Here is a 565,762-nt window from a genome sequence, read left to right as displayed (position 1 = left end):
TGTGATACGTGTTTTTTCTGGGAAGGTACCGGCACTCACTCACTTTGATGTCGAGATTAAGACGCACACAAGAGTGCTTTTATGGCTCATATTAAGCCTACACAGTAATTACATTCTCACACAAATGTTGAGGTTTTAGGCCCAGCTGGGGGTTAAAATAAAAACCGGCTTAATTATTGAAGCAAGAAACAGATTATTTTGCGAAACAAATGCTTTGTTTTTATTTTAAGGTCCTAGTACGATGCACGCAGACTGATTTGATTTGGGAAATAGTTGTTTAACTTCAACATCTAGTTTAATGCAGATGTTTAAAATATGGATTGATTTGCTTTTCCTTAAATCATTGTTTATCCTTAGTCTTTATTTAACTCTTTAATCCAATGCCTTTCTGCCTTGTCCTTAGTTGTTTTTGTTGTATTTCATAATATATGGGTCACTTGCTAAGTTTGCATCACTAGAAAATTTGTAATGCAGATTCCAGATAGTTTGTTTAAACTCTCCATTTTTAGCAGACTCCATTAAGTTCATGGGCTTGTACTACCGTCAGTATGGAAATGCTTAGGTGAACAGGGTTGTTTAGAGATCATTCAGGTCATAATTGTCTCTAATGGGATTGTAAGAGGGGTGGATCCAAGCTGAGCACCGGCTGATTTCATATCATAAATAATGTTATTCTACATTTAAAGTCTTTGGTTAAACATCATACCATGTTGATGTTTTTATAGAGTTTGAAAGATCATGGTGGCAGTACTAACCATTCGGATTTAACATGCAAATATTTGCCGACCATTCTCTGTACATCTTTTACATGAATGCAAATATTTCATTTTGTAAAAGATATACAGGGTATGTTTTTGGACTTCCTCTGAACATTTGTTACATGTCAAGGTCTGGTCATTTTTTTTATATATATATATATGGAAATGTATGAATTATGAGGTTCAAGGGCAGAGTTATGCAAATGTGCAGTTGCAAAACAGCCTGATTTGCCTCCTGTGTTGGGTAAATAGACCATCCAGACACAAAATGCACACTGAAGGTCATATGCACTCAGTCAGTATGTACTTTTAGGTAAGAAAAATGTGTGCTTGGAGACAAAGGGTTTGTATATCTTTTGTTTTGCAGTTTGCTTAACAAACAGCCAACCCATTTTTTATGTTTGTACACCTAAGACAACATATTTGCACTCATTTAGAGTTGATAAAAACTAGGAAAACATGACCTGGAGCATTAGCGCATTATTCACTTGGCTATGCTTAGGCGTTTATATTATTGTTTTATAGTTGCTTTGTATTAGCCATGAAGTCAGATTTATTTAGCAGATGTTTTCATCCAGTGCGAGTTACAAATAAGGAAAATCGCAAGCAATTTATGTTAAAAGTCTTTAAGAGGGACTGAAGTTTAATTCGGAAGAGGTTGTGTTGTATGCAACATTGTAATGGCAACATTTCTTTGCTAATGGTAACCGTGTCCTAAGGCTGTTTCCCAGTAACTAATCCATTATTCCTCTAATTGAGTCTTAGGTATTCCTTCTCAGTTAAACTGCGGTGTCAACACCTTAATACACCTGCTTGTTCTGTGTCCTCCAGCCAGAAATACAATTATAGCCCCAAGTAATGGACGTGCACCCTTTTTGCTTACAGGTCAGTAAAATGACTGATATATCTTGCAAGCACAGATTTAAGTTGGTGTAGGTGATTTATGACTATGCCCCTCGCCTTTGGCCCAATTTCATGATTCGTGGTTTAATGGATGATTAAACGCTTAAAACGCCCTGTACAGACAATTGCATTTGTAGGCTGGTGGTTCTTCTAATTTTGTCTCATCCCCATCAACCGTGATGAAACTCCTAATTGGCTTAGACACAGATTTAAGGGTTTGTACTAGTACATGCTTTAATACTTTGTCTCGTACAAGCCCACTAATACTATTAAAACAATGAGGGCACTGAGTGGAATTGATGTGCTGTAATATATGTACTGTTTAGTATTGGATACAGCAACTTACTGAATGCGTTATAGTGTCGTCTCCGTTTGCTCTAGATAAAATAAAACGGGCATTTATTTAATGGAGACTAATGTTCTCATTCTCAAATGAGCTAAGTGGGAATATTACAGGTTCATTTAGCTGGCAAGGCCAACAGATATTGATATTTTATAGCCACTATGAGGAAAAATGAAATATAGTTGAGCCTAATACAGTAGTGATGGTACTGCATAACTAGTGGAGGTTTTAAAAAGAAATCAATATTATTATTTGCTAGTGATAGTACTTCTTTAAAGTGGATTTCTTGTGTTATGAGAATCTGTCAAGGCTATGCCTCTTATGCTAGTCGCTCATTGACACATTGTTTAACAGGACAATACCAAGTTGTTATTAAAGGATTTATCAATTTTCTTAAAAAAAAATCCAGATAATTTACTCACCACCATGTCATCCAAAATGTTGATGTCTTTCTTTGTTCAGTCGAGAAGAAATTATATTTTTTGAGGAAAACATTGCAGGATTTTTTTAATTTTTAATGGACTTTAATAGAGCCCAACACTTAATACTTAACTCGACACTTAACTCTTTCACCGCCAGCGTTTTTTAAAAAAGTTGCCAGCCAGCGCCAGCGTTTTTCATGATTTTCACCAAAGTTTAATGCCTTCCAGAAAATGTTGTTCTTTAAATATATATACATACAATATACCAAATGAAAGAACAGACCCTCTGCTTTCAAACAAAAAAAACTTTCATCCTACCTTTAGTGGTTCTTTTGCAATCAGCTTTTGAATATGGGTAGGTTTTTGCAAAAACGCCACATTTTGAGCAAAAAGCAGAGATAATTCCATTTTTGTGACGGACTTTTCATAGAGATCCCATTCAGAGCGATCTTTAAAACAGACACGGACATGCAGCAGCTTGCCATAGGGCAATACTTCCGGGTTTAAAAAGTTGCGGAAGGGCGCCACCTGGTGGATAATAGCGGTATTGCGGAAAGACCGAAAATCTCGTCATTGGCGGGGAAGCGTTTTCTCTTAATTGAGATATCTCGTCAATGGCAGGGAAAGAGTTAACAGTTTTTTTTCAACGGAGTTTCAAAGGACTATAAATGATCCCAAACAAGGCATAAGGGTCTTATCTAGCTAAACGATTGTCATTTTTGACAATAAAAATAAAAATATGCACTTTTAAACCTCAACTTCTCGTCTAGGTCCGGTCCTGTGATGCTCCAGCGTGACCTCACGCAATACGTCAAGAGGTCACAGAGGACGAACGCGAAACTACGCCCCAGTGTTTAAAAGTGTGGATAAAGAGGACGGTTCCGACATTGTTGTATGTGGAATGATACTAATTAATGTCCTTGTGTCAGTTTATTGTTTAAAATGGTCCGCCAATGTGCGTTTCATATATGTAACACGTGACCTCACTACTCATTTACGTGAGGTCGCGCTGGTGCATCACAGGACCGGACCTAGGCTGTTTCTCAATGTCAAGGATACTTCCTTGGCAGGACTAGTGCTTATAAGGCCCTTCCTTCAGAGTCTAGGAGAGGCTCCTCTTAAGCATGCGGAGAAGACGTTAAATGGAACAGGCTAGCAAGTGCACGTCATTGCGTCAATGAATGGTGTGCTTTCGGTGCTGAGCGCATAGGATTGTGCGTGATTCAGCGCGCGAAGGATACACGCATGCATCCTTTCCTGTATATGGGATATTTCTCGAACAAAGGACTCAGTCCTTGGATGAAATTCCGAGGACCCTCGACATTGGAACAGTCCTTCGACGGACGTCGATGACGTAGCATCCTCGAAATTCTGGCTTCCGAGGATCCTTCCTTGACATTGAGAAACGGCCATAGACGAGAAGTTGTGGTTTAAAAGTGCATATTTTTTATTTTTCTTGTCAAAAATGACAATCGTTTCGCTAGATAAGACCCTTATGCCACGTTTGGGATCGTTTAGAGTCCTTTGAAACTCTGTTGAAAAAAACTGTTAAGTGTTGCGTTAAGTATTAAGTGTCGGGCTCTATTAAAGTCCATTTAAAATGAGAAAAATCCTGCAATGTTTTCCTCAAAAAACATAATTTCTTCTCGACTGAACAAAGAAAGACATCAACATTTTGGATGACATGGTGGTGAGTAAATTATCTGGATTTTTTTGTAAGAAAATTGACTAATCCTTTAAATTGAAGGGAGGTTACCACACCAAATCGTATTTTACAACTATAGGGGTCAAATTTAGCATGACCTTGTTAGCCCCTTGTTATTAGATGCCTTAACCACACCATGCATCTTTTACCATTAAAGGTCCTGCGTCAGATGATGCAATGCTATTGAGATGAATCGTACAGCTTTTATAGATGACTTTGGTGCCACCGGTGCGTTATTTCAATTGCAATGCCACCTATTTAGCTAAAGAAATCATTTCTCACAAGTGACCGATTTTAACCGCTTTCTCGTTTTTGATTTCCCTCCGGACTTATGTAAGACTATTTTAGGGTCACTTTAACCGACCTCCGTGGGACTGCAGTTAATGCCGTGTGGAAAATGCATCCACCGCCGCAGTGATGTATTTGTGGCTGTGGTAAAACCTCTCCAGGTGCCCTGTCTGATTCATTGGCGTATCTGTCATCCCCTGCCTCTCCTGCTGAAGCGGACAAAAGCAGAGCCACGCAAGATTGAAAAGGCAGAGGAGCAATCTTTTAAATGGATCTCTTTTCGAAAATATATTATGACATAATCATGTTTTCTTCTCAAAGCCCGAGGGAAGGCTGTCTGTCAGACTCTGGCCTTCTCTTCACTCGCCTTCCCCTGAACAAAAAGGCAGAAAAAAGAGAGAAAGCGAGAGAGGTAGGAAAAAACGTGCTTGTGTGCTAATAGAACCCAGAGGCACTCTGAAACCTTAGACATTCTGCTTTTCGGCTCTCAGTCGGGAGATTAAAGCCGGGGAAACGTTACAGGAGGCTGGATAATTGCCCCTGTGTCTCCAGCAGACAAAAGCCAACGCTTCGACAATTCCCCGCGGTAAGTCGTCAAGAGAGGCTCAAGGATCCTTCAAGGCTGCAGCAAATTGTATAGTCCTGTCTAACAAACTACCAATCTCTGGATATTATGAGGCACCCATACAATCCCGGCTGTAATGACAGCTTGCACTGCCATAATGGAGTGGAGGAACAAAATGTTTTTCCCTTTTCCTTTTTTCGTGAGCACACTTCACTTCGAAAAAATGGCTTTGCTACTGTTTTTTCCCCCTTCTTGTTATTCCCATTTGTACTTTGATTTTGTCTTTCATTCTTTTTTTAAATATTCATTATCACTGTAGATGACTTAGCCAACAGGTGATTGCAACCTTTTCCCCACCGGACCACTTGATCCGCTGCCTGAGAAAAAATCTGAAAGCAGCTAATGAGTTGCCATCTCTACCTAGCATTGAAGGTGTCTACAAATTAACAAGGGTTTTTGGTGTGATTTTTCTCCTTGCACATTTCCCTGTCATCATATCTCTCTCTATTTTTTCCCCTCCATTTCCCCTCTCCTCTCACATTTTTCGATTGCTCTCTCTCTACCTGCTTCACGCCTCATTGCGAGCAGCAGGAGTGTTGTCTGGCTGCGAGCAGCCTTTTTTGCCATCTTGGTTCATGTTTAGAATTAGCCATTTGTCAAGAACAAAAGAAATTAATTGGCGGTTTAAGCCCTAATGAGACTGCTTTGAAATTAACAGGGCTCATCAATGGAAACAAACAAAATCCTTCAGGGCCGTTGTTGCGGGGAGCGTTACTCTGACAGAGCTTTTGACACAATGATGAATAGCAGGTCAGAAGAGACCATCTGTGCTTATTTAAACCCTTGCAGGAGAGGCGAGGGCTGTGGCCCGGCTGCAAAAGATGATGATAAAGAGAGAGAGAGAGCGAGAGAGGGAGCACGAGGAGCGGGGGCCAAAAATAAGCAGAGAAAAGCCTCAAATTCACCAGCTTTATTCATCGCCCTTCAGCATGACACCACTGCCCAACTAGGGCTACAAAGGAAATAAAAAGCACTCACATTTGCATGTGAAAGGTTCAGGGACTCTGGCTATGCATCCAGAAAACCAAAGAGCTCTGATTTCAAGGGATATTTAACCTCCATTCAGACTGCAACAAAGGCTTGGCTGTCGGTCTGAGAGCCCCGGTTCAGGCTGATTGGGGATGGGGAGGAGGGAGAGAGGGGAGGGTGTTAGGGATCACAGACCTCATTTGTTCACCCTCTTTACTCTGCCCCATCTCTGGCTCTATTTCCTAACGGCCTCCCTCGCCGTTTGTCTCCCCTTCATTGGCACTGGCTTTGTAAGGCTTAGACGACATAATTTTGAGATGTAAATGCACAATTAACATATTAACAGTTCTTCATCCACACGTGGTATTATTCTAACATAAGTGAATATTTTGCTGCGTTATTTATTGTGGATGTACATCCAGGCACATTTCAAACTCGATGGCCCAACCCCTCATCCCTAAACCTGTCCTCCCAGCTTGCCTCAGCTCCCCCTGCCATCTTGTTTGTGGATCACAGGGGACTGATGATAAATAAACAGCCTGTGCTGTGGGGCTGGAGGAGGAGGGGGGCTGTGTGATGTTTAGCTCTTCCTCTGTTAGATAAGGAAATGTTTGATGAGGTAAGGAGGAACGGGAGCGATTTAGGTCATCTAATCTGATTCTCAGAGAATCGGTTGAGCCTCAGTGGGGAGCAGTAATTACATAGTAGGATTAGTGAGTCCGCCCCCCAATCCGACCCCTCCTGTCCTAAAACCCCTCACGCCCTGTAGGGGTGGCTGTTAAGAGGGGAGATCACTTGAGGGGAAGTTCAGTGTATCGTATGATGCCGTCTCGCTCACTGAATGCAGGCTGTGTCTAATAATAAAACTAGGTAAATCCTTTGCCCTTGTTATAGCCGGGATTTCTCTCTAGCCTAACAAGGATTAACCCGAAATACAACATCTGATGCTTTTTTTGGTTGATCAGATAGTAGGCATTAATCAAGTGCAAACTGATAGCTGCTTAGTCTCCCTTTTATCTTATTAGGAGGAATTAACTAATGAAGTGGCTGAGGGTTGACATTTTTAGCTGCTTGTAGATTTTCAGGGATTCCCAGCTGCATTAATCTGTTTGTTAACACTGTTTTAAATGTTAAATATTTAATATTCATTTCAATCTCATATTTCAATTGGTTTAAAATTATTAAAGGGACATTCCACTCTTTTTGAAAATATGAACACTTTCCAGCTCCCCTAGAGTTAAACATTTGATTCTTACAGTTATGGAATCCATTCAGCTGATCTCCGGGTCTGGCGCTACCACTTTTAGCATAGCTTAGCACAATCCATTGAATCTGATTAGACCATTAGCATTGCGCTAAAAATAAGCAAAGAGTTTCGATATTTTTCCTATTTAAAACTTGACTCTTCTATATTTACATTGTGTACTAAGACCTACAGAAAATTAAAAGCTGTGATTTTTCTATGCAGAAATGGCTAGGAACTATACTTTCAAACTGACGTAAAAATCAGTTACTTTTCTGATGTAACATGGCTGCAGCAGGCGTAGTGATATTACGCACTGCCCGAAAATAGTCCCCTTGGTTACTTTCAATAGCAGGTGACTATTTTCGGGCAATGCGTAATATCACTACGCCTGCTGCAGCCATGTTTCAGCAGCAAAGTCCTTGATTATTACGCCAGAATGAGAGTATAGTTCCTAGCCATTTCAGCCTAGAAAATCGCAACTTTTCATTTTCCGTCGGTCTTAGTACACGATGTAACTACAAAAGACTTGAGTTTTAAATAGGAAAAATATCGAAACTCTGGTTATTTCTTTTTGCTAATGGTCTAATCAGATTCAATGAATTATGCTAAGCTTTGCTAAAAGTGTTAGCGCCAGACCCGAGATCGTCTGAATGGATTCCAAAACGGTAAGAATCAAATGTTTAACTCTAGGGGAGCTGGAAAATGAGCATATTTTCAAATGTACCTTTAAATGCTTTTATTAGGAACATTATTAAAGTAATTGCATCTAAATAACAATATGGAAGTAAATGTGGTTGTACAGTTTGTGGCTTGTTGGGGATTAAATAGATGGCTAGTGTAAGTCTATATATGCATAATGTATATGCATATACATATATTACATTATGAAGCCAACCATCACCATTGGTATCCACATGGGACCATTTGCCAGAGTGCTTTAGCATACAGAGATATGCACAGACCCTGTCCTTCTGCTTGTTTTTTGTCTGCGCCTATAACGTAGTTATCAAAGTGTCTCTTGCATAACTCCCAACTGTCTGTCTATTACAACAAGGGTCAACCAGGAGGTAACTTCCCCCTAGGAACGTTATTTGCTGACAGATGCATACAATGCATATTGAAAATTTCCCTCTGTCCCACCCTCCTCTGTTCTGCACGAGTGCGTGTGTGCCTTTCGTGCACCTACTTTAAATCATGCGGAGAATGTGAATGTGCGTGTGACATGACTGTGTTTTTAAATTGCGCACATAAATGAGAGAACAGCGGCCTCGATTGCAGAAATGCCTGCCACGCATGGCTGCCGCTTGGAAAGGGTAATCCACTCGTCGCAGTTTGCATTCAGTGCTGTGAACCGTGGGGTGCCCGCCCGGATGCCCGTGCATAAATTACTGCCACGGAACATAAAGTGCTAGGAGGATTTTCCTTAACGATCGCCCCGGACCGCTTTAAACGCTTCTGCTTGAGCAGTCGATACTGCGCGGCCCATTCAATTATGCAGACGGCAGTCTCTCATTAACAGAATCCCGACCTTGACATGCCTGCCCTATTTCTCTACAGCCCCCACCCACCCCAATTCACGCACATGCACGTCCAGCCACTCTGTTTGCCTCTCCGCTGACCTGGAAATCCATGAATATCGATTAGTTGTTTGCAGTGTAATTGAAAATGTCAGTTATGAGGCCTGCACAGATAAAGATCAACAGCAGGCGGTGGGGGCTTGACTACTACTACCTGCTGCTGGTGTATACGGGCATGCCGGTGCATTAATGCTGGAGTGCCCTAAATAATGTATTTGATTGACTTGGTATAAGTACATGAACGGAAATGTAGGCCATTAGTTTGTTTTATTTCTAATTTATATTAGCATTATAACCTTTTTAGCATGTCGTAACCTTTCTCTTTTGCTGCTGGCGGGTTTGAAGAGTTGACAGCACGTCACTTGATTAGAATTCGAAATCGGTTTCCAAAAAGGTCAAAGGTTATTTAGCATTCAGTTCACAGAGGGCCGGCCTAAGATATGAAACTCGTGGGATTTTAAGATTATGTTGAGCATACAGATGTTCAGGCCACCCAAGAGGAGACTTGATGAAATCTAAATAAGACTTATTGTGCTTTTATTTCATATTTCAAAAATTTGGATGCCGTATATTTACATTTATGCAAATATACTTTGGACTTGAGTTTGTGAGAATGTTTTTTGTTCCCCTAATGTTTTTTCTCCTACTCAAACATCTTAGGGCGTTTCTCCTTACCTCTGTTGTCTTTGGCTTGATCGCTGGGAGATTTGTAAGGCACTTTTTTGTAATGCACAAGCTGCTTTGGAACAATATCAATATGTATTTTGAAAGGCCCTAAACTAATAATAAATAGTATAGTATAGTATATTAAAAATATTGATGCCTTATTTCGAGAATGTCCCCTCTCCCTGATACCAACCCACTTTAACTTAAACCAAAGCCTACTTCCTAAAATACACTTAAAGGACAAGTTCGGTATTTTAGACTTAAAGCCCTGTTTTCAGATTGTTTATGGTGAAATAGAATGGTTTTGACTGAAATTTCGACATATGCGGCTGCCCTGAGAATTTTCGGGTGTTTGTGTTTCACATCCCACCTCTACAATGGGTTTATAGGTGCACTGGAACAATCCTTCCTAAAATGCATTAAACTTTCGTTTTCAAAGACTTGAAACTCACCGAGTGGTCAGGGGTGTTCACTGATATGCTCAAACAAAAATCGCTGCAAAAGATGCTTTCCAACAGCTGTTTTAGCATTCGTTGTTAACTTTTGGACCTATTTTTCCTAACGCCTCACACCCGTACATTCTTCCGCTTAGAGCTTGAATAATAAACACTCCAGCCCAGGTGGTGGCGCTAATCCGCCATTGCCAATTGCAAGAATAGAAACAAAGTTCCCGGCGCGGAGTAATACCGTACCTCACAGCACAACTAATACAAGTCAATGGAGTTGGCAAAAACTACGATAAAACCTGTTGGAATGCGTATTTTGCAGCGATTTTTGTGTGAGCATATCAGTGAACACCCCTGACCACTCGGTGAGTTTCACGTCTTTGTAAACGAAAGTTTAATGCATTTTAGGAAGGATTGTTCCAGTGCACCATTAAACCCATTGTAAAGGTGGGAGGTGAAACACAAACCCCCCAAAATTCTCAGGGCATTCGACTGAATATGTCGAAATTTCAGTCAAAACCGTTCTATTTCATCATAAACCATCTGAAAACAGGGCTTTAAGTGTAAAATACCGAACTTGTCCTTTAAGCCATTTATTGTGACCATGGACCACGAAACCAGTCATGAGGGTAATTATTTTTAAATTAAGACGCTTCATCTGACAGCTGAATAAATAATAATAATATGTCCAATAATGTAAGGTTTGTTAGGATTGGACAATATTTGGCAGAGATACAACTATTTAAAAATCTGGAATCTGAGGCTGCAAAAATAAAAATATTGAGAAAATCGCCTTTAAAGGAAAACATCACAGTTTTTTTTTATATTTTACGATGTTCTTACCTCAACCTAGAGGAATGAATACATACCTATCGTTTTTCAATGCGTACACTTAAACTTTGTACAGTGCGTAGTGAATGTGTTAGCATTTGGCCTAGTCCCATTCATTCCTTAGGATCCAAACGGGGATAAATTTAGAAGCCACCAAACCCTACCATGTTTTTCCTATTTAAAGACTGTTACGAGTAGTTACACAAGTATGGGTGCAAAAAAATTGCATGTGGAATTTTTTTAAGCAGATAAAAAAGAGGAATATATGGTGGAAGAGCACTTAAGTTTGCAGCACTTCGACCTTGGCGCCCAGTAATATTGAAGTAAGTTTAGGCGAGTGGGGGAGTAGTCAGGAGTGAGGTTACTGCGTGTCAAAGTGCTACAAACTAAGTGCTTTTCCACCATACAATATAGTTCTCAATTTTTATACTCTTAAAAAATCGCCACGTTTTATTTTGTGCCACCATACTTCCTCGTGTAACTACTCATGTAACAGTCTTTAAATAGGGAAACATGGAAGTGTTTAGTGGCTTCGAAATTCATCCCTGTTTGGATCCTAAGAAATGAATGGGGCTAGGCTAAATGCTAACACATTCACGACGTGCTATACAAAGATTAAGTGCACACATTGAAAAAAGATCGGTATGTATTAATTTGTCCAAGTTGAGGTAAGAACATGGTAAAACGTTGAAAAACTGTGGTGTTTTCCTTTAAATTTGTACACAAATAAAGTCTGTACCAACACATGACTAATGAAAAATAAATGAAATGTATCTTTACTTACTATCCTAATGATTTTTGAAAAATTAAAAAAATTTAAATATTATTTTGACCTTTCTCATAGACACAATTAGGGTAAGGTGCCTTGCTCAAGGGTACCACAACCCAACAAAGCTGTGCATGATTAGTTGTTATTCTCCAATCTTCAATCATGCAGGTTAGTTGTTGTTTGAAATCTTGTTCCTCTTTCCCACCAGCTAACTCCATTTCATAGTCTGTTCCACAGTGAGGCAAGTCTTGGGCTCAGCATTATTTTTACATACTTTAACTTCAGTCCCACCCTCCCAATGCTTCCTTTTCATAGACACGCCCAAGTTTCTCAGGATGCCGCTGCCTGCTGCTTCTCTAATCGATTGCTAATGGCTTCAGTTCCATCACTGCGGAGCAGCTTGGAATCTGGCCCTGGGACTGAATGGAGCGGAAACCCCATTTTCAGCTCTATGAGCCGTTATACTGCATGAGGAGCCCATTCTGCATGCTCCATAGCCCTGCTGACGACGAGTGCATGGCTGCTAGATGGCTTTGGACTCTGACTCTCTCTCTCTCTCACTAATGTTCGCTTTTTCATTCTGTCGATTTTTTTACAAGTCGTAAAGCTGAGGGCATAGAACAGTCCAACATATGGTTGATATCGGTCCAGTTTATATTGTTAACATAAAGTATTATTTTACTAATTAATTAATTAATAATAAAAATATAAAATAGGTTTTAATATAATTGTAGGTTCATAGTTTTGCACTCTAGAAAATGCTGGGCTACTTTCAGCCCAGCTTTGGGCCAAAAAGGGATGATCCAAAACCGCTGGGTTGTTTTAACCCATTGTTGGGTCATCTATAAACATTTTCTGTGTTACTTTAACCTAACAGTTGATTTGTTCGTCTTTGATACAATGCTTGGTTGAAAATAACTGTGTGTGAGCTTCAGTGTTTACACCGATGTCAGTTGGCTCAGTATAAGGTCACGCTGGCATTAGATCTGCAGGCTCTATAGGTTGTTATTCAACAGTGTATCAGTAACCCAGGCTGTGTTAATCTGGGATTTATGCAGTCTGGACTCACTTTTAATGAGCACCCATGGATTATGGCTGCAGGCGTCCCTGTGAACCATCAACAAAGAAGTACATGTTTGTGATCTTTTCTGGCTTGTATTTATTTTAAGGTACTTTTGTGGGTTGGCACAGCTTTTATTGGCATTCATTAATTTATATATGATGTTGAGGATTGTCCAGTTGGAAAAAAATCTGGATTATGCAAGTGCATGGACAGAGCGTTTATTAGTTATCTTTTAAAAAATTGTATCATTGCAATAATGTTTAAAATTAGTTTCTTTACTTATTTAAAGGGGCCATTGCATGAAAATGTTAGCATTGCCACTTTGTAGGTGTGAGCAAAAATAGGTCATTAAAATTTGGCTTTCATTATGATGTCATAAGGATATCTTATTAGAATAATACCGCCCCCTTAATCTGCACTATCCAACCACTGCACTGCCATTTAGTGCAGAGAGAAAGAGAGAGAAAAGAAGGACTTGACAGCACAATTGAGTTTGAATTACAACAAACCACCATCATTGTGATCAGTGTTTGCACTTCATCCGCTCATTTGCATTTTAAAAAACACACCCAAAACGACACATTTTTGCTCAAACCTACAAAGTGGCAATGCTAACATTTTCATGATATGACCCCTTTAAAATCAGAATTGGCACGGTTTTCCTAATAATTCATTAGTACATTTTTAACTTGACAAAGTCAAACTATATTTTACTTTTTAATTTTTGAAACAACTTTTTCTACTGAGATCCAATGCGTCATCCAACATGATCCAATATCCAAAGACATACTTATTTGATCCAATCAGTTTCAGATAGATAAAATCCCTGTCCCGCAATTTTTCATCATTATCCTGTTTGACTCAAAAATGCATCTCATTACAGAAATGAAACGTAAACAGCAGTTATCATTGATTTAATTCAGTATGTATTTAAAGAAACTTGTGTGTGTGAATTTTTGCCATATTCATGCATAAACAAGCTCATGTAAAATAATGATAAACAGCTAATCCAGTTATCCATTCATCGACAAGCGACTCTAATAGCACCTGCTTTCATGCCCGCCTGTCTGCTATTAAACCATGTGCAGCGTTTCCTGATCATGTTAAGCGCGCCTTTAGATTTTCCCTCCGAGCCGCAGGGTGGCCGCAGGCTTGCCTTTCCCTCTTAAAACACCCGTTTGTACTTACAGAATGCCTTGTGGGTGAAAACACATTAACATCTCAGACTTCCACTTGGGAAGCTGCCAGGGGCTGCTGAGCGTTCAGACAGGAAGAGACAGTCACGCTGGGAGGGAGAGCAGCATGTGAGGTACCGTGACGTTTCGGAAGACTTCCATACGCGATGGGCTATGAAGAAATAGCTGTTTACACTCGCTCATCCAAAGAGCATCTGATTGAAGGGTTTCTCCTTATGAATGTCTGATATCAGGCCTGAGAGTGGAGATTGTATTTAATTGTATGTTTGTCAAGCTTATAGTTGGAATATTGCATATGTCTGCTGCTTTCATGTGGCTCTGGTATCGTTGTGATCCCATAATGTGCATTTAATTTAAAGCCTTCTTTTTTTGATGCTTAAAGGTGCAAAATAATGCATTGCTAACATGTTACATTGTTCTCTAATACCTTCATAGAAGTTATGTAACTTCATTAAGTGCAAAAATTATCGAGATATGGTTTTACATGTCCATTTACAACCCTAGGATTTGTCCCCAGAATGAAATGGTCTATTGTTACCTAATTTGAAAGGGTCATGAATAATAATATTGAGCTCTGCTCTGACTGGTGGTTTCTCAGAGCGGCTCAGTTCAGTAGCTCTGTTAAAACAGCCCGTATGTTTGGGCCTGTATCAGATGAAAATACAGATTTAGAGGAAGTTTCTTGAGGAGCATTAAGTTTTTTTTCAGTATGGACCTGCAAAACGTAACCATACTGTCAATAGTAGAACTTCAGCCTTAACGTGAGCATATAGCATTAATTAGCATGTAGCACTAACTCAGCAGTCACAACTTTGTTTTTAGCATTGTAAAAACATAATTAGTTAACACCCAAACATGTAATTAATTTAATGTTGGTGTGTACATCATGACTGTAACGTCACAGTTGGTGTTATGTTGAGATCGGCCTGTTTTCCAGCTGTCTTTTGCATGCACGAGGTTTACATAAGGAAGAAACAATTGTGTTTGAGGCTCATAATGTCATTACAATGTACAGAACTCTTATAATTCATCTATGCCTAGAAAAATGCCTTCAAATAGTGTAGAACAGTGGTCTCCAACATGGTGCCCGTGCCCATGAGGTTGCCCCAACATAGTCTGCGATTTGCCTGCCAAATATATAATCTCAATTTTAATATTTTTTAGTGCTGGGCAAAGATTAATCGCGTGATGATTTTTGCATAATGTGTGTGTACTGTGTGTAATTATGTATATTTAACACACACATACATATACTCATTTCAGAAATAGTTTATTTATATATAATTTTTTTATTTTATATCAGATAGTAAAATATAAATAAATATATATACATGAATGTGTGTGTATTTATATACAGTATACATAATAATTACACACGGCACACACTCTTATTTTATGCAAAAACTTTTATTTTGTATGTGATTAATCGTGATTAATCTTTGCCCAGCACTGATATTTTTATATGGCTTCTTTCATGCCTGTTACCATTTTTAACAATGATAAAACATATCAAAAAGTAAAATTAAATTTAATTAACAAGTAGTTAGAAGGTTTTCAAAGTTTTAAGTAGACTAAATCAAAAATATATTATTATATATTTTATATATATTATTTTTTTGTTCATAACTGCTGAAATTAGGTGTCACGCACCTGTTTTTTTTTTTAAGATTGTGGAAGGCAGCTAAAAATAAGCCAAAATTTCTTACTATGCTTATTAAGAAGTAATTCATAGTCTAATTGTGTAGTTTTTGTTTGGTTTGCAAATAAACCCTAGTTGGGAAAATTATGGACAAACGCAGCCATTGTTAAAATGGTTTAAATTAACCTTTTAAATTAACCTTAAAATTAAATTAACCTTTGCTTGGTTGTTTCAAACCAAAATGCTGGGTTGATTTAACCTATATATGGTTGAGTCAAATATGGACACTTTCTACACCGTAAAAAAAATCATATCAATTTTGTTTTTTTTAATTAACAAATAAAGTTTAATAATTTCAACTTGCTTTAGTTATGTCAACTAAAAACTTAAAATTGTAGGTTTAATTGACAGTTTGATTAAACCTGCATGCAGCACTGCGGCATTTATTTTTACATTTTACAATGTAAAATACTTTTTTAAGATGTAAAATAAATCTTTGGTGTCCCCAAAGTACATATGTGAAGTTTTAGCTCAAAATACTATATAGATAATTTATTATAACATGTTAAAATGCTGTATTGGGTGTGTCCTTTAAAATGCAAATGAGCGGATGAAATGCAACACTGATCACAATGATGGTGTTTTGTTGAAATTGAAACTCATTTGTGCTGTCAATTATTTTTTTCTCTCTGCACTAAATGGCAGTGCCGTGGTTGGATAGTGCAGATTCAGGGGTGGTATTATTATAATATGAATTTCATAATTTTTTTCCAAAACTAAGTTACTGTTTTTTTTACATTTTCTAGGTTGATAGAAGCACTTGGGACCCAATTATAGCACTTAAAGGCGGGGTGCGTGATTTTTGAAAAAGCACCTTGGAAAGAAAGTCCGGCCAACAATAAAAACACACTTGTAGCCAATCAGCAGTAAGGGGCATGTGTACTAACCGACATCGTTGCCTGGGTTGCGTATGTAAGGGCGGGTCTATCAAAAGGAGGTCCAGATTCTATTGGGGTAGGGGCGTGTTCGTTTAGGTGTTTCAATCTCAACATTGGCTTTCAGAGATCATGCACCCTGCCTTTAAACATGGAAAAGTATGATTTTCATGGTATGTCCCATTTAAACCAAATTTCAGGTTTTGTTCATGTCTTATGGGTTTCAATATTGAAAACAATCAAGCCTTTTTAGAGTGCATGTGTATACACCGGATTACCTGTGAAGTTGAAAGCATACAAAAGATTATTACATGTTATAGATACATAGGAAAGCATACAATACTGTATTGTATGTTTTAGGTAGGTGTGTGTGAGAGACAATAGGAGGCTCATCCTCTTACAGCACTAGTTACATAGGCCTGTATGTACAACGAGAGATCTGCATGGGGCTCAGAGCCGGGAGCTTTGTTGAAATGCAAAGCTAAGCAGTCAACACTGCTCTACATTTCTGAGGCATTCCCAACAGACTTTGCACTCTTTGAAGCATTTCTGGGCCAGGGATACAGCAATGTTTTTTTTTTCAGTGCATCTGGAAAAAAAGGAAAACAGAGAAGCAGGGAAGAAAAAGGCAGGCTATTTTTTGTTCCCTCGATACAGTGAAGTGTAACTCTCTTTGACGTCTGAACAGAAGGCCTTGTACTACAGCACTTACTGCCAGATGCCTTGATAGAAACACCCTTGTCAAACAGGAAGAGAAATAAATGCTTCATTGAACTAAAGCTTAGTTGGAGGGGGTGGCTCTGTGTGTCAGTTCCCACCTTGTGTGTTTTCTCTGCACCCCGCCACGGTATGTGTGTGTGTGTGTGTGTTTGTGAGGTGCTTCAAACAGGAGAAGGATAATTAGGCAGTCTCGCTAAATATTTCATTAGTTAGCTCTCACACTCGGTTAAATTGATAACAGACATGCAGTGCAGATCGGCCCTCTTTACTCTTCTTCCTGATGCTATTTGCAAAGCAGATGTTTGTGTTTGTGCTTTCAGGCACATCTTCTGCAGCGCCAAGTAGAGTATGAGAGGATTTACATTTGGGCTTCTTAATCTGTGTAAGAGAACCTGTTTCAGGATGTAATTCACATGGTATGTCTTTTGATTCGGATTAGTTTGGGCAATCCTCTTACCCACTGGCTCAGTATAACTTATCACTGACAGGACCGTCTCGTGGAACACGGCAAATCCGCATATCCATCCCGCCCAGACTTCCAAACTCTAATTCTAATCTGTCTAAATCTGATCGGAGACTTTAACTTCCAAATACCTCTTGAAAGCCACAGCTCGCTGCGTAGTTCATGTGAGGGCTTCATTTGGATGTGAAATAATGGCAGAGATTGCCAAACACATTATTTGTCTGAGAGCTGGTTTAAGTTCGAAACAATGCACAAGGGACTTTTGTCATTTGTTGGGATTAACTGGAAATTTCAAATAACCTTCAAATAAGATATTTATGTATTCGTGTTACGTATATGTTTTGATGAATTCCTTTCTGTTAAAGGAAATGTGGATGAATACAAGAATTAGTTTCTGAGATTGACATGCATGCTAATGCCAAACACTAAATCACAGTGTTAAGATCAGCGGCTCGCTTATATCCACGTTACTTTTGCCATTATTCCATATGTTTCCTTCAGCTTTCTTGCTAATACATCTTGTTGGAGATTTAGAATCAGGGCACGGCTTAAAAAACTAAGCTCTTAGCGAACGTTCTGTCACCGGCTATTTCTTTCTCCCTCCGTGCTTTGACTTCGAAATACCATGAAATATTTAAATCTTTGAGTCATATTCTTTATCCTTTAAGGTTCTTTATAATTCAATAAACAGGATTAAAGGCATGCTCCACTTTTCTGTGTCAGCCAGCAGGCCACAAACAGGCTCTTATTAAACGTTGTAAGATTACGCCTTAATCTCACAGAACACATGTTGGGAGGAATAAAACCAATTTTATTTCAAAAACGGTAGGCTGCGGTTCTCGCCGTAATCTCATCGTAGCCCTGTCACGAGCAAAATACGCCGTTATGTGTGAAACGCAATGTGAGGGTGTTGAAGGAAGGGAGGTATACAAAAGATGTGACATGCGGGGTGATGTTTCTTCCTCTCTTACCTCCTCCGCCCTCTTCGACTCCCCCACACACCTGTTTTTCCGTCGCGCCTCCTCCCATCCCATGGCATGAACCTGCTTACTTTAATTTGCTTCCCAATCATGCAGGATTTGGCGCTGTGGTCCCCGCGCCCAGTGCGAGGCTGGTGTGAAGATGACGATAAGCTAAAGCCGTAAATCCGTGCCTCAGCTGTCTTATCAGGAGCTGCTGGGGCGAGTGGCATGCTTTAATGGAGGCAGCTCTGTGTCTGGGGTTTAACTCCAATCGCATTAAGGCTCGCCTTCAACACTGCGCCTGATTTCTTTTTCTCTCCACCTTCTTGTTTTTTCCCCATTTTCTTTTTTCGGGTTGGAGTGCATCGGGAATTAAACTTGTGGCGTGGATGTAAAGAAATTCAACTCATAAGCTCCCACAGTTAATTCTCCACACAGTCGTTTGTCTTTCTGACGTTTCTCTGGCTGCACTTCGGCAATGATCGTGAAGAGGCGATTTAATAGCAAATTACTTTGCTTGCTTTTGTGCTGATATTGTTCCTTAATGGACTGAGAGGGAATTTGGAACACCCATTACAAGAAGATTGTTAAAACTGACACTATAAAAGATATTGGACTTGTCATAGTGCTTTTAAGACATTGTTAAAAATGCATTTCGTTTAATGTCTAAACTCCCGGTCTGCCTCATCTACGGATTAATATCCCTTTGCTTTGCATGCTTTTATTGCCTCGTTCACTTTAATCTGGATCTCAGACATATGTTCTGCGATTTTTTTTTATTTTTTTATTAGTGGTTCTTTGCTACTGAAGCATCTAGTGCCTAGCTGTATTCCAATTTTGAGACGCTAGTCGGAGCCATGTCTCATCAGGTAATTAGATTGTAGGCCAAGCTTATTGCTACCCTTGACCTGACATAGAGGGCTTACCGAGTGCTGAAGGCTTAGCACAGCTCTCGCATCCTTGGCCTGACACTAATAAGGTCCCGTAGCTCAGTCACACAACAACAACCTGACCCGTGCGGCGCTCCGATGCCCGAGGTGCCCGTGTCCAGCGGAGGTCTGGCCAAAATGACAGCGAGGGCTCCAGGGAGCCTTAACCTGCTTTTGCTCTTATCTCCTGTCACAGACACACTGCGGCTGCCCCCGTGTTGATTCAGGTGCACTTCACTGCGCTGCTCGGCTCTAAACTCCTGGGCTAACTCGAACTCCGCTGCCTCTCAGGCAAATGCCAAAACAAATCTTATCATAATTAGCAGTAATCCAGCTCATTACCGTCTGCCTAATTATCCTATTAATAGCACTTCCTGGGAGAGCTTGTTTGCCACGCAGGCAAATGTTTGTTCCCAAATTAGCAGACAAGGAGACAGCTCCATTGTTCAAACACAGAGCTTTGACAATGCAGAGCAGGCTAGATTAGTGACACTGAAGAGGAAGAGTTATCCGTATCAGTCTCTCTGGCTCAGAGGTACAGAAACTCCATCACGTTCAAAGCCAGATGTAGGACTATATTTCTGAATTCCTGCCACAACAAATATCATCTATAATGAGATTTACAGTCAACGCGCCATCAAAATATGGACCCTGTTTATGCACACCTGTGTGTTTACTGCAGTGTCTTACGGTACAATGTGAAAATGCTAGGTTATTTTAAACCCAAAAAGATGAGCCCAGTCGTAGGGTTAAATTAATCCAGAATTTTTTTATTTTTGACCCAACAATGGGTTTAAACAACACAGGATAGGTTAAATTACAACCCATCTGGCTGGGTTCATCCCTTTTTGACCCAACGCTGGGTTGAAAATAACCCAGCATTTTATTGAGTGTACACTTCACAGCACTCTGGAATGCTTGATTCTGATTGGTCAGGAGCGACATTGCAAGGTTTTAGTTAGAATCACCTTTTACCTGATAACACAGTCATTTGGATACTGCAAGTCATCTTGATGGGTGCAATGTCAAATAACTTTAAAGTGGACCTATTTCATTTCTAACGCCGGATTTCCACCGACTGCGGAGTGGCTGCAGATCTGCTCCGCTGCGTTACGGCTCCGCACTCGGCCGTCCGTCAATACCCACCAGTTCCGTATTGGTTGCAGAGCGGCTGCATGCTGAAGTGACGAGGACCCATGAGGTCTCGCAAATTCACGTGATGATCGCGCGATACCTAGTTCTGTCTCCGCCAATTATGACTTGAATTATGACGTTTTAACAAACCAGCCCAGATCACAACACGAGATCTCGCGTAGACAGAGCAGTACATCAAATCCATCCAAAATTCAAAAATTAAGAAAGCTGCTAAAACCATTTATTTATGCTCTGTCTTTAATGTATTTATTATACCATATACTTTATCATTTAACTACCCCTAGCTCTGTTCTTGTCTATTATTTGTTTTTTCTATATTAATGACTTTGTAATGTTTGTATTGCAAAGATTTAACAAAGGAAAAAAACACGAGATCTCGCGAATTCAGGTATGATCACGCAATAAAGTCATGGCTCCGCCCTGCGGAGCTGTCCGGCATCCGTTAAAAATAGAAGCTCTGCGTATTTGTGCCGGAGGGCTGCGGATGGCCGGAGCTGTGACGGATTCGGAGCGCAATCAGTGGAAATACACACATTGACTTGAATGGAAACCGATTGACTCCGCCGCCGTTCCGCAACGGATCCGCAGCCGTTCCGCAGTTGGTGGAAATCCGGGGTAAAAACAACGTTATTTTGTGTATTTGGTCCAATACAATGTGTTCGCGTGGTAATGTTCCAAAAACACATTATTTTTCACATATCGTACATTTACATGTAGCTTCAGAGTTTGTATTACGCTCTGATTTTGTACAAGGCTGATTGGCCAGCTAATTCGTACCTTGTGATTGGCCTGAATACATCTGACGTCAACCGGAAATGTGACGCTCCTTACCATGTTTGAAAGATTCGCTCACAATGCAATGTTAATTTACAGGCTAAGAGTCAAAGAAAGTCCAAGACAAGAGATTTACGTTGGAGATGATAACTCGCGTCTTTTGGATAGTGTTAACATGTACACACTTACACACCACAGAAAATGTCAAATCGTGAATCAGAGGATAGTTGCATAATTCATAATAAATGAGATTTTATAAATGATTAAACCAAATACATGTTTGTGTTGTTTGAACTTTTGTGTACGTGTCTTGGCGTAGCCGCTAGGAGATGTTTTTTCCTTGCCAAAGGTTCACATTTCTTACTAATAAGCTAATTACATAAATCAAATCAATATTTCATGTAAATATATTTACTCGTGTGTCAAGTTGCCGTATGATATGTAGGATCCGCTTCGTTTTTGGAGTCCCGGTTTTATTTGGGTTCCCTCCCGTAGTCCAAAAACATGCAGGTTAGATAAACTGGAAAGGCCAATTTGTCCTTCCACCAACTTGTGCGTAGATCAACTTGTGCTGGAACATTAAACCCCTATTTATTGTTATGCATTATCAATGTGCTAAACAGTATGTGTTTCATGCACAAGATGGTATCACTCAAATGTTCACAAATTATGAGTTTTCCTGATACATAAGATCAAGTTACCTGCATTATAAACATCTTGACATGTTAAATATCATGATCCACTTAGTTTAATGGCAGTAAAATGGCTTGTGAATGATTGTTTATTTATTGCACTTTATAGCTACCTGCAATGAGGCAGTATCTGATGATTAGTAAATATATAAAAGGAAATGTATCCTCCGAAGTCATTATACAGGTAAGGTTGGCATGCTGAAATGTCTGTACACTAAATTACCGCTCCTTTAATAAAAATAGTTAAGATTCTCTAAAAAGAGAAATACTACCTACAATTAGTGTGTTCCCCGAAATAAATAGTATGGGAACTCAAAAGGCTTAAAAGCAATTACCTGACCACTTCTTTCCCCTCTCCAAACCTTCCTGAAGTCAAGAGAGGTTTTTTTACGTGTTTACTGAAAACCTCTCTTTGTAAACTAACACGCACATTGCAGACCACGAACACGCTCCACCAGCCCTATATATAATAAATGGCTCTCTTACCTCACACACCCGCCCAACACACACACACTCGAACCCTGTCACGGTATGAATAAGTAGTTCTTGGCTTGTGGAGCCCGCAGTGCTGTCAACCCATTGATGTACAACACTCTGGCCTTTGTTCCCCTGTACACAAACACGGTTGCCACATTAATATTTCACAGGAAATGTACTCGGTGCGCCTGATTTAAAGCCCTTTCTTGTTAACAGTGCTGTTTGCCTCATTCGGCAGCTCTGACGTACGTGCCTTACAAGCTCATATTTGTCTCAGACTTAGACCATCGTTTAGAATCGCAGCGTGTTTATTTTTTATACCGTACTGTTTTGGTTAAGAAATAGAAAATGGTCTCTTTGTGGTTATGTTCTGTAAGTACCCTAATTTGATATCAAGCTAAAAATCATATTCACTTGTGGTTCGGTTCGGATTTATTTAATACTTTGTTTAACATGTGTGACTCACTTGTTTGTAAGTGGTCCTTTTGCCTGTCGGCCATGTGTCTCTGTTTGTACTGCAATAAAAGTGAACCCAGAGCGGTGTGATCATTTGTTATAAAGGGAAATGATGCACCGTAGAGCCCAATAAAAGTGCAGGGGATCAATAGATTCTCCCCGCAAGAATGAAACATAACAGAAGCAACTAAAGCCTTTTATGAGAGAAACGATACATTATTCATGACAAACTCTCTTTTGTTCTGCTTTGTTGTGTCTTATACAGATGGGATTACAGAAGGCTAGATCTTGGAAACATATGAAAGATTAATACGTGAACGGGGACACGGTTTGCTTACGAAAGGACTAAATAATTATTCTTTCGCAGCGAGTGGTGGAGAAGCTCCAGAGATGGAGAACTGGGAGCAGAGTTTGACTGCAGAATGAGATTGTTAAGTCAGAACCAGCCCCAACCGAGAATGACCTTGATCTCGCAGACACTACTGAGTCTATTTCCAAGACTTTTTTTTGGATCCATAGACGTGAAGCTTAATCCCAGGGTGGTGGTTTTTTTAAAGACTGCAAGTTAAGTGAATTTCTATTGGCTCTATCAGTTATACAACGCTAGGCCTGACGTTTGTCGGCCCTGGGCTTTAAGGGGAGCATACTGTAATGTAAGGTGGTCACACGAGAACTGTTATCTATGGGTCAAGCGTTTCCACCCGGTCATGGGAAACTCATTCAAGGCTTTTATCTCAAACCAAACAATCAAACTGGCTTACACACCGATTTTCTATGAACCGTCGGCCCGCTCTATGAATAAATAACGTGCATGTTTTAAAAGCACATTGTGGTTCGCTCTCATCGTTCGGCCACCAGTTGTTTGTGTAAACAGATTGATATCCCATCGACTTTATTAAGTAGCTCTGCTCGAGTGTAATTGGCGTGTCCCGAAGAGCAGGGTTAACAAATCCTTGCGCCGCCCTTGTCCATCATCGCATCGCCGCATTTTAATTGATATGAATGCGCAGGCACATCCCGTTCTCCGCTGATGAGCCGTCGGGCGAACAGAAAGACGCCGGTGATCTGGGATAAACACGGTCGTTAAGGAATCGCGGCACAAATGAAAATGAATTGATTTATTTTAATTGATTGAATAAAACACAACACGTCCGTAATCTTTGCCGAGACGTTCAGAGGAGGACTAAACATTTGTCAGTCTTTATCTATTTTCAATTAGCCGGCTATAATGATTAATGGAGTGCTCAGAGTTATGGATGAGTTAATTAGTGCAGAGAGCTCATCTCATTAGAGCACAGTGGCATATTCACCACATGCTGCAGATGCCGCTCAGGGTGGCACCGCTCTTTGTATCTGCACGTGTCCACACGCTTGACATGCTGCTGCTCATCTTCATCATCACCATCATCTTCTCCCACAACGGCAAGGTCACTGAGTATCAGTGCTTTACTACCTGCATTATTGGGGAGACGTTGACGATGATGTCCTCGGTTGTATGTCTCATAACATCTCAAAACAGCCTTGGTGAGGTCGTGAAGATGGCACTTCAAGTGTTTGTCTCCTTAGTCCTTTCATCTGTGAATATCACTGGGGGGTCTGGATGGACACTGGATGCATTTGCCCTTTACTGCTATTCGCTTTTGCAATTTTCTTTAAATTTAATCATTTTAAGAAAACTCGCACTGTGCTCTGAGCTGCCCTAAAACACAAATAGCAGCACCTATGCGCCCGTGAGGGTCCCTTGTCTCTCAAGACAGAAGCTGGCATTTAGCACGCGTCTTTATTAACACCTGGCAGCCTGCCATTAGCTTTTTACGGTTTTGTACATCTCCTTGTTCCTTTTCTAGTGATTAGATATTGGTAAGCAAGCACATAGTTTTAATCAACCGTAATTAAGCTTTGACGAGAACAATCCAACAGCATTAAAAGTCGGCGTGTCTTTTTTTCGAACGCCCGCCTGTCTCTGCTCACCTTTTGCGTAATTACCTCGAACCTCACCGGGTGCACCGACCACTTCTTAACTCTTTGCTAAGTGTTAATTAAGCACACAAGAGCTCGATAATTAAGATAACATGGCAATTGGATGATGGAGTCCTTTTTATTTTTTTTAATTATCAAACCCTCCGGGTGTTACTCCGTCGTAATGAAATATGGTCAATTTGACAAATCAGTCCCTCCTAACACCGTTAATGCCTGCTGCATATTCATGGCTTTCTAGAAGTCTAATCAAAGTCGTCGTCTGGCCTCCCGCGTGAGCACGGGATGTGTGTGTGAGCAAGTGTGTGTGTGTGTGTTTATGTCTCTCGCCTATGAATGATTCATGCTGTTTAGCTCACAGTTGCTTGGTTGCATCTGGCTCGGGGAGGTGTGAGTTTGGCCAAATGGAGGGGCCACATGGCAGCTCCAGATGTTCGGCTTTTGTATATGCACAGCTCATCAAAAACAACAACCCGTGCCACCCCTGGGTCTCTGCCATCTGGGGGAGAACCTAACTACAGCTTCCTGCCAGCCTGCCTATTGCATTGTGTGGGAAATTTGCCGCAGGACGCGGTTGAGGAAAAGCGATAGCGCTGTCAGATAGATCTCCAAACTCTACTTTCTCATCTTCTCAAAATCGCGGGTCACGGTGCACAACTGATTGGTATCCATAGATACGCATATCCATGTAAAATCCCAGAGCACTCAGGGAGGATATTTCATGGCCTGCCTCTCTTATCTTCCCTTTGATACATTTTTTATCCACCTCGATTGAAGATTCAGCTCTTTCATTTCCTGTGATATGTGTCCTGGCTTTTTCCTCTCAGCAGTGGGGAACAGATAAAGCCCCCAATAACCAATTCAAAACTACAGAGCACCTCAGCTGCCCTTCTTCGTGCCTTTACCCAGATAATGAATTCATTAGACATTACAATAGCATCTGCTTGGGGAGCAATGGAGCAACCTCTAATAAATGCTTTATGGATTGATCTGGCTTTCTTTGGCAAGTTGTGGTAATGCGAAGGGCTGGCAATAATGTGTGTGCTAGGTGATCCACTGAATGCATTATGATACAAAAGGATAGGTGACATGGATGATACAGTACAGGGTTATATTATTGTATCTCTTATTATTCTAATTTAGTTGAATCTAATTTTCAATTCACTGGCTTTGCAGCTTGGGAAATACTTATATCTTCATATAAAGTCAATCTTTCTGCACTTCACTGTCATCTTTAGTCTTTCTGTATGTAATATATTCAACTTTAGCTTTAGATGTTTTGCATCCGAGTCAGCCAACACAGAAAGGATTACATGCACAATCTTTGAGTGAGTCATCACTTTAAACTGAAGAAGGAATTTACAGTTCAAAAGAGATTATGAATATTAAAGAGCGGTTTTTAATGATTAGGTTTTGTTCTAGCAGGCCGCGCAGCAAAAGAGCACACACAAACTCAAAGGATTAGATAAATGCAAAGCTTCAAGGTCTTTGCCTGGGAGATAACTGTATTTATTAAATCACCTCTTTGTAATTTCCTTTAAATAATGTATTATTGCTGAGACCATAAGAGCTCAATGCTGAAACATGGTAAGTTAGCCTGGAGCGATGTGCTAAGGGTTTTGATTGGCGTGGAGCAGCAAAACCTTTGCGAATATGTGTTTACATTATCCAAATGCTTTTGATGACAATCTCATACTTGCTTTGTGAATAATTCACTTTATATTAAATAGAAAGACTTTGAAATTCAAACACACTTCGACAAAGCTTCCCGTGGTTAAATAAAACGATTTAACTGTAACGTTGAAACGGTGGCAGACTTTATAAAATAGTCAAGAATCAAGAGATCTCCATTCAGATCAGGTCACAGACACCAATAGAAATATAAAGTGCAATACTTAAAACACCTTTTATTTATTGTCTTTGCTGCCAAACTGTCACACAGGAGAATCAGATGATCTTGTAGCCCATTGCATTGATGAGAGAATTGCTCTGAGCTCATATATCGTCTGTGCTGTAATCTTGTTTCTCAGTAAAGCCTCGCTTGGTGGTAATTAATGTGCATTGCCTGCTGAGTAAGACAGTAATAATAGTGGAGAGCCATTATTGTAGCACACCCCCATACTTCACATATGTTTGGAAGCAAATTACTGACCCGGTCGATACCCAGTGGGCATAGACGTGGATCAATACCTGCTCTCCCAGGGAACAATCTTCAGCTTTAATGACAATACATTGATTTTTAAATAACTGCTCATGTTTCAGAAACGCTAATCAGTCCACTTTCTCAGGGGACTGAAGATCTTTCTCTTTTTTGTCATTTTTCTTCTCCCCCTGACTCTCTCTCTCTCTCTTTACTTCTGTGTCACATGTCATCAATTCTAGTTTTTTGGATGGTACCCTAGTTAGGTTGGCCTATAAAATGGTTGGGCGGTCTGAACTGGTTTAAACTTACCAACTATTGGAACTATTGGAATCAGTCTGGAAGACCGACTTAAAGGTATAGTTCACACATTATTTTCTCATCCTCATGTTGGTCTAAATCTGTATGAATTTCTTTTTTCTGATGAACACAAAAGATATTTTGATAAATGATGGTAAGCACACAGCTGATTGTAACCATTGACTTCCATGGTAGGAAAAAATATTTTGGAAGTATTGTGATAAATGATGAAGATATTTTGATAAATGATGGAAATCACACAGTTGACGGTACCCATTGAATTCCAATGTATTTGTTATTCCTACTATGGAAGTCAATGGTCAGAACAGCTGTGTGCTTACCATCATTTATCAAAATATCTTCTTTTGTGTTCATCAGAAGAAAATACATTTATACAGATTTAGAACAACATGAGAATCAGAAAAAGATTTTTCATGAATTTTAAATTTGGGTGACCTATCCCTTTAAATAACCTTAGAACGTTTTTCTGATCTTAGCTGACTTAAAGGAAATTACCACTGTTTTTCAATATTTTACTATGTTCTTACCTCAACTTGGATGAATTAATACATAGTTACCTTTTTTCAATGAGTGTACTTAATCTTTGTACAGCGTGTTGTGAATGTGTTAGTATTTAGCCTAACCCCATTCATTCCTTAGGATCCAAACAGGGATGAATTTAGAAGCCACCAAACACTTCCATGTTTTCCCATTTAAAAACTGTTACTGCGCAAGAGGTTGAAGTGCTGCAAACTAAGTGCTCTTCCGTCATACAATTTAGTTTTAATTTTTAATCTGCTTAAAAATCGCCACGTTTTATTTTGTGCCACCATACTTACTCATGTTAATTCTCATGTAACTTTAAATATAAAACATGGAAGTGTTTGGTAGCTTCTAAATTCATCCCTGTTTGGATCCTAAAGAATGAATGGGGCTAGGCTAAATGCTAACACATTTACAACGCGCTGTACAAAGATTAAGTGCATGCATTGAATAAATAAAGGTATGTATTAATTTGTCTAAGCTGAGGTAGGAACAAAGTAAAATATTGAAAAACGGTGGTGTTTTCCTTTAAATGTTATTTTCACCATTTGTGTACCATTTCCCAAACTATACATCTAAACACACTTGCATTTATTTTCTTTAGAGGCCAGCCCGCATAACTTTGCAGGTAAAGATGTCCTGTTGCCGTCTTGGCTAAACCGAGTGACTGCACAACATGAATAAATGATTAGTAGACGTGAGGCGGTGACAGCAGACTGGCGAGGCCGTGCTAGACAGGATGGGGTATGACAGACACAATCTCACGTCTTTATTTTTTTCCTCTGAGGAGCAACCACTGACTGACTCACCAGCAAACAAGCCTCGCTGTCGGAAAATTCTAGACAGCAGTGTTAATTAGAGGAGCGGGAAGATAGACGCGGCAGGTACAAAAGACACACACACACTTCACACGGATAAGGTGTCTTTGAGGAATGTGATAGGCAGTTAATCAAAGCATTTTGTCAGTCAGGGATAAATTATTCTGATTCTTTCTATAAGTAAAATGCATCTTTGTTTGGTTGTGTTTGATTGACTTGTTTTTATTTTTGCAGCATTTTGCATCGAGTTGCATTTTATGCTACTGTAAATGAACAGGCTATGCAAAGCATTTTAAAATAGCAGAGAGGCATTTAGAGGCATGTGTCTGGGCTGCAGACAAACAAAACTTTCTGTGACAGGTATCACAATGCAGCCAAACACTGATGTGGGCAGACGGCGCCAAAGCCTCTGCTATTTCTGATGCCATGGATTCACTGACAAATGCACCCACAGACTGACTAACAAATCCCTTCTTATAGCCTGGCCTACCAAGAGAGAGAGAGAGAGAGAGAGAGAGAGTGGTTGTGGTGTGGTGTTAAGTGTCTTATTAAAGGAGGATGATTGCAGTTGTGGCTATATGAGCTAAAGCTGGCACATGGCAGTCATCATTAGAATGGTCACAAGAACCTCTTGTAGTGAATGCAATCGCATTTTAATCTACAACATATTATTACCACAGCGGAGGGCAGGTCAGCTCTCAGACACATTTAAGTGGAGACTAAACTCTCCAGAGAGCTAATAACATCCCCCATCCCACCCCAAACCAACCTCCACTGTGAAAAATTGGTGCTTTTTTGCAGGGTTTTTTTTTACACAGGCAAAGTAATGAAGAACCTAATGTAATGCAGCTGCCGAACCCTCCGTGGGGAGCATGAATAATGCAAAGCTTCTTGTTCTTTGGGTTCGGCTGATCTCTGAACGTTTTCCCTCCTCTGTATTGTCCATTATGACAGCCTATTATTTGGCCTTCAGACTGCTATCTCTCAGACGTTGTGCCTGGTCCATTTGTTACCCCTCCTGCACCTCTGTAACCTTCAACCAACTGAGGAGAATGATTGAGACAGTATTGTTATATAAACATAAGAGCCACAGGCGAAGAGAAAAGTAAAGGGGTCACACATAAACCTTTCATGCCACAATCCCACAATGTATAGCTGCTGAGTACACTGCTCTCCTGTATTCCTATTTAGGTTTTACCGTCTGCATTGTCATGCTAAGGCCAACCATTAGCTATAACGTTTAGTGCTGATTAAGGATCATTAGGAGATCAGTTGAAAAAAAATTGCTTTGCATCAGTAGATAAATTAATTACTTTTAAATAATGTAAAGAGTTGGGGGTAACGCATTACATAATAATATTACTTTTCTAGTAACGAGTAAACGCATTACTTTATAAATGTACACATTATTATTTGAGTTACTTTTTTTAAAAAGTAATGCGAGCTACTTTTCAGTTTAATTAATTCAGTTTAAAAATAAAATAATGTACTGAATTAAACTGAACATATTAACGTAGAATTACGCACTCTCAGTCGGAAACGGAGATGGCAGGCCAGAGCTTGTCTTTTTTGCGATCATAAAACGCCTGCAACGCCTGAAAGAGATCAAGCCAAGTAAGAATGCAAAAGTAATTTAAAGGTAATGTAAGCATTACTTTCCATGAAAAGTAACTAAGTAATGCAATAAGTTACTTTTTGGGGAGTAACTTAATATTGTAATATTGTGAAAATATAACTTTAATATTGACTGAGTAAGGTCATGCCAAAGAAATTAAAATGAAATCATTAAGTAAATTTAAACCGTGAACTGTATGTTACCTGACCCAGAAAGATCAATGCCAAAAATTTTTTCAAAATATCATGTACATAATTGTTTAGATAAAGGTGTGTTCTGATAAAAGTAGGGCTGTCAAAAGATTAATCGCCATTAATCACATACAAAATAAAAGTTTGTGTTTGCATAATATATGTGTGTGTGTGCTGTGTTTATATATTATGTATATATAAATACACACATACATGTATGAATTTACGATTTTTTTTTATTTATGGATACTTTTTATTTATATTTAGAATATAAAATATATAGAAATATTCATGTAAATGTTTCTTAAATACAAACTTTAATGTGTGTGTGTATTTATAAATATAAAATAATTACACACAGTGCACACACATAAATTATGCAAAAAACGTTTATTTTGTATGCAATTAATCTTTTGACAGCCCTAGATAAAAGCGCTTACACTAGTACTTGTGCATCAAAAGCTTTGTTATTTTTATGATGTCCTGATTGTGTCCTTTTTAATTATTTGCCAAAGAGGTATAACAAAAATATAAGCCCAGTGAAAATTTTGTACAGAGGGATTGAATCACGTAAAATGATTCTTTGTTTATCTATATAATGGCTGCCATAGAGTATTTATACATCTGGATGTTTGATCCACAATCTGATATTTACTAACATACTGTATAGCCCTTGTGATAACTCTCCTGTCTGACAAATGCCTCCATCTCCCCTATATGTGATATATAGAAAGACTAGTTACTGCTTTGATCAGTCATTGGCTTTATAGTATTGGATCCAAGTGTGTGTGTGTGCGCGCGCGCACGCGTGCATCGTGTTGCTCTTGATTGTGTCATTATGTGAGCAGAACGGTTCTCCCTTGGCGTGATACCTCAGCCATCTCGGATCAATGCCTGTGGCGGTTCTTAAATCAATGTAGCTTTAGCATTTCAGGGATTTATCTATAGACTCACCCTGAGACCAGAGAGAGAGCAAGCGAGCGAGCATCTTATCTACTGACCTCAGTAATTACCCTGTCCTGCAGCTCTAATTCAAATGTGTTCTGACTGAGATAATTGCCTATTGGAAAGCCCAGTTGAATCTCACAATAATCACCAACAAACCCCGCAGCCCTGTCTGTGTGTGAGGGTGTGTACATGTGTGCCACCAGGGAGTACATTTTTGTACTTGTGTGTATGCGGCGATGCTGACACCACGACAACTGTGGTACCCGAGTCTTTCTCGTCTGGTTAGCGTCCCACTGTTCTACGTGACGAGAGAATCCGAAGCGATGTTTGTTGTGTGTGCCGCCCGGCTGGTAACCCTGCCACAGTCCCGCAGGGCCGAGACCGGCTAATCAGTGTGCTGATAATATCAGGGCAGAAACGGAGAAAGGAGGAAGCAAAAGGGATGGTTATATTTATCTAGTTAATGAGAGGCCAAACATGGCCACGCTCCGTGGGGAGAGGGTAGGGCTGTGGAGTCTAGAGGACGGTGAATGTGCCGGACAGAGCCGGTTGTGCGGCCACACCGTCCCTGTGCCGCTCATTATACCGGCATCATCCCGGCCACTCGGTACTCATCCAGCACACACATACACATCCGCTGATTAATTCATGAGATCAGGGAAACGGCGTGTCTGCCGAGACCAGAGGCAGCAGGGCACACACACAAACACTCCCGTTTCCCTGGCTTCAAAACAGATGCAGAACTCCCCCTTCATCTGTTTGGCAATGAGACGGGGCGAAAAATATCAGTGATACAGATGTGTTGTGAAACATTAATGGCCACTGCGGCATTTCCCCTGAAGTACTGAAGAAGCTCAGCCAAATCTGCGCGCCTGTGTGTTTGTGTGCATCAGCACGAGCGCGTGTCTTCACTTTTATTTTAATGTGGCAGTTTTCATTGTTGTGCAGATGAGGCGGCGTAAACGCGCCAGGCGGTCTTGTGTGTTGCCCACGCGCGTGTGCCTTTATCGAGACTGCACAGACGCGCTCTCTAAAGCCGCCCAAGGGAGGGGCTCGCTGGCATAGCCAGGCAGGAAATGGGCCTGGATATGGATTGCTCCAATTGAATTAAAAACATTAGCTCTAGAACGATGGGGGTTCCTCGAGAAAATGTGGGGAATTAATTTGATTGCAGGAGCATGGAGAACTGGGTCTAATGGAGCGTCGGGAGGGGAAGAGACAGGAAGCGGGGAAGGAGACAAAAGAGATTCAGCGAGCGAGTGATACAGACAGACAGACTGGGGAGAAGGGGGCAGTGCGGAGTAGCCGGATAGTTTCAAATTAACTGTCATCATGGGCAGCTCCATAAATGATTACCCACGAGAGTTTGGAGTGCAGAGCTCATTTCCAGAGAGAGAGGTCAGATGTGTGTGTGTGTGTGTGTTTGTGTGTCGGGCATACTCGGTTTATCCCATGCCCCATCATGCACTTCATTTCCCAGCCTGAGCTGAGTCTCATTATCCCAATCCCAGGGTGCAGGGTCAGGCTCACATTTATATCCCGGCAGCTCCTAATGATCACGCGCAACCAATGATTTTTTAATTGGACAAATCGTTTAATTGAAAACAATTAATCTATTAATTTAGTTTAATTTCTCTCTGGCATACACCCACCCGTCCTCTCTCTCCTCTCCATCTCATCTCCTGCCTGGTTTGTTTACACTGGCAGCGCACCTCCTCCCTCAGACACGTGTGTGCGTGTTGTAGCTTAACAGGATGCAGAGGAGGTCAAGGAGCGACGTCCCATCTCTGGTTTCACCTCCACATGTTAGTTCTGTTGTCAGCGCAGAGAGGGGGTGTGAAACAGACCCCAAAGCCGGTGAAAATAGATCAAGCCCAAACCTCCTCCCCCGCTTCTCTATTCATCTGCGTGTGTGCGCGCGCACACCCGGGGTCATCAGAGCCACATGGTTTCAGTCCACCAGGCATGATCAGCCATGCGGAGAGAGGAGAAACTGACAGCTTGCAACAAAAGCATCCTGACAACTGAATGCTATGTTTGCCAGTGATTGTAATGGCTTATTATAATTGGTCTGCTTATGTTATATAATACACGATTGTGCACGGTTGGATTGGTTCCAGGCTTTTTTCACCACATTCCGACCCTCTCCCTCTTTCTTGTGGCGTGATTTAGGATGGAAGCGTGTAATTGATGTGACAAGCCAGAAACCGTTTTGCCATCCTGTTTTTTGCAGGCATTTGGTTGGATGCATTTCCTCTCATTATCACCGGGGTGGAAGATGTAAATATAAATGAATCATTAAATTATGTGTCTGACACAAAACTGGTACCTCTAATTGGCTCGGCTTTAAATGTTGTATCGGGTCGTTCCCCTAGAGCTGATGAACCCGTGGTCGGTTTGACTTTGGTGTGGAGTATTGCAAGCTTGGCTGTTAAACGAGGCTAAATGGATGACAAGCGATTGGTTGTGCGGTAAGCCTGCATTATGATGCTCAGGCATGAATGAGGATGTGAAGCTACATCAAATCGACTGACTGCACAGGCACCATGCGGTGATAAGATGCCAGGGTTTGCTTTCACTGCTGTCTGTGATACAGAGGGGCTTTAACTGACTGGGGACACGAAGGACGTAACACCAAACGTTCAACACTTGCTATGCTTCCATTTTTTGTAGAACATTGTGACAAAATCTTAGTATCACACACAGAAACACCTATATGTTAAAGGAACAGTTCACCCCAAAATAAAAATACTTTTATAGTTTATTCACTCAATAATAAACTCTACATTTTAATAAAAAATGCTGGGTTGTTTAACCCATGTTTGGGTCAAATATAAAATTTAAAAAATACCAACATACTTATATTATATACTGTTCATATAGCCTACTTTTAGAAAAAAGATACAAAAGTTGTCACTGGGAAGGGTACCTTTTTTAAAGGTCCTACTCTGGACCATTTCGGTACATACAGTATATGTACTATTGGAGGTACCAATATGTACCTTTAAAGGGACTGTAAGTAGGATTTTAAGTCTTTTATTAAATTAAAATCAATGTCTTTATTCATACATATGTCCTTGTTGGTGTCAAATGACCTCTGCCTGTGATCTTACTTTTCTTTGTAAGCTTAGAATTTCTTCCCTTTACTTACATTGAACGGGACAATCCAAGGACGCTTCCATGTCGTTCCCCCATATTGATAAACTATAATAGCAGAGAGGGACAAAAAGCACTAACCTACCAACGCGTTTTCATTTAGAACACGTGAACCAGCTGAAACGGACAACACGCATTTGGAAAAGCGAGGCGCTAGAGAGCACTATTCATTTAAATGCAAAATACAATTTCACCACTAGATGGGGGTAAATCCTACTTACTCATTGTCCCCCCTCCCTACTCCCCCAGAAACATGCACACACACTGTACTTTGAAGCTTTCGCCATTAGGATGAGATTGTTTTGAAGAAAATATGAAGTAAAGCGCTTTCTTAACACTGAAGCCCATTGTAATGTTAAGTCTGTGTTTTTTGTTTCTAGTCTTTGGGACACTTTGGGACCTCCCACGTGCCATCATATTGCTTAGTCGATTAGACATTCACATAAACATGCTGTGCGCATATAAGGTTTTTACGAAGGTAGATAAAGGTGTGCGGTCGTGCAATTGACGTCTCTTCTTTCGTACCGTGCTCTGGCACGATTTGCGATCACACTTGCGAGTTTCCGCGCCTGGGCCCACCTTTGCAAGTCAGCCAGGGCGCAGTTAACCAAATTGGGCACGGTACAGAGCAATCAGAATAGTCAAACAAACCAGGCTTTGGGGTCAGACACGCTGTTCGGTTGGGATAATGTGGGATAATAAAAATTTACCATGCGCATAATGCAGTTTTCGTAATCAGAGGAGTTCACGTGTACTTTACGCGCACCGCTGGATTTTTGAAATCCTGTGTATATTGTATGTGTAGGTCGTAGAGTTGAGGTACTCAAACTTGGACTCGGACTCGAGTCCAATTTTGAATGAACTCGGACTTGTCACGCACTCGGGTGAATTTGTACTCGGACTTGACACGGACTTGGACATTTTGGACTCGGAAAATATCCCGAGTACAGTCGAGTCCACGTCATGTGCAACATTAAAAACAGCATGAACTTGAGATGAGAAATTAATTAATGTCTCGTCTCGTACACACTGCAAACTTTCGAGAGTGACATCCCCATTTAAATGCGGGAGTGAATCCCCTAAATGTTCGTTTCATGTCTGTACGGAACAAGACTCACTCCCGAAAATGTGATGATTGACACAGAAATAACCATAGCAAAGTTCTGCCGTCTCGCGTGCTTATCAATTACAGCTTTGACCAAAATAATCTAACAGCATTGTGTTTTGCAATGAACCTCCATCCAGGCGTTGTGTATACTGAAGTGTGTGTGAACAGAACAGGATTAAGCATTAAAAGGTGAAGTGACAACCCAATTTATATGCAGTTTGTACGGGACCGTCTCCCCTCCTGTTATTTTACTGCAACACACTGGCAGGCAGCAGCCAGTCGCATCATACTTGCAGACAAACACATCACACACATCAATGCATGGCTAGCACGATGTCCTCAAAGTCAGCAAAATTTGCTTACGAAAATCATAGAGAATTTATTTGCATGACATCTGGTAAAAAGAAGATACCTCTATATCCCTTTCTTTTCTTTGAAATCAGTTTTGATAGGAAACTAGTTGACATAGAATAAAAATGTTTAATGGCAATGACATGATGCAAAAGAGGTATTTTTATTACATTTTTATATTGCCATTGGTTAAATGGGTTGAAAGGTTAAAGTATTATTAGAAAGTAACCATTTACAATAAAATTTTGTATCTTTTTTCAATTTAATTACTTTATGGACTCGGGCGGACTCGACTTGGACTCGGCCTTTAAGAACTCGGACTTGAGTCCAACTTGGACCCTTTTGGACTCGGACTTGGACTCGGACTTGATGTTTAAGGACTTGGTCTTGACTCGTACTCGACAAAGGTGGACTCGGACCCAACTCTAGTAGGTCGCGCGTACGGGGGAATGTAGTATGTAGCCCAGGAGGTGCATTGCATTTTGTCACAATGTGCATGCGTCAAACGTTTGTGTACATGTACGAGTAAAAAAAACTATAGTTTGCAATGCTGTGCGTTCGACGGTGTGCATAAATTCACATACATGTAAAAAACTGAATATACTCAATGTACCAATGTGTACCTATGAGGTACCTGTAAAAAGTGTACATTTTGAAAAGGTACTGCCCCAGTGACAACTTTTGTACCTCTTTCTGAGAGTGTATTTTACCCAAATTTTTAACTCATGGTTGGGTAAAATATGGACAAACCCAACCACTGGGTTTAAATTAACCTATGCTGTGTTGTTTCAGATCATGTCTGGGTCAATCATGGTCTTTTTCTAGAGCAAATAACAAAAAAGTGTTGTGGTCACTGGTTTATCTTTAAAAAAGATCTACTGTGTGTGTGATCATTTTCTTTTTTTCCTTTTATGTGGTCTTGGGGAAACAAGCACACAGGTTGACAATTAAAGTAAATAATGTCTGAAGGACTATTCTTTTCATTTGAAATACTTTTAAGGTGCATCTGAAGTTGAAATACATTTTCTTTCTAAAAGCATATTAGCACTATACAGTGCATACAAGGATTCATCTTAATTTAAAATCTGTGATTTTGTGCATCATAAGGCATGTCACAGCAAAATCCATCTTAATACAAAACCACACAATGTAGTAGCCTACAAAGGCTCTGTAATCAGCCGCTATTATCCAACATCAATGCACCGTAATGACTCCCAGACAATAGATAGAAACAGTTAGGGGTTCATTTCAAGTGTACACACACTCGCATACACAAGCACTCTCTAATGGATGCCAATTGCACAAGATCTGCTCTACTCAGGTTATATGCTGGATATGTGCTTTAAAACATATATGGCACAAACAAAAAATCCTGCACGGTATATGACCAACAACAGATCCTTTCAAAATGAGACATAAGGGTCTCTGCCACCAAGATGAATTGCGGTTGTAAGGTGTCCTCGGCTGTATTGCACTCTTCAGAGTTCGTTACCTGTATTTACAGGTTATGTGCGGTGCTTTGTCAGCGGTAGTTTTGGGATTTGGTGTAAGGTGGCTCTCTCTGTCATTTGAGTGAGCTGCTGTGAGATTTGTAGCGATAGCTATCTGATCGGTTCAGCCATCCCCTGCAGATTATGGGCCACTATAACTGACGATTATGATGGCAGGTTGCTGTTGGGGAGAGATAAGAGACTACACATGAGGCACAAAGATTTCGTGGGGTGTATGAGTGAGTGAACCATTGAATTGTAGTGACGTTTTATTGGAAGCTGTCTGAGATCTTACTCTCCAGCAGATAGGCCTGACTAATGACCAGCTACAGTATATACAGTAATCAGTCACAGAACAACCAGGTTTATATGCATGGTTTGCCTATTACACAATATCTTAGATGTTATCTATAGGCACTGAATCAACAAAGATGTGGACTTGAGACTACTGACCCTCTATCTTGAGTCAAATTCGAGTCACACATTTAAGGACTTCACTTGGCAAATATTTGAATACTTGAAAATCGATTTAGGCTTTATTGCTGCTACTTTAAACTCTACTTATAAAATATTGGGTTGTTAACCCATAGTTGGGTCAAATGTGAACAAGCCCAACTGGGTTGTTTTTATGCAAATGCTTGATTGTCTTAACCCATAGTTGTGTTTTTCCATATTTGTCCATATATCATAGTTTGTTTGGCATGTTAGTGAGAGGTCAAGATTTTTCCAGATAATAATTTTTTTGTCAGATTTTTCATGTTGGCATAAACTTTTCCTCTTCTTAAAGGAATAGTCCACTTTCTTAAAAGAAAAATACAGATAATTTACTCACCACCATGTCATCCAAAATGTTAATGTCTTTCTTTGTTCAGTCGAGAAGAAATTGTTTTTTTTGAGGAAAACATTGCAGGATTTTTCTCATTTTAATGGACTTTTATAGACACCAACAATTAACACTTAACTCAACACTTAACAGTTTTTTTCAACGGAGTTTCAAAGGACTCTAAACGATCCCAAACGAGGCATAAGGGTCTTATCTAGCGAAACGATTGTCATTTTTGACAAGAAAAATAAAAAATATGCACTTTCAAACCACAACTTCTCGTCTAGGTCCGGTCGTGATGGGACAGCGTGACCACACGCAATACGTCAAGAGGTCACAGAGGACGAACGCGAAACTACGCCCCAGTGTTTACAAGTGTTGAAAAAGAGGACCGTTCCAACGTTGTTGTATGTGGAATGATACTAATTAATGTCTTTGTGTCAGTTTATTGTTTACAATGGTCCGCAAATGTGCGTTTCATATATGTAACACCCCTCCCTACGTCACTACGCATTTACGTTGGGTCATGCAGGACCGGACCTAGACTAGAAGTTGTGGTTTAAAAGTGCATATTTTTTATTTTTCTTGTCAAAAATGACAATTGTTTCACTAGATAAAACCCTTATGCCTCGTTTGGGATCGTTTAGAGTCCTTTGAAACTCTGTTGAAAAAAACTGTTAAGTGTTGAGTTAAGTATTAAGTGTTGGCTCTATTAAAGTCCATTAAAATGAGAAAAATCCTGCAATGTTTTCCTCAAAAAACATAATTTCTTCTTGACTGAACAAAGAAAGACATCAAAATTTTGGATGACATGGTGGTGAGTAAATTATCTGGAATTTTTTTTAAGAAAATGGACTATTCCTTTAAAGGAAAACACCACCGTTTTTCAATATTTGACTATGTTCTTACCTCAACTTGGATGAATTAATACATACCTATCTTTTTTTCAGTGCGTGCACTTTTAATCTTTGTACAGCACTTCGTGAATGTGTTAGCATTTAGCCTAGCCCCATTCATTCCTTAGGATCCAAACAAAAGTTTTATTTCGTGCCACCATACTTACTCGTGTAACAACTCATGTAACAATCTTTAAATAGGGAAAACATGGAAGTGCTTGGTGGCTTCAAAATTTATCCCTGTTTGAAACCATAGAAATGAATGGGGCTAGGCTAAATGCTAACACATTTACGAGGCGCTGTACAAAGATTAAAATTAAAAGTGTTTTTCCTACTATGGAAGTCATGGTTGCTACTGTTTTCTGCTTCATTACAAATATCTTCCTTTGTGTTCATCAGAACAAAGAAATTAATACAGGTTTGTAGCAACATGAGGGTGATGACTTAATTATTCCTTTTTTTATTATTCCTAGTTTTATTATTTATTGTTAATAGTGCCTTCAGAATAGAATAAAAGGTTAAAAGGACAGTGTCACCTTTACAACCATATTATTTTACCCCAGGTGGAAACCTGCCCAACAGACAGACTGCCAGGCCCTGGGGAGCCTACTTTCTCTGTGTTCACTGTCTCTTCTTTCTTGAATCATCCCATGTCCCCTGAGAGCGCTTTCTCGCCTAACATCCTGAGTGAATCTCACATTAGCTGACATTTCCAGAAGCTCTAAGCTTAGGGTGCTCTCTGCCACGGAGCAGCAGATTTATCACACCCAAATGTGCGCCACCTGTCCGCCTCCCCCTCCCTGTGCCAACTCGCCGCGGCTACCAGTCATCATTACAGCCCGATGCTCGGTGGGTAGCAGTAATTCTCTCTCTCCGTATCTCTTATCGTAAACAGCCCATGTGTAATTTTTATTAAGGCCGAGACTTCTAGATCATACCGCCATGGCGCATTTCATGCTTGACGTATGCACATATGCTGCGAAATGAAACCTACACATCAGAGCGTATCATTTTAAATCTATTACGCGAACGGATTCAGATAAAGAGCTTTGCTGTGTGTGACTTTGTGTCAGGAAGGTGCCCATACATGTAATAAAAAGCAGAGTGCAATATTAAACATCCATGCCTGCCTTGCATTAATAAAAGCGGGTTAGAATAAGTAATTGAATTTGCTCTGACGTCCCGGGCTCCTCGACAGCAAATCCCTGTGGTGTGAAAACATGTTTTTATTGCACCTTCATAAACCCAGACTAGACGCTGAAATGTTTGAGTTATAAGAAATGGCGACGCCGCACAACAATGTCCAGTTGAGCGCTGGTGGCAGGTTAGGAGCATGCGAGCGTGTGCAAAGTCACACTGGGAGACAGATGGCCTGGCACTCAAACAGAAAGGTCATGAAGGCAACAGTGTCCATGCTGGCTGTGCACATTCATTAGGAGGGCAAAAGAGCTGCGGGAACCTCTAGTGCACAAATTAATCAGCTCTGCATGGGATATATGGGGCCTTTAATCCATCACACTCTGCATTCCACTGATATATTAAGGTTATTAATAAAGACAAATTTGGATTGCGTTTCAAGTCGTGATATATGTACCCGAGAGTAATGTGCCACAATGGGAGCTATTTATAAATGAATGAAAACTGTACGGAGATAGGTGTAATATTAAAATGGCTACATGTTAACACATTCTGAAACGATTGTATAGAGTAGTCACACATTACGCAACATTGTTGTTGGAAAAGCTAGCAAATTTTTAAAGTCAAAATACTACCTACTTGCCTCAAAAAAAGTCAGCTAATATATTGTAATGCTGTTTGGCATTGTGTTAGCAACGCAAAGGTTAAGGGTTTGATCTGGGGAAACACGCATACTGATCAAATACCTTTTCATAAACGGCAAGTCTCTTTGGATAAATGCATCTGCCAAATGCAAACAACACAGTTGTAGAGCATACGCCTTATTCAGCCTGCCGCCATGTTTATTTCAATCCGAGGCTGTGAGGGATGGACGTCCAGAGCGTGCGCTTAAAACCTATTGTTTTGTACAGAGATGCTGATTAGTTAGCCATCAAAACACAGAAAATACATAATTTAACAAATTGACACAGGATAGAAAATGTCAGAAATCATGGATTGTTCAAATTAGAATTGATATATGTCCTAATTTTGAGATAAGAACAGCGCAATGTGTACATAAAATCTGTTTTGTTGTTATGTTGGCTAATCACACATTTCTAATGATGTAAGCATGCTTACTTTCTTTTAAAACACTAATATAGTCCTATAACTAAGTACATCTTTCTAATTCTTACAGATTACAAAAAACGCAAGGCATGAATACATTAAAAACTTTTCTTCGTTACATTTTTAAAGCACATTGACCAGAATCAACAAAGCAGGATTAATTTTGAATTAAACAACATTTCTAAACAACTTTGGGGGTTCATATGGTGTTTTACTTCTGTTTGCACAACGAACTATCACGTAAATAGCTTGTTATCAGGTCAATCATGCATAAGTCAATGTTCGTGTTGTGAAAAAACATAACGGAGAAAATATGTTTGGGACGTCCTCTTATGTTCTATGTGAACTGGAGATGTATACTTTTTTATACTACTATACTATGTATACTATTGTAGCACTATATTGGTGTTTTAAAGAGCACCTGTTACACTGCTTAAAACATTATTTTGTGTATTTGTTGTAATACATTGTGTTTGCATGGTTTGTGGTTAAGAAACACATTATTTTCCACACACCATACTCTCCTCTATGCCCTTCCTCCCTAAAACGTACAAAGCTCATCATTCTGAAAAGCGCAGTGTTTTCGGATTGGCCAGTTAATAAGTTGTGATTGGCTGACTACCTCTATCATCAGCCGGAAATGTGATGCTCCTAACCGTATTTGGAATAATAGCTCCCAATGCAATACTGACAAGAGTTAATATCGTCTTTACTACCTTATCAATACGAGCCCAATCTGATCCAGACAACTTTTGTGTTTTTCATCATCGTTTTGCGCATGTAAGTCTAGAAAGCTGTTTTAACTAAAGCGGCAATTTTTTCTTATAACGCGTTGTGTTTCTCGTTTCATGTGTTACAGTATCAATCTACAGATTAGTGCTGTAACACATCCTGAAGTTTGCCTTCTCTGAGTTTTCAAAATAAAAGTAAATCTGGTTTAAATGTCTCGAGTTCATGTCGGGACAAAGGACACTTCTTTCTTTTGTCCCCCTGCTAATGCTGTTGCATTATGTTGAACGTTTATATTATTCTAAATTGATTTAATTTAATTTTCATAGTTATCATACTGTTGATCAAAATGTTTTATTCTCAACAATTTAAGATTGTACTGTCGTGTTGCTTTTATAACATTTAATGAAACTGAAATTTAAAATGAAATGTGATTTATTTATTTATTTGTTTGTTTTTGAAAAGATAAACTACAAAATGGGGTTGCAGTTACATATTAACAAGGTCATAGGTCACAAAACAAGTGTAAAACAAAAATCGCTCTTACTTTTGACCCACATGTGTGTTACTTGTCCCAAAGTAACAATGCACTACTCACCGGTATGTTTAAAGTGAAATTATACTAAAGTCATTTTACATTTGTTCAAAATTCCACCTGATATGGATAGACCACACTTGTGAGTTATTGACCAAAGCAAAAATATATCTCTGTCTAAAACATTATCTTTTAAAAGTTTTCTGAAAAGTTGTACTTTCGCCCCTTCTTTCACCTACTTGCACTTACACATCAAATTATGTGTAAAATCGTGAATCGGAAAATATACAAGAGGCTTATATCCAAAACAGATATTATGTACACAATGCACTATTCTTATCTCAAATTAGGTCATTTGTCCCTTGTAATTTTAACAATCCATGTTTCTGCAGTTGCTTTTCCTGTGAAAATTTGTAAAATGATTTATTTTCTGTGTTTTGATAGCTGAATGACCAGCATCCTATATTAAAAAATAGGTTTAAAGTGCACACCCTGGACATCCATCCCTCACAGTTTCCATTTGAGGGAATTGACATGGCGGCAGGCTAAATAAAATCTACTGTGGTAGCAGCGCAAAAGCACATGGGTTTGAACCCCCGAAAACACACATACTGATTAAAATGTATACTTTGAAATGCACTGAAAGTCGATTTGGATAAAAGTGTCTGAAAAACGTAAATGTAAAGCAAAATCTGTTTTATCTATGCAGTTGTGTAATTAATCATTTAAACAGTTTTAAATAATAAAACACTCATTAAAGCAACACTATGTAGTTTCCATGTAAAAATGACTTACAGCCCCACCATGTGGTTGAAAAGCGCAACAGTGCCTGGTATCAGACACTCTTTTGCAGGCAGGGGAGGGGCGGGGCTTTGTTTCCTACCCTCCACCGCCACTTTCAGAGTGTGCTTGTAGCAGCTAGGAGGCTGCTCGGGTTGCAGCAACAGTAAAATTTGTCAAGTTAAAAGTTGTTCTATCACTGAAATAATTTTAAAGACATTAATTAAAGGTAAAAAAACTACATAGTGTTGCTTTAAATCATACATCTTTATTTCATCAGAGACACAGAACATTAAACATGAACAAATAGATTTCCAACTTGGAAACATTCAAAGCTTTTGTTGTATCATGAATAAGTCACGGCTGTAGCTTATTCCACGATACAGCAGTCTGTCATACATTATTGCTTACATAATATTTATACTGTATAATAAATATAACTATACAGCTATAGTAAAGACCAAAATGCTGTGCAGGGACTGTCACAATTATTTTACACAACAATAAATCACACTTTCCCATGCTACATACTGTATGAGAGAGAGCACAGTTTACTACAAAGCAATTTAAGGTAGGTTGAATGTGCAATATGCCATTTTATCACTGTTCGCAGACTCACGACTTTTAATTGGTTAGCATTGCGTGATTGTATACTGTATGATGCCACACGTCTTTCCAATATCAATATAAAATATCACTAAAAAGACAATATGAAACCTAGGCTGTAATCCTGGCAGAGCGAAGGGAAAAGATGTATCAAAAATTCATATTAAAAATATGAGGCAGGGTAATATCAGAGCTTATTCTCACTTTTTCCTCATTTCTTTCGATATCCTTTGTGAGCATGTCTGCCTGCTGAGGCAGGTGAGAATTGTGGGTGAAGGTTCTAAGAATTCATTATAGACAAATGATTACAAATCTCTCTCCAATGAGCTTTTTTAATCAGAGGTGGCAGTGGAGGGTGTTAATTCATTCTGTGGGAGGGAAGGCTGTGGAAGAAGTGGAAAAGAGATTGGAGGGGAAGTCTCTGCTCTCATGGGCTCCTCGCCTGTAATATAACCACAGTGTGTGTGTGGGGAGAGAGCGCTCTGTCTATTCTGTGGCTCACTGCACTCAAGTCCGCCGCACAGAGGAGAGCATTTAAAGGCTGATTATGTTTTTGGATCGGAGGGAGAAACTAATTAGATTTACTGTAGACTTCTCGAGTCCTGATCGGATCTCGCGTTGGAAAATCACTAGAGAATTTAGTAGGATTTTGTTGAATTGAACTCCATCTCTGTTGTGAAACCCTTACCTTAAGTCCACAGTTCATATTCATTGTTGCATATTAAAATGTAAGAAGGCTCAATCAAACCCCTTCCCTTTATTCCCCTGCTTTAGAGCTCGGTCCTGGAATGAGCTGCTTCCAGAAGTGCCAAATAATGTCTCTCCGCTCCCCTCGCCAGTCGCCACCCAGGTTGGCACCCACTACAAAGAGTGAGGTTGGCAGTAGCTTTGAGAGACTGGAGGAGATTACCACACATGCTGCTTAGAATCCATATAGTGCATTCATTGAGGATTAAACCTCATCACAAACTACAGCCCTGGTTCACAGCCCGCAGCAGTGCGCTGTGAATGCCCGCTGCTTACCTAGAGCCGTCCGTCTGCCTGCTCCACTTATCTGGCTTTATCTGATATGGACAGTCCAGTATTGTAGCCCCGGGTGTGGAAGACACATTAGCAGATGAAAGAGGAAGAGTATTACTTTTCATTTATACCACGGGCCTGTTTAAGGCTTTATTCTGGTTGAGAAATGTTCCTTGGGTATGCATTATTTTTTGATAAACTCACACCTGACATGTCAAATTTCTTAATGTGTTAACCAGGGTATGAGTGGAATAATTGACTCCATTCCTTTGAATTATTTCAGAATAATGCACACTCACAATGTAACGGCACTCCGATTTGCATCATGCTGTATTACCACCTTGGGTGTGCATTATTTTCAAATAATTCAACGTCCCGTCGTCAATTATTCCTTATGTATGACTGCATAAAGATGCAGGAGGAGCTGTCATGGATGGTGAAAATGAAATCCGATTTGCCGTCTTTTATTCAATCTCATTACCATGTAGCTGCATGGGCGCACAGCATGGCTAGGGGATAAAACGAGAGGGACTTTATAATCAATCTTTTGCAATAAGTTGTTAAAACATTTCCATCTGCAGCGAGCAGGTCACATTGTCATTTTGATCCCATGCTATTACCCACCGGCAATTCCACGTAAAGCCTTTCGCCTATTTTGTTAATGCCGAAGAAATACAGAGTGTGAGATGAATCACTTTGGCTTACGTGTATCTTTCAAAAGTCTGCTCCAGAACAAAATGCACTCGAGCAAAACTTTCCAGTACCTCCCTGCAACTCAGCCCTCCACTGTAAATATCTCACATTAGACGGATTATTACAAGTGTTTAATGCCACGTAAACGATGTGTTTAAAATCTGAGCCGGATGAAATGATCCAGCGCGTGAACTGGCAGCCGTCCATGCCGTAAGTGTAAATATAAACAGCATTAAACTGGGGTTGCAAATATTGAATCCCTTGATACTAATGAGAGTGCCTCACTGCGAAAGGGCCAAGCTCGCTAAATGGCACATTATAACAGGAATCTTGTTTTTGTACTGGATGCTTCCACCACCCCTGCCACCTCTTCAGCTGCCTCTGGTTCTGACAGATGCAAGCAGATTTCTGTTGAAACTGGATCGTGGCTCGGGAGCATCCAGGCGCGTCATTTTCCTGTCGTTTAGGAGCAAGGCCAACCTCTGCGCGGAGGGCTCCTGGATTCACACGCATTTAGGCCTGTTATTTCAGTCTGCTGTAATGACCCCGCCCACCCTATCCCGTGCTCAGGAGGGCAGCAAGACCGTAAATGTGTTGATGTGAAATCATCATAGCGTGTCAGCATGTGGGCTGCGGGGCTGCCAGAGCTCAGGACTTTTGAAAGAGCCAGAGTTCACTTCACCCTAATTAATGGGCTGAACTTTCCAATGAGATTGCGCAACTTTTTCCCGGCAATGGCTATATTTGTGTCTGCCGTGTGGGTTGGGTATGGGTAAAAATATTAACCGGGGTGTCGCACAACTGATCCTAATATCCAGTTACATCAGTGTTAGAGGAAGGTCAGGAAACGATGAGCTCCATTAACATCAATGCAGAGCATGTTTTTTTTTTTTAAAGGTAACAGGGCAAATGCATGTGGTAGCTTTAAATGGACAGTCCACTTTTTAAAAAAAAGCAAATTTTCCAGCTCCCCTAGAGTTAAACATTTGTTTTTTACCCTTTTGTAATCCATTCAGCTGATCTCCGGGTCTGGTGGTACCACTTTTAGCTTAGCTTAGCATAATCCATTGAATCTGATTAGACCATTAGCATCGTGCTAAAAATGACCAAAGAGTTTCAATATTATTCCTATTTAAAACTTGAACTAGGAACTATACTCTCATTCTGGAGTAATAATCAAGGACTTTGCTGCCGTAACATGGCTCCAGAGAAGACGCAATGATATTACGCAGTGCCTGAAATATAGTCCCATTCGTAACTTACAATAGCAGGGGACTATTTTCAGGTGCTGCGTTATATCATTGCGCCTCCTGCAACCATGTAACGGCAGCAAAGTCCTTGATTATTACGCCAGAATGAGAGTATCGTTCCTAACCATATCTGCCTAGAAAATCACAACTTTTAATTTTCAGTCTGTCTTAGTACACAATGTAACTACAGAAGAGTCAAGTTTTAAATAGGAAAAATCAAAACTCTGGTTATTTTTGAGTGTGATGCTAATGGTCTAATCAGATTCAATGGATAATGCTAAGCTATGCTAAAAGTGGTAGCGGCAGACTCGGAGATCAGCTGAATGGATAACAAAACTGTAAAAATCAAGGGCCCTATTTCAACGATCTGAAACGCAAGTGCCAAGTGAGTTTGTGGGCGGATCTTGGGCGCTGTTGCTATTTTCTCGGCGTGAGAAATAACTCTTGCGCCGCGCACAAATCAATAAGGGGTTGGTCTGAAGTAGGTTCATTATTCATAGGTGTGGTTTGGGCATAACGTCAAATAAACCAATCAGAACGCTATCCAACATTCCCTTTAAACGCAAGGGCGCAAGTTCCATGGCGGGTTGCTATTATTATGACGGATTTACCAGGCGTACGCCAGGAGCGGTTCACAGCCGAGGAGACCGACGTTCTTGTAAGAGCAGTCAAAGACAGAGAAGTTGTTTTGTATGGGGATAGGAGAAACCCGCCCAAATCAGCGTAGGTTAAACAGGCATGAGAGGAAATAGCCACAGTCTCATCAGCTGGCATCCCCACTGACAACTGACAAAGTCAATTGCGCTGGGTGCAAGATAGGGCCCCAAATGTTTAACTCTAGGGGAGCTGGCAAACTTTCTAAAAAAGTGGACTGTCCCTTTAAGCATTGGTCTTTGTATCAATTGATTCGTCTTTTGTATTTTTTATGTTTAGGCTTCAGTCCTGTAATTATTTGGGATAGGCTACTTAAACCAACAGAGCAATGTTCAAAAGCACCTTTGCTTCTTTTTTGTCTTTTCTCACATGGCTTGCTTGCTTACTATTTCAGTCATTTTGCAATATTTGCGATATTTTGATCATTACAATTAAACAGATCTTGCCCAACTCCACAGTTTATTTTGCATCATCGCAAGGTTTACATTTTTAACTTTCCGAAGCAAACAGAATGGCACCTCATATTTGGCCTATCTTGAGTTGACTATGGCACTCAGACAACCCTAAAGTCCATCTGCCAACCCCTGTCATTCACTATATGAGTGATCAACATCCTGCTGAGCTGCAGAAGGTGGAATGAGGATGAGTTAGGGCTCAAGGGTGCTGAAAACCAAACTCTCGTGGTACATGGAAAGTCCTTCTTTTTCACAGCAGGGTACTGTTGTCAACTTTTCTTCTCTTTCATCTCTTTCTTTCCTTTCCCCTTTTCGGTATGTGATAGCGGAGGTCTCAGAGCAGCTGAGGTCAGCGCTGGTTGTCAGCGGAGGGATTGTGTGTCTGCTCTGACGGACTGTGTCACGCCTGCTCCTGACAGCCTGCATCAGCTGATTATTAGTAGGCCGTAAAAGAATCCCGCATTGGCAGGAACCGCTTAAAGCCTTTATATGTACACACATTGAGGCAGAGCAACTTGAGCTCTTACAGGCATCCATCCATTATCTATCAAATTATTATTATTGGGTAATAATGAAGCTGTGGTGTTAAGACATGCAGTCGATTTAAAAGATTTAACTGTTGTATACTTTTTGTATCAATCACTAAAGTGTGACAGTAAGAATAAAAAGTCTTACTGACAATATTCCAGTGGACCAAAAATGAACACGCTTTGTGCAGTTTTGACGTAGCCAGGGGGATCAGTAAATCTTTCACGGTCTTGCTTTCATTACACATGGCTTAAATTTAAAATAAGCAACAACAAATACTCTCTATGCTATTTCTAATACTCAGCTCTATGATGTCAGCTTTGGTGAACATCTGACATGTGAATATGTGAGTGCTCTCTCTCCCCTGTGGTCCTGTGTTTGTGTATTTTAAGTGCCTCTGAGAGTATAAAACAGTAGCAGGCCGGGCAGACTGCGGGTGTCTGGTATCATGTTGAATTAAAGCACTGTCAACACATTGAGAATGGCAGGGTCACATTTCATCTCATGTGGGCAGATGAACATAGCAGCCCTATGCACATTAGGCACACACGATTACAACCCTGCGATCTCCAATGAGATTACGGGAAGTTTTTCCAGTCACTTCTGTATGGTTCGGTTCAATAAGTGCTGACAGTGGATGTCATGTAAATGATTTTCGATCTGAAATCTTCTTGTCACAGACTGTCAAGCATTTTTTACGGAAGTGGGATAGAACGGCATTTCTTATTGTTGATATCAAACAAAAATGCATAACATTATTCGTCCCGTTCCATTACCATCGCTATTAATCATTGAGGATCTGGGAGGTAGTCTGGGGCTGGTTAACCGCGGTGTTACTATCTAGTATTGATGTGTTACAACTGTTTATATAGCAGTGTTACGGCAACGAGGGTGAAAAGCAGACCCCTCCCATTTTTTTGTCTTAATTTCATTCCCATGCACTTTCCATCTCTCTCTCGCTCGCTTTTTTCTTCCTCTTTATCACTTTACTGCAGGGCTGTGCTTAGTGGATGGTTATTCGAAATCACTTCTGAGTCCCCGCCCTCCTCCTGGGCTATGTGTGTCTGCAGCTCAGCCTTCATATTATTAGGCCTGACAGCTCTACCGTTGTCCTCGGTCACTCATACATTATAAACCGAAATCTCTCTCCTGAGAGTACCATTGGCTTTAAAGCATCCACACATGTTTATTGGGGGCCTTACGGGCACAATCAAGCTAAATTATTTGCGAGTCAAATTATTTCTCACATTCTGATTTGTTTGGCACCTACGCAAACTGTAGCTGTGTGCGTGTGTGCGTGCACATGTTTTCCCCTGGAGATCACTGCCTCAAGGTGACATCTGTCTGCATCTCAGTCAATGCACTATAAATACGACTGGGCGGTGTGTGTGAATGTGCATGCATTTGTTTTTGTTTGTGAATTTGTGTGGCAGAAAGCACAGTTGATCAGACGATTTGGATTCTGTTCAACTGCATACCTGCTACCCATTCTGTCACCTCCATAGAGCTCTTAATTATTCCACTGTGGCAGCTCTCTCCTGTAACAGGTCTGGACATGGCCATGTCACAGACAGTCTGCAAATAAACACGGAAACACACAAGGGAATAAACAAAATATTGTTGTCAAGTCAGTTTCTGGGTTGGCAAAACTGTATTTGGAAAAAATAAGAAAAAAATAGTTAAATTCAAGTGCAGTAAAAATTAAAGTGTAATATGCAGTAATCTTAATCTAACCACGCCACTGCCATTTAGTGCAGAGATCAGCTCATTTGCATTTTAAAGGACACACCCTAAACGGCACATTTTTGCTCACACCTACAAAGTTTATAAATATTTTTTTTAAATATTTTTCTGCCTTTTGGAAACCTAAACATTTATTTTTTTTTAATAAAAAGTTATTTGTTTCAGAGGTGCCCTCACAGTATCCCAACCGAAGCACGTTTGACCCCCGAAGCCGGTTTCGTTTGACTATTTTGTGAATGCTATGTACGGTACCTGGGTGCAGTTTGGTTAATCACGCCCTGGCTGGCTTGCAGAGGTGGGCTCGGGTGCCGTTCACTTGAGTTCAGGGGCGGAGCGCACAGTGTGAACGCAAAAAGCGTGCCAGAGTGCGTTTAAAAGGAGAGACGTAAATTGCGCTACCACTCACCTGCATCTGCCTTCATAAAACCCTTCTGATGCACGCAGCAGTGTTATGTGAATGTCTTAGCTGCACCATCTATTCATGAATATCAGCTGAAATTCTTGTCTTCCACCATTTTGAGGTGGTTGCAAAAGAACTAGAAGCTATGCCCTCAATATGTTGTGAGCATCAAAATTGCTATCTTTACAACACTAAGAAGGCTTGACACAACATGATACTTTGCTCGAAGTATCACCTGGATCTCTACACATGAACTCGACCATTGAGAACATTGTGTACACAGAGTTTACTAAAAAGAAGGTTTTGAACAACTGACCTTGGTTGTTTTGGCGTCTGCTCGCCGCCGTCTTGCCAGTCAAGTTGTATCGATCTGGATGATGGAGTTGGATAGCTCCTAAAGCATAGTTCCATTAAAATGCACGGATAATTCGTTGTTTTGTTGCAAGTGAAAAACAATATTGACCTTCTAGTTGAAAAAGGAGCCTCATATGAGATTCATTCATTCGCATTCGGAGATCGATTCTTTATGTCTGGCAAAGATGGCAAGCGGACACCAAAACAGCCAAAGTCAGTTGTACAAAACTTTCTTTTTAGTAAACTTTCTGTACACAAACAATGTTCTCAATGTTCGCGTTCATGTGTAGAGATCCAGGTGCTACTTCGAGCAAAGTTTCATGTTGTGTCGTGCTGCCTGTGTGTTGTAAAAATAGTGGTAGTTCGGTAGCAGCGGACAGCGGCTGGAAGAACGCTTCAGGGATCGAGTAGGCATTACACCCTAACAAAGACATTTTTTTAAAAAGTAGCGTTTCTTTTCATGACAGTCGAGGTGCGAAATGTTATCTTTCGTAGCCATTTCCTGTATCCATAAGAATCATAGACAGTAAAAGAAATCCGTAAATCGTAGCAAGCTAGCCAATGCTTGTCAGTAGCCTATTGGTACTCGTAGGTACTCAAAATGGCAGCAGGCAACTGGAATGATGTAAAAAGGTCACGTGACTAATATTCATGAATAGACAGACCAAATAAAGGGCATGTGGTGGGGGGGGGCTGTGTGTCATCATCGTGCACCAAATGACTCAGAATTAAAAACACAGACTTAACATTACGATGGGCTGGGGTAGAAATCAGAAATCTAGGGTTTTCAAATAAAAGTGGTTAAAAACAACTTAATACAGTACTTTCTTTTATGCCATATCTTTAGTGTATTATAAATCTCCTAATCGCAGCGAATTTATCATGAATCCATTCCTCTTACTGCATTAGTTGGCTTCCCTGTCCAGGCCTTAATCCAAGACGTCTTTACTAGGCCTTTAGGAATGTGAACAAAACCACAATGGCTGTTTTGTCTGTCAGAAAGCACTGTTTGGCGTTAAGATGTGGTCTGTTAGGTCTTGTTGACTGGGTAATGTTTGTATTATCTGAAGATGATGAAACAAGGCTCTTTCAGTGAGTGTGTGTGGCTAGTGGCGAAAGACAGAGAAAAATTGTGTGTTTCCATGAAGTTAGTCATAAGGCCCTTAACAGAGGCCTTGTGAAGAGTATGAGTGAAATGAAGTGAGGTTCTTTACTAAAGAGGGCCGCACTTTTAGACTACGACAAATTTGTCAGCAGTCGAGACGGAGCAGGTTGCTATACTTATGACCCTCATAATGTGTGGCTTTTACCCCAGCTTGCTTTATAAGGAAGAAAAAAAGCGCTTTCTTCATGTAAACATTTTCATTGGAAAGATCTCTCTAACCACCTTAGGCCTGCTGTGGTTTTTGGCATAAGAGATGGGCTCTTGGCATTTTTAGGATATGAGAGGTTTGTTTTGGCTAACTCCACTGGCCTTATGTCTACAAATGTTCTCTGTGTCTCATTGAACGAAAGATTAATGTTGATGTTTCAGTCCAGCGTCGAGGGGAAAAGGCAAATTTACCATACATCTCCGGGGAGGACGCATGTTTATACTTCCATCTCAACATAAACAAAAGAGGCATATGCGTCAAAGGTGTCAAATACTTACGGTGATCAGAGCGCACCCGATTCTGTCAGTACTCTGTAATTTCCATGCAGATTTTCTTTTATTTACACTTCAACTGATTTTCACGTAACGCTTATGATGGGGTTTTTTAACACGTAATAGCTGTAATTCAGGGGACCAGTGCAAAAACGCTTTGAGTGTTTACAGTTTAAGTGTTTGCCAGTCGTTTATGAATAACTGTTTATAGTGTCTACTTACCTCTTGGTCAGCCTTCTGAAAATTTTGTAGCGAACATGAAAACATAGTTTAGTCCGACTACGGCTCTTAAAGAGACTGCGCAAAAAGCATGATTTAATGGATTAATATCTCTTTGGGTTGTCTGCCTTTTATTAAATTACTTTCTTTTTATTAAAAGCATTCGGCCACGCTGATGACTCTTTTGTGACGAGGCATGCTTTCTTCCTGGTGTCACTCTAAAAAAATGAAAACAATCCCATAGTCACTGGTTAAAACCTTCTAGATTTAAACATCAGGAGTTTCTTACGGCCCTCCTAAGAAGAATAAATGTCCTTACCCCAGATTCCACACGTTAGTCATTGAAGGGAGAGCATGAGGTAATTTGAGGGCAGGCGCTGGATTCTGCACCCGCAGTCAAATAAAAATCTGAAATTGTGTGGGCCCATCAAAGGCCCTTCCACCTTTCCTATTCCCCGGCTGCTATGAGGATATGGGCATGACATTTATGACCACCATCAAAAGCAGAGTGGCGGAATAACAGTCGGTAAAAATAAAGAAACATTTTCCCATCTAATTCCCGTCTTCATATTCTTCATCATTTTCAACCTTGACATGCTCGCCGAGAACTGTTGAGCAGTCAGATGTGTTTTTTCCCCACATTCCCCCTTTCTCTGAGACCTTTGATATATCTGTGGCTGTGCAATATCTTTTATGTTTGTAAATTAGATTCAGAAGGTCACCGCGCCTCATGTCTCTGTCAGCGATGCTGTGAGGGAAACGGCAAACGTTTTTTTAATCTCCTTTATCTGAAATCATTTTACGTCGTATCTTGGCTTCTCTAAACTGATGCTTGGATATGGATGAAGGCCTTTGGCACTTTGCCACACAAAAACGTTTCTAATGGCTCTCACTACACGGTGAAAAAGAACTGCTGTCACACAATTTCTATGCAATTCTTTGTTTCCATAGATGCAGATAAAACCAGCAAAATCACACAGTTTAATTGAATTACAGTTATAATTTATTTGAATTGTGCGTCATGCTCATTAAATTGCCTATTAAAAAATTGTCAAAAACAGTGGCGGCCGATGACTTATTTTTTCGAGGGCGCTCGATGCAAAGTTCGTCACAACATGTATGCAGCCCGTCATGTGTGTGGTTCGTAATTTTAAAATATGTTTTCTGCATGTTGAGTGAACTTATGTGCATTACGTGTCTTGTCAAAACAAGTGCCTGCTGCAGACGCGTCTAAAGGGTTTATGATAAATGAGACACTCGTGTTTGCCAGATACTCGCATAATCTCATGCGTAGTCAAAGTTTACTGTTAAGGGAGTGTCTTGCGTGTATTTTGTGACCGTGAGCGTCTCTTTTATCATAAACGGTTTTGACGCGTGCAGCAGGCACTTATTTTGACAAAACATCTGATGCACATGGTTCACATGACGCAACAAACACATATTTTGAAAACGCAAGCAGCACACATGACACTCTGAACACATATTTTGAATTTGCGCCCGTCGAAAGAGCACTGGTCAAAAATGGTCTATAGCTGTCACTGGGGCAGGATACTTTCAAAATGTACCTCAGAGGTACATATTAGTACCAAAGAGTCCATATTTGTACCTTAAAGGTACATATTGGTACCAAATGTATACATATCTGTACCTTAATGGTACATTAGAACATTTTTACCCCATTGACAGCTTGGGACCATTTTTTCCAGCCTGATTTCACAATTTCTGTGGTTTAGTCATAGAATATTTTGCTCATTTATTTGTGTCATTGTCACAGATATCCGCATTTTTCCGTGTCCGTACCACAGACTTTCTTTTCCGTGTCAGTTTCACGTATTGGTTACTCGATTGTTATTCCTATTTTCTTACCATTGTCGCTTGGGTTTGGGGTTACAACGACTTTGTTACATAAAATGACATCCTTACCCAACTCTAACCCTAACACCAGGCGGCAATGGTTTAAAAATCAGAAAAAAATTGTATAAACCAATAGTTAAAGTGACATCCTAACCCAAACTCCAAATCTGACCCCAAACCCAAGCGACAATTGTTTAAAATTAGGAAAAACAGTCGAGTAACCAATATGTGAAACTGACACGGAAAAGAAAGTCTGTGGTACGGACACTGAAAAATGCGGAGATCCATGACAATGACATGGATAAATGAGCAAAATATTCTGTGACTATATCACGGAAATTTGTGAGATTAGGTTGATTTTTTCTGACCGTGCAACTATTTGAAACCTGCTTTGAAAATACCTACAGAAAACAAACATTTGCACAATTTTGAAAGGAAAAAGTGAAAACTAAAATTTGGATTAATTTAAAAAATGTTTTCAATTGCCTTTTTCTTCAACATAAATTCACTCATTTAAAGTGAAAATTTTAAATTGAAGAAAGTTTTTAAGTACATAACTTTCACTTTTTAAAATGTAGTTACTAAGTTTCAGTCCATATGGCAACAATTCCCAGTCTCCTCAATACTTAAAACACTTTAAATCCACTTTCAGTTAAGTTTTAGGCCCAGTAAAATCCACATCCAGTTCAATGATTTATCAATACAGTGTTTTAGTGCTTGTATGCACGAAATGCAGCCCCAGCTCTCGACTCTGATTAGCTGCTGCGCTCCAGACAGTTGGAGGATCTATTTTGTTTACATGCGAAGATTTTATTTACTTTAGTACAGCCAATTTGCTGGTAAAAGCCAGTTTTATTCGCTCGTTGTCTGTGTTTGACTGAGCAGTCTGACTAAAATATTGTACAGGGATAAAAGTAAACAAAGAAAGGATGGAATGTTGAATTTTAATTTGCATGCCATAATAGAACGTAAATGAAAATATCACCCATAATTCTGTATGTCAAAATAATCTTCAGTAAATAAGTGCAAACTATCTTAAAGTGTTAATGTGTGACAGCTTTTTCTAGCAGCTATCAAAAGCAAAGACACATTTTTACAGTTTCTAAGGGCAGATTGTTTTCACTAACAGTTGCCAGCAGTTATCTGATTATATGAGCCTGAGCCCAAAGAGAAAAACATGACCATCATGTTCTCTGTCAGCACTGGCAACTGACCAGCAAACCTTAGCAGTGTGTATGTGTTAGAGAATGCTACACAGTAATAAAGGGTGGGTATGAGGAATATAGAGTGATTTTGACTGGATAAGGCTTGACCATGTGATCAAGACCCCCAGGATTGCTGGCTAAGTGACTTTAAGTTCTGCGTCTGGCCTTTTAATTATTCATCAAGGAATTGCTTGGGATGTAACCTCATTTAGAGCGGGCTCAAGGGCCAGGCCATGTGTTGTTAACACTGTGCTGTGATCAGATTAACCACAGAGATGACTGCCAAGGGGGCGCAATGCCGCGAGAGGCCTGGCTCAGGTCTGGAGACTTCAATTGGCTCACATTTAGCAGAGCTTTGGGTGTGCTTTGGATGTAAGGGGCGCTGCAGTTAAGGTTGCAGGATTTTAAGAGCCTTTAAATGTTCACATCCCTCCTGTCATCTGATCCATTATAACAGGTGAGCTGTCGGTTCAGACAGTTCAATAATCCCCTCATCAACCAAGTTAAAAAAAATAACAACAGCAGCTATCTCTAAACGGCACCGGGGGGCATGAAACGGCACCCAGATACATGCTAATTTGCGACAAGCGATTTTACGGCAGAAGGGGGAATGGGAGATAAAAGCAGATAATTCTCACAAGGTTATTATGCTTCTCTGCCTCGGTGCCAAAGTCACCTGCTGGGGGTATGCTCACATGTACCCAGACTAATTAAAGCTGAGTGACACTAACGTGGCACCACCAGAAGGCGGTCTGGCGAAAAGCATCGCCTCCCCGCTAGTATTTGTCCAACACGTAGAGCCGCTGCCCCCGCAGGTGAACTACCACTGTGAGGTGGTAGATGTTGTCGTTTTATGTTAATCTGGCATTGCTTTCTTTTGTCCCATCTGCCACTTTAATCATTAAAACTGACAACAGATAAGACTGGCATCACAGGGTGGCATGGTTAAACTGTGGGAAGATTTAGAGGACAATTTTATTGCTTAGAGGTTACTTAATTGTATTGCCAAATTAAGACACAGGTAAGATTATTACTGTCTATCTGGGAAGCAGTAGACTCTCAGCCAAGTCATAATTTGGTCTTTATCCTGTTTTATGAAGGGGAAAAAATTATAATTAAAAGTCGCATTTGGGATTTTGTTCTATGGGAGTGATTCTGTTTTGGGACACCGTGACCTATGACTAGACCAGTGTGCGAAGAAAACATCCTAAAGCACGCGGACAGGATGTTTACCTTTTACCTGTTTGTCCAGCTTATCTTACCACTTTGTATTCCTTATCCTTTATTTAGTGTTCCTGCAGCTCGGCTGGTAAAGCACTGTGTTAGGAGCGCAAAAGGTCACAGGTTTGATTCCCAGGGAACACACGTACTGATAAAAGACGCTTTTGATAAAAACGACTCCTAAATGTGTAAATATAAATATAAAAACATAAATCTGTCCTAATTTTAGTGTTTGTGTGATTGTGCCTTTGTTTATCCAATTTCTTTTCAAATACTTCCAATGGATTAACATCCATTTCTTCCTCGTTAATATAAATTGATGTCATTTATATTGCAATGCTGACACAACGCCCTCCCTTCTGTACCTCACTTGGTATGCGCCAATGACGCATGGACGTCCCATGTTCCCTGTTCACCCATCAACCGCTATCATGCATATCCAGGTAATGCTAATGAGCGCCGCTGCCATGGAAATGTGTGACGAATGGCGCTTTCACGCCGCCTTAGATCTAGCCCTTGGCCGTGCCATTTCCTGTTTCCCGAGCCGCTCGCCACTCAAAGCCTGACACTGATATCCACCATCTGCTCCGCAACGACAGGACAAATCGCACACAGAGCCCTTCAATTTCCCCCTGCTGCCATTAAAGACAACTGATTCAATAGAGAGCGGGAATGCAGGCATGTGGGACTAATCTGTAAGGCAGGGCAGGAAAAACAACTCTTGCCCTGTAATTGACAAATGTCAGCTCCCAGCACTCTTGCGCATTCATTAAAGAGAGTAAATGATCCAGATTTCCTCGTGTCCATTTGGAACTAAAGGGAAATTCACTTAGAATGAATTGTGCCCACTGATAGCGATATTTATTTATTTGCGTGTGCTGTCTGCTTTGTTTTAGCACCCGATTCACTAAAGGAATTATGTAAATCAGATAATGGCACAAACAGAACCAAAACGTAGCACTGGAAGCATTTTGAGTGATGCAATTCTCCATTTTGCAGGCCGATTGTGAGTGCTCGCTTGTGTACAGATTATCATGATCCACTACTGCAATCCAGACACCTGAATTGTCTCTTTATAATGGAGAAAGTGCACTAGACTATGCCAAGAATCTGGATGTATGCCCAGTTATAATGCATTTATACATCATTTGGTCATCATTTAATGAACTACTGCTGCCATAATCAATAAAGATGTATACAAACATCCTTTCCTAATAAAATTACACTTACCACCTAGTTTCGTGGGCTTTAATGGCACATTAATTGTGGCAGGCAAATTAAGTAAACCTAGCTAAAGTCGATTTTGTTAATTTAATTTCTACATAAATTTATCCAACACAATGTAAAAAAGATTTTGTGAAAATATAACTTTAATATTTACTGGGTAAGGTCATATCAAAGATTGAAATAAAACTGAAGTCAATGACTGAAATCAGATTGGCTTATGAGACTTCGGGCTGTATTTCACAGAAGAAGGACAAATACTAAAGTATTGGCTAATGTTGTTTCAGTGCACTTAGCACCTGGTTTTAAATAACAAAACACAACAACATCATTTCGGCATTTAAAATACACAACTCACCAAAAAGACAATAGTGAGAGTGTTCACCTCTCGTCTCAGTGTTAACCAAAACACACAGACAATTACCAGCACCATGTTGTTGAAAGCTTTCATATGGTGGGGGGTGAAATTACTGTCAACAAACTCACATGAACACATATAATGGGAAAAGCAGAAAGTCTTTTGAGCTTAGGGAGAGGTTGCGCATTACACCCAGAAGTCCCCTGCAGATGTCCCAAAGAAGTGTAAGCAGATCCAGGCAGCACATCCTGAAAAAGCCCTTAGACAGGAAACACGGCCAGATGGAGCTTCCTGTGTCATAAATAGTGAGTGAACTGTGCGCACAATAAACCTGCTCATAAACCACATCAGATGATTTACAAACAACAAGGTCTGCCTTTTTTCTGATCCATGAAAACAATGATTAGGGTGTGAGCTGAAAATAGCTGCATCCTTTAATGACTATGTTTTGAAATGGGCTATATGGACTGAAATGCCTTTCTGAGAAACACAAAGGAATATTACTGATATTAGACAAAATATTTACTGATCACGCAAGTATCAATAATATTTAAATACCATGTACATATTTTGCTACAGAACAAATTTCACAGCCTGATAATATCCATGCACTTTTAGAAAAAAAGGTACAAAAGTTGTCACCGGGGTGCTAGCTTTAAAAAAAGTACAATTTACCTTAAAGATAAATATTGGTACCAGTGGAGGCCGGTGAAGACTTTTTCGAGGGCGCACGTGCCGAAGCTCGTCAAAACATGCATTTAGCTCGTCGAGTGTGGCTCTTCATGTCAAAATACATGCCTGCTGCAGACACTTCAAAGGGGTTTATGATAAAGGAGATGCTAGCGCATAAACCCTTTTGACGCATGTGCAGCCCCTTATGAAAATTAACCATGGATTTACTACAGTTAAAAAAAAACATGGTTACTGTAGTATGATAACCACAAAATAACCATGGTTTTGACAACCATGATTTTCAAAAACCATAGTTAAACCATGGTTAGTGTAGTAAAACTATGGTTTTGCTGAGAGTAATTAATGCACCAAAAAAACATGGTTACTACACTTTTACCACATTAAAACCATGGTAAATTTTCGTAAGGGGCAGGCACATAGGTTCACATGATGCACCAAACACACATTTTAACATGACGAGCCACACGCATGACAGTCGGAACGTGACGTGACACACGGCGCGATACTCCGAACATGCGTTTTAATCTGATGCGGCACGTGCGTGACACTCCGAATGCATGTTTTCACGTGTTAAGGCACACGCCTGACAGTCGGAACGCACATATTGACATGAACAGCCACATGCATGACAGTTGGAACGCACGTTTTGACACGCCGAGCCGTGTGCACGACACTCTGAATGCAAGTTTTGATACGCCGAGCCATGTGCGCAACACTACCAAACACACATTTTGACGTGACATGATGAGGCACGCGGCATGATACTCCAAACACACGTTTTGACGTGACGAGGCATGTGCACGACACTCCGAATGCACGTTTTCACGTGACGAGTCACACGCATGACACGTCAAGCCATGCGCGTGACACTTGGAATGCACATTTTGACGTTACGTGACGAGGCACGCAGCGTGATATTCCGAACGCACGTTTTGACGTGACAAGGCACACGCATGACAGTCCGAATGCACATTTTGACACGCCGAGCAACACGCAACACTTTGAACACACGTTTTGAAATGCCGAGCAACGCGCCTGACACTCCGAATGCACGTTTTGACATGCTGAGCCACGCTGAACGCACATTTTGACACGGCGAGGCACGCGCGCGCAACACTCCAAACGCACCTTTTGATACGCCGAGGCGCGACACCCTGAACGCACATTTTGACACGGCGAGCCATGCGCGCGACACTCCGAACGCACGTTTTAACACACAGAGCCATGCGCGCAACACTCCGAAAGCACGGTTTAAAGCTCACGTAACACATGCTGTTTCTGCATTTCTGATGTTAATCTGGAGTAACTATAGAGTAGTATGACATCCTTTATATCGCCGAAGAGTCTTTTTAGTTTAATCAGATTTATAAAAGAAAGATTAGCTTTACCGAATCTTTCCGATAACGTACGAAAAAATTAAGAAGGAGGAGTTATACTGCGGGAGGAGCGAGTACGAGTCATGCAACACTATACAACACTGTTTAACTTATGATTCACTACATGTTCGTGTCATTTATATAATATGCACGCGACTATTTCCAACATAAGACAGAAGTCTTACTTACCGCGTGCAACTCGTCATGACCCGGTTCAGAAAATCCACCGCATCAAACAAACGCAAAACTCCGCTGCTACCCCGGATAATAAACTATATCCATTGTTTTAATAAGGCTGGATTTCATCCAAAAACACACTTCATCTTTCGTGCCATTGTTGAGTTTTGAAATTAGACAAAGCTGAGTGACGTGATAAGATGTTTGCAAGTTCTAGCGTCTCCCGCTGATTGACGGGTGGCCGGGCTTTTCCGGGGTGCCCATATAAAGAAGTGATACGTATAGAAAACCCCTGAAACGTCAGTTGGACCTGTAATTGAAAAAAACTTTCCGAAACTTGTACGAACCCTGGCGAAGTGCATTCGGCACAGAAATACTGTGTAACATGCCCAACTGCTTTTTTGACACTTTGCCTACGTTTAGCATGAGGAAACAACTCTATAACTGTGTTACTAAGTCAGAATGCTTGAAATACCATTGAAACCCCCCCTTTAACACACAGAGCCACACTTAGACACTCCGAACACACATTTTGACGTGACAAGCCACACGAGACTCCGAACACACATTTTAAATTTGCAAGTCTCAGAAGAGAGAAATCACCAGCCGCCACTAATTGGTACCTTAAAGGATAGCTGTACCTAAACTTTTTAAAAGGTACCATCCCAGTGACAACTCTTTTTCTGAGAGTGTGGTAATAACGCAACAATAACTTTGTAAGGAAAGGAAGACAATGATACAAACATATAATAATATTACAAAATGTTTAAAGTTAGATAGATCAGAAATACACTGTACAGTTAACACAGAAAACTCAGAAAAAAATATTTTAAAATGGTCCCTAGCTCTCACTGTGGAAGTACCCTTTAAAAAGGTACTAAATTAAGTCCCATTTAGGTACTGATATGTTTACATTTGGTACGAATATGTACCTATGAGGTACTTATATTCACCCTTTATGCGCAAATGTGTACTTTTTAAAAGGGTACTGCCCAAGTGTCAGCAAGGGACTGTTTTTGGTGAATGTGCATTTAAAGGTTCATTATGGCATTAATAAGTCATTTACCAGAAGTCAAATGTTTATGATGTTCTCTTGTTTTCTATCATTTACCACCGAGGTAAATGATAAAGACTGTCCCAACTACAGAAGTGTTTATGTACATTTCAAATGGTTGGAGACGAATGGTTTTGAGCCAACGGAAACAAATTGTGCCTCTCTAGTTTGTATTGTGATTTAAATGTGAGAGTGGATATCCGAATGTGCTTACGTGGTGTGTGTTTAATTGCTGCTTACAGAGAGCATTTGGTGTTCTGCAGTAGTGGAGTTTGGCAAAGCTGTGCAGAGCTCAGTGGTTGGTTCAAACATTGGCCTCTTTTCCAAAGGAGAACTAATTTAGTGCAGACAGACTTCACAGCCAGCAGTGCCTCACTTCTAACAAGAGCAAGGTGCCTGCAGTGCTCAGATACAAACATGTGCTCTGCTAAAACAGAAATGGAGGTCTTTTAAAACTGCAATAAACGGTAAGGGGTGCATTACAAATACACATAAGTGAGGTCATTGTTACACCCGATTAATCTTTGCATGCATTGCTCATCTTCGCGTGTTTGCGAGATGCACACATAAAGAACATAAAAGTGCACTGTGTGATATAACAACAACAACAAATATGGGTTATTTTTGAGTATAGTCAAAACAGGATCAAGCTGACACATTGCATTGTTGGGTGAAATATAAAATTGTTTGGTTTAATTTAACACAGCTGCTGGGTTTCTCCCTGCTGGGTTGAAAATAACCCAGTGTATATGGCCTAGTGGTAGACACATGGGCTTATCATGCATGCACGAGATGTGGGTTTGCATCCAGTCTGTGCCACATTTCCATGATTTTTAATCTGGTGATGTCGATAATTAAGCACTCATAATCTACAATCTATCCACATCCCAGCACAGTGTCTACTTGTCTTTGTATAAGCCTATTTTATCTCCTCCCCTGGAAATGCTTTTTAGGCAGACTGTAATATTCCCTTTATTGAGTGCGCATCGCCTTTGTTCAGAAATATGAAGGTAAGTCGTGCCTTTGTCTGAGAGAGGCTATGATGAATAACTCCCAGGGCCCGTTTGGGACCCGGCTTACGTGTTAACGCGTGTACGGCTAGACTTTCAGGGGGGCCGCTGCTCTTTTCAATTGATGCTCGCAGCAATAAAGGAGCGAACATTATAATAACCCGGCTGAAAGAGACGTCGGGTTAGCGGCACGACATCACCGCTAGCTACGCGCAGGCAGAGCGCCGTGATCCGGCAGGATTATATGTGGCGTTGGTGTGGCAGGCGCTAAGGGAGAGGGGCTTTTATTATGGAGTGTTTTATTGCTGACGGGGGTAAGACTGGCAGGGGAGGAGATGCAATAAAAGGAAGCTGTAAAATATTGCACCCTGAGCTTCCAGTTGTCCTGTTGCTTGGTGGAAAAATTACAGCACGGTTGTGGGCGAGATAGAGGGAGGGGCGCTTGTGTATCTTGACTATGAGTTTTAATGTGCATATACAAACAAGCGAGGCTATCCGTGCGTGTGTACGCTAGGTGCCTGACAGAAAGGTAGTAGGTGTTAATATTGCAGTTAGGCCTCTGGAATAAAATAACAATCCTGAAATATCTTTACCCGTGGCGTTATGAGATATGTCGCGCCGGCCTGAATCTAATTTCAGTTTCACCTTAGACAGACACACACACATTATGCCCTACTACGTATATGTGTGGATGAGACTGCAGCTGGCATTTTAACACACTGTCACCTCTGTTTTAGGACTTGCCTATAGTTAAGTGACCCAAATATCTTGCATCAATCTGCAGTGTTGGGATGCAAGTGGATCAACCGTGACAAATTAATCAGTCTTACGCTTATGCAGAGTTCATCACAATAATGACTAATTTGCTTGGTGGTTAGTTTAAGGTTCATCATTGGCAGTCATGGCCCTGTCGCACATGCCACCCTAATCCCTTGTGGTGTTTTGGGTGTTATTCTATATAGACTGCTTGGTAGTAATCCACCTAAACCCTACAGTCTCCTTGAATTCATGGACACATGCATGCAATCTATCCATAACCTGATAGTGTGATAATATCTGTGGATCCATGTAAAAGTGTACAGGGTGACCCTCAGACATTTCAGCAGTGTCAATACACCAAACCAAGGCCAAATACCTCCTCAGCTTGTTTCTGAATAACACCACACTAACCCTTATCAACTACTGTATATTCTAACTTTTAGTGACGAGGGCATATAAATGAATAGGTTGAAGTCAGTATATGTTTGGACATGGTGTGTGATAGAGAGCGGCAAACACAGCCTCTCTCCCTGCATCTCTTATTACTGCTGTTTTGGCAGCTGACTGTGGGTAATGGACGCCGAGCTGTCAGGGAAATTTGTAGCTGTCTGCTTTACAGGGGCTCTCCATTCCAATCAGCAGCTGTCAGCCTGGGCCCGGGTGGATATTAATGACGGCCACTAACTGCCTCGCAAATTCTCCACACTATTTGGGAGCTGGCATGAAATAGGGTTGTGCTTTCTCAGTGCGCTGCGGTAGACTAATGGAAAGAGCTCGGATATCTCACTGCACCAGAGACGCAAGCTCCGAATACACCAGCCAACCACGGCCTCTTTCTGAAGGATTAGCAGGCTGAGGTCTCTCTTTAGTGGGTATTTACAGGTGAGTCTTGTTGCCCTCATAATTCTCCCCTTATTAATTGTCATGTACGACACGGTATGTAATGGCTATAATTGGGCGATGATCGTAAATAAAGCTCGGCTGGCTGGGACGTAGGAGGTTGAACTAAAAGAAACGTTCAGGCGGGGCAATAAACGCCAGGCTGACAGAGCAAGCGTGTGTGGGCTGACTAAAGAACATGGAGGACGTTTGGTTTAAAGGGACTTTTGGGAGCAGCTCACCAATAAATCCTTCAGGCCAGAAGGGCAAGGGTGGGCAGAGATAGCAGCTTTCATGGCAGTGTGGGGGAGATTGTGGCTAGGATGGATCAAGTGTTCGATCGTTTATTTCTATTAGACTAAAATATAAACTTGGAAATTAATATGTAACCCTGCTGTGAAATATTAAAAATGAATATTAAAGATAATGAATATGAATATGAATATGAAAAAAATATGAAAATGAATATTAAAGATATAAAGGTTATATTTTCACACAATGTAGGATGATTTTTTAAAGGTCCCGTTCTTTCTGTGTTTTTGAAGCTTTGATTGTGCGCAATATAACATGTGTTCATGTTTCACGTGTAAAAAAAAGAGTTTTTTTTAGACAATTTAATTATCTGTAAAGTGCTGTTTTCACTGTCCTCAAAACGGGCTGATGTCTTCCTTATTCTATGAAGTCCCTCCTTCGGAAATACGTATCGAGTTCTGATTGTGTAGTTTGTTTAGTGTGTTGTGATTCGATAGCAGCTTAGCTTGCCGTTAGCTTAGCTGGCGACTGACGTATTTCTGTGGGCGGAGCTTAGTCAAAAAACTGTTCTAGTGACGTCATTAAAGCAGGAAGTAGAGGGCTGTAGTCCCAACCAGCCGTTCCCCGTAGCCTTTGAAAGGTGAATTCTGTAAAGAAAATATATCGCCTGGCAGTGAACTTTGAGCTTTATCATTTTATAGCAACATTGCACATTAACTAAGGTTTAGAAAATGGGATCAGAAAGAACGTGACCTTTAAAGGGATAGTTCGGCCAAAAATGATATTAAACCCATGATTTACTCACCCCCAAGCTGTCCGAGTTGCATATGTCCATTGTTTTTCAGACAAACACATTTTCGGATATTTAGAAAATGTTTTAGATCTTTCAGTTGATTAAATGTAATGTTACGGGGTCCGCGACCTTCAAGTCCAAAAAAAGTGCGTCCATCCTTCACAAATTAAATCCAAATGGCTCCAGGATGATAAACAAAGGTCTTCTGAGGGTAATCCACGCGGTGTTGTTGTAGAAATATCCATATTTAAAACTTTATTAACGAAAATAAATCCGCCGCCATCTTAGTTGCGTCCGCATTCAGGATGAGAGCTTACGCAGCCTATGGAGGCTACTCTGCTGCTGCTCTGTACCCCCGCCCTCCAAATTTGTCACGTCACTAAGAAAAGTGCGTACACTACGCTAATACTCTCTCCTGAATACAGAGGAGTCTAAGATGGCAGCGCTACCGGAAGGTATTTATTTTCGTTAATAAAGTTTTAAATATGGATATTTCTACAACTATCCCTTTAATAGAAAACATTAAATCCCAAAAATAACTTATTACCAGTGTTTCACATATAACTGCGCAAAGAATCAAACTCCAATGCAGATGAAAGAAAAACAAGATCACAATTAATGATAGTTTTGAATAACTATACATAACAAACCATGTTGCCAGGTGCCAGACTCTTAACCATAGGCACCTGCAGATATCCCCTGTCTGATCTGGTTACTTCCCGGTCATAACACAATTACAAGGGCCTATTGTGTTAGGCTTTGTCTTTTCAGTCATCAGTAATGTCAAGGTGAAAACCTTTATTATCTCTCTGGACCACAAAGGAAAATTACACATCACATCAAAACGCTAACCTGTTTTATCACGCCAAAGCATCTGTTTTGATTGCTTATAGTCTCTCTTAACTGTGTTTTCATAAGGGATTTCTGTTTTCTCTTGATTGACGCTTGTGTTAAGTTCGGTTTTGCTTCATCTTTCATCTCCAGTCTATCAGTCGTCACTCATCTGAGACCTTACGGTGCAATTAAAACTAATGCCAGTGGCGATTACACATTCCTGACCTGTGACAGCCGCTTATTATACACTTACGATGTGTAACAAACCGTTGTCTTAAGATTTATTTTCCAGTCACAGCCAACAGAGATGTGTCTTTCACTTTTCTTATGGTGAACGTAATCCAAATTCATAAAAATATGAAAGGAAATAGAAGTCAGTATTTACTTTCCAGACATCTTTGTGTCACTCCAAAAGTATGCTTGTTATTATGGTGGGTTTTTTGGTACACTTTCAGATAGGGTGACCATTCGTGCCATTTTCCCCAGACCAGGATTTCGGGGTGTCCTCCGGAAGTCGCATTTGTCGACCGCATACGTCATCAAGGTAATTACATTTCAGTTAAAAACATTATAAAATTCAGATTTATTTCTCATACAATCATTGTTGTTTTATTCTTACTTTAAAAATTAGCGGATGCTTTTCTGAAATACAATCTGAAATATTAAAGGTATGGTTTCACATTTTGAAAAATGCTAACGGTAGCCGCCTAGCAATGAAATCACGATCCCACCCTCAAGTCAAATCGCCATCCAAAGTCACGCCTCTTTCAAAACACATGAACACGCACAAATCAGACGTCCACATCTCATGTCTCATTCACCAGTGAGAAAACTTTGCAGTACAAATTGAATAACATTTCCAAAATAACCAATATAAACAATTGGTTTACATCAGAATTAGTTAAAGCACACTTTTGGTTGTGTAGACGTAGTAACTATATCGTTACGCTTATCCGTAAACGAACACAAATTTCATAAGCAACACAACGTTTCATCAAAGTAGAATATCTGAATCCATCTCAGTACAAACATATCGCGTACCTACCTTACCAAAATAAACAGTGCAATGACCCTTTCAGACCCTTTGCCTCCTGCAGCTGTTTTCATCTTGTAGTAAAGCAGTAAAGTTGCAGATGTTAATTTGGGTTTTTGCTCTTTGCTGATCCAGGCAGTTTTTGCTGTTGTTGTTATAAAAGATGTCTTTCGTTTTGTGGCTCCTGTGTAGGTTGTCAATTCAGCAGAAAAGTTTGCCATTCTCGCTGTTTACAGACAGGAGGTGAGTGCACGTGAACGCACCGATGACGTATGGTGTCTGCGTGGACTCGCTGTGCGGTGTGCATTGAAATTACGCTTACGTATGAGGGACAAAAAAGGAAACGTCCGTTCGGACCGAAATCTATGATTGGTTGAAAATTTTTTGGTCCTACGCCTTTCACAGATGACATACATTTCTACAAATACATTTAAACAACTTAACACAGTGATTGCTATCAGAATGTGAGGAGATTTTTAACCAGCATAACTAAAAATGTTTCAGGATCAAATCTCTTTCCCTACCTTTAAACCTCAATGACGTATGCGGTCGACCAATGTGACCTTCAGAGGACACATCGGAAATCTTGGAAAGGACATGTCCAGAGAAAATGGCACGTATGGTCACCCTACTCTCAGAAAAAAAAGGTACAAACAGTGGCGGCCGGTGACTTCTTTTTTCGAGGGCGCACGATGCGAAGTTGGTCACAACATGTATGTAGCCCGTCATGTGTGTCGTTCGTAATTTCAAAATATGTGTTTGGCGCATCGAGTGAACTTGTGTGCATCACATGTCTTGTCAAATTAGTGTTTGCTGCAGACACGTCTAAAGGGTTTAGAATAAAAGAGACGCTCGGTTTGTCAGATACTCGCATGATCTCATGCGTAATCAGAGTTTACTGTTAAGATAGTGTCTTGTGTGTATTTTGTGAATATGAGCGTCTCTTATCATAAACGGTTTTAATGCGTGTGCAGCAGGAACATATTTTGACAAAACACGTGATGCTCATGGTTCACATGACACTCTGAACACATATTTTGAATTTGCGCCCCTCAGATAAGCAGTCACGAGCCGCCACTGGGTATAAAAGTTGTCACTGGGATGGTACCTTTTAAAAAGGTCCTAATATGTGCTGTTTTGTACCAATGTATACCTTTGAGGTACCAATATGCACCTTTAGGTACAAAAGTGTACTTTTTGAAAAAGTACCGCCCCAGTAAGAACTGTTGTACCCTTTTCTGAGAGTCTTTAATACATGCATGTGTAAGTTATTTATATATAGATCATTATTATACACAGTACACACACTTATGAAGTAAAAAAAAAACTTTGATTCAACAAACGATTATTTGCGGTTAGTTGTTGTGCAGCCCTAAAAAAAGTTACAGTATAAAACAAAAGTTAAGTAAATCGTAAGTTAAGTATATTTTTGTAGCTCCAGATTTCACTCATTTCCTGAAATGCACTGATTTTGTACAAAACTCATTGATTTGAAAAGCGTTGTGTCCTTGATTGGCCAGCTAATCTGTACGTTGTGATTGGCCTGAATACTTCTGACGTCAGCCAGAAATGTGACGCTCCTTACCATGTTTGAAAGATTCGGTCACAATGCAATGCTAACAAGAGTTAACTTAAGTCCGAAGTGGGGGAATTATGATAATGTCGGTCTTGTCTACATCACCAATCCCAGGAAGTTAACTATTGCCTACAATCCGTGTGTAGTCCAAGAAAAGAGATTTACGTTGGAAACGATAACTCGCGTCATCGTTTACTTTGAGGTTTGAATCTTTTGCATATCGTTAACATGTACTAATACACACTTACACACCAAAGGAAATGTAAAAACGTGAAACCGACAATAGGTACTCTTTGAAACTTATTTGCAGGTAAGAATGACTGTCAGTTTACTATTAGCAAAAATGAACCCCAGCTGTTACTGGGATGGTACCCTTTTAAAAAGTACATCTTTGTAACTAAAGAGATCATATTAGTACCTCAAAACTACATATTGGTAGCCAATGTATACATATCTGTACCTCAATGGTACATGGCCGGACTTACCATTGGGCTTGAGTGGGCTTGAGCCCAGGGGCCTCGGCCAATAGGGGCCTCCGTGCTTGCTTGCGTTCGTTTGATTTGTTCAGTCGTTTTCATTTTTTTTACAGCCTATTGGTTGGTGCAGAATTGTTTGGTGCTGCATTTAATTCGTTAATATATATATATGTCAGTCATCTTGGTGCTGAATATGACGCGCTGAGTTTACTGCTTTTGAAACCCATAGATGCTAGTACAATAGCGAATACGCGAAATGCGAGTCATGAATGAGCTTTACAGATAATGAGAAAGAGCAACGCGAAAATGAAGCGCTCAGTATGAAAAAGATTACTAGAGTAGGCTATGGTCTTGTAACTCAGTTTTTTTCTTGTTTGTTTGTAATCTTACGTGATACGCCGGTATACGCAGTATATCCACTAGTAATGGTCAAGGATTTCCGTATCCCCATTTAAAAAAGCGTGAGGATACTTAACAGTGTGTGACAAACCTTTGACACTTTCATTCATAAATTGACATCTGAATCACTCACCATTCGCATGCTGCACTTGCTACTTTGGCGGGTTTAACCTCATATACAGTCGGCTATTTGGTGCATTTGACTTCATGCGGCACTGCGCGATCCGATCATCATATGAAATCAAATTATCACGGCGCAAAAGTGATTGTAAAGCAGACGGGTGTTTTCTAGTGGTTCAACAACAGCAAAAAGAATTACATCATAGTACCGCAAGAGCGATTCGAGAAATCACACAGAGAAGTCTGCTTTCTAATCGCTCTCGCGGTACTTTGACATCACCAAGCGGTGTTCGCAGTCTGCAGTTCACGCGACAAACAGTTTCTGTGGAGAAATAAACGAGTGAAGCAGAGCTACGAAACATAACAAAATCCGGAGAGTTAACAACGCACATATGACTATGTCAACATTTAAATCATCAGTCCAGTTTATTACTTCATCTGGAGGTGAGGATTCACTAAATTATGGCCATGTTGTTGTCCTGATGGTTTTTGATATAATCCACTAGCTAGCCTAACTTTCCTGTAGTTTCTCTTTCAGCATGTTTGCTAACAGAATCACAGTTTAAACTTCTGAAAAGTGTTCATTTTTATATCTACGTTCAAGGTTTTAATGTATTACGTTCATATCAGACGCAAAAATTAATTAATGATCATCTTCTCTACTTTGGTTTTTGGTGTCTAATATTACATGATGGTCTTGTCATAATTATTAAATAACATCCTAAAATCTTTACTTTTTCATTCTTAAACACTGCACCCCTTGTACGCTATTTGCAAAAAAATACACTTGTTGATTATGTTTATAACATTATATGGTGTGTAATAAGGTGAATGTTTATCAAGACTATTATTATTTTCTTAAGCTAAGTATTACACAATGATTTTAAATGTTGTTATGGGGTATTTTTTAATGTGCATGATTAATTTGAATGTGTGACAGCCCTAAAAATACATGATTTAATTTTAGACTGGGCTTATGTTCTGCTTTAGAGATATAGGGGCAGTTTCCTAGTAAGGTCTTATCCTAGTCCCAGACTAAAATGCATGTTTGATCTGTCTTAATTTAAACACATCTTGCACTGATATATCTTAACATTGTCTCAAGACGCACACCAGTAATGTTTTTTGTAAGGTTTGTTTGTAAAAACTACTTGAATGCCCTAATAATAACCTATAGCAATAGGCCTAGTGCTGGATTAATCTAAACCCTGTGGGGAAACTTCCCTAAAATATAGTTCTATGATATATTTTTTATTTTAGGTTGTTTACTGTATGTGTGCACTCTCAGAAGATAACTTACACTCTTCAAATAGTACACCTTTGTACCTAAAGAGTGCATGTAATGGGAACAAATGTATATATTTGTACCTAAAGAGTAAATATTAGGACCCATTTAAAGGGTACCATCCTAGTGACAGCTTTTGTACCTTTTGTTCTGAGAGTGTAGGGCCCAAAATTTATTCAAGCCCAGGGGCCTCCACCCTGGTAAGTCCTGCCCTGGGTACATACCTTTTTAAGGGTTACTACTCCAATGACAGCTAGGCACCATTTTTAACCAGTTTTCTGACAGTGTATTTATAGTTTACCAAAGCAGATGGCTGGGTTATTCTCACATATAGTTACAACTCAGTCAGGACCTTAAACAGTAAAGAAATAAGGTAAATAAGGCCACTAATATAAAAAATACAAAAAATAAAGTCTCTAGGCAAATTAGTGGTATCTCTCGATCTACTTCCCCATATATCTAACCAATGTATGGGAAGGTAAACACGCATGAACGCATGTCAGTATTTGCATGCTCTGTTAATAGTAGATGAAACTTTTTTCTGGCACGGGCATAGAGATGAGGGGCGAGATATAAACAAGTGTTTATGAGAGCTACTGAAATGTGGTAAAGCAGGTGAGATGAATTACTTGTGTTTTCACACCAGGCTTATTCGAAGCATAGAGAGGTGAAGCCAGTGAGTCTGGAGGCTCATACGCCCTCTCCATAATGCTACACACACCCAACCCTGTCAAACAAGCACAACATGTAACTGCAGATTCGCACGCACACACACGCACAAAGATACACCGAATGTGGGACTGGACTGATCTCTCAACACAGACTTGCTTGTTGTTTTGGCAACAGATAAGAAAGCAAAGAGAATACACTTGATAACAGACAACGGCTCACAAAGAGAGGTGTCATCATGATGAATTTTAGCATAGTGATTTGGCCTCGACTTCCGACAGCCTCTACTGTTTGTGTGTATACCTGCCTGTCTCTCCGAAACGGCTCATTAAGATCTAACCCACATATGAGACGCATTCCATCACACCTGAAGATGGGCAGCGATGACTTATGAGTTTGTCTGAGTCTTCGGACGGTGGCAAACAGAGGACTAACCGCCCTGGCCCTCAAGCGTGCAGTCGAGCATGACTATATTTAGCAGACATTATTTATTACGGAGCATGCATTCATTTAAAAAAAAAACTTTATAGCCGCACAGATTGTGCAACTTGAGTTAGGAGCCAAAGGGTTGTTAGAAAAGTATTTATTGCTCACCTGAGGCATCAGGTGTGTGAGCGCTTGAAGCCTGCGGTTGAGTTAGAGATCGGCAGAGCCAAGAAAACAAAAAGGAATCATGTGCAGAATGTTGAATCGCTTTGTTATGTGAATAGTTTGGCCTTTTTCCAAGGATGTTTAATCAAGAGGCTAGTTTAAACATAATATCTTGGGAAATAATGAATGAACTGAAAACAGTGGTTGGAATATTTGAGTCAGAGGTCTGTGGGCGTACAACCAGCCTGTAATATAGAGAAGTGGCTATCTGTACATAAAAGGACCAGAGGGAACGAAGGACAGAGCCAATGGGCGTGCGTTGATCTTTTGGCCCTAAGAAACCAGCACTTAGTGACATGAAAAGTACGTGACTGAACAGAACACAGCAACCCAGCTGTGTCACCGCATCATTAGTGAGGTATGTAATCTTAGATCACATCGCCTATCTCTCCAATATGGTCACACCTGTTACCTAGTAAACATAGATACAAAGAGAGTAAAGGAGAAGACACGGAAATCACTTTTTAAGGCTTTATTTGTTCTGAGAGTTTTCTTGCTTATAATGAAGACGCTATACGTGACCTTTAGCGATTTTAACTTGATGGTTATGAAGGAGCAATATGGTTGAATGTTGGGTGCAAATGCAACCGTGATTGTCAGGTGAAAGGCCACAATGTTTTCACAAAGCTGACTGATTTCTCATGCATGACTAAAAAAACACTGATTTAATCTGATCCTCATTCCAGGACGCAATTGTTTTATTGTTTGGAAGCTATGCAGAACCAACCTGACTTCCTGTTAGTTCAGTGCTTTGTGTCATCTTTTCAGTTTATACTTTACGACCGTGGTGTTTTGGTTTGTTTCTACACCACAAGTATTATAATTTTCCTCTCAAAAAAAATGAACGTGTCACCTCAGTTGTTTTATAGCCATTTATCATCCATCTGTGGTGAGGATGATGATGCACGCATACACAAATCCACGCAGCATGCCATTACTTCACACGCATACTTCACACAAAATCCTATTTTATTGGAAGTGAAATTTTTCGCACTTGTATTTAGCCGGTGGATTTTATTTTCCCAACATTTTTGCCAAATCGTGTATCACTTTACACAGGTGAAGTGTGAAAAAGAAAACCCAAAATGCCTCTTTATTGCATGGTGCTTTTTTAATAAATATTAAATCTACACTACCACAATAGCAAGATACTGTTTTTTCACCAGAACAAGATTAAATAGCATAAATATGGAAGAACACTAATGGAAAAATCATTAGGACTCAACAAAAAATATGTTAAGAGATATGCAGTTCTTCACTTTTAACTAAATTTATAGACCGATACTTTAAATTCCCTGTAAAGTCAGATATTAAATGTGTTTTGAGTTTGATACACCACATAAAAATGTGTTATTAACCACCCAACCAAATTTAAATGATGGAAAAATGCCGTATAAATAAAATAAGTTAGAAAAATAGGCAGGATTCTCTGCTCTCAAACGTTGGGGGTGTGTCCCTTTGTCAGTGCTGAAACCACGCCCATTTGTGGGAAAGCTATCTTTCTCAACTTTCAAATACCGCTACAACCTGAATAAATGCTCGTAATTGTGTTAGGGCCAGTGCCATGCGTGGTGGCTTAAGTGTGTCAACGAGCCACCATTTTAGGCCCGCCTACAAAATCCTGAACACGGAAAAGGTAAAAAACTATTTATTGATCTTACTTTGCAATTCAGTACTACATAGTTCACAGTCTTTGTGGCATGTTTCAGCAATACATTTGTAACATTTGTAATGTGTTTAGAAACAATTTTCATCGTTGACTTTACAGGGACTTCAAGAATTTTTCCAGGTTAAAAGTTACAAATTAAAGGGACAATATGCTAATTTTTCAGCTCCCCTAGAGTAAACGTTTGATTTTTACAGTTTTGGAATCCATTCAGCTGATCTCCAGGTCTGGCGGTACCACTTTTAGCATAAGTTAGGTACATCGTGTACTAAGACCAACAGAAAATTAAAAGTTGCAAAAAAAATTTAAGCCGATATGGCTAGGAACTATACTCTTATTCTGGTGTAATAATAATCAAGGACTTTGCTGCCTTAGTTGCAATAACATTAAGCAGTGCCAGAAAATAATCCCCTGCTATTGAAAGTTACCAAGGGGAATATTTTCAGGCGCTGCGTAATATCATTGCGCCTCCTGCAGCCATGTTACGGCAGCAAAGTCCTTGATTATTACGCCAGAATGAGAGTAGGCTATAGTTCCTAGCCATATTGGCCTAGAAAATCCCTATTTTTAATTACACAATTCTTAGTACACATTGTAACTACAAAAGAGTCAAGTTTTAAATTGAACAAATATTGAAACTCTTTGGTTATTTTTTAGCGTGATGCTAATGGTCCAATCTGATTCAATGGATTATGCTAAGCTATGCTAAAAGTGGTACCGCCAGACACGGATATCAGCTGAATGGATTCCAAAACGGTAAAAATCAAATGTTTAACTCTAGGGGAGCTAATTAGCATATTTTCAAAAAAATATGTTTCCCTTTAAGCTCTAGAAGTTAACTTTAAAAATAACCAGTCAAAAACAATGGTCAAAAAAATGAGGAGCTCAGATGCAAAAGCTGTTAAACACCACCTCCCTCAAAAATGAGATAATGTTATTAACCAAATGCTCTTGGCACAAATGCGTTCATCAAATATTTTTGCATCAAATGTGCTTAATCTCAGTCTCCTATATCTCCACAAACAATCAATAATATCAACAGAGGCATTCATAAAATGATGTCAACTCAAAAAATGTTGGGTCTCTTGTTTCTCAAACAACGACACTTCAAACACCTCAAATAGCACTATAATTATTGTATCTTCATGAGAGGAATTTCTGATTTAACAATTGAACTTTAAAAGCAGCAGGCATGAAAAGACAGGGCAGCGAGTGTCGAAGAATGTGCTGAAGATCAGATTAAACAAATTATTTCAGATAGACTGACAGAGAGGAAGTCGGCGAAGTGTAAATCTAAACTCGTTTTTAGTAAAGTTCCATTGCTTTGAAGATTGAGAGAAGCAAATAATTCATAGGTTTGTCCAACCACACCATCTGTTAGCCCACATTCTGTATAGTATACCCTCTCTAAACTGCAAATCAGTTTGCTTACACCACTACTGTCTCCTCACACTTAAATTAGTCCTTTGGATGTTATTGTGCTGTCATAATTCATTGTAATAATTTGTTGAGTTGGCTCGTGTGAGAGCATAGCTTAATTTGTTATTCAGATGCTTTACCACCTGTTTGCAGGCCTGTGATTTTTGGTGGGCTGCCATGCAAGAAAGGCATTTTCGAACACAAAGGGACCTTTCGTCTGCCACAGAGAGCTAGTTATTACCGTCTCAGGATGGGGACCGTTTGAGAGGGATCTGAGAAGTGGCCAAAGCTAACCAGTTAACCAGGATGGAAAGTACTGTAAACATCAGAGACTCACAGCCAAAGCCAGGATGGCTATTAGTGTATGTGGGTAAATTAGAGATCTAAAATAGCACCCATACACAGACCAAACAAGGGAAAGTATGATACAAATGAGCCTTTTTATCATATTTAAAAGAGCCAAGAGCTTTTCATTAAACAGATTGCACATTTGTGCCCATTGTTCCATGTATTGCCATGTATTATGACCAAAAATGGTGTCTATAAATCAGCAAAATATGAGCTGTATGGTACAAAATGCACTATACATTATACTTTTTACACCACGGGCCTGTTAAAAAACTTTATTCTGATTGGTTGAGAGATTTTCCACGGGTGTTGATTTTTTTTGTAAAACGCATACCTAACCTGTCAAATGTCAATGTCTTTGGTAACCGTGTTATAACGGTCCTTTGAATTAATGGAGTGCACACGCGCAGTGTAATGGCATGACGCAAAGTCACCTTGGGTGCACATTATTTTTGAATAATTAAATGGCCCGTCGTCAATTATTCCTTAAAGGGAAGAGTTTGGTTACCAAACGTTTTTTTTTATCTAGTTTTTTGATTGTGCATCCCAATTAATATCAATCAAACTGCGGTGTTGTTTATATTTAAAAAAATGTTTTGACAAATGTTAAAAACGCAGCATGTAAGGAAAGCTGGATTTATTTGAATATACAAAAAAAAAATTAAAGGGGACAGAAATAATAAAAGCTGACAGGTAATAAGACATACATATAAATATATATTACCCAAGGTGGTAATGCGGCACGACGCAAAGCGAAAATTATTTTCGAAAAATGCAATGGCCCGTCGTCAATTATTCCGGTTTGATGGTTATTTTAAGACATTTGTGCGTTAAGTCAGGTGTGCGTTTATTAAAAAATAATGCATACCTGTGGAACATTTCTCAACCAATCAGAATAAAGCATTCAACAGCCCCATGGTATATGTATTTACCACGGGTCTGTTGAATGCTGTATTCTGATTGGCTGAGAAATGTTCCATGGGTATGCAATAATTTCTGATAACCGCACATCTAACTTCAAATGTTTTAAAAATAGGCCCAAGAGCAATGTTTGTGGTAACCGTGGTATAAGAGGAATAATTGACTCCGGTCCTTTAAATTATTTGAAAATAATGCACACCCATGGTGTAACGGCACTCCGCTTCGTTGCATCTTGGGTGTGCATTAATTTCTTAGAATTCAATGGCCCGTCGTCAATTATTATATATATATATATATATATATATATATATATATATATATATATATATATATATATATATTTCCTTTATATATAATTTTGCATGCTGAAGTCATTCTGTTGTGATTTACATATCTGCATAACGTAAAGAACATTTTGTGAAAATATAATGTTAATATCTTTAATATTGACTGAGTAAAAGAAACGTTGATGTCATAATTAGATTATGCGATTTTATCCTGGATTTCACAGACAGAGTCACAATTGGTCTAATTTCTCAGCACAAGAAACCAGTCTGCATGCACAAGCCCTTTGAAAGTTTCAAAGATGTAAGTAATCATACATTTGGTCCCAGTTTGATACATTTGGTCCCTCTGTATCTGAGAAAGCACATCTGATCTATCAGTCCCATCAAAACAAAACACTTAAGCAAAAAGCCCTTAAGCAGCAGAACCAGGTACCTACTGAATGGAATTCAAGTTCAACCACAATACCACCCACCAGCGCGGAGCCTACGGATCAAATAAATTCGGAAATGCACAGTTTTGCGGCTGAGCTATTAGTGGCTTTCGGAGCTGGCAGTTGTGGAGATAGATGGATTAGCTGACTTTAATAGCTGGCACAGCAGCATTAGAGCTGAGCCGAAGCGGTAGACGAGGAACAATACGGCACATTAGAGAGGCAGCCAGCAAACACGAAGCGGGAAAAAAGCTACTTCTAATTAGCATTCATTAACTGTAGAGGAAAGAGCGATTATGGTCTTTAAGAAGTGCATCAGCTAATGTTACTTTTTCACATGTCAGCACATTTGAATTGAAAGGTATTTGTGCCTATAAGGTTGTCCTGGGGGGGGGGGGTGTTTGCATGGTGATCTCAAACAATGCTTAGTCTTTGTCTTCTGTTTGTTTTTTAAGCTATGTGTGTACTGTAACTCGAGCATCACTTTTGGGTTAGGCCCGATGCTCAAATGATATGCCTGCTTATCCATATCAAATAAGCTAAACCAAACACAGCAAGCATGCAGGAAAAACGCAAGCCAGAACGTTTAGTTGCGCTCCCTTATTTGCAGAACCTCCTCGGAAATTCAACAATATTCCCTGTATTGTAGACTTGAACAGCCTGACCAATTATTTGCTTAAATTAGCCTTTTCTGACTCTAGCATATCAGCCCAAATTGTTCACAGTTTGCCCGCGGCTAGAAAAAATATTTTCTTTTTTCATGTTGACAGTCTCCCAGCTCCTTGAGGAAATTGCTTCGGGTTTATGTATTGCTGTGTGAGGCCTATTCCCAGACGGTCAATATTTGTCTGTTTGTTTGCCAGTGAGGCCCATAGATTAAACGGGACAGGTTAGCAAGCCTCATCTAAACAGTGAGACACTGTCATTTGAGAAGTTAATCTTTTCCCCTTATTCGCATTCTCTAATGAGACGCTAGTCAAACATTACTCGGCCTCTTGTTGTTATTAGCGCATTCACCTGAACAATCACTTCTGTGTTATATCATGATTCATGCCGAAAGCTTGAAAATGAAGGGGTCACGTGACATCCACTGTTGATTCTACCAAACCGACTGTTTGCACAACTCTCAGGGCATAAAAGTGTCTGTGATTACCGAGTGGATGTGTTGATACGGCCTTAGGTGGGGTGGGCGTGGAGCTGATGATTCAGTTACCTTTGTAAAGGCACACAAAGGGCTGACCTTGGGTCTGTTGTATGTGTCCTTTGACAAATTGACCTTCCCCTACATCCCTGAGAAGATACGGCCCTCATTAGTCCCACAGCCTGCCAATAATAGGCTGTAAATATGCGAGACGAAGGAGAACGACAGGAATCTTTTTGAGCGATTTTGTTGGATCACCAGCTCCTTCGGCAAGAGCCAAGACGGGGGAAAAGAAGGATGCTTTGCTAAATTCCTGTCATCTCCTGATCCCGTGCATTGTTGCCTCCGTTGGGAATGGTCAAGGTTCACCAAGAGCGCACACTACACACACACACACATATACACACACCCTCCCCACCTTCCTCCTGTCCTGTGTGCTCAGCTAATATTGACTCTCCTGGCTAACACTGCCTCTATTGAGCTGAGCCATTCACAATAATGTTTGACCAGCATTAGAACATCATTGAGATAACAGAAGAGGCGAGGACTGGGCCTTTGCTAAGGTTACACGACTAATGAAAAGCAGAAGGGAAGTAAATGGCAGACGACCTGAGAACAGTCTATGTATAAATGTCTCTTGCCGTATTTGCGAATGAACACTTGTGAGGACAGGTGAAGAATGCAACAGTGTATCCCTTAATTTATATTTTGGCTTCATTCAATCTTTCTCAGTTAGCTTTCATTGTTCATCTCTTAAACATAATTAATCTTGGATTATCATGATAAGAAAAGAATGAGATGAGGCCTCATAGCTCATTGCCCTGCTGGGCTCAACCTAGCAAGATTAAGATAGACAGGACGACCTGGAGGACAGTGCTGCCATCTAATGGACGTATGTGGTGTTGTTTCTTACCGCTGCTGGCCCCTTGTTCACGCTTTGTTTGAATGGCTTCAGGTTATGTTTCCACTCAGCCATGTAAGCTAAATGAAGCATATATAATGCAGATGAGAGACTGAATGTGGGAGGAGGACTGAGAGGAATAGCAGTGCAGACATCTTTGCTATTGCTGAGGGGGCAGCGGCCGTTTAACACGAGATATTACTAAACTATTGAAATGGATGGTTAATTCATCATTCATTTTCTAATCATTAGGTCATCTTTTAATAGGGCCATAGAGAGCTGCAAAGCTGAGGTGTGACATTTTTATGTTAAAACATTTTCTCAAAGCCAAAGGCAAGTATAAGTAAGAGGCTGTTTACACTTGGCATTAACATGCGTTTTCGTCGATCGGATCACAAGTGGACGACGTTAATGCCAGGTGTAAACGGTGTTCAAAACGTTTTGAACGCGTCCACTTTCGACCACTTTCAACCACATTCAGAGGTAGTCGAAACCACTTTCGATCGGATCGCTTTGGAGTTGCGGAACGCAATGTGGTTGAATGCGTTCGAACAGGCACATGCGACCGCCTTCTCTCCGCCCATTTATCTAATCTGAGGTATTAAACACTAATTTTACGTCTTTTTTGACTTCTGCCGTGAACATACGGTGAACAGCGCTATTTTTAGCCTTTCATTGATAAAACTACTGCGGGGTGTTCTCCGTAGTTTCGTTTTGAAAGCGTGAAAGTTGCGCGATCCTATTTGATCAATTGCGCTGAAAATTCAGAGAAAGCTCCAACAAATAAACGTACAAAACACTGTGCAGCATGTTTACTTGCTAAACAAGCAGCTGGCCCTGACATAATATAAGATTGCGTCCATATAAACTCATAATTACTCCCGCTCGCGTTTGAATGACAGCAGAGAGACTCGCCCACCGTCTCACAGACCACCCCCTCACAGTATTCAGGACAGATGCGGTCGAAAGTGGACAAAAGAGACGGATTTAAATACCAGGTGTAAACGCAATGTGTCTCTCTCGTCCACTTGTGATCCGATCGATGAAAACACATCTTAATACCAAGTGTAAACAGCCCCTAAGCCACTTACAGGTGTAAACACTGTCTTTGTGATGCTATAAAAAGAGTGCTCTGACAACAACATGGGCTCAGTCGATCAATGGTATGAATTTAGGATTGTTAGAAGAAAAGATTTTTCTGTTTGAAAGTAATCATCACTTTTTGTATTTTGTTTGGTGGCGCTTATAGAAATGACACACTTTTAAAGGGGACATTTGACAAGGCTTTTTTAAGATTTTAAGAAATCTTTGGTGTCCCGAGAGGACATGTTAAGTTTTAGCTCAAAAATTCCATATAGATAATTTTTGGGTGCGTCGTTTTAAATGAAAATGAGCTGATCTCTGCACTAAATGGCAGTGCTGTGGTTGGATAGTGCAGATTAAGGGGTGATATTATCCCCTTCTGACATCACAAGGGGAACCAAATTTCAGTGACCTATTTTTTCACGTGCTTGCAGAAAATGGTTTACCAAAACTTAGTTCCTGGGTTGATCTTTTTCACATTTTGTAGGTTGATTGAGGCACTGGGGACCCAATAATTGCACTTAAAGGCGCTCTAAGCGAATTGAAGCGTTTTAGACCATAAAACATTTTTTGTTACATACCGGAAACATCTCCTCATTATCTGCTTGCTGCCTGTCCGCTGATCAAACTGTAAAAAAAACGCGATCTCTATAGACAGCCCAGGCTTCACAAACGGCAATATCAACAAGTGGCCAAACCTAGCATCACAAAACAAAACAAAGTATTCCAGCCAATAAACGACAAAAAGGATTTGGGTGTGGGGGTTGGGCGCGTTCATGAAAGCACGGAAGGGAGGGGGAGGAGTTAGCTACGCTCCGTCTGTTTGAAAACAGTTTCAAACGTCAACAATAACTAACGTCTCGCAGATTCGCTTAGAGAGCCTTTAAACATGGAAAAAGTCAGATTTTCATGCTATGCCCCCTTTAAACATTACACAAGTTTGACATGTCTCGTGGAGAGTTATCTTTTCAATCACCAGTATTTAAAGGGATGGTTCACCCAAAAATGAAAATTCTGTCATCATTTACTCACCCTCAAGTTTTACAAACCTGTATAAATTTCTGCTGATATTTTGTGTAATGTTTGTAACCAACCAACTTTTTGTTTCTGAGCACCATTGACTTCCATAGTATTTGTTTTTGCTACAATGAAAGTCAGTGGGGCTCCCCTTTACGGAAAGAAAATATATTTTATTATATATTAAGGATCAATGAGGAATTTTCTGTATATTGGTAATTATATAGAATAATACATTGTGATAATATTTTACAATATACTAAATATGATACAAGGATTTGCTGCTTTCCATATAGTGAGGAATATATGTTAAAGGAAAACACCACCATTTTTCAATATTTTACTATGTTCTTACTTCAGCTTAGACAAATTAATACATACCTATCTTTTTTCAATGCGTGCACTTAATCTTTGTACAGTGTGTCGTAAATGTGTTAGCATTTAGCCTAGCCCCATTCATTCCTTAGGATCCAAACAGGGATAAATTTAGAAGCCACCAAACACTTCCATGTTTTCCCTATTTAAAGACTGTTACATGAGTAGTTACAAGAGTAAGTATGGTGGCACAAAATAAAATGTGACGATTTTTTAAGCGAATAAAAAATGAGAACTATATTGTATGGCGGGAGAGCACTTAGTTTCTACCTCGGCGCGCAGTAACATCATCACTATTGACTACTCCCCCTCTCGCTCAAACTTCCGTCAATATTACTGCGCCCGAGGTCGCTTAAAAAAATGCCATGTTTTATTTCGTGCCACCATACTTACTCATGTAACTACTCATGTAACAGTCTTTGGAAGTGTTTGTTGGCTTCTAAATTCATCCCTGTTTGGATCCTAAGGAATGAATGGACTAGGCTAAATGCTAACACATTCACGACGTGCTGTACAAAGATTAAGTGCACGCATTGAAAAAGTAAGGTATGCATTAATTCATTTAAGTTGAGGTAAGAACATAGTAAAATATTAAAAAACTGTGGTGTTTTCCTTTAACATATATGGTGCACATATAGTCACATTTATATGTGAATATTTTTTAGCAATATAAGAACACAATTCAAGGAAAATATATATTTTAATATACTAGTCAACATTTGTAGTGAGTCAAAACATTTCATAAAAGTTTATAAAAGTATATATTTTTAACTGTGTGCGTGCGTGCGTGCATGTATATCACTTCTAGTAGTTTTTGCATTGAAATGTACATAAACTTATTTTACGATAAATATACCATCATGCTCAAGTAAAAGATTTTACACCTATGCTGAAATATGAAATGTCTACAGGGCAAAAGTGTGTAGCAGTGGCCCTGCATTGCCTTTGACAGAGAGGAGAGATAACAGAGAGACACTGGCTGTTCTTCATTAGATTCTCCTCTGCCCCTTAGCAAACAGAAGTAGCTCCGGCCAAACAAGCTCAATCAAAAGGTGGCTGCTCTGGACGATGTTAGCTCAGCAAATCCAGCTCTACACACACGGCTTCAAAGAATAGGGCCACCTCAGCCTAACCTTTGATGTATTGTGTATTGATCATGTGGAGAGCCGAGTAAGAGTGATACGATGGATGCCCTAAGAGGGATTAGTGAGGACCAGACCAGGCTCTAATACAAATGCTCCTAAACAGCAGTTTGGTCTCTGGGGCTTGGCCAGCTACCTTGCTTGAAGTGGCGAAGTGGACGGTGTAAAATGCTGGATTTGCAAGTCAATAGCTCCAAAGCATCTTTGAGGTGAATGCATTAGTTCTTATATCACAAGATTTTGATGATGGCACTAACATAACCCTATCATGGAAAGAAGGATCTCTTAAAAATGTAATGTATAGTGATGGCACACATCTCTTCAAGACTATCCTCAGCATGATGATGTCATGCTTGGACAGTGATGATCTCATCTTCACCACAGATGTCTTTCATGCCTTGTTTCGTAACATACATCAACTAAGCCAAGCTGGAATAAGGCTGTGATTTTTGTTTCTTTTGTATTCTTGCCTCCACAGAAAATTGGGATGACCCATCTTGGAACAGTGTGCACGCACCTGGAGCTCGACACCCAGTCTGATGGGTCTCCTCCAAGTCTGTGTTTACAGAACGGCTCTTCGTGAATATAAATGGAGCAATGGAAGTGACAAAAATGCCCTTAAAAAACTAAAGCTGGGGTGTATCTTACAACCATTCAAAGATATAATACAACCTCACCAGATGGTGCATGCCACAACAGGCAACTCAAGTTGGCCTTTGTCACAGATTTATGTTACAATTTAGACAGCCAGTAAATGCAAGGTATATGAAGGTATTTTCAAAAACCCCAAAGCTCAAAATGTATCACATGACTAGACAGTGCAGACATTCCCATTTACAAAGATACCTGGATTGTAAAAATCTGTTGAGGATAGAGAAAGTTATGATATTTTTAATATTAGAAAAGTTTTATATGGATGTCAATGGAAGGTGTGTCACCAAAAAGTGGCTTATTCACATGTTTTTGCTTGTAACTTTCTCATTTCATCAGATATTTGCATGAAATTTTACCAGAAGGTAGATTTTTGTTAGTTCATGAACATTTACTGTTTTAGTTAGAATAGGCCATTTAGATTAGTTTGTCATATTCAGACTAGGGGTGGGCCGATACGATATTCAGTATTAGTCTGACATTGGCGAAAATGGCCGGATCAAATATTGTAGATGTCAGGGAGCACAATCAGATCCAATACCAACACAGACCTTGTCTTGGCAAATTGGGGGTAAAGTGCGACTTGCTAAGCAACATGAATTTGGACAAAGTTGCACTTTAAATTGTCCAAAATTACACCTTAAATTTCATTTAGAATTTTTGTGCTGACTAACTAAAAATGTTACTACTAGTTTGTTTGAAACATTTAAATAAAAATGTAGCAGCAGTATTGTACAATGTTTTATTGAGCCTTGAATTTACACAGTCATTTGTTGCACAGTTAAATGTTTGAGTTTTGTAGCTCTGTTTAAGCTTTTTGTACGCCTAACAAATGTGTTATTTGCAGCTTAATTGATTAAAAGGGCAATAGAGATGGTATTGGATCGGTATTGATATCAGACATGAAAATGTGGTATCGGCCCAGCCCTTGGAACCCATGGTTTTTATACGATGCCTACAGTTATGATGTTCTGACAGGATGCTAATCTACCACCACAAACGTGACTACAAAATTTCCGCAATGTTTTTAAATACCTTCTCCTTCCTAGGTTTCGATGAAATTTCATCAGTACCAAGATAAAAGATATATATTTTATCTATCTCGAGTCTAGCGGGAGCACACCGACTGGTTGAAAGTGACAAAAAATTTCAAACAGCTGCTGTAAAAAAACACATCACGACTGAAGCTCAAAATATCAAACGCTGCATCCCAAACCGCATACTTCCATACTATATAGTAGGCAAAGAGTAAGAGAAGTAGTGCTTACCTACTATATAGTATGGAAGTATGCGGTTTGAGACGCAGGGATCCACTTTCAGTGGTTCTTCTTAACGTATTTATTGTAGTATTTAGTAAAAAAAATAGTACAACCATGCGGCGAGAAGTGGATATTGCATGACAGCATCTTAAAGTAACACGCCAGATGAAACAATGGCTGCATCCGAAAACTCAAGGCTTGTTGCCTCGCTGCCTCATGACTTTCGGACACACTTCAAAGGCAGCGTGTTTGACATATAAACAGAGAGCGCCTTTGTGATAACATATCACATATTTGAAAACTACAATACTAATTTCTCGCTACAAATGCAATTAAAAGGTGTAAAAAGTGAACATACCTTTATTTACACTAAATTTGTGCTCCAGTCGCTTCCTTGGCCGCCATTTTATTTTTCCGAACTCGACAGGCTCGACCAATCACCTTCTTATTGTACGCCCATGCATAGGTATCTCAGGAGACAGGAAGTAAACCTAACATTGAATTCGGACATGCCTTCCTGCCTTGGAAAGCTGCCTCAGGAGGCAGCAATTTAGAGTTTTCGGACGCAGCTAATGTTTCGCCCCAGAAATGTGACGCTCATGCCCGCAATGTCAGCATTGCTAGTATATGAGAGAGATAGATGGATGGATGGATGGATCATAATACATATTCTGTATTATCATGAAAATACCTGAAAAGGTTTGAAGAACAGCAATATAAATATATCCTTAAGCCATTTCCTGGAGCTGGTTGTCATAGCTGTGTGTGTATGGTTCTTCGTCTGCAGCGCATATTGAGTTTCTGCACAAGAGCGCCCTCTGGCTTTTGGATGTAGCAGAATTTCACCGTAATTCATTGAGAAGCAAAGCAAGCATCATCGGCCAATATATCGGTGTACCCCTATTCTCAAAAGCTATCTGTATTGGCATCAGACATAAAAAAACATATTGGTCGACCACTACTTTAGCATCAATGAGCTGAGAAAATAAATAATAATTTGAATCATCAATCAGAAATATTTGGGAATAATTTGTTGTTCCCTTTAATTCAAAATAAATGTTCAATTACATGTTTTTTTAGTTGTTGTAGTTATGAAACAACATAAAATGACATCTCTAAGTAGCCTTAGCCCTATTTTTCCTTCGTCTACTAAACTACTTCATCAAAAAGGCTGCGATGCAGTTTTTAATGTGGCTTCCCAACACAGCGCAACCATGCAACTGAACAAAGCCAACAACAACCCCATGTAACCATACAGCTCTGTGAAGGACTCACAGTGGTCACAGCAAAGCGAGTCAACGGAAATCAGTTCTGGCAGACTGTCACCGCTGCGAGGTCACAGCCTGTTAAGAGTGTAAGAGCATGAGCAGGAGGATTCAAGGAAGAAAACAACAGACAGCTGCAGTTAGTTAAAACGCTGTCAGATACAAAGACCCTGAAGGGAAAATAATGAACAGCTCATTCATCCTTGAATAGTGATACACAAAGAATATTTATTTTGTGGGAACCACTTATTTCGTATGTTGCTTTTTCTGGAAGATTACCGTGATCAAGTTTTTTGGCACACAGGCTGAAATTCCCATGTTTGATAAGAATAACATTGTCTAATTTCAGAAAGATAATTATATTTTCATGAAATAAAATGTTCCAATCAGAGAAAAGATGAACTGCCAACCAGATAAAAGTGTTACATAGACACCTTACATGATAACATGCAGCAGCGCCTTTGCTTGACAACTATAAAGCACCCGTTTTCAATCCACATTTTAAACACGCCTCAGGACCCGACAAATTCAACTGACCCAGTGCATTAAAATGCAACTCATATCTCAATTTACCCCGCATATTGGTATGCATAAAGATGAGCAGGAGCCAAAGAGGAGTGAAGCACCACAGTAAAGCGAGATGGGACCCCGGGGACAACACAAAACGCACTGAATGACAATTGCACCCGACTGTCAACACTCATCTGCATTTTAACCTCCCTTCGGACTGACATGCCGCCTCGCAGGCAGCCACGGTCCTGACATATCGAGATGTAGAGCGGGAACCCTGCTCTCGGCCTTCATTAGCAAAGCACTGGGCTCATGCAGTATTTACACAGTCGTCCACTAATTGAGTTTTAATGTCAGTGACTGTTCCCCAGGACACAGCTAGATAGGTATATGGGCCTTTAAAGGGCAGCCTCATCTGTGGTTCAGCCGCTGCGAACCACAACACGTCCTTCTAAACCTCATTGCCCCTGGGGGGATGTTGGCATTGTGATGCGAGTGAAGTAGGAAATACAGGTCCCTCCCTGCCACATCCCTCAAACTAATTCTGCTAAACGGCCTCAGCCGACCACCATAACCAGACAGTTTCCCGGTAGTTAAATAATTAATTGAGGCGGCAAGCTAGCCCTGTTTACAGCATCTGAAGGAAGCAAAGCCTAACATAAGAGTTGACGGTTCATTTCCTAAGCGCGTACATTATACATAGCATCACCCAAACATGGCAATACTGGCAAAACAGCCTGTATACTGAAGACTCCTACACTGACGTGACCCGACAGGCTGTGAAGCTCAAGGACACCTGGTTTACACATCATATATAACATAGATCAAAAGGCAGCTGGCAATAAACAGATGAAGTTTTTTTTCTGGGGTGTCAGTTGAAATGGAAGAGGTATAATTAATGCTACGTTGAATATTTAATTCAAATGAATAAATGAAATAAAAACAGAGTATGCATACTGATTACATATATGCATGAAATAAACATGGAGAAATTTGCATCTGTAATGGTTAAGCTTGTTGAGGAAATATTTGAGAAGCTCATTAGAAGGCTGCCGTACTCCAAATTATTTTGCGAGTCCACTTCTCCTGTGCCAAGCAACTCACTGAGGACAAAAAAAGACCCTGCAGAAATTAATCATCCAAATAGCAGATAAATCATGCAATCATTTACTTCGAAAAGCCACGCTGACTAATTAACAGTGTGAATTCAAGCAGGAAGTTCTCTAGCATTCTCTCAGCACACTTAAATTCTTTTTTGTGTATTTTTTTGCTTAAATAGATAATTACTTTCACTTTGTTAAAATAAATAATCTAGAAATGAGTCAAATGACGGCTGTTGCATTTAGCTAAGCAGTCCTTGTCTGACTTGATCCAAGTTGTTTCTTTACAGAATATTTAATATCACTAATAGATTTAAAATACTTTATTCATTTCATTGGAATTTAACAAATTTCACTGCAAAAACCTCTAAGTGAATGCAAGTGTTTTTGCCACTTCTAAAAACAAAAATCCACTTTTTTGGACAAGACATAGTAAACAGTTGCAAATGATGAAAGTCAAAATGTAAAAATGAAGAAAGTGCACCACACACTAGAGGGGAGCTGTGATCCATGTGTCTGCCACATTCGGGTTGTATTCAGGTTCAAGTACTCACAGGGGCTGCGGCCTTCCAAGGCCGTATTTGAAGGCCAATGACATCACCAGGGCCGCAACGAAGGCTGTCGCAATTCAAAGGTTTCTCGCCTGCAGCCTCCAAATGTGGCCTTTCTTTCCCCTGAAACCCAGGATCCATAGATGGATCCTTCACAGCCTTGGCTATCCTGAGATTCAATGCGCACTGTGACGTCTGGGTATTTTGAAATAAACATTCAGAACTGTAGCTAAATAAAAATTTATGTTTTGCCAATTAAAGGGGACATTTCACAAGTCTTTTTGAAGATGAAAAATAAATCTTTGGTGTCCCCAGAGTACATATGTGAAATTCTAGTTCAAAATACCATATAGATAATTTATTATAGCATGTTAAAATGTCCACTTTGTAGTTGTGAGCAAAAGTGTGCCGTTTTGGGTGTGTCCTTTAAAATGCAAATAAACTGATCTCTGCACTACATGGCAGTGCCATGGTTGGATAGTGCAGATTAAGGGGCGGTATTATCCCCTTCTGACATCACAAGGAGAGCCAAATTTCAATTACCTATTTTTTACATGCTTGCAGAGAATGGTTTATCAAACCTAAGTTACTAGGTTGATCTTTATCACATTTTCTAGGTTGATAGAAGCAATGGGGACCCAATTACAGCACATGGAAAAGTGAGATTTTCATGACATGTCCCCTTTAAAGGTCTTTGTCACTGTTTTACTAGTATACATAATGTTTTAGTGATGTGAATTAATATTATTGATGCAAAATTGTGCATGTTGCATTTTACTTTTGTATATTTCTAAGGTTGGTAAATTTTATATACTGTTGGGTAGTTTAATATGTCATCAGTGTGTTATATTTTTTCTAAAATAAAGTAAAAAATATCTGCCTCCATATTTATTTTTAATAATGTGTCCTGCTGACAAGCGTAGTTCGCAGGAACAGCAAGTGATGCAACTCCCCCAGTAGGCTAGACCGTCTCATTTCAAGATGCCTTGTGGACTTTAGGGGCTGCAGCCTTTAAATACAGAATCTTGCCTTCAAAGTCCGCGGCCTTAGAAGGATCCAGACCCTGAATTGGGATGCACCAAGGGACCCAAGTTTCAAAGGGTGCATTCAAAATGGGATATTTCCCCCTCTAAAGGGAACTTCGGGAAGGGGTCGCTCCAGATAAAGAGAATATGTTTTTCATTGTTCTGTATTTTAATTGGCCACAGTATGAGATACAGTTGCACAAATCCCTCTGGAGTTTATCAACAGTTTTTATCTTCGAAGGGAATTTGCATAGGGATGATCATGTCTTATTGGAATTCGACAAATGTGATCCACAGTTGTTTTGCGCAAAGCTCTTTCAACGACTCTGGTTTCGCTAAATATTAGTTAAAAAAACGTGCCGTTTTTTGGATTCTCCCAACAAACCGGTATTTCTGAATCAATTTATTAGGTTACCTGTATAGCTCAATGATAGAGTATTGTGTTTGCAGCGCAAAAGGTCATAGGTTTGATTATAACAAAATACAAATTGGCCTTAAAAATGCAAAAATATTTTTTCCTCGAAGCACTGTTAATTTTACACATGTACCCATTAAAGGAACACTCCACTTTTTTGGAAAATAGGCAAATTTCCAACTCCCCTAGAGTTAAACATTTGACTTTTACCATTGTGGAATCCATTCAGCTGATCTCCGGGTCTGGCGGTACCACTTTTAGCATAACTTGGCATAATTCATTGAATCTGGTTAGACCATTAGCATCGCGCTATTTAAACCTTACATCGGGTCCTAAGACTGACGGAAAATTAAAAGTTGTGATTTTCTAGGCAGATATGGCGAGGAACTATACTCTCATTCTGGCGTAATAATCAAGAAACTTTGCTGTCATGGGTGCAGCAGGCGCAATGATATTACTCAAAAATAGTCCCCAGCTAGGTAACTTTCAATGTGACCGGCACTAAGTTTGTGTAGTTGCAGATCTGGGGACTATTTTCGGGCGCTGCGTAATATCATATAGCCTATTTTCAAAAAAAGGTGTTCCTTTAAGCGTTAAGTAATGGATACTGTACAACCATCCTGATTGCCATTGCAAAATAAATCCAAATGTAAACTTTCCATGAGGAAAAACTGTTTAAGTGGCTTTAAGACATTTAACACATTCAAACACAGGGACGTGCACAGGGGGGTTGCTCAGGTTGCCCGGGCAACTGCCCATATGCCCTTCTCGACTCAAGTTGCCCTTCCGAGGTGGAACTTTTTTTTTTTACTTTTACTTCGTTTACACTATGCAGCGTTCCTTCGTTACTGTATTTTAATTAATTACGAAATTTGTATTTTATTTTTAAATTGCTATCTTGTGTTTCTGGCGCATTCGCGAATTAATGACTCGTTTGAGTCGATTCCTTACAAAGTTTTGCAAATAAACGAGTCTTTTGAATCGATTCTTTACAAAGCGAATGGGCCAAACGTTTAAATTGGTTCGCGAATCAGTTTGAATGAATTGTTCAGATCGCTTCAAAAACGGAATCGTCCGAAGCTGTTTTACTCGTAACCTATGTAGAAACACGCAGAATATAACCATTTTTGGGTGACGTGGAAATGAATTTACCAATCTTTTAACTAAAAGCAAAACTTCACACATGTACCCACGCGACCTGTTCGTCGTCAGACACAGTTAAACGCGTGCAACCTCCAGAAGCATTGTAGCACAGATTGAAGAAAATCCATCGATGATTGACATCTGATTCGCTGTATACTGTACTGTATGATGTAAGTGATTCTCACAAAACACACGTGACATGACAACGTAAGAAAACATGAGTTTTGTCTAAAATCAGTTTTATGTAAGTGTAAACTGTCAATGTCCTCAGACCATCTTAGGAGATTTCTAACTTTATACATATGCAAAACTGTTGTCAGTTTACTTGTCTGATATTTCAGCTATAAGCTACATCATCATTGAGACTAGAGTTAATTTGATAATTTGAAATGCTTGTCTATTCTGTGTTTGTATTCTTTTTTCTGTACTGTTTGTGTATGTTGCAGTTTTACACATACTGTGTAAAATCTGCCCTTCATAAGTATTCTTCTGTTTGTTGTGGAGTCAAGAAATGTCTAAACATTAAAAGATGAACATGAGACAAAAGTACAGAATCTGTCACATCATTATTTTTTATAATGGTAACTGAGCTGTGTCCTGATTGTTTACACATGAAAAGCATAAAATGTGTAGGATCAGTTTGATTCACGTACAGTATGTGCATTTGTGTACAACATACATAAGTCAGCATTTAATGCTGTTGTTCTTTGTTGTTAAAGCATGTATGTGTTGAAACATAAACAAAGGTTAATAAAATGTGACATTCTAAACTTCTGACATACTGATACTTATCTTACCAATGTCTGGTCTCCACAGCAAACAGAAAAATCTTGTCTTTACAGTTCTGATACTTATGGAGGGCACTGTATTGTGTGTGTGTGTCTTGTCTTTACAGTTCTGATACTTATGGAGGGCACTGTATTGTGTGTGTGTGTGTGTGTGTGTGTGTGTGCGTGCGTGCGTGCGTGCGTGCGTGCGTGCGTGCGTGCGTGTGTGTGTGTGTTTGCGCGTGTATATCTAGATTTATTTTTTCATGAGTAACTAGTAACTCGCTACTTGAGTATTATTTTCATTGCATACTTTTTACTTCTACTTGAGTAATTATTTATTTAGTTACTTGTACTTTTACTTGAGTAAAGTTTTTGGCTACTCTTTCCACCTCTGTTAAAATCTTCATGAATCTAGGCTGAGTTTGCCACGTTTAAGCCTAAATAATCAGACAGATAGCAGCTAGCTACAGCTTGCAGACAAGCAGCCTAGGCTACAATTTTTTTGGTAGGCATTAGGCAAACATGTTTGCTGATTTTAATAAAGACCCTGTTATTCCCAATCCTTCATATAGGCCGTGTTTAAAAAAATATTTAGGGGGGGGGGGTGCCCTTTATTTAGGTCAGAGCAACTGCCCCTAAAAATTCCTGTGCACGTCCCTGTTCAAACAAGTTTAAAGTTTAAACAAGTCAAACATGCATTTGTTTTAATCATTTGGAAAAAATATATATATACATGACTCAAGTACCCAGATGAGACTGGATTATCAGTTTCAGGTGAATGTTATGTGGGAATAACGAACATTGGAATGTTGCCACCGGCCAATCGGACTCAAGCATTCCAGTGCAACACATTAAAGCTCTTAAAGAAATAAAACAACATTTATATGTAGAAGTAAATTACCTTTATACCTGATTACCTTTACAGTAAATAAAGATGCATTAAAATTGCTTTTAAATCTACACCGGGCATAAATCAATAACCTCACCATAACGTTCTATTGAGTGCTGTAGTGTTTTTCACTCCAACCAGGCTAGCGTAAGTGATTGATCTGTGCTTTTTTGTTTGAAGATGGCTATATTTCTAATGATGAACTCCTTTCAAACCTGGTCATGTCTCTCACTCTTTCTATTGGATCATAAACCTGATGCATTATCTAAAGTTCCATCACAACAAAACATTCTTGATGGTTGAGCCATGGCTTGGCAAGCCAAATGATTATATTGTAGCGTGGCTCATCAAACAGTGTATGGTCAAAAAGCAGAGCACTTGATGGGTTACACAAGTGAGTTTAATGTCTGCTCACCGCTTGGAGCCCTTGACCCTCTCTTGGAGGCGCTCCATTTTAGTCACTCTCTAGTGCTTTTAAATTGCAATTGAGTCAGAGGAGCAGATGAGTTATTCAGACATCAGCCTTTAGCTGTGTGGTTGATATATAATGTATACATAAAGAGAGAGAGAGAGAGAGAGAGAGAGAGAGAGAGAGACCATGTACTGTTCTCTTTACAACTAAAACTGATATATTTCCTTTCTGTCAAAGAAGTATTGTACAATAATGGGTAAATGGTTTTAATGGTTATTTATTTTATTAGATAAGATTCAGTCATGTTTTATTCTCAGCTGATATATTATAAACACAGCAGAAGGACATAGGGGCTGATTCAGTTATGAAAACATACCCAGAATTCTTTCTCTGAGCAAATAAAACCTTTGCATACTGACCCCCAAGCCTCATGTAAGCTTGTAAAAAATATTGGGGCAATTTTACATTCTTTCTAAATTAAATTTGCAGTTTGGACCTCGTAAGCAATATTTTAATCAAAAGGTAAGTCCAGGAGGAAAGTTGAAATATTTGGAAAATACTTTGGAATGTCTCATTCTCATTTGAAGAGGAATGTCTGGGCTTTAAACTCCGCAGACATGGTCCACATATAGGGTACTGCATCAGAATTGCTACCGCTTCGCTCTACTTTGACACACACAGATGCAACTTTTCAATACAAAATTGCTCCCATTCAAAGCAGCAAACAATCACTTTCTAAAATATTTATCCTAACCAACCAATCCAAACCATAACCCACCATAAAACAAGGCCCGAATTCACAGACAAGGCTTAAATTAAGACTGGATTAGGCCTTAGTTAAATTAGGACATTTAAATATTTTTTTAGAAATGGGACTGACACCAAAAAAGAAGAAAATGTGAAAAAGTATTCCCATCACTTCATCAAATGAAGACTATGGACTATTTTAAAGATGTTTATTGCCTTTCTGGTCCTTAAACGTGGTAATTGCATTGATGTCATTCAGGGGTCAGAAAACGCGGTTTTCATTAAAAATATCTTAATTTTTTGTGTTTCAAAGATGAAGAAGGTCTCACAGTGGTGGAACGACATGAGGGTACGTAATTAAAGGGATAATTCTAAAAATGAAAATAAAACATTTCTTTGTTCTGATGAACATGAATAAAGATATTTTGAAGAATGTTTGTAATTAAACTCTGTAAGCCCCATTCATTTCTGTAGTATTCTTTTTTCCTACTATGTTAGTGAATCGGGCTCACAAACGGTTTGGTTACAAACATTACTCAAAATATGAAAATATAGTTTGGTTTCAAAACGCGATAAATGCCATTAAAAAAAATGAGTTACCGCCAAAATCAGTATTGTATCAGGTCAGTATTAAAAGTAAATTCTTAATTTTGGAAAAAATCCAATGTCTGCCGTATTCTGTCATCTTTTCTCCTTTTTTTCCAAAATGCGATAAGTCCTCCTTCTCTGCAGAATGCAATAAATCCGCTCAACAAATCACAGCACACCATTCCACGCATTGTAAACAACAATGGCAGCATTGCAAACACACGGAATTCTAGTTTTCCTCATCTACTTTGTACTTTGTGATCAAAAAACAAATAATAATTTTGATGGCGTTGAAAAACCCGTGGTGGTTTTGTGTGACGAGCAAGAAACGTAAGCCATCAAAATCGAATAATTTATTAACACATTAAACCCTAGGGGATCTTATGAAAAACTTTCCATTATTTTACTCGAAGTCAACAAAAATCGAGCAGGACGCTGTTTAAAAAAGTTCATTGATGACGTCCCAAGGATGACAGCAGCAATTACAGCGTTCTTAAAGGGTAACTAAACCCCTGGTCAGAGCGTGACTCCACCCACTGGCAATATTTGAAAAATGCAAGAAAAGTGGGCAGATCCCAACGGAGATAGAAGGGACGAACTAAAGCTGGTACCAAGTGTGTGGTGAAATCGTAACAAGGGTGTGGTGAGCTTGAATCTGCTTACGTCACGAGTAATTTTTTGGACCCAACATCCAATAGGAAAATTCAACTGCAGTAGCCACTGTTCAACCTGAAGAGGGCAGCACTCAGACGTTTTTACACCATATATTGTAGTATTGAAACACTTTATACCCAAGTGTCAAAAAACTTACTAAAATCAATGAACAGTAATAAAGCATAATTCTTACAGATCATTAACTAAAAAAAGTTGGTTTAGGGTTTAGTTACGCTTTAAAATGACAAAGTAAGTGTTTTGATTAATGCCATTTATGTTTTTTTTTTAATCAGTGTATACCTAAATGAATATAACATGACAAAGATGAATGCACATATTAATTCAATAGATTTATAGCATTTTGAAAAAAACTTGTCATGCAACCTCACATTTTGTGGAAAAAATAATCAGTTTTTATAATAAATCGTTGAAAATCAGATTTGAATTTTTCATGTTTTATAACCTAAAGATGCTATGTGAACGTTTGTAACAGAAAATAGTGGTTTTATCTGGTCACTTTTTTACCGAAATTAGTCAAAATGAATTTAAGTTTTTGGATCCAGACTCTTCATATCTACATTCGTGAACATCGGAACAACAAATACAGGTTTGTAACAACATGAGAGTAAGTAAATGATGACAGAATTTTAATTTTTGGGTAAACTATCCCTTTAATGACATTTTTTTCATTCTGTGGTGAACTATCCCTTTAACAAGTGTGCCGACGTATGGCGCGTTCACGTCAGCTGACGCTGTAAATCGTATTACATAACGCTAGCCGTAGAAATGTGTAACTGATATTTTTATACATTTTAAAATACTAAAGCAAAGAGTACATTTGGTGCACTTTAAATTACGTAAAGTTTGATCAGGAGTCAAGTCAAGAGAAACAGCAATTCTTCCAAGAAAAAGTATTTTGTATCAGTTTAATATGGACGAGTTTTTATGCTTGCAGAACACTATAAAATCCGTGCTCAAGTACTTAAACGTGAATTTACATTTATGCATTTGGAAACAAAAATATGGCTCCTGGGTTTATAAAAACTGCTGTACCGATATACAAAAAGTAAAAACATATGGAAGTCGTCACATTGAGGACTTAAGTTTGAAAGCCTTGAAATGTAATTTGATAATATTTGCCTTACAAGCAAATATAGCCCCAAAACAAGCACAAACAGGGCCAAGCAGGTGCATGGGAGACCTTCCTATGAATAACACCGATATATAGCTGAACTGGATCCAAAAGGTTATACACTGCTGCCATCTACTGCTTTCTTTTAAAACATCAAAAGCTCCATACTACCCTAGCTATACACGTCACCAGCTTAGATAATGTGCATTAGAGAAAAAAATAACAATAACACAAGTTGGACACATTCAGCATCAAATGCTGTTTATTAACAGTTTTTGTCTGCAGCAATATAATACAAGTGAGAAATACATAGATTGATTCTCCAAGGTGCTGCCTACTTGTACTGGAAGTCATAAAAATGACTACATGAAAAGAATTTAAGAAAAACACCAGCAAACGTTTTGATCGTCCTAACTGCCCAAATACAAAAAGAGTACATACAAAAAAGATCAAGCAAGTAGTTGTGTTCAAGTGACAGCTAGAAAAAGAAACATTTGCAAAACATTTTGTATTTAAACCCATCCAAAGACCTTCATTGTACACATGAACAGCAAGACAAAAACAGCTTTGGTGAACTTGTCTAAACTATAAAAAGACTTTTATACATATAAAAGCATCTTAAAAAGTTAAATATTATAAAGTGAATTTGCTATTGCACACAGCGATGAGAGGCTTTAACAGAAAAGGACTCGTCTGTGATGGCAATGCGAGAGCGATCTTAAGGCTTTCTGCGTCTGTAAAACAAATTTTATAATCATTAAAATTCTTTACTTTTTTTGGTCACTGGTGTGACCAAGGTTAAGTTAAAAATAAGTAAACAGAGCTTACTTTTGATATCCATGGTGTTGGTATCCAGGTCCCAGATTTGAGCCAGCTCTCATCTCAACAGCCACCGAGCACTAGAGAACACAAATAAAGACATGGTCAGGAAATAAAATCTGCATCACAACACCTCCAGTAATATAGATTGTTAATATGTTTACCAAACATTTTTTCACCAATGTTTTTTACAATGTGCAAACTTTTTCAACCCCCCTGAGGTCCACTTATTTATATTTTAAAGGGATAGTTCACAAAAAAAAAAATTGTGTCATCATTTACTCATCTTCAAGTTGATTCCAACCTGTATAAATTTTGTTGTACTGCTAAACACAAGTTGAGATATTTAGAAAAATGTTAACCAAACAGATCAGGGGCACCATTCACTTCCATAGTATTATTTTCTTTCCACTATAAAAGTCAATCTGCTTGGATGCAAACATTCTTAAAGGATTAGTCCATAATTTACTCACTACCTTTTCATCCAAAATGTTGATTTCTTTCTTTGTTCAGTCGAGAAGAAATTATGTTTTTTGGAGGAAAACATTCCAGGATTTTTCTCATTTTAATGGACTTTAATGGCCCCAAAACTTAACAGTTTTAATGCATTTTAAAATTGCAGTTTCAAAGGACTCTAAACGATCCCAAACGAGGCATAAGGGTCTTAGCGAAACGATTGTCATTTTTGGCAAGAAAAATAAAAAATGCACTTTTAAACCACAACTTCTCGTCTTCCTCCGGCTGTGTGGCGAGCCAGCGCGACCTCGCGTAATACGTCATCACGTCAAGAGGTCACGGATGACTGTATCGAATCTACGCCCCAGTGTTTACAAGTGTGGAGAAAGAGGACCGTTCCGAAGTTGTTGTACGTGGATTAATACTAATGTCTTTCTGTCAGTTTATTGTTTAAAATGGTCTGCAAATGTGCGTTTCATATATGTAACACGTGACCTTTCCACGTCATTTCCCACATACGTGAGGTCGCCCTGGCTCATCACACAGCTAGAGGAAGAAGTTGTGGTTTAAATGTGCATATTTGTTATTTTTCTTGCAAAAAAATAACAATAGTTTCACTAGATCAGACCCTTATGCCTCAAATGTGATCGTTTAGAGTCCTTTAAAGCGGCGTTGAAACTGCAATTTTAAAATGCATTAAAAGTTTTGGGGTCCATTAAAATGAGAAATATCCTGAAATTTTTTCCTCAAAAAACTATTTCTTTTCGACTGAACAAAGAAAGACACCAACATTTTGGATGACATGGTGGGGAGAAAATTTTCTGGATTAAAAAAAAAATTGGACAATGAAATTTACACAAGGTTGGATCAACTCAAAGGAATAGTTCAAGCAAACATTCTGTCATTTGCTCACCTTTGAGTAAATTGAGCTTTAAAATAAATTCCGACTAAGGCTGGGCAATAAAAAAAAAAATGATTTTTTGATTAATCTGGTTCTCAAAGGCCACAAATTTTTTTTCATATTTCCACAAACATTAAACGTAAGATTAACGTTAATCTAAAAACTAATCTTCTCCACTAGATGTCACCCTCTTTTTTTGCATTGCACGATGTTACCAAGGAGCGAGAGGCGAGCCTGTCATTCATTCATTCAGTACTTAAAATTCGCTAACAAGACGACGACAGTTTTGTGCCTCTTAATTTCTTTTTATTAATTACCCACTTGTAAACTTCTGTTCACTGTTTTTTATAAATATAGTGTTTGTATTAAATCTATATTCAAAAATTTGAATCAAGAATCGAGTTGAATCAAGTATAAAAATCGACCTGAGAATCGGAAACGAAAATCGTATCGATCCGATCTGGAACATCTGAATCGATACCCAGCCCTAATCCTGACCCTACTAAATATGCAATTTGTGTGTTTGTTACACATTATCTGTAAAAAGGCAAACAGTGGGCAAAAACTTACCCTTGTCTCCACATCAGTCCAGTTCCCATCCATAGGCTCACCGTCAGGGGTGGCACCAGACCCTGATGATCGCCTCTTACGGCTAAAAATCAAACAGATAGCAGTTCATTTGACAATTCAAACAGCCACCACTAAAAAAAACAACTGCTTAGCAAAAACAAATCACCTGGTGGGAACGGGGATTTCTTGCTTGAGCGTTTCAATATCTGTAAACTGAACTGCCTGTCCTCCACCTCTCGTTTTAAACACTTCACCCTAATACAAAGCAAAAAAATACATTTACAAATTTATAATTTTAAATATTTAATATAGGTTGCTTTATATAGGAAAGCAAGAGGAACTTACCTTGATTAGCTTGGTCTGAATTTCCCCATCTGATGCCACCTCCTGGTGAGTCAAAACGTATTTGTCACACTTGGACAGAGCCTTTTCAGTAGGAGCCGACACTTTGATGGCATTGGGGAGGTTTGGCTGCATGACTGTATCCAGTTCCACATTAGTGGTGGGTTTGTGATCGACCCACCTCTCTCCACCTGCGGAGTGCGAGCGTCTGTGTAGAGGCCGAACAGGCGGCACAGTCTATTCAATTAAAACACAAGCACAGTCAGACAAACAGGACATGGGGCTCAAGCCTGCTGTAGCGTATGTGTTAGTGCTAAAACTAAACAGAAGCTGTTAGAACATAAAACATGCCCAGCAAAGCAATCTTTGAAGAATAAATTTGTTCAGTCACCTGGTTTTAAACTTTTGCTCAACTTGTTACATGGTTTAAGTCATTTAAGTCTCTGGTGTTATGCTCAGGAGTAACAGATAACAAATAAGATTTAAACAATTTATTTGTCTAAAAGTGCAAAACAGCAATCACACATGATTACAAGATAATGGTGGAATAAGCAACACATCCAGCAGTTATTTTACACACAGATCATCAACAGTGCGACTGAAACTGATCAGAGACCTGTAATAGACATTAGCTATTTTAAATGTCCCATTGCGACTCTACCTACAACTACAGCAAGATACTCCACTGACCATGTGATCAGCTTCCTCTAGGTCTACATCTGCTGGCTGGGCAGGCACTTCATATTCTTTGGACCAGCACCTGCCTCTCCTTCTTCCAAGACTGTTGGGAAGGCCCTGAACTCTCTTCCTACTGTCTGGAGGTGACTGGCTACCCTGCCTGGGACACTGTGGGACTCCCTGCTCCCACTCAGAGATGCAGGAGGCCACAGAAACTCTGCCTTGTCTGGGGGAGGAAGGATCTGGCCTGACCATCTGAGTGTAGTTATATATGGGCTCCTGGGATGACTGGGAGCTTTCGTAGGAAGACTGCAAACATTGGATTAGTACACAAGGTTTGCATGCAACATACACACACCAGTACAATAAAAACAGCATTTACAACATTAAAAACATGCACAAAAAGTAAAGTGCGCCAAGTATGTACACACACATGCGCTGCACAGCGGAGCATGCAAAAACAGAGGCTTGTTTAGTAGGTTAGACATGAAATCAAAGGTTCAAGCAGTCTAGAAGCGCAATTCTGTTAAACGTACGGGACCCAGCGATGGTGAGACGGATCTCTTGGGGGGAACTTTGTCCTTTTCTCTAGAGGGCCGCTGTGGCTGCCGGTTTTCTGATTTCCCCTCGGTCACGATAGCTTTGAGCTGCTTCAGTTTCTCGTCCTTTACCCAGAGCTTGTTCTGCATCTCTAGCTGCTTGGCATTTACCCGCCTCTCCTGCACAAACAAACACACAGGCTCTATGAACATGGGTAAAACAAAATTGCACACATAACATAATCCAAAAATATAATATTTAGCAGGCAGTATCAAACATGTGGTCTGAAATAAAGGCGTATTAATACTCACACACTCCTTCTCCCACTTAAGCTTGGTATCACTGACCATGCCCTGCATGCGTGTTTCCATGCGTCTCTTATCAGACAATTCTCTCTGAAGCCTATGTTCCCTGCTTTCCAATTCCTGCTGTAGAGATCGCTTGTCCTCTTCATAGATGTTGGTGGTTTTCTGCAAAATGTCAATCTGCACGAAGAAGAACCCATTTAAGAAGCCTTTCAGTACATCATCCCTGTAATGGGGCTAGGCTAAATGCTAACATTCACAAATGCTGTACAAAGATTAAAAGTGCACGCATTGAAAAAAGATAGATATGTATTAATTCGTCTAAGTTGAGGTAAGAACATAGTAAAATATTGAAAAACGGTGGCATTTTCCTTTAAAGTGACCCATGTTATGAAATGCTTTCGCTGCCAATTTCATGCCACAAGTGCCTTCATCCACCAAGTTTTTGACATTGATTGAGTACCTTGTACTCCAGCATCTTGGACTTCTTTTCCAGACGATCGATCTCGTTCTTCTGGTTCTGGATCATTTTGTCCTTCTCGCCAAGCTTGCCACGCTGCTCGCTGATAAAGTTTTCTTTGGAAAGGATATTTCCATCCTGCTCTTGAAGCACGGATTTCAGCATGTTGGCTGAAACATAAAAGTTAAGAGTATGAATATTTATTTTTTGAAGTCAACTTTGTGGCATCGAAAACGTCAACTTTTCAATCAAGCTGATGATTTTACCAGTTTTATTGTATTCCTCAACCATCATCTGGCGAATCTTATGCCTCTTCTCAAGTGCTTCTATGAGTCTGGGTAGAGTTACATCATCATTAGGACCAGAGATCTCACAGGGAGGCAGTGCGGGAAAGGATAGCAGCAGTTGGCTAAATACTGATGGAGACTCTGCAAAGCACATAGTCAGAAGTCAGACATAACACATACATCATATAAAGGCACGAAATGGCTTGGTTCACAGTACCTCCATCTACAGGACCTCCTCGTTCATCTAGCCTGCGGGTCAGTTCCTCTTTAAAGGCCTGATTCCTCTGTCGGCGGCCAGCAGCAAAGCCACAAATGGGTCTGTCAACAGGGCGGGCCACTTCGACCTCCTGAGTCATCTCAGCGAAACGCATCACAAGCTACATGCAAGAAATGCAAGATCAACCCAGTGGCCCACCAACAAACACATAAACAGGATATTTTACAAAAACTTTGATCACCATCTGACATGGCTTACCAGGGTCTCCTCATAATCATCAGCTTTCGGATTGACACAAACTACCATTCGTACTTTGCCTTCCCCATCAAAGTAGTTTTTGAATAGATGGGTTACTTTTGAATCTCTGTATGGGACCATCTGTGAAGAGAAAGGACAGTGTTTTAATGGTGAATTAGTAAAATACATTTTTTGACAGTCATGTGGTGCACACAAACCTTGTTCGTGCCACACATCTGGTTTTCTCTCAGAACCTCGATACATGTGCGGAGAGTCATTAAAGACTGATTGATGTTGCCTGTGTAAAGAAACATATTGTCTTTAAATAAAACATCTGCCAAAAAGGTTTAGGTATTCATTCTCAGGTCCTTGTCTCAATGTCTGACCTGCTTCACGAAGACGGTTTCCCTCTGCCCGGGTTCTGCTAGTGCGTTCACTACCAGCCAGATCCACAAGACACAGCTGGCTTACGTTCACTTGATTCTTATCCTGGAAACAGGTAACACACAGTTAAATAACAGAGATACATCTGCAGTGATAAAGCCTTAACCCCATTGTGCCTCCACACTTAAAGCTTCACTAAAGCATTCACGGGTTATTGATAGAAATGCATGTCATATAACATCAAAGAGTTAAAACAGTTGAACCAGTTTTTTCATCTAAGGGTGCAAAAGTCCCTAAAATTTCACATTCAAACAGGATTCATTTCAGATTGACAAAATAATTTCCCTTTAAGACTATTTGGAATTAAGGAAGATTTTTTTTATTTTGGTGTAGAAATTTAACTAATTTAAGGCAAAACTTGACTTAAGAACCATTTTATAGATAAAAAAATTTCTTTAGCCATTTTTGTTAACCCAGACTCAACAGAAAAGTTTTTGGGCATTATTGGTACTGACCTGAAGCACATTGTCCCCATCTGCATCCAGAGGTGCTTGTGCCAACTTTATAATGAACACACTATGAGAGCGACTGGACTCACGGTTCAACTGTGTGTTAGCGATCCTCCGTTTCTTCTGACCTGTGTCCAGAACGCAAAGATGTCATACAACAACACTCCATGTTAACCAAAAAACTAGGTTAACAAGAAAACATGACCAGACAGGCACATTAGCTCACCTCTCCAAAAGACTTCAAAAGCTTCCTCAGTTGACTTGACCTCCACCTCAGTGCACCCAGCCACATACATGTTGTGATTTTGATCTTCACGCAATAATTTGGATTGTGGCGGTCTGAAATGTGAAATTTAGGATGATAAAATGTCTGTAACTACACAGGGAAGGAAAACTAAGTCAACTGGCAACTAAAACAAAAGCACAAGACACAGCCAAGACAAAGCGGACACATTCACTAGAAGCACTTAAAAGCGGTAAGGCAGGATGCGCACAAGAGCTACACAACCAAAAGCCAAAAAAATGACAAGAGGCAGAAAGTCTGTCTCTGGCCACGTACATGAACTCAGTGTTGCTTCGCAGAGGTGTGCCTGCACCATTCCACCTAATGAAGAAACAAAATAAATGCATCTATAAACTAAACTCAAACATTTCTAAGGGAGCGTGTACAGCAAAGCATTTAAACGTGGCTGAAAATGCCAGGTGAACGCTAAATGTGGGTGCTTGTCAGCGCTTTGGTGCATAAGATTCTTCGTTTTTATTTATCAGTCATTAAACAATGCACCAGTTGGTTGTTGTGATTTGTCCAGCCCCTCCTCCACTGTGATCGGATGGCCAAGTGAAATTGATGAGCTGAGCGTTCACAAAGCAGAAAACAAAACGTGGAAGGCCGGCGCGCAGCACGGAAAAAAGCCAGATGCTGCAGTTTTTGAAATGCACAGTGCTTCCATTGGAAAAAACTGAAAAGATGTCAGATGCAGGTGTGAACGCCTTGGTGTGCACACCCCCTTAAAGTTAAATAACTGAAAATAGGGCTCTAGACTAATATATTGGCCAGGCAAATTATGTGTTTATCTATTGATAATATCAAAATGATTAAATATCGACCACGACTGCTTAACCGAATAAAGTGTTACCTTACCCCTCAAATCAGGTTGAATATCCACTCCCAGACAGCGTTGTCAATGGATAACTGGTCTTAAATTAATTTAGTTAAAAGAATAACTAGTATAAAATGGACTTCATAACAGTGTACATCTCATGTGCCACTATTATACTGACCCTACCCATCTAGGAATTGTAAAAACCCATCTTAGTCAAAACTTCTGATCATACAAAATACATCAAATAAAAAGAAAACGTACGACTCCACTTTTTATTGAAAGGTGGATGTCAATAAAACATATATACAGTAAAAACAAAGTCGAATTAATTAGTCAACACTAAACATCACAAGCAAACTTACTTGGGCTTTATTGGGTCAAAGGGAGTCTCTTCCAGGAGATCATAGATGTAGTTGTTGTAAATCTCAATGTAAGAGACAAAAACACTGTAGCTACTATCCTCATCCACTCCATCAGCCTTACAAGCCTCTTCTGGACTGATCATGTCAGCAAACTCTGGGTCTATTCGCCTACACAAGAACAATCAGCCAAAGCAAATATTCAGAATCTGATTAAAAAAAAAATACTAAGATCAGACAGCTTAACAAAACTCAGATTCCAATGGAAATAACCTTGTTGTAGGGGTTTTCGGTACAGTTGTCTGACTGTCCCGCTTCTGTCGGTCCAGGAGTGCGTCTACCTGATTTTGGACCTCCATGCCATTTTTATCATCAGGCTTGAAAACCTAATAAGGGAAAGATTAAAATACTTCAACAGGGTTGGATGACTTTTTCTCAAAAATAAAAATTATTTACAAATGTGCTCACATATCTCTTGGCCTGGTAGGGACCGATGCTGTTGAATATCATGTCGAGTGAACGCGGAAGCAATCCACCCTGACCCGGATAACCAGTCATTGTAAACGTTTTGCCACTGCCAGTAACACCATAGGTGAACAACAGACCTTAATCAGGGGGGAAAAAGGCTTTCAGTCAGTCAACTATCATTATATTAATTCCAACAATAGCCTCTTTCACACAGTAATACTGGTAAATTACCATGAATTTACCAGAATGAATTTACCAGTAAATACAAAAATGTGCTGTTCACACACGCAGTGACATTCCATCTTTTTACCAGTAAGACATCATTCACACATCAGTATCAAATTACCGGTAAATTCGTTGAGAAAGCGGAAGTACCTGTGGCGCGCGGCGAGCTCAGTGTTGTATTTGTAAACAATCCACGTCGTTCATATCCACGGTCCGTATTTTGTTGTTATCACGTCTGTGGTAAACTCTGACAGTCGCGAAGTTGCTCATGACCAAACAACATTGCATGAGGCGACGTCAAACCGATGGCGTTTTAAACAACAGTACTTTTTGCACATTAGGCTTCACATAGGGCGTGCTAAGGACGTTCGCAATTCGGCAAGTAGGTGGTAAGATGTTTTAAACAACTTTGGTGAAGAAATGTGGACGTAAACTTCAGGTGTGCTCGACTTTCAAGCACCGCATGTGTGGAAACGTCCGTAAACAGTCTGGGCGTAAACGCGTCATCTGTTTTGAAACATTATGATTGGCCCGAAGCTGTCAGCGCGGTCTGACGTCGTCCGTTCTAAATGCCGGTAATCCTATATTTTTCGTTCACACATAGCGCTTACCGGTAAATTACTGGTAATCTTACAACCTGTCTTACTGGTAAATTGGGAGCACTGATTTATCGGAAAGGTTCTGTTCACACATGATCTGTTAACTGCAATTTACCAGTAAATTACCAGTAAAGACTGTATGTGTGAAAGGGACTAATATGAAGGACTATATTTCCTTTACCATTTTTACAGTGAATGAGGTCTTCCACTAGAGGCTTTGCGACATCTTCAAACAACTCCATCTGTGTTGTCTTGATGCCAAACACTTTCTTGAAGGAGTATTGTGTCTGAAATGGGAATTATAAATTATTTAAGCACGTCCACAAACCCTGACCTACACACACATATATTTGACTGTTGTAGCATGCTATACAGGACTAAAAAGGCAGTCATATACATTTGGGACAGCATGAATGTCAGTAAATTAGAGAATTTCATTTTTAGTAGACCAATTCATTTATTAATATGCAAGCGCACTACAAATTGTTTTCCCAAACTGTCAGAGCAGGCACTTACCTCTTTGTATTCTCCATTCCTGTTGGCTTTGAGCCCATCAGGGGCATGCAACTGAATTGTGGTGTTGCTGATAACCTCAATACAGCATTCCTCATCTTCTGCACCAAGTGGTCGCACACGACAATACACCTGCAAAACACACAGTCGACTTAAACATTAAAAGTTGAATGCACTACGTTTGATCAGTATATTCCAAATTAATGTATTTTTTATCATAATGTGTGACCAACAAACGACATACTCCAACAGGGTCCTTCTGGTTGTTAGAATTCTTTTTCGGGGGAGGGCGCCTGGGCGTCTTGCCCTTCCTATTGTAAAAATAAACAAATTAACATTCACAAAGTAAATGCGTTTTATTAAACTGGTACACTCAGTTACCAGCTCCTACATTTTACATAATCCAGTCAGAAAACGATAGGCAATTAAGATAAGCAGGTGTTTTACTAGACACTGTAAGGTTAAAGCAGAATCGTTAAAAAGAAAAACATGTAAATATCTAAAATCGTCATACATTAACGTTACATAAACGGGCAACGATATCGTTTTGTATTGCGCTTGGTCCCTCGAAACAACATTATGGTGAAAGACAGCAGTGTTTTCAACGAACTACTCAAATAGACGGTGCTTGGTCGGCAGTTTATTGCAACTGTTAAGCAGACTTAACCATACGCTCGTTATTATATTTGGGTTAACGTAAAACCAAAACATAGTAAGAAAATAAACCACCTACTAAGACATAATAAGAAACATGAGATATATAAATGGATAATTAACCGAGTGTCGTTACGTTAGTTAGCATTGTCTGCTACAAAACATTCAACGTCTTTCGAAACAAACAAACCCCGTTTTTACAATAAGCAGACTCTTAGCAATTTATCGTCAGTGTAAACAATGTCTAGTTAAAATATGATGAAAGATACATACATTTGCCTGATCATGCTGAGATGTTTTAATTTAACTTGGCGACGCCGTTGCCTTCTTGTCCATGCATAAAATCCGCAATTCAAACGTTCCCTCTAATTCGTCAGAAACAGATTTTTCAAATGTGGCCAATCAGCGAGCTGAACCACAACTCAAACAAACGGAAGTCCCGCCCTTATCCCCGCCTGATATGTAACTGACAATTTCCGGTCTCCAAAATTCCAGCGCGAGCGCTCCATGAAAATATATAAAAATATATAAAGTAAATACATTGTTTTTCGCCTTTCTTTACAGACAAACTGTATATGTTTATTTAACCAATACATATTTTATACTTAGTGTTTTAAAGGCACTCATATAAAAATAAAATCTTAATTTAAATTAATCGGAAACATGAATGCAAAGGAATACCAATGTATACAATCAAATTATATATTTATTATTTAACATATTTATAAAACCAACAATCTTTTATTTATTTACAAGCAGTAATCGTACATAAACAGTGTTCAAAAAGGTTGATTATAAAATAGGTCTAAAAAATGTAATTATTGATTTGTGGAAATGTGATTTGAAATTGTGCAAATGTTAAAGTAGAACATTAGACAAACAAAATAATCGAAAACACATAAATTATACAATCTTGTGGCCTCTTTCTTCTTGTTTGTGACTTTGTGTTTTCATTGGCCACATTATACACATAAGAACTCATGTCACTTCTTTCTTTCGTTCCTTCATCCTTCTGTTGGAGAATAGTGCCATGCTGAAGAAATAAATAATACAAAGACTGCTGGCCACACAAAGGAATGCTGCTCCTGCAGTGTTTAAAAAGGTGATTGGTGGCAAATGAGCATGAAGCCACTGCCTCCGTGCAGCCATGTCCAGTTCAATGGCAGTCATCTGGAAATATGTGGCAATAATAGCAAATACATGGAAGAGTTGATGACTGTGACCTGTGAATGATACATAAAAAGAGCATAGTTTAAAATGACAGCCACTGGTGCGTTTTCTGACTTTATGATGTTTAGCTTAAGCAAGTAACCTATGTAGTCAAAACTGCCGGGAGCCAAGCGTTCAGGCAGATGTGTGGCAAAAAGAAAGCCAGTGAGAAGAGTCAGCGTTGTGTGCTGGTAATGAACCGCACTGGCCTCATTTACTGTGCAACCCTCACCAACGCACACAAAAATCTATTAAAAAAAAGTATTAAAAATAAGTCTATACAATAACAATCAAATCAGAATTTTAACATTTAAAGAGCTTTACAAAATTGACCAAAGCACTTACTCTATAAAATAGAGGAATATTGTCAAAGAGATATGGATAGACAAAGGCCATTACCCGCAGACATTTGCATATTCTCTTTTCTAATTTCTCAGAAAACCTGAAAAGCATTGTTGTATCATTAGATAATTATTTATATATCCCAGAAATAACAAAAAAAAAACTTTTAATAAGATAATTGTTCTGAAAAAGACAAACCAGGTCAAATAAAGAAGTGGTTAGTTGGACATTTGTTCAAAAGGGTTCCCTTTGAAAAGAAGCTCTCGAACTATGAAGGGCTCAGATGCAAAAACCACTAAATGCCACCTCCATCAAAAATAAGATAATCATATTGAATGAATGCTCTTGGCACATATTATATGTTTATCAAATATCTTCACATCTGCTTAACAAATTGGCAGAATTTGTGAAACGCCACATCGCTTTTTCACCAAAGAGTTTTTTACCAGGTTAAAGGAGGTTTACTAAATATATATATATATATATGAGGATATTTTTGAGCCTTTACCATTATTCAGAAAGGACAGTGAAGCGTGACTGGAGAGAGATAGGTTTGGACTGGGAAACAAAGTTTTTGCCAAAAAAGCTTGCATGGAGAGCTTTTTGCAACGAAAAACAGTCAAATAAAATGACTAGTGACATTTGTAACAATAAGGCATTTCAAATACTAACTAATATTTAATGGCCATTAGAGTAATACTGCATTTTAACTTATATTGTTCAAGTTAACCAGGATACCTTGAATAGCAGGCCATTGTCGTGGAGATAGTGGAGTTGACAACAGCTATAGGAACATAGTACTTGTGGAAGGTGCTGTTAACCCATTTATCCGGAAATGTGTAAAATGAGTAAGTAATGGCAGAACCTGTTGATAAGCAAACACATAAAAAACAGACAAGAAAAACTGCCATGTGAAAAAAGGTACTGATTGTGTTTTTATCTAGATTATGTAGGCATTAATTGCATGCTATATAATTCTAGTGGAAACAAGGGGACTATTAAGGATAGGTTATGTGTGCATATCTTAATACTCTTACCAAGGCTGTAAAAGCTGAGTGCTCCATAATCAAAGAAGAAGCAGATGTGTCTGGCCTGTTCTGACATGATGCTAAAGGTGTGAGCACAGCTGGAAGCGAGTGGGTACACACAACATGACACTAGGAACACCAGCAGGGGCCAGGTGAAAGGATCTTGCCAATCACCCTGAATCAACACCACTGTCAGCAGTTTCCATAAGAAAAACCTTGCAAAAAAACAGCCCATCAATAAGTTAACAACATACAGTAAAAGTTAGATGTGTCAAAGCCATATCACAACTGTAGTGTCAAGTTAAAATTGGTGAGGTTTAAACCTGAACCATGACATGCCCTCTGTCCAAGGCACTATCCCATAAAGAGGCAAAGCCCCCATAATATGAAGTTAAATGTATAATTAACTGATAAAACAAAAGGAATATAAAAGTTCTACTTAAAAAATATACAGTAAATAACATATTTTTTAACTTTAGTAAATTTTCAGTAACCTTTCTTTACAGTACACAGAGTAATGTTGACTTATGTCTAATATTAAGTTATCAAATGATAAATTAATGCACAAAGATAAAACATCATCCAAAAACACGAATTCAGATGACATATCTAGAAAAGTATTAAAAATATAAAAAAAGTTTCCCATGAATGCTGAAAATATAATTACCACGTAGGCAGAAAATGAGTCCAAATATTAAGGGTTTCATTTGTTAGCTGGAAAAGACTAAGTACACAGTCTTTGGCGGAGCTGCATGGGTGGCGATAACCTGACATGATGCCATCTTCATGAAAGACCTACAATGAGACAAAAGGTAAATGTATCTGCTTTACTTTACTAGGGTCACCATATCTTCAGGTACACTTTCCATGTGTAAAGCACAAGTGCATGCAACATACGCAGAAGTGCAGTATAATGACATTTCTTGCAAATGGGCATGAGCATTGAAAACCTTTCTTACCTTAGGAACTTGGTTAATGGTGAACACTTGAGGTAGCTTGATGAGGTTGAGCATAGTAAAGGAAAGCTCCACTAGTTAGAAGGTGGAGAGACGAACTGCCATCTACAGAGATTATTGATGTCTTTCGATTAGTTTAGAAGTCTTCTTCAGTTTGAGTCTGTGAAGTCCAGTCACAAACTCTTCTCCAAGGGTGGGTTAAATGTCTCTAAAGATCTGTTACAAAACTTTTATGAACAGAAGTTCAACAAATAGAATTGCAAAACCCAAGTCATAAACTAGCATACTGAAGGGGAGCTGAGGACAAAGAAAAACCTTCCGTCTGTGCTTTTTAAATATAACTTAGAATATATTATAATATAACATATTGTTATTGTACAAATAAAAAGGCATTTAACATTTTTGTCAATTTAGCATGCTTACACATTTTTTAGACAGTTAGAGATCTTAGATATTTATTGTTTGAAAGGCAAATTCATCTGGAAAAATAAGAAGTGAATGTAACTCATCACATCCCAGATAGCATGCACTACCGGGCCTCATCTGGGCCAACTATGTCACATATGGCTCAGTTCCGGTGGCGTCAAAGGCCATATGGGCCATATCTGGCCCACACACATCAAGCCGTTTTTAGTGTGAGTTGTGGCTTGTTGTGTGTGGGCCAGATACGGCCCATGTGCGACAAGCCGGTTTTAATTTGAGTTGCGGCTTGTTATGTCTGGGCCAGCTACGTCCCGTGTGCAACAAGCCGAGTTTTAATTTGAGTTGCGGCTTGTTATGTGTGGGCCAGATACGGCCCGTGTGCGACAAGCCAATTGTAGTTTGAGTTGTGGATTGTTGTGTGTGGGCCAGATACGGCTGAGTGCGACAACCCGGTTTTAGCGTGAGTTGTGGCTTGTTGTGTTTGGGCCAGTCCTGGCCCTTGTGTGACAAATCGGTTTAGGATGAGTGATGGCTTTTTGTTGTGTGTGGGCCAGATATTACTGGTTTATGGTTATGTTGACATCAGACTGTTTTTATGTGTGTTTCGGCTTATTTATGGGCCAGATATGTAATATGCTGCATGGTTAGCTTATTGGTTTTAAAATGTAAAGGAAGGCAGCTGAATTTTTTCCATTGTAATTTTTCTTCTAGATCTGACAGGGCTAGGCTTCTTCATATTCGGCTCAAATAATTCAACCATATTTATCATAATCAGACAGCTTTGTCTATCAGATCTTCTTGGACTCTGGCACAGAACTCAAAGAATTCTAGGCGACAATTTTTTGATAATCCATTAAGAACAGCTTGTTTTAGTCAGCTAAAAATTTTACATTTATGTGCAACATCTGGTGAAAATTTAATGTCAATAATAGGGCTGGGCAAAAAAATCGATTTTCGTATTAATCGTTTTTTTTAACATGGTCGATTCAGAATCGATTCTCAAAGAGCAGAATCGATTTTTTTTTCAGATTTTTTCCTGCAAACATTGAACTTAAGATTAACATTAATCAAATTACTAGTATTCTTCACTAGATGTCACCCTCTTCTTTGCCTTGCGCGATGTTACCAAGGAGCGTGTCATTCTTTCATTCAGTGTTTAAAATTGTGGTTTTAGGTGCTTCATTGACATTGATGCCACCTTCACATAAAAAGTAAGAGGTTTGGAAGCATTTTAGATTTCGCAAGCAAGACGACAACGACAGTGTTGTGCTTTTAATTTCTTTTTATTAATTACCCACTTGAATCGAAAATTGAATCGAGAATCGAAATCGAATCGATTTGATACCTTGTGAATCGAAATTGAATCGATCTGGAACATCTGAATCGATACCCAGCCCTAGTCAATAACACCTTTAGAAATATATGGTAACTGAGGAAAAATGGTGACGAGTTAAATTTTACCCGCTGCATATTTAATGTAAACTGCTTGCCCTGCATTAAAGACTTGTAAATGCACAACGCTGAGGCAAAGAACCCCAAACCCCATTTAAAATCCTTTAATGCACAGCAAGTCATTGATTATCCCACTTATTCCATGGTCATTTGCCAAGTTATGGACAAGTTAAAACTAGTTTTGCTCTTTGTAGCTTAAAATTTGATAGAATGGGTAAAAATAACAGTTATTTCCAGGAGCTCCTGTTTTTTGAAAACAACTGATCTGTCTTTTATAAATCTGATATAAAAGACTCTTCTGAGATTTGAAGGATGCACACTACTATTCGATAGGTAGGCTACTTAAGTTTAACCAAACTGTTCGTGGACCCCGTTTACTTCCATAGTATTACTTTTCCAATTCCTGCTATAGAAGTGAATGGGATCCAAAGACATTTATGCAGGTTTGTAACAACATGAGGGTGAGTAAATGATGACAGAGTTTTCATTTTTGGGTGAACTATTTAACCTTTTACAGCTTAGCAGAAAAATGTTATGTGACCTTTAAGAATAGGATAAAGTACATCTTTAACAAAAGCAAAGATTAAAAAACAAATTGTAGAATAAATAGAAAGTGCTACACAAGTGTAAAACAATACAAAATCGTCCCACTATCACATGCAGATGTGTCACTTTGCAATGGGGCAATGATGAATAGTACACAGAACAACCAAATAAGTTTTTACGATTTATAAACAATTTAAAGATATTTTAAAGTGTTATGTACTGTTCTAATTCCAGAGATGTTTATTTATGTAAATGGTGTGAGGCTTTACCATGTATATAATAGGCCAATGGCTATGCTGTGCACGCGAAACATGTCCTGCCCCTTTAAATCACGAAGGGAGTTACCATGGAAACTGAAGGAGCACGAGGACAGCTAGCTCCGTCTCCCGCGGTTTCTTCGCTGTTTTCAAGTAAGTTTAGTCCATCAAATCACACAAATAATACTAAAACCTGTTGTTGACACGGTTTTGTTATATATTTACCTCATATAAATGGCTTGTGTCTTTGAGAAAAGTTCGTTACCATCCCAACATGTTTCCGCACATGCGGTCGGAACTGTGCTTCCGGTTTCTGTTGGTTTACTTGCTAAACTGATCTCTTGAAAAAATAACTCGTCGAAAATATTTTTTTTGTTTCCAATGTAATATACGTGTTGTTAATTTGCTTGTTATAAGCTAGGACTTTGTTGTTATTTTTGCTTAGCAGAGTTTAACGGAAGTTACGTGTTTTCCACAAAAGCCTCTTTACTGTATGTATGTTACTGCTGAAACCGTCTATAAGCGTTAGCTTTTGCTCTTGTTTATGAACGTTTGGGCTTTTGAAAACATAGATGAGAGGTTTCAAAGTCTTTGTTAACGTTGTCAGTGCATGACTGGAAGTAGGCAAATTTATTTAGTCTAAATATGCGATGTACTGTAACGTCTAAACCTTGTTAAATTGCACGGAGTGCTGAAGCTATAACGTTAGTACGTATGTTTTATCGTATACAAATACAGACATGTTGTTCTCTGATTTCAGGAGTGACAAAAACCCTCTATAATAGAAGAGAAGCTCAAGATTTCAACATTTTCTGAAGGGAGTTGCAGACAGGTGTAGAAAACTGCTTTTCAAATTTTCCACATTTATCACAGTTATTTTAAGATGTTGACATCTAAACGTGAGTAGCATTGTGTGAGCAATATTAAATAAGTAAATCTTACACTGCATATTTTATATATTGTTTTCTCTGTGACAGATTGAATGTTATGTTTGTAGATTTGTCCATGCTAATGGCCAAGCAGTAGGGTTGGAACAGACCTGTCAGAAAACATCTCTGAACCATATGACTAGTAAGTAAAACCTCAAACTTATACACTGCTATTCAAAAGTTTAAGCTTGTGATTATTTATTTGACCAAAAATACAGTAAAAACAGAAATGTTGTGAAACATTATCACAAAGTAAATAAGCTGTTTATAATGTGAATATATTGTAAACTGTAATTTATTCTTGTGATTAATGTTGAAATTTTAGCATCATTACTCCAGTCTTCAGTGTCACAATATTCTTCAGAGATCATTCTAATACGCTGATTTGCTGCTCAATTAACATTTCTGATTATCAACAGTTGTGTTGCTTCATGTTTTAGTGTTTTTCAGGATTTTTGGATGAATAGAAAATTAACCCTGGAGAACCCAAGAACCCTTCTCTTAACATTGATTAACATTGGCCAAATTTGACCCGTGGATTCTCCAGGGTTAAAATAATAGTCTATTATAATAGAATAATAGTTCACAGAATAATGAAAATTTCTGCATGATTTAATCCATGTTAATACATATGATCATCTTCTTTCAGACGAGCACAAAGTTATATTAGGGTGCACTTACTTATCATACTTAAACAGACCGAACCGTACCAGAGTGATCTCACGAATTTCCGTGGCATAGTCACGGAATTTTTTGCTCATTTTTCCGTGGCATTCTCACGGATCTCCTCATATTTCCGTGGCCCTGCCACGGACTTTCTTTTCCGTGGCATTCTCACGGATTGGTTACTCAACTGTTTTGTCCTATTTTCTTACCATTGTCGCTTCGGTTTAGGGTTAGATTTACATAAAATGACATCCCTACCCAAACCCAACTCTAACCCCAACGCCAGGCGACAATTGATTAAAGTTTAGAAAATATAAAAGAATACATAAAAAAAATAGTATAAACCAATACTTAAAGTGAAATAATAACGCAAACACCAAATCTAACCCTAAACCGAAGCGACAATGGTTTGAAAATAGGAAAAAACAGTTGAGTAACCAATCCGTGAGAATGCCACGGAAAAGAAAGTCCGTGTCAGGGCCACGGAAATATGAGGAGATCCGTGAGAATGCCACGGAAAAATTAGCAAAAAATTCCGTGACTATCCCACGGAACTTCGTGAGATCATGTTGATTGTCCCCACTCCCCCACTCATCTGCACATATCAGAGTGTTTTACAGTGACAGCTAAAGTTTTACATTTCATACAGGGTTCATATAATGTAGGTACACCCTTAGAAAATGTGTAAAAAAATCTATGCTATTTATATATCATTAAATAATATAGTGAATGTGTGGAAAGCCCTGAGCACGCAAAAGTGAAACTGAGATTACAGAATTAGCGCTGTCTGCCTCTAAATGCAGTTACTTTACTTTCCCACTCTGAAAGTGAAGTATACCTAAACTTTGAGAGCAAATGACTAGTATGACGGGCCGGTAACTTTAGTAATTTTACATTAATTTAGCTAGTTAGCTATTATTATAATCACAAATACTTTTATAATATATTATTGAATTAAGCCAGTTACACTTAACTATCATTATATGAGTATGAAATTCCTCATCATTACTAAATAAATCTTGGAAGTAAACCATCAAATTTGCTGAAAAAAGTATACATTTCTGAATACACAATACATGTCACATTTGAAACAATCAACTTTACTTATAAAACATCTTACATTTTGAGATTTAAAACAACTGTGAGGTTATCTTACCTTTAAGATGTAATTAATATATAGGATATATGTATGTTTTGAATTATTGAGAAAAACAAAAAGCATTAGGCTTTGCCCTGCGCTCCCCTTTAATTTTAAAACAGAACTGTGTCACAAAAGCTCTGTGCAAGTAGTCCAAGTATTTCAAAGGAACTCTATCAGTTTTACCCCCACAGTTTGTCTATATTCCTCTCAAAAATGAGATTTGACTCGTTTCTTCATTTTTCATTAAATTTTACAGATTTCAAAACAATTTATTCTTGAGAGGAGGCACCACAGTTAAAGACAGTGTTTTGAAGAATTTTGAACTTCCTGCTCACAAACTACATACTTCTCCAGTTAGTCTGACAGGCTATCAATGAGAAGGCGGCATTACAGGACACCACTGAAAACTATACCACTAAAAACTGATTATTGGTAAGTCTTTTTGACAATAACTAATGTTATTTATTCATGTTTGGTGTCAGCTAATATGTGTATACCCTATAAATGTTAGATTTTTTTATACTTATTCTCTACCTCACTGTTTACATTTGTCATCGTAGCTGCAGTCAGAAGAAACAGATTAACAGCAACTATCTGCTTGAGACAAAGAGATTGAGCACTGGGTTAAGACATGGTTGCAGCTTGCCACAGACAGAGATGAAGGTCGTTGGGCAAAAGAGAAGATTTAAAGGCATGGCTCACCCAAAAATGGAAACTCATTTACTTACCATCAAGATGTTTCAAACTCTATCAAATGTATTTGTTCAGTTACTGACTGTTATAAATTATACAGGTTTGGAACAACCTTTGGGTGAGCAAAATTACAGTTTTAATTTTAATCAGTGAACTATCCCTATTGTGAGTTTTATAAGTTTATTAAGAAATGTTGAGTATTATATCAGAGTTTTGTATGTAAGGAGATGGTAGTTGTACGTTTGTGTGTTAATATAGATGGTTTCAGTGGCAACAACATAAATCACTTTCATGGCCCAAACTTAACTTCGGGTAGACCTCCACATAGATTCAATAACAACCGAGTATCTCTGGAGCAGTTTTTTTTCTGATAACAAACAAAATAAATAACCAGTAAATAGCCTTAGATCAAATCATAGCTAAAGCATTTCAACCATTACATTGATCTAATGTTACTGGGTAAAATTAAGCTTTACAATTTTAGCTACAGATCTTTGAAAATGTTTGTACGGTATACTGTCCATTTCCAGAAAGGTAATAAAAACAGCGTGCACAGTGACGCTGCTGACGTGTTATCCTCAGACATGTTTGTGAAGATTGTTTTGTTTATAGCGTGCGTCTCCCTCAGACTGTAAAAAAAGCTTGGGAACAAGAAAAAGCTTGGGCAAACAAGATAACATGTCAGCAGCGTCACTCCAGTGTTGTGCACGAGGTTCACAACAGACCTGGAAGAGAAGACGATGCTGAATAAAGTCATAATTTCTGTTATTTTTGGACCAAAATTTATTTTCGATGCTTCAACACATTCTAACTGACCCACTGATATCACATGGACTACTTTGATGATGTTTTTATTACCATTCTGGACATGTACAGTATATATTTGATCGTGTATACACATATCTAAAACATCTTAAACTGTTTCCGAAGATGAACGGAGGTGTTACGGGTTTGGAATGACATGAGGGTCATTAATTACATAATTTTCATTTTGGATGAAATAACCCTTTAAGTTTGGCCAGGTGTGTAACTGTGGCAACGCACATGCATCTATGGGTTCCAGTATATCTTACTATATAACATATTAATTTAACTAACATGTTTGACAAATATAATTATGTTTATTTATAAATTATTATCTGTATTGGATTTTTTAAATGTTTAATAAAGAAATTTTGACTATATGAGTTTTAGTTTTTTCTTAACTATAGGCTAATTAGCATATAGTAAGAGTAGATGTGTGCCACAGCTTAGAAGACGCTACTGCATGGAATGACAGCAATGACTCAACCTGAGTGCGGTTGCCAGAAGTCAGCCATAACTGGGACGGATATGGGCCACATTTCAGAAATGGCATGGGTCACATCTGGCCCAGATGGCAGTGGAGTGACTGACATCTGGGCCTGATGTGGCCCATGCCATTTCTGAAATGTGGCCCATATCTGGCACGGTTATGGCTGACTTCTGGCAGCGCACTCAGGTTGAGTCATCGCCGTCATTCCACGCGGTATGTGAGCCAGATGAATGTGGGAGATGTGGGCCACATCTGGGCCAGATGTCAATTGCTATCTGGGATGTATTGTGCAATAATGAATTTGTAAACAATGAACTCAGAAGTACAATTAACTCCACAGTGCGCGCACACAAGCATATGTATATGTGTGGCAGGCAATGTTTAACTAGTTAAACCAGCTAAATTTAACACAAATATTTTAGTCTGTGCACACACAACCGTGCAAGTTCCTTCATTAAGTATAACCAAAAACACGTGGCATGAGTTCAAACTGAGAAAGTGACAATATTAAAACCTGAACTAATGTTACATATTTTAATGTTGCAATGTTAATTGCGTTCACATCAGTCGATATGTAACTGATAAAGGCTGTAAACAAAGCTATTGACATCCGTTATTACTAAAGTTTACTTGATACAAAAACAGAAGTTCATTATTAAACCGCGTTTAAATTCCATCCCTGTGCACACTTACCGTCCAGTGAAGTTTAGCTTTTGGCGTTCAGTGTGTGAACTGAATAAACATACAGTCAATGTTTCATTTTCGGTCATGACAATGAGTGGCAAGTGAGAGAGAACATGCATTTCTTTGTTTTCGTTGTCAGCTGTAGCTCCTTGAGCGTCTGTGATTGGTCAACGCACGCAACTTCCAAGACGCTAGGTGATGTCATACGCCGATCGGTCTGTGCAGCGCAGAGATCCGTAAAGTCGAAAACATTTTTCATTATTCAATCAGCCGCATTTTATTGCAAATGCATTCGAGCTCCCACTATATTCCGTTATAGACTGAATTTGTTGAGCTGAAACTAATTAAACTGAGATCAGTATCAGTCAAACATTTCTAAAACAGTGAAGATTCTTGGGGGCTCCCCCGTCAAGCTTGGTACCCTACTAAAAGGGATAGTTCAACCCAGAATTAAAATTTTAATATTAATTACTCACTCTCATATCATTCCACACCCATGTGACATTTGTTCATCTTTGGAACACAAATAAAGATATTTGTTATGCAATCAGGAAACTTTCTGCCCCCTGACTTACAACAATGCAACTACCATGTTCAAGAAAGTATATGCTACCAACATACCAACAACGCCTGTTTGGTTTGGTGTCAACTCGAAACTAATCCTGTAACCCCGAATTTGTTTAACCATCTTCATGGTCCAGGCCCCAGGTCTGAAATAATATCACAAAAAAGCAATACGCAGGTATTTAAAATTGAGAAATTTAAAAAAATATACATTTGCATTACAGGATGCTATCAGTTGTATACTAAAGAGGGAGTGGGGAACAGTGGAAGGAGAGTTGGAACCTCCATATTCCCCTAAAATACCCTTAGTTTAGTTCAGTTCTCGGTTGGTAATTGATTGCATGTAGACATGTTTCTGTAGTTTATCTCCTTCATTTCTCCTAAAGAGTCTTGGGTTGCTTTCCACAGTGACGTAATATACACATACATGTATAAAGAAGGCCACTTAAATAACTGGTATCTTTATTGTCAACTTCTGGTTATAGACTTGGTAGGCAGGATGTAGCTCTTAAAACCTCAAACCCTGTCTTGCTCCTTCAGCATAATAAGTAACTTCTCCATTACAGACACAGTTTTGAGGAAGTTGTCATTTATAAGAGTTAAAAAGAATTCTTGATCCTGCATGATGTCATTTTTGTCTGCATCTCCAGACAATTCTATAAATGTTAGATTTTATTTTTTATTTTTTAGAAAAATTCAGTCAATGATATAACTTATACGTACATAACATCTAAAGTATCCGAAATATGTGAGTAAAAGGCTCTTGCTTAACTTATATAGAGAAGGGGTTTTAACATTAAGTGGCATGGCATCTTACGCACAGAAGCCAGTGGCACGTGCCACTACGTTTTGTGGCACTTCCGGTTTCAATTGGCTCGTACCAGTGGCTCGTCGAGTGGCACTTCCGGTGTCCAGTGGCTCATGTCACTGTTTAGTGGTGGCTCGTCGAGTGGCACTTCCGATGTCCAGTGGCTCATACCATTCCGTTTGTGGGTTGTCTACTGACACATGTCAGTAAAACTAAGGTCTGTTAGATTGAGGCATGTGGCACTGATATTCACCGATCGATCATTACAGATCCGAGAGTAACTTACGCGTGCTGCTGCTATGTTCATTTAATTGTGACACAATGATTTTGTGTGTCCTTTTTGACTGTCTGGTGTTTCAGGTAACCGAATGCGTGAAATGCATCGAGAGCTAAATAGTACATCTTGATGATCGTTCAACAATTGTATGATCATAATTCACAATTTAAGTATTAAAAATGTAAATATTTAAAATGGGAAGGCAAATATTTTATATATTTAATAAAGCACAACATGCCTGAGCTATATTGCATAATACTGTTAGTTTTTAATATAAATTTTCTAATTGTATTATTTGTGAAAATGTAGTCTGTGAGTGGCATGTTTTTATTTGTAACCAGTGCCAATGTGTTGTATTTAATAAAAAGTGTCATTTATAAGAATCTCGCAGAATATTATAATATTTTTTTCTGCAAGTACCGCATTTACACACATGCACGCCAAAACAGTAGGTGTCAGTCTAACCATGTTTATGTTTAAAAACAATGTCCTATTACATATTTTACAACTTGATATTTATTTTATTTTTTTACAACTTGATATTTACACGGTGTTGACAGTGCAGATACGTCACGTGCCCTTCAAAATTACATTTTATATAGTCTATATAGATTGTTGTCTATAAGAAATAAGGGTTTGAACAAATTAGTAATTATAGTAGGGGAGTAATTATTTTAAATAATTTGTTGGATTATTTCAAAGCAAAACAGATTTACAAAACACTTAGCAAAACACTTTACAAATGATTAAATCAAACACAGTTTTTCCTTTATTTTATGCATTTCAATGGATCTAAATCTTGCCTACAGTATGCTTTAAGACGGGGTCAGTTTTTTCTTCGATCTCGTCTTTCATTTTAAGGGTATCTAGTAGACTCACCTAAATTAGGCATACTACTTAAAAAAACAAGATTTACTAAAACTGATTAAATATTAAGAAAAGACACAATGTTCACACGACCATGGCTCAGACAAATACGGTGCTTTATTAAATGAAAACACTCAAAATATTATGCATTTCCATTTTAAATATTGTGATCATACAATTCCTTTATGAACGAGCGTCAAGATGATATATTTAGCTCTCGACTCAATTTACGCATTCGGTTACCTGAAACATCAGAGTCAAAAAGGACACACAAAATCATTGTCACAATTAAATGAACATATCAGCAGCACGCGTAAGTTACGCTCGAATCTGTAATGATCGATCAGTGAATATCAGTGCCACATGCCTCAATCAAACAGACCTAAGTTTTACTGACATGTGTCAGTGTACGAGCAACCAAAGGGAGTGGTATGAGCCACTGGACATCGGAAGTGCCACTCGACGAGCCACTAAAAAGTGGCATGAGCCACTGGACACCGGAAGTGCCACTCGACAAGCCACTGGTACGAGCCAATGGAACCCGGAAGTGCCACTAAACATAGTGGCACGTGCCAGTGGCTTCTGTGCGTAAGATGCCATCCCAGCAAACAAAAAAAGGTCCCCAGGACGTCCCCTAAATGGCATCTGCGAACGTCCCCCGGACGTTATCGTGTAGAGTTCTTTTGACGTCCTGCGAACGTCCGCAAAAACGTCTTCCGGACGTTCAAAATGACGCTTTGGGGACTTTATTGACTTTTAGGGGACGTCATGGGGACCTTTTTTGTAAGCTAAATAACATGCTAAGCACTTTAGGCGAACGTCCCCCGAACGTCATCGTGTATGGTTCCCGTTACGTCGAGCGGACTTCCGCGAGGACGTCCTCCGGACTTTTGCGAGGACGTTCGCGGGACGGTCAGCGGACTTTCGGGACTTTTAGGGGACGTTCGCCTAAAGTCCTCAGCACGTCGTTTTATTTCCTTGCTAACCAATGAAATCAGACACGCTAAACATTGTATACCACAAAGTTCTTTTATTTTAATTAAACAGTTGTAATTATCCTGTGCTCCGTGTTTGTGTGAGCGTGCGCGAGCTCCCGTGCGCGTGCCGGATCTCCCGTACGCGTCAGTCAAACGCGCTTCAGCTGCGTGTGTGTGCGTGTCTCTGGCTGTCTGCTGGACTCCGATGTCAAATATTTCCGTGGTCTTCTAACCTAAAACAACGAAACGAACACATTCAAAAGTTAAGTATTTATTGGGGTGGTTTCCCAGACAAGGAGCTTAAACCAGGACTATGCCTCAGTTTAATTATGAAATATAACCAGTTTTAACAAACATGCCTTACTAAAACATTACTTGTGTGCAATCTGATGTAAAAAAAAAAACAAAGGGCACTGATGTATTTTAATATATGTCAGTACAAGTTGTTTTTAGGTTGGACAAAAATGTCTTGCAAAAAATCTGTAGCAAACATTTAAAAGGGAGACAGAATTCTGTGCTAAAACTAGAAAGCATGCACAACTCTCTTTTACCTTAGTATTGAATGTTTATGGCATTATAGTTGCTGTTACAGTTCACTCAAAGTAAAGGTGGCAAAATGTGGACATACAGTTCTGTGCAAAAGTCTGCATGCTACCATTAGATTTGTTGTTTTTGCAATTGTGTAGTGATCATATGTTTATTTCTCAGTCTCTTTATTAGAATACAACCAGAAAATACAGGAAATGTGTATGTAGTATTAAAAAACAGTATAAAAGTTTAAGCTGAAGTTTAAAGTATTTAGGGTAAACTCACCTTCAACTTGAGCAATAGCAGGCAACTGCAGGATCTCTTACACATAAATAAAATTTTATCCTTTCTAATTCTAATCGAATGACTTCAGTCTCCTCAAAAAAGCTCAAGATGTGTTTCGTGCCAAGAGAAGTCACACTAAATACTGACTGATGTTTTTAATTTTGTGTACATATTTCCTGTATTTTCTGTTTGTATCTTAATAAAAAGAGTAAAAAATAAATATGGATGGACATTTAAATTTAGCTAAAACAACAAAGCTGGTGATGGTGGCCTAGACTTTGCACAGTACTGTATGTTACCTATTTTATGTGTAAATGCAAATCGATATGAATATGAATACTCAGTATGGTTTCAGCTGGTCAGGCTGGTGTAGCAGGATTGTTTTACAGAGGTTTTGGACACTTTGTAGCTGGTCAGGCGGGAAGACCAGCTGACCCACCAGCATATACCACCTTGGCTAAGTTGGTTGGCTGTCTTAGCTGGTTTAAGCTGGTCCTTTAACCTGGCAAAACTGGTACGTCAGCTGGTCTTCCACCCTGACCAGCTACAAAGTGAACATACACATCTCAGAGAGAGCATAGGTCACACACACACACACACAATATTTTACTATGACATAAAATAATATAAGTTGTCTTATTATATTGATCTTTGATATTATTGTAGTTTTTTGTGTTAAAGGCATATTGAAGTATAATATGTAGAGTATATTCACACAGACTCACTTTAACTCAATGTTAGTTGCAAGTTTGAAACTGAGCTGCTGAAATTTGCCCTGTGTAACTGTAGCATCCTCCTAATTCCCATCTCCCAAACTGCCTCCCCTCTGAAGAAACAGATAACGAATCTACAAACAAAAACAATCCATAGTAAACATGGGTAAAAAGTCAGCAGTGACTAGTAATGTTGCGTGTGTTATGGCACATACCATTTTTTGAAAGTCAGCTTGGCTTGCTGCATTTTTCCGACCACTGTTGTGATGTTGTCCTGGATTTGGTCTACTTTCAAAATGATTCTCCACTCCAAGATTTCTTTCAAGAAGGTGTTTTGAAACATTAATAACATTACTAACTATACCAGTAAAATAAATGAACAACAAGTCTGTCTGGAAGAAAACCAATGTCAATAATTTAAGATAAAAAAATAACAAAATAGTGTACCTTGATTCGCTGGTTGGAAGAAATTGATTGATGTGCTGCATTTGTGATTGTGCATGAAATGGAACTGTAAACAATAAAAACAATCATTTGTAAGTCACTCAAGGCATATAACAATTAATAAATTTAAATCAAGTAATCATCATTATACTACAAATACTGTAGACTGAGATTAAATATATTGTTTCTTAATTCCACAGAAGTATAACAATTTAAATGACTAATAACATATACTACTCACAATAAGGTGCCTCAGGCAACATCAAAACATCTTTTTGCTTTTTCTTACTGGTTGCTCCTCATCTAACAAAAAAAACACAGGGAAAAAAATCTGAAAAGAATGATAATATGAAAGTGAATCATAGTGACCTTATAGTTTCACCTGGCTTTTCAGCTGAGAAATACTCCTATTTGCTGTTAATAATGATTCATTTTCTTCACTTTCAAACTGGAAATCTTATCCTCAGGTCTAGAAACAACAAGAAAAAAAAAGAATTATTTGATATTATTAAGAAACTTACACAATGGTTCCCACTGTTTTAAATCATGTAACAATGAATGCAGTGACAATTAAATCACCTTCAATAATGATTTTACCCTTAGATAATTTACTGTCCTACTGAACTGTGAATAAATGTGCATTTAAAGAAAATATGGATAGACAACATGTATTTTTCTTGATCATTCCAACTCTTGGTCAATATACATTACTGTACAAGTGTCTTAGGCCACCATCACCAGCTTTGTTGTTTTAGCAAAGTTTTAATGTCCATCCATATTTATTTTTCACTTTTTTATTAAGATACAAACAGAAAATACAGGAAATATGTACTCAAAATTAAAAATACATTTTTTTTTAGAACTAAATGTCTTCTTCAGACATCAGTCATATTTAATGTGACTTCTCTTGGCACAAAACACATCTTGAACTTTTTTGAGGAGACTGAAGTCATTGATTAGAATTAGGATTTGATTTTATTTAGGTTTAAGAGATCCTGCAGTTGCCTGCTATTGCTCAAGTGAAAGGGGAGTTTACCCTAAAAACTTGACACTTCAGCTTAAACTTTTATACTGTTTTTAATACTACATACACATTTCCTGTTTTTTCTGGTTGTATCCTAATAAAGAAACTGAGATATAATGATATATGATCACTACACAATTGCAAAAACCACAAATTTAATGGTAGCATGCTGGCCTAAGACTTTTGCACAGTACCTCATACAAACATTGTATATTTGGCTTGACAGTATTTGTTGAGGTTAAAAAGAAGTTTGGTATTACTTTGCATACTTTACCTGTGTGAGAAAATGGGCTACTCTGACTGCATATTGTCGTCAGCTGTTTGTCCAGAATGGCACATTGTTTATTTTGGTCTCAATACCCTTCAGATAAAAACAAGCATGTTTGATTATTTTTATTTTTTATATGTAGCTGACCATGTTGTTCATGTTTATTTGTATTTTATAAAACATGGATAAAATCTTACCACATTCTTTCACTCTAACCACAAGGATGGTGCTACCTCAGCCTTATTTTGTTCAGTAAAATGGAGCAAAACAGCACAGGAAACCTGTAAGTAAAGTCCATATAAATCTGTAAGTTCAGCTTGCAGTCCTCAAAGGCAATATACACAGTTAGCCTTAATAGAGAACCATTGGCTTTATTCTCAAACCTTAGGCTAAAATTGTTTTCCAATGTTTTTTCCTTTTTCCTGGAAACATGTAGGATGTTTAATCTTAGTTTTTCTCAAACCAGTATCAATATTACAGTATAAGATAAGCTGATCTGGTGCTGAACTTACCTTTTTGGAGGACATGTTTAGATGTTTAAAAGCTGAGAAAACAAAATAAAGAAAGTAAATATATATATATACACATCAAAATATATAAAAGAATTAAAAAAATTAAGCTGCTTAAATGTTACCCTGATGTACCCCCAACCGTCCCAGAGATTTTATGTATTATTATAAGAGATTTGATTCAGTTTAAGATTTGTATTCAATTGCTACCATCATAAGGTTTAACCATACACCAGATAAAGGTTTAAAAATAAAGTCTAAACAATATGTTCACAGGCTACATGCATTCAGGCTGATTCATTATGCTGCACATTAAAAATAATTGAACCACATCTACAAACTTATTTTGGTGATTTAGCCCACAAGTTACTTGAACTGGCATGTCCATTGTTTTTACAATGAATTAAATGGCTTTTTTTTTTTTACTGCGTTTGGCACAGTATTCAATCCTACACGTTATTGTACTACAGTACAGTAGGTGGCGGTATACTGTAGTATGCTGTTCATGTCCGCATCGTCATACGCGCCAGCACCCCTGAAAGACTGCAGGAACAGAAACCCCTGGAAAGGTAAGTTAGGCGTTTTAATTTAAACTTTAAAATGCGTTTAATCACCACGACAGTAAATTTTTGCTTTGCCATTACTAAAGAATCAATTCAGACAGAATCTCGCGCACGCTCACACTTGTAGGCCGTTTCTGAAACGGAAGGCTGCATCCTGCGGAGGTCGCATATGCAGGCTGCATACGTCATCAAGCCTGGTTTATTTAAGTTAAATGAGCATTACATTCGCAAGTCATACGCATATTACAACAATTTACGATTAACTAAGAATAATAGTCAACTTTATAATTGGTAATATTCTTAAATCTGACAGTCTTGATGACGTATACAGCCTACATATGCCACCTCCAGTAGCCTTCGGATTGAGAAACGGCCGTAATGAGCTCGCGCAGTAATTTATATTAATTATTACTTAATAACATTATACATTTACTCAAACACTGAAACAAAGTAAGCGAGTTACTTAAATATGGCTACAAACCTCGAATAAGTTATTTACCATTTACAAACCTCGACTGAGTTATCAAACTGCCCTCTTGAACCAATATTTACTGTATATGGTAACGAAATCTTACCCTGTAACGAAAAATTTACGAAATTACTAACTTATCTAATAATTAACTACAAAATAAACGGGATGTGTATAAAAAAATGACGAAATTTAAAGGAGCTTTTGCTTATTCCTACCATCGAGACCGTTGTGTCAGTTGAAGTATGACGTGTGAGGCCTAGTGCCAGATAATTCAAATGTTCTCACGTGCAGTCAGGGCCTATACTGGCACGTGATAAAGAGATATGCTGTCATCCTTTCTTTTACAACACAAGTTGTTTCTATATATATTAGACACAACAATAAAATTAATAAAATCTGTGATTGTTTGTCTAAATCCTTATTGCTGTGTGTTGTACAACTTGATAATTCATAAAAGTATAACAAGTGTTTGTTTTTATAGATGAGTTCCCTATTAAAGAGAGGCTTGATGCTGTTTACTCCACACTCTTAGGCTGATTTTGGATTATTTGTCTGTGAAGACACAGTAGTTCAGTTTCTGAATCCCATCAAGAATGAAGACCTGCAGGCCACCATATTGAGATGTGAGTCAAAATATATACTTTTATAACCATATATGACATTTCAATGTAGTGACATTTAAGTTTCCCTGGCTAAAATAGTTTAATTTGGTAATATTTGTTAATAAGATTATTAATAAGTTATATTTGTATATTTGACTTGTATAGCAGGTTATATAGTTATATTTGTTTGAACAAATAAGTATATTGTTAATAACAAGCTGAGATGGTGGGTTTTCTGGCTATGGTTTTACAGGATGTATAAGAAGGGGAAAGCCAGAATAGGTAGCTTGGTTAATTTCGTTTACATGCATAGTTCATGGGGAATTTGTTCAGAGAAAGCATTCAAACACAACCAAACATCTTTACTGTCTCATGCTTTTCTGTGTTCCAGGCAGGGTCTGATGTCATAATATGGCGCTTTTCCAATGTAGGGTACAACTTGGCTCGGCACAATGCAGCTCATACCGCTTTCATTGCTTTTCCAGTACAGTTTAGTATCGCTTCAGAGTGGGTGAGATTATAGGCAGGGGTGCACATAAGGGTGTGTATGCGCGATTAGAAACAATTCCAGCGTACCAACGTTGCTGAAATTTTGTTACATAGTTAGCTAATTTACTGCAACATAAGGGATTTCATAACATCTCGATCACTCCCCAGTGACTGGTCCCAGTATAGGTCATAAACCCCGCCTCCCCCATGTTATTTAATGGGACTTGAGACCAAGCTGTTTTTTGTCATTTACTGTAGGTTTTATCATGCTGATGTAAATTCAAGTGTTTGTTTTTAAAATAAGTTTGTTTTTAGTTAGTTAGTTAATGCTATAAAACGGTGTTGTCACGTCATGATTGACAGCTGTGTATGCACATTCTGGGAGAGTGAGGGCGGGGCCTTGATTTCGCGGCTTTACATCCTGCTCACTACTGTGCAGGACTGGTCCCGAAATTGCTACTGCGCAGACTCAAGACCCAAGATGTCAGCGGCGATTTTAGGCTTATTGTTACAGTTGCGTCCCCTCTACTGCCGTAACATCATCGTAAATGTGATACAAACACACACACAACATGGAGCAACATAGCATATTAATGGAATGTAGCCACAAAATCAAAATTGACAGCCACAACTACATTTTCCACTACCTCTCTCACATGACAGGTTCTGTACAAACACCCGTGTCATCAGTATCAGCTCTCCGCGGACAGAACATTTAAGCCATGACGCCTATATTTTTGGTGCGTTTTGGATGCGGAGCCATGCGCAAAGTTACAAAAATGCCATGCAGACATAGGCATGGTGGTGTGCTCTGCATTTTTGTAACTTTGCACATGACTTCACATCCGAAACCCCATCCCATTACTCCTCCCCCAAAAGTGAGCTGTGCTGAACTGGGTTATACTATGCAGTGGAAAAGCGCCAAAAGTGTCCTACTTCGTGGCTTGAAGGATTTAGGTAAGCAAATTTATCTGACACATCACAACCTAAAACCTTATAAAAAAGTTAAAAAAAATTCTTGATCTTAACATTTATTCACATTTAATGAGATATGGAGATTTTTATCTTTCACAGATGAATACATTTGAGTAAGCTGTTTTTATGTCTAAACACCGCGGTCCACCATACATGAAAGTCATCATGTTTCTACAGTAGCCCAAAACGGACAAACTGTTCTACAGAGCGTGTTTCGTCCATACGTTGTCTCAAGGGCTCATTATAGCATGCAGACCGCTGGTAGGCAGTTTCCACGCGTGTAACCACAGAAGCAGCTTGGCCAGTTTAACTCACAAATGAAGAAACAGCAGATTGTTGTGTATGTTTTGAGAAGACCAACAGCAGTGGCGGCCGGTGACTTCTTTTTTTGAGGGCACTCGATTCGAAGTTCGTCACAACATGTATGTAGCCCGTCATGTGTGTGGTTTCTTTTTTCAAAATATGTGTTCTGCGCTTTGAGAGATCCTATGTGCATCACGTGTCATGTCAAAATAAGTGCCTGCTGCAGATGCATCTAAAGGGTTTATGATAAAAGAGACACTCACGATTGCCAGATACTCACATACTCTCATGTGTAATCAGAGTTTACTGTTTTGGGAGTGTCTTGCATGTATTTTGTGAACGTGAGCGTCTCTTTTTTATCATAAACGGTTTTGACGCGTGTGCAGCAGGCACTTATTATGACAAAACATGTGATGCACACAGGATCTCTCAACACGCAGGACACATATTTTGAAAAAGGCACATGATACTCTGTACACTTATTTTGAATTAGCGGCCCTCGGATGAGGAGTAACGAACGCCACTGATGGAAGTAAATAAACAGCGAATCGTTGCAGTTTGAGTAAAATCACTCCTCAACTTTGCCTATCTTTGTTCTCACCGTCGCAATTGGAAATGGCTATGATGCAGTTTTTTACCTGATGAGAGGGGTTCTAATGGACCAGTAACAGCGCTTGAAGTCCGCGTAGAACTGAAGCGCTGTTAAAAATCAGGCTACGCAGAGCTACGCTCAGGCTAGGGATAACCTACAGTGTAGACCTTACGCACGCACTATAACATGGGCTTCAGACGATGACATTTTTGTCCTGTGGCAGCTACCATAGAATCTCATTGCGTTTCGAAATTGAGGTTGATTGCAATTTCACCGCTAGATGCCACAACAAAATATAATACACATTTAACATATATAACTTTTCATTTTAAATATGGATTAGCAAATGCTGAAATTAACATGAACTAAGATTAATAAATATTGTATAAGTATTGTTTATTGTTAGTTCATGGTAGCAAATGCTAACAAATACAAGCTTATTGTAAAGTGTTACCATTGCAATTTGATACTAAACCTAAAAATGTGTAAATGTCTTACCTGTATCTTTTTCACTGTTCTTTTCCAGCCTTTTCAGCGTTGGACTTGTAATTCTGCGTGTTTGGCTTCTTTAGCACTTGCTGTTTGAAAGTCATTGCTTGCAACAGATTGAGCGACTGTCATTCTACATTTCTGTTTGCATTGCTTTGCTTGCATTTTGAATCCTTCGCAATAATAACTATGCAAAAAGTTTTACATTTGAATTGTAGTTGTAGATTTAAATTAGTTTTTCCTTGATATAATGTATGTATATAGATTTTTACAATTATTTATCATGCAGTGCTTCATATATGAGAAAGACAACGCTTGAAGAACCACACAACACTCATATTAATGTATGTGTCATATTAATAAAAATAAACAAGTCTTTGCACTTCATTTATATTTAATTGAGTGATATGTAACTTCACAATGGTGGATTCTTTAACTATTACATGAATATGTGCATTGTGATTTCGATTTATTGACCATAGTTATGTGTTAGGAATAGTGGAGAAAATCATTTACTAAAAAAGACAAAGGTGCCAGATCTTTCATTTACTTTAAATGCAATAAAATTATAGAACAATTGTAAGCAGCTTTAATGGAATCTATGTAATATAGTCAGTAAAGCATACTAAGTAGTTTATAAATTAAGAAATTCTTAATATTAGATACTATAAATTACGATTTTCATTAGTAAAGCCATAGCAAAAACAGCATTTTTACTTTGATGTTGCATAAAAGGGTAACTCTTATGGTTAAATGTGTATGGGTTTATATTAAAGCTTCGAGTGGTTTCACGTCCCCGGAAGGTCCGCCAGCGAACGTTGTCTAGCGGACCATATGCGGACGTCACCAGAAGGTCCGCCAGAAAACGGTTTTTAGCGGACTTTGTGCGGACGTCCCCGGAATGTCCGCCAGCGAACGTTATTTAGCGGACCATATGCGGACGTTCCCGGAAGGTCCGCCAGCGAACGTTATTTAGCGGACCATATGCGGACGTCCCCGGAAGGTCCGCAAGCGAACGTTATTTAGCGGACCATATGCGGACGTCCCCGGAAGGTCCGCCAGCGAACGTTACAATGCGGACCAATTGAGGACCTTATGCGGACCTAAGAGGACGTTCGCGACGTCCGGGGGACGTCCCCTGTTTGCTGGGATGCCACTTTATGTTAAAACTGCTACTGGTTATATATCAATAACTTGATGCAAAAAACAATTTACTGTATTGCGTCAACAACAGATTATTTTACCTGTTGTGTTTATAAGGTACTTAAGGTAAAAAGAAAAAAAACCTCTGGTGGGAAAACCTAAAACTGCCTGATTCAAATCTGATCTGAGAAATAACATAAATTGGACACACCATACTATTCCATTCACAATTCCATATTATAATTTCAAAAGCCCAACATAGTGTTTAAACATGGAAATAAACTATACATTACTTAACTTTTTTTGTACTGGTACTTCAAACTTACATCAGTGACATATCTGAACAATTTCCTGAAGATTGTTTTTTATATGGAAGAACCATCTTTTCCAAGTCAGAGCACTGAAGTCTTGAAGCGCAAAAAAATCAATCCTAATATTTAGTGCCATCTATTGGTTAAAGCGTGTATCGACCTCAAAAGTTACAAAACAATCGTTTCCTACGTCACTGCACCGCATGTGTAGAGGTGCTAAACTGCAAACATCTGCAAATAAACAGGGTTGAAAGGTGGGTGTAGTGTAATAAATGTAATACAAATATTTGCAAGTAAGAAACAAACTAAATTGATCTATTCGATCGTATAGTTAGAAACAGTTTTACAGTTTATCAAAGATGTCGGTTAGCAGCTAATGTTAATGTGAACAGTTATGCAAAATTTGACATGCAATGTTTTTTAAACCAAAACTTAAGGTGAAATGGCGAGAAGAAAAGCTGAAACGGAATCGGACCCTGCGAAACAGACGAAGAATGTGAAAACCAAAAATAGAATCAATGAAGAATCATCTGAAACGCTCTCCAAGAAACTGAAAGCCGACGACAAGACGACACCCACAACGGGTTTGCAAAGCTAAATTACAATATTTAAACATGACAACGAGTACTCACTTAGCCCAGTGTGATGTAATTTGAGGACATGAAGCTAATCAGTAACAAGTCAGTAATCAAAAGTTAAACTCTTTTTTTTATGTGACGTAACAGAAACCTACATAAAGGCAAGTGTGGGATGGATTGGAGGTCAAAAGAAATTGGGAAAAACTAGTATACTTCACTACATATACCAAAGCTCCCTCGGACAGAGCATCCATGCACAACTTCGACAGGTACTGATAAAAATATAGTATAGCTGATTGATTCATATAACTATGTCTTGCACAGGTATAGTCCATAATGCTAGTCATATTCTTCCCAACACTGTATGTTAACTGTAGACATACAGCAAACAAGCATAATTTCAGTCTGGTTACTCTCTATCCTGTATTATAGTGTCTGCAAGAGCCTTTTATCCGCTCTCTTAGAGACTACAGACTGCATCGCACAGCCAGCCCATTTGACCGAAGAGTAACTTATCTGGATTGGCACCCTACCCATCCCACTACTGTTGCTGTGGGATCCAAGGGTGGAGATATCATCCTGTGGGATTATGATGCACAAAATAAGAGAACCTTCATACAGGGGGTAAGTAGGGAAAGCAGAATTAGGATGAGGATGTAGGAGTTTAATTTGCAATGGCTGACATTGCAAAAGTGTCTGAAACCTTTTGTGGCATCACAGTATTGTGAAGTTTCTAATCAGCAGTTTTTAATTTAATATAAATTTGATTTAAACGTCACTGTCCAAATTAACAGTAATTTGAAGTAAACTAAAGAATGCAGTTTTGGTTACTGCTCAGATTGTCCCTTTGTTTTTTATCTAGATGGGTGCTGGAGATGCAATAACAGGCATGAAGTTTAACCAGTTGAATACAAATCAACTGTTCACCTCATCTATTTGGGGTGCCACCACCCTGCGGGATTTCAATGGATCAGTTATACAAGTTTTTGCGGAAACAAATTCATGGGAGTAAGCAAGATGCCTTATTTTAGTAGCAACCCTGAAATAAATAATGAGTTAGTTTACTTCATACGCATTGTTTATAGCCACATTTATTCTAGGGTACTCCTAAACGTAAAAAAATAAAGTTCATATTTGGTTATTTGTGTACCTGTTACACTGGTACCTTTGAGTCTTGGCATAGTTTTCAGATCTTTAATAGTGACTAAAAAGAGAGCGAAGAAAGAGAGAAATTTCACAATTTCATTGATGGAGTGGACACTGAATGTGTTAATTTTGTGAACTTAAAAGCTTTCAGCTAAAAGGATGAGGTTTAAAGCTGGTTAGGATTGATGTTTTTATTATGTTGGTTTAGTTGCTGTATAAATTTAGGCTCCGGTTATCTTTCAATAGCCTGTCCATTGACTCCTGCGGGGTGCTGTCTTATTCGCTACTGTCCAATTGGCCGCTGTCTCTTGATTCCTATCATGGAAGTACTTGTTGTAGCTGCTAGCTGCTGTAAAGTCATCTAACAAGCGTATGTTGTCTGTTTGTGTGCATGCAGAAGGGCGCTGGTGACTTTATTGGGGAGATGAAGTTTTGTCCCACAGATGTGTCCAAGGTCTATGTCGCTTCTGGTGATGGTACTATCTCAGTGCAAAGTTTTGAGGGCCTCCCAAGTCAGATACTGTCACGAACCCCAGACTGTGGCCATGATCACCATGATCTTTGGTGAGGACGCTGCTTGTGTGCTCAATAAAGTTATAAATGGGACTTTTTATGCAGATGTGAGTGTCATGGCGTATATTGCGGTTATATTGATTGTTGATTTGATTGCTTTCTACACTTTTTTTTTCAACAAATGCGGTAATTTACATGAGTCATTAGTGTTTATTTACCTTTGTGAATAGCAGTATACAGGGCTGTTGCTAAATTTCACGGGACAACGTTTTTGGGTAATGGGTCCAATGGGCAGGCTATACTGTAAAGAACATTTTTAGGCGTTTATAAATTATCTATCATTTTTTTATTTAAAATAAATTATAAAGGCTTTGTGTATACACACAAAATATGCATAATTTGAGTTCCTGAAATGTCACTCACCTCTTGTAGTTACTGGTACTGCTGTGTGGATGTGTCTGTAAGCCGTCAGATGCTTGTGACTGGGGATAATGCTGGAAGACTTCTTCTGCTAGGCCTGGATGGACATACTGTAAGGTCAATTTCTAAAATTAACTAAAAAATGCAGATCTGCCACAATACAAAATATTTTTTGTCCATCTACTATATTTAGATTTTGAATGAGAAACTGCACACAGGCAAAGTCACACATGCAGAATTCAGCCCTCGATGTGATTGGTTGTTGGCAACATCCTCTGTTGATGCTACAGTCAAGCTGTGGGACCTTAGGAACATCAAAGACAAAAACAGTTATTTGACTAAGATGCCTCACGAAAAACCAGTCAATTCTGGTAAGAGACAATATTTAATAATTGAAATATATAAATGTGAGAAAGAAGTAAACAAAATGTATAAGGCTTTGTTTTTAGGAAGTACATCACAACCATCAACTATGATTTAATATCTCTCTCTCTCTCCAGCATAATTTAATATCTCTCTCTCTCTCCAGCATATTTTAACCCCACTGATAGCACCAAGCTTTTAACTACGGACCAGATGAATCAGATCAGGATTTACTGTTCATATGACTGGTCCAAACCGGTTCAAATTATTACTCACCCTCATCGACAGTTCCAGCACTTAACGTCTATCAAGGTCAGTGTTCTTAAACTGCAGATTTTATAGTAAATTTGTATAGACATCACAGAGTTCATGTATATTTATTCTACATTTTAGGCAACCTGGCATCCCATATATGACCTTGTCGTGGCCGGCCGCTATCCAGACGATCGTGTCCTTGTCAATGACAAGCGAACTATTGATTTTTATGATGCAAACAGTGGTAGGCTTGTGCATCAGCTCAGAGACGCAAATACCCACGGTATTATATCTGTAAGAACCCTTTTTATTAAATCAAAAATAATTTATGGACCAATGTAAATACTTTTTACTGTACTATTATAATGCATGCACCACACTTTTCCTGAAAATGTGACATATTGTTGATAAACTTTTTTTCAGCTCAACAAATTTAGTCCAACAGGGGATGTACTGGCATCAGGCATGGGTAAATGCTATTGATTGAATAATATAATGCATACAAAGCTAAATGAATGGATTCCTTTGTAAAATTTTAAAACTGTATACTTTCATTACAGGGTTAAATATTTTGATCTGGAAGCGAGAGGACACGCTGCTGAACAGTGTTCATGAAAAACAGGGATTTGCAGAGGAGACAGCGGGGAACAGTGGAGGCAGAGCTGGAACCTCCAGATCCCAACCTAGTGCTCGACAGCAATCACAAAGAAGCAAAAGAGCAACTGAAGAAAAAGCCAAGCTGAAGAAAAAGCTGTCATCACTGTCAACAACAGAGACCAAGGCCAAGAGCCGAACAGAGAGTAAGACTACAAAGTCAAAGAGAAAGTGAGAGACAAAGGACACTGGATTTCAAAATAGTTTTATTAGTATATTTGCAATATTTCAATTTATAAAGTTCTTGTTTGATACGTTTCTATGGGACCTAAAATACATTTTATACAAAATCTGGTTATACAATAAAATATTTCTTTAAAAGCTTGTCTCTTGAGTTGAAAGTTATTATTGGAGTTAAAAAAGCTTGATGTAATTTCTTGATCATGTGTGATGATGTAACTCTGAATTAATCTCCAGGCTTCCCCACAAGTACCCCCCCAAAAAACATGATCATCATCATTTGTGTGAGTCTGTGTTTCTTCTCAGCCCTGTGTTAGCATTAACCTGAAAGTAATAGCAACTTTTTGAGTACTTCAAGATTATAGGTTCTATCAAAAGTTATAATCAATGTAACAATATTACATTTTACTTGTATTTTAATATCTTTAACAAATGGAAATTAATTAGAAGCAACATTTCAGATATTTTTATGAAGTAAAAACATATTTTTCAGAGAAAGCACTGCCTGCGTGAACATAATTTTAAAATATTTATGCCTTTGTTGTAACAATGAATAACTGGTATTTGTAATGGGAACCATCAGAATTGGCTTTTTCCAGAGCGAAATATGAGTGTAAGTGAAGATGGTTGACATGTATTTTATATCTAAATGCCAAATACAAAACATTACATAATCTTATTACAAATAGCTTTATACAATATTTTGATTTGATGCAATAACAGGCCTCCAACACACGGGGGCAGCGGAGGGTCACATAAACACACAGTGACGTCAGTATGAAGAAGAGGTGCTGTTTATTTCCTGGGGCTCAGTTTTTACAAGCATTCTTGCTGGCATGGTATGGCAAGGGTTTATCTACGTTCATAGAGAATACTGTTTGAGAACTCTTGTGCTGTTTACAGTTTAACACCCGATAGCATTTTAAACGCATTGTGCCGCGTTTATTATAGATTCTAAAGGGTTAAGTTAACTAGACTATTCTTAACCAGAATGTTTGTCTTAGCGTTAGCCACATTTCTGACCAAGCACATTGCTAGTATTTAACGTTGCGGATTTGTACATCTTGCAGATCGGACGTTAGTATTGTACCATTGGATTTATGGATTAGTATACATGCACGAGCACTTAATAGCTTGAAATTCTATATACAGAAATGTATTAAGATCAATCTCTGTAGAGACCACTGAGTGTTACATCCCATATCACATCTATGTCTATTTTGATTGCCTTTGCCACCTATTAAAATGCACATACAGTATACCCATCAAGTCATCTAGTATTTTAGCGAAGCTCCTTCAGATTAGCTGAGTGTATGCTATGGAGTCTGGTGAGGACTCCAGTGGAGTGCCATCAGGGGACGAGAACTACTTTCAGGGCTACACCTTCACCGATCGCTCCCATTCCAGTCGTGTCGTAAAAAGCATCATGGACTTGTGTCTGGAGGATGGTCTGTTTGCAGATGTCATCGTCACCGTGGACAGCAAGGAGTTCCAGCTTCATCGTCTGGTGCTCTCGGCACAGAGCAGCTTTTTCAGATCCATGTTCACTTCTAATCTTAAAGAAGCTTTTGATCGCAAGATCGAGCTGAAGGATGTCAGCGCCCCTGTCTTCCAGTCACTGGTGGACTACATCTATCATGGAACAATCAAACTACGGGTTGAAGATCTGCAGGACACCTATGAGATGGCTGATATGTATCAGCTCACTGCCTTGTTTGAGGAGTGCTCTCGTTTCCTATCAAGAACTGTGGATATCAAGAACTGCCTGCAGGTGAAACCTATAATTTCAAACATTGTTTTGTAACATACACGTAACTTTTCTTGGTAAATAAGTAACTGCGCTTAATTGCAGGTGATGTGGTTGGCGGACAGACACAGTGACCAGGAGTTGTATACGGCAGCCAAGCACTGTGCAAAGATTCACCTTGTTCAGCTGCACCAGACAGATGAGTTCTTAAACATGCCATTGTGTCTCCTCATAGATATCATTAAAGGTGAATGAAAAGCGTTAACAGCAAATGGCTAATAAAATATGGAAATTTTAAGTATAAACAGATTTTATGTTAGACAAAGTATATGAACGTATTGGAAAAAGTGTGGGCAGTCGGAACCTTTTTAAAACGCACTTATATGTACCATTAAGGTACCTTTGTGGTACTCATATGCACTCTTTAGATACAAAGTTGTAGGGGTGAGCGAGGCACAAACTAACATAGGGGTTAATTGTAACACGGCTACTCTACATATTTATACACGAATGAGCAATCTGTGCTTTTGGTCTTTTTCTCTTACTGTCAGAAGATGATCTTCTGTGAATTTGTGAAAAGTTTTTATGTGTTATCATTAAGATATTGAAGATTGTTTCGAGGCATGGAAGTACATATCTTCATCTTATGTTTTTATGAAAATCCAACATTATATTATTTTAATCAGTCTTGTTACCTAAAACATAACATATCAGCAACTCCTAGTAACCGGTGGCTGGAATTGAAATCATGTTTACACAGCATGGTTAGTTGTCAAATAGTGTTAGTGTTACAATTAAGCCTCAGGTATACAATGATAATGAAATGAAAACAATGTAAATACTATTCATCAAAATTATATCTGTTAATACAATATCAGAGGAAATAACTGAAAACAATGTTTTTTTTGTGCAGCCCTTTCAAAAAAAAAAATTATATGCATTGATGCATAATACAAGGATGGTTAGGTAAAGAATTATGGATGGTGAATGTGTGGATATCTATCTTTAATAAGCAGATATATAAATAATATCTACCTTTAATATATATATATATATATATATATATATATATATATATATATATATATATATATATATATATATATATATATATATTGAATTATTTGTGTTTAAACAAAACAAAACTACCCAAATTTGTTTTTAGATTATTTGTGATCCTGGACCACAAATAAGTGCCAACTTTTGGAAATGGAGATGTAAACATAATCTGTTTATAAACTTTCCATTGATATATATGGTTTCTTAGGATAGGACAATATTTGGCCGAGATAAAACTATTTGAAAATTTTGAAAAAATGAAAATATTGAGAAAATTACTTTTAAAGGTATCCAGTTAAAGTCCTTAGCAACACATATTACTAATGATAAATAAAGCTTTGTTTTGATATATTTACGGCAGGAAATTCCCAAAATATTTCCATGGAATATGTTATTTAATTGATATCCTAATGATTTTTGGCATAAAAAATCGATAATTTTCACTCATACAATGTATTGTGGGCTATTGATATAATTATACCTGTGCTACCTATGACTGGTTTTGTGGTCCAGGGTCACATTTATGAGATAATGAATTGAAAGTTTTAAAGAGAACTTCTTTTAACTTGTCTGTTTTTGCATCTCCTTGATCAGATGGTGTTCCAAGCTCGCAAAATCCAACCGCAGCAATCGAATCTTGGATCAATCACAACAAAGTTGAGCGAGAAGAGTATTCTAATATGCTTTCAGACAGCCTAAAGGTGAGTGAAGATATATAAATGTATATATTATATATCTAATATGTGAATAGGACTATTAAAGGTAAAGCGAAAGATTTTCTTTTTCTGGGTGGATCATCAAGACTATTGGTCATCCCAGTTGTCAATCAATGATATGTTGACGTAAGCCCGTCGTACGTGCTCGTCCCTAGGTTCGCTTTCTGCACATGCGCACTTTCAGGTGTATAGGTGTGGTGGGCTACGACTTCAGCCATTCATTGAAGCTCGCGTTCTCACCGTGTTTTTCAAAATGTTCAAATGCACATGTTTAATAGGTGTTCGCTCTCTGGAGCAGGTAGTGTTGCGCATGTGCTTTTTTTAAAAAAAACTGGAGGGGCGGTTCTTTTCAAAAATTCGGTAAAATCTTCCGCTATACCTTTAACATGCTTGTTGTTTCACTTTTTCCCAGGAGATTGGTGAAAAAGTGCACATATACCTTATTGGGAAGGAAGACACACGCACGCACTCATTGGCAGTGTCTCTTCATTGTGATGAGGACGATGCCATCAGTGTAAGTGGTCAGAACAGCCTGTGTCACCAGATCACAGCTGCCTGCAAACACGGCGGTGACCTGTATGTCGTAGGGGGCTCCATACCCCGTCGCATGTGGAAATGCAACATGCACACCATGGACTGGGAGCGCTGTGCCCCACTTCCGCGCGACCGTCTCCATCACACGCTAGTGTCCGTGTCCTCGGAAGACGCCATTTACTCTTTGGGAGGCAAAACCCTTCAGGACACTCTTTCAAATGCTGTCATCTGTTACACAGTGCAGGACAACATATGGAAAGAGACCACTCAGCTAGACACGGCTGTGTCCGGCGCAGCGGGAGTCAATTTGGGAGGCACGATTTACCTTTTGGGTGGGGAGGAAAACGATATGGACTTTTTCACCAAACCATCCCGCCTTATCCAATGTTTTGACACAGCTACTCAAAGGTGCCAAACCAAGCCCTACATGTTGCCTTTGGCAGGATGCATGCACGCCACCGCCCATAAAGACCTCATCTTTGTGGTGGCGGAGGGCGACTCTCTGGTATGTTATAACCCACTGCTGGACAGCTTTACCCGGCTACGCTTCCCTGATGTTTGGAGCTGTGTGCCGTCTCTGTGGAAAGTGGCCAGCTGCAACGGCTGCATTTACGTTTTTAGAGACAAATGCAAAAAAGGAGACGCAAACACACTGAAGTTAAACCCTGCCACATCAGTGGTCTCGGTGATCAAGGGAATCAAAATACTTCTCACAAACTGGCAGTTTGTTTTGGCATGATTTCTTAATGTACTCATCAGATGTTCTGTGTAAATAATGGGTCCATGGCAAATTTATTTTTTGGTAATTCTGTTAATAATCGTAATGTGTTGTGTGGTATACATGAAACCAGGCTTGTAATTATCTCTTGTGATACACAGTATGATGTTAATGAAGGACAAATGTGATTTATAGATCCTGTGATGTTTGACAGTACCAATCTTATATTGACCACTGTATTATTATCAATCTTTAGTAAACCTTCAAAAGTTAGTTTAGTTCATTTTATTCAAATTACAGTGTGAATTTCTAATAGAAATGATATCTGTTAACAAGGTATAACAAATACATTTCTGGAATTTACAACCTCAATAGCTCATTTGTGCACAAGTAACAACATTTATTAAATGTGTTTGTGTACAGCTATAAGTTGGGCAGAGTAACTACACTGTTAACAGTGATTGGTTTACATATGCTGGATATTTGGTGTCCATCAAATGTCTGCCAAGGTACGCACAAATTAAGGAAAAGTTTTCAAAGTATCAAAATGCAAACATCTTATCTAAGCAAAGAAAATTCACAAAATTAACTTTGCTAATGTTGTCAAGAACCCTATAAATAAAGTTCATAATGAAAGTAATAAGGTAAACCATGTTAAGTGGTGCCAGTTGTCAGTTACATCATTCCTAATAGCACTTCTTCCACCCTCCCCTCTCATCTCTGGCTTATGTCTGGACATGAAAGCATTTGAATTGGGTTGGTTCCACTTAGAACTGACTGACAGATGGCAAGAACTGTTTACTGTTCATTAAGCTCATGTATTATGTGAACGTGCCATTTTGTGTGAGTCAGACATATGATCTATATTAATAGTGATTTGAATGTTGATCTTGGGATATTCGGTGCAAAATGTGACCGAAAAAGATTCGATGTAAAGGCTTTTGAAGTTACAGACTTTATCATAAATGTATGTTTTGTTCTGTACTGTTTTGTATTAAAACCTCAGTTTACATCAACATGTTTCCTCTCATTGCCTAACCTTCCAAGGACATAGAGCTCAGATGCAAAACCCAAAAATGTGCATCTGACATCTGATTTGAGCTTTGTGACATGGTGCATTATCCTGCTGGAAGTAGCCATCAAAGGATGGGTACATGGTGGTCATAAAGGGATGGACATGGTCAGAAACAATGCTCAGGTAGGCTGTGGCATTTAAACATCCCCCACACCATTACACCACCACCAGCAGCCTGCCCAGTGGTAACAAGGCATGTTGGATCCATGTTCTCATTCTGTTTGCGCTAAATTCTGACTCTACCATCTGAATGTCTCAACAGAAATCGAGACTCATCAGACCAGGCAAATTTTTCCAGTCTTTAACTGTCCAATTTTGGTGAGCTTGTGCAAATTGTAGCCTCTTTTTCCTATTTGTAGTGGAGATGAGTGGTACCCAGTGGGGTCTTCTGCTGTTGTAGCCCATCCGCCTCAAGGTTGTGCGTGTTGTGGCTTCACAAATGCTTTGCTGCATACCTAGGTTGTAATGAGTGGTTATTTCAGTCAAAGTTGCTCTTCTATCAGCTTGAATCAGTTGGTCCATTCTCCTCTGACCTCTAGCATCAACAAGGCATGCATTTTAGTCTAGAATAAGCCCTGTCCAGGAAACTGCCCCTAAATCCCATAGACTTTTGGATTAGCACAAAAAATAAGATGTGTTTAACAAGACTTGTTGGACAAAAAGCTATAAACTTTTGTTAAACACAAAGCTTATTTTTTGTCTATGGGAAAAATTAATGGGCTTTTTTACGAGAACTTATGAGTTAGCCTTCAAAAGTACGTCATCCCTGCAACTCTCTCTATTGTAGTCTTGCATGTTTTTCTTGTAATGTCCCAAAAACTTAAGTGTAAATTATTTGTATGCATATTTTTGTTCTATACATGTATGCATTGAGAGAAAAAATAGGCTACCATATACACATTACAGACCCCAAAATGTGATCAAGCATTGTGTTAGCATTTCAGCAATTGCGTTAAAGCAAAGACTTGACTTACAACCTCAGATGTTTATTTTTGGAAGGATGAACTTGTGAATGGCAAGGTGGTAAATATGTAATAATGGTATTTGTATCCATGAAGCTGGTCATAAACAAGTTAGGAAAAGAGTAGAAAGCCACGGTTCAGTTGAGAACCCGACGATTTGATCCCATTGATGTGTTTCAAGAAGCAGCGGTACTGTAACTCAAGACAAATACCATGTCCGACTTTGTGAACTATTCTAAGCATCAGTTGCTGACACCAAGGCTGGGGGCTGGGAGATGGCACACCAAGGGGCTTAACAAGGCCCACCCACAGGAACTGCCAGCCACTTTGAGGACCGCGCTTGACTCTGCTTCACCGTTGTGAAATATCGGTCTGTTTTTAGACTCGCTCACACTGTGTCCAGACCTCTGCAGTAGCTTAAATAGAATATTTACTGATATAATTTCTCCTAAAGGGTTTTTGGTAGCCTTCAGGATTTCGTGGGTGAGTGGATGCGGAGGTGAATAGCAGCACTCTTGGTATGAAGATTGTCGGATAAGCGTCTTTTGTGACCTTGGATCTTTCAGAGGCTGAAGTTGGATTCCAGCATGGACACATGGTCCAGAGTGACAAGACCATCTGCTGAAGCGCCAGCACCGCAGTGGGAGGGAGGACAGAGATGAAGGGGTGGTTTGCGGGGGGTAAGGGTACAGAAAATTCCTCCTGTTCAAGCGTGGAGGGAGCAGATATTCTGGGAGATCATTGCCAGCACCTTGGATTAAGACTTATTTCTTTAGTGCTACATTGGAACGTTCTTGATCGGCTTTGATCAGTGGATTTATAAGTTGTGTTTTTAACTTTGTAATCCGTAGGATTCTTTTAACTTCTCTCGATGTGAAAATCAATGGGAATCTTGATTTTGAAGACCTCTGGATACAGTTTATTTGCACCCAAAAGTTGTGAAGTAGAGCAAACATTGGGTGCCAATCTCTCAAAAACACGCGTTTTGTGGTGCAGTAACTGTGAAAGACAAGAAATTGTTCAATTGCACTTTCTCAGAGGGCTGTAGAGCCAAACGAATGACTATTTTTATGAGGGACTTTGTAGCAGAAATGGGTCAGGACCAAACCAAACAGCAGATTGAGAAAGGATTGAAGCTCTATCAGTCTAATGATACAGAAAAGGCTTTATATGTCTGGTTGAAGGTGTTGAGGAAGACAACCGATCCTGGGGGGAAGTTTCGAGTTTTAGGGTGTCTGATCACAGCTCATTCCGAAATGGGGAAATACAAAGAGATGCTACAGGTAAGAGCCACTTTTAGCTATACTTAACATGCTGTTTTATCTGGATAAGATATAGTCTTTTACTTTTTGCAAAATAGTGTGATGCAAAGTCTGCGAAATAAACATTATTTGATTATTAAGTTTGATATTTGCTTAAAGAGAGGTATGCACAGCGAGGCGTAAGATTCTTGATGAATAATTACCCCTGCAGTTTACATGACATGTCAGTAACAAAGATTTCCGAGGGATTGAAATACATACGGACGCGAGTAATGTGAAACATGGTTATTATATGTAAGATCCATAGTTAAGGGGAGTAAGGAGAGCCACATGCAATATGATCCTCAGCAGAGAGCATCTTGTTGACATAAACCTCCTTGCACAGGGACCTGCTTGCATAAAGTTCAGCAAAGACTTGCACAATGTTATGTTTTAACAACTGCAGGTGTCAAAGAGTAATAATAAAGTATGCTCACCTCATCTTGATATCTGTTGTGGTTTGAAGACCATTTATACAAACTCATGGCAGGGTTTGAAATGAAAATCAAAACAAACAGCATTTGAAATTTATCATCATAAAATGATATGCTACTCTATCATTTTGTCATATTTTGGGGCATTGTTTTTATTATTGTATTCATTATTGGCTTTTTTAATTAAACAAGGCTTTAATGCAGTGTGCAGATTGTAGTTTAGTGATTGACTATTGTAAAGATGAAAGCCATTAAATGGTTCAAAATCAAATTTTATAATATTTAAATCCACACGGGCACTGAAATAATCTGATTTTGATCATTTTGATTTTGGCTAGTAGAAGTTGGCCAGTAACATAAAAATTGTATAGCCAATTTGGCTGGTAAGTGAAAAGTTTTTTTGCTTTTTTTTACTTTTATTGCTTTCTATGCAGTTATATTAAGTCAACTAATTGTCATTGTGTTTTGTTCACTTGCAAACATCTGTCAACATCAGTATTCCTTAGCTCAGATAAATACAGCCAGAGAGATGGAAGATCCAGACTACTTGACGGAGGGCTACCTAAACTTGGCACGCAGCAACGAGAAGCTCTGTGAATTCCAGAAAACTGTCTCGTATTGCGAGACCTGCTTAAATATGCAGGGCACCACTGTTAGCCTACAGCTGAACGGACAGGTGTGTCTGAGCATGGGCAATGCTTATCTGGGCCTTAGTGTTTTCCAAAAGGCCTTGGTGAGCTACGAGAAGGCTCTGCGGTACTCTCACAACAATGACGACAAGATGTTGGAGTGCAGGGTTTGTTGCAGTTTGGGAAACTTCTACATCCAGCTGAAGGTATCACAAATCAAACCTTAGTTTAAAGTTTTGAAAACAATACAAGACTAGGTTTATCAATTTTATCGTTTATTGCGTATTGCTTGTGGCTGCCAATGACACTACCACTTGACAGATTAGGCATGCATATTTGTTCTTTATTATTATTATTTTCCAGAGTTTGAAAAAGTAGGTAGTCATCAAACTATGAAATACCACAAACAAAAGTATGATATTGTAGTGACCGGAAAAGTTGAACAAATTAAACAAATCGTATATTTAAAGCTGTCTTCGACAAAGATGCCAACTTTTGCCTGAATTACAGCTTTATTCTCCAAGATGCTTTTTAAACAGTAATAAGTATTGCTTTCCTTCACTGCATTTATTAAAAAAAACATAGGCATGCAAAACATAAACATTTATGTGAAAAAAATTCAGATGAGAAAGTCAGTCACAAGTGTCCATACTTTTGACTTGTGTATGGGTCAGTGATGTGACGTGAATTATTTTGTGTCTGTATGGTTCAATTAAATATAAAAGAAAAAAAATTCAAAATAAATTTGCAGATTACTTGCATACATTCTCTTTTGAGGACCAAGTCTAAAATTTCTGGTTTTATTTTATTTTGAAAGAATATTTGGCAGATAATTGCAAGAATGTCAATGTGGTATAACCAGTCTGTGTCAATTGGTGGAACTAGTATTTTTTTAAATTAAAATATAAATATATTCAAAAAAATGTGGAATAAAATATAATCATCTAGTTTGGTGTAATATGATTTTTACACACATTTATATCATACATATCAGATTATTTAGAAAACAAGACTGTTTTCAGCATATGTCAGAACAAATATTACAAAAACGCATTAAAATTTACATTTAGAAATAACTAATAAAATTATATATATTTTTTTATGATTATGCTTACATGCCATCAAGGTGGAAAAAATATTTAATATTTTTCATTCTTTGGCACAATTGGCGGTTAAACCATTTGACATTTTCAGGTCCATTCAGTCTTAATAACGTTCCTAAAAATGGTGCAAATGTAAATTTTTATTGGATAAAATTAACATAAATACACTATGTGCATTGAAATAAACCTGATGCGTGCTTTTATAACAAGTTATTTAAAAAGATTTTTGAATTTCTCATCTTGCCAAACCGTTTTCGTCACTGATCCGTATACATTTATTTACTGTATATTTGTTTATGTTTCAAACCATAGTATGTTCAACACCTGTCCATGTTTAATCAATGTAAACATACCTGTTTAATACCCCTTTGCCCCTACAGACACAATTATACTTTACTGACACACATTAGATAGCTCTGAACATGATTAATATACTGTACATGCTATATACTGTGCATCCCAATGCAAGTCCCACAAAGTGGGTTTGTCTGGATAAAGGCATTTGTACTCACCTTCACACTAGAGATTTAAGACTGCAAATCCCCTAAATTCTCAGAAAGGCCTGCTGTAATAAGTGTGATGATAAGGCATGCAGGGAATGTCAAAGCTACCAGGAGCAATAATAGCATGGCCTCTTATAGCTGTGGCAAAGTTAATATCTCCAATTCACATTGACATTTAGATATCTGCATTGATGTTTAAGTTTTTAGGAGCATGTTCAAACCAAATCTATGACTTTGCCATTGTTAGCATCATGCTTTAAACGACAGGAAATCATTTAATAATAATATTAATTGAATTATTTATCAACTTTTACACAGCTAATAAATGTCCATTTGCTTTGTTTCTTTACAGGATTTTGAGAAAGCACTGTTCTTTCCTTGCAAAGCAGCTGAACTTGTGAATGATTATGGTAAAGGGTGGAGTCTAAAGTACCGTGCCATGAGCCAGTACCACATGTCGGTGGCTTACAGAAAACTGGTGCGCTTGCCAGATGCCATGGAGTGCTGTGAGGTATAAACATATTGTAATTGAGCAAAATGACTTTTATTTTTTTATTTGGCAGACAATTAACCAAAGCGACTTCCAAATAAGAGAGAGTTTAACATTGTGTATGTAAAATGTTGACAACCGTTTTTGAAACAGTGATGCACATTGCATGCACATTGACCTCACATGGGTGCCTGTGTGTTGAAAACCGGTGAAAGTATTAACATTTTTTTTTTTAACTTTTTTGGAGCTAGACCATTATAATACCCAAACCATTATAAAAATAACATTACGATACTTCCCCTTTTTGTATCTCCCTACTGAAAAAAAGCTAAAACCAGCATAAGCTGGTGAGCTGGTTTTAGCTGGTCTCCCAGATTTGGTATTACCTGGTTTTGTTGGTGCAGCAAGCTGTGTTTTGGGTCACTTTTTAAGCTGGTCTAGCTGGACTCAGCTGGTCAGGCTGAAAGAAAAGCTGACCCACCAGCTTTGCCAGGCTAAACCAGTTACTAGCTCATGCTGGTCTTCGCTGGATTTTTCAGTAGGGCTGGAATAACATTAGATATAACTTTGACATATAGCCTCCATCTTAACTCTTCACACAAGGACAAAAATGTTTAACTACATGGATGTCCTGAATTAAAACTAGTTTCACTTAAATAGCAATAATTTTATAAATATGCCAGGCCTACTTTGGATATGGCCATATCACAGCTTGCGTCAGTGGTCACCTGAACAAACTGTAGGCAGCATCACCTTTATCCCCAGGATGCCACATATTGATCATATTTATCAGTCTCCTTGGCATATCCCTGACCTCTGAACCCTGGTACTCCTCATGGCCAGAGCACAACCGACAGGTGCAGTTATTTGTAGGTCTTGCCAGCCCACCAGACCGACCCCCTTTACTATGGTTGATAAAAATATGCCGGTCGGGTGTCTAAGAGAAGGGTTAATGAAGAGCAGATCTCACCCTCAGTCTCTTGCTAATGGCAAGGACAGAAATATAACACTCATTGCTTCAGACTGTAAGCTTCACAATGTGCTGTCTGCTATGATGATTTATAATTGGCTAACAGGGGATCAATGCAGGGCACGTTCCAGCTGTCATGCAAGTTTTAGATCTTGTTGGGCCTTCGCGTCTCTGTTTTTTAAACGTACCCAGTGATTATGTCGTTTCTATGTCAAATGTGAAGCTGATGAATATTTGGAGGTTGGACACATGGTTTGATGAGGTTGTAAACTAAAATAGTCTGCAAATAATACTATGACTGAATAAAAGTTTTTTTTTTTTTTTTTTTTAATATGGGAACTCCTATTAATCTCATGTCTGTCAGGAATCGATGAAGATTGCATTGCAGCATGGAGATCGGCCACTTCAGGCATTGTGTCTGCTTAACTTTGCTGATATTCATCGCTCTCAAAAAGATGTTGATGTGAGTAATTCTGCAAACCCACAGCTGCAACAGCTACAAATTTTTGTATCATGTTGTTGACCATTGCTTGTAATTCCTACTGCAGGTTTATTATCCTAATATAGCATATACTGTCAGAAATAAAGGTACAAAATTACCTTTTTTGTTGCTGGGATGGTACCCTAAAGCCTTGTTCAGACCACCAGTGCTTTCTCGCTGTGTGTCGCCTGTCTCTTTTAATGGGGCTTTTCTAAATCTTGTCATAAACAAATGAGTACTGTCCACTCCAGTACCTAACAAAAGAAGAATGAATGACGCGAACTCCACTGCTTCGGTCCCATTGGTAGTCACCCCCGAAAATCGCTGATAATTTGCATAAAGTTAAACTTTTTGTTACTTTCTCGCATCGTTGAACACTCCCATCCGGTCGCCTACAGTCACTTTCGCTAGTGTCGCCGGAAGTCGTCAGGCTTCCATTGAAATAAAAGATTGCTTCGGTTTGTTACAGCTAGTCGCTGGCGGTCTGAATGGGGCATAAGGTTCCCTTTTGTACCTTTACAGGTATACTAAACATAATACCTTTTTGGGTGCATTACTGTACCTTAAAGGGACACTCCACTTTTTATATCCTCATTTTCGATCTCCCCTAGAGTTAAATATTTGATTTTAACCGTTTTGGAATCCATTCAGCTGATCTCTGGGTCTGGCTGTACCATTTTTAGCATAGCTTAGAACAATTCATTGAATCTGATTAGACCATTAGCATCGCTCAAAAATAAGCAAAGAGTTTGGATATTTTTCCTTTTTAAAACTTGACTCTTCTGTAGTTACATCGTGTACTAAGACTGACAGAAAATTAAAAGTTGTGATTTTCTAGGCAGATATGTCTAGGAACTATACTCTCATACTGGCGTAATAATCATGGACTTTGCTGCTGTAACATGGCTGCAGGAGGCGCAATGATATACGCAGCAGCAGAAAATAGTCCCCTTAGTAACTTTTAATACTATTTTTGGCCACTTGATTCATTGATTATTAAGCCGGAATGAGAATATCGTTCCTAGCCATGTCGCCCTTAAAAATCTGAATTTTTAATTTTCTGTCGGTCTTACACGATGTAACTACAGAAGAGTCACGTTTTAAATAAGAAAAATATCGAAACTCTTTTTGTTATTTTTTTTAGCACAATGCTAATGGTCTAATCAGATATAATGGCTTATGCTAAGCTATGCTAAAAGTGGTACCGCCAGACCTGGAGATCGGCTGAATGGATTCCAAAATGGTAAAATTTAATTTTTAACTCTAGGGGAGCTGAAAAATTACCATATTTTCAAAAAAAGTGGAGTGTCCCTTAAGGGTACAGTTACATGTTTGTACATCTAACATTTAATTGGTACAAAATTGGTCCTTAAAGGTACACAATAGGTTCTTAGGGTTCACAAAAGGTCCCCAAAAGGTGGAACTTTTAAATTTTTTGTATACCTATACAAGTCCAATAGTGAACCTTTGACGACACCACCCCAGTGACAGAAAATGTACAGTTTCATAAAATCAACAATACATACCATTACTGTATATCTATTTAATCACTAGATCCTTTTACATTGACTGTAGCATTGTGCTAGAGTGTGCACTTTAGTAAACAAATAATTTTATGCTGTGTGCTAATTTGGAAACCACACCTCCAAATGAGTCCCTTTCATCACATAGATAAATCTCATACATTGGCTTATTGTATATGAACTTCTGTGTTTGACAAATATTTTAATATATCATATTTCCAATTTTTAGCCAATCTTCTTTCCTAACTACACATTATGACAAAATATTCAATAGTGCCCTACTGAAAAGCATAAGCTGGTGATCTGGTTTAAGCTGGTCTCCCAGCTTTGTTTTAGCTTGTATTGCTTGTGTAGCTGTGTTTTGGTCACTTCTTAAGCTGGTCTAGCTGAACTTAGCTGTCAGGCTGGAAGACCAGCTGACCCACTTGACCAGCTTTGCCAGGCTGGGAGGACCAGCTTAAACCAGCTACTGCCACCTTAAACCAGCAAAAAACAGCTACCAGCTTATGCTGGTCTTTGCTGGATTTTTCAGACGGGTGTACATTTTTTTATTAATCAACAATATTTTTTATTTTATCTTTAATACAGAAAGCATTCCCTCGCTATGAGTCCTCCATGTGTATAATGTCAGAGATAGGCAACCGTCTTGGACAAGCATCTATCTATGTAGGAGTGGGGAAATGCTGGATTCTGCAAAAGGAATATGACAAGGTAAAATGACAAACCTTATAGTGCACATTTCATGCAACTTAAGAGGGGTCTGTAACATTTTTTTTCTCTTTCTTTCTTTCACTGCCACAGGCTCTAGACTCATTGCAACGAGCACATGATTTGGCAGAGGCGATTGGAAATAAGGTGTGTCCAGATGCAGCTATTTTAGAATAAGATGCATGTCAGCATATATCTATATCTCATCATTAGCACCACTGCAAAAGCAGTGAAGAGTCGATGACTTGATATTCAAAAATAAAGCTGTGCTCTAAACAGTCTACAATTGCACAGCCAACTGTAACCCTGTGCTCTTTATTTCCAGCTGTGTATTCTGAAGGTACACAGCCTGTGTGAAAGCGTCTACCGCTGTAAAGAGCAACAAGATGAGCTGAGAGAGCAGGTGGTGAAGTTCCTGCAGTGTGTGGAGGAGCTGGAGCTCTACTGTGGCATGTGCGGTGAATCTATCGGAGAGAAGAACCAACAGCTGCAAGCCTTGCCTTGCTCTCACATCTTCCACCTTAAGTATGCAATCATATGTTTATTAGTATCATATGTTTGTGGGGAAGCTATGGAGCTCATTTTGCTTATTCGTCTAGGTGTCTGCAGACAAATGGTACAAAGGGTTGCCCGAAATGCCACTGCTCATCCGTGAAACTGGGATTTGTATGAGTCTGCAGTCCTGCCTTGGACAAAACAACCGAATCCCTTCGCAGTGACCCATCACGGGAGCAAAAGATCCAGGGCCGTCTTCCAGGAAGCTTTCTAACGGGACAAAGAAAGGTTTTCAAGTGTTTCCATCCTATCTTTATAGCAACTGGAAATGATGTGGGAATGACTGAACGTGGACTTATAGCCCAACATAGTGAAGTCACCAAAGAGGCCAGATGTTTCTTTAAGTAATATCTCTCTTACTGACTTGAGGACTGAATGAACTTACAATGGCATTGGTATAACAGAAACAGCTTCTCATTGGACTATGCTGTACTGCTTTTCTTTCAATGAGAATAATCGTCAGAGGTGAGTGCATTAGTATTATAATATCAAAGAACAGTACAAAAATATAGATCAACAAACACTTCAACAGGGTTTTGTTAATGATTGTATTTTTAATCAATGTGTAAATAATTCACAAATGCAATAATTTGATGTCATTCTTGTTATCAGTACAAGAGAGGTTGAGATGCTGTTTTATTTGAGTTTGTTTGAAGTTTGATTTGAGCTTGTAGGAAACTCAAATGTCTCTAACTGCCTTCTTGTTATTGAACTTTTATATTCTGAGGTAACAGGGGCATATGTTGAACTTATTAACTTGACCAATCATACATTTTGTTAACTATTTATTTATGACAATATTGTCTTCTATCAAAGACTTTATACTACACTGTTTCAGCATTTTTCTTTACAACAAATCAACAGAATGTGAAAAGAAGTTTCTTGTTACGATGCCATTTACGGCAGGTGCGCTTATAGAAATATGGTGTGTTAATATCAGTTTATTTTCTAAAACTTTTCAGCTATTATATATCAGTGAGACAATTCACGTTTCACAAAATGTGTTCTGTCTTTAATGTTTTACAAATGACTAAATACCCTGTGTTTAACAGCACATTTTAAACCAACTGTATCGGAGTATGTTTATTTAAAGTGGCCCAAAATAAGCCTTTATCTTTATTTCTTTGTGGGCACTTTCATTCAGTATTCAAAAAGCAAATTTCTTGTTTGATCAAATATTTATATGTGATAATAATGAAAAATGTATATCCCACATATTACAATGATTATATTTCAGATGCAGCTATTACTGGCACAGTGCTTTATGTAGCCTAAACAATACCAAATTGAAATAATCTAATGATTGATGTTCATATAAAGTGACTGTATACTAACTTATAACATATGCATTACATGTTGCAAAGATTTCTCATATAATCCAATGTCTAGTGCACACTTTGAACAGCTGATCCTCTTTCTGTGCCACTGTAACTATTCCATAAATACAAAATACAAATACAAGTCATCATTTATATAATAAATAAAATGTTAGTTTTCTGTCTGAGAGTAACCATATGTAATATTTTAAGATATGTGACATTGCCTCTGAAAACCCAGCTACAGTGAGGAAAATAAGTATTTGAACACCCTGCTATTTTTCAAGTTCTCCCACTTAGAAATCATGGAGGGGTCTAAAATTGTCATCGTAGGTGCATGTCCACTGTGAGAGACATAATCTAAAAGAAATCCAAAAAACACAATATATGATTTTTTTTACTATTTAATTGTATGATACAGCTGCAAATAAGTATTTGAACACCTGTCTATCAGCTAGAATTCTGACCCTCAAAGACCTTCTAGTCTGCCTTTAAAATATCCACATCCACTCCATTTATTATCTTAAATTAGATGCACCTGTTTGAGGTCATTAGCTGCATAAAGACACCTGTCCACCCCATACAATCAGTAAGAATCCAACTACTAACACGGCCAAGACCAAAGACACTAGAGACAAAATTGTACACCTCCACAAGGCTGGAAAGGGCTATGGGGAAATTGTCGAGCAGCTTGGTGAAAAAAGGTGCACTGTTGGAGCAATCATTAGAAAATGGAAGAAGCTAAACATGACTGTCAATCTCCCTTGAACTGGGGCTCCATGAAAGATCTAAACTCGTGGGGTCTCAATGATCCTAAAAAAGGTGAGCTGGTCAATGACCTGAAAAGAGCTGGGACCACCGTTTCCAAGGTTACTGGTGGTAATACACCAAGTCGTCATTGCTTGAAATCATGCATGGCACGGAAGGTTCCCCTGCTTAAACCAGCACATGTTCAGGCCCGTCTTAAGTTTGCCCATGACCATTTGGATGATCCAGGGGAGTCATGGGAGAAAGTCATGTGGTCAGATGAGACCAAAATAGAACTTTTTGGTCATAAATCCACTAAACGTGTTTGGAGGAAGAAGAATGATGAGTACCGTCCTAAGAACATCATCCCTACTGTGATGCATGGGGGTGGTATCATCATGCTTTGGGGGTGTTTTTCTGCACATGGGACAGGGCGACTGCACTGTATTAAGGAGAGGATGACCGGGGCCATGTATTGCAAGATTTTGGGGAACAACCTCCTTCCCTCAGTTAGAGCATTGAAGATGGGTCAAGGCTGGGTCTTCCAACATGACAATGACCCGAAGCCCACAGCCAGGATAACCAAGGAGTGGCTCTGTAAGAAGCATATCAAGGTTCTGGGGTGGCCTAGCCAGTCTCCAGACCTAAATCTAATAGAGAATCTTTGGAGGAAGCTCAAACTCTGTGTTTCTCAGCGACAGGCCAGAAACCTGACTAATCTAGAGAAGATCTGTGTGGAGGAGTGGGCCAAAATCCTTCCTGCAGTGTGTGAAAACCTGGTGGAAAAACTACAGGAAACGTTTGACCTCTGTAATTGCAAACAAAAGCTACTGTACCAAATATTAACATTGATTTTCTGAGGTGTTCAAATACTTATTTGCAGCTGTATCATACAAATAAATAGTTAAAAAATCATATATTGTGTTTTCTGGATTTCTTTTAGATTATGTCTCTCACAGTGGACATGCACCTACGATGACAATTTCAGACCCGTCCATGATTTCTAAGTGGGAGAACTTGCAAAATAGCAGGGTTTTCAAATACTTATTTTCCTCACTGTAAAATATTTTTTGTTATTTACAGTTTTCCACATAAAATCATCCTACATAATGCAAATAATTTTTTGTGAAAATATAACCTTGATATATTTAATACTGACAAGTAAGGCCATTAGATGATGAGACTTTAGCCAGACGGGCTCATATGACGTGTATTGCTTGTGATCAAAAAACATGACGTGGCATTTTATTATTGTTGAACTTATATGGGAGCAATATGTAGATGCTGCTTATTTCTTTCTCTTTTGCCTTATTTTTCATAACCTTTACCATATTTTTCTTTCAGTTCTAAGCTAATCTTCCTGTTTACTAATTTGCTTGCCGTGTATTAAAGCATCTCACATCCTGGTTAATCACAGGTCATAACTACCTCTCTACACTTGTCCCTCATAATACTTGCATGTAACTTCTTCAGGATCTTCTGAAATTAAGACTCATTGTGTAAGTATATATAATGGACATTTTTTGTAAGTAAATCTGCAAATAAAGACTGTTGGTTCTGTTCTGATGTCTTCTGAGTCTTTTGTATTCAAGGAAAGTCCAAGATATATTTAGCGTCACAGTGACGTTTCTGAGAAGTCTTGCAGGAAACACTAGTCTGAATTAAAAAAATCCGGTTAGACCAGTCATTCCCAGCTGTACGGCTAAAAACACACTTCCATCAGAGTCTAACGCGCTATCATGTCGGCTTTTATGATGGCAGCTAAATGTGAGGGGGATCTAGTGTGTCCTCTGTGCCATGGGGTCTTCAATAATCCCACCACCTTACAATGCAAACACAGTTTTTGCAAAAGCTGCATTCAGTCACAGTGGAAAGCTAAGGGATTACGGAAATGTCCCGTGTGTAACCGTACAGAGATCTCAACCAGACCACCTTCCATCAATCTGGATTTAAAGAAACCTTCAGATGACCTCAGAAAGAAGAAGGAGCACACTGTCGTAATATCAGAGGACCGTTGCTCACTACACAACAAGGAGAAGAAGTTCTTTTGTCGAAAAGATGCAGAGTTTATTTGTGTTGATTGTACCTCATCAAGGAGCCATGCAAATCATGACTACTGCCTTATAACTGAGGCAGCATCGGATATATTGGTAAGGATTTAAATCTATTCAGCTGTATGCCCTGTCAGACAAAAGGTACAGAAGCTGTCACTGGGACTGCGTATCTTTTACAAACGGTCCTAATATGTACCATTTAGGTATAGATATGTTCCTTTGAGCTACAAACACTGACAAACATGTACGAAACTGTACATAAATGCCTCGATGTGCTACCCAGGTTCTGTTTTGTACCTTTACAGGTATGCTGAACATAATACATTTACATTACTATACTCGACCTGTTTTGTAAAGGTACAGTTAAATGTTTTGCACTCCTAACATTCAACTGGTACAAAATTGGTCCTTTAATGTACACAATACTGTAGGTCCTGATGGTATAATATTGTACCCCAAAAGGTACAATATTTCAAGGTACAACAAAATTAACTATACCACCCCAATGACAGAAAAGGTAGTTTTAAAACTTTTTTCTAACAGTGAATATGCATCTTTAAAGGGGAGACATCATGAAAATCTGACTTTTTCCATGTTTAAGTGCTATAATTGGGTCCCCAGTGCTTCTATCAACCTAGAAAATGTGTAATAGAACAAAAAGCAATTTTAACCTTTATGGTATTTTGAGCTAAAACTTCACATACGTACTCTTAGGACACCAAAGATTTATTTGACATCTTAAAAAAGTCTTGTGAAATGTCCCCTTTAAGGTACCAGTATGTTCTTTCAAGGTGCACCATTTAGGGGCTGTTTATACCTGAAAGGGTACCACCCCAGGGACAGCTTTGTACTTTTATTTTGAAAGTGTGCAGAAGAGTCCAAAATAATTTGTTTTAAAAAACGCTTTTCTAGATATAATAGTGCACTTATATACTGGATTTTTATAAATAGCTTTTCCATACTTCCGCTTCACAGAAGGAACTCACAGCTAGATATAATCCCTTCAAAAAACATCTAATCAGCTATGAAAAACTAAAGGAAAGCTTGGAAGAACTGGAAGCCTACATACAGGTAAATTTATGGTAGAATAATTATGCAAGTGTTCATTTCTTTCTTCCATTGAAACAAATAAAAGTGATTATAGATATTATAGCTATTATTATAGATTATTATAGTTAAAGTTGACTAATGTCAACAAAGAAAAAAAAGGGAAATACGTCATTGTGTGAACAGTTTTTAATACACTGCCTGGTCAAAAAGGATAACAGTCTAATATTTAGTTGAAGTGGCTTTAACTTTGATTACGTCTATGCAACGTCCCAACATTTATTTCCGTCCAGAGTTAGTTGTTTACTCTGCTTGATGCAGGCCAATAATTTGCTTTATTAGAAACAGTAACATCATCCCGATCCAATTTTCATGAATTTAAAACAGGTCTTTCAACAACCCAGCATTGGGTCAATTTTAACCCAGTGGTGTGTTATGGGTCAAAAATAACCCAGCTATTTTTAATGTGTAATAATAAGACTGCAATTCTTATCCAGTCTTAAACGTATTTGCTCACCTAAATACAAATAGGTTTTTTGACACTTCTTTATGGATCACCCTGCCTAAATTTATTCATATTTTAATATACAGACACAGGAAGTAGAAACTGCACAGCAAATAAAGAAAGAGTATGAAAAGTTACATGAATTTCTGAGGGAAGAAGAAATAGTTCGGCTGAAAGTGCTGCAAAATGAGAGAAAAAGCAAGATTGAGGCTGTGAGCGAGCGGCTGGAGGAAGCCAACAAGATCATTGAAGACCTCACAGACATCATCAACTACATAGATCCCATCATAACGGCAGACGATCTATCAATTTTTAAGGTCAGTTATTTTTGTTATGTGGTCTTATTTAATGCAAATGGGCAGTAAACACGGATACAGTTTCGCTAATATCTTTACATTTTTACAGGAATGTAAGGAGGCAATAAAAAGGTATCGTAAGCAACAGGGATTCATTTAAGCATACAAAGAAATCTCTTTAAAGACTGAAATTGATAAATGCATTGATTGCAGGACTCAATACATTGTACCTGAAGCAGAGTATCCAGAAGGGTCTCTTATAAACGTGTCTCAATACCTGGGATCAATAAAGCATGGGGTCTGGAAAAGAATGGAAAGAGCGGTCAGTCACTGTAAGTTCAACTGTAGAACTTAAAATGAACAATTTTGTTATCGATATAGGGTCAGTTTTTGAAATTGAGTGAAAAAAATTGCTTTCAATTGATGTATGGTTTGTGTTATGCTGACAATATTTGGCTGAGATACAACGGTTTAAAAATCAGGAATCTGAGGGTGGAAAAAAAATTAAATATTGAGAAAATATATAGCCTTTAAAGTTGTCCAAATAAAGTCCTTAACAACACATATTACTGATGATAAATACATTTTTGATATATTTACCGTAGGAAATTTACAAAATATCTTCATGGAACAGGATTTTTAACTTAATATCCTAATGATTTTTAACATAAAAAAGGTAGAATTTTGACCTATACAATGTATAGTTGGCTATTGCTACAAATATACCAGTGCTAGTTATAACTGGCTTTGTGGTCCAGGGTCACATATGACTTTTGAGCAGATCTGTTTCTTTCTACTGTCTCCAGGCCTTGTCAATTTTGATCCAAACACAGCACATCCCAACTTGATCATCAGTGATGAACTGACCACCATTAAATATGGAAAGAAACAGCAGGTACCAGATAACCCTGAGCGCTGCACAAGCCGCATGGCAGTACTAGCTGCTGGCAGCTTCAAATCTGGAAAGCACAGCTGGCATGTAGAAGTGGGAGACACTAGAGAGTGGTACGTTGGAGTGGCACGAGAGTCCTTTAGAAGAAAGACTTCTGCTTTCTTCAGTCCCACAGACGGTTTTTGGGTTATTGGACTGTGTGATAAGGAGTACTGGGCTCAAACGTCTCCCCGCACACGCCTCGATCTTAAAAGGAAACCAGATATGGTCACAGTAGAACTGGACTATGAGAAGGGAAAGGTTTCTTTTTGTAATACTGCAAATGGTTCAAGCATTTACACATTTAAAAACAAGTTTACAGAGCAGATGTTTCCTTATTTTTGCATTGGGATTAATGAGGGAAGCACGCTTCAAATCTGTGCACTTTAGTCTGACAGTATAAGGGGTACAAATGCAGTATAATTTAAAAAAAATGTAGGTGACCTGGTTGCCCTAAAATTATGAGTTAATTTAACTTAACTTATTCCCCGCCAGCCTTTTTTTGAAAACTTTTTTGAAAATTTTCTTCTAAAAATATATAAACATACAAATACCAAAAGGACTATTAGGAACACCATACTAATACCCCCTTTCGCCTTCAGAACTGCCTTAATTCTATGTGGCATTGATTCAACAAGGTGCATTCTTTAGAAATGTTGGCCCATATTGATAGGATAGCATCTTGCAGTTGATGGAGATTTGTGGGATGCACATCCAGGGCACGAAGCTCCCGTTCCACCACATCCCAAAGATGCTATTGGGTTGAGATCTGGTGACTGTGGGGGCCATTTTAGTACAGTGAACTCTTGTCATGTTCAAGAAACCAATTTGAAATGATTCAGGCTTTGTGACATGGTTCATTATCCTGCTGGAAGTAGCCATCAGAGGATGGGTACATGGTGGTCATAAAGGGAAGGACATGGTCAGAAACAATGCTCAGGTAGGCCGTGGCATTTAAACAATGCCCAATTGGCACTAAGGGGCCTAAAGTGTGCCAAGAAAACACCCCCCAAACCATTACACCATTGTATTAATGAGAAATTGAACACGTGTTCCTAATAATCCTTAGTGTATATCAAATGCTTTCAAACAAACAAACAAAACGGGAAAAAAACAGTTTCTCTGTTTATAAACTTTATAAATATGGGTAAGTTTCTTCAAAAATACAAAATTTTGAGCAATAAGCTAAAATTATTGCATTTTTGTGAAGGAATTTTGTTAAGAGATCAGATTCAGAACAATTATCAAAACATACACGGAGTGTAAAATTAATAAATAATGTTTCGCTTCAGTTCACTGTAAAAAATTTGCAGCATTTTTGTCAAATCAACACATATTTTTATGTTACTTTAACTTGAAACAATTTCAACTTGAATTTATAAGTTATGTCAACTTTTTTAAGCCAAAAGTTATTGACTTGCAAAACCAAGCTGTTTTAACTTCGTGTTGCATTTTTTTAACAGTGTGAATAATCGCGGTATTACAGATACCATACAAACTCATCAGAAACACTTTGTTTTCAGGCAAATGTTTTGTCTTATTGACGAAATAACTCGTCAGTGGCGAGGAATGAGTTAAAAATATCTAAAATACTAAAATAATGTAGTATAATGTCATAATATAAGTATTTGTTATAAGTAGTTTCTTTATTTGCGTTTACAAGTATGGCAGACATATTATATCAAACGCAAGTGTTTGATTTTGTGAATACAGATTTTGAATATAGATGTCGAAATAGATTTGTTATACGGAATGTTTTTCTGTACTGTAAATTAGGAGTTTTGATGCTGTTTATGCATAATTGCACAATAAACATTAAGGAACTTAAAGGCCCTCTAAGCGAATCTGTGTGACGTCACTTCTTGTTGACATTCGTAGTGTTGTCAAACAAAACAGAGCGTAGCTAACTCCTCCCCTCCCCCCACCCTTCCGTGCTTTCTGAAAGAGTCATGAACGCACCCAACCCCCACTCCCCAAATCCTTCTTGTCGTTTACTGGCTGGAACACTTTATGTTTCGTGGTAGTAGGTTTGACCACTTTGTTTTTGTTGCTGTTTGTGGAGCCTGGGCTGTCAACAAAAATTTTTTAATATGCGTGGATTCGTTTAGAGCACCTTTAATGTAGTATAAATGTATCTGCACATATTCATTCAGTAGGGCAACTTTTAACATTTTCATCATGATAAAAGAACCTGCGCTACTGCATGTTTTCAAGTTTATTTTTAGTTTGAAACTGTTTACTGGTGGTTAATAGTTTTACTGATTCAGGAAATTGCAGAGCTATTATAAGTACCACACATTTTAAGCCTAGAGCGTCTACGTATGTCTTCTAGTACAGCCAAAAAAAGAACCGGATTAAAATACTGTACTACTACTGTACTTTACGATTATATGCTGTAAGTACTTTAATATGCACAGCAAATAAAACATTTCAATCAAATCATGACTATTAAATCCCTCCTTACTAAACATTAACTTTACAATTAACATTATTATTCTCTATTCCTCACCGACTACAGAAACCGCCACAAGGAGTTATGCACTTGTGGTACTTTCTGTACTAATGTAGTCTGTATTTGACCTGAGGGTTTATTTAAGCCAGGGGTGTCAAATCCTGCTCTTGGTGGGCCACCAGCCTGCAGACTTTAGGGTAAAGGTGCACACAAGATCCAAGTCTTCACCTATTGTAAAAATTACAGGCAGGTGTATTAAAGCAAATGTGGAGCTAAATATTGCAGTAGTGAGTCTTCAAGCTTTCAGCTGTCTTTAATTTCATATATTGCACTAAAATGTATTTCTTTCTGCTCCTATACACTTGCATTCATGCAACTAATGTTATTACCAAATCTTCTATTACTTTTAGTTTTTCTTTCATTTCTGTACAGACTTGATTTTTCTAACATCATGTTTGGTATCAGCGGGAAAACCTACTTAATGTATTTCGAAAAGAAGGTTCTGGAGGTCATCATGTGACTCATTTTATTTACTGCAAAATTATTATTCATTAATTATACTAATAGTTTTACAAAAATGCCTTGATAAAGAGGCACTTTGGCCATTCAGAGGCAAAGGGGAAGACATTATTTGAAAATTATTTGATCCATGTTAAAAAAACATAATGTAATCCATTTAACTATTACTACAGTATACTATAAAATTATGTCATTTGAGAGTCGGCATTGAGGTCTCAGTTTAAAAGTCTTGGCCCTCGCCACTGCTCTGCGCAGATCTGTTGCGGCGGGTGGGGGGGATGTTGAACTTGGGGCTTGAGCCCCAGCCTCAGGTTCGCTCTCCCTAAACCAGGACAGCAAGCCAAGTTCGTTTACCGTTAATTATTAAGACTGAATGGGCAGCAAACAAGTTAGCTGTAGCTCTAAGGTAAAATTTAATAGGATTACACAAAGATCAAAGTGCCAGAAACTGGTAACCAAATCCATGGTGTTCACAGTTTCATCCGAGTCTCTTGTGTCCTCTTGTGGACAAGTCAGATATACTGCATATGTACATACTGTACAAGCCAAAACACAAATGGCATGTGCAATGACTATATATAACTGACTAAATATATTGTGCCTAAATATATTAAAACCGGTTTTAACTGGAACCAGCTCAAAGCTTTGTTGTTCAGCGCTTTATGGAGTCAAAATACACAAAGTTTTAATACATTAATCACTGAGAAAAAGAGTGAAATAAGTTTGGTTTTGACTGGGCTGCTCGTATTAATCATAAAAGAACTGTAGGTATCTCAACAACTATTCTGCAGGACAAAAATCTTTCAAAGTAATTTATGATCAGCATTAGGATGTACTTCCGAGTCATTCAAAAACATCTGTTTAAATTTAATTGCCAGATAGTACTGTTAAAAAGCCATTCTTTGCATATTTGGTCCTTGTTATTGGCTTACTGTTTATCCATGCGAGTGTGTATCTGCATTAAAGGAATAGTTCACATAGAATTATGTAAGCTTACCCGCATGTCTTTTGAAACCTGCATGAATTTTTAAGACTTATAATTTTGTGTTTCACTGAAGCAAGAAATTCATACGGGTTTGGAAAGACCTGAGGGCAAGTTCTGTATCCTTTATTAAATCACAGCTGTTCTGAGAACTTACAAGGTTTAAAATCACCTACATAGACATATAAATACAAGAAAAGCACCAAGTATAATTTACTGTTTACTTAAATATTGAACCATTGCATGGTCATCTTTTGTGTACTTATCATTTAATTTAAACAGATCTAGTGTGTCACAGAATGTCAATTTTCTTTGTCCTTAGCTTTGGGTTTTCTTTGAGATGCCATATCTTTAAGCTTGGAGTCAAATTTTCTCTGCAGGTATGCTTTTTTATTTGGATCCATTGATTTGTCCTTTTGTCCACTTCCAGCATACAGCACCCCCTCCTTACTGATCCTCATTCTAGCCTGGGATTTTGCTTTGTCGCCACATCCATGAACCTAAAGGAGAATATGTCATTACTTGAAACACTGTCTATACAAAGCCTTACATCAGTGCAGCCTTAGATGTAAACAAAGGAGCCTTAGATGTAAATGTATTTAATATTTTTTATAACATTAGTAACATTATTTTCAAAACTAGTTTTTCCCCTGGTTTCACAGACAAGGCTTAAGGCTAGACTAAGACACGTTTGAGCTGAAAATAACTTGCAATGACAGATCTTAAAATAAGCCGGTGCCATTGATTTGTCTCAAGATACACACCAGTAACATATTTTTCTAAGGCATGTTTTAACTAAGGCCTAGTCTTGGCTTTAGCTAAGCCTTGTCTGTGACACCAGACCATAATGTATATTTTTAATCTTATTCTGTATCCTCTTTCAGACTTTACACACTTAATGGCTATTTTGGTGTTGCGTCTTTAGGACACTGATGTATACACACTCTTTGTAAAGTATCCACTAACTTGAGCAGACATGCACTGTCAAAAATACACTGCAGCTGCTCTTTTATTAATGCTGGCATTCTTCAGAAGAATATGGAAAGCTTCAGGAGTGGGACGGAGCCAGGAACAGCTCAATAATAATACAATGAAAAATTTGATACATTATAAAGCCAGCTGTACCTCAGGTATATGGTGACTCAGACAGTATTGTCTGTTACAGTGGATGCAGAGCTGGCCTAGCGTGAGGACGCTGGCTTTACACTTGACAAAGGCACACACACTGTCGGCCTTCACCACAGCGTCGATGAGCGCGTCAAAATCGTCATCAGCTGCGGCAGCTGCAGCTAATTCCACTGCTCCTGCTTTCATCTTAGTGCCTCCTACAAAAAAAAAAACACATCACGACTCTCCTATTGAAAAGTAATTTGGATGTATAACAGTAAAGATCACTGGAATAAAGATCACAAACCTTTGGCCGTGCCTTTAGATTTCTTAACAGTCTGGTTTTTACTAGTACTGAGATCTGGCTCCAACCTCACGCTTTTTTGCTGCTTCTTCTCCTCTCGTTTCTCCATTTCTCGACGCATGCGCTCCAGATGCAGGCTTTTTAGATCAACCGGTGACTGTGAGGCTTCATTCTGCAATTTCTCGCCATGTGGTTCCATCGCAGCCGGTGCAGTTACGTCTCCTGGTCGGGGCTTTGGCTCAATTTTTTGATTTTCTGGAGCCGGCGGTGGCCGGGAGACGGTGATGCGACGGTTCTTTCCCTCTCCCTGGCTTTCATGCTTTAAACCCAGTTCTTCAGAGAGCTCGTGGACCAGCATGCGCTCGTGGGAATTGAGCGAGGAAGAAAACTGAAGTTCGTTTTGATTTTGGTCCTTTAGAAAGTTTAGTAACTGCTCCTTGATCTCTTGTCTTTTATTTTGGGTCAGCTCAGCATCTCTGGGTTTAGCATGGGGTGGATTGTTGGTTTTATTTTGTTTGTTTTGTTGAACAGACTGAACAATGTCCTGATTCTCTCCTTTGCCTTTGTAGTTTGCATTTTTCTTATGTTCTTGCTCTGATTTTTTACCTTGATTTTTAGACTTCTGTTTTGTGGATGAAGCATCTTTGGCGCCCAGTTGTTTGTCTTTACCGTCACGTGTGTAATTTTGCGGTACACAGTCTTCTAGGTATTCAAATCCGGTCCGAACTTCCCCGTGTTCAGTCATGTAGACCACGAGGGATTTGAGAAAGTCATGGTTTCGAACGGTTTGAGAATCACACACTACTGTGAGCTGCCGTCTGGCACGAGTCACAGCCACATTGATCCTTCGGTCTTCGGCAAGAAATCCAACCTCACCTTTAGGGTAAATGCAACACAATGAATTTCACAGGCATTCTGTAATAAACTGCAAACATGATTATTACTAATAATTAATTTACTCTGTGTACAAGTACTGTCATACCCTTTCGGTTGGATCTGACCAATGACAACACCACTGCCTCTTTCTCTCTGCCCTGGAAGCCATCAACAGACTTGATCTCCAGCTCAGCATATTTACAGGACAGTTTTTCTCTCAAAAGATCCACCTGAAAAAAATCAGATCAGAAAAGAAGCATTACACTAACCTAAAGGATTATTAGAAACATCATACTAATACTGTGTTTTAGAACTGCCTTCAGAACTGCCTTAATTTTACGTGGCATTGATTCAACAAGGTTTAAATTTTGGCCCATATTGATATGATACCATCTTGTAGTTCATGGAGATTTGTGAGATGCACGTCCAGGGCACGAAGCTCCCGTTCCACCACATCCCAAAGATGCTCTATTGGGTTAAGATCTGGTGACTGTGGGGACCATTTTAGTACAGTGAACTCATTGTCATGTTCAAGAAACCAATTTGAAATGATTCGAGCTTTGTGACATGGTGCATTATCCTGCTGGAAGAAGCCATCAGAGGATGGGTACATGGTGGTCATAAAGGGATGGACATGGTCAGAAACAATGCTCAGGTAGGCCGTGGCATTTAAACAATGCCCAATTGGCTCTAAGGGGCCTAAAGTGTGCCAAGAAAACATTCCCCACACCATTACACCACCACCAGCAGCCTGCACAGTGGTAACAAGGCATGATGGATGCATGTTCTCATTCTGTTTAGCCAAATTCTGACTCTACCGTCTGAATGTCTCAACAGAAATCGAGACTCATCAGACCAGGCAAAATTTTTCCAGTCTTCAACTGTACAATTTTGGTGAGTTTGTGCAAATTGTAGCCTCTTTTTCCTATTTCTATTGAAGATGAGTGGTACCCGGTGGGTTCTTCTGCTGTTGTAGCCCATCCGCCTCAAGGTTGTGCGTGTTGTGGCTTCACAAATGCTTTGCTGCATACCTCGGTTGTAACGAGTGGTTATTTCAGTCAAAGTTGCTCTTCTATCAGCTTGAATCAGTCGGCCCATTCTCCTCTGACCTCTAGCATCAACAAGGCATTTTCTCCCACAGGACTGCCGCATACTGGATGTTTTTTTTTCCCTTTTCACACCATTCTTTGTAAACCCTAGAAATGGTTGTGCGTGAAAATCCCAGTAACTGAGCAGATTGTGAAATACTCAGACCGGCCCGTCTGTGACCAACAACCATGCCACGGTCAAAATTGCTTAAATCACCTTTCCCATTCTGACATTCAGTTTGGAGTTTAGGATATTGTCTTGACCAGGACCACACCCCTAAATGCATTGAAGCAATGGCCATGTGATTGGGTGATTAGATAATTGCACTATGAGAAATTAAACAGGTGTTCCTAATAATCCTTTAGGTGAGTGTATGTCTCTCCTCTTCTACATCAGTAAATGCTTTGAAAGCCATCTCACCTGTAGATTATAAGGTGCAATAATCGCAATATCTTTGACTTGAACTCCAGCCTCAGTAAGAGCTTTAATATGAAGAGCCACAATGTCCACCTCTCCTGTAAAGTTATAGAGGGAAGACAAAATTAAGAACGTGCTTCGTAACCTAATAATGCCCTACAATAACACCGGCGTGGTATATGAAGGTTATGTTTGGATCCAATAACAACCTTGATTGCCTTTGGACTGCTCATCTGTGTCTTCCATCTCACTAAGGCCACAACCCGCTGTGTCAATAAGCAGGAGGGGAATTCTGGTTTCCTCAACATCAGCAACTCCGGACAGATCTCTGTTCGAAATGCAATGGGTAATGAGAAACAGATTGGACGCCCAGTAAAAATGGCATAAAACAGGTGATGCACCATCTAATTCACCTCTGCCTTTGAATTTCAGGTTAAAATCTAGATATGAGATTTTAATTTTTGGCATGACCTTATTAAAGATACCAAGGTGATTTTTCATAGAATGTTCTTTACATTATGTAGGATCATTTTATGCAGTAAAAATTATCTAAAAGAAACTGTCACATATATCACACTTTCACATGAAATGTAACACACGTGGCTAACAGTGCCATATAAAAATATTATGTGCACCTAAGCAAGTGTTTCTCCACTGAGTGGTGTGCGATCAGTTTGCCCTGATACATCTCATCTGAAGCCCACTGCATGATGGCACTGTTCATGCGATACTGAGTGGTCAGCATTCGAACCACTGAGTCTCCATATTTCTTGATCAGCCTCTCCATTAAGCTCACAGACAGGCCTTTAGATGCAGCGCTGCAAAGGAAAATATCATTCCAGTATTAAGGAAATATCTTTCAGTTATGTTTTAATGTGCTCCTGTATAGCTCTGTGGTACAGCAATTTTGTTAATAGTGCAAAAGGTCACGGGTTTGAACCCAGAAAGTACAAATACATTGTAATACAATGCAAGTCACTTTGGATAAAAGCATCTGCTAAATGCGTAAAAGTTTTAAACATTCGTGTAATTCATAAAAACTGTGGTGTGAATCAGGTGGTTGTTTGACTGATGGCAGATGATGAAATGTATAGGAAACTTGCTTTGAAATCATTTACATACTACAGCTTTATTGAAAACTGTTTCAAAATATTAAGCAAATAAATAAAGTAGTTAATGCAAGTAAAAATTGCATAAACAAAAGAATTCACAACTATATGATATCTTGGGCCCTATCTTCACCCAGCGCAATTGACTTTGTCAGTGACGCATGTATCATTCGTATTTTGCGCCGGCGCACAGCGGGGTTTTTCCCTCCACAGATGCACGTCAGCAAACTAGGGAATGAACTTGCGCTCCCTGGGCGGTTCAGCGCAAAAAGGCAATAGTATATTCCTGCACAACCGGAGGCTGCAGTTTTATGACCGCAGTTTTATGACCGCAGTTCTATGACCCTACGTTTTTGTGACAGCGCCACCTACCGAACTGGATGATATAGCAGCGGCTGCAGTTTCAGGTCCGCAGTTCTGGGCCCCTAGTGGTTTAGTTTGTAATAACGTTTGTACATAATTATATCAATATAGTAATCTCAGTACTATTTCTTCATAAATGTAATTTTAAATGTAAGGTTAATTACCAAATGTGCTTTAAGTGACAATTTTCAGTGTAAACAAATTTACACAAACTATAAATGAAAAATGTATATTTTAAAATGTATTAGTCTTAATTTATCAGGTAAAATAAAGATGGAATCAGCATATGCAGTCACTAAATTACAGCCAATTTTTTAAGGTTGTATAGAGGCAAGACAAGACTCAAGAATCATTCAAGAATGCATATTTATATGTATATATCTATATATTTACATGTGATTTTACCAATAACATTGCAACAAACAATGCAACCAATAACAATGCAATCAGTCAATCCATCAGCTGCTGCAATTAAAGAATGGCTGCAGGCTTGAACTCTAGAGAGAGAGAGAGAATGTTAAATAAGGAACATTTGTTTAACATGCTCAACTGAAATATATATCTCTGATTTAACACTTATGTACTATGTACTTGTTGGGGAGAGAGAGAGAGAGAGAGAGAGAGAGAGAGAGAGAGAGAGAGAGATTGTTTAATTTTAGAAGGCCTATTTATTATAGGCCTCATATTATTTTACACTTACTTCAACACATTACCAATGAAATTGCATAACATATCACAAAAGAGAAAAGCAAAACTAACCAAAGATTAGTGCATAATTAGCCAAAGTCCTCATATTTTTTCAAATACACCGCACTTTCGCCGCATAAATTACAGATTTCCGTGCGCAAAATATGCGGGGCTTGCATGATTTAATAATCTCCACATTTTCGTAGCAAAAAGTCACATATATCTTAGCAGAAAGTTGAAAATTTTTGCATTTACTTCACACAAGCGCAGCCTGTCCCTGTTGCCATGGGAACGTTATGAGGTGACGTGATTTCCCGCAATTTTTGCAAGTTCCAGCACTTTCATCGCATAAAATATCATAAATATCCCACATATTCCATCGCATTTTTTAAGAAAACAAAGATCAAGGATTTTTGCCCGCAACAATGACAAAAAAACTCTGCATTTTTCTGGAAGGACTTATTTATGAAACTGCTATTTTATAATTAACTGGTTTTCCCACTAACACATTAAACTAAAGATAAATCTTACACACTGCACATCCACATGCTCTTATTATCTTGTTAAGTTGAATTAATGTGCTGGCTAGATTAATGTAGTCATTTAACGTTAAACTCAACAAGGATTTATGAAATGAAATATGGCCACGGACTAAGAATGTCGTAGTTATTTATAAAACTAGCACACAAATTTTTAATTCGTGGGAATTAATTATTAATTCAGTTCGCGCTATGTAAACTTTGCATCGTTTAAACGTTATAAAATAAAACTTCATTAAATCGGTACTCACAGTCTGATTGCTTTCCATGTCGTCCATCTCAAATGAATGGTTTTGCTCATCCAGTTCGGTATTTGGCGCTGTCACAAAAACGTAGGGTCATAGAACTGCGGTCATAGAACTGGGGTCCTAAAACTGCAGCTTCCAGTTGTGCAGGAATACCCTTCTCCAAAAAGGAGGCGTGTTGCGGCGCAAACCATCTCTTATGCTATTTTGCAGTTTCAAAAAACAATTGCGCTACTAACCAAAAAAAACTAGTCTAAAGTCAGTGGCGCGTTGCGCGTGGTTAATTATGCTATTTTAAGGGCGCATGCTTGACCATAATGTATAGCGTGCACAACGCGCATACACTTTGCTTATCTAATCTACACAGATGCAACAGTTATTTTTGCAAATCATAAATTGTTACACTTAAAAATATTAATACACGAGATAAGGGGAATCATAGTGGTGAGCATTGTGGTGATAGTTTTTATTTATTCTCATGCAAATAACGATTCAAATATTTTCATAACTTTGTTGTGTGGCTGTATTACGTTTATTTTATGTAAATAATAGTTAAAATGTTTTCATAAGAAACCTTAATGTATATGAACTTGATTTGTAAGAGTACTTTGGGGTTGGAACTTGCTTGCGTTTCTTGGGTCCGATTTCAAAGCCCCCAAACCCTTTCAGCGGTGAGGGTGGACGCAGCGATGTCCTCTGCTGGCGTCAGGTCCTGAGGCAGATCCACCTCCCGTTACACGGCGTGCCCGATTTATGCTGGCAAGCGTGGGATTCCCCCGTACAAGGACGTCGGTCTCCTCGGCTGTGAACCGCTCCTGGCGTGCGCCTGGTAAATCCGTCATAATAATAGCAACCCGCCATGAAACTTGCTCCCTTGCGTTTAAAGGGAATGTTGGCTAGCGTTCTGATTGGTTTATTTGACGTTACGCCCAAACCACACCTATGAATAATGAACCTACTTCAGACCAACCCCTTATTGATTTGCGCCCGGCGCAAGAGTTATTTCTCACGCCGGGAAAATAGCAACAACGCCCAAGATCCGCCCACAAACTCACTTGCGCGTTGCGCTTCGCACTTGCGTTTCAGATCGTTAAAATAGAGCCCCTTATCTTTTTCTGTCATACCTCTGTGATTTGATGGTGGGTGGCAGCTGTTTGTAATCCCCAGCCAGTATGCACTTGTGTGCTTTGAGCAGAGCGATCCAACAGCTGCTCTCTAGGGCCTGAGCACACTCATCTATCACTACCAAGTCAAAATGATCATTAGGAAGATGTTTCAGGGGACCATCATTAGAGGCTCCTGTATAAAACAAATAACACATTTTAAGTTTAAAATTGTGAATTAATAATTACACGCTTCTAAAAATAAAACAGGATGGCTGCTAATTAATGTATGCCCACCAGTGTTAGTTGCGAGAATAACATCTGCTCTTTTCAGGATCTGGCTGATAGCCGTTTCCTCTCTGGACCTCAACTCTCGCCGCAGATCCTTAATCTCCCGTCTCAGGTTGCTCCGCTGGCCCTTATCACAGGCCTTTTTCATTTCACTCTGTCAATACATAAATGTTTCTATTTTGAATGTATTATCACACCATTTTTATCATATAAATGGATCTCATTGTTAGAAACAAACTACTACAAGTACATTAAAAATATAGTTCACCCAAAAATGAAAATCCTGTCATCATTTACTCACTATTGAGATATGGTGGACAGCATACAATTATGGCAATGCAAGACTGTCAGTCAGTGGCCATGGGGGGCTTTATCAGTGTGACATCACATTGAAAAGAGAATTAAAATGAGACTGGCTTGGTTTAATGAGGACTAAAAAAGGAGTGGATTGATTGTTTTCATTGTATGGTGGTTGTGTTCACACATGGTCCACACACATTTATGTATAGGTTCCATTTAATGCAGACCACACATTTTAAAGCATGGCCTAGGCTTAAATACTCTTTAAAATACTTTTTATGGCAACAAGAAATACAGTATGAGAAAACAAAGTCTTACAAAAGCTTTGTCCATGTCTTTGCGAATATCAGAAATGACGTTAGTGTTGTCACTGTGTGCAAGTACAGCATCCAATGAGTGTTTCTGTATTGACTCAAGGAGACGAGCTGGGTGACCCAATCTTAAAACCTTGACCTTGCTCTTCACCAGGCGCTCCACCAGGTTATCAACAGCCACGTTAGAAGGAGCACAGCAAAGGACCTGTTAACATTTACATAGATGTTCAGCACATTAACATTTGTCAAATGTGGCATAAAAAGTGTATTTATTATAATTTAGTATATTTCCCCTAATAATAACAATCAAGAGGCTGATATCTTTATATACCCATATCATCAACTAGAGATATACTATATGCATACCTTTTGTTCTTGTTTCACAGCCTGCAGGATTACTTCAACCACTGTTGTGGTTTTGCCAGTCCCTGGTGGTCCATGTATGATTGCCACATCTTTTTGAGAAATTGCAAATGCCACGGCTTCCTTTTGAGAATCATCTAACTCAGTGTTGCTAAATTCCAATGCATCTGTAATAGTTGAATAAAGAATAAGGTAAAACTTATGGGCTACGATGGCTCACAAACAAATTCACACATGGTCAGACACTTATTCAAAGCGACTTACAGAACATAACAAGATATTTATAATACTGCTAGCATGTTTTAGAGGTAGGGGTTTACTCTACGTAGATGCATTACTCTACGTGTTTGCTTACTTTGATGTGATATTGTCCCTGGCTCGGAGTATCCGAAGAAGACGCTGATCAGGTGAGATGCAGGACCACTGCCATATCCATTTAAAGATTTTAAGGCACTACAAGCAAAACATACAACAAAGAAAACATACAATTCAGTAATACAATTCAGCTTTGTATGTAATATCAACTGTGCATAAAGGACATATTTCAAAAACAAAAACTCTTGCAATGCATATGAAAGATTCTGTTGAAAAACATTACACAAGAACTGATTTCTCTACATACTTTGTGAGTCGCCTGTATGTTACATCATTCGCCAACTTCATCAGATTGTAGAGTCCATCTCTGTCCAAATTAATACCATCTTGGGTGTCATCAAAAGCCACTGTCAGGGATGTCTGAGTTGCACGGGTCACCACTCCTGAGCCCAACTGAGATTGCTGACCCTGACTTTCTGACTGATACAGACCGACAATATCACCTGGGGAAAAAAAGATTAAAATAAAATGCTTATTCAAGACTTTAGTTACATGCTTTAAGCATATCGTGGGAAGTCTGGGGTGACTATCAGCACTATTGCCAAAATTATTAAATAAAGCCCTCCAATGAATAGTTTCTTAGATCTATTGAACAGATAGAATGTCTTACCAGGTCCAAATGTGTTACTGGGGAGAACTGATGGTCCTATACATTTCCTGGGTTCAAAAACTACTAAAAGCCTCCCGTACATGCCAGTGTGCTGGCTTCCTATCTGTAATTTCAGAAGGTACACTCCTTTTTGCTGTAAATTTTTTGGGGATAAATTCTCCTGCCATGCCCTGGAAATACAAAAAGTTATTAAGTTATTGTTGAATGAACAAATGTTTAATAATGGAAATGAATTATACAGAAAACAAGTCTCCATTACCGTGTTTCTTCTAACTCCGCTTCTCTCTCCTCTTGCAGAAGCTCGAGTGTCTTGGAAACGAAGTCTTCAACCTCCATATCCCTCACACCAGCACACGAATGATTTTAGGGAAAAGTTCAGTGTCTGTTGATACTCGAAAGGTTTCGTTTACTCTAAATAACAAAAGACAACCTAATATTATGCTTTCTATAATTACTTACGTATGTTTTAAAGATTCAGAGCTTCACACACACAATAATAATTTTCCAAATAAGTGCATTCACGAGGCTGTCATGTCACAGCGTTTTGTTTATACATTACAGCGCATGCTTGGTATCTGTCCGTCATCTAATTCAATCCCACTATGAACAGACAAGCAATTAAACTTTTAATTTAATACATACATTATTTTATGCATTAAATCTAAGTTGTAATTATTTTATGTGGATAGATTATTTTATTTAATAATCTTATTACAAATGTTTAATCATAAAATATTCAACTTTGCCGTTTTAAACATGTGGAACGGTCCCACTGCTACATGTTTAGGGGGGCTGAATTTGTTGTTGCACTGCTCGTGCTTTGGATGAACCATGGAATGTCAACGGTAACATGCAGCATTAAAGGAAACATTTTACATTTTGTAGTCTTGTACCATTAAGTGGACATCTAAAAAGCAAAATTCCTAAAAAAAAAAAAATGGCTCGTGTGGTTAAAGTGTTTCGGACTCTAAGGAATAACTGGAAAAAGTCCACATTTGCTGTGTGTCTGCTGTCATATGGGGGACACTGGCTGTATGGAAAGCACTGGTTCGTATTATTAGTTTTGTGTGCAAAACAAACAAGGCAATGTTTCTTATAATGATTGGCACCTATTTTTTAATGTTTGTAATTGTCATTTTAACCATATTTGATTCCTGTCTCTTATCCCCACAGTGACAGTATACTACGACGGGAAGCTTGTTTAGAGGCCAGGGTGAGTTTGAAAGCTCTCTCTTTGAATGTCATTTGTCTTATATGAATGTTAATTTACTTTCAACTATATTGTATCTGGTGGATTCATTTCACAGGAGTTTGGTCGACAATTAATTGGACCTCAGGAGAATTTGAAGAAAGCCACTGTAATTCTTAATCCTGCTGCCTGTAAAGGGTACTGTTATATTAATATTTTTCACTGCTATCACTTATGGTATAATATCAAAACAGTTATTTATAGTGATATTTTCTCTACAGGAAAGCAAATAGTTTGTTTGAGAAGAATGCAGCTCCAATTTTACACTTGGCTGGTGTGGAGATTAAAATTGTGAAGGTATCATTCTTTATATTGATTTAAGATTCATTGTCTTTTTGTACATATTTCAAAAAATATTATAGTTTGTGTGTTTTTGCCTATTTCATTTGTTGATTCTTTGAAACAGACGGATTATGAAGGCCAGGCAAAAAAGCTGATGGAATTAATGGATCAAACAGATATGCTGATTATTGCTGGTGGTGATGGGACATTACAAGAGGTACACAAGCATCTTTAAATGCAGACTTGTTTCTTTCTTCTGTAAATGTTATTTATATATATGTACTTTTTATTTGTTAGGTAATAACTGGCCTACTTCGCAGAGTTGATGAGGTATGTTGTTTTTGTAGTATATCTCTTTAAAGACTTTGTGGTATGTTATGCATTCCTTTTTTTTCTTAATGTTACTATTTTAACCACAGGAGACCTTCAGTAAAATACCAATTGGTTTTATTCCTCTGGGTTCCAGTAACACCCTGAGTCAGAGCCTCCATTTAGTTTCAGACAACAAAGTGCAGTAAGTCTAATGAAAAAACACTTAAAGTAAAATCATCACTGAAAATACAAGGGTTTTGATATAATTGGATATTTCTGGTTTCCAGACACATTACAACAGCAACTCTGTCAATACTTAAAGGCGAAACGGTCCCACTGGATGTTCTGCAGATAAAGGTAAGTTTGATTCGATACGTCCCTAAAGCCCAGAATACACTGCAGGATTTTTGCCCTCCTATAAGATCATTACCTTATCACACTGTGCGACATGGATCGTTTAAACTTGTGTACGACAGGCATGTAGAATGCACAATGATGACACGGAAGCTTCGGCGGCTGCGTCACATGTTAGCACAACGTCACCCGAATGTGCTCGTGGTAAACAAATACCAGCGCGCAGGTCGTAGCAGCAAACACACTGTGCGGTGATCATGCCGAATTTCTGACACTGTCAGAAAACTATCCTAACCTGTATAAAACTATAACTAACCTCTCTCATTGTACAACATAGGACCACCGATGAAGAGCCACGATCAAACAGAAATTGCAACGATTGTTTCACGATGGCAATCTTTCGTCTGGGACACCCAATAATTGTGCAGTGTGTCCCGGGCTTAGGAGAACACATATGTATTTGTCAAAGGAAAGTCTTAGTTTTAAGATTAGGTATTATGTTAATTTGTGTAATTTTGTTCATAGGGTGAAAAGGAGCAGCCAGTGTTTGCCCTGTCAAGTTTACGCTGGGGTGCATTTAGAGATGTTGCTTCTAGTATCAGCAAGTATGTTGCTATTTTTATTACAGGGATAGTTCACCCAAAAATGAAAATTCTGTCATCATTTTCTCATCCTGATGTTGTCATAAATCTGTATGTGTTTTTTTTTATGAACACAAAAGAAGATATTTTGATAAATTATAGTAGTTGATGGTAGCCATTGAATTCCATCGCATTTGCTTTTCCTACTATGGAAGTCAATGGTTACAATCAGCTGTGTGCTTACCATCATTTATCCAAATATCTTCTTTTGAGTTCATCAAACAAAAGAAATGCATACAAGTTTAGAATAACATGAGGGTGAACTATCCCTTTAACAGCATTAATGCAAAAATATTGTGTGTATATATGTATTTTCTTATTTACAATCTAATCTCTTACTATTTCTTCTTAAGATATTGGTATCTTGGACCCTTAAAAACAAGGGCAGCACACTTGTTTAGTACACTTAAGGTAAGTGCACATGTGATACACTCAGTAGCTTAAGAAGCAGTTCAGTTGTATTCTGTATCATAAATAACTTATAGATAACTCAGATAATTGGCATACAATTATGAAAGTCCTTTCTTTGTGAACGCAAACACATACTGGAATTTATCCTGAGATGGGGACCTAGTAACACTGCTGTAATAGTCCTGAAACATGTCCTATGAGAACAAAAGATGGGAACAATCAGTGGCAGCCATGTGTGGCTCGTCATGTCAAAATATGTGATTGGTGCGTCAATGTTAACCTATGTGCATTGCGTGTCATGTCAAAATACATGCCTGCTGCATACGCGTCGAAAGAGTTCATGATAAAAAGCGCTATAAAAGACACGTACTTAACGCTAAACTTTGATTACACATGATATTACCTGATAGTACCTAGCAAACGCGAGCGTCTCTCTTATCATAAACCATTACGAAGTGTCTGTCAGGCACATATTTTGACATGACACGCAATGCACATAGGTTCACTTGACGCATGGAACACATTTTGACATGACGTTCCACACACGACAATGTTTTGACGTGTTTCGCGATTGTGCCTCCTTGGAAAGAAGTCACGAGCTGCCACTGGGAAAAATGCTGTTAGGGTTGTGTGGGGATGTGTGTGAACGAACACACAGATTCTAGAATTTAGCAGTCCTTGGACAAATCCCAGACCCATTATCTAGGGCTATTCAGTAATTATGGCTATACATATCAGGTATTATTGGATTAATCAGATTGTCTCTACACCCACAGGAGTGGCCACAGATTCACCAGGCCTCCCTGTCCTATTTGGGTCCTGTACCACGACCACCTGACCTGCCTGCTGAGAAACCGTCCCGGCCCAACCTGTTCTACCGCATCCATCGCAGACTCAAGAATTATTGGAACCCACCTATAGAAGGTATTTGTTTTTGCATGTTTTTACATTTTACCTCTATACAAGAACGTATGGTTTGTCTCAGAGCAATTAAAAACTTACTGTTAAAAGTAACCCAGGTGGCAGGAAGCTGTAAGTGTATACGTGGAAACCTCTAAGATAATTGTGTCATTTTTAATTCCTGTTAATAGAGACACCAAAAGAGCCAGAGCCTGAGAGATGGGAGAACAAAGAGATCTCCACAGTGGAGCTGTCAGTTTGCACACACAATAAAAACCCTGTTATAAAAGTAAGTTATATGAAACACAAACACAATAGTGCTTTATTAAAGGAATACTTTTTAAGTCTAATTAACCCTAAGGGCTTTCCTAAATTGTGACCTGGTCTCTTTAGCGTGTGAATGATTCCATGCTGATAACTCTGGAGACAGACAGCCTTACCGTTGGCCAGTTTATCACAGAGGGGTGAGTGTCATTAACAAGACCTCTTGTGGTTGAAACTATGAGAAACATCAAAACGTTTTTTCTTTATATTTTGTTTTCTATATAAGATGATATAAGTGTCAAATAAAGTAAGATTCGGATTGCTTTAACAATAAGTTACTCCAATTTAGCAAAAGGTTTGTGGGTTTAAATGATATATGATTTATGTTGTACAGAACCAAGAAAGCTGTGGACCCAATGCAGTCTACAGAAAATGCTTTGCAGCTAGAAGCGAGTGCTGCCTCTCTCAATCTCCAAAAGGTCAGTATGGGTTGTCAGGTTATAGATCAGGGGTGCCCAACCCTGTTCCTGGAGGGCTACCGTCCTGCAGATTTTGGTTCCAACACCCCAATCAAACACAGCTGAAGCAGCTAAACAAGGTGTTCATGGTTGCTTGATAATTACAGACAGGTGGGTTGGAACTGAAGTCTGCAGGACGGTAGCCCTCCAGGAGCAGGGTTGGGCACCCCTGCTATAGATGATTACTGAGAATTACATTTAGCATTCAATCTTATAAAGTAGCTTTTCCAGATTTCAGCTGTAATTTTTCTCCCCCTCACAGGAGGGCACCGGCTTTTATGACATTGACAATGAGGAATATGAGGCAATGTCTGTGGAAGTAAGACTGCTGCCTCGGAAACTGAGGTTCTTTTGCAATGCAGAGCGTAAAGAACAGCTTGCACAGGCTTTATGAGGACAGTTATGTAAACATGTGGACAGTATGAAGACTGTTGAACCTTTGAGATTAAGACACTGTCCAGTTTAAGTACGACAAGAGAAAAACTGGATAACACAGTTGAGCCAAGTAACTTTAAAGGGATATTCACCCAAAAATTAAAATTCTGTCTTTATTTTACTCATCCTCAAGTTGCTCAATACCTGTATGCATTTCTTTGTTCTGCTAAACACACACAAAAAAAGATATTTTAAAGAATGTTTGAAACCAAGCAGATTTGGGGCACCGTTGACTTCTATAGTAGGAAAAAAAGAATACTATAGAAGTGAATGGTGCCCCAGATCTGTTTGGTTAATAAAATGTATCTAAATGTTTTGGATGAACTTTAAGGTGTCATAAAGGGTTGACTATACATGTGTCATCATACTTTGATGAAAAAAACATTTGTTCTTCATTCTTTATTGGAAGTCTTAAGGCTTTTAAATGTGTTAAGGTAACGTTTTACCTCACAAAAAGTGTGTACATGCAAATGGTTTGTAACTGAGAAATGTCTAAACAGAGTGAATGGGAAAAAACTTTACTTTTAATTTATAGCAGACATAAAGAAAATCCAGACTGGTTTACATTAATGTATATGTAACGTTATGTTATCATGAAAGTGCAAAAACAGCACTACAACCTGCCATGAAAACCTAAAAATATAACATTGTTGTAATTGTCTGGCCAGAGAAGACCAAAATAAATGTCATCATCATTCGCTTATTTTTTATTGAAGTTTTCAAACATTTCAGTAACACTCTACAATAAGGTTGCATTTGTTAACAATTGTTTAATGCGTTACTTAACATGAACTAACAATTAACAGTACTTCTACAGCATTTATTAATCTTCTAAGTTCATGTTAATTTTAGCATTTACTTATATTAAAATCATAAAAAGTGCTGAAAAACTATATTGTTCATGTTAGTTAATGCATTTACTAATGTTTACTTATACAACCTTATTGTAAAGTGTTACCAAAATATCCAAATTGTTCGTAAAATGTAATAAAAACTGTGGAAACAGTAAACATTACACCAAAACAACGTGTGATAGAAAAGAAGACCATTTATTTTAAAATGGCAGTGAATAAGAATCACTTGCTTTGTTAAACAACAGATACATGCTGTTAAGTTGTATTACCGTGTCGGTAGTGTATGAGACAGAGGCATTGTGATACTAGTACAGTAAAATTCAACATTCACTAAGCATGTTTTTGTGACAAGACTGGGTGTACCATTTACATAATCTAAAAAAAAACTAATTAAATTATACATACACAATATATGTTACATGGCTGCTAAATATACATTCTCCACCTTTTACATACGGAGGACAATAAACAATCAGCAATCATTTTTAAAGAGGACTGTTTGTAAGATTATTTTAAACAAGAAAGTTCTCTTAAATTCTCTGATAGATATGAAATGTACAAAAGAAAATTCACATTTAGTCATAAAATCCTTAAAGTCAACGTAATAAGAGTATAATACAGTATTAATTTTTTATTAATTGAATATGATCTTGCATTTATTAAGTTTGTGTCTTTATTAAACCGTGCCAGACCTGAGTGCCTGCACTCAATGCTGAAAATGAGTACTGTATTTGTTGACCTTACCACAGGAGATTCAGTCAGTGGGTTGAAAACCTCGAATTCACATTCAATTAAATTAATATATCATTTTGTGTTAACGGAAAGGATTAAAGTAAATACTTTATGATAAATTTCACCTTGATTAATACCGTTTATAAATCATTTTAACAGTGTTAAGCATCCAGTTTAGGTCTTCACAGGACAGAGCCACACGCAACACACGCACAAAAACCCACAATCAATAATCCAAAGCCAGTCCACTGCTGTTTTCAGCAATGATCGACCCGAATACATGGAAATAAAACCGAAGTATATACATATTCATGTAATTACTTTCACAGGTAACAGATTTAAGACAGAAATTGAATCACATTCATTACTTCAGAGCGCATTATTAAATGACTCTCAAAGCTGAAGATAACATTTCTGTGTCTGTTTGCATCACTTGTATGACAATGTATCATTTACATTCAGTGCCAAGAGTGAAAAAAGGCTTATCCAGCAATGTTTTATGCCTTACCTTAAAAAAAAACATTTTGTGGATGCCATCACTAGTTATTTTGTCACTGATAGTGTTGATTAAATAAATAAGAGTTCAGTCACAGCTACCACTGAAATTAGATGGACTGAAAACCTTTTACAGTGTAGACAGTTTCATATAAAGTAGATTAATAAACAACCAAGCTGTGCCAAAATACAGCTTTACATGTGGCAAATTGATTGTGTCTTGGTCCATGCAAAATAGAAAATACACCTCATTGTCGAAGGAACAGAACAAAACACCCACAAACACGTACAAGTATGTTTAGAAAATGTGGCGAACATTGTAAAAATCCTCACCAGCACGGTAGTGTGTAATACTCAACAATCATCAAACCATTAAAGAAATCCAAATATCCAAGGCAGACCTCACCAGACCATTGTTAAAACCAAAAAGTTCAATCCGGGTCTGAGAGTTGTTCCCTTGATTGAGGATTTCTTCCATTCCATTCTCCTGCATCCATGTGAAGCACACTATGGGCGTCACATCAGTTCCCCAAAACAGCACTGGCTAAAAAACAAAGTAACAACTCAAGAACACTGTGACACATTGAGAAGCAGTAGAAAGAGGCACGAAGATAAGTTTCATCACGTTTTGGATACAAGCTTAGGCAAAGTCCGGGATGGCTGGGAGGACACTAATCACACAGACAGACAGACAGACAAGCAGAAAGACTTCACTGATTGGCTGGCTGCAGAGTGCACAAAAAGCCTGCAGACGGATTGGTGGTGGTATCAGTGGCATCCAAAGGGGTCAAGAATGGCTCCTAAGATAGCCAAGCCAGAGAAAGAGAAAATAAAGTGGTAAGCAGGCAGCATGTTAGGCAGCCCTAAACAGAAACTGTGCTCCAGAGAGAAGGCAAGAGATTTAAACTCTACACATTTATATAATTTTATCTTTCACCTAGCTCTTTGTTCGTTGTTATTGTGTTATATGTTTCTTGTTTACACAATCATGCCAAGTACCTTAAAAGTTCAAATTAATAATTGACTTACGGGCAGCAGGGGTTGTCGATAACCAGCATGACGTCGATGCCGTAGACCTCTAGCAAGTCGACAAGAAAGCCGCGGTCGCCCTGAGGATCCAGCCCCATGGCTCTCACATGTTCAGCGGTCAGGGTTGAATCAGCACTTCCTGCCACCTCAGTCAGGGTCTGGAAGATTCTGTTATTCTGCTCCATGAAGAACCTGGGGGGTTACATGAAAAGGATGATTCACTTTTGACTATACTAATTTGTCTTTACTTCCTATAAAAGGAATTGGACCACTGAAAAGATATTGTATACTATAATTTAAAGCTGATAGTTCACACTTCTTCAGATTTCCTTTCCTTAAATTTAATATAGTCCATGTTTTGCTTAACTAAACATAGGGGTGCACTGATAAATGCCGATATACACTAATAATACGAGGCTGAAAACTATTCTGAATCGCACAGCCGATATTATTCACAGCTATTTCATGCACTACGGCTTTTGATCCGTAAGTCCTTATCGATCTGAAATCACTGTTAGTTTGAGTCGTTTATAACATGCATTTGAAAAAAAACAACACTCGTCAAACATAATCATTATACATATTCTTATTATCATGAAAATACCTGAAAAGGTTTGAAGAACAGCAATATAAATATATGCTTAACCCTTTCCTCGAGCTGCGTGTCATGTGTGTATGGTTCTTTGTCTGCAGCGCATATTGAGTTTCTGCACGAGAGCGCCCTCTGGCTTTTGGATGTAGCAGCATTTCACCGTAATTGATTGAGAAGCATAGCAAGCATCATCGGCTGATATATTGGTGCACCCCTAACTAAAAGGTAAATAACTAAACAAAAATGTGTCTCCACAGCTCATTGTGACTGTAAGGTACTGACTGTAACTGTGTATTCAGACCGCCACCGGCGAGAGCGTCAAAGTGGCCGGAAGTCATTTATTTTCAATGAGAGCCGGCGGCGACCTCCGGCGAGCAGCGGCGCGGCGCGTTATGTACAGCGTGAGCGTCGAGGAGAGTTGAAATCATCTCAACTTTATGGTAATGAGATATGACGCGGTTCGGCGGCAACCAATCGGAAGGCGGAAATGTTCGGCGGCAACCAATCGGAAGGCGGAAACCTCCGCCTGAGAGGAGTTCAGAGAATGCATTCGAGCGTCAGAGCGTCCACTACAACTTTTCTTTAGCGTCGTTGTCAGGGCAGCCAGAGCTTTTATTGACGCTCTCGCCGGTGGCGGTCTGAATGCACAGTAAGGAGTGAACGTTCATCACTTACAGAATAAAGAGGTCCTCTTCAGATGTGCAATCTCCATCCACCTCCTGAGAGTACAACAGCAACTGCCTGCAAACATGTCAACCATATCACTGTATTGAAATGTCATACATTTTGTAAAATGTCTGTGTAATATTTGTGTGCTTCTACAAACAGTACTGTACAAAAGTCTTAGGCCACCACCACCAGACTTGTTTTAGAAGTTTTAATGTCCATCCATATTTATTTTTCAATCTATTTTATTAAGATACAAACAGAAAAAACAGAGGAAATATGTACAAAAAAAATAATTAATTTTCAGGACTAAATGTCTTCTTTAGGCATCGTCAGTGTTTAGTGTGACCTCTCTTGGCACTAAACACATCAAAAAAAAAAAAAACTTGACACATCAGTTTACATTTTTATACAGTTTTTAATACTATATACACATCTCCTGTATTTTCTGGATGTATTCTATTAAAGAGACTGAGAAACTATTATATATGATCACTATAACATTGCAAAAACAACAAATCTAATTGTGGCATGGTGGCCTAAGACTTTTGCACAGTACTGTATATAGCTGCACAACATGCTAGCTAACACCTGACCTCTGTTACAAAGAATGAGCATATCAGGCAAAAGATAAAGACGGTATTGTCTCAACCTGTATCCCGTTGGGAAAATATAGATAAAAACGATCAAAAAGTCCTGTGCTCTGTAATTGCTTGCAAATCTCTATTACATAACGATTCAGTCTGTTTGAATGTGATTTTGTTATCTGAAAAGTTATTTCTATTTCTTTTTCTTATTATAAGAGCCTTCTGATCAGGGTTCTAAATTAACTTTTTTGACCACCAGCCAAAGTGGCTGGTAACTTTCTAAAGTTACCAGCCAATCAGCATTTCAACTAGCCAAATTTTTTCCGGTGAAAATAAGAGAAATTATGAGTGCCACTGAATGCAACAATGATTTGTTTTTTTTCTTTCGCGTGCATGAGACAATCCTGACAAAACAAGACAACATTTTTGTGATGAAACATAAGATTTCTTCATTTCTCTGTCGATAGACAAAGCTTTACTGGGGCACATGCCCCCCATTTTTTGCTGACTTTTTTGAAAGCCTGCTGTGTGCAAGTATACAATGTCCTTTGCTTAACCCACTATTCTACAGTGCAACAGTTACTGTGAAAGATTTATATGTATTTAATAATATTTAAGTATAATTTTCATCATACCTAACATTATTAACATGTTTGGAGGCATACATGGCAGAAAATGTTTGGTAATAATGACAGCAGAGAAATATTTTCTACATTATACAATGATAGCAATGATTAATAACTTATTTTTACAAGAATATTTTAAGAAACCAGTCATTTTATGACTGCTATACTAAATAATCTAAATCACAGTTACTGCTAACTGTTATGCAAGTTAGTGTCCTAGAGTTAAATATTAGTGAACTAAATATTAATTTCATATCTGCAAATACAGAACAGTATAACACATACATCTGTGGATTTTCTCAGCAACAATGCAATCCTATAGACTTGACAAAAGGTTTTCCTGAGATTTTTCCTCTAATGTTTGAGACCTGACAGAGTGAGGATGTAGTTTGTCTTACCTCCCTTAATCTCATCATCTTTCCTTTCTGCTTCCCTTTCCCTGCTTTGCAAAAAAACATTTCTGATGTCCATCTACAGAAGCCAATAATGATCGAGTAAAAATAAGATTAGCATTATGATTTAGAAACTTACTTCTCGTCATGTTTTCATAATTACTCATTCGCGTGGCGTCCCCTTTTGGATGCAGTTGCGCGCGCGGAGGAATGCAAAGACGCGCGTGGACATGGATACATGCATGCACACGTCCGTGCGACTGCTTCGTCGCTTTACAAGCGTAAATTGGTTAACTACATTGCATATAGATCTGTTTTTGCCGCTATTTTCTTTGTTAAGGAATACACTAGTTAACTGCTAAAATTTAAACTTGAGATTTACACATGGGCACAAAAGATTTACACTGGATCACCTGCCCCAGTAAAGGGGTGTGGCGACACCGCTGTCTTTTAGTCTATCCTCCCTGCTCTGCCCGTTCGTTCTCCATGGTTTCTCGCGCTGGTTTCGCTGCAAACTGTGCAGCCAATTGGCGTATAAACATCATCACGTATTACGGCACAGTGTTCATGGGAAATGTCCTGCCAGAGGGATAAATGACCGAGAACGAAGCTTTATGTATCTTGCATGCAATGCCTCATGCATCACCGGCCAAACTGGCTAGTAAGTTTTTATTAACACCCGCCAAAATGAATTTTAACCCGCATTTGGCGGGTTGGCGGGTGTTAATTTAGAACCCTGCTTCTGATTATAAAAGGCTGGTGTACCTCTGTTCACACAGCTTTCGGTACTTCTCTTTATCCGCACTGTTGAGTCTGAGCAAAGGTTGGAGGCTTTCTCTGTGTGTCTTCACATTCTGGTTGTCAATGTAGACATCATATAACTCCTTCTTTTCCTCAAAGATCTTCTCTGTTGTACCTAAGAACACATAAAAAATAACATGTTAAGTTACACTTATTAAAAACATTTGTTTCAAAACTGAAAAACGTTAGACATTCCACAAATTTACACAAATTGGACAATACTCCAAATTACTTTAAAGAATTTCATTCCTAATAGTTTACCAGCTCATTACAGTAACAATGAAGTATTTTGTTTCTTCCACCTCCAGACACCTAGTTTTTGTTCCCACTGGTAAAACCAGAATTTTGCCACCATCTTAACTCCTCTAGACACTTACAGGCCACGTAAGACACCTCGGTCTCAAGAGCTGTGATGTCAGCCACATTGATGTAGAAGAAGGGGCGTAACTCCGGAACAGATGCGCCCATACCAGGAATAGAGACATTAGCAAGACAGCAGCAGCAGTAAACTGAAATGTGTCGAAACACAAGTCGTCAAAACAAACTACAGATAATAATGATAAGTTATAATTTTGTAATAATTCGCTTAAAAATAAAAGAAGTGCTAAAATCTATATTCATTCCAAGACATGCACAAATGCACATTATGTGACTGACTGTAATGTGATCTTTATCATTGGGATAGCAAGCTTTATTTAATCTGTTATGGAAGATATGCAGAGAAATGATGTGTTAATGTGCTCGTAGCTGTACTGTATGTGGGTGGATTTCCACTCTCACCCCGATAGCAGACCACACCGACAGGTGGAGGAGAGAAAATTAGGATGCGTTTCCTTAGCAAAGCAAACTTCCACAGCACCATGATCTGCTCTCCAAAGAAGCGGATGAACTGGGACATGCAGCCAGCCGGGTGCGTGATCTGATAGGAGAACAGAAACCAGAATGATTTTCATAGACACACAATTTATTTAACATGAAAAATCTTATTTTTTGTAGATCTTATCAACTTATTAAGAGTTTATAGAAACCATGAAAAAGCTTTTTTCACTATGGGGCGGTTTCCCATAAAGGGTTTATTTTCATTTATTTTTTATTATTATTAGTAGTAGTATTTATGTTTTATTCAGTTTGTTTAAATATACTTTAATATAATTTTTCTTTTTTGCTCTTTTGGGAGGTGAGGTTGGAGTAAAGTAACTTTTTCATGATTCTACTGTATCTATATCCTGTTATTTTTGTAAAAGTTCAATAAACAGATTTATATATATATATTAAAAAACTACTTAAATGTCTTAATATAACTAAAGGCTAGTACCGTATTAATCTAAACATTCATCTAAACCCTGTCTGGGAAACGGCCCCAAAACGTTTAAGACTGAGGCGGTGTTCAAACAAACCGCATAATGTCCCCGTCTGACATTGTGCTTGACAATAGAGGACCTTGTGATTTGTGACCACCAATTTTTATATGACAATAGTTCTCCTCTCACTAAGCAGAACTTTCCCAAGCATATGCCGAGGTGCAGAAGCAACGCTACACTGTAAAGCACTGTGATAAATCAGTAACATACAAGTGCCGTGGCCTAGTTTTCCCAAAAGTAGACAAAGATTTATCTGATTATGTAATCATGAATATATGAACAGTGTTTCCAACTATATAGCCTTTAATAGAGCACTCTTCAAACCTTCATCTCTGGATGCATGCAGCGATTGACTATTGGCCCAATAGCACTGGTCGGACATGCTGTGACCAAACCATTCCCTCCTGGGGGCAACACTGCCTTCTTATCCTCGTAGAAAGCTTCCAATGGAGAATACTGGCCTGGGCATTGCAGTTGGTGCCTGTCATTGTCATTGCATTTTGTCAATGTTTTGTAAAACAATTTAAGCATACTGCATAATACTAAATTCCAAATTAAAATAAACATTACATGATACTCTGAGCTTATGTTTAATAGTTTAAAACATAATAAAAATAGATGTGAGGCAGGATAACACTCACCGGACCTGGTTCTCCAGAAAGTGCATGTAACGGTACAGTAGTGTGTAAGAAGGAGACAAAATCCCTACAGATTTCATCCGAGCCCCACGCTCCAGTTCACTCTCCACTGGCATGTTGGCGAAGCACGCTAGTCCAAAGTAACAGCCTTTACGGAAATATCTACAGATAGAAAAACACAAGCACATTTTTACAGTACTTTGTATACATGGCTTTGTGCGCTACATTATTGTACATAATGTTTGGATTATGCTCATTTAAGTAAGTTGACCCTAAAATTTTAACAGTATAGGATCTATAATAGAGATTCTAACATGAAGTCACTTGCGATGCGATGAGAGCCACTGGCCATTGACTTGAACTCAACACCATCCAGGTTGACATCTTGAGGTAGACACCATTCTATCATGTTCCCTGCAAAAAACACATGTTTTAAACTTAAATTTGATGTCTGCTGGAAACAAACAAACAAAAAGTTTACAAATGTCTGTGTCAGCTGAACTTCTTATAAATGAGGAAGTGAAGTACAGTACAAATGTCTTACACAACTCTCACTTCATTCACTTCCTCACATGACTAAAAAAAAAACGTGGCCGCTGTCAAACACATTACAACAACCAAAACAATTCATAAAATACAGGATATCGCCCTGGCAATGAATCATTTTACAATATGTCATGTTGGTCAAACCTCACCCGATCTTGTGTCGAAAGTCACCACAAAAACAGCAACAATTTGATCTTTTTCTTCCCATTCAGCAACTCTCCGATCCCGTATGGACAGTCCATGAAAGGCGCAGTCCGATTCCTCATCGGCACCACTAGCATCTCCCCACGGGCCGCGTGCACTTTCCCCTGAAACAGCTGTTGAAATATGTCCTGGGCTGATCCTCAACGAGATATCTGCCTCTCCAACGCCCTGACCCGGACAATTCGATAAATCTGACTGCGATGAATCCTCTGTCTCTGCTGACGGAGCCGATGGGGCAAGTTCAGCCGGGGGGATCTCCTCCCAGTCCAGCAGCGGAGCGCGATCCGACTGTTCCACCATGATGTTTGTCGATCACGACTATCGAGTGAAATAGCAAATACGCTGGTCGGTCAGAGCGATAAACTAGTACGCGCCAAGCAGAACATAGCGGTTGTGACGCAAACGTTTCAGAAATATTGTAGTAATCGAGATGGGGTAACGGACGCTACCCAGGCGTCCACTGTTGTGATGATGTCACTCACTTCCGTTCACGTGATGTAAGAGGTGCTTGTCATCAACCTCTTCCCACCCGAAAAATAAATATGAGGTGTAAATATGAGGTCGCTTGTGTACACTGAAATAAACGCGCAGACGTCTTTGACGACTATATTTAGCTTTCCTTAACGCTCGGAAATTATTTTCTGAGCTTTTTTTAGTTTTGCTAAACAAATAAAAACATATTTAAAAGTGTATATATAATTGTTTCTTTGTTGCCTGTCAAGGTCGAAAAGTTTAGCAAAGTTAATTAAAGGCAGTCACGAGGTATGTTCAGGTGTGCTCAACTTCATGTGAAGCTGCACAAACAAATCGGCCTACGACGTCAAGGTACCGCGAGAGCGATTTCAAAGCATGCTGTGCGCATAGGGTTTCGAGTCGCTCCCGCGGAAATCTGACGTCATTCTGCGCAGCGCAACATGTTGAAGTCGAATACCTACGGTCGTGCCACTCCGCTCATCGTTAAAGGACCTGATGCCGCGTTACTAATTAACATTCACGCGCCAAATTCATCGAGTTTAAACGTGGTGCTACAGTAGCTCATCTCAGGGTAAGTTTAATTTTTATACAAGTCGTTCAAAGTTGCGTTTTAAAACCATAGAAGTAAAATAACATTATATTTTAGGGGAAGCTTGAGTATTTTTTCTCCAGCTTATCTAACAATGAATAAATTCGATCCACGAGGCCTTAAGGCTTTTCTAAGGAGACTTAGATGGAGTGTGGTTGTCAACATGTAACCAAACTTTATACACATGTTTGCTATTTTATCATTAGTGGATTAACTTATGGACAGCTGTTGCAGACATCTAGTTTAGGCTTATTTTTTTCATTTTTAATAAATAATTGTGTGTTTTGTGTCTTTCATTCAACTGACTGCAGTGGCTTGACATGGCCTCTGTGAATGCAGTGCAGCAACATCTGAACTTCTCCAGCAGCGGGGAGGAGGACAGCAGTGATAATAGTTTTGATGAATGGAGGCCCAGGAGTGTTCCATTAAGAAGCCCCTCTGCCTTTCGAACACCCCGGGGGCAACGTCATCATGGCATAAGTGTCGCTGTTTCTCCATCCATTCCCACTTCTCCTGTACTGTACGCTGCCTGGAATAAACTCCGGCTATGTGACTCACCCAGTACACCAAAGGTAAGGGTGGCACCTTTCGCCAACGTGGTATGAACAAAGACCCATGATCTCTTTATGTACAATTAAAATTCCCTTTCAGAGTTTGCTGTCAAAATCAACCCTGCCCTGCTCTAGCACCAAGCCATGCCGCAGTAAAAGGATACTTCGTTTGTCCACTGCTTTTGACAATGTACCCTCAGTGAATATCAACCCTTTCACGCCAGACACGGTGCGAAGGAACCGTGAGCACCACAAGAGGAAGAGCCAAAGGAGTGATGATGAGGATGATGTACACAGGTACCAGAAAGGCATTTAGTGGAGCCTTACATTTTTTCATTTGCTTGTATTTAGTACCTTCATTCCAACAGATCTAAAGAAGCTCAGAGCTTATCAGAAGATGAACATTTTTATCTTCCATCAAAGGTATGGTTTAAAAAGCAACGTCTTTGTTTTTTCTACAGTTGATTTAAAAAAAATCCATGATCCCAACTAAAGCTTTGGCAAATCTCTGTTCTCTCTCTCATACGGTCTCCCATCTGTCTGCCCTCAGAGGCCAGCAGTGCCAGCTCGCATGCTGTCGCGTTATGAGAGTGAGTTTTTAGAACTAGGCTGTATCGGCGTGGGCGAGTTTGGTGCCGTGTATCGATGCGTAAAGAGGCTGGATGGATGCATGTACGCAATCAAGCGCTCACGCAGGCCAATTGCGGGCTCGGCCAATGAGTGAGTCAGCACTCCCAGCTACACGCATGCATCATAACAAGGCCCACTTTAATATTTGACCATATATGGCTGAGATGAGTTGAATGTTGCTTTCAGAGATCTGGCACAATTTTTTTCTCCAGTTATTTTGTCTTTTTGGAAAAACTATGATGTGGAACATAATAAATCGGTGCAATCAAGTGCATCGTAGATAAAGTTTTAAAAATGTTCTGTATTTTCAGGCAGCTGGCCTTGAAGGAAGTATATGCCCATGCTGTGCTGGGGCATCACCCTCATGTTGTCCGTTATTATTCTGCATGGGCCGAGGATGACCATATGATTATACAAAACGAATATTGTGATGGTAAGACAGCAGATCATAAACATGTAGTTGTTTGTATTGAAAGCCCCCCTGTGGTAAAAATCCAAGTTTTTATTGGGTTTTTTTTATGTGTGTTAAGACAAACCATGTGCAAATTCATTACCTTTGCTAAGTATTTGATCTATAAAATTGGATTTTTCCAAAGGCGGTCTCATTCCTGCTGCTTTGCTTTGGTTTTCTTTGTCACAAACATGAAAGCAATCACATAATCACAGTTGAATAAGTAGTTTGAGCCTTTGTGGCTGCGTCCAAATACCCACACTTCTGGTCTTGGCCACTCGAGAGCACGTGCACGCGACAGGAAGTAAGTGCGCAAGACTGTCCTATGTCTTTAAATTGCCAAAGTGCAAACCACACTAAACCCACACTTTCTTGAATACTGCTTCGAGGTTAAGCATATCCCATCATGCTGGATGTAAATCGTGAGACTGTAAAAGGTTAGATCATCCAAAAATAAGTGGTGTTAATATTTAGTTGCACTCATGATGATCCGATCCCTTTTTGTCTTTTTTTTTAGTGGTATTTTAGTGGGTTTTTTTTTTTTTTTCGTTTTTTTTGGTGCTTTTTTACATTTTTTGCTTTCACATCCATTTGTAGCTTGAGGTGGTCACTGGCCCCTCCAAGTATTAAGAAAAAAACAACACTTTAAAAACATCCATATTATGGTTCAGAAGAACAATTAGGGCTTGGTGTTTTGTTTGAATAAAGTAACCATTTAAGTTGATTAAGTTGGCCGCTTTTGGCCTATATGTAAAGAAACTCATACAATGTCAATGTCATCCTGTAGGTGGCAGTCTCCACGATGCTATAACTGAAAAGGGAGAGCAGGACGAGTTCTTCAGGGTGCCAGAGCTTAGAGATCTGCTCCTACAGGTCTCCATGGGTCTCAAATACATCCACAGTTCAGCCTTGGTGCATCTTGACATCAAACCTAGTGAGCCTTGCATCTTTTTATTGTTTTTTTTCCTTGCCTATACCACATGTTACTAAAATACAGACTTTAATTAATAAATGGCACCCCGTTTCAGGTAATATTTTCATCTGCCGTCGACCCAGCTCTAGTGCGGGTGGAGAGGGAGAAAGTGAGGACGATGATGATGAAGAAAGCCCCTCCTCAGGGGTTGTATATAAAATAGGTATCTGGCCTTATTATCAATGTTTTTATAAACACCCTTACTAATAGCATATCTCACTGGTCTGATGTGTCTTGTGTTTTAGGTGACTTGGGTCATGTGACATCTGTCTCAAGCCCTCAGGTAGAGGAAGGGGACAGCCGCTTTCTGGCCTATGAGGTCTTGCGAGAGGTAAAACTCAACCAGTTGACTGTAATTATGTATGAACTTTGTCACCAGATGTGATGTACTCACATTTGTTTCTCTTTCTCTTGCTCACAGGACTTTACCCATCTTCCTAAAGCAGATATTTTTGCACTGGGTCTAACAATTTTGTTAGCTGCTGGAGCTTCATCACTTCCACAGAATGGAGATGACTGGCACAGCCTTAGGCAGGGTCAGCTACCTAACCTGCCCCAAGAGTTAACCCCATCCTTTAAAGACCTTATAAAGGTACCATTTAGCAGCACATGTCTGGTAATCATCCTTAAGAGGGTATTAATTGAGGAACTATTGGTATAATTATGGGTTGTGTTGCTTAAATCATTACATTTTACTTGATCATTGCGACTCATCTTTAAGTCAGACTGATAGCATTAAAGCAGATGTCAGAAAAAAACTACATTTTATGTATACTGTATGTATAATGTATTAAAACAATAATTTTTTTAGCATTTTGATACAATGGCTGTAAATCCTAATTACTGGGTCTTAAAGGGTAAAAGTTCACATTCATGTTTCATGTCTACTTTCAGTAGAGGGCATAATTCAACTTGAAATCTGATTGTCGGTTTAAGTAAATTGACTTGCATCTGGTAGCAAAGTTAGATTTTTTTTATCAATGTATTTTTTATTAATTCTGAATTGGCTATTCAGAATAATTTCTTATTTATAGTTTCATGTTAATTTTAGTTACATTTTAGTAATTTCCCCAAGATTTGTCGTTTTATTAATCACTAATAAAGCTAACCATTTTAATTAATTGCCGTTTAAAATTTTTCACTTAATTTTTTGTTTCAGCTAATAATTTAATAATTCAGTTAATAATTTAAATAACTTAAACCCATTTCAGTATATTGCCAAGGAAACACATTTTTAGTATTTTTAAAGGTCCCGTTCTTTCTGTGTTATTGAATCTTTGATTGTGTTTTACAGTGCGCAATATAACGTGCTCATGTTTCACGTGTAAAACTTTATTTTTCACAATTTACTTATACCGCTGTTTTTACTGTCCTACAAACTGGCTCATTTTATAGGTATTATTAATGCTATTACAGCAACAATTACACTCTAACTAGGGTTTAAAAATGTAAGGAAGAGGAACGTGACCTTTAACTACTGTAATGGCCAATATAATATTTAATGTTAGAGACATGTTTTTAATCATTGGTAGTTAACGATAATAACCCTGTTTAACAGACGCTGTTAGATCCTGATCCTACTCTAAGGCCTTCTGCATCTGCATTATGTCGGCACAATGTATTGCGCACGGAGAGGACGGGAAATCTAGCTGCACAGCTTCGTAAGGAGCTCAACGTGGAAAAGTTCAGAACAGCCGTGCTAGAGAGGTGAGTTATATATCTTTAAAACAGCAGTGAATGTCTTTTTTTTTCTATGTAGTTCTTCATTTTGAAGTTTTTTATTTTTTTATTTCACCTAAGGGAACTCAAGGAGGCCCGGCTAGCTGCTACCTCACCACGGCAGTCATCCCAACCAGGGTCTCTTCCAAAAGCTGGGAGGAGACTTGTAGGCCGGAGCACAGCTCGATCTGTGAGCTTCGGTTTCCCTGGATACTAGCACTGACTGATTTTTAGCACTAAATTTGTCATGTACTGCTTGTGCCAACAGTCATGTATTTCGGATTACACAGCTTACGTGTCACTGGTTAAACTGAAACTTCAGATCCTATTTTTGTTTGAATGACACCAAAAATGAACACTTCATATTTGATGCAACATCTTTTAAGGTTGATTTGGCTGTTTGTTTGTTTACCATGGCAAGTTTTTCATGTCAAATTGTGTTTTTAACTGTAAATAAAGTTTTTAAATGTTTTGCTGAGTGATACATTTTTTTTAAAGATACCTGTTCAATGAGGACGGTTTATTTGGAGACACTGTAACATCATAAATCTTTGGTTAGTTTTGAAAGTCACTTCTGACCGCTTTTAGCCCCGCCTCACGACTGGATGAACTTTATCTAGTGTTCACAGACTCGAAAAATCATTTCCGAAAACACACGACGATGGTTGTGAGTAGAAGGGATACAGCTACGGCTAGACTCTCGTGAAATCTCGCCGGATGAGCGCTGTTTAAACCCCTAAACCCCTGTAGCTAGCCAGAATCCCGAGCATGCATGCGTACATAGATACAGTCACGCGCACACATCGTTTTGTTTACTATACAGCTTTTGTTTTAATTATATTTATTCCATAATTAATATTCTTCCATAAGCAGCCAGCCTTCCGTTTCAATCGAGCTGTGGAGTCTAGCCACGCCCCCTTTGCGCGTCATCACTTGCAAGAAATCGAAGCGGGGAATTCTACACGAGAGAAAAGTTGTTTATAGCAAACGCTGCGCGTCATCACTAGCAAGCAGCGGAGAGGAGAATTGCAACACTGTTATGTGTTGACCAGCAGTTAACGTAAGTAACAAATCTTCATTATTTTAATAAAAACCGACAATTTCTTTCGCCTTAAAGCAGTAGTATAAGTAGTTTAACGTTACATGTAAATAATGTTGTCGTTAGTTCTCAGGCACATTTAGTAGTAGACTGTAAGTTAGCCAAAAAAGCTCTAACGTTACATAGTGTGGTTACGTAATTGCGAGTTCTATGTTAACAGTATTTACTATTACTGATCTAGCTAGCTAGATGGATCAATCTTTCTCTGCACTTTAACTGTAAATGCCGAGCTGTAAATTTCATTCATCGAAATGTTCAGCATCCTACGTTAACGACGTTCTCCAGGTAGATGTGTTTTTAGTTGATGTGTGACGTCAGAGGCAAGAAGTTTTACTGCTCCTTTATACAAATATTTCGATTTAGACATACGGCGAATGGAAATGCATAAAGATGGCATCACCGAATACAGTCATTCAGTTACCAAGTAACGTTAACGTAGCGTGGATTTGAACTTGACTTCCAAAAAAAAAGATGCACCTCGCAAAACTTTGTTTTGTACCGGCATGTATGCGAAAATCTTATTTTCTAAACAAAAACGTTAGCTAGCAACAACTGATACTGTATATGCTAGCTGTTTTATTAGCGCTTTGCTAATCTAGAGATCGATCGATTTATCAAAATCTTAAACAATGCTAATGCACAGTTTAACAATATTAGTAACGTTATTGTGTTACCCGTCATAAAATATAGCCAGCAACAAGTGAGGAATCGCTTTCATATAAAGATTCAGACCGTTTGATGTTTTTTTCCCGAAAAATAGAAAACAACCCTGGGCCTTTCAATTCAAAATATGATGTGCTCTGATATGCAAATGCTTAAAATTTAATTAATGTCTGTTTTTCATACCTTACCTGCATGATTGAATTATTAATTTTCTTTTTTTGCAGAGTAACTTGTATAAAGTCACAGTGTGGCCTATTGTGCTATGGATTGCAACAAAAATCTTGATGGTTTTCCTGAGACATCCCTCGTCCTCCTTGCCTTCCTACAGCACAAGGGATGCCAAAATTGTGAGCTTAAAAGAGAGCCTGAACTCTCAAACAACAACAATAATTACATTGACAGTGATGAGGAATTACAAACGGATGGACACAGTCCCCCAATCGACTTTAGAGGCGTTTTACACGACCTTCAGCAGCAAATTCAACCTCAACTGTCAGGTATGTATGAATCCCTATACTGGGCCATTACACCTCGTGTCCCAATTTCTCTTATTTCATCTTCCATTTGTTTCCTCTTTTTATTCTGGTTATAGTTATTCAAGTGATATTCAAACAAACTTTCAAAGTATTATTTATATACAGTCTCATTTGATTGACAATAAACTGTAAACACCCGTGCAGTGCCAAGGATGATGAAAAGAAATAAATATTTATCATCAAGTAAAATCTCTTTTCCTTTGTATATGCAGTGTTGCTCCAAGTCTTATAGATTTTGCCGCTGTTGATGTTTGTATCTCTCCATCTTAGTAAATGCTGAGGAGGCTCAGGCAGCAAGGGAAATGGCTGCAGAGTTGATCCGAATTGCAGACCTGTTGGAGCAACGAGTCCTGTCCCGAGCTGCTAACAGTCTAACCAAGAAACTGAGCACCTCTACATTTCAGGTTAGAAACATATCAGTTTAGATCACAAAGGGGCGGTTTCCCAGACGGGGGTTAGTTTCATCCAGGACTAGGCCTTAGTTATTTTAGGACATTTAAGTAGTTTTTACAAACAAATCTTACATTAAAACAATACTCGTGTGCATTTTGAGACAAAACAATGACACTCAGGGTTCCTACAGGGTTTGGAAAAGTTTGGAATTTGATATGAGTAATTTCCAGGTCTGGAAAGTATGGAAAAAATAAATCGGAGTATGGAAAAATATATACGTTTCCAGACTATTGTCCCTATTTCGTTTTCTAAATATAAAGTTAAGAATTTCTAAATGTATATAATAAATATATTATATATATATATATATATATACAATTATTTTTTTTCATGGCGTTTGGATCAGTCTGCCAGCAATGCCAAAAGATAGTTTTTACACTTGATCTTATTAGTTTAAAATGACATGAGGGTAAGTAAATGATGATAGAAAGGTTATTTTTGGGTTAATTAAGTTAATTAACCCTTTAAAAAAATGTGACATTTAGCATTTTGTTCGTTTAGGTCACAAAAGGCAGTATTTTAATATAGAATTTCTAAATATTTTATGCATAAATAGCCTATTGTCTAAACCGTCTTTTCAAGTTTGCTCGACCTAACAGCCAGTTAAGCATTGTCATTTAACTTTAGGTCTATTTTCAAATTTTCTGGTAAATTGTACATGAACATCCCTTCTATTTCTATATTTACAAATTTAACATGATAGCCTACATAGAGGTTTTGACTCAGAGTGTAACATACGTATCAGTGTCAATAGCATTGTGTGTAAGTGCGTCACCATGTAGCGCTGTTGTGCTTCGGGAGACCCCAGTTCGAGTCCTGGCTCATGGACTTTTCCCCATCCTGCCCCCTTCTCTCCCACCTCACTTCCTGTCTAGCTACTTTCCTATCCTAATGAAAACACCAATACTAAATGTTTAGAATGTAACATACTTGTTAGCAGTTGAATTTTAAAACAATTTATTAGAATTTGTTAAATATGGTCGGTAAAATCTGTAGGGAAATCTGAAAATTTGAGTCTGGAAAAGTATGGAATTTTGAAATGAAAATTGTGTAGGAACCCTGTCACTCCAAGATGTTTTGAAATGAAAGCAACTCAAACATTTCATTCTGGGACTAGGATAAGCCCTGTCCGGGAAACTGCCACAGAAGACTTAAGTGCATTATGTAGTGCTTGCAAACATTAAAATACTCCATAAACATCTTAATTTCTTTGCTGTAATTTGCAGGTTTGGTCAAATCATCTGTCTGACGGAGTGCAGAGTTTACTTCAGCAGGTGCCTGGTGCCAGAGAGTTTAATAAGGAACTTGTGGAGATGGCCTTTACTTTTGCACTTGTGAAGACAGTGTGTGAACATGTGCCCCCTTTTCTCTTTCAACTTTATGACACTGTTGTGCAGACGTTTCTAGCACCAAGACCTCAGTGATTCTTTCCACAGGTGCAAGATCTGTGGTGTGAGGCTAATGTATATATGTGTATAGATTTCATTCATCTTTTTACTTTTTTTGTAAAGACAATGTATTTTTTTTATGATCCTTTTCATTAGTTGAAAGTTAAATCAGTTCTTTGATATTTACTTGAAGTCATTGTGAAACCTTACATTTTTCAGTGCATTGAAAGTGTTCATGTTCATTTGTAGCTTGTTACTCTGAAAATGTTTAAATACTGTATAAAAAAACCTGAGAAACAAAAAGTGCTAAATAAAAGTCTATGTTTGCATTGTTCCTTTACAAGTAATTTCAGAACACGAGCATATAATAAATTATGCTTCAAAATATTAACCTTGCATAACATGCTGTGAGTTTCACAGGGTCAGACTTTCCAAAACAACATGAGTCAGATCAGTACTAAATACAGGAACCAAAGCTTAGTTTTTGTATAAAAGAATATTTGTGTTCTCATTTGAATTATTTGACACAAATTTAGTACACAAAAGATCAGCTTTTCCCTTAACAGACTATGCCTTTATTTCACAGCTTTTGTCAACGTTATAAAACACCTAACTTGCAAAAATTCACTTTTTCCTTAGATGGCACTTTGCAAACTACAGACCACAGGTGGATCCTGTCTGTAGATGTAACTTCTGCTTTTCTAGTTTTGATCAGCCTTTCTTTTGGATAGACACAGAAAGCAGGAAAAAATTATGACGAAACTTGAGATGATGCTTTGTGGTACAGAACAAAACAATAAAGAATTTAATCTACAGATCCGATTAAATTAAAATTATATGGCTACTTAACTTACCCTCATGGTGCAAAAAAATCATTTAAGAGGCATTCTGGTCCCCAAACCTGAAATCAGCACATGATCCCAGCAAGAATTGATTTATGTTGGGTCACACAGCAAATCAGTTTTACTATAAAATTAATTAACTAAATTAATTGAATGTTCATGTAGAACACTTTGGTTTAAGATTTAAACCTGTCTTTTATCACATTTTCCTGTCCTGTTTACTGACAGTAGCATGATTTTGACTCAGAATCTGGAACATTTATTTGTAAAAAGGGGATTAGAAAACTAAATTTGACATTTTTTGTTCCATTTCCTGACACATTAAAAAAATTTAGTCAACTGTAGCCACTGACTGTGCTGGTGTATAATTATTACTCACACATTTTAGCCATTGCAATCCATTGAATGGAAACAAGAGGAGTTCCCCCTCTAAGGCTAAGGCTTAGGTTTCTATAAAAGTTTTTTTTTTTTTTAAAGGGGAAATTTGAACAAAACCATAAATGTTTGTCAAATAATCAGTTGTCATAGAGTACAAGATATCCAAGCTTTGCTTTAGGTTGTAGTGTAATCTTGTATGTGGAAATATTGTGGAATACCACACAATGCAGTTAAACAAAGAATTAAAGTCTACGTACTTTTCAGTATCCAGAAAGAAGTGTTATAGAGCTGTGCACTGTCCCATAAAGTTTTGCACTTTAACATTTAATTCTGATACACAGGGTAAAACCATAACCACGCATTACTATGCAAGTTTGTGCTTTAAAATCAAGATGAATTTCATTAAATAAATTGTATATCAGAACATGTTTCACAAACAAAACAAAACGAACTTTGTTCATTGACGTTAACTTTCAAAGTCTCCGTCATCCTTTTACGGTTTACATTAAGCCATCAGACAAAACCTAGGTCACAAATACAACACAAAAGCTCCCCCCTACAAAACAAAACAAAGAAATCATCCAAAACAGATCTGAATTTTCATCTGGAGAAAGCTGGTTTAAACAAACTAAGCAAAATTAAAGAACAAACATGATATGACACAAAGACAAGGAGTATTTTTCTTCTGTCAGCACAGGCGTTCAATAGCCATGACAATAGATACAGTGAGATGACAATCTTTTTTACTTCTTCCTGTAGGCCAATACTGCGCAGGCTAATACTGCAGCGATAGCCACCAGGGCGGCAGCACCACCATATAGCAGCACAGAGCGGTCAGAGGACTCGGGTTGTGGCACAGACTTCGTCTGCACTTGGGATTCAGTAGAAGTTGAAACAGGAAGGTCTTGGGCTGAAGTGGCCTTTTGCTCAGCCCCTGGAAGTGCCTCTTTCTCCAAGGTTTTTAGGACAGGTTCTTTGATTATGGATGTTGACTGTGGCTCCACAGGAGCTGGAACAAGCTCAGGTTGAGATTGAAGTTCAGGCACAGGGAAGGAAGTGACAGCAGCATCACGATGGACTAGCTTCTGTTTCTCTACCGACACTGGAGGAGGATCATCACTCACTTTAGGGGGAATCTCAGCGAGAACATTTGGTTGCTCGACAGACACAGCCGGCTCAGATAGCACTTCTTCTCTGATAGCAGCGAGCTCACTTTCACTGCCGAGCATACTAAGAACACTACTCTGTAGCTCCGCCTCTTCTACGGTGTCAACACCCTCCTCGAGCAGTTCGGCATCTTCACGTTCCACATGGACAATGTCAGAGTTGGAGGAGTTGTTCTCGCTTTGCTCTTCGACTAATGCCACACCTTCTGCGCTGTCCAGACTCTTGAGGTCTTCTGGGTCCATCATACCAACCTGGGCCCAAGATTCGTGTCCGGTCAGAGACACGGGAAGACTCTCTGTCTGCCAGGAAGTTGGCCCGCTACTTGCTTCCAAAGTCAGGAGTGATGCAGGAGGGCTTAGCTGGCCTGACAGGATGTAGATGTCGTTACTGTCCTCAGCTATAATCACTCCAGGATCTTCAGTTTCATCCAGACTGAATACAGTGCCCTGTAATTTAAGATCAACTACAGGTTAGTTTATACATTTATTATTTTTATCTAAAAATAAGCACTCCAGACAGACCAAAAAAAATTCACAATTATAATCACAGATGAATTGGACAAAAAGTTAAGCTTCACATATAAAGAAAAAGGTTGAATTCAGAGAACTTGGGCATCTCAAACATTTAAGGGCCCATATTATGCAAAATTCACTTTTATAAGGTGTTTGGACATAAATGAGTGTTGGCACCCACTCCTCCTTTATTAAATCTATATTAAACCAGAGCACCCTCATTAGACATGCTTTTTTGATTTTCTTGTTAATATGACATCACAAAAACAAAGCCCTGCTCACGGCCACTGACCGACTGGTAAACTTTACCCAAAAGCTTTTTTAAAGTGCACGAATGCGGCTAAAGATACTATTGTCTCAGGGTGTTTTCGGACCTGATCGGACCAACATTCTTACCATGTACCCATAGCAGAGAAGAGAAATTAGAAGACATTTTATAAGGACCAGGTGCACTTTGATTTTGAATGTCGTTGACATGCTCACAAGAATTCGTCATCAAGAGCTATCCGGTATGTTCCTGATTAACCCTTAAGAGATCCTTAAAATAAAAAAAAACTTACGCATGTGTGATGAAAAAATTACACCTTCCCAAAAACTGCTCTAAAAATATCATACATCAATATTTTTTCCACTTTAAATTAGCCAATCTTTTAAAACTACTTCTGCCTGAAACATACATATCAAATATTAATAAAATTTGTGAAAATTGTAACCCTTCATATGCAAGTTTGTTTACATTTACCCATGTTTTTCCCAGAAAAAACCTCTATATTTTCCAAAAAAAAAACAAAAAAACATTTGAACTACCATTTTTCTATCATTATTAGACCCTGGGATGGGTCAAAGATTGGAAGCAACATTGATTTTTATGCATTGCTTTTTTTTAACAGAGTCAGATTTTATATATATATAAAAAAAATTACATTTGTGATCCTAAGGCCAAAATGACACCTTCCCAAAAACTGCTCAAAAGATATCATTTTAGCTGTTGTTTAAATGTATTGGGTTGTTTGTTTGTTTTTCCTTTGATATATTTGTTTTTGGCATACCAATTGCATCCCATTTCTGTCATTATTATTATTTATTATGGTGACGATGAAGATGATGATTTATTCGTCTAATAGGAAGTGAGGTCATGCGGGTCAAGGGTTACATGCGCACATTTATTGTTGTACCCTATGATGCACTTGAGAGAGAGAGACTCAAGATGTCGACTCGCTGTCATGCCGGTACACCGCTGAGTCTGAAGTAATTCGTGTCTTACTTATAGTTGCATTTTGGACTCATTTCCCTCTCAGTTGGTATGCAGCCAGCGAGGTATGTTTGTGTATTGTGATGCTTTATTTCTTGTTTTATTCGCTCTTTTGATTGTGTTGTTTGTTTATACTATGTTTTCTACTGCTTTTAAATAGTTCGACGGTGGATTAAGGATGAATTAAATAAACAAATAAATCCATCAGTAAACGAAGAACTTTGGTTTGCGTGTTTTCTGGAGGGGAGTGACAATCATACATCCAATTTTTTTCACTTTAGACAAGACAATCTTTAAAATGTGTTTTTGTCTGAAACATTCATAAAAAATATTAAATCTGTGAAAATTTTAACCCTTCATATGCCAATACGTTTACATTAATCGAACCACAGTGTTCGGCTGATGTCGTGAAACCTTTTGTGGGCCATTGCAGCCTGGAAAATGCCCGTCCTGATTTCTCACTACAGAGGCTGAGGTCTGATTCACCGATTGATCTGTAAACACCGACCAGAATGAGCAGCCCCACATAAACCTGCAGATTCTCTGTCTCAAGATCTCTCCAGTCTGCAATTGTCTCCCATGTAGGTTTTTCATGGCCCCAATATGCTGCACGATTTCAGCAGGAATGAAAAGCTTGAAGTCAGGACACTGATTCAGGCAGTGGTATAGTGTGTAGGCCTCGGGATCAAATCTCTGTCTGCTGGGACGTAGCGGACGTTTTTGACGTCTATCCTGCTGCCCTTTCAGCAATATTTTTCAACATCAATGGTTTATCTTTTAAGTAGCAATGCGCCCTGCAGAAAACATAGTTATTAGTGTTGTCAAAAGTCTTGGTATTTCGGTATGTATCGATACTGAAATTTTAAACAATTCCAATACTCGTGTCCGCGGAATCGATACTCAGAGACGAGCTGCGCATTGTTTTTTTGTAACTTTGTAAACACCAGCTGCGCATTCTCTCTCTCTCTTTTTATTTCAAACGATGTGCGCATGCACACAATGGGGCATTTTTGTCCCTAGGATCACATGTCTCAGTTTTTGCGTAGCTTTGCCATTTTAATCTAATAAAAAAAAAAACTGAAACCAAAATTCTGAAATTTATCAAAAATTATTAACTTCTGGCAATTTCGGCCAATATTCAATTATCACAGTCAAAATAAAAATCATAATGGCACAAAATGTCCCTAGGATCTCTTAAGGGTTAAAGAGACAGAAGCCACAGAAGATTGATTTTAAGATAAACTTATTGTTTAGAACATGAGTCATAATACTACTTCACACTTGTTTTTCAAACTGTTGTTTTGAAAATGCTTATTTCCTTGTGGGTAACCCAATATGCGTGACATCAGGCATAGTATCTGATCTCTTGACGCACTTCAGACAGTGCGTGTATAAAAAAGGGTCAAAACCACCATTACTTCACAGATACCGTTGGAATAAAAATTCTAATTTTCACATAATTACAATCACACTGCACTATACACTATACACACTTGTATAGTAGACATATTTCACTTAAAGGGACAGTTCATCCAAAAATGATAAATGTGTTGTTCTAAACCTGTAGGAGTTTCTTTATTCTGTTAAACACAAAATAAGATATTCGGATGATTTATTGCAATCACAAAGTTGACGGTACTCATTGACTTCCATAATAGGAACAACAAATACTATGGAAGTCAATGAGTGCTGTACAACAGTATGTTTACCAATATTTATCAAAATATCTTTTTTTTAAAGTCTGTGTTTGTGTTTTTAGAAACAATGAAAGACATTTGTGGTTTAGACAACATGAGGGTGAGAAGAAATTATAGTTACAATTTTTGGGTAAAGGTAAACTACTTCAAATTGTTGCTTTTATGTTATCCCTTTAATTTTTGCTTTTATGTTAACTAAAAAAAGTTTAGTCATTACATTGCAAGATAATTTTAAAAATGTTCATGCTAGTTAAAATATTTAATGTTATGTTTATAAATTTTTTTATGTATATATTCTTTATGTTTCTGTTTAAAATTTAAACAAATCATAAATCTATCTTTTCCTGTCATCATGTTTAACAGGGTTCCCACACCTTAGTTAACTTCAAATTCAAGGACCTTTCAAGGACTTTCCAGGTCCAATACTCTCAAATTCAAGGACTAAATCTGGGGACACATTTCAAGGTAGAGCAAGGTTACATCGTGTTACCTTTTAAGATACATTGTTACAGTTCCCTTTCGAGGGAACTTGCGCTGCGTCACTATGGTGGAAATTTGGGGACGCCTCCAGGGATAAGTGGAGTCTAAATGTGTATATCAAATTCAACCAATGGTGAGGCTTAACGACAAAGACAGGGTGATGCGGGAGCCAGGAAGTATATCGCTATCTGAAATATTACCAAACACGGCGTTACAGGGACACAGGAAGAATGGCAAGGGATACGCAGCGTCTGGTTCCCTTCTCAGGGAACAACAGTTACATATGTAACCCGAGATGTTTTCATGTGTCAAACACGACTATGCAAAAAAGCATTTTGGTATAAATCAACTTTCGCACACAGAAGATATAAGCATTCAAAGTGAACAGTTTAGCACGTGTGCTTGAAAAGTCTGGAATTTTTATATTATCATCCTACACTACACAGGGAATAATATAGATTTTTTCCAGAAAACTTCTCGCATAAAATAGATTCAAGCACTTTCAATGACCTGTATCTATGTATGTATATTTTCAAAAACTTCCCAGGGCCTTGAATTTTATCCTGAGGTACCATGTCCCGAGGAATTTTCCTTATCTTCAAACACGCTATTATTTTAACTATAACAGTTTTACTTGACCTATGTTTAAATGAAATATTATATTCAGTTTAATTATTTCTTTAATAATGCTATTCTTAGTAAATCTTAATATTTGTTACGCTTGCCTATTATATCTGGTGCCCTGCCCACTCCTCGTCATTCTTCTCACAGCTTCCACAACCATTTAAGTTGCATTTTTCAAAATGATAGTGAGGTACTGTAGACTGGACCTGAAGCAGCAAGGTTTCATGACCATTTAAGCCTTCCTCTGACTATCTTCCATTTACTATAAATCAAGAAGATAAGCTAGGACTTAAAGGAAAAAAATAGACCCACAGTAACCCTGTCACACCCACAAAATGACAACACTGAGGTTTGCAGGTGCCTCCAGCATGTCTACCACAACTAGGTCAGGCATGCAAGCTAAATCTGTAAGTTGACAGCATTTCACAAAAAAACATCAGTTTCTGCTCATTTGCATTTCTGCAAACTAAACAGCCGACATCATAAGGGCCATGTCAGATGCACGCCCTATTCTGTATCTTTTTCGGTCTCAAGGAATAAACACATTTCAGTAATCCAACACTGTCCATGTGCACCTAGTTTTGCATGTAATCCAACATCTGTCTCTTGCAAATGCTTTAAAAACACATCAGTAATTGCTTTTGCATTACTGTAAGCAATGCAAAAGCAATCAAACAATAGTAAAAAATTACTTTACTGCAATTAGGTATCCATATCTGTACATTTTTGCCATATGGTTACTGAATTTTTATAGCTCTATGACTTTGATATGATTCAGTGTGCCTCTGAAGTAAACACAAAGATGAGCAAGTAAGATGGATGTTATGGCATGACTAGGCTTGCTGTACTAGATAGACTGTACTGTGTGAGCAACTGTCTCTCCAACTGCCTACCTGAAGTGCATGTATTTTACCCACCTTTGCCTTAGGACAAATAAAACCCTCACTTGCAAATATACTGCATGCACAAGACAGATGGGGTGGGGTACCGCCCTTAAAACGTGTCTAGTGCATGTATAACAAGCAATTTTATACCTGCAATACCTTTCATGTGATCTCTTGTGATATACAACAATATTAAATGTATGGGAACCTTTCTGCCTACTAATCGTGTTCCATGCAAAAAAAACTCTTAATATCTGTTTTAAGACATTATGATGGTAAAGGATTTATTTACACCGTGCCTCAATTTGAAGCATTCAAGTCACGATCATCCAACACTGTTAGTAAATCAAAGTATAAAGTATTAAAGCCTTTCTCCACATAAGGACTTATCAGATTTATGTCTGATCCTCATGTATGCTGGAGTGGGTGGCTGATGTCCTCTGTTTATATGACGAGAGCGGCACATCGACTCAGTTATGTAAGAGGCTGGGCCGAGTGTTGGGTTATGCGACCTGACATGGGTCAAGATTAAGCACATCACGCTCAGCACCTGCTGATATACAGACCGCGAGCTCTGGAAGCGGTATGTCCCTTCCAAAACAACAGGAGTCAAATTACATCACAAGTCTCTGCTGAGTATAACAGGGCCATGTGACACAGGTGCTCTGAAGGTCAAGTCCACAGACAAGAACTGGATCATGGGGTGGGGCTGCACACAAGACAAAATCTCCCTTACTTTCCAAATATTGGGTAATTGTGACCAGTCGTCTCAGCCTAAAATCCCACCAACAGTCTAATTCTTGTTACTCATAAGAGTTTGTCATGATCAGATCAGACCAATGCCCTTGCTGTGTTAGTATGCAAAATGTCTCCGAGCTGCTTTGGCCTGGATTTCAGTGCACACTCCTCTCACTTTCAAACCTTGGACTATTCATATAGCCAAATATAGCTTGAACGCACCATAAATTCTTTTTATGTAAAATTATTTGTGAAATGCAAATGTACATTTGTAGTGAAACTCAAATCAAAATATTGCAAATGTGCACATGGCAAATAGTTTGCAATAACTGAATAATTTTAATTCTCCCATAGGTTATATATAAAGCCTGCCAAACTCCCATTAACGAGTGCTTGCATGTGCTCCGATGTGTGGAAGATGATCAATGATCAAAAAGAATGTGAAACGTATGTTTGTTATACGAATTTCAGTATTTAAACATATTTTAACACATTTAAAATTATGTAAAAAACGTAAAACATTACAATAGCGTATACTGTTTATTGCACAATTTAGAAAGTTATCTCATATTGCATGGCGCTTTCAATATCACACAGTTGCTGTGGCCCTAAGTGGAAACAAACAAAACCAATTTCTGTGCAAATCACTTGTAGAGACATTTTTAAATTGTCTCATGTTTTATGATCATCATAAATTAATTTTGCTTATTTTATAAATGGGTCATATTGTGTTTTGTTAAGGAAGTCAATAAAAAAGCCTCTTAATAAAGACTACTGTGCAACTACCAATACAAAACTAAGCAAACAAACACAGCATTCCCACCCCGCAACTGGTGCAAAAACAAGATAAATAAAACAATGCATCCAATATTTGCCTCTCTAATAGGGTAAAAACAATTAATTTAAACTTGGTATGAATTGAATTTATTTTTCTACAAAAACTTGAAAATTGTATTATTCATTTCAACTTAGCAGCCACCGTCTTTAAGTGATGGAAGCCACAGGACTGATAAAAGTATCTTAATAAAAAGATTAATACACAAAGGCAAACCCATGAATAACCAATGTAACTTCCCAATCCTGATTTCTAGAAAACAACCATCCCTACCTGCCTGTGTTTGGTTCCTAAGGTCGCAGCAGAACTCGACTCCAGCACCGACCACAGGGAATTGAGTGGCAGAGAGGAGGTGTCCACAGAATAAAGGCTACAGGACATGCGGAGCTGGGAAACTGTCTCCTCCCTTTCTGACTCCTCCCTGTATTAAAGCATCCGCACACATCCCAGCCCATCCTGCTTAGCAAGTATTATCTATGGAAAAGCTCCCAGACGGTCTCTGCATTGTGGTCCTGCACTCGCTGTTTGTTGCAGCACAAAACAATGGCTCTAAATAAATTAATCCTATTGACCGAGTTTTTCGGCTGGCGCACAATATGCATGAACTGAGTCTTTCACAAGCACCTCATTTGTGTTACAGTTTGACCCAATTAGGATGTTGAGGCCCACGTGAGCTTTATCTTGCTTTATGACATCATTTCAAGTAATAAAAAAATTGCATGGTGGTACAATAGCCTTCTACATAAAACATTGTTTGGATCTATTAAATGACATTAATTTAACTGAGATGAACAGTAACGCGTAAGGTCAAAAATTTGGATGTAAATTATGTAAAATTATACATAAAGTACATTGTTTTATATTTCAACATTGTTTCATGAAAAAATATGCACATAATGATTACTTATTTGCAAGTCCAACAATGTACAAAGGTGCACAGAATGTGTACAAAAACTGTACTAACACTATTACTTTTTTAAACTTGCACAATAAAAAAAGACTCCTAAGGATTACAAAAGAGAATTCTGTAGGTTCAATTTTGTGTCGCAACATACGTGCTTGTAACTTTAGGGTAGCATTACACATCAACAATTCAAAACGGTGGCATAACTTTAAGACAATACACATGTCTCTGGCTCCCTCTCCTGACAATTTTCAAAAACTGTAAAACAATGTCTACAGTCATTTAGTTATAAACGAAATTCTGAAAACTGTTCCAATAACAAAAAAGCTACAAAAAACCTGCTATGGCCTAAAACAATCCAGGTTAAACAAAAGACAGTTAATAATCCGTGAAAGGTCAGTCACTCACCCATCCTCCCTGTTGAATGATAAAGTCTGCCTGTGATTCTTCAAGGTAACGCAGACCATAATTTAACAGGTTCTCCAGCGACTGTCCTTCAGCAAGCAGAGCCTGTAACAATACCAAGGGTACCAGCACCTACAGTAAATGAAGACACACAGTGAGAGTGTGAGAAAGTAAGTGCAAACACATTGATAAATCAGTTAAACGGCAGGGTGCATGATCTCTGAAAGCCAATGTTGACATTTGAAATCACCTAAACAAACACGCCCCTACCCCAATAGAATCTAGACCTTCTTTTGATAGACCCGCCCCACACATACTCAACCCAGGCAACGATGTTGGTTAGTAGACACGCCCCTTACTGCTGATTGGCTACAAGTGTGTTTAGGTACTCGGCCCGACTCCCTTTTCCAAAGCGTTTTTTCAAAAATCATGCACTCCGCCTTTAAAGCGTTTAAGTGGCCACAGGCTGCTATATGTAAATTAACAGTGTACGCGAGCTTATTAGGTTACCTTGCTCCATCCAGCCTGAGCGTGAGAAGACAACTCCTCCACTGCGGCTCTGAAGCACTCAAAACTCAATTCACTGTATGAAAGACACAAATAAAATGCATTGATAACAATTCTCAGCTTATAAAGTGGGGTCCAGACATCTGAAACCACTGATATGTTTCTATTTTCATTTTTCTAATTTCATACTGCTTGTATCATTATAAATTATATTATAAACATCATTTCACAGCATTCTTAATGTCGTTTATTTAATTTTGTGCCTTAATGTTTTGTTGTGCATATTTTTAAAACTTAAAATGCTGTTTATGTCTACGTTTTAAATTAATTTTGATTTACAGATTTTCCGTGCAGTCTCAGATTGCCAAGACCCCACTGTAATTAAACTGGCTGGTTCTTCTGAAAAACATTAAACTATGCTAAAAGCTTTGTGTCATCATTTATTAAAGTTAAAAATGTCAGAGACACTAGCCATGTTTCCATCCACATGTTTTTATCCGAATTAAGTGATATCGAATGAAAAATGCCTTATGGAAACAGTAAAATTCGATTGAATTTCATGAATATCGACTCAAAAGAAATACGTTCGATCTCATCGGATTTTATCTTGATCGATACATGGCTTATGCGATAAACATTGATGGAAACGTTATTTGCCGAATAAATAATGATTTGCGATTAAGGTTTAGGTCATTTTATGGTTGCAACCCACACACAAAACAAAGAAAAAAAGTTTTAGGTCCGCTCTGGTGGCACACATGGCGTGTGTCAACAAAGTCAGATGTAAGTGGACAAACGACGAGACGAGATTCATTTTAAATTTAATTTACCAGAGAAAATAACGGCTATTTTAGAGCTGAAGATCTTTGCCCGAACCCGATGGGTTCGGTCGGATTCGGGCTTCATTTCTAACATTTTACACGGGCTCGTGCTCCGCCTTTGCACGGTATATGAGCGGTCAAGTTCAATGCTGCTGGAGGGCATCCAGTAAGCGCAGGACCAAGCTGAAACCATTTACAGTGGATTTAATCATTTCCTCAACAAAAATGTAGTCTAATCTTGGTGAGTAAAGTTTTTTTTAAAGTATAACTAAATACATAATTTAGACAGAGGATATAGATGTTGGCATTAATGTAAAGAAAGTGCCGAAGCAAATCCCACGGAACCTTAATTTCGTTATTCCCAAATAACCATCTTATTCAGAATGTATTATCTTAATTTAATTCGTTAAGAAATAATTGTTTTTATTGGCATGTTGGCCTATTTATAATGTACTGCATATGCCTATTTAGAACAAGATGTTACGATGTTACAGAATACAGATGACTTATTTTTTTTACGTGTAGCCCAGTTAGTCATTAATAAATAATGTTAAAACATGTGTAAATTACTCATTCTTGATAAACGCTGTTTGCGTGCGCACATTTAAATAATGTCTGGCTGTAAACGGGTTCGGGCTTTTAAAAAGCTGTCAATCTAAATGTGCTTTCGGGTTTGGGCTGCATTCTGTTGGGCTCCGGTCATTTCAGGCCCGATTCTATTTTAGATAGCAAAAATCTAAGAAATTCCATAATTTATTAGGAACTCGCGAAGGAAATGTCCAACAATGGTTATGACAAGACGTGGGACGTCCTCCGGAGTAAATGTAAGGCGCTCAAACAGCGATACGTGTTTCAAAAAAGAGAGTTATCTCGCAACGGTGCCGGAGGGAAAATGAAAGCAAATTCGACCTTGATGAGATGGATCCTCGGCCAAAGAACCCTCGTAGTTTCATTGGCTTCCAATATTAACAGCTCAGGAAAGATATTTTTTTGTTCTCATTTACGTTAAGCATTGATCCGGACTATCATTTCACGTTAATGCCTCCGTTGTCGTCGGTCATTTACATGCATCTGCATTATCATAGCAATCCTTTTCTTAGCTTGATATGTCGCTATCAGCTCAGCTGGCACATAAGCACTTATAACTTGTGGTATGGCGCAATCCATTTTGTCTAGCAAAACTTTGTTCGCAAATGTTTGCTTGAATATTGTGCGATTCAGTGCGAAAATGAATGGAAACACCTTCAAATGTCTCAAATCAATTCGATATACCAATTTGATCGCAAAACAGCATGTGACGTCATTACGTACAGGTTTTTATTCGCTTTAAAGCCGTTGGATGGAAACACACTTTCACCCGCTTTATTCGCATACGTTTTTTTACCGAACTTCAGATAATTCGATTGACAAGTGGATGGAAACTTAGCTAGTAATTTAAACCTACTATTCAAGTAATATTTGTGCGCAGTTTTTTTTGATACAATACATTTTGATCTGCCAACACTTTAGTTGCAAGATCCATTTTCAACTGCTAAAAATTGCACAGGAATTGTTCCTCTTTAAAGGACAAGGACCTGGTCAGAAGTGTCTGAGTGGCAGAGGACATGTGTGTGTCCAGGTCCCAGGAGACGCGGTCTGCCAGCACTGCCAAGCTGTCCTCTATAGAGCTCTCTGGATTTGCTGGACTGAACACTGGGGATGTATGACGATCAAAACCAGTCCTGGAAAAAGCTTAGCAGAAAGATTTTTGATGGTTAGTTTTATTGAAAAAAAGTGCAGTACAATAACAAACAGCAGTAAATAATTTCTTACATGCTGCAATTTCCTCTTCAAGCTGCTTCAACTCATTCTCGATCTGTTTCTTCAGCCTGTTTTTTCTCTCTCTTGCCATTTCCTGTGTTACTTGGCTCTCTCCTGTTCAGAATCATAAAAGATTTTACACACAAAAGATTCATCAGGGGCCAAAGTCCAGTAGTAAATATTATATGGTTTAGCAGCATTCATTTTTTTAAAGGGGGGTCTAAAGCTATTTCATGCATTCTGACACTGTTAAAGAGTTGGATTCCTCATACTAAGCGCAGGCAACGTTTTTAAACGAGCATTTTGACGTATGAAGGAGTATTTCTGTGCTGAATGCACTTTCCCAGGGTTCGTACAAGTTTCAAAAAGTTTTTTTTTTCAAACATGAGATTCATATGTAACAAACAAGACTTTATGTCTTTTATGGGCAATTTCAGTGCTGGAAGTACAGTGGAAGTCCTTATATGGGCACTTCACAAGCACACAAACACGCACACACACGTCACCAGAGAAGTTTGTTTTTGTTTGTGAGGGAAATTTAAGCTTGTTGGAAACAATGGATATAGTTTGATTATCAGGCTGTGTTTGTTTAAAGCTGGATTTCATTGAAATGGGGCAGTCACAACCACGTCATGAGTCGCAGTAAAACTGCATCAAACGTCTTTGTTGTGTTTTGTTGGCAACAAGTGCATATAATGTAAATGACATGAACATATAGTCAATCAAAGTTATCTAGAGATAGTGGGATAATGTTTTGTGTGTTGCTTGCTTGCTTGCTCATGACTCGCTCTGCCCTCTGTGTAGCCACGAGCATTTTAGGGGAAATTTGCGGTATACCTAATCTATCTTGTATCAATCTGATAAAACAAGACTCTTCGGATATAAAGCATGCCATACTACTCTATAAGTTCTCAAGGTTACATGAGATTACATGAGCTAATATTTTTAGGAACAATCCAGCCTATTTACATATAAAATCCTAAATTATAACTGTCATGACAGAGGAGTTCATGAACGGACATAACCAGAAGTGAGCTCAAAACCTGTCTGCACTCTCCAGGTAATAAACTCAAGTGTAATTGGGTGAATATTTTTCTGCACCACTAATCAAGTTAATGACATGACAAAGACGCTAAAGGTGAAACTGAGAGTGTGACATAAGAGTTCTCTAAATACTGACAAACTTTAATAATGAAAAAACAGCAGGCAATACAGGTTTTAAAAACTGCTTTGCTAAGCTCAATATAATTATTATAATGACATTTTATCACTGTAAAAACAGTTGGTTACATGGTTACAATTTTTTTGTTAAATCAACTTAGAAAATTTGGTTGACACTTGACACAACCAATTTAGTCAAACTTTTAATTCAATATTTTTTAAGTTGAATTAATTCAACATTTTAAGGCAAGCAGGTACCTTTATTTTCAATTCTTTTTAAGATTTTTAAATGTTTTTTAAATTTATAAATCTTTGTTTACAGTGTGGGGTGAAATACAAACCAACATGTTATTGATAAGTTTCTGTGAATTTTTCACATTTACCCAACAAAGCATATGAATGTGTCATTCAAAAACATGGATCATTATCCCCTGAAGAAACCCATTACTATCATCTTCTATGTCTTCCTATCTCCTCTATTTGAGTCAATGCTTCTGTGGTCCCATACACAGTTGTGGCTGTTCATTAACACACAAATTAATTACTTACGTTTTACTAATAAATTTACTTAGAACTAGTGTATCCTGGGCTTGCGGGACCAATGGATTTCAGCTATGTCAGCAATTTTGAGTGACTGACAAAAAATACTAAGTACTTAAGAGGAAGAGACACCGACAGATAAGAAAAGGGGAAGAGAGAGAGAGAGATCATGTGCTTTTAAAATGAAATTCATGGTATTTGGTAACAACTTAAAAATGCATTCAAGCTTACATTTTGGGGGGGGTTCCGGGCAGGGATTAGACTAGTCCTAAAAAAAAATGTAAGAACTGTCCAAACTGAAAACAGTTTGCACTGACATATCTTACAATACATCAGTACCCTTTGTTATGCTTCACTACAGACACGGAAGAGAAGACAATGCTAAATAAAGTTGTAATTTTTTTGGACGAAAATGTATTTTCGATGCTTCAACACATTCTAACTGACCCACTGATGTCACATGGACTACGTTGATGATGTTTCTGGACACGGACAGTATACCATGCATAGATTTTCAATGAAGATTTTCAAGCTCTCGAACTAAATATAAAATATCTTAAACTGTGTTTTGAAGATGAACGGAGGTCTTATGAGTTTGGAATGACATGAGGGTGAGTCATTAATAACATATTTTCATTTTTGGGTGAACTATCCCTTTTAAGACAATTCCTGTCTGGGAAACCAACCCTTTATCTTTATGTGCATTCAATGAGAATTGAATCTGATATGTTGGTGTTGCTCTACCAGTTGAGAAACAGGAACACTACATTAACTATAAGGTATATGATATATAAAATAAAGGATTAACAGAAGTTGATGTGTGCTCAGATTGATGTTCCACTATTGTCAGGTTTGAGCAAGCTGCGCTTCAGTTTGATTCGGTGGCATGTGAACAACCCAACGCTGATAGTGCATGGCAGCCTGTCATAGTGCACAGCAGGTCGAGTGGAAAAAGAGATCAGAAGCTCAATCTACTTTAAAGCCGACTGAATGAAAAGCAGAGCAAAGGAAACACAGGACATTCCTTCAACTGCTGATGTGCCCAAGGCTGCAAATTCTCCAATAGGCAGCTACGGCCAATCTTTATCCTCCGTGTTCAAAGTCAACCAGACTAACTGTTGTTGACATATGAATGCTTTGCTGCTTCTGCAGTCCACAAGAGCCATAGTACAGGTTATGAACTACACAGGAGCATGGTAAACAATTAGAGATAATGTGGAAAAAAGTCAAGCTTCAAAGGACCTTTCAATGACTTCAATGAACTAGATTTCCCTGCAAGGTCTGAGAACATGTTAAAAGGGATAGTTCACCCAAAAATGAAAATTCTGTCATCATTTCAGGGTTCCCACACCTTAGTTAACTTCAAATTTAAGGACCTTTCAAGGACTTTCCAGGTCCAATACCCCCAAATTCAAGTACAAAATTTTGGGGACACATTTTAAGTGAGAGCAAGGTTACATTGTGTTACCTTTTAAGATACATTGTTAAAGTTCCCTTTCGAGGGGAGGGAACTCGCGCTGCGTCACTGTGGTGACACTTTGTGGACGCCTCCAAGGGTAAGTGTGTCTGAATATGTATATCAAGTTTAACCAATGGTGAGGCTTAACTAAAAAGACAGGGTGACGCGAAAGCCACGAAGTATAGCGCTATCTGAAATTTTGCCAAAGACGGCAATGAACCTGGACGGTTACATGGACGCAGAAAGTGTGGCAAGGTAGACGCAGCATCTCGTTCCCTTCTTAGGGATAGGGTGGCCATTCGTGCCAGTTCCGCCGAACACATCCTGAACATGTTTTCGGGTGCGTTCTCCGGAAGTCGCGTTGGTCGACCGCATACGTCATCAAGGTTTAATATTTCAGGTTCAATTTCAGAAAAGCAACCATTAAATTTCAAGGTAAGAACGAAACTACAATGATTGTATGTCTTAAAGGGGACAGAGAATGAAAAACCATTTTTACCTTGTCTTTGTTGGTAGTCTACCTGCATTCACGAACATACAAAAAGTGCTAGACATGCTAAACATCTCAGTCTCATAGAAATTCCTCTTTTAGAAATGTCAGCCAGAAAACGGCCCAATCTGAAAAACTGATGCTTATAACATCACAGGCATCTCACTGCCCCTCCACTTTAAAATAATTGGCTACATTTTTTGAGTGGCAGCAAAGTCAGCCAATCAGTAAGGAGATTGCAATTTAAGCCAGTAGGGGGAGCCAAATAGGTGCAAAACCACTTGTTTAAAATCCCACACCCTAAAGGAGCTATCTGAGAGAGGTTTTTAGGAAGCTTCTAAGGCGTTACAGACCCATACAAAAAAATTTTGTCTACATGTCACATCACAGAACAAGGATAAATACCCCGTTCAATCATTCTATGTCACCTTTAAAAGAAATTATTCTTAATTTTTTAATGTATTTTAACTGAAATGTGAGAACCTCGATAACATATGCAGTTGAGCAACACGACTTGAACCGAAAACATGTTCGGGACGTGTCCGGCGGAACTGGCACGAATGGCCACCCTACTCAGGGAACAACAGTTACATACGTAACCCGAGACGTGTTTATTTGTCAAACACAACTTTGCAAAAAGCATTTTGGTATGAATCAACATTCCCATACAGAAGATACAAGCATTTAAAGCAAACAGTTTAGCACGTGCTTTTTTCCAGAAAACTTCTTGAATGAAATAGATTCAAGCACTTTCAATGCGCTGTATCTATGCAAGTATATTTTCAAAAACTTCCCAGGGCCTTGAATTTTTTTACCTAAATTCACAAACTTTCAAGGATTTCAAGGATCTGTGGGAACCCTGTCATTAACTCATCCTTGTGTTAATCTAAACCTGTATGAGCTTCTGTATTCGGTTGAACGCAAAAGAAGATATTTAATGAATGATGGTAAGCACACAGTTCCATTGACTTCCATAGTATGTGTATTTCCTTGTCATTCATATTACACTAGTTGCAGAAATTCTAACACAGTACGGTAACTACATAAGTAAACCCCTGGAGTTATGGGACTTGTCAAGGGCAAAATGGAGATATGACCTTAGCAACTGTGGACCATGCCTACTTATGACTGGAAATGCATTGGCAATGATAGTCATTTTCTGTAAAGCTGCAAAGTCTTTTAAAAAGTGATTAGTGGCACAGATCTTTTGCATTGTAACTTTAAGGGGGTTGGGCTTAAATAATACATAAGTGCAAAAGTCCTAGTTTACTGAAGTTCTTCAATTCAAAATGCAGTCATATTGTGAACTTAGGCATTTCAACACAGACACACTGAGTCTCTTTACCAGCGCAACATAAAACTGTTATTTACTTAAAGTATGCGTTACCGCTGAAAGGGTTTATTTTTGAAATATAAACTGTTTGTGATCCTGGACGACAAGTGTAACAGCAATTGTACATATTGATTCATGCATAAGAGTACAGTACATACCCTCTGCAAATGCAGCCTCTGAGGATCTTGATCGTGATGAAGGTAGCAGGCTGAGGTAGCTGAGGATGGCATACTTGGTCTCATAGTGAAATCCTTCAGGCACTGTGGTTGAGGAGCCAGAGGCAGCCATTGATAAGAAATGTCAGACTCTCAGGGATACCAAATGAAAGTTTTGGTCCAGGTCCTAGAACAAACACTTATTTATTCCTACTATGCTGCTTACAGTAACTTTTGGGGTTACAGTTAGGGTAACCAAAACATATTTCCAGAAAAGAACAGAAAAGTAAGGTTTGGTGAATGTAAACAAATAGAGAGGCTCTGTGTTATGACTTAAAGACAGCAAAACAGGGTTTGTATTAGTTACCAGTCTAAGTGACGTAAAAAATCAGTGACGTAGGAAATCTGCATTAAAGTGAACGCGCAGAAAGTCAAACATTTTAAAGGAATATTGCGTACACAATCAAATGAACAGGCGCTCCTCTTTATCTCTCTTTGCCACACCTACTTTGAAACGGTCGCATGCCCGAGCAAGCAGCTAGCCAAGTAAAGTATAAAATTAACCTGTTAGTGTCGCTCATAACATGTACTGTTATTCTTAGGTAAACGCGCTTTAACGCTATGCTGAATTCTTAAATAGGTCGCAACTTTTCACCTGTGGCTATTTTGTTAGTTTAGTGGGGATGACAAACGTACTCACCCGGTTTCAGTCGTAGTAAGTAGTGCTTTGGTTGTGGAATAGCTAACTGTTAGCCATGCGCGTGCGTGATATCCATATTGCGTGTGTGCACAAAGCCATGCTCGCTCGCTGCTCCGCCTTCATTTGAAGAAGAGATCCTGCTATGACCGGGATACACTTGCTCGCGAGAAAGTTAAGGAACGTGGTTACATGATAGGTTTGTTCGACTTCATGCACCGCTGCGCAGACCGATGGGCGTACGACAAACACAGTACAGCGGGAGCGATTCGAAAGCTCTGTGGTACTGTATTTTTGCTCTCGCGGTACTGTGATGTCATACACCGATCGATCTGCGCAGAGCTGCGTGAAGTCGAACATGCGTGAAGTCGAACATGCCTGATTATGTATTTATGCTTAACGCGATGTCACGTAATTGATTTTACTCAAACTTGTGGACCTTTTGAACTGTTGCCATCAGTTTTTTGCAAAAATTGTTATCATCCGAGTTTTCCGTTTGTCTGAACACAGATTGTGATGGATAGGAAATCTAATGTGCGCCCAAAATCCATAACCATAACAACTAAATGCAATATAAGTGTAATTGCGTAACATTTACTGTAAGGCTAGTAAAGCATGTCAATTAAAAACAATCACTTGTATATATTTTTTTAGAAAAAAAAATTATGGGTAAATGGATTTACATACATTTGTGGCAATTTTGGTTTTAATTGAATAAACAAGTGTCATAGTGCCAGTGAATGGTCCAGAAAGTAAAAAAAGAGGTCCAGACTCCAGCTCTTTATTTATTATGGTTTGCTTTTGCTGCCCTCAAACGGTACAAAATCTGTAATTGCACTTTCATTTACCAGTCTTGGTTTACCCATGCAAATTTAGAGAATTTAATACCAAATACAAAACATAACATTAAAAAAACACTTTAATTCGGTTACCAATTATTTAAATAACGTATCATATATACTGGTCAACATTTGAAGTGGATCAAAAGGGTTCAGAGTTTTGGGTATTGGTTTTAAAACAACTTCAAAGAAATGTTTTGAACAACTTCAAATGTTGACTAGTAAATTTTTTATTTATTTATCACATATACATTATCCTGAGTGTGTCAGCATTGTGAATATATAAGCATAATACTTGTCAAACCTCTAAGTTCACACACCTTTTGTAAGGTCATTCCTTTTATAATGGTGTGCATACATTTTTTCACAATCCAGGTTTTAATTACCTTATTTCAAGTATTTACTTGCACATGTGCAAATCTTGCACAATCAAGGTAGGGTTTTCTTACCTATAAACCTTTTTGATTTATCATTCAAGAGTTTTTTTTTTTTTTTAAATAGCGTTACTTGCAGTCATTAATCAATTATATCACTGACATTTGACACATTGTGTTTAATGATGTTAGACTTTAACGTCTTAAACAAATAAAAGTACTGGAAAAATACAGCATAAGTTGTCAGTCTCTGGGATTTCTTCCCAGTATAAAAATGACACTTTGACAAATCCACATGTATCATACATGTAAACTTTATTTTAAATTACATAGAGTCTGTATTTACATTTTAAAATGTGAAACACATTTAAGATAAACATTCTTATACAACAAAGCAGTAATAAATATTTGTGTTATGGTAGAAAAAAATAATACAGTAAGTAATGGTGATAAAACACATGATGCCTGATACATCTAATCAAGACTTCAAAATCAGCCGTGTTATAAAACTGTATAGTTGTTTATTTGTTGGTCAGTTTAATGACATGCTGCAACGCCTGGTCTACATTTACCTAACTTGTCATGTAAGGCTTCATGTTGACGTTGGTCTGAAGTGCGGGCATGGTCGGGTCATGTGGTGGACTGGGATTTGCAGGTATGCACGTCTACCTCCTCATGGCAGTCTCTGCAGCGGACAGCGCAACACCAATGGAACTTACACTCACACTTCACGGTGCGACTTACGCGTGATGTGTCATAGCCCCGCCCACAACACATAACCTCACAGCTGTCAGCCCCACGGGAGGTACGATTGCATACTCGCCCATCTGTGCCCACAGAACCTGCAATAAAACAAAATGTAAAAATGTTACCACATTTTAAACTCTATACTGGTGTATTTCACCATGCTTTACAAATCCTCATCCCAGGCCGCCACATCACAATCTAATAATGTAGTGAATGTTTCAACAAATTCCTAAAGCAAGCAGACCTCAACTGAATAGCCGTGTGTAGTGCCAGTCCGATAGTGTCCAGACAGAGCTGTCTTGAAGAGGTTGGGGGTTGTCTGCTCTATGTAAAAAGATGACCGCTTGGTCCTTGGTGAGATGAGGTACTGATGATAGAAGCTATCAGCTATTGCTCAGTCTTCATCACATACTCATTTCAACGGCTTTAATCTCAGCCACCCCACCCTTAATGAGGTTGACGCGTCGCTGATTGTTGCTGATACCGAAATTGCTAAAGGCCTTGTACATATCCTCGCTTTCATGTTTTCTGAGTGACAACCTGCAGCCTTTGTATGTAAGGTCCCTTAAATGTCAATCAAGACAACACTATGCAAACCATTTTTTTCCCATAAGAAAACTTTATTCTACAGGGAACGGGAAGGCTGTTCTTCTACCAGTAGCGCCAGCATTGGTATGTCACCGCTGGTCTATTGAACTCAATCGAAAGTAGGCAGGCATGTGTCTGGGCATGACATGGCCACTCCCCCCACAGCAGTTTGTCAGGCTGGTATGCTGACCCGATATCATTAACATCATGGGCAGCCTGTGCCTGAGTGTGCATCTGCTTATTGAATTAAAATGAGAGGGTGCCAAAAGATGAGTTTAACATGTGTTGCCATGGTGGAAACTGGTAATTGATTTCACACTCATGCAGTGGAGGTATAGTCTATGTCTGACATCAAACAGACTGACCGACAGAAGTTTTCCCACAAACCGCTCTGCAATGGAGAGGTCAACGGAGGTCGACACTGAAATACAGTGATAACCATCATTTATCATTATCATCTTTCTTAAATGCATCTTCAAAAGAGACAATGCATTAAAATGATTTTTATGTTTGTATCTTTTACAGTTCATCTCCCACATTTGCACAGACAGCTGCATATAAATGCATAAAGTAGGTTGAGCATTTGAAAGAGCCATGACCTACCTCTCTAAATATTCCTGCCAGGTTTCAGCAAAAAAAATACAGAGGTGCCGTGTAATGCAGTGATTTATAGCATTTGCACGTCGGGATTAAATTTCAGCTCCCGTTCTGCCCACAAAACTGTGGTAATGTGTCTAAACACAGCGTCACCTGATAGCAGGGATCATCTGCAGTCTGACAGGCACCCCCTCCCTTACTGCTTCCCACATAGGTACACCTGGTGTTATTCAGTACACACACACACACATATATACACAGAAAGGTAAAAAGAGATAAACTTCTGCCTTAGGGAGGGAATCTTTACCTGCATTCAGGTTACAGGATTGGGTTATGACTATTGTGTATGTAATAACTAGCTAAATAGCTCTCGTCCTCTGATTACATCCTCTCTGTGTTTGGGGGCAAGACTAATGCATCGCTGATTTTGAGCGCTGAGTGGGAAGCTTGCAGGGTGGAGACACCAGACCAGCTTATGAAACAAGCTTGAAAACTAAATTCTTAATATGTTGAGACAATGAGTCAACTAATTAAATCCATTTCTTTGTTTACCTTCAGTATAAATCATGCCCTTGCATAATAGGTATATATTACATATACGGTAAGTTTACTTACCCGCCTCATGGTCCCCTATACAGTAATCAGGCGAATCTTCAAAGTAGACAAGGTCATTTTTGGTAGGCCTCTTAAAGGTTCTGTAGGCACTAGTAAAGCCTGTTCCATACTGGTTCATCACCACCTGGATGGCACTGCTGTACTTCTTGCGGAGATAGTCACCGGTCTGTCTGAAGTCAGCCATGGCTGACCAGCAGGTACGTACGTTGCACGAGCCGCTGACGCCGTGACATTTACATTCTAGGTTCATAAAGCGCTTCACTGCCTGCATGGAGGAATCACAGCGAATAGAGAATGACTGAAGTAAATATGCTATTGCATTTGACAGCATGCTCATATATAACAAGAGGTTATGCGTGTCTCAACAGCTATTCGCAAGAAAGCCGCTCTGTTACCTTTCTCCCTGCACGGTTGTTGTGCAAGTTCATGAGAGCCCGTGCATCTCTCTCCTTCCTCTCTTTGGCGTCGATGAAGGCCTGAGAGAACTTGATAGCATGGTCGACGTGATCACTGCACCCACCCCAGTCGAAAGATCCCTTGGCATCATGAGAGGAGCCCTTTTTTCCAGGGTCGCAGGAGCAGGAGTCTAGTTCGCCCTGACTGCACGCCCTGGTCAGGGTGTGGACCATACCTGCGGAGGAGATAGCATAGACAAAGGCGGCCTCGCGACTGCCTGAGGAGAATAAAAAAGGAATAATGAACACTGAGCCTAAGAAATGACATATCCGTACACCAGGCCAATGATATGAGAGATGATGTAGGAATTGTGTGATGTGCATATTTTATACACTCTCAGAATAAAGGTACAAATGATTTCATTGGGATGGATACCCTTTAAATAATGTCCTAATATGTACAGATTTGTATGCATTTGGCACCATGTGTATCTTTGAGGTACTAATATAGACACGTTAAAGGGGTAGTTCACCCCAAAATGAAAATTCTGTCATCATTTACTCACTCTCATGTTTTTACAAACCCGCATAAGTTTATTTTTTCTGATAAACACAAAGGAAGATATTTTGAGAAATGTCTGTAACCAAACCGTTCATGGACCCCATTTACTTCCATGGCATTCTTTTTCCTACTATGGAAGTGAATGGGGTCCACAAACGGTTTGGTTACAAACATCTCAAAATATCTTCTTTTGTGTTCATCAGAAAGAAATTTATGCGGGTTTGAAACAACATGAGAGTAAATGATGACAGAATTTTCATTTTGGGGTGAACTATCCTTTTAAGGTACTAAATGAGTACTTTTGGAAAGGGTACACTGTAAAAAATGTGCAGCATTTTTGTCAAATCAACACATATTTTTATGTTACTTTAAAAATGAAGTTAAACAATTTCAACTTGAATTTATAAGTTATGTCAACTTTTTTAAGCCCAAACTTAAAATAGTAGGTTGAATTGACTTGTAAAACCATTTTTTTTACTTTGTGCTCTTTGTATTCATTAACACAAAAATTTGATTAATTATATAAATTGTAAAAAAAAAATTTGTTGGTTCAACTTAAAAAAGTGAGTTACCTGGTTGCCTTAAAATTTAAAGTTCATTTAATTTAAAACTTTTTTTGAGTCAAATAATATTTTTAAGTTAAATAAACTCAGTTTAAAGGTGACCAGGTATCTCACTTTTTTAAGTTGAACCATTTTTTAAGTGTACATATATTTATATGGTTTAGAATACCCAATATTATAATTAGGAGTAAGGATTTATTATATATTTATACCAATTGCGTAATCAATCTGCAAATAAATGTAGACTAGATATATTTTCCAAGTAAACACAAATCTTACCATCCAAAAATAAAATAGTGTCTGCAGTAGAAGTATGCAGTATTCGTGAAATATGAAAAATGTGATTCTGTTTAAATGCGTGACATCTGATTTGAGTGTAAAGTGGGGGTGATGGCATGAACAACAGCAACGAACGACAGTAACAGGGTAAAAATTTCACATGGTTTTCCTTTGGCAGCTTTGTTGGAAAATGGGAGGATGCCTGCAACAAAATCCCTGCAATTGTTTTAAATTAGTGAGCTGACATTGACAATAAGTAGATTCTCACAGTGTCACAGAGAAGTTAGGAATCTTTCTGGGAGGTCTGAATACCTTAAGCAAGAAGATTAAAGTCAAAGGTTTAACCTAACTTTTATGTGCAGAGCAGCTTAGAGGTCTGGGACAGAGAGGTCCTTTGTGGATGTTCCCATTAATATGATTTTACACAGAATCGGGAGAAGGGAAGACACAGACACTTACAGTCTCAAACCTGTTACACCCAGTTAACGCCTCAATCTGCTGAGCAGTTTTGAGTTTACTCACCAGTTATAATCCATCAGTCTTAAATCGACATTCATCTTGACTACAATACTCTATGAAGTAAAGGATAAACTATGCTGAGCAAATCTTGCATGTGAATGGATGCCTGGTATCATTTTTAACATCACAAAATTCCGTTATATAGTGAAAAAAGTATAAAATCAAAACACACACAAACACACAGTGCCACACACAGCAATCAAACCGATTTTAGATAAGCACCACCAGAAGGGACCAAAAAGCGCACCCAGTTTATCAAGTTTTACATTCTGTAATCCGATCTGATATCAGATAAGGAATTTCACTGCAGGCTGAGTGTACTGAACACATTATATAAAGTGGGTTGACTTACAAAACACAATACTCACTTCGATGCAAAAGCCTTCCAAAAAGATTGTGCTCGCGCGCCATGGTATTGCAATTCCAGCGGTGGTTTCTAAACTGGTGTTGACATTCCCCAATCCAGTTCTTAATCCCAGCGCCTATAGCCTGCATCACTTTGGGATGCTGGCGGCACAACTGACGTTGTTTGTTAATTAAGCCAGGGATGTTGTCGCACATCACTTGAGATCCAAGAGTGCCCATGTACCTGCATAAAGATGAAAGCGCACGGTGAGCGATGGTGATCTCTTAAAGTCATCAAGTTTCAACACATGGACAAAATGTACGAGACACTTTCCAAGAAAAATATACAAAATTGAGCTTGGAAAACGGTTCTTTGTATTTTCTAGAATAATTTAAAATGTAGTTAATATTTAGACATACGCACGTTTCTTTTTCAGTCAGATTTTTTTCAATAAAAACCACAGAGAAATAATTCTTTAAAAATCAATTGTACAAACCAACAACGTAATACTACACGATGTTCTCCAAATACAATTATTTTTTAGTTATTAACATGAATTAAATGAAATATTAATAAAACTGTACCTACCACCACGATGCGTCGACCCTTGATGTGAACCAGCAAATTGCCACGGACAGAAAAAAACATATTCCACTTGGCAAAAAGTTCATATTATAAAAATTGTATTGTTATACGCATTCGTTCAGGTACTTGTCTGCGGCTTAAAAGCAAATAAATTAAACACAGGGTGAATGTGACTGCGCTGACGCTCGCAGCAAATTGGTTATTTATTCTCCCAGATGAAAACTCATTGCAGTGACGCAACCCAAATGAACAGCTCACCGTAAAAGCATTGTGTAGTGTAATGTGTGCCACTGCAGAGACAGACGGATGGTCTTCCTTGGTCTAAAGTTGAGAAAGATGTGCCGCAGATGATCTCCTATCAGGTTTAAATTGCTTACACAAGGGGTGGGCGCAGTCCTGCCTCAGGAATGAAGTGAAGAAATTAGATGTCTGAAAGTATCTGTTCAGGCTAGCTTGACACCAGCCACAGGTTTGGCTAATATCCAAAGCAACGTGAGTATAGAATGTGGTTCAACATGAAGTGTCTATCCACATCATCTTTAAACTCAGCCTTTATCATGTATATACTCCAAAATGCTAGTTTATTTTCAATATGGTTGTGTCAAAAAGGGACAAATCTTTAACCTACAGTATGCTGGGTTGTTTCAACCCATGGGTCAAATATAAACATTTTGTGGATTAATTTAACACAACAGGATTTCTCCCTTTTTGACCAAATCGGGGATGAAAGTAAGTGTAAGAAACATACTGCTAATATTTTATGCATCATTCATCATTATTTATTATTACGTTACGCATGTAACATAAAATACACATAGGTTGTTTAATTGAATTTCTGGCCCCAGTTTTATTAAATTGATAAAAGTAAAAAAAAAAATGTCGTTACTATTTTCTTTAATTACTAAAAAAATACCTCAACATCCCTTTTTCAACAAACATTTCCTGCCCGCACTGATTGAAATTGGATTAACGCATTCTTTTGAACTTTTCACGAACTGTTCCAATTGTCGCATTGCATTTCTTCCAACTTTGATCACGAGTTTATTCGAAAGATTTAATATATCCCTCTTGCTTGTATCGTAAAGTACTTTCTACGGATGGGAAAAGCTTTTTGTTCTCGTGATCTCCGTTGAAAAGGCGCGCTCGCGAGAGCGTGATGATGTAAGATGGAATTTAAATTGAGCTAATTTCACACTTGTCAAGGCAATATGGAAAGGTTGGATCTTCTAAACGATTTTTAAAAATATGATTATCCCTAAAGAATAAATTGGTTAACGGAGGTTGCCTAATCTATAACAGACCGCTTTGGTTAAATATTTTGTGTGATAAACATTAGGTCTTTGACATTCTCATAGATTAAATTACTTTGATAAACATATTCTGCTTCTGGAGAACGGCCATATTTTATAACGGTCTAGAATCTCGTAAATTATGCATAATGTTATTGTTTTCATTTGCACTGCTGCATATTATTTCCTTGTTTGCATCATGCAGCAGATATATAGTTACAGTTTTATGCGCACTTTCTACAGCAAATACAATTATAACCGGATGATGTGTACACTCTAAAAACAAACGGTGCTAAATAGCACTAAAAGTGGTTTTTGCTCGTAATCATAAAACAGAAACATTTTTAGTGCCATATAGCACAGATGAAGTACTTGTGTAGCACCTGTATAGAACCATAAAAGTGCTATGTAGAACCACATGTGGTGCTATATGGCCCCCGTATGATTATTGATAGGTGCTTCACCGGTGCTTTATAGCAGTGGTTCCCAAACTTTTTCAGCGTGTGGCCCCCCTTGTGTACGGTGCATTCCTTCGCGGACCCCCAAAGAAAATTCGTGACAAAAAACTGTTCTAAAACTCAACATTTTAATAAAAAAAAAACATTAAATTATACAAAAAATTAGTGCTTTTGGTTAGTAGCCTTATTTTTTTAGGTTTAATTACACAGAATTCATGATAAATTACTGTATTTCATGAAATGTCATAAAACTGGGGCCCCCCTGGCACCATCTCGCGGCCCCCAGTTTGAAAACCACTGCCGTATATAGCACTAAAAATGGTTCTGCTATGATTAAGAGCAAAGAACCACTTTTAGTTACTCAACATACAGATGTTGTTTGAAAATCCAAGATATCTGCAGTTTATTTAATTACTTTCTGTTAAAGGTAGGCTGTCTATTATGTAAAAAAAAAGATTGGTTTATTTTTTCTTATATATAACCCAAATTAAAATGGAGTTACTACGAGTTTTAGGGGTAGATTAAGATTTATTTTGTAAAAGATAGATGTGTTAATATATATGGGTTTCAGGCACAGCAACATTAAATAGCATTTCAATTATCTTCTCATTTATTGGCTTTGTTTCAGTATGACACTACAAAATTCCCCATTACACACGATCAATTGAGTAAGCAGTTAATCAGATTATCTATTTTCTTAAAACATCATGAAATCGAGAGTAATGGGGTACTGCACCCCTGTTGAGCTCACCACGCACCCAAAACAGACAGTTCAGCACCACAGACAGCGACTTGTATGCAGTTTTCTCTTTGCCCCCCCAGCGTAATCCAAAACAAAAGGCAAACAGCTCCTCAACTCAAAATAGATGTTGACGAAGAGAATTACACACAAGTGCTATCTTTAAAAATGGGAATTAAACATTTTGGCTTGAGAAAACTTTTATCTTGCAATGTCTGAAACAAGAAATACACATTTAACAGAGTTATTTGAATAACAGTCTACAACTGGACAACTCAAAAGGTTAACAAACTCAAATAAAGGCAGAACACAAGATACTTAATAAAACACTCAAGTAACTTAAAATACATAATACTGAAATAAATAAAAATATCAAAAATAGCTTTTCAAAGTTTTCGATTGAGAAAACACAATCAATAGACCTGCTCCAAGCATTCCAAGTCCAAGCACACGGGCAAACCTCCTGCGGCCCTTTCCTTTTCCACCAATACTAAAGTTAGGTTGAACAGGCTGCAAGAGGCATTCTGTGTGATCAGTCTAAAGGAAAAAGGTATAAAAAGACGACAATAATCAAAAACTTTGCTTGACACAAATGATTGACATTTAGAAAACACCAAAAGCTATTACAAGGTCCAGGCATGTTCAATATACAAATCCCAAACTGGAGTTTCCCTGGAAAGATGACCCGAGATAAGATCACAGTGTATTTATTCTCACGCACGCTGCCAATCTGACCACATGGCCTTTATTGCTAGTCAGATTTCATCTTGACACTGGGGGCATCCCGATTACCCTTCATCACTGCCTGCGCCTCATGTCTTCCTCCTCTACAAGAGGCTATTGAGATTTCTGAGTGGTATGTAATGGCTGCCCTTGTTGGTCTCGGCACTTTGAGTATTTTCACTAGACAAAACTATTGTAAATACAAGTGGCAGAGATAATGAAAGATGAGGACATAAAGGAATGTGGACATGACTGACCTTGCTAAGCAGGGTCTTAAGACAGACTATCTCTTTCTGGAGGTCTCCTGCCCGAGTTATTATCTCAGCACAAATGACTTGAGCCTCTTTCTTGGGATCACATGTAAGAACCACCTGTCAAACAATGTTATCTTTAGCATGTTGATATATTTAACTAAAAAAAAAAACATCACACGACAGCTTAAGCATCTACTAACCATACCCTCTAAAGATTGCCATGGCTTGCATTTAAGAATAAAACAATAACATAAACATGAAAAACAAACTAAATTCTGAATGAAATATTGCAAAACCTTAGGTACACAACAAACCTCAGAGGGGCTACGGGGGAACCTGCTGATGACGTCCTGTACGGCTTCTGTTAAATAGCAGCACTGTTGCTTCAAGCTGATCATAAAGTTCAGAAAATCTTCGCTTCTGAGAACAAAGGACATTTCACAAATGTTTCCCCAGATCATCTCTACATACTTGGGAGATTAGTGCATTACATTCATGAAATAAATAACATCAGCACGTGTTTATACAAGAGACATACTGAGAGTTGATCAAATTCAGTTATCTTAATGTTAGCATGCAGTGCTAAAGCAAATATTTCTGAACAATGGTATGCTTAAATTGGTGACAGCATTCTTGCCATCACTTGTAATGGCTCACACGTAACATGTGATGTTGATAATGTTATCTTAACAGAGCATTTCCCCAAGCAGCCGTTTTCTTCTCCTAACACTTTGTCAGAGGCTGCGGTAAACACTGTCAGACACTGCGGAGTTACTATCTCCTCCAGGACGGAGAGATGGCTCTGAGCGTTGCTTTGTTAGTTTTTCTATGACTGAATGAGTGATAGACTCTGGTTGATGGCTAAGTGCTGGGTTATTGCCACCTTCCAAACAAGCACTGTGAGTGGATCCATCATCTCATATAAAGAGACATGTGGGCAATTAGAGGTATTTTGATAAAATCATCCAAATTAAAAGAAATGCTAAAGAATATAATTACGATTTAGCTTATAATATCACTTATTTTTGTCAAAAATTATTACAAGAGTTATACTGAATTATCAACTATTTATGTATGATGTGCATTCCAGGGGCACATGGTAAAGTTTTGGTTTAAGTTTCCTGTAAGGTCCAACTTGAAAATGTACATTAATTGAAAAACATTAAAGGTGCATTGTGTAACATTTAAAAGATTTCTTGACAGAAATGCAATATATTACCAGTGGTGTACACCTTACAAAATGAATTGTGTTTTTTAAATTTCTTTTAAATTTGCTGGTTTTATCTACATACACAGCAGGTCCCCTTACATGGAAGTCGCCATTTTGATCCGCCATATTTCTACAGTAGCCCTAAAAGGACAAACCACTCTATACAGCACGTTTGGCTACCGTAGCTTCACTATGCGTTTTGAAAGGGAGGGTGAGCTGTGGACTGACCAACTCACCGCTAGATGCCCCTAAAACTCTACACTTTAAGCTACTTAAGATACTTAAATTCCGTTATAAAAAATATTTAAATTACTTATGTTAAAGCTACAATTTGTACAATATTTGCAGTAAAATATCCAAAAACCCCTAGGCCAGTGTTATACATTGTGTCCAGCTGATTATTATTGTATATCTAATGTTTTCAACTACTTGTAAACCATGAAAAATTGCCATTCTATACAGTGACACGGTGGAGTGCAGTCGCCTGTCAATTATGTTAATATCCACGTTACCCTTTGTTACCACCTTTACTGACTACAGGGTTCCCACACGTTGGTTTACTTCAAATTCAAGGACCTTCCAGGAAATTTCGACATATGCGGCTGCCCCGAGAATTTTTGGGTGTTTGTGTTTCACCTCCCACCTCTACAATGGGTTTATAGGTGCACTGGAACAATCCTTTCTAAAATGCATTAAACTTTCGTGTACAAAGACATGAAACTCACCGAGTGGTCAGGGGTGTTCACTGATATGCTCACACAAAAATCGCTGCAAAAGATGCTTTCCAACAGCTGTTTTAGCATTCGTTGTTAACTTGTGGACCTATTTTTCCAAACGCCTCACACCCGTAAATTCTTCCGCTGAGAGTTTGAATAATAGACACTTCAGCCCAGGTGGTGGCGCTAATCCGCCATTGCCAATAGCAAGAATAGAAACAAAGTTCCCGGCGCGGAGTAATACCGTACCTCATACCACATCTAATACAAGTCAATGGAGTTGGCAAAACCGATAAAACCCGTTGGAATGTGTATTTTCCAGCGATTTTTGTGTGAGCATACCAGTGAACACCCCTGACCACTCGGTGAGTTTCATGTCTTTGTAAACGAAAGTTTATTGCATTTTAGGAAGGATTGTTCCAGTGCACCTATCAACCCATTATAGAGGTGGGAGGTGAAACACAAACACCCGAAAATTCTCAGGGCAGCCGCATATGTCGAAATTTCAGTCAAAACCATTCTATTTCATCATAAACAATCTGAAAACAGGGCTTTAAGTGTAAAATACCGAACTTGTCCTTAAATACCCTCAAATTCAAGGACTAAATGTGGGGACACATTTCAAGTGAGATCAAGGTTACATGCTGTGTGTTACCTTTAAAGATACATTGTTATAGTTTCCTTTTGAGGGAACTCGCGCTGCGTCACTGCGGTGACACTTTGGGGCGCCTCCAGGGGTAAGTGCGTCTGAATGTTTATATCAAATTCCATCAATGGTGAGGCTTAACGACAAAGACAGGGTGATGCGGGAGCCAGGAAGTATATCGCTATCTGAAATATTGCCAAAGATGGCGTTACAGGGACGCAGGAAGTATGGCAAGGGAGACGCAGCATCTCGTTCCCTTCTCAGGGAACAACAGTTACACACACAACCAGAGACATTTTTGTGTGTCAAACACAACTATGCAAAAAGGCATCTGGGTATGAATCAACATTAGCATACAGAAGAAATAAGCATTTGAAGCAAACAGTTTAGAAAGTGTGCTTAAAAGGCTAGAAATTTTATGATATTATCCTACACTGGATTTTTTTCCAGAAAACTTCTTGCATAAAATAGATTCAAGCACTTTCAATGACCTGTATCTATGTATGTATATTGTTAAAAACTTTCCAGGGTCTTGAAATTTTTCCCCCAGATTCACAATTTCAAGGATTTCAAGGACCCATGGGAACCCTGTGACTAGAAACCACATCACTGCAGTGTCGAGGACAAATGCGGAAGTATGCGTTAAGTGCATAGCGTCTGTCGGCGTACTCACTTGTTTATGTTAAGTTTGTTGATCTGAACACTTAATTCTGTGCTGTGTTAACACAACATCGAATTGGACTAATACTGTAACATCTATGACTAACAATTTAGTTTTGAACATTACATTAAACCTTACATAATGAAATAAAACGATGTCATCAAACGCAACATTTATAAAATTTGATTACCTCATCCGTTAACATGATTTCTCATTCCTATCTGATTGATGGCCATCAGCCTTTGAGTTAAAAACAACAAATCCCATCATTCCACGCTTCTTCAGAGCGTCATTAATCTACTTCATTGCTATTGCTTTGATTGTGCGCCCTCTAGCGGCGAATTCTACAAATTGTATCTTTAAATGCCCCGCCTAGAAAATATCTAAACATACATTCAGATCTTTCTAAGATTATTTTATTTTATTTGATCATATATAATCAGTAGGAATGAACCGCTATATCAGCATATAATTGGTATCGATAGACAAAAGCAATTTTTCTTACTATCACACAATGCAAGTACTGGGTTGTTGCTAGCGCTATGCTCTACCTATTGAGCTAAAGGAACACTTAAGCCTTACCAAGAAGGCTGTGAGGGTGTGTACGACACACAAAAGTTTGTGAAAAACTGGAATCTACCGGAAATAACCACAAAGGTAAATTATGAAATTACTTTGTAATGTGTGTTTATGGAGCACCCATCAGGAGAGGATTTAACTGGACAATTTACTGTGTGTATGTCTGCCCTCTCCATACCTTCTCGGCATTGAATAAAGAAATTATAGATTGATTAGATTCATTAAGTGTGGACTTTAAAGTTGAATGCGGCCGACACCCTGACTGCATACCGTTATCAGTCAGAGTATGCAGCATGCAGACACGACACTAGCTCATTCCTCACCTTATAAATCAGTACAAGAGCTTAAACCATTAAGACAGGATTAAATGAAAGGCAGTGTCATCCTGTTATGAGTCTTGTAGCTCATAGCTGGACTACAGAATGTTACCAGCATGGCTTACCAATGTTAATTTCCAATATTTCTGTAACTTAAAATGGTAGAACATGGTGTGAGCTACATCTAGTTCATGCATGTGTTTGATTTCTACACTGTCAGAAATAAAGGTACAAAACTGTACCTTTTCTGTCACTGGGGCTGTACCCTAAGTTTCCGTTTGGTACCTTTACAGGAATACCAAACAGAATATAATTTTTGGTAGATTACCGTAACTTAAGGACCTACATTGTTAGAAAAAAGTCAAAATATGTACCCTAGCTGTCAGTGGGGCAACACCCTTTAAAAAGGTAATTGTATGGACCATTAGGTACAGATATGTAAACATTTAGAACCAGTATGTACCTTTGAGATACTAATATGTATTTTTGAGGTTCTAATAATCTCTCTTTGGTCCCAGTATGTACTTCTGAGGTACTAAAATGAAATCCTTATGTGCAAAGCTGTACTTTTCGAAAGGGTACAGCCCCAGTGACAGAAAAGGTACAGTTTTGTACCTTTATTTTTGAGAGTGTAGAAAATGCACAATCAAAACCAATACACTTTGAATATAAAGTATCTGCCAAGTCCATTCTGTAAATAAATGTCCATTAGATTCCACAGGAAAAATATGGAGTGGAAAAAATATGGATCTAGTATATAATAGAGATACAGCAGCACCAAAAAGTTCAGGTTAACTTTAGGCTGGATGAGCTTTACCCGCTGTCTATGTTAAGAGGCGTCAGGGTTTCCACATCTAGTTTATCAAGTTGCATCTCCCCAATGGCACTGAGAATCTTCTTTTGATCCTCAGGATCAGTTACTCCAATCTACCAAAAAAATTATGGATTTATCCTATCAGTTAAAGTAGCAGTTTATTGATCTATACTGATGTACAGTGGCAAGAAAAAGTATGTGAACCTTATGGAATTTCATGGTTTTCTGAATAAATTTGTCGTTAAATGTGATTTGATCTTCATCCAAGTCAAGGGCATTGACAAACAAAATGTGTCTAAAAGTAGTTAAACCAAAAAATTCTGATCTTTCAGGTCTTTATTGAGAACACTCATTCAACATTCAAAATGGCAGTGGAAAAAGTGAACCCTTAGAATTAATAACTGGTTGACCCAAGCCATTCTGTTGTGGACTTGCTTATGTGTTTTGGGTCGTTGTCCTGTTGCATCACCCACCTTCTACACGGTTTTAGCTGACGTACAGACATTCTCACATTATCCTGAGGAATTGTCTTATATACTTGATACCACTTCTTGGTAAAGTAGCAACAGTCCCAAAGCGTCTCCATTTGTAGATTCTTAGCCAAACTGTAGACTGATGAATTTCTAAAGTCTTCGAAATAACTTTGTAACCCTTTCCAGCTTTATGTAAAGCAACCATTCTTGATCGTAGCTCCTCTGAAAGCTCTTTTTGGCAAGGCATGGCTCACATAAATGTGGTGTTCTTGTGCAGAGCAAACTCCAAAAGTTTGAGGGTTTTTTATCAAAGAAGCTTTAGTCCACACCTCCAAACATATTATCTTAACGAGACTCCAGGTGAGCTAAAACCTGACTCCAATTAGCTTTTTGAGGTCATTAACTCAAGGGATCACATACTTTTCCCACAAGCACTATGATGTTTTTGGTTGTTTTTAATAAAGACATGAAAGATCAGAATTTGTGTGTGTAATTATTTTTAGACATTTTATATATTTGCATTTATCAATACTCTTGACTTAGATGAAGATCAGATCACATTTTATGACAAATTTATTCAGAAAACAATGAAATTCCAAAAGGTTCAAATACTTTTTCTTGCCACTGTATACTGAACACGTTTTATTTCCATTTCATAGGGGATCAACAAAGCATACGCATATTTTTCTATATAATACATAAGTTAAATTTTTGGATATTTTTGACAATAACTCACTGGCTCATTTGTTACTTTCTAGAACACAAAGTTGTTGCCTGTTTTGAGTGTGTTACGATTCATATGCCAGCTCCCTACTTTAAGTACTAATACATAGGCTACAGTACCTTTAGAAAATCCTCCTTCTCCATGATCAACAGGTCACTCCAGCTAATGTCATGATCCTGCCGAATATAAGAATGGGTTTAACAGACCAAATTTTACAAATGAATTATTTCGGGTTAAATAATGTAGATTACAATGATAAATTCTGACTCTTCCCTCAGTTTTAAAACCAAAACACGTTTATTCAATTATTCATTTACAGTGGAGGTTTATGGGGTGATTCTACAGCACAGTATAAACACTAAAAGCATGTAATTTATCATACGGTTTCTTAAACATAAACTGTATTATGTGTGTTTGTATGAGACTCTGGTGTGATAGAACTGCTTACAAACCTTGTCTGTGTGAAATTATATCTAGCACATCAACTCATGTGATGTAACTACTACTGTTTACATAGATCAAACTTCATCCACAGGAATTATGTTTTTAACACATAGCTAGCAAGTTTTCCATCTAGAAATGTAGTATCATCTTAAAAAGATAATTTAGACAACTTCAGTGTTCAAATAATAAACTTTTTTTATCAAATGATAAATTAATGCAGAAGGTTTAACAAAACTTTCCACTTCTGCAGTCACATAAACAACTTTTATAAATGAGTTAGTATAAATGTGCTTGTTTGTTTTGACTCACCATCATGATGTCAGAAAGATAATCCAGATTCAGACCATGCAGCAGAAGTTGGATATCAGTCAGCTTTGAGACACTGCAAGAGTAAACCATAACCCTGAACCTTTAATACAATATGTGAACCTGTCTTGAAAGTTTTATAGGTGACATAGAATGATTGAACAGAGTATTTATCCTTGTTGTGTTTTGTGACATGTAGACAAAAATTTTTTTGTTTTGGTCTGTAATGCCTTAGAAGCTTCCTAAAAACCTCTCTCAGATAGCTCTATTAGGGTGGGGGATTTTAAACAAGTGGTTTTGCACCTATTTGGCTCCCCCTACTGGCTTAACTTGCAATCTCATTACTGATTGGCTGACTTTGCTGACACCCAAAAAATGTAGCGAATTATTTTATAGTTGAGGGGCTGTTAGATGCCTGTGATTTCATAAGCATCTGTTTTTCAGATTGGGCTGTTTTCTGGCTGACATTTCTAAAAGAGGAATTTCTATGAGACTGAGATGTTTAGCATGTTTAGCACTTTTTGTATGTTTGTGAATGTGGGTAGACTACCATTATTCAACAAAGACAAGGTAAAAATGGTTTTTCATTCTCTGTCCCCTTTAAAATCTAAAAATGAGATCAGGAGCATTAAAAATAAATGATTTCTATTTTTGACAATGGCCTTATTTATTTGATTTTATGTAGAAAACAGTAATTCACAAAAAATTGACTATAGCTGTGTTTTTACAGATTGGGTCAAATGTTACGATCACAGCTTTAAACCAGTGTTTCATAAACATTAAATATTTCTTTCAATCTTACATTTTGATAAAGATCTTATAAATATTATGTAAACCAAGGACTTTTGCATCTTATGACTGCTTTTTATAACATTTTAATAATACTATTAAATGCATTCTATAGTTATACAGTAAAATGTTATATGATGCATGTACATTTCTGTTATGTGCACTGTTCATCCAAGAAGTGTTTTCATTTGTCACCTCTAGAGGGCACAATAACCCAACTAAAAAAAAGACACAGAAACTGACCTCTCATTGTAGGCAGGAGGATAAGGGTTTTGATTGAGATATTTAAACACTGCCTCGGCTTTGGATGATGTATTGCCACTTAAAGCAGATGGTTCTGGAGAATAAAGAATCCTCAACATCTGAAAGAAGATGATTTAAACAGATCTTACACCTGAGCAGTACATTTTTAAATCTTACTGTACTAGAATGGTAAACATGTTAATCCAGACTAAAATCCAAATTTTAACTACAGATTACTGTAATACAAAAATCAGGCACTCTAATACGAAGGTGAGCCACAGGTGGGTTGACTCAAAACCAAATTTCCAAAATTTGACCCAAAATATGCCAAAAAGCACCATAATCCTAGTTTTTAGGACATGGTAACGAAACAGAAAGCACCTTGTATCGATACTGCACCCCCTTGTGGGGGATTGCCAAAATGTGATGAGTTAGGCCCACTTAGTCCCCCATTGGAGCTGGGCCTGAATAAAAAGATTTTTAACATAAGAGACTAATGATTACAGCGATTGCTTACACTGAATATGGTTGTAAATTACCTCAGGTTGCTTGAATATTTTGGCCATGTCGGCTGCCGTCTTTCCCGTTTTGGTTTTAATAGACCTATCAGCTCCTAGTTGAAGCAGTTTCAACACAGCCCCATCATGTCCATACTGAACTGCTATTATAAGGGCCTATTCCAACAAAACATTGTTAAAGTGGGATACCTAAAGACATTTTTCTTTTAAGAAGGCAATGATATTTTCTCTTTTGGAGATTAAAAGTTGACCAAAATGATGATTTAAATAAAATATGCAATTAGTGATGTAGGAAGGTAAAAAAAGCAAAACTTACTGTAAATTTACTAAACATAAGCTTTATAATTATCACACCCTTGAGAGATGATGATCTTACCGTATGTCCATTATCATTCTGAAAGTTAACCTCTGCTCCATGTGACACCAGCAAATTAATCACCTGACAATAACCGTCTCTGGCGGCTAGCATCAAGCATGTCAAGCTGCTCCTAAGCAAGAGTAAAATAACAAGATTGCAAAACTGCGAAAGGTCAAATAAATGTTCACGCATCTCGATTTGGTTACTCAAATAGAGTTGCACATTTAACACATGCTTTAAACTTATTCTGTCATTACCTACTGACCCTCGTTTTGTTTTACTTTGAAACCTCTTGAGACTTTTCAATACAATACAATACAATACAAATGAAATTCATTAAAAAGCACCAATGGTCCAATTCACGGTTTTACATTTCCTTTGGAGTGTGTATTAATAGGCTACATGTTAACGATATGCAAAAGGTACATACCCCAAAGTAAACGATGACGCGAGTTATCGTCTCCAATGTAAATCTCTTTCTTGGACAACAACAAACACACAGATTGTAGGCAACAGTTTACTTCCTGGGATTGGTGACGTAGACAAGACCGACATAATCATAATTCCTCCCACTTTGACTAATAGTTAACTAACTAAGTTAACTCCTGTTAGCATTGCACGCAAATCTTTCAAACATGGTAACGAGCATCACATTTCCAATCAGGGACAGTTTTGTACAAAATCCGTGCAGTTCAGGAAGACAGGGAAATCTGAAGCTACAAAAATGTACGGTATGTGGAAAATAATGTGTTTTTTAACCATAAACCACGCAAACACATTGTATTATACCAAATACACAAAACAACGTTGTTTTAAAGCAATGGAATAGAGGCTCTTTAAAATGCATTCAAAGAAAATGCAAGGTCTCCTTGCATGCTACATAAAAAATTATATCAGACATACACATAGAAAAGAAATATTACAGGACCATAAAAATGACCATGTTTGTAAATCAGCCAAGAATAAGAAAACAAACTTTTGATACCTTGACCTGATACAATCCATTACCTAAAAAGCATGTGTACAAAATACATGTGTCACTGTCATAAAAACATAATTTTATCTAACCAGCGTGTCAAATCTCACACTGTTAGTCCGTGGGAACATCCTGAGGCTATTAATCAGCCTGGGTGGCATTTCCCAGAGAACATGATGGTAGTGAACTCAATTCTACAACGTCAGTCGCAGGTAAGCGAGGGCACTGCCATTCCTCAAACTGACATTATCTCTTGGCTATCTACATATTTCCCCCTCAATGACTGAATTTGTGAGAAATGTGTGCAGTCTTAAATGCATTTTTCACAGGCTGTCCATCTCCCAAATCAGGGAAGGAATCAGGAAGTTTACCAAGTCAATATAGACAATATTTAAATTTTTATGGGTTCATACTAAATCACAAATTTACAAAAATAGTTGCATTACTGGGAAGAGCTATAAATGCTTCATCCATGCAAACATCCATGTTATTCACATATACTTCACAACAATCAAACTACATGAATAAAAGGAAGGTGAAAGAATAAACAATACAACATCACACACAACAGCAGTCCTGTCTGTAAGGTGTAGGGGGCACAATGAATTGAACATTAAATTATATATTAAATATATATTATTTTAAAACACTTAAGATGTTAACTATTTATCAACTTAAATGGATAGTTCGGCCAAAAATGATACTAAACCCATGATTTACTCACCCCCAAGCTGTCCGAGTTGCATATGTCCATCGTTTATCAGACAAACACATTTTTGGATATTTTAGAAAAGGTTTTAGAGCTTTCAGTTGATTAAATGTAATGTTACGGGGTCCACGACCTTCAAGTCCAAAAAAAGTGCGGCTATCCTTCACAAAATAAATCCAAACAGCTCCAGGATGATAAACAAAGGTCTTCTGAGGGTAATTTGTGCGGTGTTGTTGTAGAAATATCCATATTTAAAACTTTATTAACGAAAATAACTATCTTCCGGTAGCGCCGCCATCTTAGACTCCTCTGTATTCAGGAGAGAGTATTAGCGTAGTGTACGCACTTTTCTTAGTGAAGTATGACAAATTCGGAGGGCGGGGGCACAGCAGCAGAGTAGCCTCCAGAGGCTACGTAAGCTCTCATCCTGAATGCGGACGCGACTAAGATGGCGGCACTACCGGAAGGTATTTATTTACGTTAATAAAGTTTTAAATTAGGGATGTGCATTTATGTCATTTTTTCATTTCGATTAATCCATAGGTCTGAAGAACGAGTACTCGATTAACTGGGGGCGGGGCAATCAAAGGGGCGGGGCGTACACGTCATGGTGAAAATGGAAATATTTTTATGAAAAACACTCAAATAAAACTTAATTTCGAAGAAACTATGACAGAACAATGAACACATACTGGAGTTTTAATGAATTAAATGTTTTTAACAGAAACCTCTAACAGGAAAAGCTGCGTGATGGAATGAAACTAAACCGAAGCGCTCTGCATAATATTAAGCCTTTATACAACATAAATGTACAACGTGCATCTATCTGCATAAATGCAAGACTTCAACTAAGTTTTCAACTAAGTTATCTAAAAAAAAAGAAAGTTTAACTCCCTTTGTGGATGTGCATCATAAACAGCGCACTTTTAAACACGTCCAGTCAAAGCACAAGCTTCATAACATTAAGCAGCTTTAAGTGTTTTGCTAGCATTTTAGCATTTAGCTGTGTCGTGTCGTCCTCTTACCTCAGTCAAGATGTAATGTAAATGCTCGTATGGCTCTCTGGTATCTCTTGACATTTGATGTTTAAATATGAGATGATAACCCATTGAACTTTTGACGGCGCTGTACATTTTGCAACTGACTGACTGTATTTCCGAAGATCACGGCATCCTTTTAAACCATAGTGCCTCAGTGATGTGAGGTGTGACCGGCTTCGCGGGCTCGCGGGCTGCCGCGCATTACGCAGACCGGCGGGTTGCTGATGCGCGGTATCTGTTTGTTTTTGAATCACGCATGGTAATGCTACTGATGTCATACGTCGGTCTGCGTAGCTCGACACGACGTCAAACACGCATCTCCAGACCCAGTCTTTACTACCACATGCGCTCGTAACGCTAACCAGACACCCAAATGCCGCCATATCCACAATAAATAAATAAACCCACATGATCATCGTTTTCGTGATCGATCATCGATGCCACGTTCGAGTACTCGAGCAATCGAGTACTCGTGCCCATCCCTATTTTAAATATGGATATTTCTACAACAACACCGCGTGGATTACCCTCAGAAGACCTTTGTTTATCATCCTGGAGCCTTTGGATTTATTTTGTGAAGGATGGACGCACTTTTTTTGGACTTGAAGGTCGTGGACCCCGTAACATTACATTTAATCAACTGAAAGATCTAAAACATATTCTAAAATATCCGAAAATGTGTTTATCTGAAAAAGTATGGACATATGCAACTCGGACAGCTTGGGGGCGAGTAAATCATGGGTTTAATATCATTTTTGGCCGAACTATTCCTTTAACAAAACTTATGTTATTACCCACTTTTTTAAAAAAATATATTGATTTAATAAGACATACAGTACTGTGCATAAAGTACAGCCACTTACTTTATGTCATTATCAAATTAAATAATGACACATGATGTGGAGTTTTTATGGGTAACATATACATGCTGCTATGCCTTGTATTTGAATTTTAGATTTGCCATTATTTCACATGTGAAAGAGCTAAAAGCAAAACTGCAGTCTATGCAATTTTCAAACAATGAATCTGAAATAAATGGAAACAGACCCAAAATGCCAGTGTGTTGACCATAGGCAATACTCCCTCCCTTGCCCCCTTACCAAATGATGTCTTGCTTAGTCTGAGCATGCTGTATTTATTAAAAGGGTTTAGGGAAAAGCAGCTGCTGCATATAGTCGGTTACGTGAGGAGCACCAAGAGGGCAGAGGAAGACGACGCGTGTTTGACAGGCCCATCACGTGCCAGCATCCGAGTTCCTCGTTACGAAACTTTAAATATTTTGTCTGGATGGGACACAATAACTTTCTCACCGGTCAAGTGAGCAAACATGCTTGTAGACACTCCAGATCATGTGAGCGGTTTAGGTGGCAGATGATACGCAGCTGGGGGCTGCATTGAAAAATGCCTGAGTCAACTGACAAGTACACATCACCTCCCAAACAGAGTTGTTGGGAAGACATGTTTGAAACACAGACTGGACAATGTTAATGCTTTGTAGCTGGTGGAAGCAGTTTTTCACATACTGTGCTCAATCAATAGCACTTGTGTCCATTTATCATTGTTAGATGTGGGTTTATGTGGATGCTAGTGAAGTCCACTGTGAAAACCTTTTTAAATGTATAACTAAATCTATGAAAAAATGTACTCATTAAAACCCAGACTACATGCTATGCACAAGCAGTCATACTTGCAACATGTTTTACTAACCTGTTGCACACATTTGGATCAGCATTGCGACTGAGCAGCAGAGCAACGCACTGGGCGATCTTTTCTTCAGATGCAGATGTCGCAGTGCAGGCAGCCATCAGAACTGTAAAGTTGTCTATATATAAAAGTCACAAAAAACAAAAATCATTTCCAACACTGACAATGAAGTGTTTAAAAACTTGTGTTTAAAAAGTGTTAAAACTTTTAATAAATTAACAAGTTAATGCAGGTTGGGGTTATTTCTGTGTTCAAAATATCGATACGACAATACAAAGTTGTGAACTCCTGATGATGCGTGCAGCGATACAGCAACTTTCGTATCGATTCTGATGCACTTTTTAAGGTAGCATTACAGATCGTTGTTGATCCGTGATCTGGGGATAACTTTGAAATTTAAGGGGTATACTTTCCTGCGTCTGTCTCGGTCTAGCGCGTATACACATCTGTGTACCTTTCCTAAGCGCGTTCCCTTTCTTTTACTTTCTCGAATACAAAAGAAGATATTTTGATAAATTATGGTAAGCACACAGCTGATTGTTACCATTGACTTCCATCGTATTTGTTTTTCCTACTGTGGAATTCATTGGTTACAATCAGCTGTGTGCTTACCATCATTTATCAAAAGGTTCCCACACCTTAGTTAACTTCAAATTCAAGGACCTTTCAAGGACTTTCCAGGTCCAACACCCTCAAATTCAAGACTAAATGTGAGGACACATTTCAAATGAGAGCAAGGTTTAATAGAGTTACCTTTTAAGATACATTGGTACAGTTCCCTTTCGAGGGAACTCGTGCTGCATCACTGCGGTGACAATTTAGGGACGCCCTCAGGGTTAAGTGCGTCTGAATGTGTATATCAAATTCAACCAATGGTGAGGCTTAACAACAAAGACAGGGTGCCGTGGGAGCCAGGAAGTATATCGCTATCTGAAATATTGCCAAAGACTGCGTTACAGGGACGTAGGAAGTATGGCAAGGGAGACGCAGCGTCTCATTCCCTTCTCAGGGAACAACAGTTACATACGTAACCAGAGATGTTTTCATGTATCAAACACAACTATGACTAACTATGCAAAAAAGCATTTTGGTATGAATCAACATTCGCATACAGAAGATAAAAGCATTTAAAGCGAACAGTTTAGCATGTGTGCTTAAAAAGGCTAGAATTTTTATGATATTATCCTACACTACACAGAGAATAATATGAATTTTTTCCAGAAAACGTCTTGCATAAAATAGGTTCAAGCACTTTCAATGACCTGTATCTATGTATGTATATTTTCAAAAACTTCCCAGGGCCTTGAATTTTTCCCTCAGTTTCACAAACTTTCAAGGATTTCAAGGACCCATGGGAACCCTGTGTGTTTATCAGAAAACATAAATTCTTACAGGTTTAGAACAACATGAGGATAAGAAAATGATCACAGAATTTTAATTTTTGGGTGAACTATCCCTTTAAGCCAGGACTAGGCCATAGTTATATTAAGACATTTAAGTAGTTTTTACAAACATACCTTACAAAAAACCATTACAGGTTTGGGAACTGAAATATTTTAAGGTATTTAAGTGCTGTACAAGCTAATTTCAGTTAGGACAACTCAAACAAGCACTTTAGTCTTGGACTAGACTTTAACCCTGTCTTGGAAACATGAGATTGTACATTATGTTTGAGGACAAATTTTAAATCATTACCCGTGTCGCTTACTGTTGCCATTTTATTAATGACAATTTATGCCAGACGTTAAAAGAGGAGTGAAATTGCTTATTGGTGCTTATTAACAGAGCAGATATCCACAATGTTCTGTAGTTTTTCCATCTTTAGCACAATTATCTTTTGTTGTGGTTTAGTGGCAGAGCATCGTGTTAGCAACGTATTTGGGGCAAACCCAGTAACACACATACAAAAAGGTACACCTTGCAATGCACTGCAAGTCGCTGTGTATAAGGTGTCTGCCAAATGTGTAACCTCAGTAATATCTCATATTTGATATATATCAGACACAAAGCAAATTAAATTACTATACACCAGATGAGACTACAGCAAGAAGACACATCTACATTACATAGTGCTGTGATGAGAGGCGCGTTTAGACTACAGGAGCAACTCCGCTACAGAGTAGGATGCAGACACAGTTTAGTTGCGTCTGCGGTGGAGCAAGAAAATAAATAAAGCTCCAGTGTTGGGCCAATGCAATGACGCCAGCAGCACGCACTGTACAGAGCCATTATCAATCACTTCTACATTCAACCCCTTCTGTGCGGAACACAGACCAGGAAGTGGCAGCTGCATTCACGTTTAATTATTTCCTGTCTGAACCCGCAGCTTCAGTCATTCAAGAAGACCCCCTGTGAAACATACAGCGCACCTCCAGCATCTCTCACTGGACACAGTGAAACTATACTTCAAACAGAGATGTTTCACTATGACCGACAGATGATTTTCATTTTAAAAGAAATACAATGTGTAAACGAAAAACACACCAGCAGATTAATTACACATTTCATTAGACCGATATGTGCGTCACAACCATTAAGTAACGTCAGATGAAGGACACCAAGATGAACCACAGTTGGTTTTATCCTCCGTGGCACGTGGGCTGAAATCAAAAGAACGTAACCTACTGCAATGACAAACTTTTTAATGAAAACCAAACTATTCTCCCCTGAAGGATCAAGTCTAGCCATGTTTTTTTCCATTTTATATTATCGGGATCCTTCCCTGCGCTTGATGTAAAACCCAATCAACTCCAATAAAAACCCACAAGAGTCACAGGAAGGCCATGCTATGTAATGCCACAATGACAACACCTGTTCTCACATTTTACAATACAACGACTTACAGTACATTCAAGCTATAAATGTTTTTATCAGTACGTGCGTTCCCTGGTATTCGAACCCACAACCTTTTGCGCAGATAATGAAATGCTTTACTAACTGAGTTACATGAACACACATACATACATTAAATCAATGGTTTTACAAATATTGTGCTTTGGAAAATTCTTAACACCATTAATACATCTCCCTTTACCCTTGCTGAAGTTTGCACTTGCACCACGATCCAGTAGCAGTTGAGCGAGCTCATAGTGGGCCACATGGACTGCGCACATGAGAGGAGTCCACTCAAAGCCCAGCCGGGTCTCCACGTGCATACCTGATGAAAAACAACGTGTGGAAAATTTTTAAAGTACATGACATGTCAAACACTGCTGCTTACCGGTTAGGTGTGTGGTTTACATAACCACAATATCATCGCTAATAATACTAACGTGGCACCTACCGCCGTCCAAGAGCTCTTGCACGAGCTCGACATTTCCTGCAGTAATGGCCCTTTTTAGGGTGGATACTTTGTCATCTCCATTCGGTTGTGCTTCAGATACCTGCTAACCAATGTATTTACTTTAATAATTTTGTGTGGCAATAATTTTCAACAAATTATCGAGGACACGTTCCAAAAATGTAACACGGAGGGGTGGTTTCCGGACAGGGATTATCTTATGACAAGACTAGGCCTTGGTTAATTTAGGAGATTTAAGTCATTTTTAAAAGCATAATTTAATTTATAAATAAACACTACTGGTGCTCATCTTGAGACACAACACTGGCACAGATATATTTTAAGATATATCAGAGCGAGTTGTTTTTAATCAAGACAAGACTAACATTTACGTGAATCTGGGACCAGTTTTAAGCCCTGTCTGGGAAACCGCTCCTGAGAATTTTTAACACGTGAAATACTAAAGTTTACCTCAGCGCACGGTTGTCTTGGATTATTATGATATCCAGTATCCCACTCGTCACTGCTTCCCTCACTTTCATCGCCAGCAGGAAAACCATAGGTAATATCGTTTATCATGACTATGGCGGACTATTGGAAAATTTTGCTCTGATAATCATTACTATGACAACTCATTACGGATTGGCGGGCGCAATGACGTATTGGTAACCACGCCCATATTGTAACAAAACGTCCAACAACGTCCACCTTTGTAGTGTTGTGGCGAATTATTTTCGCGTTTATTTTATTATTTTATTTATTTTTAATGTGTTTTATATTTTTATACCAAGTTTTTTAATATGTAAGTGAATATTGTTTTGTTAATTGAAAGAAAGAAATAAAGGGATAAAGTAGTGTTGTGGTTCAAGATGGGCCAAACATTTTACTGTCCCATACAAAAACAAGAATCGCTGGCACCATGGCTGTAATGAAAATTGTGTTAGATGCTAGATTTATGTAATACCTTTAAACGGATGTATTTACGCTAAAACGTCAGTTTCCCCATAAGAAGTGGAAGCTCTAGAAAAGTGTCATGGCCGCACCCAGCAACTCTTCAAATTTTTGTATGCGCTGAATAATATCTGGTTTGGAGTCGGAACACTTTAATAACCGCATATTAATAATACAAATAGACGACCGCGATATCTGGTGCAGTAACAGTACAGTATCGATACATTCTCAAAACAAGCTGAAGACGACCGCGAAGTTATGAGAACCCCATAGAACAGAAGGTGACACCTAGTGTTCAGATTATGACTTTCATATAATTTTCCAGTATCTTTTTTAGTTTCTCATGTTGCATATGAACCTAGATAGGCTATTTAAAATCTGATTTGCTTTTGTGTATTCATCTGCCATTAGCCTATTTTTTATATTATTTTCTAATATAACCCTGACACCTGGCATTGTGCAATTGTTGGTATTTAAATATGTGACAATATTATAAGAAAAACCATTACACATTTGTGACAGTTTTTGACATTTATCCTGAATTTACACTAGGATAAACATATTCGATGCCTTTTCTCCTTCAAGGAATTTCATAACATTGCAAATGTACATATTTTGCCTTTAATCCAGCATGCAACACAAAACCAGCTGACCCAACATGATTTCTGAAAGTTTCACATATAGCTTCTGGCAATGACACCAAAAAAAACTCTCCTTGAATAGGTTAACATGGTCACAATCTTGCTAACATTTAATTACTGACATAAATCTTAAATGTTTCTTATTCATTTAGCATCATGACTTGTATTTCTTGGTTTTCGTGGGATTATTTGTGGTCTCGGATGATTTGTGACTCGAGGCCAACATCTCATAATCTAATTGAGATTAATAACATTAGCGTTTGATTTCACTCAATGATTTCAATATGATTTTAATCTTTGAGATGACCTTACTCAGTCAATACTGATATCAATGTTACATTTTCACAGAATGTTTTTACATTATGATTTTTTTGTAGAAAACAGCAAATCACAAAAAAATGACTTTAGCTGGGTCACATTTTCTGAAGATTTTTGTGGTTCGGACTTTTGGAACCCAACCCACTATGTTTATTATAAGAATCAAAAAGCCATATTTATCGCATTTACTCTTATATATAAAATAGCAATGTGTTTTAATTTGACCCTTTATTTCTATTATTTAAACGGGTACTGCAGTTCATTTCCTTTAAATAATTTGAAATGTATTCACTTCATTCCTCCATTCCCTTGGCAAATAGCCTATTACAAATCCAGGAAGTGTGTGGAAATATTAAACAATAGCTACAATTCGTTGAAATGTATGATACTTTTGTATCAGAATTGTCTAACGATTACACACCGCTACTTGCTACTGTAAAGCAACACGTGAGCATCTCTGTAAAAGACTGACAGTATGAAGATGTCATGAGCTTGACTGCTTGGCTATGAGAGCGCACTTCTCTCTCTGAATCACTGCTCCCGTCATTATGGACTCTGTATAGGCAAGATTACACTGAGCTGGACTCTTCTTGTTAACGCTTTTAGATACGAGATAGTTTTTCTTCATCGTCTTAAATATCGGCTGCCAATTGCAATATCAGCGCTCGCTTTGCGCGCTGTATAGGACAGAAACCAAGGATCGTCTTTCAAGGGAGAAAAGTTAAACTGACACCCGATGTAAGTGGTGTCATCTCCGGGGTACTTTTAGGATGCAGAGATCACCTGTGGAGGATGCTAACTGCCTTTCAAGATACTTCTTTTGGTAAGACGCAACATGAATATTCGGATGTTTGGGTGTTTTTGTGTGTTCACTTTAGTTAATAAACTAAAGCGGTGTTGGCATAGGACACATATATTTTATTTAAGAAACATTTACTCTATTAGTTGATTTTCTTCGTTCTGTACATGTGTAGCCTTGAGTGCGCAGGGCGTTTGTAAACCTGATAACTGAAGCGTTCGTAGTGTTTCATTCATTCAAACAAATAAGCCAATTTTTGAGCATTTTTACAACATTGTACATTAAATAAGTACAGTAAATGATTAAGCTCTGTTTAATAATCCGTAACGTGGAGAAAACTTCTGCGTAATTGTCTTGCTTTACACAAGCAGGTTTAATTTGACATTAAGACGTGTTTGCAGGACTATACATAGATTTCAAGATTAGAATTTCATGTTATTGTACATGACTAAAAACTAATAAGGTATTTTTTACTTAGAAATGTATCTGTTTTGACTGCTTGCAGGTGGACAAACCCTATTATGAGAAAGGGTTTTAAAGAGAAACTGAAGGCATCTGATGTTTATCAAGCTCCTAGTCAAGATACAGCTGATGTGCTTGCAGAGCGTTTGGAAAAGTTAGTATTTGCATTCTCACATCTTCTTGAGGCATTACTTAATTTGTGATGCAAATTCTGGTTATTAAAATGTGTTGTTTGTTACTTAATTTCCAGTTGCACCAGCTTTGTCATTTATAATGACATTTTATGTAAACCATGTCTATTTTTAAACATTTTATTCAATATGTGTATTTTTTTATAACAATGGCGTTATGTTGTAGTCTCTGGATTTGGTGTGATTTGCTAAATCTTTTACTATTCTCTCCATCCAATGTCCATGGCTGTAATAAAGCCTATAGTGCCACTGTTTTGAAGTGAACACATTTACATAATGAAGTGACCCAAACAGAACTCACAGCCCTGCTTTCTATTGTTACTTTAAGAGTCCTCAATAGCACTGTTACTCAACACAGCCAAATATCACACCTTTAAGACAATGTTTGTGTGCTGCTTTTGACAAAAGAAGGGTAAAAAAAAATGTGGGCAACCCCCCTAAATGTCACCCTGTCTATTCCGGTAAAGTTCCTCCCATGCCATGCTTGACATAAACCACAATACATTCATGCTAGTGCCTGCTAATGGGCATCAAATATGACCTTTAAAAGTGCCAGGCACCTGGTGAGTGATAGATGATGGGCATTTCTTTAATTCCTCTAATGCTGGGAATTTGAACTTTTTGTTTAATTAACAGGTTGGAGCCGGTTTCAGTGCGCTGTTTAATAAGATAGTTAAATCACCCTGGTTATACAGGAGTGTAACAAACAATGTGGACCATACTGGTTTTATTGTGGGTGGGTGGATGCAAAAGGCTGTTTAACGTTCCTCTCTTCCTAAACAGAGAATGGGACAGAGAAGTTGCGTCTGGCAAGAAAAACCCCAGTCTACTGCGAGCACTCGCGCGATGCTTCATCCGACCTTTTCTGTTATTTGGCGTTCTTCTGTATATAGGCGTAAGTGTCTAAAGAATGTCTGTTAATATGTATATGTCCTGTGTTTATTCTGTGTCTTTTTTCTGGGATTTATGTCTAAATAAATACTATACACTCAAAAAAAATTTTTTTGCACCTTGTCTAATTTACTTAAATGAAACAAGTTAATACAACACAATTTTGTATTTTTTTTGTCTCAACCTATTTTTATAATGTTCAATCTGCTTAAATTTAAAAAAATTACATGAACTCAATCATTTTATATTGGGACCACATTAATGATTTCTGTTGCTATTACTTACTGGGCCGTGAATCTGTATTTCCCAGCATGCTTTGCATGTAACTGCCTTTGAAGAGTAATTTTTTAAATTAAGTGTTATTTTATGCATTTTTAGGTAAAGAGAAAGACTTTATAGTGTTTAATGTTGGTTTATCTTATTGATTTAGAAGATTTTGTGTTATATTTTTACGAATTGTTTGGTTACCATCGTGCAGAAGAGTGGCGCTTGTGGTTAAGTTGTGGATGTGACATACGTACTTATTTTAAAAAGCACTAACTGTGTTAATGACTGTTTGAAGATCAGTCTCTTTTCACATGTCCATCCAATGTGTCATTAGCATGCTAACGTGTGCTTATGCTAATTCGTATTATATAGAAACTGACAATTGGTTTAACTAGACTTTTTTGCTTGAATAAACTTGTTTTGTCTTTGTTGAACAGACCAGAAAAAATTTCGTGGAAAAGTTTTCCTTATCTGAATTTAGTTTATTGAACAAGATAATTTTATGACCAATATAAATATATTTATTAAGTTGGTGCAACAAAAGATTATTTGTTTAAATTAACTTATTGTATTCTTGTTGTACAAGCCTAATCTTATTTCGTGGAAAAGTTTTCCTTAATTGAATTATGTTGATTGAACAAACAATTTTTTTGAGTGTAGCTTGGTAATTATTTGCACATGGGTGGATATTGTAGGCCCTTGGAATGATGTTGTGTGATTTCTATCCTAGTTTAGATGGTATCTCTGATGTAACTTGTTAGTAGAAGTACTAATAATTTATTATTTACTTGAACATCCATCTCTAGTACGAATTGTCTAATTATAGTCATTGTTATACTGTTTGTTATAGTGTCAAGTCTTTAATTTTTATAATGATTCATATGCAGTATGTGCAGTTAAAACAATGTAAATCTGAAGATGTTTTGTCTGTATTTCTACTCATTCAGGAGGCTACAAAAACAGTGCAACCACAGCTTTTAGGGCGTATCATAGCGTCATTTGACCCTGCACATGAACCAGAAAGAGCTATGGGCTACTTTTTAGCCCTGGGCCTTGGCTTGCTATTCACCGCTCGTTTTCTCCTGCTCCAGCCTGCCATGTTTGGGCTTCACCGCCTGGGCATGCAGATCAGGATTGCTCTCTTCAGCATCATCTATAAAAAGGTTAGCATTCAGTTCTCACTGTTTTGTCCTGGTTCACACAACACTTAAAAAAATAGGTCAAAAAGGGACGTGCCCAGTCATTTATATTTCACTCAACAATGGATTAAAACAACCCAGCATTTTGGGTTGAAACAGCCCAGCATACCATAGGTTAAATTACAACCCAACCTGCTTGGGTCGTCCCTTTTTGAACCAATGCTGGGTTGAAAATAACCCAGCATTTTTATCGTGAACGTTTAAAACCATCAATAGGACAAAACATTCATAATAATTGTTTATTAATTGTATGAATTGTTCCTTACCTTGACCCCTAGACCTTAAAACTCTCTAGCCGAGTCTTGGACAAGATCAGCACAGGTCAGCTGGTCAGTCTGATGTCAGCCAATCTGGGAAAGTTTGATCAGGCAAGTATAAGAAAAATGAATTCTCCATTTCAGCTTTTATCATGTTTTCCATGTTCTCCATAAGTCTTGTGAAATTTGAAAGTTTACAATATAGACCAGTTTGGCCAGTTTGAAGCAAAAAAGTTGCATTAAACAGGCACTACTTTATTACACAAGCCATATGATTTTTGAAAATGTTACCAAGGGCATTTGTATAATACAAAACTAAGCCAAACGTTAGACATGAATGGGTTGGTTCTTCAGAAGGGATGATGGCTGAACTCTAGAAGCTCTTAGGAAGGTAGAGCCAAGGTGTTGAATATTGATACACTCTGTAAGTGTTCTGAAGCAATTAACACTTTCATTTAATATGGGTTCTGCTGCCCCTCTCCTCTCAGTGTTTGCGCTGTCTCTAACATTGGTTGCTATTGAAAATATAAGGAATAGAATGTACTATTTGTATTATAATTTTTCTTAACGGGTTCAGACCTCTATGTGAAATGAAATTTTACATGTGTGTGGCTGGAATTTAGCTCAAACAGAAATACCAAATGAAAATACCGTCATTATTTACTCACACTCATGTTTTTAAAAACCTTTATAAATGTCTTTGTTTTGCTAAACACAAAGGAAGATCCTTGTAATAAACCATGAAATGAAGTTCCATTGACTTTCATAGTAGAAAAAATTGAAGAGTTTGGTTCCAAAACGCGATAAACACCTATTTTTATTTGTTGGTCAGTATTAAAAAGAAATTCTTCATTTTACGCAAAATCCAATATCCTCCATGTTATTCTGTCATCTCTTTTTTTCCAAAACGTGATAAACGCCAGTCCTCCTTCTCTGCAGAATACAATAAATCCGCACAACAAATCACAGCGCACCATTCCACGCATTGTAAACAACAATGGCAGCGCATTGAATACCCAGAATCCTAGTTTTCCTCATCTACTTTGTACTTCGTGATCATCAAACAAACAAAAACAAAATAGTAATTTTGATGTCATTGATAAACCTGTGGTGGTTTTCTTTGACTGGGAAAAAACCAGCCCATTCTCACCAAAAAGCGAACAAATGACACGCAGTGTGATTATCGTGCAATAGATACGCCAAATTCCGCTTTTGTGTGCATATGATACGCCAGCCCTTCCCATTTACTTATATTGGCGAATCGTTTCGTGTTGTTTTATTTATTGTTTTCTCAATTGTTTTCTGTTTTTTTTTACCATTGTCGCTTGGGTTTAGGGTTAGAACAACTTTTTGTTATTTAAAAATGACATCCTAACCCAAACCCCAGCTCTAACCCCAACTCCAAGCGACCATGGCTTAAATATAGACAAAAACATATAGAAACCTGTATATTAAATAACCTGCTTAAACAAATCAGAAATCTAACCCTAAACCCAAGCGAAAATGGTTTAAAAAACAGTAAACAAATGAGAAAACAATAAATAAAATGACACGAAACGATTCGCCATATAAGTGAATGGAAAGGGCTGGCGTATCATATGCACGCAAAAGCGGAATTTGGCATATCTATTGCACGATAATCACACTGCGTGTCATTTGTACGCATCTTGTGAAAATGGGTTGGAAGAAACGTAAGCCATCAAAATCAAATAAATTACGTGAGAGGTATTCTGGCGAAGGAAAATGCCGGCTGTTGCTTGTTTTCACACGACAGCATCAAGCTTCTCTCATGCTAACACATTGACCCCAGGGAATCTTATGAAAAACTTTCCACTATTTTGCTTGAAGTCAACGAAAATCGAGCAGGACCAAAACATTTTACAGCTGATCGCTGTCAAAAAAGTTCAGCAACGACGTCTTGCAGCAATGACAGTGTTCTTAATATGACAAAGTAAGTGTTTTGATTAATGCTAATGTTTATTTTTTTATCAGTGTATACCACTAGTCAATTAAATGAATATAACATGGCAAAGATGAATGCACATTAATATATTGATTCAATTTATAGCAATTTATAAAAAATTATCATGGATTTAGAGCATTTTGCAGAAAAAAAATTGTTTTTATAATAAATCTTTGAAAATCTAATTATGGATTTGAATTGTTTATGTTATTATAAACTAAAGATGCTATGTGAAAGTTTGTTACAGAAAATAGGGGTTTTATCTGGTCACTTCCTTATAGATAACGTTTTTACAGAAATTAGTCAAAATTGATTTATTGCGTTTTGGAACCAAACTTTTCAAATATTGCTATGAAAGTCGATGGTTCTTTGCTCAAACATTGCTCAAAATATCTTTCTTTGTGTTCAGGTTTGGAACAACAGTGAGTAAATGATGACAGAGTTAAAATTTTTGGGTGAACCATCCCTTTAGTGGTTGCTTAAATTATTAGGTATCAGTTTTGTGGCATCTGTTGTATCTTTACATTGTAAATTAAGCAGACACTTACAAAAAGTGACAAATAAGAGATAATTTAACATTTCGTCTCAATATTACATGCATTCAATTTAGTCTACAGTTTAGTGATAGATATTCAATACGTATAATTTGTCTTTTCTGAAACAGAGCTTGAGTATGGCCCATTTCGTGTGGATATCACCACTGCAATGCATCCTGTGTACCGGTCTGATCTGGGAACTCATTGATGTGAATAGCTTTTGTGCACTGGCCGCCATCTCTTTACTGGGGGTCTTCCAAGCCTTCCTCTCACATAAAATGGGTCCTTACAAGTAAGTCTCAAATTCTTCTCAAACACCAATAGGTTAATCTCTCCAGAGATTCTTCTATTGACTCCCACACAAACAGACATTTCAGCTGTGATTTATAGTCTTTGATGAGTGTGAACAGGTAGTTCAGTTCTGCTTTTGTAATCAGAAAGTTAGTTAACCTTGTGCTTTTGAGAAATGTAAACAATGTTGGTCAAAGCAGAGGCAGATCAGCACACAGACTGGACAAGCTGTGTTATTGTGAAGATCTCAACAGGTTTTCAAACAAAATGTTAAATATTGTGGACCAGTTTGAATATCATCACAAGCCACTTTTTGGACATGTTATATCGAAGGACATTTTAAAAAGTGTGATGCCCAATTCAGTATGGTATTCAGTGCATTTTTTAGGCATTAATATATCATGCTTAGTCAGATGCACTGTATTAAACACCCACCGCATGCTGAAGTGTTTATTATGTACAGGACATGGCGTGCTGTAAGCACAGACAGATCATTACAATATTTTGCTTGGGTTTTGTTCTCCATCAGAGCACAAAAAGTTCTGCTAACCAACAAGCGTTTGGCTCTGACCTCAGAGATCATGGAGAACCTGCATTCGGTGAAAGCCTATGGCTGGGAGGAGATAATGGAGACGCTCATCAAGAATATTAGACAGTAAGATGTTCAGTTCAGATCTTCTTCATTTGTTATAAGTCAAACCTTGCTAATGTAATTGAAAATAATTTTTTTATAGAAGCTTATATATATATATATATATATATATATATATATATATATATATATATATATATATATATATATATATATATATATATATATATATATATATATATATATATATATGTGTGTGTGTGTGTGTGTGTTGGATCAGACTGGGTTTTGTAGCCAGCCTCTGTCTGTTTCGCTGTAGTATTACATTTACTGAAGCACACGGCGTGCCTTTGTGTGTTGTTATCAGCTCAGTTTAGGAGAATCAATGTGCCGTTGTTTTTATTGCTATTCGATATCTTATGACACAGTCTCCAAATATTCTGCCCATCTGGCATTTCCCCTTCATTTTGTCTTTCTTTGTTCCCGTAAACTGATTTTAGGGATGAGGTAAAGTTGACCAGGAAAATTGGCTCCCTACGTTACTTCTACAGCTCGGCGTACTTTTTCTCTGCCATCTTCGTCATTGTGGCGGCAGTGGTGCCTCACGCCCTCAGTCGAGGCATAAACCTGAGGCGCATATTCACCACTCTGTCCTACTGCATGGTGCTGCGTATGACTGTCACTCGACAGCTGCCAGCTTCAATCCAGATGTGGTACGACACCATGCGGCTCATTTGGAAGATTGAAGTGAGTTTCTCCCTGCCGAAACCCTTACAAAAATTAACCATGGTTTTACTACAGTTAAAACCAAAAAACATGTTTACTGTAGTAAACCACAAAAAAAAACATGTTTTTTGAAAACCGTAGTTAAACCATGATTAGTGTAGTAAAACCATGGCTTTGCTGATAACAATCAATACACCAAAAAATATGGTTACTACACTTTTACCTCAATAAAACAATGGTTCTTTTTCGTAAGGGAGGTGGAACCCATTTTTAAAGTGCATTTTTGTGTCATACACACTGTCCGAAAACATGGTTAAAAATGGTTTCTAGCTGTCACTGGCTGGGTACCCTTTCAAAAAGTACACCTATGCACATAAAGAGTTCATATTAGTATCTCAGAGGTACATATTGGTACCAAAGAGTGCATGTTAGTACCTAAAATGTTGGTACATATCGGTAACAAATGTGTTTATATCTGAACCTACATGGTACACATTTGGACCTTTATAAAGGGTACTGCCCAAGTGACAGCTTTGGACCATTTTTGACAATTTTTTCTCACAGTGTACCAAATCAAACATCTGCACATATAGTTGTCACATTTCATATATTTTTCTCAGGGTAGATTCTCAAAATCAAATTATTCGTACCTAGTCACGTAATTTTTTGATTCTTTTTCATGATACTGTCACGAATTTCCGTGTTTTTTCGTGAACGTATCACAAATTTCTGTTTATGTGTCATTGTCACGTATTGGTTACTCAACTGTTTTGTCCTATTTTCTTACTATTGTCGCTTCGGTTTAGGGTTAGATTTACATAAAATAACATCCTTACCCAAACCCAACTGTAACCCTAACGCCAGGCGACAATGTTTTAAAATTTAGAAAATATAAAAAAAAAATCAATAAACCAATACTTAAAGTGACATCCTAACGCAAACACCAAATCTAACCCTACACCGAAGTGAAAATGGTTTGAAAATAGGAAAAAGTAGTTGAGTAACCAATACGTGACAATGACACAAACAGAAATTTGTGATACGATCACGAAAGAACACAAAAATTTGTGACAGTACCACGAAACAGAATAAAAAAATTATGTGACTATAGGTAAATAATTTTGTGAGACTGGGTAGCATTATATATAGCCTCTAAGATTTGGCTTTGACCTTTACTGTCTAAGAAACAAGAAACTCATTGAGCTTTTTTGACAATGTACCTCAGTTGTGGGGCATAGTGTCGCCCTAAATGGGGTTAGTTGTCACAACAGAACCTGCAATTTAAACAGCTTTCGATCAAATTTTCAACTTTCTAATTCTATCAAATCTTTAAACACATACCTGTAACATGAATAACACTATGTCAGCCTGCCCCAGTCTTATTTTTTTTTTTTTACTGAAAACATGTTAAAACAAATCTCTGTACCTATGCATTGTCTTGTCATCATATTGTTGTATAATGATGTAAAGTGTATTTCGAAATAATGGCCCATTACTGTGATTTCACCTGTATCCACAACTTTAACTTAAACATAAACCTGTGTCATTTATCCCCTCAAGGAATATCTTAGTAAGGAAGAATACAAGTTAATGGAGTATGATCTCAGCATCACACAGCTGGAGCTGAAAAATGTGACTGCTTCTTGGGATGAGGTAAACCTAAGGTCTTTCAATAGCCTATAGCCTTACACTTACAATATGAAAACATTTGCTTTAGGCCTACCTCAGATATGACGTGCAATAACCTTAATCTGTTTTCAGGGTACTGGGGAACTTTTGGAAAGGATCAAGCAGGAGAACAAAGCTAATGGTCATCCTAACGGAGACGCAGGCCTCTTCTTCACCAACCTGTATGTGACTCCTGTACTGAAGGATATCAGCTTGAATCTGAAGAAAGGGGAGATGTTGGTTGTTACTGGTTCGATGGGATCTGGAAAGGTACAGTAAGAAGGATTTCAAACAAAAAAAGTTTTAACATTTACTTTACAATGAAAGGCAGTCCTGCAGTAAGGCCAAAATATGAGAAATATGTGTAAGCATGCTGTTTAGTGCAAAGCAAACTGAAATTAACTGTTATTTTCAATCCATTGTTGGGTCAAAAAGGGATAAATCCAACTGTTACTATACTTGATCCAACAATGGGTTAAACCATCCAGCATAAGATAAATTACAACCCAGCAGGTTGGGTTCATCTCTTTTGACCCAGCAGTTTTCAGAGTGTGTAACGTTGTTATTGTTCAGACATATTGTCTGTATTTATAGAGCTCATTGTTGATGACCATCCTCGGAGAGCTTGTTCCCTCCTCCGGGAAGATCACACACAGCGGTCGAATCTCCTACTCCTCCCAAACAGCCTGGATCATGCCTGGCACCATCCGAGACAACATCCTTTTTGGCTTAACTTATAATGAGTACCGGTACAGGAGTGTGGTTAAAGCATGCCAGCTTGAGGAGGTAACAAATTCAGTTCTTCTATACATTGCAATTCCTCTGTCTACAATGTTTTGCCTGACTTCACTCATCTTTCAACCTACTAGTCCTGTAGCCTTTGTCCTCTCTGTCTCTCTGTCTCTCTCTCTCTCTGGAATGTTCACCTGGCATTTAAACTGAGAACCTTTGTTAGATGTTGAACTGTGTCATATTATCCTATTCAATATGGTTTTCTCCCCTCATTCTCAATCTCTTGATACCAAAGCAGCCAATCGTGTGCCACTCTCAGTAGCCGATGTGTTGAGTAACAGACCCCAGGTTTAATTGAGTCTTACATGAAAAGAGCGTCAGAATGGGATCCACTGAGAACATAATTCACATCCAAGCAGAAAGCTGATGTGTATTCATCAGTGCCAGTTTTGTTTGAGATATCTTAGGTTTTTGGATTCTTCAAACCTGAAGTACTGCATATTATTTTGTCATAATTTTACAATTCAAAGAGTTACAGTTGTAGCCACAACAGAAGTCAGATTTATTAATATAGCGCTCTTTTACAATGTTGCATTGTTTCAAAGCAACTTTACATGATAAAGCCTCAAAGATGGTCCAGATATGTTTAATCTCATGGCACTGAGTGTTTCCCGAAAGCTCAACCAGTGACATATCTTTCCCGTAGGCGGAAATGTGGACCTCAAACAAAGCCTGTTTTCACATTTAATGGTGATTACAGGCACAATTTATGACTGTTAGCAACAGAAGACCTTAAACAACAGTGTGAGGTGGCCGTTGTGGTTACAATGGAGGCAAGAACATAACAACGCACTGTGAGAAGTTACCCATTTGTGTGCTAACTAGCAAGAAGCTGCAATGTATTGTATACACAATGAGGTTTTTCTTTTTTTGTGTATACCGAAAGATCAAGATTCAGATGTGTATGATTTCCTAGCATGCTAGCGTCTTCGAAGTCAAGCACTAAACTCTGTATGCAATTGGAAAGGCTAACAGGCTAGGCTAACAGGCTACACTCTTTAATTTGTGAAGTGCTTTGTGTTGTCTAGCTATGTACCCAGCTAACGTTCCCTTAACTTGAACGTTCTCTAAAGGTTCTTTTAAAGTTTCAAAAAACGTTCTTGCAATAACATCAGTAGATCTGCAATTGACAAACAGTCTTTAAACCTTAGCATTAGAAACATTATAATTGCGTTGTTAGCAGAACCGTCTTAAAATTTTAATATAACAACAGACTGAACCATTCTAAAAAAAATTTAATAACGTTCGAAGAACGTTTAAACATGTTGTTTTTATAACCTATTTTGAACGTTAGGGAAACGTTTGAACAGGTGGGGTGCCTGATTGTTGAAAAACACTTTGGAAAAGGTAGTCAGATCGACCACCAAAACACACTTGTAGCCAATCAGCAGTAAAGGTACATTAACACTATAAGTGACTAGCAGTAGCAGAGCGATGTGATCTCATTGATTCTTATTGAAGCTTGGCGGCATCCGGTGACACGAGCGACAGTGACCGTTGACGGCTGGATGGGTGTCTCCAGTCGCGCGTCAAAATTGAAAAATTTTAAACTTTATGCAAATTATGAGCGACATTCGGGAGCGACTACCGATGAGAACAAAGCAGAATTCACGTCATCCGCATCTCGTCAGTTACTGGAGCGGAAGTTACTCATTTGTTTATGACAACTAGATATAGAAATGCCTCTTTTGAAAGAGAAGAGCGACACACAGCAACAAAGTCGCTTATAATGTAAATGTACCTTAGGGGGCGTATCTACTAAACGACATCATTGCCTGGGTTGCGTATGTGTGGTGCGGGTCTATCAAAAGAAGGTCCAGATTTTATTGGGGTAGGGGCGTGTTTGTTTAGGTGATTTCAAATGTCTACATTAGCTTTTAGAGATCATGCACCCCACCTTTAATATAATGGCGAATGGGACGCCTTAATAACGTAAAAAAATTCTTAGAAAATGTATAATAATAACAACAACAGACCGAATCGTTCTAAATCATTCATTTTGAATAAAGTTCTTAAAACCAAACAATAACATCTTACAATGTCAATAACGTTCATACAACGTTATTAAAAACGTTCTTAGAAAATTAATATTAAAAACAACAGACCGAACTGTTTTAAAATCGTTTTTTGAATAAAGTTCTTATAACGTTCATACAACGTTATTAAAAATGCTCTTAGAAAATTAATATTAATAACAACAGACCAAACCATTCTAAAACCGTTTTGAATAACGTTCTTACCAAAAAATAACGTTCATACAACGTCTAAAGAATGGGACGTTTTAAAGTCGCCATGAAACGGAAGTATCAATTGCATAATTTTCCCCGTGGTAACGTGTATCCGAGTAAAACTGGCCTCTGAAATGAAATAAGGCAGGGCTGGATTTGAATTTGTCCATCAAGATCTGATTTGATCATTTGAAGTTGGGTCGTGTTGCTAATTGCTAATCGCAGCGATATTCTCCCGGACCCCGCCCACCTGCCATACATTTTGACCGGAAGTAAAGAGAGATCGTTTTAGGAGGGTAGGAGATTTGCATTTTTGATTAAAGATTATGAGGGCACATTAATTTTTAAAAATTAATGAAGCTCACAGATAAATCATTTGTAAAAATCACCACAATATTACAAAACAAATTACAGTTTTTTATTTTACTTTTCATTGCGACTTTAAATGTTCTAAGAATTGTTTAAACAAAAAGTTTTTAAAACTTAAGTAAAATGTTACAGGAAGGTTAATATAACGTAATATTGTTAGCTGGGTAATTCCTTTGTGGCACTGATAAACTAGTGTTTCAAGTCCTATTCAAGTTGTATGTGATGTAAATAAACTCCTGCATTTTCCAGTGCTGCTTACTGATTTTTTGGTTAGGGTCTTTAATTTTTTAAATATTATTTTTAATGCTCCTACGATGGACAGAGAGAGCTAATGACAAGGTAAGAAGTTTCAGCATGAAATCAAATTATGTTAAGTTATGTGTCGTGACGTTTAGTTTATTTGTGTTTAGATTTTTTAACATGTTCCTTAAATTCACTGTTATCAGATACCCACTAAGTCTTTCTTTACTGGAAAAACAAACAAACAAACAAACAACCGATATTGATTACTTATCCTGGACTACACAGTTTTTTGTCTAATGAAATACTCTCTGCATTGAGAATGTCTCCCCACCTTATACCTGCAGCCAACTAGTATATCATAGTTTTTGAAACCATACCTTTTTGGGTTTATTAATAATGTAGTCTATACACCAAAACCTTCTATTTTAATATGAATAAACAAAACTTTATATAGTTAAAATAATTAATTCAACAAGAAACCTGCAGCAAACAAGCATTTTCACAAGGTCAATAAAGGAGACTTATTCACATTGCTGTGTGGTGTTCATTGGTGGCAAGACATTTTTTAAGCACAGAATATATGCAGTGTTTTTTGTTTTGTCCTCTGTGTATCTGTGTACTGTCATGTAAAGTAGCAACAGTCATGGTGGTTTGCTTTCCCTATACCCCGCTGAAAAGACCACCATAGATCATCACCAGTGTTTGCTGTGTTTTATGTTGTGGTTCCTTGCATAAGATTCTTTTAACTACAGCATCAGTCATGGTTTGCGGTGGAACAGCATGCTCTATGTTGGCCTTTACAACCAGGCTGCCATGAGGGATGCTATACATCTGCAGAAGTGAATTTATTTGTATGCTATATAGTTAAACATGTCGCTTTATCTTATTTCCGGCCCACATGGAATCTGCATCCACCTAAATTAGCAGTGGTTTGGTCAAATAAAAATATATAGTATATTTCAGCAACAGGAAAGTGCTCTGTTTCTATTTGGGCCTGTACTTATTAATCCGAAGCTTGACTTCAACTACTTTCTAAATAGGTTTGTTGCTGTAAGTTGTCTCACATTCACCTGCACTGTTTAATGGTATTGTTTGTTTTATTATCAGGATCTAGCTGCTCTGCCTGAGAAGGATAAGACGCCGATGGCTGAGGGGGGTTTAAATTTGAGTGGAGGTCAGAAAGCACGTGTGGCTCTGGCCAGGTAAGTCTCCTCACCTACACCTGAACATCTCTCAACTCCTCAGGTGTACCCTAGCACCTGTACAGTTCTTGCTTTCTTTCTTTCACCACTTTTCAATGGCTGCCCTTTCCCACTAACGTTTAGGGAAGAAAGTAAATCACATATGTATGACATGTTAATAATGAAAACACACAATTACGTAAAGTATCTTTTTATGATTTACATAGCCGTAAACTCAATATAAAATATGGTCTAATCTTAGAGTTTACAGTCTTGCAATCATAAACCAGACATCATGACAGTTTGACAACCTACTTATTGAGAGTTGCCCTGACATAATGAACAAAAAAACATATATGTGCATTAGGGTGGTCCTTATAATGGGTCAATTTTTTTTTTAATTTTTACTCTCACCCCCGAAATGTGTTAGGATATCAATAAAAACACACTGTGCAAAATTTTGAATTGTTCCTACAATATCTAGAGGTTGCCCAAAGCCTTTGAATATTTCCAAAATAACATATTTTTGCAAAAACTGTACCATTTAAAAACAAACAACACACATAAAACTGTACTTCTTGGAGGGTAACTTTGTTTCAGTTATTTCAGTCTCTTTTGATCCGAGTAACCATATAGCGGACTTGCTTCGTGTTGCTTCAGCCATTGTCTCATTGCCAGTGTATATTGTCTATTGTGCTTTATTCACATTGAAGCTTTCTTGCTTTGAAAGACATATCACAACTAAAACAGGATGGAGCATGGTCAAATAAGCCATAAATATATATTATTAAACAATTATACATGCTAGCACAAAGTATCACATAATACGCGAATGTGTTAAACTTCAAAGGTCTTGAGCAACCTCTAAATATTAATTAATATTTAACAAATTTTGCCCAATTTTTTATTAATTTATTCAAACAAATTGGTGGGTTGAGAGCATGAACTTTTAAAAGTTGAAAAATAAGGAGGACCACCCTAATGTGCATGTGTATGTACACTGATCAGCCATAACATTATGACCACCTGCCTAATACTGTGTAGGTTTTTGTGGCAAAAGGGGGACCTACACAATATTAAAATATTACATTTGTATTATTTCTGTCCGCATAGGGCTGTATATCGAGATGCTGATGTTTACCTGCTTGATGCACCTTTTACTCACCTTGATATCGCTACAGAAAAGGACATATTTGACAAGTATGTATATCATCTTTTTGCATATTTATTGTATAGTTATTTTCATTTTCTGCTAGGATTAATTCTACTAATCAAAAAACAGAAATGAAACATCCTACTTACAGTACTGTAGCATTTCAACTTAAAGTACATATACATTTACTGATGCAAAACTTAATTTTTGGATTCACTCAGATGTCTGTGTAAGCTGATGTCCTCCAAGACTCGCATCCTGGTAACAAATAAAATCGACCACTTGAAGCGTGCCGATAAGATCCTACTGCTACACAACGGTGAAAGTTTTTTCTACGGCACCTTTTCAGAACTTCAATCGGAGCGTCCTGATTTTAGCTCTTTGCTTCTGGGTCTGGAGGCCTACGACAACGTCACCGCTGAGCGCCGTTGTTCTATCCTCACAGAGACCCTTCGCCGCGTTTCGGTGGATGAGAACGCACCTTTGCGTTCCTCCTACCGTCAGGTTGCCCCCTCGAAGCCCAAGTACATAGATGAGAGGAAACCCTCAGTGATCCTTAATCCTCTCAGTGCTGCCCGCAAAGCATCTTTCATTCAGGCACCAGAGGAGGAGGTTCGGAGGACGTTACCTGACCGCAAGTTCTCCCTCGTACCCGAGAACGAGCTAGTGGATGAATCTTTCATGGGAAGTGACGTGTATCACAACCATGGAGTGCATATGGCTGGTCAGAGAAGACAGTCTGTGTTAGCCTTCATGACCAACGCACAAGGTCAGGGCAGGCGTGAACATCTTCAAACGTCTTTCCGTCGAAGGCTCTCCGTCGTTCCTCAGAGCGAACTGGCCACTGAACTGGACATCTATACCCGCCGCATGTCAAACAGTGCCTATGACATCACAGGAGTGCTTGAGGAAGAGAATATTGAGGTTGGAAAAGTTTTTTCCAGTTATGATTTGCATTCTTGATGTCCTTAGACTTCGACTTGATCTAATATGCTTCTCTTTGCAGGCGACCTTAGCTGATGGAATAGATGATATAGAGGAGACGTTTGAAACAACAAAGTGGAACACATATCTCAGATATGTGTCCAATAACAAAAGTCTTCTTTATGTTCTGATCTTCATCCTCATTATTGCTGCAATTGAGGTAATCTGAATGTTTGCAATGTGAGAAAATGTAATACATTTTACATGTGCCTAATAGAGGCCCAGAACGAAACTGGGGACATTTTCTGTGATCATTTTTGGGTCGAAATCTCTGAAATTTTGTAAAATAATATTGCAATATCTAAGAGAACTGTCAGTACTATGATATTTTAGTGGTTAAAATATAATAAACTTAGCCAGAATGCTTAATATATGAACATTCAAGATTTATAGGACTTAATTTGCAAAACTTTTGTGAAGCATTTTTTTTCATGCGGGTCCAGATTACTGCATATTACTGTTGTTGATACCTTGGTACATCTTTGGATGTACTGCTTTAGATAATATCATCTGCTATAAGGATAAATGTTTACCTTTATTTTTTAGCTTCAGTAATCCGATTTCTTTCATACTTGTTTTTAGGTTGCAGGTTCTGCAGCAGGAATTTTTCTAATAACTGAGTAAGTGTTTCTTTCCCACCTCATTTTGTAAAGACTTGGTAGGCTAATAGTTCTGCTACATTTTGTATAAACATAAACAAAGAGCTACCACCCTAGTGGTGAATATTACCTCATCAGACTACTTGCTCTTGTGCACCAAAGACCAATTTTGTAATGTAATGATATTTTCAATTCAATTCGATTTTATTTATATAGAGCTTTTCACAATTGTTTAATTGTTTCAAAGCAGCTTTAATTAATAAATGCAGGAGAAAACACAGAAAAATTGATGGGCAACATAAGCAGCAGAACCCTGACCCTAAGTACTAGTTAGCGTAGTACTAATGTAACGTATAGAAGTCAGAGGGTGCGAAGTTAAAAGATTATTCAATTTTCTTAAAAAAAATCCAGATCATTTACTCACCACCATGTCATCCAAAATGTTGATGTATTTCTTTGTTCAGTCGAGAAGAAATTATGTTTTTTGAGGAAAACAATCCAGGATTTTCTCATTTTAATGGACTTTAATGGACCCCAACACGTAACAGTTTTAATGCAGTTTAAAATTGCAGTTTCAAAGGACTCTGAACATTCTCAAACGAGGCATAAGGGTCTTATCTAATGAAACAATTGTCTTTTTTGACAAGAAAAATAAAAAAATATGCACTTTTAAACCACAACTTCTCGTCTATCTCCGGTCATGTGATGCGCCAGCGCGACCTCATGCAATACGTCATCACGTCAAGAGGTCACGGATGACGTATGCGAAACTCCGCCCCAGTGTTTACAAGTGTTGGAGAAAGAGGACCGTTCCGACGTTGTTGTATGTCGAATGATACTAATTAATGTCTTTGTGTCCGCAAATCTGCGTTTCATATATGTAACACATGACCTTTCCACGCCATTATGCAATTATGCGAGGTCGCACTGGCGCGTCACAGGACCGGAGATAGAAGAGAAGTTATGGATTAATGTTGCATATTTTTTATTTTTTTTATTTCAAAAATGACAATCGTTTCCCGTATAAGACCCATATGCCTCGTTTGGGATCATTTAGAGTCCTTTGAAACTTCGTTGAAACTGCAATTTTAAACTACATTTAAACTGTTACGTGTTGGTGTCCATTAAAATAAGAAAAATCCTGGAATGTTTTCCTCAAAAACCATAATTTCTTCTTTTTTACAAAGAAAGACGTCAACATTTTGGATAACATGGTAGTGAGTAGATTATCTGGATTTTTTAAGACAAATGGACTTATCCTTTAAGCCAATGTCAGCTGACTCCCCAAGGGTTGAAAATATTTTCATTGTTATCCACATAATTCATTTCCTTTATTTCATTGCAGTGAGCTTTGGAAAGAGGAACAGGACAGATCGGACCCAAATATGACCAAGTCCAACATGTCCGTACCTGACAAGAGCTCAGCCGTCATTGTGACCCCCACAAGCAGTTATTACATCCTCTACATTTATGTGGCCACTTCCGAGAGCATCCTGGCTATGGGATTCTTCCGAGGTCTTCCGTTTGTCCACACTATGATCACAATCTCCAAAAAACTGCACCAGAAGATGTTTCGTGCTGTCCTCAGGGCACCTATGTCTGTGCTCAATACCATGAAGACAGGTACGGTGTTGGTTCTGTGTGACTACTGTAAATACAGTAACATTGTCGATATTCATTTTTTGATCCTGCTTCTATTTGTACAGGTCAAATCATGAATAGGTTTACCAAAGACATGGCCACAATAGATGACATGCTTCCTCTCCTCATGTTTGACTTTGTTCAGGTTTGGCCAAACCTTTATATTTTTATTTATACATTTCTGCCGAGTTTAGTCCTAAATCTGATGTAACACCCAATTCTAGGTTGTATACTGCACAACTGAAAATGAATTAACCTTCTGATGCAGTCAAGTAAACTTATTTGCATTTAACACATTTAAAGTTTGCTCTTCTTTCTACAGCTGATGCTGGTGGTGGTAGGATGTGTCCTCGTGGTGTCCATTGTGCGGCCGTACATTTTCCTAGTGGCTACTCCTCTTGCCATCATCTTCATTGTGATGAGGAAGTATTTCCTCCGTACAGGTCAACAGCTGAAGCAGCTGGAGACAGAAGGTAAGAGCAGATCAGAAGCTCAGAGATCTGTATGTTTTTTAACATGTTTTCAGGCTATAGTGAAGAGTGTATATTTATGCATTTGGTAGATAATTGTATTCAATGCAATGCAACATAAAGGCATACATTCTGAGATTTGAACCGTTGATCATTGCATTTCTAGCTAGAGCCATTCTCTACCAAATGAGCTATAGAAAAGCCTGTAGCAGACAAAAGGTGGTTCTTGACGTACGTGGTGTATATCTTCAGCTGTAGTGTCCAATGTGCGGGCATGTGGCAGGCTGCCAGGGATAAAAGGTCATTTAGACAGGGGGCTAATGGGAGGTCAGTTCTAGGTCCGAAAAACAGAAGAACAGAGGATGGATGAGTCAACCAAAAAGAGACAGGATATCTCAGAGGAAGTGGCATGGGCGGTGTCTGTCAACCAATCTGCAGTCATCTTCATTCAACAAGACCGCAGTTGAGTCCCATCTTAGCTGTTTAATACTGGATTACTCCTCCTGTCATTTAGATAGGAAGTCTTTTTATCCTCAATGGTCAATGTGGTCATAGTGAAAGCAAATACGGTTTTCCGTACTTTGTAATATAGAGCTGGCAGGGTCCTAAAAACCCGCCACGGGATTTCCTATCGTGCTATCCTGACATCATTCTCTCATCATCCACAACTGATGAGTAACAACATTCATGACGGGGATCCTAGAAAACTACGCAACATCATTGTTTTGAGGAACGAACGTCTTTGTTTTGCCTATGGAACAGGGAAAGGAATTTTGCAAGGACAAATGTGATGAATGTCAAATATGTGATTATTAAGTGATATTGTGGGTACTGTAGCTGAACTTACGCATTAGCTTGTTTTGTTTATAAGGTCACTTGAATGACAAAAGGGCACAGGGCAATATTTTTTGTATTTTCTTTCTCTCTCTTCCTGACTTTTGTTATTGAATATGCAGTGTTGGGGAAAGTTACTTTAAAAAAAATGCATTACAATATTAAGTTACTCCTCAAAAAAGTAACTAATTGCGTTACTTAGTTACTTTTCATGATAATGCTTACATTACTTTTATGTTACTTTTTCTTACTTTGCAGGTGTTTTTTATGATTGAAAAGTTCTGCATTCAGAAATTGCATATTTCCATCACAAAAATGTCAAGCTCTGGTTCACGTTCAGTTTAATGCAGTATATTGTTTTTTTTACATCTAATTAATTAAACTTAAAAGTAACTCGCATTACTTTAAAAAATTAACTGAAATGTTAATTTGTACATTTATAAAGTAATGCGTTACTTTACTTGTTACTTCAGAAAAGTAATATTATTACGTAATGCACGTTACTTGTTATGCGTTACCCCCAACACTGAATATACACTCACCTAAAGGATTATTAGGCATACCTGTTCAATTTCTCATTAATGCAATTATCTAATCAAACAATCACATGGCAGTTGCATCAATGCATTTAGGGGTGTGGTCCTGGTCAAGAAAATCTCCTGAACTCCAAACTGAATGTCAGAATGGGAAAGAAAGGTGGTTCAAGCAATTTTGAGCGTGGCATGGTTGTTGGTGCCAGAGGGGCCGGTCTGAGTATTTTACAATCTGCTCAGTTACTGGGATTTTCACGCACAACCATTTATAGGGTTTAAAAAGAATGGTGTGAAAAGGCAAAAACATCCAGTATGCGGCAGTCCTGTGGGCGAAAATGCCTTGTTGATGCTAGAGATCAAAGGAGAATGGGCCGACTGATTCAAGCTAATAGAAGAGCAACTTTGACTGAAATAACCACTCGTTACGACCGAGGAATGCAGCAAAGCATTTGTGAAGCCACAACATGCACAACCTTGAGGCGGATGGGCTACAACAGCAGAAGACTCCACCGGGTACCACTTATCTCCACTACAAATAGGAAAAAGAGGCTACAATTTGCACAAGCTCACCAAAATTGGACAATTGAAGACTGGAAAAATGTTGAGTCTCGATCTCTGTTGAGAAATTCAGATGATAGAGTCAGAATTTGGTGTAACCAGAATGAGAACATGGATCCATCATGCCTTGTTACCACTGTGCATGCTGGTGGTGGTGGTCACGGTGTAATGATGTGGGGGATGTTTTCTTAGCACACTTTAGGCACCTTAGTGCCAACTGGGCATCGTTTAAATGCCACGGCCTACCTAAGCATTGTTTCTGACCATGTCCATCCCTTTAATGACCACCATCCTCTGATGGCTACTTCCAGCAGGATAATGCACCATGTCACAAAGCTCGAATCATTTCAAATTGGTTTCTTGAACATGACAATGAGTTCACGGTACTAAAATGGCCCCCACAGTTACCAGATCTCAACCCAATAAGCATTATTGGGATGTGGTGGAACGGGAGCTTTGTGCCCTGGATGTGCATCCCACAATTCTCCATCAACTGCAAGATACTGTCCTATCAATATGTGCCAACATTTCTAAAGAATGCATTCAGCACCTTGTTAAATCAATGACATGTAGAATTAAGGCAGTTCTGAAGGCGAAAGGGGGTCAAACACAGTACACTGTAAAAAAATTCTGTAGAAATTGCAGCTGGGTTGCCAGTAATTTACCGTAGATTTACATTTATGTTATTTACTGGCAAGAGTTTGTTCAAAGTTAAATGAACATTAAACATTTACAAAAAAAACAGCATCAAGCAAAACATTCTGGAAAACAAAATCTGAAGCAAAAACAGAAAAAGGTTGATGATGATTTCTGGTTCCCAGAATGCTTTGCATGAGGCTGTTATTGTATAGACCGTTTCAGCGGTAACAACATAAACAAGCCGCTGTCGCGGTCCGCACATAACTTCCGGTAAACTCCGCTAATAATAAATAACAACAAATTCTTTAAACATAGTTTATTTATATAACAAGCAAACAAAACAACATATAGATTACCTAGGAAACCAAAACATTTGTTATTTTCGACGAGGCATTTGTTCAAGAGATCAGTTTAGCAACTAGTCAGACCATTAAAAAACGAAACCGGAAGTAAGGTTCGGATCCAGACGTGTATCACGTGCGTCCGATGAAACCATCTATAGTTTTATTCTGTAAAGATAAAGACTTGTTAATATTTAAAATTTATTTCACTTTGAACAAACTCTTGCTAGTAAATAACATAAACGTAAATCTACGGTAAATTTCCGGCAACCCAGCTGCAATAACATTGTTATTTTTACGGAATTTTTTTACAGTGTAGTATGGTGTTCCTAATAATCCTTTAGGTGAGTGTATGTGGCATAGCTGATGACAAAATGCAGTACATTTAAAGGAACAATTTACCCAAAATTCGTTGCCTCTGTTCCACAATATAGTGCAAGTATATTGTTAATTTTTCTATATTAACACATTTTAACATATTTATATGTTTTAACTGTTAAATTTAAGGTCTTAGCCTGTAAAACTAATTACAGTTTTTCACAGTGAATTCTACAATTATCACATGTTTTGTCAAATACGGTATTACTCTGTAGCATTTATACAGTATTTTACTGTTAAAATGATAGACTTTTTTTACAGTGAAGAAATAATGTGCTGATGGATCTCTCCATATAATGAAAATGTAAATGAAGACGAATCAGATGAATTTATATCCTCAACTTCTTTTTTCTCCTCCTACCCCCTCATTTAGCTCGGAGCCCTGTCTTCTCCCACCTCATCATCTCGCTAAAGGGTTTGTGGACCATCAGGGCCTTTGAACGTCAAGCCTACTTTGAGAATCTGTTCCAGAAGGCCCTCAACACCCATACAGCCACCTGGTTCCTCTACCTGTCGAGCCTGCGATGGTTCCTCTTCCGCTCCGACATCCTCTTTGTATTCTTTTTCACACTGACCGCCTGGATTGCAGTAGGAACCAACCGTAAGTGCTCCTCCATCTGTATCTAGGCAAGATACGTAACTTAACAAGCACCAGAGCTTGCAGAGTGAGCAGATGCCATTGTTTATTTGTTATAAGGGCATAGTGGTTCCGAAAAGCCAATGAATGCTTGATTTAGGGAGCTTCACAGACAATTGGTTTTATTAAGCGGTAATTGCAAGCAGTGCTTGGAAAATGCCTTTGAAGTGCAGAACTGAGGTCATTGTAAGCACGGTTGTACTCAATGTTTATACTTGCTTGTTGGTGTGTGCATTATTCCACAGAGGATAAACCGGGTGAGATTGGTATCGTCATATGCCTGGCAATGCTCATTCTAGGCACCTTCCAGTGGTGTGTTGCCACCAGCATTGCAGTGGATGGAATGGTGAGTCCGTCTTTTGTTTTGTTTCATGCACCCCCGCACACATTGTTACACACACTCTGCAGAAATTGTCCTGTTCTGTTAGGCCATAAAAAATATAGCGCAAAACTGACGGTGCTTATCAAGGTGCAGAACATTTTGTTTCCCGTCGCTGCAGCTCTATCTGCAGAATAGTTACAACGATGCTGATATGCATACGTAGTGTCTCTTTATTTTGCCCGTGGCACTGACACAGAGTGTAACTGTGCGCACATACCGCCTCCCTAAGGACGTACAAACGCAGAGGTCAGGCATCATTTAGAGGCTAAACAAACCACATGCATGTTGGACCTGATGACATCATAATCCTTCTAATCCTTCTTCCTCCAGATGCGTTCTGTTGACCGGGTTTTTAAGTTCATTGACCTGCCATCTGAAACGCCCAAATCCAAACCTGACCAAGGGAAAGGCTCCGACCTGATTATTGAGAATGTAGATGCCCGGACTGACACAGTGTGGCCCAACCACGGTCAGATTGATGTGAGGAATTTGACGGTCAGATACACAGAGGCGGGTCACGCTGTTCTTAAAAACCTCTCCTTTACTGCGGAGGGGGGACAGAGGGTATGTACAAGTAACTTTCATTTCTCACACCTATTGTGTTTTTTTATTAAATAGAATTCACAAAGCGTACAAAAGCTGTCACTGGGACGGTACCCTTTAATAAGCTCCTATTCCTAATATGTAACATTTAGGTACAAATATCTGTGATTAAAACATTATGAACCTTATGTAAAATGTGTACTTTTTATAAAGGTACCACCCCAGTGAACTTATCTACCTTGTTGAGTCCAAAAGTCTCGCCTTAAAATAGTGCAGAACATTGTTTATCATAACGTTTCTTTGTATTAGAGCATTTTAAAGGTCACGTTCTTCCTGGTCCCATTTTTCAAACTTTAGTTAATGTGTAATGTTGCTGCTAGAGCATAAATAATACCTGCAAAATTATAAAGCTGAAAGTTCACTGCCAGGCGATGTATTTTCTTTAACAGCGAACGGCTGGTTTGGACTACAGCCCTCTACTTCCTGGTTGATGACATCAATAAAACAGTTTTTTGACTAAACTCCGCCCACAGGAATATGTCAGTCGCCAGCTAAGCTCAAACGGCTCTGCTAAGCTAAGCTTCTGTCGAATCACATCACACTAAACAAACTACACAATCAGAACTCGTTACGTATTTCTGAAGGAGGGACTTCATAGAACAAGGAAGACATCAGCCCATTTTTAGGACAGTAAAAACAGCAGTATACAGTAAATTGTGTGAAAAAAAACCCACGTTTTTTTACAATTGATACATAAACACGTTATATTGCGCATTGTAAACACAATCAAAGCTTCAAAAACACAGAAAGAACGGGACCTTTAAATCCTAGGATAATATTTAATTTTGAATCACATATTTTAAGACCTCCACAATTGTAGATGTTAGGTTGATTTAGTGTTTCTTTTCAGGTGGGTATCTTGGGCCGGACAGGTTCTGGGAAGAGCTCTCTGTTTAATGCTCTGCTCAGACTGGTTTACACTGATGGGGACATCTCCATTGACGGGGTAAACTGGAACAAGATGCCCCTTCAAAAGTGGAGGAAAGCTTTTGGCGTAGTGCCTCAGGTAATACTGATTTTGGGGACAGCTTTGATCATCTGTCTCGATAACTTCTCCCATCTTATTTTTTGGAAATATCTTTTGCACCACCACAGAAAGTCTTTATCTTTACGGGAACGTTCCGCATGAATCTGGACCCTCACGGTTGCCGAAGCGATGAGGAACTTTGGCGGGTTGCAGAGGAGGTAGGTGTTTTGCTTCAGAGGTCAAATGATCAGTGATTCGATTGCCGCAACCCAAACTTACACACTTTGTTGGCTCAACTAATTAAAGTAAGTAACCTGCTTGCCTTACAATTTTGAGTTAATTTAACTTAAAAATATTAGTTGTATAAAACGTTTTGTGTCAACTAATATTTTTTAAAGGAAAACACAACCGTTTTTTTTTACTATTTTATAATGTTCTTACCTCAACTTAGACGAATGAATACATACCTCCTTTTTTTTAATGCGTGCACTTAATCTTTGTACAGCGTGTTGTGAATTTGTTAGCATTTAGCCTATCCCCATTCATTCCTTAGGATCCAAACAGGGATGAATTTAGAAGCCACCAAACACTTTCATGTTTTCTTTATTTAAAGATGGTTACATGAGTAGTTACACGAGTAAGTATGGTGGCACAAAATAAAATGTGGCGATTTTTAAGTGGATAAAAAATGAGAACTTCGGAAGAGGACTTCGTTTGCAGCACTTCGACCTTGCCACGCAGTAACATCATCACTCCCCCCTCAGAGTTTGAGTGAGGGGGTAGCAGTCAGGAGTGAGGATGTTACTGCGTGCCATAACATTTTAAGGCAACCACGTAACTTACTTTTTAAGTTGAACCAACATTTTTTAACAATGCACCGTTAGTTGAGCTAATGTTATTATATTGAGCATAATTATCAAAGATGAAGACAGTAGTCTTTATGAATAACCAAACACTTGCTTTTTCCTATTCTACAAAGCAATAGAATTAAATAATTTGCTAAAAAACATTTATAAGCAATGACGTTATCACTTCATGTATTTGTAAAGGTTGGTCTTAAGTCAGTGATTGAGCAGTTTCCCGACAAACTGGACTTTCAGCTGGAATATGGAGGCTATGTACTGAGTTATGGCCACAAGCAGCTCATCTGTCTCGCTCGCTCCATCCTCAGCAGAGCCCGCATCCTGCTCCTGGATGAGCCTAGTGCTCACCTTGACCCAATGTAAGTCCCAAATAAATTTTAATGGTTTTGCATGTCAAAGAGCAGTAAGATGAAATGAATACTGCAAATTGCTTGAACCAGATGTTAAAGTTGTTAAGGTTAAAGATATTAAATGTGAAACATCACATGATTGTATTAAAACTAATGGTAGATTTTCTTTGTTTTTGGTTTCAGCACAATAAAGATATTAAAGAAGACACTGCGACAGTCTTTTTCCACATGCACAATATTACTATCTGAACATAAAGTGGAACCACTGCTTGAATGTCAGTCTTTCTTGGTAAGAATATTGCTATCTTTCTCATTAACACTTGGTCGTGCCCCAAACTCATGATTGATTGGCTTGTTTTAGTCTAAAGTCATCACATACAGTTATCAGGATACGCATTTCAGTAGAGACATTTTATTTGTGCTATTCAAAAAAGTAATCTTTATTTAGTTTTAGTGCTAACACTATTCATTTTAACCCTTTCCCCTCTTCTCTTCAGATGATGGATAAAGGCCAGGTGAAGACTTACGAATCTATTCAGAAGCTGCTGAATGAGACTAGTCATCTAAAGCAGGCCATAAGTCCGGCAGAGCGCCTCAAACTGTTCCCCCGCCGCAATTCCAGCATGCGCGCCCCTCAATCCAAACTCAGCTCTGTGACTCAAACGCTACAAGAAGAGGCAGAGGACAACATCCAAGACACTCGTCTCTGAACATCTAAAGCTTGTTTTTTAAGTCTCTCAATGGTACATTATATTGGATGGAGCACATTTGAGGAAAATGATATGTACAAGATATGGAAGCTTTAAGTATTGCCTCTCAAAATGGGACGTATGGTGGCCAGGAATAATTGAACGCTGTTAAAAGTGTACAGCTAATGTAACTTATATGATTCATCTCTGTTCTTTGTTGATTATGTCTCAAGTCAAATGTTTTCATCTATTTAATTTCACTTTGAACATTTAATTTATTGCGGTATTATGAGACCATATCTGCCATCATTTGAAAGTGCAGGATTGTATTAATCATGTAAATGAAATGGTAATTACTCTTTATTTTCTTGTCATTGAACTATAGGAAATATTTTTTATTATTTCAATATGTAAATATATATATACAGTATTTATAAGACTTAACGAATATATTTTTAAAGACTGCATGTGTTGTGTTGTTAATTAAACAAAAGGGGATTTGATCATCAGTAATGACATCATCACTGCTCTTACTGTATGTTGTGTTATAGCGAGAAGCTTCAGGGAGAAGATGCAAACATTTAAGCAGTGATAAACAATTCCAGCTGAATAGTTCTGAATAATTTCGTTTCATATAAAGACACCTAAAAATCATCTTGTGAACAAAACCGGAGAACAAATTCAGATTTGTTTTTTGAAACATTGAAAAGACTTTAAAGAATAGACAGTATATTAACTCATCATTTACTCTTAAAAAGTAAACAAGCAGTGAATAACAAATTAAATTTAGCTCTATTTCCCAACAAAGCTATTTTGTGTGGCTTCTGAAAACTTGGAATACGGCACACAAATTATATGCACAACTTTATGGTGCTTTTTGAAGCGTGAAAGACAGTCCCCGTTTATTATAACTGCATGAAACACAATTTTCTTTTGTTTTGTTTTCCGCGGTTAAAAAGTAAGCCAAGAGTTTAGTCTGTTTCATTTTTACGGCAACGTATGCGCACGGTCGAACGCACAGTCTTGCAAAGCATAGTTTGTTTGACTCGCACATATGTACGCAGACGTGACAAAATGCAACGCATCTACATCTAAATTCTCCTGAACGCGCATGCGCGAACTACACATGCAAGTAGGGCTTCAAAAATCAGTATAGTACGCGCGCACTCTTCTATTGCGTCACGCGCACTGTACGCGGACCCTCGCGTACGCGTAAAAAATAAGCCATACTTCGACCTTTAGTCATATGGGTTTAAAACGTCATAAGGAAATGACATAATTCTCTGTTTGATTTTTTTTGGGGTAAAAGAAAACAAAGACTAGGGGTCATGTCTAGGATAGTGCATTTTTAATGGTTGTGCTCGGAGGAAACAGGACGATTCTCTGAACCTCATCAGACACCTATAATACAATTAAACATCAGAGGTCAACTATAATCTCTTCTGTACATATAAACAATATTGACTTTAAAAAGAATACTTGTTTATCCTAAATGTCCAATACAAGAAGATAAACGCGTAATATAATGCGTGCCGTTCCTAATTCGGAGGTGGATTTCACACAGGGTCAAAGTTGAAGCCGGTCACAAAGTAATTGAAAATACTGATTATGGCTTAATGGAAAGAAACAAAATATCCCGTGTTCACAATGGTGGTGCTTATTGCCACATTCAGTTCGTTTTGAAACGAGTGAAAAAATATCAACCGAAATTTCATATTACAAACAGTATATACAGTTCTCTTTTTTTCATTCAAGTACCTGCAACGTACAAGCGCAATGTCACACACACACGCGCACGCACGCACACACGCACTAATCTATACAACATTTAAGTTCCCAGTTCTTATTTACACATATTTGGTAAAACCCTGATTTCAACAGTTTTTAAAACTCAACTTTTACTTAACATATAACACTTGAATAAAAATACTAGAGAGCAAAAACACAACCTGCTCTTACTTTGATCCAAAACATTTTACCTAAAAGGCAAACATGTTCAAGCACTTGTTGTATAAGTCTTTGTCTTTTTGTATTCTTACTTTTTTAAAGTTACTTAAACAGTTTAATATATTAAAACTATGGTCCCAAAGTACACAATGTAATATAGTGTAACAAATATGGACAACATGTACAAGTACTAAAATGCTGCCAGTAACCTACTGTAACTTCACAACACAAAGGGGGATAACGGATAATGGGAGGCAGTGGGTCATGTCTATCTGTGATTACTGTAGTTTTCATTACAGTTTGGGTCCAGGAACCAGATGTCATCTTGTGAAAAGTTGTTACTGTTGTTTCGGGGTGGGGGTTGCCTTGCTCTGCTGCTCGTGGAGGAGGATCTGCTGGGGTTAGGGCTGGGACTTTGAAGGGAACAGCTGCTGCTGGTGTTCACCTGCTGAGTCCCTCTGCTGCTGGGAACGGGCAGATGTGATCTGGGTCTCGTCACTTGCCATGAAGAAGTGTGACGACTGTCAATCTGTTAAAAAACATAAAAATATAAAAGTGCACGCAGGAATATACTTTTAAGTGCTTGGTCCTAAAAATGTTATGGGCTCCCTGCACTCTCAGAAATGAAGCTGTCACCAAGACAGTACCCTATAAAAAGATCCGTACAGTATATCTACTATTTAGGTACTTGGGTACAAAAGTGTAGATCACCATAGGCATGCGCCATTTACTGTATAAGGTACCATAATGGTTATAAGGTGCCAGCTGTTTATGAAAAAGCTATGGTGATAATTCAAAGGCTTGCCTTCTGTGGTGGAAGAAGGGTTATGTCCATGCCGCTCTCTGTTGTAACAGGATGTACTTGGGACGCCGTGACCTCACCACCACTCCTCTGAGCAGTGGGCGGTCTGGAGTCTGGAGGCATGATGAAGTCCTCTTTAGAGAGAGCAATCTGTACCAGGTAAAACGGGCAATGAACACAGTTTGTCAGTTCCAAAAAAATACAAGGCCACGTGCTAAACTACACAACTGCTTGTGTAGATCGAACAGAAAGTCTTGCCAGTAAGAACAAGATGTTTCAAAGCTAAGACTAGTGGATACAAAAGCTAACTAAACCACATTTGATTTGGCACTTATCTTGCCATGCTGAGTGGTTATGGGTATGTACTGTTTTTTAACTTGTTGCTAGGAAGTTGGCCAATAAGAAGACCCTATCATCATTTTTAGATTTGGCTACAGTCCCCTTTTCAATGTATATAATGCGAGCCTGTTTTTAATTGAAAATTAAGATCATCATAACTCATTGATGTCTTCAGCACAAATGGTTTACAGTGTAACCAAAAGGCACAGGTACATGCTACTATGTAAAAACATCACACAGTTTGTGTATTTCAAACCCAGACAGCAGTTGACTCTAGGCCGGATCTGCACCAGAGCAGCAGACTTGGCTGCAGATCTGGCCTGGAGTCGTGTGCTGTCTGGGAACTGATTTTTAAGATTTAATTAAATAAAAAGCAGTAATATACACATTGTAAATGTGCACGTATGTACTGATATCTACTGTAGGCGTGAATAAATTACCTTGCTTATGTCTGGCTCAGATTTACTAGAGCACATGGTCTGTAGTTCTCGGATCAGATCAGTCTCATCATCCGAGTATAGAGAAAGTCCAACGGCAACTCCATCACAAAGTCTGTAAGAGCACATTGGCACAATAATGTTCATGATTATTGAGTAACACTGCCATCTGCTGGTATTACATGCTCATAGAGGACAAACCTTGCAGGATTGTTGCCGTTTGATATTTGGTGAACGTCTGGATTAGACCCTATGCAACAAAAATAAAAGATTTTGATTATTTATTAAATTTACATCTATCCAAAGTGACTTACAGTGCATTCAAGCTATACATTTTTATTAGTATGTTTTTCCCTGCTGGGTATCGATCCCACAACTGTTTGTGCACCTCTAGCTTAGTTGGTAGCGAATTGTGCTGGGAATGCAAAAGGTTGTGGAAATTTAGCTGTGAAAATGTAGCATTATTTCTTACCTTCTCTAGAAGAACAGCTAGCTTTTTTCCGTGGACTGGTGTTGGCTCGTCTCCACGCGCCACCATCGCGTCCTTTTCTGCCACCTTTTCTGTAGGAGGAGCCAATGGAGGAAAGAGGGAAACATCCTCCCTGGAACTCCGGTAACAGCCTGTCAATCTCTTAAAGGGATAACAAATTAGCTTGTTTCTAGAAAACAGCTGCTCATTTTAGTTAGTTACTCTAAAACATTGTCAATGGTGCTGTACCTTGTCTGGACAGAGGGCAGCATTGCAGCACGGCTTTATTCAGCAGAATATTAAGAGCTGCTCTGACCACAGCTCTCTGACCTGGACTCAAAGCTTTGCTGTTCGGAGACCGTCGCTGTGAGGGCAAACGCTTGGCTGTTACTCTCGATATAACAGCATCCTCCACACGTGGAACTATAACTGCATTCCAGAGCCTTGCCAACCATCTAAACAAATACAAAACAAAACAAAGTAAAGACAAATATAATGAGAATGAAAAAAAGAAGAATGATTTAAATGAATTTATTGTACTTGGGAATGGCCTCGGTCTGTTCTAGATGCACAGGGCAGGAGAGAAAGATGTAAGGGCCCAGCAAGGCCTCAGACGTCCCCAGACGAGAAAGGCAGGCATTTAGCTGGTGCCAAATTGAGCACACCCAGGAAAGAGCTTTCTGTATGGGCTCATCAGGTGTCCAGCACTGGCCCAGAGTCTAAAACATAGTTAACAACCCCATATGAATCCCACCAAAGTAAAAGTAAGACTAAAATCCAACCCATATTGTTATAAAGCCATAATAAAACATTTGCGCCATATGGAGCATTGCATAAACAGCGCAAAATGTTGGAGGTTCACACATACTAAGTCGAAATGTATAAATTTCTGAATATAAAGTTCAGATCTTAGTACTGAATGATTCAGCAATCACACCACACACTCTCTTCCATACTTTCTGTACTAAATTTAGAGCTGAACGGCTATTCTGGTTGTCGTTGGTCTTCCCTCTGGTTACCTTGTGGAGGAGTTTTCTTCGGAGATGACGTCCCAGCATGCCGTTGAGGGGTTCGGTGTCCCAGCGCAGCTGAACCCAGCGGAAATGCTGTTGTAATCGTAGCTCAGCCCCCTGTAGGCGTGGCTTGGCCAGCGTGCCAATCAAAAAACTCCCTTCCCGGAAGTAGTAAAGCCCATCCTGGCCTACCGATCAACGCAAGGAGAAATAAGTCACCCAACATGCATCCGAGAAGATCTCATGTGTCTTCTGCTGACAGTCCAGCATTGCACATGCATGTTAAGAATCTGAAGAGCTTTGTATATGAATGTATTTCAGTCTTACCATGGTTGAGCGAGTGGGAATAGACAGATCCTCGGTTCTCCAGGGCTTCACACAGGTCTCCCAGTATGTGGCTGAGAGAATGAGCTCTCTCTAGACCTTCCAGAACAACCACAACACAACACCCTGTCCCTTCTTCATGCAAAGGCAACAGGAACCCTGAAACATAACACAACGCAGTCAACAGCAGATTTCATTAAAGGAGGGGGGGGGGGGTCTAATAGTATTTCATGCATTCTGACTTATTAACACTGTTTAAGACAGTGGTCTCCAACATGGTGCCAGGCCGCCCGCATTAAGTCTGTGGGGTGCCCGCCAAAGCACATTTTATTAATACTGTAGCCTCAATTTTAACATTTATTTATTAAAAAATGTTTATATTAGCTTGGCTTCTGTTAAGTATGTGACATTTTAAACAATGATAAAACAGATCAACAAGTAAAATAAAATAAAATCAGCAATTAAAACAAAACGTTTTGATGAGACTACATAAAAATGTAGCCTTTCAAATTGTTTAATCCATTGTGGTAGCCCTTGCTTACAAAAAGGTTTCCCCTGGTTTAAGAGTTGGATTGCTCATGCTAAGCACAGGCAACGTGTCAAAAAACAGTTGGACTGAGTATTTCTGTTCTGTGCTCGAACAAGTTTCGGAAAGATTTTTTCGAACATGAAAGCTTCATACGTAACAATCTTGCTTTATTTCTTGTATGGGCAATTTCAGTGCAGGAAGTACAGTGGAAGTATTTAACCGGAATAGCGCACACACACACCAACCAAAAGCTGACACAAAATCAATGTCACCAAAGAAGTGTGTTGTTGTTTTTGAGGGAAATTTAAGCTTGTTCAACTTCCCAAAGAACCCAGCATTATGAAAATAATAGATGTAGTTTGTTGTGTGTGTGTGTTTGTTTAACGCCGGATTTCTTTGAAATGGGGCGGTCCCAACCGTGTAAGTAAATGTTCATCAAATGTCTGTGTTTTGTTGGCAATCGGCCTATGTGCATATAATGTAAACAACAAACATGTGGATGGATCATAAGTTATCCAGAGATAATGGGATAATGTTTTTTCCGCCCGCCGTACACCTCCATGAGATCGGGTTTATTCAGAAAGAATCAGTACAGCTGATGTGTCTTTTATAAATTTGATAAAACTAAAGACTCTTTGGATATATGAAAGATGTAATACTACTCTATAGGTACCCAAGATTAACATATGATAAACAGAAACAGCATGTGCTATGTGAGCTTTAAAGGACAAGTTCGGTATTTTAGACTTAAAGCCCTGTTTTCAGATTGTTTATGGTGAAATAGAATGGTTTTGACTGAAATTGCCCTGAGAATTTTCGCATGTTTGTGTTTCAGCTCAGACCTCTACAATGGGTTTAATGGTGCACTGGAACAATCCTTCCTAAAATGCATTAAACTTTCGTTTACAAAGACGTGAAACTCACCGAGTGGTCAGGGGTGTTCACTGATATGCTCACACAAAAATCGCTCCAAAAGACGCATTCCAACAGGTTTTATCGTAGTTTTTACCAACTCCATTGACTTGTATTAGATGTCCTGTGAGGTACGGTATTACTCCGCGCCGGGAACTTTGTTTCTATTCTTGCAATTGGCAAAGGCGGATTAGCGCCACCACCTGGGCTGGAGTGTCTATTATTCAAGCTCTAAGTGGAAGAATGTACGGATGTGAGGCGTTTGGAAAAATAGGTCCACAAGTTAACAACAAATGCTAAAACAGCTGTTGGAATGCGTCTTTTGGAGCGATTTTTGTGTGAGCATATCAGTGAACACCCCTGACCACTCGGTGAGTTTCACGTCTTTGTAAACGAAAGTTTAATGCATTTTAGGAAGGATTGTTCCAGGGCACCATTAAACCCATTGTAGAGGTCTGAGCTGAAACACAAACACGCGAAAATTCTCAGGGCAGCCGCAAATGTGGAAATTTCAGTCAAAACCATTCTATTTGACCATAAACAATCTGAAAACAGGGCTTTAAGTCTAAAATACCGAACTTGTCCTTTAAAATCTTAGGATTAATTTATTAATATAAAAAGTGACCCCCAAAAGAATTTAAACTAGGGCTGTAAAAAGAATAATCGCGATTAATCACATACAAAATAAAAGTTTGTGTTTGCATTATATATATATATATATGTGTGTGTGTGTGTGTGCGGCGGGGTAATTATCACGTTGGGGGGACCAATTGTCCCCACAAAGATAGGAATACCAGTATTTTTGTGAGGAAACAAGCTAATAAATCAAACAGAATGATGTTTCTTGAAAATCTAAGGTATCAGACAGTTTCCTGTGATGGTTGGGGTTAGGGAATGGGGCAGGTAAGGGGAATAGAATATACAGTTTGTACAGAATAAAATGCATTACGTCTATGGAATGTCCCCAAAAAACATGGAAACCAGAATGTGCGTGCGTGTGTGTGTGTGTGTGTACTGTGTGTATAGATTATGTATATATAAAGACACACACACATACATACATGAATTTAAGAAAAATAATATTTAGGTATACATTTTTAATTTATATTTATAATATATATATATATATATATATATATATATATATATATATATATATATATATATATATATATATATATATATATATATATATATATATATATATATATATATATATATATATATATGTGTATACACATTTAAATGCTTCTTAAATAAAAAACATTAATGTATGTATTTATTAAATTAGTTAATTAAATGCACACACACAAATTGTGCAAAAAAAAGAGTATTTTCTATGCGATTAATCGCAATAATTCTTTTGACAGCCCTAATTTGAACAGGTAAAAAGTCAAAGTTTTGCATTATTTAACATACTTACATATTTTGCTGACACTTTTATCCAAAGTGAGCATTTAAGGGTATACTTTCTATTCAAGTGTGTTTCCTAAGATTCGAACCCATGTCCTATGTGCTGCTAATGGAAGGCTTCACCAAATGGGCTATATATTATGAACACAGTACCACATGTGTCATTTACACCTATTTATCTAGAAAGATAAACATTTGAAAGAAAAAGTTAAGTTTCCCAAAAACGAATAATTTTTTTGGTCCGACATGATCCCCTGTGACGCATGACTGCTTTAAGCAAATGTTTCTACATGACTAAAAAAGCTCTTACCACAGTTGATGAAGATCTCCAGCAGGTGCTCTTTAGATAGATTCTCATCAATCTCCACCCTGACGACATCACAGCCAATTCCCTGTGCCTCCTGTCTGTGCTACAAACACACACACACAACAGGTGTATCAGCTACAACATAATTAATACAAATGTCCACGCGAGACTCTACTCGTGCTTAATGAACACTGATAAAGTTTTTCAAAGTCAACACTTTCATTTAATGTAGGTTAATATCAAATCATTCATCTAAATACACATTGTTTTTACATTACAGATGTAGAGTTAAAGAGACTTAAATACTGTTCCGTGTATAAGCAATTCTTTCTTTGCATCTAAAAAAATCCAGAGTAAGTTTCATAATCATATTTTCAGATTTAGGATCATTACAGTTTGATTTTACTTACTGATTTCAATTAATTTCAATCTTTGACTTAGTCAATAGTAAAGATATCAAATGTTCTTTACATTATAAAGAATGATTTTATGTAGAAAACAGTAAATCACTAAAAATTACTTTAGCTGGGTTTTTACAGACTGGTTCACATATCTTACATTTAATCCAAACAGTAAAGACTAATATTTCAAAGTACTTACCTTAATATACTGGGAGATCTGGTTGGCGATGTACTCCTGAAAGCTTCCCTCGAGCCCGTGGAAGATTACATTATAGTACTGTTCTACCTAAGCAAGGAGCGAAAAACATAAGCAATTTTGTTGCCGGTGCCAAATATTTTATTTACGCATGCTTTAATGCAGTCTCGATTACTCAAGTGCGTTTTGTAATCTCAAATGACTGCGTGTTGCCATGCATGTGATATTTAAAACCAAAAATAGTAAAGACTACTGTGCCAAATTGCCCTCTTGGAAAGACCATCACCAACATTTGTTGTATTTTGGTTGCTGGTCTTCAGCAGGGGATGTTGGTTTGATGGTGTCCCTACCATGTTTCCTAATTAGCTTAACTATTAGCAAGTCAACCAAACTAACCAATTAAAGTCAGAAACAACATTAACACCTAAAAAACCCTTAAAATTATATTTTCACCCAGTTTTCATCTAGTTTTTCTTTCTCAGAATCTAAAGATTAAAGTTACCCAGTAACAGAAACTGCAGTAGGAGTTTAGACAAACCAAAACTTAGAAGCGAGTGGGTTGGCTTACCAGGCGAACATAGTTCTGCAACAGCTGTAGAGGGACCAGAGAGTCATACGTCATCTCGTCCAGTGCAAACTCTGACAGGCCTGACAGAGAGCAAAATCATAACAGCTATGAGCCATAAATCAGACCTACACTCTATCAAAGAGCAAAATACACATGGGAGGCCATCAGAGATCAGGAAAGCTGTGTGAAATGGATTTGACCGAGGGGTTTCATGGGGTTGTTTTGAGGTGCAGTTGCATGAGATGGAATATTCTGGAGCACAGCTAAACACTGGGGTCATGTGATGACAGAAAGCACAGCATGGTTATTCATTAAAGCGTGAAAACTGCAGAATCTTTGTATCACAGGGGAAATAAATCTTTCTGCTTTACCGTGAAGAAACCCTGCTGAAAAGACCAACATAAATATCCAAGTTGGTATGCTGGTTGTTCCTGGTTTGGTATGGATGACCTAAAAATGTTTACTGGGAATGCTATCAACCATTTCTGGTGCATCTGATTGACCAAGGAAGTCTTGCAGGTTACGCTAGTTAGAAGCTTACAAACCAGCATCTAAGGCTACGTTTACACGGAAACGATCTGAAGAGAAAACGCAAAAGTGGCGTTGGATTATCACTTTTTATTTATTCCCATTTTGGGGGGGAAATCTGTGTGCATATGGTGACACAAAAGTGTGTGATATTCGATGTAGTATGCACTCCATGTGAAGCAATGACACACGACACCACCAAGTTCATGCGCCTGTGTACAACCTTATTCCTTGTTCTCCTAGGTCTCGTCCAAAGCCGTCTGGTTTAAAAGACTCAGACGAATTGGCACATCAACAATTTGATGGAGGTAATTAATAGGGATGTCCCGATCCAATCACGTGATCGGAAATCGGCCCCGATCACGTGGTTTCAGACTCGATCGGAATCGGACGTTACCTCCCGATCAGGACTCGGATACATATGCAGGGTTTAAAATCCATTAAGTTCTCGCTCTGCTCCGCGCCAGTGTACGCGCTGCGCTGGTGCGTGTGAACTGAAGAGATTAGGCTTGTTCGACTTCATCCGGCTGCTGGTTCTTGTGGTGCTGCATGACGTCAAAGTTCCGCGAGAACGATTTAAAAGCAAACTCCTCCGTATGATTTCGCGGATCACTCTCGCGGTAGTTTGACGTCACCCGGCTGTCGGTTGTTGCGGCGCCGCATGAAGTCGAACAAGCCTATTGACGTGCTTTCATTCATAGGCTTCACAGGAACCCACGACAAAACCGCGTTTTTACCGCTCATTTAAACGACGCGTTGATCGTTATTGTCAACATGTGCTCAGACGCAGTTCCGCGTCTCACTCAGAACCTCAAGAACGCGCATTCGCGCAGGATCATTTGACATTACTGTAGAGATGAGCGAGAGAGAGAGAAAGAGAGGTAAGAATGGTGCCCATGTCGAAAAAACCTAATAGAAGTCTAGAAACAAAGTATTAAAGTATGTATAGCCATGTCACTCATCTCATTACAAAATGTTAACTAGATAACTGGATACAACTGATTGTATAGTTTAATAAAATAATGTATTTTGATTATACAAATGAATCACGACCTAACTATAGGTATTTTATAACTAACTGCTGACCAGCTTAGGGAATCTATGGCTAATTTATAAGATATAATGCTGAATCAGTATGTTGTTTTTCTTGTTAATTGAGTCTATTTGGGTAGCCTATCTTATGCCTAGAATGAGTCAAAGAGGTTAAGTCTTATAACTTCATTCAAAGTTTGATCAATTGTGCATAATGACATGTGCACCAAATGCATATAGGGTGTCAGACTCATAGATTTGCATAATTTAAAGTTCAGGTTTTAAAGTTTGGGTCAACATGTGGCACAGCTTTAAAACTGAAACTTATAAAATACTATCAGAGATACAAAATGTCATTGAAGCACACCCAGTGGCTTTGCTTTCATCAGGATTAAACATGTTACCCCTCGAACCCTCCCTCCCAACAGAGCCTCCCCACAAAACAAACCCCAATTTAACCCATGAACATATATACTATATATTCATTATTTTTTAACACATCTGTAGTTATGCGCTGGCACAGAGTTAGACTCTTTTGACTCCACACAGAACCAGCAATGCGTGCGGCATGACATAAGGAACATCCTGGTTCTGTTTTTTCGCTCTTCTTTATTCTTTTTTATGTATTATAGAAGTATCGGATCGGGACTCGGTATCGGCAGATACTCAAAATCAAATGACTCGGACTCAGACTCAAGGGCAAAAAAACCTGATCGGGACATCCCTAGTAATTAATGCACCTTCTCTGATCAACTGCTGGAAAGACTCTTGTATATTTATCAGAGCTGCTATGGCAACTTGAAGGTCAGATGCATGGAAATAATCCGACATGTTTGTTTTTTATTTTCCTGAACTGGCGCATGCCTGTGACGTAAACACGTACGCGACGAGAGCCACCATGAGCAGACTTTTGCGTTTTACCCTTTAGATGGGAACGCGGCGGTAGAGCGTTTATAAGATTTCCACTCTGGAGGGTGGTTTCACTTTTTTGCGTTTTTAAGCCCCAAAAATGCTGTCACCGTGTAAACGAAAAGCACATCCGATAAAATATTTTTACGTTTTCACCCTCTCGTGTAAACAGGGCCTAAAATATGTGGAGCTACAAAAATGTACGGCATGTGGAAAATAATTTGTTTTTTGAACCATAAACCAAGCGAACACATTGTATTACACCAAATAATTTTTTTTTAGCAATGAAATAGGTGCGCTTTAAAAAACTATATTATTAATTTCTTGACATATGTATTTATTCCAAGTACTTCACTCCAAATGGCTGAAGTGCTCACCTTTAAGATGTATGGTGACACGTTGGCTCAGGCGTTTACGCACAAGGTCCCAAGGAGACTGAGACAACTCCTGTCCCAACAGCCAGACGGCATCACCTACAAAACACACACAGAGTACAATTCAACAAGAGGAAGATGCTTAGGATAAAGAAATACACTTGAGCCATCAGGATTTATGTACTCTGTTAAAGTGAAAGACACAGACAAGTAATCTTTAGTGACGGGTATTGTCAACTAGTATCTCATCTTGAGGGCCTTGAAAAAGGATCTTTATGTTTTTATCTCTCACAAATCCTCTTTAAGTATTTGCTGTCTGATGCTCTCTGTAGACCACATCACTTCAATCTCACAACAGCTCATAGTGTTCAGAAACAACTCGTCTAAAGGGAGTTGTAAACAAATAAAAGAGAAGTGGTGAAAGAAGGGGTGTAAATGAGCCAAAGAGACCTGTGGAGTGTGAAAGAGATGGGTGAGAACTTGGAGAAAGCTAGTTTATTTTCAGCAGCCCTGCATGACAACCCTAGGGTCAAGCCAAGCTCAATTAGGCCACCGTCCCACGTCCTTCCCTACTTGGCCCAGCAGGGCATTGGACAACACCCAGAAAAAGAGCCATTTAAAATTCACGTGCACTGGAGCCAGTGGCGGCACACCTAGCGAAGAATTCACATGAGTAAATAACAACACCCTAACGTTTGTAACTTTCCATATTTTAATCACAAATAATATCAATGGCAGTTGTATTTGATATATTCATACATATGAAGAGCTCAGCTGCAAAACCCTCTAAGAGTGTCTGACATGTTTTCTTGTAAATGAGACTCTTTATTGGATTCTGCCAACAATCTGGTATTTCTGAATGACCTGGGGTCGGGATTAAGCAAATTAGAAGAGATAGTATTTGATGAATGTATAATACGTGCCAAGAGCATTTGGTTATCATGATCTTATTTTTGACAGTGGTGGTGTTTTGCATCTCAGCTCCTCATATATTGGGCTATACAGGCTCTACACCCATCTCTTTTTTCGGCATCTATGACAACGGGTGTTTAAAATTGCTGAGGTGAGGAAATTAAAACTTTTAAGTGACCCAGGGGTTCACGAAGCATTGCAGCTGTTGTAGAGACTGGGGTCATCTAAGAATAGTCGGCAAAAACGTGTCAGTAGTCTACAGGTTGCTTAAAGTCGGCATGCATCGAAAGTTGCGATTGTCTTTATTTTCCTATCATGATGTATATCAGAATGAAATGGCTTCTAAAATGAGGGATCATTGGGTGTTGTTAACAAAACACAAGTTCCACATAGCCTCGACCCTCACACCATAACACGTGACAGGAAAGAAGTCATTTTGAGGGGGGTTGGAGGTTAACATTTTTTATAAAAAAAATATAAGGGGACATGAATAAAAAATTATGAAGTGCAGGGATAAATTATACGCCTTAAAAAATAAGAATTGTAAATTTGATTTCATAGGGGCAGTGATTAGACTAGTCCTAGACTAAAATAAATTTAAGAGCTGTCCAAACTGAAAACAACTTGCACTGACATATCATTAAATACATCAGTGCCCAGGTAATGTTTTTAGTAAGGCATGTTTGTTAAAACTAGTTATATTTTCTAATTAAACTAAGGTCTAGTCCTGGCTTAAGCTAATCCCTGTCCAGGGAAACCATCCCATAGTGACTAATGCCTATTGAACCTTAAAGGCGCAAAAGAGGATCTTTTTCGCCGACTGAGAATCCAAAAACGGTTACTGAGTTTTTTAAATGAGCGCATGCGTAAGAACAGCCTCCCTCCTTCACAGCTCATTTCTAGGGAACGCCTTCCAAAACTCGTGCATGGATATTTGAACACGAGTGTTTGTTTAACATCGGCATATGCTGTGTCGCGTGACTCGCGTCAGTGGATTCATTATGTGAAATGATGATAATAAACAAATAAGACGTTAAAACGTTAGATCAGTCGACGCTACTCCCATTTCAACTAGCATGTAGCAGACTGGTCACTGCCTTACAACTACAGTACAAGAACAACGTCAATATACTTGAATAACAGTACAACAATAATTATTCCCCAAAGAAAGAATAATCACTGTTGCCTGTCGGGAAGAATTTTGCAAATAAATTGCAGATTTCTGTTCGCAAAATATGCGGGCTTCATGATTTCATAATCTCTGCTTTTTTGTAGCAAAAAGTCATATATATCTTAGCAGAAAGTAGAAAAATGTTGTATTTACTTCACACATGCGCAGCAATGTCCCCTGTTGTCATGGGAATGTTAGAAAGTGACGTAATTACACGAAGTGAACATTAATGAAAACCTGCAAAAGCACCCAACAGTTTTTGCAAGTTGACGCAGTTTTTGCAAGTTCACGCAATTTTGGCAAATTCCCGCAATTTCATTGCATAAAAGTCCCGCATTTTTTAAGAAAACTTGCCGCAAGATCAAGGATTTTTGCCCGCAACAATAGGGTGACCATACGTGCCATTCTTCCCGGATGCGTCCTGGACAGGATTTCGGTGCGCTTTCCGGAAGTCGTATTTGTTGACCGCATACGCCATTCAGTTAAAAACATAAGACATTCAATCGTAGTTTCATTCTTACCTTTAAATGTAACGGTTGCTTTTCTGTAATAATAATAATAATCCTCTATGACGTATGTGGTCGACAAATACGACTTCTGGAAGATGAACCTGAAATCCTGGCCGAAGAATGGCACGTATGGTCACCCTACGCAACAATCGCTTAAAAACTCAGCATTTTTTTGGAAGGACTGTGTTTGAATACATAGTGCAGAGGCAACCATCATCGTGTCAAATACCATGCAATACCTGAACTGAAACACTTTAAATTGTCAATGTCATGAGTAAATTTCCAAATAATTTTTTATAAAAAAAACTAAATTATATTTCTCCCTAAATACCCAATGTGCACCCCATAAAAAGTGCAGAAATTTCTGCAATATGTGCAATCAATGTCCAAACAATAAGGGTACAAATGAAGTCCTAAAGGGGCGGTTCACATTTCGCGTCCAAAACCGCGCAGAAAAAGCGACCGTCGGTTGGTTCTTGTCACATGACCTGTGGTGGCATTCAGAAAAGTTGGAATGTTTTTAACTCGATGCGGTGCGGACACGCCTGAAAAAACGAGTGCGTCGCACTGCGTGCGTGTTGCAACTGTGTCGCTTCCATTATGAGCGTGCATACCGCGCACCTACATTTGAAATAACGAACTTGAGCTCGTAAAAAAACAAAATGAAACCACCCTAAGAATGTCTCCATAAGAGACTATCCATGAAGAATAAAGACAACAATGAAGGATTTAGAGGCCAAGTGGTTATGGATGTATTCACCTATAATCACAGAGGCGATACTGTCAGCAGACAGGCCCAAAGTTTCTGCTTTCTCCAGTCGTTCCTGCAGCTCCCAGCTCCCACAAACCAGCTGCAGGTGATTAGTCAACAGGTCACTCAAACTCCGGGAAAACTCCTCCCAGCCGATGTGACGCTGAATTGTGACTTTGCCAATGGTGCAGCTATCCTCCAGAAGATCCACGGGGCAAAGACGCTCCGGTGAATCCATCAGCACCTGTACAACCACTGTGTACCCGTCTAAAGCAGGACAGAAACCACAAGGTGGTGGTCAGTCAAGCTTCAACTTTATTATAGATTTTTCAAATATGGTGATCTTTACAAAGGCCACATGTACTATGGCTCTCTTAAACTATACTCACCCAGGTTCTCTAGCAGGTTTTTGCAGTCATCTGTGGCAACATCATGTATGGTGCGATTGCATTTGTCCCTCTTCTCCATGTCATGTTGACTGTGGTTACATAAAACCTCCAGGCATTTCTGAAAATGCATTAATTCATTGCGGAGTATGCAATGATTACAGTGTGAATTCCATGCATGCAATTGTCACCACTAAATATAAACACACTACAATTCAACACCTTTGTGTTTATGCATGACCTTAGATGTGTGTACATTACATAAATGCACTAGGTAAACATGACACCTTGTAGCCCCTGGATGCAGCAATGTGGGCAGCAGTCCAGCCATCCTGGTTACTGTGGTTGAGGACGTGGCTGGCATTGGTCACACTGAAGTGTGGGAGCTCTTGATCGGGGTCTCTTGGAGAGAAAGGGTGACCCAGTTCTGGATTAGGAGACGGGTGGTGAAGCAGGAGCTTTAGAGCGTTGACGTGACCTGAACTGACTGCAGCGTGTAGAGCGGTGCAGTTGTCCTATAAACAACACACATAATTAGTGCACTTAAAAGATCAGTCCATTTTCTTAAAAAAAATCAAGATAATTTACCCACCACCATGTCATCCAAAATTTTTATGTCTTTCTTTGTTTAGTCCAGAAGAAATTATGTTTTTTGAGGAAAACATTCCAGGATTTTTCTAATTTTAATGGACTAAATCTAATGGATCCCAACACTTAACAGTTTTAATGCAGTTTAAAATTGCAGTTTCAATGCCGTTTCAAAGGACTCTAAACAATCCCGAACGAGGCATAAGGGTCTTATCTAGCGAAACCATTGTCATTTTTGGCAAGAAAAAAAGCACTTTTAAACCACAACTTCTCTTCTTCCACTGGCTGTGTGACAAGCCAGCACAACCTCATTTAATTGTGTAATGACGTGGAAAGATCACGCGTTACATATATGAAACGCACATTTGCGGACCATTTTAAACCATAAACTGACACAAAGACATTAATTAGTATCATTCAACATACAACAACGTTGAAACGGTCCTCTTTCTCCACACTTGTAAACACTGGGGTGGAGTTTCGCATACGTCATCCGTGACCTCTTGACTGCATTACGCAATTACGTGAGGTCGCGCTGGCGCATCACAGGACTGGAGGAAGACTGAAGTTGTTTAAAAGTGCATATTTTGTATTTTTCTTGCCAAAAATGACAATCGTTTCACTAGATAAGACCCTTATGCCTCATTTAAGATCGTTTAGAGTCCTTTTGAAACTGCAATTTTAAACTGCATTAAAACTGTTAAGTGTTGGGGTCCATTAAAATGAGAAAAATCCTGGAATGTTTTCCTCAAAAAACATAATTTCTTCTGGACTGAACAAAGAAAGACATCAACATTTTGAATGACATGGTGGTGAGTAAATTATCTGGAGTTTTTTTTATTTTTATTGACTAATCCTTTAATGGAATAGTTTACACAAATTCATGCCATCCTAGATGTATATGACTTTTTTTCATCAGTTAATGCCCTAAAGTTGCCTTCTGAACATATCAAAGCTATGACAATTGTCTGTGAAAAATCTAATAAATTATTTTAAGTGCACGCAAACTTATAATGAAAAATCCACACAAGATGAGCCAATCAACAAATATAGTATTAAGCATCTTAATTTAAACAATAAGAAATCCCTGAATATTTTTGGGCAAGTAAATTAGGACAAACTCACAAATACGGAGCATAATTAAGTGTTACTAAAATAGGGCGCCATAATTACATACTGAGCAACATGGAGACAGCAACATGCCGCCACTCAATTGGTAAAGTAACCATGGAGATGAATAGAGGGGGCAGTGTTTCCTATCGAGTACATAGATGCAGAATATAATTGACATTTTAGAGACAGTTCGTGCCTGAGAACTCACAGTCGTGACATGTGAACGATCTGCTCCTGCGTCCAACAAGACTTTCACACAGTCGACGTGTCCCTGCTCACAGGCCAGAAAGAGAGGGGTCCGTCCACCAGAACACTCTCTCTCCACATCAGCTCCACACTCGACAAGAGCTCTCACACTCCTAGCAATGCGATATCAGTTGCGAATGTTACCAACGGATAGACCCTACTATTACTTGTATTGTAAATACAATTAAATTATTATAAAAAATAAAACTGCACAGAAACTCCTTTGTGATCTATAATGCCACATTAGCAAAGCCGGCTAAGGTGGAAACTCACCCATGGTGACCGTTTTCTGCGGCAGCATGTAATGGTGTAAATCCTGTTTCATCGACAACATCAGCATATGCCCCTGAAGTCAGCAGCAGATTTAAGCAGTCTGTAGAAGAGTTGTCAATGGAAACATTAAAATTAATATAGATTTTGTTAATAAAAATAACACGTTTACCGAAAAACACGTCAAAACTTAACACCGGGCTAAAGCCGTCTTTCCACTGCAAACGACATTTGGAAACGATTGTCGGAGTTTGCCCCCTAGTGGCAGTCGTAATGAAGTTTCAGTTTAATCCTAACATGGAAAAGAAGCTCATTCCAGCGAAAGAGGCTTCATTCTAATATTTACCATAGTGGAATAAATAAATGAATGCAAATGAATGAAAAAATAAAACAGCTATGCAAATATGACAAAGACTGACCATTTTTTTTGGAAAGAACATATGGAGACAAGTATAACGTATACATATTACATTAATAATGTATTACTTATTAATAATCAATAGTTTTTTTAAAGGATTCAAGTGTTAAATATTTAAATTTACGTATCAGCAGATGGTTGGGACCTCACGCTAGAGGTCTTCTTTGGTCTGAAGAAATGTACCCGACCCTAAATGACCCGCATCACTTTATACCCGAACCCACGTGCATAAATTTTTTTTTAAACGAAAGACCCGAACCGAGACAAAGAAGAGAAAATTAGACCCGAGTCTGAAGCGAACCAGTGGCATTTTTTTTTACCCGAATGTAAACGGCACAGACGTGTGTGCAGTGTGGAGCCCTGCACGCAGCAGCCAGATAGAAAGAAACCCTGCTGGTCTTGCAACCAATTTGGCGAGCTGCTCCATTTGTTTGAAGATGACACCCAGGTAACCGCTACATTGACTGACATGTCTGTCTCAACGAAAATTAACCTACCCCCAGCCACACAATGTCGCAAGTGCTCTTGGCAAACAGAGGAGAGGTTTGAAAAGGACATTGAGAGAGGTTGGGTTTTCGGGTCCGTTCGGCAAAAACACATTCATTTTTAATTACCCGAGACCTGATGCCGCTAATATTATACCCGACCCGTGTCCGAGTCACACATGAAACTTTTAGACCCGAACCGGCCTCGGGTTTTCGGATCTAAGTGGACCCGTGAAGACCTCTACCTCACGCAGCCCCTTTGCGACTCTCCATAGGGAATGAATGACTTCCGGTTTATCGGCCGTCGTTTGTCGTGTGCAGTGGAAAGGCAGCTTTAGACAGCCAACGAACCGAAAAGCACCAAAAGGCTAGCTTGCTGGGAAGTTTTATTTCTTTTTATGCATACAAATGCTAAACTTCACAGCACATACCTGTGTGTCCATTATGAGCAGCAGAGATCAAGGCAGAGGTTAATTCATGTTGGTGGTGATGAATATCCAATAGTGGATCTTGGTTAAGCAGCATAGACAATAAAGTGACATTTCCCTGGGAAGCAGCTTGGAGGAGAAGGGTTTGCCCGTCATCCAGGGGGACGGGGTCACCACAGGTTAGCGAGGGAACTATGGAGGGACACCAGCCTGGGAGGGTTCAAGCAACAGCAGTAACTAGTGAGGCAGGGTGCTTTCGTTGTGTCAAAATGGGAATCAAAACATTAACCCAGAGGAATGACTCTATTTGTTATTCATAGAAATTATTTTGGCTGTTGCCAGTGGAACAGTGGTGACCGGGGCAAGTATTTTGTAATTATCCTCTAGGGAGAAGTATAAATACAATTTGTGATCCAGAGAAAATGCAAACTATTCCAAATTCAGTCAAAACAAAGGGTAAATGTTTATGTAAAGCACACATTTTGCCACAACAGAAGTTAATTATTCTAGAGAGTGTGTATGCAATCCACACCCGCCTCTAGCCTACTAAACAAATCATTTCATCTGTTTAAGGTCAGGCTAATGACAAAAAAGTCAAATTACAGAAAATACCGGATAATTCAAACAAAATCAAGCAGCAGTCTGTTTAAGGCACATAAATTAAAGTCATGCATCATAAAACGTAAAATGTCAGTCAAACCAAAAACATTCAGAACATGGAGCATTAGTAAGATGGCAACTACAGCACAGAAACAAATGAAATGCAACAAAGCAATGAGTAAACTTTATGCATAAACAGAATTTGCATAAACAGAATCTGTTTGTGGAAGTAACTACTCTAGTATCTGAGTGCTAATGCTAATGCTAACGCTAATGCCAATGTTTGTCTCCAGGGATTCTCTATATTTACTTGTTAGTGGAGGGGCTGAAGTGAGAGAGACAGAAAAAGAAATCGAGACTGTTTCATTGAGGTCCAGTGGAATGCGTAAGAATATTGGGTGTCTTTTCTGGGTTAAAATGGGCGGCAGAGAGAGCAGATGAGCCTCATAGAACTGCCATGGCCGAGTGGCTGCAGAGAAAAGGAGAAAAGTGCTAATTTTTAGAAATTCTGAGACATTAGTGATGATGACAGTTTGCTACTGACGTCTCTCAGAGCTACCGTGTGGATTAGTCTCTAGTGACAACGAGACGGAAGATTCTGGTGGAATACTTGCTCGGCTTTCACTGGTGATTACAACTGTCTTTCTCCGGTGCTCTCAAAGAGCTATGGAGAAGCCTGCAGAGACAGGGTGGTATTTCAAAATGTGAGAGATCACTAAAGCTTCTGACACTGTTTCCAAGACCATAACTGTAATTGGAGCTGCCGCATATGTTCGGCTTAACCGCTAATGTCTCTTAAAAAAGAATGACTCTGCATAACCTAAACACTGTCTAAGCTCAAAGCTTTCACCTTTAGCCATTCATAGCCATTCATATTCCCCAAACAAAGTAGTATCCCAATTGTAGATGTAATGCTACTGTGCATGAATGCATAGAGACGTGTATAAAAATCACAAGTGCAATCACAACAAATACAATCGTAATTAGTTAATTGTCCAGGAACTTCCAAAAAAAAAAAAACATGGGAATGAAACACTTGTACTGTAGGTGCAGGGAACAGTAATACATTCACAGGTTCATTGATTTTCTCTAGGTAAAACAGAGTCTCAGATGGTGGTATGAAGACAGTGAAGTGGTTTTAGAGATATTGTGGGAAGCAGGTTAATGGTGAAACACAGGAGAACCATGCTTTAGGTGAATTGGAGAAAAGGGAGAGAGCAGCCTCTGGCATCAGCTTCAGAATAGAGTGGGTTACAGGAAAGACCCTTAGAGATTCACTTTATCATGTGGGTCAATATGTCCACCAATCTGGACCTAAAAGTGCTTTGGTGGACTTGAATAACTGCCCTGATATGGGTAGGTGCGATCAAAAATCTTACAAATGTTGGTTATCGTTCTTTATATACATCAGCTTACATCATGTAAAGCCCTACAACTTCAGGGAACCCTAAAGAACTAAATGTACTGAAGTCTATGTTCTCCTCGACTATGACTTACTGAGGAATGCATCAAGAATGAAAAAGAATGGGAGTAGAGAGGAGAAGCATTGAAACAAAGGGTGAAACCTTTTACCTGATGCTGCTGCCAGGGGGCTGCCCGGGTGCTGGGAGCTATGGGACGAAACACTAGCAGGGTTTATGGATGGGCTACTGAAAATGGTAACTGTAGTGGAAGAGGTGGTGACAGGGGGACACTCCAAACATGCTGTTGATGGCTGTGGCCCCCATGGCCAGCCAGTGCAGGAAGCACCCACCTGTGACGCAGTCAAGGCTGGGACAGTACCTCCCAAATCTAAGGAAGGTTTTGGCGGAAGCTGAGGGGTGGGAGTTGATTTGGCAAGGCCCAGCCCCACCCCTGTTCCTGGGGGCCTGTTGGTTTCACCCACTACTTTCATTGGTGGGTGAGGAGGGGATGGTGTCTGGGACAGTCCTGGTTTTTTTGGTGGGATCGGGGGTGGGTTACCCCTATCGATGCGGGCAACTGTTGGTGATTTAAGGCCTATCTGAGTGTGACCTAAACGCCCAGAAAAAGGCCCCCCTTCCGATGCAGAGTGTGGCAGACCAGGCCGAAGGGTTGCAGGGGGTCCCCCTGCAGGTGGACTCGTGAAGCGTGAAAGAACCTGTGTGACTGTGTGACGTGCCTGTTGCTTGGCTACAAAGTTATCTCGATTTGTAGGAGAGAGGTCCCGTGAAGGAGGGCTCTGGTTTGCTGTTCCATTTTGGTCCTGCTCTGAGGCCGAGGGTTGGAATTTGTAACGGGCTGCCTGGACGCGGGGGCTGACTCCAGTTGGCAACGTTGCGGATACACCAGGTGAGTGTGAGCCATGTAGAATTGTTTGGCCCTCTCCTCCATTTTCTGCCTGAGAGCTCCCGTGGTGTAGTCCCCGTCCAGTACTCGAGGACTTGGGAAGGTTCATATTAACATAGTTGCTACCTGTTGGCTTCACAGGGATGGTGAGTGGTACCTTCTTAGCCACTTCATTTTCCAGCGGTAGGTCTGTCTGAGAGGAGACAGATTTGCAAATAGCTGCCTCAGTGCCCACGGCCACAGTTGCCATAGACTTGGGTTTAATCGGGACAGGTGTAGGTCCCGGAGTAACAGGCAGTGGTGTGGTGTCTCTGCATTGCTCAGTTCTTAGCTGCTCCACCTGTTGGCGAAGACTCTCGCTTTCAGCCCGTAGCTCTGCAGCTCGAGTCTCCTCGCGGCTAAGCCTGGCACGTAGCTGCTCTCGCTCTGTGTCAAACTCGGCTAGCTGCTTCTCCATCTCTGCCTCCATCTGTTGGCTACGTCGGCGCTCGGATGCTAGCTCCTCTTCCAGTCGCCCCATCGAACGGCCGTCCTGCTCCGTGCGCGACGAGAGCTCCTCAAAGCGCTGGTTTTCTTCAACCACGCGGGCAGCTAGCTGCTTGCATTCATGCACCAGTGACATTACCACATGCTTGTTTTTCTCTCGCTCATCCTTTAGCTGAGCCGACAGCTTCCTGTGCTCCTGCTCCAGGCTCTGCAGCTGCAGTTTCTCCATCTCAAGCTAGACACAGCGGCAGCAAAGTAAATGTGAGACTCGGATATAACGGCAAGATAAGCAGAAAACACAAACAAGATAGAAAATTTATCTTAATATAAAATGACAATTACATTTTAAAATTAGGTGCAATGAAAGATGAAGAGCCTGAAAGATATTAACAACTAAACAACATTCTTACCGAAGAGGTTAATGAAAATGAGTATGTGCTTTTGGGCTTAAAGTGTCAGATGCAAAGGAGCTTAGATGCAAACATCGCTAAACACCATCTCCGTCAAAAAGGAGAAAATGAATTTTCTTTCCGGCAAGCATTATATGTTTATCAAATACTTTCTGTTCAAATCAGCTTAATCCTGGCCTCAGGCCATTCAGAAATACCGGTTTATTGGCAAAACCAATTAAGAGTCTAATAAAAAAAGTGTTATCTTACAAGAACATGCCAGACACACTTAGAGGGTTTTGCATTTGAGCTCTTCATATGTAGTATACAACTATCTGTGTGTATAACGTATCCTTTAAAAAGCACTGAAGCCACTGAGATGGTGGGCACACTTGATATCTGGCCTGCAGAAGTGTTTAAGTGCTGTGCAGTGATGGGTCAGAAGTCACCTGGAACAAGCATGCCTGTGGGTGTTGTTAAAAATCAAGGACAGTTTATATATCATGTAGCTCGTACACCCTGTAACACTAACTTATATTGAGTGATACAAATGTCTGGATGTGTTTGGCAGAGCGTTTTCAAGCTTAGCGTCCATTTCTCTCCTTCTCTAACACCTTTTCTTCTGCCATTGCTTCCAATGTCTAGGGATCTCTGTTTTTAAGCCAGGAGTGCCCTTGTAACTCTGTCCTTAACACTGCTTTTAAAATGTATTTATTTATTTGTGATTGTTTTTTATCATATTATATGATATGACCACTATGAGATACTAAGTAAAAATAGAGGCAAACTGTGCAGTGTTCCAAATTCTTATGCCAGACTGTATGATCTGGTACGTACGATCTAATCTTAGTACCTGATGATCTTAAGAAATGAAGATCGACAAACAACAAAATCTTGGCCAAATTATACAGCATGCACTTCGCTTCACTATGCTTATTCTTTTATTACTGCCTGTAAGTTAGAATCTAGATTTGGCTTTAGTTTAGAAGTCTCGATTTTGTGTTAGCATCCGTGCCAGAACTGCAAAGACGGTACAGAAATTTCCAAATACATTACTACGCACTAAAAAACACAGATACACCCAAAAACATGGACTGGTAAACACACTTAAGTGATATTCCTCAAATAACTACCGTGGGATATGTCAGCAAACATCTGACAGCCGATTAACACTACTATAATCCTAAAAACGTGGACTAACTTCATATGTGTAAGTGCCATTGGAATATTTTAAAGCACAAAATCCTTTCTGTAGTTGTACCGTTAAAAACACATGAACATAAAATGCATAGAAATGAAGTTCTTACCCTCTTTTGTCTGCTCTCAGTGGCTGACAGCTGGGCTGACATCCTCTCCTGCATCTTGCGGCAGTGAGCCATAACAGCTTCCAGCACAGTGATGGGATTTGCACTTACAGGCCTGCGGTCTTTCGCCCCCGTTCCCGACTCAAAGTCTCTCTGCAGGGCGAGAAACGGGTCTGTCAGACTGAACTGCCCGTACCTCTCCTGCAGGAACACCTCTTTCCTTCGAGCCTGTAAAAACAAGTATGGAGTATTTTACTGATATTGTCATTTTACTGTGCATGTGAACACAATAAAAGTCAATAAATACACAAAACCTAAAAGTTAGTAGCTAATTGGAATGGAAAAGTGGCACCCATGGGATGCTGGTAAATCAATGGAGCAATTACAACACATTACAGTCTATCCCTTGATGATGCCTGTACTGTACAGTAAATGGAGAGAGCTTTATATGCAAGTCTTCACATCTTATTTGTGACATTTTGGGAATCTGTCATAGAAAATCTTCTAGTGAGGTGCACAGACCCATTTAATTCACCCTATTAATTAGGGTGAACATTATTTATAAAAGAAGCATCTGTACATAGACATTCACAGACCTCATAATACAACCTGATTTTCATTAGGCTTTTATGTTTAGGTTCAGTAATTTCACTTTCATGGCAATGAAAAGGTTATCAATCAGTAATTTTTAATGCCTTATTTTCACAAATGTTACTTTAGTTGTTTCATTGGTATTTTTAAAAATGTATTTAGCTGCAAACCCCTCTAATTGCATGCAAGTTTTTTCAACTAATATCAAAATTTATTTTTTGATGGAGGTGTAGTTGCATTTGCGTTACTATATTGTATGAGTGAAACAGTATTTTACTGTAAAGTAAAGCACAGATACAGATACAGACACATAACAACCATTAGAAAAAAACTGAGTGGTTCCTTGTTTTGGAAATTATAAAGAATGATGCTATGCTTGGATGCAATACAAAAAATATGACTTTAAAGGGATAGTTTACCCAAAAATAAAAATTCTGTTATCATTTTCTCACCCCCATGTGGTTTTAAACTTGTATCTGTTACTTTATTTTGTTAAACACAAAAGAAGATATTTTGATAAATGATGGTAAGCACACAGCTAACGGTAGGAAAAACAAATACTATGGAAGATAATGGGTGCCGTGTTAACTGTCAACCCAATCTCACGGAAATTCGTGTTATAGCCATGAAACATTTGATTAATTTATTTGTGTCATTGACACAATTTTCCACTGTTTTACGTGCCACTGGAGCACGGATATCTTTTTCGTGTCACCCAGCACGAATTTCTATAAATATTTTTTTGAGTCTGTGGCACGACTTTATTTATCGTGTCATTTTATATTTAGTTTTCTCACAGTTTTTTCCTATATTTTTATAATTGTCGCTAGGGGTTGGAGTTAGAATCACTTTCTGCCACATCCCAACCCAAAACCCAACTTTAACCCCAACTCGAGAATAGTTTTAAAAGCGGAAGAAAAACATGTAGAAACCAATGCATAAAATTACATCCTAACGCAAACTCCGAATCTAACCCTAACCCTTAGCGACAATGATTTAAAAATAGAAAAAAACAATGAGAAAAAAAAATAAAATGACACGATAAAGAAAGTCGTGCCACAGACATGGAAAAAATTTATAGAAATTCCAATAGTAGCACAAAAAACAGTGGTTAACCTAATATTTCATATTTCATGAATGTTTAATGCGCTTATCATTATTTCTCAAAATATCCTTATATTAATAAACTCATAGAGGTTTAGAACAAAATGTAAAACTTTAACCATTTTTGGCTGAACTATCCCTTTGAAACGATTTAAAGACCAAGTATATGTCTCTGCCTGATTGCATAGGCAGTGAATTAAATAAACCTACAAGGGCTTAGCAGCAATCAGCCTATAGCTAGTGCTTATAGTCTGCCTCTTAGCAAATCACTACAACCTACTAAGGCCCACTTTTCAAACAGTTTCTTTGCTCCATGCATCTTCTGCGAGAAAAATTCTGTTGACCACAAATGCAGTAAAACAATTTCAAGAGCATACTGTAAGTGAATCTGTCCAAGTGAAGCACGCTCCAGTGTCATGCAACCCACTGGGTTGATCTACAGGCCCCATCTGCCCAGCAAGAGCAATGCTGTATGAACACGCAGCTCAAATAGGTGAGATAATTTTTTCAAAGTTTGCACTCTGCATGGTGTCCCTATTTAAAGCAGCAAGTACAGTGTTAAGAGCACAAAGCATCCCAGTGGCTAATGCCCTCCGAGTGTTAGTGTCTGACTCGATGAAGGCTGTAATCAACCGGCAGAAGTACAAACACTGAAATGGATAACTCTCATTGTGATCGGTTTACTTCTGCCGTGTATCACAGCTTTCAAGGGCATAAAAGTTCTCTAAGTGAGTTGCTTTCAGTCCACTTAACTTGGACAAATGATCAGTGCTGGACTAAAAAGAAACCAGGCTTATTTCATTATAAGCGCACTCTGCCATATAAGATGGATGGAAAAATTGGAGGCAGACACAGATCAAAGGAACTTTCATGGACGGATATAGTTTCATATAGACTGATGGGCAGTGCGCCAAAAAGGTAATGCCGCAAAAATAGCGTAAAACAAGATAAACTATTCTGTGACTTTAGCCCTGTGGCATGCCATGGCTTACAATTTCTCCAAATGGAATAATGTCTTCTTAACACTCTTAATGGTAACTGCATAAATTATGCAGGAAACACAGCATAAACACATCTAAAGAAGAGACAACAGACCAACAACTGTTAAAAGTTTGTAAACACTGCAAAGTCTAGAGGAAAAGAGAGCGAGGGAGGAGGGGGTTGATAGAAGTGCACAAGTGAGATCTAAAGAGATGGCAGTCTGGAGGCGAGAGAAATGTCTGTGTGTCATTTCAAATAGAGAATGAAGGCTTTTGAGATGCTCTGCCATCTGGCACTTTCCTCCAGACTTTCACAAATCTCTTTTATAATCACTGAGACTGTTGTCGTCCCTCCTCTTCCATATGCACAACTTTATCTGTCTGTCAAAAGGAGCGACGTCCAAAAACGTATACTACTATGTGATATCAAGAATAAAAATGATCCTGTTTCAAGTAAAATGTGAGGTTGAGGTGGAAAATAGTCCTAAATCAGCACAGAAAAGAATAACTCATGTTGGAAACTGTCAAGGAAAAACAAAAAGAATCCTTTTCTCCATGAAACAGTATGTCTCTTTTTACTATTTTGGCTGGGTCTAGAGGCAGACTAGGACAGAAAAACTAGTTTAAACTACTCTGCCAGGTCTTAAGCTTAAATAATGCAGAAATGTAAAGCACACAGGAGTCCTGTTGGAGTTCAGGCCGGTCTTTGATATTATTAGCATTAACCTTTACAGGCACGCGCTGGCCGAGCGAGGGGTTTCTAGGCAAACGTCCAAAGGGTAAGAGACCCTGAAAATAAAGAGAGCAAGACAAAGACTGTTTATAAATATCAAATTATATATATTTTCCCTATGCCTAATTATTTGTAGTGGATTTTTGTAGTAATGTCTTGCAATATACTTTTAAATCTAGAGCAACAATGGCTGAAATGATGGTTCCTTTTAAGTAGAGCTGCAACGACTAATCGATAAAAATCGATGATGACATTAATTTGTTAAACTGTTGTTGTGTTTTCATAAAAATGAACCACAAGCATCTGTTTTAAAGTAAGGGTGAAATCCAGTAGGGATCGACCGATATTGATTTTTTCAGTGCCGATGCCGTTACCGATTTTTGTTTCATCAGCCTTAGCCGATGACCGATACAGGCTGCCGATTTTCTTCAGCCGATATTTGTAGCCGATACTGCTCCTGCACGATGATGCCAAATGTTAAAAGTCTCAATTTTAAAAAAGTAACATTTATTAAAAACTATATTTAACAAATAGTAAAAACAGATGAAGGTGCTATGAAACCATGAACTGCGCTCTCCACAATGACAAGGAACTATCAGCAAATTATATGATTTCTAGCACTTTACTACTACAAATATATATAGGGGTGGTTTCCGGGACAGGAATTATCTTAAACTAGGTCTAGAGCTTAGTTTAATTAGGAAATATAGCTAGTTTTAACAAACACGCCTTACTAAAAACATTATTTGTGTCCATTTTGAGGCAAAACACAGGGCACTGATGTATTTTAAGATATGTTAAAAAGAGATGTTATTAGTTTGGACAGTTCTTACTTTTATTTTAGTCTAGGAGTAGTCTAATCCCTGTCAGTGAAACCGCCCCATAGAGATGAGAAATAAAAACCTGCTTTGTTCAGCTATGATCAGCTGTTAGGCCGAGCTTTTGATGTTGTCATGGAAAGGTTGGTTGTTTTTAGTCACATGACCTGCAATCGCTTGCGGCTTCCAGCACTCTGTCTGTAAATAATGCAGGAAAAAAAAGGGCGAACACGGCAGCCACATATCGCCCGATGCAGATACACATAAAACTCGCAAATATCGGCCCGATATATCGGCCAGCCGATATATCAGTCTATCACTAAAATTCAGATTTTTATTACTGTAACAACACATGTATAGCACCACTATCATATTATAATGGCTTATTTGTTTGTTAATAACAAATAATCTTAATATTCATCAAGGTCTAAAGCTACAGATTAAAATTAGTTTATTAATCTGTGGAAAAATTCTCAACACATCCCTGAAGACTTAATTCATTTTGTTAATTGATATTTTGACATTTAAAGATGTTTAAAAGCTGCACAAACTTTTTTATTTAGGGCTTAAAATATCTAAATCAAAAATATTATATTAGTAAAACTCTGTAGTAGTGTGTGGCTTTTACACTTTTAAAAGTACACTTCTACATGGGAATACCCTAATTTAGTGCCTTATTTATGTGAAAACAACTAATTGAGTAAATATTTATATTTTATCCCATTAGTCGATTAATCGAAAAAATAATCGCCTGATAAATTAATTATGAAACTAATCATCAGTTGCAGCCCTACTTTTAAGCCATTTCAGAGATTTAATATCATTAAATTTCAAGATATAACTTTAAACTTTATTAATTTTCCATAAATGTTGTACTAAATTACATTAAAAATGATATCAGAGGTCGATACTATAGCGGGTAGTGCTCGAGGTAATTGATTTTACAGATCCCGTCCCGCTCTCTAAACTTTCCTGTCCTCTCCTTATATTGAATCTAGAGCAACAATGAATGTTTGTTTGAAATGAGGGCTCATTTAAAAGGCATTTCAGAGATATTCAATATCAAGATATAATTTTATATTTTTTCACTACATCAACAAGCCCTATTATCTGCCATTTCCAAAGTACTTTGAAATTACTATAGCAGATTTTGGGGTCTTTCTCATTTGCCATTCCTTTTGGAAGTGGTGAGCCATTAAGTAAAATTCTCTAAATGTGATTTCAAGACCAGAAGAGGTTAACCCATGAGTAAGGCTTTTGTGTGGGAGAAAGTGTTTTTTACTGCTTCTGTTTGAGTGTGCGTCCAGACTCTCACAAGGGGCCTTTTAATTAGATCAACACAGAGCTGACTTTGTGGGCCAAGGACTTCCGAAGCTTCTGTCTCCTTATCTGAATGCAAGATGGAAAGGCATTAGGTTAATGGAGAGGAAAAGAGGACCGGAGAACCTTTGATCCTCAGTGTTCAGTTTGTGACAGTCAGATTCGTAGATCTTAAAATGTTCCCTGTAATACCCGTTTTTTATCCTCCAGGTCATTCCATGTCTGATTTCTGGGACGATTAAACAGATTCATGGTGACGACCAGGCGGAATAACATATGGCATTTTTAAGTAAAAAATAGGGCACTAGAGGTTTATGGGTTTGTATCCAGGATGGGAGAAGGGAAAGGAGGGGATGACGCCCAAAGGGGGGATAAAGAGGGACGGATATAGGCAATCGAAAGGCCCCTACAGACTAGCCCTCCTCATGAAAACTTCAATACCAACAACCATCTGTCATCTACCCTCTCATACAGTACAAGCCACAATCTTGAGCTCTAATTGGGTTCACCGGACCCATTAAATATATAGCATGCCATTCGCCAGATGCATTACTTGTACCAAAACACTGGGCTGGTTTCTGCTGTTTCAATTGTATATTGAAAATATGAGTTTAGTTCTAAGAAAGTGATAGAAAATGTAGTTTCACAATATCTGTTTTAGCAAAATATTGCCTTAAAGGCATAATATGTCATTTTTACAGCTAGAGGTGTAAAATCGCAGCTTGATGGCGCAATGAAGGAGCTTAGGATACTTGGAGTTGTGGACTTTACCTCCACTGACAATTGGAAATCAGTCCGATGGGACTTACAAATCATGTGCATGGAATAAAATAAAGTTTAATAACTGTTATGTTATAATGTAGGGCAGTGGTTTTCAATCTTGTCCGTCTCCCATAACTGACACACCAAGTTCTGTTCATGGATCTCTCAGGTGTGTTAGATAAGGGAGATATGCAAAATGTGCAGGGCAGTGGGTCCCCTAGGACAAGATTGAAAACCACTGATGTAGGGCAGTGGTTCTCAAACTTTTCAGCATGTAGCTACGGTTATTTCCTTCGCACCCCCCCCAAAGTAAATTTCATGAAATAAAACTTATTTTAATAATTTTAACTTAATGGAAAGCGGACAGTGCGGACATGAAACCACTAACATGCGTCCCTATGAACAAGGGTGGAAAGCTTTTCAAAGGTTAAAAACATCTGTGATAAAGTAAGTGCACTGCAATCAAAAAATTAATGCTGCATTTGTAGTTTTTGGATATTTTAATGCAAAAATCGCACATATTGTGCATTTAAACACAATAGTGCTGTGCCATTTGTTATATATAAAAAGCAGTAATCGAATGACTGAGATGCTGCTGAGTCAAGCAAAACTGTACAGACAGGGTAAGAGACACAATCAATAACAAACAATTCAGGTAATGAGGGAACTGGGCTCTTTTAACTAGACGCTGCCTATAAAAACTATCCAGCAGGGAATATCAAACCGAATGGGAAAAGCCTGTGTCAAAAATGGCTGCAATACTTGATCTCTTAATGACAGCAATACAAGTTCAAAAAGAAATTTGGGATCTCAGCATATATAAAATATAAATTTTATACAGATCTTATAGTTAAAGATGTAAAGTTACTGTACAATCATATTTCATGCTGTCATCATTTAAAAACTCTTTCAAAGACAGCATTACCACTGGTTATTAAGTGAAGAGGATCTGTCATAATCCCACATGCATACTATGCTTCTAGGTCACATTCATATAAGGTTATCTCTACACACACATCCCAACTTTCCTTTGGGATTAATTTTTGAAAATTCTCTTATGCTTTTTCCACATAACCCACTTGAGTTATGACATCTCCCAAATGGCTGAACGGCAGAGCCTGGATCAGATTTAACCATTTTTAATATCTTGGATGAATTTATTTGTCCTGTATTTGGTATTAAAGTGCACCTATTTCATTGCCAAAACAACATATATTTTGTGTTTTTGTTGTAATACAATGTGTTTGCGGTGTTTATGGTTAAAAAACACATTATTTTCCACATACTGTATATTTTTGAAGCTCCGGATTTCACTGTCTTCTTGTTATTGTTTAAAATTTAATTATCATTACTACCGTGTTTGATTACCGTGATTTTGTAAACTCGCGGTAAATCCTGTCCAGCCAGAATCAGTTTGATGCAGGCGCACACATGCAAAATTTGTTTTTTGCACAAGAAGGCATTTTAAGGGATAATGTATTGTATTCATTCACGGTTAACTTATAAGACAGATTTTTTTTAATGATAACTTTGTAATCGTTTACTTTGGGGTTTTGTACATTTTGCATGTACTAATACACACTTACACACCAAAAGAAATTTTAATACGTGAATCGGACTATAGATGCTCTTAACAAACACACAAACTTAAGCACACTGGGGTGTGCCATATCATAGCATCCATGATAACACCGGTATAATTTTTTACATGTTAAAAAAATTTAATTTCGCGATATAAAGATATAGCGACGCGAAGGCTAATGGCGCATTAACGTATACAGCAACAACACCTGAGAGCAGGGGTCAAACTCAAACTGGCTTGGGACCATTTCTGAGATTGACATTTCATCTGAGGGCCGCAGAGCTATTTTAACGTTAAAAAAACATAATATTTCTGTAAATATACTGTTTAAAGTTTATTATTTTTTGTTATCATTTATGAAATCACTTATTATTTCTTCCGCGATTGCCGCAAGCGCATCGTGCAGCTTACTCCTGGGTCCTAAAGTACACCCATATTTCGCACAACATATGCAGACCATAGACACAGATGAAAATCTGATTTATTTACTTGTGTTTTATCTGTCTCATCTCGACCCCTAAATTTGCCATGATTAATGTTATTTATTTGATGTTTATGCGAACAAAAGTGCACTTTTATGTAAAATCAATTCTAAATTGTTGGACTTGAGTTACTGGGATCTGTTGGGAGTGTATGGGAAACCAGTAGAAAATATGTGGTTAGTGTCATAGTGATGTAAAATTTTCATCCCATTTCATCTCTAGTTTGTACTTTGTTTACATTTGAGTCATGATGTGTAATCGTGTCACTACTATTGCACTTAAATGCTGCTTCTGCCACCTTATGACAATGGATTTACACTTTAAATTAGGTAGTCTGTCATCAATAACAGCTTATTGGATGGAAAATGCCCTTCATCGTCCATATTTTTTATACTGTCATAAATATCATTACCGCAAATATTCTTAAAATGTCATGATATCATTTTGGAGCTGTATCGCACCTAACATCCTTGTATGTTAAATAAATGTGCACCACTCTGGAAATATTTCCATACATTAACAAGTAATAGTTCACAAACGAGACATAAACAAGATGGGTCTAACTTTCCTATTTAGCCTTGTGAGCTCTTACATAAATAGGTCACGGCAGGGGCTCACTGGCATTTACAACAGAGAAATTCAATATACCAAGAAAACCAAAAAAATGCCTTGAATTCTTTGAAAAGCAGGCATTATGTTCAGAGGCGGATGCCACAAAGAAGCAAAAAAGAAAAAATCAAGGTGAATCATCGAGTCACAAGAGAGTAAGGGAAAGCCGAGTAACCCCAGCGTGTTATAATGACAAGTGCCTGTTAAGCATACATTGCGGTTTTCACACAAACAAAACCATACATTAACTGGGATGCACTTAAAAAGATTAAACCACGGGCAATTGCTACCAACCACACATAAACCAACACGGCTGCTGATTGGCTGAGAAAGAGCACAGGCCACATTCCATTATTTACAGGAGACTTTACAATGTATGCAATGTATGGGGTGACAATACAAATGTGTACAAATGTCACCTTTGCTTTAAAGCTTATATATTTAGTACCACATGATTGACAACATAAGGACTAACCTGGTATCTGATCCAGACACCAGAGCTATTTTTAACACACTTCCCCCCACATATACAGTACTGTATGTGACTATTTATAGTGGCATCATTACATAAGCAAGGCATAGATACTTCAATTATTTAAAGGTCCCGTTCTTTCTGTGTTTTTTAAGCTTTGATTGTGTTTACAGTGCGCAATATAACATATGTTTTACACAATTTACTTATCTCTATACCGCTGTTTTCACTGGCCTAAATACGGTCTGATGTCTCTCTTGTTCTATAAAGTCTCTCCTTCAGAAATACGTAATGAGGTCTGTTGTGTGGCTTGTTTAGTGTGTTGTGATTCAATAGCAGCTTAGCTTGCCGTTAGCTTAGCTGGCGACTGACGTATTCCTGTGGGCGGAGTTTAGTCAAAAAACTGATCTACTGACGTCATTAAAGCATGAAGTAGAGGGCTTTAGTCCAAACCGGCCATATGCTGTAGGCTTTGAAAGGTGAATTCTGTTAAAGAAAATATGAGCTTTATCATTTTACAGGTATTATTTAGGGATGCACCGAATATTCGGCCACCGAAAATTTTCGGCTGAAATGTTGTGATGACGCAAACAGAAACCGCGACCTGCACGTGCTTGTCTGAAGCAACATGTATGCGGCGTGGATGTATTTAACCGCAAAAAGGCGCTAAAGTACGCACAGAGGCACCTGCGGTTGTGTCCGGTCCAGACGTGATCATCACAGTGAGTACGCCCTTCAAAGATCAGAACTCTTGATGTGTAAACTTTAGAGAGAGTTGCGCAAATGTGTCTCATACTGTATAGTCCATTTACATACATGTGCCTAATAAAGCAATGAAAAACAACGTAACGTTTTTATGCTGCGCTGTTTGGGAATCGCCTTCGTTCTCTGTGTGCGCGCGCGTTTAAGTGCCCTCAATAGTGCAAACACGAGTGAGACACAAACAAGCGAACGTTAAATCTTTCTGTTATTGACAGGGCACATATAAACAAAATTATCTCCAAAGTATTCTTTTTCTAATAAAAACATTTGTTTATGTCTTAGGTGTATGTATAAATTACAGTCATAAACCAGTCTCTGCATATTTAAAGAGACAGTAACCTCAATTAACCTACTTAAGTCTAACAAAGAAACAAATAGCTCTAAAAATAATAATATATTTAATTTATACAATAAAGACAGTGTTATGACTCATTTAATTCGATTTCTGTACCTAATGCTAATGTTAGCCCTTGTTAATGTGCAGCTTTGTTCTTTTTTATAAATGTTTGTAATTTCTTTATTTGTTTTTAGATTTTCCCCACCCCCTTTTTGCTGATCTGAAAAATAATCTGATCCGTGCCTCAAAAACTGTAATGATTTGTAAGTGATCTGAACCGTGAGTTTTGTGATCTGTCACACACCCCTAGTAAAGTAAGTACACAGTGATAGCGATAAATGCGTTTGTACTAATAATTGGCATAATAATTTATTTTGATGTTTCGGTTTCGGTTTTTCGGCCTTGGTTTCCTCATTTTCGGTTTTCGGTTTCCGCCAAGAATTTTCATTTCGATGCATCCCTAGTATTATTTATGCTATTTTAGCAACATTGCACACTAACTAGGGTTTAAAAAATGGGATCAGGAAGAACGTGACCTTTAACACAGCTGAATGCATGATGATATGGTGGGGAGATGTTTGGGGGTGGTGGGTCTGTCTCTCTTCAAGTCATTGAAACCGAATTTGAAAGGGTTTCACTGCATTTCCGCCACTAGATCGACAGGCACTTCTGAAACGCTAAAATTGGTCATGGCTCTCTAATGATGCTCTTTGCCTATTTTAATGATGCTCTCACATTTCTGAGCGGCGTGCCGCAGATGGATCTATAGAAATCCAATAAACGTGCAAAACCATGAGTCTACGTGCAAAGACATTCGAAAGCAACTTCCCAAACAAATCCCGTCCAGGTTGTGAAAAGCACATTTTCTTATGCATAAGTAAGCATTATTTTTTCATATAGCCTTAAGAAGTGTGTTTTACATAACCATTCAGTATTCAACCACAGGGAACACAAAATGCTAGGAGCAGAAACGACTCTTATGAGTCACAGCAAAGAAAGCTTTAGATGATGCAGTATATAGAAAGCATCTTCTGTCTGTAATACGCTACATGTACAGCAAGTATGTATCGCATGATGAGGCAGCTCCATTTTGACTGACATTGTTTTTTTCTCAAGCAGCTCGTACAAGCACAAAATGGATGACTGCTTTTCATAAAGGTAATAACTATTTCAAATAACCAGTAAATGTGATTGAGCACTACAGCACATAAATATTGTGCTAATGGTGTAGTCTTTGTCTCTCCTAGGACAGAGTCTTGCATTAGTGCAGCTAACTAACAAGATAGTGTCTGTGAAAGATCCATGAGCCTGAGGAGTTTCATTTTTTGCTTTGCCAGGTTTACACTACACAATATCTGCCACAATCTGTTTGATGTAGGGTGTCGTGGTGACTTGTAAAATATAATGGGTGCGAGGGCGCAATAATCAACACCATGTCTGCAGCGTTTTACATCCTGATAGAAAGATTAGGTTGTTAAATGTTTTCAGTCTTACGCAGCAGGTTTCGTCACACCTGTGTGACACTGACCAATGGGAGCACAGAAGCTCTTCCGTATGGCTCGAAACAAAAGAGACATGATGGTATTGTTGCTGCCTGAACTATGAAATTAACATTCATAATATTCTTGATGACATCACACATGTCGATAAAGACGGCAGGCGGCAAAGAGTTTAGCAGAGTTTAGACACAGAAGCTATCATAACAAGATAAAAATATTGTCTGACCTGAACCGGGATTAGAAATAGCAAGCTATTTATTTTGAGGATGCACGTAATGTAGGCTGAGGGAAAGTGACAGTCTGTGCCACATTGTGGCTTGATTGTAATTCTCCAACACAAACAGCTCAATAACTCATGAACCCAAATAATGTCTCCTAAGAGTAAAAGACTACGCCACATTTGGAAGTTATTATTATTACTTTATATCACAAGAAAGATCGTCTGGACTGTGTCTTACACTACACCTATTTCATTGCTAAAAACAATGTAATTTTGTGCATTTGGTATAAAATAATGCGTTCACATGGGTTATGGTTAAAAAAACACATTATTTTCCATATACCATACATTTTTGTAGCTCCAGATTTTACTTTTTTCCTGAAACACATTAGGTACGTTTACATGCAACCAAATAATCAGTTTGTAATCGTATTGATTGCTCAATCGTATTGAAAAGCCTTCATGTTAACACCTTAATCAATACGATTGAGGACGATCGGGTGCAAATTTGGATCGTATTGAAGGGGGTGGTGTACTCCGATCTGTGATCCGATCAGCAGGAGAAAAGTACGCATGTAAACACGTGAATCGTAGTATTTTCTAAATCTGATGCAAAAATACCTTGTGCACATGCGCATTAAACTCTTATATCACATGATTCTCGTGACAGAAACACGCAATAGCATTACGCATTATTAAGGTAACGTTAATGGGGTCACGCCCCATACACGCGATGTACTAAATTCTGCAACGTTTATGTAAGTATTAAAACATTAGGCTACTTAAAGTAATAAAATAGCGTTGTGCCTTTTAAAAAGTGTTTTCATAACCTATACTTTTCCAACTCAGCTTTGAGTTTAATCCAGAGATAAAGTGTGAACTCGACGAGAGATGCTGTCTGCAGCGTTGCGTTACCAAGTCCTCTGCTTTTTTTGAATTTAGATTTGGGATAAGTATTTAAACTGTTTCCACAAGTTGTTTTTTTTCTGCGTGTTAAAGATTAAATGATTTTGTTGCTTAGTTATTGGTATTTGGGCTGTGAATAGTCATTGGGATGCTTTGGGCTACTTTGAACGTTCATTCAGATGGTTTCGATACACAAATGTGCGCTTGTGCAGACTTTTGGTTTGAATTCTATATAACGTACATGTAAACGAACATTTAAATCAGATTGCAATGTTTAGGGTGCATGTAAACTGTAGCGTCGTAACCTTCAATCGCATTAATTTCAGTCGGTTTAACTACATTTTGTGCATGTAAACATAGCCATTGAAATGCATTTGAAAAGCTCTGTGTCCCTGATTGGCCAACTAATCTGTACGTTGTGATTGGCCTGAATACCTCTGAAGTCAGCAGGAAATGTGACGCTCCTTACCATGTTTGAAAGATTCGCTCACAATGCAATGCTAACAGGAGTTAACTTACAGGCTGTGAGTCCAACCGGGAGGAATTATGATAATGACGATTTTCTCTACCTCACCAATTCACAGAAGTAAACTGTTGCCTACAATCCGTGTGTTTGTTGTAGTCCAAGAAAAGACATTTATGTTGGAGACAATAACTCGCATCATCGTTTACTTCAGGGTTTGTACCTTTTGCATATCATTAACATGTACTAAAACACACTTACACACCAAAGAAAATGTCAAAACGTGAATCGGACAATGGGTCCTCTTTAAAAAAAAAAAAAAACGTATTATTGAGAAGTACCGGTCACAGCTCTATAATGTTTACTGTAGTGCAAATTTTATCAATGTACACAATATTCAGTTCTTATCGATCTTATCGAAGTGGCTGCTCTGCCTTTTAGTTTTCAGTGAGAAATAGCCTCATCCACAATGACATTTAAAGGACTATTCAGCCCCTCCCTTGTTTTGATTTGGCTGCTAAGCTTTGAGGAATGAAGAACAGAGCTTTAAGGGCAATAGTAGCTCGCACTTAAAAATGTATATGAAAAATGTTTTGTTAAACAGTATTACTTGTACCACAACAAACAGTAAGAGAGAAGCATGTAAAACAAATTATGATCATAATGCCACAATTCTCTCTTGTACAGAAATTATACATGCATATAAAAGACACCACTTTTTATGCATGTATCTTTTTAATATGTATGTAGCAGCCTTCCGTCTTCTCTTATATCTGCATATAGGACAGATGTGCATTGGAACAGAAGATGTGTGATGTATAAATGCTGTGTCCGCTGGCAAGCAAGGACACATTTCTACCCCCTAAAAGACTATGGATAGCAATTTGTATGCTAGTAGGATCTTGGCTCAGCCTAATTTCAGAACAGCATATCTCCGTAGACAGTGGGAAGGACAAAACAGCCCCAGAAGAGCTACATATCAACAAAGGCCTGACTGTGCGGGACACTAAATGAAGTCATACTTTTCATCTAGAAGAAGATTCCAGCCCTACATGATTCAAGTGTAGAATTATAATCATATACGGTAATCTTTCTCATTATCTACAATATCTTTAAACTGAGTGGACTGCAGAGGTTGAACAATCTGCTTTTAAACATAACCACAGAGGATTTGCTGTCACAAAAAAACAAAACCCCATGATATGCAACTAAAGTCTGTTGATTTTTCACCTGACAAAACATACAAAACTCGTAAAAATGTGCATTAGGAATAATACTGGATGTCATTTTTAGGAATATACTGAACAGTATGACATTGTGAACAGACTGTACTTCCACACCTGACAGTTTTGTTTTCAAGCTGTCGACTCTATCTAAAACTAATTGGCATATTCATACTAACTATATCCTGGTATCTGTCATCATAAAAAAAAAAACATGATCTATTGCAATCATTCCCACTAGAGGTCTTCTCGGGTCCAAAGAAATGAACCCGACCCGAAATGACCCGAATCACTTCATACCCGAACCCGACGTGCATAAATACATTTTTTTTTTAAAGAAAGACCCGACCCGAGACAAACCCGAGAAAATTAGACCCGAGTCCAACCCGAACTAGTGAAAAAATTTTTTAACCCGACTGGAACCGAATGTAAACGGCACTGACGTGTGTGCATTCTGCAGACCCACGCGCAGCAGTCAGACAGAAAGAAACTCCGGTGGCCTTGCAACCAATTTGGCGAGCTGCTCCATTCGTTTTACTTTGTTATCTGACGACGACACCAACGTAACCGCTAAAATGTACATTTATAATTGACTGACATGTTTGTCTCAATGAAAATGAACCTTCCGACAACCACACAATGTCGCAAGCGCTCTTGGCAAACAGATGAGAGGTTTGAAAAGGACATTGACACACACAGGCGAGAGAGTTCGGGTCTTCTCGGGTCCGTTCAGAAAAAACACATTCATTTTTAAATTACCCGAGACCCGATGCCGCTATTATTGTACCCGACCCGTGTCCGAGGCACATGTGAAACTTTTAGACCCGAACCCGATCGGGTCTCGGGTCGGACCTCGGGTTTTCGGATCTAAGTGGACCCCGTGAAGACCTCTAATTCCCACATCCCATAAGTGTCATCTGATGAACAACTTACAATAGATGTATATTATTTCATTCAAAAACTCCGTAATCTAGGATATCACACTACAGTATGGGACTAAGGGAATGTGGACTTCCTTTTCAACTTTGTAATTGTGATAGCTTAACAATAGATGACATTGGGATATCTGTGTGATGTTAGGCTTTAAGGGTTAAGACAACATTTCCACATCATAAGCCTAATCTCTCTTAAACAGAGCCTGACGAGGCAGCGGCTGTCAGATCAACAGGGCTTGACCTCAGCTGGGCCGCAGCCAAACATAACAGAAAGTTAACATGGTGCCCATGACCCGAGCGCTCACTCACTCACACAGCTAATAACCCAAACAAGGCACTCATTGCCATCATATTTAACCCTTATATTATGTTCCGGGTCAATTTGACCCGTTTTGATTTTTAAGCTGTCGGATAAACCAGTTAACCTGTGATTTTATTCTTGAAATTTTCTGACTTTTTCTCATTTATGGCCATGAACATGCATGCAAAGTTTAGACATGCTGATATTTTTTGAAGTGTACCAAAATAATTTTGTAACGATTTTGAGGTTCGCGGGTCAATTTGACCCGCATTTTGTTTTGCTCCAAAGCAACTGCATAGACCTAAATTAAATATATATTTTTAGTGTTTGTTGTTATATTGGTGTTTTACTATCCTGAAATGGGGGTAAAAATGCTTCTCCTCACTATTTTGAGTACTGAAAAAGACTTTTACAGACACAGATGGTAAAAGTGAGCTATAATTTCTGTTTACAATGTATATGAAATACTACTAAAGTTTCAGTTTTCTTCCAGAAATTTTGTCACTTATTCTCATTTAGGGCCATGAACATGCATGCAAAGTTAGGATACACTGATGTGTTTTGAAGTGGGGTTTTTTAGCACAAATAATGATTTTTGGTACGATTTTGATGTTCGCGGGTCAATTTGACCCATATTTGTTTGTTCCAAGGCAACTGTATAGACACAAATTAAATACATTTATTGAGTATATTTTGGTGTTTTACTACCCTGGAAAGGGAAAAGTGAGCTTTTCCTCACTATTTTCAGTACTGATAAAGACTTCCTCAGACACAGAAAAGTAAATGTGAACTATCATTTCTATTTTCAATGTATATGAAATACTATGTAAAGCAGATTAATTCAGACCCACAGTAAATCCAGAGGTGAATACAGGTGATGCCAGCTGTGCCCCACAAAACATGACACCAAAATAAGCATCATTTGTGTAAAATGCAAGAGGTCAGAAAGCGCATGCTTGATGTGTGCACATCATGTAAACAGTGATTTCTTGAATTTGTACAATGAGCCTCAAGAACAAAAGATGAGCCTGTTTAGAAAAAGAAAAGCTTAATTTCATTTCACAGCAATATTAAATTGTTCATTTAGGATGTCTTAAACATAGGTATGTTAAAAAAACATGTTGAATTAAAATTTAAAATGTTAAATGTTGCAACAGTTTTTGTGCAACATTTGTTAAAACAAACATGTTAAAAATTGTGGTTAAATGCATTTTTTTAAATCTTACTTTTTAATTTGAAGTGTTTATAATGTGTGACCAAGACTGATACTAAAATGGTTCTGTTCATACCTAATCCCTTCTTGTTTTTCATAATGTGATATTCACGGAATTGCATTGAATCCAATGCGGGTCAATTTGACCCGCTCCATCAAAATCGTCACAAAAATCGAACACAATACAAGGGTTAACAATGTCACAGTCAAAATGAAAGCCTCCATGAAGTCCTTTATACAGGGTTCCCACACCTTAGTTAACTTCAAATTCAAGGACCTTTCAAGGACTTTCCAGGTCCAATACCCTCAAATTCAAGGTCTAAATGTGGGGACACATTTCAATTGAGAGCAAGGCTACATCGTGTTACCTTTTAAAATACGTTGTTACAGTTCCCTTTCGAGGGAACTCGCGCTGCGTCACTGCGTGACACTTTGGGGGCGCCTCCAGGGGTAAGTGCGTCTGAATGTGTATATCAAATTCAACCAATGGTGAGGCTTAACGACAAAGACAGGGTGATGCGGGAGCCAGGAAGTATATCGCTATCTGAAATATTGCCAAAGACGGCGTTACAGGGACGCAGGAAGTATGGCAAGGGAGACGCAGCGTATCGTTCCCTTCTCAGGGAACAACAGTTACATACGTAACCCGAGACGTGTCAAACACAACTATGCAAAAAAGCATTTTGGTATGAATCAACATTCGCATACAGAAGATATAAGCATTTAAAGTTAACCGTTTAGGAAGTGTACTTAAAAAGTCTAGAATTTTAATGATATTATCCTACACTAAACAGGGAATAATATAAATTTTTTCCCAGAAAACTTAAAAAATATAGTTCAAGCACATTCAATGGCCTTTATCCATGTATGTATATTTTCAAAAACTTCCCAGGGCCTTGAATTTTTCCCGCAGATTCACAAACTTTCAAGGATTTCAAGGACCCGTGGGAACCTTGTTTATGTAGGGTAAAGGGAATTTCAAATTTGAACAAACTTTTAATCTTTTCCTGAGTTTCTTCTTGCCTTCTTGGATACTTAAGAAATCTAAACAACATGTCCGACTCAGATCCCTGGGCCGCTTTATTTATGTTGCACATTTAGGATTGAAAGGTTGATTTTGTGTTAATGGTTCAGAATATGAGCAGCAAGTAATGGGAGGCTCTGAAAAACATCTTGAGATCATTTATAAATCCAAATGCTCTTGGGTTTCTCATAGCATTCACTGCTGTCTATCTAACCGCTTACCCGCACACACAACTAACTAACTGAGCATCAGCATGAGGATCAACTAAGCTACTCTTATGATCATGCATGTAGAAATATCGTTCTGCTTTTTGCATTTGACCGAGAAAAAAATGTGACAGAAGGCGGGGGGAGGTAGAGAACATGAAAGCAAAGAAGAGAGGGAGAGAAAGATCAGCGCAAACAGCACCAAGCTGTTCTCCTTTTTGATTTTCATGTTATATTCTGTTTCCTATACATCCAGACAAGAGTGTGTCTTGTGTTATTTTTTATCACCCTGTCACAGTGCAACAACCACGTAGTACACAAAAATAATGTGTTGAAGGGAAAGTTGCTCTCTGTAACAGCCATGTAAACATAAAATGGGGTTGTGGCTGCATACATGGACTCCAATTAATATGCATTCACATTAGAGGCTAAGTAAGGGATAATGTAGAGGCAGCCGGTAGTTATCGGGAAATAAGCCCCGACAGTGTGATCAGGACCCGACGCGAAGCGGAGGGTCTTGTATCACACTGAAGGGGCTTATTTCCCAATAACTACCGGCTGTCTCTACATTATCCCGCTTATTACACGGCTACTTGCCACATAAGAAAAAAAACTGGACATGAATATGAATTTGAAACACTTTATTGGCATATTTGTTTTAAATTAACATGTTTATCCTTCCGCGAAACTTTGCACAGATGCATTAAATGATCGTAATACCTTATTAAGATCCTCTGCTTCATACTTGTCTGTCTCCATTTTTTTCTCTTTAGCCAGTCTTTGAGAAGTTTTAATGCCCATTCTGTATTTTTTGTGTGTTGGCTTCGTAGCTGTCATGCTCTATTTTGTCAAGTTCAGTCTCAGTAAGCTCTCTGTGTCTTGTCGTGGTTGTCGAGTGTTTGTCACAAGATGGCGCCAAACAGACAGTAATCTTTATTGATCTTTATTGGCGCGGAGCGATTTTACTCGTGGAAGTAGTCCGGCTATGCGTTATTATTTTGGAGCGGTTATTATTTGAAAAGAACGAACCTGCAAATGTCTCAACTGACCAATCAGAATCAAGCATTCCAGAGAGCCGTGTAATAAACATGTTTACTGTCACAAACAATAGCATTAGCTCACATGCAACAGTTTTGTCAAGCGATATTAGCATCTGCACAGCAACAAAACACAGGTAGATTGTTACTGATATCAAGCAATCAATATTGCTGAGCCAAGTTTTTGGCAAGGTTTTGCTAGTCACACAAAAAACTAAGTGAACCAATGCTTTTGAAGCGAGGCTAGCTGTGAACATCTTGCACCTTAGGATGCATGTGGGCTCTGTTCCAAAACCTAGTGAACTGCCTACGCAGTGCATAGCATTTAATGGCATCTAAGTTGTGCTTTTGGAAAGCTGTTTGCAAATGTGGGCAGTATCCTGCCCCATAAGAGAGCATCGCTCGTATCCCTTGAGGAAAAGAAAATTCCATCATGCACTTTGACAAAGATCAGTGTGGTTAATATAATACTTAAAAGTAATGATAAAAGGTTAAACTATAAAAAACTACTATCTTACTCAATATTTCAGTTACTCTAAAAAGGCGGATGCTTATATAAGCAGCACACAGCTCACCGGTTTTGGAAGAAAGCCATACTGTTACTTGCTACAATGAGAAACGTACTAACTAAAACCTAACTGGCATATCTGGTTTTGTGGTTTCAAATTTTGACCCCGAGCAAGCAAACATTTTGGCTTTCAGGCTCCACTAGCTAGAACAGCGCACAACCAATGCTAAGCAGCATAAACCCAAATAAACTAGCACTGGGATTTTAGTCTTGGCTTGTATTCTTACTAGTAAAATAAAATGAAAATAAATATTAAATGTGAAAAAATACACTTTAAAAAAGTGTGCTTCATAGAAGAAGTATTTTTGGTTCCCCAAAGAACCTTTCAGTGAAAGGTTCTTAAAAGACGCATTTCTTTATGTAAACATACAGCCAAAAATGGTAAATCTATGGCATAGTATGGCACATTTATGTGTAACTAATAAACAATAAATGTAAATTTATTTAATATTTCTTGCATAGTAGCCGTCTGTAGTTTCTGTAGTCCTGCCACTGTACACAGTTCAGGTTCATCTATTACTCCATTCAACACTTCTGGCTTTAAAAATGGAAATAATCAAATGTATAGATCTACTGTATATGCAGATTTCATTGTAGGACATTTCACAGATTTCAAAGTGACATATCTCTATGAAATACCATTCATATGCCTTCAAATGATACCTTTGGAGGTTCACTGTCCAGAAAGATGAAACTATCCAAGAAACTGAGCCACAGTTTGAACAGGGCTGCTTTTAAAAGCATGTTTAAAAAGGTTCGTAGTAATGCTACTTCATTATTAATCAGAATACGCCCGTTCATTGTTTCAAATGAAATACGATACATCTCACCAAAGCCTTTTTTCAGCTCTCTAATTAATCGCATAGCTAACGCCTTCTTAATAATACATGGGATTGCTTTTTCATCCTCTGTGTATCAACTGCAATATTTACAGTATGGTCTACAAAATTAACAAAATGGCTGATATACCATCGAAAGTCTGCACAGAAACGTTTGCCCCATTACCATTTCCCCATAGAAACAAATGGGACCATTGTACTTAAGGGGGTTGCTGCGGACAGGGAAACAGGAATGAGGGGGGAAGAGAGTGAAACAGAGAAAGAGATAGCATATCCGCAAGGGAAAAACCAGCTGGGAAATACTTGCAGCGAAGGGAACCGAATAATAAAGATAGCAGTGACTAAAATGCATGGAAAACACCCTGGAAAATAACGGAAAAGGGGGATTGACATGAATAACACTGATCTGCTAAAGTCGCTTGGTATAAACTTAAGCAGACAGAGACAGAAAGTGAAAAGGTGGAGCGAACCAAAAATGTCCCCATCATTCTGCCAATGCACTGGCCTAGAAACAAGCAATAGCCCTGACCTCTATTTCAAAAATATCCTTTTTTTTACTTTTTTATTCCATGGTAAACATCTGACCTTAATGCAAGGATAAACAGGGACAAATGCTGGACCATGACCTACCAAATCCCTTTGACTCAGCTTTTCTGCTACTACTGTATCACTAGAAGTACCTCAGGTGAACTTTTCCTTTAAGAAAAGATAATTGGAAAACCATATTGATCGACCGCTACTCTAAATAAAAAGGAGGATGCATCAATATTTATGGTGGTTAAGGCCCTGAATATATGAATTGTCACTATAAGCATTTCTCTGATATGCACTTTCAGTTGAGCATGAACAAAAGAGCATCAACTTTATAAAATCTCTGTACTGGATCTCTGTAAACTTTGTTCAAACCATGCATGCAGGGAAAAATAACTACATGTGCAATTAATGTTAATGTGTACTGTACACATTGGTGCAGGTCCAAAGATCAAACACTTACCCTAAGAGCTTCAATGACCAGATCTCTAGCCTCGAGCTCTCCCTCCATGATGCTCAGGAGGGTCAGGAGCTCTGGTTTGCTCAGGTTGTCAATGTTCAGCTCACATTTCTGAAACACACAGAGCAATAAGATGAGCCTTTTAACAGGAAAATGACAGTGCATATTTCGGATGGTCGATCAGATCTTTGGCAGAAAAGGTGTTGAGTGGGCATCAGTTGCACTGCCCACATTATTAAGTTTTACAGACACATTAAGCAACTACATTTGAAAACTGAACTTTTGTCAGGTCTGATCTTTCCTGGATTATAATTTGGGATTTACTGATTTGGAAAATTGTTAGGCCAATACTAATTCCATTATTCTGTGACATTGATGTGTCATCAGATTATTGTTTTAACAACCAAAATCAAAAGCAACCAATGCAATTACAGTTTTATACAGTGATATATATATATATATATATATATATATATATATATATATATATATATATATATATATATATATATATATATATATATATATATATATATATATATATATATATATATCCCTGTATGAAGTACTGGAGAAAAACCACATGCTCACCAGCTGTAAAATATCTGATAAGACCAGATAAGCAGAACTGTTTGCATTGGTAAATACTTAAATCATTATTATACAGTCACACCAGACTGCTTGCCTTCGATTTGCCATCAGATATATCATATCAATATCAAGACCTTTTTTTCTTCACAACGTTAATTATTTAAGTCTTTCGTTGGAAATGACCTACAGTGTAAATACAACAAGTGAAGAAGCCCCATAGTTTGTCTCTTAAATTAGTATTTAATAAGTATATTAAAGACAATATTGTATACACTATTGCACAATTATATTACAGGATTTGATCAGATGTATAATAATTTGGGTTTCAAATTCTTATGGGGCAGTAACTATGTAGCTTTAATGACCAGTGACCTTTCCACAAATAATGTGCTTGGTTTGGAGAAGGTCTAGCTTGTCAGACCAGTTTCTTACACTCCACTATATGTAATATGCATTTATATATAGTAAATAAATATAAATTTTTGAAAAGTACTAACAGTAGTGAATGCATAATAAAATGCTGTGTGGCTTTATACTGTAGATATGACCCTAACTGCAAAAATGTCCAATAGCATAGTAGACTTCAGATGAACTTCTGAAACAACATGTAAACATTTATCATGAGTATAGCATCTCTAAAATCACCACATAGATTGCAAATACAAATAAATAATGCTTTTTAGGACGAGACTTGTAATTTCAGCCATTGGTTGGAATCTACATATAAAGCAATTTTGAGACTGCTGAAGTAAAAAAAAAACTCAATACTTGGCAATGGAAGATGCTGTTGCTGACCAGGTCTTGCAGATTCCTTTTTAAAATGCTATGTAAACCGTTTTACTTTCTCTTGCTTTCCTTAAGCCAGATTGGATATGGATGGGTCAAACCACCTGAGTATACTTGATAAACAGAACCCCATCCCCCACATTGACCCACTCATAGATCTAGTATACCTTTCATGAGCCCTTGAGAGAGGTGTCCTGGTAGATACACAAGACAGAGATTTATGGCTTAACACCAATGGCCAATGGGCAATGCTGATGCCTGTGCACCTGTTCAACCCAACTCTAAATGTAAACGGGCATCCAGCAGTTGAAGCGGATCAGATTGGTTGGGTGACACAGTACTCTGAACTATGCCAGCTGAGTCACTAAAATTCAGACCGATTTAGAAACATCTCCAGTGAACAGCCCCCACCCCCATCCACCTCCGCTTCATTACATCTCTCTTTATCTCCACATTTCTGTGCTATTCTGTGTATGAATAATGAGAACAATCATTTGTAAGAATTTGCTATATGGCTGGTTTTAGCACTTCAAATGACGTTTTGCCTGTCATGCAAATTAATTTACAAAGATGGATGGTAAGATGAGATACAAATCTTACAATTGACTAAATTAACTAAAGACCGCCCTTTACCGTAAGACACTGCATGCAGATCAATACAATTGAGAGCAAGGAGTACCTCTGAGCATTAAAGCAGACCACTGTACTGAAGGGTTCTAGCACCTCTCCTGGGGGTACTATTGATTTTTGTAAGGGTGGTGAGTGCATTCTTGCACATTTGTTGATAACTTGTCATAAGATTCAATAATATTAATTTTTAAGTATACATAATTATTTATGCTTAATTACTGCATTATGCAATTATGCATATAAATTATGCAATTAATTATTCATATAAATATAACTGTGTGTTTTTTTTTTTCATTTATATTTCATTGTTGCATTGGAATAATAATATGAATTTTATATATATATATATATATATATATATATATATATATATATATATATATATATATATATACACACACACACATATATATTTTTTAATCCAATGCAACAATGAAATATAAATTAAGTATACAAATTAAATATAAATATATGCATATAACTATACATAAACTACCAATTTATCTGAAAAGTGTGTCAGTTAAGCAGTTAAATTCGGTCATAAGCTAACCACAACACCGCAATTGACCGTTCTAGAACCGTGTTGTGTAAAACCGTAGAACGATATTATCATTCGCGTTTTCGGTACGTAACACGGATAACGTAAATTTAACAAAAATCTACATTCGGCGACAAAAATAGTGTGGGCTTACCATGGTAATGTCACAAATAATGCGTAGACACGAAAGAAAATAACCGTCTACTTATAGAATATTGTGTTTTGTAAAGGACACGATACGTTTTTATATTTAAAATATTTTAAAATTGTTAAAGTACCATTCAGCGGCGCGAATTGTATTTCAGTCTCCTCCAAACAGCGTATACGGATCACCGTAACACATCCACTGATGTGATTCACACCGCTGCACGATTTCTATTAAATTACCTCATTCCCGTTATCATTCACATTTCCGGTCATTCTGATTATGGCTGATAAGTGTCAGTTTATGTGTAAATGGTTCTCACCGCTTCGACGCCCCCAAGACCACTGGTTACCAGTGTTTGTAGTGGAGGTGGCTGCTCCCCTTTCGCTCCGTCCGACGCCATCTTCTCACTGTAGAGGAGGACTGCTCAAGCTTAGACACCACCACACACATCAAATAACGCATTCGGCACTGATTTAACTATTACACTGCTGCAAACAAATCTCGAAGAGACAATTATTCATCTTTCAGCATTAAATGTTAAGTTAAGCTGGTGATGTGTGGCGAGGAATAGAATTGAACGCGAGCAGGTTGCGTTAAATAAATGTAGGCGTGAACACAGTCCAGATGTAAACCTGAAAGAGGTGTCAACCTAGTCTATGAGGAGGGAGCGACACGAATACGATCTTATTTTAGCACTGCTTGGGTTAACCTCTGTGTCGCCAATTTAGTTTGTATTTGAGGATTTGTTCAATTAAATGATGAATATGAATGTTATATGAGGCTTATGAAAACACAATCACACTGTTTGTCAAGCAGTCAAACATCTTGATCCCCATAGACCAAAATTATACATTTCAAGTGACAAAACACACTAAACAGCCAGAGGGGTTTTCACATAGTTTGTTGAAACTAAAGAAGTGAAATATGTTTTGCTGTACTTTAGTGTTGTGTAGAGCAAGTAAACACTATGATGTATAACACCCTGCACATATTACTTTATATTACATCATGATGCCCACACATGAGGAATATACAACTCCAAATAAAAAAAATTACACAGAGCATAATTCTGGGAAAAATAATTAATTTGAGTGCATAAGAAAAGAGTATGCACTTGGACATTATAAGGTGTAACAAAAGTGACATTTATGATCAGTTGTTTACTATAATTTTGTTTATTAATTCAGTAAAATATTAGACCATCAATATTTATTGATACTCATTTCAACATACTACAGTTTGGAACACGTTGTTATTTAGCACAGATAATACATAGATAATAAACACTATAATTCATGACAGATAATCCCTTATGTGAATAAGGCATCTCTCAGAGTGTGGCACCATGTGTTTCTGTCTTTCCTATTCATTTTTATCAGTAATTATGGTTCAACACATCTGCTGGGTGGGATTGGCAATGACCATCTCAAGTGCTTGATTGAAGACGATAACAGGGCAGAAAAGAACCACAGTTTCTCTCTGCCTGGTTCTGTCTATCATAATATTTTTTGTAAGACTTCTTACAATAAAATTCACAGGTCGATTTTAAAACTACATTACAGCAATTGTGATGTAATTAGAAAACAAATCAGGAACAGGTAATTCTATCAAATGTATTGATTTATTTTTAGTCAGTATATAATATACACACACACACACACACACACACTTTTTATTTATTTATTTATTTATTTATTTGTAAAAATAAACTTAAACAACTTTAGATAAATAAGATTAAAACTACATTACAGTGGGCTTCCATTACAATACTTCAGATAAATTGCTCACTGTCCCTAAAAAATTAGGTGCTATCAAACTCCTAACACTCTTGATAGTATACTCACATGAAGTTATTCCCACCCTTTCTGCTGGTTTCATAACCAAGACCTGCCCTGTCCAATACTCACACAGTAATGCAGGCTTATATGGTTATACAAACTGAGACTTAATTTTCATCTAAATAGATAACTAGCTGTTACCATTGCATAATTTTGCAGTTAAATGTTTTTAGTCAAAACAACTTAGTCAAGTTAAACTGACTAAAAACACATAACTGCAATGTAGCTGGTTCAGTGGAATGATGTTAATAGATAATTGGTCATACATAGTTTTAACCTTTAGACAATGTTATGGACTCCAGACAGCCCTTTATTAATGATAACAAGTAGACGTGTGTTGGTTGTGGTACATTGTGAGTTTTTATTCCATATATAAAATATAGTGGGATTTTTGTATCTGGTTTAAAAATATTGGTTTAAGGTTTTATTGTACTAGATCTGAAATGAAGATGTACTAAAACAATCAAATTCACGGGTCGATTTCAGCATCAAACGCAATCGTACAGACGTGGGAGTCACGTGATTCACTCGTGTGTACGAGACAACCAATCAAAACGTTTGTTTGGATGTTCGTGATAGTCGTTACTGGGTTGCAGAGCTCCATATGAGTTATTTTCGGTAAACCACATAAAGTCGTTTAAACAAAGTAGTGGTAGGAGAATGGTCTTTTCCCATAAGCTCGTTGACTGATGAGTTGTATTTGTTTTGTCCACTAACATGAGTCTGGCACCACAGAGCGGATATTTGTGCGCATCACAGCACAGCTCCGTTACTGCATTGGATGAATCGTATGTATCTCCGGATTGCGTTTTTCTTTGTCTTTTAATAAACGTGTTGTTTGAGAGAATGTGGCTTGTTATTACACGCTTTGAGACAAAAGTCCACTATACATGTGTTTTCTATTGCAGTTGTTTTAGATTTAGTGTAATCTCATACGTGTAGTAGTTTAACGTTCACTAAACGTTTTCATCCTTAAAGTCAATAATAAAAGGAATGTTGATTATATTCGAAATTTTAAGATGTAGAGACGTAACGTGCGCGTACTCTGAAAAAATTGCGAAAAGAGTGATAGCCTCTGTCTCCCCTGTGTGGTGGTACTGTTACACTGCTTGTGAAATCCAGGCTAGTCAAAGTTTGAATAATTGGTTTACATTGATTTCAATTTTTGAAATAACCCTACTCTTTCACAGAATGTTTTTACATTATGTTCGATGATTTTATTCATGTTAAGCTGCTTTAAAACAATTAAACAATTGTGAAAAGCACTTTATAAATACAATTGAATTGAATTTTATGTAGAAAACAGTAAACCAACAAAAAATGACTTTAGGGGTGTTTTCCCAGGCTGGGTCACAAGATTGTTTTTCAGAATCTGAGCTGCCTACTTACCTGCCCAAATCTGCTGTCTAGGTGGGCATCTTACTTACTGAGAGAGCTCTCATTCTTTACAGGTTGACCAGGTTGAATATGAACAGCAGTGCAAGTTCAGGAGAATCCTTACAGGAAGCCGATTCAATAATAATCTCACATAAAGACGATGATGAGAAGAATTACAGCACGATGACACCTGCAGAGAAACTTTCAGTTTGTGAGAAACGGGTGCAGTCTTTAGCTGATAGCGAAAAGGTGCGTTTGAAAAAAAAAATCATAATATATATAAACACTGTCCTCCTATCTATGCTCTCTTACAGATTTTTGTATAATATATTTTTTTGCCCCAGCATTTCAGATCATTAAGTGTTGATGATCAAAAGCTGACTGTCTTATTTGGAAAAACAAAAAAGATGCATATGAAGTATTTATACTACTATATGTTTGATTTCAGTAGTTAAATGTTTTAACTAGATGTTTACTTGACCTTTGCAGTATGATGCTTGTATTCAAGAGCTGGTGCGATGTCTGGCACTGAGCAGATTGGTTTATGGAAATGGGCATTTTGCAGTGGCCCAATCACAGTCCAGACTGGCTAAAGCCCACTTGCAGTACAAAGGTAAAGTTGTCCATTATTTCATGTTTAAATTTTTTTATTTATTTGTCTATTGTGATCTTGGACTATTTTCGGGCGCTGCTTAATATTATTGCGCCTGCTGCAATGCCCATGGTACTGTATGGCAGCAAGGTCCTTGATTACTACACCAGAATGAGAGTATAGTTCCAAGCCATATCTGCCTAGAAAATCACAACTTTTAATTTTCCGTCGGTCTTAGTACACAATGTAACTACAGAAAAGTCAATATTTAAATAGGACAAATATCAAAACTCTTTGGTTATTTTTGAGCATGATGCTAATGATCTAACAAGTTTCAATGAATTATGCTAAGCTATGCTTAAAGTGGTACTGGCTGAATGGATTCCAAAAGTGTAAAACTCAATTGCATAGTAGGCTGGAAATAAATTTTCACAACTGTTTAAGAGTAACAACAACATGATCTCTTCTACGAAACAGATTATGATTTTTTTATTGATATACTGTATTTTAATATAAAATGGATATCTTTAAGCAGTCATATATTAAAAACTTTCTTACAATGTATGATCTGCCATTTCACAGGATGGGCACATCAGGCACAAGAACATGCATCACAAGCACTTGATATACTCAGTTCCAGCCAACAGGGGGAGAGAGTGAGCTACCTCAACTGCTGCCTTAGTATTCATCTAACACTAGCAAGTGCCACTCTACTTTTAGGAAAATATCCTTATTTTATATTTGAATATGAGTATATACTGTATATTACTTTATTGAACTCTAAAATGTCTTATGTTTTAAATGTTTCTAACTAACTATTACCATTGTAACAAGTTGAGTTCTTAACAATGTGTACTCTGGCAGAGGCTGAGTCAAGCTTTCAAAAGGCTGAAATAATCCTGGGAGACATTGTGACACATGAAGCCATGGAAAAGAAGGAAAGAGTGGATATTGAATATGAGATATCTACAAATTTAGCAAGGTACAGCGACATTTTCATCTTAGAATAGCTGGACCCTGTCTATGAAATCTAGAGTTTAGGAGATTATAATGAGAGTAGCATCAAAGTTTGATTTACATTATTAATTTTATTTTAATTTCAATCTTTGACCATTGTTACTAAACGACTGTTGCTACTTTTTAAGTAAATTACACTATATATACAGACATTCTTGGCTTAACACTTTTTATTGAAGAATGCCTTGTCTATACCTAGAAAAATCCTAATCTTGTCCATTATAGTTTATAATCAAAAGAAATGTTGCTGTTTAAAGACTCACAGCCGAGCTCCCTTTTTATACCCTCTGCAGTGAATCACATGTTTTGGTCTATTTATTTCTGTTGACTACTGCAGTTTCAAGTATCAGGTTCAATTTTAAATCTGTTTTCATGGCATGACTCAATGTTAACACGGTGAACACAGAAAATGCTTTCATATATGGATTGATTTGTTTACACTACATTTAGTTGAATATTGTATTTCTCAATACATCACCTCCTGTCCTAAGTTCCCCACATTTGTAAATCAAGTAATATCAGAAGTGCATGGAATCTTTTTACCACACGGTGGTGCTCCTGATTCATTTTACAGTCTATGTTCCTTGTTTTGTTGGTCTTCTGTATATATGTCAGATATAAATAGTGAATTATAACTAGTCTTGTGTAATCATATTTTATTGTCCCTGTAAAGGTGCCATTTATAATGTGAATATTATTATATGAAGAGTTTGGTTCCAAAACTAGATAACTGCGTTTTTTTTTAAAAATCTCGTTTTTTGATTGTGCCTTCCGTTTAGTATCAATCAAACTGCAGTTGATTTATTTTGATTTAATCCTTTATAACTAAAGACAACTAAATACAGCTAAGTAGCACAATAAAACAATAAAAACATGATAAGATAATAATCAACATGTTTTGACAAAAATTTAAAAAACGGGGTTATCTCCAAAACTCTTCATATGTTTATTTTTGAAACAAAAGGTTGTCTATAGATATGAACTACATATAACACACTAAAGGTAAATAACAGTAAATACTATTAATTCTTTTTATAAAAAATAATTGAATTCTTCAAATGCAAAATATTGTCTATTAGGATTATATGTATGGAAGGTATTTTTGTTCTTTTTTTAATTAATTATTTAATTAATTAATTTTTAATAAAAAAATTAAATCGCAAAATATGTCCCAAATTTGAAAATTAAATGATACAATTAAAATGTAAATATTAAATTATATTATTTAATTTTCAATGTGATGAAGCATCATTCCGGCCAAATTGAAAAATAAAATTAAATTGATGATTTGACATTTCATTTTCCATATAATCTTGAGGCAAGGCTAAAATAAATTTTACAATAAAAAGGAATTTTCAAACTTGAAAAGGAATCTGTAAAGGAATTTTCAAACTTGAAAAGGAATCTGTAAATAGTCTTGCATCAAGATTATATGGAAAATGAAATGTCAAGTCATCAAATTTTATTTTTCAATTAGGCCGGAATGCTGCTTCATCACGTTGAAAATGAAATAATTTAATGTTTTTAATTTTATTTTACCATTCAGTTTTCAAATTTGGGACATATTTTGTGATTTAATTTTTTATTTTATCATTTAATTAATTAATTTAATAAAGACCAAAAATATCTTCCATATATATGGATTATTTATGTAGGGTGAGAGCACAGTATGTTTTGGTGGTTTTCTCAGTAGTTGGTCACATTTACAGATAAGCAGCAGGCCTCAGCATCTCTATAAATCTTTCATTAGATTTATTCTGCATCATAACCTGCAAAGCTAGCCTTAGGTCACATGCATCAACAAATTAACCATTAGTGAACCAAATGCTTGCTATGCACAAATACCAAAAAGTCTGTTACTGTATATTCTTATAATAAATGTTCTCTTAGTAAATTACTCTTTTCTCTAGGAAACTATTAAGGTTTGGGTGTGAAGCACGGTATCATTTAAAGATCTTTTGTTTCTCGGGGGAATTGTTGTTCCACAGGAGGATTTGTTCAATAGCTTGTATTGATCTCAGTGTTTATTATGGATGGTCTCACCAGCCTTAACTGTGACAATGAACGTCTGTGGTTTGCTATGTTTATGTTTGTGAGTAGATGGCAACAGTACAAGGGTCTCAAGTTTTATTGTGTTGTCCTTTGTTATGTTAGTAAACGGCATCAGTGGTCATTTATACGTAGATCTTGCATTGGGAAATGTGTGTGCTGTGATTTTGGGATACTGGAAATATGTGCATACAGTACAATAGATGCTGTGGTGGAAGCTTTCTTTGTTGGAAGCTGACTGTGATGAAATATTTGAAATGAGCGAGCCTGTGCATTCAACACATACCTCCACAAAAAAAACCCACAGGCCATATCACTCTTATCATGCAAACATACCTTATATCGTACACATTTTTTGCATATGTTCTTCTCTAAAGGCCTTGACGGATCTCAAAGTTGTTGTGTGGTTTGCTAATTTGCATGATGACTTTCCTGAAAAGTTAGCCAAGTATAAATTAATCAGTCAACAAAGTGCTTAAAAACAATGTTTCCTTATATCTGTTGCCTCATTTCTATTTTCCCTAGGTTTTTTTTGGCTCTCTTACTTAACACTTCTTTTTATCAAGGCAGAATCTTTTATACTGGGTCCGCGTCAGTATTGGTCTGTTAACAATTACTAAGCAGAAGGCTTGGGGGACTACTTGGCAGTTGATGTAAAAATCCCTAATTGCATTACGCCCCTGTGGAACGGACATTAAATCAGATTTCTCTACGCAGATTATATCTCTACTCCTACAGAGGATCCCCGAGAGGACGGCCGGTATTACATTGGCGCTGTGTGGCATAATATGTGATGTGTTTAGTGTTGTGTACCCAGGCAGTAGAGTTGGCACACACACACTCTGTGTCCTGCTTTCCCAGCTGCCCCTAAAGTTCCCAGAGTTTGGAATTTGTGATGCGGACTTGAAAAGTTTCCCGGGAGATCCAGCTTACTCTCCGGCTATGAGAAAACCTTAGTGGAGTCAGGTTTAAAAGCAGATATTTTACACTTTGATGTTATAATTTCATTTGAAGTGGTCTGTTCTTTCATCTTTTTGCAATATTGCAATCACAAAATATACACCATAAAGTAAAAATAAAGTGTTTATAATGCGATCATTATATATGAAGGTATGGGTAAATACCTATTTTTTACAGTCTATGGTAAATCCTGACATCTAGCAGTAAATACTAATATCAGTGGATACAACCTGCGAGTGCCGTCAAATCTGTGTTATACGTTCACACATACTGTATGTTAAGTAAGGCTACTTACTAGTCAATATACAGTACAGGTGCACTATGGTATTTCCATCTTCTGCTATGCTGCAAGACCTAATTCACTATCCTTGTATTGATGGGGCAAAGATGCCACATGTGCAGGTTATTCTCCTAAAGAGGGGAGAGGGGGAATTGAGTTAGGGATCCATTAGAGTGGGTGAAATATAAGGCTTTTAGAAAACAAGGTTTATGAAACATGGAATCTCCCCATGCTCATGTCTGCCTCTTTGCTTCTCTATATGCAAAAAATATGCCTATAAACTTGAGATGCATTAGTGGGGTCCAAAAGTCAATTATATTGAAAATGCAAAAACATTACTTTAAAATAAAATAATTACTGAACTATATGAAAGTTGGGTCGGGGCGGCACAGTGGCTCAGTTCAGACACTGGCTAGGTCAGGTGACCTTTTTATGTGAAGTTTGCATTTTCTGTCTGTGTCATAGTGGGTTTATTCCGGTTTCCTCTCACAGGCCAAAAACATGCAAGTTAGGTGAATCAGAGATACCAAATTGCGTGAAGAATAATAAAGAAAGATATTTATTTATAAAATCACAATAGGAACTGAATATAGTGGTCTATAAAAAAGAATTGTCTGCTCTGTGTTCCATTTCTTGACAGATAACAGTGAACAGCAAGTGCATTTTTCAGAAGATACTTTCAGGCTGTTATTGAGAATGGAGAATCAGACCTATACTTATAAAGACATGAACTCTTGTATATTGAGTTTAGTACTGAAGGGAATATTTGGATTTGCTGCCCTCCAGATCTTAATAAAATAGACAAATTATTATCCCCTTGAAAGGGCTGGGACCAAAGTGAGTAGTCAAAATCCAGCCGTGCTTCCTGTTTTAGACCAGTCCTCATGAACTGGCCACTAGAACAAGTCCTTTCTTCACTTTTACTTATATATTCTGGCATTTTCACCCATGCTTTGCATTACAGATGGGGCATTCTCAGAGTGATGACAAATATCAGTGTGCTGCGTATGACAGTGTGGATTTATTCAATGAAAAATGACATCTTTGTCACAATGTGTGGTTGTTTTGTGTTGTAGAGTGTACCAGCGCCAGGGAAGAACTGACATGGCCCTAAGTCAATGTGAAAAAACCCTCGAGTTGATGCAAGAGGGAGGTCAGCCAAGTCAGATCTGCTTTACTTACAGGAACATGGCAGCCATTGAACAAACACAGGGACACCTGGATAGAGCTATTGAACGTCTTCAACAGGTAAACTTTGATTATGAGATTATTCTTGACTGTTACTGTGCGTTCACACCAAATGCGGAAGAGGCTGCAAACACGTTTTGAGTTTTCTGGCTTCATTGGCGCATGAAATTCTAGTTATTCAAGACATTCACGCGTAAATTAGCATCATGGGAACTTACTTTGATTTTGATACTTTGAAAGATTGTTCCTTATTCCAAACAAGATCCTTTTAATTCCTGTAAAAGTACGAAGATGTCACGTATAGTGATGATGATTGTCAGTCATCCATTGTTGTTTTGTTTTTCTGCCTCTTGCATCCTGTAATCACGACACTGCTAAAGCGGCCTCCTGATTGGTTAACGCGGCGCAAAATCCGCAAAAGTTCAGATTTTTCAACTCACGCACCAATGTTCAATTCGCGCGGGACGTGCCATCCGCGATTCGCCATTCGTGCTGACCACGCCGCAGGATGCCTATTTGCGTCTTTGCATTAACTATGGCTAGCCACATCTTCCGCGCCTGGTGTGAACGCACCATTACACATTATTAAACGCACTATGCTAAGGGTACCAAACAGAATTAAAAAAATTGCTGTTTTCAAGTTAGCTTCTCAAAACTTCAGCAAAACTCTTGATTTGTTTTCTCTTTCAACATGTGGGGTTTCTGATACTTTCTCTTTTTTCCAATATCTGAAGGCTCATTCCATTGCTCTTAGTCAGAGTCCTGGGGGATTAGAAGGGGCTCACATCGCACACAGCTTGGCACTTGCATACTCCTCCACTACAGAGCCTCATCATAATGGTATAATACAGTCTGTATAATTGATTCATTATGCCTGGAGCATTACATAGAAAGTAGTTGTGTAATGTTGTTAATAGTAATAATAGCTTTGATGATGTAAATCTTAACTAGCAGAAAACAAAGCCAGTACTATTTTGTGTTAGCTACTACGCATACTATCATAAATATAACACCAGATTTAATCTTCAGTTTTTACACTGTGTAAAAATAATGTCAGTGGCCTGTAGAGCATTGCGTAATGCAAAGTCCATAGGTTCGATTCCCATACTGATAAAAATGTATAGCTTGAAAGTCGCTTTGGATAAAAAAATGCAATTGTGTGTATCCATGTGTGCTTGAACAGATTCAGCAGCACAGTTTTTTGAGGACTGTATAAGTACATACAGGAGTACAGTAGGCCCACAGGACAAACTCACCTTATCGGCCCAAGATGACTACAGTCACTTCCTCTTACTAACAGGACAACATGAGGTCAGTTACCAAATCTGAATATGGTGAACAGATTTATATTGTGACATTAAATCAGTTCTTGCTTAATGGCTTGGCACAAACCTAGTGGGAACTATATTGCAGCTGTCAAATAAATTTCAAGTGAGATATTTATTATGCTGAGGAAATGTGTTTTGGTATAAGGAAAAATTTGTGTGTTGTGTTTTGTCAGAGAAGTGCTCAGATCCAAAGAGAGTCTTTAGCTCTAAAAAAGAGCACTTTTGGTGAGCTGAGTGCAGAGGTGGCCGAAGCGCTGCAGCTGATTGGTGGAGTGGAGATGACACAGGGTCAGATGAGACACGCCCACAAAACCCTCAAGAAGGTGAATCGGAAATGACACATATGCTGTGCATCTGCTTTACCGTACAGCTTTCTGACCTCAAACAAGAAGTACGGGTATAATTTTTGGGTACAAAGTTGCCATAAAGGCTGTAGGAAATTTTTGACCAAGGCCTTGTGCACACAAAGCTATGCTGTAATCTTGGGGAGTATCCAAGATATTTCCCCTTGAAGTTGATGCTATTTCTCATATGAAACGTCCCAAGGATAACAACATTGTATTCTTCTGGATTCTGGCAGACATTTTGATGGCTATTGGAACGTTGCCGAGTTCCATGAGCTAAAAGGGCACTGAATGCAACTTAAAGGGCAGATCCTTTAGATATACAAGAGAAGTAGAATGCTCTGAACTTATATAACAGGCATTGAATAGATATGTACACTTAAAATACTTTGTTATGGAAATGTGTTCATTTAGGTGACATTCGTGCACTATTAAAAGATGAAGTGTGTAATATCTGCACCACTAGTGGCACAAATAGAAGCCAGCCTGTTTGTTTGAGCACCCCAACTTGGGTTACTATAGCAACTTTGGCTCAGCCAATGGTGTGGGTTGGAAGTGGGACTACTACCCAAGCAGTGAAAGACGGGAGTTTTTTCGAAACTTGCTTGAAACCATTAATATTTTGCTATTTTTTTGTACCACTACTAGTAGCATAGAAATTACACGACTTTAAATCTTGATAATTTTTGGGCTGGACAATAATAATCTTGGAGAGGCCATTTAATTTATCCTCTGATACATATAGTGAACCCCTCAAAGGGTAGGGTATTTCCCTCAAAGGTCACTAATACCCCTCTGAGATGTGGGTGTGACTCCATTTTTGGAAACACGTACCCACTTGTCTATAAGTAAACTTGTTGCTATGTTTCTTTGTTGTTGGGGGTCTTCAGTCGTAAATCAGTGGCCCCAAGCTCTGCACTTCCTCAAGCTTATAACCTTTCCCCGTTACCTCTGACAGATGTGAGCTCATATCATGTTCTTCTGCTGTTATCATGACAGCAGCACAGAGCAACACATCCCCAGTTTAGACTTTGGCTTAAGGCCAGTGGTTTCCAGTTTAAACGGATAAAGGGACTTTCATAACAAAAAGCAATTGTTTTAAACCTACAAGGTACCAATACAGTCAGTTTTTGGCTTTGATACACATTTTTGAAAAAACGCTGTGATTGTTTTACTGCAGTGGGCTGCTAAGACATCACTTTTGCCTATAATGGAAAGTGCCGAAAACATGGACTGAGACTTTTCAGACGTCAAGGAAACTTTGAATTGTTACTTTCCTGTGCTTTTATGAAAGCACTGCTGTCATGTTGTATTTCTGTGCATGTTTTTCCACTGTTGCTGTTTTGAGAATGTTGTTGAGGGAAAGAGAGGGAGTTTATTTGAGGGTATGTTGTAATGCAGTACCTGTGTGCCAAATACACTTTTCCTCTCTACTGTGTCTGTGAAGTTAGAGCCAAGCTGTCCACTACGCCATGAATTAACAGCTGCATAACCTTTAGTAAAAGCCATTGGTGGAACGTATGGGCTTTAATGGCGCTTTTCCATTGCGTAGTACCCCACGGTTTGTTTTGGGTCAGCTTACTATTGGGGGCGTTTCCACTGGGTGCCGTAAGCAGTACCCAATAGTTCTTTTAAGTACCACCTCGTTTTGGGTTCCAAGCGACCTGATCTGATACCAAAACGTGACGCAAAAACACTGTAGATCACTGATTGGTCTGAGAGAATCGTCACTACCAGCCTCATCGCTATAATGTAAAAGATTAGCTTCACCTTCATGCTAGCTTGCGCTGTCTTGAGTAAACCTGTTGTCATCTGGGCTTTGCTTTAAGTTCCCAAACTCCCCTTTAGCGATGAAAAACATCCACAGGTTGAGAATCAGGGACACCATAACAGTTTTTTTCCAGACTTGCAGTTTGTGGCGGCACATTCGCGACGTGCACGTTCACATATATTCTTAAATGCAACCTAAATGAGGCTCAGCGGAGCGCGTCGACTTACACCACGGTTGTGTTTGTACAGTCATGTGAGACAGAGGTAGTGATAAATGCGATGTGCAAACAACTATTTGTGGTGGTCAATTTTAATTTTGTGGCGGACTGAGAAATAAATAAATGTATGGGAATGTACAACGACGCTCTCACTTGTATGATGTCACAGCAGTAGGCAGCCCAAATATAATGACACGCCTATAATCCCTCCCACTCCGAAGTGTTACTAAACTCGATGGAAAAGCTAACCAAGCCAAAGTGAGGTGAGCGGACCCGACCTGACCCAAACCAAACCGTGGGGTACTATGTAGAGATTAATGTGAATTGTTTAGGGAAATATATAAATACGAACCCCTTATTCTGCTTTAAGTTTAGTAATTTCACTACAATGGCAATAAAAAGGTTATTATTGACTAAAGGTCAATAATTGACTAATAAATGCCTTATTTTCACGAATGTCACCATAGTCGTTTCATTGGTATTCAACAAATTTGACTCTTTCGCTGCAAAAACCTCTAAGCATATGCAAAAATCCCTACTTGTCTCCAGTGACTCTTCACTGCTCTTTCTGAATAAAGGTAAAAGGCTCAAACATTTAGTTACTTACCTTATATATTCAGTAAACCTCCTTTAACCAGGAAAAACTTGCGGCTCGACATTTGCACGCCGTTCTTCTCTTGTGCACTTAGAGGCCTTTGTTAAAAAATCATTAATTCTGCCAACAACCTGGAGTTTCTGAATGGCCTTAGGCCAGAATTAAGCCGATTTAAAGTGAAAGTATTTGATGAATGTATAATATGTGCCAAGAGCATGAGGTTAATGTCATTATCTCACTTTTGATAAAGGTGGCTTTTGAATTTGACCAAAATTTACAACCATTTTCTTCTAACAAATTTTCTGTTCTCTTTCTTTCAGTGTCTGGATATTCAGAATATGCTGTTTGGTCCTCAGCATAAGAAAACCAAAGCCACACAAAAAACTGTGGAGATGTTGTTTCAGTGAGTCTTCAACCCAATAATGTGTGAATGCACACTATCTGCTACATCACTCTAAACTTAGATAAAAGTACTAATACTGCACTTTAAATGTATTATACTTTTAACCTGAATATACTGTGTTTGTGAATGTCAGTTTTTCAAGAATAATATTATTTATAGGTTAATGCTTTATTGTGCCTTTTATACTTTTTTTAGGTCACCAGAAGTTTGTGGAAGCCACAGGGAGAAAAGTCAGCTTGAAACAAGACCTCCTTTTTGTGCAGTGGTATCATCTCCAACCGAGTTAAAATCTAGTATCTCGAACACATAAGAGCATGAATTTGACTAGGACTGTCAGGAATGTTGTTTTACAGGAGGAGATCTGTAGATTGGTAAAAAGAAGGCAATATTTCTAGAACAGCAGACAAACTGAACTGCGAGTTTAATCCCTTAAGTGGTTGGCAAGGTGACTTACCCTTCACAAACTGAGAACAGTCCAACAGTGAGCTCATACACTCTAAACACACCAACGTAATACTGTTAGAAAGGAGTTTTATTATTCTTTTAGTGTATGTTTTAACAGAATTCAGCAGGATTCACAACAAGAACTCTGTAACGCTGTCTGAAATGTTTTGTTTATTGTGAATCTATCTACACAGTGAGTCTTTATCTGAAGAGTGAAACTGCACACAATACATCCCTTTAGTGATTTTCATTTCAGAGGATCAAATATACCTGCGGTCTGCCAAGCCAAAACAATCAATACGTGCTGTACAGCATACTGTAAATCTGTTATGGCAGCATAAGCACATGCACAGCGTTCACGCCGAGTCACATAGCCCTATTAATAGATTCAAAGATAATTTGGTGCTGAAAAGCATCTCAAGCAATGCCAATAAATGTATGTTATGTACGGAAGCACAGCACTTATGTGTTAATCATATTATCCATATTGAATTCATTGTTAAAGGTCCTGTCTTTCTGTGTTTTTGAAGCTTTGATTGTGTTTACAGTGCACAATAAAACATGTGTTTGTGTTTAATGAGTAAAAAAACGCTGGATTTTTACACAATTTACTTATCTGTATAGCGCTGTTTCACTGTCCTAAAAAATTACTGATGTCTTCCTTGTTCTATGAAGTCCCTCCTTCAGAAATACGTATCGGGTTTTGATTGTGTAGCTTGTTTAGTGTGTTGCGATTCGATAGCAGCTTAGCTTGCCGTTAGCTTAGCTGGCGACTGCCGTATTCCTGTGGGCGGAGTTTACTCAAAAAACTCTTCTACTGACGTCATTAAAGCAGGAAGTAGAGGACTGTAGTACAAACCGGCCGTTCGCTGTAGGCTTTGAAAGGTGAATTCTGTTAAAGAAAATATATCGCCTGACAGTGAACTTTGAGCTTTATCATTTTACAGGTATTATTTATGCTATTATAGCAACATTACACACTAACTAGGGTTTAAAAAATGGGATCAGTAAGAACGTGACCTTTAACATAATCCCTCGATACCATACATGTACTTTAAGCATCTTGTAGTTTTTCAGAAGTTGATAGTGATGCAGAAAAGATACTTGTAATTGAAATGCTAAATGAGATTAAATGAAAGTAAAAAGCACATTTTACATACATACTATGTTATTGTCACCAAACATACTTTTATACCCCAACATTATTACCAGAAATACGTATCGGTACGTATTACAAAAATAGAGGAAATGCTTTAGTCTTAAACTGCTACACTGCTTTACAGTAAGGTGTGTATAAAAGGTTTAAAGACGGGGTATAATTTCTAAAAATAGTCGCTCATTAGACACCTTCCTTTAATGGAGTTGAATCCTCATTCTGAGTAATAGACTGTGACACAGACACGACTACAGCAGCTATTCCTGAAGCTCTTACACACTTCTGTGTAAACTGCTCAGCACATATTTTTTTACTGTGGGATTTCTACACTACTGCTTTCCCTCTCCCTCCCTCTCTCTCTATCTGTATCTGTATGTAACCACAGCAATGAAATTGCGTCATCCTGAAAGAGCAGGACGGTAGATAAGTCATTGCAGGTCTAATGTCATTTAAGGATTAGGAGATCTCTTCGAGACAGGAAGGACAGTATAGCATTTCCCACCCGTTGCTTTCACTGTGGCCTTTAGATCACAGTACACTACAAGTTTTATGGGTGTAACCAAAAATTATTGTGACTGAAATATCCTGAAATAACTTTATGAGTGCCACAGAAACTAAATACATTTTTATATTTTCTCAAAATAGCTAAATTAAAAAAATGGAAAGCTAAAGAAAATGTCCAGATACAAAAAAATATATGTGTTATAACAGAAAATCAGTTCTGAATTGTGGATTTCAGGCCTACCAGATCTTCTTGCTTTTATCCAAATTTAGTTTATTTTATCTTGTAATGTCATTCGTAAGGGCAGTTCCATCTGCTTAGTCATCTTTGGGGTTTTCAAGATATACAGTTGCGATTCTTTTCTCGTGACAGACCTTCAAGTGGGGGTCAACCATCCGTGTCTGCAAAAACTCAGTTGCTTCTCTTTGTTCTTCAGCTTCACAGGTCCCTCCGCTCGCAGATCCAGAGCCATCAGTCGCATCTATTTGAAAAGTGAAAGAACTCTCGGTCGGGCCAAGTTTGATACGTTTCTCCGTTTTGCTGACCTCATCACTTGTGCTCCATTGTGCAAGTTCGTCATCGCTCGTCATCCACGGCATTCCCTCTGTTTGATACTCCTCTTTGGAAACTTTAACAGTGTATCCCATTCCAGCTCCGGCGCTGAGGGCCTGCTGGAGTTTTGGATGGGATGAGCTCAGCGCTGCCATGATCTGCTCTTCAGATGGATCATCTCCTTGTTCATCCAGCAGCCCAGACTCTTCCAACGTCTGTGATACATTAAGCTCTGCCACAATAGTCATGGTGTCAGCACCTTGTTCCACTTTTTTGATGTCCACAGAGACGTTTTCCGGTGTCTCCCTGCCTTTAGTAAAAAATGCAAGTTCTTCTTTCAAGGCTCCAGAAACTGTATCTTGGATTTGCTCTAATGCTCCCCGAAGCTGCTGTTCAGGATCTAATGACTCCTCCCTCAGGATCTCCACTATTGAACGTTGTAATGTTGGAGAGACGTGCACCTCCTCCTCAATGCACTCTGGGATGCTGTCTCTCACAAATGAGTGGTCGTCATATTCAGGTGAATCTCTGTAGCTGTGTCCCTCAGCAGTGTGCATTTTGTGCTCCTCTTCCTGGTAATATCTTTCATCAGACAGATCATCCACAACTCCATAGTGGGTATAAGACATAACCATCTCATCCTCCTCTGATTCAGACATATTATCTCCAGGTGTGGAGACGAAGTACTCTTGTGGCTCTTGACCTTGGGAGACGTAAAGTAAACTTTCATCTTTGGTGATCTCTTGAACCTGCACAGAGCTATTCTCGCCATCATGTGAGGCTTCAGCATAAGGCTTTGTGTCACTCTCTTGCTCCTCAATTTGAAAGAACATTGACGAAGGATCGACCTCTGGTTGTTTAGCTTTAACCTCAAAACTCTCCTCTATTTCCTCAACACACGGAGACTCCACAGGTTCCTCTATTATATCCACATTTACTGACATGTTTTCCAAACTCTCACCTTCAAGGCCAAGACTCAGCAGGTTCTCGATCATCTTTCCTGTTGGGGTTCCTTTGATGTTCTCCAGGGTCACTTTCTTGACTCCTTTGTTGAGAAGTTCCTCCATGCCAAAATCATCCTCCAGGTCCAGCTCTTCCTCCACTTTAGATTGTAAGACAATCTGGGTCTTGGTGGATCCATCCTCTTGCTCAGTTTTCTCTACATGGTATGTGACTTTTGAGTCTGGGGATGAGCTGAGCTTAGGATCCAATCCAGCAGGTTTCATGACCCGCTGAATGATTTCCTCCATAGACACTGCATCTAATACTTGCTCCTTACCTACAAATACCTTGGGTCCTACATTTTCAGACTCTCCCTCATCTGATTCTTTTATTTTGACGTGATGCGTTTCTTCTTTCATTGTTTCTTTTGCTTTGTCTGTTACTTTCTGGTGGCTTTCAAATTCTCTCTCTTCTTTAGCTTTTGACTCTTTGACGTACTGTTTTTCTTCCGTTATTGTTGTCTTTGATTGGTATGCATCTTGGTCGGATTGCATTTTCTTTGGTTCAACATCTTTCTGATGACTTTCTTCAATGGTTGCCTTGCTCACACTTACAGTAGGTGATACCACTTTTACTGGCTTTGGTTGTGTTATATGTGAGACTTTAGGGCTGGAAATACTTTCATATTTTGGCGGTGGGTGCTCGGGTGAAATCTCTTTTCTCTTAATTCTCACATCCATCTCTCTCCTCATCTCAGAAGAAGAGACACCAGGTGCTGTGGTACTGGCAGCAGATCCCTGTGCTGCTTTGGTGAAGGAAATCATGTCTCTTCTTGAAGCAGGACTTTGGTGGGGACGATTTAATACGCTGATGGGCACTATCCTTGACGATCCATGAGAATGAAGCTGACTTGATATAGCTGAAGGTCTCATGCTGGAAATGGGCTCCGTGTATTTCCTGTGAACATCATATCCTGTGAATTGCTGTCTCATATCTAGCCGACGTGCTGGAGTGGAGGACACTCGTGGAGTGTAGGGTTGGGATGGCATTTTTATATCTATAAAATTACCAAAATTAATGACTATGATGTGTACTAACAATAAATATTAAATTTAAACAATTCTATTATAACATCGTATTTTAGTATTGAAAGCCTTTTAGAGTCACAATTAATTCTTATTTATTATGCAAGCAAACATTACCTATTATTCTTTCTCTTGAATGCTGATTGGACCACATTTCAGCATGTCTTCCTTCTTCTTCCAAGAGTGCCCTAAAAGATGGCATTAACAAAATCATGTTAATATCAGCAGACACAATAACAACATTACAGTGTGAGCAAAACATAGGAGCTTCTTTTAACCCTATGCTCTGCCATCACCAAGCAAAAATCTAAAACACAACCAGAAAACATACCAAGCCCATGGACCTTGTCCTTGCAGAGACACAGTAAAGATCACCAAGCAGTAAGCAGTCTCTTTTCCGCTATTGTGTTAAATTAGTTACATGGCCCCTTGAATATTTTGAACCTACCTCCAGTTATTATATATATATTGTAGAAATGATGGTGAGAAACAAAAGTGAAGTAGACTTCAGCTGTAGTTTAGTATTCCAGTGCAAGTCCCCTGTGATTCTTTTGAACGACTGCACTAAAAATAACTGGCACACAATGTAGCTGTCTGTTTTCATTACAGCTTAGCATGCAGTGCAGTTTTAAATGGACGTAAGGGAAGACACTTTTACATTATCATGTTTCAGATGACATTTCAAATATTCTAAACAACACAGACTGCACATCTTTAAACAAAAGTCAAACCTGTCCTCTGATTCATTTAATAATAAAGTATGGTGTAAAAGTCCTAGGCCACCATGCCACTCCTAGATTTGTTGTTTTTGCAATGGTATATTGATCATATATATAATTCTTTCTCAGTCTCTTTATTAGAATACAACCAGAAAATACAGGAAATTTGTATGAAGTATTAAAAACAGTATTGGCTGAAGTGTCAAATATTTAGGGTAAACTCTCCTTCCACTTGAGCAATAGCAGGCAACTGCAGGATCTCTTAAACCTAAATGAAATTAAATCCTAATTTCTAATTCCAATCAAATGACTTCAGGACTTCAGTCTCCTCAAAAAAAGCTCAAGATGGGTTTTATGCCAAAATAGGTCACACTAAATACTGACCAATGCCTGAAGAAGTCATTTAGTTCTGAACATTTTTTTGTTTTATTTTTGTGTACATATTTTCTTGTGTTTTCTGTTTATATCTTAATAAAAAGAGTGGACATGGATGGACATTCAAACTTTGCTAAAACAAAAAAGTTTTTGGTGGTGGCCTAAGACTTTTGCACAGTATAACAATATTTTTAATGAGAGTCACAATGTGTTTGCATCTTGATGAATCTTCTGCACATTTAAACTTGAATCTATCTCTGACATATTGACGCTATGTTTGCTGTACACAACACAATGTAGTATGAAAACAAAACAACACAAATGTTTACCTTTTAAACTTACTTTATGGTTATGTAGTGTACATTTATTTAATATACTACATGCTAATATTTCATTCAGTGTTATCTCATGCACTGCACTTTGAATTTTCACAATGAAATCGAAGTCATGATAAACCAGCTTTAATGTTTATTCATAAGCACAATGACTGGGTCTTAACAACAGAGGAGTCGAGCAGGGAATAAGGGGAGGTAGGGCTATGAGCAGACTTGCCAAGTGGGCGGCCTTTAGTTGTTCTGTTGCTGCAGTAACTAAAAATACATTTCAACATCTTGCAAGGCTCAAGTTAGGGGTGGTGGCTCTGTAAACCTTCAATACGCAAATAAGTCTCTCAACACAGTTAAAAAAAATCACTTTTAACTCAGCAATGTAAATACTGATTATTATCCTATTACAAATGTCTCCAGTGTATTCAAAACAAATAGGAAACTACCACCACAAAATATATTTAAGACTTTTGAACTATGAAATGTAAATGTTAGATATTTTAATATTTTTTAGAACTTGCAGATATCTTCTTACACTGCTTCTAGAGTTTAGAGACAAAGCCTATGAAGCAGAATTAATTTTGCTTTTAATATTTAATGTCATGAGAGGATGTGGGAGGAGACATTACCACTTTGAGAGCACAACAAAATCCCTGCGCTTGAAATGGCTTCAGACCAAAGATTGTATTTGTAACAAATTTGAGTATGAGGGAACCGTCAAAACATTGAATACATGAAATCTTAGTTCGATTAGAAGAACTCTGAGATGAATTAACAAATGTTATATACTGTAGATGGTTTTAGCCACATTAGCAATGAATTCTAGGCAAACATTTTTCACAAAGTGAACTACCAACATTGTCATTGTTAGTCAGCTATAGAAATACCAGGAGACTGTACCTGTATGCTGCCACTTCCATAGCGAGGCCCATCTTGACCTGCAAGAGATCCTGATGGTCCTTTAACTTCTCAGATATAGTGTTGGACAGCATTCTGCGCTCATACTCCAGATCCTCAATAATAGCCTGTATGATAGGAAAAAGATCTATGATCAATTAAAGATATAAAGAAAATTAGCAACGTTGGGCTGCAAAATAAAAATGCTTGTGCCTTAGTTGTATCTAAAATGTAATTTGATACATTATCATCTTTCCAAAATAGTAACTATGCATATACTTATTATAGCAATATCATATGCCTTTTAAACTATAAAATCTATTTTTATCTCATCTCATTCTCTCTTTCAGAAAGGTGTCCACTTTCGTCTTATTGGTTGAAAGTATATTTTGGGTGCTTCTGTTTCTGTAATGCACCTGTTTAAAAGCTCTTGCAACATCACTCCCTGCTGAAACCTTGTCTTTTATTTAAAGGCACAGGCATTTTAATAATTCAAAACGATCAACCAACACACAAGGTTATAGCATAATTCACATACACGGAATGCTCAGCTTTTTTGGACGTCCAGTTTTTAAAGGGGACATATCATGAAAGTCTGAGTTTTTCCATCTTTAAGTGCTAAAATTGGGTCCGCAGTGCTTTTATTAATCTAGAAAATGTGAAAAATATGGTAAACCATTCTCTGCAAGCATGTGAAAAATAGCTCATTGAAATTTGGCTCCCCTTGTGATGTCAGAAGGGGTTAATACCGCCCCTTAATCTGCACTATCCAACCACGGCACTACTATTTGGTGCAGAGATCAGCTTGTTCGCATTTTTAAAGGACACACCCAAAAGAGGCTCAAGGCATTTTTGCCCACACCTACAAAGTGGCAATTTTAACATGCAATAATAAATGATCTGTGGGGTATTTTAAGCTAGAAATTCACATACACAATCCGGGGACACCAAAGATTTATTTTAAATCTTATTGTGAAATGTGCCCTTTAAGTGTCAACCCCTAAAATTATTAGCTACATAAAACCCGGCATGTTAAAGACACATAGGACATTTTCACCTAAATAAATTCATCAAAGTGTTCATAACAACCCAGCACCTAGACAATGTTTATATTTCACAGGCTGGATGGTACATTTGGCACTTAATAGTCTGGTTAGAGTATAACTGCAGTCATAATGTAAGACTGACATCCTCCATGCAAGCTCATTCAATTTAGTCCAGTGACAACACTTTAGTGATGCTTGCTTTAATAACTGCGTATTTGTCTTTTTCCCTGGAAAGGAGCAATCATGGGATGAATCACTAATGCCCAATTGGGGATGGCAGACATGAATCACTTCCCACTCGAGCTCCTAAAGGGTCATTAAAGAACAGGTGTTGAATTTGATAACGTGATATATTAAGTTGATGACTGCTTGGCTTACACAATGTATGTGTTTGCTAAATCTGTTACTCTTATGTTAAGAGCTATGATGTTTATACATCTTTAAAATTCCCATGCCATCTCCATCGTTGTACCACCACAATGGGTACGATTTGGTAAACAGAGCTTAAGTGTCTTTATTTGAACCCACCTGATACTGATTAATATCAGCTCTGAACTGTTCTTGCATGTTCAGGAGCTGCTCCTCAAGGTTCAGCTGCACGTGCGTCTGCTTCTCGATCTCTTCACGCAGCTTGTTGAATTGTGAAGCGTATTTCTTTTTCTCCCTCTGAATGTCCTCCAGACGCGCCTGGTCCGCTTTTATAGACTCTTCAATTTCCTCCACCCTTAGTCGATACATGTCCAAGGTCTCTTTCCGGCTTTCGGTAAAGTTGGCCGCATACTGCTGCACCTCTTCCATCGTTACTGCTGGAGGAGCGTGATGCGTTTGAGTGACAACGCACACAGCGCGTGAGCGCACCTGGTCCCGCATGCGAGCCACTTCATTTCTGTGAGCATCTTCCAGAAACTTGTATTCGTTTTCAAGCTGAATAAGACGATCCTCCAAAGCACTGTTGGTCTGAAAAGCCTGATGAAGCTGCCTATGACAACCTTTTAAGTCACCGTCGATGGCTTTGCTTATCGAAGCCTCGTCTGAGCGCATCGCTTGAAGCATCTTAAGTTCATCGCGCAGCTTCTCTCGCTCCATTTCTGCCCTGCATTTCTCGAAAGATAGGCGCTCCACCAGTCTTCTCATTTCCCGTAACTCTAACATGTGTTTGTCATCCCATTCTCCAGACCTGTTTTGTCGGATAGTGTTTATTTCTTTTATCAGACCAGCGTTTTCTTGCTCCAACTGTTTGGCGCGCAGTAAGTACTGGCCGAGTCTTTGGTTGAGCTCCTGGAGCTGAAGCTTCTCGCTCTCAAACGGCTCCCTTACGCGAAACATGACTTGTTTTGTTATTTCCTAAGCTTTGGGTCAAACTTAAAGGCGCTATGTTGGAGACAGCTTAAATTTTTGTTGTGTTGTCATCAGTGTAGTGCGTCAGTGTGGAGCGCTGGTGCTGATTTCAGTGGGGCGGAGGAGAGGCGTACGCAAATAATAAGCCGATCCCTGTCCCGTTAGAATACACGAACCCTACTATGGAGAACCAACTGCTTATGAATATTAATTACGTAACGTGACGCTCTTAAACGATTGGCTAAAACAGACAAGTGTGCGCCCAATAGGTCTTAAATGATTGGGTAAAGAGACAAGTGTGCGCGAGACGGCTGTTTACATGACGTTCCAGAAAGGTCAACGAACAACGTCAGCACGATCTTACCAACATTTATGGGTCAGTCCTTCACCATGGTAGGATTTATAAATGTGCGCACTGTTTAGCGAGAGATGTATGAAGGGGTGTTGCTATGGTCAGACGGGATGGGGGCTTGGCCCATGAGAACATGACTCCACAACTGTTAACAGTGCTTTAGTTGTCTGTATTTTGCTTTGGTCTGTTTGCCCTCGTACCTTTGTCTGTCATTTGTCATTTTCCTTGCTGATCAACTCTTGTGTGTCAGTTCTTTATTTTTAAATACTCACTTTTTAATATTTATCCTTTGGATGTTCTCTATATTTTGTTATATTTCAACCTGAAAAATGTTAAAGATTTCCAAGAGCATTACATATTATTTATTAAAGTTACTTGTACATGCTTTCACATTGACATTGTAAGCCGTGTTACATTATTAACAATTAAGAAATTAGTTAAAAAGTTTGGGAGAAGAGTTGTTTTATTTTTACCTGATTAAAGACGACGTTCAATGACTGAGTGTTGTCAACAGTGCCACCTGCAGGTCGGAACCGATTTCGTACTTTTTACAACCCGACAACCACAGCTGCTTTTAACGGGAAATAAGCACTGATCTACCGCAAATATTTGAGCATTAGGAAAAATTTGAAGTAATAATAATAAAATTGATTACATTTGTGAACTAAAATGTTTTTAATGCTCAAAACATTAAAAGCTTTAAAATAAAAACATGAGGGACTTAAAGTCCCCCCCCCCGCAACGCCACTTGTCCTTCTGTCTGACTGTTATGGGAATCGGATATGAGATGGCTCTCCCATGTGGAGGAAAATGGAGAATGCATTTGCTGGTCTACATTCTCAGTTGCGCAGTTTTATATAGTTATATTATAACCATGGTTAATTAAATTTTCTAAACAAGAAAATGGCTTATATATAGTTTTAAACAAATTCTCATCGAGATGGATACTCGTGAAGTTGTCGTTGTAACAGGTAAGTTTGTTGTATGACTCCTTCAGCACATAGACTGAAAGTTATACAAATGTATGTTATTAATTACCCTTATCTAAATCAGAAATGGTTTAAGTACAGTACAAATGTGGTAACTTAAACATGATTTTTCGGTGGATTGACTACCATTTGAACCACCACCCTTTACCACAGATTTTACGGTTAAACTATGGATGATAATGGTAAATTTGTGGTTTGAACTATACCATAATTGTAAAACTATAGTTAATGTTGTATGCCAATACTTAGTCTTATTTGTTATTCGTGATACCTTTTTTGCTTTCGTCATAGTTATTTTGTTATTTCTTCAGGTTTTGGTCCTTTTCGACAGTATGTGGTGAATCCAAGTTGGGAAGCAGCTAAGGTACAGTACAAAACCAAATAAAACTTCACCGTTTTCATGGTTAGGTGACAATCACTGTTACATTTCACAGAGGAAAGATTTGTTGTTTTGCAGGGTCTGAAGATGCTGGGACTTGGAGTCGGCATAGAGATTTATATTAAAGAGATTCCTGTCTGTTATGCGAAATCTCAACAAGTTCTTGATGAGATCTGGCAGAAGATGAATCCAAAGGTAACTTTAACAGGTGTATTACACTTGACTTGACACGACTAAAATATGCTTTGTTAAGTACTGTAATTCAACAAGACCTAAACGTTTCAAACATTTTGGGGCTTATCTAAGTCCCAGACTAATACACATATGAACTGCCATAATTTACAAATATCTTGCACTGACATATCTTAACATATATCATTGCCATTTTTTTGTCTTAAGATGTACACCACCATTATTGCTTTTTGTAAGGTTTGTGTGTAAAACTACTTCAATGTCCTACTATAACTAAGGCCTAGTCTTGGATTAATCTAAACCCTGACTGGGACACTCCCCCAATAAGAGCTAATTATATGTAAAATACATATTGTGTTTGATACAAAACAAAAAGAAGTGACATTATGTTAACCCCTGTGACGGCAGGTTGTTATCCATTTGGGCATTGCTCCAGGAACCAACGGCATCACATTGGAGCAAACAGGGAAGAACCACTGTTATAAGGACAGAGATGTTTGTGGTCTTTACCCTGCTAATCACTGCTGTATTGAGGGAGGACCAGAAAGGTTGGACTCCATCGTAGACATGAGGTTTCTCAGCAAACGATTAAAAACTATGGGATTTGATGTCATCTACTCCAGGGATGCTGGACGGTAACTTTTTTCATACGAGGTACTGCTGCATTTTTCTTGTAAAATATCAGTTTTCTGCTATAACCAAGTTAACATTTTGCAGGTACCTGTGCGATTTTGTATACTATTATTCTTTGTATCATGGGCGAGGAAAGGTTGCCCTGATCCATGTTCCTGCCACAGGCAGCCTGTCGGGTCCAGATAGACTGGTACCGCAACTTCAGACCATCATCCAGGTCCTGTTACAACAGCTGGACACTCCTGCATACGCATGTGTTGAATATGTGAGATGCACAGAGGTAGAGCATACAGAGTAAAAATACACTCAAGACAGGCCTTCAGACTCATTCATTTTTTTTAATTCAAAATTTAGGAAAAAGAAAATACATGAAAATTCTTCAGATATACATTAAGCATGTAAAAATTCTACCATTTGGAGGTGAGAAATAACTGAAATAACAGGCCTTAGATACATAACTTACAAGAAGACAAGAGTACCAGCCAAGCCGTTTTACCATAACTTTCTACCAATCAATGCAATGACACAGAGATTTTATGTTTTTTTTTTTTGTGAAAGGAAAACAATAAGTGTTATTAAAGTCTTTTTTTTCAGTACAGTAGATCAAGGCCCCTTTTGAAATTTGTCAGAATGCCAAGCAAAAACAACCGTGGCTGGGAAATGACGTCTGTGAAACCTCAAGCTCATTATTGCAATTAAAATGCATTCATGCATCTTTTCTAAACCTGAGGTTTTCCAGGTTTATGAAGAAATATAATAATAGTTGAGAAAATCTTTCAGTCATTCCACCTTCAGGTTTGCATTAAACCTGTATTTCATCATATGCTATTTCTACTGTAAACTTGTCTTTTTAAAATTCTAGTCATGTTCTTTCTCTCTGTGTCATGACTACCCGTAATCTACTGGACATCGCTGTCCTATTTATGTCTGTGTGTAAATGTGTATAGATTGTAACCTACTTGTAACTAAGAAACCTTGGCAGCATTCAATGAAAACTGACATTCACTTTGCAACAGGCCAATGCTTTTGTCCATATTCAGTACAGAAAGAAAAAAGAAACAGAAATAAATAGTGATATCTATTATTTTCCCATTATAAACACATCAAAATCTTAATCACTACATCTACATGTGATACAGTCCCACCCATATACATACGCAACAATACAAGCACAAGGGCTTTTAGAGAATGTTTTGTACCACACAGAATAATAATGTTTCTAGCAACACAGCATCCCGACCAGGTCTTCCTGTAAGTGCCCTCATTTCCAACCCCCGGTGTTCCTCTAACAAATCTCCAAAAAAGAACATTTTAAGTGCCATAAAACAGAACAGCCAGGGGTTGTAAGATTACAGGCTTTTAATTTGCTTTTGCCATATGACTCTCTAAATTCTTATCCACTGTACATTTGAATTGTCTGAACCATTGATTTGTAATAGTTTTTAGAGAGAAAGCATTCCGCAACTTACCCAATGCTATTGGCAAGACTATACGTAAAGTCTTTGTAAAGCAGCTTGTTGTCAGCAGCAGTAGAATAGAGAGGTGAAACTACAGCCCTTTCTCTCTAGAGAATGTCAGTAAATAGGATAACAATTGGCCCTTGATATATGGTACTTGGTAGACGTGGATGTAACAAATCAGTTGAAATGTTTTCCAGGTAAGGGAAAATATCCATTGGTTTGTTGTGAGAAAGTTTTAGGAAATCCACAATATAAATAAGATCTTTAGATTCTTTGGCCAGTCATATGGTATTACAGAAGACTTCAGATAAAGGGAAGGATGATTCCATTATAATAAAGTGGTACTTTAACCAGCTGTAGTTAAGCGTTAGTGTGCATTAAAGTCATTATGGGCCTTCACTTGACTGTCTTAGAAACAAGAGATCCAGATTGTTGTGCAAAGGAGTGTGATTAAAAAGAAACGGGAGATATCAGTGCCATGATCCATTAATGCTTAAAATGTTTTTCCAACATTGTGGAAGCTTATGGAAATTAAAAAAGTTCAGTTTATCATGTCGTCGTCATCATAACATTTAATTGTACATTTTCTTGTAAAACCAAACAAAAAATGCATTTAACAATTTATCTAGAACAAGAATTAGGAATCTTTGTCCAATTATGCAAAACATTGCTTTTTGAAAACCATGGCACTTTGGATCATTAAAACAGGAGTTATACTAGTAAGTTAAATATGATGCTGAATTATCTTTTTTGTTGGTTTGATTTATCTAAAATCAATCATCTATCGTCTAAATAAGCTGGATTAAATGAATCACGTTGCTTAAGTATAGCTCATAAATCATACTTAAAGTGACACATTTGATTTGTACCATTTTGGAATCAATTCAGCCGATCTCTGGGTCTGGCAGTACCACCTTTAGCATAGCTTAGCATAATTCATTGAATCTGATTAGACCATTAGCATCGCACTCAAAAATATAGATATTTTCCTATTTAAAACTTGACTCTTCTGTACGTAAATTGTGTACTAAGGCAGATGGAAAATTAAAAGTTGCTATTTTCCAAGCAGATATGGATAGGAACTATACTCTCATTCTGGCGTAATAATCAAAGACTTTGCTGCTGTAACATGGCTGCAGAAGGCGTAGTAGTGATATTACGCACTGCCCGAAATTAGTCTGCTATTGCAAGATATTAAAGGGACTATTTTCGGCTGTAACAATTATTTTTGAGCGTGATGCTAAATGGTCTAATCATATTCAATAGATTATGCTAAGCTATGCTAAAAGTGGTAGCACCGACCCGGAGATCAGCTGAATGGATTCCAAAACGGTAAGAATCAAATGTTTTACTTTAGGGAAGCTGAAAAATTAGCATATTTTCAAAAAACGTGGAGTGTTTATATAACCAACATTAATACCTTTAAAACTAAATGATCATAGCTTCACAATCTGATTATTATTTTGGCTTGAACAAAGTGACAGGATTTTATAATGCTTAAGATATGCTCTTCCAAGTTATTCTGGACAGTTCAACAATCGAAAAATAGAAAGCCCATAGGCACATTAACCCAAACCATGATCTTCTCTCTTTATTCCCGGGAGCATGCGCTCTGTGGTGTTTATAGATATTGAAAATCAGAGATACAACAGGGGATAATGAGGCGTCTCTACAGACAAACTTGTGAGAAAGGAAGCGAGATGTATTATATCATTTCATATACGTACACATTTCAAATAAAAGAGAATGAGGTAGATAGATGCTGAAGGTAATGAAAAAAATAAAGAAATTCCCCCAGTCATGACATCATGGAAAATGCATCTAAAAATCTTTATACTAAATCATCAGGGCATTTGTACAGTGATTTCAACTTGTATCACAAAAAATAAATAACCTTATAAGACAGGAAAAATTCCAAAATGGACACGGAGAAATCCTTCAAAACACAACAATACTAGCCAAGGAAACCTACTTTTTTTTCTTTAGCATACTTTGGAAGTAATCAAAACAGAACTTTTCTGGACATTAACCCATCTTTTTTGGTTACATTTGCCATGTATCATCAGGAAGGTTAGCGCTCAGTGCATGCGTTTAGACTGAGGTGGGTTGAATGCACCACGTTTGGAGGTCGCATAGGTTGGTTGGGGTACCGAAAATAAAATAAGACAACCGAATTAGCCCTGTTATAGTTGAAATTCAGTCGGATGAATGGGTTCACACGGGGTACAGTAAAATAAAACCTTTCATGTATGCAGCAGGCATGGATATACTGTTAAGCACTAAGGATGAATTGTAATAAAAATGTACAAGCTCTGATGAGAATGTTTGGAGAAGAAAACTTAAACAATAACCTGAGATTGAGTTGCACCTTATGGAGAGGTGCAATAGTAGACGACTTTTCCACGGGTTCCTAAAGTTCACATGCAAAGCTAAAGAGTTTGTAACTAATAACAAAAAATAATAAAAAGAAATGTAAAAAAAGGCAATGAACATGTGGCAATGCAAAAAAAAAAAATTATAGGGAGGGAGAACAAAATAAAAAACTTTGAAAGGCTGTTTTTTTTTCTTTTTCTTTTTTTGCAAGATAAGTACAAAGCATAAGAAAATGGACTGTAGTGGAGATATCATAAAATATTAAACCTGAAGGATTTATATATGTATAACACCCACAAAAGAAAAACAAAATAGCAGCTTCTTTCTGTACAGACAAAGAGGTGAACACCAGAACTGTAAAAAAGTTATCAAAAGTGACTCGAACCAATGATTTGTGTGTAAATGATCTCGAGGTCTAACATACAACTGTAAGACCCTTCTTAGAATCATATGAATAGTAAAGAGAGACTAATGACTAGTCTAAAAAATACCTGCTGTGTACAATGCCTCACTTCTCTCATTAAACAGATAAAGCCACTGTATTCAGGCAGCTTCAGTACTCAGCCAATCCCTTATATATATATTTTATTTCTGACTCTCTTCGGCCCGCAGATCTCTTCACCTTCACGTTCAGCGCGGCGCGCCCTTTCCTTTTGACTTGAGACATCACTCTGACAGGGGCTCAGCTCATAGATGGTGTGCACAGCAGGAACTGCCATGCAATTGTTGGAGATCAGAGCCATATAAAACAGGGAAGGATTTACAAACTCAGGCTGATTGTAAAAGATGAGGCCCAAAAATCCCCCATCAAAAGACAGCGTGAGAGTTTAGCGCTAATTCAAAGTGCAACCTAGAAAATCGGCTGTGCAGGGGGAATCGGGTTATGTAATGATAAATACCTTTCTCTTTGATTTATTTTACAAGGAAATTTGATTTGGCAAAAATTTGGCAGTTTCAAAAAAGCCCACCGGACTTTTTTACAGACACCGTTGAAATGCATTAAGTAGGAAGGCGCCACAACAACCATTGCGTCCAAGCTCTCGCCCACTGACAGAAAGCACGTGATCTCGGCTTTTGCTCCAATATGAAAAAGAAATGTGATGACCCAAGACACAAGCGTTTATAGGAAGAAATGTTCTGCGCCGAGAAGGGGAATGTGTATTTTTGTATAAAAACACACTCGTAAGTACACACACACACACACACATGGGCTTGCTGGCTAATATGCTTGTCTCTTGTTTCACAATTAACTGGCAAGTTTTCTCCCTTTAGGAAATATTACACAAGCGAAAGCCAGTGCTCTCCAGTGTGGTGGTTTGTACTGAAATCTTAAATATATTGCGAGAGTATTTTTTGTGTATCCTCCTCATTTGAAATCATTTTAAAACGAAATAATCCAGGAAGAATACGGTCTGGTCAGACTCCTCAAACAAAAGGAAACGCGTAAGACCATAAAAGGCATGGGGAGAGACACATGTGGGTACCCTGTATGAGGAGTTTTTAAGGGTAAGCAAGTAAGGATCAGCAGGCCGATGACTGAGGCAGTGGGAGCGCTCGCTCGTTCTTCCTTCCCCCGTTCATGTGTGCATAGGGTTGAGTCTCATCGAACGCCGGTCCCAGCAGCACCACTGGCCCGTTTGCTGCCACCTGTCCTGAGTGCTTCTCTAAGGCCAGGCCAGGAGAGGCTGAGGAGGAGGAGGGGGTTGAGGTGGACGGGGTCGGGGCAGACCCCATCGGTGTGCCTGGCCCCTGAGCTGGGGGGAGAGGTTGTGGGCTTTGGGTCTGAGCCCCTGTGCTCCCCTGAGAAGAGGGGCCTAATGTGGAAGCAGGATCCAGCGGAACGTTCTCCATTTTCTCCACCTCCATGTCCAGTTCCTCAGTGTCGGGGGGCTTGTTCTCCTCACTGTAGAAAAAGCTGACCTCCCGGAAAGGTGGCTCCAGCTCCTCCTTTATGCTGCTGATGATCTCCAGGAAAGATGGACGCATTTTAGGATTGTACTGCCAGCACATCCGCATCAGTTCGAACCTGGAGACCAGACACAATACAGTAAGCATTACAGTCAGATTATACGGAAGTGTCACGTGTAAGGAATAGCTGACGACGGGCTGTTGAATTATTCGGTCAGTGTGTATTTATCGAAAAAATAATGCATACCCGTGGAACATTTCTCAACCAATTACAATAAAGCATTTAACAGCCCCTAAGGTATCAACCGGATTAAAATCCCAAACTCACATTAAAAGAAGGAACCTGAACACATCGTAGACTTGAGGATATATCTTAATCTGGATCAAGCACCCAATCTATCATTGTGTTAATCAATGCAAAAAAGCAATATAATGTCCATACAGTCTCATGATCCCATGTGTTATGGAGCGCAACTACTGCATCTCCATCCATCAACAGGTGGCAGTGTTCACTCGCTGTAAAAAGCACACTGAAGTGTTACGGAGTTTCGAGAAAATTCTGTAGTCATACAAACAGAAAAGACTTGCATAACTGTGATCACTTCAGATCACAAAAAGAGTAAAACCCTAAATAAAACGAATGATCATAACAGTTCGGTGTGGTACTGTCCCACTCCATCATGGTAAAACACAAACAAGCTAAGAATACTCTTTGAACCCACTGACCCACTAAAATAAATGCGCAAATATTTAGAGTGAACTCCAGTCACAGGTTTAGAGTAGGCAACCCAGCTGGGCGCCTCAGCCTCACAACACGGAGGCCTTCTCGCCGTAATTCGCAAGGAGTATGGGCCTCGGGTCAAATACTGCACTGAATAAAGGGAACTCTTTTCCCAGATGCCCCTTAGGAACCAATGAAATGAAACTTTCCCGAGAAACAACTGCATGTTTTCGGGCATAGGTTTGTGTTCGCAAGAATCTTGTCTGTTCTGCATTTATTGGATTACAAATTCATAGCAGAGGCCATTTGTCTTTACTCAGTGAAGTGAATTAAAACCAAATGTAAAAAATGCACTAAAGCTGAAGCTTACAATCGCAAAGTCTGACAACTGCGTGTAGCTATAGTAACCTAACAATTTGACAATCTAACAAACACAAAAATACACAGCACATACATTTCGTTTAATATAAAATGAAATGTTAGAATATCAATAATTAACATTTCTCTCAAGCCATTTATGATTTTCCCATTGACCTTTTCGCAGTGCAGTATGGGATTGCTTTTCTGTGTATACAGGCAAGATGTTGCTTGATATCACATTATATATCGTATCATGTACAGTACCGTATGATAGTAATTATCACATATATTGTATATTGCCTCTAGCTAACTATACCTGTGTCCCAATCTGCATAATATCCAAGTTAAATAGTATTTGAAATTAGAATTAGTACGTTCAAATTCATAGCATGTTAAAAATGAGTATAAAGTTACATCCAAAAGTGTAGATCCATAGACACTCAAACAGCTAATATTACCCACAACTCACTGCGAGAGGGCGAAGTTTAGTTACGCTATACAGAATTAACAAATTAAATAAATGATGCGTCACTGAATCAATAATGTAAACTACAGAGTAAACATTACATGACAAGTAATGAATGAAGTAATGCTTAAATGCAAATTGAAAAACTGAATTGTATTCTGATGTTTTAATTTTTTAAGTATCGGTATCATCACCACTTCGCATTAGTATTTGAATACTGTGTCATTTTGCACTTAAAAGTAGGTACTTTTCCAACACGAATGCAGTACATACTATTAGGGCATAATATAAGTAGGCGCATCAGGACACAGAGCTATTGGCTATCCAAAAGTAGATGTTGGACGCCTAGGACATCTCAAATATAATTAAATAAAATTTAGTCATTAAATATCATTTAATAATTAAATATAATTAAAATTTTATTTAGCATTTGTTTACACACAGCAACAAAAAAACAAACACCGATCTGTGACAGGACAGGACTACCGTCTGTTGCTTTCAATAACAAAACTACAAGTAACAAGAATCAGGATTGATTCGCTCTAAACTTTTAAAGTGTGATCTAAACATGAAGTGCAATGAAACCTCCCTTTGTTTGAACCCTTACAAGCCATTTATGGATCGTTGCCCTTGTGCTTTAGCCAAACATTACTTGAATTCTCATGATATCATACAAATGTGACAGACGGCCTGACATCATGACGTTTAGCCTAGTTTAATGATGAGATACAGATGACAACGTATAAAAGTCTTTATTGATATAGAGGAAGCTATGTAGTGCACTGTAACATATGTTTCTCCACTCTCTCATGCAATCAGGACACCCCATTGTAGCTGCCATGGAAACGTGGGTTTGTGTTTCCATAACAGTCGAGACGGGAAAGAGACAGAGAAACAAACGGAGAGACAGATCTCTCGTTTCATTACGGAGATCAGTATTTAGAAAAAGAGCCCGCTATGACACGTCAGATTGGTGACGCAGAAGGGAACGCTCAGATGAAGATGTTATCATCTGGTGTCATAAAAGTAGAACAGTATTGGTCCCGAATCACCCTTGGGAATCAAATAGTCACCCTTCTATGGACTTCACTTTACCAAGGAGGAAACTTCCTAACAACATGATGTCACCTGTCTTCTTTTAACCCATGACGCAAATGTCACCATCCGGTGACATACTTTTGACATTTTATCATGATATTGCATCCTTAAATAGAAGAGACTGACAAAGGACAAAGGGTTAAGGTTAAAAAGAAGTGTGCCAAATGTCGTAGGAGCAAATGTCTTTGATGTGTCATCTTTTGGAAAAAATCAGTCTTGTGTGTTTGTTTAAGAGAAGGTTAAGATACAAAAACGAGAGACTCACAGCATGTCAGGGCAGTTGTCCGGTTTATCCAGAAGTCCTCCCTCCATGACGAATCGAAGTACCTGCTCGTTGGACATGCCTTGGTAGGGCTGCTCGGCTAAAGTGGCGATTTCCCATAAAACCACTCCGAAAGACCTGGACAGAAAGGGATATTTAAAAAAAAATAAGTCTTCAGATACAACGCAAAGGCAGTCATTGCATCCGAATGCAAATCTTGTTAAATGTCACAAAAGCCATTTCTCACATCACGCCAGCAACCATGCACACGCGGTAACTCGATCCGGCGGGATGAGGACGCAGAGGAAAGGAATGAGGCTATTTAAGGTCGAGACAAAACAGAGGGGAGGAAACACGAAGAGATGCTTTAAAGCAACTGCGATCCTGCAAGGCCTTAAAGTGCCAGTAGGTTGACAGTACTACTAGTTGACTAATTATCACTGTATATTTAGACTCGGGTTTCAGGTTCGCCTGACTCAGATCGAGGAGTTTTTAAAGAGCGCTCACATAAGAGGCATGTGTTAGAAAAACAGCTTGGCGCATGACAGAATGGACCAGGGATGCCTTTTTAGGTTATTACTGATTTAGTCTTGATATGGAGCCATTTACACTGTTGTGCTTCAGAGGACCTTGGTCACAAATTGTAAACTTTTTTTCTGTTGGATCGATCATTGTGAACCTATTCACCTTGTTATCCAATAAGTTTTTCCTTTTTTTTACTTCTGGCCCGAAACAACAAAATGCTAATTTTCAAGTCAAAACAACGCGCAAAACCGCAACACAAGCTGCTGACCTGAACTTTTTCCTTTACTGTGGTGTTTTTGTTAGCCCTGTGTTCCTCATTAATGAAAATGAGTCCATATATTATCCGGCGGCCGGTGAGAAAGCGCAGCAGCAGAGCAGAAACTCAAAAAACCCCAAATAAAAACCGCACAAAGAGCACACTGTTGCCAGTCATTATTCTTTAGTTCTCCCAGACAAATTTTCTACATTGGCCGGGGATCTAACGCGAAGCTCAACACCCTTTAAAACAGGACTATTACAACAGTGACTTGCATCTAATTGGCTGCAACATCTGCATGTTGAAAGAGACAACCGCATTTTTTGGGAAGGGAAACAAATAAAGACACCTAACGGCGAGCTTTATGGGAGTACAAGACGGGAGGCTCTTTTCATCTCGGAGACTTCAAAAGCGGCAGATACGGAAAGAGGGACGTGGAGGCGGGACCGCGCTGGCACACCGACCCTATCATTACCAAACATCTGGAGGAGGTTAGGAGAACACGGAGTGACAGAGCTGTGGGACGCTGGAGATTGGGAAACTGCGGAATTGGTGTAGAGAGTCTACAGCGTTGTTACTTTGCTCTACTGAGCCACCGCTGTTGGGACTAAAGCCGTGGTGTGGAGAAACGGTCTAGGCAATGTGTTTGGACACGATTCGGCTTGCCGGGACTGTAAGAATGTCTGGAAGTGATGTCGACACTCCCTCGACACAGAAGATCGGTGGAAAAAATCATTAGACCACATTCACCTCATACAGGCTTCCCCTGCTGTCAACTGAATTTCTTTTATGAAAAAATAAAGATGCTGTTTAAATGTTTTTAGCCTGTTGAAGCCTTGTAAGTACTGTGTTTGTGTCTAGTGGTCTTTGAGGGGACATCCTGTTGTTCAGAAAGAGACAAACCAGTGTTACAGTAGCACATGCAAACACACACTGGGCCACTCGCACACACCAACAGTTGACTTAATTGTGCATGTGTGTGTCAAAAGAAAAGTCTCAGCTCATACCAGACATCAGAATTTGTGGTGAACACGCCATCTTTCAAAGACTCCGGGGACATCCAGCGAACTGGCAGCAGTCCTTTTCCCCCTTTCCTATAGTAATCTGTCTCGTAGATGTCTCGTGTCATGCCAAAGTCTAAACACAGAAAGTACAGATGAGATAAGAAGTGTTTTTTTAATGCTGACAGACCGGTCACACCTTAGTCACAAACTATGATTAATGTGCTACATGTCAGACGCCTCTTCCTGTCTAAGGTGCGGTCAGTCTAGGGGCTTAAGGCTTCATTGTCTATAATGTTTTAAATCAAACAAAAACTTAGGATTACCTCCGATTTTAACTGTAAAGTCCTCAGCAACCATGCAGTTCCTGGCAGCCAGGTCTCGATGGACAAACTTGTTGGCATTGAGGTATGCCATCCCATCCGCTATCTCACCAGCCATCTGTATCATCTTCTTCAGCGGGGGCAGAGCTTGACTACTGGATCCCTGCTAGATGGCAAACAAGAACACAAATGCCGCATTCAACATCTGATTTTTTACTTGTCTACTGCAAGCCCACACAAATGGAGAGGATGTTGATAATAAACAAATATACTTTAAGACAAATGATGGAAAAATTATCCAAGTACTGCATTTATGTTATGATGAAGAACAGTAAGCATTGGATGATTTAAGTTGTTGGTTTGTGCAGGGAAAAATGTGATGTTTTAGTACCTCATTTGAACGAAGAGAACGCAAGTAGCTCTTCAGGTCACCCCGTGTCATCAGCTCCATTATCACTAGAGTGGGCTGACCTTGTGAAACCACACCCAGCAATCGCACCTAAACCAATCAGGACATAGAACGAAAAAAAATTCTATAACAGTGAATTTACTACATTTGAGCAAAAAAATTGTTGCGTCCGAAACCGCTTTCATACTATATAGTAGTTGAAAAGCCGAAGGCGAGGCAAGCAGTATGTCCTAATTCATAGTATTCCTAAAACAGTAGGCGAAAAGAACCCGGATCACTCCGCCCAGTAGCAGTGCTTCGCCTTTTGAGAATATAGTTCCCAGCAGTGTTGGGGAAAGTTACTTTTAAAAGTAATGCATTACAATATTAAGTTACTTACCAAAAAAAGTAACTATTTGCGTTACTTAGTTACGTTTCATGGAAATAATGCTTACGTTACTTTTTAGTTACTTTTGCGTTACATTTTCTTAGCTGAGGCTTGATCTCTTTCAGGCCTTGCAGGTTTTTTTATGAAAAAAACTGCCATCTCAGTTTCTGACTCAAACTTTTCCCATACAGGCTGTACGCATAGAGTGCATAATGTGACTACGTTTAGTTTAATTCAGTACATACTTTTTTTAATCGAATTAATTAAACTAAAAAGGTAGCTTCCATTACTTTTTTGAAAAAGTAACTCAAATATTAAAATGTACATTTAAAAAGTAATGCGTTACTTTACTCGTTACTTCAGAAAAGTAATATTATTACGTAATGCATGTTACTTGTAATGCGTTACCCCCAACACTGGTTCCCAGTATGTATACTGTTAAAAGATAGCTGTGTATCATATGACCTTGTTATTTGTACATGCTGTGACTATACAAATCACAGCACATAAATATGAAAATGTTCACGTTATTTTGTCACTTATTGGGAGCAGTATGCTAGCTGGAGCCATTCACTTCCAGTCTTTGTGCTAAGCTAAGCTAACAGGGGCTGCGTCAGACAGAGTTACAGCACGCACGGAGATGAGAAAGGTATGTATGGACTTATCGAACTCTGGGGGATACTGTGAATAAGGTAAATTCCCAAAATGTGTCCGTGTTCCTTTAACGTCATTCCATAATGTTGTTATGACGACATATATCATGTGATGTATCAACATGGCCGGTGTAGTACGTCCAAAATCATTCATACTATCCACCTACTGTCACAGTATGGAATTTCGGATGCAGCGATACTTTTCATTTTGTATAAAACTAATTTTTTATTACAGTTAGTTAATATTCCGCCCTCCTTACCACATGGTGACAGTTGAATTCCTTCATGACCGACGCTTCGTTCAAAAATTCAATGCGTTCACGCATACTTGCTGATTCATTTACAGTCTTGATGGCCACTCTGGTGTCAGGTTCATCTTTCACGACGCCCTTAGCGATGCCCTCGTACACCATACCAAAAGAGCCCTGGCCCAACTCACGACACATGGTGATTTTCTCCCGAGCCACTTCCCATTCATCCGGTACATACACTGAGGTTGCAGAAATAGAGCAGGATTAACATATTTGAACAGATCGTGCAGTGCACCACACAGCACTGTACTCACGATGACACATCACAAACTCGTCTCTCACAACCAGGCAAACATCATATAATGACTTTATTATTGAAGTAAATTAAGCAAATGATTTCTATTCTGACAAATTATTTAAGTATTATTGATCATCAGGAGGCGCACAACATGAATAAATATATCTTTTAATGAGTATTTTAGACTTGTTTACTTGAAAAATACATCAACAGCATTTACATCTATGCATTAGACAGCAGTGGCGGCCAGTGACTTCTCTTCCAAGGGGTAAAAATCTCTTTTTTCATAAACCGCTTTGAAGCGTCTGCATCAAGCTTGTATTCACGCATGATGCATAGAAGTTTACATGACGCGACAAACACATATTTTTATATGACGAGCCACACATGAGGTGCCAAAGACATGTTGTGATGAACTTTGCATCGTGCGACGTGCGTCCTCGAAAAAGAAGTCCCCTGGCCGTCACTGTTAGACAGACACTTTTTCCAAAGCAACTTATGGTGCGTTGCAAGCTATACATTTTATTAGTTTGTGTGTTCCCTGGGTTCAAACCCATGACCTCTGGTCCTGCTAAATGCAATGATCTACCAATTGAGGTACAGGAACACTGTAGCTGAGTTTAAAACCAGCTTTAAAACAACATACATTTACTTGAGAAGTAAAATTGTGTGAAATGTTAATGGGACACTTGAAAATAAGCTAATTTTCCAGCTCCCCTAGAGTTAAACATTTGACTTTTACCGTTTTGGAATCCATTCAGCCGATCTCCGGGTCTGACGCTAGCACTTTACCATAGCTTAGCACAATCCATTGAATCTGATTAGACCATTAGCATCACGCTCAAAAATAGTTTAGATATTTTTCCTATTTAAAACTTGACACTTCTGTAGATAGAAGTTACATCATGTAACTACACCATGTTAGCAACTTTTAATTTTCCGTCAGTCTTAGTACACAATGTAACTACTGAAGAGTCAAGTTTAAAGTAGAAAAAATATTGAAACTCAGGTTATTTTGAGCATGATGCTAATGGTCTAATCAGATTCAGTGGATTATGCTAAGCTATGCTAAAAGTGGTACCGCCAGACTAGATCAGCTGAATGGATTCCAAAACGGTAAGAATCAAATGTTCAACTCTAGGGGAGCTGGAAAAAATAAGCATATTTTCAAAAAATAGTGGAGTGTCCCTTTAAGACTCATTTCTAATTGAGTTTATATACCCCAATGGCAACGTCTTGTTTAAACCATAACCCCCATTAAATTTAGCTTAAATGTACACTAAAAATGCAAATAGCTCAAGAAAAATCAACTTAATTGACGATATATTGCTGAAAAAAGTCTTCAGTAAGTTTGGGAAGTAAATATATCTTGCTTTAAGGATGCTCAGATATCACAGGTAAAGAAGATCACAATTCTGAAGAAGTAATGCATACTGTATAAACCTCTTAAAGAAGTTACACAATACTCACTTTCAAAAGGACTGAAGTATTCAGGGTTAACTGAAGCGTAGAGGACACCGTTTCCTAACCTGTCACTATTCCTGCAGGTCGAATGAACGTTGCATTAAAAACATCAGACTACCACACACTAAATTCTTTTACTTTATTTAATAAATAGGACGTTACCTCTTTTTGGTCACAAAGATGGCCACAGTGACCACTGCTAGAAGCAACACTAGTGCTACAATGGGGATGATGATGGCCAGATAGAAGGCGTTATCATAATTTCCTGTAAGACACACATGCAAAATTAAGCAAAACTAAACATATCTCTTTCAAAACATATTTTTGTGTTACTCTTTTCTTACCTTTGGGGGGCGGCACCCAAAAAGACACTGGTTCAGTCCATGACCCATTTCCTGCCAGTGAAGTGGCTCTGACCCGGGCCGAATAATTTCCAGAAGCGAGATTGGTCAGCTGAGCTCCTCTCAGCACCCGATACTGTTGCCGTGATACACACTCATGCTTTTCCGGCTGTAACGAACACAAGCACAAAACCGGTTTGTGGATCCGACCACTGTTTTAACTATTTCCCGATGGAATGAGAGTTATTTGTAACACTGACCTCGGTTCCCAGACGATATTTGATTTCGTACATCAGGATCAGTCCGTTGGGATGATGCGGTTCGGGCCACCGCAGTAGTACAGATCCCTCTGTTTTCTCATCCCTCTCCTGAGTCACGATGCCGGGAATATCATCCGCTTTGTCTGGTGGAATACAGAACTGCTCAAGGCAAGCGTGCTCTCTCTCTCTCTCTCTCGGGCTTACAATAATCCAATAAGATTTCAACTGCTATTCAGTTTTAGCAGCTGTTAACATGATAACTAATAAAAACGACACTTAAGGCATAGTAAGGAAATAAATAAATAAATTTTTAAGAATAATTACAGGAATAATTAGACTTTTTCTGGTCTGAATATGCAGCTGCACAAATTAGGTTTGTGGGTTTTGCTGACCTGCAGGTTTGGTTCTGGAGAAGACGAAAGCCGCTGCGCTGCAACGGTGAACCTTGTGGTTACAGGCGTGGATGTCGATGCGATACACAGTGAAGGGCTGAAGGTTGGATATCTCCATGATCTCAGTGTGGACTGTGCCCTCTGAGAAAGGGTACTCTTTGTCATGCAACTCGGAGTCTGTGATGTTGCCCTCCAGGACGGTGAAGTTCCTGCTCGCACCTTGTAGCAGCGTACCATTGGCAACCCCAAATAGGTCTCTGCGTTTTCGGTCCGGAGGTCTAAGGGAGAGAATACAAAGGGATATATGAAAGGAAGTGAGAAAAAAGAAAGTGACAGTGAAAGATAAGCGATCTAGAGATATAGTACAGTCAGCCTGCATCAGCAAAGTCTACACTGGCTTAAAAAGCATACAAGCCAATTACTGCACATGAGTGCTTTACAACACACACCGCTTTCCTAAACACAATTCCACAGAAAAGCCAAACCTTCTGCTAATTCTCTATGTCTAATAGGTCTCTTAGAAACAGGCAGGATACTTAAAATACTACTTCTTGTCTCTTAAATCTTATTCATCATTTATCATCCTGAGCAATGAGATCTTTTAAATTCTTATGACTGCAATGTATCCAGCTGGGTTGAGATTGTTCCCTTGTGGAAATTTGCAGTTTTAAAAAGAAATGAGAGCTGACATCCCTGAACTGTTAACTCTCTTGCTTTGCCCTGAGTCTTTCCTCTCATTCTGATTCTTTGTGGTTTATGATGGAAAGATTAAGTAGACGTCCCTGCATGTTTATTTGCAAAGCACGTTTTAAACCTAATCCAAACTGCAAATAAAGCATCAAACGCAGTGAACATTTCTGCAGATGACAAAATGAAATGGAAAGGCACATTCGGTACAAATATCAAACATCCATAACAATATGGCCCTGGCTGCAGGTCAAACCTGTTGCCGCTACGGTTTCATCGGACATGAAACATGTCTGGATCCGAACTTTACTTCCGGATTCGTTTTTTTTAAATGGTCTGACTATTTGCTAAACTGACCTCTTGAACAAATGCCTCGTCGAAATAACAAATGTTTTGGTTTCCTAGGTAATCTATGTGTTGTTTTTTTGCTTGTTATAAATTTATATAAATAAACTATATAAATAAATAAACTATGTTTAAAGAACTTTGTTGTTATTTATTCTTTGCGGAGTTTACCGGAAGTTACGTGCGGACCACGACAGCCGCTTGTTTATGTTGTTACTGCTGAAACCGTCTATAGACATGTAGTCAACCACAAGAATTTACTAACGTCAATTGACCACTGCCACCTCACACATATGACCAGGGCAGGGCCACCGCCTTACCTAGAGCCAATTTTAGGGGATCGGGATCTCTGTAAAGATTGAATAGTCAGACCAGACAATAGGATCCACCGCAGATGGAAAAGACAGGATGGTTTGGGATTGATGTGGGGAAAACCACAGTGTGCCAAAGAAATAGAAAAGATATAGCAAAGTGTGTCAAACATAGGACTGACAGACACCATTTCAGGCTTTTTTTCTTTTTTTACATTTAGTGGAAAGGGTGTCACGATTTCGATATCGATCGAAATTAAGTCACAACCTCGAACTTCGAATTCAAAATGGAACGTTGATGCTGCCACGCCCCCATGTCACGTTCAATTGGCTTGCCAAGCTTTTGTAGTGTAAACGCACATGTGGTTGAATGTGTTCGAACAGTCACAAAAGACCGCCTTCTCTCCATCCATTTATCTAATCTGAGGTACTGAACAAAATGTTTTACATCTTTTCTGACTTCTGGCGCGAACACACGGTGTACAGCGCTATTTTCAGCCTTTCATTGATAAAACTAAAGCGGCTGATCTCCGCAGTTTTATTTTGCATGCATGTGAAAGTTGTGCGATCTTATTTCATCATTTGTGCTGAAAATTCAGAGAAAGCTAAAAAATATGCAAGTACAAAACACTGTGCATCATGTTTACTTACAACACAAGCAGCGGACTCCGACAGAATAAGTTCATGTCCATATAAACTCGTCATTACTTCTGCTCGTGTTTAAATGACAAGGTGCAAAGTACTGACAGGAATGTTCATCTGACAGGAAGTTTAGTTTTATGAGATATGTGCGTTTACCAACTAACATGGCAGGGCATCTCTGGGTTCAAGGTCAGATATTTCATAAAAGTCTAGTCTAAAAATGGCATAGCTTTTTTGTGCTTTCAAAAAAAAAAAAAAGATAAAAATCGAGAATCGAATCGTGACCTTAGAAATCAAAAATGGAGAATCATGACACCCCTATTTAGTTGTAATGTAAAAAAATCTATTATTTATGTTGTTGGCATTTGTAAAACCGTTAAAAAGAGATTGTTTGTTCTGTTTCACACTCAAAGAAGCTAATAAAATCAATATTTTATGTACATTTATTTATGTGAATATATACATGATTGACCAGCTAAAATGTAGATTATCTCGTAAATCATTTATCCCCCTGTTCTCCAGATTTCTGTTTTGGCCACTGAATAGCACATACAGCTAGTATTTGAATAACTGATACATGATCTGATTTGAGAATAAAGAAAACATGTTGACCTAAATGGAGACGTATTTAGGTCAGCTATACACTATACAGTATCCTGTTGCGTGTGCAATAAAGCAGTTTTCTGCTTTAAAGGCATAATGGATGTTGTTATTCCTGAAACAGCAATACCAGGGACTGGCACATCATGTCTACATTTCCCTGACAGAAAGGCTTTATGAGTCTCATATTTAATAGTATTACAAGCAATTACGAATCATTATGAATGTTTAAACATTCTGGTGCATAGTACTATAAGCTCTTCAAGCCATTTTCTGCCACTTTTAATCGAAAATGAGAGTTGAATGAAGTGTGTACGTGAGTCCACGCGCGTATGGAAATGTTTAATACAGGTTAACACAAAATGCTGTAAGGAAAGAGACAAATCAATCCAAGTCACTTCATACAGGTATGAATAGGCCTCTATGACTTACGAGTGGGGATTTTGGATGCAACGGGACACTATTTAATACTCTCTTACTAAGGATTCAAATTAGCCTTTAGGGTATTTACTGTAAAAGCTCACATCACAGTGTCACTTGAGCGTCACATAAATACAGTGATCACTGTAAAGGTTCTGCAGATTACCTTAAAGAAAACCAGATGTACATTTGAAGAAAGTACTTCAAAGCTTTGAATTTCTACATAAACAGGTCATAAAATTAGATTTGATCTTTAGCTATTTCAAATAAGACACAAACAATTATACTATTGTAAACTTTCATAGCGCAAGGTAAAAGTCTAAGCTAATCTGCTCCAACATCTAACTGGACAAAGTAAGTACTAACCATGTCTTACTTAGTACAGTGTGCTCGATAATTACACCGAGTTGATGGTTGCTTTTGTGTGATCCAGGCAAAATGCACTCGGATCAAATTTTTTTAAAAAAAGTGGCGCATTTGGATGATCTGGAAATGAGCTGTCCAGACAAGAGATTGTCCTCATCTGACCAGCAGAAAGCACCAACTCCATGACCAGCTTGTACTTTCTATCAAATGAAAATCCTTTCTTATAACCTTTAACCTAGTCACGCTCACACATGGACAGAGCTTGTCTGTCATCCTCAGCCATAAGCGCAGATCTCAACAAACACCCTTGGCATAAACTGCTGATTAAGAAAAAGGTCAGGCTCACGTGCAAATTTCACACCTGCAAACTTCCAACCAGCAGGTGCTGTTTCAGGCCAACACAGCAACGTCAACATAGGGAAATCATGTCTACTTTTCCCAGGCAGGAAAACTTGTACAAGTGACCTATTGATTCATGGACAACACTTCATGCCCCTTGGCTGAAAATCAAATCTTCACGGATGCGCGGACTGAAGAATGACGTGGCCTTGCATTACAGAGCCCTCCGTCTCACAGAGGTCCAGAAAGGCTGTGTGGAAGTGTGAAAGAGCAGATCAGGCTCCCACACCTCTTCCACCCCTCTCAAAAGGGATCTTCCTTTAGAATTCATTAACATTCCAGATAGGTTTGCTGTACATTTCCTGGGAGCCGGACACTCCAAGCAAAACATCGGCAGACAAAGAGAGCGAGCGAGGAAAGGAAGAAGAGACCGCTGACTGGAAAAACACATTAATTTAATTCTCTCTCCGTCTCCCTCAAGCATTCAGCATCTTCAATTTTTCCCAAACTCGGATCATCTCAGATGCCTTTCTCCTGAAGTCTTGATGGTGGTGATGAGGTTTGCTTGGTGGGGATGTAGGGCCACATGACACTATTTACTGTAACTATAAAAAACTATAAAAAAAATACAAAAAAACTAAAAAAAACATTTTTTATTAGGCTCTTATGTCTAGGTGCAGTAATTTCGCTTTAATGGCAATGAAAAGGTTATTAGTCAGTAATTGAAATGCCTTATTTTAAACTGCGTTTCACTGCAAAACCCTTTAAGTGCATGCAAGCTTTTTACCAAAAATGTCCACTTTAAATGTCTCCAGAAACTCTTTGCTGTCCTTTTGGAATGAAGAAATCAAAATCACACTTGTACCCAATCAGCAGTAAGGGTTTGTCTACTAACCAACATCGTTGCCTGGGTTGCATATGGGTGGGGCGGGTCTATCAAAAGAAGGTCCAGATTCTATTGGGGTAAGGGCGTTTGTTTACAGTAGATGATTTCAAATGGCAACATTGGCTTTCAGATATCATGCCCCCCGGGGTAAAAAAAACAACGTACGTGCTCTGCCGTTAATGCAATTCAGCCCCACTTGCACATAAAGTTTGCAAAAAAGTTTTTGTTTTTAACAAATTCTGCATCCTGATGGTATTAAGTAGCCTGGCTCCACCCTCCTACGTGCTTCCGCTTAATTTTCATTTGGCTTCAGTACTACGTCTGGGACTGCTGTGTAGAGTTTCGTTTTCTCCTGCAAAAATCTGCAGGTCCAATCAGCGAACAGAGGGAGTGGCTAAGAACGATGACATTGAGGTCATGCGTCAGTTTGAGTTGTAGTTCAGTAATGGCAGTGGAGAAAGACGTGAGTAAATCTATTCGGTTCATTGTTGCAAAACTGCCGAATATACAGAAGTTAAAGCCGGAGCAAGAACCAGGTTTGCAAAGTTTGTGGTCTGAATATTCGGACTTGTTGTTTCCGGCCGGTTTCGGGGAATGATATACATCACGACCACACGTTAGCTATCGGCTATGGCAGATCCTGAGTGATGCTGGGCAGATCCAATAGTTTTAAACTTCAACAGAGGACCCTCCTTAATGGAAGTAACGCTTTGCAATGGAGCGCGGCCAGACTCTCTGTACAAATGAAATGATGTACAAGAGTCTGGTTGGACCAGGCTAGGTATTAAGTGGAAGCAAAAGTTTATGATGAACGTATTATATGTGCCGAGAGCATCCGCCAATAACATTATTGAAAGACGTGGCGTTTATAGCAGCTTTTACATCTTTTCATGGCATTTATGTATTTTTTTCTATGTTTCAATGCTTTTATTTTGTTTATATATTTTATGTTTGATTTTTTAAAGTTTACTTTAGACAGCTAAAGTAAAAACTTACATAATTCAAACCAACCAATTCACATAATACTTGTAAATCCGAGCCCAATAAAGTAATACATAAAATTCACAGTATGCAGTACTGTATTTATTATTTGTAACTTAAGTAATATTATTAAAACTGTCAAAGTTAATGGGTTTAAGCCTACAGTTAAAAGCAAACAGTGTAAAAGAAAATGAAATCATTAAACATTTATTGAAAATGACAATATAAACGTTTCTTTTTATGTGATTTCTACAAACTGAAACTTTCTGAGCTGATTTGAACCAATTAGAGACGCTGTGGCAGTGTTTAATTTTCTGCATTAACACACTAACTATGAAGAAACGATGTGATTTATCAAAATGACAGCCCTAAATATTTTATTTCAGAGGGATTAGTGAGCCAAGACAGTTTCACTCAGAGCAACGTAACATACTGACATAAGAAGTTCCTGGTTTGAGACTAGCAGGTTAAAGGGGTCAAAATGAACTGCAATGTGAAATCTGTCAACCGGCTACCGAAGCAACTATAGCAACCCTGGAGAAAGAAATCAGCGAGTTGAAAGGATGAAAATAGAAGTCATCAATGCTGAAGACAAAAGACTTCATAAGCATTCTTGCTGTTGAGTGAAAGCATATTTATTTACATTTAGAGATCTCTTTTCTATTGATTTCAGACGTGGTGCATCACGCTGTCCCTGAGTGAACCACAAACCATTACCTTGATGAAAACAAAGTTTCTGAAGCAGAGGTTTGGAGGGGCTAAGTGGTGGAAGATGTTTGGCGACATCAATTTAAGCACACAACTTCCTAGGCCTGCCCCAGAGCACACACACATTCGCTCACAACCAAACAAACAACCCACTTAAAAAAGCCAGATTTATATCACTCAGGGCGTAGGTCCTGATTTAACCCTTCGAAAGTCTCAAAGCATGTGCGTTCGATAACCTGAATGATGTATTTTCTCCCGAGCCAGGAGGGCTTCAACAGGAAAACATCCGATGCCACAAGAAAAGTAAACAGATAACACAATGCAGATGTCACTCCCTGTTTCAGCAAACAAAAGCCTAACATGGAGCGAACCCTCAGCCCGCGGCTGCTCTCCAACCTCATTAATCCAGTCCCTCTCCTTTCTTGCCTTTGTTCGTGCATCCCAAATTACAGTCTTAATACGCAATTGCCACCGTCGCCCAAGCAACGACGTGGCCGCACATAGACCAGGAGTTCTCAGCTCCGTACCTTTGCCATCTGATTCCAGTCCAGCCTCGGCTGCTGGCAACTATCCTTTCCAAAACCTCATGTTCCGATCTTGTCAGCCCCATGTTGGAATAATTAAGCCACCGGTCAGGGCCTCCAAAATTCTGGTTTTGATTCAATTAAATAAAGCAGCTTTGAGACTATGAGCTCAGCCCCACTTTGATAATCACTCTACTGGAAGACTGAACAAATGAAAGGCTTCAGGCCACTGTTGTAAACTGGAACCAACCTTGCTTCTTTGCTACCAATTGTCAACCCAACCCTTCCAACTACTCGAAATCTTGGCTTGATACGACCCTAGAGCCGATTCAGACTGTGCTGCGAGTGCGTGCGTCATACCGTGGTGTGAAGATGGAGTTGTGGAGGAAGTTTTCAAAGACTTTGCGGTATGAACGGTCTTCAGCCTCTGCCTCCAAGTCCTCCTTGTTTTTCGGGCAGGGGCAGCACGGGCCCTTCTCACCACCGCCCGCGTCCGACTTGGTTGGCTTGGTGTCTCCCTCGATGTCTGACAAAGCCGTGGCCGAGATGCGGATGGGAATCTTTAGCTCTGTATTACGAAACATGAACAGAATTAAAAAAGCTACATGTGTCTGTGAATATGTTGGTATTGCATGGCTTTGTGCTGTCAAAGATTTTTTTTTTGGTTGTTGTACCTGGCAACCAGTTTCCTACATAGATGTGCTACCTTCAGACTCATAACTTGGCAGCTTCTTTCTACTTGTATACTAATCTCAAATCAATATTGCATGTCTAACTTGTTTATTTGCCAAGTAGCTATGTAATGAATAGGATAATGGACAAAGCACAAGCGGGATAAAAAGTACACATGAGATGGTGTACATTTAAAGTGAATACGTGCCTTTAGAGCAATAGTTATGCTGGAAAAGTTCACGATCCTCTGCCTGCTGCTGCCAGCGAAGCAGATAGAAAGTTTTGTTTCCGTTGGGAGAGATAGGAGGAGACCATTTCACCACAAGGGACGAAGAGGAGTTGGCATACGCACGGACATCCAGAGGCATTGATGGCGCTGTGAAAAAATAAGTATTTAAATTTGTAATTACGCCACGATTACCGTATCTAATATAGATAGGTAAACTGTTATATGGATAGTGGAAGGAAGGGCGGCGAATCCTACCAGAGGCATTGGTGCGGATGTAGGCCACCTCACTCTTAGCGCCCAGAATGTGTTTGTCCTCTACAACCAGGATGACAGCTTTCACAAAGATTGCATACTGAGTCCAGGGCTTCAGAGGTGACAGAAGTACCCCTGGATCTTGTGACTTGTCCTGAGGGAGGTCCACGTCCACCATGGTCCAGCTGTTAGAGCCACACCCATCTTGTCCATCAAATTCTGTAATGTTCTGGAAGGGTCTGTATTAAAGAAAGAAAGAAAATGACATGTATACACACACACACGTTAAATATATTTTCTAAATATATATAACGCTGATGTCTCGAACACAGTCTACATCAATAATATATCTTTATAGTTGTTTTAGCAGTCTGATACTTACGCCTCCTTGAAATAGACTATGAAGCTGATGAGGTCTCTGTAGTCTGGCGGTCGATATCGCTCCCAAGTGAGCTTTATCCGAGTACTCTGAGTCTGGTTGTATGTGAACTGTAGAATATAACTCTCACCTAGAAGAGGGGATTTCAGTAAAAGCACCCATAAGAGATCTTTAGCTGAAATAAGGCTTCGTCGTTGTCTTTCCATCTTTCATGAGCTTCTAGGATTTTAAGTGCTATTAGAAAAGGCACTTGTATTAATTTCTCACAGACTCATGTGCAGTTACATTCTGAGGAAATATACAAGCGTATCGGCTAAGCCATCATCAGTGCAAATTCAATCTAGGCTGAAATCGGATAAAAACACAATAAGGCTGATTAAACAACTTTAGGAACGTGGTTTTGAAATTGGGGGCCACCAGGTCGTGACAGGGTGCCCCGGTATTAACTCTTTTCCCACCATTGACGAGTTAAGTCTCGTAAATGAGTTAACTCTCAGCGCCGCTTCGAGTCGCGTCAAGGACAACTCGGAGGTATTGTACACCGTAAGTGCACATTAAATAGTGTGAGCTTAGCCAGATCAGTGTCTACTTCAAAATGCAAAATATATGTTACCAGCCAATGTTAATTGTTAGTGATTTGGGACAAATATGATGTTATTTAATGTTAAATTATGTGAGTGGCGCTCTGTGGCAAGACAGGGATTTGAACAACTTCCAGAGTCGTCCCCGGCACCCCCTGTCGGCGACGGTGTGCAAATACTGATAGAAAACAATGTGTTCGATTTTTTAAGAACTGCGCTGCGCGTCTGGTGTGCCCTTTAGTCCTTCACAAAAAAGTTTTTGAAGAAACCTACCCATTTGAGAGGTGATAAAAGAGAACTAATGAAGGCAGGATGAAAGTTTTTTTTTTTTGAAAGCAGAGAGTCCGTTCTTTCATTTGATATATTGTATGTTTATATATTTAAAGAAGAACATTTTCTGGAAGGCATTAAACTTTTGTGAAAATCATGAAAAATGCTGGCGCTCGCTGACTAGAAACATTTTTTTAAAACTCTGGAGGGGAAAGAGTTAAAACATTTTATTTTATTAATACATTTTCATAAATTCTGTGTGATCAAATTAAGAAAAATAAGTCTTTCTACTCTGTTTAATTTATTATGTTTTAGTTTAATTAAAATTCAAAGTTTGAAATCATGAATTTTCTATGGGAGGGTGGACCCTACACCAAGGGGGGCATGCTGAAAAAGTTGAGAACCACTGCCTTAGGAGAAAGATTTCTTTCTTTTTTTTTTTAACTAATTTATATTTACAAAAAACCCCATGATGTCATAGCCGTGGTGTAGTGGGCAGTGCCCCGACAAATGGTGCAGCGACCAGAGTTCGAATCCCGGCTCGAAGTCCTTTGCCGTTCCCGTACCACTCTCTCCACCCTGTACTTTCCTGTCCTCTCCTTACATACTGTCTATCAAATAAAGCCGAAAATGGCACAAAAAATAACTTTCATAAGAGTTTGAGCTGTTTTGCTTACAAATAGTAAAACTGCCTTAAACAAGGTACAATACATATAATTTTGCCATTATTTCATGGTACACACTCTCATCACATTAAACTCATACCGCCCAAATAATAAATTATATTCTTTTGCTGTGGAGCTGTATATTCAAACACCGCATCTACTCACAACTTGCTCTTTCTCCATTGCCACGAACATCACCCTCTTCCATCTTTTCCTTGACACCCGTTTTCTCCCACATTGTCTGGATCTCAGACATGCAAAGTTTGGGATTGAAGCGGAAGAATAATCTTCCATTTCTAATGGTCAGATTGTGCTGGCCCCAGTCCCACAGATGCTGCAGATTCTGGTTGTCCACTGCAGAGAACGCATACATCCTAAAGTTCGAAAAACACACACACACAAAATAACGTGAAGTCCAACAATTTCTCATAGATTCATTATTTATCATTTAAGAAGAACTTAACAAAAGCAGGAATGGAATGAGAAGAATCTGATCTGGTTTTACACGTGATGAATTTGATATGTGTGGAAAAACAACAACTGAAGTCTGTGCAGATCGTGCTTCATTAAGACAAAGAAGGAGATCAGGGTTCAGTAGAGAGTTAACAGAGTCTACAGCTGCGCCCAACTGAACAGCTCAGGAACGTTGAGAATGTCTGCGCTGCTTACAAGCATTCCTCTTGATGAAACTTAACACTAGAAGACTGAAAACAAGAGGCCAGAGAAGTTTCCCACACCCTACGTCTGCAATGTACGATAAAACTCCAGGCATGAAATGAATCGGACAGCAGATATTAATGAGCAGGACACATTTGGTTTCATAAAGATGTGATACTTTGGTAAAGGATGGATGGCAATTAATTGTTTGATCAAAGCCATCACTTTTTGTAGCTTTTTTTTTTTTTTTGTGTTGCCTGTCAAGCAATGCGATCTCTGAGACATTCCAACAGAGCTGACGTTTTATTGCTTTCACTCGTTTCTATGGAAACCGTTGAAGAAACATGTTGTACAATAAAAGGACCGTGAAGGACAACAAGTCCTCCAAGAAATATTTATGTTCTTCTGTTTATTTCAGACATTCGACCAACACTGCGTCTTAACTAGGCACAATGCCTAGTACAATGCAATTGTTTTATCTACACTATAAACGGTTTCATCAGACCTACACGCTTTGGCGCGGTTACGCGCCTCGATCAAAGTGAACTTTCATTCCGTAATGTATTTATCAATCTGGCTAGTGGCTAAACTGATCTATGAAAGACTGCTAGCATAGTGCAATGCTGTGTTTACACCAACCGCGGTAGGGGCGGCAAGCGCGAGAGATGTTAAGTCAATGTGAAGACGCGTTGAGGCGTTTAGAGCGGTGCGGAAGACGCATTTCTGTGGCAGTCCCGCCCAGAGTCACTCATTCAGCATGAAGGCTTGATATTGTCTGTGAGCAGTCAACCGGAGCTATACGACACAAGTTCTTATTTCTATAGAGACATGAATAAGAGGACCTCGCTTGGAAGAGTGTTAGTGAGGACATTGGGCAACCTGGTAAGTTGTAAATACACATTTCACTTTTGAGTCACGTAACGTTTATCCCCCCCCCATAGTAAGGTGACGAAATACAAACCAGTAACTCTCTCGATAAATGCACAATCAATCAACATCAGCCATATTGCAAACAGACAAACGCATAGCACTTGCCCCTCCCACAAGAAGCGTCAAATGCTTGCTTTTTCCACGCGTCTACTTCGCTCTTGATGCGCGAATGCATTCAAACAGTTCAATCGGCAAACTAGGCGCGGTATACGCGATTTTGAGGCGGTTGGTGTAAACGCAGCATAATAGTTGATACGCGTTAAATATGAGATATGTCCCTTGTTATCAAAACTAAACTAGTGTTAAATGACTCTGTTGTTATTGGTTCTATGTGGAGTCTACCAGAAGTTGCGTTTAGTCCACAAAGCCGTTTTGTTTATGTTGTTGCTTCTGAAACCGTCTATAGACGGTTTCAGCAATAATAACATAAACAAGCGGCTGTCGCGGTCCGCACGTAACTTCCAGTAAACTCCGCTAATAATACATAACAACAAAGTACTTTAAACGTAGTTTATTTATATAACAAGCAAAAAAACAACACATAGATTACCTAGGAAACCAAAACATGTGTTATTTTCGACGAGGCATTTGTTCAAGAGATCAGTTTAGCAACTAGTCAAAACGAAACCGGAAGTAAGGTTCGGATCCAGACGTGTATCACGTGCATCAGATGAAACCGTCTATAAATGTGACGCAACAAACTCCGTAAAAACAAGTGTTCACTGCTCTTTCTCAATACTGCCCATGAAAGGGTTTAAATGGAGCTGTTTGCGCTGAACTAATTGCAGAAATATGTAGAGCAGCAGTCGTCCACTGACACGGCCAATTTCCTCTCACAAATGATCCAGTCGCAGACAGACAAATAACTGTGGTGTTCAGTGAGACATGTAGCGAGCATATTGGACGACATCATCAGTCATCAAAATGACATGAGGATAGCTGAAGTGTGCAAAAAAAAAGCTTGAGTCTTACTGTTCAGTGAGCTCTTCCCCATTTATGTATCGAAGACTCTTGAGAAAGGACAGCGAGCCGAGAGTGTGCGAGTGTTTGATCCTTACATATCCAGTAACCGTCTGGATCAAACCCATGAAACTCTCCAGCTCTGATGCAATGTTATCTGTGAGAGAGAGAGAGAAATAAAGAGAGATGACACTGGAGCAACACAAACCAAATCCCAAAAGACAAACAGTGTCTGCAGTAACTCATCACTTCATGTGTGAGTGATACATGGGCGGCAGCAACTGTTCCACATCAAACCGCTAAGAGAATTAGCAACTCGGGGGCTTATTGTGTCACTCATGGAATACACATGTAGTTTTAATGTAGTTCTCACACTTTTTCACCAGTGAGTTTCCATGACCTTTCTAGTCATTCGTGATTAATGGAAAAGGCCGTCTGCAGAGGCTTTCAATTATAAATGCAACTGGAAGCCAATGTAGAGACCCAAGGACTGGTGTGATACGTTCAGTTCTTTTGGTCCTGTCAGAATCCTGGCAGGGTTTTGTACGAGCTCCAGCTGTCTAATAAAGGAAAACTAGAAAAAATGTTTTACAATTGTATGGATTTTAAAAGCTGTAGCTCACTTGATAAATCATTGTAATAAAGCATTCGGTTTGGATAAAAGCGTCTGCCAAATGCATAAATTCTATTACCATGAGTGACTTTTCCATGCCTGGAAATTATACTTTAATTAGAGATGCGCCGATATATTGACCAATAATTGGACGATAAAAGCTATTTTTTCATTGGCAATATATGCTGTAAATCAAAAGAGAACAGGAAAATGCAATGAATTGGAGCTGTGTGTATAATTTTTTTTAAAGAAACATCACAAGTTTAATGTTCAATATAAATGGACATATTTTAAATTAATAATATTTGAGAAAATGTAATCCTCAGAATTTAGTTAGTTAATGCAAGTTTATTAGGGATGTACAGAATGCTCGGCAACCGTGATTATTCGTCCGAAATTAGCAAAAAATAATTTGGTCCAACAAGTGAAAAGGCTGAATAAATGTTACCGAACTACGAGGTCTTTGTTGTGGCAATTAAATAGTCCCTAATGCAGATAATGCAGCAAACATGTTGGTAAAAGTATTTTAAAGTGTCCGAGAAAGACGCGAAAACACACAGCACTACAAGTTTCATTTATAATTTAAAATCAAGACATCTTGAACACCATGCAGCGTATGAGAATACACGGTGGCGACAATCCCTGGTATTTGTCTGATGAATATACAAGCATGGAGAGCGAGAGACTTTAGCGCTTCATATCATGTCATAGTACAACGAAGAACATCAGCAGTATGTAATAAAAACTTCCTAGAACCAGTAAAGTTATACAATGAAAAAAACTCTTATATTAAAGGTGCAGTGTGTAATTTTTAGAAGGATCTCTTGACAGAAATGCAACATAATATACAAAACTATATTATCAGGGGTGTATAAAGACCTTTGATAATGAACCAGTATGTGTTTATTACCTTAGAACGAGACCTTTTTATCTACATACACAGAGGGAAGTCGTCATTTTGTGCCACCATTTTTCTACAGAAGCCTTTAATGGACAATTTTTTCACTAAGTTGTCTCCGACAATGACATGCGTGTCCGGTGGTGGCTACCGTAGCTTCTATGTGTTTTATAAGCGAGGGGTAAGCAGTGGACTAAGCCATTGGTTGCAATTTTGCAACCTCACCACTAGATGCCACTAACATTTAAACACTGCACCTTTAAACGTGAAATAAAAAGTTTATTAACAATAAGCTTTTTGTTAGACCACTTTGTTGAGCGCTTTTTCCTCTATCATCTGTCAATCTTGCCGCCGTCTCTCTCTCCATTTGCTCATGCTTGACCGTGCACGCAGGTGTGCGTCCGCGGCAATATATAGGTTATTTGCATTTTGCGCAGGAATAGAAGATTGGATTAATGTCCATTTGGCCGAAACTACTTTACGTGGTTGAATGTTAATGAAACAGTTTCAACAAGTCTACCTATAGCTATTTGATCAGAGAAGTGACGATGTGTAAATAGTCCCATAATGACTACTGGAATGTATTTTTTTTATTAATGTGAAATGTTAAAAATTTATTACAGTAAAAAGAACATTGTGCAATGGTGAGAAAATTGGCAAAATAATTAGAAAACAAATTAGTTGTTTGGTATTCGGCAGTTTTTCATTTCATTCGACTTTGGCCAAGAATTTTCCTTTCAGTTCATTCCTAAGTTAAAGGAAAACACACACCCTTTTTCAATATTTAACCATGTTCTTACCTCAACTTAGACAAATTAATACATACCTATTGTTTTTCAATGTTTGCACTTAATTTTTGTACAGTGCATCATGAATGTGTTGGCATTTAGCCTACTTCAAAGTGCTGCAAACTAAGTGCTCTTCCGCCATACAATATAGTTCCCATTTTTATCTGCTTAAAAATAATCTGGACGTTTTATTTTGTGCCACCATACTTACTCGTGTAACAACTCATGTAACAGTCTTTAAATATGGGAAAGATGGAAGTGTTTGGTGGCTTCTTAATTCATCCCTGTTTGGATCCTAAGGAATGAATGGGGCTAGGCTAAATGCTAACACATTCACAATGCGCTGTGCAAAGATGAAGTGCACCCATTGAAAAAAGGTAGGTATGTATTAATTTGTCTAAGTTGAGGTAAGAACATAGTAAAATATTGAAAAACAGTGGTGTTTTCCTTTAATATACTAACCAAACTATAGTCAAACGGTATCAGTCTAAATAATCAGCTATCGTATCATTAGAACATTTTTATATCTGTGCAATCTTTACATTAAAAATTCACTGATATTTTCAGGTTCTCAACCTGACTAGTTATTAAGCAAGGTGAAAGTGGGTGACTCGAGCCTGAACTGGTCATTCTTCTGTGCTTGAGAAATCGATCTCAGAGGATTTGTGATGGAGGAAGGAGAGAGAGGTGTGAACTTACTGCCCCGCCGAATGTTGATGTGCAGGTTGCCTCTGATGACCGTACATCCCTGCAGAGACTGAGCGGCATCCACCGAGTCAATTGTTTTAGATTCGCAGACCTTATCACACAGTCCGTCACATGCTTTGCAAAACATACTGCAGGTAGAGAGAGAGAGAAAGTCAAGGACAGACCACAGCAATACACACTCCAAGTGGGCAAATGCCAAGGAACCGTGACTAGACTGTTGCGTCTCGCCAAAACATTAAGTATATTTAGACTTGTTTTTGACAAACACAAGGTCGCTGCTTCATGAGGTGTTTATGCTTAAAGTCTTCACTTGAACCCTGGCCTTTATGTGAAAGGAGAACCGCTACAACAGTACTGAGTCGAAACCAGGTCTGACCAGTTTTAAGATGAAAACAAAATGTGTAATAGGCACATACTGTAAAATGTGGCATGGAAAACTAAATTAAGTGCTAAATTAATAACAGTTTCTATGTTAATATTTCACTTCAAAAGTGCCAAAGATGGCAAAAGTTCAGGGTACTTTCATTTCAATCATCTTAAACCACTTTTAACACAATTCTATTATGATTTTTACCCTAAAAAACCAGGCCTAAACTTTAAACATTAAGTTTTGTTCCAATAAGGTTAACCATGATCTTGAACATAAATTACATTAATACGTCACTAAAGGCCAAGCGTTTAATACAACAGTGTTTTACCATGGTAATGTGCTTTATCAGTTTATGGAAAAATTCTCTACTTGCAATCTCTTGCTAGTTTTTGAATAAATCTGCCAAAAAGACCTATGAGGTCTGATCTCATAAGCTATCTTTTTGGATCCAACTTGTGATTTGCTCACTCGCACCGTTAACTAACATCTGACTCATTCACTGGACTGCAAGTCATCACTTTCATCATCTTAAGACTCAAAACAACCAAGAGTTATTGTGTCATGTGTGACATTTATTTTCAAAATGTGGTCTGGACCCCAAATCGGGGAGCATACCTCTGAGTCTCATTTCGGGTGAATCCGGGTGGACAATCCGGCATACACTCTCCGTTGTGGATGACGAAGTCCACCTCGCTGGGAAGGTGAACGTGGGCACACATGTCCATGGTTATGCAGCGCCAGCCTTCGAACTTGTAGGTGCCTGGTGGGCAGTGCTCAACACAACGGCCCTCGTGAAAGTAATGCTGGCAGGCTGCACACGCCATATCGTTGTCTGGTTTGGTGCAGCTGCCCAGGCATTGAGGATGACAGCACTCACCCGAATCTGTGCACGCCCTCTTCTCACACTTCTCTAGACACACTGGAGGAGGAAAACACAAATATGCTATAGGTTAGTGCTATTGAGGCAAGGTTGAGTATGCTATAGAGGACAATAAAGTCTATGTGTGTGTTCCAGAGTAAGTCAGTGTTCAAGTCAGTTAATTGTTAAATAAAAAATGTCTGAGGATGGCTATGAGTCGGAGTATGGAGAGGACGGAAGCAGGCAGGGCTTGGCGCTGCCCTGTGCCAGCCTTGTTGGTAAACTGCAGTTCTGGACTCACTACAGATAAATATAATTACTGTTAGAGACTGTAAAGGGAATTTAGAGGCAAAGAACGAGTTGAAAAAGGAATGAAGCCAAAAAGTCTAGCTAGCAGATGGATTGAAGTATGAACTATTAGCTTGGGAAACATCTAGTCAAGTAAAAACCACGGCCCATCTGTGGTGGTGGGTTTTAAGCTGGGCTGGGTGGGTCATGAGAAGAAGCATCTATACAGCGGATATTAAGTGTGGTAACAAAACAAGGATGTGCCGATGGATGTTCAGATGCATTGTACATGGCATAAACAATTTTGTAACTGTTCTTTGTCTACATATCTTCCTTTCAAACAAAGCCTTTATACTGCCATTTTATACAAACAAATAAGTCAGCTCGGAGGCTTTTCTGTAATCAGAGTTTGACAAACAATTGGGTTTCATTGTGGAAAGGTTCCTGACATCATGATGTACTGTAACCTGAATCACTCCATATGCCTATTTGCAATAGAGATCGGCTTGTGTTAAAAGCGTGAGAAAGTACAACTTTTGTGCAGAGAAGAAAAAAATAGGAGCGTGTTTTAAATTAGGCTTTCAGCAACAGGCCATGTTGAACGCACTCTGGGTTTGCTAAAGAGAGTCAAGGGATCCTTCCACATTGTTGGCAAATGTGGGATCAATAAGAATTCCAATGGAATCACTTGTCTTGAATGAGCAATGGAAAACAGGCCGAGTCATACGAGAGGCAAAGGAGAGAAAAAACATAGAGCTTGCACTGTGACACCAGGGTGTGAAATTAAACCCACCACTATCAAAATGTGGGTCATTTTTGTACAGTGGTGGGTACCAGCCAACACAGTAAATGACCTGTGAGACATTTGACAAAACTACGTAACTAACAGATATTTGTTTTTGTAGCTCAATTTATAGAGGACTGCGTTAGGTCATTGGTTTGAATTCAGGAAAAGCATATCCTGTTAAAAATGGATATGCACTGTAAGTTGCTTTAAATAAAAATGTAAAACGCATAAATGTAAATCTAAACAAAAACATTTGATTTTCATTTTCTATATTTCCAAAAATGAGGCAATAATTGTAGGAGCTGTACGGAGCATGAACTCTAGAAAGTTTAATTTGATTTGATTCAATTTTATTAAAAAAAAAACAGGCAACGTGTTAAATATATAGAATACATATAGGATTGAATGCATGGTATTATTGCAAATTTGATTGTACTTATGAAAAGATTGTAATCTTCAAAAACGTTTGTATTTTTTAAAACTAAAGCCCGGAGTATAGCCTGTTGTAATGATTTTGTCTTGTATTCTATTGTTTAGTTTTTTTTTTTTTTTTTTTTGAAGTCATGTCTCTGGTCTTTTATTTTGATATCATGTCATGTCTCACTTCACATTCCACTTCCTGTTTGTCACTATATAACCGGTTCAATCTCCACATCAAACTGCGAAGTATTGTTGTTGTAACAGCTGCATTACCGATCGTTTCATTGCCTTGTTTCATGTTCATGTTTTGTTTCTTGTTATGGTTTTGACCCCTTGCCTGCATTTTGGATTACGTTTGTGGATTACCCCTTGGATTTGTTTGCCTGCACTTTTGGTATTGTATAAATAAACACTTGTTGTACGCCTGTACGCTAACGTACACGCACGGTTGAATGCACAGCCTTGCAAAGTATAGTTTATTTGACTTGTACGTGTAGACAGACGTTCGTCGCATGCGCACTGCAACAAAATGTAATGCATCTCCTGGGCTACATACTATCTTCCCCTGTAGGTACATGCGCGTAGGTGCATACAATGTACGCAAAAATCTGGTGTTGTGTGTACAGTACGCATGCACTCTTCTGATGGTGAAAATTGCGCAACGCACACTGTATGCAGACCCACCCATTAGGGATGCATAAAGATTAATCGCGATCTATAGCAAAATAAAAGTTTTTTGTGTGTGAACTGTGTATAATAACTTTGTATAGATAAATGCACACACATGCATGTATATATTTAAGAAATGTTAACATGTGTATTTACATTTGTATATTTATGTATAATTTATATTATATATAAATATAAATACTTAATATATTAATATTTTTTCTTAAAATTATACATGCATGTGTGCATATTTATATATACACAGAAAAAAATGATTCATCCAATTTACAATTATTTTAAGGTAAGTGGTTGCAATCAATTTATTTAAGCTTCATTTAAACAAAAGTGTTTTTTGTTTTTCTACTTTTTTTGTTTAAATGTAGCTTAAATAAATTGATTGCGACCACTTAAATAAAAAAAAATTGTCAATTGAATGAATAATTTTTTTCAGTGTACATAATTATTATACACAGTACACACACATATATTATGTAAATAAAAACTTTTTTCTGCTATAGATAAATCGTAATGAATCATTATGCATCTCATGTACATGTAAAAAAATTGACAATACTTCAGTCTTTTAGTAGTCCATAACCAGATCCACTTGAATTCAAGTGTGAATTCAAAGCAGACTTGGTTCTTAATTATAGTTTTTCTGGTCTAGTTAAATAGGTCTCCCCTTAAATAACCTTAGAAACTCCAGTCCAAGAATCATGAACTGTCAGGTCTATGAAAAGCATATGTCCAGACACTGTTGATGGAGCTGCCTGGGTGGGTTGTCGCCCGAGGTGGGACTAACTAGACAGCCAGCGCCATCGGCTCAACATGAAGAGGCAACTAAGCCTCATAGCACACCACTCCTGGTCGCTCAGCAACAGAGTCCTGGCTCTACGCCCGACGGCACAGGGGGGCACAGCCAAAAACATCCACAGTACGTAGGAATTTATGGGCTCATATTCTGCAGCGTGTCATTAAAGGGGAAATATAAGCATTTAGAATATTTACAAAATTTCAAGAATCAAGAGATGCAATTCGTCATGTTCATGTGATGGAAAAACACAACGTCCCTCTGATGGCTGGCTTGGGTCCAGGTTCATGACAAAAGGATGACGATGGAACCCTGTTGGCAATGCATGACAAGGCGCACCTGATGCTAACTGTGCCCCATCTCTACTGCCATGAATATAGCATTGTGTTGCTTTCTCAAACCAGAGTCCTGAAGGTACAACAATGTAACTAGCCAGTAAGATGCACAACCCGACCACTCTCTCCAAAGCAAGAACACCACGTCCCTTTTCATCTCAAGGCCACTTTCCCTTTCTTGTTTGTATTTTTAACTAAACTAAAGCCTCTCAAAGGCACGTCACTGCTAATTTCATCATGTCTATCCTCACCCTCATCATAGGCTGTTTGTCCGACTGATCTGCCTACAAATGTGTTTTAACAGTAAACACTCCCTGTTCTCCATGTTGGAGCAAACATCAGCAGAGACTTAATTGGACTTTTCCTCCTCCTGCCAGTTCAAATGCTTAGCATTCTTCTGCACATTCTGTCACACATAAGCAACTGCTGAAACTAACATTACATTCTTTAGTTTAATTCTTAGGTTTAGTAAAAAACAACAACAATGAACTGTGAATATCTTTTTAAGTAGCCATAAGGCATATGCAAACCTTGAAAAAAATGCCTTTACTCCACCCGCTCATCTTTCCCAAGAGTACCCATAATGCTGCTCACCCTAAATTATAACCGCAGCATTTGATATATTCTATCATGCAGCGGTACATAACCATAACATAGACTTGTAAATGAGAACGGCACTTCCTTAAATAGTCACATGGCCCTTTTATAACCTATTAATAGTAGCACACTTTCTTCCTCTAATTTCAGCCTAACTCTTTAAATATTTTTCCGTCCACTAACTAGTTGAGAATTGAATTACTTTCAAGCTCTAAGGGCTAAACCTAAACAAAAGATTCCTAGTTGCAGTGCTCTAATCCGTTTACATATGCAGCTGTAGTGAGTGGGGAAAGGATTCAGGAAGTTATTCATTTCTTGGAATGCTACCAAAAGGGGGCACCCCAGGCAAACTCACACTACAGCACTCCACATCAATTCCAAAGATTCCTTAATGATAAAATATTCCAGACATGCATGTCTTCCAATGGAAAGGAATACAGTTAGGGCTGAAAAAGTATAACGATTAAAAGATGAGAAAAACAAACACCATTTACAATATGCTTTTACTATGGAGACCAAACAGACAATATCAAGTGGTCTTATTTATAGTCTGTGGGTGAGCTGCATCTATTTTCACGTGGCTGGGCTCTATACAGTCAGCTATGCAAAGCATGTGGTGGGTTTCCAATATTTCACAAGAAGGCCATAGTACCCAACAAGAAAGTTCACTGTGAAGTTCAACAGACAGGTTAGGATGCTCATAATATGTGACATTGTCTGTGAAAAAGTCATTTTGTGATTTATTGAAATCATAATGTAAAGAACAACATACGAAGATTTTGGTTCAAAAACGCAATAAACGCCATTTTTGAAAAAAATGAGTTACTGCCAAAATCAGTATTGCCAGGTCAGTATTTAAAAGTAAATTCTTAATTTTACCCAAAATCCAATATCCGCCGTGTTATTCTGTCATCTTTTCTCCATTTTTCCCCAAAACGCAATAAACGGCACTCCTCCTTTTCTACAGAAAGCAATAAATCCGCTCCAAAACATTACAGCGCACCATTCCACGCAATGTAAACACAGAGTCCTAGTTTTCCTCATCTACTATGTACTTCGTGATCAACAAACAAAAACAAAATAATACTTTAATAGCATTGATAAACCTGTGGTTTTCTGTGATGGGAAAGAAACGTATGTCATCAACATTTAATAATTTATGCGAGAGGCACCCGAGGAGACGATCGCTTGTTCTCCCGACAGCATCTAGCTTCTCTCATGCTAACACATTGACCCCAGGGGATCTTATGAAAAACTTTCCATAATTTTACTCAAAGTCAACGAGAATCACAGCTGATCGCTGTGAAAAATGTTAAGCGACGACGTCAAGTATAACAGCGCAGTAATGACAGTGTTGCTAATATGACAAAGTAAGTGTTTTGATTAATGCCATTTATGTTTATTTTTTTATCAGTGTGTACAACTGTTCAACTAAATGAATATAAAATGGCAAAAATAAATGCACATTTATACATTGATTCAATAGATTTATAGAATTTAAAAAAAAAACTTGTCATGGAGTTATTGCATTTTGTGAAAAAAATTATTCGTTTTTATAATAAATCTTTAAAAATCAAGTTATGGATTTGAAATTTTTATGTTTTTACAACCTAAAGATGCTATGTGAAAGTTTGTAACAGAAAATAGTGGTTTTCATCTTGTCACTTTCTTGGTATAGAAAACACATTTTTACCCAAATTTGGTCAAAATGGATTTATTGCGTTTTGGAACCAAACTCTTCATACGGTAAAAACATAACCTTGATATGTTTAATATTGACTAAGTAGGGTTGTGTCAATGATTGAAATCCAACTTTGATGCTCCTTATCTCATAATTATATTAAACCTGGATTTTATATGCCTTGTGCAGGCAAAAAAAAAAAAATGCTTGAAAGCAGGTTAATCTCAACATAACACCGACTGTGACGTTGTTATGTACGCCCCAACATTAAATTACACATTAATTACAAATTACAAGTTGTGACTCCTGAGTTATACTGCGCTATATGCTAGATCTTTTCAAACTTTTTGTGTGTGTGGACCACTATTTGTAATCAAGAATTTTCGCGGACCACCTCATAATAAAATATGTCTACACAAAGTCCTGAATTTATCTGCACCTCTAAATAGGCTTACTAGCACTAAAACTATAACTGGTCATCGCATCAGTACAACAGATTCTAAAACATATTCTTAAAAAAATATATTATGCAGTTTGGGAATGGCCGTGCTAGATAATGCTATATGCTAATGTATAGGCTGAAGTTCTACAATTTACATTACAGTTACGTGTTGCAGGTCCATACTTAAAGTGCATCTATTTTATTACTAAAAAAGAATCTTATTTTGTGTATTTTGCATAATACAATGTGTTTGCGTGGTTTATGCTTCAAAAAACACATTATTTTCCACATACTGTAAATTTTTGTAGCTCCAGATTTCCCTCTCTTCCTGAAACGCACTGATTTTGTACAAAACTCATTGATTTGAAAAGTGCTGTGTCCCTTATTGGCCAGCTTATCTGTACATTGTGATTGGCCCGAATACCTCTGACGTAAGCCGGAAATGAGACGCTCCTTACCATGTTTGAAAAATTCGCTCACAATGCAATGCTAATAGGAGTTAATTTACAGCCTTTTAAGTCCGAAGCGGAAGGAATTATGATAATGTCAGTCTTGCCTACATCACCAATCCCAGGAAGTAAACTGTTGCCTACAATCTGTGTGTTTGTTGTAGTCCAAGAAAAGAGATTTACATTGGAAACAATAACTCGTGTCATTGTTTACTTTGGCGTTTGTACCTTTTGCATAGTGTTAACATGTACTTATACACACCTACACACCAAAGGAAATGTAAAAACGTGAATCGGACCATAGGTGCCATTTAAAAAAAAACACAAACTTACCACTTAGAAATGTCCATTTCCAATCTCCAAATAATTAAAGAAATATAATTATTCTTTAAAATCTGTATCTTCGTCTAAAACAGGCTCAAACACACACAGCTACTGAAATGAGCCGCTCTGAGAAACAGCCAATCAGAAAAGAGCTTATTATTCATAACCCTTTCAAATAAGGTAATAATATAGCATTTCATTCTGGGGACAAATTCCAGGGTTTTAAATGAACACCTCTGGGTTATTTTTGCACTTAATAGAGTCAATAAAGTGTTTCAATGCATTCTTTGGCATCTTTAAACTACTGTTAATATAAAGGTTACTGCAGACCTTGTTTGTTACAACATGCCATGTAACTGCATTTACAATGTTGGTTGTGTGATTTAGTATAAAGCTGTATATTTTTTATTTACCCATATGCATGCAAGAACCAAACAGCCACATGCATGGTGTGACAACCCTGATATGACTATCCCTGTCTACTCCTTTAAGCATTCATGAGGGAGGCGACTGCTTGGTGACCTCTCTGACCACCAGCTCTGCAGAAAACGCACACACAAACATGTACACACTGCCCACTCTGTAAAGCTGTCTTAAGATATTGCACAGACACCGTCAATGCTGCAGTCCAAATCACCACAATGAAATGAACAGCACACTCGTGTCCTCCTTAGAACTTGAGATGACAAATGGGCTTGTTTTATAGAAAACATTAAATGCAATATTTTCAGGATTTATGCAGTGAATAAAGATTGACTTTAAAATGGAGTTATTATTCTCACATGAACCCACTGACACACTTGGATGCCACTGCATCTTAAAGCTTTATCTCAGCAGGCTATGTGAAGAATAACTAGAATGTTTAAAACAGGGAGTAGAATGTTAATCCTCCTGGGCTTTGCTCCAACAACAAAGACACATTTTGGGACACTGTTCAGAAAATAACACACACTGGGCATGGCACCTAGATGTGCTCAAGATATTTTGTTTGAAAATGATATGCCTCAAAGATTGCTTTATTGGTGCAGACAGAGTTTGTTTTGTTTTAACAAAGACATTTTATTAATGCATGATGTGCTGTTTGGCGATGGTGCTTCGGTTGTGAACCTCGGAGCTGAAAAAACATCCTGCCTAGCGCAACGTTCATACGTCACACTTTATTAGCAAATGCGCGCGTAAGGATGAAAAGGTTAACCCTTGATGATTTATATAACATTCATCCACTGTATCACACCACAGCGGAGAAAAACTCGATCTCATCATGACAGATACGCGCGAGGCCACTGGTGTTGCTGGGGCTCCGCATGCACGTGCCTCGCACAGACGGCCGAGAAATGTTTGTAAAGATCGAGAGGCCCCGTTGTGGGCTGCATACCGCATGCCCCCTCTATGACGCAAAACAAATCTTCCAAGAGCGAGCACACTACGACAGACAGATGCTTGTACTGAATGCAACGCTTCTGCGAGCACGCGCGTTTCACATCTCTCAATGAAGACGACACGGACATGGCTTTCCGCATTATTATCAGCAATATAATAATCATCCAGACTGCAGTCACGGATGTGTGGAATGGAGGACTAAGATGTTATTTAGAAAAGCTTAACACTGATTTAATAGGCAACGACAAAAACATACAAAAAAATTTATTTTAAGTATGAATTAATATTTGTTTCTGTAAATAATTCTTTAAATTACACAAGCGGGTGATTCTGCGCGAAATTAGACTTATGAGGTGTTATGAAACATTTTGATAAAAACTTAAATGCAAAGTAAATGCTATCAAAAGAAGAAGCATACAGTTACAAACATCTTTTCATGTACTATTTTGCACATGATTTTAAATTACATCATACAAACCAATTTTTTTGTCAAGGTGGCTCCCAGGTAAGCAGTTTTTTTTCCTTCAGATAAAAGTTGAAATCGCTAAGCTGCATCATTCAGCGTGTAGCCTACAGTAGTAGTACATGAAGTCTGAAAAATACCAGGTTAAAAATAACTTATCCCTGTGTGTTACCTCCGACTCATAATACTGTATGGTCAGAAAGCACGTGACCTATAGAAAGCGTTTGCAAAGTCAATAAAACAGAGACAAAGTAAATAAAATACACCAATTATTGATCCACTAAATTAATATAGCCTATACGGATCAATTCACAGTAATCTTTCAAATGTATTAACACATTTTATAGATTTTCAATTTTATTCTTAAAACAAGAACATCAGCAGCTATGATTAAAAGCAATCATAAATGATATTAAAACTGTCACACTATGCGTAATTGTACGGCGCAGTGATAGTAAGTCCTGAAAGAAGTGAGCCAATTGGAGACCAGGGTTTTTGGTTCCAAGATGACTGAAGGAGAAAAGTGGTAAACAAGTCCTCGCTGGTATGGGGAATTGGAGGGCGGGGTTGTAACCATAGCAATTACATATGCACATATTCCAGCCACTGGCTAGACTGCAAGTGCTTGTTGGATGAAACACCATCAAAAACACAGAACAGTCAGTACTACAAATATCCTAATATATATTAAAATTATTTTATTGAATTACTAACATTTAGAAAGCAGGCAAATATTCTTTAACTTTCATATTTTTAGATATCTCGCTAAAAATTGATGTTTTGGTTTGTACTTCGATGTACTAAAATTAAGTATTGTTAGGTCAAGAAAAGCTTCTGTTTAGGTCATTTATTAACAATTTCGTATACAAAAAAATGACACAAGATATTTAAACATCCTTTTACCAAAATTGCATAAATGTGTTTTTATGAAATGAATGCTCACGTGAGCATGTGCACTTAACAACTCTCAGGCTACTAGGGACCTGGTGCTCTGAGGAGCAGCTTGTTAGTATTATTCTTTACAGCCACAGGACCCCAAGCGGACCTGCGGTCGAACCCCTGGTTACATTAAGCCACATCCTTATCCGGAAACACAATCCCACTTGGGAACCCAGGGCAGATCATTTAAGACACCCTGAACAACCACAACATTACACATAAAGAGATGAACGTTTCCTCCACTCAAAGCCACATGCCTGATGATCTAGGCGGTGATGACTGGTTGATGCACACCTGCTGTCTGCTTTTACGATTGCTTCTTCATCATGTACTAAAAATCTTAGGCAGTATTCGTTACCACCAGATTTTTAAGGTGCTATTTTTGGTGAAGCTGCTTTGGAACTAGATGTATTTTGAAAAGCATTGAACATATCAATTGAATTGTTATGGTCTGCCAGAAAAAGAACTGAGAGAACTAATAGCCATATGAATCTTTACTTCAGTACACAATGTTAAGATTTTAAACCTAGCTGCCTGGCACTAATGACAATGCAAAACTTTCCAACATAAGTGTCTGATGAATTTCAGTAGTAAAAAATTACAAATATTAATGTCAATCTGAAAAGTTGATTTGAAAAGTTGGATGAAACCTGAGGATCCCATTATACCAACATGATCTGTGAATGTTCCAACTCATGAGCATCTTGTGCGTCAACGAAAGCAAGGACATTCAACCTTTTGTACCTTGGTCAATGCCACAAATTTATTTACAGTGACCTTGAAATCAAGGTAAACTATGATGTTGTCAGATTTTCATTCCTTTCACTTTCAAAAACTTTCATTGTTTTCATAAAGGACAAAAATGGTGACTGTTCGCAGCTCTAGTTGGACATATCATACTATCCGAACCTGCATTTTAGTGAACAAGTGAGTCATTTAAGCTGATTCATATAGGAAGTGACTTGCTGAGCAATTCAGTCTGTGATTCAGACTGATATCACCTGTATCTGGCTCAAATATCACAGACTGTGCTTGTTTTATTTTTTGCTGTGGATTTTTTTTGGATTCAGCACTTTTCCTGAATATCCGTGTCTGAAACTGGTATGTTGAGTAAAATATTCAAATCTTTGTACAGTCTATGTATATATAAACATGCAGTGCCAGTATATGCTCCCACAAACCAGGCAGTTCTCGAAAATCAAAACGACACGAGCCACGGTCTGATTCAGAAAGCGAGGGAGGCGCAAGTTATATTTTGGTTTTCCACTGCTTTGGAGGTGTTTCCTCTCAGTAAAAGAGTTTGCTAAAAATACTTCACTTCCCAGATCTGCTTCATTAAATGCACTGTGTTTCCTGGCAGCCCCGAGGTTGCTCGCTCCCTGGCTGAAGGGGGGGTTATAGAAAATACCCCACTCCTGTCTGGGAGCCACAGACTCAATTCACAAATCCATACACCTGCTTCAGTCTCTCTCTATATATATCATTTACAGTATATATCATAAAATACCTGCCGAGGTTGCGTGCAAATCTGGACAACCATCAAGGTTCATTGTAACATGCAATCAAACACACCATTACTACACACACAATCTCATGTGCACAGTCCCAGCAAGAGTCTTGTTTCCTATCAGACTAAATTGGAAGTCTTCGGTTTCAGGGATTGCCTCTGTCAGGCCCTGTTTTTGTGGACAGTCATCATGAGCTTTGTGGAACAACTTCAATACCACCAGCAGACTCTTCATCCTGGCATGGTAAAACATATCAATACACACTTTTTCTTGCAAAACATCTGGGAGTCAAAGACAAATGTCTACATTTTGCATTTATTGAAGGAGACAGTTATCCAATTACCAAGGCATAAAAATGTAGCCTGACTTTTTAAAGTAGATGATGGAGTCAAAGCACAGTTCTTCCTTGAACCTAGATAAACCAATGCGACAGCTTTACAATCAAAAACTGACAAGGTCGTTTATGACCCGCTAATCTGACAGAGGGCGGATAGCATCTCTCCAAATGTGCATGGCACATGGTCAGTATGCGCATATGGCTCTTTCATTGCCTGTTTAATAAAAGCATTAGATGCACACATCCCATGAATTAGAAATATAAAAATATCAAATAGAAATATCAAATTAACCTGTATTTTATTTTTAGAGATTTTTTTTATATTTTAGAGATCTTGACATTCTTGACTGTTTCCATCAGCATGATATTGACATGAACAGATTTTTATTTAATTTACTTTTCTCATTACGTTTTCAGTGCTGGGCATAAATTAATCTCATACAACATAAAAGTAATGTTTTGCATGATATATGAGTTTGCACTGTGTGTAAATATTATGTATATTAAAACACACATACATATACATTTAAGAAATGTTTTATTTATATATATATAATTTATATATATAATATACAAATAAATAAATATATTTATAAACACACACACACACACACACACACACGTAAATGTTTCTTAAATACACAGGAATGTGTGTGTATTTATATAAACATAATTACACACAGCACAAACTCATATATTATGCAAAAAATTACTTTCATTTTGTATGAGATTAATCTATGCCCAGCACTAGTTTTCATAATTTTTACACCATGTACAGCCTTGGTTGAACTTTACCAGTTCAACCATTTAACAGTGTCACCCAGTTACTGAAGGAAAAAAAATCAATGAAAGCACGTTTATGAATATAAAAAATATTTGTCATGAATTTTTACTTTTGTTAATTTTATAGGTTATTGAACATTTGTGATTTTAAATATTTCTTATTTTTACAGGTATTTTTATGTACCTTTTTCTCTTTGTAGATCATTTCTATGTAAAGCACTCTGAATTACCTTTGTGTATGTGTTAAAGGCGGGGTGCATGATCTCTGAAAGCCAATGTTGACATTTGAAATCACCTAACCAAACACGCCCCTACCCCAATAGAATCTAGACCTTTTTTTAATAGACCCACCCACACACGCAACCCAGGCAACAATGTTGGTTAGTAGACACCCCCCTTACTGCTGATTGGCTACAAGTGTGTTTTGGTACTCGGCCTGACTCCCTTTTCAAAAATCATGCTATATAAAAAAACTTGCCTTGCTTTTATATGTATTTAGAATAAAAAAAATATTTATACTATATGTATTTAGACAAATACATGTATATGTGCAGGGTTTCAAAAATTTCAATTATTATAGAATAAAAAATAAAATTTAGGAGGATAAGCACATCTTTTAACAGACCATTTGTTCAATTTCAATAACTTACTGTATGCATTCTGGTATTGCAAAAAATTGAATATAAACCAGAAAAATCACGAGGGAGACATTCATCAATATTAAGAGACACCAAACGCCAGATGACTGTGCTTGTTTGTTTCAGGTGAATCTTAAGATGGATTTGTCAAGGGCAAAGCATAATCCACTCACTAACCTAGCCAAAAACCCTCAGCAGTCCCTCCCTTTATCTATTTAGTAAAAACTTGCTGACAGGGCCTGGGGCTGCTGCATTACTCCCTGGTTTTCCTCGACACTGTCCTGCCTTGTCTAGTTTCGGGTCGTCTCATAGAGTGTCTGTCTGCTACTGGTCTGGCTAGCATCCCTAACTTGAAGAGGGAGACTGGTGGCTACTTATCATTCAGCATCTGGCACTACACACATATACAGACTCCTCTGCTGCCTTTCTCTATTTATTTTGGGAGAGGAGCAGAGAGCTTGCGTGTGTGGCCCTTTTTTGTTCTCCAAGAGGGACAAGACCTGCGGTACAATCGTCCTTAGAGGCAGCAGCTGGTTTAAGTGAGATGAGGAAGCGCGACCTCTCCTCTTCCTTTTAAAGCTTTGTTTTTCTGAGCTTTCATGTAAAATTAACTGATGAGATTCTGTCTTTTTTTATAAGTGAGACATAGAACCACAGATTCAGACCTGAAGCCAAATGCCACAGGCTCAATTTTACTCAGTCTAAATAAAAAGGCGTAAAAGTGGCAAAAGTAATGAGTTTTAAAACATAAACGCATTAATATAAACATGGCCTTATTTTGCAGAGTGACAAACCATTAAAAAGGCTTTCATTACTTTAAAATGTTATTTATGTTACAATGTATGTTACAAGATGACACTGTGATATCAGGTCGGGTAAGCATTAGGGTTGGGTACCGAAAATCGGTGCCATAGGGAACCGGTTCTAACGTAAACGGTAGTAACCAGACCGAATACGAATGAAAAATTCGGTGCCTGATTTCTGTTTTTTTTTTAATTATAAAAAAGTTCCTGGTAATAAAAAAAGTTCGAATAAAACCCAACCGATACCCAACCCTAGTAAGCATTCAAAAGCACTTATGTGTAATAAAAATGTCAAACAGATAAGAAACATGAATAGCCTCATCTGACTAACTGGCATGGGTGAATCTCAAGATAATCTTTACAATGTCCATGATCTAAATGTCACTAAAATACTCACTATAATGATAATACATTAATAAATTACTGTTTTATAGAGTGTAATGAGAATTTCGGCAAAGGGTCCTTTCACAGTCACACTGTAAAAATATTATCGGTCATAAGAATCAAGCAAAATGTAATTTCTTCTGATTATGGGGTTGGATGTGTCACCAACATGCAACCCGTAAAAACAGCGGGGAAGCTGTGAATGTAATACTCCGTTATTACCCCCTATAGTTAAGAAGGACGATGAACAACCCCACTAGGCTTACAGATTGGATTAAAAAGATTTGATTACACTAAGCAGCTGTTTAAGAGTGGTAAACAATGACTTGTAATAGATCGTCCTTATTAACTTCACGGCTAAATAAGGGAATACAGTGGCACATGTGTACTCAAGTGTGAAATATAGTACCGTTTATGGACATTTATACCATGTCAAACCCTGTCACAGTACGTGTTAAATACCAGTAACTACACCTCATCAAATCAACAGAAGACTTGAAGTATTATTAGTCCAGACAATCAATAAACCATTTGAAAGCTTTAAATTAAAAGACATTAGGCCAGAGTGAATGGTGAAATGCATTATGAACACTGGACAAAATATTGCATGCCACACACAATGCAACTTTACCAACGAACTGAATACATGATGATTTTAAAACACCACTTGTATAGATCAGGATTTTTTTTATATTTGACTACCAAAAGTATAGAAGAAATATTTATGCTATTATAACTCTACATCACTGCATAAAGCAAGTAGCAAGTTAGTATTCAATACTGAACACAGCCACCGTGTGTGCATGTGAACTATGATGAGGATAGAACAGGACAGCTGACAGCCCTAAATGCTCTTTGGTGCACATTGCTTATTGGCTGATGGTGACATCATTAGTCTCCTCTTTCACCTCCTCTTTTCAGAGTTTGTTTGCCTCTCTCACTCTCTCATCTCATTTCGGAGCCTGTTTTTCGGAAGTCAAACCATTCCAGTGGTCAGAAAGAGAGAAAAAGAATAACTTGGTGCACAAATGTAATTTCATATCCTTTTTTTATACCTCTAACCATAATGTGACATGTACAGGGAGAGCAAGAAAGAGACAAAAAGAGAGAGAGAGAGAGAGAGGGATAATCGTTGGTTGATTTAGTCAGACGTCAACCACTGGCAACATTGATCTTTAAAGCAGACAGGTGGCCCTCGTCTGGCAATGCACGGACCATGATGGATAGATGGAGGGAGGGCAGGCGGCTGTTTGATGGAGTGAGTCAGCCAGTCTGGTGGCTCTAAGCCTTGTCTGCCCCCTGACCCCCAAACAGATTAGCCCTTAGTCAGATTAGGAAGGAGCATTTGCTAGAGCTCAACGCAGGGAAGAGGTGAAATGTGCTTGAAGCACAACAGGAGGAATCAAGCGGCTGATAGGGGGCGGGGCTTGAGTCCAAAAATGCAGGGCCCCCACGTCCCTTCCCCCAAAAGACCCCCAACATGCTGCCTTGTCTCGGAGAATGTCATAATAACATTGTCTTAGAGAGCAAAGTTGAAGACATGACAGTAAGCACCCAACACATGTATACACAAATTAAAAGAGTGGTTCACCCTACAATGAAACTGAAAAATTCACCAGTCATGGAAAAACATGAGGTTAAATAAATGACACATTTATCAGTAATTTGAGGATGAACTACTCTTTAAGACAGAGACAAGAGGCAACATGAGAGAGAGAGAAAGAGAGAGAGATGGAGAGAGAGAGAGAGAGAGAGAGAGAGAGAGAGAGAGAACAACAGACAGCCACAGGAAAGCATTAAGCCCCCACCACGTCCCAAACACAGGACTTCCAGAAATGATTGAAACAGAATAGCCTCCGCTTCCACCCCCCAACAAACAAAAGTCCCCATTGTGCAATGTTGTGCCACGAACACAGCTAGGGGAAACATAGGACCACTGAAAAAGCATGGAGTGACCCCCCCCCAAACATACACAACCTCAGCCCCTCCGTTCCCTTCTCAACTGTAACACTGACAAGGCAAGGCAGCAACACGGAGCTCCAGCCCACTGCAGGGCCTCTAAACTCAAAAATATGCCCTTTGTCTCCCTGCAGACTGAGACCTCACACACGGCTCAGCTGGATGAGGGGATGCAGTACCAGAGTTGGCCAGAAGGGGGGCCAGAGAGACTCTTCAGCATCTTTAAATCAAAAGTGCGAAGCTTTGGGCAACTGTACTGTATAGTTACAGCATAATATAAAATGAGTAACAGCATAAGGTATGCAGTAACGAAAATGCAAATGATGAGAAAGTGTTTATGCCAAAAAAAATTATTACAAGTTAATTACAAGTTAAGTTACAAGTGACCAGCATTTGCTGTTGTGATCTCAACATAGCGTTCCAGATTAATGTGAAATGAATCCACTTAATATTATTATGTTACTGTTATGACTGGAGTTTAGCTCTGTCCCCGCTTTTGACAAGTTAATTCATAAATTAAAGGTCCCGTTCTTTTTGTGTTTTTGAAGCTTTGCATGTGTTTACGGTGGGCAATATAACATGTGTTCATGTTTCACGTTTAAAATTAAAATTTCTGGCTGTTTTCACTGTGCTACAAACGAGCTGATGTCTTTCTTGTTGTATGAAGTCCCTCCTTCAGAAATACGTAATGAGTTCTGATTGTGTAGCTTGTTTAGTGTGTTGTGATTCGACAGCAGCTTAGCTTCAAGCAAAGCTGGTGACTGACGTATTCCTGTGGGCGGAGTTTAGTCAAAAACTGTTCTACTGACGTCATTCAATCAGGAAGTAGAGGTCTGTAGTTTAAACCGGCCGTTCGCTGTAGGCTTTGAAAGAGGACTTAAGAAAATATATCGCCTGGCAGTGAACTTTGAGCTTTATCATTTTGCAGGTATTATTTATGCTATTATAGCAACATTACACACTTAAAGTTTGAAAAATGGGATCAGGAAGAACGTGACCTTTAAGAGAAAACGCTTCACTGCCAATGATGAGTTTCTCCGGAAATCCGTATTTCTGCTATTATCCACCAGGTTGCACTCTTACCCAATTTATAAAACCCAGAAATATTCCCTTAGGGCAAACAGTAAGAACTCCATGCATGTTTTGATCATCGCTCGGAATCTGACCGCTATCAAAAGTCCTTAAAAAAAATGGAATTGTCTAAGCTTTTTGCTCAAAATTTTGTATTTTTGAAGAAACCTACCCATCTTTGAGAGGTGATAAAAAGAGAACAAATAAAGGTATGATGAAACTTTTTTTTGAAAGCAGAGGGTCTGTTCTTTGTTTATTTGATATATTGTATGTTTTTATATTTAAAGAAGAACATTTAACTTTAAAAATGGATTAAACTTTTGTAAAAATCATAAAAAATGCTGTCGCTGGCTGGCAACCTTTTTTTAACTCTGGCGGGAAAAGAGTTAAAAATAACAACAGTTTAATAACATTCTAGTTCATATACATTTACACATTTTGGATGCACTAATATCCAAAGTGACTTAAGTAGGGCTGGAAAATGATGAATCGCAACTAATCGTTTGCAGAATAATCAATTTTGTTTACATTATATATGTATGTTTACTGTATATAATAATTATGTATACACACACACACACACACACACACACACACACACACACACACACACACACACACACACACACACACACACACACACACACACACACACACACACACACACACACACAGATGCAAATATATTTTTAAAAAATATAAATATTTAAAATATATTTTTTCCTACATGTAATGTAAATGATACATTATACATATACATTCATGTGTGTATATTTATATATACATAATTTTATACACAGTACACACACACACACACACACACACACACATATATGAGGTAAACAAAAACTTTTATTCTGCAAACAATTAGTTGTGATGAGTCGTTTTGCAGCCCTAGACTTAAACCCTTTTCACACAGACATTACAGAAAAAACACGTCTGGGATTTGTCCGGGATCATTTGATTTTTGGTTCTTTCACACTGCCATTTATTTTCCAGAACCTGTGCATTCATTCACAGGACAATAATTGTACTACATTTTTACAGTGTTATTCTTACATGAAACATTTTGACTATAACAACAACAACAACAACAACAACATTTGGCTATTTGAGTAAAACTCAAAATAAAAATCAAGGAAATGTGTTATATTACTAAAAGCCTGAAAAGTATACATATTGTGATGTGTGATTAAATTAGCTGTATCGTCCACACTACACAGTGAAATACAATCGAAGCACGCGCATGCGTGTGTGTGTGTGTGTGTGTGTGTGTGTGTGTGTGTTTGTGTTTTACAGTGACTGTTTATCTACACTCACTAAAAAGGCAGACCAGCCACATCCTCTGGGAATCCACTGAAAGTCTGAACACAGCTCACTGCCTGGAGCCATCCACACATTCATTCATGCTTTACAATCAATGGCTTAACACACAAATACACACACGCATATCCCTCTTACAAGAGCCGTTTCAACAGGACTCTCTGTATAAGTATCTTCCTATATGTTTCCTTAAAATACACAGAGAGCGGGTGATGTTTATTCATAGATCCACTTGCATTGGGCGTTGTATATCCCATCAGGGCAAAATAGTGATGACTTTGATTTTCTGATGATGTGGAAATTACACAAGATCAAAGCGTTCTGTGTTTTTACTAAAGATGGGAAAATAAAACCTGAAAGCAGTGCCACATCTAAATTTTACAGTATACTTTACAATATGCCTTTGCAGATGTTTTAATCAAACCAACATGTGGTACATTCAATCTATACATTTTTAAATCAGTTTGTTGAAACCATGACCTATGCGTTAACGCAACGCTCTAAGAATTTAGCTTCAGGAACACTTTCTCCCTAAAGTGTCCTTGTTGAATATCAGCGAACATGCCCGACACGCTCCATCAAACATAACAGGATAGCACATCCACAGCTATAAGACCGACTCCAGTTTGTCAACACTGGCTAAAATTCTGACTGCGAACAATGAAGTCACAGTTGATAAAATTTATTATAGTTTACACTGGCATCAAGCCATGTGAGGAAAAACAAACCATCTGCATTCAAACCTTGCCAATAAACAACAAAAGCTGACAACGAAAATATAAAACCACACACGACGCAGGTATGGCAGACTTCACCATGCTTTTATGTATTTATTTATGACTGTTTGTTTTCAATCAGCAGTACTATTTGTTTGTTATTTGTCTACAATTGAAATAGAAACAGGTGGTGAAAGAGTAAATTAACAACAGGATCAGTGATGTCAGCTCCATCTATCTCCCATAAGTGGGATCTGCTAACAACATGCTGTTAATAGAGCCCAGGTTCAGAGAGAGAAACCGAGTATGGTCCTATAACAATGAAATAATGAAAATACACAAAAGTGAAACTAAGTATTAAGGTCTGACAAGATGAAGCCAGACAAGATCTAAACCAAGTACATTATAAATCCACAAACTCTATACTGTAAGCCGTGACAGTAATATGTGACCCTGGACCACAAAAGACCATATAAGTTATAATATAATATATATAATAGCCAACAATACATTGCATGGGTTAAAATTATTTACATTTTTTATACCAAAATTAATCATTAGGATATTAAGTAAAGATAATGTTTCATTAATATATTTTGTGATTTTCTAACTGTAAATATATAAAACTTTTATTTATCATTATTAATGTGTTGCGACTTCATTTTGACAACTTTAAAAGGTGATTTTCTCAATATTTTTTTTTGTTTGCACCCCCAGATACCAGAATTTCAAATAGTTGTATCTTGGCTAAATATCATCATCCTAAAAAAAAACATACATCAAATGTAAAGATTATTTATTCAGCTATCAGATTATGTATAAACCTTTTTTTAATGAACCCTTATGACTGGTTTTGTGGTCCAGGGTCACATGTTTTCTTACTTTCCTGCTAACATCATCACAAAAAAAATCACAAAATTAAAAACTTTTTGAAAAGTGTTAAAGCATTATCTATAATCAGCCGGCTAGCTAACATTAACCATAATGCCATATTTACATCACCACAATTCAGCAGAATTACACTTAAAAAAATTGGGGTTCATTTTTAACCAAGTTTTGGGTCAAAAAGAGAGCCGTTGGTGGGTTAAATAAACCCAGAAAATTTTATATATTTTGGGTTGAAACAACCACCAACATAGAATAAATTATAACACAATGATTTGGGTTTGTCTGTTTTTGACCCAATGCTGGGTTAAAATTAATTTAGCATTTTTAAGAGTGTAGCAAACATTAAGTTCACAAAAATCAGTGTCAATATTTAAGTTTTATGTACATGATCAGCAAATGCATGATATTTACAGGTAGAATATTTACAGCCATCCTTACTGTTTAGCTTTGATTCTGTCTCTTAAAGTTTTCAAAAAAATAGACAGATGTAAACCAGGCCAAATGTTCCATGTCCAACTATTTTCTGTGTGTGTGCACGCGTGGCAGCTGCGCAACACAACGCAGACCTACAGCTTAAAAGTAAATTCCACCGCAGCCTATTTCACCTGTGGGCTGACATTTTTGGAGCCGGGTGTGTTAAGCATCAGCCACACCTGAAGCACTTTATGACTACATCCCCTGCTAAACCTGAAGGAAACTCACCTGTCTGCAAGCTCTCACAGTTCAGGAATGACAGATTTAATAACCCACACCATCCTGTTGACTTCAGTTCAAGCATAAAAGATAACTTATGAGTCTATATGAACTGTGAAGGATTGTCTTTACACTGCTGGATAATTTATAGTGGGTGAACACCACTCACTGCAGTTTTGAAGATCATGTTTAAAGATACTGTACAGTTCACCCAAAAATAAAAAAGCCCAGGTTTTTTTTCCGGGGAACACAAGACGACAAAAAAGTCAATGTGACTTTTATAGGATGGATTTAGAGTGCCAACTCCAAAATAAAAAAAAGGAATAAAGGTTGTGTGGCTAAATATCATCAATACTCATGTCTCAACACTTTTGGGGTTCAAATCGGCAGCTTTAGGGGACATGCACACCCAAGCTTTTACGCCTGTGGCCGGCGCATGTTTTCAGTTGTTTCCAATGGAAGCTCTGCATTTTTCTTCCGCGTTGAAAACCAGCGCCCGATTTTGAATAAAACCATCCCTAAAAATAATAAAACAAAAGACCCTAAAATTTTAAACTACATTGTACAATTAAAACTAACAATAAAAAAAATAATCCATAAAAAATTAACACTATAATTAACACTCATTTACGTCACAATTGATTAAATTGTTTTTTTAATTCAAATCATGATAGTCATAAAATATCTGGTTTGGCACTTGCAACTAAATTGCAAACTGTTTTATTACTTTACATGACTAACCTTTGAATATCTGATGAGGTTGTGAAATGTTTAGAGTACTTTTTGCTTTGTGGGATTTCCTTGACACAAACATTGCACAAACTCTCCTGCAGACAGACCGACAGGAGTATGATAAAATCATAGCGAGAGCCATACAAGTGGACACGCTCTGTAGGTTTATGAATCACTCTCTGATGTAATATGCCTGTCGATCTGCACAACCCTGCATGACGTTGAACATATCTAGCTTAACAGCGAGTCTTGGGTCATCTGATCAGCCTTTGTAGAGACAGCCGATCAAACTTCTCGATTATTGGCCGATAACGATCGGCGCCTGATCAATCGGAGCACACTTATGCTACACCACACACTTTTTGGAAAAAAAATCCAGACAAAATGTGTGACAAACACGGACTGAATACAAGCGCTACAGCACAGCCGTCTCAACAGGCCTGTATTGGCTGCAGATCGAGAGAATAGGTTTTCTACCAGCAAAATTGGCTCCGAAGACAAAGCCTGAATTGTGATGATATACTGCCTATAAATCTGGCCATTCATCCCATGAGTATAGAGAGGACAACAAAGAAAATTGAGTACAATGCTTAATCAAAGCCAGAAATGGAATAAAATCAAGTATTCGGGAAATGAATTTAGATCCTAAACATGCTGTTTGAACGTATAAGTAAATCTTATGAGTAAACGGCCTTGATGGTTTGTGAGAAACATCCGAGCAGTCTTAATTCCTAAGCTTAACTTCAGAATGAACTTTAAATGAATCCTAAAGATAATATCAAGTCCCACCCGATGCTGTTCAAATTCTAAGGTTTAATGGAAATGCTAATGAATGGCTTTCTCCAGGTATTATCAAGCTCCTTGAGGAGAAGATAATCATAGGTGACACAGTAGTTAATGACTCTTCAATAGAGATGCAAAGCTACTCAAACAGCCATGACCAACAATCATGCACATCCCAAACCTTCAACCACTTCCTCAAACCTCTTTAAAGGGACACTACACTTTTTTAAAAAATATGCTCATTTTCCAGCTCCAATAGAGTTAAACATTTGATTTTTACCATTTTGGAATCGATTCAGCTGATCTCCGTGTTTGCTTTCAATAGCAGAGGACTATTTTCAGGCGCTGTGTAATATCATTGTGCCTGCTGCAGCCATGTTACGGCGGCAAAGTCCTTGATTATTACGCCAGAATGAGAGTATAGTTCCTAGCCATATCTGCCTAGAAAATCGCAACTTTTAATTTTTTGTCGGTCTTGGTACACGATGTAACTACAGAAGAGTCAAGTTTTAAATAGGAAAAATATCAAAACTCTTTGGTTATTTTTGAGCGTGATGCTAATGGTCTAATCAGATTCAATGAATTATGCTAAGCTATACTAAAAGTGCTAGCGCCAGACCCAGAGATCAGCTGAATGGTTCCAAAACGGTAATAATTAAATGTTTAACTCTAGGGGAGCTGGAAAATGAGTATATTTTCAAAAAAGTGGAGTTTCTCTTTAACAACACAAATACAATGCAGATCTGTGCTTCCTACAAGCTTCATTCATAAGATGTCCGTCTCCTCCCACTTTTATTTGAGGTTGTCCCTATGCATACCCCTCTCATGCATCTACAGTATATACATATTTTACATTATCTACACAGATGTCCTTCTTTCTCTGCTCTTATTCCACCTGTCTCCAGCTGCTGGTATAGGGATTTACAAACCAAGGGTCACAGTCAGCTTTTACAGCCAATGGGATAAGGGGGCTGGTTTTGTTTTTCTATTTTTCTACCCTTCCTTTTCATTTCGGGCTTCTTAGAGTGTTTCTTTTCTGAGCAAATACACACATGCTATATTAAACAGACCAGCAACACTGACAACTTCTCTTTTTATCTTACTGCGGATCAAACAATAGAAATGGTTCATGGGAAACATGCTCACATATAGATAAACGGTGATGTTATATAACTCATTGACAAAAATATTGTTTCTTTGTTTATGAAGTCTTAGTTTTGACTTTTCATTTCCGTAGTAAGCTTTAATGTAAAGTTCAAAGGATTCACACATGAGATGTTTGTAAATAAATAAAAATCCTAGACAGGGAAAATAAAAATGAATAAAGATGGAATTCCGAAGTACAACAAAAACTGGAATGGTGGCAAACAACTAAATTGAGTTTCATTATGACACAGGGAATTTGGAGCGTGCTTTGCTTGTTTTGCTATTAAGTGGACCAGATTGAAAGGTCAGCAGATTTTTTTACTGTTCGTCACTGTTATGTATGCAAAGATGGCACCCGCACCATACATCCAAAAAAGTAAATGTGTGTGTGTTAAGGCAGAGTGTCACACAAGTCAGATCTGGGCAAAAACATCTACCTTTCCGGCATGCTTTTACAGTATTAACTACTCCTGGAATGCCAAGCTGGTCTGATAAGTCCATAAGGGGAGATTTTTGCCGAATTCCTTTGCTTTTTTGGAAAAGAGCCCAATGCGACAAAAGCAAGCGAACACGCATACACAGTAGAAAACAATAAAAACTCGCCCGTAGGAGCTTCATTCCAGGCTGACTGAGTGGCTTATGAAATGATCAATCAAAGAGGTGAGTGCAGACGGCAGCGACAAAACACTCACCCAAATCCTCAGGCACATGTTTGTGCATGTGTGTGTGTGAGGTGAATGAGTACACGCTGGTGTGCTGCAGCATCTCCACAAATTAAAACTGCTCAAGCAAGAGGGGTCTGCTTGGCTTGACGTGGCTTGGCTGACCCCCCCACCCCTTAAACCACACCCAACCCATTCGACATGCGTGCCTCTATCCAACAGCAATAGAGGGGCGGGGCTAAGGAAGGGATATGCACGTGCGCCCTACAAAGGGGGCATGTGTTTAGGGACAGGGCTTTACTTAAGATGGCCACAACAAAAAGAGCAGCTTCGCTTGCCCCCTGCGTTGCACCACCCAATGCCGCTTCGCCGAAAACACAGCTTGGTTTCATTTATGTGGTTTGCGAAAATACACATGATTAAAGTTAAATGAGAGGCTCTTTTTTTAGCTTTCCCTTTGCTTGGACACATTTAGATGCATTTTAACCATTTGTGGCCCAATCAAAACCAACCCTCTTAACAAGACATACAGCACGCATAATTCATCTAGTCATCTATCATCATCCCCTCAAAGCCTTTCACAACTAAACAAGCAGCATTTAAAACAACTTGCTGCCCATTTGGCTGTCAAGACACTGAAGCAATGCTGGAAGGACATCAGGGTGGTAAAGGGGCAACACTGTCCTGATTTAAGGGAGGAGTCGGTAGGGTTAGTACGGTTATGGCCGTGGCGCTATTTATACATGCTCCTCCCTCATTCGTACAAACAGCATCTATTGAATCCAGATGTGAAAGGACCAACAGAATGAAGGCTCTCGCTCTATTTGTCTTCTGCGCCTCTGGTTCTCTTTCACACCGTGAAACAGTCACACAAAAAAGATTTGTGCAAAAACAAATTGAATGTCTGCATGAAACAATTAAGAGGGGAAAAAGCAAGCTGTGTTCCTGTTACAAGCACTAGCTGTTGTGGTGTTGTTAGTTCTATGTGCAACAAATGTAGACGCTTGGACGCAAAGTTTAGACACATTTTCTAAATTGAATTTATGTTTCTAAAGATTTTAAATAAACCTACACAATGTGAATGTGAACTTAATTTAATTGATTTAAAACAACAAAAAAGTGTGTCTTGTTAGCTTTACTTAAAAGTTCTTTGTTCAACCAATCTAACGTTGTTGTGTTAAATTAACAAATTAATAAAACCAATACAGATTGGCATCTTACTTGAACTACGCACTCACAAGGCGGAGTCTGTGAGCGATTATGGTTGGGGCGTAATCAATGTGACATCACATTGTTAGGGGATCCCCAACAGCCTGTTTTGTGTGACTGAGATTACACAAAGAAGAATAGATGGATTGGTATAATAACAGGATGTTTCTGCAGACACACTGGCGACTCGTTTTTTGCTTTTAAACACGTTTAAAAGTGCATTTTCTAGGTTGAGGGAGGCTTTAGGTTAACTTTCCACCAATTACAAGTACGAATTATTCCATGCAGTCATAAATGCTGCATGCATAATAAACTATAAAATATTAAAATAAATAATAAATAAATAATACAGCCAGTCACACCACAGAATACTTTCCACAAGATCTGACCGAAACGCTCTCTACAGTTACTAAAGGATCTGAACGGAAATGAGCTTGTGGTTCAGGGTTAAATATGCCTTGACCCTTAACTGATGAAAAGCCGCTTGACCCTATGGATCCCGGGACAATCGATCTGTTGTGATGAAACATTACCCCGCTAACTCTGAGGTGGCCTGTAAATTACAGTAGAGAGAAACCAGAAGGATCTCATCTGCACCGCTCTTTAGTGCCACACATGGCACAATGTAGAACAAGTATGCCCTTGTATGGGATTCGTATGGGTACAGAGTTTGTAATGAGATGTCAACAGTGTGACATTTGACAAATATGAACTACAGTAGATAAATAAACCTAAAGCCGAAACCCTCCTTTTCCCCAGCCCAACCCAATACTGCTACACTGGAAAATAAATTAAATGACATTCGTCCAAACCTGACAAAAATTAGGCCTTTTAAAGGCTGGTATCCTCATCAGGCCAACCAGAATGACCATGCTGGTCCATTATCTTACATTATTTAGATGGTAAAATTTTGTTTTGATGGCAAAGCTGGTTAACATTCACCTGTACCAAACCAGTGTATATCAGCTACCAATAAGTCACTGAGAAATACACTGAAAAAAATGATTCATTCAATTTAGTCAATTTTTTTAAAGGACAAGTTCGGTATTTTAGACTTAAAGCCCTGTTTTCAGATTGTTTATGGTCAAATAGAATGGTTTTGACTGAAATTTCGACATTTTCGGCTGCCCTGAGAATTTTCGCGTGTTTGTGTTTCAGCTCAGACCTCTACAATGGGTTTATAGGTGCACTGGAACAATCCTTCCTAAAATGCATTAAACTTTCGTTTACAAAGACGTGAAACTCACCGAGTGGTCAGGGGTGTTCACTGATATGCTCACACAAAAATCGCTGCAAAAGATGCTTTCCAACAGCTGTTTTAGCATTCGTTGTTAACTTGTGGACCTATTTCCCCAAACGCCTCACACCCGTACATTCTTCCGCTTAGAGCTTGAATAATAAATACTCCAGCCCAGGTGGTGGCGCTAATCCGCCTTTGCCAATTGCAAGAATAGAAACAAAGTTCCCGGCGCGGAGTAATACCGTACCTCACAGGACGTCTAATACAGTCAATGGAGTTGGTAAAAACTACGATAAAACCTGTTGGAATGCGTCTTTTGGAGCGATTTTTGTGTGAGCATACCAGTGAACACCCCTGACCACTCGGTGAGTTTCACGTCTTTGTAAACGAAAGTTTAATGCATTTTAGGAAGGATTGTTCCAGTGCACCTATAAACCCATTGTAGAGGTCTGAGCTGAAACACAAACACGCGAAAATTCTCAGGGCAGCCGAAAATGTCGAAATTTCAGTCAAAACCATTCTATTTGACCATAAACAATCTGAAAACAGGGCTTTAAGTCTAAAATACCGAACTTGTCCTTTAAGGTAAGTGGTTGCAATCAATTTATTTAAGCTTCATTTAAACAAAAGTTTTTTGTTTTGTGTTGTATTCCTATTTTTTTTTTAATGTAGCTTAATTAAATTGATTGCAACCACTTAACTTTAAAAAATTGAGTAAATTGAATGAATTATTTTTTCAGTGTACTTAATTTCTCTTTTATTAATACTCTTTAATATTTGTTAATCAAACTATTAAAAAACAAATAATAATAGTAACCATGTAGTAACTATTAGCCATTAAAGTTGAAAAAATTAACCAGAAATGCAACATTAAATAAATATTTAATCATGCGCACACAACAACAAATGATGCCCCCACACACTGCTAACTAATGGCGCTTTTCCATTGCATAGTACCCCACGGTTTAGTTTAGTTTGGGTCGGGTCAGCTCACCTCACTTTGGCGTGGTTAGCTTTTCCATCGAGTTTAGTATCACTTCGGAGTGGGAGGGATTATAGGCGTGTCGTTATATTTGCGCTGCCTGCTGTGACATCATACACGTGAGAGCGTTGTTGTACATTCCCATACATTCATTTATTTCTCAGTCAGCCACAAAATTAAAATTGGCCACCACAAATAGATGTTTGCACATCGCGTTTATCACTACCTCTGTCTCACATGACATTTTCTGTTCAAACACCCGACCCGTGGCGTCAGTCGACGGCGCTCCGCTGAGCCTCATTCAAGTTGCATTTAAGCATATATAATGCGGACGTGCACGTCGCGAATGTGCCGCCACAAACTGCAAGTCTGGAAAAAACTGTTATGGTGTCCCGGATTCTCAACTTGCGGATGTTTTTCATCGCTAAAAGGGTGTTTGGAAACTTATAGCAGAACACAGATAACAACATGTTTGCTTGAGACAGCGCAAGCTAGCAGTAAGCTAAAGCTAATATTTACATTATAGCGATGACGTGACGATTCTCTCAGACCAATCAGTGATCTACAGTGTTTTCGCGTCACGTTTGGTATCAGCTCGGGTCGCTTGGAACCCCAACCGAGGTGGTACGAAAAAAAGTATCGGGTACTACGTACTGCACCCAATGGAAAAGCTCCCAAAAGTAAGCTGACCCGACCCAAACTAAACTAAACCGTGGGGTACTATGCAATGGAAAAGCGCCATAAGTAGTTAAGATTTCTAGGTGCGTCCTCAGTTTCAAAAACACACGCTGCTCACCCACAGCGTTAGGTCACGGGAGCATCAAAACAGAAGCAGACTGATCCCTGACTGACCAATCAGGAAGCAGGCAGGCCCAGAGAGTTAATGGGCTTAGGGTGTACTCCAGACTAGCTACCGCTTCATTAAGCTTGTTTGACCAGCTGTCGAACTGTCTAAGAGCTACTTGACATCCCAACCAACCAAAAGTGTGTGTTTTGGTTGGGAGGGGGTGTTTAGAAGCAAAACATCTTAACCACCATCTCTCCATATGCTAAACCTACTACTGTATTTCCTTCATCCCCATGTCCACAACTGATCTTAACTTGGATCTTTATTGCGTATGGCGGTCTAACCACACAGCGATCTTTAAGACAATGCAATACATTTGGTGTAAAAAAACAAATGTAATAATAAATAAGCGTTAATGAGGGTACAGGCTATTTATTGTACTGGTTCATGTGCATGGTTTGCACATGTTTAAATGTAAGGATGACAGGACCAATAAACTCCAATCCATGCCCCTAATCCATGTGTTGTCCCATTAAAGGCACACACTTGGAATGAAATTCAGTAAGTGAAACTGTATTCTGCTGTAATTTTAATTCAATAAGCATTTCGAGCTAAAAATACATCATGGTTTCACACATGATACAAACTGATTGTGTCAACATGATGGGTTCCCATATCTTTGTAACAATGATTTTTTTTTTACTGGAAAATGTTGTTAACAACAGTATAATAGAGACTACACTTTAAAGAACAGACTGTAAAGATTTATGAGCAAAACTGGAATAGAATCATGGAAAGGAAATTTCATTCATCTGCCATGGTCCTTTAGATATGATCAATTCCTTTTCCATGCCTGGAAAGCACAATCTGAGAACAACCTGATCTTTCAGGATTTTTACTTACCGTGGGAACACGATAGGGAACTTTTTATAGACCCTGTATGTACTTTTCAGGCATGTGTGTGCATATATTCACAGCTTCACAAAGTACCGGCATCAAAACTCCCAGAATTTCTTATGGAAAAACCTTGACCTTTTGTTCCACCTGCTGTCTTTCTACATTTCACCTTAAAAAGCTCCAGGGGTGGACAATGTCCTTGCTGCTGACTTCCCTACATCTACCGGCTGGTCGTATCTCCAGCGCTTTCACACACCACTCAGGCTTCTCAGATTGCTGCAGCTGTTAGGATGACTTGTTATGGAGAAGTTTACTTTCCTCTCTTTCATCGCAAAGGGGAAACAGGGTTTACTTACATACACACAAGTGAATTATAGCATAGAAAAAGACTAATAGCATAACAAACTATTAATACCCAAGACATTATTAATCCTTGTCATGACCATTACGTACCACGATAAACTATTACGCATTTTAGCTGAAGTTGTGCAGAGACATCTTCACATGTTTGTGTATCCTTGGTTATTTTAATAAAAGCAACACTGATCATTCATAACAATTTACATTATTGTGACATAAATCAGTTTTGGCCTTTGTCCCCTATGCTTTAAAAAGCATGGTTGTCTAAACATTTGCATAATATTTGTTGAATGTAACGTAGCTAATTCTGTCCGTCCCGTGAGAGTGTTATTACTCGAACATCCAGACGATACAGAAGCTTTTATCTGGAACGACTGGAGAGCGAGTCTAAATTCACTGCTTAATTTCCTGAATGGTCACACAAGCATAGGTACTGGGGCACAAGTCCATTCAGATGGGTGTGCAGGCATCTCCTCTTACACGATTCTAAGATCTGAAAACAGTGAAATTCTAACCATGTCCCACACAAGAACTCGACGTGAGGATGTTTTCTTTTAGTACTCAAAGACTGAGATAGCACCTGATCTCATTGGAAAACGTGGTTATTGTTCGCGTAGGCAATTTTGTATACATTTATGTGATGTAAATTGTATTACCAGAATAAAGCAAGGATAAAGGTGCACCTAGGGCTGTCACGGGTATGAAGTTTGGCTGATAGTTAATTAATTGTGACAATTATGACGATTAACTGTCCGTTTTATTGCTTTGACATTTAATTCTCATACATTTTTTGTTTGTTCATGAAATAATTCACAAATTTTTGTGATTATTTAAATTCAATATTTTGCAAGGTTTACCTGGCAGTAGATATTAACACACAACACATATTTAAAATAAATATTTAATGTATATATCTTTCAAAAACTAAAAATCAAGAAATAAACACAATAAAGTGTCTGAAAAATAACTGAAAATAAAAATGCAAAATAAACTGAATATACCAGAACAGGCCAAATCACCAGGACATATAAGTACAAGGTATTATTTTTTATTTTTGTCCAGATATTTTAGGTTTATGAAGCAATGATAAGGTAATAAAAAGACTGATACTAAAGTAGCAAAAAGCATAACCATGCACAAGGGGTAGATGACTCAATTGATTGCTAAGGAGTGACCCCTAAATTCATTCTCACTGTAACTGCAACAGCACTGATTTATGAAACACTTGGTGGTGTAGAAAAACAACAACAGGAGGTAGGAATGCCAGGGAAGGTGGGCAGGAAGATTTCCTCTCAAAAACACAGCCTTGGTTTTGTTGTTTGTCCTGGACTAGGTGCCGTAAACGCAAAAAAAAAATGTATTTCTCAACTTAAGCCGCCCAGACAAAGGCAGAGACTGTTATAACCCCTTTTGAGTAGTGAGATTCACCATCCAAAGCATCATATTCCCAAAAAGAGAGAAAAAGATTAAATGCATTGCCACATTTTAAGGGGCGTTCACTGTGACTGTGAATGACAGTGGTTGTGAGAAGTAACCAGAAGTCTCTCATTTTAAATGACTGGTAACAATTTCCGGTGACATGAGAGCCAGTGACCGCTGACAATGTGACAAATTTAAGCATAGTTCAAATTTATGTAAATAAGCAGAGATGTCACACAGCAGCCAATAGGAGTCCACACAGCGTTTAGCTGTCTAAAAGTATTAAATACTGGAGCAGAAACAAACCCCTGTTAGTAACCATAACCAACCCCTAGCAATTCAAATGACGTCAACGTAAACACGGCTTCAGTCTGGGTCTGAATATGCTTCTTTGGTGCCACTTTTAGTTTTTTGTTTTGAGTGATGAAGTAGAAAAACGCTGATCTAAAGCTCATTCAACTCATTGGTAAACAAGAGCTCTTGGATTGTGCTTCAGAGCTCAGAATTTAACACACTTCAGGGATTTCAAGCTAAATAAACGACCTATTAATCTCCACTTTATACATGACTGGCACAAAGCAGTCGGGTTCTTTCTGCTGAGTAAAACATTGTAGTCTAACAAAGCTGTCTTCAGCTGAATCGAATGTTTTAAACTGGATCAAAGAGAGCAGGAAACAACTGGGACTGATAAATGAAAGATGAAAAAGAAGGGAAATGAATTTGCCCTTCAATTCAGTTGGAGAATTTTTGCGGGAGGTTCCAATTGGAGGCGTGAGGCAACACCAGCCTTTGTGATTCCCAATGAGAAATAGCTCCGGCCTCCGAGGATGCCCGCAGTCCATCAGGGAGACGGATGCCAAGCAATTAAATGAAACTAGCTCGTTTAACAGACACAGTCTGGAAGCGTTTTAATAACCTGGAAACTATTTAGAAAATGGTTGACGGTTCGGATGCTGACAAGAAAACAAAGGGCTTCATTGTAAAAAGAAAGACTGCGTTTTCTTCACTGATCAACACGGCTGCCAAATGGCCAAGGAGCAGGGCGACAAACCCAATAGCTGTCACCGCCTCTTTCATCTCGTTCCCAACCCCGACTTTAGGGGAGAGGGAGATGTCTGATGAAACTGTCGCCCTCATTGGTTCCATCGTAGTGAATGTGTCATGCTTGCTTGTGATTCAAATTACAGTAACACCATTTTATAACAACTCCAGGAAGTTTCAAGCCAAAATTGTAATTTCTCTGGGAAGCCAAATTTGGTCCAAACCATCAGAGATTCCTTTGTCGGGTGTGTCGCAAAAAAGACAGATGAACAGACGTATCCTTTAGAGACAGCACAATACCAGGCCTACAATTACAGACATGGAGAGCCAGGAAGACTCTTTGTACCGCTACCCCTACTGTTTAGGCATGGCATTTCTGTGCTGCTTGATTATGGTGCCATTACAAGTTAGGAGCTTTCTTGAAGTAGAAAGTTTGAAGAGGGAAATTTTAAAGTTCATGTTCAGCTCAAACAAAAGTTACTCTTTGTAAAAACATCAACCTTTATGCTGTACTACCTGAGACAAGAATTTGAGCTTGCATTGTGTGAATAAGTTCATGAACATAAAAGTCTTTGGATTGAATAACTATAAAGGATACTTTTCCTATTTAAAACTTGACTCTTCTGTAGTTACATTGTGTACTAAGACCAACAGAAAATTAAAAGCTGCAATTTTCTAGGCAGATATGGATAATCAAGGACTTTGCTGCTGTAACATGGCTGCAGGAGGCGCAATGATATTACGCAGCAGCCGAAAATAGTCCCCTTAGTAACTTTCAATGGCAGGGGACTATTTTGGGCAGTGCGTAATATCACTACGCCTGCTGCAACCATGTTACAGCAGCAAAGTCCTTGATTATTACGCCAGAATGAGAGTATAGTCCTATATATATCAGCCTAGAAAATCTCAACTTTTAATTTTCTGTCGGTCTTACTACACAATGTAACTACAGAAGAGTCAAGTTTTAAATTGGAAAAATATCCAAACTCTTTGGTTATTTTTTTAGCGTGATGCTAATGGTCTAATCAGATTCAATGAATTATGCTAAGCTATTCTCAAAGTGGTAGCGCCAGACCCGGAGATCAGCTGAATGGATTCCAAAACTGTAAAAATCACATGTTTTAACTTTAGGGGAGCTGGAAAATTAGCATATTTAGTGTCCCCTTAAGACAAAATTAGAAATGAGATCATTTATTCCTGTTATCATTGCTTTCAAACTAATGATTTTCTTTTCTTTTGCCACACATGCTGTTGAAATGCTTCAAGTTAGTTATATGTGAACTCCTCCACTTTACTTTATTCTCAGTACATCCAAGTTTCCTCTCTTACAATTTCTCTCCTTCTCTCTCATCTACCACTGAGGCCCTCAAGTAGCTTTCCTTTCTTCCGGGACGTGACCAGCCCAGTTAGCGCTCACTCCATAAATCACATGTAATGTCTGGGACGGCATGGACTTAAAAATATGCTGTGGTGCTGCCTAACATCATTTCCCTCTACAGCAGTAATTCACATAGTGTTGTCCCCCAAACCCCCCCAGTGGTCCGCCAAAAGATGACCTAGGCAAGTGTTTACAATCGTCACTTATTTAAGTTGATTTTTAATGCACTTGCGAAATCAGTTCTTGCCTTTCTGTTTTAATAACGTAAAAATGGATCAGTTGGCTAAACCAAAGAGGAGTCAAAATAAAAGATCAAGCGTCAACTGAAAGCAGCTAAAATCTATTATTTTTGCAATGTACTAGTTTTTGTTTCATGTGTAAAATCCCTGTAATTTCAGTGATTTTGGACATTAAGGGGAAATTTTTTTTCTTCAGTATTTTATCGTTACCATAGTTACAACCATAGACTTCATATACCGACCACCTCAGTTTTAAACTAATGGCTCTTTGGAATGACATTAAGTTGGACGTAGGCTGATATAGTATGTTTAATTGCATTTTTTTTCACATGTGCGGTTTGTTCATATTAAGCTGCAACTCATTTCACATTTACTTTTTCAAATGAAATAAAATTCATATAATATTTTTTTCTGAAGATAGCATTGCATTTGTTTTTAAAAAAATTGTTGTTTTTGACTTGAAACAGTTGCATATTAAACTTAAACTTAGCTTATCCTTCCTATGTTTATGTTTTTTGGGGGAGTGTTAGAGTGGGATTATGTTAGGTGGTCCTCAGAAAAAAATGTGAAGATAAAGTGGTCCTTGGGCTGAAAAAGTTTGAGAAACACTGCTCTACAGAAAGGACCATTTCTTTCAACTGCACTTGCTCTTGTGAAGAGCCAAAACATGCCTGCATGTGAACCATCACCATGAGTAAAAAAGGTAGTGCACGAGTGTCTGTTTCCATGGCAGCAGCTGAGAAGAGTTTGTGGGAGCACGTACATACATGCGAAAGAGATCGAAGAAGCGGAAATGCTCTGCTCTCAAATATTTCCATACTAATCCAATGCACAGCAGCCACATAAAAATTAGTAATTGTTCTTTAAAGGTTGTTAACTTTTTATAAAGCTAATTGTACAAAGAGGGGGGATTGTACAGAATGAGATGTGGAAGACTTTCTGCTTTATGCTTGAAAACAGAACTTCCTTAGGAATCACATTAAACTTCTAAGCATGTTCTAATCTCACGGGTGCGCATCAATAGCATCCCAGGAGATCAGAAATATTTTCGCTGCATAAGCAGGTATAGCTGGTAAAGTTTTACAGTTCATTAAAACATGGTCAAGTGTATCTCATGTTAGCAAAGAAGAAAAACATCAAAGGCAATGCATAGCAGAGCATTACCAGACCCCTCATAGAGGCTGGATGAGTCTTTTCAAACCCAAGTGGCCACCTAGGGTACAAGGGCTAAAGTCATAATGACCGTAACTCAACTCTTTATTTGTCTAGATCCAAAGACGATGAAGGAAAAAGACAGAGAGAGTAAGAGAATAAGAGAGAAAAAGAGATCATGCGGAGGAGCGTTTAATTCCGCATTCCTCAAACCTATTTCCCAGGCTGCTGAGACGACTGGAGAATTTAGGAAAATTGTGACTTACCTTTAGTCAAATAACTGATATTTGAAAGATAAATCAGAACATGAATAAAATAATTGCGCTATGTATGCATTACTTTTTACAAAACTAAAAAAATTATCATCAAAATAGTTTTTCCAATTGGCAAGTAATCATACAACGAACGTGAAAAAAAAGAACTTTTCTATTTAAAATCTTGACGCTGCTCGAGAGAATGCTCAGATCGCCAAAGCTGTAATGTAGACAAAAGTTGGCTACTTTTTATACGTTTATTTAGCAATGCTTTTGCCACTGTTTAATTCCCAACATAATTGTGGCTGATTATACACCATCTCGCTTATCCTGTGGCATAATATATTTAGATGAACACGCACACAGATGTACATCCTAAATGAATGGTCTTAATAGCTGAGGAGGAGTAGCGAGTCCTGCCAAAGAACGCCAAGAACACAACGTACCCTTATGTCTGATTGCTAGAGCAGAAAAACACACTGAACTATATTTTCGAACCTCCTCAGCAGCACAGGCCTGAGTTGCATCCTCGTAACCACATGACTTGCTGTTACGGTAAACCAGTATCCCAAGACGGCAACTGAGCGAGATGAAACGTTCTGACTGGGAAACCATTCTCTACTGTTCCACATGAAACAAGGTTTTCTCTCTACTGTCCCTAGGCACACCACATCCTCAAACATCACTAAACAGACACGCAACTGTTAAAAATTTAAACGGTATGCATTTTCATAAGTACGATTTATTGTCGAAATCATATAAAATCACCACCTCGTAAAATAGTTTTCATTAAGATTAGACGTTTATTGAATGAAAAGACGTGACTTTTTAAAGGGGTTTTTATGATTAAGCAACCTTCCAGTCTTTCTCTTAAATCCAACACGAAAGTGACTTAACCTGCAATTCATCGACTGGCCACTAGAGACAGGCTCCAAAAGGGAGTCAAACCCATAGACCTTCATGTTAAAATGCCCAACTTTACAGCAGAAAAAAAATACATTTACAGCCTCGTACAACGTGGCTTTGGTTTATATAGCTAATTTTGCCCTTATGACAACGTTGAGGGGGTGTTTATTTGAATTAAATTCAAATTTATGAAGCCTTAAAATTCTGCATAATTAAGGCCGTGGTTTCAGCAACCAGTCACCTCAGCTCCACCCAAGCCAAGCCTCTTTGCCCATTTTCAGTATGCATTTTCGTAAGTATGATTTATTGTCGAAATCATATGAAATCACCACCTCCTAAAAAAGTTTTCATTGAGATTAGACATTTATCCAATATAAAAACGTGACTTTTTTAAGCGGTTTTTCCAAGCAGCAACCTTTCAGTCTTTTTCTTAAATTCAACACGAAAGTGACTTAACCTGCAATTCATCGACTGGCCACTAGAGACAGGCTCCAAAAGGGAGTCAAACCCATAGATCTCCATGTTAAAATGCCAAACTTTACAGCAGAAAAAATACATTTACAGCCTCGTACAACGTGGTTTTGGTTTATATAACTAATTTTGCCCTTATGACAACGTTGAGGGGGTGTTTATAAATTTAATTAAAATATATGAAGCCTTAAAATTCTGCATAATTAAGGCCGTTTTTTCAGCAACCAGTCACCTCAGCTCCACCCAAGCCGCGCCTCTTTGCCCATTTTGGGTATGCATTTTCGTAAGTATGATTTATTGTCGAAATCATATGAAATCACCCCCTCCTAAAATAGTTTTCATTGAGATTAGACATTTATCAAATATAAAGACGTGACTTTTTTAAAGGGTTTTTCCAAGCGCCAACCTTCTAGTCTTTCTCCTTAATCCAACACGAAAGTGACTTAACCTGCAATTCATCAACTGGCCACTAGAGACCGGCTCCAAAAGGGAGTCAAACCCATAGACCTTCATGTTAAAATGCCCAACTTTACAGCAGAAAAAAATATGTACAGCCTTGAACAAAGTGTTTTTGGTTTATATAGCAAATTTTTCCCTTCAGGACAACGATTAGAAGGTGTTTTTAAATTAAATTTAAATTATATGAAGCCATAAAATTCTGCATAATTAAGGCCGTAGTTTCAGCAACCAGTCACCTCAGCTCCACCCAAGCCGCGCCTCTTTGCCCATTTTCGCTATGCATTTTCGTAAATATGATTTATTGTGGAAATCATATGAAATCACCACCAAATAGTTTTCATTGAGATTAGACTTTTTTGAGTGTGAAGACGTGACTTTTTTAAGGGGTTTTTCCAAGCGCCAACCTTCCAGTCTTTCTCCTTAATCCAACACGAAAGTGACTTAACCTGCAATTCATCGACTGGCCACTAGAGACGGCTCCAAACGGGAGTCAAACCCATAGACCTCCATGTTAAAATACCCAACTTTACAGCAGAAAAAAATACATTTACAGCCTCGTACAAAGTGGTTTTGGTTTATATAGCTAATTTTGCCCTTATGACAACGTTGAGGGGGTGTTTATAAATTAAATTCAAATATATGAAGCCTTAAAATTCTGCATAATTAAGGCCGTGGTTTCAGCAACCAGTCACCTCAGCTCCACCCAAGCCGCGCCTCTTTGCTCATTTTTGGTATGCATTTTCGTAAGTACGATTTATTGTCGAAATCATATGAAATCACCACCTCCTAAAATAGTTTTCATAGAGATTAGACATTTATTAAATATAAAGACGTGACTTTTTTAAAGGGTTTTATCAAGCGGCAACCTTTCAGTCTTTTTCTTAAATTCAGCACGCGAGTGACTTAACCTGCAATTCATCCACTGGCCACTAGAGAAAGGCTCCAAAAGGGAGTCAAACCCATAGACCTCCATGTTAAAATGCCCAACTTTACAGCAGAAAAAAATACATTTACAGCCTCGTACAACGTGGTTTTGGTTTATTTAACAAATTTTGCCCTTCATGACAACGTTGAGGGGGTGTTTATAAATTTAATTAAAATATATGAAGCCTTAAAATTCAGCATAATTAAGGACGAGGTTTCAGTCACCTCAGCTCCACCCAAGCCGCGCCTCTTTGCCCATTTTCAGATATCTGGAAGTGACGCATGGTGACGTGCTACAGAGATGAAGACGTCTGGCTCTGCCCACTTTAGGCTTCAAAAATGCTTTTTAGAAACATACAAGTGACTTCACGGACACTTCGTCCATTGCTTCATACAGTCTATTGTTTTTTTTTTGTGGAAACAGCTTAATGCATTTAGGCTGTTGAGGTGCTGTTGTTAAAAATATCAAAACCTAAAACAATAAAGAAGGCTATACATAAGAAAATGTCTACATAAACAAGGCTCTTGGACAACCATTGTAGCCAACACCTGAGCCTGTCAGCCTGTTTTCAAAGCCTCAAAACAAATCGTTTTGCTTTTACTCTTTGAACTGAGCAGAAGGACTGTAAATTTAACACTCAGAAGAGCATTACCTCTTCTATTCTACTTAAAAGAAAGGGGCAAATAAATCAATTGGCCTGGAGTCATACTGGGTTGTTTGCAAATTGCACAGCGGACAGCCCGATCCACTTCCTCTGAAGTCTTAACACCGGCCCTTTGATTCACCGTCTTGTCATTTCCTCTCACAACTATCTTTAATCCTTTGTTTTTATCTCCTATCCTTTGCTAGAGGCTATTAAATCTAAGATTATGGAGCCATATGTAAAAGAGTGCATGTGAACGACTTAAATGTGGGCCCCACGGCAACTTGTCCCTGGCACACAGTTCTGAGATGTTAACAGGCCATAGGGGAGGGCCGGCACTTTAACACACATTTCCGAGGGCCGAACGACGGTATGGGAAGATGGAAATCTGTTGCATATCCGATGTTAACAAGCAAAGGAAACAGCGGAGGGCAGGAGGGTAGAGAGGGGCCTAATTTAATAATTGACTCACAACAATCACCCGTTTATGTGGGAACAGCACGGCTGCCTACAGGAAACCTATCACCTTCTCCTAATCACTGTGACGTAAACAAAATTAGCAATTTGTTTGGGTGAAAACTGTGAAATAGGAAAGGAGGGGAGCACCTCCATATGGGTAAATATATGCCAGAGAAAAACACATTCCGCGGTCCAAGTCAATGGTTTGCATATGCCGAGCGGAAACATCAAGAGTCACAATGCTGCAGCCTACCAGAACAAAGCCGACTTTGTGTCCCAAACTAGGTGCTTGTACTCTTGCAGTCTACACAGTCATGGCAAGGGGACCAACATCTGGGGCTGGGCTTTTGATGGGAATTACGGGAATTTTTGTATAAACACTCCCACAACGGCATTCCGTAATGGCTTCCACTTTCTGGCGGCAGCGATGCCATTTAGGGAAAGTGCCTGCCAAAATGTAAGTTCATGGCAGACAGGGAAAGGAATAGCTTAGAGGAAAAAGACAAATTTATGTAGACCACAAACCTTAAATACTTTTTAAGGAAATTAGGCACCCTTGTTGTATTAAAGGACCACCAGTGTGCATAACAGAGCGCGCACAGCTTCTGTAGTTTCAAAACAAATGAAGAATAGAAATGTGTGATTAAGTTATATAATGACATGTGACCCGATCACCATAAACATGTGTTAAAGGAAGGGGTAAAGGGAGTGTAAGTGCAAGATAGACAGATGAGCAAATCCCCTAAAGGTGCCTTTAAAAGCATAAGTAAACAAAGGGATAAGGAATGTCCAAAAAAGCTTGTTTACAAGTACGTACATGTTTGGCTTGGTTTGCATACAAATCATAACACATGAAAAAACTTCATGAAGCAGGAACAGTAAATATTTGAAAGGGTATTTACAACAACACAACTCAAGTCAGGTGAATGAAGGGACTGAACAGTTTTTATATTTTGTAGGGCTGCATAACAATTAATTGCAACTAATCGTTTTTGTAAAAAAATTTGTTTGTATCATAAATGTGTGCGTGTATTGTGTGTAATATTTATGTATACAGTACATAAATACACACACACACACACCCACACACACACACACACACGCACGCATGTATGTATATAATTAAGAAATATTTACATATGTATATACATTTTTATATTTATTGTGCACAATTATTATACACAGTACACGCACACATATATGATGTAAACAAAAACTTTATTCTGCAAATGATTAGTTGTGATTAGTTGTTATGCAGTCCTAATATTTTGACAAAGGATTACAAAAACATTTATTTTCTTTAAAATATAGTGTATTAGAGAACAAGTGCCAATGAGTCAAAAGGTCAATACTTTGCTACTTAAAATCATAAGTAATCAAAATATGAATAGAGCGAGCTGATCTCCAAAGTGGGCTTCGAAAGAGCTTTGCTTGTTACATGAGGGAAATTGACACAACCCATACACATTTATTCATTCACACACATACACACAACTACATCTTAGTAATTGGTCGAAGAGGGAAAAGTTCAAAGGTCGGAAAGGTGTTTATCTCCCTGGATACATCGACCCTCAATCATAAGTGCCCCGGTAGATGAAAGGCAGACTGATGCATCTCTGCCCCCCACCCCATCAACATCAGAGCTCTTCAAACCTCACCATCTCTAACGGTGTGGCTAAAGATGGTGTTCTGTAGCTCAACTGGTATTAGCCATGCATGGGTTTAATTCCTAGCGAGCACCTATACTGATCAAATGTATAGGCTATCTCACTTTGGATAAAAGTGTCACCACATATGATGAATGACAATAAATGTAATTTTAGGAAGGATGGCTACATCTACAGGGACTTTGCTATTGGGCAATTGCTATACTTTTCCTTCAAATTTCACCTGCATTAATGGTTTGGCTTAAGGTTGGTCTGGTTTGTAGCTAGTTTTTAGGGATGCACCGATACCACTTTTTTGGAATATGAGTACGAGTACGAGTACTTGCATTTCAGTACTTGCCGATACCGAGTACTTAATAAAAAAACATGATTTAAATTTACAGGTAACAGCTTTAGTCATATAATTTAACAAAGGACTAGTTTTCCAGTTTGTTGTAAACTCTGCCTCTTTGGACAACACAAGAGGCATTAACCCCTTACACGCCGCTCAAATATAGACATATCACCCTGTAGCCCAAGACAGCTTGCCCACTGAAGCTAAGCAGGGCTGAGCCTGGTTAGTACTTGGATGGGAGACCACCTGGGAAAACCAGGTTGCTGCTGGTAGAGGTGTTAGTGAGACCAGCAGGGGGTGCTCACCCTGTGGTCTGTGTGGGTCCTAATGCCCCAGTATAGTGATGGGGACACTATACTGTCAAAAAAAGCACCGTCCTTCGGATGAGACGTTAAACCGAGGTCCTGACTCTCTGTGGTCATTAAAAATCCCAGAATGTCCTTCGAAAAAGAGTAGGGGTGTGCCCCGGCATCCTGGCCAAACTTGCCCATTGGCCTACTAATCATCCCTCATACTAATTGGCTATATCACTCGGTCTCCTCTCCACTAATAAGCTGGTGTGTGGTGGGCGTTCTGGCGCAATATGGCTGCCGTCGCATCATCCAGGTGGATGCTGCACATTGGTGGTGGTTGAGGAGATTCCCCCATTCATATGTAAAGCGCTTTGAGCACTGGAAAAGCGCTATATAAATGTTACTAATTATTATAATTATTATTATTTCTCAGACCGTGGTATCGATTCCAGGTATCGGGGGACTTTCAACGAGTACTTTAGAAAATGTGGTATCGAGGCCGATACCCGATACCAGTATCGGTATCGGTGCATCCCTACTAGTTTTTGGAGAGGTGTTCATAGGGCCTGTTTGCAAGGGACATGCTCGTACATTTAAAAACTGCAAAATTGAACAAAACGTCTCAAGGTGCACGATTCGAAATCATCCTGAACGTGGATGCGTGTAAGACACAAGAAAAAGACAAAATGGGGCGATTATCATGAAATCCAGATTAAGAAGGTGTCCAGCATCAGAATTTCCTTTTTTGCACATACAGATTAAGGTCTGAACTTACTATATCCATTATTTTTAGAGGATTTAAAAAATATTTCATACAGAATTATTTACATTCTTTAGATTATCATTATCAAAAATGATCATTACCGCAACATAATATTACATTAAATATATGCATTTACAAACTCATGTTTCGGTAATGAGAACTTAAAAGTTGTCTAGGTACTATGATAAACAAAATTGTAACTTTTAAATAACCCAGCAGTTGGGTCATTTTAACCCAGCAGTGTGTTCTGTCCAATAGTGACCCAGCCCTGGGTTAAAAACAAGAGTGTGAGTGTCTCAGTCAATTATGTCCTTTCCAACAATTTTTTTTTTTTTTGAAAATTTTTGTTCCTTGAGGGTTTAAACAATGATTAAAAATTGTTGCGGAGGATGAGAAAATTGGTCTTGGACACATTTATATTCCTTATTATTGACTCTACATTAACCAATGATCACCAAATACCACATGTTTCTTTACTGTAAATGTTTATAGTATAACATGCACTGAAGCTTTTTATTTTTTAGATTTTTTTAATTATAAATATTTCCATGTCAAAGAACCCAAATCCAGTCAGGGACACATTGCGGTAAGGAAGATTTTCCCTTAAATGTGGAAAAAACAACAAAATTGGTTTGTATGATGTCATTTGAAATCGTGTACATGAAGAGATGTTTGTAACTATATGCTTTGATAGCATTTACTTTTTTATAAAAATGTGTCATGACACCTCATAAGTCTATTTTCGCAAGAATCACCCATTGGAGTGACCAAACACATCCGTGTAGTATGTTTTCCTAAAAAAACACATTTAAAACAGAGCAGACAGACTGAAGATTATTTCCTGTGTGAAAAAACCCTTAGATGTCCATTTAACAATTAAAGCATTTGATACAAATAAAAAAATAAGGCTGTGAGAGACTAAAGTACAGTCAGTGAAGTACTACAGGGAAGTAACGTCTACCTTTACCTTTTCTCCAATTGGAAATCTGTGAAAAGATGAACTATTAACAATCAGGTGCACGCAGGGCCACCATTAAAATGTAACAGGGCCTTGGACCAAAACTTTTATGGATTGGTCCCCTATATTATTAAAAGACTTCACTACAACACATACAACCTTTATTGTTTGCGTCACATTAAACATGGCGTATGCTCAGAGTAAAGTCTCTTGGTTTAATCTGGATTTTACATTTTCCCAAACCGGCAGACAGATGACGTGCTTATATTCCAAGGTATACAAAAATTTGGCCTAGATATTTTACTTCACAGATCATCTCTCAGAAGCGGTCGAATGAAAGAAATCCCAGCCGGTTGCAGACAGATTCTTATTCAATCAATCCTTCCAGGCCTTCAACATTAATCACCCTGTAAATCATAGATGAGTATATGAATGAAAGAAAACCACACAGGCCGCAGACGTGGGGAAAATTCGCCCACAATGCCTTCTTTCTTTCACTTGACCAAGCAGTGGATATAGCCGTGCTGTTGTGCACTCGAGAAATGTCTAAATTTATCCGACACAGTAAATGACTGGAGTGTGTGTGTGTGTGTGTGTGTGTGTGTGCAGATAAAGGAGCACAGCTGTGCTTCTCTTGACCTTTAAGTCGCGTGGTAGGGTTGTCCCACATTCAGCGCTCGTTCTCCCATGGGAAACAGACATCTCAGCCTAAACAGAGCACTCGCCGACCGTCAACAAGACACGCACCGACATCTACGGCTCTCGAGGCAAAGTTCACAATCTTTGAGGGCACATGAGTACGGATCATCACCCTTCAATGAAACTCTAACATCTGGCTCACACAGCAAGCTTAAGTCAGAAAGAGTAAGGCCTGATTGATAAGGTAGCTTTATAAAAATGTTTAAACACCAGACAAGAGGTGAATCCACATCAACCAGTCCAAAGATGAATGACAGAGCTTACTCTTGGCAAACTAAACCATTCTCAAATGCCAACTGGTGATTCCTACGAAAAGTAGAGCTCGGCCAAGGAAGTCCCCATCTGCCAGGAGGGAGCCGTGCCATGGACCTACTGCCACCTGTGCCCATTCAGCTGGACTTTGACATGCTACAGATGACATGGGAGCAAATAGTAATAATAGTAAGAGAGAGCAGGTATTTTTTCATTGAGGCTGCTGTGCATAATTTTTTAATGGTAAATTATTTTATCTCTTACTGATAGAGATTAAGATTTTTGAGCAGATTGAACTCTGTTTTCGTTGCATGGCCTGATATCAACCAACCACAAGAGGTTGGGGCGGGCGAGTGTCTGTTTGGTCGAACAATGAATGTCGAAGAGTGTGAAGGCCAGCATTACTATCTGTTTAAAAGGAAAACACCACCATTTTTCAATATTTTACTATGTTTTTAACTTAACTTGGATTAATTAATACATACCTATCTTTTTCAATGCATGCACTTCATCTTTGTAAAGCAATTCTTGAACGTGTTAGCATTTAGCCTAGCCCCATTCATTCTTATGGCTTCAAACTAAAGTTTTATTTTGTGCCACCATACGTACTCATGTAACTACTCATTAACAGTCTTTAAATAGGGAAAACATGGAAGTGTTTGGTGGCTTCTAAATTCATTCCTGTTTGGAGCCATAGGAATGAATGGGGTTAGGCTAAATGCTAACACATCACAAGGTGCTATACAAAGATTAAAAGTGCACACAATGAAAAAAGATAGGTATGTATCAATTTGTCTAAGTTGAGGTAAGAACATAGTAAAATATTGAAAAACATTGATATTTTCTTTTTATATTGATACAAGTGGGTTGAATTTGGAAAAGTAAGTAGGCACAGATCAACCACCCACAACAATTCGCCAACTGCATAGCAACACACAGACAAACACCCAAACGATCAATTACACATTTGGCCCAAGCTTTAATCCAAATTATACATTTTAGCAGTATGTGTGTTTCAAGAGAATCGAACCCTTGATCTGGTCTGATGAAGTCATCTACAGGAACACCACCAGCTTTTACAATCAAGACGGAGAAATACTTTGTTGACACAAGCTGTGCAATACACCGTACGCATCCGGTCTACCATCCAACTATCAGTTACTCACAAAGGGTTAAAGAGAATTACGCTTATGAGCGGTATTTCAATGAGCTAAGTAACGCCATATGATTTCCTTTGTAATTTTATGGTTGGCTTTCATCTTCACAGCATGTACATGCCTGTGGAGACTGAAGAGTTAGACATCCAGCGCTATCTAACAGAATAATGAGCTCAAGTATATTACTTTTGTTCTCACACACACACTTTGAATTAAGCATGTGGCTTCTCTTAAGAAAATAAGGGGGGTGATGCACAAACACATTGCTTCAGTTCTACATATACTGCTAACAAACACAAAGACACCAAAGCAAGCGGATATTCAACTTTTAAGAGATGCCAGTGAGCAGAGTGCTGCTTTGACCAATAAAACATTTTAAGAAGTTCTTGCCCACTTCATTCAAAACCAGGAATGAGCGCTTGTAACGCAAAATCCTTTTTTGGGTTTTACAAAGAAGTCAGCGAGTGCAAAGCATGAAATATGAGCTTCTCAACCAATAGCCTGCAGAATCACTCATCAGCTCACTGTCTGCCCTCGCAATACCTCCACATGTCCTCGTGCCACAACTGCACACGATCTCACACAGATCGAGTCTCACACCAAATCAGATTTCCACTGAATCCATTCACAAAATACTATGCATCAGCAGAAAGTGTAAAAAAAATGTGCGTAAACGTGATATGGTCACCAAGTCCTCGGCAAGTAAAAAGTACAGTAGTTTAAAATGTAACACTGGCTTTTCAGGAGCAGTCCTGGCCACTGGAACTAATGTGAAAGACAGGTGGCACCACACTTAAGTCATGATATGTGGGTTACTTCAGCCCTGCTCGTATACTGCTTCCTGTCAGCTGCTCTGTGCTCTTGATCGAGCCTTGAGTTCCACCCCTTCAAAATCCTTCACACGATCTCATCATTTTGACATCATGAGGTCACACTACATCTATTACAGGTACAATCCGTCATTAAAGTGACTGGTGGCCTATTTGCTCTTGGCCTATACATGCCATCATCTGGGTAGCCATCATCCATTCAATTTCTATCAAAATAATGCTTATGTTAATACTCAGTAATTATACATTTTCCAATCTTACTCAATAGCACACCCATTATAATAATGGGGTACATGATATGGATTTAAATAGTTACAACAGCCTGCATTTTAGTTCGACTAAGATATGTACGAAGCATTTTTCATGAGAATCGAAAATTCTCCACCAGTTAAGCTACAGGAACACAAATATGATTATATCAATTATCATAACCATTACACACTACTATAAACTAGTGACTCCGTGTCAGTTCTCAAGTCCTTAACGACCACATAAAGTGTGGTGTGTGTTCAAAGTGACAAGTGCCACACTATGCCAGCTCTGCCAACTAGCAGAGGAGACGCCTGTGGTGCCAGTGAGAGAGCATTTTTCATTCCTGCCACGTAACCTGGACTGAGAGGAATCTGACATGTTGTGGACATGCCAGCACCCCTGAGCGCTCCAACAGGAAATGGTAGTATTGTGCAGGTTTTTATGAATGAGCCTTGAGAGCGGAGGATGAATCACGACTTCGTGAGCCAGAAGGCAGCAGTCGGATCTGCATTACACACATACACGCATTCATGCCTACAGTCCCTCATACAAAGCCACCAGACACGGCACACAGGAAAAACATGTATGGGTAAAGATAAAGCTGTGTATGGGGCGTATGACAAAGAGGACTGTGTGAATAGGTGTGCGGATGTGTAGATTGTGGGGTCTTCAAAAGACCGGCATCTGTGAATACGGCCATTGATGTAAATTAAAGTCTATTCCAGCTGATAGCCTTCAGCTAACTTAACATTTACGAGAGTTCTTTCATCTTTCCTGCATGAAAGTTACAGTGATCCAAATCTATTTCTTACTTCATATGAGGAGTTTAGATGCAAAAGCCTCTTAAATAGCAGGCTGGACAGCGGTCAGGTGAACATGAAACCAGAGTAATTATTCTGGCTATCTTAAGAGTGGTTTTGTATATCCCTACTAGCAACAAATACATTTTGTACAGTATACTTGGATAAGAAACAAATTGTGCAAAAACTTGTTTGCTTTTACTTTCTCTCTATGGGTGATTCTCGCGAAATTAGACTTATTATGTGTCATGAAACATTTTGATAAAAAAAGCAAATGCAAAGTAAGAGTATCAAAACAAGAAGCATAGAGTTACAAACATCTCTTCATGTACTATTTGCACATGATTTCAAATGACATCATACAAACCAATTTTGTTGTTTTTTCCACATTTAAGCGGGAAATTTTTCATTACCGCAACGTGTCCATGACTGGATTTGGGTTCTTTGACATGGAAATATTTATAATTAAAAAATCTAAAAAATAAAAAGCTTCAGTGCATGTATACTATATTTACAGTAAAGAAACATGTGGTATTTGGTGATCATTGGTAAATGTAGAGACAATAATAAGGAATATTAATCTGTCAAAAAACAATTTTCTCATCCTCCGCAACAATTTTGAATCATTGTTTAAGCCCTCAAGGAACTAACATTTTCAAAAAAAAAAATGTTGGAAGGGACATAATTGACTGTGACACTCAAGATGGCTACCAGGTAAGCAGTTCTTATTTTTTCTCTCCAGATAAAAGTTGAAATTTTGTTTGTCATAGTACCTAGACAACTTGTTAGTTCTCATTACCGAAACATGAGTTTGTAAATGCATATATTTAATGTAATATCATGTTGCGGTAATGATCATTTTTGATAATGATAATCTAAAAAATGTAAATAATTCTATAGGAAATTTTTTAAATCCTCATAGTAAATTCAGACCTTAATCTTATATGTGTAAAAAATGTGGCTTTTTAAAAAAATCTGATGGTGGACACCTTCTAAGTCTGGATTTCGTGAGAATCACCCCTATGGAGAAAGAACAGGAAGACGACTTCTTTTCTAGCTTGTTGGAAAGACTCCAACACGTCTGGGCAGTGCCATGGATTACAAATAATCTTAAAACCTACAGAGACAACCTATACAGCCTACAACTCTTATTAGAGATAAACAATACATTCTAGACTCACTATTGTTGGGTTATATGCCCCATTTTGGGATCGTCCTATCATCAGCCTGCGAGATCACCGATACACAATAATATCGGTGTAACACATTACCAAACACCCATCAGGTTTGTTTCAGGGGCAGAGAGAGGGTTTGTGCCAGTTTAGCAGTCAGATATCTGAGCTTATCTGTGCTTTATACAATAAAGCTATAATCTGCGTATTATGTGGCCCAGCTAAAGAATGTGAACAATTTCGGCTATTCGTACCATAGAGGATACAAAACGGTTTAATCGGAGCTAGCCTTCAGGGCAACAAGAGTGTGTGTTGATGTTTGTGGTCATATATCTTCCACAGAGGCCTGGGGTGTAAAACCCACTCCTGTTATACAACAATCCTCTTCCCATTTGGGGGCAGGTCTGTGTTTGTGTTTTGGGGGGTGTGGAGGGGGTAGACATGCTTGTCTGGAACAGTGTGACCTGAGGGTCCCATTTGGAGGGTAACAGAGTATGTGCGGGAACAAAACCCACACAACGCATGCACGCACGCACGCACACACACACACACACACAGAGCGCAAAAACACGCAATGTCAGCAAGGCCACAACCAAGCAAACAACTGGATCGGTCACCAGAGTAACAGGCAGGCAGTTGGGGCAGGAGTGTAAACAGTGAGGAGAACTATCTAACGGCTAGAGTTGTTAATAGCCCGAGATAAGAGCCCTGGAAAAGAGAGAGGGGGCAGGAAATTGTTTTGAGGGGGCCATAAAGAAAAAACAACAGACAAAATAAGCGGGAAGGGCGAGGGAGAGGTTGGCGGGCAGAAGGGAGGAGATTTGGGAGGAGAGACGATTCACTCCCCCTCGAACTGGAGGTAGTGGGAGTCTTGTTTTGGGCTTATACACTTGACATTTGTGTGACATTTTCTCTCAGCACTTTGCCTCACATAAACCAGGGGTGTTGGGCAGATACCCCCATCCCACCCCTATGACCGTCGCATTCCATTTTCAAAAGACCAGCTTGCCATTGCACAAAACATCTTAGGAGACAAAGAACAAGGACACACTCAAGCACAAATGCACAGGTTACACACAAAAAAATATACGCACAACCACCACCAGGGGCACTGTTGAGACATAACAAGACCACACAACAGCCAAATAAAGTAAACAGGCCATGTTAAACGTATTACTTACATGCCATAACATATAAAATAGGGTCCCAACGTCTTTCATATCAATTTTAATATTTTAAGCAAATTATATATACTAATTATTTTATAAGCATAAAACTTTTAATGTGGATTTCACTTTGTGAAATTGTATTGTGGTTAAAATACAAGGAATATACCCATGTTATCCTAGCATGAACAGAGAAAATTTTGTGTGTTTCACAGAAAGCAAAAAACTATGTCTTCTAGTGACCTAGAAACAATGCACAACCTTAAATATCAAATTTCTTTATTTGCATTTATAAGGTTTAAATTAACAAAACGATTTTTAATGCATTTTAGGCTACGGACCCAATTGTTAATTCTCTCCAAGCATTTATTTCTAAATGAAATCAACACCCTGTTCTTTATCACCCAAGCTAGATTATCTGAAGCCTGAGCAGGTTGGCAAACATCCTGACAGGTTCGAGCAGCGTAAAGACAAACATTACTAACAGAAATTGCATTACAAATAGAAAGTCCACACACTCCAGACAAACACATTCACACAGAGAGTGTGACGGTATCGAGCGCGTGCAACAACACGCATGGAATGCTTTAATGGTCTTATGTTTCAGGAAAAAAGAGAAAAGACAACAATAGCATTGCTGTGGAACCCCATCTCATAACAAACGCGCATGCAGACGTACACATGAAGACGAAGAGAAGGAAGCTGATCGTTGATTGGACGCTAACAGCAACTTTTAGTGCAGTAATTAGAGAGAGAGGACCCATCCAAATTGACTAAAAAACCACTGCATGCCCTTGAAGAAACATCTGTGCGCACAAGAAAAACAAGGCAATTATGCTGAGGAGGGTGGAGAATGTCCGACAGGCTGAACTGAGTGACTTTTAGAGGCTATGTTACCATCAAGGTGACATTAAGCCCAATTCATTTCATTTTAGTTTGTTCGGACCCTTATGTGAACCGGTTACTCGTAAGCTCTCCCAGAAGTTTCCCATAAAGCGACAGATGTTCTTGTTTTGGTAGTTAATAAAATGTTTAGTTAAAGGTGCACTGTGTAACTTTTAGAAGGCTCTTTTGACAAAAATGCAATATAATATACGTAACTATATTATCAGTGGTGTATAAAGGCCTTACATAATGAACTGTATTGTTTTTATTACCTTAAAATGAGCAGTTTTTACCTACATACACCATGGGTCTCCTTACATGGAAGTCGTCGTCATGTTTCTACAGTAGCCCTAAACGGACAAACTGTTCTACAGAGTGCATTTCATCCTTAAATTATCTCAGACGACGATATGTTTGTCCTGTGATGACTACTGTAGCTTCCAATTGCGTTTCGAATTAACAGCTCACCCTTCAATTTTAAAATGCATATGAGAACCACACAGCACAAGAGAAACATGTCGTCGTCTGAGATAACGTAGGAACGAAACAAGCTCTGTAGAACAGTTTTTCCATTTAGGGCTACTGTAGAAACATGACGGCGAATTTCGAGTAAAGGGACCCGCGGTGTATGTAGATAAAAATGCCTCATTATAAATGTAATAAAAACAATACAGCTCATTATGTAAGGTCTTTATACACCACTTATAATAATATAGTAATGTATATTATATTGCATTTCGGTCAAGAGATCCTTCTAAAAGTTACACAGTGCACCTTTAAAAAAAAATTTGTTTATGATTTTTTTACTCTTTCCCCGCCATTGATGAGTTATCTCGTCAATGGCTACTTCCGGGTTATCTCGTCAATTAAGAGAAAACGTTTCCCTGCCAATGACTTGAATTTCCAGCTTTACGGAATGCATCAACTTATAAAACCCGGAAGTAACGCCTCTCGTGAAAGAACTCCGTGTATGTTTTAAGGATCGCTCTGCATCTGATCTCCATCAAAAGTCCTTCACAAAAAAAAAATATAATTCCAGCTTTTTGGTCAAATTTTTTTTTTAAAGAAACCTTGCCATATTTAAGAGGTGATAAAAAAAGAACTGATGAAGGTAGGACGAAACTTTTTTTTGAAAGCAAAGGGTCTGTTCTTTCATTTGATAGATTGATGTATGTATGTTTAGATATTTAAAGAAAATTTTCTGGAAGGCATTAAACTTTTGTGAAAATCATGAAAAATGCTGGTGCTGGCTGGCAACTTTTTTAACTCTTTCCCCGCAAGCGTTTTAAAAAAAGTTGCCAGCCAGCGGCAGCATTTTTCATGATTTTCACAAAAGTTTAATGCCTTCCAGAAAATGTTCTTCTTTAAATATATAAACAAACAATATATTAGATGAAAGAACAGACCCTCTGCTTTCAAACAAAAAACAGTTTCATCCTACCTTCATTAGTTCTCTTGTAATCACCTCTCAAACATGGGTAGGTTTCTTCAAAAACACCCAATTTTGAGATAATTCCATTTTTGCGAAGGACTTTTGATAGAGATCAGATGCAGAGCGATCTTTAAAACATACACGGAGTTCTTTCTCTTTCACATGAGGCGCTACTTCCGGGTTGTATAAGTTGCAGAAGTGCGCCACCTGGTGGATAATAGCGGTATTGTGGAAAGCCGGAAAATCTCGTCATTGGCGGGGAAGCGTTTTCTCTTAATTGACGAGATATCTCCACAATGGCGGCGAAAGAGTTAAAAATGCTTGCGGGGAAAGAGTTAATTGGATTAAATATTGCACTATTATGACTATAAGATGCGACCAACCCAAAAAAATTCAAATGTTTTGTAAATTTGGTTCGATTGGTTAAAAAAACGTGTTCACAAATCATTTAGCCGTAATCATCAACAGGTCTTACTTCTGTAATGTAACAAAAGTCTTCTCTATATTGAAAATGTTATTGAAAAACAAGGGGATAAAAAGTTAGGATTTATGAGGAAGAGCAAGTGAATCAATTTTGATGAACGATCACAAAGACATGGCCTATCGTGTGCACAATTAAAACAGCAAAGTTAAGAGAGTCAATTTTTCTTTCATATCGAATGTAAGTGCATTTAAAATGACTTTTACTGTGCGTCAGCCTCAACATGAGAAAACAAGTCTGCGGAGGAAGTTGCTCCTGACTTCGACTGTCTATCCCTGCCAATACCTCTCATCAGTTGCCATCTTTTTCACCAAAGCTTGTGCCTTACAAACACGGCGCTGTCGACAGCTCATAAAGCGTAGGGAAATGCCAGGGTGTGATTTTCATAGACAAATTGTACGTTCTTTTTAATGCTGCGTGTGGTAACGCTGACGGGAAGCGCACACAATCGGGCAGGTGGCAGTTTACTGTTCATGTTCTGGGGAAAACACAGATCAATCAGCTGGAACATTAGCAGGTCCTTTATGAGGCGACTACCAGCCATCAACTTTGTTCAGGTGTCTGAGCCTTAGATACAGGTGACTCACGCCGCCCCCCACCTCTGCAGAGGCAAAAACAGCATTAAGATTACCATAGTGAACAGGTGTGCAGGGGAGCAAGTGCTGACACGAAGTGGGCGGCACTGCCGGGAAGAGACTGTATCAGCAACACAGAGGGGAGTCGCTAGAAGAAAGGACACTCGCTCGGAAAGTTACGGACTACCGTGGAATAAATTTCCCTTGAGGATACACAAGTTCGCTACTGTCCGTTATTGTTCGATTCAAGGAATTACGATAGCAACAATAAACAATCCGTCCGGAATGGAGCGCGTTTCTAAAAGGGTTGATTTCCTTTGTTTGTTTTCAGGCAAAGGAAAGGCAATTCTGAGACTGTCTCTCCGAGCCTGGGACTTGCACGTTTTGCAGGTCTTCTGAAGGCCACGGGTGGGAGAGCGCTCTAGTGTTCTCATTCATTATGCTTTTCCCACCATTCTTGTATGCTTGGGAGAGGAAGAGCCTTGAAGCAAACATTCATAAGGGATAGTCCACTTTCCCAGGCATTCCCAGTAAGGGATATGCTGGCATTCATATCTATGGACCTCCTGGCTATAGAGATAAAGAGTCAATCCTATCCAAAGCAACAACAGGCTTTAGTGCATCTAAGTACCACTGGGAAACCTGACCATAGAAGTACACCTTGAAGCCAAAGGGGGTTACCACACCCAACATTCTCAACCATAAACACATCAATAGTTTACAATAGACGTGCTTTGAATCTAGCACACACAAAAAATCTGTAAAAACAAGCGGCAAATTCTAATTCGATGTTTGTTTGTAAAACAATTTGATAATCTCAAAATTACCTATAACCTCAAAATGGGAAAATGGATCTAAATTGACCAGCCAGGTCCAAAAATATAATGATAAAATAAAAACAGAAACGTATCAATCAAACTGAATATATTTACAGATTCAGAAGTGCATTGCAAATAACTCTGTGACCAAAAGTTTGAAAATGTTGAAAGAATAAATGTCATTATTTCTTCTAATATTTTCTCTGTAGAGCTCCTAAAACAACATCCCTTCAGGCCACAAAATGTCTTGTTTTCTTTTCACTAAAAGGAGGACATATAAAGGACCTTCCATCCTTCAGCTAATGTCAAAGCCTTTAATGAATCGGTAGACAGTCTAGTCATAACTCCCCCAACAAAAGATAAATTACACTTAACAAATATTTACCTGACAAGACCCTGCCAGAGAAACATTCCTCCAGTTCCCAAGAAAAGCAAACATCTACTCCATAATTTCTGCTAAACTTATGCAATTAATCTTCTGCAATTTTATCCTCGCTTTTCATTATAAAAAATGTATGTAAATGATTGACGTTAAATTCTAACTGGAGTGAACCCATCAGAAAAAAACAGACTATTATAAATATAAAAGCGTGAGGTTCAGAGAAAGATCTCATCTTATTATTCAGTTCTTACCCTTCTGGCAGTGGTTCGATGTCCAGCAGCGGGAGCTGTAGTTGTCATTAAAGCTGGTCCTGATACATTGCGGCCTATCTTCCATTATACCTGGACAAACATCTCCACACTCCTTGGACTGCTTATTCCCATTAATGTAGTTGTTAAACTCAGCATCCATAATGAGGGACCAGTCCACCGAGTCCAAGTAGCAAAGCTCCGGGTTCTTTTCGATTCTGATGGCCCCTCTGGTGATGTTCCTCAGGTTGTAAAGGCCGATATCTTTCAAGCTAGTCATTTCGAAGATGACCAGGGCGTAGTTGTAGAAAAGGTTGCGTCCTCGGATGACATTGAGGTTGGGGAAGAGCACGCTGAGGCTGTCCAGACCGGAGACACGGAACAGGAGAAGGTAGTCCGTCACCATGGTCAGCTTGGGGAAGGACAGGGTACGAAAGTGCTCCTGGTTGAGGTTGTTATTCTTGTCTCCAATGAGGAGGATCTGCAGGTAGCCCTCCACCACCGTGCAGTTGTCCAGCTTCCTAAACTCACTGATGTCATTGCGAATGTCAATGTGAGGACCACAGACTGTAATGGAAAAGAAAAAAAGAGTTCAGTTGGACTTTTTAAATCCTTATTTAAAAAAACAATGGTTTAGACATTTAAATGTATACATATGATGGACGCCATGCACTTTCAGCGACCCAAGTATAGCAATCTAACAATTTTATAGAAGTCTTTTATAATTTGTGCTAAATTAAAGTAAGAAAACTTTCACCAAAACACCTCCAGATGGTTAAAAGTAGGCCTGTAAGAAAATATTTCCAAATATGAGTATCTTTGTTTGGCAAGACTTTATCGATTCTCAAAAAACAATGCAATATTAATAAAAATAAAAAAAGATTTCCACCAGTTGTTTCGTTTCAAAATGTACATCCGGACCACTAGATAGCATTCTTCCCGCCACAATTGTTTTTTGTGAAGGCTGCATTTGGTGGTGTGTTTTCAATGACAACTTTCCTAAAATTTTATCTTATTATATTCCCAAAATGGGAAAAGCCCAATATATCGACTCGGTTTACAGTATTGCAAGAAATCGCACCGCAACCCATGTATCGGGATACGCATCGTATCGCTAGATTCTTGCGGATACACAGCCCTAGTTAAAAGCATGACTCTTAATGTGGTAACTAAAGGATGTGTCATCCCTTTTAAACGGTTTTTGAAAGGCTTTTTTACAAATGGCATGTGCTTTATTAATACATAATTCTTGGTGATTTTATCTGTCATTTGCAATTGTTAATAATTTTATAAATTAATTGCATAATTTATAACCTGTTTGGCAAAGAAGCGCTCTTAGATAAACTGGACTTATCCAGCCAGTATTATTCAGACTTGCATTAATGGGAAGCCAACAAGCTACAAATACGTAACCAAATGGAAGATAACACTGTTAAACAGTAGCATAAACCTAACAAGAGAGACACTGTGATAAAACATGATTAAAGGTCAATAAGATTTACATATTACAGCCTATATCTGCCGTAAAGGAAGTAATTCAGACCATGATAACAAAACAGATGTTGCACAGTAAATCTGTCCCACATAAGTTACTGTAAAGGAAAACTATTGGCAGAAGAAATGTCTTGACATATGAGCCACTTCTTTGGCTAAACCTTTTATGTTCTTAGAGAGGCTTAGGTCACTATCTTTGATAGTTACTATAGACAATATCACAGGGCTTCAGGAAATGCTTTCGAGGCCATAGACGGAACAAACTTATCAATTTGTTTTACAACAAGGATTAAAATAGCCCACTGCAAAGCAGAGAAGCCTGTAAACTTTTCAGTAACGCAAAAAATTTCAGCAATCTGAGATCGCCTTGCATGCACTATTCTAACAGGATCGCCTTGCATGCACTATTCACGCAGTAAAAAATAACACGATTCATAAATCAAAATCTCCTTTACTGCTACGCCGGGATTGGTGTGCCAAAAATAGTGAATGTTTAGCTTAATAAAATAAATAGCCTTTATTTGCTCCTGACAGCTTACTACGTTCATCCAAATTTAGAACGGAAATGATTGCTGCACGAGAAAAGAGTTTGCTTTCCCGTATCATTGCAAGTGCCTGAGGGCCAAACTTGGGAGCCATGGAGATGCATGTCTCCTTTGTTTCATTGCAGCATTTTTTTCTCCTCCACGATCCAGAGAGAGCGAGGAGAGCCGGAGTGATTCCAACACAAAGACTAATTTGTTTGTTGGTAAAAAGAAACTTTAGTCTTCAGTTCCGGTTGGAACAATTAATAAATCAGTCTGGCAGGAGACGGAAAGGGAGATAGAGAGGGACAGTGTGACACAGAGATGATGTCTGTCAGCTAAACAACATGAGAGTGTTTAAAAGCTCATTTATATTAGGAAACCCATTTGCCTAATTAGTCAATAAAATCAATGTACAGAGATAGATTCTCGATCTAAACAAGGAAGTAGGGCTGGTCTGAATATCTTTTTTTAGGGAGGAAGATGAACATATTATCTGTAATAGAGGTAGGAGTCTCTGTGTGTCTGTCTGTTTGCTTTTTATTATGTCGAGAACCATTCATCCTATCGATTTCAGGCATGACGGGTGTTGCTTCAGACCAAATGGAGTGCATTGTCGCATTTCTGAACTTTTAACGAACTCCAGAAAATTGTGAGCCTTATGCAGCCAGGGCTTATATGCTCAGAGAAGAGACACTGCACACAGGACTGTTAAGAATAGGGTTGCAGAATTCTGGGAATTTTCAAGGTTAGAAACTTTCCATGGGAATTAAAGGGAATAAACAGGAATATGTTGGAATTAAGGGAAATTAATGGGAATAAACTGGGAATTTGAAAAAAAAAATGTGTTGGCTTAATAATCAAATATTCAGGTACAGCCCTACAATGATGATGCTTATTTTAAATCCAAACGAACATTAAATATATATAATGCACAAGAGAAATATAATTACAAAATAAAATCTCTACTTTAAAACAATTAAAATCATTAACCAGACCCAATTTTGGTTTGAAAGTTTACTACAACGTTGGTGTAAGAATGAGTGAGTGAATGGGTGAATGGGAGGCAACTTGTAAAGTGCATTGGATTGCCATGGGTCTGTGAAAGCGCTCTATAAAAATGCAGTCCATTTACTACTTCTACTACTCTTCTCACAAACAAAACAGGAAATATATACAATGCATGCTGATATAATTACTATTTTAATTATATCAATTATATATCCAAAAACTGCCACACATGAAGAGTGCAGCCAGCTGTCACAAACATGCCCACCAGTTGACCTTCACACTTAATGAACCAAGGCCAAAGTGCTCCCCCAGTTCCTATTCCCTCTTCTGAAGATCCAACTCTGCCGTAAACACAGCCTGTCTGAGGGGCATCTGGCCACTCTTTCATGTCAGAATTATTTTCAACAAATCAAACTTTTCAGCTAACACTTCCAGTAAGTGCAACAGGGGTGTACATAATTGAACCCTTCCTTCTAAATTGTTAGTAGAAGAGAATGACTGTTTAAAGCAACACTATGTAGTTTTTTACCTTTAAATAATGCCTCTAAAATTATTTCAGTGATAGAACAACTTTTAACTGGACAAATTAAGTGCAACAGGGGTGTACTTAATTGAACCCTTCCTTCTAAATTGTTAGTAGAAGAGAATGACTGTTTAAAGCAACACTATGTAGTTTTTTTACCTTTAAATAATGCCTCTAAAATTATTTCAGTGATAGAACAACTTTTAACTGGACAAATTGTACTGTTGCTGCAACCTGAGCAGCCTCCTAGCTGCTACAAGCACACTCTGAAAGTGGCGGTGGAGGGTAGGAAACAAGCCCCGCCCCTCCCTCTGCCTGCAGAAGAGTGTCTGATACCAGGCACTGTTGCGCTTTTCAACCACATGTGGGAGCTGTAAGTCATTCTTACATGGAAACTACATAGTGTTGCTTTAACCCGACCCATTTATTAATAGTGAACGTCTAAGCTGCTTGGGTATATTAAACATCCACATTACTGCAAAAAGCTATTTTACAGTCTATTTTACAGGGATTTGGAAATTTGTAAGATTCTCGTAGACACTGACGTTACCGCCTATAGTCAAGTCGTTCAAAAAGCCATTGGGAAATCTGTCAAAAGCTATACTGTTTGATCTCATGTAAACATGAACAGAATGTGAGAAAGCTGGTTAAAGCTAAAGTATGGTCCATTTTTACCCGTACACTAGGGTTCACCATCAGAAGATTCAGATTTTTGAAACCCCACGTACATTCTACGCGTAGGTCGTGCATGCATAGAATGTAGCCCAGGAGACGCATTGCATTTTGTGTAAAAAAACAGACTTTACTACAGGCTTAAGGTGTTTACATGCAACGTCAAATCGGTAATGGACAAAAATCTACCTGTGCCAATTGGATTTTGCTTTAGCCATGTTTTACATGTTAACATGACCTTAAACGTTACATGAATATTAGGCATAATCAGAATAAGACTGTGCATGTAAACACACTCATTGTCTTTAAAATATGACTTATTCTGTAAATCATAATCCTTGGGATCCAAATTATGTGAGTTTCTTTCACTGTGACCCACTTACATTTCTTTTGGTCAGTTGTTCGAAGTAAAATGTCAAAATGGAATTATGTAAATGTGCTTAAAACAGTTGACATTTTTAAAAGAAAGAAATTATCCCACATTTTCCTACTCCACCTCAGCACCTAAGGCCCAGCAGACTAAGGCCGTTTTCACACTGAAAGTTCCAGTGCCATACCGGGCATGGCCCACACGAAAAACATGTAATGTAAAGCTGTCATGCGAAGCCGGGAGCGCTCAGGAGTACCGAACCCGGGACTACCCAAAGGAGGTGGTCTGAGCTCAGTTGCAATGGAAGTGTGGTGTGCGTGAAAGCATCTTGAACTCGGATGCGCATTCATTCAGGAAGTGAAGTAACCTGCGCATGGGATTTAGCCAATGACGTCAATCACACAACGCACGATTACCATGACAACTGAGAATTCTGCATTTCAAAGCACACATAGGCAGATATTGCTCTCTCTGATGTGCTTGATAACACTAACATATTAAAAAACAAAAAAATGCTGAGTCGCGTTGTGATTTATATCCTGTGCATGCACTTTGGTGTTGATGTGAGATTATGCAAGTGAACCGGGGTTCGATAAAATCAAATGAGTGTGAAACCAGACCAATGCTGCGGGGGTGCCAGCAACATCTGCACTCAGACCGCAGCAAACAATCCGAAAAAAAAATGCCCTAAAAAGATTGTGCTATAATCTATAGTTGTGAAATAATATATTTAGGTCCTATGTGATGTGTTAAACTCTCACTTATGTCACCTGGTTGTCTTACAAAAGATGCAGAACAAAAATTGACCAGTTGTCTATTAAGGCATAGAAAAAATCAGCTTTACTTTTGTTAAAACAGAGCAAATAGTAACCCAGCAAAGTCTTCCATTCATTGTGATTTCCCCAACATGGCACAAGCACACCAACCTGAAATGCAGCTACTGTTGTTTGTATTTGATAACCTCTCAACTCAACATCCACAAGAATCCCTGTTCCTATGGGATGAATACGTAAAATCAAGGCTTCTTCGGTTCCCATCTTGAGATCCCGTTCTAACTTCAGCTTCCTTAATCCTGGGCTTCACCAATCACTCGTCTATCCATTAGATCTTATTTCCGAATGAATAAATACTCTGCTATTTATTTGCAACCAAAAGCCTTGCGATACACGTAGAGACCTTAATTGCAGCTGTTAAAAGACCTACAGAAAATGACAACCCTTATGGGAGCAATTCATATCTTCAAGAGATTATCAGAGGTTACCGAAACCGCTTTGAGTAATCGTTCTCGGAAAACAACATAATTTTAGCAGTTTTCCAGCACTTGAAATGTTTTCTGGTGGGTAGCTGTTTGGACACTTCCTGCTCTATCATGTAGAAGATAAGTACTAGACGTTATTACACAGACATGGAGTCTTTCCATGCACCTCTAGCCTGTACGATTCCTGAACACAACAAAAATCCCATATTAGTTAATTAGCATTTTCTGGCCGAATTTCAAAAGGTTAGTTTACATTAGACAGCTGAAATGAGTGTGACGGGGCACAGGGGAGCATGATGAGTTCTTCCCGCTCGCACCTGCCACCTCAACTGCTGTTTAATCCTCCACATGCTGGAAGTCATCTGACCAGTGGTCTGGTGCAAAACTTCCCTTCAATGGCCCTCACTTCAAAAGCATAAGCTCATATGTCAGAGCCCAACTAGTAATACAACACCTCATGCCCCCCCACCTTCTGTGCTCAGCTAGCAAAACCAGTCCGAAAGATTCAGGACAGCATGGTATGTTGCTGAGGTAGAGGTTTACGAAAGATAGGGGTCAACTTATAGTGAAACAACAACAACACACCCACATGCAACAGCCTGTGAAAACTTCTAATTACTTTATATGCGTGGTTGGAGTTTGAATCTGTGTATCTTTAGTTCTTAAAGGTAAAGAATGCATTTTAAACTGTTATTATACTTACATCGGCTTAATATGCACACTCAGCTACTCATAAGCTTTTCACAGGATGATCCATAAAAGTGTAAGCAGAACCCAATTTACCCCCGAATTCATTTACTCCACCCATCACTTTAGGATTAATACATTAACTTAAAAGCTAATATATTACGCATAAGAGGAAAATATAAAAAAAACACAGAAAGGTCATAAACGGGTAACAATGTGGGCAGCTGAAAGTGCGGTACAACCACATTCCTCATGTTTGATGGACTATGGGTGGTCACTGCACAGGCAGATATTCTGACAGCCTACTTTAACATTTAATTTAGCAACGTATACCCCATCTAGCAGCTTACTGAAGCCGTAAGACTGTTCAACCTTTCCGGCTCCTATAAAGAAACGCACTAGCGCAGTGACTCAAATTCAGGGGCAGCAGGAGTGACTCAGACGTGCGCCGGATGAGCAAGCACGAACGTTCCCACACCGGGGGTGAAGCACGAATTAGCAGAGCCAGAACAAGGGCTGAGGAGACTATAAAATAAAGACAGAAATAATAAAAAGAGACCGTTGGTCACTACACGGTAAGCCAGAGTCATAGGAAAAGATGTTAGGGTGTGCATGCACTAAAGAAATACGAAGCGCAAGATACTATTGTATTGAGGTCAAATGTATATAGTTTTACCCCTACTTTGTACACCCTACAGACGGTTTCAGCAGCAACAACATAAACAAATGGCTTTTGAGGTCTAAACGCAACTTCCGGTAGACTTCAACACAGAATCAATAACAACAGAGTCATTTTACAGTAGTTTATTTCTGATAACAAGGGAAATAAATGATAAGTAAATTACATCCGCTATCATATCTAATGCATATCAACCATTACACTGAGCTTACCTAACTGTGTAAAATGAAAAGCAATATATAAATGTATAACAATGTATAGCTACAGGTCCTTGAATTCTTGCCTGGCTGCCAAACCTCATCTTTAGCAAACCAAAACATTTTATTTTGACAAGGTTTTTGTTTTAGAGATCAGTTTGGCCACTAGCCAGACCGATAAATAAATACAGACCGTAAGTTCAATTTGGTTCAGGCGCGTTACGCGACAACGCTTGTGTATACGATAAAACGGTCTATAAAATATATGGCCAAATTTGACCTCAATACTTTAGTATTTTGATTTATAGTCAGTAATATTTTTACATGAATATAGGATTAGGTCAGTAGGAAATAAAAAATTATTAATATCATAATTTTGAAGTAAAATCTTTCAATACATTTTGATAAAACTTAGATTAATAATATTATTGCATTCACTGTAAGCTTAAGTTACTTGGTTGCTTGCTTTAAAAAAAATTAAGTTCATTTAACTTAAAAATATATGTTGACTCAAAAAAGTTGTGTAAAAACTGTTGTGTCAACTAATATTGTTAAGTTGAATTAACCCAAAATCCAGTAAGAGTTAAACATTTCTCATCCTTCATCACTGCATAAAACTGAAGAAAAATGCTGAAATATTTGTGTTTGTGTCTGACACAGCAGTGTGTGTGGCATAGTGTGTGGGCACCTTTAGTCACCAGAAGAATGAGCAACACTAAACTACTGAATTTCACATACCAAAGGCGGCAAAGATGGGCCATGAAATAAACAGCAAAGACCCAAAAATTCCCCAAAATGTTTCGCCTTAGTGACAGCCATCTCTTCCTGCCTTTCAGAGCCAATGAACACATTTGAAATCCCAGATCAACGGCTGCATCTAATGTTTTATATTAAAGCCTGAATTCTGTGGGGATGCGGCTACACATAAAGGGCACACTCACACTATCCAAACCAAACTGTGCCCGGTCACGTTTGACCCCCAAAGACTGGTACGTTTGACTAGTGTGATTGCTAATCAAACTGGAGGGCTGGAGCGTGGTTCAATTGGGCTCAAGCGCCAGGGTAACGTGAATGTCTGAGCTCCACATGCAACAGACCAACTATAGGCATGTGAGAGGGCTGTGTGTCATCGCGCACCAAACGACTACAAATAAAAAACACAGACTTAACATTACAACGGGTTTCAGTGTTAAGAGAACGTTTTCCTTCCTGCTTTGTTCAAAACAATGGCATCCTAATGACGAAAGCGTGCCTGGGCTCGGATCGATAAAATTACAGTGTGAGTGGGGTGGCAATCACGCTGGTTTGGATAGTGTGAGTGCACCCAAAGAAATGAATGTCTATGGATGAGGATGTGGGTGGTATTGAACAACTTAAGTTGAATAAGATACATTTTCTTGACTCTGAGACACATCTTGGTTTTAGCTCAGGAGTACAAGGTTCAAAGTTATGAAGGCGGCTGGCCCTCAATAGAACTTTTCTTATAATACCAAGAGCCAGACAGAGTCTGAAGCAGGAATGGCGCTCTGCTGCCGGGCGGTCCAGAGGCCGCCCGTGTGAACAGCTAAGCCCAATAAAAGAGTTCACAAACTCCCTACTCTTCAAATCAACAAAACCATGTCTGTTTCCTTCGCTTATGTATTTTTACATGTTCTATTTTCAAACCTCATGTTTCTCCTCTCTCTCACTCACTTTCCCTCTCTCAATGAACCATAGTTTTGTTTGCCATATACTTGGAAGAAATGGCATGGAAACTTTACTGTGGTGAAACTTGAAAAGAGGCTAAATTACATTTTATTAGTCTTACCAGATTATTAAAATGAAAAAGGATAAAAAGACCAAAGAAAGATTTTCAAATGGAGTATGGTCATTCATTTAAGATGGAATATTATATAAGCTTTTCCTTTCATAAAGAATAAGTGTTTACGGAGTATGTATGTATACGTGCATCTAAAACAGCAAAAATGTAGTTTAGTTTTGTGCACTAATTAAACAAAACAAAAAATTCAGGGCTCAATGCGAAGGATTTTAAGTAATTATAAGGAAGCTATGATTTATTCTGCATTATACCACAGAGCTGTTAAATGCTTAATTCTGATTGGTTGAGAAATTTTCCACAGGTATGCATTATTTACGCACACCTGACCAGTCAAATGCCTTTAAATAACCACCCGAGCAATGTCTGTGGAGACGTGGAATAAGCAGAAAAATTTTGAATTATTTGAAAATATATGCATTACTATGATAATAATAATTTACGGCCCGTCATCAAATGATCTTAAGTCATCTTAATAACTTAAAGTAATAAAACATCACATCAGTGGAATAAAACTGGACAGACAGTAAAAAAGGAAGTGAAGGGCTGTATGAAACTTTTTGCTCTCATGGAGGTCAGTGATGTGTCTGTGCAACAAATTATAAGAGAGACACACAGGACAATGGAATGATGGAGTCCAAGAGTGAGAGCTTATCCCCCACCCAATTTTCTATATAGGGCCAGTGGTCCTGGGCACTGCAGGGTGCTGAGAAACAGACCCCCCTGATATTCACAGTGGCCTGGATGTGGGACTGGCCACTCCGGTCAATGGCCTTGAAATGCGCCCTAACTCCTTTTGAATGTAAATGTGGGCCATTCTAGGGTTTAAATTCACCTTCATTATTCCACAATGTAACCCCCAAACAATCACAATTAGGCAATTGATGGTATATAGGCTGCAGGTCTATTATAAATACATCTTACAGAATGCTTGTAGAGAAGTGTGGAAAGACTTAAATGGTACAAAAATGACAAAGGGAACATCACGCTGTCATCAAACTTCTTTCATCCTCATGCACAAACAAAGAGATCACTGAGAGAGCCATGTTTTAAAGAGAGGGTCCGGTGATTGATAGGTCCAGGTTTAAATTCTGATGCAATTTTATGACAAAATAATGGCTTGTGATGTACACCAGGAATGGTCAGTTGAGCAAAATCCCACACTGTCCAGTTTCTGGCCATATTACTGACTGGGTGTTGAAACTCACGTAGACCATAGCACGGAGACACACCTTTCTCTTGCTTCATGTGCCAGTTAAAGGAAATGAGAAAATGTTAAATCCCTGGTTTACTCATTCACACACTGTAAACATCCTAATGTAAAATGTGTCCAATAAAAAGCACTTTTATGTTTAAAAAACACACAAAATTATAAAAGAATGCACTTATAAATGCCAACACAAATATCCTATTTATTCAACATTTTAGGGGGTCCAATTTACACACTTTTTGGAATAATCCTATAAAAAGTACTGGTCTTAGAATTTAAACAATTTGTTGTAAACAAATTGTATTTTGTTTGGTAGTAAAATATCAGGATAATCAGTTTATCCAAATAGTCTTTCCAAACCCTGCGAGATGAGTGTTTTGCTTTTACAAAATTTTCTTTTTTTTTATTAAGCTAGTAAATTTTAAGGTTTGATTTTATTTTTTACTACAGCTCTTGACTGTAAGATTTTTAAGGTTTTCGCTTATCGAGTTCTGTGACCATGAGTGAGTCCGACGCTTAGTCTTTCAGCTAATTAAACAGTCATTAAAAAAAAAACTATTGATGTATAAACCAACTTTACCATAGCAACTGCAGAGATTTTTCAGTAAAACACAATAGTTACCACTGCTAATGTTAATAAATTAAAAGCAAAAACACTTAACTAAACAAATGACATTTATTACGTATGGCTTTACAGTAATGCCAATTCTCGTAACTATGGAATTTTGGTAACTATGCAGCTTAGCTTGGTAAAGTTAAGTAGGGGAAACTAAATATATTTATGACCACCAAATACAGCATCTCTCAAAAAAAAGAAGAAATGCTGTTATATAAGTATTTAGTTTACTAAATCAGTCACTGGTTTATAAAGATGATAGGTTATACCAAAACTGCACTGCGTTACAAGTTTTCATTTCCAAGCGTTAAAATATAACACATGTACGCAACATTTGAACCCTGTGTAAAAGTCACAGTCCTAAAGCTTAGTACACTATACGAGCCTCGTGGGTAAATTGCGAAACGTAAGAAAACACGTAGTCAGTATTTAGTTTCTCCTCACGCATTTTCCTGACTGCGTGACACTCATGGCTTCAGTAATCTTACTATAACGTATAAAAACCTTACTGTCTCGAACTAAATTTAGCCTAGACTGTGTGTTAAATGCTCGTTAGAGTTCATGCTTGGCTATCAGAAAATGTTTTACCAAAACTAAGTTACTGGGTTGATCTTTATAAAATTTTCTAAGTGCACTGGGGACCCAATTATAGTACTTAAAAGTGAAAAAAGTCAGATTTTCATGATATGCCCCCTTTAAACTGAGAGGAAAATGCTCGTGTAACCTCTAAATATCAACTTGATCTGAATCATGTATAATTCAAAGAGCTTACTAGACTTACAACGCATTCAGCATCACAACAACATATTTGGCCTGTGTCTGAAGGTTTGTTTCTATATATTTAATTGTATATTTGTAGGTAGTACGCGTATTCATTTTTAAGGTCGTGTATGACAAGGCCCACGTTTAAAAGCTCAATTTGGACGGAACATCTAAAAACGTGCATGCAGATAAACTCATCCACACATAAGCATAAACAACCTATGTGTACATAAATGCAGTAAAGCAATAAATGAAACATACACGAAATACAAATACAAATTCTTGATAAAATTAATTATTTTGTATTTACATAAAGAAGCATAAATCCTAATTTACCTTCTCCATGAGCAGACCACGGGCAAATGGTGAGAAGAAACAGCAGAGGACCCCAAAATAAGGTCCAAACATCCCTCGCTGTTCCAGATCTCATTACTAATGTATTACTTAAATTTCCCAAAAATATAAAGGTCGTGACGCAATAAAATGCAGCAAAATGCGCCGATTCTTTAAACCAAGTAAAAAGTCCACAAGAATCCGCTTTTGAAGAGAAGATAGTTCCACTGGTGAAGATAACGGAGGCAATGAGAGAGTAACGTTTGATAAACTATATCTGGTAGTAATTATTTGAGCTTCCTTCAAGATAAATCAAAACATTTTGTTATTCTTGCCAGCAATGCAATGATGCAGTCGTGTCTAATAAACCAGCGGAACCACGATTTTCACTCAAGCGATAATCTGCATCTTCAGCCTCCATTTCTTGAAAACCCGAGAGGGACGCACAGTACGTCGAGCTAAACTAGCGGTTTCTCTTACGACAAAACACGGTATGCAAATGTCCCTGTGCCAATGTGATGAATCAGTCTATATCGATGCACACAGAAATTGCTTTTCTGATTCAAAGCCCGCGACGACTCGGACAGCGCATATATGTATGAATGAAACACGCAATAAAGCCTCACGACGGGGCTCGATCCAAAATATCCGCCAGGACAAAAATGGTTTCACCAACTGCAACTACCCCCGGCTCACCCTCCCCTACCGCCTTCACGCGCTCTCACAGTCGCTCTGTTTTGCGGTAAGGGAAAAAAACTGTTTTTCCGAGGTGCAGGAGTGAGCAACTCCCAAGCGTGAATTTGTTTTTTCGCACTATAAAATGATGATCTTTGAATAAATAGCGTGTTTGATTCGTAGGTTTCCACGACGTCGTTTGGATTCCTTCGCGACGACCAGACTCTCCTGATGGTCCGCGCTCCGTAAAATCACCGCTGTAAACAAGACTCGGCTTCTCTCACACAGATATACACAGAACACGAAGCATTAGAACATCCCAAAACATGGAATGGATCGGTGGACCAATGGACCGACCCGCTCCAAATAGAAAGACGATACCTTTCCCTAACATGTTTGCGCTATACTTTCTCCTAGGTAAACATGTTTGCTTCAGTTTCTCGTAAGTAGCTTGACTAACACGCTATTTTCTCGTAAATAGCCTATATCAAAACGACGAAAAAATAATAAACAAAATATGCCATATAATATATGCAATAATATTTCCTTGGAAAATGTTATATTTACGTCATGTAAATGTACTTTTATTTCAAATAAACGTATTATTAATAATAATTAAATTATCCTAGACCAGTGGTTCTCAAACTGGGGGGGGGGCGAGATTGTGCCAAGGGGGCACCAGTATGACATTTATAAAATACTTCAATTTATCATAAATTCTGTGTAATTAAACCTCAGAAAAATTAGGCTGCTTACCAACAGCATTACATGGTGTAATTAAATGTTTTGTTTAATTTAAAATTTAAGTTTTAAAATGTTTTATGTCATAATTTATATTTGGGGCGACACAAAGGGATGCATCATACACAAGGGGGGCTGCACAGCAGAAAAGTTTGAGAACCACTGGGTTTGACATAATTAAATTTTTTTACAATCAATCTCATGTTAGTCTGAAGGGATTTTGATCAGTACAACTGGAAGTTTTCTGTGTCCTTTAGCTTTTTGTTTTAACTCATGACATTTAATACTGCTATAAAATCAATTTTACTTGTTTTGAGCCTGTTGTGGCAAACTTCATTTTGAAAAGTTTAACCCTAATTTCAAAAGGTACTGTGAAAAGGCTACATACATTGAAAGCCTTACATTTCATTTAGGCATTGAAACCAATTGGATATCCAGAAGCAAATTAAACTAATTTTACATTCCCAAATAAATAAATATGACATATTCATGCAGACATTCACAATTAAGAATATCTAGAATTAAATTTAATAAAAATAAAGTATTTATTATAAAAAAATAAAATAACTTAATTAAGTAATTTACTTAGTTTGGAGACAATAACAAAAGTGCATGTTGTTGACGTAAATATAACAATATTTTAGTCAGCTAAATAAACAATCACAAACCGGACCATTACTTTTGAGGAAATGTTGAAGGAACAATATTGCATTTTTTTAAAAGAAGAAAGGTAAATTATTTTCAAATGCACAGCAATTGGTTAATTTTAAAACAGTTTTGGTAATTTTGAATGTTAAAAGATAAAGAATGAAAAAAGACTGACATTAGTGATAATAACACAATTAATACATGAGAGCAGACTTGTAGTTAAGAATAACTGTATTGAATGTACAGTTGCTGCTCCTATTTCAATCAGTAAATACTGGAAGGATAAATTGAATAGCCTCCTGTGGTTTACGTCTATTGAGATGTTAATAAAACTTGGGATTAATAATCTTAATGTTTACCTGATCCGGATGTTTAGCTGCAACTATAACAAAATGCGCAACATTCAATATCTTACTTCAATGTGCACATATTTTGCCTGTGACATAGACCCTATGAGCTAAAAGTAAATCCCGTAATAGAATTTCATTCATAGAGACGGAACGGATTTACAATTACGATCATTAATTCAACATGATGCACTGACTAGAGAGTAATCTTCGCTGAACCTACTTTATCTTTTGCTAAAAATAAATCTTTGTGTAAAATTACTTTATTAGATTGGACCCACAACCTAGAAGAAATAACGATGTTTAAGTCTCTAAAGACAATTTAAACATTTACATTAACATGGCCTTCTTAAACAACACTGTGGCGTAAGACGAAATACTAAGTTCAGCTATTTGAAAATAAACTAAAATAATTTTTAATTTATTATTGATAGGCCATTAAATATTTATTTTAAGATTTTCTTACTCAGTTTTCTAACAGAATAAAAACTAAAAAAAAAAAAAACATTTTTAAATAATAAAAAGTATTTTTTTTTATAAAAAATATAAATAATATAAAAAATATTTTTTCTTCTATTGAACTTCATCGTGACCTTGTATCTTCCGCTGTGCAACTTTGCGTTTGGCGCCCCCATATGTCAAGAAAGCGACATTTATCATTCCTCACAGGACAATAAACAAATCCCAAGTATTATGCATTTTATTCCAGATTACTTGTAGCAAAATTTTAAGCACTATGCAGAAAAATGCTCACTTCTCTCTAAATTTGTCGTTGTGAATTGTCAAATCCTGAGAGATTACATAAGTATATACTGTATTAACCTAGTATGTACATTGTACATACACACCCACTTTGTTATTGTCTTAAAGGATAGTAAAAGAATAGACACTTCTACTTATCTACATTCCTGTCACCTAGGTTAAAGATGCTCCATCAAAAGCTGAGACACAAGAATGTTGCTGCCCCGATTACCTCCAGCCAAACAAACTTCTTCTTTTGTAAGCTACAGTCAGATAAAGATAAAACGGAGATGCTGTGGTCACCAACAGCCAATGTAAATAGTAGGGCTGGGAAAAGATTAATCGCAAACAAAATAAAAGTGATTTTTGGCATAATATATGTGTGTGTACTGTGTGAAATTATTGTGTATATTTAACCACACACACATATATATGTTCACAATTCATGTCAGATTTGTTTTTATTTCTATATATATATTTATGTATGTAAATGTTTCTTAAATACATACATGAATGTGTGTGTATTTATATGTACATAATAATTACACACAGCACACACTCATATATTATGCAAAAAATCACTTTCATTTAGTATGTGATTAATCACGATTAATCTTTTCCCAGCCCTAGTAAATGTCTGTAGATATGAATTCTGTACTAATTTTGGTTTCACGTCAGGAATTCTGGTTTCATTTTAGACCAGGACTTGTATGCAAGTAAAAGTGTTTACCACCCACAATAACAACTGACATGCTGTTTGTTTCTCATTTTGCTTAAGCTCTGGCAGGAAAGAAATTTGGGTGAGAGTGCGACAATTATGTTTAGGTGAATAGAGAAACATTCCTGAAAATCATTAAGCTGAAAGTAAAGGGAGCTACATGGCAAGAGACATGTGATAGAAAACAGAATTGGAAAGAGGGATGCAATATGTTGTTGCCTTGCAGCATAGCCTTGTTTGATAACATGCATTGTTGTTGTAAATCCAGATGTCTTAAAAACATGATCCCAGACTATCAAGTATTTGTTTTCTCTCTTTTGTAAAGTTGAGACATTCCTTGTGTCTGGACTGTTTGGGTAAACATTTTTAGATGTGCTTGCTGCAATACACCCATCAAATAAAATAAAAAACTTTTTGTTTTTACATAGTTTTGACATTGCTAAACAGTGTCTCTAGGAAAACACTAATTTGAGACTTTTTGGTAAAAGAGCAGGGGGTTTGTGTGGTATGGACTATGGAGCTGAACCTTGATTTGGCGACTGAATTGTTGTGTTGCCACATAAACGGTAACCAAGATTTATCTATTAGCAGTTCTTTTCCGACTTTCCGACCAAGATTATCAACCATGTTTTTAGTATCCAGCACTGATCTATTGATTTAAAGTGATATATATTCTTTAAGAATTATGTTGTATAGCATAAAATATTTTTTTTTTTGTCTTATTTATAATAAATAATTACCTTGCAACTTCATTATCTTATGGTATAAAAAGGTCAAGCTAAGGCTAACATTTGTTTACCAAAATATTTGTAGCCCTCAGAGTCAACAGGAGTGTGAATGACAGTATTTTTGTTAGTGTCATCTTTCATGGGTTACAAAGTAGGCCACGGTTCAGCATAGCTAAGACCAAAGTTATAATCCTCTTGTAAGATCTGAACATGTGACACGGACTGAAGACTCTCTAGGAATCCTGTACCAATTGTCTGATGACAAAGCAAGAAAAGAAAACATGTGTCAGACTTACTGGTATGCAAAAAAAATATGAGTGCAAAGTAAGGGCAGACTTGTTGAAAGTTCTTCTGAAACCACAGAGGTGTTTTGGTTTAAAAGTCTTTTGCCTGATTTGTTTTAGCAATATTTGCTATTATGCCAAATATCTCTGTTAGTTGAACAGCAGAGTGACAGTCAGTCCCTTAAGAGAATAAACTCTCAGCTTTACAAAAACAAATGTAACATTCCCAGTTAGTCTTTACGAGTGAATGGAATTTCGAAAATGTCAGCAATTTCTCAGTGGGAAGTTGGTGGTTTTTGGGTAATGGAGAAGGAAGAAAGAAATAAAACTGATGGGCAATACATATTTCAATGCTGGGGCGACTGAGAATCTGCATTATGATGACTGCAGTTTTAAGTACAGTAATACAATCGCTGTAAAAAGTGAAAAGTTGGATCCACAAAAAAATTACTTCAATTGTAACACCTACAAAAATAAGTTTAAAAATACTTTAAGTAAAAGAAAAAGAAAAAAACACTTTAAGGGAAAAAATTACATTGAAATCATTTACATTTTCAGGTGTTACCAATTGAAGTATCTAACTTTTCACTTTTTACAGTGAAGTCTCAAAGGAATTTTAATTGAAGGAGCAGTGCAGTTTGTATTAAACCTATAAAAAATTAAATACAAAATGAATACAAATATTTACATTTTGTGTAATATATTTAAAATACAGTTTTTTACTGTAATACCTAGTATTTGTAGAACAAAAAAGAACGGTCTGAAATTTTTTTATATAAATGCAAAAAACATAATTATGGATGTTTGTGTGTACTGGTTTGAACTCACTGTCTTGATAAATACTCAAGTTTCTGGTCTTAATACCTGTATTATGAAAACATCCCAGCTGTCCTCATAATTCAAATAGCTAAATAAACATACTAAATAGAAAATATCATTATTTCACTATTATAACAATGCATCAAAATGTGCGTGTGTGGTGTTTTTGCCATCTTGTGGACAGTGTGAATATCACATGCAAGACTGCTTCAAAATAAGAAAACAGTCATTAAAATCGGTCTATGTGCATTTCAATTACTGAAGATGATTAGTTTCTTAATCTTGTAAATGCGGTTACTATTGTGGCACAGAGGTAACAGAGGTCCCCGGTGCTTTTATCAACCTAGAAAATGTGATAAAGAACAACCCAGTAACTTTGAATTATATGAAAATAATGCACAGCAGGTGTGCATTATTTTAAAATAAATCAAAGGACCAGTGTCAATCATTAATCTTATACCACGGTTACAACACACATCGCTGTGGTGCCTACTGTTAAGATTTGACAGGTCAGGTATGCAGTTTACAGAAAATAACAACATCAATGAAGCATATCTCAACCAATCAGAATAAAGCATTCAACAGGCCCGTGGTATAAGTTGTGGTAAACCATTTACTGCAAGCATGTGAAAAATTAGGTTATTGAAATTTGGCTCCCCTTGTGATGTCAGAAGGGGATCATCTTTTAAGAATACCGCCCCTTAACCTGTACTATCCAACCACGGCACTGACATTTATTGCAGAGATCCGCTCATTTGGATTTAAAAGGACACACCCCAAAAGAGCGCGTTTTTGCTCACACCTGCAAGGTGGCAATTTTAACATGCTATAATCAATTATCTATATGGTATTTTGAGCGAGAGTTTCACATATGTACTCTGTGGACACCAAAGACTTATTTTACATCTTAAAAAAGTCCCCTTTAACAGAATTATATACAATAAATACAGCTTTATACTGTGTGATAGGCCGGTAGATTTTAAAGGGAACATTAGATGCCTGTGCAGGATGTGGTCCCTGTGCTGCATTTCCAGAGTGAAACTATTGAACAGTGGCCTTAATAGGTAAGCTGTCTTGTTTACCTGGTCAGAGAATCTTGCATAACTAGCCCTGATAAAGTGCATTTCTATGGCATTACTTGAGTGACTAATAATTTTACCATAACTGCACACTGCTATTTATATGTGCATGGCTTAAGTAAAATATGGGCAAATTACATTTTTTGGGTGAATTCTACATGACATTTAATAAATGAATCATTTCTGATAAATAAAAACCTGTTGTTTATTATACTACATGTTGTATTTTTATATTTGTATTATTATTCCAACAGGAAAACATTAATAAAGCAAGCATCTTCCCTGTGTCTTTTTATCCTTTAATCACCAGATGGCGCTGTTTCTGTTTAGACGCAGTCAAAGTTCGACTGAACTTTCAAAATGGAATCCAGCTCTAATTTGGGGAATAGATCAGAAGGTAAAAAAGACTTATAAGAAAATCACAAAAATAATTTAAAATTGATGTTATAACAATTTTTGAAGGGGTTTTCAAAAATCTTCGGACGTACTGTTTAGTATGTGACCGTCGCACTGACAGACTGTCAAACGCAGTTGTTGTCTTCTTATTTCACATATGGCACTCTCGTTTTGTTGTTTATAAATGTAGAAAGTTGTGCCTGAATCCTTTCATAGAAATACATGGTCGTGTAGTTAAATGCGTAATGTTTACTACGTAACCAGGTGTGTGTTGTCTTTTTTTTGTAGGTGATCTTTACCCGGTGGATCTACCGGTACAGCATTATTGCGAGTTAAATGCAGGATGTGAAGAATACCTGTCGAGCGTTAAATCAGACGGTGCCATGGCGCACATCTTTTCTAATGGAGAGAAAGTATGTAGCCTACTACAAAATCACTTCCAAAACAAAAAAGTTTATTAATAATCATGCACTGTGCATACCGATCGTCGTATGACGAAGTATCGCGAGAGCGAATCGATAGTTCAGCGATGTCATACGATGATCCGTCTGCGCAGTACTGCGCAAGTCAAACACTGTCTTAAAATTTACATTTGTCTATGGAGTCAGTGCCTGCAACGTAAATATATATTGTCTAAGTTTATTTGAGTTTCTTATTTAAAGTTGATAATTGTTTTTATTGCCCATCTTTAGGTGCAAGTAACTTGTAAAAACATAGGTCGACTTGCTTTTCTGAGTGATGGTGACATGCCATATTTCATTCTTGCTCTACACATGCCTGAGGATGAAACCAATGGTTTGTAGCCTTCTGCAGTATTCTCATTTCCACTATTTCCTGTAATTCTGGTATTTTGGATAACCTACATTTTTAGTGGTTGCTGTGTACTTGCACGGCAAATGGTGGCCAATTGGTGATGTTTTGAAGACGTCAGACAAATCCAGACGTGGACTTGTGTTAGTGAGTAATTCTTGGGAATGTTGTCAGTGTGGCAAACTAACCCTGTGTCCGAAATCACCTTTCAGTAAGATTTAAGATTTCTTAGTATGGGCACTCATTGGATGGACACTTCTATCCCATGAGAGATGAGGAGTAGCCAAAATTCCCAAAGTTAATAAAGGAAAAATACCAAGTGGCTCTTTTAAAGTGTGATCTAGTTACCAAAAAGTGTATTCCTCGTAGTTATATTACATTTTTTTATAAGTAAATTATTTCTGTGGCCATTGTTAGTACAGATGTGATGTAGGTGCTTCGTTTAGTTTAGTACATGTCACAGTACACGATTTCAGACGCAGGGTATGTTTTTCAATGCGCGTTATGAGCAAAAATACAATCATATGAATATTATTTAGGAGCTCTGACAGTTTTTTCCTCACAGGTGAAGTCTGTCATGGAGAGAGTGGTGCTGTTCCTGCTCAGTCAGGTTATATTTGGAATTATGGAGAAGACTCTCAAAGACGACCTATATTTTTCAGCCTTTTCCCTGTGGGAACATGGCAAAATTCTCTGGCATAATGGAGAAGCGGTTGGGTTTTACACCATCAAAAAAAAGGGTACCTTTCTTTTTTTGTCATTTGCTGGTCCTTGCTTTATGGGAACGCTATGCTAGCATGCCACTGACCTTTTTTTTTTTTTTACAATAAACAGTGATGACTTTAAAACAAAACACGTTTGTGTTGCTTTTCATAGGCAGCCTTTGTGATGGTTACACTGGCCAGAGCTATCAGCTCCCCATGCTGGACACTGTGTTTGTCCGCTCTCACTGGAGAAGGACTGGTCTTGCTTTACAGATGTTGGAGGATTTCTGCTTATCTCAATCCTCGGAGGGGATTCTGGGAATAAGCTTTCCAATGTCTCCTGGCATGTATGGAGGTATGGACGAGTGTAAAAACTATTATTTTATTATGTAATCTGTGAAGATGTAGATTACATAAAATTAGGGCTGCATAACACTAAACAATAACAACTGCATTGTTTGCAGAATAAAAGTTTTTGTTTTCATCATATATGTTTGTGTACTCTGTATAAAAAATTAGGTATATATAAATACACAAACATATGTAAGATTTAAAATAAATAAATATGTATATATAAATAATATATACATCCATGTACATATATAAAAAAGTTAAAAAAAATTATATATACATAATGAATTATACACAAACATATATGATGTAAACAAAAACTTTATTCTGCAAACGATTAGTTGTTATGTTGCCCTACATAAAATATTAAATGCCTTGATATTTTCTCAACAAGGCATTAATCAATTTATTTGTTGAGAAACGAAAATAATAAAGTTCAGTCAAGTCAAAGTATAGTTTAGAAAAAAACTTTTCCTTTTAACTTTAAGTTAATCTCAAATAATTCCCTGTATCAGCTTAATGTGTCGTAAGAATTAGCACATCAAAGCTGTAACGTTTAATCAGTGTATATATGAGCTAATCATTAAATCGAGAACCGATAAGTTTCTTAGCTGTTTATAAAACAGTTCATCTTGTGTGGTTGAAATTGGAAGAAGCCATTAAAACTTGGCTTTCAATATGACACAGGTTGTTTCGATCATTGTTTGCAGTTTGCGAGAAGTATCTAGAGATCCACAAAGAAGAGAGAGATCGTCTGTATGAGGTGGAAGCACCCGGCGAATGGACTCAAAGACGCAATGTGTGGTTAAACATCCAGCTGCAAAAGCTCCCACAGGACTCAGCATGTGAATCATTGTTTTTTTTTCTAAATACTATTGGACTATTGTTTTAATGTGCTAGATCGAGACCTCCTGTCTGTTACAGCAGCATCCGAAATAGTTTACCTCTGAGATGGTGCTAAGAGAATGTTTATTGTTTTGTATTTTTCCAGGTGGAGATTTAGAGCAGAGTCCACATACCAGTCATGAAAGAAGGAAACTTGATTTAGACGTGGTGAGATTAAGTGTGTTATCTAAAGCTTATTTACAGTGACCAGATTACTGCCGGTTACTGTGATTTCATTCAGAGAGTGTAGTGGAGAGTGCGGCACAACCTAATACATTTAGTCATCTGGTTACCTAAGCAACATGTAACCAATCTCTGCTACAAATGAACTCATTGGGGCGGTTTCCCGGACAGGGATTAGACTAGTCCTAGACTAAAACATTTTTAAAAGCTGTCCAAACTGAAAACAACTTGCACTGACATTACTTAAAATACATCAGTGCCCTTTGTTTTGCCTCAAAATGCACACAGGTAATGTTTTTAGTAAGGCATGTTTGTTAAAACTAGTTATATTTCCTAATTAAACTAAGGCCTAGTCCTGGATTAAGCTAATCCCTGTCCGGGAAACCGCCCCTTAAAGTTTGTTTCTAGAACCTACCATTTTCTTCCGGTCACACTGAGAATGATTGCTAACAAGTGCTAATGTTAACTTACCACATGGGTGGGGTTAATTAAAAGACAGACAGAGGGTTTGTTGTAACAAATTCTAGAAATGCCATTTAAATACAAAGAATTCAATACTATCCTGTCTGTATAAAAATACAAATCATCCTTCTATTATAGATCAATAGATGTGGATAGATATAAGGGCTACACGACTATGACTATTCATAAGGGTTCATTATCGTTATTGTTTTATAATTACACACCAAAATCATAAATCCTGTGTAACTATGTAAATGGTCCATTTTATATTTAACCCTGTATTAGGTTGTGCCCCACTCACCCCTACTATTTAAAATACATAAACTTTGTATATCAAATTTATGCATTCCTCAACCATCAGACTGTTGTAGCACAGAGCATAGGAAATTTATTTTATAGCGGTTAGTAAAATGAGGCTTGTGTATTCTTGTACTTTTTTCACAGGGGACACTGCAACAATGTGGATCATCAGTCTGCCCTAAAGACCCATCAGGCAGTGCAAAGAAGCGACCAGCTGGTCAGTCCAAGACCACAACCAACTACAAAAAAACCAGGACTTAATATTTAATTACAGTGTATTTAATTCATCAATTTAAGAAAGTATGTTTCTTTATAAACAGTATAAGCGAGTCTCTGACTGAAAAATACACATGGGCTGCCCTGAGAGTATAAGTTATATTTTAAAGTTTCTTTATGAGAAGAAAATGAGGAATTACTGTACAGGTGTCTTTATGTTTAGTCTACAATAAGGTACAATTATTAATTGTACATTTGATTGTGAAAGAAAAAATGTTCTCATATGTGACTATATTTATGTGTATTATTATTATAAATATAAGATATTTTCATGTTTATATTTGGTAGAAAAATTAATATATTTTGATAAACAGTATAAAAACTAAAAGGACTTAAAGGGAGAGTATGTATGATGATAGGAAACATATAAACATACAGCTTTGTTCTTTCATATATCTCAGATCAGGGGTTTTCAAAACTGGGGTCCCCCAAAAAAATTCGGAGGAAAAAGACAAGGATTTCTTTATTGTGTTTATTTCCTGCTGCATACATCCCAGAATTGTTTATATTTTCTTTGAAATTTTCTAGTTTGTTTTCTGTGTTTTAGCCCCTTTTATTGCAATTACTGAGGCAGTATTATTTGTAAACTTGATGTGAAACAAGATTTATTGTTCAAGTTGCTGCAGTACAACTAAAATTAATTTGAATTGAAAATGTTTTTCTTCATGTTTATACGTCAAGTATTACTTTAAGTGTAGCCAACTGTAAATTTGTTATACATAAAAATATATAAATCACAAAAGGTTGACCATATTTAGATGTCCTTGACACCATAACGTTTGAAAACCTCTGATTTAGATAATGATACAATGTGCAATATTTTCCATGTGATAAATCACGTATGTGATATTTAGTTCCTAACGACTAAATAATATTTACAAATCCAATTTTATTCAACAAATAAAATAGTTAAATAATTAGATACGTGAAAAAAAAATCATTAGTTCAACAATCACTAGTTCTGTTTCTTGTTTATTTATTTTTAGAAATAATAAGTTGTTGTAAATATGTTTTTTTTCCCCGGAAATTATAATTAAAATGTTTTTATTTTCATTTGTACAAAAATTGTGTTAAGCTAACTTGGGTTTTGATTGGAGATGCGAAACAAGTATTTGCGCAAATAATGAGCATGGTCGATGTTCTTGAAACATAATGGAAACCCATGCCCCCGCACAAAAAAGACGACAAAAAAATGAGTGTTCCTTTTATAGGAATTTATTTTATTAAATTTTTTTTGTGCTGTGCGTATAAATATTGATTTTATTTAAATTCAAAGTCCACTCAAGATTTCCTCAAAGCGTTAGGATTACAGGAACGAGAGTATTTGATTGGATTTTATGGTGACGTATCATATCAGGAAGTAGCAAGATTTCGACGGAACTCGTATCAGGGAGAAGATGAGTCGCATTTATCATAACACTGCGTTACAAAATAAACCCGTGCATAATGAGAAATTGTCCTTCACCTGGGATCCATTAGTTTACCAGAGGTAATTTTAAACAATTTCCCTGCTTTCTGCACAACGCCATATCAACGCATAGCGATATCAAAACATAGAACTAGCACATAAGATCCCTTACAAATGAACAATTTCCATGGTAACTATAGTTTCAAAATACCACAGTTACTGTCAAGTTATATTTTTTATATGAGATCTGTTCCAAATACTGGGATAATCGTTCTGTCACATGTTTTTGTTTTACTGTACGAATGCTAACAGTTACTATAAGTTACTGTAACTGTCACTTTGGCAGAAACTAACATTACCTCTTACATCATGTTTTTCTTACTCTTTTCACTTTGCAGTGGTCGTGGTGTAATTTTAGAGGGGACTGTGGTGGATATGTCACGCCATGTCTTAACAGATATAAACAACAGAAAGGTAAACGGTATGGGAACTCTGTGGGAAGGAAAAGGTTTATGCTCATTTCAGCAACGCCAGTTTTTTACTCTTATTGTGGTCTTTAACTTAACTACAACATTTAATTTGTTATAAAATGACACATTTTCTCCTGAATAATTAATCCCATGTACTTTACACACTCCAGTCCTTAAAAAAGTAAAACATATGGGCTGTGTTTTAAATGTATGCTTTGTAATTCGACAGCTAGCCATTTTATGACTAACTAAATGGTTTAGTGCAAGCTGATTTTTTGTATTCTCATATTTTTTTATTTGTGTTTATTGCAGGAGCGCTATAATGTTTTATACATCAAACCCAAACAAATCCATTACAGAAAATATGATACTAAAGGAAATGAGATTGAACCTAACTTTAGTGAAACCAGGAAGGTCAACACAGGTTATCTCATGTCCTCCTTCAGTAAGTAGCCATAATGTGTCTTTATTGTGTGACTATTTATTTTTATATATCTTATGTGACTTAATATATCATATTTTATTTGTTTATGGTTTCTTGTGTCATTAGTATAGTATTTTTTACAATTTAGTAATAATTTTTTATGTCATGATCAAAATGTATCTTTCTGATGACATTTTTTGACAGATGTGTATTTGTAATATTTTGTGCTATCTTTTGCCACATTCCTGTCATCATAATAGCATGTCTAGTCTAGTATATTAATATCATTTGTAGTCTTAAAGTCTGTAGCTGATTGGACGAGGCTTGAAATTTTTCTTCCACTGTTGGTTTGTGTGCATCTTAACATTACAGAAGTGGAGGCTAAGGGTGAAACAGATTGTCTTGATGAACACCAACTGAGTAAAATCGTGAACAAGGTTGAACTGGTTCAAGTAACTGCAAGGCACTGCCCAAGTCAGACCTTTGCATTCTGGATCTCAGAGGCAGAGATGGAGAAAACAGAACTTGAGATGGACCAAGAAATTCGTCTTAAAACTAAAGGAGATGGACCCTTTATTTGTGAGTACTGTAGACACACAGCTGACCATAGCAGGAACTTGCTTTGCCGTTGGATCGGTCACATATGCTGTTCTGTTTGTTTGTGCTTAGTTTCCTTTGCCAAACTGGATGGTGGTACAGTGACGAAATGCAACTTTGCAGGAGATGAGAATGCAGGAGCATCGTGGACGGATAAAATAATGGCTAACAAAACAGATGTGCAGAATACAGGGAAAAGTGCAGGGCAGGGTGAGGGAGCGGATGAGGAAGAATGGGTAAGATAGATTATCTCCAATGTTGAGAATGCATTGTTTTGCAGGACAACATAACGATTTTGTTTAGGAACGGTGTTTATTATGAACAGATGTGTGATTTGTTTTGTTTTCCAAACAATTCCTGTTATTCAACAATCAGGAGGTTTAATATAAAGTCGAAAAAATGTAATGATCCAAAAAACATCGGATGTGGTTTTATAGTGCAAAACTCTTAACATCTGTTTTATGTTTGTCAGGATGATTGAAGAACACCCTCGAGGTTATAGGACCGGATAGCAAAACAACACAGTGCCTTGTTCCCCAGATATATATTTACACCATGCAACAATTTTGTGCAATAAAAATGCCATTTTAAAATATGGATTTATAATGTGTACTGACAATAACAACAAAATATCAATTGTGTAAGAAGACAGCACTTTATTTGATTATTTAGAAGATTGACAAATGCTTTGGGTAAACAACATGTGGCATTGTTTTCATTATCACAGTGATCAACAAAATTAACTTTGGTTTTATAAACAACATATACTGTTTCAAAATACTTTCTTTTATAATAAACTAACACACTGTATACATATAATAAAATTACAAAATTATAGCCATATACAATATCTTTCTGCCATTTGTGCTTTATGACTTTATATATGCTTTTTTTAAAGTGATTTTATCACTGTAAACAATACTAAGTTAGTAATATAAACTTTGCTAATCTTAATCATAGTAAAAATAATAAATTAAGCTGCCCCTAAGGACTGTGCATATTGATTTCGACCTTTTCTCTCGTATACACAATCAATTTGGTGTTTGCTTATTTAACACTGGTAATGTGTTATGTAGCCATTTCAAAATTGCACTTTGAGTAATATCCTTCTGGACATCTTATTTTGTTAAAAGCCATGACAGAACCACAGGAGGGTGTTGCCATCATTATGGAATGCCTTTACATCTGTTTTTCATTGTAATGGCTCCACCGTGTATGCGCAGAATATACAGACCTACAAAACTCAGTGGTTCATCTCTGCAGTGAACCAGTCCATTACAATCTGCTTGTTTTCATTCACCCATTTAATATTAGCCTCTGTCCGTTCAATGACCTGCTCCAAAGTGCGAGATGCAAGCTCCTGGCCGTTCTCTTCCTGCTCGCGCTGTAGCTGCTGCAACTGTGTAGAGACCATTGAAAGTTTGTGTAAGATCATTGATGGAAACATGTGAATGTCATTACAATTATAGACATCTAAAATCAGCTGTGTCTGATCTCTCATATCAGCTGTTACATCCCAGCAAGCAATAGCCATCGTCTAAGTCAGTGGTTCTCAAACTTTTTCAGGTGTGGCCCCCCTGTGCATCCCTTTGCTGCCCCCACAAAAAAAAAATGTATGACATTAAATAGTGTTCCCACGGGTCCTTGAAAGTTTGTGAATCTGGGGGAAAAAATGCAAGGCCCTGGGAAGTTTTTGAAAATATACATACATATATACAAGTCATTGAAAGTGCCTGAACCTATTTTATGCAAGAAGTTTTCTGGAAAAAATCCATATTATTCCCTGTGTAGTGTAGAATAATATCATAAAAATTCTAGACTTTTTAAGCACACGGCTAAACTGTTCGCTTTAAATGCTTATATCTTCTGTATGCGAATGTTGATACATACTAAAATGCTTTTTTGCATAGTTGTGTTTGACAAATGAAAATGTCTCGGGTTACGTATGTAACTATTGTTCCCTGAGAAGGGAACCAGACGCTGCGTCTCCCTTGCCCTATATCCTGCGTCCCTGTAACGCCATCTTTGGCAATATTTCAGATAGCGATATACTTCCTGGCTCCCGCGTCACCTTGTCTTTGTCGTTAAGCCTCACCATTGGTTGAATTTGATATACACATTCAGATGTACTTAACCTTGGAGGCGTCCCCAAAGTGTCACTGCAGTGACGCAGCACGAGTTCCCTCGAAAGGGAACTGTAACAATGTATCTTTAAAGTTTACACAATGTAACCTTGCTCTCACTTGAAATTTAAGGGTATTGGATCTGGAAAGTCCTTGAAAGCACTTTGAATTTGAAGTTAACTAAGGTGTGGGAACCCCTTTAAAGGTCACGTTTTACTTGATCACATTTTTCAAACTTTAGTTAGTGTGTATTGTTGCTGTAAGAGCATAAATAAAACCTGCAAAATGATAAAGCTCAAAGTTCACTACCAGGCAATATATATTCTTTAACAGAAGTCCCCTTTCAAAGCCTACAGCGAACGGCCGGTTTTGGACTACAGCCCTTTATACTTCCCCGTTGAATGACATCAAAATACGTTTTTGACTAAACTTCGGCCACAGGAATCTGTCACCGGCTAAGCTCAAACGGCTCAACACGTTACGCATTTCTGAAGGAGGGACTTCAACTGTCAATTATTAATAATTAAACAAAACATTAAATTATACAATGTAGTGCTGTTGGTTAGTAGACTTTTTGTTTTGAGGTTTAATTACACAGAATTTATAATAAATTAATGTATTTTATAAATGTCATAAAACTGAGGCCACCCAGTTTGAGAACCAATGGTCTAGGTTAACCGTAAAGACTGTTATCGTGTAAAAACTGAAAAGTTGGATCAACATAAAAAATTACTTCAATAACATCTAAATGATTTTAGTTTTTTCAACTTAACTTTAGTGAAAAATTTAAGTTGACAAAAACTTTTTAAGTGTTACCAATTGATCACCTCTCACAGTGTATGAGTAACCCACTTCTAGTAAAAATAAACTTGAATTTGGTTACATGTTGGTTTTGCCAAAATAGCGAGATGTATAATATTCTATAATGTAAGCAAAGTCAACAATGATCACAAGGTGTTTGGTTTTAATTTATTTTTTGGGCGTCTATTAATAGAAATCTATTAAATTTTCACAAAAATTTTGCCTTGTTTTAGCCTAGACGTGGCTGTGTTTGGATGGCTATATACCTTTTTTGAACCCCAAAATGCTTGCTGGGATTATATCATTCTCTTCTACAATTCAGAAAGTAACTAAATGAAGCTGGGTGGACAATAGTACCTGTTGAAGTTCAAAGTCTGTGGAGAATCTCTTTGTCACGCTATCTATCAGACTGCTGAAAGATATGACTCCAGCTCCATACCTGCTCAATAAAGATGATTGTTAGTCATATAAGCATAGGGAAGAGTATGAATAAGATTTCCTGGCAACTGAGATGTAATTATCTTAAAAACAAAGAGAATTTATTACTGAAACCACCCTTTGGACCCTTCATAGCTAATGATCTTTGATACCATTATGTAGCTTGGGTGGTAAACCTTGGTGCAGGGTATGGCTATGGCATGACCCAGGCTTTGCATCATGCCCCATGACTTTAGCAAGTTTCAGTAGCCCAAAAATGTTTTGTGAACCTATGTGAACTATACATCCATTAAAAATCCAATATACACCAAACAAAAACAAAGTTTAGATTTCATTAACTGTTCATTTAGTTAAATAATTACTAAAACTCAACTCACTCTTGTGTCAGATAAAACCACTTGCCACGAACAAAATTCCAGGCAAGAGGCTGCCCGGCAACATTTTTGGCAATGTAGTTTATGGTAGAGACAACATCCATCTTTCTTATCTTGGTAGGATCAAGAGTATACTGAAGGTATCTGTGGAGTAATACATGAAAAAATATTACGTATATGTAGAATAACATTAGTCTTTATTGAGATGGTTAACTCTTCTCTGCCCTGACCTGTTTAGCAACCAGATTTCTTTGGTACAGGACAGGGCATATCTCAGTTTGTCTTTCTCGCCGGCGACTGTAGCCCGTTGAAATTCTTCCCATGCAAACTCCCAATCCTCTTCATTACCCGCTGCTATTGCACTGCAATAGATGTCTCTCCTTAAATTTGGATGAATTCTAAATGTAGAAAGACAGGATTATTTGAAAATGTGTACAGTCTTTATATAAAAGTTATTGATGTCAATATAATACCACATATTTTATTCAAACTGTAATGTGCCTTAATTATATATTATCTTAGAGGGACAGTTCACCCAAAAATGAAAATTCTGCTCACCCTGAAGTTGTTCCAAACCTTTATAAATGTCTTTGTCCAGCTGAACACAATAGAAGACACTTTAAGCACCATTGACTACTTTATCCTACTATTAAAGTCAATGGTGCTCCTGCTTTCAGCTTAATTGCAAATGTGCTCATCAGAACAAAGAAATGTATACAGGTTTGCAACACCTTTAGTGTGAATAAACAATGACAGAATTGTAATTTTTGGGTAAGCTATCCCTTTAAAGACACAACTTACTCATTTGTGCCATTTATGCCTCTCCAATCTCTAAACAGATTTAGAGCCATTGTCTGGCACTCAGGAAGGCCATTGCTGCAACCAACTGAAATTGCAGTGACCTGGCAATACCTAAAAAATGAATCAATAGAAGAATCACTTATAGATGTCAAACTAAAAACAGTAGCCTATATATAAATAAAAAAATGAAAAATGATGCTTACTGTTCAGTGTGGCTATCAGGAATGCTTCCATTGTATTTCTGAAAGCTCTCATATAGTGGTTCGACTTGGTCACGAAGGTATTTCTGGCCAAGAAATTTACAGTAAATGGGGAGTAGGTGGATCTATATACAATGAAAATGGTTCCTCATTGATGAGTATCTTACCTTTATAGGACCGTAGACCTCAGAGCGATCAAACATGAGGATGAAATAGTCCAGGTTTCTTAGCGCTGACTCCCAAGGAATATATTCAGTTTCATTCTTCATGTATTTTGTCAAACTTAGTCCTATAGTGACATTGAGGCGTCCAGCCCTTGTAAGAAATAAAATAATACGTTAAGATCTACAGCAACAAATCATTGTAATATATGGTGTAATGCTGAAGGAGAAAAATGTACCTTGCAAGATTAAATGCGTCATCAATGAGTTGCCCTCGGTTGATGACTGGAATCTCCTTTAAATAAGTAACATTGTAATGAGACAATCATTTTTTTCTTCATTCACATCACACCAGTTTTGGTCTTTCCAGTCTAAAGTAAGACTCTGTTAAAACTAGTTTAAACTGAGAAGCGTTGCCCTCCGGAATACGGGACACCTAAGTTTACATCAATTTTGTTGATGTAAATTTTAATTTACCACTAAAAATTATTAACAAACAAACTGTATATTGTTTAATAAAAAGCTCCAAGAGTGTAGATTTAACTCAATAGGGTGGGGTGACGCCTAAGGGGTTAAAATGTTACTTATTTTTCTGTTAAATGTGCGTTTTTGTCCAATATTAAAAACATATGGCAGGTTCATGACAAATAGATTTTGTTTATTTAAAAAATGATCTTGCTTACATAATGATCACTTTCAAGTTGCATACGAAGTTTTTTCCAGTTTCCTTCATCGTAGTTCACACGGTAAAATCCATAACAGTTGATGTTAGCTAGAAGCCATACATCTTCAGGAACTTTAAAATTTGCATGCTTTACTGTGTAAAGATTAAATGACAACAAACAACAACAGCGATTATACAGCTATATATAGATTTATATATTAAAGAAGTAATATTAAAATAAATTACTTAATATATTTAAATCAAGAGGTAATAAAATGTAAAGTTTTCAAATTGATCTGTTCCTCACCTGGACCTTTTTGTGTCATTATATACTCGTTCTCTTTATTGTCAGAATTAATATGCATAATATGAATATGCCATGGAATACTGTTAGGAAAAATACAGACATGATGTACATACATTTTTGATAAGTAGTTAAAAGTAGATCAAGTGCTCAAAAATATTGTACCACAAATATTAATATTGTACAAACAAAATACAATAGAGGCAAAACTATACTTAAACTGCTATAAAAAAAAGAGTTATAGTATAATGTATGAAATGGTACAAATCATGACAGAGAATAAATGTAAAATATGCAAAGCAATATATTTAAGCGGTAAATGAAATAATTTTGTGTAACTCGTGTCGTGTTTGTGTGTGTGTGTGTGTGTGTGCGTGCGTGCGTGCGTCCGTGGTTTTTGTGATGGCTGGGATTAGGGACTGGGGTAGGTTAGGGGAATAAAATATACAGTTTGTATGGTATAAAATGCATTGCATCTATGGAATTGACAACCTAACAGCTTGTTGAGAGATGTGTGCCGTGTCTCCTTAAAAACTCACCTATGGCCCTCTGTCTGGTTCAGTAAAAACTGTTCCTGATAGACCTCACCAGTCCGGGTGTCGATAGTGATCACTGGGTATCCCACCTGCTCAATCCACGTGCTCATAAAGGCTGCCACATCTTTTGCTTTCTCCTGAAATGTTGTTATCATAATTTTGTAATATTTCACTTTATTAAAAACTGCAAAATAAAGTAAAATACACTTTTTTTTACCTTATCCAGACATTCCCAAAGATCTGTAGACACAGGGCTCATATACTGGAACTTACGAAGATACGCCTAAAAATGTACATTTAGCAATTAGTGACTTTTCAACATCTGTTTTTCACAACAAATTATCCTTATGTAAAGTTAAAATGGGTTTATTTTATTAACTTCGCTTACTTTAATCCCATTCATAAATGTTTCTTCTCCTATGTATTTAGACAACATTCTCAACACAGCAGCGCCCTGGAAGACAGAAGGGGTAATGTTTATGTATGACAATTGAGTAGCCAGCACAAGCTGTCAGATATATAAGCTGTATTAAGAAGAAATGTCAACCTTGCTGTAGGTGATGTCATCAAAAAGGTCTATGATGTCAGAGTATGTTTGAATCTCATTTTCAGGTAAACTCAGAGGATGGGAAGAGTTCAAGGAGTCTACCTGAAAAGCGACCTGGATTTCTTTGAGAACAATGAAATCTTTCTGAAAACAAAGATAAATGATACAATCAGATGATGTTTGTATCAAGTACATAAAGATTTCATGGACTTGAAAGATTTCAAATGTTCCACTGGTATGCATTATTTTTCAATAAATGCACACCTGACCAGTCAAATGTATTTAAATAACCAACTGGGCAACGTCTAACCATGGTATAAATGGAATAATTGATTCCAGTCCTATAAATATTTAGAAAATAATGCACACCCATATCGTGCCGCATTGCCACCTTGGGTGTGTGTTATTTTCAAATAATTAAACGGCCCGTCGTCAATTATTCCTTACGTATAGGTTGATATATATATATGACATGCAGACTATATAGACATAATATAGGCTGAAATAAACATACTAAGTCCCAACCAGCAGCTTCCAGTCCCATGTATGACATATATGTTGCAAATCCTTCATTGAGCCACAGTTCATTCCACCACCTCATTGTGACAAGGTTTCCAAACCACTGAAATTAGGAATATGAATGAAATGTCACATAGGCTATATTACAATACAGTGTTCATGTGCTATCAATGTACCATGGATAATTTGAGGATTATTAATAAAGTTACATTTATTCAATGGAGCCCAATTTAAACTTAAGTAACACGTATGCATTTCCCAGCATCGTAAAAAGATATGAATAGGTTTACCTGATGTGCAAACTCATGAGCAATCAGAGTAGCCACCCATTCTTTATCAAAGTTAGATGATGTATTTTTATCAAACAGCAGTCCTGACTCCTGATACGAAATTAAACCCCAGTTTTCCATCGCGCCAGCAGCAAAGTCTGGCACAGCAATTTGATCTGCAATTAAAGAGATTCAGTTATGTCTTTAGTCCAGTTTCATGCCTTATTTCAGCTGTTCCGTTATATATTAATAAGTTATGAACTTTATCATTCATTTTGTTTGTTTTTTCCAATTGCTTACCTAGTTTTTCCAGTGGGTATCTCAATTCAAAAGTTTTCTCATAGAAATTCAGAATCTTTCCTGCTATTTCTGATGCGTAATCAGCATGTCCTTCTTTAATGGCTTCAGGTCGAGCGTATGTCTTCAGAAAGAGAAAATAAAACACACTTTTATATCAATGGATTTGTGGACTTACACTAATTTGAAGACTGGATTTGACTTAAACCATTGTTACATGCGTGAAAAAGCTTTCAGTAAACTCATAAAAATAAAAGAAACATACCCAAATTTTTACTCTCTCATTTTGCGTTTTCCAGGCAAAATTAGCTACAGTGAAAGCCAATAGATATGTTGACATAACAGGGGTAGGATGAAATGTAGTTACAGTCCATTTCTCTCCATCTATTTTCTCATTGTTTGATTCCACTGGTGACAGAGCAAGAACAGAAAGTTTGAACTCAGCAATAGGCTACAAAAAAATGCTTGAATGTTTATGTACTTTCAAAACTGTAAATGAATCACATTTGAAATGCTTTGCAAAACAAAAGCAAGCCAGCAAAAAATTATTTAAGCAGCAATAGACTTCCATTTCTATTTAGTTGTAATATTTATTGTAAACTCAGAAACAGGAGGACAAAATATCATGAAATATGAATCATTATTAGCACCCTAAGAATTGATTAACTTTAACAATAATAATGTTGCTAACCAAATGGGGAATTAGAGATGGCTGTAGACCCTTCTCTGTGGATAATGGTAATATTAAACACAGCCTTCAATGCTGGCTCATCAAAGCATGGAAATACTTGTCTGGCATCTGTGGGCTGCATCTGGCTGGTGACAAGGAATCTGTGTGTGGAGATATGTTTATACAAATATGAAGTATGAGTAAACAAATAATAATAAAATTAATAAAACAAGACAAACATTGAAACCAAATGTTCAGGGTTTATGTTTTTACGTATTCGCTGTTAAAAAAAAAATTTGTTAAAGAAACAACAAATGTCTTCCCTGGGAAAGGTTCTTAAAAAATTAGCAACAAAACCCTTAGGAGGCTTCTTACAATAAACACGTCTCAGTAGTGAACATAAACACCTTCCTGAACATGAGATAGCTAGTACATGGTAATTACAAGGAAGATTATATCAATGACTATAAAGGATATTAAAGTGTTTTACTAAACCAAATTATTTTTTTTAAATTAAACGGAATGTGCTCAAACACAAAATTCTAACAATTATGCACACAAACGTATACTAACTTGTGGAAAAGTAAAATATATTTTTTTTTACTTAAAAAATTGCTTCAATTGGTAACACTTAAAATTTTGGTAATAATTTTCCATTAAAATTTTACATTTTTTCCCAAAATATTCAGGTGTTACCAACTTTCACTTTTTACCTCTCTTTATCTTCATCTTCATCTTTTTCTGTGTAACGACTCATGTACAATCCAGACAAGTCCTCATGAAGTATCCCTTCAAAAGCAGTGAAAACCTCGTAGTGGCTCCCATTTTTCAATTTACTATCGACCTCAATCTTAAGGAAATTACTTTCATCAGAATATATTTCATAGTCATTCACTTCTATTTTGTTAGTATGATTCATATCTTTCACTTTCACGTCTGTTACATTGAGGCCCTGTACATGAAGATAGATGAACCAGGTGTCTTCGACGCACTTTAACCTCACAGTCGAGGTTCCTTTGAAATCCAATCTAGGTTGTTCCGTAACGTTTTCAGGCAGCTCTGTGTAAAAGTACGGTTGGAGGACGACCTTGTAGCTCTCCGGAATCAAAGATTCAGGGAGTCTAAGAGTTCCTGGAGGCAGAGTTGGAATAGGCGTAGTAGGCTCTGGAGTTGGTGGTCGCACTGGAGCATTTTTACCTATTTGAACTTGGTATGCAATAAGCATCAACACCACACCACAAACGCAGGAAATTGTGATGATCCCAATAATGACAGCCAGGGTCTTGGATATAACCATTCCTTTCCCCATGTCTAGTCCTTCTGAGAAATCCCCAACAATGAGACTAGCAAAGAGATCTCGCTGTCCTGTTTTAGACTCTGTACCTTCTCACAAACCTTGGCATTATATGCATTGCTGAAGGCGTCGAGCAGCACTACCACGCCTAAGACATCATATCGAGATTAAACATTAACTAGCATGGATGAGCTGGAAACAAACAAATTTGATGTTATGTCACTTGTACGGTGTCTCGGCTCTTTTACCCCTACATCTGGAATCAGTTAGAATATCAGTTGTCCTGCCCGAGGTTAAAAAGAAAAACACATAACAGAGTTTTGTTGCTGAGAAACAGGCATGTGCTATTTCAAAGTAAATCACTTAATCGTCGGAATCAAAAGGAGTATTTCCATATTCATCCTCTGGAGTCCAGTCTTGTTCTGCCAGAGACCCTCAGTAAGGAATGATGAGATATCCAGCTGTTCAGGCAAAAGTGACAGCAGTGCCCAGAAACTTTTTCAAAGTTATTTGAAGTCTCATTGACAAAAATCATTTACAGGTTTCCGAGCCACTTCTACAACTAAATCAGTAAATCTTTCGAGTGAAATTTGGAGCAAATTTTTTTTCGTGAGTGTTAGGGGAGGAGATTCTGGTAGGTTTTTGAATTGCCACCAGCCCCCATCTTTCCTTCATTTCTCTTAACTTTCTTAATAAAAATGCTTTAAATAAAATGGTATACACTGTCAGAAAATTGGTTGTCACTGGGGCAGAAGTACCTTTACCAATATGTATCTTTGAGGTACTAACATGCACTCTTTGGGGTGGTTTCCCAGACAGGGATTAGCCTTAGTGTAATAAGAAAATATTGTTTTTGTTAAAAACAAAATATATGTATTTTAAAATGTCAGTGCAAGTTGTTTTCAGTTTGGACAGCTTCACATTTATTTTAGTCTAGGACTAGTCTAATCCCTATCCAGGAAACCACCCCTTTAGGTACAAAGGTGGACTTTTTAAAGTAACATTTATATTAGCATAGTTAGGCAAAACTTATAGGCCAACTACTGTTGTAAATGACAACTGTACAAACGTTAATTAGTAAAATCATGTACATTTATTCTAGCAGATCCAATTCCAGTAAGCACACAAAATTTCATTCACTGCACCACTTCTAAAAAGAGCAAGTTTTTAGGGATGACAAGAAAGTTAAATAGAAAAGCATATTGTGACCTCCTGTGGACAAGCATGAGGTACTGCACACAAATCATGCATTTCCTTCATCAGGTAACATTGTTAATAAGAAACACAACTTGCAGATCCCCCTGAAATGAATCATATGACTATTTTTGAGGGTTCAGACAATGCTTTCAATTCATAAAATCAAATTCATGTAGGCCGCAGACTTATTAAAGGCACTCTGTGTTTGAGGTATAGGTTAATATTATATAAATGTTTAGCACAGGTGTTGCACATTATATCGCAGTCAATGTAGGCGTATTCATTGGTCAGCTAACGTAAAGAATAACTCAACCTTACAATTGATATAGTTACAAGGTGTCCTTGCACTACACTTCTTTAGATGGGCGGGCCTAAACACAGTGTAATACCCTCAAACATATAATACAGGAGTACTCCATACATATTTTCAGTCATGTGAATATCCTTAAAATACCCGATCAAGGGGTTATTAAAAAGCAAAATCCTTCCACTGAAATTCCAACAAAACAAACAAACAAAAAAATTGCATCGTATTATAAGGAATGTTTTGTATCATTGGTCAGAGTGCTGAATAATACTAAGTACTGAGATAAAATCTAGTTCAGTGATAAACACAAATAACTCCTCCTTATTACTGAAATACAAAACTGAAATGTTTTTTTAAAAAGAGTTCTTGTCACAATCCACACATATTTGCTGCAATCGGCTTCATCCTGCCCATAGCTGAGCTTCTTTAAGCACAATCTGCTGAATTCATATAAGCTTCTCAAAAATGTACACATCACTATAATGCCTTATGCTTGGACCTTTCCTTCAGTTAAACCATCACAGCACTACACAAACCATAATATAAGCATTGTTTTACTTTGACCTGTTTTATGGTAAATTAAAAGAACACATATTTTAATTTATTCCAACTACTGATGTGCTGCTGGCATAGTATTTTAAGTGCAGAAGATGATCATGATGATAACATTTTTAAGTGCACTACCAGGATGCAGCTGTGTCTCTTTGACTCTATGATTGTTTTAAGGCTTGACTTCACCAAAGCCAACTGTCTAAATGCTGAAGGCAGTAGCAAGATTGCTGGAGGATGGAGGTCAACTCTCTGTAACTTTGCTCTTTCCAATTTGGAAGGAGTCGTTCGTTGTTAAGGGCCTGCAATTTGGGTGTCCCTTCACGTAAGACCTGATACAGGCAAGGCCACCTGCTCTGTATCTGGAGTCGAGTTCGCCGGTCCAGAGTTATGCCTCTGACAATCTTTTTGGCGCGCAGCTCTCGGAGTGCTGGGAGGTTGAGGCAGGAGAAAACCAAACCACGACTGGGTGACACATCCAGGAACTCAAGAGACAAGGATTCAAGGGTGTACGAGATGCCTAAATTCCGCAGTGGGACGAGAACATGGAGTGTAAGTGACTTCAGGTTGGGCAGTGATTTAGCTAAAGTCTGTAAAGTGCTTGGACTGACCCCTTTAAATACCCAAAAGTACTTAAGTTCTAAGATACGGAGGTGTTGAAATTGAGTAATCAATGCCACTGATGTTTCAGACCAGTCAAAGTGCAGACGCATTTTGGTCATCCTGGGGCAGCTGTGCACAAGTCTGGCGAGAAGAATCTGAAAGTTATTGACTTGGTCCTTTTTGGTAATGTTGTCTTGATGAGAGCTTGAACCGGTGTGGCTACGAAGGTCAAGAGGTTCCAGCAGAGTGAACGTCCAGTTTAAGTCCAAATGACTGAGATCTCGGCAATGGACGTTCTCCAGAAGATGCGAAAGAAGTTCTCCCCACTTATTGCACTCATCCCCTAGATCGAAACTGGCCTTAAGAGTGAGCAAGCTAGCACCACGAGATATAAGATGGTGGGTGTAATGGTGAACCCAAGCTTTCCAACGCTCAAACTCTCTGTTGGAAACAAGCAGGCCCTCCTGGCCAAGGTGAAATACGCCACGGCGGGAATAGTCAGCGACTCTCCAGAGCTTCCCAGAGCGCACTAGGCGACTCCAGCTTACGCACACGAGTGCGGAGTTGCACTTGTCCACCTCACTGAGGAATGAGAGCACATGGAGTTGACATTCAAATGGCAGTAAATTGAAAGGGAAATAATCTTCATCAGATTTAACCCTTCTCCTTGTGCTAATAGGAACAAGGGCTCTCTTCCTTTGAGGCATGTTTGTCAATGCTTATTGGTTAAATCGTTTGTAGGATCATCATTTTGTCGCCATCTCTCACTGAGAGATGTTTGACTGCACCTGAAATAATAAAAGTATTGTTTACAAACTGCAACGAGCGAGTGCATCTAAACAACACGGGAAACTAATGTAATCTTAAAATAACAAATACGTAAATCTGCACATTCCCATTATTATATATACGACTATAATACAAACTCTGAGCTAATGATGGTTCGTACCTTTAACATAGCAGATTCCTGAGATGTCAAGTTGTTATTAAACATAAAGACAAAAGAGCACGTCGTTGTCTTGGAGTCCTGATGTCAGATAACACAGCGCGTGATTATATAACTTATATAAAAAACAAGCTAAATGTAAGTTTTATGGTTAGCTAGTTACGCGTCGTTAGCGTCACCGCGGTCTGACACGTTTAACGGTAAGATATCTTCCTTGATCAACTTAATGACTTAGCATAAACTTGCATTACAATTTGAGCCCTTCGTATAAAAACAGCGTTTCAATGACTGTAAATTTAGTCTGCACTTTGATGGTTACTAAGCTGCTAAGCGGTGCTGTGGATCCTTCTGTTGTAGTTCTCGGCGAGTGACATCATCAATGTGCGTGCCATATCCTGGCGTGTTTATGACTGATCCGAGAACGGTTTTTTTATGTTCTCCTACTAGTTCCAACCATAGGTTCCAACATAGTTCAAGTTGTTCAAGACTGATTCAGGGACAGAGTCAACATGCTTTTCGGTCTTTGTTGTCATTAGTTCCGCATCTGAGGTAGGGGTTTGACTTCATGCGTCGCTGCGCAGACCCAGCGGCATATGACATCAAGTATCGCGAGATCTGCTAATAAAGTGCCCTATATTTGCTCTCGCGGTACTTTGATGTCGTCTAAAGTCGACTACGCCTATTTTTTCGAAATTCATATGGCGTCAATAACTTTCTTCAATTTGTAAAATATAAGACAATGGGTGTTTTAAAAACGTTATAGGTGAAGAATACTTCGCAGTGTACATTATTACAATACAAACAATATTGTATATTATTATACACTACATATTACAACCAACAAAATGTATATTATGTTTATTAAGACAAAGTTAGTAGTATAAAAACGTAAAATGAAGAATATAAGAGCCAACTGCAACTACAAAACATTAAATCGGCCAACTGTAGAAATGATTCTTACACATTTCATTAGAATTCACAATACAAAACAAAAAAAATCACCACCACTATTGTTTTACTGTATGAAGTTCGCTTTATTATCTGAATACGGTCTCTATAATTTGTGGGTAACGTTACAGCGGCCTTGTCATTTGATGTTCATATACGATATAACGCCGTACATTGTTTCTTGTTTTTCAATATTATTACAAATTATTTGGCCTAACGGTTGTTGAAGTAAAGTCACATCAAGGAAAGATGTGAATTTGTGAGATGCAATGGTGCAGCTGGATGCTGGTTGCCGCTCTACGGAAACACAAGCGCACCGAGCCGCAAGTGCACATTTAAAGGGGAATAACAACAACGCTTTCTTTGTATACATCTGAGTTTGTCGAGGGGTTTATAGCGTTTGACCAACACCCAGCACTCCTCTGCTTATGTGACAGCGTTGTTTGGACAGTTGGAAAGAGAGACGGAAGGAGTGATCGTCAAATTAGAGCCGATAATATAAACATTTTAGCTCTATTTCTTTCTGAGGCGGCTCGGTTGTCCTGTCGTCTCTGTTGATCTTCGGGCGCCATCTTGAATTTTAATGTACAAAAATCTGAGCATTTTTGCCAATATAAATATTTTTGTAATGTCTATCATCGCATAGGACTTTGGAGATCGACATGTATTGACACATTAGTGAAACAAGTGAGTATTTAATGTATTCTCCAGATATGCTAAGCGAGATCGCTCTTTTCCGGGTGTCGGCTAGCAGTCTTGCAGTTAGCTGCACATTAGGCCCAGTGTGATACTCCTTTTTACACGTTAATGTAAATCTTTGGGAAACATTGTATGAATTCAAAGTCTTTGTATGCATAACTGCTCTTATAGTGGCGATAAAACCGTTGAATTATCGGTCAGGATTGCTGTTTTACAGTTTTTAGACACCCGGTTCCACAAGCCTCATTGTTTTGTTAGCCGGATGCTAGGATAGTTAGCGCTAACAGAGTGTTTACTTCAAGTGCGAATATGGGCACACTTAAAGCGACCTAACGCGCTGTTTTTAACGTTTTATAGCAATGGAATTACATAATTTAAGCTTTCCAAAACGAGTGGTTTAGTAAAACACTAATGTGGCGCTTAAACTTGAATCGGCGAGTTCATATGGTTATGTTGGGATTTAAATGTCGCGTGAACAGAATGTGTTTTGCCACGAAAACATTCTTATACAAATTATCAATTTACAATCATAATTTTTACTAAATTGTAAATATTTACTTGTGGATTTGGGATTATAAAGCATATTGTAAATTCAATGTTTGTAGTTTAATTTAAGTAATTTGTATTTCCACAAAGAGCCATGGGGTGGCGGTCTATACTCAATAATACTTAATAAGTTAATCACCACCACAGACAACGTAGTTTTTAATTGCAATGAAAGTTGTGAATTGTGCATTATAAGACATTTACACATCCATTGTTATCTTCATAGGTAAAATGTTTCTTTGTGTTTATTGTAGATAAAGTAACATCAACAAGGGAGGTTTGCTTTGAAGCCCCTAAGTTTGGCAGATACGACGACAGCTTAGGCTCCAGTGGTGGTTTCTGCTGTCTCCTTGTTGAATGGTTTCTCACAAGCACACAGAAGCTCAATGCGCCTTCTCCAGACAGCCAGCTGGTATGAAGTAGATGGGAGAATCCAAGAACATGGTGCTGAATGGCAGGAGACATGGAAGCAGGTTCTCCAGTAGTCAGCCCGTAAGCAAGTCCAGGCTGCACAACACACAGAGAGCCCATCTACGTCACAGCAAGGGCTCCCCGAGTGGCAGAAGATGCAGTCGACGTAAGTCCCATGGCAGGCTTGATAAACAAAATAGCCCTTGCTTTCAATCACATATATCTATTCTTTGTAATTACAAAATCCTAGTGTTGTCTCACAGAAACTCTACTTTTATTATTTTTATGCCAAACCAACAGGTTCTGGTGGGGCGCCCCCAGAGGCGGAAAGGCGTCATGTTCCTTCATCAGGAATGACGGCCAAAGAGCTGTGTGAATATGATGACCTAAGCACCAGTTTGATCCTGGACCCTTACCTTGGCTTCCAGACCCACAAAATGAACACCAGGTTTGTCTACATAATTTAAACGGAGAGAATTCAGTGAAATAAAGAACATTTTATGGTCATAAATCTTATTTCCGATGTGATGCTTTTTTTAGGTTTCGACCAATCAAAGGTCGACAAAATGAGCTTAGGGAAATTATTGAGCGTTTCAAAAAGCATGACAACCTGGAAAAAGCTTTTCAGGCTCTGACTTCTGGCGACTGGACTAGACATCACTTTCTCAACAAAACCAAGTCCCAAGAGAAGCTCTTCAAAGCCCATGTAAGAATTTGAAACGCGTCCATTTATGACCTATACTATATGTTAAATACTTGTTCATTTATTTACTTGTCTCATGTCTCGACAGGTGTTTGTTTATCTACGTATGTTTGCTTCAGACAGCGGGTTTGAGATCCTTCCTTGCAATCGCTACTCCTCAGAGCAGAATGGAGCCAAAATTGTAGCAACAAAAGATTGGTGCGTTAACAACTTTGTGCAATCAAGTCACTGATGCTTGTGGGTATATTTATATATATAAACAATTTTCGGCACATTACAGGAAAAGAAATGATAAAATAGAGCATCTCGTGGGCTGCATTGCTGAGTTGACTCCCAGTGAAGAGCGAATATTGCTTCGACATGGAGAGAATGATTTCAGTGTCATGTATTCTACACGCAAAAACTGTGCACAACTCTGGCTGGGACCAGCGGCTTTTATTAATCATGGTATTTTTTTGATTTGGAACAGTTAAACATATAACTAATAAACTACGCAAATAAACCCAAGTAAATTCATCTTTGTCCTTTTTTGTTACAGATTGTCGGCCAAATTGCAAGGTAAGGAAGGGCGAGGCTGGACTTTGCTTTCAGTGATGGTTTACTTGATGATTAATTAAAAAACAGGAAATTAAACGTGGCTGATCCGAGGGCTTTGTTACAGTTTGTGTCAACAGGTCGAGATACTGCCTGTGTGAAGGTTCTGCGGGATATTGAACCAGGGGAAGAGATCTCCTGTTACTATGGAGATGGTTTCTTTGGCGAAAACAATGAATTCTGTGAATGCTATACTTGTGAAAGGTATCGTGTTGCTTTTTTTAAAATTTCTTAAGATTAGCATTTGTATGTGGAGATTGTTTTAAAAACATTCTGTACTATTAAAAGAATGCTCGGGTGAGTAGAGCAAACGTTAAATATTTGCTCCATTGTGATTTGCGTTTCAGACGTGGCACTGGTGCTTTTAAGTCAAAACCTGGGTTGCCCGTGGAGACTCCAGTGATCAACAGCAAGTATGGCCTTAGAGAAACAGACAAGCGTCTTAACAGACTGAAGAAGCTGGGGGAAAACTGCAGGAACTCTGACAGCCAGTCTGTCAGCTCCAACGCAGATGCAGACTCTCAGGAACCCACCACTGTACAAACATGTAGGAAACATGTCTTAACTGTTTATGGTTTGTTGTGGCAGATGTTGAGAACATTTGTGAACTGACAGTTTCTCTTTTTTTCTCCATGTCACGATCTTTCAGCATTACGAAAAAGGACATCACAGTCCTGTGTCAAAAAGCACGAAGAAACTAAGGCTGTAACGAGGCAAACGCTGTCGAGCACTCCTTCTTCTACCTCATCCTCTAAACGAAGTCAAACCAATATTTCAAGTTTACCAAAGAGACACAATTCGAAGCCCACACAACCTTTGCCTAAAGGAAAAAGCCGTTGTCGATGGACGAAGGTTTCCACCAGAGTGAGTGGTGGTGGAAATCTCAAGGAGCAGACACGGGACAGGCAATCTTCTGTTCAGGGCTCTGGAGGCAAAGGCGGTATAACGCGCTCATCTGAAAACAATCAGACGTCTTCGAAGGGTGCTTCCCAATGCAAGGATGGCGCACTTTGCCCTTACAGAACTCGTAGGTCCACGAGGACCTCTCTTGGTGCTCAGGAGGCTGATGGCAGTACACAAGCATTAAGTGAGCCGTCTGGTCCAGGTGCAGGTCACGGTGGTGTGGTCCCCAAAGTGGAGCCTGGAGACCTCATACCTGTGACGCCTGGGTGCCAGGTGAACACGCATAGTTTGGAAACTAGCTCTCCTAAGAAAGGCACGTGTCCCAGACGAAGGCGAACGGTAAAACAAGAAGACTCTGGCTCCTTTGAAGAGCCTTTTCTCCACGAAGGCGTGCCTGACCTGCGGCATGCTGTTCGTGCCGCAGATGTAGCAGACTGCGGGAAGGTGGTGCTTGGCCTCCCCGGCCGTCACCAGCACTACAACGGCTCGGCTAAAAGCAGCAAGGCCCTACGCAGAGGCAAGGGCAAGAAAAAGCGTCAAATCACACGCTACGACGCTCAGCTGATTCTGCAGAATAATTCGGGCATCCCCAAGATAACACTACGTAGGCGTCGGGACAGCAGCAGCAGTAAAAACGAGCCCAGGGAGTCCAACTCATCGAACTCCTCCAAAATCAGCATCAAGTTTAGTAAAGACCACGAGATGGACCGGAGCAGCTCGTACGTGGCCAAACTGAATAATGGCTTTAACCACAGCTCCCACAGCAGCTCCACCAAGCTCAAGATTCAGCTGAAACGAGAGGAAGACAGTACAGGCATGCATCGGGCTTATCCTGAGGATGTCACCTTGGGGATAGTGAAGAGAGACACTGGGGATGAAAAGCAGGCAGGTCAGGACCTGGACGTGGAGTCGTTGTCTTCTGAGGACGAAGAGGAGGACGACTACTTTGATAACGAGGACGATTTTATCCCACTCCCACCAGCAAAACGCCTACGTCTTATCGTGGGCAAAGATTCCATAGACATTGACATTTCCTCTAGAAGAAGAGAAGATCAGTCCCTTAGACTCAATGCATAAGCTGTGTAAATATCCATTGTTTGAATCATGTTCATTTGAAACATGTAATTTAAATAGAAAATGCAAATGTACAATTAAATCATGGCAAAATATCTTTCTTTACATTTTAGTGATGCACTTCTTTATTGTTTCCTCACTATAAATATTGTAGAAAGTGTACAGGTTATGTATGAATACTATACAAGTCTGATAATGTGCAGATGTTTGTTAGCATTCTGTCCAGCTTAACCTTTTTGTTCTCGGCTTTGCGTGACGGTAGGATGATTGCGAGGTGTATATTCACTTGGGAAACATATGCATGGTTTCACATTAGAAGGCTGACACTTCATATTTAAACAACAGTGTTTCCATGCACTCAAGAATTATGTGACTCTCCTATCAGTTCGATCTGGCTAAAGGGAATAGTTAAGCAGGCAGTGTACAGAAGATTGTTGAAGAAATACTAAACAAATTTCTAAAAAAAAAATCTCTTCACTTGAATCTTTTTTTTGTATCAAAATCCTTTTTAATCTTGTGTCAGATGTTTTGGCCATGGTGCTCATTGTGGTGGCCTGGTGCTGGTCCATTAAGATATTGGACGATATTGAATTCTTATTCTGTGAACGTCAGACCTTTTTGTGTGACCATGGAAGTCCATAGATACGTGTGCCTAAAGATAAAATCCTCAAGAAATGAGTTGTGATGAAATGTCACCTATCAATGATCTGTTTTCCTAAATCTTTAATCATTGTGGTATTCAGTACATCTAATTGACTTTGTGGCTTTGTGTGCAGTTTGTGCTCTGCCTAAAAATTATATAAAAAAATATGGGGAAAAGGTATTTAAAGCAGTTGTGTTTCCATTGTTCACCCTATACGTAGGCAGCTGCCATATTAGGCTTTTAATCGTTTTTAATTTTTTTTACCTTTTTTTTGTCTTTTCTTTCATTATACACTTTACATTCTGTAGTTGCAAAGGTCTGCCTGACAGGCTTGAAGAAGTTATCAGCTTATTATTCTAATGATCACAAACTCCTTTGGTCTCAAGCTAACAAATGGACTCTTAAGAGCATCATGACAGTAACAATGTAGGATGTATACATAATCTGGGGGCATACTGTTCACTCTGTATATTCTGGGACTTGTTTTTATTTAACTGTTTTAAGTACTTGAAAACTATAAAACTCATTTTCAAGATATTTTGTCTGATGTCATAGTTATTTCTTTATCACGTGTCTTTAAAATATGTATTGGCACAGGCATAAACACTTCATAGGTACAGTCATTTATTGCGCAATCTACGCTTTTACATCTTGTTCTGTTGATAGGCGTGTTCGCCTTCGGCGGCGCTTCAGACCGATTGAAGTGTTGCATCAAAGTTCTGCGAGAGCAAATAAAAAAACGCACATTTTGAGTCGCCCTCGCGGTGCTTTTATGTAAATCTGTCTGCGCAGCGCTGAAAGAAGTTGAACACGCTGGATGAATCGTTTCTCTCCAGGTCACGTGACTGCAGAGGACCTTTGACCAATGGCTGTGTCTAGAAGGGATACAGCTGCGACCAAAATCTCGTGAAATCTCGCCGGATGAGCGAAATTTTCATCCTAATCATATCCCCAAGTCTAATCCTAAACCCAGCATTTTACGGGATTTAGGCCGTAGTTATATCATATCTAACAAGAATCGCTATTTTTCATCCTAATCCTAAACCCAACATCTCGCGAGATTTTGTCGCAGACGTAGCCTCTCTAGTCAGAACCTTGACGAGGGGCTCACACCCACCCAGTAGCGTACCAAACTACAACGTGTTGCACGACACGTCCAAGACGCTCGAAATTAGAAAGGAATTCCAGTTTTTAATTTCATGATATTAGTATAGTGTTAATGTATCTCAAATGCTACAATATTTCGATAACCCGTAGGTTTACTGATGAAAAATGGCTGATTGAATGCACAGTGTCCTAAACAGAAGCCATTTTTGAAACGAAAAAAAAAAAGGAATACAAACGTACGGATTCTTTAGTATTTTTACGTAGATAAATTTTAAATATGATGCATAAAAAGGATGTTTTGATAGTGAGCAGCATTTCTTACTCTTGATTTAGCGTTGTTGTCCTAAAACAGGTTTGGAAGGGGACGTTACTCTGTCGTCCAATCGGATAGTGGAATGGGTGTGGTCAGTTGACGTCGGTTAAACCTCTTCGACTTCAATTTTAAGTGCGCACGAATTCACGCATCAGATACATTGTGCTCTTGTCTTGTACTGACACAACGGTTTTGCTCGGACCACACTAAATTTATTCATATATATTTGCCTCAAACTGACTGTTATTCAATTGCGCCAGTCTGCGATCGCATCTCTTAACATCCTATCTTAAATTCATAACAGTAACAGCAAACATGAAGACTAAATTTGTTAACGGCGTGTCTTCGTCGCCTTCAATGTCTCTGGGCTTACTGGTAAATGTGAGTGCACTGGAAGTCCAGCCAGATAGTGGGAACGACTGCAAAGACACTATTCGAGCGGATGAGCCAGACCATCAGACGAAGCATAAGGCGTATCTGTGGTGTAAAGAGTTTCTTCACGGAGCCTGGAAATCAATAGATGAAGATGATTTCCAAATCACTATAATCAGGTATTATGATTTGCTATTTGACGACAGTGGAACTGAGCCCAAAATGGTGTTACTTGAGTCGCACCACATTATTAAAAGCGCTAGGAAGCAACATGCTCACAGGAAATTCTTTAGATGACGATTTGTGTTTTAACGTTACATACTTTCGTTTATGATTCATAGATAAGAACCAGTTTTAAAAAATCATTTCGGAGTAGTCACATGAAAAGGATTCATGTGATTGTGAGAGGGGAGTGGTCGGTTTTTCATTCTAAACCTCTATGTTTTGCTTTTAGGGGAGGTCTCAGCAACAAACTGTTCCTCTGTTCTTTGCCAGAGAACCAACCGAGTCTTGGAGATGAACCACGAAACATTCTTCTTCGTCTTTATGGACAAATACTGCAGGTGTTTTGTTAGTTATTTAATTGGGGAAATCTTGATGAATGTTTTGTTTAATTTTGCACAGTCAGGTTACACGAAATATAATTAATTCTTAGAAGTTTGAAAGGGTACTTGCGTGCTTGGAATCTGGCAAGCTGCATTTATTGATAGTTTTCATGTGACGTCACATAATTAGGGGTCGCCTCACTGGAGGGCAAGAGAGCGCAATTTGCCGTTTTCCGAAGAAGCGAGTAATCTCTCTTGTTTAGCATAAATACTGAATGGTTGTGCAAGAAAATGCACAAACCGACAAGAAGACAAGCCTGGGATATTGTTCGGCAATCAACTAAAGTGATTAGTTACACTAACTGCTGAAGATAGCTAGTGTCATGTGAAAATTAATTAATTATTTAAAAAAAAAAAAGATAGCTAGTGTCATGTGAAAATGCAAAAGTGATGTAAAAAGAGTCAAAATGCAATGTTTGCAAATCCTTTTACACCTTTATTAGATCATTTGTTGACTGATCTTTATTGTTTTTCATTAATATGATTTAATGCTAATAATATGAAAATGATAGTTCAGCCAAAATGTACCCAAATAGCCATTTTTTTTTTCGGACATCAAAATCAGAGTTATAATAAAAAATGTCCTGGCTGTTCCAAGCTTTATAATGGCAGTAAATGGTGCTTCTGATTTAAAGCCCCCAAAAATTAATCCGTTAATCCATACGGCACCACTGGGTTAATAAAGGCCTTCTGAGAGCAATCGATGCAATTTCTTAAGAAAAAATATTAATATTTAAAACTTTATAACAAACTAGAATAACTAGCTACCAGTAACTACTGACGCACGTTCACAGGAGTACAGCGTATGGCTTATTCTGATAACTTCTGTGAATTCACATCGGAAGCACTATTTACTTCCATTATAAAGCTTTGAACAGCCAGGACATTTTCTAATATATCTCGGATTGTGTTTGTCTTTAAAAAGATAATTATATACATCCAGGATGGCCTGAGGGTGAATATATCATAGGGTACTTTTCATTTTTGGCTGAACTATCCCTATAATCCTGGCAGCAGTAAAAGATGAGGAATTTTCCACGAAATAGATGCAAACACCGCCAAAGTGGAGGTCTAGCAGGAATCTTCCGGAATTAAGGACTCAGGTGTTATGTATATATTGCAATTGGCCAAAACAGTTGAATATTTGTGACTTGAAACAGGTGGAAAATGTAAACGCATTTAAATGTAAACTGCAGCCTTCTTGCCCTCCAACCCCCCTGGTGGGTCACGTGACTGAAAACTATCAATACCGGTAGTTAGTTAATCGACACTCATGTCCTTCATCCATGTCAAATCTTAACTTTTTTAAGCTTAATGATGAACTGTGTAGTAATGTATAGTTTTGTATTTGTGTGATATCATCAGAACTGAGGTAAGAATGTTACATATTTCCTGTTTGACACTTAAGCGTGAATTATGCCTAGCATCTACGCTGTAGGCTGTGCGTAACCTAAAGCCTTGTTTATACTTGAGCGTGTTAGTGTGTGCGGCGAAAATTACATCATTGCAAAGAAGGCTGGCATGCACGTTGAATACACAAGTCCCCATTTCGCGTGACAGTATAAACAGTATTTTTGTAACTGCCTACGCGTCGCCCCGCATGCAAAAATGACCGACCTCGAGGCAATTCTAGATGAGCAGGCCTTGTCAGTGCCTTATCTCTTAAATCAATCCATGCAAAACAATGCATATACACATAATCTCACACTTTTAAAGTAAAGTATGGGAAGTTTACTAGTTAAAACAAGAATTCTTTCACATAAGATTCAGAATAATTGGCTTATATTGGTATTAATGTACCGCTGGATGAGGAATACAATATAAAAGATTTCTGTATTGTTTGTTTTATAAAAATGTTAATGAAAATATTTTATAGAGACATATTTAAGAGATTGTAGTTTTATTCATGTTCTTATATTTATATATTTTGCTGTAATGTTTCAATGTAAGGGTTGTTCCAGTGAACGACGACTTCTATCCTTCACTTTGTGTTAGTTTTATACTCGATTAATCGAGTCACCCGCTGTCGTTAGAGAATAGTGACTAGTGCATCAATAAGCACCTCGAGTATAAACGCCCCGTACGCATATAAACAAAAATATAACAACGTGTCAATTCTATGCGATCTAAAAACAGTAAAGCTACAGACTTTATGAAATTTATATTTTTTTTATCTCAAAACTTTTGGCCGCAGCTGTACACAACAAGACATGACTGTGGACTACTAGTGCCTACTAGTGAACACAAACAAAAATGCTGAAGTATAAACAAAAAGTGGTTAGTTGCCTATGGCGTAGAGGCTAAATCACACTTTAAGCGTGATTACTACTTCTGCGTAGGACCTACGCCATAGGCTATGCGTCAGTTTTCATTTATACTTCTGCATCACTGTTTGCGTCGACATGGAATTAAACATGCACATCGCTAATAGGCAGTGTCCACAGGCATCAAGGCAAAAACCTAAGAAGCAGTAGCTTGTTGTGTACGTTGTTGGAGAAGCAGCAGTGGAAAGCGACACATTTTTTGGCCTGATGGGAGGGGTTCTAGAAGATCCACATAGAACTGATGCGTTGTTAGATTTAAGGAGAGGCGCACGTCAGCCTACGGCGTAGCGTTCACAATTGACGTAGAAGTATCAATTGGGCTTTAGTCATCTCTTATGATCTTTTTGTTTATCTGGCTGATAGTTGGATAACAATATTTTGGTAACAGACAATCAACGTAGACAGTTAAATAAAGGTCTAAGCAAAAAATATAATTCTGTCATTATTTACTCAGTCCAAATTCACACAAAAGGTTACATTTCGTAGACAACTAGGCAGTTTTCTGAAGCTTTGCAATTAATATAATTAATTAAGATGTTATTCACTTGGACTGGTCCTGTAGCTATTTGGAATTAGCTATTAGCTATTTGTTAGCTATTTGTTAGCTATTTGTTTTAGTCAGTTCTCATTCACTTTAATTAAAAAGTCACTTGTGTTCTGTGGAAATACAACACAGGTCATATGATTGGAAATGACTTGGGGTGAGCAAATGATGGCAGATTTGTTATTTTTGCATATTTTTTGAAATATAGTTAGGCAGTTTATTATTTTCTGTGTTGGAATTGCACCAAAAATAATTTTTTTCAGGCTTTGTTTAATAGATGTATTTCATCGACTGAATTTCATGTGTTTCAAGTGGCAAACTGTACTTCATGTGACAGTCTCTCATAAGCCACTAGAATGGGTATTAAATGGGCAATTAAGAATGGATAATTAAAAAGATCACTCCTCAGACATTAACTGTGTATTTGTATGTGTGTGAATAAAAGTGCACAAGCGTGTTTACCCTCTAAATTTAAAGAGGTAGTTTTGTTTGGGTGATGTACCTCCATGGCTGTACATGCGTGTCTTCTTTGCCGTAGGCTTGCCAAAGGAGCGTGCCTTGAGCACTCTTGTTTCCAGGTGATCCCAGCAATACCACTCACGGTACAGTATGTGATCCCTGAAGTCACAGCATTATTTATGCGCAAACAAAGTAAATGCGCATTTTTACAATTCTTAAAAAATTGCGCTCATGGCATACGCTGCTTTGTCTAAAGTATTCTTTTCCTTTGTCTTTCTGTTTTTCAATGCTTTAATACACGTGTAGGAAATGAGTAAATTATTTATGAGTCATATGATGGCCTTACAGTATGTTCTCCAAGAGATCCTTTAAAATTTGTCAAAGTAGCATTATAAAAGCAGCATTACATGTAAATTTATGATTGTGATATATTTGTAGCATTATATATTTTCAACATCTTTGCATAATATTTTTTTAGTATGCTTTTATGAATTGCAAGTAATTGTACGTAAATGTGAACAATATATAGAAATAAAGGTATGTTCTATTTAGAGGTTGCTTTTTTGTAGTTAGTGAAGAGTTGTTTTCATTCACTGAATGCTTTTTGAGAATGGCTGACAAACCTATGATGTCATACCTGATGAGGTGTCAGTTGGTCCACAGTTCAGACTCTCAAGTCAGGTGTACATAAATGGAAACCTCAGACAAAGCACTAGCCATATTACAAATTACGGGGCATGTGGACTTTGGTACATGGTGATTCATGTATAAATTTCTGATTAAGGTTTATTTTCAAATAGGGGACTAACAGTAACCTGGGTTCACCTTTATATATTTAGACACTTTTTATTGGTGTCACTACCATTCAAGTTGCTTCTGTGAGATTGACATAATGTTCATTAGCTACCATGGACACCCATCTGTCCAGATTGAGATCATGTCAGTGTAATGGAGAATAGTGTTGTTTGATACATTTTTGTGCTTGGTCTCAGTGAAAGATGGTTTTGATATAATTGATTATCTGTGGGCATGAAAACCAAATTTTTTGGTTCGGATGTATTAGATTTTTACATTATGTTTATCAAAGCATAAATGGCTAGCAGCCCGTATTAATGCTTGTAAATTCTTCTTCATGTTAATGTATTAGTAATCCTACTGTGCTGCCAAAGACATAAAGATGAGGTTATGAGAAACGCAAAAAGAGATGTTGTTTATTAAAATATGAAGATGAATAAAGTGATCTGTCACAAAATAACCGTTTGTACTCATGGTTAGTATTTTGCTCTCTCTCTTATTGTCAGATGTCCTGTAATAAAGGAGGATCCAGAGAATCAAATGCTGAAAATCACTTTCAAGTAAGTAACATATTGGTACAGGTCATTTTTGACTGCATGGGTTTGTGTTGTATTTGAGCTGAATATAGAAATATGATACTAACGCGCTACGCTTCTTGTAAACACTCACTTTGTCCTATCTCATCGGCCAAGAGCCAGAATTCTTAGTGAAACTGTTATGTTTACCTCCCGTTTTGAGAAAACTCATCCTCAAAGGCTGAGCGACAAGCTATTTGGGTCATAAGATATGTTTTGTTAGGATCTTTACTGGTTTTGATTTGAAACTTTTAGGTCAAATGTTTCCATGAGCACTTTTTCGTTATAGTTACATTCTTGTTTTTAAGTGATTCTCTACACTAAAAACATCAATAGGGACCTCTTTAAATAATGAAATGCAAAAAAACACATAAAATCACATAGCTCACATAACACACATTGTTTCTGCATTTCTGATGTTAATCTGGAGTACCTATAAAGTAGTATTACATCCTTTATATCTCTGAAGAGTCTTTAGTTTAATCAGATTTATAAAAGAAAGATTAGCTTTACCGAATCTTTCTGATAACGTACGAAAAAATGAAGAAGGAGGAGTTACTACTGCGGGAGGAGCGAGTACGAGTCATGCAACACTATACAACACCGTTTAACTTATGATTCACTACATGTTCGTGTCATTTATAGTATATGCACGCACCTATTTCCAACATTACAGAGAAGTGTTACTTACCGCATGCAACTCATGACCCGGTTGGGACTTTTCAATGAAATCCAGCACATCAAGCACACATGCAAAACTCCGCTGCTACCCCGAATAATAAACTATGTCCATTGTTTCCATAAGGCTGACTTTCTTCTCCTTACATCCAAAAACACACTTCTTCTTTCGTGCCATTGTTGAGTTTTGAAATTAAACAATGCTGTGTCACATGATGTGATGTTTGCGTCTCTTCTAAAAAGAAGTGATACGTATAGAAACCCCTGAAACGTCAGCTGGACCTGTTTCCGAAACTTGTACAAACCCTGGCGAAGTGCATTTGGCCCAGAAATACTCTGTAACACGTCCAACTGCTTTTTTGACACTTTGCCTACGTTTAGCACGAGGAAACAACTCTATAACTGTGTTAATAAGTAAAAATGCATGAAATACCATTGAACCACCCCTTTAAGACTTGGTTTCATAGTTATGTTGACTTTTATTACCCTACTGGGCTTTTTAAGAATACATTAACACAGGACTAAAATTTTGCCTGTGAAAAATCTGATATTAGGGATATTTTGCTAGAAAGCAAGACAAGAAAAAAATTAAGAAACTAATAACCTACTACAGTAATGATCAAGGGGCAGACATAGTGTAAATAATACATTTTTATTTTGTGCCTACGAATCCTACAGTAGTGGATCCTATCATGATTTATCTGTGGCGTCTGCGTCCTTTGCTTCATTCTGTTTTGCACGTGTCATTTTTTTTGTGGCTCCATCCAGAGCTGTACAAAAAAGACAGAAAGGCTTTATGGAGTACCTATATTTTTTTTGCTGAGATGGACATTCATGACACCTGCATGTAGATGCTGTCCTTGTACTGCTGTGTTTGTGAACCAATCTGTTTCAGTAATCCAGTGATAATGGCTTGTGTATTAAGAGGCATGAAGCACTGGAAAAACCCAGCAGCTGTTGCTCTGCGGTCACATGGTGAGTCAGCAAAACGGGGAGGAGCTTGAAATGGGGAGGGAGAGAATGGAGCAGGTGTTAATCAAAAACCTTTGGTTATATTGTTATAACCAAAAAACTTTTTATTTAGAAAGAGAATTTTTTCAGATTTGCCAGTGGGGTAAGAAAAATAAGTTAATTGCCTGAAAACAAATTTCAGTGACTTTTTTTTACATTTATAAATAAATTGTAATGTATTTATATTGTTTCAAAATTGTTTAGATATCTTAGGTATACTCTAACTGGTTACTGAGAAAAAAGTATGAAAAATAAAATTATAAAATGTAATATTTTTAGGGTTTTGTGTAGGGACAGAATAAAGTGGAATGGTGAATTATGTGTTGAGTTTTGCCAATTTCCTAAGTATGTTTTTAGGAAGTGTAATTTCCTTTCGGCTCCTTCCACCATAACTGTTTTTCAGTAGAAAAGTCATAGTGTCCTGTTTTTTATTTCTGAGAGGACAGGATGTTTTTTTAATGATCAGATCTGTTGCCTTTTTGCCCGGAGGTTTGTCGCACAAATATTGTTCATTCTTGTAATATCAAACATAGGGATAAAGGAAGCACAGTGTAATAAGATAATAGAGAAAAAATGAATAATATAACATTTATACATAATATATACACTGTAAAAAAAACTTTGCTGCCTTAAATTTTTTTGTTAAATCAACTCAGATTTACAAGTCATGTAAACAGAAATTAGTTGTCACAACTTATAAAGTATAGTTGAGAAAAGTCAACTTAAATGTATAAGTTATAACAACTCACCTGTAGTTATTACAACTCATCTCTTGTCAAGATAAATAATAGTAAGTTGAAATGACTTTTTAAAATACATTTTTAAATTTCTACACTGTAAAATAAAATTTTAAAAGTTGCTGCTAAGCTTTAGTTGACTTAACCTAACTTCATAAGTGTAGTCAAAGTTTAAATGACTTAAAGGCCATTGAGAAAAAAAATAACAATATCGTTGTGTTTTCTTTATCTGATTTCTTAAATGTTCATCATATTTGTGATTGCTGAAAATACTACTTTATGCATATAGATGCATTTATGATGTTTATTTAATATTACAGTATGTTTACATAGCTGGTCAAACTGAAGTTTTATGGTATTTATTTATGCTGTGCCTACAAAAGGGATATTGACATTTTTCACGTAAATATTTGCTTGTTTTGCTTATTTATTCATCTAGTGATTGACAGTATTGCAGGAGCACCTGTGTTTCAAAGTGAATATAGAATTGCAGCCAATGTGAATTCAATCATGCTTACCAGATGTTTTAAATAAAACCCTTAGGCATTAGTTCAAAGTACAACTGACAGGCTACTGGTAAATAAGTAATTTCTTCATAGTCCATTTCTGTTTGAGCTCTAAGAAAAACTAAGGAATGTAAACTAAACTATTGAACTTTTGAAAAGTATGTCAAAAGAGATCCCTTAATTAAATACTTACCGGGATGGGGACCGTTTTGGGTTCTGCGTATTCACATTTGGCACAGCCTCATCCAAAACCAAGCTTAATGTCATTCCTAGTTAAGCAACCATAATTAATGACTGGGATGTTTGGCAAGTCCTGTCATGCTCACCACAAATACCCCTCTTGTTTTTTCCCATTACAGAAGTTTTGCTCAAAGTACGCCATTTTCAATTTGCTTATATGACTGAATTAAGTTCAGACTTCATTGTTAGACAACATCTTTTATATGTAATATAACATGTACATTTGATCTTATATGTAAATGAAAACATGTTTACGGAGAATGGCCATTAAAGATCAAGTTAGAGCTTGTTAAAGCCAGTAAAAACGTTAATTACTTCAAGTCACTGAAGGAATGTGTTCATGCATTCTCAAACACTTATAGCACCTATAGCAGTCTGAAACGCCTATAGCAAACTAATTTGAGGAGGGTGACGTATTGGCTTACTAGTTTTTTTAGCATTTTTTTTTTTTTTTTTTTGGCTGCCTCTTTTAACTTATGACAGTACATAGTAAGTCGTAGGTCATGGAAGTTGATTAATTTAGTTGACTGTTTAAAGTGTGTTTTGTTATTTGTAATTGCAGGGGGCTGAAGCTATGGTGTTGGAGAGTGTTATGTTTGCTATACTGGCCGAGCGTGAGCTGGGTCCTAAGCTGTACGGCATCTTCCCGCTGGGGCGGTTGGAACAGTTTGTCCCAGTACGTCTTCTTCATATGTGCTGGTATAATAATAATTGAGCAGAATTCCTGGATCTGTGGACAGTGTGACGTACCTATTTGTTTTGACTATTTGATCATGTATACAAGTGTTATTGCAAGCAAAGTCACATGCGAGAGTGCAGCCTCGTGACAGACAAAAGCGCTAAAGGCGTATATCCCTTAGTTCCTTTATCTCTGTAACACTAAGACTTAACACTTGACAATAAGCTACTATTTGTTAATATTAAATAATGCATTAGCTAACAACATTTATTAATCTTTGTTAATGTTAAACAAATGCATTTCACTGTGCATTAAAGGTGCCATAGAATGTATTTACCTAGGCATAGATGAATAATAATAGCTCTGTATTACTGATTACTCATTTTTTAAAAAGACTGCTGGAAAACAGGCCAATCTTAACATAACATCAACTGTGTCACAGTCGAGATGTACGCCTCAACATTAAATTAATTAGAAAGTTGGCAAAATGTTTACTTATGTGGGCTACTGACATGAGCCTCAGAGCAGAGTTCAACATTATTATTCATGACCCTTCCAAATAGGACAAAAATAGACAATTTAATTCAAAGGACAAATCTTATGGTTGTAAATGGATATGTAAAACATTTCTGGATAATTTTTGCACTTAATAAAGTTACATACCTTCTATATAAATATCAAAGAACAGTTTAACATATTATTTCAATACATTCTTTGGCACCTTTAATAGTTATCAGATAAACGTTTGATTTTGAAAATATATTAATACGCATTAAAATGAACATTAACTACTAAGGTTAATAAATGCTGTAGAAGTTGTTGTTTGATCATTTATGTTGACTAACCATTAAAAATGCCGGTATGAAATCGATTCTGAATCGCAAGGCTGTGTTTCATGCACAGCTTATGCGTGTATTAAGGCATTTGGTCAGTAGGAAGTCATTATCATTATAAGTCGGAGTCGTTTATAACGTGCATTTAAAAAAGCAACACTCGTTAAACAAAATCATTCAAAATATTCTTTATTATCATGAAAATACCTGAAACAATCTGAAGAACGGTGATATAAATATTCCTGTAGACATTTTCTGGAATAGCGTTTGTAATGATACTTCTTCTATGGCACAAAGGGAGTTTCTGCAGGAGAACGCCCTCTGGCTTTGGGATGTGCCGGGATTTCACCGTAATTCATTCAAATTCATTCATGGAGAAAACGCACATTTGCACGATTAATCGTTACAGCCCTATTGACTAATGTAATAAATCTTGCAGCAAAGCATCACCCGCTGTTTTAAATACACCCTTGATCACAATGTACTGTGTTTTACCTGTTCATCATGTTTTTGATAAAGCAGTATGTTTTTCTGCAGAGCCGAAAACTCTCCACAGATGAGCTGAGCGTTCCTGCCATATGTGCTGAGATTGCAGAGAAGACTGCCAAATTTCATGGAATGAGAATGCCTTTCAACAAGGAGCCAAAGTGGCTGTTTGGCACTATGGAAAAGTGCGTAACTATAAAAAATCAGTTCAGTTAATCTAATTTATGCCTGCTAAGTTCCTACGAATATTCAAATGCCTAGTGGGGGGTGAAATGTTTGCATTATTGAGCTTAATTCTGCTTAAATTGATTATACATCTCAATAGCAAATTACTATACTGCATGATAAAACTCACAAGAATAAGAATATGGTTTATGCTTATAACATTCTAGAAAAAGGTGAATTTTTCAAAAGCGTTGTCATTAGTATATTTACTTGGACATTATTATAGATTAAATGCATTTATTATCTCATGTTACTTAAAGGGGACATTTCACAATACTTTTTTAGATGTCAAATATATCTTTGGTGTCCACAGAGTACATATGTGAAGTTTTTGCTCAAAATATCATATAGGTAATTTATTATAGCATGTTAAAACTTCCACTTTGTAGGTGTGAGCAAAAATGTGCCATTTTGGATGTCATTTAACATGCATATGAACTAATTTCTGTACTAGATTGCAGTGGTGTGTTTGGATAGTGCAGATTAAGGGGTGGTATTAACCCCTTCTGACATCACCAGGGGAGCCAAATTTCAATTACCTATTTTTTTTTTCACTTTTTTTCAGTAACTAAGTTACTGGGTTGATCTTATTCACATTTTCTAGGTTGATAAAAGCACTGGGGACCCAATTATAGCAAAAAAAGTCAGATTTTCATGGTATGCCCCCTTTAATAATGTAATGCATGAAAACTCCAAACAAGGCATCTTAAAGGGACAGTTCACCCCAAAATGAAAATTCGGTCATCATTTACTCACCCTCATGTTGTTTTAAACCTGTTTGAGTTTCATTATTGTGTTGAATACAAAAGAAGATATTTTAATAAATGATTGTAAGCACACAGTTGATGGTACCCATTGACTTCCATAGTATTTGTTTTCCCTACTATACCATCAACTGTGCAGGTACCATATTTATCAAAATATCTTCTTTTATTTATCACCGTCTGTATTTGCCAGTAACTGAAGAGTAGGATATTTTTGTTTACTTTACTTTTGTCTCTGATGTTCAGTGCTAATGGTGCTATCGTCCACTTCACAGGTACATGGACCAAGTACTTCGCCTTAACTTTACCAGGGAGTCACATCTGCTGAATTATTCTCGCCTTTTGAGCCATAACTTACCTCAAGAGATGGACAACCTCAAGTAAGATCTTATCTGTATTCAATTTCAGCACAGCTGTAATTTATATCAGAGAAATGTAGCAAATATCTTTAAACCTTACATGTTTGCAGACAACACAGTGGCTCAGTGGGTAGCACTGTTGCCTCACAGCAAGAAGGTACCCGGTTCGAACCCCGGCTAGGTCAGGTGGCCTTTCTGTGTGGAGTTTGCATGTTTTCCCTGTGTCAGCGTGGGTTTAATCCGTATACTCCGGTTTCCTCAACAAAGGCCAAAAACATGCAAGTTAGGTGTATTGGAGATACCAAATTGCTACTCACCTAACCTGTGCATGGATAACTTGTGTGGATCAATATGTGTATGGTTTTAACGGTTCTCGCCATGAATATAGCCATAGATGCTGGAATGTTGTAAAGAATAAATTTTTGAGTGACAGATATGAAGATATCTGTGTATCGACAAAAAATAAAGTGGGTTTGGTGGCTGCTGTTTTTTTTTTTGGCCATCGTCTCATTATAGTGACTTTAATGTCTGTTTGTGCACGCAGGTGTCTACTTGAATCTACTCAATCACCTGTTGTTTTCTGCCACAATGACCTGCAAGAAGGTTAGAAGTCTGTAGATAAGATTTTGTACTTTGGCTTTATTCTTTAATGTTCCATTTTTCATGATTTTAACAATCTGCTTGTTACAGGAAACATCTTGCTCCTAAATGATGGCGAGAACATGGATCAACAAAGGCTCATGTTGATCGACTTTGAGTACAGCAGCTACAACTACAGGTCTGTAATGTTCATACTCAAATAAAATGCACTTGTAATCTGATAGTCCATAGCAAATTACAGTCAGAAAATATATTGCAGCCACATTTCAGTGAACATACTGTATATTTGCACAGTCTTACGCAACAGCAGCGCATACATTTCAGGAAAAATCACTTATGTCCTTTTTTACAGTTATTTCATCATCGCCCGCCCAATTACAGGGATCTGTTATTCTAGAACACTGCAGTTTTTTGATAGGTTTGGAATGCTTAGGGTGCCCCAATTCTCAGAAAGCACCTCCAGTCTTTGAAAGCTCTGGCAACCAGCCCACACTAGGCAGTCAAAGCACTGCAGTCAGGGTTCTTGCATTCTTGCACATGCTCAAACACGGGCCACAAACAGCCAAGCGCTAAACTTTAACCCAATGGTGTTATATAAAGAAATAATTTTGTAATAAAAGACTCCAACCAAAGAGGACAAGATCAATGTCCCAATAGTGTTTGACATGAGTCAAGCATGATTCCCATTCTGCCATCCATTGTTTTGCCCTGGGCATTAAGCGACTCATCTTTTGACAGCGCTTGTCGGTACACCAGCAAAGCCAATAGTGAGTTGTAGGAAATGAAGCCTGGGTTTCACTAGCACAAAGATGTGCGCTTTCTTTGTTCGGTTTCAGCTGCAGCTGTGAGACTGCTTACAAAGAACTACACAGATCTATTCTGGCTACTTGTGAATGAATCTCATTCAATTTGCATATCTTAAAGTCAAGTTTTATGCCCTTAGTCATACTTTAACCTGTCATTAAAATGTTAAGCACCTTGCCAAAACCGCAAGGCACTCAAATGTTTCAGGTACCTTTTAAAGATATATCATGACACATTACACCAGTAATACAGTACCTGTGGCTAAAAATAAATAAGCTGTCAATCAGCATGTCAATGTTTTTGCATTTCTAGTCAGTACTACCAAAGAACTTATATTGACAAGAAGTGAAAGTCAATAGAACGTTCCATTGCAACACCAGCGCCCAGCAGCAGCCCTACAAATCCGCCATTTTGGAACGAAAGCGACTCGGGAGTCAACTAAGTTATGGCAATATCAGCTACTTTGTACTTTAAAAAACAAATTCAAACTGAATGATGATAACACAGAATAACAGACTCAGACCAGTGATCATTAATCCCTTTTTACAGCTTATTTTCAGATATTTAGGTAAGTCTTCCACTTTTATATAGGCTAATTTGACATACAAACATACCTACATAAACTCATCCACACATAATAGTTTGGCTCCATATACATATACATACACACATACACATCTGAATTGCTCGAAGTGGATTAAGTAAAAAAAAAAACAGCCACTGTCCAAAAGTGGCAATTATAGTTAACAGACAGAACAATGCATCATGTTCTATAAGATTATAATGTTTGTAGCGGGATCCAGGGGATTAATATGTACAAAATATATTTCATATCAAGTGGAGTTGGTAACTAATAATAGTAAATGTGTAAAGTAGCATAAAATAGAATTTTCATAATAAAGCAAGAAAAAAACTACCTCAAATGTGTATCTATTTAATGATTGGATTCCACAACTCCTAACAACAACAAATCAACACATACATACAATACAATACAGCATTTCGTGTAGGTGTAGCAAGTGAACAAAATTTTAATTTAAGAAACTTACTATTGCGCTTCTGATTTGGCTGTGAGATTCGCTGAGAATGAATTGAGAATGAATTGGCTGTGAGAATTTTCATTCCAAAATGGCGGCCGCGCTACTGAAGCGCCACCTAGTGACTGTTGCCAAAAACGAATGAGAGTTTCCCCTCTTGTGCTTCTATACTCTTTGGTACTACTTTATGTGCAACCAATTAACGCGTTTGTAATTAGTTTGATGACTCAATCGGACTAAAAAACTTCAGACTGAAATTTCGATTGATGATTTTCTTCAGTATGCTAGTGCTGGGTAGCTCTGCATTTCATTTAATGGCGGGGTGCATGATTTTTTAAAAACACTTTGGAAAATGGAGTCAGGCTGAGTACCAAAACATCCTTGTAGCCAATCAGCAGTTCAAAAGAAGGTCCAGATTCTATTAGGGTAGGGGTGTGTTTGTTTAGGTGATTTCAAATCTCAACATTGGCTTTCAGAGATCATCTAATGTTAAAGGGGCCACATCACAAGACTTTAAGATGTCAAATAAATATTTGGTGTCCCCAGAGTACACGTGTAGTTTTAGCTAAAAATACCATATAGATAATTCATTATAACATGTTAAAATTGACACTTTGTAGGTGTGAGCAAAAATGTGGCATTGAAATTCAAACACTGATCGCAATGATGGTGGTTTGTTGCAATTGAAACTCAATTGTGCTGTGAATTATTTTCTCTCTCTCTTTCTCTCTGCACTAAATGGCTGTGAAGTGGTTGGATAGTGCAGATTAAGGGGCGGTATTATAATAATAAGATCTCCTTATGACATCATAAGCAGAGCCACATTTCAATGACCTAATTTTTTGTGTGCTTGCAGAGAATGGTTTACCAAAACTAAGTTACTGGGTGGATCATTTTCTACATTGATAGAACACTGGCAACCCAATTATAGCACTTAAACATGGAAAAAGTCAGATTTTCATGCCATGGCCCCTTTAATCTGAACTGATTTATTGCATGCACTCATTGGTCCCTACCAAAACACAACATTAATGTGGGTGGTGAACAACCAAAACTCCTTAAAGAAAATCCAAATGACGAATTGTTGTTAATGTGCAAATTTAATTTTCTTTTCCGCAGAGGGTTTGACATTGGAAATTTTTTCTGTGAATGGATGTACGACTACACCTATGACAAGTTTCCATTTTTTAAGACAAGCGCCAAAAATTACCCTACCAAAGAGCAGCAGGTTTGTAGATCTGATACTTTAAACTGCTTTCTTTTCTTTTAAATGTGCAATGGCAATAACTTTCTCTTTCATTTTGTATTTCTTCAGATGCATTTCTTTCAGAGTTATCTGTTAGAATTTGACTCCGAATTTGCAAACCTGAGTGAGCAGGACCAAATGAAAATCAAAGAGGAGATGCTTGTTGAAGTTAACAGGTGATGATACTTAAAATTAACTCTTTCACCGCCAGCGTTTTTCATGATTTTCACCAAAGTTTAATGCCTTCCAGAAAATGTTCTTCTTTAAATATATAAACATACAATATACCAAATGAAAGAACAGACCCTCTGCTTTCAAACAAAAAAAAAACGTTTCATCCTACCTTTAGTGGTTCTTTTGCAATCAGCTTTTGAATATGGGTAGGTTTTTGCCAAAACACCATATTTTGAGCAAAAAGCAAAAATAATTCCATTTTTGTGACGGACTTTTCATAGAGATCCCATTCAGAGCGATCTTTAAAAGAGACACGGACATGCAGCAGCTTGCCATAGGGCAATACTTCCGGTTTTAAAAAGTTGCGGAAGGGCAACTACCTGGTGGATAATAGCGGTATTGCGGAAAGACGGAAAATCTCGTCATTGGCGGGGAAGCGTTTTCTCTTAATTGACGAGATATCTTGTCAATGGCGGGGAAAGAGTTAAGCAGTCTTCTTTCCTCAGCCTGACAGATGTTTTTTTTTACTTTTGTTTGACTATGACACAACATCCATTTTAAATGTGTATTCTTAAGCATGTTGATTTTGAAATATGGCACAAAAGAATCGGAAAAATATGAGGATATTCCTCTGAGGTCCTGCTGTACTATTATGGCCACTGTAACATATAGTTCTGGACCATTTCCACAAAGTGATTCATATTTCCCAGGAGCAGGCAGATATTGTTTAAGTTCGCCAGACTTACTCTGTGAACCCAATGCTCTCCCATTTAGATTCGCACTGGCCTCCCACTTCTTCTGGGGATTGTGGTCCATCATCCAGGCCAAAATATCAACTATTGAGTTTGGGTACATGGTAAGTAATCGCTGAAAAGCTTTTGTGCCTAAATATGAATGTGCTTTTGATAAACATAATTGTATACTTTACTAGGAGACTACTGCAAGAATTTTATCACAATTGTTATCAGATTTGAGCTTTGCAATATTTGCGCTCCCTTTGGCAAGCCTTTGACCTGTACACAAATAAATTGTAAGGTCAGGGTAACACGACTATAAACATGAAGTAATGGTTTTGATGTAACACATTGCACTTAATAAAACATTATCAATCCACGTTTACTGGACGTTTGATTGTCTTATCTGGTTTAGCTGGTCTCTCAGCCTTACCCATTTCACCAGACTGGGATCAAGTCTAGGCTAAACCTTTGTTGATCTAGATTTCTTCTTTCACACAGGAATATGCCATGGCCAGGTTTAATGCATACTTTGAGTTAAAGAGGAAGCTGAAGGTTTAAAGGAAATGTGCATGAGTTCCCAATGGCAGAAGAGGAGGGGCAACAACCGCTCGTGTGTTGACAGGAAGAGTACTGGGCAGTTATTAAATGCGCTTAAAAGAGGATGCTCTCCAACTTATTATTATACTATCCCACGTGGGCCCAAATGAATGCGACATTCCTATTTCAAAAGGCTCATTGAATGTCACACATGCTGCTTTTCAGTGTTTACAAGTTTAATACAATTAACAAACCCGCCTCAGTTAATTGAAGAAAAACTTCTGTGTGGATAAATGGTGGTGGGTCAAAGGTTATTTGAAGCATTTCGAAAATATCCTTGTGCAGCTGTATTCACAATTATAACAAAATGAAAAAGGGTGTGGTCATTACTTTTTCAAGCTAACCTCGTGGTGTTTATCACCTATTCATCTGCTGTGGTGTTATCTATATAACTGATAATAGGAGACATGCTGTGAAAGATTAAGGTTCAAAAACGTGGACCTGTTACCAGACAATGGTACAACAGACCAAACTGTGTTGACATTGTGGTTTTGATCATTTCTGTTATTGCACAATTTTTCTTTTTTTTCCATCACCTTACCTCTATGTCATTCTCTACTAAAACAGACCAACCCTGTTCCTGGAAATCTACTTTCCTGAAGAGTTCGCCTCCAACCCTAATCAAACACACCTGAACCTGCTAATCAAGCTTTTTATGTTTTCCAAAAACATTAGAGGCATGTGTGCTAAAGTATAGTTGGTTTCTAAAGTAGGCACGAGGGTAGATTTCCAGGAACGGGGATGGCAACCACTGGTCTAGTAGGTTCTGTATTTTATTTTTATTTGTAGAAGTTTAGTAAATCCATGTGATGTGAACTACAGTAGCCACTGTTTGCGTACCCTTAATAGAGAGATGGTGTGAAATATCCAAACTTTAAAAATTGGAAAACTTTGTTTTTGATCCTAGTGGTCTCATTCACCTAATACAGGTGCTTGTGTATTTTTATATAAGAATTTGATAAGACAAATTTAATTTATTCTGATAATAAGAGATTTTCCCCAGTTGTATCTGACTTAGTCAGTTGTCTCCATTGAATACATACACTTTTAAATATAATATACAAGTACATTATGTACTTGTAAGTTAGATATAAATCTTACAGATTCACTTTGAACACAGAAGGGAATGTTGATAAATGTTTATTCTTGTTTTGTAAAGTACTATAGAATTGTTTTATAATATTTACTCTTGTTTCTTTGAATGTAGTTTTTATTGTAAACTATTTTGCGGTAATTATATTCATACTGTTTCTTTTATTTTTTTTCTTAAACTCTTCTTTGTGTATTTGAAATGTATTTGTAGTATTACAATATTATTGTAGCAGGCTGGCCTTTTTGCTAACAGTAATGTCAAAGGCACTTTCTGGAGCGGTTCTGTGAATAAGTTTTAGTATTTGCAAATGTATCTTATATTTTATTTTTCAGCAATGGAAGAAGTATTTGGTGTTCTCTGTCTATACTGTAATATTAACTGGTGGATCTTTCAAGCTATTTTTTTCTGTACTAGACTGATGATTGAATCATTTTCATATTGCACACAGATCTGATGTAAAATCTGAAAATATTTATTTACCTATTCAATTCATTTTAATAAATGGACAAAAGGTCAGAGTGGAAGGGATGTATGTAAAAAGAATTAATGTCTTTGCATTTTAAAATCAGGTTCAGTTTATCAAGGCCATGAACATGCTAAACCGTTCATTTGTTAACAATAAAAGAATAGAAGCAACACTATACACTTCTGCAAAAAAAAAAAAAAAAAAATGATTTCACTTTGCAGCATGGAAAGTTTACTAATGTACTAATTCATGCTTTGCATATTAACTGTGAATAAAAATCTGAAACATTATTTTCTGAAATTCCACTGTCATTTTTCAAGATCCAAATATGTGACCTTGTCTGTGAAATCCAGGTTAAAGTCTCATAATCTAGATCAGGAGCATCAAAGTTGGATTTTGCTTTGACAAGATATCCATGTAATATTTCCACTGAATGTTCTCTCAATTATACACTAAAACAAAGTTCCTGGGTTGTTCTTTTTCTAGGTTGATAGAAGCACTGGGGACACAATTATAGCACTTAAACATGGAAAAAGTCAGATTTTCACCCTATGACCCCTTTAAAGGTGACATAGAATGATTGAACGGGGTATTTATCCTTGTTCTGTGATGTGACATGTAGACAAAAAATGTTTTGTTTGGGTCTGTAATGCCTTAGAAGCTTCCTAAAGACCTCTCTCAGATAGCTCTATTAGGGTGGGGGATTTTAAACAAGTGGTTTTGCACCTATTTGGCTCCCCCTACTGGCTTAACTTGCAATCTCATTACTGATTGGCTGACTTTGCTGCCACACAAAAAATGTAGCCAATTATTTTAAAGTGGAGGGGCAGTTAGATGCCTGTGATATCATAAGCATCAGTTTTTCTGATTGGGCCGTTTTCTGGCTGACATTTCTAAAAGAGGAATTTCTATGAGACTGAGATGTTTAGCATGTCTAGCACTTTTTGTATGTTCGTGAATCTGGGTAGACTACCACTATTCAACAAAGACAAGGTAAAAATGGATTTTCATTCTCTGTCCCCTTTAAACAAATTCTTGGAATCTTCATGGATTCCTTAATCATTTGGCAGAGCTCTATATAATAATGATTATTAATAAAATTAGACGCCTTCATCAGATGCACGCATTATATACATTATATAGTACACATTTTACACAGTAACATTAGCTTAATGTAGTTTTTGATACGCTTTAGCCTTGATTAAAAACTAATGTAATCTTGTTATTTAGTTTGCTTGTTATCAGAAATAAACTCTTAAAGGACCCTATTAATTCTTCGTGGAAGTATACCGGTTACGTTGCATGTGTTCCACCACGAAATCCGTTTGTTTTTGTTGTTACTGCTAAAACATGTTTCACATACCAAAGTTTTGAATGAACCAAAGGAACGCTGCATGAGGAATTTAAACCCCTCCCAAATAGGACAGTCATACCACGCCAAAGAACAATACAAAACAGTACAAAGAGAACATGGGGCATGTATAATAGGGGTGGAAATGTTTTGTTTTCAAAATAACCCACAGTTATTAGCATGAGAAAAATGAAAGCAATATGTGCTTACCATGGTGTTACTCCCAAATGACACAATTATAATTCTATGTACTGTATATATTATGTACTGTAGCTGTCATAATTGCATTAAGTAATCTGTGTGTGAGTAGATTACACAGAATGAAGCCAGTCATGTGTCCTTGAATTTTTTTTTCTAATTGTATCTGTGGGAAGGGAGTTTTTTGGCTCTTCTCTGTGTCTTTTAACAAATGCCAAAGTGAGACATCTGGCAGCCATTCAGCACAGTAAGGATAAAGAGAGGATAGACAGGCAAACACACACACACATACAGAGAGAGAAAAGGTTTTAACTGTTTGCTTCATTTATATTTTATCAAATAACTTTTTTTTGTTTGCTTTTACTACAACTTTAATAGTTGACTTGTAATTCAGCTAAGATTAATGATCCAGTAAGTAAATTTAAGTGTAAATGTATATTCTAAAAAGAAAGGTGCGATAAAATGTCTTAATAAGCAGCGATGCTGGTAAGTTTTTTTTACCTTTTTAGAGTCCAAACTTTTTCCAAATTTTTTTTATTTGTGTTACAGAAAGGTTCTGTGGATGTTAAAGGTTCTTTGTGGAACCATAAAGCCTGACAAAGAGCCTAAAGACTGTAAAGCAAATGTAAATGAACTCTATTTCAGTTTAGGCACAATTTCCTAATTTTTCCCGTAAAACAAGCATTTTGTAGACTTCTATGGCAATGTGTCCTGTTGCTTACTAGATTTTTACCACATGTTTAATCTGGATTTCATTATGGGCCCCCCACACAAGGTAGCCTATTTGCCTTTAGTTTCATGTTATAAAAACAGTTTGCAATGTGTGAAACTAGTGTCACAAACTACATAATGTTCAGCCAACAATTTGTTTTTAGGTGTGGATCATTGAATCACACCTCTTCTTCTGATATGGTGATGTTTATGCCGAAGGTTATGGGAAGATTATTGGAATGCAGAATATGAAAAGCACAATTCCTTTTCAAGCTTTATTTCCTTGTTGGTTTTTAAAGAATGTGTCTTGGTGGCTGATAGCAATGTTTATATACCCAGTACATTTTATGGTCCCCATGGAAAAATATTTTATGTCTTTTTTGTCTTCTGTTTATTTTTTTAGAAAATGGCATATTACATTTTAACCCATGATTGCAGTTTTAGGTCGTGACTTACAAATACACCTTTGGACTGGATTTAGGATAAGTCAAAAAGAGATATTGGAGCATTTCTTGCAGAAGGCACTCTTTGGTTCAGCTCCAATAAATCATTAAATATAAAAAGATGAATTTCTGAAATTTTAAAAGCCCTCATTTCAATTTAAATTGTCACACATGGACATCAAAAGGTTTTTCAATTTCAGACGAAACATTTAGACATGTTTAATATTTTAATAAGTGGCAACCCAAATTTAATGAAAAGCGTTTAACTTTGCCAGAGGAAGTGACTCACATTTTTATTTCCCTACTTTCAGTGTAGTTACATTCAGCAGAAACTATTATCCAAAGCAACTTACAAATGAGGAAGCATTTATTCATTTGCCTCAAGAACCATGTCAACGAACATGATAAATATTTTCATGTATGTATAGAACAGGACAGCGTATATTTGTAGTGTAGAAGGTATATATTATGTGTAATATGTAAGATATGTTTTGTCTGTACAAATCTTAACAACAAATCTTCCAGTCAGTACAGTAGACATTGTTTTGCTTTGCAGTATAGTCCAAGCCTTTGGTGTTATACAATCGGTATGAGAGACAGTGCTACATATCACATTTTGCTATGCATGGAACAGATATGGCACCATAGTTAATGCCATAAGACCATCATATAGGCTATTCAAATTCTACAAAATATCCTCCAATTAATAGAATGAATATAGCATATTAAAAAGGTTAATAAACTTACTAATAACAGATTTTTTTGAGTTGAGTCATCAGTTACCCTGGCATCAAAACACCACAGCAGTATAATGCACATAAAGACTATAAGGTGGAGTATGTGTTGCTAAAAAGGGTTTTATTATGCACAGATAAAAAAACATGGAACAAAGGCATGGTTTAACCACAGATGTTTTAATGGCACATAGTTTGGTATAGCCAACCTTTTAATCCAAATATAAAGAGCACCATACAGAATAAAAGTATTTTTGAAACAAACATTGTACAACAAGGACTTAAAGGCGGGGTGCATGATTTTTGAAAAACACTTTAGAAAAGGGAGTCGGGCCGAGTACCATAACACACTTGTAGCCATAAGGTGCATGTCTACTAACCAACATTGTTGCCTGGGTTGCGTACGTGTGGGGCGGGTCTATCAAAAGAAGGTCCAGATTCTATTGGGGTAGGGGCATGTTTGTTTAGGTGATTTCAAATATCAACATTGGCTTTCAGAGATCATGCACCCCACCTTTAAAGCATGATACAAAAATAACAATACCTTTACTTTAAATAACTAAACTGAAGACACAGATAAAATGACTGCTAATTCTCTAATGAGCTATCAAAAGTCAGGCGTGTGCAGTACAATTTATGGTCCCCATGGAAAATTATTTCATGTCCCAGTTTTTCAACATTTTTGGACTTCAATTCATTTTTTCTAGCTAAATGGCACTTTCACCCATTATTTAGGTCATGACATCCTGAATCATGTCCAAAGGTGAATTTGCTAAAGCGAAAAATAGATTTTGGAGCATTTCTTGCAAAGATATACGCTCATCCTATTGTAGAAAAACACAGAATGCACTCTTTGGTTCAGTTTTGATAAATCATTAAGCGTAAAAATGCATTTCTGAAAGTTTAAAAACTCTGATTTTAATTTGACTGGTCACCCAAAGATATCAAAAAGTTTTTTAAATTCCAAACGGAACATAATTTTTAATAACTGGTAACCCAATGAAAAACAAAGGAAATGCCTTGTATTTTCATTTCCCTCCATTCAGTGTATTTACATTTAGAAACTTTTACCCAATGCCACTTACAAATGAGGAAGCATTTACCATTTTGCCTCAACACAACACATAATAAAAAATTGAAAAACATTGTTCAACAAAGACTCAAAGCATAATACAGAAATAAAAAACATACTTTAAATAAATAAAGATGCAGAATAAATCTCTACTAAATCATTAATGAGCTACTAAAAGTCAGGAATAAGTAGTATAATGACACATTAATATTATTGTGACATGCTAACCTGCCCAGATTACAAGAATGTTCCAGTTTTACATGAAGATGAGAAGAAAATGCATTCCACCCTTTCAAATTTCTCCCCCTTTCTCCACCTCCCAAATCCCATCGTGACTTTTATTAACAAATTCTGGGTGAAACTGTTCTTCACACAGCCTTCAAGAGGGAGATGTAATGCATGGGAATGGCCTTGAGCGGTGGAGGTGCCATAACAACTGTCAGCCGTGCTCATTATAAATCAAATACGTGATGTCAAACCTAATCTGCTGTCAACAAGAGCTAAAGGAAAAATATTTTTAGTGACTTCAAACAAACCAACTGGAAGCAGGCCAAAAAGAAATAATGTGCAATTAAGAAGCTGTATCTGTTGTGTGTGTGTGTTGAATCATTTTTATCTTTGTAGTGTGCTAAGCATCCAGCAGGCTTGCTTTGCAATTCTAGCAAGTGCTTCAGTGGGTTGGAACCGATGAGTGATGTGTGTTATCAACTACTGCCACAGAAATCCATCTGGAGTAAATCTTTCATTATGACTGAGAATGTATACACTTTTTGTTGAATTGGAAGGCTGGTGATGTTGTTCTATTTACAAATCTCCAAAAATTTGTTTTTATTAATTAAAGACTGGATTTTCTGATAGTCTTAGGAATTATGTAGATGGAGTTTAACAATGGTTTAAATATGGATAAAAAAAAAAGAGTGCCACAGGGATGACATATTTTTGTAGGTCAACCCGGAGGTTAGCATGACACTGGTTCCCTCGCAAAAATGACCATTCAATTTTCCATAGACTTATGGATCATCGCAAAAAAATAAACTCTTTGTTTAACAAAAGTTAAAGACGGTTATACGTTTTGTCCAACAAGTTAATCTTCACAGATGAATACACATTTTATGAATTTTTAGTGTAAATGCATTTACTAGAAATATAAAAACTCACATTTTTCCTTCAAAAATCATAAAAGTTGTGTTTATCTGTGAAGATTAATTTGTTGGATAAAATGTGTAACGTTCTTTAACTTTTGTTAAACACAGAGCTTTTTTTGCAACAATCCAAAAGTCTATGGAAAAATATATTTTTAATAGTTAAAAAAATTGAAATTTCGAATTCTTCTAGTAAAATGTATATATTTAGCATGTAAAATCAATATTGCACCATATAAAAATCCAGTAGAAACACAGTAAAAAAAAGTAGCAGAAAGAAAAGAGAAAGAAAAAAGACAAAAAGGGATATAAATAAATTATGGTACATGCCATGAAAGATTTCAAAATATTTTTTTCTAAGAATTACACTTTTTATTATTAATAAGTCTAAATTTAAAAAAAAAAAGATTAAATGTTTACTTCACAAAAGAATTCTACTGAAGTAGTTATTTTCTTAAGAAACCTTTGTTTGTGAAAATAAAGTTTTGCCATAAGGATAAAAAACGTTAATAGTAGATTCTAAAGATTTGTTATGGTGTTCAAAATAACAAACAATATCCTTAATGCATAAATTACAGTTCATATTAACTTAAGAGAATGAGAAATAAGAGAAATAGGAACTCAAATCACTCCAGAAAAGTGTTGAAACATTACATGAAAAAATAGATGACAAATGTTTTCAATTTCACTTTTACAGAAGGTGCATATATCAGATATTTTAAAAATTTTGCAAAATTTTAAAGTGCACTTCTCTTATTTTATAAGGTAAACTATATTTATAAGGTAATAACCATGTTTTTCTCCACTGAATGTGAAAAACTTCCCTTTTGGAGTTTTGCGATTGAGGTTATAACACATAATCCAAACATGGAACAGGAAACTGTTTAGAATATGATGAGTGCAGGGATGACGTATTTTTGTAGTTGAGCATGTCCGGTTCCATCGCACCAAAGCCAATGGGGTTTAGTTAAACGCCTACAAGCCCAAGATAATTTTACGTTTAATTTTACGACCAAAAAAAACACCCACCACTAACGTTAGCACCCCCACACGCGACGATTTAAAGTGTCTTTTTAAATGGTGGTTGCTTACAAATTGCTACATGGGACTATTTTCTCGGGGACATTTACCGTTAACGTCATTACGCAGGAAGATATTAAAAACTACGTGGTACATTTTGTTGGGGTTATTTTGTGGTAACCATGGTTTTTACTATAGTGACCATTGTTGTTGTGGTTTTAACTGTAGTAAACCCGTCATTAATTATCTTAACAAAGTAGACGTGTAATAGGCGGGATCGTGTACTTTGACCCTGCTGTTGTGGTAAAATAAACAATATGTACTGTATATTATTCCTGACTCGTATGGGTGGCGTGCAGTACAAGAAGAATAGATCGGTGTTAGAGAGCCATCATGTGGACATATTTGGAATATGCCTACAATAAAATCAATAGTGACCATGCGTCATTGCAAAGTCAACTAAATTAGTTGGCTATATAGAGCTCAACCTGTTAACTATGCAGTAATTAAGGCAAATAACAAGTTGTAAAGATAATCTAAAATTTAAAAATGGCAAGCACGAAATCCAATTTGGTAACTGGGAGCGGACGCCTAATAAATAAAAATGAGCTGTATTCAGATGAGAATTGGATGCCACATAGCGATTGGTTGTCGAAGTGACTGCATCATCAACATCCAGTGCTCGTTCTCTGATGTGTTGCTCTTTTCAATGTGGATCTGACCAATCAGACGTCTGGATCCCTTTAATGCAGAGAGAAGCTCGTACACAGATATGGTAATGGTGCACTCTGTGATCTGATGATCTGGCAATAAAAAGATTAGGACCTCATTGAACACAGTTATTTCCTTTCCCTTCTGCTTTGTTGTTCTATGATGCCGAAGTTTGCATTGGTTGCAGAGGATGCTGGCCCTGGCATAGAGAGCTGTAAAAACATAATAAACTGTAATACTATACAATAAGGCTTTATGCTTTAACAACACTAAAGGCACTGTTATGCAGTAAGAATGAACACTATTTATTACAATAATAAGATTATTCTTGTTTAATGTTAAATTATAAATATACTACTGTTCATCGTTAGTTTGTAATGCATTGTTAAAGGGGACATATAATAAAAATCTGACTTTTTCCATGTTTAAGAGCTATAATTGGGTCCCCAGTGCTTATCAACCTAGAAAATGTGAAAAAAACCCCACTAACTTAGTTTTGGTAAACCATTCTCTGCAAGCATGTGAAAAATTAGGTCATTGAAATTTGGCTCCCCTTGTGATGTCAGAAGGGGATAATACCGCCCCCTAATCTGCACTATCCAACCACGACACTGCAATTTAACGCAGATATCAGTGCATTTGCATTTAAAAGGACACACCCAAAAAACTTAACGTTTTTGGTCACACCTACAAAGTGTCAATTTTAACATGCTATAATAAATTATCTATATGGTACTTTGAGCTAGAACTTCACGTATGTACTTTGGGGGCACCAAAGATTTATTAGACATCTTAAAAAGTCTGGAAAATGTCCCCTTTAATGTAAACACTTTTTTATAAACTATGTGTATATTAATACGTGTTATTATGTGTATTATTGTGTGTTGAAATGAATAACAGATGCTGTATTAGTATTGTTTAATAATAGGTCATGGGAACTCTTTCTACATGTTAACAAATTTAAAGTTATTATACAACAGGATTACAATAAATTGTAAATATTGTTACTACATTTTGCAATAAACAGCATTTAAATTGCATTTATGTTTTTCAGCAACTTATCAATTAAACTTAATTATCCACCTGTGGACATTTTTTTTTTCCTATACACTCTTTTGGGTCAAAAAGGGACAACCCCAGCTGTTGAGTTTAACCCTTGTATTGTGTTCGATTTTTGTGACGATTTTGATGGACCGGGTCAAATTGACCCACATTGGATTCAATGCAATTCCTTAAATATCACATTATGAAAAACAAGAAGGAATTAGGTATGAACAAAACCATTTTAGTATCAGTCTTTGTCACACATTACAAACATTTAAAATTAAAAAGTATGATTTAAAAAAAATTAACCACAATTTTTAACATGTTTGTTTTAACAAATGTTGCACAAAAACTGTTGCAACATTTAACATTTTAAATTTTAATTCAACATGTTTTTTTTTAACATACCTATGTTTAAGACATCCTAAATGAACTATTTAATATTGCTTTGAAATGAAATGAAGCTTTTCTTTTTCTAAATAGGCTCATATTTTGTTCTTGAGGCTCATTGTACAAATTCAAGAAATCACTGTTTACATGATCTGCATACATGAAGCATGTTCTTTCTGACTTCTTGCATTTTACACAAATGGTGCTTATTTTGGTGTCATGTTTTATGGGGCACAGCTAGCATCACCTGTATTCACCTCTGGATTTTCTGTGGGTCCGAATTCATCAGCTATACATAGTATTTCATTTACATTGAAAATAGAAATGATAGTTTACATTTACTTTTCTGTGTCTGAGGAAGTCTTTATCAGTACAAAAAAGTGGGAAAAGCTCACTTTTCCCTTTCCAGGGTAGTAAAACACCAAAATATATGCAATAAATGTATTTAATTTGTGTCTGTACAGTTGCCTTGGAACAAACAAATATGGGTCAAATTGACCCACGAACATCAAAATCGTACCAAAAATCATTATTTGTGCTAAAAAAAAACACTTCAAAACACATCAGTGTATCCTAACTTTGCATGCATGTTCATGGCCCTAAATGAGAAAAAGTGACAAAATTTCTGGAAGAAAACTTTAACTTAAGTAGTATTTCATATAAATTGTAAAAAGAAATTATAGCTCACTTTTACCATCCGTGTCTGTAAAAGTATTTTCAGTACTCAAAATAGTGAGGAGAAGCATTTTTACCCCCATTTTAGGGTAGGTAAACACCAATATAACAACAAACACTAAAAATATATATTTAATTTAGGTCTATACAGTTGCTTTGGCGCAAAACAAAATGCGAGTCAAATTGACCCGCGAACCTCAAAATCGTTACAAAATTGTTTTGGTACACTTCAAAACATATCAGCATGTCTAAACTTTGCATGCATGTTCATGGCCATAAATGAGAAAAAGTCACAAAATTTCAAGAATAGAATCACAGGTTAACTGGTTTATCCGACAGCTTAAAAATCAAAACGGGTCAAATTGACCCGGAACATAATATGAGGGTTAATTAACCCAGCAAACGTTTTTTTTTTTACAGTTTATCAAGCTGTGTTTTTTTTATCGTTTACACTATCCTGTGTGTATCATTATATCGGAATATATCATTATAAAATGTGAATGAAAAGTGAGATTCGAATGAATCTCACTTTCTTATTTCCTACTCCCAAGTTTGGTTCATGTGTATTTTCTTACCTCTCTCACTTTTAGTTGGATGAAAACCCGTTCGGATCTTAAGCACTCCTATTTCCAGCCTCTGAGATGTAGGCATGTATTTCAGAGATAGGAGCACCTCACCAACCATGTCCTACACAAAAAATATACAGCTTGTTCCTCGTCTTATATCCTAAATTCTGATGTGTTGATTATTCTGAGATGAAACTTACTTTCTTTGGTACTTGCAGGTCTTGTCCTAACTCCAGTGGATATGAGATATTCAAACTGTTCAGTGACACCCGGGCCTCTCCCAGGATTCCATGTCTTGAGTATTTATCAAAATCCCTTACCTAAAAGAGAGCCACCTGTTACATCTACAATTATTTTTTATATCATATTTGATAATAACACAACAAGCCACTATTTATATACAATTTACACTATATATATATATATATATATATATATCAAATATCTTTCTTTTAATATACCCAAACAATATATATATATATTGTTTGGGTATATTAAAAGAAAGATATTTGATACTACTCTGGATATGGTTCTGCTGTGTGGCATTTGAGAAACTCCAAATGTACTATTTGAAATTTGACAGGTTACTTGTGTCATAATCTATTAAATATGTTGCAACGTCTGCTGACCTCAAATTTAAGAGTAACTCTGGATAGCTCCTCCTCATCCAGAGTGCAAGAAAACTGATCTGCAAACACAGGACTGCAGCTCCTCTTCACCAGACGTGTCTGCCATTCATGCAGCACACAATGTAGTGAACTCTGCTTCTCGTCCCCTCTCTCTGCCCAGAGCAGACGCACCAACACAAAGGGATCCACACTGTGACTGAAGTCTCGCACGGCCAAATCCTGGGCATCCAGTACTGTCACCACAAGCCTGGACTGCAGCTGATCATAAAATAGTGTAAAGTGCAGAGATCCCTGGATGTGCTCTTCATCTAGATCAGCTGTGCTGACCAGATCTAAACTGCTGGACAGGTTAGTGTAGGAGGAACCTGGAGACAGTGTGTGGTTGCTCTGCCACTCCAGAACCTCCATCTGATGGAGAGAACATGTGCCTGCTTTAAATTCAATGTTACTCTTAAATAATAATAAATAATTTTTCTTTAAAATACAATCTGACAAGGAAAGCAAAATGTGTTCATCATCTTTGTTTGTTTTAGCCAATCAAAACATACATCATGTATGCAAACATACAGAGTACAGTGGATGCATTCATAGTTATGAATATGGTAAATATGGTTAATGAATCTCACCTTAGTTTCTCTTCTTTGTGTACCATACCAAAAACCTCTCTTATTTGCTGACAAACCATCTGCTAACAATTAATCAAATGTTATCACTTGAACTAGAATCAAATTTTATTAAATAAACCCCTTAAAGAGTAACTAAACCCTAAACCAACTTTTTTTAGTTAATGATCTTTAAGAATGATGCTTTATTAGTGCTGTTAATACTTGGATATAAAGTGTTTCAATAATACAATATATGGTGTAAAAACGTCTGAGTGCTGCCCTCTTCAGGTTAAACGGTGGCTACTGCAGTTGAATTTTCCTATTGGATGTTGGGTCCAAAAAATGACTCGTGACGTAAGCAGGTTCAAGATCACCACGCCCTTGTTACGATCTCACCACACACTTAGTTCGTCCCCTCTATCTCCGTTGGGGTCTGCCCACTTTTCTTGCATTTTTCAAATATTGCCAGTGGGCGGAGTCAGGCTCTGACCAGGGGTTTAGTTACTCTTTAACTTTAGCTTGTAGCTTTTGTTCTACTAAAGGTGCTGTGTGTAGATTTTAGCGGCATCTAGTGGTGAGATTGCGAAATTGCAACCAACGGCTCAGTCCCGGGTGTGCCTCATACATCTTGAAAAGTGAAGCCTGTGGCTCTTTGATCGCCCCCTGGTGGCTGGCTGCAGTACAAGTCATAAACCCCACCTTCTACATGCAAAAGAATGGGACTCTGCATCTCGAAAGATGTTTTGGTCCATTAAGGTAGTTGTCATCATGTTGATATATGTTCAATTGTTTATTTTTATGCTAAGTTTCATTTTATCCTGTAATTTGATGCTATAGAAACGGGGCGTGTCTTTATGATTGGCGTGGTTGAATTAAGCGCCGAAGCATTTGGGCGGAAGTTTGATACCGCGCCTCAGACTCTGGCTCCACGGACGATTCATTCTGTGCATGCCTTGGCTTCAAACTGACGTTTTTACATAACATGGCAGCGATCATGGTCGGACATTTTTGTCTTCAATTCATTACAATGGAAGGAGGGGACGTCGCGTCGTCCATCTTTATTACAGTCTATGCTCAGTCCATAGCTCACTCCTTCCTTTCGAAATGCTCAACCTGAATTTGCCAAGTGAGAGATGTCCTCAGGGCAACATTTTTTGTAAATAAAACCTAAATAAAACCTGGTTGACTGAAATGTTTTCCCAGGGTCAACATAATGTTGCTCTGAGGACATCAAGCACTTGGCAAAATCAGGAGAGCATTTCGGCACACATAGAGAAGCTATGGTAGCTTCCACTGGACAAACACGTCATCGTCTGAGACAAAGTAGTCACAAATCGTGCACTATAGAGCATTTTGTCCATTTAGGGCTACTGTAGAAACACGGCGATGCAAAATGGCGATTTCCATGGAAGGGGATCCGCGGTGTGTAGATCAAAACAGTTCATTCTAAGGTAATAAAAACAATACTGTTCGTAATGTACGGTCTTTATACACCAATAGTTAATTTTATTGCATTTCTGTCAAGAAATCTTTCTAAAATTTACACACTGCACCTTTAACATATAATGTTGTTATAATAAACAATATTGTATCTCATTTATTTTGCATGTAAACTAACCAGCTCTTTGTGAAACGGGAAGCTTTGTACAGCTACAGCAAATATGCCATATCAGAAGGCAGAGGATTATAAGTAAAAGCATAACAGATGCACCCAAAATATAATACAAAATTTCCTTTGAGAACAACAGTTGAATTTCTCCAAAGGACAGATCCAGGATAAAAACCATCTCTGCACATACAACCCTAGAAAAGACACAAAATTGTTTCTGATGAATTTATTGCTTCTATCATAGCAAGGCAAACATAGATTAAATGTGAAATAACCTGTGCTGTAGCCTAGTTTGTGTGTATATATATATTAATGAACCTTTCACTATACATCCCTGTTTTTCTTCCCACGAGCCCAGCAGGTATTCGATTAGGATCAACTTTAATGTCATTGTACAACTACATTGCCAAGTAGTTAGCATCTAAAACCATAAGTGCAAATAGCAATAGTATAAAAATAAATATAATTGTGTTTATACAATAAAGAGTGTACGGTATGAGGTATAAAAGCAAAGTCCGGCTCAATGAAAATGACTGTAGACACAAGGCACACATATAAGAGTATAGTTTAGATACATGTGCATTATACACAGTTGACGTATTTTTAAAATGCAAGTGGCATGAGGTAGCATTGTTCAAAGTAATGTGTAACGATATGAACACACGATACATACAATGATAGAAACAAAAAACACTATATAAAACATTTATTCAATGCATATTAAATTAATTAAGAACAGGGAGAAAACTATTACCTTTTAAAGTGTTATTTTTTCTCCATTTGTTCCGTTATGGCAGATAAACTAGTGCCAGGATGGGTCCATATTCAAACACACAGTCTACAGTGATCATCTGACAGGTGATCAGTAAACACTGGAGAAAACCAGTCTGATCACTTCTCCATGCAGTTTATATTTACCAGGCTTCTTTTGCGCTGCCTTTAAGAAGCTTTGGCTGAAATACAAGATGAATGTAGTGTGTTTCAACAGCTGCTTTTGGGGTGCCATGGGGGACAGTGGTTGTCTCACAGCAAAAACGTCCTTCGTTTAAAAGGGGGGTGGGGGTTAAGCTATTTAATGCAGACGTTTTAACAGTGTTAAAGAGTTGGACTCCTTATGCTAAACATAGGGAAAATGTCAAAAAAGCAGTTGGACATGTGACGTATTTCTGTGCCGAATGCACTTCATCAGGTTTCTGTTAGTTTTGTCGAACACGGGTCATTTCATATGTAACAATCTTGCTTTATTTCTTTTATGGGCAATTTCAGCGCAGGAAGTACAGTGGACGTCCTTATATGGGAACTTCACCCGGAATAGCTCACGCACACCAACCAAGAACTGACAAGAAGAACGCAACCAGAGAAGCGTTTTGTTGTTTGTGAGGGAAATTTAAGCTTGTTTAACTTCCCAATGAACCCAGCATTATGAAAACACTGGATATAGTTTGTTTATCAGGAGTAGCAACAAGTGTGTTTGTTTAAAGCAGGAGTGGGGAACCCTGGTCCTGGAGGGCCACTGTCCTGCAGAGTTTAGTTCCAACCCTAATTAAACACAGCTGAAAAATCAAATTAAAGACTTCAGGATCACTTGGAAATGAAATTCAGGTGTGTTTGATTAGGGTTGGAACTAAACTCTGCAGGACAGTGGCCCTCCAGGACCCAGGGTTCCCCACTCCTGGTTTAAAGGAACAGTATGTAGGATTGTGGTCAAAACTGGTACTGCAATCACAAAACTTGTGGCTAAAACTGGTACTGCAATCACACAACTAGTGGCCAATACACAACATGACAACATAAACATCAGTTGAGGGCTGCAACTCCACTTTTTAAATTACAATATCCTGGCCAGACCAAAGTATTTGAAATGAAAATGATTTCTAGTCACATATCAGGGCCATTTTATGATTCATTGATATACATTTCTTACATACTGTTCCTTTAAAGCTGGATTTCGTTGAAATAGGGCTGTCCCAACCAGGTCATGAGTCGCAGGCAGTAAGTAAAACTGCACCAGATGCCTATGTTTGTTGGCAATTGTCGCTAAAGTGCATATAACGTAAAACGACACCAACATGTAGTGAATCATAAATTATCCAGAGATAGTCTGATAATGTATTGTGTGTGTTGCTTGCTCATGACTCACTCCGCCAACAAGGAGTTCGTCCTTTTTCTGGAAGTAGCGGTACAGCTGATCTGTCTTTTATAAATCTGATAAAACTGAAGGATGCAGTATCATTGGATGCAATACTACTCCATAGGTACTCAAGATTAACATGAGATTAGAAACAGTGTGTTATGTGACCTTTAAGCTCAGCTGGGTCGGGTGGCCATTGGAAACAACTGAAAAATATCCTGGTCTCAGGAAGAAAACGCTTTGGTCTTAATTTATAGGAAAACTTTATTTTTATAGAATTTTGTTAGATTATTTAATTTGAACACATTTCAATTACACATTTCAAAAAAGTATTTTAAATACAAAAATATATGAACAAACAAATATATGTTAGTGTTTATCAAAAAGAACAATCAACCCACGCTTCAAATAAAGTGCTGAAACATTTTTATAATCTGGAGCATTTAAACTTACATTTCATAAGAAAGGAACCTGAATAAAAAGCAAAATGAACAATCTGAAAAACATCTGCAGCTTCACCAGGGTAGCTGTTTACCAGCGTAGTGAAGAAATGAGCCATGATCCTTTTCAGTCAGACCACCAATCACAGACAACACAGAGGCAATGCTGTCCTCTGTGCTCAATGGTGCCTGTATACGAAGCAAACCCCAGCAACCAAATGAGTTTATTACCTGACAGCTTCACTTGTGTAACTGCAGTATTACATTTGGAAAGGTTTACGGTTATCACAAAAACAGACACAGGATTACAAAATGACAGAGAGCAGAATGGGTCCTCACCTCTGGTCCACCCATATCAGTGCGTACCCAGCCTGGATGAAGAGCCATACACAGGACTCCGTCTTCTTTAAGGTCGACTGCCAAACATCTGGTAATCATGTTGAGAGCACTCTGTCACAAGATAAACGCAATGCAGAATAAGCTGATTAATTAGCACACAACAGCAAACTTAGCACACAATCCAAACTAACCTTTGATGCTCTGTATGGATACCATTTGAAAGTGTTGGCTCGTTCACCCCAGTAAAGCTCCACTGAACCCAGCAGGGATGACATATTGATGACCGCTGCTCTATGGATGCCCATCCCGGTTCCCTTGGCAGCTGCTCGCTTCAGCAAAGGAAGCAAAGCCTGCGTGATGTTTAAACAAGAAGTTTTTTAAGAAAGCAGGTATGTGCATATTATTGTTGTGTATTTGTGAACAGATTTAATGAGTCTGAGGAATGAGACCTTGGTGAGCATCAGTGGTGCTACGGAGTTGGTATGGAAGTTTTCCAACATTTTGTCTGCAGTGACTGTTTCAAGATCGGCCACAACATTGATTCCAGCATTGTTAATGAGACAGTTAAGACCCTCCTCTTGAACAAGCTTTTCCACTTCACATGTGGCTTTCTCAATACTCTCCTGACTGGTTACATCTAGTAACAGAGAAGAACGCTTTATGCAGAATTGGTTTAAATAAAAAAGCATGTAGACTACACTGTACTGATATTGCACTTACCAAGTTTAATAATGTGTATGTTACAATGCTCTTCTGCAAGTCTTTGCAATTCCTATAAAGCAAATAGGTATTTTTAATGAAATTAAATAAAGTAAAAACGTTGGTGGGTGGTTGAGATTAAATGAATATAACAGAATCTCTAAAATGCTTTATCGTCTTTTAATCAATAGTGATTATTGTTATTCCTATAAATAATGTTATATTCATATTAAAATATTTTAATATTGTAGACTTTTAGACTTAAATGTATTGACTAAATATGCGAGCGTTCTCATAGAATGGCGCAGGGATGACGTATTTTTGTAGGCCTACTCCGGAAATTAGCGGAACACTAACGTTAGTTCCCTCGCTAAAAATTCAATTCGTTTTCCCCATAGACTTTTGGATTATCGCAAAAAGCTCTGTGTTTATGACACTTATACATTTTGTCCATCAAGAAAATCCTCAGAGATGAACACAACTTTTATGAATTTTTAAAGTCTAAATTAGTTTTTTTTTTTAGTAAACGCATTTAGACTTCAAAAATACGCCATCGCTGCGGCACTCTAAAAAACAACACGTGGACATAATTCGTATTTCTCTGTATTCCCCAAAGTACCGTTATTAATGCAAGTGCGTAATTTGGCCACCAGAGTGCTCCGTTGTCCACCTTAGTTTAGCTCGATCTTTACAGTAAATAAAAATGAATGTTTTTCTGGTCCAATTACACTTTTCATCAGTTATAGAAACATATTATGTTTTACCTTTGTCTTAAAACCACATCCATATTGTAAGAAAAACTGACAGTTGAGAACGTTACTGTCACCTGTGTTCAAGAAAGCTTAGCTAACGTGTAAAATTAATAATGATGTTTTGTTTCTCAAAAACAGGTTCCTGTTTTGATTCCTAAATTTATTGTCCAACATTGCACGAAGAACACCACCTGATCCACAACGTTACCTTGGCTGCCTCTGGATTCCGAGCAGTTGCGATTATCTTGCCCGGAGAAAAGCCCCCTAATACCAGACTCTCAACTATTTGCAGACCGAGACCTCGATTAGCCCCGGTAACCATTAGATTTTGGCATTGTCTAAAGGCCTGATTCATCTTGTGAGAGTATGTGATTAGTTTTCGTTAAGTGACAGGATGAGAACGTGATGCAGCGATTCCAATTCAATTACGGTTTCCCCTCACTTCAGTCACGTGATCTGCAGTCCGTTGTCACCATTGCGTCATCGCCATTAATCCCGGCTGTGACTGGGGATATTAAACTGCATCTGTTTACTAGTTTCAACTGCGTTTATACCTATCGTTTATTCACGCCTACTGAAAAACCATCCAAGACCAGTATAAGCTGGTGAGCTGGTCTTAGCTGGTCTACCACCTTGGTGGTTTTAGCTGTGTTTTGGTCAATTTTTAAGATGGTCTAGCTGTGTTTTGGTCAATTTTTAAGTTGGTCTAGCTGTGTTTTGGCCACTTTTTAAGATTTAACTTTGACAGGCTGGGAGGACCAGCTTAAACCACTGCCGCCTTAAGCCAGCTAAAACCAGCTACCATCTTATGCTGGTCTTTATTTTTTGTAGTGCGTATAACAACCTTCACAAAAACAGACAATAATAAACGTATTAATAAATAGGTGACACAACAATAAAGTCAATTGTTTGACCAAGTTAAACTAAAGCTTTCAAAAATTATAATTCTTGTCATCTTTATTATTTTTATGACATTGGTGATGGTGACTAAAATTAACACCCCTTTGTCAGGGTTTCCAGAATAATTTAGATAAATTCGACCCATTTAATGTTTTGAACACACTCACACAAAACAAATATTTGTTTTACACCTTTGTTTGTTTATTGTTTCAGTTGCAAGACTCATATCTCTTTTCACATCAAATCGTTTTACGCCGATGACATCTGTTCTGGAGAAAATATGATAAACAGTTTATATTTTGCTTTAGATTTTAACAATCAGTAATCCAAATATATTCAGTTTTTCAAAAACAATTATCTATATAAATATTTTTCACAAATCGTGCATTTAGCCTTAATAGGACTCGATACAGCAAACACTGAACTGGAAGAATCATTTGTTCGTACACCACTCCTTTATTTTTAGTGAAATCAATATCTAGTGCCCAATAATCAGTTGATGACAAACTTAAAGAAATAGTTCATCCAAAAATAAAAATGTTGTCATCATTGACATCCATAGCATTCTTTATCCTACTATGGAAGTCAATATGGCTTCTGATCGGTTTGGCTGCAAACATTCCTCGAAATATCTTCCTTTGTGTTTATCAAGAAGACATTTATGCAGGCTTGTAACAACATGAGGGGGATTACATTTTGGGGTAAACTGTCCCTTAAAGCAAGCCAGTTAAAAAGGAGAATGGATTTACTGGATGCATAATCACCCACAAGACTAAACATGCAACGCTTTTCATAAAGCATTGATCCGTCACTGAAATGTCAGTTTAAGTTTGTGTTGAAGGGTGTTTTCATTCTAAAACGAATCATACAGTGGATACAAATGTGCATTGAAAAGATCTAAATCAGCTTTCATTTCAAGAGCCAGGATAAAAATTAGAGCAGAACACTAGTGTGTATTGCCATTTTTTATGTTTGACAATGGGAGATACTAGACAGACAAAATGTAAAATGACTTCACAATCAATTAGACAAGAATTCACATCTAAAGCACACACTGTCATAAATCTGTCATTATTAGTGATCCCAAATAGCAACTTGCATCAGCCCATTGTGGAATAAGTGCTTTGTATACATAAATATTAATTGAATTTGGGTTTAGTCTTTAAGTGCAAAAAATTAATGATAGATACCATTATAAGAGATATCAGCATATAAAACGCACTTTTTGGTTTTAACTTCTTGGTAAGTGATGCCCTTTAAAGTTTTTGAAAGTCTGAATCTTGCTTTAGTTTATCAAGGGGCTCAACTTTCCTATCATTAATCAACATTACTAATGCCAAATCAAGTGAATTGAAAGTCTACACGAACCTTATTTCACTCCTGGTCCTAATGTTTCGGCAGCAGAGGACTTTAAATCATGTAAATTACTTGTCGGTTACGCAATTCTAATTAACCCCTTGCCTTCTGCATCTACAGTCTAGGGTGCTAGCATTACTTAGTGACAGCGTGGATGGCATTCGCAAGATATTCCACGTTTCCAGAAGTCACACCAGCCACGGAGATCCGGCCATCTTTCGTCATGTAAATTGAAAATTCTTTATTGAGACGCTCCACCTGACAAGAGACATTAAGAACACATCAGAAAGGAAGTGTGATGGAAAATGGCTAAGGCCTTATCAGAGTTACCCTGAATGCATTTGGCCTTCACTTGCCTGCTCTGGTTTTAGTCCCGTGAAGCAGAACATTCCAATCTGATCGGTGACATGCTGCCAGTTTTGAGTGGATCCCTCCTTCTTCAGGTTTGACACAAGCATCTCCCTCATCCTGATGATGCGGTTTGCCATACCCTTTACCTCCTCAAGCCTATCAGAAAAACAGTCAAGCAACAATCCGTGGAGCTTAAGTTTAAGTGACGGTCCTTAATCTCAGGACTTACCACTCTTTGTACAGCTCAGGCGTGTTGAGAATGGTGGAGGCAATGCGAGCTCCGTTCATGGGTGGGTTGGAGTAGATGGGCCGTATGAGAATCTTCAGCTGGGATTCCACGCGCTTGGCCTCTTCGGCATCCTTACAGACCACTGTGAACCCCCCTACTCGCTCGCCTGATCACATGATGCACAGATACAGAGTTTTTAGGAAAATGACATGACTTAGCAGTTATGTGCCAATCAAAAGTTTTAAAAAACACTATTTCTCAAAAATATAAAATATAAGGTATGTGAATAATATGGTGACGACAACGTAATATTATTTTCTGTTAAAACATTTTTGTGTTTTAGCTTTGTCTAGATTACAGCTCTGCACATTTTGGGCATTCTCTTATCCAAAGCTTCCTTAAATGCTTTGTGAACGGTATTGAAGCAGTTCCCACATATGCTTGGCAGTTTTTGGCATTACTATCTCATCCAATTAAAATTTGGAAAAAAAATAATTCATTGACTCATTCATATATTTTACTTTTTTTTTCAACAAAAAAGCATTAAAGGGACAGTAAGTAGGATTTACCCCCATCGAGTGGTGAAATTGTATTTTGCATTCAAATGAATAGTGCTCTCTAGCACCTCGCTTTTCCAAATGCGTGTTGCAAACACAGTAGCCGTTACTGTAAGTATTCACTGAGCTCCTTGTCCGTTTTAAAAAACGCGTTGGTAGGCTAGTGTTTTTTGTCTCTCTCCGCTATTATAGTTTATCAATATGGGATAAAAGCCTCCTTGGATTTACCCGTTACCCAATGTAAGTAAAGAGAAGAAATTCTAAGCTTACAAAGAAAAAATTAATTTCATTGGCAGAGGTCATTTGACACCAATGAGGAAAAATTTATGAATTAAGACATTGATTTTGATTAATAAAACACTTAAAATCCTACTTACAATCCCTTTAAGCCTAAGTTGATAGATCAAGCGATATAGATGATAAAAGAGAATTTCTTTTAACTAATGCAATAAAAAAACTACAAATATATTTATGCTCACCATAGAGGCCCATGTTCTTAGCAAAAGACTGAGAGAGAATAATGTTATGTCCTTGCTCGATAAAATAACGCACAGCCCAGGCATCACGATCAATGTCTCCGCTGGCAAATCCCTGGTAGGCCATGTCAAAAAATACCAGCAGATTTCTTTTCTGTTAAACGAGAGTGGAAAAAGTTATAAGTAAAACAGCCACTCTCACTTCACTCAAGTAGCTTCACAAAGGCTTAGGCTCAGCTGGCTCTTGAACTTTAATTTAATGCCAAAACCAGTAACCTTGATCAGATCAGCCATCTCTTTCCACTGCTCAGGCTTCGGGTCCACTCCTGTGGGATTATGAGCACATGCGTGCAGGACGATCACACTCTTCTCAGGGATTTTCTGATAGAGAAAATAACAAAATTCATTCAACAGAAACATCTATGGATAACGTTCAATAAAACAGAATCAATACTTTAAACAGTACTTTCATTAAAGGAAAACACCACAGTTTTTCAATATTTTACTATGTTACTATCTCAACTTAGATGAATTAATACCTACCTAACTTTTTTCAATGCATGCACTTAATCTTTGTACGGCGCGTTGTAAATGTGTTAGCATTTAGTCTAGCCCCATTCATTCCTTAGGATCCAAACAGGGATGAATATAGAAGCCACCAAACAATTCCATGTTTTTTCCTATTTAAAGACTGTTACATGAGTAGTTACACGAGAATGGTGGCACAAAATGAAACGTGGCAATTTTTAAGCGGATAAAAATAAGAACTATATTGTATGGCGGAAGAGCACTTAGTTTGCGGCACTTCGACCCCGGCGCGCATTAACATATTCACTCCTGAATACTCCCCTTCTCACTCAAACATCCAACAATATTACGGACCCTGGAGGTCGATGTGCTGCAAACTAAGTGCTCTCCCGCCATACAATAGAGTTCTCATTTTTTATCCGCTTAAAAATATCCACATTTTACTTATGCCACCATACTTATTCCTGTAACTACTCACTTAACAGTCTTTAAGGAAAACATGGAAGTGTTTGGTGTCTTCTAAATTCATCCCTGTTTGGATCCTAAGGAATGAATGGGGCTAGGCTAAATGCGAACACATTCACAACGCGCTGTACAAAGATAAAGTGCACGCATTGAAAAAAGATAGGCATGTATTAATTTGTCTGAGTTACGGTAAGAAGACAGTAAAATATTGAAAAGTGGTGTTTTCCTTTAAAGGTGCCATAGAGTGGAAAACTGTATAACAATATGTACATGATAATGACATATAGTGAGCCTCAAACACTATTGTTTCCTCCTCCTTATTTAAACCATGACCATTTCCAATCTCAGAACAATCGGTTGGTTCTCAAACCTGTATCTTTGTCTGACAGGCTCAAACATATAAGGTCTGTTTACTTAAAGGATAATTCCGGTATTTAACACTTTGGGTCTCATTTCTGGTTTGTTTTGGATGAACTACAGTGATGGACACAGACATTTTGACAATGGGTCGTGTCTTGAGTTTTTGACTCGTTTAGAAGCGTCTCTTGACTGCTTCAGAATGGAAGTCAATGGCCATGCACAAACATGTCATTAAAACAACACTTAACGTTCATTTTCAAAACTGTGCTACTCACCGAGTGGTGCGTGGTGTTCGTTGATGTTTAAAAACAAGTTGTGAAGCGAAATACAGTTTCTGTCGTGTTTTATCTGGCATTTTGTAAAATTCCATTGATCTCATTGTAAGACTCATTGCTCGCTGATATATCACTCCGCCACTGGGAAACAGAAAAGGGTCTGTTTACATGTGGTTGTAGTTTTTTCGCTCGGTTTCTCTCAGAAGAAAATTTCCCCATATTTGTAGGGCTGGACCAGAATATTTGAATATTTGTTCCGTGGGTTGACATTCGATTTTCAGCTTTGAGATTCGAATATATATATATATATATATATATATATATTAATATTTCACAGCGTTAATGCAGAGCTTTTGCCAAGCAGGAAGTGCGCTTCACGCTCCCGCTCTATAGGTGGCGCAGAGAGACCAACATCCATAGCCAACAGCCACCAAACGCCACCAGTGGAAGAGATCGCCTCGAACGGAAAGCGCGCTTCCTGCTTTGGCATTCACGCTAATAGTGTTGTAAATAACGTCCAGTTTCTTGCAAAAACTGATTGATTTGCTTCACAAGACGTCAATATGTCACACGGAGTTATGGGGGATTACGGTTGTATTGGATATATATGCTTTAGCTCTTAAAGTGTGCGGATTGGTTGACTTGCATGACAGAGCACTGGGGTTTCTGCAAATATCTTCTTTATTGTTCTTCTGATGAAAAAACATATTGGATGATGTAAGTGTTATAAATAAACTTAATTTGGAAAGTATGCTACCGTTTTATTACAGTTTGTTGAACTTCGTTCATTTATTTTCGTTGTTTTATTTAAATAGCCTACCCTTTACGTTGTCAGTAATTACTGTGCTGTTAATTTCTGATACGGGAGTGTTTGTTTGTTAGAAAAAAATGTAAGGCTACCTTATTAAAAGTGCTCTTGTGTTTTGTTTCACTAATGCTGTTCTTGCAGGACGCGTGACAGGCATGCCGAGTGTGCTAACGCTTCAGACTCAAATATAGAGCGGAAGTATATATGCGGTTGTGAGGTATCTGAAAAAATAGTTCCACTATAGCAAATAACACGGATTGAAATCATACATTGCACCATATTTGTTTTTAATCATCAACGAACACCACGAACTACTCGGTGAGTAGCACAGTTTTGAAAATGAACGTTAAGTGTTGTTTTAATGACATGTTTGTGCATGGTCATTGACTTCCATTCTGAAGCAGTCAAGAGACGCTTCTAAACTAGTCAAAAACTCATGACACGACCCATTGTCAAAATTTCTGTGTCCATAACTGTAGTTCGTCCAAAACAAACCAGAAATGAGACTCAAAGTGTTAAATACCGGAATTATCCTTTAATGTGAGCTACTGACATGAGCCTCACTGTGAAACAGCCTATCAGAGTAGAGCTTAACATTATTATTAATGACCCTTCCAAATAAGGTAACCACAGCCCTTTTTATTCTAGGGAAAAATCCTGCGGTTGTCACTTGTAAAATCATCTCTGGATTATTTTTGCACTTAATAAAGTCACAAACCTTCTATGTAGATATCTGAGAACAATTTAACATTTTATATAAATGCATTATTTGGCACCTTTAATTTGTGGATATATAACAAAAAAAGACTTTTATTTATTTGAGGATAAAGGATTCTCTCAGATCTTACTGAAATATCATCCAGGGCTCCCTTGGAGTCAAAGCCACAGGTTTTAGGGTCATAATAGGTGTAAGCCTTTAGCTGCATGCCTGCATCTCTGAAGATGGGTGTGTGGTTTCCCCAGGAGGGTTTAGGCAGGTACACATCCCGGGCCACATTGTGGAATCGAGACTGGGCAAACAAAAATAGTGAATGGGTATGAATGAATAAATCGAATTATGAGTTTAGGATTTGATTTCAGTCTTTGCCGTGACCTTCCTTAATCAATATTAAAGATGTTAAGGTTATATTTTTAACAAAATTTGCTTTACATTATGTATGATGATTTTATATAGGAAACTGTGAAATCACAAAAAATAATGACTTTAATTGGGTTTAAGACTGGGTCACATATATCCATTATAGCCACAAACTGTGTCAGTATTTGTATACAACAGCTTTAAAATGCATACCACAAAGTTCGCCCCAACACGCAGGGATCCAGTTCCTGAGATAGTCTGGACAGTAATGCTCTGTGCACACAAAAAGTTGGCGGTTAAAAATTAAATCTGTGGAAAAGACTTCCTAACAAAATGTTTTGCTGTACTTACTCTTCCACTCTTTAAGACCTCGCTATTCGATCCAAGAGCCAGCTGAGCGCAGGCCTTTGAAAACTCTGCCAAACCTCCGATGGGAAGGTACTCTTTATCCAACTTCTTAGCAGCAATCTGGGCCTCAGCCTGAGAATACCAAAATCTGTCATTAGTTTTATGTAGGGATTCAAAGATTAAAACTTTTTTGGATGAATGGAAATTGATATATTTTTGGACAATTGCTGTTGTGAATGCATGTCAGCTCTAACAACAAAATCAAAGATATAGTATGAGTGACTAACGTAATCTAATTTACAGGAAATGTTTGATTTATCCCAATATATGGCATGCCCCTTATTAATACAAGGCTATATAATACAACACCTTGCGGACACAGTTGAGGACAAAAGGCTTGCCCTGATCATCTCGATAAGCTCCTACTCCAAGGTTCATCTTCTTGGGGTTGGTGTCACGTTTAAAAGCTTCTGTGACCCCCAGAATGGGATCAGGGGGTCCCATCTGTACCTCAGACCACCATGAACTGTGAAGAAAAGTACTACTCAATTATTAAGTGTGACTATGCGTCTCATAATCGAATTAAGATTTCACTATGATTTTCAATCTTTGACATGACCTTATTTAGTCAAGATAAGATTATATTTTCACAGAATGCCCTTTACATTATGCGAGATGATTTTATGTAAATCACTGAAAATTAATTTTAGCTTAGTTATTAGGCATGGTCACAGAATGCTAGCAAGCAATTATATAATTAAATAATAATCAAGCTACCTTTATCAAATAGCTATGATTGCATACAGTCATGGCATATTGACTCTGGGATGGTAAAAGGTTAAAAGTTCACAGCTTTCTGTTTGTAACATGAGCTTTGGAGTTCAATAGCTGTGATCTCCCAAGAATTTGGAACACTGCCGATGTCTGAAGTTCAGCACCATCATTATATTAACCTTCTTCTTTGCCTAACACTGATTCAAGTACATCATGAAATTAATCTGCCTTGATTTTTGAAAACTCATTACAACTTCCTCAAGGTGGGGATTCATTATTTGAAGGCTGATTACTATTAGCTTCTGTTCTTTAAACTGAAAGGAATGTCATTAGTGGCTTAAACTTGCATGATCAACTACTATATCAGCATTATATGGCTTACAGTCAAGTGTAAAGCAAAGGCTGGAGTTTGAAAAATCCTCTTAACAGTTAAGGCAAGTCCTATAGCTGCACTTGTTCTGATCGATGCTTGGTGGACATTTTAAAATGGCCATGGGATAAACAGTTTGTTCTATTACACAGACGAACAACAGGTTAAGTGCTCTGTAATTAACTGTACTGTGTCTAGGAGTAAAATTCATTTAAACCCCACCCACGTAAAGCAGCTCAGTAATCCAATGAAATGAGGTGACCACCATCCCACCCATTGAATCAGAACCAATCGTGTGTTAAGTTCAAACACACCCCATTGCAAACCTGCTGTTATGACAAAACAACCACCTTAAAGGCATAGCTGTCATTATTACACCAACTAAAAGTACTTAACAAACCTTGAAGTGCTCAGTCACTGTGGTCTCATTTATTAATAATATTAATTTATTATTTCATTTTTAACTAGTACTACTATTTCAAAATACCTTAGCATTGTCACTAACAAGAGACAAAAATAAAAAAAATGCTGAACATTTACTAATAATCTTGTAATTTAGGCATACGCTTACGTCACTGTTGGCTGAGCGCTGATTGGCTGAATTCGAGGAAGTAGGAAGGATGAGGGTATTTAGCGTGTGCTTTTTATTGCAATATTCTCGTCATATATAATTCACAGGTCACTACAACACGCCTCTGTACGGATGTAAAAAAGAGAGTGTTTTGTAGTTTAAAATATCCTATTGTCTGAGAACCTGTTTGTGCTTCACTACGAGCAGTAACAGTGACTCAAGTTGAAATTTAATACTGTCAATTGCAACATCTTAAACCTTCATTCTCAGTAGGTTGTTCTTAGTCTTGTATAAAACACGATTGTAGATAAAACATTTATGATAAACAACCTTGGAACAAGCACTAGGCCGGCTAACGTTAGTCCTGTTTGATCTTGATAGTTCATGAGTCATGTACACTCGTGATAACATCTCGCATCTCTCCTAATAACATGAACCTAAATCCATTTAAAGTCATATTAATGATCAATAATGATTTCTGACGTTGACAGCGGTCAGGCTCTTAAATGTAACATTTATTTAAAGACGACGACACTTGTCAAAATATTAAAATTATTATTATATTGCAAACTATGGTTCTTTAATCAATAGATTGTGTTTTAGGCAATATATAATTATGCATTGGATTGCCATGCAGTAACTTTAAGCTGCGCGTGCTCAGTTCGCTAACTGGCTAGCACAAGCTAACTGCTCAGTGAATCATGTATACTTAAGAAAATAAAGAACTAGATTACCTTGCCCGGAGCTGCAGAGCGCCTAAAGCAGGGGCCTGAGCACCGATACTAGTCAAAATCTTGCTGGACGTCAGCAGGGCCATTGCTCGAAGGGCAGAGACAAACACTGGAAGACAAACACACCGCCTGGGAACTTGTGTATGTACGGCTAGTGGTTTATAGCGCCTCCAAGGACATCGCATTGCATAGCTGCTGGAGACAAGAGGTAGTACAGTAGGTAAAATACTGAACTCTGATTGGATTAGTGTTTCTCAACCAGAGGGCCTCAAGATGGCTTAAAAGTTAAAATGTTTTTCATTTCAATTTAATGATTTAAATAAGGCAAAACAACTTAAAATAAGACATTTCTTAGTGTTTGCTATTTTTGTAGAAAATTTTAATCTTTCTAGGTATGGCAAGCTGTAAACTATGTGTAGAAATTGTGAGTGGGGCTGCCTTTAAATATTATTGAATGAAAGCAAGTGGTTAAAAGTCCATAAACTAACCACAGGGCAAGTCAACAACAAGCCTTATATAATACCTAGTATGCATGCAAATGTATTGCATTACAAATATTGATATTGTTGTGAAACCGTTAATGGTCTTATTTTGCAAGCCACATTGTTCTCCAATTTGCTCTCATTAAGAACCTAATGTAATTACAAGACATGATCCGTGCGGCGCCCTGGCGGGTGGGAACAAATGGCAATTACATTGGAATCTCCATATGAGCATTGCATAAGTCAATTTTCCTAAAATTTCAAGCCGTGAGTACAGTTTTCATCACATGTAAGCAGAAAAAAAAGATGTCAACAGCTGCAAGTTTTCGGTACTTGATTATAAGAGCTGGGTAGTAACAGATTACATTTAATCTGGATTACATGCAATCTGGATTACATAATCAGATTCCAAAAATCATGTACTTGTAATTAGATTAAACTACATTTTAAAATACTCGGAATACTCAGACTACTGTTACTTTTTTATGGATTACATGATAACATTCACATTATGGCAGTAAAATGTTCACAATTTAGTAAATCTTTTTTTTCATAATAAATTTACCTACCGCTTCTATACGTTTATGATTGTTCGCGTTTTTCCAGGGAAGAGGGGGAGGGGTGTGGAATCGCACAGGAGAGAAGCACAACTATAGACATTAGATACGTAGACACCTCACGACATGCTGGAACGTAATCCAGCGTCACCACCATATTGGTTGAGTGTCCTCGCTTTTACGCAAGCAACTATGCCTGTATTTTGTGCATTTTACGGTTGCAATAATCGGTGCAGTTGATCCCAGATGGAATTACCTTCCTCAAGTACGACTGAACAATAATTTTGGAAATTTGACCATTTATAATATTATATAATCATAACTTACGTAACTTACCTGTAACCAAACCGTTTGAAAATCCGGTAAAAATTCGGGGAATTATGATTATTGTAGTTGGGGATACACCTTACTTAGTAGAAATAAATTCAGGGTGGGAATTGCGGACCCATCCAAGATGGCGGCCGCCCTGATACGTCATCTCCAATAGCCAGTTTCAGTCTATGAGGCATCTACGTATATAATATCTATGGCAACGACGAGACAAAATGCAAAATGGAGCAGCACTCATCCAGGCAGTGATCAAACGACACCACTTCATTTTTAAAGAAACTTGCAGTTTAAAGAAACACTTCAGTTTTATTTGTGAGGTTAAATTTTAGACCTAGCAGGGTTGTTGCAGTGAATTTCGTGAAATTCAATATGTTTTTTGCAAAGTTGCTGTTTTTGTTTTCATTTACTTAAAATTAAGTAAATATGTTTTAAATTCATAAAGTGTGCTTTTGTTTTAATCAGTGTGTTACAATCAGTTGACACCAATAGCAAAGTAAATCAGTGTTAGTATTCTTAAGTTTTAACTGTCTGTACATTGCACTTTAAAAATGAATTTTTAAGGCTCTTGTTTGTGAAAAATAATTCTTTATATATTTGAAATCAAATAGGATTTGTTAAAAGTAATCTAAATGTAATCCAAAAGTAGTCCGATTACATTTCCAACAATGTGTAATCTAAGGGGCTGATCACACCAAAAGTGTTTATGTCAGTTGCAGGTGACTTTTTTGAATGATATTCTATGGACAGGGAGCATTTGCGTGCTGTTTATGTGCGCAGAGCGCCTTGCGGTTTTTGCCGCCACCCGTAGCACGCGCTTTTTGAAGGAGCGCTGAGAGTGGAGAAGCACCCAACGTCATTCGAGTCTTTCCATTGTCCAATCGAATGAGGGGAGAGGGGATACAATTGCTTTGAAGAACCGGACTCCACTCGCTCACTGTCTCCTGCACTGTAAAACCAAACAGTAGAACTAACTTATAATAAAAAGTACCTGGTACTCAAAATGTGCCAAAAAGTTTAGCTAACTATTATTTTTGAGTTCATTCAACATCTATCATAGATTTAAGTTAGCAGTAAATAGTTTTTTGAGTTTTTACAACTACACCAAAGGTAAAGAGTTTAGGGAACTTGAAAAGTAGATTCAACCATAATTAAATATTTTAAGTCAAAAGCCCTCTAGTGGCGGTTTTTACCAAAAAGTGACGTCATCATTGAAAGGGCACTCAGACGTGTTTTAAACGGATGAATTTGCTCTTGAATGCAAATAATTACAAAATTTTGCTGATTGTGATGAGTTCAATTTGCCAGGTAAGCTAAGAAAGAGTCTGTCACTGCAAATTTACTTCTTTTTAAAGTTAAATAAACACCATTGGTTGAGAAGGTTTAGTTCCCAGCATGCTTTGTATAAGCCCGCAAAACGAGAGCATTTTTTTAAATTAAGTGATATTTTATGTGGTTTTTAGTAAACAAAAAGACTCAGTAGTGTTAAACATTTATTTATGTTGGTGATTTAGAAAAGTTTGCTATTTTTTTTAGTTTTGTGCTTACCATTGTTCAGAAGTGTAGTGCCTGTGCTTAGGTTTTAGGGCAATAATGTGTTGCTTTATCATTTAAGCAATACCGATGTGAAAGTCAGCACTGAGCTCAGTCTCAACCCACTTTCACTGACATCAAATTTTCATGAGTCACATGATATGTTTCTGAGATTTGTGAACAAAATTAAATGGTAGTAGTGATGGAAATTTTCGTTCATTTAGGTGACTCGTTCATTTTCAATTCGTTCACCAAAATGATTCGTTCAGACTCGTTCACTGATTCGTTCAGTGACCATTTCTTAATTTTACAAAAATACGCCAATAGGTGGCGAATATGTGTGTCATTATGTGTTATAAGACAATGAATGACTTTTTGCAAAAACTCATTAGTTTTTAATAAAGCTCAAATTGTGAAATACTAAGCATAATTTTATCAAGTTACCGAATATATTAAAGGGGACATATCATAAAAATCTGACTTTTTCCGTGTTTAAGTGCTAAGATTCCGTCTCCAGTGCTTCTATCAACCTAGAAAATGTGAAAAAGATCAACCTAGTAACTTGTTTTGGTAAACCATTCTTCGCAAGCATGTGAGTAAATAGGTAATTGAAATTTGGCTCCCCCTGTGATGTCAGAAGAGGATAATGCTGCCCCTTAATCTGCATTATCCAACCGCAGCACTACCATTTAGTGCGGAGATCAGCTCATTTGCATTTCAAAGGACATACCCAAAATGGCACATTTTTGCTCAAACCAACAAATTGGCAAATTTAACATGCTTTAATAAATTATCTATATGGTATTTTGAGCTAGAACTTCACATAGGCACCCTGGGGACAACACAGATTTATTTCACATCTTAAAAATGTTTTGTGAAATGTCCCCTTTAAGACACACGTACATTCATAGTACATCTAATCTGGATTTGTTGTAAATAAAGACTCCCGTGCATGCCTCCTCTGGTTCAGTCAGTCATCAGATCCTCGTTCACGAATCATATAATTTCGGTCATGTCGTTCAAGACTTCGTTCAGACGCAGATGACTGATTTAAGTTCGGTGAAAGGGTGGATTAAACTATATAACGTTAGACATATAAAACTATATTAAACAGAAATACCAATTTTTTCAACAGTAATTACCTTGCTTATCATTTGTATTAAGGTAAATAGTCCGCCTAAACATGGTTACTATAACTTTATTAAAATAAAACCACATGATTAAACCACATGATTCTTTCACAAGATTGTTTACGTTGCACTCGCTATCTATACGATCTCTCTCATTCATTAGGTTGTAACCTGTACCAGTCATTCAGTTTGTTTAAGAACGCGATCTCTCTATCTCTCTCTCGTTCGTTCAGACTCAAAACAGCGGCTCGGTCAGTGAAGGGCGTATTCATTCAGTACGTTGAGCCAATCATATGCTCGGCCACAGCTTATACTCGATTGCCATTGGCTCGTAGTTTTGTCACTCTTTGAAAGCGGAAAGAAAGCCGCGCATCATTTGTCCGTGCTCCTCAAGAAGGGAGGGAAATTTCAGTGAACGAGAAATATGAGTCAATGGATGGCGTGAACGAGAACGATTCGTTCACATAAAAGATTCGTTCAAAAAGAACGATTCGTTCACGAACGTAACATCACTAAATGGTAGTTAGTTTACTTGAATATTTAGAGTACTCTGAACTTGTCTGGTTTTACAGTGTTCTGATAAGTTGTAAAATATAGATATTTGAGTAAAAGAAACTACAAAAAAACAAAGCAATCAGTTGCCACAAAATATTGAAGTACCATTACTACTAGAGTTTAAGTTACATAAATTATATAATTTAATTTCAACCCGTTCTCACCAAGATGCGTACAAATGACACCCAGTGTGATTATCGTGCAATAGATAGCCTACGCCAAATTCCGATTTTGCGTGCATATGATACGCCAGTCCTTCCCATTCACTTATATGGCGAATCGTTTCGTGACGTTTTATTTATTGTTTTCTCATTTGTTTTCTGTTTTTTAAACCATTTTCGCTTGGGTTTAGGGTTAGATTTCACATTTGTTTAAGCAGGTTATTTAATATACAGGTTTCTCTAAGTTTTTATCTATATTTAAGCCATTGTCGCTTGGAGTTGGGGTTAGAGTTGGGGTTTGGGTTAGGATGTCATTTTTATATAACAAAAAGATGTTCTAACCCTAAACCCAAGCGAAAATGGTAAAAAAACAGAAAACAAATGAGAAAACAATAAATAAAACGTCACGAAACGATTCGCCATATAAGTGAATGGGAAGGACTGGCGTATCATATGCACGCAAAATCGGAATTTGGCGTATCTATTGCACGATAATCACACTGCGTGTCATTTGTACGCTTTTTGGTGATATAACACTTAAACTAAGTTTAGATAAATTAAATTTTTTTATTTTTATATATGAATAATTGAAGTTGTCGGTACTCAAAACTTTTGACTTGAAGTAAAGCAAAGATGAACAAAACACTACATATGTATTTTGAGTTAAAGGATATTTATTTATAATTTACAGTTACTCAAAATAACTAGCTATAAGATTACTCATAATATTTAAGTAAGCAAACTTACAAAAATAGAGGCAATCAGTTGCCTCAAAATTTTTGAGTTAGTAGAACTTATCAGGGTTTACAGTGTGCGTGTTTGTGCACTTCTCGCTCTCAAACAAGTTAAGAGCAAGCGTCCTCTTTTAAAAGTTTCTGCTAATGTGACAATTAACAGCAAAAGAGCACTCACGCTTTAATATTTGATTGACAAGACAGCTGACTCTGTGGTAGCAATATAAAAAGCCACGTAGCACTGCTCTTTTTAAAAAAAAAAAAGGCAGTGCGTCACGCCTTGCATTTCCAAGCATTTAAAGGGCATTTGGTGAGATTAGCACCTAAGAGATTATATTACTGACTACAAATTTTGTCATGCAATTTGTAATCAGTAACTGATTACAATTCATAAGTAATCTACCCAGCTCTGTTGATTATACACAGCAACTGATTCCATATTTTATAGTCACTAAAAAGCATCCAATTAATGCCGCCAGACCTCCACTTTGTCTGTGTTTACATGTATTTCGTGGAAAATTCATTGCTTTACTTCCTCCAGGATTATATTTTAATATTATTATATTGCATACTACACTGTCAGAAATAAAGGTACAAAACTGTACCTTTTCTGTCACTGGGGCAGTACCCTAAGTTTCCATTTGGTTCCTTACAGGAATACAAAACAGAATACAATTTTGGGTAGATTACCGTACCTTAAGGACCTACATTGTTAGAAAAAAGTCAAAATATGTACCCTATGGGCAGCACCCTTTAAGAAGGTAATTGTATGGACCATTAGGTACAGATATGTAAACATTTAGTACCAATATGCAGAGGTGTAAAGAGTAGCTGAAAGCCATACTTGAGTAAAAGTACAAATTCCTTACTGTAAAAATTACTCCACTACAAGTTACAAGTCACCAATTTAAATACGACTTGAGTAAAAGTATTAAAGTAACCCAATTTAAAAGTACTCAAGTATTTTTACTCGTACTGAATGTTGGCTCAAAGATGCACTAGTCCTCAACACAAAGAGACATTGTAGGTCTGGGCAGTGAAAACTAAGAAAGTTTATTTATGAGGTTTTATTTCCTAATATAGAAAAGAAATCAAACACCTCAAAATTTTGACCTGGCAGAACAAACACAGATTAAACATAGTCATAGTCTTCTTTTGACTAAATTTTTATTTAGTTTTAGTCATATTTTTGTCATCTGAATCGATTTAGTTTTTTGTCTAATTTTATTCATCTAAATGCCATAAGATTTTAGTCTAGAAATCTAAATTACATTAAATTTAAACCCATTTAATTTTAGTCTAGTGTCATTGTGTACTTGAATGTGCCATGCTAAAAAATATATAGCCTAACTTTGTGATATATGGTAACAATTTACAGTGGGGTTCATTGGTTAATATTAGTTAGCTACATTGGTTAACATGAACTGATAATGAGCTGCACTTACACAGCATTTATTCATCTTTGTTAATATTAATTTCAACAATTACTAATACTTTATTAAAATCTTGTTAACATTAGTTAATGCACTCTGAACTAACATGAACAAACAATTAAAGCTTACATTTTTATTAACTAACATTAACAAAGATGAATAAATGATGTAACAAATGTATTGCTCATGGTTTGTTCAAGTTGGTTAATACATTAACTACTGTTAACTAATGAACCTTGTTGTAAAGTGTTACCAAATATTCTTATATAGGCCTATCCTAAAAAAGATATAATTTTTATATTTAGAAAATTCCAGTAAACTAAAATTACACTAACAGAAATATGATAATGCATATTAAAAACGTGAAGTTGTTCATTTGAAAGATTAATTGTAAACACATGTAGTACGTAACACCACTCTCTCACATTAAGTGCACTACATTTATTCCGTCATGCATCCCTCTTACAGTAAATACATTACAGCATACTTGATTAAATGTGAGGATAGTAAAATTGTACACTTATTATCAATCTTATAATGTACTTAAGTTAATCGGGCAATCAGTACAGGACCTCGCTGGTTTATTTTGGCTTATATAGTAAGTTATATCAAGTTATGTAACTTAACAGCTCAGATTAGCTGATAAAGTAGCATCAGAGTATATAAACATTTGTGCTTGCCTTTGAGTTGCGGGATGACCCTCCTGCAATCGCGCATCACTTCTGTTTTGATTGTAGCATCACATGTTTAACAAAGGGTCCCTTGACTGAAGCAAATGTGATATGCATCCATATGTTTGCTCTTTATCTCTTCTCTCAGACCAGACGCGAACTTTTCTCTACAGTTTATGACATACGCAGCACGCAGATGTCCCGCTACGGTGGCTCAACGCAAGCCATTCAGCGTTTGACATCAAAGTACCGCGAGAGCAGACTTCTCTATATGCATTTGATTCGCTCTCGCAGTACTTTGATTTCATATGATTGCTCTGCGCAGAGCCAAATGAAGTCCCTCAGTTGTGTGTGTCCGTGTAACCTCGCGACCACAGATTCTATCCATCATCACCCTCTGACACTTTCGTCTCGTTTTTATTTGACGAATAAACAATGTAGCTAGTAACGTTAAGTGTCATTTCAAATGTAGTGGAGTAAAGAGTACAAATACCCAATCAAAAATGTAATTGAGTAGAGAGTAAAAGTTGCCTATATTTTTGATACTCAGTACAAGTACAAAGTAGCCCAAAAAATACTTAAGTACAGTAACGAAGTACATTTACTCGAGTACTTTACACCTCTGCCAATATGTACCTTTGAGATACTAATATGTATTTTTAGGTACTAATAAGCACTCTTTGGTCCCAGTATGTACTTCTGAGGTACTAAAATGAAATCCCTAGGTGCAAAGCTGTACTTTTTTAAAGGGTACAGTCCCAGTGACAGAAAAGGTACAGTTTTGTACCTTTATTTCTGACAGTGTATGTATTGAATATTGTATACTATTATATTGTATAAATCATATTAATGAAAAGCAATACAGTTTAGTACAACAACTGATCTAATAAAAACATTTTCACTCATTTTCACATTAATTTTGAACTCTTAACATGCCACCTCTTTTCAGCTAACTTTAGCAGTTAGTGTAACTATTCAATAATCGATATCAACTAATAGTACTGGGGACAGAGGCACATAAGTTTATAATGTACACAAATTCCTCCTGTCTGGGGTTTCGTTTCTAGTGGCATTTTGAAGAAACATAGCCAAGGGTTGTCTCCTCGGTCCTTGTTGGTTAGTTAATTTTTTTGCACAACAACTATTCAGTATTTAGTCTAACCTCACTCACTTCTTAACCTGCGGTCAATGGCAGATAGCGTTCTCTTGCCCGCCAGAGGGCGTTTCCCTAAGTGCGTGACGACATATAAAACTATCAATTGACGAAGCAATTTACGTACTGTATTTACATAATACTGCAATCATAAATGTGGCCACATGGAGGCAATGTTATCATATACGCTCCCTTATTGTCAAAAGCGCCCATGCATTTAGGTTCGCCTCTGAGCAAATAGTCTCTGGTTGCAAGGCTGATGTCTTCATACTGCAGCTGTAACACTTATTCTCTACAGACAGTCATTGCTTATTGCAGAATCTTGAAAATTGATATCTCTGACATCACAAATTAGGTTTACAAGTACTTGAATCTTTTTCAAATTTCGTGCTGAAATCAGGAATGAAGCCATAAGCCTGTAATAGATGAGGCTCAAGCCCTTTATTGCTTCATCTTTATTTTGGCCCCACCCACCTCCCCTTTTGCCCTTCATGCATTTAGTTTTATGAAAGCCCAGAATAACCCTTAAGGATATTAAAGGCCTTAACAATTATATTAGCACAGATTGAGTGGCAGAAAGTGTCGGTGGGTCAGTGGTAGCAGCTGCCTTGCAGAAGATCTAGGCAGGATTACATGAGGGAGTTGAAAAAATTGTATTAAAAGTTCAATGTATGAGCTTTATGCATTGTCTTGACATTTATGACATTGAAAGGTTTGCATTTGTACATGTCCTGGTAACAGCTATAGTCGAACCTTGGATCTGTATCTGCTTAAACAAAAATTTGTAATAGTAGAGATAGATAAGTAGATGATTAAAGTACATTGAGGTTTCCACTCTCAACTCATTAATTTACAGTAGCTATATTTAAACATCATTAATAAAAAAACTAAATTCTTGTCATTTATTAACATAATATTAAGCCTTGTTTAATTACCGGTCTGTCGATTTAAATGCAGCTAACACCAATCCTACTGGTAATTGAAAAAGGAAAAAGGGAAAGGAGCATAGGTTTCATTATATCCAGTATTTTTAGCTTTTCCAGGTTATTAAAATTGAACGTACAGTATAATTTGCAAAGAAATTAGCATTGTGAAACTGAAAGTATAATATGATATTAGACATACAGTTTCTTGAAAAATAACCATAGGCAATAGAATTGCATTGATATAATAACTATGATATAATAAATGTGGAAATGCAAAGTGTTGTAGTAATCAAACTATTAACATTCTGGCAACGTGAATAGTTAATGCAAACAGTGTACGTGTTTTCGGCTCTGGCATTTTGAGAACATACGCATTTGGATAAATTATTCATGTTCTGATAATTAATTTATAGGCGTTTCTACAAACTCTGCTATGTAAGACGAATGACATTTCAATTATTTATTGCATCGTAGTGTAAATGCATCTTTTCACAATTAAGATAAAGTTTTACTTGAAATATAACGTCTTCATCCAGCAACAACACCCATAAAGAGTGAACGAATGTTCCTGCGAAGTTCATTTATTAACCTCAGCAATGGAACTGTCAGATAAACCGATTTTTTTCTCATTTAATGGACAAATTATTCGAAAACTGAAACATTTATTATCACATAACTTTTATTTATCCTCTTAATCACATCCTCAAAAAGAATCAGACAAAAAAGCATGAATAAATAAAATGATACATAATAACAAAATTAAACTGAAGAGGAAACCAAACAGAAGGGAAAAACCAGAAGAAAAATTTGAAGCCAAGCACTCCGAATATACAGTATCACATACCTAATCTTATATCAGACCGTTAGTCCGCTACTCTTTCCGAAAGACTCATCTTTAAATATATAGTTAAAAAATTGAGCAGAGGGCATCATATAGCTGGGTTAGTTTTTTAGGCACAGGATAGCAGTGGCGACGGGTGGTGGAAAGGGAAAAAAAGAGAAAAGGAGATAAGAGAGGAGATTTTGTGCTTTTGTGTGCACTCATTCAGAACTCATATCGAGAGGAGGGACGGGGTGCCCGGCACATGCACACGCTAACAGTAGTCAGGCGGCTGGAACAGAGCTGAAATGGAGGTCAGGAAGCCTCGATTCACAGAATGGGTTCCCGGCACAGAACAATCTCCAGCTCTGAACGGTACAGTTTCCCTCCATCCGACAGTGCCATGATGCTTTGCTTATAACCAGCCAGGCTCTTAGCATCCACATCCTGAGGTTAAATACAATCACAATACAGCAATCACATGCCATTGCCTCCATCATATGTGATGTGAAGTCACTGTGTAGAGTACATCATTATTCTTATCTCACCTTATTGTTCTTCAAATAAAGGTCCTTCAGGAGAGCATCCAGCTCCTGTTCATCAATATAGCCATTTCCATCCTAAAAACAGAACAAACATCAGTTTTATTCAGTTATTGCACATTGAGGAAAATTCAGCAGTTCACACAGCTGTCGAATATGCTTATCAGTCCTGATTCAATATATGTATCAATTGGTACATTATGGAAGATTATTACATTATATAACCAAAGTAACTACCTGAAATGTGTAGGGTTACACATGCACTATTGAGAAAGAATTATTATCTTTCAGTCTCTATTTGCTCACAGATATTGTGTTTTATTATATTAGACTGCTTCAAAACATCTTTGTGTTTTGTTTAACTGGATAAAGTTGTAGACTTGAAAAGATGACCGCATTGCAAATAACACTAGCAAACAAACTTGCGGTAGTAGAGTATCAAATAGCATTTTTCACCTTGCACCAATATTCATTGGGATTTCTGTAATTATTTGTGGTTGGCAGTTAAACTGTTGTGAATGTGCTTTTAGTTTTGCATTTTAAATCAGGTTCCTCATAATGGCATTGGTAGACAAATGATGATGCCCTCAAACTGTTGGTAGAGTAACAGGTGCACGTGCCTCTGCTCATTTACCTGCACAGGTAAATGGGGATGCTGTTTTGCATTCGAGAGGCATTCACAAAGCAGGCTAAGATCAACATTTACAGCGTTCTTAACACATCTGTACAATTTCCTATAGCACTGTAACAAACATGCAGCTTTTTGGAATATATACCTTGTCATAGTACACAAAGATGGCATTAAACTGCTCAGCAGTCAGCCTGACACCCTGTTGAACAATAAAATAACATTTATTCAGTAACAGAATAAGACTTTTTGAACTCAGGAAATCAGTTTAGACTTGCTTTTGTGATCTTACCTGGAACTTCAACAAGAAATTTTCCTGAACAGGCAGGAGCCTTAAAGTAAACAGAATAAAGACTCAGTTGGCTCATCTCATATGTGTTTTGTAGAAGTTTTTCCCCAATTTTCCCTGGAACCTACCTTGCCATTTCAGACAGACCAAGTTTCCCATCACCATTCAGGTCAAACATCCTCAGCTAGACACACAGAGAGAGAGAGAAAATCAAGCTCAGCAACATTTATAAAAACAGAGCCCTCGAAAAGTTTTGCTTTATGAAATCAATATTTCTTATTTCAGCATTTCTTATACTTTATTTTGTTTTACACAATAGGTAGCAGGCAACTAAAGTCTCCAGCTGTTTTGCTTTCAGTGTGTTTCTTAAGGACTGAACATAATGTGAGCACATCTGTAGTGCAGACTCTCGTGAGTCAGTGCATGCACAAACATCACTCAAACATGATGACAAGCAGCTCAAACCGTATAAAGTAAAGGTGAAGTTTGACATTTGTAATGCTTGTTGGGTAAAATCTGTTAGGAGATTTTCACTAATGCACATCACAAAGATGTAAGAAAGATCTACTTACTGTTGTTTGTGTGTATTCCTGCAATTTCTGCTCATCATATTGTCTGTTTGCCTTTTTAAGCAGGTCAGAGAGGAAGCCCTGTGTGGAGTAAAACAGTCACAAGAGACGTTTGAATCAACATTTTATTTAAATAAGTGATGTTATTCATATATAGGCCTATGACCAGTGGCGACTCTTGAGTGCTCATCCGAGGTGCGCTAATTCAAAATAAGTGTTCGGTGTGTTGCTCTTGTTTTCAAAATATGTGTTTGTTCCATCTTGTGAACCATGTGCATCACGTGTTTTGTCAAAATAATTGCCTGCTGCACGCGTCAAAACCGTTTATGATAAAAGAGACGCTCACGTTCATAAAATACACGCAAGACACTCCTTTAACAGTCAACTCTGATTACACATGAGATTATGCGAGTATCTGGCAAACGTGAGCGTCTCTTTGATCATAAACCCTTTGGACGCGTCTGCAGCAGGCACTTATTTTGACAAGACAGGTGATGCACACAGGATCACTCGACGCACAAAACACATATTTTGAAATCACGAACCACACACATGACGGGCTACATACATGTTGTGACAAACTTCGCATGATCACCCTCAAAAAATGAAGTCACCGGCCGCCACTGTCTATGACTTAAACAAATGTATGATATGATCTAAGCCAGGATATCTCAACCTTACATACCAACATAATGTACTCTAAAAATACTCCTGAGATGTTAGGTAATGCTAACATTTTAATATATATAATGAATATTCACCTGTTTCTATTGTTGTTATTCCTATTCATAATGCATTTTAAATTCATTTTATTAAGCCATTACAGTGCCAATTCTGTCATATCTCACAAACCCCCTTCAATATAACAATTGCTACAGACTACCAAACCTATGGTTGGGAAGTCCTCATGTTCACTTAAGAAGCATCTGATGGTCCCTATAAGATGTACTTTATTTGTCATAAGGTCATTTATTTTTCAACAATTGTTGCTTCATTTGCTTTGTTTACAAATGTAGTGATTTGTATACTTCGCATGGCAGCCACCAAACCCATGGAGATTTGCATAGTTTCCATCTGCCTCATCGCCTCTGTTCTGCGTTCACTATTCTGATCTATTAGTTTGAAAGTAATACCAGAGGACTAATCAAATTAGTGGCTATGGGAGCATGTTTAAGGATGTTTTTTAAAGCCCCATAGTGCAAATACTAGGAATCTTACCTTCAGTTCATTAGCCTCGATAAAGCCACTGCGGTCTGTATCGTATTTCCTCCAGGCCTACAGATACAGACAAACATACAAAGGTTCTGTAACTGTTACACTATATCTCTATATATAATTATGTAAATGTATTAATTTGTGCATACGTTGTCCTGAAATGTATTGAGACATTAACATGAATTAAAAGGCATCATTTGTATTTTATATATATATCAGATGTGCATTGTAAGAACAAGGAGCTTGATATGCCATTTAATGAATGTTTTAATCTAGCAGTTGGCCTTGTTTCCATCACATGCTTTTATCAAAGATAGATGCTTCCCTCTACAGGTCTATAGAGAATTACAGCAGCACATCCATAATATATGATGCTGAAAATAGAAGTTTGTACTTATTCATTCTATTCTTTTAAAAGGCCTGGATGATTCAAAAGCTTCACTTTTTCATTAGTTTTACCCTCTCCGCTTCACACAATACATCGAGGCAGTCAATGTTAGATGTGCACAGAATTTCACAGACGAGATCATGACGAACAGACGTATAAGATATGGTGCCGGAGAGTAAAGCTATTACTGTTTGTAATTGTAGATTCATAATCGACTTATATGTAAGATGAAATCACTTACTGCCATGAACTCAGTGCTGGATCCTACAAACTGTCTGAAGCAGAGGAGGAAGTTCTCTTCTGTGGGCAAGATCTGAGCCAACTGGGAAAACAGGAAAAATGGAAAACTTACATTTTTTCTATTTGAGATTTGGGGCTTTTGGACAGTTCTATCAGGGTGTTACAGCGATAAGCTGAAGTGATGAGAAGCATTAGTGTTCATCGGTAAGCAAGAATAAAGCATGTTGGGTGCTGAGACTGAGATCTCTGAGAGCATCAGTCATGATAATGTGTTTTTCCTACCTCTGACATCTCAATTCTCCCATCTTTGTTCTGGTCGAATTTCTGCATGAACTCTGTCATCTTATCTCTAAAGGCTGCATTTGAAGGGTCCTGCGTTATGAAGGCACAACGGAAAAAATTATTACACATTCTTTGATTATCGAAAAATACTGAGTGAATTTAAACCTTTCACCACAAGAGAAAGAGAATAGCATACACTATTTAATTGTGTAAAGAGTGTTATGCATAAAAAAACAGTAAGGCAGATAAGAGAATAATAGTATTACTGACTTCATAAGAAAACAGTGCAAAGTGATATGTGGTTTCCAAAGCTCTTTTGTTTGTTTGTTAGAAAAACAGGGATAAAAATGAAGTCTTTCTGAATAGTTATGTGGGTTCAGTTTGACTATTTGATTTGTGTATGCTTGCAAAATAATAGATGTCATAGTCCCATCCTAGTGTCACAGCACACATTGAACCAATGCTGCTTTGTAAGCTTGGATAAACAGATTGCAGTTCTCGGTGCATTGAGTGACATTGCAGATTTCGATCAATAGTTCAAGTTGTTTATTGAATATTTAATCAGGTAGTGTTTCAATGTGTAAACCCAAATAAGTCTATAATAAAATGGATTGGTTTGTGTTTACATAGGTTTAATCATGGCCTGTTGGTTTCACAATGACGTGCCTCTGCTAATATTAATATCTTTGCATACTCACCACACCTGTCCCTCTCCGTGCGCTCTCCAGCTCACTAATGAAGTTCTCAAGCTCTGTACCCTCAATGTAGCCATTTCCTGTAATATAAGGAAATATGCTTCAGTAGTTGCTGAGATTGCATTGTCATTAATGTTTATCATTTTATTGCTAGATAAGATACTATTTAAATCTGTTAAGTAATGAGATTGGCCACTTTGAAGCTGGTTAACTCTAGATTGGTTTGTTGGCCGGCACCCAATCCAACTAACACAGTTCTTAATTAAAAACTTTGGAGGCCATTCTCCCAGTTAGGCTTTGATGGCTTTCACTTTTCCATTTAATTGCGGACCTTACAGTATAAGGCTTTTAAGGCCATTTATTTGAAAAAAAAAAAAGACAAAGGAGAGATTCTTCCTGATGCTTCAGAGAATACTGCTTAAATGCCTCCAAAAATAAATATAATATTACCATCTGGGGTAATTCCCCATGCGAGGAAATTGGCATTTATGCAACGCAAATGTCTGTGTAGATGTTTAGAATGGGGGTTTGTGTATTTGGCCAAATATGGTATACTCTATAACAGAAAGTGATTGTAATGTGAGAATTAAGGACTAAAGTGGAGGTAGTAGGTTTATAAATATCAACCTGTTCCCTGTGTTGCACTTAACGGCATCATTTAATATTGTCTCTCTCAGTAATTCCTAAATAATTCTGTGTCATTGAATTGTGTTGTCATTGGCAGCCTTCTAGAAAATCTCCTTTTCTTTTATTTAGAATACATTTTATATAGCATATCTGCCTTTGCAATGTATCTGACATTACTATAAGAGACTAAACACAGAACATATGCATACATTGATTTTATGCAAAGTCTGTGCAAAATAATAAACCTTCTATATTGTTATTATGTGCAATGCATGTTTACGCTTATTGATCCTGTTGAGCATGGCAGTCAATATAAGGTTGTTCTGACATTTTGAGAGGTAATATGAACATTTATAATCTTTAATGTTATACAGATCTCTGTAGTTTTGGAAACATAAATCTTTAAAGACATTTGATGTGCTCGTGTATAATATGGCCTGTGTAAAAATTAGATAATTAACAATTAGTAACATCCATCCATTTAAATTGACTATGATTATAGTCTCTCTTCTGCACATCAATGTATTTTCTGGCATGGTCAGCCATCTTGAAATTTTATCTGATGTGCTGGTGTAGCCATTTTAAACTATACCACATTTTTATGTATTATATTGTGATACTGTAGCTATATTTTACTACTAAAAAAAATAGACCCTACTAAAAAAAATAGACCAAAATAGACCAAATTTTAAAACATCATAGCACTTGAGATAGTGGAAATTTTAAATGATAAAAAGTACTCATAAATAACATTTACAAGATAGTGAGGCAAAGTATTTTGATAGACATGGTCCAAATAAAGGTTTTTTTCTAATTGATTGTATAACTACACATACACCCTTTTCAGAGTCTTTACTTGCATCTTCTTCATTTTTACCATGCTTGCATTCCTTTATTTTTTATAAACATATCAACCTGCCTCTTAGGAAATAAGTTTAAAGAAAAAAAACATGTTTGAGACCTACTTAGGGTATTTCCCTCATACAACTTTTCAATGTTATAATGTAGGCTATTTGATGATCATGATGCTGCTTATGGGCTATTTATTTTAAATATTTAATTAAATATTAAATATTTATCAAGGTAAGTGATTCGCTTTAAAGTAGGCTATTCATGGATGTTTCACAGATGAAAAAGTAAAAAGATTAAAGAAACAAATATGTTGCTAATACATAAAGAATCCGTGCGCTTTATTTTAAGCCTTGTTGAAAGTGATGTTATTTCAGTCTTATATATTGCTGGATGTAAAAACATCTGATGTGTTTGCTGAATAAGTGATCTTCAAAGGATGGCTGAGGAGGCTGAACGATCATACGCGCAATGAGTGATGCGTCAAGGTGCGTAAAAAACCAAAGTGAACTTTGGATGCCGCTGTCTGTAGTGTGATGTTCAAAAAAGCTGCGCTTGCGATGCCCCAAATAATTTGTAGACTGTGAAAAGGTTTTAAGGCACAGTTTTGTCCCCAGATATTTCTATAACGTATATCATTTTGTTAAGAGTTAAAAACACATACAATTGAACGTCAGCAGGGTATCTGACATAGCGTACAAAACGCAAAAATGGTTGTTGCCTTCATGTTTTTAAGTAAAATCAAATTATAAGTGATGTTAATGTAACGTAAAACATATGTCATTTTACATTATAGGCTTTACAATATAATGATTTGTGCAAAAAGGCAGTTTACTAAAATTGTTTAAATAGCCCAGTAATTCCAGCATCCCATTACCTTTCCAATAAAATGTAAGTAATGTAAAATATTTTTGGAGTTTTGTAAAATGTAGGCTACTGAATAAGTATTATTAATTTAACTTTATTTAGCATCATCCATGCTTCTTTCATATCGTGCGCAAATAAAACGTATTTTTTCCAAATTCTTGACATTTTTAAATAGCGAACTATTTATCTCTCCAAAATGTCAGAGTTGAACCTTTACAACTTTGTTGACAAGGTTTCACTTCATTTACCTCTTAATTAATACGTTCAAGTAGTGATAAAATGATTGCAATAAAGAGCGCATCTGAACTCACCGTCTGCATCAAAATGTTTCCAGATGTCCAGGAACTGGGATGCGGTCAGCTCTGCCAAATGAAGGTACGGAGCCTGCTGTCCTTTGTTTGCCATGTTTTAGTGTATCTGTCCTACTGTCCACAAGAAAATCCCGTGCGAACTTTTACTCAGTCAGAGTCCAATTCACACTGTAACTCATCCAGCGCTTTGCAAGGGGTTTTAAGTACGCGGAGTGGTTGCAATCCTTCGATGCTCGTGGGGTGGCGCAGTAGTTCCAGCATTGTTTTCATCCTCCAGCACGTGCCGAAGATGCTTACTGTAGCTATTAGAATCTCTATTCTGTGTGTAAGCTATTAAACTTTGCTGCTCCTCTAATTTTTTATTTGCTGCTTGTAAATGGCAACAAATATGACTGGTTTTAGGGGGATCGAAAGTTCCAGAGCTCTTTTGCTATTTGATTGCATTATAGAAGTATGTGGTTGCTTAGTTGCAACGTATTTAGTTGAAGCTTTAATGTAGTTAAGGATTTGTTTTATATTTACATATTAATATTGCACTCCTTGCAAACCGGTTTGTTGTAGTTTAACCTCAGCGTCAAACTATTTATACTTAATAAATGTAAATGGGATAATACAGTATATGTGGTACAGTGCTTACACTCCTAAAATGCTGAGTTGTTTCATCCCATGGTTGGGTCAAATATGGTCAAACCCAGTTAAATGAATCTAATTTGACCCACATGGGTTGATTTAAGCCACTATTTGAGCACACAGTGGGCTACTACTACCACAGCACAAAGAACTTAGACTAGCTATATTTGCATATGACTGCTGTATTTTCCTCATCAATATTCCTTATTCGAATGTGTCATTTTGTTGGATAATGTGATTTTCCTCATTAATATTCCTTTTTAATATATGTCATATTATTGGATAATATTGTTTTGTGTCCTCATATAGGTGCTTGCAAGTTCAAGGAGTGATAAAAGACCTATGTCCCTGTGGCATAAAAGTCTAATTATTCCACCGCGGTCATGCATGCAGACTCCTGCCTGCACCATAGAAACAGAGAAGGGAGCACTGGGAGAAGTAATGCTCACTTACTGCAGGGATCCCGGCAGCTCAGCTGTAATTACTGCAACCTCGCTGCCATGTGTAAGCACCCAATCCATGCGCCACTCAAAAATCTTAAATGCCAATTACAACCGCTTTCCTGAAACGGATCAAATAAGGCCAGATTAATTAAAAATCCGCACATTTAATCACATTTCCCACATGGTGGTGACTTATGAGAAGTCTCTTGGCGCTCAGGGCATCTTGATTATTTGCTTAACAGGCATTCAAGTTAATTCAGTACTTAGTCAGGTCGAAGGTGATGATGACCGATATATCTGACTGACAGCTGTTTAACTGGCCTTGTCCAATTATATGAATACTGCTGGTTGAATATATCGTAAACTGAAGTCTATGAACAATAACAAAAGCACAACAATAACCAAATAAAGTTGTTAATATGAAGTAATGTGAACAACATCCAATAAGGGTGGATTGTTTTTCCAGAGTTTGCCAAAACTGGCTGGTGTTATAAATTGGGTGACTTTATATGTCTGACCCTGGACTGTAGTTCCAGTAAGTTAAAAGAGGACATTCATTTAATCTGTAGTTTATTACACATACTTCAGATATGCATTAGACGTAGAGAAAGGCAAAAACAGCTTATGAAACTCCATCAGTTGCATCGTTCATATAAATCCTTAACATTTTAATCATCCCATTTATAGAGAAAAATACATAAACAAAATTTCATTAGGAAGAAATACAAGGATTCTTACAATCTCATCTCATTTAATTTATGGCTTGGCTGAGGTTGAAAGGGTTGAAAGTGATTGGGAAGGTTATTAATCCATACGTTTACTCTGTCTAGACAGTGTTGCCAAGAGCCAAAGTGTTTCAGAGTCATCCTGAGGAATAAACACTTTCATTTTTCATTGACTGTAAGCAGCATGTAAATCACCAGTTTTCTTTGCAGAAGTCAAATCCAGCAGCATCTTCATCACCATTGAATCTATTTAACAGCTTTCGGTAAAGGCTGCATTTCTGATAAGCGCCTATTCATTGTATGCAGAAGACAATGTCTTTAAGCTCAGATGTCTAGATGCAAAAAGAAATGACTTGCTATTGCTTAAATTAAAATACTCTTTGCATATAGTTTTTCCTCCGCTAAGAAATGAACCCCAAATTTGAATGATTTGCACAAGTTATGTTCAATACTTAAAGGGAAATTCCACTTTTTTAGAAAATATGCTAGAGTTAAACATTGGATTCTTACCGTTTTGGAATCCATTCAGTTGATCTCCGGGTCTGGCGCTAGCACTTTTAGCATAGCTTAGCACAGTCCATTGAATCTGATTAGAACATTAGCATCGCGCTAATCATCAGCAAAGTCACTGATTATTACACCAGTTTGAGAGTATAGTTCCTAGCCATATCGGCCTAGAAAATCGCAACTTTTAATTTTCTGTCAGTTTTAGTACACAATGGCCCTCATTTATCATACTTGCGTAGAAACGGGCGTATATGTTGGCGTAAGATTATGCTTACACTCCTCTCACCGCCTGATTTATGAAACTGTGCGTACCGTTGATATTCAGGTGTACGCAATATCTGCCCTTCATAAATGCCGCGGCTGAAAACGATCGTCATAAGAATAACACGCCCATATAAATTCAAGTCTCCGCCTCCCCCACGCCCTCATTTTATGACATTGACACATGAAAGACGGCAAAGAAGACAAACCGGGGAAGTGGAAAGAAACAAAATTGTTTTATTTGGGAGTTTAAAGAGCGGGATTAAAGACACATTAATAATTGCATGACATTTTGTACTATTTGTATTATTATTTTTATTATTAATGACGCTTAATTGATATTTAGAATAATAATTATTTATTATTATTATTATTATTATTATTATTTACTGTTGCCTACATCTAAATTATAGCTGCTTAATGGTTCGGTTAAGTTTTTTTAAAATAATATTTTAAAATGATGTAGTAACTTTTATAGTGTGTTTTTCTGTATTTACATACAGTTGTTTGTTAGCTAAGATCCAGTTTCATACGGAGCTCCGCATATAATTCAAATTAACAATTTGTTTCCAAGACATCCACATGTTTTACTAGGCTAATTCATAATTTGAAGTAATAATAATTGTAATAGTAATGACGAAATATTATAATAATTAATCCCAAGGAACAAACTGTTGAATATTGGGAACGAATTTTATATTTATGGCCATACTTTAGACTAAATAAGAAAAAGAAGTGTCCATAATGTAGCATAAAAGATAATTCGTGGCCATGATTTTGTCCGCATGTCATCATGATCGGATTTATGGCTCCATTCAACACAAACATTTTACTTTACCTATTCATGTGTAGCTATTTATTTATCATCGAATGGTATGTAACTAGCTTACCTTTTGATGCATTATTACCATGTTTTCGTAGCACATCCTTGTGCTTTCTTGCAATGTGCCGCTTCAGATTCCAGGATGAATATTTGCTAACTTTTACAGTCTCTCCGCACTTCCTTTTAATGTTTTCTTCCTGTCCAATCTTAACTTTGATTTTTACTTTACATTTATGTATAAGGCTTGAATTCCACAACTTATTGCTAGACGTTTTTACAGATTCTCGAACTAGCAAATTATCAAAGGGCGTTCTGGGTTCAACGAGCGGTGCTGAGCGAGCTGACTTTTTAGAAAGGCGCTTTGATGGTAATATTACCGCACCGCTCAACGCTCCGCTCCGCTACGCTCACATGCTTTGCCCTGAAACGTCAGGTAAAGCGCCCAGGCTCTCAAGTTTCTCAAATTAAACATTGAAGTCCATGTTGCATAAAAATAAACACTGAAGTTTGTAATTATTATGTTTTTTTTTTACAGTGGGTCATAATATATCATATATTTTAGTTTGTCAGTGCGTTTTGTGGTGTTAGGAAGTGTTTGCGCATTTCTGCACTAACTCAAAATGTGCGTACACCACCTCCTGAGCAGGCGTAGGATTTGAGCGTGCCGTACGCCAACGTCCATATTGATAAATCTCAAAGTCACCGTGGTTTTGGGTGTACGCCAGGTGTACGCTGGAATTTTGGTGTACGCACTTTTGATAAATGAGGGCCAATGTAACTACAGAAGAGTCAAGTTTTAGATAGGAAATATATTGAAACTCTTTGGTTATTCTTTAAGCGTGATGCTTTTTTGCACAATGCTAACGGTCTAATCAGATTCAATGGATTGTGCTAAGCTATGCTAAAAGTGCTAGCCCCAGACGCAGAGATCAGCTGAATGGATTCCAAAACGATAAGAATCAAATGTTTAACTCTAGGGGAGCTGGAAAATGAGCATATTTTCAAAAAAAAGTGAAATGTCCCTTTAAAATACCTTATGACAGCATAAAATTGTGAATGATAAATGTATCCGACCACACTAATTGTGTACACAAGGTGTTCCTTGACATAATCTCTAGATGCTGTCGTCCTCTAAACAGACAACCTTTCATAAAGGTTGTGGAAGGACTGGGGATCTAATATGATCTACAGGGCAAAAATGTCAATCAATATGCTGTGAAAGTGACAGTGAACTAATATGATCGTTGAAGAATAGTCAGTCAATGCCATTTGCCTCGTCACCCATCTTGGCGGTGCTCCAAGGTTAGGAGTGTGGATATTCAGCAACGATGTCTTTAATTTCCTCTATATACATACTGTGTGAATGATCAACCTCAAATATAGTGGGCTCTAAAAGTCACCAAAAATACAATTTGCTTACTGCACTTACATGTTGTTAAAAATCTGTATGTTTGGTATTAAGTCGGTTCAACTTGCCTGGTAATTTTGAGTTAAAGGTGCTCTAAGCGAATTGAAGCATTTTAGACCATAAAACATTTTTTGTTACATACCGGAAACATCTCCTCACTATCTGCTTGCTGCCTGTCCGCTGATCAAACTGTAAAAAAACGCGATCTCTGTAGACAGCCCAGGCTTCACAAACGGCAATATCAACAAATGGCCAAACCTAGGCTGCGTTTACACTTGGCATTAACATGCGACCTGTATCCGGATGTTGTCCACATACACATTGAAAAGACAAGTGTAAACGCGTCTGTGATCGGAATGTTATCCGATCTGTGTGTCCTGATGCAGAGGTAGTCGAGGACGCTTTGTGATCGGATCTCAGTGTAATGTAAACGCAATCCAGCCATCGTATCTGCATTTACAGGTCAACGTCACAAAAAACCCCGCCCACTATCATCTCATCTCACTGACAGCTGTCAAAAATAAAGGACGTTAGGTCATGGAGCGCAGGTGAGAGACGCATACATTCATATTTGTTGAGCAATGAAAGCTACGCTTAAAAGTATCTTAATAAATCGATATTCAAAAGCATTTTAACACTGCTGACTGTATTTAAGTTATTCAGGCATATGTTATATGTTCCTATTCATAGAAAGATTTAATATTTAATAGCAGAATTCAGGATCGTTATAATGTTTGAGTTTCCATGGCGACATATCAACGTGAATGTTGCGCTTGTTTCTGGTCAATCGGCTGTTTCTGTCTCATTTAACACATTTTAAGTTACTTTAAAACACGTACAAACCATAATAACATTAGCCAAATACATTTATTCAGTGTTGGTTTTATGCAAGGTTACTTATATGTGTTTGTAAATTACATTACTTCTTACGCACTATGAACAGGAAATTTAGGAAATTGTTAGCTCTTTTAATTAAATCATATTAAAATTACCAGGAAACATAACTAACAACAGTTAACGGTTAAAATATAAATATACATATAAGTTTAGGCAGAGGCAAAAGCCCGTTATTAGGGCAGAATAAAACAGTGGAGTCGGTCATGTTTCACACGGATTTTTTTGTTGATTTAAAGCATGCGGGTGAAAGTCAAGTTCAGGTAAAGTTAAACAGGACATTCATCCGCGGTGCGGACGCTATAAGGCTTTTAAAGATAAGGCTTTTAAAGCTAAAAATTATAACGCTTAAAATGTGGACATCACGGTTGTTGGGGTTGCTAGTTATTCTCTGCTGTTCAGTAGCACTGTACAATACGGGATTGCGGTTAGCGCGAAAACCCAAAATCATGTGGCTAAAGACAGCTGTACCCATTTTGATTGACAGCTATCCACCCAGCGCACGTCTCCCCGCACGGGATCCGATCACACATCCAGATACAGAAGCCACATTTATGTGACAAATGTAAACGCGCCGTGTCCTGATATACGGATGATCGGATCTGCGTGAACGGATCACCGAGATCGCATGTTAATGCAAAATGTAAACGCAGCCCTAGCTTCACAAAACAAAACAAAGTATTCCAGCCAATAAACGACAAGAAGGATTTGGGGGTGGGGGTTGGGCACGTTCATGAAAGCACGGAAGGGAGGGGGAGGAGTTAGCTACGCTCTGTCTGTTTGAAAACAGTTCAAACATCAACAGGAAGTGACGTCGCACATTATTCGCTTAGAGCGCCTTTAACTTTTTTGAGTTTAACAAATATTTTTAAAGGAACATAGCATGAAAATCTGACTTTTTTCATGTTTAAGTGCTATAATTGGGCTGCCAGTGCTTTTATTAACCTAGAAAATCTGAAAAAGATCAACCCAGTAACTTAGTTTTGGTAAACCATTCTCTGCAAGTATGTGAAAAATAGGTCATTGAAATTTTGCTCCCCTTGTGATGTCAGAAGGGGATAATACCGCCCCTTAATCTGCACTGCCATTTAGTGAAAAGATCAGCTCATTTGCATTTTAAGGGACACACCCAAAAACGGGAAATTTTTTCTCACACCTACAAAGTGGCAAATTTAACATGCTATGATAAATTATCTAAATTATATTTTGAGCTAAAACTTGTACTCTGGGACACCAAAGATTTGTTGTTGACGTTCAAAATGTTGTCAAACAAAGCGGAACGTAGCTAACTCCTCCCCCTCCTTCTCCCATCTCTTTCATTCTCCCCCTTGCCCCTCCCTTTCCCTTCCATGCTTCCTCACGCATTCTAACCCCCTAAACCCCACCCCCAAATCCTTCTTGTCGTTTATTGGCTGGAACACGTTTGTTATTTTTCGTGGTTGTAGGTTGCGCCACTTTGTTTTTGTTGCCGTTTGTGCAGCCTGGGCTGTCTACAAAGACCGTGTTTTTTACAGTGTGTTCAGGGGACAGGCAGCTAGCAGATAGTGAGGAGACGTTTGCTGTTAGTGACAAAAAATGTTTTATGGCCAAAAAAAGAGGGGATTTGGTAATAGTGCCTTTAAGCATTAGGATTAAAGGACAAGTTCGGTATTTTACACTTAAAGCCCTGTTTTCAGATTGTTTATGATGAAATAGAATGGTTTTGACTGAAATTTCGACATATGCGACTGCCCCGAGAATTTTCGGGTGTTTGTTGTTTCACCTCCCACCTCTACAATGGGTTTATAGGTGCACTGGAACAACCCTTCCTAAAATGCTATAAACTTTCGTTTACAAAGACGTGAAACTAACCGAGTGGTCAGGGGTGTTCACTGACATGCTCACACAAAAATCGCTGCAAAATACGCATTCCAACAGGTTTTATCATAGTTTTGTCCAACTTCATTGACTTGTATTAGATGTGCTGTGAGGTACGGTATTACTCTGCCGCCGGGAACGTTGCAATTGGCAAAGGCAGATTATCGCCACCAACTGGGCTGGAGTGTCTATTATTCAAGCTCTCAGCGGAAGAATGTAAGGGTGTGAGCCGTTTGGAAAAATAGCTCCACAAGTTTACAACGAATGCTAAAACACCTGTTGGAAAGCATCTTTTGCAGCGATTTTTGTGTGAGCATATCAGTGAACACCCCTGACCACTCGGTGAGTTTCACGTCTTTGTAAACGAAAGTTTAATGCATTTTAGGAAGGATTGTTCCAGTGCACCTATAAACCCATTATAGAGGTGGGAGGTGAAACAACAAACACCCGAAAATTCTCAGGGCAGCCGCATATGTCGAAATTTCTGTCAAAACCGTTCTATTTCATCACAAACAATATGAAAACAGGGCTTTAAGTGTAAAATACCGAACTTGTCCTTTAAGAAAAACATTAGGGAAAATATTAAATGCTCTGCATTTCAATTGTATATATTCAACCACAGCAGTGCAGAGATCAGCTCATTTTCATTTAAAGGGACACACCCAAAAAGGAAACATTTTTGCTCACACCTACAAAGTGGCAATTTTAACATGCTTTAATAAATTATCTATTTGGTATTTTGAGCTAAAACTTCACATATGTACTCTAGGGACACCAAAGATTTATTTGACATATTAAAAAAGTTTTGTGAAAGATCCCCTTTAAATATAAATGTACATTTAAAATGCATTTACCTATTTGATATACTGTATGCACTGTGACAGTTTGTCCTATTCCCAAATTTTAGGTGATTCTAGGTCTGGATCTGATTTTGAATCCAAGCTTTAAAATGTGGCCTCAGGCATTTGGATTTCACTGTGTATTGATGAAACAAGGTGTAACCAATTTAGGGCGGGAGAGTCATCAATGCGTACATGACAAATGCATTGACCTTTGAACAATGATCTGCATTACCTCTCTACTCTTTCTGTCTGTCTCTCTCTCTCTCTCTCTCTCTCTCTCTCTCTCTCTCTCTCTCTCTCTCACTTAACTCCAGCCTGTACATGGATAAATGAGATCTTTCTTTCTAATGTGGTCCCTCTGCTTCAGTGGATTCCTCTTTTCCAAGAATATGTATAGATGGTTAATGCCAAAGTGTCCCCAGGGTGATCTCTCACTTCTCCTGACTCTCCTCCTGCAAACATGATTTGAGAGAGATGGCGAGACTTGAAAGTAAAGCGTAGCTCTCCATCAAACATACAGACTGCAGTGGCTGATTAAAGCGAAACGAAAAAGCAAAATAATGGGAGCATATACAGTGTGGAGGGTTGCATCGAAAGGTAAAATGTCAAACCTCTGATTTAAAAGTCAGTTACACCATCATAGATATCACAGATTTGTTTGTCAGGAGTTTAACATGAATATGATTATTTATGTAAATGTATTGTAGTGAGCAGATTAGGAAGAAACCATGCACCACCCAACCAATTAAATCAATGATTCCTTTCCTCATGAGTGACCGATTTTAATAACATTACCAGTTTACAGTGTCTTCGCTAGTGTTTGGATCACACAAAGAGATCAAAATGAAGAATGCTCAGCTCATAGTGGAAAACAACTAATGAGAAAAACCATTTTAAATGAGGTAATATGCCAGAGAGAGCAGAACAAAAACATGTAAGATCAAAACAGATCATTACTTCAGACTTCCTCGGAAAAGCCATCAAGGAACATTCACAGATCCGGCTGCAAATCCTAAATATTTCAGGACTTGGTCTGTCAGTAATTGCATAACGGTAACATATTCTGTAATGGGACATAGGAACTGTGATGTTTTTAAGAAGTCGCACTCTGGACGGAGTCAGCATAACAGGGTTTGCATAAATATTTAGTTAAAGTCTGTGATGTAGCATCTGAATATCAAATTGATCTAAAGGATCTGCCATCACTGGAAAGGGCAGAGTCATCCTCAGTTCACCCTCTTCATGCACAGTTTTACCAGCAGATGGTCGCCACATAGTGTAAATGTGCAATGTTTCATTAATGGCTTTTCTGCATGCTACACATACCACAGCATGCGTTTTGAAGTGTGTAGTACATTATACTGTTGATTGTAAAAATGTGTTTCATTCTTGGACTTCAGGTGAGCTGTGGCAATGGGTTATGACAGAGCTATTTCTGTATGAATCCACCTGAGAACTTCAATAGAGACCATTATCATAATGCAACTCTATGTCCTCTGTGTGTCCGGGTAAAATTTGATTTTAAGGTTTTTGCTTGGTGACACACTTACCACAAGCTTGACGTTGTTAATATTTTATTTCATTCCTACTTTAGAGGTGGGTTGGCGAGATTTATTAATAATGTAGTGACCCCGGGGTCAGGTGGCATGTCTAACATTTTGTTTGGTTATTCATGCTTAGCAAAGCAAACATATATGTAGAGATGTATAATGTAAACTGAACTGTTATCATTTGTCCCTCTTTTACTTTTAATATGAATACTTGCCTTGCCTTAAACACTTTAAGCATGACCAAATCTGTAGTATATTTTTGGAAGTGGCAAAAGAATTTTAATTATTGCTTTCATATGAACAATGTAATGAACAACAAAGCATGCAAAGAATCCCAAAACAGGAACAGGGAAGAATATTTGCTATACATATAATCTCTAAAATAATCTATATTATGTGCAAACATATATTGTTATTATATATTCACATGTTCAGTTATTATTTGCAAACAACAAAATAAAACATAGCTTTCTTTAAACAATTTGAATATTCATTGAATAAGTTAAAACATTTACTTATGCAATATTAAAATTGATCATTTGTAAAATAATTCCCACTGTCCTGCTTTAAACTCTACTACAAAATCAATCTGAGGATTGCATCATTGGATTTGAGTTGTGTTTGTTTCCCTCAAGTCTGTTTGATCTTTTCCTCTTCTTTCAAGGCTGACAAAAACTGATTGTTCTGTAATGCTGCATATTTTCAGTTGTTCTTCAGAATGCATGCGAATGCATCACATACATCATAAATTAATAACTTGTACGGCTCTCACAGTGATGTATTAGTAAAAATTCTTATTAAAAAGCAAACTCATGTTTTTAGTGAACGTAGTAAATGGTTGCATTACATATTTGTCACCAAGTGGCTGATTATCTTTTGGAGGTCTTTGGTTCGCATGCGGGTGGTTTCCAGCACTTCTTCATGATTAGCCTTCTCCTTGCTGTCATAATCGGTCACCACCTTGTTGGTAATAAGAGAAAGTCCAAACACACGCAGCCCACAGTGTCGAGCGACCACTACCTCTGGAACCGTACTCATACCTGGGGTACAATTATAGAGAAAGGATCATGCCAAAATGTCAAATGTGCCCAAATTTGCATTTTATTATATATCCAATGCAAATTACAGTGCATTCATTAGACTCCTTGTGGTTTACCAGGAACACTTTTATGTGTGCCAGCTTTACAGAAATATGCAGCAGTATATCATACAGCACATACCCACAGCGTCTGCCCCAAGCAGCTGCAGAGCCTTGGATTCTGCAATCGTCTCATAGCATGGCCCAGCCAACATGCAGTAAACACCCTCCTGAAGGAAAGAGGCACAGTCCAGTTCCTCAGCAGTTTTCCTGGCCAGCAGTGCCAAGTCTTTATCATATGCATCAGACATGCAAGGAAAACGCACTCCAAATCTACAGAAACATGCACATATAACAAAACCAAGAATATCAAGAAATCATTTACCATTCAAATAAGTTCAATTATTCTTGCAATGTTGTGCTCTCTTCTTCAACATTTCTTTACATTTTATGGAATAAAATAATTAGGTTTATTAGCATTATATAATAACCACATCAATTCAAAGATCTCAGATCTATTTGATGACATACAGTATAAAATCACTTCATATACACTCACCTAAAGGATTATTAGGAACACCTGTTCAATTTCTCATTAATGCACTTATCTAATCAACCAATCGCATGGCAGTTGCTTCAATGGATTTAGGGGTGTGGTCCTGGTCAAGACAATCTCCTGAACTCCAAACTGAATCTCAGAATGGTAAAGAAAGGTGATTTAAGCAATTTTGAGCGTGGCATGGTCTGAGTATTTCACAATCTGCTCTGTTACTGGGATTTTCACGCACAACCATTTCTAGGGTTTACAAAGAATGATGTAAAAATGCCTTGTTGATGCTAGAGGTCAGAGGAGAATGGGCCGACTGATTTAAGCTGATAGAAGAGCAACTTTGACTGAAATAACCACTCGTTACAACCGAGGTATGCAGCAAAGCATTTGTGAAGCCACAACACGCACAACCTTGAGGCGGATGGGCTACAACAGCAGAAGACCCCACCGGGTACCACTCATCTCCACTACAAATAGGAAAAAGAGGCTACAATTTGCATGAGCTCACCAAAATTGGACAGTTAAAGACTGGAAAAATGTTGCCTGGTCTGATGAATCTCGATTTCTGTTGAGACATTCAGATGGTAGAGTCAGAATTTGGCGTAAACAGAATGAGAAAATGGTGTATTGATGTGGGGGGTGTTTTCATGGCACACTTTAGGCCCCTTAGTGCCAATTGGGCATAATTTAAATGCCTATCTGAGCATTGTTTCTGACCATGTCCATCCCTTTATGACCACCATCCTCTGATGGCTACTTCCAGCAGGATAATGCACCAGATCTCAACCCAATAGAGCACCTTCGTGCCCTGGATGTGCATCTCACAAATCTCCATCAACTGCAAGATGCTATACTATCAAAATGGGCCAACATTTCTAAAGCTTTCAGCACCTTGTTGAATCAATGCCACATAGAATTAAGACGAAAGGGGGTAAAACACAGTATTAGTATGGTGTTCCTTATAATCCTAAGTGAGTGTATATATACTCTTAATGTAGTGATGTACCTGTCCTCATTGCGACCACACAGTGGATTTTGGCCTGCAAAACCTGGAATGTTGATATGATCTTTGATCAACATGATGTCACCCACTTTAAATTCTGGATTTAGTCCTCCAGCAGCATTGGTCACAATCAGAGTCTCAATTCCCAGAAGAAAAAACACTCTTACTGGATATGTAACCTAAAGGCCAAGGAAAACAAGCATAATAGATGACATTTCATAATCTATTAAACAGGGTATTAAAGCTTCAAAATATACATCGTACATACAATAACAAATAATCATTTGTTGTATATTTTTATCGCCCTTTGTCTAAACTGTTTATTTGGAATTTTACAAGGCAGGTATAAACCTAAAAGTCTCTTGTAGCATGTAGACTGCTTTTCTACAACACAAGCACAGAAAACTCGTTTCAGTCACTCATATACCAACATGCCAAAAAATGATAAATCACAAAAACACTTTCATATTTCACTTTGCCAATCTTAAGAAAGAGCAAACACTAGAGTACACTTTAAGCACTACACTATTTGTGCTGAACATTTTTTAACCTGATCATATGAATGACAAACCTTTAAAAGTTGTCGTAAAAGTTTATAGGAGGTGTTACTAAATGACAATGCCAGTTGTCAAAGGTTGACTCTGTTATACTTAAATTGCTTAGTAATATATAAAATGGTCAATGGTTAAATACAGAATAACCTCCGTGTTAGTGCTGTGGTTTATAATTGTTAATGGAAAGAAAAACTGATTATTCTTTGACTTTGATTCATTATCTTTTTAAGCATTAAACCAAATAATGCTTAATACATGTTTTAGTTAAAATTGCATCCATCACTGCAGCATTTTCTTTAGTGCGCAGGCGGCCAGACTGACTGATGCAATATTAGAGTATAAATATACATGCCTTATTTATTTTCCCTTTGCTGCTTAAGAAGGATACTTACTGTGGCTACGTTATAGCCCTCATAAAAATGAAAACGGCCTTGCATGCAAACACACTGCTTTCCATTGAGCTCTCCAAACACCAGCTGACCTTTATGTCCCTGCACTGAAAAGATAGATTTTAAGTATAAGTATTTTTAGATAGTTGCCATAAAGTGATAAAAAGCAGCACTGAGGCAAAATCCCAATGGCTGGTAGTCAAACCTTCACTGTATTTCTGGTTAGCTTTGTTAGATATTAATGTAAAATATTAACATCTTCATTGTTTATTTTTTAGTATTCAATGAATAGGATATTAAACAAAACTATCAGTTAGCTATGAATGATTACCTCTGTCAAAGCAAAGACGTGAAGCTTAGTAAAAACAATGCATAATATGACAAAAAAAAAACCTCTCACTAACCTGTGCTGTGGGGAAACCGGGGGATTTTTTCATAAGGAAACGCAATCTTGTGGTCCAGCAGGTCAGCTAATCCACCGAGGCCTGAACCACAGATGATTGCCACTTTGGGCCTGAAATCTGTTTGAGCAAGAAGCCAGTCTGCTGTTTCTCTATAATCCTCATAGCTGTAGCTAGATGAAAACAAAACATTTTTTTTTTGTTGATATTTACATAAATGCAAGATTACATTTACTATTATACACAGACTCATATCATTACAAAATACTAAGTGTCTAACCACTAATTTCCTCCTTGAGTTAACTGCTAGTTTGAAAATGGGTAGCTGTCAGAATTGTCTGTACAGGATGATGCTAATGTCAAATGGCCTGTCATGTGCAGTTACCCTATCAAGTTGCTTTAAGAGTGAGAACAAGGACGAAATCCAATAGCTGACAACAACATTTAGAACAATGAGGAAGCTCTGCACACTGTTTTTATATAATCTATATTGTTTGTCCTTGTCATTACTTATGATATTATGTTGGAGTTTGTTGAATTTACCCTTTGACTCCTATCACATTTGGCTGGTACTTATAACAATTATTGTAGTAAATGATTTCCAGTAAAGTGTCTAAGTGTGCAAGTGGCTATAACTGCTGATCATGTTACCATTTAAAGTTGGATACGCAGCAGAGATTTTACACCAGTTTGTCAGCTGCCTGCAACAATATATTATTTACAAAATATCATCAAAAGTCTTTGCTCATTACTGTATAAAAGCCCAATGGGCTTGCAGCAGACATGCGCTGTCCGTGGTGCTGCAGCCTGATCAGCACTTTCAATTCACGCTCATACCAGTTTGATTTTCAAACACTGTGTGACTCTGAAAGCCTGAATGTAAATGCACAAGGGGCCTATTATTTACTACTTTCAAAAGACCTGGCAACACTCATGCTGTTCTCGGTTGTAACTGGTGATTTTACGCAGGGTTTTGGCGAATCCCAATTACAAGTGAACATCCCTATTATACCATACTCAGTGCGAAGGGAAGAGAGCCCTTAAAGTGGAAATATTAGAATCTGTAAAGCAATTGTGTCTCGACAATTGTGTTTGGATGAAACTTATCGATGGAAGCAATGAAAAACAATGTAATTGTTTCAAGGGCGCAGAAGCACCTATCGGATTTCGCTCTTAATCTCCCAGCCTGCCTCTTTAAGAGCTACGCATAATTCTGTGCGTAGCCTACTGAATAAGGTGTTTATGTTACGTAACTACATTAAGAGTAGTTCATTTAACTAATGTTAGACATAATGAATTTATAAGTTAGCTAAACTCGTTCAAAATCATTTTCTCTTTTGATTCATATTAATAAGAAGGTAGTGATATGACAGTGAAGAATAGGCTACTATCTTATCGCCATCCAAACAGCCGCACTGATTTGTGATTGTGCGTATTGTACTTGTAGGCTATATTCAAATGATCTGGCTGCGACGTATTAATATCACTATCTGCTTCTGTCCGTGACAAAAAGGTTTGATTGAAAGGTGGTATTGGAGAATAAAAAACGACATTTGTCATGACGAGGACGCGTTATACGTTTATATATGCCACTCTCGTTAGCAACTTGATAGTATTGGCAAGTCAGACAGCGAATCGAGCGCTTTGCATTATTGTTTTATTTTACCTTACCTGCATTCGTTGGATGTTGCCATGTCCGCAGCAGCTGCTAATGTAACTGAGTAAGATTTTGTTGGCAACAGAATTAATACAGGAACCTGCGCGAGAGGTCAAACAGTCGATCTCGTGGTAAGAGTGGAATGACGGAGGAGGAGCATTTTTTAAACTCATTTCTTAAACACAGCTCGTTGATATAATCCAATTTTCTGTCAGAGTGGGCCGCTAACTGACCCGCACTTAAAAGAACTGCTGTTATCCTGCCAGGCTGGCACCAAAAGAAGGGTTTAGTCTGTCTTACTGACGGCAACTGTGTTTCCCCCTTTAAGTGCACAGTAAAAATAACTGTGTTCAGTCTTTCATTTGTGAAACTTTAAATATGACATATGTAACAACAAAAAAGTCATTTAAAAATGAATCTATTCTGTAAATGGTATGAATAGGCAAATTAGTTTACATTAATACATCCAGATGCATAATATTTTGTATTATTTTTAAAGGTGAAGTTGATTCTGTCTTCACTTTTTTAACTGCAGTTAGTGCTTACTGTTGCTGTTTGAGCACAACATCTGCAAAGTTACAACGCTTAAAGTTTAATGCAATGGGAAATATCTGTTTAAAAGCAAATCACTTTTAAAAACCTACAGCGAACGGCTGTATTGCCTATGAACTAAGCCTCTTTTTGGGTTAGTGACATCACAAACTTTATAGACCCAGGAACTAAACAGTCTGTTTTAACCATAGACATTATATGTAGAAGCCTCATAGACTGACACTGCCTATTGGTGCTGACGTATCAGCGCAGCCGCCATCTTGGATGGGTCCCCAATGCGTCCCTCTGTATTTTTTTCTACTGAGAAAGATGTATCCTTAACTACAACAATCATAATTAAACAAATTTTTACCAAATTAAGACACGGTTTGGTTACTGTACCTGTACACGTAAGTAACTTTAGATATGATGACATAATATTATAAATGGAACAATAATCAAAATTATTGTTCAATCTTACTTGTGAAAGTTAATCCCATGCGATCCGGTATCAATACTGCGCTGGTTATTGCACCCGTAAACTGCACAAAATACGGGCAAAATCAGATTGACTCAGGAGACCCAACCAATATGGCTGCGACACTGGATTACGTTCCAGCATGTCATGAGGCGTCTACGTATATAATGTCTATGGTTTTAACACCCTGTTTAAATGAGGATGGAAACACTGGTGCAGGTTTAAGGTTAAATATATGAAGGATAATGTTTTTATTTTAAAACAAAGCATAAACAAATGTTACAGTGTATCACATAAACACAATCAAACCTTACAAAACTCTTGCCCCCCCAAATACAATTTTTATATTTTTAATATTTCTGCCACCCCCCCCCCCCCCACAAAAAAATACAGGGCCTATACTAACAACATTATGAGAAAGGTCTGTGTTTGTTGTGTCCACTCAAAGTCAAAATACAAATGTAAAGTAAAATACTGAAAGGTTATATGTTACAATTAAACACTTAAATCACAATACTAAACTCAAAACTCCAATCATTCATCAAAACCTTATCCATACAGTTATTAAATGTCTTCTGAGGTGAAGCAATAAATGTTGTAACGTTGGGTCAGAGGTCAGCCTCCACCCTGACCTCAAATCTTTTGTGAACATGTGTACAGCCGAAGTTTGAAATATAAATGTTTTTTTTCTTACAAAACCCCACCGCTTCACCTCTGAAGACTTTTAATAACTGTATGGATTAGTTTTGATGGATGGATGTGCATTTTGGAGTTTAGTATTGTGATTTAACGGTATAATTGTAAAATTTTATCTTTCAATGTAATCAAATGAGGCACTACACCATTGTAAAGCTAAAAGAGCCAGGATATTATTTATATCCATTTATAACTCCAACTGTGTTGGAATGAAAGAAGAAAGGCATATACTGTACACTTACTGTAGGATGGCTTTAGGGTGAAAAATGTTTTCCTTTAAAGAAGACATTTCACAAGACTTTTTTAAGATGCCAAATAAAACTTTAGTGTCCCTGGAGTACGTATGTGAAGTTTTAGCTCAAAATACCATATAGATAATTTATTATAACATGTTAAAATTGCCACTTTCCAGGTGTGAGCATAAATGTGTCCTGTTTGGGTGTGTTCTTTTAAATGCAAATGAGCAGAACTCTACACTAAATGACAGTGCCGTAGTTGGAACGTGCAGATTAAGGGGCGGTATTATTCCCCTCTGACATCACAAGGGGAGACAAATTCCAATTACCTATTTTTTACATGCTTGCAGTCAGAGACTGGTTTGCCAAAACTAAGTTACTTGTTTGTGCTTTTTCACATTTTCTAGCTTGATAGAAGCACTGGGGACCCACTTAAACATGGAAAAAGTCTGATTTTCATGATATGTCCCCTTTAAAGTGCTTGCTTAGTGCTACATTAGTGATCTGGGAAACTACTCCAGGATTTTAAGTTTTCATTCAAGCTGTGGAGTCTCTGCTCCAGATGTGAAGCTCAGGCTGCGTCCGAACTGTGACAGTATGTACTGAATGAGATAAAGTACCTACTTACTGACCGTTAAAACAGAAGGTACTGTATAGTATGAATCCTTGTAGGATATATGAGATTCGGACATACTACATCCACCATGTTGATACATCACGTGACATACAGTCATCCCATACAGATACACCCATCGCTGCTTTCCGCCATTTGTGTTTACATAGAGCACTAGTGGTCATAGCCCCACTCAGTAAAAATAAAGGTGTTTCATGATCCCATAGAAGAACCATTTTTTGCTAAATGGTTCTATAAAGAACCTTTAACATTCAAAGAACCTTTTACACAAATTTTCTTTGTGTTGATAAAAGGTCTCTTTAGATTAGGGGTTCTCAAAGTGGGGTCCGGGGACCCCTGGTCATCCTCAATGCTTAGCCAAGTGCTCCGTAAAATAATTTGTTATAAATTATATGATTGTGTTGTGTTATTAAGAAGGGGATATTTACATCTAAGCACCATGTCAGTCTTGCTACTGTTGATTTTATGAATGCTTTTAAGATAATTTAAAAAGTATTGTTGAGTCCAAACAACCCTCTTAAAAACATGTTGAATCAATATGAAACAAGTGTAAAATATTCTTTAAGGTAAGAATATGCTTAGTAACTATACAAAATGTAAGGGGGTCCTTGGAAAATGGTGTCCCCTGTACAGGGTCCCTGTATGCAACCCTGCTTTAGATTATATAAGGTTTTGAACGTAATGGTTTTTAAAGAACTTTTGACCAAATGGCTCCTTGAGGAACCAAAAGTGGCTCTTCTATGGCATCGCTGTGAGCCTTTAAAGCACCATTGCTTTAAGGAGTGCAGTTTGACTAAATCAGTCATCATGAGCTTCGAATAAATAATACAATTTATTCCAAATGCGCTATTGTAATATGATATAAGACTACGTTATCCATTTACACTAGTTCATAAAGTTTAACTATCCTGTTAGATTTTAGTCTAATCTGGTTGTGTTTACAAACACAGAGCACACAATACCGGAAGCTGCTAATGGTTACAGATGCCACTGCCGCTGTTCAAACCCTTCAGCGCCTCGCCGGAGTACGTCCACCA

The 565,762-nt window shown here is 37.9% G+C and overlaps 31 protein-coding genes and 3 long non-coding RNA genes across 51 annotated transcripts; 16 read left to right on the top strand and 18 right to left on the bottom strand.

The window, feature by feature from the left end:
• Positions 1 to 64,773: 64,773 nt before the first annotated feature.
• LOC135769270 (uncharacterized) lies at positions 64,774 to 76,891 on the top strand. Its single transcript, XR_010542399.2, has 3 exons — positions 64,774 to 65,033; positions 67,365 to 67,453; positions 76,357 to 76,891. It is a non-coding gene; the product is annotated as an uncharacterized lncRNA (long non-coding RNA).
• Positions 76,892 to 97,200: 20,309 nt separating this feature from the next.
• Positions 97,201 to 107,995, bottom strand: kif23 (kinesin family member 23). 3 transcript variants are annotated; one of them, XM_065283242.2, is made up of 24 exons: positions 107,860 to 107,995; positions 107,177 to 107,243; positions 106,936 to 107,064; positions 106,601 to 106,706; positions 105,596 to 105,732; positions 105,401 to 105,513; positions 105,131 to 105,298; positions 104,225 to 104,269; positions 103,892 to 104,004; positions 103,672 to 103,793; positions 103,159 to 103,261; positions 102,991 to 103,070; positions 102,794 to 102,913; positions 102,536 to 102,695; positions 102,298 to 102,459; positions 102,035 to 102,201; positions 101,578 to 101,751; positions 101,263 to 101,445; positions 100,739 to 101,035; positions 100,052 to 100,285; positions 99,873 to 99,961; positions 99,707 to 99,788; positions 97,789 to 97,859; positions 97,201 to 97,694 (listed from the first exon to the last, which is right to left on the bottom strand). In XM_065283242.2, exons 1-24 carry the CDS (start codon positions 107,871 to 107,873, stop codon positions 97,679 to 97,681), a joined length of 2,952 nt encoding a protein of 983 aa, XP_065139314.1. In that variant the 5' UTR covers positions 107,874 to 107,995; the 3' UTR covers positions 97,201 to 97,678. The 3 variants fall into 3 exon arrangements, with proteins under 3 accessions (XP_065139314.1, XP_065139312.1, XP_065139313.1); XM_065283240.2 differs by lacking the exon at positions 100,739 to 101,035; XM_065283241.2 differs by lacking the exons at positions 100,739 to 101,035; positions 104,225 to 104,269.
• Positions 107,996 to 108,274: 279 nt separating this feature from the next.
• paqr5a (progestin and adipoQ receptor family member Va) lies at positions 108,275 to 132,564 on the bottom strand. 3 transcript variants are annotated; one of them, XM_073815754.1, is made up of 9 exons: positions 132,425 to 132,564; positions 119,216 to 119,916; positions 111,125 to 111,348; positions 110,833 to 110,960; positions 110,175 to 110,380; positions 109,876 to 110,002; positions 109,141 to 109,237; positions 108,899 to 109,043; positions 108,275 to 108,809 (listed from the first exon to the last, which is right to left on the bottom strand). In XM_073815754.1, exons 3-9 carry the CDS (start codon positions 111,176 to 111,178, stop codon positions 108,565 to 108,567), a joined length of 1,002 nt encoding a protein of 333 aa, XP_073671855.1. In that variant the 5' UTR covers positions 111,179 to 111,348; positions 119,216 to 119,916; positions 132,425 to 132,564; the 3' UTR covers positions 108,275 to 108,564. The 3 variants fall into 3 exon arrangements, with proteins under 3 accessions (XP_073671855.1, XP_073671854.1, XP_073671856.1); XM_073815753.1 differs by having other exon boundaries at positions 111,125 to 111,337; XM_073815755.1 differs by having other exon boundaries at positions 109,195 to 109,237; positions 111,125 to 111,337.
• LOC135773576 (uncharacterized) lies at positions 113,318 to 118,412 on the top strand. 2 transcript variants are annotated; one of them, XR_010543551.2, is made up of 5 exons: positions 113,318 to 113,952; positions 114,560 to 114,698; positions 114,777 to 114,870; positions 116,792 to 116,967; positions 117,096 to 118,412. It is a non-coding gene; the product is annotated as an uncharacterized lncRNA (long non-coding RNA). The 2 variants fall into 2 exon arrangements; XR_010543550.2 differs by having other exon boundaries at positions 113,325 to 113,952; positions 114,797 to 114,870.
• LOC135773575 (uncharacterized) lies at positions 122,406 to 127,759 on the bottom strand. 3 transcript variants are annotated; one of them, XR_012337328.1, is made up of 10 exons: positions 127,721 to 127,759; positions 127,533 to 127,609; positions 126,474 to 127,031; positions 126,159 to 126,242; positions 125,968 to 126,054; positions 124,911 to 125,138; positions 124,673 to 124,736; positions 124,441 to 124,543; positions 124,238 to 124,359; positions 122,406 to 122,932 (listed from the first exon to the last, which is right to left on the bottom strand). It is a non-coding gene; the product is annotated as an uncharacterized lncRNA (long non-coding RNA). The 3 variants fall into 3 exon arrangements; XR_012337329.1 differs by having other exon boundaries at positions 127,515 to 127,609; positions 127,721 to 127,753; XR_010543548.2 differs by lacking the exons at positions 127,533 to 127,609; positions 127,721 to 127,759 and having other exon boundaries at positions 126,474 to 126,505; positions 126,924 to 127,029.
• Positions 132,563 to 136,770, top strand: ddb2 (damage-specific DNA binding protein 2). Of its 2 annotated transcripts, none has more exons than XM_065283238.2 (11): positions 132,563 to 132,663; positions 132,847 to 132,993; positions 133,135 to 133,256; positions 133,420 to 133,611; positions 133,850 to 133,995; positions 135,079 to 135,178; positions 135,260 to 135,437; positions 135,596 to 135,741; positions 135,823 to 135,978; positions 136,108 to 136,153; positions 136,245 to 136,770. In XM_065283238.2, exons 2-11 carry the CDS (start codon positions 132,852 to 132,854, stop codon positions 136,511 to 136,513), a joined length of 1,497 nt encoding a protein of 498 aa, XP_065139310.1. In that variant the 5' UTR covers positions 132,563 to 132,663; positions 132,847 to 132,851; the 3' UTR covers positions 136,514 to 136,770. The 2 variants fall into 2 exon arrangements, with proteins under 2 accessions (XP_065139310.1, XP_065139307.1); XM_065283235.2 differs by lacking the exon at positions 133,850 to 133,995 and adding an exon at positions 134,531 to 134,697 and having other exon boundaries at positions 136,245 to 136,769.
• Positions 136,771 to 137,285: 515 nt separating this feature from the next.
• kbtbd4 (kelch repeat and BTB (POZ) domain containing 4) lies at positions 137,286 to 142,288 on the top strand. The gene is made up of 5 exons (XM_065279012.2): positions 137,286 to 137,357; positions 137,819 to 138,289; positions 138,371 to 138,512; positions 139,919 to 140,025; positions 140,453 to 142,288. The coding sequence occupies exons 2-5, from the start codon at positions 137,837 to 137,839 to the stop codon at positions 141,311 to 141,313; spliced, it is 1,563 nt and encodes a 520-aa protein (XP_065135084.1). The 5' UTR covers positions 137,286 to 137,357; positions 137,819 to 137,836; the 3' UTR covers positions 141,314 to 142,288.
• A 1,352-nt stretch (positions 142,289 to 143,640) lies between these two features.
• rapsn (receptor-associated protein of the synapse, 43kD) lies at positions 143,641 to 155,651 on the top strand. The gene is made up of 8 exons (XM_065279014.2): positions 143,641 to 144,612; positions 145,561 to 145,899; positions 147,652 to 147,810; positions 149,124 to 149,222; positions 151,352 to 151,474; positions 151,565 to 151,618; positions 151,797 to 151,996; positions 152,071 to 155,651. The coding sequence occupies exons 1-8, from the start codon at positions 144,388 to 144,390 to the stop codon at positions 152,141 to 152,143; spliced, it is 1,272 nt and encodes a 423-aa protein (XP_065135086.1). The 5' UTR covers positions 143,641 to 144,387; the 3' UTR covers positions 152,144 to 155,651.
• A 36-nt stretch (positions 155,652 to 155,687) lies between these two features.
• Positions 155,688 to 160,826, top strand: LOC135773570 (zinc-binding protein A33-like). Its single transcript, XM_065283232.2, has 6 exons — positions 155,688 to 156,239; positions 157,119 to 157,214; positions 157,782 to 158,012; positions 158,101 to 158,123; positions 158,205 to 158,323; positions 158,798 to 160,826. The coding sequence occupies exons 1-6, from the start codon at positions 155,829 to 155,831 to the stop codon at positions 159,310 to 159,312; spliced, it is 1,395 nt and encodes a 464-aa protein (XP_065139304.1). The 5' UTR covers positions 155,688 to 155,828; the 3' UTR covers positions 159,313 to 160,826.
• Positions 160,827 to 162,871: 2,045 nt separating this feature from the next.
• On the bottom strand, positions 162,872 to 173,563 carry ighmbp2 (immunoglobulin mu DNA binding protein 2). Its single transcript, XM_065283231.1, has 16 exons — positions 173,427 to 173,563; positions 173,227 to 173,349; positions 172,968 to 173,137; positions 172,605 to 172,800; positions 172,338 to 172,435; positions 171,986 to 172,149; positions 171,624 to 171,824; positions 171,012 to 171,159; positions 170,736 to 170,910; positions 167,304 to 167,486; positions 166,878 to 166,996; positions 166,672 to 166,766; positions 165,269 to 165,392; positions 164,290 to 165,162; positions 164,001 to 164,200; positions 162,872 to 163,375 (listed from the first exon to the last, which is right to left on the bottom strand). Exons 2-16 carry the CDS (start codon positions 173,301 to 173,303, stop codon positions 163,178 to 163,180), a joined length of 3,021 nt encoding a protein of 1,006 aa, XP_065139303.1. The 5' UTR covers positions 173,304 to 173,349; positions 173,427 to 173,563; the 3' UTR covers positions 162,872 to 163,177.
• A 201-nt stretch (positions 173,564 to 173,764) lies between these two features.
• On the top strand, positions 173,765 to 179,036 carry agk (acylglycerol kinase). The gene is made up of 15 exons (XM_065283230.1): positions 173,765 to 174,014; positions 174,141 to 174,180; positions 174,275 to 174,354; positions 174,438 to 174,513; positions 174,623 to 174,715; positions 174,796 to 174,828; positions 174,918 to 175,012; positions 175,098 to 175,167; positions 175,690 to 175,769; positions 176,159 to 176,216; positions 176,993 to 177,140; positions 177,308 to 177,405; positions 177,510 to 177,580; positions 177,775 to 177,859; positions 178,161 to 179,036. Exons 1-15 carry the CDS (start codon positions 173,905 to 173,907, stop codon positions 178,290 to 178,292), a joined length of 1,269 nt encoding a protein of 422 aa, XP_065139302.1. The 5' UTR covers positions 173,765 to 173,904; the 3' UTR covers positions 178,293 to 179,036.
• A 327-nt stretch (positions 179,037 to 179,363) lies between these two features.
• dennd11 (DENN domain containing 11) lies at positions 179,364 to 188,324 on the bottom strand. Of its 4 annotated transcripts, XR_012337327.1 has the most exons (11): positions 187,802 to 188,323; positions 187,421 to 187,520; positions 187,110 to 187,268; positions 186,793 to 186,949; positions 185,888 to 186,026; positions 185,485 to 185,616; positions 185,072 to 185,222; positions 182,711 to 182,776; positions 181,444 to 181,635; positions 181,040 to 181,214; positions 179,364 to 180,958 (listed from the first exon to the last, which is right to left on the bottom strand). XR_012337327.1 is itself a non-coding variant. In XM_073815750.1 (10 exons), exons 1-10 carry the CDS (start codon positions 188,154 to 188,156, stop codon positions 180,931 to 180,933), a joined length of 1,479 nt encoding a protein of 492 aa, XP_073671851.1. In that variant the 5' UTR covers positions 188,157 to 188,324; the 3' UTR covers positions 179,364 to 180,930. The 4 variants fall into 4 exon arrangements, 3 of the variants coding, with proteins under 3 accessions (XP_073671851.1, XP_073671852.1, XP_073671853.1); XM_073815750.1 differs by lacking the exon at positions 181,040 to 181,214 and having other exon boundaries at positions 187,802 to 188,324; XM_073815751.1 differs by having other exon boundaries at positions 179,364 to 181,214.
• A 145-nt stretch (positions 188,325 to 188,469) lies between these two features.
• On the top strand, positions 188,470 to 193,685 carry wee2 (WEE2 oocyte meiosis inhibiting kinase). Its single transcript, XM_065283226.2, has 12 exons — positions 188,470 to 188,901; positions 189,231 to 189,491; positions 189,571 to 189,767; positions 189,839 to 189,893; positions 190,021 to 190,190; positions 190,412 to 190,533; positions 191,339 to 191,485; positions 191,580 to 191,687; positions 191,770 to 191,855; positions 191,946 to 192,116; positions 193,083 to 193,231; positions 193,325 to 193,685. The coding sequence occupies exons 2-12, from the start codon at positions 189,240 to 189,242 to the stop codon at positions 193,458 to 193,460; spliced, it is 1,593 nt and encodes a 530-aa protein (XP_065139298.1). The 5' UTR covers positions 188,470 to 188,901; positions 189,231 to 189,239; the 3' UTR covers positions 193,461 to 193,685.
• Positions 193,686 to 194,151: 466 nt separating this feature from the next.
• Positions 194,152 to 197,716, top strand: bida (BH3 interacting domain death agonist). The gene is made up of 4 exons (XM_073815749.1): positions 194,152 to 194,303; positions 195,230 to 195,502; positions 195,812 to 195,945; positions 197,221 to 197,716. Exons 2-4 carry the CDS (start codon positions 195,268 to 195,270, stop codon positions 197,416 to 197,418), a joined length of 567 nt encoding a protein of 188 aa, XP_073671850.1. The 5' UTR covers positions 194,152 to 194,303; positions 195,230 to 195,267; the 3' UTR covers positions 197,419 to 197,716.
• A 1,191-nt stretch (positions 197,717 to 198,907) lies between these two features.
• On the bottom strand, positions 198,908 to 217,341 carry bcl2l13 (BCL2 like 13). 2 transcript variants are annotated; one of them, XM_065283223.2, is made up of 7 exons: positions 217,067 to 217,341; positions 216,370 to 216,553; positions 211,241 to 211,342; positions 211,003 to 211,159; positions 208,611 to 208,683; positions 208,104 to 208,232; positions 198,908 to 200,215 (listed from the first exon to the last, which is right to left on the bottom strand). In XM_065283223.2, the coding sequence occupies exons 2-7, from the start codon at positions 216,497 to 216,499 to the stop codon at positions 199,346 to 199,348; spliced, it is 1,461 nt and encodes a 486-aa protein (XP_065139295.1). In that variant the 5' UTR covers positions 216,500 to 216,553; positions 217,067 to 217,341; the 3' UTR covers positions 198,908 to 199,345. The 2 variants fall into 2 exon arrangements, with proteins under 2 accessions (XP_065139295.1, XP_065135095.2); XM_065279023.2 differs by lacking the exon at positions 217,067 to 217,341 and having other exon boundaries at positions 211,003 to 211,149; positions 216,370 to 216,385.
• A 1,239-nt stretch (positions 217,342 to 218,580) lies between these two features.
• Positions 218,581 to 224,448, bottom strand: wnt2 (wingless-type MMTV integration site family member 2). The gene is made up of 5 exons (XM_065283222.2): positions 224,076 to 224,448; positions 223,510 to 223,730; positions 221,219 to 221,496; positions 220,824 to 221,088; positions 218,581 to 219,118 (listed from the first exon to the last, which is right to left on the bottom strand). The coding sequence occupies exons 1-5, from the start codon at positions 224,156 to 224,158 to the stop codon at positions 218,907 to 218,909; spliced, it is 1,059 nt and encodes a 352-aa protein (XP_065139294.1). The 5' UTR covers positions 224,159 to 224,448; the 3' UTR covers positions 218,581 to 218,906.
• Positions 224,449 to 226,432: 1,984 nt separating this feature from the next.
• On the bottom strand, positions 226,433 to 244,666 carry asz1 (ankyrin repeat, SAM and basic leucine zipper domain containing 1). 2 transcript variants are annotated; one of them, XM_073815682.1, is made up of 13 exons: positions 244,514 to 244,666; positions 244,046 to 244,148; positions 243,797 to 243,919; positions 240,766 to 240,880; positions 236,352 to 236,463; positions 235,997 to 236,131; positions 235,458 to 235,576; positions 234,429 to 234,501; positions 233,795 to 233,851; positions 232,482 to 232,591; positions 227,850 to 227,955; positions 227,539 to 227,652; positions 226,433 to 227,095 (listed from the first exon to the last, which is right to left on the bottom strand). In XM_073815682.1, the coding sequence occupies exons 1-13, from the start codon at positions 244,619 to 244,621 to the stop codon at positions 226,931 to 226,933; spliced, it is 1,440 nt and encodes a 479-aa protein (XP_073671783.1). In that variant the 5' UTR covers positions 244,622 to 244,666; the 3' UTR covers positions 226,433 to 226,930. The 2 variants fall into 2 exon arrangements, with proteins under 2 accessions (XP_073671783.1, XP_065134693.1); XM_065278621.2 differs by having other exon boundaries at positions 244,046 to 244,145.
• A 1,783-nt stretch (positions 244,667 to 246,449) lies between these two features.
• Positions 246,450 to 274,436, top strand: cftr (CF transmembrane conductance regulator). Its single transcript, XM_065283221.2, has 27 exons — positions 246,450 to 246,775; positions 247,257 to 247,367; positions 248,188 to 248,299; positions 249,510 to 249,725; positions 250,040 to 250,129; positions 252,646 to 252,809; positions 253,338 to 253,463; positions 253,901 to 254,147; positions 255,687 to 255,779; positions 255,888 to 256,064; positions 256,389 to 256,580; positions 260,534 to 260,628; positions 261,721 to 261,807; positions 261,982 to 262,684; positions 262,767 to 262,904; positions 263,327 to 263,364; positions 264,689 to 264,966; positions 265,050 to 265,129; positions 265,307 to 265,457; positions 269,111 to 269,338; positions 269,620 to 269,720; positions 270,087 to 270,320; positions 271,210 to 271,365; positions 271,455 to 271,544; positions 272,376 to 272,548; positions 272,723 to 272,828; positions 273,037 to 274,436. The coding sequence occupies exons 1-27, from the start codon at positions 246,723 to 246,725 to the stop codon at positions 273,247 to 273,249; spliced, it is 4,452 nt and encodes a 1,483-aa protein (XP_065139293.1). The 5' UTR covers positions 246,450 to 246,722; the 3' UTR covers positions 273,250 to 274,436.
• A 120-nt stretch (positions 274,437 to 274,556) lies between these two features.
• cttnbp2 (cortactin binding protein 2) lies at positions 274,557 to 323,386 on the bottom strand. The gene is made up of 23 exons (XM_065279027.2): positions 323,081 to 323,386; positions 320,072 to 320,179; positions 298,095 to 298,319; positions 295,178 to 296,633; positions 293,009 to 293,215; positions 291,678 to 291,777; positions 291,367 to 291,517; positions 289,745 to 289,972; positions 289,461 to 289,578; positions 289,081 to 289,338; positions 285,732 to 285,827; positions 282,886 to 282,965; positions 282,321 to 282,407; positions 281,724 to 281,823; positions 278,563 to 278,718; positions 278,242 to 278,423; positions 277,763 to 277,941; positions 277,472 to 277,677; positions 277,226 to 277,384; positions 276,955 to 277,003; positions 276,757 to 276,868; positions 275,981 to 276,127; positions 274,557 to 275,704 (listed from the first exon to the last, which is right to left on the bottom strand). Exons 1-23 carry the CDS (start codon positions 323,159 to 323,161, stop codon positions 275,444 to 275,446), a joined length of 4,746 nt encoding a protein of 1,581 aa, XP_065135099.2. The 5' UTR covers positions 323,162 to 323,386; the 3' UTR covers positions 274,557 to 275,443.
• Positions 323,387 to 325,169: 1,783 nt separating this feature from the next.
• Positions 325,170 to 338,484, top strand: ttc23 (tetratricopeptide repeat domain 23). The gene is made up of 11 exons (XM_073815661.1): positions 325,170 to 325,387; positions 326,051 to 326,225; positions 326,466 to 326,589; positions 327,151 to 327,377; positions 327,408 to 327,550; positions 331,951 to 332,122; positions 332,797 to 332,902; positions 333,246 to 333,373; positions 333,564 to 333,713; positions 336,638 to 336,720; positions 336,916 to 338,484. Exons 1-11 carry the CDS (start codon positions 325,317 to 325,319, stop codon positions 337,028 to 337,030), a joined length of 1,494 nt encoding a protein of 497 aa, XP_073671762.1. The 5' UTR covers positions 325,170 to 325,316; the 3' UTR covers positions 337,031 to 338,484.
• A 417-nt stretch (positions 338,485 to 338,901) lies between these two features.
• Positions 338,902 to 346,243, bottom strand: synm (synemin, intermediate filament protein). The gene is made up of 4 exons (XM_065279028.2): positions 345,293 to 346,243; positions 343,722 to 343,846; positions 341,519 to 341,589; positions 338,902 to 341,373 (listed from the first exon to the last, which is right to left on the bottom strand). Exons 1-4 carry the CDS (start codon positions 346,088 to 346,090, stop codon positions 339,140 to 339,142), a joined length of 3,228 nt encoding a protein of 1,075 aa, XP_065135100.2. The 5' UTR covers positions 346,091 to 346,243; the 3' UTR covers positions 338,902 to 339,139.
• An 890-nt stretch (positions 346,244 to 347,133) lies between these two features.
• pgpep1l (pyroglutamyl-peptidase I like) lies at positions 347,134 to 348,945 on the top strand. 2 transcript variants are annotated; one of them, XM_065279030.2, is made up of 5 exons: positions 347,134 to 347,425; positions 347,755 to 347,807; positions 347,901 to 348,017; positions 348,423 to 348,649; positions 348,732 to 348,945. In XM_065279030.2, exons 1-5 carry the CDS (start codon positions 347,395 to 347,397, stop codon positions 348,943 to 348,945), a joined length of 642 nt encoding a protein of 213 aa, XP_065135102.1. In that variant the 5' UTR covers positions 347,134 to 347,394. The 2 variants fall into 2 exon arrangements, with proteins under 2 accessions (XP_065135102.1, XP_065135104.1); XM_065279032.2 differs by having other exon boundaries at positions 347,878 to 348,017.
• Positions 348,946 to 348,965: 20 nt separating this feature from the next.
• Positions 348,966 to 447,698, bottom strand: igf1ra (insulin-like growth factor 1a receptor). Its single transcript, XM_065283214.2, has 21 exons — positions 446,627 to 447,698; positions 434,475 to 435,038; positions 380,232 to 380,535; positions 379,238 to 379,374; positions 376,252 to 376,396; positions 373,858 to 374,066; positions 372,180 to 372,306; positions 371,801 to 372,036; positions 371,525 to 371,692; positions 371,005 to 371,212; positions 363,836 to 364,113; positions 363,444 to 363,586; positions 363,187 to 363,352; positions 363,005 to 363,107; positions 362,849 to 362,919; positions 361,090 to 361,319; positions 359,792 to 359,899; positions 359,404 to 359,566; positions 359,084 to 359,213; positions 357,299 to 357,433; positions 348,966 to 354,506 (listed from the first exon to the last, which is right to left on the bottom strand). The coding sequence occupies exons 1-21, from the start codon at positions 446,718 to 446,720 to the stop codon at positions 354,002 to 354,004; spliced, it is 4,224 nt and encodes a 1,407-aa protein (XP_065139286.1). The 5' UTR covers positions 446,721 to 447,698; the 3' UTR covers positions 348,966 to 354,001.
• A 6,019-nt stretch (positions 447,699 to 453,717) lies between these two features.
• fam169b (family with sequence similarity 169 member B) lies at positions 453,718 to 457,906 on the top strand. 2 transcript variants are annotated; one of them, XM_065283213.2, is made up of 9 exons: positions 453,718 to 453,800; positions 454,088 to 454,212; positions 454,492 to 454,594; positions 454,671 to 454,756; positions 455,175 to 455,349; positions 455,486 to 455,668; positions 456,375 to 456,509; positions 456,656 to 456,717; positions 457,639 to 457,906. In XM_065283213.2, exons 1-9 carry the CDS (start codon positions 453,764 to 453,766, stop codon positions 457,753 to 457,755), a joined length of 1,023 nt encoding a protein of 340 aa, XP_065139285.1. In that variant the 5' UTR covers positions 453,718 to 453,763; the 3' UTR covers positions 457,756 to 457,906. The 2 variants fall into 2 exon arrangements, with proteins under 2 accessions (XP_065139285.1, XP_073671782.1); XM_073815681.1 differs by having other exon boundaries at positions 453,796 to 453,897.
• A 1,250-nt stretch (positions 457,907 to 459,156) lies between these two features.
• On the top strand, positions 459,157 to 461,281 carry arpin (actin related protein 2/3 complex inhibitor). The gene is made up of 6 exons (XM_065283212.2): positions 459,157 to 459,259; positions 459,577 to 459,652; positions 459,961 to 460,093; positions 460,445 to 460,651; positions 460,742 to 460,905; positions 461,142 to 461,281. Exons 1-6 carry the CDS (start codon positions 459,168 to 459,170, stop codon positions 461,148 to 461,150), a joined length of 681 nt encoding a protein of 226 aa, XP_065139284.1. The 5' UTR covers positions 459,157 to 459,167; the 3' UTR covers positions 461,151 to 461,281.
• A 24-nt stretch (positions 461,282 to 461,305) lies between these two features.
• On the bottom strand, positions 461,306 to 471,260 carry anpeplb (alanyl (membrane) aminopeptidase-like b). The gene is made up of 20 exons (XM_065283210.2): positions 470,087 to 471,260; positions 469,395 to 469,534; positions 468,969 to 469,111; positions 468,707 to 468,827; positions 468,428 to 468,582; positions 468,133 to 468,240; positions 467,619 to 467,762; positions 467,460 to 467,525; positions 467,289 to 467,354; positions 467,075 to 467,208; positions 466,539 to 466,618; positions 466,251 to 466,384; positions 465,807 to 465,862; positions 465,574 to 465,721; positions 465,410 to 465,492; positions 465,207 to 465,317; positions 464,636 to 464,803; positions 464,409 to 464,549; positions 463,951 to 464,032; positions 461,306 to 462,068 (listed from the first exon to the last, which is right to left on the bottom strand). Exons 1-20 carry the CDS (start codon positions 470,680 to 470,682, stop codon positions 461,913 to 461,915), a joined length of 2,832 nt encoding a protein of 943 aa, XP_065139282.1. The 5' UTR covers positions 470,683 to 471,260; the 3' UTR covers positions 461,306 to 461,912.
• Positions 471,261 to 471,764: 504 nt separating this feature from the next.
• Positions 471,765 to 474,755, bottom strand: LOC135773551 (uncharacterized). The gene is made up of 2 exons (XM_065283209.2): positions 474,273 to 474,755; positions 471,765 to 474,111 (listed from the first exon to the last, which is right to left on the bottom strand). The coding sequence occupies exon 2, from the start codon at positions 474,028 to 474,030 to the stop codon at positions 472,906 to 472,908; it is 1,125 nt and encodes a 374-aa protein (XP_065139281.1). The 5' UTR covers positions 474,031 to 474,111; positions 474,273 to 474,755; the 3' UTR covers positions 471,765 to 472,905.
• Positions 474,756 to 475,477: 722 nt separating this feature from the next.
• Positions 475,478 to 480,252, top strand: kmt5b (lysine methyltransferase 5B). The gene is made up of 10 exons (XM_065279038.2): positions 475,478 to 475,904; positions 476,717 to 477,039; positions 477,174 to 477,321; positions 477,414 to 477,579; positions 477,665 to 477,774; positions 477,857 to 478,023; positions 478,115 to 478,134; positions 478,238 to 478,374; positions 478,518 to 478,717; positions 478,820 to 480,252. Exons 2-10 carry the CDS (start codon positions 476,886 to 476,888, stop codon positions 480,148 to 480,150), a joined length of 2,433 nt encoding a protein of 810 aa, XP_065135110.2. The 5' UTR covers positions 475,478 to 475,904; positions 476,717 to 476,885; the 3' UTR covers positions 480,151 to 480,252.
• A 2,080-nt stretch (positions 480,253 to 482,332) lies between these two features.
• Positions 482,333 to 501,446, top strand: chka (choline kinase alpha). 2 transcript variants are annotated; one of them, XM_065283208.2, is made up of 13 exons: positions 482,622 to 482,761; positions 483,037 to 483,145; positions 486,594 to 486,657; positions 487,816 to 487,869; positions 491,619 to 491,732; positions 493,106 to 493,239; positions 494,319 to 494,423; positions 494,947 to 495,005; positions 495,093 to 495,180; positions 497,963 to 498,071; positions 498,159 to 498,265; positions 499,038 to 499,119; positions 499,499 to 501,446. In XM_065283208.2, exons 2-13 carry the CDS (start codon positions 483,099 to 483,101, stop codon positions 499,556 to 499,558), a joined length of 1,023 nt encoding a protein of 340 aa, XP_065139280.1. In that variant the 5' UTR covers positions 482,622 to 482,761; positions 483,037 to 483,098; the 3' UTR covers positions 499,559 to 501,446. The 2 variants fall into 2 exon arrangements, with proteins under 2 accessions (XP_065139279.1, XP_065139280.1); XM_065283207.2 differs by lacking the exon at positions 486,594 to 486,657 and having other exon boundaries at positions 482,333 to 482,761.
• A 6,091-nt stretch (positions 501,447 to 507,537) lies between these two features.
• On the bottom strand, positions 507,538 to 514,914 carry syt19 (synaptotagmin XIX). Of its 2 annotated transcripts, none has more exons than XM_065282695.2 (7): positions 514,811 to 514,914; positions 514,066 to 514,250; positions 512,469 to 512,530; positions 511,843 to 512,250; positions 511,414 to 511,533; positions 511,223 to 511,334; positions 507,538 to 508,750 (listed from the first exon to the last, which is right to left on the bottom strand). In XM_065282695.2, the coding sequence occupies exons 2-7, from the start codon at positions 514,232 to 514,234 to the stop codon at positions 508,443 to 508,445; spliced, it is 1,179 nt and encodes a 392-aa protein (XP_065138767.1). In that variant the 5' UTR covers positions 514,235 to 514,250; positions 514,811 to 514,914; the 3' UTR covers positions 507,538 to 508,442. The 2 variants fall into 2 exon arrangements, with proteins under 2 accessions (XP_065138767.1, XP_065138768.1); XM_065282696.2 differs by having other exon boundaries at positions 512,469 to 512,527.
• A 1,651-nt stretch (positions 514,915 to 516,565) lies between these two features.
• On the bottom strand, positions 516,566 to 518,908 carry LOC135773214 (C-signal). Its single transcript, XM_065282694.2, has 6 exons — positions 518,626 to 518,908; positions 517,687 to 517,738; positions 517,416 to 517,603; positions 517,158 to 517,316; positions 516,967 to 517,077; positions 516,566 to 516,816 (listed from the first exon to the last, which is right to left on the bottom strand). The coding sequence occupies exons 1-6, from the start codon at positions 518,770 to 518,772 to the stop codon at positions 516,703 to 516,705; spliced, it is 771 nt and encodes a 256-aa protein (XP_065138766.1). The 5' UTR covers positions 518,773 to 518,908; the 3' UTR covers positions 516,566 to 516,702.
• A 588-nt stretch (positions 518,909 to 519,496) lies between these two features.
• Positions 519,497 to 528,762, bottom strand: got2a (glutamic-oxaloacetic transaminase 2a, mitochondrial). The gene is made up of 10 exons (XM_065283206.2): positions 528,598 to 528,762; positions 526,518 to 526,674; positions 526,152 to 526,280; positions 526,014 to 526,073; positions 525,571 to 525,732; positions 522,563 to 522,667; positions 522,290 to 522,440; positions 521,254 to 521,419; positions 521,030 to 521,180; positions 519,497 to 520,931 (listed from the first exon to the last, which is right to left on the bottom strand). The coding sequence occupies exons 1-10, from the start codon at positions 528,678 to 528,680 to the stop codon at positions 520,809 to 520,811; spliced, it is 1,287 nt and encodes a 428-aa protein (XP_065139278.1). The 5' UTR covers positions 528,681 to 528,762; the 3' UTR covers positions 519,497 to 520,808.
• Positions 528,763 to 538,921: 10,159 nt separating this feature from the next.
• On the bottom strand, positions 538,922 to 546,771 carry calb2a (calbindin 2a). Its single transcript, XM_065282693.2, has 11 exons — positions 546,579 to 546,771; positions 543,928 to 544,004; positions 543,230 to 543,319; positions 542,949 to 543,029; positions 542,323 to 542,379; positions 541,108 to 541,185; positions 540,664 to 540,719; positions 540,539 to 540,578; positions 540,395 to 540,448; positions 539,625 to 539,696; positions 538,922 to 539,523 (listed from the first exon to the last, which is right to left on the bottom strand). Exons 1-11 carry the CDS (start codon positions 546,670 to 546,672, stop codon positions 539,407 to 539,409), a joined length of 816 nt encoding a protein of 271 aa, XP_065138765.1. The 5' UTR covers positions 546,673 to 546,771; the 3' UTR covers positions 538,922 to 539,406.
• A 9,999-nt stretch (positions 546,772 to 556,770) lies between these two features.
• pnp6 (purine nucleoside phosphorylase 6) lies at positions 556,771 to 562,440 on the bottom strand. Its single transcript, XM_065279045.2, has 6 exons — positions 562,165 to 562,440; positions 560,497 to 560,666; positions 560,096 to 560,199; positions 559,153 to 559,328; positions 557,739 to 557,929; positions 556,771 to 557,558 (listed from the first exon to the last, which is right to left on the bottom strand). The coding sequence occupies exons 1-6, from the start codon at positions 562,185 to 562,187 to the stop codon at positions 557,362 to 557,364; spliced, it is 861 nt and encodes a 286-aa protein (XP_065135117.1). The 5' UTR covers positions 562,188 to 562,440; the 3' UTR covers positions 556,771 to 557,361.
• Positions 562,441 to 565,762: the final 3,322 nt, after the last annotated feature.

Source organism: Paramisgurnus dabryanus, chromosome 9 (assembly GCF_030506205.2).
Source record: "Paramisgurnus dabryanus chromosome 9, PD_genome_1.1, whole genome shotgun sequence".
NCBI classification, from domain to species: domain Eukaryota; kingdom Metazoa; phylum Chordata; class Actinopteri; order Cypriniformes; family Cobitidae; genus Paramisgurnus; species Paramisgurnus dabryanus.
Note: the sequence above shows the minus strand (reverse complement) of the source record. Positions and strands in the feature narration are given on the sequence as shown.

Coding starts and splice junctions, on each gene's coding strand:
- LOC135773214 (XM_065282694.2), bottom strand. CDS start 518,772: ATGAATCAGGCCTTTAGACAATGCCAAAATCTAATGGTTACCGGGGCT. Junction 517,604..517,686: donor CATACACATTATTAAACTTG/GTAAGTGCAATA, acceptor CTCTGTTACTAG/ATGTAACCAGTCAGGAGAGT. Junction 516,817..516,966: donor CTGATATGGGTGGACCAGAG/GTGAGGACCCAT, acceptor CTTCGTATACAG/GCACCATTGAGCACAGAGGA.
- calb2a (XM_065282693.2), bottom strand. CDS start 546,672: ATGGCAAACAAAGGACAGCAGGCTCCGTACCTTCATTTGGCAGAGCTG. Junction 542,380..542,948: donor CCAGCACTGAGTTCATGGCA/GTAAGTGATTTC, acceptor CTGTATCTGTAG/GCCTGGAGGAAATACGATAC. Junction 539,524..539,624: donor TTTATTTGAAGAACAATAAG/GTGAGATAAGAA, acceptor ATTTAACCTCAG/GATGTGGATGCTAAGAGCCT.
- paqr5a (XM_073815754.1), bottom strand. CDS start 111,178: ATGCTCAACCTCATCAAGCTACCTCAAGTGTTCACCATTAACCAAGTT. Junction 110,381..110,832: donor ACTCATTTTCTGCCTACGTG/GTAATTATATTT, acceptor TTTTTTTGCAAG/GTTTTTCTTATGGAAACTGC. Junction 109,044..109,140: donor ATATTCCTCTATTTTATAGA/GTAAGTGCTTTG, acceptor TTTTTTTAATAG/ATTTTTGTGTGCGTTGGTGA.
- pnp6 (XM_065279045.2), bottom strand. CDS start 562,187: ATGGCAACATCCAACGAATGCAG. Junction 560,667..562,164: donor GCAACATCCAACGAATGCAG/GTAAGGTAAAAT, acceptor GTTTTCATCTAG/CTACAGCTATGAGGATTATA. Junction 559,329..560,095: donor AGGGCTATAACGTAGCCACA/GTAAGTATCCTT, acceptor CTTGGCCTTTAG/GTTACATATCCAGTAAGAGT.
- asz1 (XM_073815682.1), bottom strand. CDS start 244,621: ATGATAAACGATATTACCTATGGTTTTCCTGCTGGCGATGAAAGTGAG. Junction 244,149..244,513: donor CAAGACAACCGTGCGCTGAG/GTAAACTTTAGT, acceptor TACATTGGTTAG/CAGGTATCTGAAGCACAACC. Junction 233,852..234,428: donor ATCTTTCTGACATCATGATG/GTGAGTCAAAAC, acceptor TATATTCGGCAG/GATCATGACATTAGCTGGAG.
- kbtbd4 (XM_065279012.2), top strand. CDS start 137,837: ATGGAGTCTGGTGAGGACTCCAGTGGAGTGCCATCAGGGGACGAGAAC. Junction 138,513..139,918: donor CCTCATAGATATCATTAAAG/GTGAATGAAAAG, acceptor CTCCTTGATCAG/ATGGTGTTCCAAGCTCGCAA. Junction 140,026..140,452: donor TGCTTTCAGACAGCCTAAAG/GTGAGTGAAGAT, acceptor ACTTTTTCCCAG/GAGATTGGTGAAAAAGTGCA.
- bcl2l13 (XM_065283223.2), bottom strand. CDS start 216,499: ATGGCTGCCTCTGGCTCCTCAACCACAGTGCCTGAAGGATTTCACTAT. Junction 211,343..216,369: donor AGAGGCTGCATTTGCAGAGG/GTATGTACTGTA, acceptor GATTCTGAACAG/GAGAGAGCCAAGTAACACAG. Junction 208,684..211,002: donor ACTCAGACACTTCTGACCAG/GTCCTTGTCCTT, acceptor TCTTTCATACAG/TGAATTGAGTTTTGAGTGCT.
- cftr (XM_065283221.2), top strand. CDS start 246,723: ATGCAGAGATCACCTGTGGAGGATGCTAACTGCCTTTCAAGATACTTC. Junction 247,368..248,187: donor CTTGCAGAGCGTTTGGAAAA/GTTAGTATTTGC, acceptor CTTCCTAAACAG/AGAATGGGACAGAGAAGTTG. Junction 262,905..263,326: donor TCATTATTGCTGCAATTGAG/GTAATCTGAATG, acceptor ACTTGTTTTTAG/GTTGCAGGTTCTGCAGCAGG.
- got2a (XM_065283206.2), bottom strand. CDS start 528,680: ATGGCCCTGCTGACGTCCAGCAAGATTTTGACTAGTATCGGTGCTCAG. Junction 522,668..525,570: donor GAGCCCTGGATGATATTTCA/GTAAGATCTGAG, acceptor TTTCTCTATCAG/AAAATCCCTGAGAAGAGTGT. Junction 521,420..522,289: donor TAAGAACATGGGCCTCTATG/GTGAGCATAAAT, acceptor TCATGTGATCAG/GCGAGCGAGTAGGGGGGTTC.
- kif23 (XM_065283242.2), bottom strand. Junction 102,914..102,990: donor AGATGTGTGGCACGAACAAG/GTTTGTGTGCAC, acceptor TTCTCTTCACAG/ATGGTCCCATACAGAGATTC. Junction 101,446..101,577: donor TTAAGTGGGAGAAGGAGTGT/GTGAGTATTAAT, acceptor TTGTTTGTGCAG/GAGAGGCGGGTAAATGCCAA.
- LOC135773551 (XM_065283209.2), bottom strand. CDS start 474,030: ATGCCTCAAAGGAAGAGAGCCCTTGTTCCTATTAGCACAAGGAGAAGG.
- fam169b (XM_065283213.2), top strand. CDS start 453,764: ATGGAATCCAGCTCTAATTTGGGGAATAGATCAGAAG. Junction 453,801..454,087: donor TTTGGGGAATAGATCAGAAG/GTAAAAAAGACT, acceptor TTTTTTTTGTAG/GTGATCTTTACCCGGTGGAT. Junction 454,595..454,670: donor GCCTGAGGATGAAACCAATG/GTTTGTAGCCTT, acceptor CTACATTTTTAG/TGGTTGCTGTGTACTTGCAC.
- dennd11 (XM_073815750.1), bottom strand. CDS start 188,156: ATGGTGGAACAGTCGGATCGCGCTCCGCTGCTGGACTGGGAGGAGATC. Junction 182,777..185,071: donor CGAAAGCTGTGTGAACAGAG/GTACACCAGCCT, acceptor ACATGTTTGCAG/GCAGTTGCTGTTGTACTCTC. Junction 180,959..181,443: donor ATCGACAACCCCTGCTGCCC/GTAAGTCAATTA, acceptor TTTGTTTTTTAG/CCAGTGCTGTTTTGGGGAAC.
- cttnbp2 (XM_065279027.2), bottom strand. CDS start 323,161: ATGGCGTCGGACGGAGCGAAAGGGGAGCAGCCACCTCCACTACAAACA. Junction 289,973..291,366: donor ATCGTTCACATGTCACGACT/GTGAGTTCTCAG, acceptor TGTTGTTTATAG/GACAACTGCACCGCTCTACA. Junction 277,942..278,241: donor GAAGAAAACTCCTCCACAAG/GTAACCAGAGGG, acceptor ACTATGTTTTAG/ACTCTGGGCCAGTGCTGGAC.
- ighmbp2 (XM_065283231.1), bottom strand. CDS start 173,303: ATGGAGGTTGAAGACTTCGTTTCCAAGACACTCGAGCTTCTGCAAGAG. Junction 173,138..173,226: donor GCGGAGTTAGAAGAAACACG/GTAATGGAGACT, acceptor TTGTATTTCCAG/GGCATGGCAGGAGAATTTAT. Junction 166,997..167,303: donor GTGGAGAAACACTTGCTTAG/GTGCACATAATA, acceptor CATTTCGAACAG/AGATCTGTCCGGAGTTGCTG.
- LOC135773570 (XM_065283232.2), top strand. CDS start 155,829: ATGTCGGCTTTTATGATGGCAGCTAAATGTGAGGGGGATCTAGTGTGT. Junction 158,013..158,100: donor ACGATCTATCAATTTTTAAG/GTCAGTTATTTT, acceptor ACATTTTTACAG/GAATGTAAGGAGGCAATAAA. Junction 158,124..158,204: donor TGTAAGGAGGCAATAAAAAG/GTATCGTAAGCA, acceptor CATTGATTGCAG/GACTCAATACATTGTACCTG.
- wnt2 (XM_065283222.2), bottom strand. CDS start 224,158: ATGAACTTTTTGCCAAGTGGAATATGTTTTTTTCTGTCCGTGGCAATT. Junction 223,731..224,075: donor AGGGTCGACGCATCGTGGTG/GTAGGTACAGTT, acceptor ATCTTTATGCAG/GTACATGGGCACTCTTGGAT. Junction 221,089..221,218: donor ACAACCGTGCAGGGAGAAAG/GTAACAGAGCGG, acceptor TCCTCCATGCAG/GCAGTGAAGCGCTTTATGAA.
- pgpep1l (XM_065279030.2), top strand. CDS start 347,395: ATGGATACTCGTGAAGTTGTCGTTGTAACAG. Junction 347,808..347,900: donor CAAGTTGGGAAGCAGCTAAG/GTACAGTACAAA, acceptor GTTGTTTTGCAG/GGTCTGAAGATGCTGGGACT. Junction 348,650..348,731: donor TACTCCAGGGATGCTGGACG/GTAACTTTTTTC, acceptor AACATTTTGCAG/GTACCTGTGCGATTTTGTAT.
- igf1ra (XM_065283214.2), bottom strand. CDS start 446,720: ATGAGATCTGGAACAGCGAGGGATGTTTGGACCTTATTTTGGGGTCCT. Junction 374,067..376,251: donor GGGGAAGAGCTCACTGAACA/GTAAGACTCAAG, acceptor TTCGAACTTTAG/GATGTATGCGTTCTCTGCAG. Junction 357,434..359,083: donor ACCACAAATTCTGATGTCTG/GTATGAGCTGAG, acceptor CTTTCTGTCCAG/GTCTTTCGGAGTGGTTTTAT.
- bida (XM_073815749.1), top strand. CDS start 195,268: ATGGATTGCAACAAAAATCTTGATGGTTTTCCTGAGACATCCCTCGTC. Junction 195,503..195,811: donor AATTCAACCTCAACTGTCAG/GTATGTATGAAT, acceptor TCTCCATCTTAG/TAAATGCTGAGGAGGCTCAG. Junction 195,946..197,220: donor TGAGCACCTCTACATTTCAG/GTTAGAAACATA, acceptor TGTAATTTGCAG/GTTTGGTCAAATCATCTGTC.
- syt19 (XM_065282695.2), bottom strand. CDS start 514,234: ATGGTTTTTATCCTGGATCTGTCCTTTGGAGAAATTCAACTGTTGTTC. Junction 512,251..512,468: donor CACAAAGAAGAGAAACTAAG/GTGAGATTCATT, acceptor TCTCTCCATCAG/ATGGAGGTTCTGGAGTGGCA. Junction 511,335..511,413: donor ACCTGCAAGTACCAAAGAAA/GTAAGTTTCATC, acceptor TTTTTTGTGTAG/GACATGGTTGGTGAGGTGCT.
- arpin (XM_065283212.2), top strand. CDS start 459,168: ATGAGTCGCATTTATCATAACACTGCGTTACAAAATAAACCCGTGCAT. Junction 459,260..459,576: donor GATCCATTAGTTTACCAGAG/GTAATTTTAAAC, acceptor TTCACTTTGCAG/TGGTCGTGGTGTAATTTTAG. Junction 460,094..460,444: donor TTATCTCATGTCCTCCTTCA/GTAAGTAGCCAT, acceptor TTAACATTACAG/AAGTGGAGGCTAAGGGTGAA.
- agk (XM_065283230.1), top strand. CDS start 173,905: ATGGCTCGTGTGGTTAAAGTGTTTCGGACTCTAAGGAATAACTGGAAA. Junction 175,013..175,097: donor GTTTCAGACAACAAAGTGCA/GTAAGTCTAATG, acceptor TCTGGTTTCCAG/ACACATTACAACAGCAACTC. Junction 177,406..177,509: donor ATAAAAACCCTGTTATAAAA/GTAAGTTATATG, acceptor TGGTCTCTTTAG/CGTGTGAATGATTCCATGCT.
- kmt5b (XM_065279038.2), top strand. CDS start 476,886: ATGGGAGAATCCAAGAACATGGTGCTGAATGGCAGGAGACATGGAAGC. Junction 477,775..477,856: donor ATTGTAGCAACAAAAGATTG/GTGCGTTAACAA, acceptor GGCACATTACAG/GAAAAGAAATGATAAAATAG. Junction 478,135..478,237: donor ATTGTCGGCCAAATTGCAAG/GTAAGGAAGGGC, acceptor GCTTTGTTACAG/TTTGTGTCAACAGGTCGAGA.
- chka (XM_065283207.2), top strand. CDS start 482,526: ATGAAGACTAAATTTGTTAACGGCGTGTCTTCGTCGCCTTCAATGTCT. Junction 498,072..498,158: donor ACCCTACCAAAGAGCAGCAG/GTTTGTAGATCT, acceptor GTATTTCTTCAG/ATGCATTTCTTTCAGAGTTA. Junction 498,266..499,037: donor ATGCTTGTTGAAGTTAACAG/GTGATGATACTT, acceptor TCTCCCATTTAG/ATTCGCACTGGCCTCCCACT.
- ttc23 (XM_073815661.1), top strand. CDS start 325,317: ATGAGTCTGGCACCACAGAGCGGATATTTGTGCGCATCACAGCACAGC. Junction 327,551..331,950: donor ATATCTACAAATTTAGCAAG/GTACAGCGACAT, acceptor TTTGTGTTGTAG/AGTGTACCAGCGCCAGGGAA. Junction 332,903..333,245: donor TACAGAGCCTCATCATAATG/GTATAATACAGT, acceptor GTGCTTGAACAG/ATTCAGCAGCACAGTTTTTT.
- rapsn (XM_065279014.2), top strand. CDS start 144,388: ATGACTATTTTTATGAGGGACTTTGTAGCAGAAATGGGTCAGGACCAA. Junction 145,900..147,651: donor ACTTCTACATCCAGCTGAAG/GTATCACAAATC, acceptor GTTTCTTTACAG/GATTTTGAGAAAGCACTGTT. Junction 147,811..149,123: donor ATGCCATGGAGTGCTGTGAG/GTATAAACATAT, acceptor CATGTCTGTCAG/GAATCGATGAAGATTGCATT.
- anpeplb (XM_065283210.2), bottom strand. CDS start 470,682: ATGGGGAAAGGAATGGTTATATCCAAGACCCTGGCTGTCATTATTGGG. Junction 466,619..467,074: donor AACCAGACAGAGGGCCATAG/GTGAGTTTTTAA, acceptor TTTTCCTAACAG/TATTCCATGGCATATTCATA. Junction 465,863..466,250: donor AACTTGAAAGTGATCATTAT/GTAAGCAAGATC, acceptor ACTTATTTAAAG/GAGATTCCAGTCATCAACCG.
- wee2 (XM_065283226.2), top strand. CDS start 189,240: ATGGCCTCTGTGAATGCAGTGCAGCAACATCTGAACTTCTCCAGCAGC. Junction 189,768..189,838: donor GATGAGGATGATGTACACAG/GTACCAGAAAGG, acceptor TCATTCCAACAG/ATCTAAAGAAGCTCAGAGCT. Junction 190,534..191,338: donor ACAAAACGAATATTGTGATG/GTAAGACAGCAG, acceptor GTCATCCTGTAG/GTGGCAGTCTCCACGATGCT.
- ddb2 (XM_065283235.2), top strand. CDS start 132,852: ATGGCGAGAAGAAAAGCTGAAACGGAATCGGACCCTGCGAAACAGACG. Junction 134,698..135,078: donor CATGATCACCATGATCTTTG/GTGAGGACGCTG, acceptor CACCTCTTGTAG/TTACTGGTACTGCTGTGTGG. Junction 135,979..136,107: donor ATACCCACGGTATTATATCT/GTAAGAACCCTT, acceptor ACTTTTTTTCAG/CTCAACAAATTTAGTCCAAC.
- synm (XM_065279028.2), bottom strand. CDS start 346,090: ATGTTTCGCGTAAGGGAGCCGTTTGAGAGCGAGAAGCTTCAGCTCCAG. Junction 343,847..345,292: donor CTGATATTAATCAGTATCAG/GTGGGTTCAAAT, acceptor CCTATCATACAG/GCTATTATTGAGGATCTGGA. Junction 341,374..341,518: donor TTCAAGAGAAAGAATAATAG/GTAATGTTTGCT, acceptor GTAATTTTATAG/ATATAAAAATGCCATCCCAA.